The 490368-nt window shown below is 46.3% G+C and overlaps 4 protein-coding genes, 3 long non-coding RNA genes and 1 other non-coding gene across 22 annotated transcripts; 2 read left to right on the forward strand and 6 right to left on the reverse strand.

Moving 5' to 3' along the window:
• Nucleotides 1-10719: 10719 nt before the first annotated feature.
• Nucleotides 10720-18352, reverse strand: LOC122684315. Its single transcript, XR_006337988.1, has 3 exons — nucleotides 18216-18352; nucleotides 12705-12869; nucleotides 10720-10743 (listed from the first exon to the last, which is right to left on the reverse strand). It is a non-coding gene; the product is annotated as an uncharacterized LOC122684315 (long non-coding RNA).
• Nucleotides 18091-111971, forward strand: SLC22A3 (solute carrier family 22 member 3). 3 transcript variants are annotated; one of them, XM_043888363.1, is made up of 11 exons: nucleotides 18100-18648; nucleotides 53383-53486; nucleotides 56015-56169; nucleotides 57826-57994; nucleotides 58849-58966; nucleotides 88963-89060; nucleotides 89180-89394; nucleotides 100983-101091; nucleotides 101899-102011; nucleotides 106203-106302; nucleotides 110347-111971. In XM_043888363.1, the coding sequence occupies exons 1-11, from the start codon at nucleotides 18217-18219 to the stop codon at nucleotides 110405-110407; spliced, it is 1674 nt and encodes a 557-aa protein (XP_043744298.1). In that variant the 5' UTR covers nucleotides 18100-18216; the 3' UTR covers nucleotides 110408-111971. The 3 variants fall into 3 exon arrangements, 2 of the variants coding, with proteins under 2 accessions (XP_043744299.1, XP_043744298.1); XM_043888364.1 differs by lacking the exons at nucleotides 57826-57994; nucleotides 58849-58966; nucleotides 88963-89060; nucleotides 89180-89394 and having other exon boundaries at nucleotides 18091-18648; XR_006337987.1 differs by lacking the exons at nucleotides 88963-89060; nucleotides 89180-89394; nucleotides 106203-106302; nucleotides 110347-111971 and having other exon boundaries at nucleotides 18094-18648.
• A 587-nt stretch (nucleotides 111972-112558) lies between these two features.
• PLG (plasminogen) lies at nucleotides 112559-159246 on the reverse strand. 2 transcript variants are annotated; one of them, XM_043888361.1, is made up of 19 exons: nucleotides 159092-159246; nucleotides 154003-154138; nucleotides 152656-152762; nucleotides 148447-148561; nucleotides 144794-144933; nucleotides 143046-143166; nucleotides 141244-141362; nucleotides 139258-139420; nucleotides 138116-138261; nucleotides 134379-134538; nucleotides 130261-130442; nucleotides 128082-128230; nucleotides 127096-127189; nucleotides 122771-122888; nucleotides 120657-120731; nucleotides 119968-120108; nucleotides 117425-117531; nucleotides 113821-113966; nucleotides 112559-112973 (listed from the first exon to the last, which is right to left on the reverse strand). In XM_043888361.1, the coding sequence occupies exons 1-19, from the start codon at nucleotides 159138-159140 to the stop codon at nucleotides 112812-112814; spliced, it is 2430 nt and encodes an 809-aa protein (XP_043744296.1). In that variant the 5' UTR covers nucleotides 159141-159246; the 3' UTR covers nucleotides 112559-112811. The 2 variants fall into 2 exon arrangements, with proteins under 2 accessions (XP_043744296.1, XP_043744297.1); XM_043888362.1 differs by lacking the exons at nucleotides 113821-113966; nucleotides 117425-117531 and having other exon boundaries at nucleotides 112823-112973; nucleotides 159092-159200.
• Nucleotides 159247-173541: 14295 nt separating this feature from the next.
• MAP3K4 (mitogen-activated protein kinase kinase kinase 4) lies at nucleotides 173542-312837 on the forward strand. Of its 8 annotated transcripts, XM_043888468.1 has the most exons (28): nucleotides 173542-173705; nucleotides 242905-243095; nucleotides 254070-255147; nucleotides 255178-255433; nucleotides 267113-267355; nucleotides 270160-270306; nucleotides 274587-274744; nucleotides 278413-278529; nucleotides 280803-280902; nucleotides 281082-281165; nucleotides 281447-281713; nucleotides 283444-283593; nucleotides 286628-286789; nucleotides 287205-287338; nucleotides 287879-287957; nucleotides 289049-289115; nucleotides 293004-293100; nucleotides 294111-294239; nucleotides 297500-297600; nucleotides 298380-298460; nucleotides 302025-302216; nucleotides 303283-303353; nucleotides 304004-304120; nucleotides 305030-305189; nucleotides 307734-307856; nucleotides 308492-308598; nucleotides 310296-310475; nucleotides 312250-312837. In XM_043888468.1, the coding sequence occupies exons 1-28, from the start codon at nucleotides 173557-173559 to the stop codon at nucleotides 312268-312270; spliced, it is 4761 nt and encodes a 1586-aa protein (XP_043744403.1). In that variant the 5' UTR covers nucleotides 173542-173556; the 3' UTR covers nucleotides 312271-312837. The 8 variants fall into 8 exon arrangements, with proteins under 8 accessions (XP_043744403.1, XP_043744401.1, XP_043744404.1 ...); XM_043888466.1 differs by having other exon boundaries at nucleotides 254070-255433; XM_043888469.1 differs by having other exon boundaries at nucleotides 254070-255433; nucleotides 304004-304090.
• A 6792-nt stretch (nucleotides 312838-319629) lies between these two features.
• On the reverse strand, nucleotides 319630-446165 carry AGPAT4 (1-acylglycerol-3-phosphate O-acyltransferase 4). 5 transcript variants are annotated; one of them, XM_043888478.1, is made up of 10 exons: nucleotides 445342-445577; nucleotides 432399-432478; nucleotides 396526-396789; nucleotides 347326-347495; nucleotides 334726-334887; nucleotides 333299-333452; nucleotides 329541-329643; nucleotides 328892-328967; nucleotides 321889-322087; nucleotides 319630-320182 (listed from the first exon to the last, which is right to left on the reverse strand). In XM_043888478.1, exons 3-10 carry the CDS (start codon nucleotides 396701-396703, stop codon nucleotides 320088-320090), a joined length of 1137 nt encoding a protein of 378 aa, XP_043744413.1. In that variant the 5' UTR covers nucleotides 396704-396789; nucleotides 432399-432478; nucleotides 445342-445577; the 3' UTR covers nucleotides 319630-320087. The 5 variants fall into 5 exon arrangements, with proteins under 5 accessions (XP_043744413.1, XP_043744410.1, XP_043744409.1 ...); XM_043888475.1 differs by lacking the exons at nucleotides 432399-432478; nucleotides 445342-445577 and adding an exon at nucleotides 446019-446165; XM_043888474.1 differs by lacking the exon at nucleotides 432399-432478 and having other exon boundaries at nucleotides 445338-445577.
• Nucleotides 431844-442454, reverse strand: LOC122684392. Its single transcript, XR_006338022.1, has 3 exons — nucleotides 442444-442454; nucleotides 439678-439680; nucleotides 431844-431987 (listed from the first exon to the last, which is right to left on the reverse strand). It is a non-coding gene; the product is annotated as an uncharacterized LOC122684392 (long non-coding RNA).
• Nucleotides 446166-450407: 4242 nt separating the features above from the next.
• On the reverse strand, nucleotides 450408-450479 carry TRNAG-UCC. Its single transcript has one exon. It is a non-coding gene; the product is annotated as a tRNA-Gly (tRNA).
• A 20225-nt stretch (nucleotides 450480-470704) lies between these two features.
• On the reverse strand, nucleotides 470705-483917 carry LOC122684519. The gene is made up of 3 exons (XR_006338072.1): nucleotides 483324-483917; nucleotides 473238-473396; nucleotides 470705-472426 (listed from the first exon to the last, which is right to left on the reverse strand). It is a non-coding gene; the product is annotated as an uncharacterized LOC122684519 (long non-coding RNA).
• Nucleotides 483918-490368: the final 6451 nt, after the last annotated feature.

A 490368-nucleotide genomic window follows, 5' to 3' on the forward strand; every position in this document is an offset into this window, starting at 1 on the left:
AATGCAAAGCTAGGCAATCAACTTACAGCATCTCATTTATTTTCCCATACAATCCTGTGGGTTTAATGTTGCTATTTGTCCTCATTTTACTAATGAGGACACTCAGACTCAGCAGGGGCAAGTGATGTCTCTAAGACACAGAGCAAATCAATGACAGAGGTACTAATACAGAGCAGCTTGCAAGCCACTTACCACCTTGCTGCAAAGCTAGCTCTGTTGTCGTAGAAGACATGGGGATAGATAGGAATCTGAAGATAAATGTACACGTAGGTATAGATGTGGTGGAAGCAGAAGATAGTCTTATGAGACAGCATTTCCTTGTGAGAAGACGGTTAGGTATAAAAGTAGGGACTGGCATGGATTTGAGGGGGTTGATGAAAATAACTGGAAAAAGGAGTGTAACTTGGGAGGGGGTAAGAGACAGGGGGATGGGTCATGGGAGATCCCAGACGGTGGGTCGGGGTTAGCACGTGCCAGGCAGGCTGACTGGTCTGGAGCTGAGATTCAGGTAAGGGCCGACTGGCCAAATACTGACAACCGTACTTTGCCTCTGTGCTTTGGACACAGAGAAAAATTATTTAGAGACAAATGCCCAGGCATGTCTTCTGATGTGACTGTAGCCCAAGAGCCCTGTGGGAAAGAGCTTGAACCTGACTGTTTTTGGGGGTCAGACACACGCAGACCCGAAGGTGCGGAGCAATGGAATCTTGACGACTGAGGGTCAAGGGAAGCTGCGTCCAGCCCCCTTGCCCCTCCACTCAACTGAAACAGGCCCCCTGGGAGGGTGACTTGCTCTTCACCGCCATCAGCAAGCCTCCCTGTGTACACAGCACCATTCTCATCAGACAGTTTCCAACAAGACGCTCCTCTAGTGCACGCCCATCACTTCATCCAGTCTCTGCCCAGAGAAACCACGATCCGTTCTGGTTCTGGACCACTGAGAAGATTTGCGAGTGAGATTTTTGGGCCATATCCTCTTTTCTCTGTGGGCTGATTGAGAACTTAGCCCTTGAATGAGATGCGGTTCCACAGTGCACGTAAAAGCCGCCCGCCCCCCGCCCCCGCCCTGGTCCCCAACCATCATCCTAGGGATTCCTGGAAGGTATAAGGAGAACGGCTGGCAACTGTCCAAATGGCACGTGAGCAGCGCTAGTAGGCAGCCCTGTGCATTCCCAGAAAGGCTTGGGTGGAGCTGGGGATAGACGCACAGGCTCTTGAAGCGGCCGCCTTTGTGGGCACAGGCTGGTGACGCGCAGAGAGCCAGTTCTTATAAACTGTCCCGGTGAGTCTTTAGGTGTGCTGTGGAGTGTCCTTGGGTGTGTTATGGAGTGTCTTTAGATGTCTTATGGAGTGTGCACACAAAACCCCATGGGCCATGGGTATGTCTTAAGCAAAGAAAGCAAATATTTTGAAGAAGGATCACTAACACCAGTGACCAAAGTATCAAAGAACAGAAGAAACACAAATCCTTCTAGGAAGAAGGTCATAGCCTTCTCATCAGATTTTGGCAAAATAGGATCGGTCACTGTATTAGCAAAAACTTCTTTTTTGGCCCATCTAAAGAGAAATGCTTATTTTGAAGCAGATGAATTCCACAGCTTGTGGCTTCAGTTTCATTTGTCCTCAGTACTAAACCCAAGGACACACTCAAACGGCAGGCACACAATCTCCCATTTACAGGTGGTGGGGGGGCTCCGAGAGGACCCTTGTAAGTTGGTTTCCTGGATCCCAGGAGTGTGTCCCCATCGACTCTCAGCCCAGCCATAAAACTCTCCCGAACCCCCTGAGTTCTAAAGCTGGTTCCAAGAGCTGCCTCCGTGCAACTGGGAGGCTGAGGATGGCGCTGGGCCAGGGGGTGGGGCTGGGCTTGGAGTGCAAGGACTATCTTGCCCTTGAAGGGAGGAGCTCAAGGTCATGGTCTTTGGGGCACACGCTTTCAAAGCTGGTTGTCATAGCAATCAATATAGCATTACTTTTGTTTCTTAAATAATTTTTTTGGAAACAGTTTAAGACTCACAAGAAGTTGAAAAATAGTACAGATTCTATATATCCTTCACCCAGTTTCCTTAATAATCATCTCCTACATAATCATGGTATATTTTCCAAACCCAAAAACTGACATTGGCAAGATACTGTTAACTCAGAGGGCTTACATGAGTTTGACCAGTTATCTCCCACCCCCACACAAGAATAATGCTTTAGAATTATTAGATCATATTGCTCTTCCAGTGTTAACAAAGCTAAAAAAAAACACCTCAGTTTTTGCAACAAAATCTTCCATTCTTCACTATAAAATATGTAACTTATATTGTTATTTGAGTGAAGACTGAGCAGGTTTTGTATTTATAAAAATCCCTTTAATTTTGATATAAAAAAGTAAAGATAGATATAAGTAAAGATATAAAGATATATAAAAGTAAATTTTCTTTTAAATTTCTAGGCTATACTATACTTATAGCCAAAAGAATAATATATGAAATGACAACTTTAAAAATTAATCTGAGTCAGTGTTTAATAACATGTTTCAGCCTGGCTCCTGGACCTATTGGTGTTATAAACTGAATGAACTCATTTTAGATGAGTTACTTGATCGCCTTGGTTCTTAATTACTTGACTGCAAAATAAGGAAATTAGACTATATGACTTCTGAAATTTTTTTAGTTAAAAAGGCCCTATGGGACCCCTATGTCAAAAGTATTATATAGAGATTGTCATAGAAAGCATAAGATGGTTTTATTAAAAACAGACAAAAACCAAACCCTAGCACAAAAAGGAGACGTATCTTGCACTCACAGAAAAGTCATGGGAAGAGGACAAAAGAAAATTCAAGGACAGCATCCCTGTGGAGAATGAGGACTCCGGCCTGCAGATGGTCCAGAAGAGCAGACATGGTCTGAATTTCCCATAAACCACTTAAACTTGTGGGATGTTTGGATGAGTGATGTTAACCTTTCCAAGTCTTCGTTTTCCCATCTGTAAAGGATGATGGACCCTATTAGCATCGTTCTGAGGAGTAAAAGGGATATAACAGGAAGACACACAGTGGAGTTCTATTCTGTGAATGTTAACGGAGACTCTGAGTGTCAGGGGTGAGCATAGATCGGATGTGGAGTTAGATGGTGTGAATGGAATGAGGGATCCGCCTGCCTCCCAGGAGCTTAAGTGGGGAGCTTCTGCTTCTGGAGGAGGAGACGTTACGGTGCTTAGGTGTGCTTGTCATCACCCTAGGCTCTTGAGAACCAAGAAAGGTGACAGGGTTGCCCCTGTGGACATAGAGAGAGACCCCCGTTCTCAGCAGGGGGATGTGAACTACCAGAAATGGGGAAAGCTAAAGCATTCTATTCTGTTTTTAGGAAAAATAGGTAAGTGCCACATACTTTTATCTCACTGTAAATTTGGGATTAGAATTTAGACTCTGAATTCCACAGCCTAAGACATCTAAATATGAAAATGGAACACAGAGTTACTATTCTCTCCCCATTTTGCTGCTTGTACTCATTTCTTATCTACAAACGCCTTCTCTTCTGCCTGGCCTTTTCTGCTACTATTTATAGCATGTCTAAAATATAGCCTTCCAAACACAATACTCAAGATAAATGGTAAAATCATCTAGACCACAATTAATTCAATAAAAAAGACAGAAAAATTAATTAATTCAATAAGAAGACAAATGTACTCCTGTCTAGCGGCCCGTATAACATTGCTATTTACATCAACATTTCCTAGTAGGTAGTCTTGTTCTCTTTATACTATCCCTTTGAGCCACATTTTAGAAAGTGTTCATTTTGAATTTTTCAGAGCACTTTCACCTTTTCATGTTTAAGACATAGTTTTAAAATCTCATGACAGTGAATATTCTGTCTGCCAGCATTCTACAATTTGCATTAGAAAACCAGTGTATACCCATTCCAGTATTCTTGCCTGGAGAATTCCATGGACAGAGGAGTCTATAGAGTCTGTCTGTGATTTATTAGTAATAAAATAATTTAAGCAGACCATTTAAAAAAAAAAAAAAACCAGTGTGCATAGATACATATATATGGCTTCCCTGGTAGTTAGTGGTAAAGAACCAGCCTGTTAATGCAAGACATGTGAGGGACATGAGTTCCATCCCTGGGTCAGGAAGATCCCCTGCAGGAGGGCATGGCAACCCACTCCAATATTCTTTCCTGGAGAATCCCTTGGACAGAGGAGTCTGGTGGGCTACAGTCCACGGGGTCACACAGAGTTGGACACGACTGAAACAACTTAGCATGCACACACATGTATACATATATATGGTTTCCCGGGTGACTCAGTGGTAAAGAACCCTCCTGCCAATGCAAGAGACGTAAGGGATGTGAGTTCAATCCCTGGGTCAGGAAGATACCTTGGAGAATGAAATGGTAACCCACTCCATTATTCTTGTCTGGGGAAGCCCATGGACAGAGGAGCCTGGTGAGCTACAGTCTATGGGATTGCAAAAGAGTCAGACGTGACTTGACAAATAAATGCCAACAATACATATATACATAGATATCAATTCATGTATATCTATACACAGATATACATATATATATATATATATATAACTGCACTAAATATGACCTTAAAAGACGCTTACTCCTTGGAAGGAAAGTTATGACCAACTTAGATGGCATATTAAAAAGCAGAGACATTACTTTGCCAACAAAGGTCCATCTGGTCAAGGCTATGGTTTTTCCAGTGGTCATGTATGGATGTGAGAGTTGGACTGTGAAGAAAGCTGAGCACTGAAAAATTGATGCTTTTGAACTGTGGTGTTGGAGAAGACTCTTGAGAGTCCCTTGGACTGCAAGGAGATCCAACCAGTCCATCCTGAAGATCAGTCCTGGGTGTTCATTGGAAGGACTGATGCTGAAGCTGAAGCTCCAATACTTTGGCCACCTCATGCGAAGAGTTGACTCATTGGAAAAGACCCTGATGCTGGGAGGGATTGGGGGCAGGAGGAGAAGGGGACAACAGAGGATGAGATGGCTGGATGGCATCACTGACTCGATGGGCATGAGTTTGAGTAAACTCTGGGAGTTTGTGATGGACAGGGAGGCCTGGCGTGCTGTGATTCATGGGGTCACAAAGAGTCGGACACGACTGAGCGACTGAACTGAACTGAAATATGACCTGGGTTACTGTAATTTATACATTTTATTTTTTTACTTAAAGGAAAAGAGAGCTTAAACTCATTGCATTTTACAGCCAGGAAATAGTCTAATTATCTTAATTTCATTGTACTTTTAGAAATAAATTATTGGCCCAACCAGAACTCTTTGACTCCAGTATACCCTGGGAAAGTAGACATCTGTAACTTGAAAAATACAAACAAAAGGTAATTCCAAAAGGAAAGAAACCCACAAATAGAAAACCTCTCAGACACAAAATCAGCTGAGTACTCAGAGCCCCTTTCTGTGACTCTGCGAACACAGGGCTCATGTCTCCAGACCATCTTTCAAGCCCAGGCTCTGGAAATCGTTCATTACCTACAGTGTTACAGCATCTGTTTGTGCCTGGGGTACAATAAAGAATTCTCCTGGAGATGTACATTATTGTACAAAAAACAGGATTGCACAGAATGCACTATTAAAGCTGGTATGTGGATTGTCCCCGGCCTGCAATCCAAAAAATGCAAAAATTGGAAGTAAGCATTTAGAAACTTTTCTATTAATCTGGCATTGCCATGACATCCAGTGTGTGACTGGTGGACGGGTCTCCTTGAATGGGATATAGACCAGTTCCCATATTGTTGAATTCACCTTGGGGGTGTCTGTGTCTTGAGAAGCAGACAATTCATGACCAGTAAGATCACACATTGGTCTGCAGTAAATCTGAAACAGGTTGACAAACACATAAACAGGCCTCCTTTACCATTTACGGGAGGCATTGCTATCAAATGCAGCCTTTGAAAGCTGTTTCTTTTACAGAACATGTGAGCACTACTCCATTTCAGTAACTATGTCAATATAACATCATTTTCAGTGAATGTGTTATTCTCCAGTTTCTAAGTTCAACTATGTGTGTGTGTGTGTGTGTGTCTGTGTGTGTGTGTAGTCACAATCCCACCAGGCTCCTCCATCCATGGGGGTTCTCCAGGCAAGAATACTGGAGTGGGTTGCCATTCTCTTCTCCAGGGGATCCTCCTGACCCAGGGTTTGAATGCAGGTCTCCCGCAATGCAGGTGAATTCTTTACCGTCTGAGCCACCAGGGATATTTAATTTAAGTTCAGTTTAAATTAAATGTCACTCAGATTTTAATCGGTGCCTGAAAATCTCCCAAAACTGCCTTCTCCAAAGTGATGATGGCATTACTGTGGTTTGTGGACAGTGGTACTGAGTCAGAAACGTGGATGGCTTCTGAATGCTGTGCTTGGGGGGACCTTCACCACAGGGCTGAAGGGTCCTCCCTGAAAGATAGTTTCATCCAGAATGAGGTCCAATTGCAGAAACTGCTAATTTTAGTTTAAGTTTAGTTTAGTTTAAGCTAAGTTTAGTTTAAGTGCTAAATATTTTAGCACTTAATAGCATAGTGGCCAAATCCCCAAAGCAATAGATGTCCTAAGAATTCTGGAGACCCACGGAGAATATCATGTCAGCCTGGCACTTCCCGAGCTACACGGATGACAGAAGACGACCCATCTTTTGCCCTGGAGCTCGTTTCCCCTTTCCTCCACCTCCACTCCTAGTCAGTTATGATCTGACCTCCTCCCCACCTCAAAGGTACCCTCAGCATGGTGCTCTGGATGGCTCCTGCCCGATGACAGGAGTGGGACAGAAGAAACCCATTTACCATTCCTGGCCTAACCATATGTGATGGAAAGGTTTTCAAGAGAGATAACATGCTTCACTTTGCACTTAAAGTGGCACAAAACAAGTGTTGGAAGGAACCGGGCAAAGGACTTGCTTTTGTATCTGTCTGGAGAGTAAATATGAACTCTCAAATATCTTAGGCTTCATTGGGTTTTTCTGCCTGGCCAAAATTCAACTCTGGAATATTTTTAGCTCTATTTAGTATTTCTTCATGGCTACCATCTTCTCCAAAGATGACTTCAAGTCCAAGATCCTAGGTACTTTAAGTACAGAGAGCATCTATTGCCAAAGGACAATAGTCACTGTGATATTGTCTCCCAAACTAGAAGCTTTCTCTAGGGAAGTCCAAATTGTAGTCAACTAGAGAGAGAATGGGTCAGGGAAAGAAATGAATATTGGTCAGTCTAAATCAACATTAGGTTCTGGTGTTCTGCCATATGACAATGGAAGTGCCTTGTGGTTTTTTACTACATTCACACACTAAAGTAACAAATAGCTGTGTGTGTGTGTGTGTGTGTGTGTGTGCGCGCGCGCGCGCGCTCAGTCGCTCAGTTGTGTCCGACTCTTTGCAACCCCATGGACTGTAGTCCACCAGGCTCTTTTGGCCATGGACGTTTCCAGGCAAGAATACTGGAGTTGACATTGTATTTAATTGCACTGAGCAGCTTCAACTACATGCAACAAATTCTGGTAAACTCTGTTCTCGTTTTTATTCTATTACCGATATTTCTAATTTTCCTTGTTATGGTTTCTTAGAAACATCCATTTGAACCAGTCCTAATGAGATGGATGAAGCTGGAGCCCATTATACAGAGTGAAGTAAGCCAGAAAGATAAAGAACATTACAGCATACTAACACATATATATGGAATTTAGAAAGGTGATAACGATAACCCTATATGCAAAACAGAAAAAGAGACACAGAAATACAGAACAGACTTTTGAACTTTGTGGGAGAATGTGAGGGTGGGATATTTCAAAAGAACAGCATGTATACTATCTATGGTGAAACAGATCACCAGCCCAGGTGGGATGCATGAGACAAGTGCTCCGGCCTGGTGCACTGGGAAGACCCAGAGGAATCGGGTGGAGAGGGAGGTGGGAGGGGGGATCGGGATTGGGAATACATGTAAATCCATGGCTGACTCATATCAATGTATGACAAAACCCACTGGAAAAAAAAATAAATAAAAAAAAAAAAAAAAAAAGAAACATCCATCACTTAAAAGCGGACGTTTAATTTCCAAATACATGGGATATTGTTTAAAGTATCTTTAGTATTATCGTTTAGATTCTTTCTAATTTAAATGCTTTCTCCTCTGCAATCACCCGCTCTGCTTTTTTGAGTTTTCTAACTTTGTTGAGGCTTTCAATGGCTGAGTCAAAGATCTCTCTTGGTAAATATCATATGGCATTTGAAAACATGTGGGCTATTTTAAAATATCTTTTGATATTGATTTCTAACATAATTCCACAGTGATAAGAGAACAAACTCTGCACGATTTCAATAACTTTAGACCATGAAATTTTTGTACCTTGTTTTATGTCCCTGGATATATTCCAGTGTCTCCTAGTTTACAGCCTATGGGAACTTGAATAGAATTTGTAATCCTACTGTTGTGTGAAAATTATATAAATCTTAATTATGTTGAATTGGTTCACAGTGCTTTCCAGGTCTACTTTATTCTTATACCTCTCTGTATATTCATTATATTAAGTTTTGAGAGTTTGATATTAAAAGTCCAACTAAAAATTCTTAATTGATCTACCTAAAAAAAAATTGTAATACATAGTGGAACTATACGTAACTTTGTTCTGTATTTTCCAAATCTCCTGTAAATGTGTTATCATACTTTCATAATCTAAAAAAATAAAAATTAAAAAAAGATATTGGAGTGGGTTGCCTTTTCCTATTCCATGGGATTTTCCTCACCCAGGGATCGAACCCACGTCTCTTGCATCTCCTGCATTAGCAGGAGGATTTTTTTACCACCATGCCACCTGGGAAGCCCAACAAATAGCAACTCCATTCCAAATAAGGTAAGAATGAAAGTGTTTTAAATATTCGTACCCATTTGTTAAAAAACGAAAAGAAAATATGATTTCTAGTTTTTCCCCTTTAGGCTTGAGCACACGCCTCGAGTCACTTGCCAAATTTTCTGTCAGTGGATTGTTTTCAAAAGTTTTATTTCAAGATTTATTGTAACATTCCCAAGGAAACCAGTCTTTTTTTGTGCTCTACAAAAAGCACAAATGTCATTGTGACGTATTTTGGTAACTCAATATGTGGTGAATAAACACTAATAATCTGGTATATCCATTCCTAAATGTGATTTTAAACATACCCACTATAAAATTTTAGGTAAATAAACCCCAACAATTAACTTTTCAAAAAGAGTTAAAGTCTGTATGTTTAACAAAAGCTAAGAGTTGTGGGCCAATAGATTATTGTTGGTCCTATTCAATAATCATTTATGGGCCACTATGTCTGGAATGGGCTTCCCAGGTGGCCCTAGAACCCGTCTGCCAATGCAGGAGACCTAAGAGACACTGGTTCGATCCCTGGGTCAGTAAGATCTCCTGGAGAAAGAAATGGCAACCCACTCCAGTATTCTTGCTTGGAGAATCCCATGGACAAAAGAGCCTGGTGGGCTACAGTCCAAAGGGTCGAAAAGAGTTGGACACAGCGGAAGCCACTTAGCATGCATGCACACATGTCTGGACCAGCTCCGTCCAACAGAATTTTCTGTATTGCTGGAAATGTTCTTGATCATCATAGTCCAATATTGCAGTCACCAACCGTGCACTGGTTATTGAGTACTTGAATTGTGGCTCGTTAAGAACAGAGCCTTTCATTTCACTTAATTTTAATTTAAATGCAAATAGCCACATATGGCTAATGGTACCTTATTGGACAGTGCAGATATAAAACAGATATCATTGTTTTAAGATAGAAAGAGAAACATGATTTGGCTTTTCTCTCATAAATCTACAGAGTAATGGGAGAAATAAAATGCACACATAATTTTACATCAAAATCCCAATTGAATTTCTATGGAACTTAATAAAGGATAAAATTTATACAGAAGAAAAAAAAATCCCAAATTGCCAAGATGACTCTGAAAAGGAACAAAGTAAGGGCAGAGAAGGGACGAGACTTGTCCTCCCAAATACTAAGAAATGTTACAGAACTATTGTGATTAATAGTAAAATACTGTCACGGAGGTAGACATGTAGAGTGGTAAAAAAGAACAAAGAGCCCAGAAACTCTTTCATGCATTTTTTTTTTCTTTTTGGAAGATGCAAAAAGCAGAAGCTATAAAACAAATTGACACATGGTACTACATCAGAATTTAAACTTGTAGTCACCAGGACACAACAAACACAGTGAAAGGACAAGCCACAATCCAAGAGGGAGGGGACATATTTCTACAGATAGCCAACTCACTCACTGCACAGCAGAACCTAACGCAGCATTGCAGAGCAATTATTTGTTGTTCAGTTGCTAAGTCGTGTCTGACTCTTTGCGACCCCATGAATGGCAGCACGCCAGGTTCCCCTGTCCTTCACTGTCTCCCAGAGTTTGCTCAAACTCATGTCCTTTGAGTCAGTGATCCAACCATCCAACCATCTCATCCTCTCTCATCCCCTTCTCCTCCTGCCCTCAATCTTTCCCAGCATCAGGGTCATTTCCAATGAGTCAGTTCGCCACATCAGGTGGTCAAAGTACTGGGGCTTCAGCTTCAGCATCAGCATCAGTCCTTCCAATGAATATTCTGGATTGATTTTCTTTAGGATGGACTGGTTTGATCTCGTTGCAGTCCAAAACTCTCAAGAGTTTTCTCCAGCACCACAATTCAAAACCATCAGTTCTTCAGCACTCAGCCTTGTTTACGGTCCAAATCTCACATCTATACATGAGTACTGGAAAAAAAAGAATAGCTTTGTCTACAGGGCCCTTTGTCAGCAAAGTGATGTCTCTGCTTTTTATTTGCTGTCTAGGTTTGTCATAGCTTTTCTTCTAATTATACCAATTTAAACAAAACAGACAAGCCACGGACTAAAGAGATAGAACATAATACATAGCTGACAAAGAAGCAAAGCAAACAAATAAACAAGTAATTTTCAAAAACTTCAGTAAGAAAAAGCAAGTAACAAAGAGAACACAGGCAGAGGATATGAGAAGTGACTCACAGAAGACAAACCTAAATGATGAATGCCAAGTGCTAAGCTGCTTTCACTTATGTGCGACTCTTGCAACCCCATGGACGGTAGCCCACCAGGCTCCTCTGCCCACGGGATTCGATGCAAACGTGCTCAGTCTGACCAAATTAGTAGTGTGTAAATCAGAACAACGGCACTGCGTTTTAAGCCCAGAGTATCTGCTACTGCCCTTGAGGGTAACGAGCAAGTGTGTTAGCATGGATGTGGATGATCTCAGAGGTTGCTGATGAGACATGAATTGGGGCCACCCACTGAAAGCAATTTGGCGACCTCTGGTGAAGCTCAAAATAGGTACATACTATGGTCCTGACGCAACAGTTAGAACTGGACGTGGAACAACAGTCTGGTTCCAAATCGGGAAAGGAGTACTCCAAGGCTATATATTGTCACCCTGCTTATTTAACTTATATGCAGAGTACATTACGCGAAATGCCGGGCTGGATGAAGCACAAGCTGGAATCACAATTGCCAGGAGAAATATCAGTAACCTCAGATATGCAGATGACACCACCCTTAAGGCAGAAAGTGAAGAAGAACTAAAGAGCCTCTTGATGAAAGTGAAAGAGGAGAGTGAAAAAGTTGGCTTAAAGCTCCACATTTAGAAAACTAAGATCATGGCATCTGGTCCCATCACTTCATGGCAAATAGATGGGGAAACAGTGGAAACAGTGTCAGACTTTATTTTGGGGGGCTCCAAAATCACTGCAGATGGTGACTGCAGCCATGAAATTAAAAGACAGTTGCTCCTTGGAAGAAAAGCTATGACCAACCTAGATAGCATATAAAAAAGCAGAGACATTACTTTGCCAACAAAGATCCATATAGTCAAAGCTATGCTTTTTCCAGTAGTCACATATGGATGTGAGAGTTGGACTATAAAAGCTAAGCGCCGAAGAATTGACGCTTTTGAACTGTGGTGTTGGAGAAAACTCTTGAGAGTCCTTTGGACTGCAAAGGGATCCAACCAGTCCATCCTACAGGAAATCAGTCCTGAATATTCATTGGAAGGACTGATGTTGAAGCTGAAGCTCCAACACTTTGGCCACTTGTTGCGAAGAACTGACTCATTGGAAAAGACCTGATGCTGGGAAAGATTGAAGGCGGGAGGAGAAGGGGACGACAGAGGATGAGATGGTCGGATGGCATCACCAACACAATGGACTTTTGAGTAGGCTCCGGGAGTTAGTAATGGACAGGGAAGCCTGGCATGCTGCAGTCCATGGGGTCAGAAAGAGTCAGACATGACTGAATGACAACTGAACTGGTGGTCTTGACAGTCTGCTTGTAGGCATTTACTTTAGATCAGTTCTTGCCAAGGGAACATGCATGACAGCTTCACTGCCATATCATTTATAACTATGAAAAATTAAAAATGAGCTGAGTGTCTCTGGGATATTGTAGTACAGCCATTCAATTGAATAATACATAGCAGTAAATGAGCTAGATCCATATTTATCAAGATTTAGAGGTCTCAAAAATATAATGTGGAATAAAAAAGGGAAGTGACAGAAAAATACAGAGTATGGTATCATTCATGTAAATTTCAAAGCATCCCAAGTACTATGCAGGTTCCCCCCATTCTCCAAAGGTAGAGCTTGCCCATGAAACCTCTGCAAAGCTGAAGTGTGGAAAAGCAAAGAAGCAGTCACCTTAGGACACACCTGGGTAACAGACGCAGAAAATAAACAGAGATGAAGCACAGATGCTCACAGGCAATTCAAACCTATGCCGCCCTGAAGGTGAGACACTGCATGTAGTTTCTGGGTGTAGGCGCTGGGCAGGGCCACTCTCCCTGCTGGGGTGCACACTGCTTCTTGAACGACTCACTGCAAAACAAACACCGAATGCTATTTTCAATTTTCATCTTTCATTATAAAAGCGAAAATCCTCTTTGATTTCCTTTGGTTAGGAAAAAACAGGTGCTGATGTAATTCTTTCATAAAACAAACTTCTGAAGCGCAGGGGACCCCTGTGTTGATGTTTGTAGTACCCAGGTATAAAAAGGGTTAAAACATGGATGAGATGAGTAACAACTTCATAACAGCTGTACTTGGACAAGAGAGGGACTGAACCTTTAATAAAGGGGGCCACACTCTGCCTTCCTCTCCCCTAGGGCCAAGCGGGTGTACCCACCTGAAGCCCATGCCCCCTCCCATCTTCCTGCCCCTCACCTCCCACACTACCCACCCCCGCCCCTGCTGGGATCTGAGACCCCACGACTCCCTGCCCAGCAGTCCTGAGCCCTCTCCTAGGGCCTGCACGACTCTCCCCCAGGCCCACCCTCCAGAGAAAGGGTCCGGTAGCTGCCCTGGGAGGATGCGGGGGTGACAAGGACAGGACATGAAGGCATGTGACGGAGACTGCATCTGTGTCTAGAAGTCTTAGTTCTTCATAGCTGCACATCTAAGATATAACAAACAAAGGCAGACGGCCAAACAATTGATGCATTCGAACTATGGTACTGGAGAAGACACCCGAAAGCCCCTTGGACTGCAAGATCAAACTGGTCAATCTTAAGGGAGATCAACTCTGATTATTCACCAGAAGGACTGATACTGAAGCTGAAGCTCCAGTATTCTGGTCCATCTGATGTGAACAAATGACTCATTAGAAAAGTCCCTGATGCTGGGAAAGACTGAGGGAAGAAGGAGAAGAGGGCATCAGAGGATGAGATGGCTGGATGGCATCACTGATGCGATGGATGTGAGCTTGGGCAAACTTTGGGAAATGGTGAGGGACGGGGAGGCTTGGCGTGCTGCAGTCCATGAGGTCACAAAGATTCAGACACGACTGGGCAACTAAACAATAACAAGAAGAGGAACAAGACATAATTACAGGACATTTGCAAATTCTGGGAAGGGTGGAGGTTTTTATTACTCTATTAAGAGCCAACTTATACATATTAATAGCACTCATCATGTGCTAAGCATGCTTTATTCACTCAGTTGTGTCTGACTCTTTGCAACTCCATGAACTATAGCCCACCAGGCTCCTCTGTCCATGGGAGTTTTCAGGCAAGAATACTGGAGTAGGTTGCCATTTCTTTCTCCAGGGGATCTTCCCAACCCAGGGATCAAACCTGAGTCTCCTGCATCTCCTGCCTTGCAAGCAGATTCTGTACCATGTTCTAAGTAATTTGCATTAAAAATGTAAAGGTTCCATACTACTCGATTTTACAGAAAAGGCTAAATATCTTGCCCAAGGAGGAAGCACAAGCTGGAATCAAGATTGCCGAGAGAAATATCAATAACCTCAGATATGCAGATTACACCACTCTTACGGCAGAAAGCGAAGAACTAAAGAGCTTCTTGATGAAAGTGAAAGAGGAGAGTGAAAAAGTTGGCTTAAAACTCAACATTCAGAAAACTAAGATCATGACATCCAGTCCCATCACTTCATGGCAAATAGATGGGGAAACAGTGGTTGACTTTATTTTTCTGGGCTTCAAAATCACTACAGATGGTGATTGCAGCCATGAAATTAAAAGACGCTTAGTCCTTGGAAGGAAAGTTATGACCAACCTAGATAGCATATTAAAAAGCAGAGACATTTACTTTGTCAATAAAGGTCTGTCTAGTCAAGGCTACGGTTTTTCCAGTGGTCATGTATGGATGTGAGAATTGGACTATAAAGAAAGCTGAGTGCCGAAGAATTGATGCTTTTGAACTGTGGTGTTGGAGAAGACTCTTGAGAGTCCCTTGGACTGCAACGAGATCCAACCAGTCCATCCTAAAGGAGATCAGTCCTGAGTGTTCATTGGAAGGACTGATGTTGAAGCTGAAACTCCAATACTTTGGCCACCTGATGCAAAGAGCTGACTCATTTGAAAAGACCCTGATGCTGGGAAAGATTGAGGGCAGGAGGAGAAGGGGACGACAGAGGATGAGATGGTTGGATGGCATCACCGACTCAATGGACATGGGTTTGGGTGAACTGCGGGAGTTGGTGATGGACAGGGAGGCCTGGTGTGCTGCGGTTCATGGGGTCGCAAAGAGTCGGACACGACTGAGCGACTGAGCTGAACTGAACTGAAGGTCATTCAACTCAGCAGAAGTGGGATTCAAACATTCCAAAGTCCATGATCTTAGCAACTTCTCTAGGTCTGCTTGTCCAAATGCTCAGCTTACTTTATTTAAAATAAATACATAAATTAAAAAATTAAATTAAAATAGCCTGACAATGGCAATACAAAGGAAAATGTAGTGAAATTTCTTAAGAAGGTTCTTAGACGTGTTCGGAGCACAGACGTGACTTAGGGAAGAAGGTATGGTGGTTGCAGAGGACTCAGCAGAGGGGGTGCTGACATTCTGCCCAGGCCTTGTCGGGCCGTAGCTGTGAGGATGGAAGGGCGAAATGCCAGGAAGAAGAAACTTTGTGTGAACAGGCGCAGATTTAGGGAAGTTAAGGACGGATTTGAGGATTAGCAAGTTGTATTATGTTTGGCTGTCACATGGGGGGACAACTTGGTGAGGGATATAGGTTGGGATCTTGAAAGGGAGGGTGAGAAATGAGTGTTTAATTTAGAAACAAGGCAAGCCCTTCAAGGCAGCACCTCGGAGCTGCTCTGTGGGAAGGCAGCGAGGAGGGCGGGCTGGCCCCCAGAACAGCTGCTGTGGGTGAGGAGCCCCCGCAGCACTGTGAACAAAGACAGCGGCGAGTAGAAGAGAGGAAGCCATACGTGTGTGTGTGTGTTTAAGGCGTGGTGTCAGGAAGCATCCATGTATTCCACAAATATATACAGAGAACCACTATGAACCAAGCAATATTCTAGGTGGTCGCAAGATAGAAATGAACAAAGCAGAACTTTCTGCCCTCGTGAAACCTGCATCCTAGGCAGGGGACACGAGAAAAACAAGTAAATACAGTAGGACTTCCCTGGTGATCCAGGGATTAAGAATCTGCCTGCCAACGCAGGAGACACAGGTTCAATCCCTGGTCCGGGAAGATTCCACATGCCCTGGGGCAACTGAGCCTGTATGCAACGACTGCTGAGCCCACGAGCCGCACCTCCTGAAGCCCTCGCGCCCTAGAGCCCAGCTCCACAACAAGAGAAGCCACTGCAAGGGCAAGGGGAAGCTTGGGCAACTAGAGAGTAGCTCCCATCCCACTCTGCAACTAGAGAAAGCCTGCATGCAGCAAGGAAGACACAGCCAAAAGTAAATAAATAAAGCAAAGGAATAAAAAGATGCACATGTTAGATGGTGATAAGCACCTTGGAGACAGATGAAGCAGGGAAGGGTGCTGGGGGCTTGTCTGTACATGTGCACAAGTGTGTGTAAGCGGGGAGGGATGGTAAACAGGGATGAGGGGATGGCACGTTGGAGTAAAGGCCTGGAGAGTGAGGGGTGTTGAGATGATATCTAGGAGTCTAGGACAGGGGTATGGTTACACCGAAAGGCAAGCTGGGAGGTGGAGCTGGGTGGGAGGAGGAAAGACTGAGTCTGGGGTCGGGGGCAGTCAATAACAGAGACTACACCTTGGAGTGTGAAACATGCATGCACAGAAGTCATTGCTAATCGGGTGAGAGACATGCTTCAGCAGCTAACAAGGATGAGAGAACCGTCAAGGGAGCCAGGGCGATCATTCGCTCAGCCCCGACTGTGTGCCCCTACCAAAGCGGTTACTCCTTCCCAGTACCCGGAAGCCTTAGGGCATCCCTAGCCATGGACAGGATTGACTCCGCAACAAAGAACAATAGGATTACGAGCTAACTTGTGAAAAGGTACAGTAGGGGTCCGGCACTTTCTTGGCACTTCATATGTAATAATTTGTTCAACCATCATAGCAAGCCCAGGAGAGGATGTCTCATTTGACATGAGAAGACTGGGCTGGCCAAGTAAGGTGACCAAGGTCACAAGCTGGTGAACCGGACAGCCTGGCTCCCGTCCCAGCTCTGGATTAAAAAAAAAAAAAAAAAAAAAAAAGGTCAGCCTGCGCTCTACCAGTTTTTCTACCCTCTGAGAAAAGAAATCTAAGCTAGAACGCTTTTTGGATAGCTGGGGTGGGGGTCTGGGGAGACAGCTGGAAACTTCTCGAGAAGGGGGAAGCTAGGACAGGGCAGGTGGGAGCTGCTAACAGTGTAGGGTGGTCAGCACACGTGAAGGCTGCCGCCTAGAAGGGGCTTCCCACCCCGCCCGGCGAAGGCATCGGAGCGCGGACGCGGACACGGACAGACGGACCAGCAGCCCGGGCGCAGAGCAGAGGCCCGGACCCCAGACCGGACGCAGCTCTGCCAATCTTTGCGAGAAACGTCAGGAAATGAAAAACAGCCATTCAAGCCGGTCAGCAAGCACGCTTTCCAGGCGATTTCAGGCAGAGAATAGGCCTCGGCTAAAGCAACCTGTAAGCGTCCGAGGTCCCTTCTCGCTTGGAACTCCAGGATTCTGCACAAGACTCTCAGCCTCTGTGGGTTGCCCAGCTGCTCCTTTTGAAAGTTGGACAATATCTGAGATGTCACCAAGAATCTAACCTCGAGTAGTCCAAGTTCTGCAGTCGGTCCACTGTTCTGGGACCGTTCTGTCGGGGGGCGCGCGGGGCGGCTCTGCTCCGAGGGGACGAGGCCCAGGGGGTGGGGGGCTTCGGCTTCCCCGGGGCACAGGAGTGGAACCCGGAGCGCGGGCGTCCTCGGTTCCCCCTCCACCCACCGACCCCCGCCCCCGCCCCCCCAGGTTGCAGCCGGGACCCTCAAGAAACCGAGTTCCGGGAGCCCGGGAGTCGTTAGGTGGCCCTGGAACTTTCTTGTCTGGAAGCCCGACCCAGGCCCGCCCGCGGACCCGGCTGCTGGCAGGGACCGAATGGAGCCGCGCGCCAGCCCGGGAAGGCTGTGCGCGTCACTCGCAGTCCTGGGCCAGGTCCCCGGCGCGCGGTGGCGCTCCGCCAGGCGGCGCCACCCGGGCCCCGCCGCGCGCCCACCCGGCCCCGCGGCGGCGACCCCCGGGGGAGCGCGGCCCCGACCTCCGCGGAGGCCCCCCCACTCCCCACGCCCCCGGGGGCGGGAGGCTGGGGCCCCGGGGCCCGAGGAGCGCCGTCCGCTGGCGCTGCGCCCAGGGGCGTGAGCCGGGGAGCGCGGGGGAGGCGGCCGGGGCGGAGGAGGCGGCCGGTCGGCCGGCGGGTCACTCGGCGGCCCCGGGCGGCGGGGGGCAGACGCGCTCGGGGAAGGCGGGCGGGCGCACCATGCCGTCCTTCGATGAGGCGCTGCAGCGGGCCGGCGAGTTCGGGCGCTTCCAGCGGCGCGTGTTCCTGCTGCTGTGCCTGACGGGCGTCACCTTCGCCTTCCTCTTCGTCGGCGTGGTCTTCCTGGGCAGCCGGCCCGACCACTACTGGTGCCGCGGGCCGACCGCCGCCGCGCTGGCCGAGCGCTGCGGCTGGAGCCCCGAGGAGGAGTGGAACCGCACGGCGCCCGCGCTCCCCGGCCCCGCGCCCCCCGAGGGCCGCGGCGACGGCCGCTGCCAGCGCTACCTCCTGGAGGCGGCCAACGCCAGCGCCGCCCCCGGCGCGCTCAGCTGCGCCGACCCGCTCGCCGCCTTCCCCAACCGCTCCGCGCCGCTCGTGCAGTGCCGGGACGGCTGGCGGTACGTCCAGGCCCACTCGACCATCGTCAGCGAGGTAAGGGGCCCGGCGGCGGCGGGCGGCGCGCGAATCCCCGCGGAGGCCGGGAGTCCAGCAAGCCGGCCGCCGGGACGGTGCGCGGAGGCTGAGACCAGTTGGTTACCTCCCGGCCCCCGCCAGCTTCATCGTGCACTCGGAAGGGCTGCGTCGCAACTGCTCGCCCCGGGGTTGTGGCTTTTCTTTTTACCCCTCTGCTAGGGAGTTAACGGGGCTTCCCTGGTGGCTCAGCTGGTAAAGAATCCGCCTGCAATGCGCGACACCTAGGTTCGATCCCTGGGTTAGGAGGATCTCCTGGAGAAGGGAAAGGCTACCCACTCCAGTATTCTGGCCTGGAGAATTCCGTGTTAATGGAGAGGTGCTTTGGTTGCAGGAGTGGGTGAACGAAAACTGCCCTAGAAGCCGAGGGCTAAGATGCTTCGCGCACGCCTCCTCGGGGATCCGAGCATCCAATGGGATGCGTGTTATCTCTGAGCTGTGTGTGAGCAAGTAGTCGGAAGGGAGAGGGTGGACGCGGGTAGAGAACCGCAGAGTCTGGGGCGAGCGACACGAAACAGGTCCGCGCCGGCTGGTAGTCACCAGCCGGCAAAAAAAGAAAGGAGAAATCCAATTTTGAAGGCAGCGCCACCCATGTGATTATCTGAAATGCAAAAGGACAAAGGTCGAGGCTATCCCGGCAGCATGATTTTGGTAAAACTCCTTTGGGGCAAAGAGCAACATTTGAGAGAAGTGGGGAAAGCTGAGGTTTCCAATTAAAAAAAAAATCCCCCCCCCCCAAAGCATGCAGAGTGAAGACCCCACTTACTGTGGGTGGCTGCTGGGGGCCGGGCGGGGGCATTCCTCATGGTTGGGGTAGCTGGTGCTGGCAGTCCCCACAGGCTTCTTGGCTACATCTGGGTGGCAAAGAGTCTGACACGACTGAGCGACTTCACTTTCACAAGGAAGCAGGGCATTGCAGGTTAGGTGCCCTCTCCCTTGGCGGCAGGACTGTCTCAACCCCAGGCTGGCAGTTTGCATCTTTATCTTGGTTTGTTCTAACCTCAGCTCTTCTAACCACTGAGCTCGGGTGGATGGGATGAGCAGTTTTATTGAACTTTGTCTGCAATCACAGGTTGGTTGGATTTCTAACAAATGATTGAATGTGCCCAGGCAATTTGCGGGGGGGCGGGATGTCTTTAATTGATTGTCAATGAGGAGTGTTGAAGGACCACCTTGAATTATGGGGGAAACACTGGCTTCAGGGTTTGCAGCGCCTCTTCTGCCTGTTAACAGTGTTCTTTGGCCTGGTGACCACATCTCTCTGGTGTTGGGATTGTCGATCTTTGAGGTTATGCATGCTCTGTGTGTGAACACGCTGTGTAAGGTCCTCTGCTAAGAGCTCTAGAGATCAAACCCCAGTCAGGCCATATCAGCGTGTGTCTGGGGTACTTTAATTTCTACCTAATTCGTGGGTCACTATCAGGACTGCTTTATAGACTGGTGTTGTTAGGGATTTCACCCTTGAAATGAATGGGTGTGGGAGAGGGTGTTATCACCCATACTTCCTTCGAGTTACATCCAAGGTGGCTGCTTCTATTCCATCCAGCATGACTGCTTAATGCTACTTTCTGAGCAAACCAGAAGATGCCCCTTGGAGAGTAGACACCTGACTTTTGAAAATATGAATCTTAAATGAAGAATGAAATGACCCTTAAAAGCAACAGGCACATACGCTGCAGTGGGTTCCCCTGAACACATGACCCACACACATCAGAGAGGAGAGATGTTGCGATCTCTAACCCCAGATACCTTAATCTGGACTTCCAGGTTTGTGTCAAGCATTCCAGGGTTATTTCAAAAGAGGGATGGTTATGAAGTCTTCTGAAGCTCGAAAAGGCACTGTGGAAGATGAGAGCACTGCACATCAGGACCCGGGACTGCCTCCAGGTGGCTGTGTGGCTTGGGTGGATTGCTTGACCTCTCTGGGCTTAGCATTCTCATCTGCAGTATCAGGGGTTGGATTAAGCCCTTTGTGGTCCTACCAGCACCATCAGTGACATCACTGGATGGCTATTCTCAGTGTGATCAGCACAATGACAAAAATCTTCCAGGAGAAGTAAAATGTTATCCAGAATCCTCTCTTAAGGCCTCTGACAAGTTTTGGAAATATGTTAGAGATTATTCTTTATTTTCTTTTGGTCCAAAACTATTTGCTTATTCTAGTTCATTTTTAATATTTTGATTCCCGAGAGGAAGTCCTCTGTCTTTTCAGGAGGCTCAGCATCTAGAACAATTCCTTCCCTCTTAGAGTTCTTCACTGCTAATACACTGCTGTCTTCGGTTTTGCATGTGATCCAATTTGGGCTTATTTTTCATATTCTATCAGAGTGATGAAAGGAACTGTAGTTCTATCTCTGACTCACAGAGTGTACACAGTGTGTTTTCAAGGACTTAAAACTCGAATGTATTAATCATGGAAAGGGAGGGTGAATTGGGAGAGCTCAGAAGGTGGAAGGGGAGCTCAGATTCCAGAATGACCCCCTGTGGCTGTCATATTTAATCCTTGTACCACTGCTGGGAAGAGAGCATTGTCCCAGCTTTGCAGAAGGGGAGCCTAAGGCAAGAGAAAGTGAAGGGACCAGCTAGCATCCCAGACCGTCCATGTAGCCAAGTTGGGTTTGGATCCAGGGGGTCTTGATTGTGACTCAGTCTCCTTTGGGCCAGGCGGCACTTGGAGTCCTTGGAACAGGTCCATGCAACACGATGCCGGGTCGCTCACCCTTCAGAACCTGCAAGAAATCTTGCTGAACCTCCTGTTTACTTAGTTACTATCCTGGTCTCCACTGACCAGTGGAGTCATTTTGTTTCGTTTCGCGGTGTCGGGAACATGATACGATGCAGATGGGGCGGCTGTCTTCCCTGTCGTGGGAATGGCTGTCTGTGCTCCCGGCATGAACGCTGCAGAATGGGCACTGAAACCTCGGCCACCCCTTTTTTCATCTTCCAAAGCGAAATAAGCGCCAAGGGGTTAAGTCAGAAGTCAGTGCCAAGTGCCGGGCTGTTTTGGTCCAGCTCTGCCTCCTGTTTATCCTGCTCAAGGAGATGCAGTGGATTTTTCACCTACATTGAAGGTCCTCAACACAGACTTTTCTGATGTCTGAATCTCAGCCTTATCTGGCTGCCAGACATTGGGCGGAAGAAAGCGTGATGTGTTGTGGACAAGTCCACGCCCTCGCCACCCAAATATTTCAGTTCCTTCCCCAGGGAGTGAGTCTTTGAAACTGATGCTGAGACTTTGAAATACTTGCTTGGTGGAGGATGGAGCGGCGGGGCTCCTCTCTCACTAGGAACAAGGCTTCAGAGCACCATTAAAAACAGATCGAATCTCCCTTTCTAGATTATTCTTTCTCCCACACACAAAACATGAAGGTCCATTTGAAAGAAGTGGCTGCCCCACTGAAGAAAGCGGAGCCTGCTTTGATCTTGGGGGCTGTCCTGGTGTTTCTCGTGTCTCTGCTCTGCTTCTTGCACATCCATCCCAGGACAGGAGCCCAAAAAAACCTCAGACATCAGAGCCATGCGCATCTGGTCCTTGGTGTCCCACCCACGTGGAGGCACACTGCTGCGAATACTGGGGAGTGGAGGTTAGCCAGGCTCCCGGCTTATTCTGAGCTGAGTTTCTCGTTTGCTCTGGGCCCTTGGGAAAGATCTTACTTTTCTATTGTTTTTAACATGACGCGTGCCTTCCCTGGTTTTTTCGCTGAATCAACCTCACCAGAGCATCTATTTTATTATTACTTCAAAGGATCGACTATGACTGTTCATTTTCTCTTTCTCCCCTTTTATTTCTTTTTAGTTTTCATTATATATTTTTAAAGTTATTTTATTGGAGTATACTTAATTTACAGTGAATTTCTACTCTACAGCAAATGATTGTTATGCGTGTACTCACATTCTTTTTCATATTCTTTTCCGTTGTAGTCTGTCACAGGATATTGAATATAGTTGCCTGCGCTCTATGGTAGGTCCTTGTTGTGGCACTTAGATTCTTCATTTCAATTCTTTCAGTGATTACCCCTGAAATCTTACCAAGATTACTTAACTGAGTCTGCATTGAATACTGCAGCCTTCTCCTAAAGAGTTTAGGATCGTAAACACTTTCATTCAGTCGATCCTATGTCACAGGCATTAGCAGCCAGTATTCTAGGTTTGTTTTTTCATTGATAATTTATGGGTTTTGTGTAGATCACGTATGTTTGGTTCACATTTGCCCTTTATCTACTCATCATTCCATGCCGTTTCACTTTCCCTGCTTCTTTTCCACGTACATCTTTAAAACGTTTTTATTTAGTTTGTATCTCTAGATGGCGAATGTTCTCCACTTTTGTTTCTATGGAAATTACTTTATTTCACCATTATTCTTGAAAGGTAGTTCTGCCAGGTAAATAGTTGTATTTTGCCAGTTATTTTTCCTTAGCTCTTTCAGGATGTGAGCTCCGCCTCGAAGCTCTCATTTTCTTTTGAGACGTCTGTCGTCAATCTAACTGTCCTTTTCTCTTGGGTTCTGCCTCGGTGGGTACTTTTTGTATTTATCCATTGCTTCTAAAAGGTCCCTGGAGTATAGTAGGCACTCAGTAAATAGCTGTTGAATGAACCAGTTGTATTTTCTTTAACTTCAAATTTTAGTTCTTTGGTGGGTTCTGGAAAATTCTCAACCATTATCTCTTCATTTCTTGTTTTCTACTCTTTCCTTCTGAAATTCTAATTAGACTTAATTTCGACCTTCTTTATCTGTCCTTTATGACTCTTAACCTTTGTCTCATATTTCCCGTTTCAGTATCTGTATGATGGTTCAGATAGCTTTTCAGACTTATCTGTCAGATCAGTGTTTCTATTTAGCAAATCTGCTGTTGAATACGTTCATTGAAGTTTTTTATTTCAGAGCTTATCTTTTTCATTTATCAAAGTCATATTTGTTATCTTTCACATATCCCTGGTCATGTATTGGTAGCCTCTTATTGCTTGCTCATTTTTGTGTTTCCATTTTTCAGTTCCTTTAAATGTTTTACATATGATTAGGATACTGGAGTGGGTACCCATTCCCTTCTCCAGGGGAATCTTCCCGACCCAGGGATCAAACCTGGGTCTCCTGAATTGGCAGGCAGATTCTTTACCATCTGAGCCACGAAGGAAGCCCAACTCTATATTTTATATCTGGTAATTCCACTCCCCGAAGCCTTTGGTGTCCCAGATGTCTCACTTGTTTGTTATGTGTTTGGCATTTGTGTGTGTGTTGGTTGAGCTTAATGAGTGAGCAGTCATCCCATTAGGTGTCTGCAGCTCGGTATTGGCCACAGATTGGCCAAGCAGATCCATGCAGTGATGTGTATCTGAACCCCAGAGTCAAAAGAAATGAGAACCCCAAAGCTCATTTCCTGCTTTCTTCTGTCAACTTATTTATTAGATTACCAATGAAGCTCAATTGAAATCTATTTAGCATTTACTCTATGCTGAGTGGGCCTCCCTGGTGGGTCAGTGGTAAAGAACCCACTTTGCCAGTGCAGGAGACATAATAGACACAGGTTCAATCCCTGGGTTGGGGAGATCCCCTGGAGGAGAAAAAGGCAACCCACTCCAGTATTCTTGCCTGGAGAATCCCATGGACAGAGGATCCTGGAGAGTCGCAGCCCGTGGGGCCGCAAAAGAGTCGGACATGACTTAGCAACTGAATAACAACATATGCTAGGCACTGAGCTAGGCTGGTGTACGAAGATGGCTAACAGTCTTTCTCCCATGAGCTCAGGGCCTGGCAGAGAGACTTGCCCTGAGATAGCAAAAGGCCGCGAGTGGTGACAGGTGTGGTGAAGGGATGCCTTCTTCCGATTGCCTGGGGCTGAGTCAGAGCAGACTGAGCACTGACCTTGACCACAGCCTCGGGGACAAGGAGGCGCCTGAGAGGAATACACGAGGAGAAGGATGTCGCACGTGCACACACTCTCATCTTCATCCTTATTTATTTGTAGCCATTCATCCCATATCCCGGGAGCAGTGACTGATAGGTATCCCTGGGACTCGCCCACAGACATGGACTCAAAAGATGGGAGTGGTGTTCAGGAATCATCCTTGTTCACACACATGTAAAGCCCCTGCAGGTGGTCCCAAGACCACATGAGGACCGTGACAAGATCCTCGTGGGCGGAACAGCCTATGTGTGGTTAAAGCGAGTGCCAGCTCCCCCAGACACTCTGCAGACCTTGGGGCAGAAGCGTTGGCCCTTTCCTCAACCGGGAGTCCCACGCTTCATCTGATGAAGTGCTGCGGTGTACTTGCAGAAAGCTTGGGGGTCTCCAGAGATGGTCAGCTGACAGTAAAACCCTATATTTTCTTGGAACGAGGTGCCCACAGCTGCACCACACTCCCTGGGAATCTTGGCACGCCGTGGAGTGGGGCTTTGGGCACAGGCAGGGGTGAAACCACAGGGGATGTCCAACAGATAAGGCATGCATGGTAGTCTGTACTTTTTTATGTATGGGTTAAAGACTCTTGGCATAAGACAGTTTTCTGTAACGTCATACAGAAAAACCCAAATGAACTTTTTGGCCACCCTGATATAATGGAAAGAACATCCCTGTCGTTTGGGGTCAGAGAGATCTCAGCCTAAAGCCCAGCTCCTCCGTGTTTCAGCTTTAAGGACAAGTTGAAGAACCTGCCTGAGCCTCAGTTTCCTCAGCTCTAGAATGGACGTAATTAGGAATTCCCTTGCAGTCCAGTGGTTAGAACCTGGCGCCTTCACTGTCTTCAGTCCCTGGTCAGCTTCAGTCCCTGGTCAGGGAAGTAATATCCTGTAAGCTGCCCAGTGCCCCCTCCCACACACAAAAATTTCCCTGTAGCTCAGATGGTAAGGAATCTGTCTGCAATGTAGGAGACCCAGGTTCAATCCCTGGGTCAGGAAGATCCCCTGGAGAAGGAAACAGCAACTCACTCCAGTATTCTTGCCTGGAGAATTCCATGGCCAGAGGAGCCTGGCGGGTTACAGTCTATAGGGTTGCAAAGAGTCGGACATGACTAAGTGACTAACACACATACACACATAATAACATTTCCCTTAGTGATTGCTCTGCCATATGCATGTAGAGTGCCTATCACCGTGCCTGGCCCTAAGGGATGCTCAAAAAACTGGATCCTGTTAACATATAGAGTCTTGAGCTGGATGGGGGTGGGGGAGGGAGAGAGAAGATAGATGCTGGGTCAGACTTGACCTGGAGCTATAGTTTGCTGGCCTCTGGTCAAGCACAATATATCACTAATGAACTTACCTTCTATGTTGACGGGCACTGATTTCCACTGAGGCTGAAAGTACCAAGGTCCTTTCCTGCTGAGACGCGCAGCGAGGCTGTATTTCCCAGCTCCCCTTGCAGCTTGGGGTAGGGGCGGTCCCGTGATGGAGTTCTGGTCAATGCTGTTGAGAGAAACAACACACCTGGAGTCAGGAGAACCTTCTTCCTCGCAGTCTCCCCTCTTCCTTCCTTCCCTCATCTGCGTGCAGAGAATCCCGGAGCCCCCAGAGATGGCTAGCTCCTTAACGGGATGGGGATCAGATCTGGAAGCCTGCAGGAAGGGGAGCCCCTATCTTCCTCCCCTTTATCTTCTCTTCACGAGAATGTGAAATGTAAACTGTCTTACATGAAGCCTCCGAGATCTGGGAGGGGGTTGTTGAGCCTCCCCTGACAAATACACATTTTGTTGTGTTTCTTAGAGGCTGCCAGCACCTGGTACAATGGTAGGGAGGCTGGTTCCTTCAAGACGGTCCCGGCCTTGGTCTGCACACAAGGTCACCATGACCTTGTCTAAGGGCCCTGCAGGCCCCCTCCTCTGCAGGCTTCCCTCCTGCAGCCCCTCCGGGACTCGCCTGGTTGTCCTTCCCGGGCTGGGAGCGTGCCGCTTCCTTTTCTCCAAATACCTTTCCTCTTCCTTTTTGAGGCCAGTCCATTTTTTTTTTTTTAATGTAAAGATGCAGCTGTGCTATGTCTATGTTCAGTCGTGTCCGACTGTTTGTGACCCCGTGGGCTGTAGCCCTCCAGGCTCTTCTGTCCATGGGATTCTCCAGCAAGAGTACTTGAGTGGGTTGCCATGCCCTCCTCCAGGGGATCTTCCCGACCCAGGGATCGAACCTGCGCCTGTTGCGTCTCCTGCATTGGCAGGTAGGTTCTTTACTGGCTGAGCCACCTGGAAGCCCAAAGATGTAGCAAACAGTTACCTGTTCCAGAAATATACCTCCTTCCCCCCTGCTCTCCTCCCCCTGCCCAACCCTGGGGGATCTGGTCCCCTTCCTCTGCCCACCCACCCTCCCTGTGTGCTGAATCAGACTGCAGCTTTCTTGAGGGTGGAGACTGTTTAGTAAACACTTGTGATGAAATCACAATTGGCATTTAATAAAATCTTGGTTAAATTAAGAAGTAAATGAGAAAGGGATTGAGTGACAAATGTGCCCCCTTTTATAACTCTGGCTTGGCCAGCCCTGAACTTGACCTTCATAGATTATAATAAGCTCTTTCCTGCAACAGTGCTGCTTCATTTTTGCATTAATCCTGTATATTAATTTAGAGAAAAACAGACATTTTAACAATTTTGATTTTTGAACATGGTGTATTTGGTGTCATTTGAATGTGATGTGTTGCTGCGCTTTCTTAGGTGTCACTGAACACCTTTCACGATGTTTTGTACTTTTCAGTGGGAAGGTCTTATACAAATTCCCTGGATTTATTCCTAGGTCCTTGCTTTATTAATAACCGTGTACAGCGTTGCTTCTTCACAGCTTAACCTTCCAGGGCTTGTGTCTCCCTCTCCCTCACACCCACGGGACCTGATGAATTCGGGGTCCTGCAGGAAGTCCCCCCAGCTCCCTGGAGCAGGGGTACAGCAGCCCCCCACTGACCCCAGTCTGCCAGGGTCTGTCATCCTCAGAGTCTTAACTGGGGGATGCGACCTGGAACATGGAAGGGGGCAGCAGGAGGAGGACCGCTGGCTCTCAGGGGCCATAATTTTAGGTGCTGACGTCCACGGTGCAGAGCAGGCTTTTCTCAGCTGTCCTGGCGCTTTCGGGCCCGTCTGTGTCGTCAGCCGAGCCGGGCACAGGTGCAGGGCGTAGGTCAGCGAGGGGCGCCCGGGGCCGGCTCCCAGCAGTTCAAGGGCGCAGAGCCGAGCCCTCCAAGGCCTCCGGGGGTGGGGTGGGGGAACACTGCCCACCTGTCAGAACAGAATAAAACCCCTTCCATTTTCCCTCATTTTTCCCTCTTCAACTATAACCAAGAAAGGAAACATCTATCCTGTAAGGAAAAAGTCAGGTTTCCTGGTGTGTAGCCCTCTAGAAGGACAATAACACAAGCATAGTAAATGATGGTTGGCCTGACTTTTTATCCGAGTGAGAGTTGGGTAACATGGCTTTTGAAGGATTACTGCGCTCTGACTGTTCTGTGCTTGTAAATAAACCAAGTATTAATAACTTTGGGGGCGGGTGCTTGTATAATACTAGAGAAAAACAATGAGGGATGCAGTTTAGGGACCCTTACAAAGGTGAATAAATAAATGTGATTTTTTTTTTTCAAAAAATCTTGCATTTCAATGGTATGACTAGTATGGGCCCCACCAAGTACATCTCTCAAAGTGCACGACTGATTCAGAACTTATCTTGAAAAACTATGATCGGGGAAATGAAAAATAAAAGTCCTCAGATGAGTGTGGTGATTCCTGTAGAATATTTTCTACAGGCTTGAATCCTAGTCTCTGATTAAATCAGTGAAGCGGGTGTCACAGCACAGAGGGTACGGATCCCAGACGGGGAGCTCTGGCACAAGTTACTGGGAGGAACCTTCTTTGATGGGTTTTGTTGTTAACTTGGGTTGTATTTACTTGTAATAAAACCTGAAAATAAGCGTGACAAGCTGTGTTTTCTTATTTCTTAGAAAATGGTTCAGGGACGAAATTTGGAGACTTCAAATGAGGTGAGAATTGAGAGACACGTCTCTGGCTGGGTGTTTCCGGTTCCTCGGCAGGAAACAGCAAACCACCCACCTTGTTCTCCTCCTCCAAACTACGGAGGACGTTTTCTTCTTGGCTTGGTGTCAGCTCCGTTGTCGCTGCTGTTCAGTTGCTCAGGCGTGTCCGACTCTTTTGTGACCCCACGGACTGCAGAGCGCCAGGCCCTTCTGTCCATGGAACTCTCCAGGCAAGAATACTGGAGTGGGTTGCATTTTAGCAGTTACCAAAATAGAATTGTTTGATTTTTCTTGTAAGACAAGTTAGTATATCATAGTATAGAACGTGATTTTTTTTTTTTAAATGAAGTGAAAAGCTTATTTTATGACTGCTTGGGTAACGCAGAGACAGATTTGGTAAAATGGCAGTTTTCTGTGAAAAGCCATTAGCACAGTGGTGTCCAGCGTGAGAGACCCAAGTAGTGAAAGTGAAAGTCGCTCAGTCCTCTCCGATTCTCTGCAACCACATGGACTATACAGTCCATGGAATTCTCCAGGCCAGAATACTGGAGTGTGTAGCCTTTCCCTTCTCCAGGGAATCTTCCCAACCCAGGGATCGAACCCAGGTCTCCCGCATTGCAGGCGGATTCTTTACCAGCTGAACCACAAGGGAAGCGCAAGAATACAGGAGTGGGTAGCCTGTCTCTTCTCCAGTGGATCTTCCTGGCCCAGGAATCGAACTGGGGTCTCCTGCTTTGCAGGCAGATTCTTTGCCAACTGATCTACCAGGGAAGCCCACGTAAAGACTTAGATGGAGCCAGGGCCTCAGCAAGTCTTGCTGCCCAGAGGGAAGAATGTTGTCCTGATTCTTAGGACAGGGGGACCCATGAGACAGTTTGGTATTGGTGACTCCTGAGCTCTTTGTAAAGCTCTTGCTGTTTGTGTTATGAAGATTCCGGAGTTAGAGCCCACCTCCTCGGGAGCCTGCGGGTGCCGCACCCTCTCACCCCCGGCAGGTACCAGAGCATCCACTGTCTGGACGGTGCTCACGTGAAGTCGGTGGGTCTGCTCCCACTTGCGATCAGGGCTCCCCACCTCGAGCACAGCGCACGCCCTCTCATCACCCCCTCTGCTTGAGAGCGTCCTGTCTCGGACGCCTTTCCCAGTGATGGCATATGCCCCTTGGACGCACAGGCTGGATCTGATGTCACGGGGCTCCTGCCAGCTGGACGCAGCGTGCGGCCGACAGCACAAGATGAAAGACAACATGTGTGCCTCTTGCTCCGGGATGGATGCTGTAAGCTGATGCCTCTCAGACACCAGCAGAAAGGCCAGGCCCCAGAACCTCTTGAGATCAATGGTAGCACATTTACGGGAGTTCAAGGATTGCGGAGAAGACAGTGTGTGCTTTTAATATGGCTAGTTCTTTAATAAGAGAAACGTTTTTGAGACATTTATTGAGAAACGAGTGCCCTTACATTGTCCTCCAGCGAGGATTTCAAAGCAAACCCTCATGGGGAAGTCACATGGACTTGATTAAATTGTATTAAATATCCAGGGGAGAGGAGAAAACTAAAATGGAAAGTAATTTCATTTAACTTGGCATCGATTTTTTAAAAATCAGATAGAGAAGTTTTAGAGTTTCTGGAGTGTAAAGGAAATTGTTCAAGAACCATGCCCACAGAGAACCTTGCTCTTTCTATGTCTGCGTTTCAACTACTTGATAATAATGGTAGTAACACATTCATCAGGCTCCCGTTGTCCACCAGCCAGCATCGCCATAGGAGGACTGTGACCCCTGTCCAGCATGTATATATATAGGGCTCTTCCCCCTGGAGAAGGCAATGGCTACCCACTCCAGTATTCTTGCCTGGAGAATCCCATGGACAGAGGAGGCTGGTGGGTTACAGTCCATGGGATCCCAAAGAGCTGGACATGACTGAACAACTGACAATGTACTATGTATAACCGTAGAGTTATTGACACAACTTTCCTGCTTAGAAACTTTCTTCTAATAAGAAAATGACCAGATGACATGAAAATACAGTAAATGGTCAGCTCATTTAATCCTCACACACACTCTCAGGCATGGTTTGTTATCCCTGTTTTGTAGAGAAGAGAAGGAAGGTGCAGAGAGATTAAGTAACTCACCCCCAGTCATGAGCTGCAGGGTGAGAGAGCTGGAAAAGGTATTTTTGATGTCCGAATCAGCAAGAGTTTTTATTTTCTCTTTTTGGCTGTTCTGGGTCCTAGTTCCCTGAATAGGGATTGAACCCATGCCCCCCTGCATTTCAAGGCAGATTCTTAACCACTGGACCACCAGGGAAGCCCCTGGAAGAACTGTATTGACGCTCTCTTACCTAAAGTTGCTTTGCTTGTAGTGTATGTGAATGGAAAGACTCTCAGAAAATAAGGGGACCTTGTTCAGAGAAGACAGCCATGGAGGAGAATAAAAACCTCAGGCATCACATGCACCCAGCCTGGAAACTGTCTTCCCGTAAAAGGACTCTGCTTCACCCAGTGCAGGGTCAGAACACAAAGTGGGTGAAATGAATACGGGAAACCTATAATGGCCCCCCTTGATCTGAATCATCAAAAAGGAGATTGCTCCATTTAGAGGAATGAAGATTTCATCTGACCTAGCTTTTAATAGCTAGAGTCTATTAAAGTGTCTAGTGACCACATTATATTTTGCATTATCCAGGTTATATTGTTTAATATTAATGATTTTTTTTTTAAAAACTATGTAACAAAGTACACTGGGGCTTCCCAGTTAGCACTAGTGGTAAAGAACCCGCCTGCCAATGCAGGAGACCCAAGAGACACGGGTTTGACTCCTGGATAGGGAAGATCCCCTGGAGGAGGACACGGCAACCCACTCCAGTATTCTTGCCTGGAGAATCCCATGGACAGAGGAGCCTGGCAGACCATAGTCCATAGAGTTGCAAAGAGTTGGACATGACTGAAGCGACTTAGCACACAAGATATGTGATTCATGAACCATTAATTTATTTGGCTGTCTGAGATTATGTGCTATTGGGGGCTATTTGGAATACCAAGTTAATTTCAGGGATAAAATCATAGCAGTTATATATATATCCCAAGCCCTTTAAATATATTACCATTAACATCAAAATAGCCTTATGAGGGAAGTAGTTATTTTCCCATTTTTCCAAGGAGGGAACTGAGGCTGGGAACATTTGTGTGATGTGCCCAAGACAGGACTGTGAGAGCTGGTTTGGTCTTGAGGCCAACCTCACCCCAAACCAGTGTCCTGTCTCTGCCATCCGCCTCCAGCCCCGGGGCTCTCAAAGGGAGAGGCACCTGGAGGGGCTTGTGAGACTTCAGGTGGCTGGACCCACCCAGTGTTTCAGAATCAGCAGATGTCGGGTCAGGCCTGAGAACGTACATCTCCAGGTCCCGGGGATCGCATGGTGAGAACCGCCTGGTCTAGAAGAAGGTTCCCTTTGGGTAATGATGTTTCCACTGGGATGATGACTGGCTGGCCTTGGATTGAAGGGAAAACCTGGCCCTCTTCAGGCCGAGTTCACGGGAAGTTGGGTTATTCTCGAAACTGCGCAGCTGCTCATTGGCGATGTTTCTCTCCCAGTGGTGTTTCCCCTTCCCGGCCGGCTTGCGCATCTCGAGGTGGGTCTTAGGGACACGTCATGGTGGTCACAGCACTTTCTATTTAGAAAGCCAGCAAGACTCTTGCAAATGAGACCCAGTTCAGGTACCTCCATCCCGCGTCAACCTCATGTCCCTGGGGGACGTTCGAATGAGATGAAGCTTCCTTCCTCTGCTCGACACCAGGCTCCTCTGCCTGCCAGGCCGCCGCTCCCCGTATCCCACCCGCCGGTCCTCCCGGAAGCCACACCATCACCTGGGGTGCCCACTCCCGCCTTCAGGACGCGGTGTCTGCCGAGCGGCCCGTGTGCAGGGTCCCCCGCTTCCAGGAGGTGGGGATCCCGACTCACGCTCCTCCCTCTGCAGCCCCCCCCCCGCCCCGCGCCCCTTCTACGGACCCCGCTTCCTGTCCTCTGGATTCGATTCCAGGTCCAGTTCTGCGGCCAGGGCCGTGGGGGACCCGCGCTGCACATCTCGGCGCTCCATCCTGCTCGCCCTCAGGCCCCAGCTCCTTCTGGCCGGCCCGCCGGACCCTCCGCCTCCCCGCTCCTCTGTTCCCCTCGGACTGCCAGCGCGCCCCTCGCCGCCCCCACCCCGGCCGCTCACGCTCGGCTAAGCCCCTCGGGTTACATTTCCCGGATGCGGAAGACTTGGGACCAGGGGCGTCATTCCGTGTGCCGCCGCCCGATTAAGGCAGGCACCGGCGCCGGCTCCCGCCCCGTCCTCCTGACGACGCATCACGACGGAGTCATCGCATCCCTTCCGGAAGAAGGCGTCTCGCTCCCCCTAGTGCAGAGTCCTGGCCCCCTCCCAGGCCACTGCTGCCCTCCACTCCCACCCTGTCCCTCCTCGGGCCTGGCTGTCTGCACTTAAATACCCTGCAGGGCTCCCCAGAAGGCTCAGTGCTGAAGAATCCGCCGCCAGAGAGGCGGGTTCGATCCCTGGGTGGGGAAGATGCCCTGGAGACGGAAATGGCAACCCACTCCAGTATTCTTGCCTGGAGAATCCCACCGACAGAGGAGCCTGGCGGGCTACAGTCCGTGGGGTCGCAAAGAGTCGAACATGGCTGAGCGCGCGCGCGCGTGCACACGCGCGCACACACACACACACGTGCACAAATACGCTGCGGTGTGTCTGGTCTACACAGCACCCTCCCCGTGCCCGTTAGCTCCCCCAGCTGAGGACCCGCATTCCCCCTCGTCAGTACACTTCTTCGCGGGCCTCCAGGTTCTCAGCTTTCACTCTCCCCGCCGACGGTCCCTTCTTGTTCCCACTGCGGTCTCTGGAGACCCCAGGCCGCTGCTCACCCCCACCTCGCTGCTGCTCTCGCTTGGAGCCCGGAGTGCCACCTGTGCCCCCGGGGGGAGCAGGGCTCACCCTCCTTAGGGACCTGCTGCCAGAGTCCCCAGTTCACATTTCACCGTTCTGCTCATTTTGTGCGTCCCAATCCGTCTCCGGTTTCACCCCGGCTGTTCCGTCCAACGTGTTCAGAAGCCAAGCACATTTAAACGGATGGGCGCCTCTGGGTTCCCGCACGCTTCCAGGAACCCTGGATCCCAAATCTGGGGACGGTCTGCAGAAAGTCTTCTATTTAGTAAAATGCTGAAGCAGCTGAACTGTCAGGTCATTTGTTATCTCCACCGTTGCTCTGATTACCAAGTGCCTACTTGGAAAGCAGATGCTCTCAGAAGATGTTCAGCCTGAAGACTTCAGCTTGCCTTGCTTCTTTACTTTGGCAGTGATGACTCCATCCCTTAACCACCCAGCCCTCAAAGCCTGAAAGAGTGTATTGATAAACCATCCCTGAATGCCTGTGTTTACATATTAAACCTTCCCAATCATGTCAGAATCCATGAATGCTTCAAAGCATCATGTGAATAATGCATGCTAATGTTTTCCAGACTATTATGAAAAGATTTAATTCATAAGGATACATACACCTTGGAGACAATGTGGGTTCAGTTCCGGACCACCAAAACTAATCAAATACTGCGGTAAAGTCGGAAACACAATTTTTTTGGTTTCCCAGTTGCATATAAAAGTTATGTTTACACTGGACTGTAGTTTATTTTAAGGGTACAATAGCAATATGTCTGAAAAACAGTGTACGTACCTTACTTAATAAACAATGCTGTTGGAAAAATAATGCCGACAGAGTTGTTTGATGCAAGTTTATCACAGACCTTCAATTTGTTAAAAAAAAAAAAAACACTGTCTGCAAAGTGCAATATGACAAGGTGTATCTGTAATGCAAAACAGGTAAAGAATTTACTACCTTGTCAGCCCACGATCAGAGAGATTCCCATGATGTGCTGGTGATGTTCATTGGTTGGTTGGTGTTCAGTCACTAAGTCATGTCCATCTCTTTGTGTGACTGCAGAATGCCAGGCTTCCTTGTCCTTCATCATCTCCTGGAGCTTGCTCAGACTCAGGTCCATTGAGTTGGTGATGCCATCCAACCATCTCATCCTTTGTCACTCCCTTCTCCTGCCCTCAGTCTTTCCCAGCATCAGGGTCTTTTCCAGTGAGTCAGCTCTTCACAGCAGGTGGCCAAAGGATTGGAGCTTCAGCTTTCGCATCAGTCCTTCCAGTGAATATTCAGGGTTGATTTCCTGTAGGATGGACTGGTTTGAGCTCCTTGCAGTCCAAATAACTCTCAAAAGTCTTCTCCAACGCCCCAGTTTGAAAGCATCAATTCTTTGGTGCTCAGCCTTATTTATGGTCCGACTCTCACATCCGTACGTGACTGTTGCAAAATCCATAGATTTGACTCTATGGACTTTGTCAGTAAAGTTATGTCTCTGCTTTTTCATTGGTTACTTTTATAGTATTTTCACCTCCACCTTTGAATCCTTAAATGAACGTAGTAAAATACAATGGTCTTCCAGGTGAGTCTTTTGAAATGCTTTCTTTCTCTTCTTTTTCACATCAGCACTTAGAGATCTGGAAATTTCAACAGTGTGTTTTATACTAGAGATACAAATGGATTTCATGTAAAGTTTTAAATTAAAAAAATTAATTTTCGAAGAAAAATGTAACAAATATTCATGTTCCCATCACCCCAAATGAACAAATGTTAGCATTTTGTCGTAGTTCCCTTAGACTATCTTTTAAAAAAGAAAGAAACTTTTGCAGAACAAGTTAAAATTCCACTTATTATTGCTGTGGAAGAATTTACACCAAAACTCAATGACTTTAAACCAGCACTTTTGTGTTATAAAGATTAAGAAGGTAAATCTGCAGCTTGCGTGCTACATTGCTTCAGTTGCGCCTGACTCTTTGTGACCCCATGGACGATAGCCCGCCAGGCTCCTCTGTCCATGGGATTTTCCCCAAAATACTGGAGTGGGTAGCCACGCCCTTCTCCAGAGGATCTTCCTGACCCAGGGATCGAACCCGCGTCTCCTGCATTGCAGGCAGATTCTTTACTGTTACTGTCACCTGGGAAACCCAAACCTGCAGCTTACCTATAAATAATCCTCAGCTTGGCTTATTAAAATTGGAGTGTAATTGATCTGCAGTGATGTGTTAGTCTCAGGTGTATAGCAAAATGATTCGGTTATACATACATTTCTATTTTTATTTTTCAATTCTTTTCGTTATAGTTTATTACAAGATATTTACTATAGCTTCTTGTGTCATACAGTAAATCCTCGCTGTTTATTTTAAAAGACACTTTTTTGTACTTGCAGATTCCGTGCGTCAGGGAGTCAGAGCACACACAGCAGGGAATGGTCATCCCTGGCCTCCAAGTGGGAGTCTCCAAGGCTTCCTAGTCCATTCTTCACAGTTGTCCTATATCTGGGCATCCATGTGACTGTCCCCTTGTATCCCTCGCTTTCTAAAACCTAATCACAGGAAGCCGTGCAGATGCAGCCTTAGGACACAGGGTTGTCAGCGCTCTCGTTATTACTCATCAAGCTGGGTTAGAATGGAGCCGGCATTAGTAAAGCAGCAAGTTCACTCCATTTAGTTATCCTACCCTCTCTAATACTTTCTCCTCATTAGTAATAAGTGCGTGCAAAGTCCCTCAGTCGTGTCCGACTCTTTGCACACCTGTGGACTGTAGCCCATCTGACTCCTCTGTCCGTGGGATTCTCCAGGCAAGAATACTAGAGTGGGTTGCCATTTCCTGCTCCAGGGGATCTTCCCAACCCAGGGATTGAACCTAATAAGTACTTATATTCTACTTAATGTCACAGAGTTTAAGCTCTATTCACATTTATTCCCTGAGGTGAAACTTCGTGAAAATAAAACCTGATAAGAACCTTAAGACTCACCTTCATATTTTGTATGAATCAAATAGAGTACTCAATGATAAAATGCTTTAGAAGCCGTAGAGAGCTGTTAAGATGCCCATTGCTATTGAGACCCGTGGTCCGATTTCCCAGTGAGCTGGCTTCGCGTTGCAGCCCGGCCCCACGCTTCATCCTGTATCTCTTTGGTGACCCTGCTTTTCCTTCCGCCTCATGTCTCTGTGTCCAAGTACAACCAGATCTTCGAGGCCCGGCTCCAGCCCTGCCTCGGCCAAAACCCTGGGCTGGCACGTACCCCAGCCCGGACTGTTTCTCTCCTGGCTCTGTGCTGGCATCGCGCTCTGTGCTTCTCTTGTGGGATTTCAACACATTCCACCTTGTATTCTGTTTCCCATGCTGCATCACCAGTGCTCAGCTGGGAGCTTCGAGCAAACCGGAGCCCACGCCCCTCTCCCTTCTCACTTGCGAGACAGCACGCCTGGCACCAGCAGCCTCCTGCACAAAACTTCTCACCGCGCTGGGGCGGCTCTTGGGCGGCCAGAGTCCAGGCTCTGGCCGCGCCTTCGGTGTGGCCGTATCTGGCCGGACAGGGGACTGTCTCCCGGCTTGTCCAAAGTCACCCTCGGTCCCCCGTTCAGCAAGAGGATGCTGGCCTCTGAGAGGGGTGTTGCCTGGGCCTCTCCCCATCCTGGGACCGTGGGGCTCGTCCGTGGGGGTTGTGCTTTCCAGTTTGGAGCAGCTGTGGATCAAGAAGAGACACAAGGAAGACGAAAGACTTGGCAGAAGCAGGGCCATTCAGGGCTTTTCCGGGACGGGTGCCAGCCTCCGGTTTAAGCGTGAGGTAATTAAAATATATGAAAGGGTGTCTTGTCTCCAGCTTCACTTGAAAGCTCTGCAGTGACAGTGACGGGAACATCTACGCCTCCCAGGGGCACCGGGAAGGACAGGCCGAGCGGGCGCACGCTGTTTTCTGCGTGGCTCCCTTTGGAAGCCGGGTACCTATCGTGGTCCCAAGTGGGTAGATGGATGGCACCTCGAGAAGTCCATGTGGTCGCCTTACACTTGGTGGCAGAATCTCTCTCCAGAAACTGACCAGACCAGACCTGGACCTTTGACGTGGCGTCAAGCAGGGACTCCCAAGCAACCAGACCTGCGTTAGAGCCGCCAACCCGCACACGGCGCCTTGGAAATGCCCTTCAACAACAGAAGAAGTGCAGTCCTAGCAAGGGTCTATTTCCCTGTGACTTGGCCTAGTCTGAGTCAATGAAAAGACATAAATGGTCACGGTGACACTCTAGAACCTTCCTTCCTTTGTAAAACAAGAAGAAAAGAAAGCAAGTGAAGTCGCTCAGTCGTGTCCGACTCTTTGCAACCCCATGGACTGTAGCCTACCAGGCTCCTCCGCCCATGGGATTTTCCAGGCAGGGGTTCTGGAGTGGATTGCTATTTCCTTCTCCAGGGGATCTTCCCAACCCAGGGATCAAACCCAGGTCTTCCACATTGCGGGCAGATGCTTTACCATCTGAAATTGTAAAACCAAGCCGCATAGCTCTCGTACGCAACAGACTGTACTCCCTGCCCCCTTCCCACTGCAAAGCAATTAGTTCTAAGAGCAATAGAAACTGCTAGAGTAATGCTTGATGAGGGAAAAAAAAAAAAAAGCACATTGGTACAATGCCAGCATTGTTTTAATGTTATTCCAGTAGCAGAAAATTTTGCTGTAAGCGTGAGGCAGTTTTCAGTTGGTAAAAATATGATGGAAATAGCTCTCCTACTGAAGAGATGGCTTAATAAATTCTTACTGTCCTTTAATCCCTAAATCATGTCTAACTCTTTGTGACCCCATAGACTGTAGCCCACCAGGCTCCTCTGTTCATGGGATTTCCCAGGCAAGACTACCTGCCACTTGGCAGCTCCAGGCAACTTAAGACTTTGGGAAATACATTGTTGTATGTGTGTATTTCCCAAAATAGTGTGTGCACACACACACTAGAAATACTGTTCAGAGTAGTACAGATTACAAAGTTTGTTCTGCGCTTCGGGTCAAATAATTACAAACTCTGCAGTCACAACAGAATAACACTTGCAAAGCAGTGCTCTCCAGGTGGAATTTAATGAATAATCCTATTGTTTTCCAACTTGCCTGAAGCGCTGTCCTAAAAATCCCGGCCCAGACTCTCCTGACATGAAGCGTTTTCTCAAGCCTCTTTTCCTGATTCTAAACAATTGGAAATGTTATGAAAATAACTCTATTGTCAAATCCCACAGATTCTTGATCTCAAATATAAACCACCAAGAGAACAAAAAAACAAACAGAGTTAGCACAAGACACAGATGGAGGAAAAAGCCATCTGCTGATGCTGCTGAGAAGGCTTAATTTTGGTGCAAAGATATGTTTTCAAATTTTATTGAAGTATAGTCGATTGATGAAGTTGTGCTTCAGTTATCCATATACATATTCTTTTCATATTCTTTTCCATTATGATTTACCACAGAATATTGAATATAATTCCTTGTGCTGTATGGTAAGACCTTGTTGTTTGCATCTGCTAACCCCCAACTCCCAGTCCTTCCTTCCCCCTCTCTGGCAACCACAGTCTGTTCTCTATATCTTTTAAGTTTACTTCTGTTTCATAGATATGTTCTTTTGTGTCTATTTTCATAGATTCCATATAAGTGACATCATATGGTATTTGTCTTTCTCTGTCTCACATACTTCCCTTAGTATGTGAGTATGATCATCTTAGTATGATAATCTCTAGGTCTATCCATGTTGCTGCAAATGGCATTATTTCATTTTTATGGCTAATATTCCATTATACACACACACACACACATCTTTATCCATTCATCTGTTGATGGATATTTAAGTTGTTTCAATGTCTTGGCTACTGTAAACAGAGTTACTATGAACATAAGGGTGCAGGTATCTTTTTGAATTAGAGTTTTCAATTAGATATATACCCAGCAGTGAGGTTATTGGGTCATATGATGTATTTTTACGTTTTTCAGGAACCTTCATAGTGTTCTCCATAGTGGCTGCACCCATTTACATTCTTACCAACAATGTAGGAGGGTCCCCTTTGCTCCACACCCTCTGCAGTATTTGTTATTTGTAGGCTTTTTAATGATGGCCAGTCCGACGGATGTGAGGTGGTACCTCATTGTAGTTTTGATTTATGCTTTTTAATACTTAGCAATGAGGAGCATCTTTTCATGTGCCTATGGCCATCTTTCTTTGGAGAAATGTCTATTTAGATGTTGTGCCTATTTTTCGATTGGGTTGTTTGGTTTTTTGTTATTGAATTGTAGGAGCTGTTTGCATATTTTGGAAAGTAATCCCTTGTCGGTTGCGTCATTTGCAAATATTTTATCCCAGGCTGTACATAAGATGTCTTTTCATTTTGCTTATGGTTTCCTTTGATGTGCAAACCTTTTAAGTTTGAATAGGTTCCATTTGTATACTTTTGCTATTATTTCTATTGCCTTGGGAGGCTGACCTAGGAAAGCACTGCTATGATTTATGTCAGAGAAAGTTTGCTTATATTCTCTTCTAGGAGTTTTATGGTGTCTTATCTTACACTTAAGTCTTTAAGCCATTTCAAGTTTATTTCTGTGTATGCTGTGAGGATGTGTTATAGCCTCCATGATTTACATGTAGCTGTCCAACTTTCCCAACACCACCTGCTGAAGAGACTGCCTTTCCCCCATTGTATATTCTTTGGCGCAAAGCTTTTTTTTTTTTTTTTTGGTTTGAGTCCGTTTACCATTTCTAAACTTTGTGGTCATTTATTGACTTTTGCTGACAGTAACTTCTGCTTTTCTTATTGATTTATATAATGTTCTGTTTCTCCTCTAAACCTTCTCACTCTATGTTGTTTCTTTCCTAATCTAATAGAAATTACTTTGCTGTTATGAGTCACCTGGTGTTTCTGACACTCATTCCATGTTCAGAGGACAGAAAATAGCAGAACGTGGAAGCATAGACCTTCCAAACTATCTGTTCAGTGTCCTGAGTTTTGATGTGAGCATGAAACGAAGGTTCCAAAAATTCTAGAATGAAGTGTCAAAGTCAGAAAGATGTGATAGGGTTAGAACATGGCTTTTTTATAATTTATTTATTTTTTACTGAAGGATAATTGCTTTACAGAGAACATGGCTTAATATTCATAGCAAAATCAATGATTTTTTAGAAGATTAAAAAAGATAAGCATTAAAGTGGGAAAATACCAAAGATTTCCTTTCTGTAAGCCAGTTTTTATACTCTGGAGAAGTAGATTTGTATGTGGCACTATTGCTGGTATTTCTTTAGCTTGGCTGCCTATGTCATGAGAGTGAGTTCTATTAGAAAATATGGTCTTTGGCAGACTTTAAAAGGTGTACATGGTACTCTATGTTCTGACTAGATTATGAAAATCTTTGGTAATGGTTGTTTCCAAGAGGAGAAACAGTGTTTGCAACACACAAACTGAAATCTAGTAAGATGTGATGGGTCTTCTTAATCCTAGAATTCCTCTTCAAGCCATGCCTGATGGACTGTAATATATATCAGGAAGTCCTTGACATCTCAAGATGGCAGATTTTGAAAATTTCTGTGTCAAATCCTCACATGGGAGGTGGGGGCAGGGGAGTCTGTCTTTCTCTGCAAAGGACAGAGAAGATCATGTGTTTATTTTCCTATAAGGGATGGTTAAACTCATTGTGGGATTTATTATTGTTATTATTTTTAGTAGTTTTCCTCTGTCTGTTTCACCCAACCTACAATCAGATGGCTTATAAATCCTTCCTGTAGGTTCCATAACATCTTACAGTCCAGAAAACTGCCAAATATCTATGTCTGTATTTGAGGACAATTTCTAGTAGCAAAATACCTCCTGGTACCGTTTTCAAAATGCCAACTACATAAGGTAGAACTACTTCTTGCACCTGTAAAAGTCCCCACGTCTTGTTTCATGATAAGCTAATTTGACACCTTCCTTTCCCCAAACCGAAGAATCACAAAAAGGCAGCTACATGTTTGTTATTAGTTTTAAACATTATCCTGTTTCTAAGGATACCTTCTGTGTGTTTTGTTTGGCCCTCTGTACTTATAATGATCAAATAGTGAGCTCATTTTTGTTACTAATTGTTGTATGTTTCAAATACAAATCAACCCCCGGTGAATAACTGCAGTTAGAGTCCTAATAAGAATCAAGGAGTTCTGAACTTGTTTCTGATTTGTATCTCGTTGTTTATTACCTGCCCTCACAAACATATCTGACCTGTATATGCAGACTATGTCATCTGTTTTTCTTTTCCCATTGTGCCGTCTGGACAGCTTTGTCTCCAAAATGCTGAGTCATTTTAGTGTGTTTATGATGTCCTTTTAAATGTCTCTACATTTCCTAATTATTACAGAGAACTATTATCATGTGAGGGATAAAAAATCAACTCCAAGAAGAACCTCTGATCACTCTAATTAACAATGAGGCTAATATAAACAGATCCTGCATTTTATTTTCTTAAAAACTGGGATTGAAACACTTCGTTGGAAAAAAATTAATTTCTCTGGAATGTGCTCATGTATGTTTATTTTAGGGGTCTGCATAAGAATTTTACAAAAGAAACTGCAACCTACATAAATTAGCAGGCTGCTTTACCTAATATTTTTCAAAATTTGTTTTGTAATAAGTTGGCATATGAGAAGGTTAACAAAGGAACTGGAATATTTTTTTAAATTATAATTTAATCTTTCATCCCCAAATCTCTACATTTTGCTTGCTATGACTTGATTATATTTCAAAACTCAGCTTTTGCATTTCTTTTTTAGAGTAAGGCTTTCAGTGTATTTCTATAATGGTGAAAAATTTAAAACTACCTACTCTCTTTTCCGGTATAAAGAATAGGTTTAATATTTATGGTCTAATAATAGGTTTAATAATTATTATCACATATGCAATAGACTAAATGTAACCGTTTATAGTGATGGTATGGAAAAGAGATTCACAAACTCACAAATCCCATGCAGACTGTGTAGAATAGTAGAAGAACAAAGAACAAATAAAATAGTAGATGAATATAACCTTATCTTTTAAAAACACATGTGTGTATATAAATATGTGCATGGGTAAAAGTATAGAAAAATATTCATTATAGAGTGGAATTGCAGGTGATTACGGGAGATAGTGAAGGGCAGGGAATCCTGGTGTCCTGCAGTTCATAGGGTGACAAAGATTCTGACACGACTTAGCAACTGAACAAAACCAACAATAGCTGGTTGTTTTTCTTCTAATTTATATACATTCGCCATGTTGCTTAAATAAAAAATAGTTTTTAAAAAGTATGGGCAACGATTTTTTTTTAAAACAGTCATTTTATTTTTCAGATTTTTTAATTTGATAATACAGAATGATAGTGTTGCAGTAAATGAGTTTGCTGCTGCTACTGCGAAGTCGCTTCAGTCGTGTCTGACTCTGTGCGACCCCATAGACGGCAGTCCAGCAGGCTCCCCCGTCCCTGGGATTCCCCAGGCAAGAACACTGGAGTGGGTTGCCATTTCCTTCTCCAATGCATGAAAGTGAAAAGTGAAAGTGAAGTCGCTCAGTCGTGTCCAACTCTTAGCGATCCCATGGACTGCAGCCTACCAGGCTCCTCCATCCATGGGGTTCTCCAGGAAAGAGTACTGGAGTGGGGTGCCATTGTCTTCTCCCATAAATGAATTTATGAATCCCAAAACAAGGACCTCTAGTAGGAGAAGTAACAAGTGCACCTTAGAGACAAAGAAAATTATGGTATTAGGACTTTTCTAGAAAGTTCAAGATATGTGGTCACAGTTAAGGTATGTGACTTCTGGAGCTAACTGAAATAGATTTTTATGAAGGATCTGGTAGCTAGGGTGTCTCCAATCCAAGGAGTGCGTTTTATCTAGGTCTTGAAGAAGTAAGCAGTGGAATTTTTATCTGACAGAGAAGAGATGGGAAAATGGTGTTCCAGACAGAGAAAACAGCTGGATGCCCACAAAGGTAAAAATAACTGAAATATGGGTGAACAGGCCAGTGCAGCCAAGAGTGATGGGTGATAAGATTGGAAAATGTGTTGAGGTGCTATGGGAAGAGTTTGAAAGCTGTAATAAAAAGCCTGCACTTTCTTCTCTAAAAAGTGAGAAGCTATTAAAGATTTTAATCAAAGGAGGGATCATCTCATTTCCAAGGCACTGCTCCCTAATACCACATGTAGGACCTATTATTATTCTAAGGTAGATTATTATTTTAGTGATATCTCATAAAGACACATGCTGAGCAGACCCATTTTGGGAGGCCTCTGTCTTGAAGCTTGAACATCAAGTATTGGTGTTATGTATGGTTAATATCGGGGCTTCCCAGGTGGCACAGTGTTAAAAAACCCACCTGCCAATGCAGGAGATTTGGGTTCGATCCCTGGGTCGGGACGACCCCCTGGAGGAGGAAATGGCAACCCATTCCAGTATTCTCGCCTGAAGAATTCCATGGACAGAGGAGCCTGGTGGGCTACAGTCCATGGGATCGCAAAGAGTCAAGACGTGACTGAGCAACTGAGCACTCATGAACATGGTTAATATCACAGAGCAGGGTATCTGAGAAGTCAGCTCATCACCAACACCCAAGGCTGGTCCTGGTCTCCAGGACAGAGAATACTGGCAAAAATATGAGTCAGATATTGTGCGCCACTTTAAATGAACAGTGTTTTAGGGAATTTAGATGGGTATAGTATCTCAAACACTAATAGTTAAAAGTTATCCTGTTACCAAACCAAACTTGAACCAACAATAAAGCTAGTCTATTCACACAGGATTGTGGTGAAGGAAAGAATGATGTCTATTGCAGCTTATGTTCAAAAGATCCAAATCCCCTGATGGCTTTCAGAGAAGGTCTTTAAAGGCAAGGTGAGGACGAGGGTCACCAGGTGCATGACACGCTCACACATATTCTTCTGATTGATTGATGGTGAGGTCAAAAGGTGGTATTTCTGGAGTCACGATCATCAACCTTCTGGTTTCAACAGGTCTGTGGTCTTCAAGGGCTTCCCAGGTGGCACTAGTGGTAAAGAACCCACCTGTCAATGCAGGAGATGCAAGAGACGCGGGTTTGATCCTTGGATCAGGAAGATCTCCTGGAGAAGGGAATGGCAACCCACTCCAGTATTCTTGTCTGGAAAATCCCATGGGCCGAGGAGCCTGGTGGTCTATAATCCATGGGGTCCCAAAAGAGTTGGACACAACTTAGTGACTAAACAATAATAACAAAGGGGGAAATTAAATTGAAATGAAGTCGTTTGAGTGGGCCCTGATCCAGATGACTGATGACCTTGTTAGATGGAGATCAGGACACAGACACACATAGAGAGGAAGGCCCTGTAAAGACACAGCGAGAAGATGGCTGTCTTCAAGCTAAGAAGAGAGGCCTCAGAAGAAACTAACTCTGTTGACACCTTAATCTCAGACTTCTGGCCTCCAAAATGTAAGAAGATATATTTCTGTTGCTTAAAGCCATACTTTGTCATGGCAACCCCAGCAAACAAATACACTGTCTGTCCTTGGTGGTCTTTAGCTCGTTGATGCATTGCTCCAATCTCTCCCTATGTCTTCCCAAGGTGTGTCCCCCTTGCTGCAATGTGCATGTCTGTGTCCCTGCCTCCTCTTCTTATAAGGACAGCAGTCATTACATCAGGGCCCACCCTGAGCCAGTATGACCTCATCTTAACTAATTACATCTGCAAAGACCCTATCTCCAAATAAAGTCATTTTCTGAGGTTCCAGATTGACATCAACTGGGTGAGGGCTGGGGGACACTAGACAACCCAGCACACAATGTGAAAATTAACTACCCCTCAGCAGGCATGTAACTTGTATACCTATAACCTCCGTGCCTACCCAGGGTTTTCAAACTCACCTGCTTGTTAGACTAGATTCTGATTTAATTGGTCTGGAGCAGAGCTTAGGCTTGTTTTCACTTATTCTAAGTAATTTTAACAAGCAGTCAGTGTTGAAAACTACATTTTAAAACCATTCATTATAGTATTTATTATCATCATCACAAAATTAAAAGATACTTGTTCCTTGGAAGAAAAGCTATGACAAACCTAGACAACATAATAAAAAGCAGAGACATCACTTTGCCAACAAAGGTCCTTCTAGTCAAAGCTATGGTTTTTCCAGTAGTCATGTATGGATGTGAGAGTTGGACCATAAAGAAAGCTGAGCATTGAAGAATTGATGCTTTCAAACTGTGGTGTTGGAGAAGACTCTTGAGAGTCCCTTGGACTGCAAGGAGATCCAACCAGTCCATCCTAAAGGAGATGAGTCCTGAATATTCATTGGAAGGACTGATGCTGAAGCTGAAACTCCAATACTTTGGCCACCTGATGCAAAGAACTGACTCATTTGAAAAGACCCTGATGCTGGGAAAGATTGAGGGCAGGAGGAGAAGGGGACAACAGAGAATGAAATGGTTCGATGGCGTCACTGACTCTATGAACATGAGTTTGAGCAAACTCCGAGAGATAGTGAAAGACAGGGAGGCCTGGCGTGCTGCAGTCCATGGGATCACAAAGAGTTGGTCACAACTTAGTACACTGAGCAACAGCAACAACCATTGTCAGATCGCTAACCATAAGGTAGTTGGGAACATTTATTGGGTATTTAATGTCTCGAGCATTATACTAAGTACTTTACATATATTATCTGAGTGACAGCATCAGGCCAGTTCTGGTGCTCATTTTATAGACAGGGACCCAGAGGGGTTAAAGACGATAAGAAGGGTTTTCCCGGTGGCTCGGTGGTGGAGAATCCACCCGCCAATGCAGGAGCCACAGGTTTGATCCTTGATCCAGGAAGATGCCACGTGCCACAGAACAGCTAAGCCCATGCATGACAACTATTGAGCCTGTGCTCTTGACCCCTGGAGCCACAACTCTGAGCTCAAACGCAGCGACTACTGAAGCCTCGGGCCCTCCAGCCGGTGCTCCGCAACAAGAGAAGCCACTGCAATGAGAAGCCCGCGCACCGCAACTCGAGAATAGCCCCTGCTCTCCGCAACTAGAGAAAACCCCATGCGGCAACGGAGACCCAGCACAGCCAAAAATAAAAATGAATAAATTTATATATTTTTTTAAAAAGACATTAAGAAAATTGCCAAGGGACACAAAGTCAGGAGGGGTCGATCAAGATGCCTGGGCTGACTCCAGAGCCACGGCGCCTCTGTTCTTGGGTCTGTACAGATTCAGAGCCAGTCAGCTTTCTCTTGTCCTCAGACAGTCTCAGTTCTTTAGAGAAATCGTAAACATTTTCGGATGAGTAATTGCTTGTGTTCGCTACAAAGAAATAAAACGGGTTGAACATCTGAAGTTTGAAGGTGAGTCACGAAGGTCTTAATAAATAATGAGGCATTATTATTATCCAAGTAAATGTAGCTTTCTCCTTTCTTCCAGTTTCACAAGCTCAGACAGAAAGCTGTGCATTTAAAGGACATCTGTCCCTTCTATTTCCAAGTTTGTTTCCTTGACTATATATGAAAAGCAAAAGTCGTTCAGTCGTGTCCGACTCTTTGCGACCCCATGGACTATACAGTCCGTGGACTTCTCTAGGCTAGAATACTGGAGTGTGTAGCCTTTCCCTTCTTCAGGGGATCTTCCCGACCCAGGAATAGAACCAGGGTCTCCTGCATTGCAGGCGGATTCTTTACCAGCTGAGTTACCAGGGAAGCTTCTATATATATATGAAAGTGTGACTATTATTGACCTTGGAGAGCACCTGTAGAACAAGTGACACCCTGTAAACCTCGCGTCAGACCGTGGTGCCACTTTACACCAGTGATCGCCTGCTCTAGGCGACTGTTGCAGACTCTTGGGTTTCTTGTCTCTGGGTCTTGCTGTCCTCTCCCTGGACTCTTCCTCTATCCTTTAGATCTTTCTCCTCCTTTGTTATGAGCGCTCTTGAGGCCTCTGGTTTTCTGAGTAAGAAACTCTGTCCCATTGCCACCTGCCCCACTGGGGGCATAGACACAGGTGATCATTCAGCTTGAAGTCTGAGCCCGCCACCCTCTCGCTGCAGGCAGATCTGAGCCTCACTGGCACGTGTGCTTTGGTCGCTGTGCCTAGGTTGCCCATCGCCCGGCTCAAACACCCTTCTTTCCCCTTTGTTTCCCTTCTAAACGCAGCTCATTATTGAAGGCTTTGTTTATGTCCCACTTTCTCCATGAATCTAATTGCTCTGGATTCCCACCAGTCATGTCTTTCTCTGGGGCCCTCTTGCATTTAGTCAGTCCCATGCAGTTTAAATCTCAGTTGCCCTGTGTTTGCTTCCCATAAGCTACCCTGGCTCCTGGTGGCTCAGTGGTAAAGAATCTGCCTGCCAATACAGGAGACCCAGGTTTGATCCCTGGGTTGGGAAGATCCCCTGGAGAAGGTAATGGCAACCCACTCTAGTGTTCTTGCTGGGAAATCCCATGGACAGAGGAGCCTGGTGGGCTACAGCCCATGGGCTCTCAAAAGAGTCAAACATATCTTAGCAACTCAACAACAGCTCTGAGCCATGTAATAAGCTCCCCAGGGAGGCAGAAACGAAGCCTGAGCTGGTATTCCTCCTGGCCTCATCTGTGGGATGCCAGCACACCACTGGAAGCTTTAAATACTTATGATCCGTTTCCATACCTACAGCTCATCATGATGGCTCACACAGATCAGAAAAGCAGGAAAATTTTGGTATACCCAAATAATACCCAAATAATGCTATCAGATCATGTTAAAGAAATTTTCATTAAAACTAGTATTAATAATGACATGCTTCCCCCTCATGGAGATCCAACCCAAATAATTTTCTTTGTGATTGCAGTGTTTTTAAAATATTTATTTGTTTGGCTGCTCCAGGTCTTAGTTGCATCATATGGAATCCTTGGTCTTTGTTGCAGCGTGCAGGATCTTTTTAGTTGCCACGTGCAAGCTCTTATTTGCAGCGTGTGGGATCTAGTTCCCCAACCAGGGGTCAAACCCACGACTTCTATGTTGGGAGTGCAGAGTCTTAACCACTGGGTTACCAGGGAAGCCCCTAAGATTACAATATTTTAAGCCATTAACAGGCTCTGTGATGGCAGCTTGTTGATTAGAAATGGAATCCATCCATGGGGTCAATGTGTGACTGGCCAATGCTAAATGTAGCCAGAGGTAACCCACATCCGGTGGTCAAACCAAGGGCGTACATGATGTTATTAACACTGATGAAGCATTTGTTGGCTGTTGAGTTTTAACTGAGAGCTAATGCGGAATGGCTCAATTTACAACACATCCTGAGAAAATCAAAGCCGAGGCACTCGGAGCTTATCATTCAATTCCAGCGACTTCTCTTTCTCCCACAACAATACAGAGAATGAATAGTTTTTCATGGCTGTGGCTGGAGTCAAATACTGTGATGTCCTCTCAACTTAGACTCTCTTATGTGAGAGTTTGTTCAAGAGGACTGAACAGCACATCTATGGAAAAGTCAGCTGCCGGCCATCAGGGGTCACTCCCTGTGGCTTCAGGAGCAGGCAAGCCCCCTCCTGAACTCCTGTCTTTTGCATCCCTGCATTATTTTCACCTTACACCTTTGTGTATTGAAGATATTCTGTTGCCCTTGTTCTAAGGATAATTTAGACGTCAAAACTTGAGCATATATCTGATGATGACCTGATTCAGCATTTTATCACTACAACTCAAGCTGACATAATGTCTGTTTGGATTTTAACATCTAGGAAAAGCTAAGAAAAGCACTTGGTTGGAAGCCCTTTGAAACGAACTAATTAGGCTAGAGTTGTGCTTTCTGCAAATGAAATGATGAGATCCTTCCAGAATTCCACAAACAGTTGTTTGAATCCTTATCTGATTGGCTTTCTGCTCATGCCAAGGGGAGTAATTTTCCTTGCATAGAAATGAGTTGAAATTTAAATAAAAGTTACTTTAAAGGAAAATTAACAGGATGGGTACAATGGATTTGTGAGCATTTAAAAACAATTTTAAATGTGTAAAAAGGAGATGCTTCACTTGTTCTTCATAGATTGCCTTAGGACAGACATAAATGTTTGTGACTTTGATTCATACTTAGTTAGGTCTGACAGGAGATGTGTTTTAGGTCTCCCTGGGAACTACAACAAAATTTTAGTACTTTTTTTCAGGAAAAAGTCCTTAGCCTATAACATTCATTGGCTTCAGTGCCTGCCAACCACTCTTTAGGCACAAGACCATCTCAGGCCCAGAGCTGTTTGGGCAGCAGACAGCGAGCTCAGACCTGACCATGACACACACGCCCCAGGAGGCAGGGGTCTGCCTCCCAACTGGGTGAGCAAGAGTTAAAACCAAGCCCTTCAGTCTTGTGACTGCAGTCTGTTCCCTGTGCTGGAGACCTAAGTGTGTGTGTGTGTGTGTGTACTCGTGTGCACATGCATTTCTTTCCAGGTATGTAATTTGTTTAAATTAATTCACTTTATGCTTTTGAAGGGTTTCCCTTGTAGCTCAGTTGTTAGAGAATCTGCCTGCAGTGCAGGAGACCCGGGTTCGATCCCCTGAAGAAGGAAATGGCAACCCACTCCAGTATCCTTGTCTGGAAAATCTCATGGACAGAGGAGCCTGGTGGGCTGCGGTCCATGGGGTCGCAAAGAGTTGGCCATGACTGAGCGACTGATACACACACACACGCTTTTGAAAGATAGCAGGCTCCCAGTCATTAAAAAAAAAAAAGAAAAGAAACCAGGTATATAAAGCAGGAAGGGGTTGGGGGAAAAAAAAGAGATGTGGATTTGAGTTGTTTTGGAAAAGCCAGAGAAGCAAGGAGGGGACAGCTCCTGCAGACCCCCTGCCCTGCTCCTCAGCATCTCAGAGCCTGCGGGCCTGTCGCTTCGCCCCGTGTGGCCGGGGAGCGGTTAGAAGCACTGTGACGCTCAGTCGCTCCGTCGTGTCTGACTCTTTGCGACCCCATGGACTGTAGCCCACCAGGCTGCTCTGTCCCTGGCAGTCTCCAGGCAAGAATGCTGCAGGGGGTTGCATGCCCTCCTCCAGGGATCTAGTACTGCTCGTTGTCCTTGCTACAGTTGCAGCCAGCGTTGCCGCCACCGCCTCCCTCCTCCTTCTCATCCTGCACCAGCGCCCCCTACTGGCAGAACCTAACCGGGCCCTGCTGGCCCAGGATTCTGAGAATGGTAGTTTGCACTCCCCCAACAGAAGATGAGACGGTCGGATGGTATCAATGACTCCATGGACATGAGTCTGAGCAAGCTCTGGGAGTTGGTGATGGACAGGGAAGCCTGGCGTGCTTCAGTCCTTGGGGTCACAAAGAGTCGGACAGGACTGAACCGAACTGAACATCTGTAATACAGAGCAAAGCATAGAAGATGCTCCATATGTGGTCCAGATGGTATCATAGTGCTTTACAAACTAAGTTATCATAGCACATTAACCACTTAAACTTTTAAATTAATTTTATTGTCATAGGAAATATGGGAAAAGCTTTTTAGATAGCTCCTCTTATGTGAGAGTTAAAAATGTCATCAATTTTATATTAAAGAATTTTTGTGTCTATTTAAAAAGTATTTAGAGGCATCTTAATTCACACAATTCAAAAGGAGCTAAATATGTTCATTAAAAGGACTGGAGAAACATTCCTATACCTACGGCTAATCCAGGTGTCTGAAGCTCAGCTGGAGGAAGCAGCTTCTACTATTTGGGAGTTTACATTTGACATTGGCTGATATCAGCATATTTTCTGAGTCAGAATGTTTTCTCTGGCAGTTAAATCTCCTATTTGATTTCTGAGATTTTACATACTTTAATTCTAGTTGAATTCTTTACATGCTTAATTCCAATGAGAAATTATTTCAGATGAATAATCACCTGCAAGTTTACTTAAAATGAAATTGTTGTGCCGTAAAAAACCATCATCTATATTAATGATACATCCCTTTTAAGTTACAACTACTATCCATAGATGTGTATCTTCTTACTTCTTTGGGCTTCCCTGGTGACTCAGATAGTAAAGAATCTGCCTGCAATGCAGGAGACCTGAGTTCAATTCCTGGGTCGGAATATCCCCTGGAAAAGGGGATGGCAACCCACTCCAGTATTCTTGCCTGGAGAATTCCATGGACAGAGGAGCCAGAGGGGCTGTAGTCCACTGGGTCGCAAAGAGTCAGACATGAGAATCTTACTTTTTTAGTCTTCATCAATCTTTTCGGTAGCTCTATGAAGTGGGCCAGCTACTACTGCCCCGAGTCTTCTTTTTTCCAGCTTCTTTTTTTGCAGCCATACTTAACCGGTTTAAGTGGTTAAAGTGCTATGATAACTTAGTTTCTAAAGCACTATGATGCCACCTGGATCACACATTGAACATCTTCTATGCTTTGTTCTGTATCTCAGAGGTTGGAGGAGTGCAAGCTACAATTCTCAGCTTCCAGCTTCTTTTTTCCAACTTTTTTTCCAGCTATATTGGTCGACAGGTCATATATTAGCTGTGGGACCGAGACAAGAATTCAGGTTCTATAAATAAATATTGCAGCTTGCTTATGAATATGTATCTATCAGACCACTCACAATTCTTATCCCAATAACATTGATTTTCGTGTCACACTAGAGCAATGCTCTTCGTGTTGGGGCAAGCATGCCGTTTGGAGGTGTGCAGAGATGGTCATGTGGTGGGGGGTCTGGATTCTTCAAAAGCAATCAGCTCTCAGAGCCTCAGCTCACACATGTCCAAAGTGGTGTCGAGGATATGTAGTTGATGAGGATACAGATCTTTTCTTAACGTCCTCCCCCTTTGCGAAAGGACTCCTATCTCTCTCCTGTCTTACTAAGATGTACTGACCTGGAGTTTTAAAACCTGTGGGGAACCAGTGGGACAATTTGGAATACTGGTAAGGAAGTAACTAGGAAAGAAAGCAAATGACCTGAATGATTTGATTGAACACCTTTTTATGAGCTTGGTGGTTCCCATTTCTTTTCTGACAACAAGACTGTGGGAGTCTTTTTTTTTTTTTTTTGACTGTGGGAGTCTTAAATGGCATGTTGGTTGATAGAAAAGTTAAACATGAGTTTATTGATGGATTGTTCTGTGAATCTTGGCGTTGAGAAAGAAGCAATAGAACCGGGTAACAATCCTGTAACAAAACTCTCTCCATTCCCATTACTTTATTTATACAGATAAGTTTTCTTGGCACATAAGTTTATAAAAATGAAAAATCAGGAATAGAATTGATGTTGAACCCTAGCTCATTCTAGTAATAAACAATCTTGAACCACAGATTACATGAGCTAGCTGGAAAACCCCGAGCTTTCTTAACCTTGTTCTAGAAACAGGGAGGTGCATTTCCAATAAAATTTTACTCCAGATAGTACTTGTTTTTCAAGATTCATCTTATCTTACATTCTTATATCATGTTCTAAAAGTAACTAGAATATAACCCAATCGGAAAGGATTCTAATATTTAGAAACATTGTCTCAGGACAAAAGTTAATTAAATGTCAATTTATATACATAACACAATATTTTCTACATAAAATATTAGGATATATCCATGTGTGAATGAAACTAAGAATTCAAAGAGGAAAAAGACTGGGGTCAAATTTTAGACTCTTGCAGAACTTGTTTTCACCGGATTATGGTAGTTGTCATGGCTATGGTACTCTACTGGATACAGTTGGGAGAATGATTTTAAAATGTCAGCATTTATAGTGTACGGAAAACTACATCGATGGCAGATAGTGAAACTGATAAAGAAGACACATGTCACCGTAAAAGCACCTATGTGGTACACTTAAGAGTTTTTAAGGATCGTGCGAGCAAAAATGTTCAAGGATACAAAAGATCAGGTGTCTTGAGGAGGAGCGTTGCCACGGGTCTCTCACGGGTTTTCTTTGTCTTCCAGTTTGACCTCGTGTGTGTCAATGCTTGGATGCTGGATCTCACACAAGCCATCCTGAACCTGGGCTTCCTGGCCGGGGCGTTCACCTTGGGCTATGCAGCGGACAGGTAGGCATGGGTGAGACAGCCACTTCACGTCTAGAAGATGATGTGTACCTGTGCAGAGGGAGATGTTTCGTGTTGACTATTAGGAAGCTATGCTTTCTACATTTGGAAAAGAGTCTTCATGCCCCCAGTCATGATACTGAACACTTATTTGGTTGGACTCATTCTTTCCTTCTTCTTAAACTGCATCTCCTTACCCCTTGAAGTGTACAACCCACTGGGGCCTCTCCACTTGGGTCTGAAGACATCTGAGAGCGAACATAGACCAGCAAGGCAGTGACTTCGTGTCTGGGCCTAGAGCTGGCTTGGCTGGACGCTCTGGAGGTGATTCCACGTGCTTCAGTAACTCCCTAGTTGTGGTTTGATTTGATTTAGTCATAAAGTCAGCCCCTTACAAATTTGTTTCATTCAATTAAAAAAAAAATTGTATTTCATTCTACCAGTCAAAAACTTGGCAAAAAGAGTTTTCCAAAAACCATGAAAAGAATTTTATCTCTTATTGAACATCCATCAGTATAAGCCAGTTAATGGCAGACACACTTGACTTATTCAAGACAGTCATTCTCTGTTCAAAATGTTTCAGACATTATTATTGGTTATTGTAGTCCTGTGTAACTACTCATTTATCTCAATTCTAACTATGAAAATGCTTCTGGTGCTTAGGACAGGGACAAGAAAGCTCTGGCCCTTGACCTTATCTGGCTTACTGTCCAACACTTGCTAGCATGTCTGAAGGTGGAATCAGAAGGAAAAAGGGACAGAAAGAAGCCAAAACGGTCACTCCAGCCCAGGAGGGTCTCTTACAGAGCTGCCGACAGCAATTAATTAGCGAATTCCAACAAAACACCCCAAATCCTGTAGGCAGTTGATGGTCGTTGTTTGACCAGACCAGGACTTCAAAATGGGTGGAACCTTTGGTTTCTGCCCCTTCCTCTTCTTCTTTATCTCGAGCACTCCCCCAGCCCTCCTCTGGGCCTGGTGCTGTTTCCCTCTCTTTTATGTGTCTTTCCTACTTTCTACTTCCAGCCTTTTTGATTCCTCTTTGCTTCCTTAATCCTCTCCCGTCCCCCACATCATTCTCTCTCTTGGTTGGCTGCCATTTGGGTTTGCGTTACGGGATTTCAATGTGTATTCCTTTCATTTTGCTGTTTCTCTCTCTAATTTAAATATTAGGTTTTGCTTCTGCGCGTTTCTCTTTGACAGTCAGTAAAGGTGTCTTCAAACTACAGTAAATCAGCTACTGAGAGCAGGTGGGCTTTTCCTACTTGCATTCCAGGAGGGGCTGGGCACCTGACCTCAGACGTGACCTGGTGCCCTGGGGAGGAAGGCAGAGTCGTGCGTGTTGCTTGGCCCCACCTAAGGGCTGACCGTCTTTCAACTGCTTCAGTCTCATATTCTTGAAGGAAAGGACAGGAAACAATGGAGTAGGTCACCTATCTGCAAGTGGCTTCCCAGGTAGCTCAGTGATAAAGAATCTGCCTGCCAATGCAAGAGAGGCAGGTTTGATCCCTGTTCAAGAAGATCCACTGGAGGATCCAGTATTCTTGCCTGGGAAATCCCCTGGACAGAGGAGCTTGGCGGGCTACAGTCCATGGAGTTTCAAAGAGTCAGACATGACTTAGTGACTGAGCAAGCACACATCCAAATTCCTGGCCCATCATAGGTTCCTCTTATATTAATGGAAATACTATTATATATCCAGGGCATTTCTAATCCAAGGTTTGAAAATGGTGCGGCTTAAATGAAAAGCCAATGCATACACTAATGGCGGATACCTGGATGCTCAACACGCAGGACTCTGTCTTCCTTGTCCCTGGGAAGTATTTCTGACCTGAGTATTCTTGCCTGGGAAATCCCATGGACAGAGGAGCCTGGCGGGCTACTGTCTGCAGGGTCACAAAAGAGTCAGACACAATTTAGCAACTAAACAGCAACATATCTGTGGGAGGACAGTAGGAAAGGCAGAGAGTGAATTTAAAACCCCAGGTAAACCGAGACCACTTCTGTCTCTACTGTGAAGCAAGAAACTGTGTTAACTTGATGGAAATTGCTACGGAAATTCACCCGCAGTTGCATGCCTGGTATATGGTTGAGCCAAGATTGAAGGCCAGGCCTTTTGGCTGTCATGACCATTTCGGCTACTTTCTGTGCCTCTCTCCTTCTGACTCCACCCGGGGAAATGCTAGGAAGTGTCCAAGCTGCCACCAGGGAGGTCGTATGCAAGAAAACGCTGTGGATGAGCACCTGGAGAGATGGGGAAGCTTATCTCCTTGGAAACTGCAGTCCCAAAGGATGCCTTCTGTGCTTTAAACTTCATAATGTCATTTCAGAGGCATATGTTTTTATTTGCCCTGGTTTTGCTATAAAACAAGACGTAGCACTTTCCGTAACCCTTGACGTGATGATCAGGAACTTCTAGGGGACAAAAGTTCTGCACTTGAAGTTCTTTTAACAACACTTACAAGGATAGTCTTCTCATGGTGTTGGAAAAAACGTTTAAGGTAATCTCTTCCTCTCTGATTCCCAAAAAGGTACGGCCGAATAGTCATTTACTTGCTATCGTGTTTCGGTGTTGGCGTCACTGGCGTCGTGGTGGCGTTTGCCCCCAATTTCCCCGTGTTTGTGATCTTCCGCTTCCTACAAGGCGTGTTTGGAAAGGGGACATGGATGACCTGCTACGTGATCGGTAAGACCTGGCTTCGTCTCCTTGTCTGTTTGAGAACCAGGGTTTGGGGATGAGAAGTGCCACTGCTCAGCCTTCCTCCGGCAAGTCTGGTGACGCTTCACTCCTTCAGCAGAGGTTACTCCTACAACATAGGAGGGTGAGGGACAAGCCGCTGAGTCTTTAGAAGTTAAAATTCCCACCACTGTGTTTGGTATATATTATGTATATATTTGAAAACCAAATAGGGAACATCACAAAAAACTGGGGCAAACCATTTTCTAGCACTTTCTAGCCATACTGCAGTCACATGCTTTCTTGCTTTGCCTTCTTTTTTCTTTTTTTCATGTATCTTTGGTTGCACTGGGTCTGCGTGGCTATGCACGGGCCGCTCGGAGTTGCGGTGCACAGCTTCTGTTCACGGCGGCTTCTTTTGTTGCAGAGCATGGGCTCCGGGGAGCTTGGGCTTCAGTGGTTGCAGCACATGGACTCGGCAGTTACAGCTCGTGGGTGGCAGAGCGCAGGCTCAGAAGTTGTGGCCCACAGACTTAGTTGCTCCATGGCATGGGGGACCTTTCCAGACCAGGGATTGAACCGGTGTTCCCTGCGTTGGCAGGCAGATTCTTAACCACTGGACAACCAGGGAAGCCTTTGCTTTGCTTTCTCAGAGATGAATTTTTATAAAAATTTCAGTAGTTCCTTGAAACATTTTTAAAGCATTTTCCATGTATTTCTAGGACACCGTGTGAGCTAACATTGCTGTGCTCTCAAATATTATTCCTTCGATTCTATTCCTTCCACACAAGTGGAGCACTTTTTACCATGCAGGAGATATGACCTGAACACGGGGGCTTCACTTGTAAACCTTTGCTATCTTCTATACCCAGAAAGATGGGCTTCTGATTGGAAAGCGAAGAAAAACTTCTCTTCGCTCCTTGCTCCTGTTCCTGGAGAAGGTCCTGGATGTTCTCTTTCCAGTTGTGTCTGGGATGGGCACTTTCTCAGAGTCATGGTGGATTTGTGACCAGGGAAACGTGAAGCCTCTTCTTGGATTATCACTCCAGACCTGTGTGCTTCCACTCTCTCCTGTTACTGCCAGACGATCCCTCTTTGGGGTGCCCACTTTGGGGATCTTTCAAATCTTTTTAGTGATGGGGAAGCAGAGAGCTGGGGGCCCTAATGGTTGATGGCTGGTGTAGGTGGGGTAACTTCTATGAAGTGTTTTTAAGGAGACGTCAGTCTCGGTGAGTTTTCCTGGCTGTGTTCTTAGGACAGCAGTGAGGGAGCATACCCCAGGATGATCGGAATGGAATTAGGGGCAGATAGAAACCAATAGATTCCACGCGGTGCAAAGCAGGCGCTGCAGGAGAGGCGGATTCGATCCCTGGGTCGGGAAGATCCCCTGGGGAAGGATATAGCAACCCACTTCAGTATTCTTGCCTGGGAAATCCCATGCACAGAGGAGCCTGGTGGGCTACTGTCCATGAGGGTGCAAAAGAGCCAGACACAGCTGAGTGACTGAGCATGCACCAGGTTTGACCAGAGGGCTTGGGAGCACAGTGAACTTACAGTGTCCTAGTGATGCTGGTGGATGGACGTAACAGGTGTGATGTCTGTGTTTCTGTGTTTGTTTAGAGCTGATACTGAGCTTCTCTAACCTCTGTGTTTGTTTTCCCTCAGTGACTGAAATAGTAGGTTCAAAGCAAAGAAGGATTGTGGGAATAGTGATTCAAATGTTCTTCACCCTTGGAATCATAATTCTTCCTGGAATTGCCTACTTTATCCCCAATTGGCAAGGAATCCAGCTAGCCATCACACTACCCAACTTTCTCTTCCTCCTTTACTACTGGTAATTTGATTTTGGTCATTATCATGTTTATTCTTACTCAACCGACACGTAGAATGTACGCTTCTAAACAAACATGGACATGAAGGCAATTACGGAGATGTCTAACATCTCCAGAATGGCTATGGGCTTTGAGAATTTCTAGAGAATTTTCAGAGGTTATTTATTGATTGATTTTTGACTAATTCTTATTATTAAATTATAAAATTTCAGAACACATTTAAAATAGAGTATTAATTATGTTTTATTATTTTGTAACATTTTTATGAAAACCACAAGGCAACAGACTGTACCTCCCAGTATTTCAACATGCAATTTAAATGCAGTGAACAAGATTGCTTCTCTGTATATTTTACTAAGCAAATTAATGTTACTCAGGAATTCTCAGGGGAACAAGAAAATGTTAAGAACCTCAGAAAATTAAATTATCAGAAAATTATGGGTGTAGGCATTTGATTCTTGTTAGAGTGAACATATTTTAATTATTCCTCTAATTTAATTTTAATATATGAGCAAATCAGTTTATATAAATTAGGTTCCTAACCTTTTCCTAAATGCTCATTAAATCCCAGTTCTTTTCTTCTATGTAATTGAGGATGTGTATTCTAATATAGCCTTCTTGCAAGAGCAATGTAATATTGATTTATTTTGTCATGAGCAATGATTCAGTTGTCAAGCGAGCATTTTTTCCCTTTCAGTATAAGCTTGCAAAGGTAATCTACATTTCAGAGAACTAATTCTAAGCTCTCAGAATCTTCTATACGTGCATCTAATTGTAAGATCCATTTTGAATGAAACTCAAGTCATAAACTTTTGAAATTCACAAGCATAACTCAAAAAAGACTTCTTCTCATTAGGGTTGTTCCTGAATCTCCCCGCTGGCTGATTACTCGGAAGAAAGGAGATAAAGCCTTAAAAATTCTGAGGAGCATTGCCAAATGCAATGGGAAATACCTCTCACCAAATTACTCAGAGGTAATTTTACATATTACTGGTAACAAGTATTGTTAAAGTGTGTGAATTTCAATTTCTCACACACATATTATCAAACATCTGACTAATCATTGACAGTTTGACTTTAAAAAAAAAACCTTGGGAAGAATCATAGAAGTAATTGCAGAGTAGTAATAGCATTATAGCTGAAGTGAATTGGTCATTTAGTCCATATTTTATTAGTTGTACCAAATTACTAGACCTCATAGTAATTAACCATTCATTCACCTTACTCACACAAACTATAAATCTTTTCTTAACATTCAATTTTAGTCTAAAGTTTTGTTTTTAAATTTAGTCTTGCAAATATTATCTATGTCAAGCAGAGCTTGGACAAAGATGTCCTGTTTCAACCTTTAGACTTACACATGCTAGACAGTCTGCCCTCCCTCCCATCTTTCGTTCCATCCTTCCATCATTCCTTCCTCCAGCAAAGGTGTTTTGGATGCCTCTGTATCACTGCACTGAGAGAAAAGAGGGGTGATGGATTAAAAGCTCATTCTTGGAAGATTCTCAATATGCTGTTGATATATATATATATATATACACACACATATATTTGAAGCAATGCCTGAATAATTAGAGAGTAGCATCTAAAAAAAAGATAGAATTTTGCTTTAGCTGCAAAAACTAAGTGAATGCACCATAACAGAAGGATTACTATAAGAGAATATTTAAGAAGAATTTTCAATATTACTATTATTCATATTGTTTTCTTTTGTAGCATTCAGTTTGTTTAGTTAGAAAAGTTCTGATAAAAGTGGGTTTTGTGGGTTTTATTGTCAACTCCCTAGCTTCGTAGCTCCCTAGAGCCTGGTCAGGTGCATTTGGATTTCTGCCTCCTTTCACTCTTACGTTAAGCGGGCTCTGTGATTTACAAAGATTTCAGCGGACCAGTTGTCACTGTTGGAAGCAGATTCATGATGAATTGGGTTGGCCAAAAAGTTCACCTTTCAGACCAACCGCAATGAACTTCTTGGCTAACCCAGTACCTTGAGGTTTGTTGTTTAGCTGCTCAGCTGTGTCAGACTCTTTGAGACCTTATGAACTGTAACCCGCCAGGCTCCTCTGTCTGTGGGATTTTCCAAGCAATAGTACTGGAGTGGTTGCCATTTCCCTCTCCAGGGGATCTTCCTGACCCATGGATCCACCCTGTGTCTCCTGCATTGGCAGGTGGGTTCTCTACCTCTGAGACACCTGAGACACTCACCTTGAGGTTTACAGATCGTAAAATACATGGTAAAGAGGAAACATGTCTGTTGACTATGAAGACTAGTCAATCCTTGTCGTTGTTTGAGCACATTTGAGCTGTGCTTTTAGGGGAAAAGCCATCCTCCTGCCTCTCAATTTGTAGTGGTCAAGCGAGCTGTCAGGCTCCACAGCTGGATCAAATGTATGATACTTTGTACTCAGTTTTAGCGGCCAAATGAGTATTTTTTCTATTCATGCAATGAGTACCTTGAAGGTATTGCACATGACATCCCAGAGTATAAGATCTAAGTCAAGGTTTTAAGAGTATAGAAAAATATCATGTCCCAACGGCTTATGAAGGGATGCCGCATTAACCAGTCACGTCACGTGTTATCATGAGTCTTTCTGAGAGGCCCGAAGATGGTTCACAAGAACAGCTGCTGTTCCACATCCTATGGGTGTCCAGCCCAATGCCCACTGACTCGCTTTGAGTTCATGAGCAGGATAGCAATCATTTCAGCAGGGAGATACTTAAACATGCTACATGGTTTTAATTGTGAAAGATCATGAACTGTAGGTTTGGTGACTTCCAAGACACTGGAACTCTAGTTTTTGCAGTTAGATGATTTCCATTTAAAAGTCAATTTTGAATTAAACTTCAGTTTCTCTGGAGAATTTACTCCAGCATCCTGGCTACCATTGTAGGCTTAGGATCCTAGTTACTGATCATTCTGGTTGATAAGCCTCTTTGGTCTTTTAATCTGTAGGTTCACTTTTGCTTTTCTAGCAACTTTGGGGGTGGAGAATGCTAGGGTTGAGATCTTAGTTTCCAGACCAGAGACTGAACCCAAGTCCACCTCCTTGGAAGGGAGATTCTTAACCACTGGACCACCAGGGAAGTCCCTTGTTCTTTTCACATTGCTGAATTGGTTGCCTACATTCTCAAAGAGTAATCAATGCATTGTGGATTATGGGGTTTTTCTAAGCCTGCTTATGATTCCTGGATTTATACATACTATGTCTGTTTCAGTCTTTTGTTTTTGTTATTATCCTTATTGGTGCTCAAATCGCCCCTGTCTTTGGATGAATAAGGCTCATCTTCCTTGGTTCCTGATTCTGTCTGCCACACTTTCAGTAGTTTCTGAATGCTTCCTTGCTCGTTAGCATCATGAGATTTTCCAAGCTTGTCTTGTAATCTCCAATCTTGTGCTTGTAATCACCTGCTGATCAAAGGGTGCTTCAATTTTTTAAACAAATGTCTTCAAACTGATCCTGTCCATCTCCAACCTTTAAAAATTTTTACAACATAAGCCAAAAGGCAAAGTATTATCTTTAAAAAGGAAAAGAATTTTACATTTCAGTTTAAAATACATTACTATAGCTGAATTCAGTCAAATTATAGGCCAAACCATCATGGTTTTTTTTTTTTAATTTCAGAGATCTTAATGTTTCAACAAAGCAGGATAATACACAAAATGTCTCTTTCATTACTCAAAAATACTGGATAATAGTGCAGACATTTGATTTGAACTCCAACACCAGCATCAAAGCAGGATCCCATTATATTTTCTGAGTGAGAGAGAAGGCTGTCAGTTACTCACATTGTGGTGACTCAGATGATTGTCACCCATGTCAATGTTAGGGTCACCTTGAAACCTTATGTTCACATAATCACTTCACACCTTCAAAAACATTTCATTGCTTTAGCTGGTATCCCTGGATAGAATACCATCAAAGCACCCATGCCCACTTTTCACAGAACCTCTCTTCTTCGGTAAATCCTGACTTTTGGAAGGAGTTATTACCGTGTAAGTGACCTTATCCTCCAAGACCTGTCCAATTCCCACCTCATCCTAGGGGTGGACATTCAAGGTTGCAGTGAAGCTAGAATGAATTAGAAAGACTCTTCTGGGATGCAAAGCTAGCAGCTGTACCTTCCTAGCCTCACAAGAGCCTCAGCTACCTCCCAACCCTAGCCTGTTCCATCCCTGGAACCTGGTCTATTTTAGGCTTGAAAAGCAGAAGTGGTAGGGGACCAGTTCATAGCAGAACCTATAAAGGCATCGTGAGTTTCTGACCTCTCTCTTGCCTTTCCATCTGCTGCAAGACCAGCACATCCCAAACTGGAGCTGTTCCTTCAGCGTGGGTCCAGAATGAGAAGAGCTATAAGGTGAAACAGCTGACCTAGGGCCGAGATATGGAATGTGGCCAAGAGATCATTGTTTCCTCAGTAAAAACTGTTGTCGGCTAAATGTGTCTCAGTATGCTACAGAAATTTGAGGGTGTTTGTTTCTGCCATCAAAGCTAACTAATGTAGCTGATCATAACAGTACTGGCTCAACTGCGAGAGTGGAGTTTGGTGACCCAACACATTTTTGGCTATCAAGATAACACTGGATCGTAGTCGATTAGATTGCTGTTTGACATAGTAACATCTTCCCCCTCATTTCCGGTGAATGAAAGTACTTCCTGGCTCCACTGATGGTGGACACAGCAATGTAACCTGCTTTGGTCTCAGATGGGTAGGGTGTACAGCCTGCCCTTCGATTTTGGTGCTTGGTCATTCAGGTTGCTTTGGTCAATGCTAGGTGACCAGATGTGATGCGGTAGAGTCAGGAAGCATGCTTGCGTGCTTGTGCTTTGTCTCTGGGCTTCAGCCATCACTGTGAGAAGAACATTCCAGGCTCTCCTTCTGAGCATGCAGAAGACTAAGGGACATTGGGAGGAAAGCTGCTCTAGCAAAGTCTCCTGAAACCGGGATCAGCAGTCTCCCAGGCAGCCCACAGATGGATGAGCTCAATGAATGCCTACTGTCTTATACCACGACGCCTGTTGGACAGCATCATCTATCAATAGTCAACGGATACCCTGATGAAATAGCCATGACACCTACTGACCTGGATTATACAACGACATCAGTAGTAACTCTGGCAGCAGTTTTCGTTTCATTTTTTTTTTTTAAGGATTTAAAAAAAATCCTTTTCCTAAAGATCCCTCTCTTCCCCCCTCCTCCTCCTCTTGTTTCTTAGTGGGCTATGCTCATGGAAAATAGTAGGTTACAACTCTAGTTAACAAAGAGCTAATACCACAGAACTGAATGTGCCCGCATTTGCTGGCAATATTGTCATGCCCCTATTGACTCAAAAAGCTGTAAGGCTTGATTGTAATGTCCTTATTTTCATGATGTACTTATATAGTTCATTGCTCATAGCTAATCACAGCTTGTTGAGATGTAAGTATCAGATGTTACACTGATGCTCATCCATGCAGAAACACTCTCATGGGCAGTTCCCATGGTGACATGTTTGGGTAACATTAAAAACTGACACTTGAGCTTTCTGACCGCAAAGGGACCATCATTGGTGTAAACAATCCCACTCTGATATATTTCCAACACAGAATTTATTAAAACCTCATTAGAAAGGGTCAGGCTAATTTTTCAATTACCTTGGTTACCAGAGAGACTTCCAACTCTTAACAGCTGCCATATTGCCTACATTTTAATGAACCATTACAGAAGCGTCAATATTGCGGCAGAGAGGGACTTTCCAGCTTTGGGAATGTCTGTTTCTGACATTTCCTTTCAAAAGGGGGTTTTTATAAACGTAATTTTGGTTTTTCCAAAAGAGGAACCACACCATGATTCCAGCTGTCATGAAGCTCATGTGAGCTCTTTGACTTCATACAGAATAAATGATTCCATTCTACCAGCAAAGCTGTCATCCTTAACATGACACATTAAAATGATTACTGTAGCCATATATAGTGGAACTATAGGTAACTTTGTTCTGTAACCTTGTTCTGTATTTTCTAAGTCTCCTGTAAATGTGTTATACTTCCATAGTTTAAAAAATAAGAAAGAAAAGAAAAGATTACTGTAATATGATATCACCATGTTAGCTTTAATTTAGAATATTCTTGAATGCATAAAAAATGTTGAAACACAAAGATAAAATGCACCTTTGATGCTGAGAATTAATTTAACCATGCCCCTACTTAAACATATCTTTGAAAATATCCTGAGTTCTATAAATGGCGTATATTTTAATGGATTGTTCTAATTCATTCCCAAGTCTTTAATGTTTTGAAAGTAAGAAGATATTGCATAACATGGCGAAAATGTTTGTGGCAGTTCTTTAAAAGCCATAAAGGCAGCACTGAAGGACTGTTGAGTCCAGAACGAGTTCCTTTCCCAAGTTGGGTGATGAAACAGTAAATTTCTTCCACTAAAGGAAACTGGATCTAAAAATCTTCCAGGTCTGAGGACTCTCATTAATTGGTATAGATCTCTAGAGAGAATGTTTCAGAGCATCACATGGCTTTAATTGAACAAGGAATCCAAGTCACATATCCTTTGATGAATGAGATTTCCACCCTGGAGCGGGCCAGGCAGATTTTCAGGGCACCTTCCTGGAGAGCAGTGTTTTGTGTGAGGAACCCTAGGAGACAGGCCTTCTCTCCCCTCCCTGACACTCACCCACCAGAGGCCCTCATGAAATAACCAGGCAGTATGCTTCTTGCTCTGAAGGCTTGAGAAGTATAATGTCCATCAGAACTGTGAGAGAGAAGCACTCAGCATCAGCGTCACATAAACATAAATACATGTGTGTGAGCTCAGTTGTTCAATCATGTCCAACTCTGTGCAACCCCGTGGACTGTAGCCCACCAGGCTCCTCTGTCCATGGGATTTCCCAGGCAAGAATACTAGAGTGGGTTGCCATTTCCTTCTCTGCGGGATCTTCTCAATTCAGGGATCAATCCCACATCTCTTGCATCTCCTGCATTAGCAGGCAGATTCTTCACCGCTGTACCACCTAGGAAGATACCCAGATACAAATACAAATATATATATATATCATTACATATGTACATACAGTGATATCAGTCAGTCCCAGTGTCTGAGGACGTCTTTCTAACGAGTAATGAGATCTGCAGAAGCCAGGACAACTAATGGGCTCAGATGGTGACCACTAGGGTGCTCAATTGCCCTTGAGTGTCCAGGACCAGAAGATCTGTAGAAAACTGGTTTCAAAGCTAAACTCAGAGACAATCTCAAGCAAACGGGGTGAGTTGGTCACCCTGTCACTAGGCTGGTCTTCACCTTCCCAGCTGTCCCCAGGGGTGGATGCCAAAGGTTTTCAGTTTCTAGCTTCACCATCTCTCCCAGACCACCATGGACCCTGACGCCTGCGAGAAGACACGGGATGCCTGGCCTGTCTAGAGAATGGGACCTAGGATTTCCCGGTGTCAGATACAAGCTGCAGGCACCCCGCCTTCCTCCAGGTGCTTACTAGGCTTTCTCTTTCTTCCTCAATCCCTAGTTCCCTTTTAAAAAACTAACTTTTCAAGCCTTGATTTGAAGGTCTGATATGAAGTGATATTCCTTCAAAAAATACACACACACACACACACATGCAGAACGCTGTACCTATTTCATGTCTACAACTTACTGAGTCCCCGGTTTCTACTCTAGGTCCTCATCTGGACTTGAACTGTAGCTTGTTCCACTGAGGCCCTGGCCCCTGTTTACCTTCTTTTGAAAGTAGGCTCACTGCTTGTGTCTTTCCTCATCCATCCGTTGTCTGGAGGTCAGACGCTAGCCCTCCTGATCACTGGCCCCCTGCTCTTTCTAGAGACAGCTGTGGCTGAGCACCTGTTCCAGCTGGGTCCCACACGGGCCAGCCGTGCCAGAGACCCAGGTGTCCCCCTCCAGCCACTGGCCTCTCCACCTGGAGGAATGTTCTAGATCCAGACATGGAACCAAAGCACTTCTGTTCACCTGGTCCACTCTCCCTAAAGCTGAAATTCCAGCAAACTCTCCAATCAAAATGATGCAGATTACAACAGTAGAGGGAGAGTTCCAAGCTTTACATAGTCGTGACAGAGTCACGTCAGCTCCTCATTCATTAGTTATATAATCTGGGAACCAGGGACCCCTCCTTTTTTCTGTCTCAAAAGCTGATCCTTGCCCTTGGAAACGATAGTCCTCGTCTTCCAGCCCCAGCACCCCCGTGGTAACCCAGAGAAGCATTTGCCTTTTCCTGATCTAGTCCGGGCCCTGGTGGCATCACAAACAAAATTAATTAAAATACAAAACAAAATGAATAAGCCACACAGGCTTCTTTTATTCTGTTCATATTGCTTGGTCTTTTTTGTGAGAATTGTGAAAATGCCTAATTCAATTACTTTCATTCTGGGTCTTTCTCTCTCTGATCGAATAGAGAGCGAGTGTGCATCTGTTCCTGCTTTTTTGAACACTGGCCAGGAGGATGGTCCTCTAATACCCATCTTTGAAATCTTCACATTCTGTCCGTGTGTGAGAGAGGAAGATGGCAACTTTCTCAAGTGTTTTGTTCCTGTGCCATTTGGCCCACCCCTATGTTTTTTGCAAAATCAGTCTCTGCGATCCAAATTACTGTGCTTCCCTACTGGGAATAATTGAGAAAATCCTAGCTCTTTGTGAAAGTGTTCCTTGCTGTGGAGGCTGTGATGGGCACAGCTTCCAGAACCTTGCACGCCCACTCCCCGGCAGGAATTTCTGGGTGTTACTCTTAATCCAGAGCTGCTGTTACCATGACAACCCTCTAGTTCTTCAACCCACCAGGAAGACTGCCTTTCTTCCAGAACTAATCCTAAGAAGAACGATGCAGTCTGAGTGAAATCGTTTAAATTCTCCAGGGCTCAGTTGATTTTTGGTGCACACAGATTATTGGTGTACACAGACATGCTTCTTTAATATAGATAACCATGAGAATATTGTGCTAAATCCTAAGGGAGAAAACACACTAGGATCCGTTTGTTTCAACCCCTAGAGGTCCCCTTCAGGTAGATGGTATAAAAGGTATCAGGTGCTAGGTTTTTAATGGCTAAATCTTCCCTTCCCTGGAGAAAACAAAAATTAATATCCATCTACTTTGGCCACCTGATGGGAAGAGCCAACTCAGTGGAAAAGACCCTGATGCTGGGAAAGACTGAAGGCAAAAGACTGAGATGGTTGGATAGCATCATGGACTCAAGGAACATGAGTTTAAGCAAACTCTGAAAGATAGTGGAGGACAGAGGAGCTTGGCGTGCTGCAGTCCTTGGGGTCACAAAGAGTTGGACACAACTTAGTGACTGAACAACAACAACATCAACAAAAACAGGTGGCTGGATGCAGAACATCCAGATTGTGTTGGCATAGCAATGCTTCTTCATGTGGGTGAAGTGAAGTGAAGTGAATTCGCTCAGTTGTGTCCGACTCTTTGCGACCCCATGGATTGTAGCCTACCAGGCTTCTCAGTCCATGGAATTTTTCAGGCAAGAGTACTGGAGTGGGTTGCTATCAAAAGGGACAAAGCCCAGGAAATCTGGAGATGGCTGTATTTCTTGGTTTAGAACAAATAATATGAATCTCTGCTGTCTTCATTTTTCTTTGAATCCGGTGCTGTTGGAAGGAAGGAAGTATAATTTCATGTACCAAAGGGGGACCTGATTGAGATCAAGCCTTCCTTCTCCAAATAGTGGCTGTATGTTTCTTAAGGTGGCTGAATAAAGGAAGTTTTAAAGAGTGAAGAAGTCCTTATATCCTTCCCAGGAAAAGAACTTAGGGAATATTGGTGGAAATGGCCTGAACCAAGGACACTTTTATGCTAGAAGAGCAGATCTTTGTTACCATCCCTAGGAATATATTTGCTACTTGGAAGAAAAGCGATGATGACTCTAGACAGTGTATGAAAGAGCAGAGTTGTCACTTTGCCGACAAAGGCCTGTCTAGTCAAAGCTATGATTTTTTCAGTAGTCATGTATGGATGTGAGAGTTGGACCATAAAGAAAGCTAACTGCCAAAGAACTGATGCTTTTGAATTGTGCTGTAGAAGACTCTTGAGAGTCCCTTGGACTGCAAGGAGATCCAACCAGTCCATCCTAAAGGAAATCAACCCTGAATATTCATTGGAAGGACTGACACTGAAACTGAAGCTCCAATACTTTGGCCACCTGATGCAAAGAGCTGACTCATTGGAAAAGACTCTGATGCTAGGAAAGACTGAGAGCAAGAGAAGGGGAAGACAGAGGATGAGATGGTTGGATGGCATCACTGACTCAAGGGACATGAGTTTGAGCAAGCTCCAGGAGATGGTGAAGGTCAGAGAAGCCTGGCATGCTGCAGTTCATGGGGTTGCAAAGAGTTGGACAGGACTTAACAGCTAAACAGCCACAACAAAGGATTGAGCATGGAGGGTGACTAGAGAGAAGTCTTGCTCACACATTCCTGCCTCCCAGCAGATGTTATCTCAGCCCAGAGCTAATGGAAGAATTCTGTGGCAGTCTGCCCAGTGGACCACTGATCCTTAGGGACCATCAAGTTACTGCCAAAGTCTAAAAACCCTTTACAACCAAGTCTTGTCTGTAGAAGGAATGAATACATTTTGGATCAGTTCAGTTCAGTTCAGTCGTTCAGTCATGCCCGACTCTTTGCGACCCCATGGACGGCCCCACACCAGGCTTCCTGTCCATCACCAACTCCTGGAGCTTGCTCAAATTCATGTTCGTTCAGTCGGTGATGCCATCCAACCATCTCATCCTCTGTCTTCCCCTTCTCCTCCTGCCTTCAATCCTTCCCAGCATCAGGGTCTTTTCCAATGATTCAGTTCTTCACATCAAGTGACCAAAGTACTGGAACTTCAGCTTCAGCATCAGTCCTTCCAGTGAATATTCAGGGTGGATTTCCTTTAGGATTAACTGGTGTCATCTCCTTGCAGTCCAAAGGACTCTCAAGAGTCTCCTCCAACACTACAAATGGAAAGCATCAATTCTTCAGTGCTCAGCTTTCTTTATGGTCCAACTCTCACATCCATTCATGACTATTGGAAAAATCATAGCTTTGACTAGTTGGAATTTTGTAGGTAAAGTAATGTGTCTGCTTTTTAATATGCTGTCTAGGTTTGTCATAACTTTCCTTCCAAGGAGCAAGTATTTTTTAATTTCATGGCTGCAGTCACCATCTGCAGTGACTTTGGAGCCCAAGAAAATAAAGTCTCTCACTGTTTCCATTGTTTCCCCATCTATTTGCCATGAAGTGATGGGACCAGATGCCATGATCTTAGTTTTTTGAATGTTGACTTTTAAGGCAGTTTTTTCACTCTCCTTTTTCACTTTCATCAAGAAGCTCTTTAGTTCCTCTTTGCTTTCCACCATAAGGGTGGTATCATCAGCATATCTGAGGTTATTGATATTTCTCCCAGCAATCTTGATTCCAGCTTGTGCTTTACCCAATCCAACGTTTCACATGATGTACTCTGCATATAAGTTACAAAACAGCTACTTCTGCTTCATTGACTATGCTAAAGTGCCCTTGACTGTGTGGATCACAACAAGCTGTGGGAAATTCTTCAAGAAATGGGAATACCAGACCCTCTTACCTGCCTCCTGAGAAATCTGTATGCAGGTCAGGAAGCAACAGTTAGAAGCAGACATGGAACAATGGACTGGTTCCAAATTGGGAAAGGAATATATCAAGGCTCCCTGCTTACTTAACTTATATTAAGAGTACATTTTGGATAAATACGTACTATTTTCTCAGATGAAAACAGAAGCTGTGTGATGGATACTGACTAATGAACTGAAAGGCATTATTAAATTCATAGTAAATCTGTGTTATGTTGAATTCTCAGTGAACAGAAGTAAAACCACAGTTGCTTCCCTGGTGGCTCAGATGGTAAATAATCTTCTAGCAATACAAGAGACACAGGTTTGATCCCTGGGTCAGGAAGATCCCCTTGAGAAGGAAATGGCAACCTACTCCAGTATTCTTGCCTAGAGAATTCCATGGACAGAGGAGTCTGGCAGGCTATAGTCAATGGGGTCTCAAAGAGTCAGACATGACTGAGCAGCTAACACTTTTTCACTTTCCTATCGCTAAATTCTTTGACATTAACCAGAAGTTCTCATACTCAGTTAGGATGAGAGTCACTGATCAAGAAGCACAAATAACATTAGTTTCCATCTGTTGAACAATCGTTTCCTGAGCTCTCGGAGTTCAAGTTGTATGCAGTTCTCAGGAAAGCCCTCACTCCACATAAACTTGATAAACAGTATTCTTTATAAAAAAAACAAAACTTCCAAGATTCATTGACTTTTTGATTCAATATAATAGGCCCACTTTTCTGTATTCTGCTCTTTCACTGACATTAAGTACAAGTTCCACTTGTGCAGTTGCAAGGATTGAACAACTTGGTTGGTGAACAGTTGTTGTACCATCTCTCAAAGGCAAATCCTTGTTTTCTTTCCTGTTTATGTATCAGAGCCCACACACCACTAACAGTTTAGATCTTGACACTGAAAAAGTTTTATTGGATGAATGCTCAACATGATTATTTCTATGCCACCAAATACAATAGAGATTAAGTATTTGCTGCATGTGTTGATCACTAGTGGAATGTCCAGGCTTAAATTCTTCCCTTTGAAGCCTGGCATGGACAAATTTCGCTAAAAACAATTCAAGTATCCACTCTGTGATTCATAACCGTGAACACGCTGTGTTTATACAGGCTGATCTAAAATTAGTGGGGAACAGACTTTGATGACAACTGAGTGAAACATGGTCTCCAGTTCATGAAGTATTTCGTCCCACAGTTCTGTAAACTATATGGTACACTGGGCTGTCTAAAAACAACCAGCCTCTAAAGTTCAAGTCGATTATTATCTATCGCAGTGAAAATATCTCCCCTTCCCCCTCTGGCAACCACAGGTTAGGTCTCTAAATCTGTGGATCTGTTTCTGTTTGTAAATAAGTTCATGCGTATCACTTTTTTAAGATCCTGCATGTAAGTGATGATATATTTGTCTTTCTCTTTCTGACTTATTTCACTCAGTATCACAGTCTCTTAAGTCCATCCGTGTTGCTGAAAATGGCATTTTTTTCGAACTGTTGTATGGCTGAGTAGTATTCCACTATATATGTACCACATATATTTTATCCTTTCCTCTGTCAAGGAACATTTAGATTGTTTCCATGATCTCGGCTGTTGTGAATGGTGCTGCAGTTACGATGGGGGGTACGTGTATCTTTTTGAATTACAGTTTTGTCTGGACGTTTGCCCAGGAGTCAGTAACGCCAGCTTGCTTTCTGTGTGTACCCACTGAGTGTCCCCCACACACATCTGGTACTCCTATTTTCTCACTTTGGCCAGCCTCCGGAGTGTTTTAGGTTGCACATCTCTGGTTACGAGTGAGGCTCAGCTCACTTCGTGCTTTGCTATTTGTGTTTCTCCTCTGTGGATGGCCTCGCCGTATCCTGGCCCATGTATATTGAGTTTTCTGGGGTTTTTAGACTTAATGGATTGGATTGTCCCCTTCAATTTATAGGATCACCTTTTTATTCTCAATTTTACCCTGTTGTTGGTTTTAGACATTGCAAGTATCTTTGCTTCACTGTTTTAGCTACCCATTAACTTTGCCTGTTTTTTCTTTTTTCCATTGAGCAAAAATTCTTAAATCCTTAAATGTTTTGACACGGTCAGATCAGCATATTTTTGCTTATTGATTGTTTCCTGGGTTTGTTTAAGAAACCGTCTGCACCCAAAGGCCACAGACATTCTCCTATTCGCTTACGGCTCTAACTGCCACATTCAGACTTGTTCATCTGCCCCACTGCCTCTGTGAAGTAGGGATCTATCTTTATTGGTCTCAACACTGAGCCAGTTTTCTGAGTACCAGTTAATAAGCAGAGGCATCATTTAGTTTTTGTATTATTTATTTATGCATTTTTGGGTATGCTGTGTCTTTGTTCCTATACGTGGGCTTTCTCTAGTTGTGGTGAGCAGGGGCTACCCTTCATTGAGGAATACGGGGTTGTGAGCTTGTCATAAGGTTCTCTCTCTTTAATCCAGGCTGTCCTAGCAGCCACTCCTGGACCAGTGCAGAAAAGGGGAAGTTCTTGAGGGTCCTTCTTCAGCAAGTAAATGCTTACAAGTCCTTGGCAGATTCAAGGAGAGGGATCAATCACGCAGGCCAATCACTGCAATCCTATCCCACCCCTGTAATGGGCTGGGGAAGGAGGAGGGGAACCCCACATATTTGACAAATAGTACTTCTGATGAGTACCACCATAGGTGTCTTTTAAAAGAAAAAAAAAATGAGTAAGAATACAGAATTCAGGGGACTTCCTTGATGGTCCAGAGGGTAAGATTCCATGCTCCCAATGCAGGAGCCAGAGCTCCATCCCTGGTCAGGAAGCTAGGGCCCACACACTGCAACCAAGAGTTCAAATGCCACAATGAAGATCAAAGATCTTGCGTGCCTCTACTAAGACCTGGTACAGCCAAATAAGTAAATAAAAAGAAATTTAAAAAAATTTTTTTAATTTTAAAATAGGATACAGAATTCAGTTTGAGAAACACTAACTTAGGAATATAAGTGCATTTGAATTCAAATAATTACTATAGAGTAGGTTTTATACATAGTGTCTTTATAAATGGTAGAAAAAAGATAATTTGGTCAAAGTATAAACACAATTTCAAAAGTTCTGATGGAAAAATGCAATAGGAACTGTGATGACCCATTTTCCAGTCAGAGAAACCCCAGCTTTTTGGCATTCTGAGAGCAGAAACTACATGGTATGAAGGGGACTGACCCCCTAGGAGCACATGCTAAATAGAGGGTGAGCAAGGACAGCCCAGTCCATCCGAAAGGAAATCATCCCTGAATATTCATTAGAAGGACTGACGTTGAAGCTGAAACTCCAATCCTTTGGCCACCTGATTCAAGAGTCAACTCATTGGAAAAGACCCTGATCCTGGGAAAGATTGAGGACAGGAGGAGAAGGGGACAACAGAGGATGAGATGGTGGGATGGCATCACCGACTCAATGGACATGAGTTTGAGCAAGCTCCAGGAGTTAGTGATGGACAGGGAGGCCTGGCGTGCTGCGGTTCATGGGGTTGCAGAGTCAGACACGACTGAGTGACTGAACTGAACTGAAGGACAACCAGGCCTCTCCTCAGGCACAGTCAGCTCGGTGCAGGGACTCAGACAAAATGCCCTGAGAAGATGCCTGTGAACCCGGAGGATGCGGAACACTGGAGGGGGCACCAGGACCGCTGCTGCTTGCTGAGAGGCTGGTGAGAGCTGGATGAAGGAAAAGTGGAGAGGGACCCAGCCCTGAGAGGAAGACCCGCAGGGATAGAGGAGGCAGGCGAGCCCACCCGAGAGCACTCTGAGAACACTGTCCTGGGCTCCCCCCTCACCATGGCCGAGAGCACCGGTGTGATGGAGCTGATGCTGCCCTGGCTGTCATTAGCCTACACGGAAAAGGCCACCAACCCAGAGACAGATGGGGACTGCGCTATGCCAGCGGTCCCCAAACCCTGGACCACGAACCAGTACCGGTCCATGGCCTGTTAGGAACCAGGCTGTCCAGCAGGAGGTGAGTAGAGGGTGAGTGAGCGAAGCTTCATCTGTATTTACCACCTGAGCTCAGGAAAACTCAGGAAACCTCAGGGTTGCCACTGATTCTGCATTATGGTGAGCTGTTTAATTATTTCATTATATATCACAGTGTAATAATAATAGATCTAATCAGACGGATCACAGCCTTGTCTAACTCAATGAAACGATGAGCCATGCCTTGGAGGGCCACCCAAGACAGACAGGTCATTGTGGAGAGTTCTGACAAAACGTGGTCCCCTGGAGAAGAGAACGGCAAACCACTTCAGTATTCTTGCCTTGAGAACCCCATGAACAGTATGAAAAGGCAAAAAGATAGGACACTGAAAGATTAACTCCCCAGGTCAGTGGGTGCCCAATATGCTATTGGAGATCAGTGGAGAAATAACTCCAGAAAGATTGAAGAGATGGAACCAAAGCAAAAACAATGCCCAGTGTGGATGTGACTGGTGATGGAAGTAAAGTCTGATGCTGTAAAGAGCAGTATTGCATAGGAACCTGGAATGTTAGGTCCATGAATCAAGGCAACTTGGAAGTGGTCAAACAGGAGATAGCAAGAGTGAACACCAACATTTTAGGAATCAACGGACCAAAACAGACTGGAATGGGTGAATTTAACTCAGATGACCATTATATCTACTACTGTGGGCAAGAAGTACTCCCTTAGAAGAAATGGAGTAGCCCTCATAGTCAACAAGAGAGCCCAAAATGCAGTAGTTGGATGTAGTCTCAAAAATGACAGGATGATCTCTGTTCGTTTCCAAGGCAAGCCATTCAATATCATGGTAATTTAAGTCTATGCCCCAACCACTAATGCAGAAGAAGCTGAAGTTGAATGGTTTTATGATGACCTACAAGATCTTTTAGAATTAACACCAAAAAAAAAAAAAAATGTCCTTTTCATCATAGGGGACTGGAATGAAAAAGTAGGAAGTCAAGAGATACCTGGAGTAACAGGCAAATTTGGCCTTGGAGTATAAAATGAAGCAGGGCAAAGGCTAACAGAGTTCTGCCAAGAGAATGCACTGCTCCTAGCAAATGTACTCTTCCAGCAACACAAGAGATGACTCTATGAATGGACATCACCAGATGGTCCACTGAAATCAGGTTGATTATATTTTTTGCAGCCAAAGATGGAGAAGCTCTATACAGTCAGCAAAAACAAGACCAGGAGCTGACTCTGGCTCAGATCATGAACTCCCTATTGCCAAATTCAGACTTAAATTGAGGAAAGCAGGGAAAAATACTAGACCATTCAGTTATGACCTAAATCAAATTCCTTACAATTATACAGTAGAAGTGAAAAATAGATTCAGGGGATTAGATCTGATAGAGAGAGTGCCCGAAGAACTATGGGTAAAGGTTCTTAACATGAGGTAACAGTAGATGGCAAAATACACAGAAGAAGTATACAAAAAAGATCTTCACAATGCAGATAATCACGATGGTGTGATCACTCACCTAGAGCCAGACATCCTGGAGTGCAAAGTCAAGTGGGCCTTAGGAAACATCACTACAAACAAAGCTAGTGGAGGTGATGGAATTCCAGTGAACTATTTCAAATCCTAAAAGATGATGCTCTGAAAGTGCTGCATTCAATATGCCAGCAAATTTGGAAAACCCAGCAGTGGCCACAGAACTGGAAAGTGTCAGTTTTCATTCCAGTCTCAAAGAAAGGCAATGCCAAAGAATGCTCAAACTACTGCACAATTGCACTCATTTCACACGCTAGTAAAGTAATGCTCAAAATTCTCCAAACCAGGCTTCAACAGTATGTGAATCAAGAACTTCCAGATGTTCAAGCTGGATTTAGAAAAGACAGAGGAATCAGAGATCAAATTGCGAACATCCTTTGGATCATAGAAAAAGCAGGAGAATTCCAGAAAAACATCTTCTTTTGCTTCATTGACTACACCAAAGCTTTTGTGTGGATCACAAAAAACTGTGGAAAATTCTTCAAGAGATGGGAATACCAGATCACCTTACCTGCCTCCTGAAGAATCTGTATGCAGGTCAAGAAGCAGCAGTTAAAACCAGACATAGAATAATAGACTGGTTCCAAATCGGGAAAGGAGTACATCATGGCTGTGTATTGTCACCCTGCTTATTTAACTTACATGCAGAGTACGTCATGAGAAACTCTGGGCTGGAGGAAGCACAAGCTGGAATCAAGATTGCCAGGAGAAATATCAATAACCTCAGATATGCTGAAGATACCACCCTTATGGCAGAAAGTGAAGAAGAACTAAAGAGCCTCTTGATGAAAGTGAAAGAGGAGAGTGAAAAAGCTGGCTTAAAACTCAACATTCAAAAAACTAAGATCATGGCATCCAGTTCCATAATTTCATGGCAAATAGATGGGGAAACAATGGAAACAGTGAGAGACTTTATTTTCTTGGGCTCCAAAATCACTGCAGATGGTGACTGCAGCCATGAAATTAAAACACTTGCTCCTTGAAAGAAAAGCTATGACCAACCTAGACAGCACATTAAAAAGCAGAGACATTACTTTGCCAACAAAGGTCTGTCTAGTCAAGGCTATGGTTTTTCCTGTAGTCATGTGTGGATGTGAGAGTTGGACCATAAAGAAGGCTGAGCACCGAAGAACTGATGCTTTTGATCTATGGTGTTGGAGAAGACTCTTGAGAGTCCCTTGGATAGAAAGGAGATGAAACCAGTCAATCTTAAAGGAAATCAGTCCTGAATATTCATTGGAAGGATTGGTGCTGAAGCTGAAGCTGCAATACTTTGGCCACGTGATGCGAATAACTGACTCATTGGAAAAGATCCTGATGCTGGGAAAGATTGAAGGTGGGAGGAGAAGGGGACGACAGAGGATGAGATGGTTGGATGCCATCACCGACTGAATGGACATGAGTTTGAGTCAACTCCGGGAGTTGGTGATGGACAGGGAAGCCTGGTGTGCTGCAGTCCACGGGGTTGCAAAGAATGGGACACGACTGAGTGACTGAACTGAATAATAATAGAAATAAAGTGCACCATAAATGTAATGTGCTTGAATCACCCTGAAACCATCCCCTGCACCCATCCTGGTCTGGGGAAAAATTGTCTTCCATGAAACAAGCCCCTGGTGAGGCAAACACTGGGGACTGCTACCCTATGCTTTAGGCCATGGCAGAAAGATACCTGTTAGGAATCCTGCTGGGCAAAGTTGCAATCTTGCTTGAATTCTGCAAACACCTGAAGCCCTAGAAAAGCTAGAGCTGGGTGTGTATAAGAGCTAAAGAAGCCTAGGGGAAAATATCCCTTAGCTAGTGAGGAAAAAGGCCATCATGTGGATTTATGGTCTATTGTTACATGTTCTTATTAAAACAGTTTCTGAAGCATTCAGAAGCCTGAAAAGAAATGATGATAAGAATGTGAATGGGTGGAGTATGTGGCTTCGCTTTTATTTGTGACATAGCAGGTGACTTATTTCACTGTAGCTTTCTCCTCTTAGGAATAATCATTGCTAACTAGTGACTTATAGATACTCAATTTACTGATTTAGAACTAAAAATTTCTGTATCTAGACCTGCTCCTATGGTTTAAGACACTGGACATTCTTTTTTAAAATATTTAATTCTTTTGGGGGGTTATTGAGATTAAAGTTTACATAATATTAGTTTTAGGTATCATAATAAGTATACCTAAACATAATAATTTGGTATTTGTGTGTATTGCAAGGTGATCACCAGAATAAGTCTAGTTAACATCTATCACCATACATACATTGTACATTTTTTCTTGTGATGAGAACTTCTAAGATTTGCTCATGTAACAACTTTCAAATATGCAGTAAAGTATAATTAATTAACTATAGTCATCAGGCTGTATATCGTAACCCCTTTTTTTTTTTGGACATTCTTTATCATTTTATATTTAGAACTTTTCTGTTTCAGCAACGGTCAGTGACATTTATCAGTGCCATTGGGGAGATCAATGATGTGTTTAATCCCATCCACTCACATCAGATTCTGGTGTTCCCCCCCCAACCCCAAGTTCTGAGTCTTTGCGATTGTTGTTGTTTAGTCACTAAGTCATGCCCAACTCTTTGCCGCACACCAGGCTCCCCTGTCCGTCACTGTTTCCTGGAGTTTGCTCAGATATGTCCATTGAGTCAGTGATGCTATCTAACCATCTCATCTTCTGCCGCCACCTCTTTCCTTTTGCCTTTGATCTTTCCCGGCATCAGGGTCTTCTCCAAAGAGTCAGCTCTTTGCATCAGGTGTCCAAAGTAATGGAGCTTAAGGTTAGAAGGTTAGAGTCTTAAAATATTTTTTTTTATTTATTTTGGGCCATGCTGGATCTTCATGGCTGGGAAGGCTTTTCTCTAGTTGCGGCGAGTGGACGCTACTCTCTGTTGCAGTGCACGGGCTTCTGGTTGGTGTGACTTCTCTTGCTGCAGAACATGGGCTCGCGTGCACGGGTTTCATAGCTGCGGTGTGTGGGCTCAGTAGCTGGGGCTCCCAGGCTCTAGAGGTCAGGCTCAATAGTTGTAGCACATGGGCCTCGTTGCTCTGTAGCACGTGAGACCTTCCCAGATCAGGGACTGAACCTATGTCTCCTGCACTGGCAGGCAGATTCTGTACCCCTGAGCCACCAGGGAAGCCCAAGGTTAGAGTTTTAGAACTGAGAATGCAAGCTCTTTTTTCCACCATCACCACCCCCCCCCCACCATCATTTACTTTAACACCTTCCCTCCCTCCGAACCCTCACAGATTTGTTTTTAAGAAATGAAGAAGTGTTCCACCATGTGACCTACAGCTGCAGCCCATCAACCTTTGGATCCCAGGGAACCTCTAGAAAGATGCACTTTTTGCTGTTCCAGGCAGTGAGCCCAGTCGAGGAGGGATGGAATGGAGAGGTAGAACTCTCTCAGGCCAGATGGAAATGCTCAGAATAATATCTCTGCTACAGAGCATCCTCACCAAAGAACTGGCTGAGCCCAAGGTCCAGTAAGTACAGGGGCCACCAGCCGTATGTGGCCATGGAGCCCTGAAGTGTGGCTGGTCTGGACAGGGACGTGATGTCAGAGTAAGCTGCACAGTGGATTACAATGATTTAGTCTGACATAAAGCACATGAACCATCTCTTCAGTAGTTTCACCTTGATCGCCTGTTGAAATGATTGTTTGGGGATAGACTGGATTAAATGCAACATATTCTTAAGATTAATTTTGCCTATTTCTTCTCACATTTTTGATGTTAGTACTGGAAAATTTAAACTGACCTAGGTGACACTATGTTTTTACTGGACAAAGCTGGTCTAGGTGCTTGGAATTTGTTTTTAACTACTTTTGTGTGCATGCCAAATTGTACTAAATCGCTTCAGTCATGGCCAACTCTTTGTGACTTCATGGACTGTGGCCTGCCAGGCTCCTCTGTCTATGGGATTCTCCAGGCAAGAGTACTGGAGTGGGATGCCCTGCCCTTCTCCAGGGGATCTTCCCGACCCAGCGGTCACACCCGCATCTCCTGTGTCTCCTTCATTGGCAGCCAGGCTCTTTACACTGAGCCACCAAGGGAATCCCTTTAACTACTTTCAGTTCAGTTCCATTCAGTCACTCGGTCATGTCTGACTCTTTGCAACCCCATGGATCGCAGCATGCCAGGCCTCCCTGTCCATCACCAACTCCCAGAGTTTACCCAAACTCATGTCCATTGAGTCAGTGATGCCATCCAACCATCTCATCCTCTGTCGTCCCCTTCTCCTCCTGCCCTCAATCTTTGCCAGCATCAGGGTCTTTTCCAATGAGTCAGCTCTTTGCATCACGTAGCCAAAGTATTGGAGTTTCAGCTTCAGCGTCAGTCCTTCCAATGAACACCCAGGACTGATCTCCTTTAGGATGGACTAGTTGGATATCCTTGCAGTCCAAGGGACTCTCAAGAGTCTTCTCCAACACCACAGTACAAAAGCATGAATTCTTCAGCACTCAGCTTTCTTTATAGTCCAGCTCTCACATCCATACATGACACCTGGAAAATTAACTACTTTAATACGCATCAAATAAGCATCAAATACTCATGGTCATTTTAATTATGAGCTTTATTTTATCATATGAATTGTCATCATAAGTATCTTCTCTATGATCTTTTTTTTAAGGGAAGTTTTTCAAAATGTTTATTTATTTATTTATTTAGGCTGTTTTGAGTCCTCGTTTCTGCATAGGCTTTTCTCTAGATGTGGTGCGGGGACTCCTCGTTGTGCTGGCTTCACTTGTTGCAGAGCACAGGCCCTAGGCATGCAGGCTTAGTAGCTGCGGCTCATGGGCTCGGTAGCTGCCATTCCTGGGCTCTGCAGCACTGGCTCAGAAGTCGTGGCGCTTGGGGCTAGTTACTCACAGCGTGTGGGATCTTCCCACACCAGGAACTGAAACCAAGTCTCTTGCATTGGCAGACGGACTCTACCCCTGAGCCAGCAGGGAAGCCCTCTACTCTTGTTTAAAAGTGTAAGTTCAATTCAGTTGCTCAGTCGCGTTTGACTCTTTGTGACCCCATGGACTGCAGCACGCCAGGCCTCCCTGTCCATCACCAACTCCCAGAGTTTACTCAAACTCATATCCATTGAGTCGGTGATGCCATCCAACCAGCTTGTCTTCTGTCATCCATTCTCCTCCCACCTTCAATCTTTCCCAACATCAGGGTCTTTTACAATGAGTCAGCTCTTCGCATCAGGTGGCCAAAGTATTGGAGCTTCAGCTTCAGCATCAGTCCTTCCAATGCATATTCAGGACTGATCTCCTTTAGGAAGGACTGGTTGGATCTCCTTGCAGTCCAAGGGACTCTCAAGAGTCTTCTCCAACACCACAGTTCAAAAGCATCAATTCTTTGGCTCTCATCTTTCTTTATAGTCCAACTCTCACATCCATACATGACTGCTGGAAAAACCATAGCCTTGACTAGACAGACAGACCTTTGTTGGCAAAGTAATGTCTCTGCTTTTTAATATGCTGTCTAGGTGGGTCATAACTTTTCTTCCAAGAAGTATGCATTTTTTAATTTCATGGCTGCAGTCACTATCTGCAGTGATTTTGGAGCCCCCCCAAAAATAAACTCTCGTTTAAAAGCATAATGAGGTTTTTAAAAATTCCCAGAGTGCCGTTGGCAAGCTGGCAAATTCTCTTTTATGGATGCCAGGCAGCCTTGCTGCCACCTAGCAGCTGGCCAGGGTTCTGTGATGTTAAACATCTATTCCTGGACCTGCTGGCTCTAGCCTCCACCTGACTGAAGGGAATGACCGTGAGGAGGTGGACAAGGGGACATGGCAGACCAGCACCCCTTCCCGGCCTCACCCAAGCCCCTGGGGCTTCTCTGAAAGACATACTGGGTGATTAACTTTGAGGGTGACTTCCAAATCAGTGAACCCCAAATCCTCAAGTGCTATTCTGCTCACACAGACTTCTTACAAAACGTTTCTAGAGAACAGAGCCTGTGGGGAATTTGTGATGACACGAAGTCAGCATTAGATTCAAGAAGGGATTAAACTCCCCTGCCCATTAGTGGCTTCCCTTTTTCTTGCAACATATGACAACTGTTAAAAAGTCCACCCACTGAGATCCACCAGGTGAAACTGTAAGGCTGGAAATGCAACCACTCGACATCATCCCTTCCCCATGCCAGACACTGCTGCTCAGCTGGGTTCTTCCCTCTCAACCCGGGGGCTCACGTTCCTTCCCAGCCAGTAAGAATAATACTAGGAGGCAGCAGGTGAGGCAGGACTTCAGGGACCACCTGGGCATCTCACGCGAGTCTCCTGAGAGGTTGTGAAAATGCAGATTCTGAGGCTTCCCTGGAGACTCAGTGGTAAAGAATCCACCTGCCAATGCAGGAGACACGGGTTCAATCTCTGATCTGGGAAGATCCTACCTGCCGTGGAGCAACTAGACCTGAGCACCCCAACTATTGAGCCTGTGCCCTGGAGCCCAGGAGCTGAAACTGCTGAAGCCTGCACGTCCCAGAGCCCATCCTCTGCAGCAAGAGGAGCCACCATGATGAGAAGCCCACGCACCACAGCGGCAGAGGAGCACCCGCCCGCCACAACTGGAGAAAAGCCCTTGCAGCAATGAAGACCCAGCAGAGCCTAAAGTGAAAAATCACAAATCTCCTCTTTAAAGAAAAAATGCAGATTCTTATCTCTTCATCCAAGGTAGAGCATCTTTAACAAGTTCCCTGGCAAAAAGGCTGTGGATTCACGGACCACGCTTTGAGTAAGAAGGTTCTCCAAGCATCTTTTGTTCTGTGTACATTCTCGCAAAATTACTCTGCCTCAGGCCTCAGAGATCAACAGTGCCAGATGAACTTTATATATGCCTGGTAAACATAAGAAAACCTAATAATAACAGAAATCTATTCCTTTTTTGCAGAAGGCACAATGACAGTGGTCTTTACAAAAGGAGTGCCTTTAAAGAATCTCCCTAACTTGTGCATTGAAGTATAAGCTACAGCTTACTAACTGAAAAGATTTTTTTTTTAATGCCAACTGAATTATCATCTGGAAGCAGAGTATCTCCAAAATGTCATAAAAATAATGTTCATATGGAGTAGATTGTCTCCATTTTTGAAGACTCACTGGTACCAGATGTGTATATTGCTGACCTTAAACAAAATGAACAGCAATTATTATTTAGTAAAGATGAGTTTATTTGGGAATAGCAGAAGGGCTACAAATTGGGACGCATGAACTAAGGAGAACCATAGCCCAGTCTGAGGATACAAAAGGAAGGTTAGCTTTTATTAGGTTCTGGGAAGAAACTGGGGAGAGTTGTTTTGAACAAAAGTTCACTGGAGGAGAACGAAAGTTTGGGGTTGTTTAAATAATGTGCTGGTAAGAAAATGTTCTAAGTAAAATAAAACATCTCTAGCCTGATCCTGGCTGTTTATCTCTTAAAAAATTGTTTATTGAAGTATAGTTGATTTACAGTGTTGTACTAGTTTCAGGTGTAGAGAAAAGTGATTCAGTTTTGCATACAAGTTTACCTATTTTTTCAGGTTCTTCTCTCTTATATATTATTAAAATATATTGAGTTTAGTTGCCTGTGCTAGACAGAGGTCCTTGTTGGTTATTTTATATGTAATAATGTGTATATGTTAATGATAAACTCCTGATTTATCCCTCCCACCCTTTCCCCTTTGCTCACTGTAAGTTAGTTTGCTTCTTGCTCAGAAACCAATCCCTTGTCAGGAGAGCTCTGAACACCATATTTATAACGGATTGTTATTTATAGTGTCTTTCTCTTCCTTGGCAATTTAAATTAAAATGTCAACTTCAAGAAATGTTTCAGGAAGGCACCAGAAGGAATTATAAATAGAACTTGATTAATCAAAGAAAGATGAAGAACGTATGCTGTTAACTCAGGGTACATCATTGTAGATGTAGAGCTAAAGTCTTGGAAGAATTAAAAGACAGTTGAGAAACAAATAGAGCAAATAGCCATCAGTTTGGTAAATGAATATCAAGAAACCAACCTGTACAGTTTACCTGTGAGCAGCCCCTTTTTCAACGAGTGGCGTTACTAGGCAACAAGGATCCAAACAGACAGACGTTTCCAAGAGCATTTCCCATCTTCCTTTGCTCCAAATGAGAGCAGGCAGACACCTCTTAGATGGATAAATGTATGACAAACTCTAAAGCCAAGTTAGATACTCAAGATAACATACTGCATGGTTCACTTACATGAAATTCTAGAAAGGCAAACCAATGACAGAACGCAGATGAGGGCTTACCAGGGGCTGAACATCACGGGGAGAGAACTGACTGCAGAGAGACAGGAGGAAACTTTGGGGGGTGGTGGAAATATTCCACATCATGATGGCAGGGGTGACTATGTGACTTGACACATTTCTCAAAATTTCGTGAAATGTAGCTTAAAGTTGCTAAATACTACTGGATGTAAATTATATTTCAATAAAGCCAAGTTTAAAGTCTATCTATCTATCTATAATAATCTGATGTAGCATTTCTATTCTTTTACATCTAAGACTATGCAAACACTTTGGAGATAGAAAATAAGCACAATTTCATTTCAAAATACAGAGCTAGAAGTTGTTGTAAAAGGGTAGGCGCTGCCCCAGTCACTGTACACGGGTTGCCAAGACTTTCCTGGATGAATTCCATCCAAGATATGGCTTTTAGTCTCCCGAGGTCTTTGGACACCCAGAAAGTGGGTCATCTTTCAGAATATCTGCGTCACTGTGGACAGTGTGTTAGTAAATCAAAGACCAGCTGGATTTGTTCTCAAATTGGCAAAATACTCACTTGCTTGGAAGTACTATTAATCCTTTCATTTATTGAATGGGGAAAATTGGTCTTGATTACTTTCAGTTATTATCAGCGCTGCATATTCTTTTGGTGTAGGATATATATTAGGCGTTAAACATGTGCTTTGGAAAAGCAGAGATCATGTGACTGCTTGATTCTAAATATGAAAAGTTTGAAATTAAGGCTAATTACCTTTTGAAATTAAGGCTAATTAAAACTAATACTAAATATTCTTACAGAGTAAATTGGAGTAGTAAAGCAATTATTTTCATTCTGTAATGCAAAGTTATTTTGGCTAAAATATTCTGTTATTATGCAAAAGCATTGTTCTGGACTAAATTCTTAAAGTAATTCTGCTTTTGGCAACAAATAACAGAAAACCAATCTGAATGGGCTTCAGACAGTAAGCACAGTTCCAAGCTCCTGGATCTGGAATTCTAGACTTAAAACAGTGTCCAAGGTTGTTTAGACATGTGGATCACAATAAACTGTGGAAAATTCTGAAAGAGATGGGAATACCAGACCACCTGACCTGCCTCCTGAGAAATCTGTATGCAGATCAAGAAGCAACAGTTAGAACTGGACATGGAACAACAGTTTGGTTCCAAATCAGGAGAGGAGTACGTCAAGGCTGTATATTGTAACCCTGCTTATTTAACTTACATGCAGAGTACATCATGTGAAATTCTGGGCTGGATGAAGCAGAAGCTGGAATCAAGATTGCCAGGAGAAATAGCAATAACCTTAGATATGCAAATGACACCACCCTTATGGCAGAAAGTGAAGAACTAAAGAGCCTCTTGATGAAAGTGAAAAAAGAGAGTGAAAAAGTTGGCTTAAAGCTCAACATTCAGAAAACTAAGATCATGTCATCTGGTCCCATCACTTCATGGCAAATAGATGGGGAAACAGTGGCTGACTTTATTTTTCTGGGCTCCAAAACCACTGCAGATGATGACTGCAGCCATGAAATTAAAAGATGTGTACTCCTTGGAAGGAAAGTTATGACCAACCTAGACAGCATATTAAATAGCAGAGACATTACTTTGCCAACAAAGGTCTGTCTGTCTAGTTAAGGGTATGGTTTATCCAGTAGTCATGTATGGATGTGAGAGTTGGACTATAAAGAAAGCTGAGTGTGGAAGAATTGATGCTTTTGAACTGTGGTGTTGGAGAAGACTCTTGAGAGTCCCTTGGACTGCAAGGAGATCCAACCAGTCCATCCTAAAGGAGATCAATCCTGGGTGTTCATTGGAAGGATTGATTCTGAAGCTGAAACTCCAGTACTTTGGCCACGTGATGCGAAGAACTGACTCATTTGAAAAGACCCTGATGCTGGGAAAGATTGAAGGTGGGAGGAGAAGGGGATGACAGAGGATGAGCTTGTTGGATGGCATCACCGACTCAATGGACATGAGTTTGAGTAAACTCTGGGAGTTGGTGATGGACAGGAAGGCCTGGCGTGCTGCAGTCCATGGGGTTGCAAAGAGTCAGACATGACTGAGCAACTGAACTGAACTGCCTGAACTGAATAAATCATTGTGAATATTGCTGTCGAAAAGAGAAGCTTGTCCCCCTCTGTGCTCTGGGTTGACTGTGGTGCCCATGTGCAAATGAGCAATGCTGTCAGGAACTTCCTGGAGAGAGGACAGTCTGACATAAACATGACCCCAAGTCTGAGTTGTGGAAAAAACCCTCAGTGAAAAGAAAAGAACCACTGGAGTAAGTCATCCATCCATGGAGGAAAGAGGCCCTCATATAATAAGTGATTTTAATCTGGAACTTAAAGATCCTCAAAATCTAAATCATTTTCATCAAGGCCACCTTTTCCATAAAATAGTGTTTTAGCTAAAGATTAGATTTTTGGTCAAATGCATAATGTCCTTCTCTAAAATTATATAGAAGTTACCATGAACCACAAAGAAGCTTTCTAGAATAAACAGTTTTTATATGTTCAGTAGTGCAGTGAGAGGATGAAGAACAGAAGCTCTCATCAACTTCCTGAACTTCACATCCTAGCTTAGCCACCCTTCTTCTATTGAATCCTTGTGTGCTAAGCCTTGTTTTACCTATTTATACAACAGAACCCTTAAGAGTACTAACTCCAGAGAGTCTTGATGAAAATTAAATGGAATATTTCATGCTTCATTTCAATTCATCAATTCATTAGCCCAGAATCTAAGAAATATTACATACTTAGTAGGAGTTAGCCATTTTAATGTGGGCAATATATAGAAACTAATTGTGAAAAATATTCTGATAACCAACCATGTAATAATATACAGTTTTCCCCTGGTATCTGTGGAATATTGGTTCAAAGACCCTCTGCAGATAACAAAATCCTCAGAAGCTCAAGACCCTTGTACTGAATGGGTCTCAGCTGATGCTCTGTATCCACAAGTTCTGCATCCATGGGTTCAACCAATCACAGGCCCCACTGTTGGTTGAATCCACAGAGGCAGAACCCGTGGATGTGAAGAGCCAACTGTATTGTTGGGACATACTAAATTCTTTTGCTTCTGGTATTCCTAATTCATTTTTGGAACAGCAGAGGTGAGGGTAGGGGTCTTAGAATTTCGAAGATTAGCTCAGGGAACATTTTAATAAGGATTGTATTAGTTATAGTACAGGTCAACTTGCTGTAACAGAGATCCCCCAAAATACAGCGACAAACAAGAGAAAAGTGTCTTTTTCTATTACATGCCCATGCAGAGGTAAGTAGCCCAGCCCTGAAGGTAGCTCTCTGCCCCATGAGGTCACCCAGGACCCGGGTTCCATTTATCTCATTTCTCCATCATCACCTGCAATAGGTTGTGTAATCAAAGCCATTTCACCAGTGTCTTCTTCTTCCATCCCTCAGGAAAGGGAAAACTGTGAATGAAGAGCAAACCATTTCCTTTTTAAAGGATGGGACCCAGAACTTGTACACATGGCTTCTACTCCCACCTCATTGCTGAAATCTTAGTCACTGGACCACCCACAATTGAAAGAGAGGCTAGAAAATATGACTTTAACTAGGCAGCCATAAGCCCAACTAAAATTCTGTGGGTTCTGTCATCCAAAGGGGGATGGAAAGAATGCATGGTTGAATCAATTAGCAGTCTTCCATTAGTGTTGCTATGGAAACTACTATTGCTTCATTGATCCCAGGATACTGTTAATTTGGAGACACATCATCATTTTATGCACTGCTCAGTGAGAAAAGCCATGCTATTGAAGCTGTGGCTCATTACTTTCTTATCAGCTGAGTTACAGGACACAACCTAATTTCGAGATTTTGAAATGTGAAAACTTTGTGTCTTGTTATAGAAGAAATACAAGCTTTCCTGGTGGCTCAGTGGTGAAGAATCTGCCTGCAATGCTGGAGAGGCAGGTTTGATCCTGGGTTGGAAAGTTCCCCTAGAGAAGGAAATGGCAACCCACTCCAGTATTCTTGCCTGGGAAATCCCATGGACAGAGGAACCTAGTGGGCTGCAGGCCATGGGGTCACAAAAGAATCGAACATGACTTGGTGACTAAACAACAATGATAGAAGAAATACAGTGTCAGAAAGACTTAGGAAAATAAAATGATCTAAAGATATTCATTTTGCAGTCTTCTTTGTGTGCATATGACTTTCCTCGGAGCAAGCACAGGCAACAGATATCAAGATTTGGTTGATGCATTGAGTGTAACGTTTAGAACAGGTGATTGACAAGGTACTGTCCATGAGAATTTAAGTCAAATTCCAACACAAAGGCTTGGGGAAAGTTTGCCAAGCTTTCCACTCAGTCTGGAACAGATCTGGAGTTGAATAAACAGACAATGAGGGTCCTGTTTTCACTAACCAGGGTTCTCACTTAGCAGAAGGATGAAGACCAAGGACTACACTCAGCGCAGAGTTATGGCCAAGGCACTTGACTTCCTGTTTCAACATTCAGTCATCACACAGATATTGGTTGGACACCAGACACTTTGCTTGGTGCTACAATACAGTCTCTGCCCCCCAAGAACTCCAGAGCTCATGTAGGGAGAAGAATAAGTAGACCTGTAAAGGCACGCAATTGTGTAGAGCCTATGATAGAAGTCTAGTAAGTGGAGGTGCCGAGTGGAGATCGTCAGTTCTACCCAAGGTTAGGGAAGACCTCCTAGTGGTGGTGAAATCAGAACTAGGGAGGGTTAGAGTTCTTTGTGCAGAAGTAACAAATATGCAAGTGCATGGAAGTGTGCCACAGGGGTCACTGCAAGAGACTGAGTCATGGTCTCTTCAGCACACAGGATTAGAAGCAGAGAGGACTTCCCTGGCATTCCAGTGGTTAAGGCTTCATCTTCCACTGCAGGGGGTGTGGGTTCAATCCCTGGTCAAGGTACTTAAGATCCAATATGCCACTTCATGCAGCCAAAAAAGGAAGAAGAATTTTAAAAGCTCAGTAATCAAGATAAATACTATTCTAGTACAATATTTAAATACACGAAAATTAATGCAAAAATAATTTGTAAAAAAAAAAAAAAGACCAGAAGCATCGGGTATGTTCAGCTGTTTCCTTTTTAGTACTTTATACATAGGAGGCAAATAGCAGTTTGTTTAATTGAATTAGAGAAAGACCAACTTCTTGAATGGCCAAATAAGGATGAGCTGAATTTTCCTGTTATCAAAAAGCTGCTGGATTCCAGTACACGGACAGGAACAAAAGGACACTGTTGATGCCAGCCTTTCTCTAGAACTTACCATGACTCTAGCTTATTGGTTAATGTAAGATTTGAGGAGTTAATAGATAAAGGAACTTGTTTAGAACCTGCTTTCAGCATCTTTATACTTGTTTTCGCCAATTTAACAAATGCACAAATGTATTTTACTTTAGAATACACCTTTTATCTCTGTTCACTCCAAGCATATCACACTGCTGATTCTCAGTGCAACAAGCACACCTTTGTGAATTTGACCTAGGACAAAGTCTAGAGAACCAAACTTTTTGTACTCAGGTACTAAGATGTCATAATGAAAGACCTTGGTCGGTTCAGTAAGATCATTCGGTAGCTTGGAATCTGGTCAATGACAAATCTGTAATATGCAGATGCCTCTTGCTGTATATTGCTACTGAAAATCTGCTTCTCTTGTATAGATCACTGTTACGGATGAGGAAGTTAGTAATCCATCCTTTGTAGATCTGGTGAGAACTCCCCAAATGAGGAAGTGCACACTTATACTTATGTTTGCTTGGTAAGTTTGGTTTGCGATGGATTCCAAAGCTTGTGTCAAATTTACAACGCATCCCTCTCTCCAGATCAGGTGGAAGTTCTGTCTTACTTGTTCTCTGTTGTCTTTCGATGTTACTCCAGGTTCACAAGCGCTGTGGTTTATCAAGGACTCGTCATGCGCCTGGGAATTATAGGAGGCAACCTCTATATCGACTTTTTCATCTCGGGAGTTGTGGAGCTGCCAGGAGCCCTCTTGATCTTACTAACCATTGAGCGTTTTGGTCGGCGCCTACCCTTTGCGGCAAGCAATGTCGTGGCAGGGGTGGCGTGCCTTGTCACTGCGTTCTTACCAGAAGGTAACTGTCCCTCAAGTCTGCTTGGCAGCCAAGACCTTGAAAAAAACTCTTAACATAATCAAGAATGGGGGACTTCTCATCTTTAGCAAATGTCCCCTAGCATCAGCATCGTAGTGCCAGGCACACTCTCGTGATGTCACTCCGTTTCTGCCAAATCAGTGTAACGACTTTGAGTGTAGAAGATTGACTCTATAGATTTTTCCATTTTCTCCAGTTTTAGGGTCATTTGTGTGTGAAATAGATGTGTAAAACCTAGATTGTAGTCACAGTTTACTTTTTTAAAAAAATTTAATTGAAATTTACTTTATGTACAATATTGCATAGGTTACAGATGTACAATATGATTCACGATATATAAAGGTTATATTCCATTTATAGTTATTATGAAGTACTGGCTATATTCTCCATATGGTACAATGGATTCTTGTAGCTTACTGTAGCACCTGATAGTTGTACCTCTTCGTCCCACCTCCTTTCCCTCTCCCCAGTGCTAACTGCTAGTTTGTTCCCTGTATCTGTGAGTTTGCTTCTTTTTGTTGTTATATTCACTAGTTTGTTGTACTTTTTTAGATTCCACACATAGGTGATATCTTGTAGTATTTGTCTTCCTATGTCTGACTTATTTCACTTAATATAATGCCCTCCAAGTCTATTCATGTTGCTGCAAATGGCCAATTACATTCTTTCTTATGGCTGAGTAGTATTCCATATGTATGTATATGGGCTTCCCTCATAGCTCAGTTGGTAAAGAATGTGCCTGCCATGTAGGAGACCTCATCTTCTTTATCCATTCATGTGTCGATGGCCACTTTGGTTGCATCTTAGTTATTGTAAAAACGCTGCTGTAACATTGGGATGTGTGTATCTTTTCCAGTCGGTGGCTTTGGTTTTTTTCTCATATATATACCCAGGAATGGAATTCATGTAGTTTGCTTCTGATCACCTTCATCTGACTTAATTTTGTGATATCATTGACCCTGTTTCACATTTCTCCCATATCACTAATTCCCTGCAAAACACAAAGGTTACAAAGGGAAGAAAAACACATTCTTGACAACCTAGTGAAGGGTACGGACAAAGTAGAGCATGGTTCTCAGAAGTATGAACCGTCTCTGCTGGAACCAAACGTTCTTCGTTATCACAGGAATATCCTGGAACCTTCTTTGTTATCGCGGGAATACTCTGGCACGGAGGCTGAGGGATAATCCCTGTCCGGCAATGATAGCCTCACAGTCAGGCCAAGAGCTTGGGTGTGGTCTTGTGAGCTTCGGGTGGCGGCGAAGCGCCTCCGAGTGACCGCAGCAGTGGGGACAATAGCAATGGGGAGGGAGAGATGCTGAGAGCAGGAATGAAGGTGGTGGCATTCAGGCCCGCACGGGAGGTGGTGATTTCAGAGACATTTCAGAGTTTAATTGGGGAGGGGAGGGCTTGGTGACGGCTGTGAGATACAGAGGTTGTTGGTAACCCCGTGAACATGGCTAACCCACAGCCAATTATCCCTGTCCTGGAACGCAGCAGGCCCTGGACAGTGGAAGCCTTTCAAACTCCCAGGGAATGTGTGTTTTAGATCAAGTTCATTATTTCCACATTCCAGGAGGTGTGGGGGAGGGGGGGCAGGGGGGAGGTTGCTGGGACAGCTGGAGCCTCTTGTAGTACTTTATGTCAGCACAAGAGAAGCCTCTTTTTAGTTTGAAGAATTTTTTTCTTAATTTTTTTTTTCTTTTCCATATGGTTTATTACAAGATGTTGTGTATAGTTCCCTGTGCTATACAGTAGGACCTTGTTGTTTATCCATTCTCTATAGAATAGTTTGTATCTGCTAACCCCGGACTCCCAATCCATCCCTTCCCTCCACCCTCCCCCTTGTTAACTACAAGTGTGCTCTCTAGAGTCTGTTTCTGTTTTGTAGATAAATTTGCTTCATAGTTTCAGTTCAGTTCATTTGCTCAGTAGTGGCCGACTCTTTGCAACCCCATGAATCACAGCATGCCAGGCCTCCCTGTCCATCACCAGCTCCCAAAGCTTACTCAAACTCATGTCCATCGAGTCGATGATGCCATCCAGCCATCTCCTCCTCTGTCATCCCCTTCTCCTCCTGCTCCCAATCCCTCCCAGCATCAGGGTCTTTTCCAATGAGTGAGCTCTTCACATCAAGTGGCCAAAGTATTGGAGTTTCAGCTTCAGCATCAGTCCTTCCAATGAATATTCAGGACTGATTTCCTTTAGGATGGACTGGTTGGATCTCCTTGCAGTCCAAGGGACTCTCAAGAGTCTTCTCCAACACCACAGTTCAAATGCATCAATTTTTTGGTGCTCAGCTTTCTTCACAGTCCAACTCTCACATCCATACATGACCACTGGAAAAACCATAGCCTTGACTAGATGGACATTTGTTGGCAAAGTAATGTCTCTGCTTTTTAATATGCTATCTAGGTTGGTCATAACTTCCCTTCCAAGGAGCAAGCGTCTTTTAATTTCATGGCTGCAATCACCATCTGCAGTGATTTTGGAACCCAAAAAAATAAAGTCTGCCACTGTTTCCACTGTTTCCCCATCTATTTACCATGAAGTGATGGGACTGGATGCCATGATCTTAGTCTTCTGAATGTTGAGCTTTAAGCCAACTTTTTCACTCTCCTCTTTCACTTTCATCAAGAGGCTTTTTAGTTCCTCTTCACTTTCTGCCATAAGGGTGGTGTCATCTGCCTGAGGTTATTGATATTTCTCCTGGCAATCTTGATTCCAGCTTGTGTTTCCTCCAGCCCAGCGTTTCTCATGATGTACTCTGCATATAAGTTAAATAAGCAGGGTGACAATATACAGCCTTGACGTACTCCTTTTCCTATTTAGAACCAGTCTGTTGTTCCATGTCCAGTTCTAACTGTTGCTTCCTGACCTGCATATAGGTTTCTCAAGAGGCAGGTATGCCTCTTGTCTGGTATGCCCATCTCTTTCAGAATTTTCCACAGTTTATTGTGATCTACACAGTCAAAGGCTTTGGCATAGTCAATAAAACAGAAATAGATGTTTTTCTGGAACTCTCTTGCTTTTTCGATGATCCATTGGATGTTGGCAATTTGTTCTCTGCTTCCTCTGCCTTTTCTAAAACCAGCATGAACATCTGGAAGTTCACGGTTCACGTATTGCTGAAGCCTGGCTTGGAAAATTTTGAGCATTACTTTACTAGCGTGTGAGATGAGTGCAATTGTGCGGTTTAGATTCCACATATTGTTGTTGTTCAGTCGCTATATATGGGATAATACGAACCACATCTTCTTCATCCATTCATTCTGCTGATGGCCACTTAGGTTGCTTCTTAGTTATTGTAAAAATGCTGCTGTAACATTGGGGTGCATGTGTGTCTTTTCCAGTTAGTGGCTTTGGTTTTTTTCTCATATATATACCCAGGAATAGAATTCATGTAGTTTGCTTTTGATCACCTTTATCTGACTTAATTTTGTGATATCATTGACCCTGTTTTCACATTTCTTCCATATCACTAGTCACATGCAAAACACGAAGGTTACAAAGGGAAGAAGAACGCATTTCTTGACTTGGAGAGCTTGCCAACCCAGTGAAGGGTGTGGACAAAGTAGAGCACGGTTCTCAGAAGAATGAACCACCTGTGCTGGTTCATGGACTGCAGCACACCAGGCTTCTCTGTCCCCGACTATTTCCTGAAGCTTTTTCAAACTCACGTCCATTGAGTTGATGATGCCACCCAACCATCTCACCCTCTGTCACCCCTTTCTCCTTTTGCCTTCAATCTTTCCCAGGATCAGAGTCTTTTCCAATGAGTCAGCTCTTTGCATCAGGTGGCCAAAGTATTGAAGCTTCAGCTTCAGCATCAAGCCTTCCAGTGAATATTCAGGGTTGATTTCCTTTAGGATTGACTGTTATGATCTCCTTGCAGAATAATGTCATATAGTATTTGTTTCTCTTTCTGACTTTGCATATGAGAAGATGTCTTTTTTTTTTTTTTTGAGAATCCACTGAGGATCAGAAAAGAATTGATAATGCTGTGGATGTCAAAACAGTCAGACATTTATAGATAAGTTCATTAATAATATACTTATGCAATCCTAAAACATCAAATAACCTTATTTAAATACCATTACAGGAATGCCCATCTTCAGAATGAGAAGGGGGAGAAATCCTGTTATATTGGAAGGGTTGATGAAAAACAGAACTGTTTACATTTATCTCATTTTTCTTGAGCATCTAAGTTTCCTAATGCTGCTGTAACAAATTACCATAAGCTGCACGGCTTGCGACACAGATTTGTTCCTTCATATCCTGGAGGCTGGAGTCTGAACTCCAGGTGTGGGCGGGGCCGCCCTCTCCCTGAAGGCTCTCAATGAGGATATTTGCCTGCCTCTTCCTGGCTTCTGGTGGTTGCCAGCCATCCTTGGCATTCCCGGACAGCGTTCCCATCTCTGCCTCCACCTTCACATGACCTTCTCTGCATCTCTGTGCCTTAACCATGACATCGGCAAAGACCTTATTTTGAAATAAGGTCACACTCTGAGGTTCTGGTGAACCTGAACTTTGGGGGACATGGTTCAACCTACCACACTGAACTAACGCATTTTAAGAGTTGGGGAAGGGGATTCCGTGGCGGTCCAGCGGTTAGGACTCAGTGCTTTTACTGCCAGAGCCCAGGTTTGATCCCCTGGTCAGGGAACTAAGATTCTGCAAGCCTCCCTGTGTGGCCAAAAAAAAAAAAAAAAGACTTGGAGGAGATATAGGTCAATGCATATCTACTTAGTCTCTATTAATTGCTGCCACTAAACTAGGAGTAAGGATAGAGCTAAAAACAAGATAGACATAATTTCTTTTTTTTTTTTGAACTTTTTATTTCATATTGGGGTATAGCCGGTTAACAACATCATGATGGTTTCAGATGAATGCAGAGGGGCTCAGCCATACACATACATGTGTCCAGTCGCCCCCAAAACCCCCTCCCATCCAGGCTGCCACGTAATGCTGAGCAGATTTCCATGTGCTGGACAGCAGGTCTTTGTTGGTTATCCATTTTAAATTTAGCAGTGTGCACATGACCATCCCAACCTCCCTAGCTACCCCTTCACCCTGGCAACCATAAATTCGTTTTCTAAGGAGATAGACGTAATTTCTGTCTTTGGGCATTATGCACAATTTAGTAGAAGGTGGCAAATGAGGACCACTGGATACTTCACGGATCTCTCCGTTTTACTTTGGCACTGTATAGTTTTAGGTTTAATTTTTAAATGTAGTTTCCTAAGACAAGGTTATCTATTCTCATCCCATATGGAATAGAAATCAAATATTAATTACATAGTCATTGCATACCATATTATTTAATAATTAATATTATTTTAATAATGAATATTACATATTTCATTGCATAGGAAAGTAAAGAAAAAAAAATGACTTAAGTGTGGCCCATCTTTTCATGATAGAACTCTCCCCCAGATTTTCTCTAGCCTCAGACGAATTGGAATGGTTTTAATGTGTGTTGCCTCCAGCATGATCCCAGAAAGCATTAAAGATCAAATGTCCAAACCCATATTGAAGTGACTAAGTGGGTGGGAATCAAGCTGTCTTACAGAGAACATTCTCATATACTGGAAAACAGAAGACCAAGAATAGACTTTCCTGTTTGATCTGGTCAGTTTTATTTTGTAGACAGAATTTCCCAGGTCTTAAAGTTGTTCTTAGCAACAGTGGAAACGACCTGCTCCTGTTCTGGGCGCATTTTATTTGTGTGTTCTGCAGATATGGCTGCTTTCGTAGCCTCATGCCCGTCGTAACTGACTGCCAAGAGTAAGTTTAAATCCGTGGAGCTGTGTGTGAATACCAAATGTTAGCAGGGGTTGCTTGCCTGAACTGAGAGTCCTCACTTCCAGTTAAGGGAACTTTTGGACTTGGTTCCTTAGGCTGTTGAATTAACATTAGAAAGACTTTTCCTCTCAGCCATTCTTGACGTCATCACCAGGATGACTGCCCCTGAGAAGAATACTGAGCAGCCTTTTAGGGGAATCAGCTCTAAAATTATCTCAGAGACAACTGTTTAACCAGCCTTCCCCCCGCCACGAAGCCCGACTGGAGAATGAAATTCTGGAAACAATTTCAAAACAATCATTTGGGCCGTATCCTCGTCTAAGACCCCCTGTCTCTGACCCGAATTTCTGAATTCTAATTAAAGCCTGAAAAATAAAAGAGCTTTTTATTTTTAAAAGAATTATTTTCTGTTGGATTATAGCCAATTAATAATGTTGTGATGGTTTCAGGTGAACAAAAAAGGGACTCAGCCGTACATATACAAGTATCCTTTCTCCCCCAGGCCTCCCTCCCATCCAGGCTGCCGCATAACGCAGAGTTCCATGTGCCGTACAGTAGGTCTTTGCTGGTTATCCGTTTTAAAAATAGCAGTGTAAACATGACCTTCCCCAAGTCCCTAACTAATCCTTCCCCTTGGCAACTGTAAGTTCGTTTTCTAAATCTTTGAGTCTCTTTCTGTTTTGTAAGTTCATCTGTATCATTTCTTGTTAGATCCCACATATAAGGAATGTCATATGATATTTCTCCTCCTTCTCTCTGTCTTACTTCACTCACTATGCACTCTCTAGGTCCATCCATGTTCTTACAGAAGGCATTATTTCATTCTTTTTAATGGCTGAGTAATATTCCATTGTGTATATGCACCACATCTTCTTTATCCATTCCCCTGTTGATGGACATTTAGATTGCTTTTATGTCTTAGCTATTGTAAACTGCTGCAATGAACACTGGGGTGCGTGTATCTATTCGGGCCATGTTTTTCTCCAAATGTATGCCCAAGAGTGGGATTGTAGGGTCATATGGTAGTTCTATTTTTAGTTTGTTAAGGAATCTCCATACTGTTCTGCATAGTGGCTGTACCAATTTACATTCCCACCAACAGTTCAGGAGGGCTCCCTTCTCTCCACACACTCTCCAACTTGTTTGTGGATTTTTTTTTTTTTTTTTTTTGATGATAGCCATTCTGACTAGTGTGAGGTGATATCTCATTGTACTTTTGATTTGCATTTCTCTAATAACTAGTGATGTTGAATACCTTTTCACAGGCCTATTGGCCATCTGTATGTCCTCTTTGGAGAAATGTCTATTCAGGTCTTCTGCCCATTTTTTTAGTGGGTTGTTTGTTTTGATGCTTCTAAGCATCATAAACTGTTTGTAAATTTTAGAGACTAATTCCCTATCAGTCACATCATTTGCAAATATTTTCTCCCAACTGTGGGCTGTCTTTTCATTTTGTTTATTGTTTCCTTTGCTCTGCAAAAGCTTTTGAACTTAAGTAGGACCCATTTGTTTATTTTTGCTTTTATTTCCATTATTCTGGGAGCTGGACTGAAAAAGATGTTGCTGTGATTTATATCGGAGAGTGTTCTGCCTGTGTTTAAAAGACCTTTTTAAGACCCATACTCAACTACCATTTTTAATTGAGTTTATTCAAGATGGCTGTACACCCGGCCATTTGGGTAAGTCTTTTTGAAATGAAAAAGTTGTCTTGGACTTTTCTCTTTAAGTAAAAAGTATTAATGAGTCTGTTGCAGATGGGGCATTCAGAGGAGATATAAAATTGTGTTTGTTTAAAACCCTACATCCTTTCTTCAAACACTGAGGAATTATTCCCAATAATCTCTAGCAGTTTGACCAAATCCCCTTCAGAGGGACCCTCTTTCTATGTGTTCTCAGGTGTTTGTGGGAGGTAGTTTCAGCTTCAGTCCTCAATCTTAAATTGTCTTCTTTCTTGCCGTTGCTATCAAAAGATAACTATCGTCACTCCAGGGGGAACTTAGAATATTACTGGTTTGGTCAGAAGTTTTTACGTGCACTCTTAATATTCACACATCCCTCACACCTCCTATGAATTGTTTTCATTTTACCCTTTTGTTGAAACAGTGTGATGCTTCTCGAACTTCTCTTTTATCACACATTTCAACAGAATCTCTGTCCAGTGCAGTTAGATACTGGCCTTTACTGCTTAGAAAGAGTTGAGATTCTTAAGAAAACCGGAAAGCATTTTCTTAACCTTTTACTGAATTGACTAGTTATTGATCTATATTCACTGAGCTAACCACATACTTCTCTCATGCTCTGTGTGTGTGTGTGTGTGTGTGTGTTAATATGGTTTCTTGGTTTTTGTTTTTTTCCCCGTGAATGACCAGTTATAAGATTAAACTGTCATTGAAGTTGTCAGTGGGACTCACTTGTAGAGCAATCTTGATTCAGTAGAAAAAGCTGTAGCTTAAGAACCTAACCTGGGTAATCAAGTTATTTCCATGGGAGCTGGAGGCATTCTCCTCTGCAGTCGCAGAGCTGCAAGAGGTTGCCCGGTCGGGCCGGGACCCAGGGAATCTGGGCACCAGCTGCCGCTTTCCGTTCCCCAGCATCTGGCCCCGCCCCACCTGCTCACTGAAGGAAGGGGTGGAATGCATTTCCTGGTCCCCTTCCCTGGCCTTAATGGAAAAGTAAAGGCTAAATACAACACGTGTTTACAACTGTGCCAGAACGGACGGCAGCCCAGCGCATCAGCTCATCTCTGCTGTTCCTCCCTCCCCGACCTGATGGTAACGTGGGCGCTGCAGGTGTCCTCAGCTGGGAACAACATCAAGGCCACAGGACGTCCTGGCCAGTGAGCAGCCAGCATGTGACAAGGTGGAGCCTCCTGGCCATGACCTGGACTCTGGAGCCCTCTTTTTCTCTCTCGCCCTCCTTGACAGTTGTTTTGTTTAATGAGTTTTAGCTTTTTTAGTAGTTGGATATTCTCTGAATATCCATATTCTCTCAATATTCATTACTTTGCCAACAAAGTTTCTTCTAGTCAAAGCTATGGTTTTTCCAGTAGTCATGTATGGATGTGAGAGTTGGACCGTAAAGAAGGCTGAGCACCAAAGAATGGATGCTTTTGAACTATGGTGCTGGAGAGGACTCTTGAGAGTCCCTTGGACAGCAAGGAGATCCAACCAGTCCATCCTAAAGGAGATCAGTCCTGAATATTCATTGGAAGGACTGATGCTGAAGCTGAAACTCCAATACTTTGGCCACTTGATGTGAAGAGCTGACTCATTGTAAAAGACCCTGATGCTGGGAAAGATTGAAGGCGAGAGGAGAAGGGGATGACAGAGGATGAGATGGTTGAATGGCATCATAGACTCGATGGACACGAGTTTGAGTAAGCTCCGGGAGTTGGTGATGGACAGGGGGGCCTGGCATGCTGCGCTCCATGGGGTCGCAAAGAGTCGGCCGCGACTGAGTGACTGAAGTGAACTGATTCTCTGAAGAGAACGCACATAAATCTGCCGAGCTCCATCGTCTTCTCTCATCTTCCTCATTCGTGCCTACTGTTCTACTAAAAAATTATATATTCAGGAAAGGGCAATAATTCTAGAAGGCAGGAGGACCATTTAATGCTGAGTGAGCATAAACAAGTATGAGGATAAATGTTACAGAAAGCTGTGTGGTGGGTCCGTCTGCTTGCAGCTCAAAGGCCAATAAGCAGGCCAGGTTGGCGGAAAGGAAACTTTGCTTTATTTCAGATGCTGGCAACTTGGGGGGAGGGTGGCTGACGTCTGTGCAAAGGCCAGCTCCCCCGACCACCACCACAAGCTGGGGGGTAAGAGCTTTTATGGACAGAAGTGGGGAGGGGGCTACATGCAGAAACAGCACGGTCAGCTCTGACAGTCATCTTCAAACTGGTCATCGGGGGTCTGACTGGCGTCATCCTGGTTGCTTAGGTCCAGTTAATCTTCACTTCCAGAGTCCATTCATTCCTATTTCTCTGAGGCCAGTTCTCGGAATCGTGGCGGCTCACGTCCTGGGTGCAGTCTGATCATCATGTAGTTAACTTCTCTGCCTGGTGTGCTAGTAGCTGTAAGACAGCTCACAGGATGTGGCTCAGAATATTATCTATAGCCCGTGAGAAAGAGGTAAAGGTCCTTGACTATGCTTAATGACTACATTATAATTATTTAATCTCCTTTAACTGTTTTCCTTTGTTTTCCGCAATTCTCACTTCTCTGATTAAACTTATTCTTAGACCAAAGTTTTCCATAGGCAAAAGGCAGGCAGAGGATATGGTGGGGGGGGGGGGGGGGCAAGGACCTTGGGGTCCTGCTCCATTTCATAAAGGGGGAAGGTTTCCTTTTCAAAGATGACAGTCAGGCGCATGCTAAACACCCTTGACTTTGCTTTGGAGAGCAGACAAGCTCCTATTCATGCAGCCATACGTGCTAACTCCACATCTACTAAGAAAGGGTGGCATCAAATCAAAACCACAATGAGGAACCAACTCACACCAGTCAGAAAGGTCATCGTTAGAAAGTCTACAGATAACAAGTTCTGGAAAGGCTATGGAGAAAAGGAAACCCTCCTAGGCTATTGTGGGAATGTACCTGGTATAACCACTAAAAAGAGAACAGTATGGAGATTCTTCAAAAAACTAAAAATAGAGTTGCCATATGACCCAGCAATCCTAGTCCTGAGCGTATATCTGAACAAAACTATAATTCAAAACATACATGCCCCTCGATGTTCATAGCAGCACTATTCACAATAGCCAAGACATGGAAACAGCTTAAATGTCCATCAGCAGATGAACCAATAAAGAAGATGTAGTACATATATACAATGGAATGCGATTCAGCCATAGAAAAGAATGAAATAATGCCATTTGTAGCAACGTGGGTAGACCTAGAGATGATCATTCTAAGCGAAGTAAGTCCGACAGAAGGAGAAACATCATATGATATTACTTACACGAGGAATCTAAAATATGACACAAATAAGCTTATCTATGAAACAGGAACAGACTTACAGGCGCAGAGAACAGGCTTGTGGTTGCCAAGGGAGGGGGCACAGGAGAGGGATGGAGAGAGAGCTTGGGGTTAGCAGATGCCAACAATGATGATGAAACAACAAAGCATAGCCCAGGGAACTAGATTCAATATCTTGTGATAAGTCATAATGGAAAAGAATATGAAAAAGAATGTATTTGTATCACTGAATCACTTTGCTCTCCAGCAGAAACAACATTGTATACAACTATAGAAAGAAAGTGAAGTCACTCAGTCATGTCCGACTCTTTGCAACCCCGTGGACTGTAGCCTACCAGTGTCCTTAAAAGGATGTCATCAACTGCCCAACCCTTAACAAATTTAAAGTACTGACCTTGAGGGCCGACATGGTACTCTTTCTTCTCTTAATGCCCCAAAATAAATATTTAATGTCAAACATTTGGCATTTCCCACTTGTTACTATAGAGGAAAGGAGCAAAGGACCCAGGAGATGTGGGTTCAATCCCTGGGTCAGGAAGATCCCCTGGAGGAGGAAATGGCAACCCCACTCCAGTATTCCTGCCTGGAGAATCCCATGGACAGAGGAGCCTGCTGGGCTATAGTGCATGGGGTCTCAAAGAGTCGGACATGACTGAGCACACACACACATCATTTGCACTTAAATTAGGCTGTTCTACACTAAGCAAATGCCTTTTGTTGTTTTGTAAAATTGTACTGAAAGTAAAGTAGGCCCCTAACTCTTCCTTCCCAAACTTTGTGTGTTTGCAGGAATACCCTGGTTGAGGACCACTGTTGCTACCCTGGGAAGACTAGGCATAACCATGGCCTTTGAAATTGTCTATTTGGTAAATTCAGAATTGTACCCAACAACATTACGGTAATTCCAACATCCATATCGTGGTTTCTCCTAAGTAATTCTGCAGGTGCATGTTTTAAGTCGACCGCCTGCAACGCAGGAGACGCAGGAGACGGGTTTGATCCCTGGGCCGGGAAGATCCCCCTGGAGAAGGAAACAGCAACCCACTCCAGTATTCTTGCCTGGAGAATCCCATGGACAGAGGAGCCTGGCGGGCTACAGTCCATGGGGTTGCAAAGAGTCAGACATGATTCAAGCCGCTGAGCACGCACGCCGTGCAGGCATTAGACTTGAAATCAGAAAATCTGGTGCGTGTGCTTGCCGCATGAGTTACATTTCCCATCATCCCTCGGTGTAAAGGCTCCAGCCTCTGCTCTGACCACACTCCACAGCCAGCTCCTGAAGGGTGAAATCAAATAATGTGTGCTACTAGTGCAAACTGGCCTTCTTTCTGGGGGGACTATTCATGAGCACACCTCACTGTCAGTCTAGGCCCCACGAGGGCACATGAGTGCCACAGAGTGGGCTGGGCAGTAAGCCGATGATGGATGATTAATTTCCACCAATACTGTAGACTCCACCCCCTGGCTCCAATTAGCCTCGCTGTGACTCTGAGTCACAGAGTGACAGGTGTGAACTGGTGCAGCTTGGAAATGAATTGCGTAGGAAATGATTTGCATAGAGTATAAGGGAGGAGAAGTTTTCAATGTCAAACACTAGAGAAATGGGAAATATTGTTACCATTTCTCTTATTTAGATATCTGAAAATATTATTCATCCTGAAGTTATTTAAATATTTTTATTTCAAACAACTTTTTTATTCTGCAGAAACTTTGGAGTTTCACTGTGCTCCGGTTTATGTGATTTTGGGGGGATTATAGCCCCATTTCTGCTCTTCCGGCTAGCAGCCATTTGGCTGGAACTACCTCTTATCATCTTTGGTAAGCATTCACTGTATGCACTATTCTTAAATGCTTTCATCCGCATTCTTTGCATTAATAGAACCTACAGTGATGACCAGGTTCGATATTCATGATATTCATTTGCTCTTCCCATAACAACTCTTTCAGGTTTTGAGGAACCACAGTGAAATGTGGGCCCTAAATCATTTACATTTATTTTATATTAAAGGGTTGCAATGAAAAGTGTTCAACTTAAGAACTTTCCTTGCAGTCCAGTGGTTAAGACTCCACATTTTCATCGAAGGGGTCATGGGGTACGATCCCTCATTGAGGAACTAAGATCCCACATGCCACAAGGCATAAACCACCCTTCCCCTCCTGCAAAAAAAAAAAAATCTGGAAGGCAGGGTTTGGCAGCATGGGAACAAAATGCACTTTTTAAAGAAGTGTTCGATTTAGCTTTCTTTGTTGAGGTTCTGAGTTAAAATCAAATACTGTGAAACTCTTTTATGATATTGTGGGACACAACCAGTAGTTTTTGGGGGACCTAATAGGACCTTTTGTGTGTTTAAAACAAGCCTAAAAATTAATTGTGTTGTTGAAAGTTCCATGTCTTTCAACGCCATATCTTCATTTGCTTTGATGCTGAGAGCACCATGTCCAAAGAACAGAGGACACAGAAGCCCTTGCACACGTACCATGAGCTCTTTGATGCCCATCAGGTTCACACCCTCCTTCCTACCCTCTGTCTTCTTGAAACTCATGACGGGATGGAACCATAGCGCGGGGCGGGGCCTGGGGTAATTCCAGCTGGTGCCTTGCCATTGCCAGTCCAGCTTTCCTTCCCGGGTCTCACACACCCTTCCCCTCTCCTTATTAGAAAGAGAGGATGCTGGCTGGCTCCTTGCTCACCTGCTCTCCTCCACCTCCACTTGCTTGCTCCTGGTAACGAAGGCTGGTCACTCACTGCTCGGCAGTTTTAAACTCCAATGAAAATATTGCATCCACGAGGACATACACCCAGAGGAACGCAGTAGTCCTTCAGCAAGGCTGGGACCACAGAGTCAGCGTCTCACCGGTGATTCAGTAAATGGTCATTTCAGACTATTTCATGGGATCTGATAAACAAGCTCAGCATTGATTCTGGGCCAGCATGAACAAGCAAAGAGAAGGCATTGTTCAGCCAAGACAGAGCTGTCTAAGAGCCCAGTCCCTCAAGATGGGGGGCTGGCCGGGAGGCGGGCTGGCTGAGCTGGGCGCTGGTGCCGGGGGGCAGGCCCTTGCTTTGCAGAGGGAGCTGCCTTTCCAAACCGCTGCTCACAAGAGCATGTGATAAAGAAGGGTGTCTTTGGACTTCCCTTGGAGTAGGAAGTGGCAACCCACTCCAGTATTCTTGCCTGGAAAATTCCATGAACAGAGGAGCCTGGCAGGGTCGCAAAGAGTCGGACTGAGCCACTTTCACTTTCACTTTTGGACTTCCCTGGTGGTCCAGTGGCTAAGACTGTGCTCCCAGTTCAGGGGCCCAGGGGGTGGATCCCTAGTCAGGGAACTAGATCCCACATGCCGCAACTAAGACCCCTGGCATGGCCAGTAAATAAATAAACAAATATTAAAAGAAAGAAGGGTGTGTGAGAGCACATCACAGGATCGCTAACCCATCCCGTGGAGTCAAGGGGAGAGAGAGTCAGGGAGGACGGGGCCAGGGGAAGGTGAGGGGAAGTTCCTCATGTGAGAGGTGCAGGCTGGAGCTCCAGGCAATGGGAAGACCTACAGTAAGAGGAAGTTGGGGCTTCCAGGTGACTCAGATGGTGAAGAACTGGCCTGCAATGCAGGAGACCCAGGTTCGATCCCTGAGTCGGGAAGATTCCCCCGGAGGAGGAAATGGCGACCTTCTCCACAGACTGCTATGTGTGAGGTGGGGCCTGAAGAGAGAGACAAGGCTGGGGAGACCCACTGGGGCCCGACCACTGGATGTGCAAAGGGTCTGCTCTGTATCCAAACCGCAGTGGGAAGCTGTGTGGAGTTTTAAGCTGGGGTTGGCAGGGTCAGATCCACCTTTGAGAAACTTGACTCTGATGGCCGATATGCCAGGGACTTAGAGGGGACTCGTAGGGACGATTAAAGGAATGTTGTTCTAACCAGGCCAGGACTGGGTCTGAGGTGATGGCACGAAGGCGTTGAGGAGTGGATGGATCTGAAGAAATACATTGGAGGTTGATTTGGTCAAGAGGGGCAGACTGACTGGGTGAGGCCCAGAGGGAGCAGGGAGAAGGGCCGCGACGCTGCTGACTGGGGGAACCATAGGAGGGTTTAGCACGCTTCAGAGGAGCCTGTCTGCGGGAGGACGTGCGGGGATTCTGTCTGGGCTGCTTGTAGGATGAGGTACCTCTAAGAAACCCAGGCTGAAATGGTGAGGAGGCAGTAGGTCTGATGAGCTGAGTCAGGGGTACGGTGGCCTCAAGATGAAGGTTTGGAAGCCACCTGGATGAAGATAACCCCTGAAACCATGCGAGTGACCGAACTCCCGCCCCCCTCTCCATAGGAAACAGGGCAAAGTGAGGGGAAAGAAGGGGCCCAAGACGGAGCCCCAAGGAGCCACAAGCGTCCAGTGTCAGCGGAGTGAGAGGCGCCAGGCAGGGGACGAGAGCGGGGTGAGGGGAGCAGGAGGGAGACCAGGAACTCGAGGGCCGGGGTTGTCAGGGGCTGGCGATTGAGGCCATCAGCTGCCAGAGCTGCCGCGAGGCCGGGCAGCAGGGGCCAGAGGCGGGGCCGCTGGGCCGGGTGGTGGCGGCCCCTGGTCCTCTGGTGGAAGCCAGGCTGGCGGGGACCCTGAGGAGAGCCCAGACCTGAGCACATGGGTGTGGGACATGACTCTGGCCCACCAAGGTCAGTTGTGAAGTTTTCAAGAATCCTGGAGCCACCCCGCTGGCTCAGATGGTAAAGAATCTGCCTGCAATGCAGGAGACCCAGGTCCAATCCCTGAGTCAGAGAGATTCCATGGAGAAGGGAATGGCAACCCACTCCAGGGTTCTTGCCTGGAGAATCCCATAGAGAGAGGAGCCTGGCAGGCTACAGTCCATGGGGTCGCCAAAGAGTTGGACGTGACTGAGTGACTAACAGTTATCATTAAAAATTGGGTATACGAGATGAAAAGCAGAGGTAATAAATACACCTGCTCAGTTCCTGATTCATCGGGCTTTGCTGCGTCTGACCTTGAGGCTGGTGTGTCCACTGGAGTCCACGGTGGAGATACTGCTGCCCATCTCCCCAGAGCCTCACCTTCGGGGCTGCGTTGCTGGAATGAATGATGCACAACGGGCGTATTTACATCTTGGAAATAGGCAAATGCTGAAAATTAAGACTTTGTTTTCTGGAGGTATTTACTGGCACAGCACTAGAATATGAAGATATGTCCCCGATAGCTCAGTTGGTAAAGAATCTGCCTGTAATGCAGGAGACCTGGGTTTGACCCCTGGGTTGGGAAGATACGTTGGAGACCGGAAAGGCTACCCACTCAGTATTCTGGCCTGGAGAATTCCATGGGCTGGCTAGTCCATGGGGGTCTCAAAGACTCGGACACGACTGAGCAACTTTCACAGAAAACAAGAAAGGGTGGTGTTTCAAGGATTTCGGTTCTAAGACAGAAAGGAGGATGGTGGCTAGAGGATTGTGTGAGTTTGTGAGAAGGCTCTGTAGAGAGGAGAGATTTGAGTACGTTTCAAGGCATCACCAGAGGGATAAAGCTGCGGGAGACAGAGGATGAACCCCTACAGCGAGCAGCCCAAAAGGCTCCAAGAGCTGCTCCTGGGCAGACGTGGGGACCAGCCTTGTCGGGTCACGCGACGGGAGGAGGGCAGGGATGGGGGCAGCTGAAGGATGCTGAGCGACTCCTCCGTAGTGGCCTCTGTTTCCCCCCCTGAAGTAGGAGGTGGGCGCTTCTCAGACTGTTCGGCACTTAGTAGGTCCCAGATAAAGAAGTATGAGATGAGTGAGTATATGGATGGACGCCAAGAGCGCAGGGGCGGTGGGACTGTCCAGGGTCTGAGGACGCTGAGGAACTGTGAGATCGTGACAGAGGATCGCTGGGGAGCTGGGCAGGGTGACCTCACCAGAGCACTGCTGCGGGGGGCGGGGGAGTTAGGGTGGTGAGCGCAGCGGCTTCCAGGGGGAGCAGGGGCGATGCGGGCGGCTGTGCCATCTGGGGACTGTAACTGTTTCCCTGTCCCACAGGTACCCTGGCATCCGTCTGCGGTGCTCTTGTGATGCTCCTGCCTGAAACCAAGGGCATCGCCTTGCCAGAAACAGTGGATGACGTAGAAAAGCTTAGCAGGTACGATACAAAAGTCAGCACACCCTAATTGAAAGCGGCATTTCAAACCCACTGGGAAAGGACGGGGCTGAGAACACTGAATGTGGGGAACGGGATACAATATTAAATCCCTGTCTTGCATTTTAAGCAAAAAATTCAAAGTAGGTTTAAAAGGGTGACGAAAAACAAATCTGGAAATGAACATGTTTTATTTTTTAAATGTGGTCATGAAGAGAGAAATATTTCCAAATAAGGTGTGAAAACTCAGAATCTAAAGGAAAAGGCTTGATGACTGGACGAAGCATAAATAATTTAAATGTGTGTCCCTGGGCAGCCAATGGTGACAATGATAATATATCCGTAAAATGGATTGCTACACAGATATTTAAATAGTAGAAATGTAGATATATGAAAGACATGGAGAGATTTTCAAGGGGGATTACAAAGTGAAAAGTCACTGAACAATGTGTTATAGTATTTATTAAAAAATAAAATCAAGAGTTATCCCTCTCTATAGCTAGATGGGAAGATAAATGACAGTCAGGTGATGATAGATAGATAGATGATAGCAGAAAGAAAATGGGAGAAGGAGAAAGAGATTGAGTTTAGGGGGAGGGTGTCTAAATAGTGTGCAGAGAAAGTTAATATCCAACCAACATTTAAACATAAAATGTATTTTATATTAAAAAGTCACATTACATGCATTCTAATTTTCTCTGAAATTTTTCATAATAAAAATAAGAGAGATTATGAAAATGGAAATGTATAGGGAAAGACCTAAAATGATAAAATATACCATTGGAGGTAGGAATGTTTTGGGAAGAGGGGTGAGAAGACAGAACATTTATTTTATACCCCATAGACTTCTGCATCATTCAATTTTTTAAAACCATGACAACATGGTCTTGTATCATTTGTGAATTTTATTTTTTTTGAAATTTTTAAAAAATTTTTTTGGCATGTGGGATCTTAGTTCCTCAACCAGGGATCGAACACATGCCCCGGGCATTGGAAGCTTGGCATCTTAACCACTGGGCCCCCAGGGAAGTCCTTATTTGTGAATTTAAACAAATAATTTAACAGCTAATTTGAAAAATAAAAATCAGTCTTCTTCTAAACAATGACCTGGAAATTAAGGATATGGACCTCTAAATTTTATCAGATACATTTATGAGAAGGTGGAGATGTTAGTAACATCATGGCAGCTTTCTTCGTCAGTTGGCAGATTGGGTGGAGATTAGAAACTGACAACTTTTAGGATCCTGTGTAAGTGATCGATGGTTTCACATATGTCATTTCATACTCAAAGTGGTGGTGTGCGATAGAAGTTCTTGTCCTCACTTTTTAGGCTCAGAAAGACTTGACAACTTCTGTGTGCTAGGACTGGGGTTGGCGTTGCCTAGTGAACAGCTGTGACTGCCGTGTGTTACTTATTTTTGCTGTGTTGGGTCTTCATTGCTGCGGGGGGTTTTCTCTCGCTGTGGCAAGCGGGGGCGACTCTGGCTGCGGTGTGTTGGCTGCTCCTTGCGGTGGCTCCTCTTGTTGCAGAGCACGGTCTGTAGGACTCTCGGGACTCAGTAGTTGTGGTGAGTGGGCTCAGTTGCTCCGAGGCACGTGGGGTCTTTCCAGAGCAGGGCTCAAACCCATGTCTTTTGCAGGTGGATTCTTTACCACTGAGCCACCAGGGAAGCCCTGGAGGTAGTTTCATTATCTTAGGCTCTATCCTACTTGATTATGAGTAGCTTCATAACAAGAATCTCCTGGTAGGATTGGAGATTTCTGTCTTCATATCCTCTTTAATGAGGTACCATCACCCTCTCCAGAGATAGGCAACCATTGCTAAGTGTCTTACAGGTATTTTAACCAGACTTTAAAACATATATATTGATTTCATTGTCCTGTTTCCTGATGCTATTCTCAAGAACCACATTGACAAATATTCAGAACATCTCAGAACATTCCTAAGAAAACCTTAGCAGTGTACTGAAATCGAACCACCAGCTGACTTCTAACAGGAGCAGCCAATCAGAGGACAGGTAGACGTTTGTCCCATGGAGTAACTCAATCAGATGCTTATGCTTGTTTGTAAGTAAACAGATAGGTAATTGCTTAGCCTCAACCAAAGCTCTACCTAGGTTTTACCCTAAAATAATGCTACTTGGGGCTTCCATGGTGACTCAGATGGTAAAGAATCTGCCTGCAATGCAGGAGACCCAGATTTGATACCTAGGTCAGGAAGATCCCCTGGAGAAGGGAACAGCTACCCACTCTAGGATTCTTGCCTGGAGAATTCTATGGACAGAGGAGTCTGGTCGGCTACAGTCCATGGGGTCACAAAGAGTCGGACAAGACTGAGCGACTAACAGTCCTATTAATGCTACTTGAAGGTTGAGGTGAGGTGGGAGATTCTCTTTAAGATACTGCCATTTTATAAACCAAAATTAATAAATGTATAAAAGGTATTATTAATAAAGCTGTCCTTTTGAAAATTACACCATGGTAAAGTCTTGCTTTATCCAGAAAGGATAAACGTTCTGCTGGCTGTGGCATCACAGACAATTATTTGGTTTGTGTCAGATTATTTGTGTCAACTATTTGTATTGGAGCCAGATCAGTATGGTGGTTATCCAATCCTGTCCCTCCAATTGCAGTCATGCTAGAAGTCGGAAGGAGAGGAGAACATTGAAGGTTAGATGAAGCAGGTGAAATGGTGAGAAAGGGAATAGGATCATCTTTGAAAAACATATCCAGACTTTAAAGGTAACTTCCCAGGCCCTAAAGGGTCTGCTCAGGGCTGGGACACCCAGGAGGGCGTTCCAGCCAGGATCACGGGGTGGAACGTAAGGAGGAGCTCGGTGCTGACTGTTGGATGCACACGCCTGTGATGTGCCACTGGAGTTTTAAGACATCCGAGTCTCAGTGCTGCGGAGTCCTTTTCTGCATACCTGCCGCCCTCGTGGTGAAGGCCTTCTGGGCCAACTCTCCAACCAGAGGGACCACATTCTTCCTTTTGACTCGACTCCACCTACTGCCACTCGTTTCCACAGTGAGAGTGACACACCCATTCTTGATCCCCAAACCAGGCAGAGGTCAGATTTTCAACCTCATCAGGAACAGCGTGGAGGCAGAGGGGGTCATTTGAGGCACTAGTGATCAAGAACCCTCCTGCCAGTGCAGGAGACATGAGAGACTCGGGTTCGATCCCTGGGTTGGGAAGATCCCCTGGAGTAGGAAACAGTAGCCCGCTCCAGTATTCTTACCTGGGAAATCCAGGGACAGGAGAGTCTCATGGGCTACAGTCAGTGAGACTGCAAAGAGTCGGACATGACTGAATGCGTGCACACACACACACACACACACACACACACACACACACACGCTTCTGCTAATTCAATCATGTTAAAAATAGAATCAAACAATTTGAAGAGATGGAGCTTTGGAGATGAGAAGCCCATCTGGATGGTGTGCAGGGAAAATTAATATTCAACCGATAAATAAACAGGAAGAATTAGGCCAACAAAAATTCAACTTACATGAATTTCTTTCTAATTTTTTTTCTGTGTTTGTAACTTTTCATAACAAAAATTGGGTAAGTTAATTATGCCTAGTCCCTACCCTTGAAAAAACACCTAATCAAAGTCTGATCTACAGTTCTGTAAATGAAGCACATTGATTGCATTCTATAGTTACTTGAGGGGGAAAAAAGAAAACTACTCAGCCCAAGTTACTGAAATTTGTGATCATTTTCCCCTCTAAAACAGCACTTAATCATTTTTTAATTTCTCCTTTCTTTTGTTGACATCAGCAGCTCATTTCCAAACCATCTGTTAGAGGATAGAAAGTCATAAAGAATTTATATATGCGAATTAACTCCTGCCCAGGGTCTGAGAGCAGGTGAAAAATGAGCTTGGAAATAGTTCATTGTTCCTTTCAAAGCAGGTTTTTATGAGCAGTTATGCTTGAGTGTATTAGATCAAAACCAACTATGCTATTGAGTAGTAATAAAGACTTCCTCCCCGTTAGTTATATAATCTCTCGTAACAGGTCTCTTTTCTCCTTTGTCAGCCCACATTCCTGCAAGTGTGGCAAGAAAAAGAAACCCCAGGTTTCAAACTCTCACCTTTGAGGCTGCTGCCAAAGACGCAAGGAAGGAGCTATTCAGGCCGGTCCCCACCAAGGAACCGATGTGGCTTGCAGAGACGTTGTGTGTGTCCATTTCAGCGCTGCAGCTTCAAGTGTTTTCAATACTTTACAAAGACAGTCAAACTATCCAGAGTATTTTTATATGATGTTGGATGAATCAGGAGATATCATGCTGTCAAAGCTTCTGGGAACATGTAACATGTGGCTGGGATATAGCCAAGAGCCCGTTGCGTGCACAGCTTCTCCTGAAGTCTTTTTCTCACTTTGGGGCAGAGTCTCTGACCCACTGAGTTACGGTGAGACAAGAGGAGCCCCACCCAGTTCTCATGACGGCTCCATCCAGAAGGCAGGATGTGCAAACCACGGATCTGGGGAAAGGGTACAGAGATGGGCTCATCAAATCTGATGCAGAAACTGAGGCTCTGAACTGCGTTCTGAAGATTCCAGGGTGGATGAAGATTTGGGAAGCCTGTTAAAGAAGAAGCTGAATCAAGGACCTCAGGTCATATGACGCTGAGCCTTTACTTCCTCTCTGAGCACCTGGAGCTCCACAAGCTCCTGGAGCATCTGGGTTTGCAGGCACATTCAGATCTCGTCCCAGAAGTAAGAACAAATCTGTGCAAGCTGAGGATTTGGCTGTATTGTTCATAAAATCAGATTTGGTCCCGAGAGATAAGTCAGGATAATCTTGGCTCTCCTTTAGTAGACACTGAGAGTCACCTATTCAGTTTTTTACTGATGAAACCCATGGATTGTCAATTACTGATGGAAATTAAGTGGTCCACCTTCAATATGTGATTTCATGGGTCTTATGATTTTAATCATAAAGGGATACTTGTCTTATATATGAGTTCAGTTTTATGAAGGTGCCCACAGTCAAGAGTGAAAACTACGGGCAGATCTCATTCATCTTGACAATTTTAACCTGTCTTGGGGAGAAGCTTACATTTTAGTGTAAAAGAAAGATAAGTTCTAGCCATGTTTAGAAGAATTAGCAGAAGTCTTACAGATGACTTTAGAAGTACTAAAAAGCAATTTGATCTTTTTTTTTGTTTCTGAGACTTTCAATATGTGGAGTTTAAACACACAAAAAAATGCTGTCTTTATGATGTTCTGCTTTACGTGTTATATTTGTTATATTTTCAGATCCAGTATGTATCTCATACAAAATTGTTTAATGAGTTATTTTGGGTGGACCGGTAAAATTGGAGCCAAAGGGTAATTTTGCCAGTTTGGAAGAAAATTTTCTATATGAACTTGTGACAACGTGTACGGTGTATGCACTGATTGTAAAATAAGTTTTTAAGCCTCAAAGCACATCAGAATTGAATGTGAGTGTTCGGTTTTTCAGTGAAATAAACACCATTCTCTAAGGACATGATGCTACCTACATTCACCCTTTGTTCATATACACTGGTGTTTTCACTTCCTTTGTATCTCTTTGCTACGAGATGACTGTTGTTCCTTGTATTATCACCTTGGAATTGTATTTTGAGTTGACATTTGAATTCTGATAACAATAAAAAAATATACATAAATTGTCAAGAAAAATCAGTTTTCATCTGTTCTCTTCTTTCTGAACATGCATCACTGTAAAACACTCTTCCCACATGACAGAGTATACCACATATCCAGGCAGCCAATTACTGATGGAAATTAAGTGGTCCACCTTCAGTATGTGTTCGCTGCTCCTTTCCAGGCTCTTGGCACCATTCCTAGACCCATGTGTGGCCCAGAGTAACATTCAGACTCTTCACTGGTCTGGTGTTATGACACTTCTGTTGCTTGGTTTCCAACTCTCTGCCCAGGGCCTTGTGCCAGGCTTGAGCCAAGCTGTCAGTAACGGTCTTTATTCCCAAGAGTAGAATTTCTCATGATTCCCCACGTTGCAGCTTTGAACACATTTATCTCAGTGCCAAAAATAAAGACATTAAAGATATATGTCAAGGCATCCTTCATTATCAGGGTGAATATATGGGTGACTTACTAGGATTTCTCTGTTAATCTTACAGGCTTTTTAGTACTCTGTTCCTTATGAGGAAGAACAAAACCTTTCAGGTCTGTAAGAGCTATATTATTTCCAATTGGTAGGATGGATGAAGAACATGAAAAGAAAGAAAATCAAAGAGTTAAATCAAAAGAAGTACCGAGTTTATTTTCAACAAATGTCATAGCTGTATTGCCTTGTTATTACAGAATCCAGCAGTCCACAGTCAGGAACAAGTTATTCACAACATCACAAAAAAATGTTGAGGTTTGGCAGTAGATGGCAGCTAATAACAGTGTCTTACTTGATTTGATTATTGTCAATTATTGCTGAGCATGCTAAATTCCCTACCCAAGTTCCAGCTTCTAGAACCGTTGGTGCTTCACTGTCTCCCATCTAATTAATGCCTTCTCATAGTTTCTTCAATCCAAGGAACATAGGTGGAAACACGAACATACACACCAGGCTTATTGGGGCGTGCGCAGCCAAGACCCCAAGAAGTGACTCCTTGTAGAATGTATTTGTCCTTCTCAAAGCAGACCAGAGGCCCGCCACTGTCACCCTGTACAGAGGGAGGGGAAAAAGCAGTGAGGGGATTAAGCATCCCTCCTTTTATTATGGGACATCATCCTTCCATTACCTAAATGTACACTTTCGCAGTATTTGAACACTCCTTTCCTTACTAACCAGGGGCTTCCCTGGTGGCTCAGAGGGTAAAGCGTCTGCCCGCAATGTGGGAGACCCGGGTCCGATCCCTGGGTCGGGAAGATCCCCTGGAGAAGGAAATGGCAACCCACTTCAGTATTCTTGCCTGGAGAATCCCATGGATGGAGGAGCCTGGTAGGCTACAGTCCACAAGGTCGCAGAGTCAGACGCGACTGAGCGACTTCACTTTTCTTACTAACATATTATTTGAACATCTGCTGTGCCTCAGTACTTAGCAAAGTATATTCAACAAAACCACACCATTTAGTGTCTCCTGGGGGTCGGGGGGCGGGCAGGAAATCCTTCATGAGAACGGTACTCATGCCTTCAAGCTTTGGGGGCTTCTCTTAGGGAGGGTAACCCCAAGAACAATTGTAGAAGGAGTGCAGGAGTCTTTGTCTTATACCGACCTCCCTTCCCTCCTGGAAAGGTCCTATGCACCAGCACCCTCCCAGAGGGGTGGGGGCTGTGACCGTGATGTAACTACGCCCTTACAACCAGCCTGGAACTCGAGGGCTGGGAAATCACCCTTGATGATCTGAGTCAATCATCAGAGACACACGTTAAAGGTTTCTGGGCAATGTTTAGACGGTGGCCTCCGACTGACAAATCCTGCTCGTATTTGCGGCTTTGGGGCTGAAACGTCCAAGGGGCCGAGGCAGGCCAACGCAAGATGAGCGCTGATCTCTCTCGTCTTTTCTTACCTGGCAGCTGTCGGACCCTCCGTCCAGATCGCCCGCACACAGCTCCGTGGACCTGACCCTCCCGTTCAGATACTCGAAGCGATTACACACCTTGTTCTCCACCACGGGCAGCCGCGCTTCCTTCAGGCGGCCCTCACCGGAAGTGCCTGTGTTTAGAAAGATGAAAGAAAGGGTTACTGGATCTGAACCGTGTCCACAAGGGAACTTCCAGAACAGCAGAGCAGTAACCATAGGTCTCTGGTTTATCCATGAGGTTGCATAAGACAAGGAGTCAGTTCCCAAAACTACTGGAATTCTTTTTTTTTTCTTTTTGACCCTTGAAAGTGTAAATATTACATAAGGTTTCATGTTCCCACGTCCTAATTAACCTGGGCTTCTCTATGGGATTTTTGAGGTTTGTTTGTGTGGTTATCTTCTGCTCCTTTTTTCAAATCATAGAGAAAATTATTTTTGATATATGAGATATTGAAAAATACTAGTGCTACCATATGTATTTTGCATATTCTCTTCCAGGATTTTTATGTTTCTTCTACCTTACATCATATTGCACATTTTTTTCACACAACATTACACAGTAAGGACTTTTATCATCTTTATAAATGTATATTTAGATTATATATTTTATACAATTATATTGTATATATAGATTATACATTTTATAATTCATCTTTATAATTAAATTTGAGTGGGGAGTGACTACCTAATGGATTTGGGATTTCCTTTTGGTCTGAAGCAACATTTCTGTCCCTTGGACTCCAAGGAGATCCAACCAGTCCATCCTAAAGGAGATCAGTCCTGAATATTCATTGGAAGGACTGATGCCGAAGCTTAAGCTCCAATCCTTTGGCCACCTGATGCAAAGAGCTGACTCATTTGAAAAGACCCTGATGCTGGGAAAGATTGATGGCAGGAGGAGAAGGGGACGACAGAGAATGAGATGGTTGGATGGCATCACCGAGTCGATGGACATGAGTTTGAGTAAACTCCAGGAGTTGACGATGGACAGGGAAGCCTGGTGTGCTGCAGTCCATGGGGTCACAAAGAGTCGGACACGACTGAGTGACTGAACTGAACTAAAGATTTCTGTAAATAGTGGTGACGGTTGTTCAACAGTGTGAATATACTAAATGCCACCGAACTGTACTCATCAAAATAGTTTAAAAAGTAAAATCTACATTCCTTTGCCAATTAGGGACAGTAAAGACTCTTCCATGGGCTTGTCTTTCCTACTCTTTTTTGTGTGTAAGAAAAACTACTGTCTTACTTTGGCAAGTGGAAATAGAACCCTTGCACAATCACAAGAAGAAATGATGTTTCTCCAGATGGACACACCCAGGTATGTCTCAGTATTTTCACAAATAATCCAGTTTTCCAACTTTGCAAGCCCAGCTTTCACGAGTTTTACAAAGTCTTTGCTTTGCCAGCATGAACAGCCAAGAAATAAGGTACTAGCTCTCCAAAGGCTTTGAAACAAACTTGGAAAATTGTCTTGAGTTCAGAAAACTCACACTGGAGTTGACAGGCGCTCGTAAGAGGATCACTGTTTGACCACGATGGGTGAGTCCCAGTGCTGGTCCAGCAGGGGAGGAAGGTCCTGACCACAGGAGCATTGAGTAGTGGGTGTATTGTTTGAACTGAGTAGATTTGTGCATGGTGAAGCCTTCTCGGAAAATTGTTGCTGAAAATTATTTAACAGTGTCCTGCTCTGACATCTGCTTTCTGAGCCCAAGACAGACGCTGTGATGCCAGGGACAAATTCTCTAATTGACCAGAAATTGTTGTGTGCAGAGGTGCTGCCATCCTGTGGCCACAATAGAGATGGCACGTCTGAGGGCCTGACGCTAGGAGACTAAGGGTGACCCAGGGCCCTGACGGGGCTTCCCTGATGGCTCAGAGGGTAAAGCATCTGCCCGCAATGCGGGAGACACGGGTTCAATCCCTGGGTTGGGAAGATCCCCTGGAGAAGGAAATGGCAACCTACTCTTCCAGGTACTCTTGCCTGGAGAATCCCATGGATGGAGAAGCCTGTAGGCTACAGTCCATGGTAGGCTACAGTCCATGGGATCCGAAAGAGTTGGACATGACTGAGCGACTTCACTTTCAGGGACCGGACGGTGCAGTCGGGAGAGAGAAGGAGGTCCCTGAAGGTACCCAGCCATTGCTGACGAGGGGCTGGCCCGAATGACCCCCTGGACATCAACCCTTACCTTCTTTGGAATACAGGGAAAGACTAGAGACTAAATGGGAGAATTCTACTTCACACGGAGAGGCTGAGAACACTGACTGATCCAGTGTCATTACTGATGTATAGAACATCGGTAAACAGACCTCACTCGTGTTTTGTGACTCCTGGTCCAATGAATATTTCAAGAATCATTTTCTCAAATTACACATTCAGATGAGGCCTGGAGAGACAGGGGAGTCCAGTGCCAGGTGGTGGGTGAGGAAACAGTGATTGGGCTTGGGGGTCTGGCAGGCCTGGCTTCCAAGAGGGCTCAGCTACACACGGGTTAGGTGATGCCTCCTGATGACGGTGACCATGGGGATGAGGAGGAGGGTTGGGGGTTGATCGCGATACTGATGGTGACGTGGTGTCCATGGCGATGGTGGTGTCCATGGTGATGGTAGCCATAACGACAGTGATGATGTGAGATAGTGATGGTGGTTGTGGTTGTACAAGAAGCACAGAAGCTGCTAAAATACCATCTGCAAAGCACTGAGCTCTTCATATACATTATCGTTATCTGCACAGTGACCTTATACAGATGAGAAAACTGAGGCTAACATGCAGAACATCATTTGAAAACATGAATTTTATGGATGAGGGTTTAGATGCCAAATGGTATCACGAGGTCAGGTGACTGGTCCCTTCTCCCTAGCCAATGGCAGAGGCAGAACTACATTCCAGGGCTCCTGACTTCCACTCTGATGTCCTCCACCAGCACTTCCAAGAAAGTGAGGCAGAGATCTAAGACATCCTTATAATGTTCCTAGGCCTGGGTCTGAAGGATATAACAATAATTTGTGTTATAATATAACGCAGGACAAACTGCAAAGGGAAGCTGGGATCCCCAAATTATAGTTCGAGTGCTGATCCAGGATCCTGCATAAACGTCTCCTCTTTGTCCTCACCCCGTCCACCAAGGCCAAATACCTTCCTAGAACTGGGACCTTTCTTTCTGCCCCCAGCGGTCTGTCTGCCCCACCCCCAATAGCCTCTCCACACAGACACAGACTGTGTAGGTATTTGGGGGAGACTGGTTGAAATATCATCTTGTTGTTGACCCGCACTTTTTAAGAACTCTGTGTGGTTAAGCTCACGTAAATAATCTAACACCCTTAACCTGCAGCTGTGTCAACACCCTACTTAGCTGAGGAGACAGTATTAGCATTGGATTTACAGGCTGAGAGTCTCAAGGAAACACCACCCCTCCCCTCGTCCATGTCTACGGATGGCCGATTATGGAGACCGGGCAGGTGCCCAGACAAAGTCAGGAAGGGAGTGGACCTCACTCGCTGGTAGGAATTGGTACACACGCCCGTCTCCTCATGCAGGCTGCAGGTCAGAAGCAGTTCATCACGTGAGTCACGACAGTTATCCTACCTTTGGTTTCTCCCCAGCCAGTGACGTAACATTCTGTCCGGTCTGCGACCACGTAATTCAGGGATGGCAGACAAGCTGGGATTACCTCATCAGTGATGATGGCAGGGCTGAAAGCAGAACATCAAAAGTTGCATTTGACTGCCGGGCTGGGAGACTTCTGCCGTTCGTTGGATGAAAATGTAAAAGTGTTCGTTGTTCAGTCATGTCTGACTCTTTGTGACCCCATGGACTGTAGCCCACCAGGCTTCTCTGTCCATGGTATTTTCCAGGCAAGAATCCTGGAGCGGGGAGCCTTTCCCTTCTCCAGGGGATCCTCCTGACCCAGGAATCGAACCCAGGTCTCCTGCAATGCAGGCAGATTCTTTACCATCTGAGCCACCTGGGAAGTCACTGGCTGGTTACCCACAACAGGAGGCCACCTGCCTCAGAGCCCCAGAGCCCTCCCAGCTACTATTTCCCTGCTTCACTGACAGCTGAAAACAACTTTTCACCCTCACATTTGCCTATAGGATCTTACGAGTTAAACAAATGGAACGTTTTACTTAAAAGGTACAGGTTGTGGACAAGAAACCAGAGGTGGGAGCAGAGATGACGACGACTTTTCTTGTCTATTCTGGCACTACGGGAATTTTATACCATGCACGCTTTTATATCAAGTTAACAGGGCTCTAATCAGTAGGTGAACCATCCAGCTGAAATACAGGGCTTTAAAAATAGCAAGTGCCTTGTATCACCAGGAGCAAGCTGTCCCATCTTTGGGATCCTCAGATTCCTCACCCATAAATGTTACAACACCATGGCTCTAAGAATCTGATACAATGCAAGACACCAAATGAAAGAGGATTAGAAGTAATCACCTTGCATAAACAAAGTAGAATGTTTTTTTTAAATAAACTTTTGCATGCCTTAGAATTCCAGAGAATCAAACATCAGAACTTTGATTTTTTTGGACTTGATTCTATCTTATTAGGGCTTCCCAGGTGGCTCAGTGGTAAAGAATTCGGTTGCCAATGCAGGAGATACAGGTTCGATCCCTGGGTGGGGAAGATCTCCTGGAAAGGGAAATGGCTACTCACTCCAATATTCTTGCCTGGGAAAACCCATGGACAGAGGAGCCTGGCGGGCTACAGTCCACGGGGTTTCAAAGAGTCAGACAGGACTGAGCAACTGAACCACCACCAGAAGAGCACCCGCCTCCCACAAGCAGCGGCCCACGCTCATGTATAGGTTGCTCTCATGGAATGCCGAAGACTGAGACTCCTAGGGTGTGGGGAGTGTCCTGAGGGTGGGTCCCCAGAAGCGCAAACGTATCAGGCTATCAGAGAACACGTCCAGAACCCCACGTTTACTAAATCACCTGTTTGGGGAACAGAGCTTCCTGACGGCCCAGGGGACCGTGAAGAAAGGAGAAGCAGGCTAAGCTGAGAAGGCCCTGTCTTCCCTTTCTAGGAGGGAGTCACTCCTCATGGACTGACCCAGGAAACGCATGACGTGTTTCTGCCCGGGCCCAGAGAGCCCCCCTCAGCCCCTCGACTGCTGGCCTCACACTGGCCTGGCCGTCCTCCTCACGGTCACTACCGCCCCCTGTCATCTGGGACCCATCAGCCCTCCATTTTGGCTGTCCTTCCTGTGACTATTCTCGAAATAGCTGTCTCTTTATTTAGCTCACTCTCTTGGGAACTGTCTCTAAATACCGCTAACTTTTAAGTGACAGAGAAAAAAAAATGATCATTTTGTCAGACTTAATAAAACAGCCATTCAACAGGAAACGTAAAACCAGAGACGGGAAGACAAATGTGCTCTTGTGAATTGTGAGTGTGTGTGCACACTGCCTTTCTTTTTTAAAGTGCTTTGACATACATAATCGCATTTGATTCTCCCGAGCATATTATTATGTTGAAAAGAGAATGTCAACCTGGAATAACTGAATAGTTCTCTGATTATGAATGTATACTAGCTGACTGGGGAAGTGAAGGCATTCATTCGTGTCCAACTCTTTGCGACCCCATGGACTGCAGCCTACCAGGCTCCTCTGTCCATGGGATTTTCCAGGCAAGGGTACTGGAATGGGTTGCCATTTCCTTCTCCAGGGGATCTTCCCAACCCAGGGACTGAACCCAGGTCTCCCATATTGCCGGAGGACACTTTACCGTCTGAGCCACGAGGGAAGCCCCAGGGGAACTTATTAAGTGAGAGAATTGTAGGGATAACCTGTACCTCATGTTTCAACACACTCTTTTTCCGCGTGAGGAAACTGAGTCCTAATGCCTTTGTCATGACCATGTGGGAAGAACACCCCTTTAGCTGTCACCTTCACCTGTATTCTCCCTTCCACCCACCTCCATCCTCACCCAGCCCCTGTAGGAGGCGAGCAGGGCTGAGCCCAGGTTTCCTCACTTGAAGGTCAATGCTGTTCCCAAAGCCTGATGCCTTTGGGGTCCTAGCTGGTGCCAGCCCCACACAACTCTGTTACAGCTCGTAAATCCAGCCACGAGCAAAAGTTCTCAGGGCTTACAAGGTGATCGTCATGGGCAAAGCAGTACCTGCTCAGCTTGAGTAAGGCAATGTCCGCCTGAGACGGTTCCAGGAAGATCCTGGACACTGGTATTTCCTGGACACTCGGTTCCCGGGCGTTCTCAAAGTGTGCACCCAGGATGACCTTGTAGAATGACGGCACTAAAAGGCTAGAGAAGACGTCCACATTAGCAGCAAAATAGGGACCAGCCCTGCGTCGGGTGCCCTTTGGAGCCATAAACACCGCATCTCCTCCCCCCTCGGCTACCTACAATCGGAGGCCTCTGAATGGCAAGAACCAAGTTCACGGTCTTCCTGAACCTGGCGGTTAAGGAAGGTTCTCAGACCACAGAGGAAGGATGAAACCAGCACTGAGGTTGGCCCAGGGCAGACACCAGGTCGGGGAGCCTGGGGAGACCAACGCCCCGCGGGGCGAAAAGCTCTGTCTTGCTGCTGATCCTGCTGCAACCTGCCTGACTGGGTCTGCCTTCTTCATTTCTCTCCAGAAACACCGCCCCCCTCCCATCCAGCGGCCCTGGCAATTCTGCCCTTCACAATTCTGCCCCCAATCCCCGTCCCCAGTATCACTGCCATGGAAGGAAGGAGGAGAGGGAAGGAGACAAGGGAAGGGAGAGAGAGGAGGGAGAAGACGATGAAAAGGAGGCACGGAGTCTTGAAGACAAGGAAGTCTTCGCGTCTGGGGTCCCCTAACGCACACCTGTCCAGGCAGTGTTTAGCCGTCAGCACCCACTCTGGGGCTATTAGAGATCCTCCGCAGAAGTGCTGCCTCGATCTGGAAGGAAAATGTGCCAGGATTTTAGTTAAATCTGATGATTTAATTCTACAGAAAGTCCAAAAGTGGTGCTCGCTCTGCTTCAAGGTCGCTCATGTTCCCAAAGGACGAGGTGGCCACGAGGACGGTAGGAGTTTTGAGCTTCCTGCAGTGAGTGGGTCCTCCGGAGGTCACCCCACCACTCGGGGTGCAGGGTGGGGTGGGGCTGGGGCTCAGGCCAGGCCAGTCCCCAGGGGAGCAAAGCAGCATGGCTCCAACAGAAGGCCCTTTGGCCCTGGACCCCAGCCCCTTGAGGGCTCTTCTGTTTCTTTTGGAGGAGATCTATGTTAGGCCTGACAAGTCATTCTTCAGGGTGCCAAATGGGATCCTGAGTGGCCCGTGATTCCAGGGCATCTGCTGCTCATGCTATTTGAGAAAGTTTGCTCTGGGGTGGGGGAAACGTCCCCTAAATCATTCACGTTGTAGAACTGCTTGGGTTCTCATAAACTCATAGCTCATAAAACTCGTGTGAGCCGCTCTCAAGACCATCATAATGGAAGGGACACAGATGCAAGTGAATGGGAGCCAGCAAGGCAATTATCAATCAGGGAACAGACCCCAGCGCAGCTTGGGGAAGAGGGACTAGGAGATACGTGAAAGCAGCTTCGCAGGATCAGGCATCGCAAGCAGTTACCACGTGATCAGGCAAAGAAAAGGACAGCCAATGCAGCGTTTAGACACCATCTCACCAGCGAATGGAAGGAAGACCCTGGGCGCATGGGCATGGGTGCCCATGCGAAGAGGAAGCATCAACAGCCGGATCAGCCCATTTTTGCGCGTGTGCTTTGAATGAGACACCCGGGGAAAGGGGCTGATCAAAGACTAACACCAGTGAAAGATCACCAGAACCGTCTGGGTCCTGGAGGATGGGGATGATCACGCTTCAATTATGGCGATCCAGAGCTACTCTCCACTGAAAAAGAGGAGTTTTTGATATGGGTGAGCATCTTTTGATTAAATTCAGTACTTCACAAAACTGTCGAAGGCAGGAAGGGAAAAAGACTCTGCATCTGTGATATAACATTATAGATAATTTTATCTTTATGCTCCCCCACCAGGTGTTGATTTCTAAAAATATCCCTTTCTCTTCATTTTACAAAGCCGCTGTGGGTATCTATATAAACCCTTAAAGCATCTTTCATACTTTTCCAGCAGTATTGGAACTTAGTGTAAATTGCTACATTTAACAATTCTGATGACAGCTACCCAGATCAAAAAAAATTTTTTAATTTCAAATTATTTTCAAATTAAATAACATAGAAAAGAACATAATTTAAAAAAAAGAAAGAAGCAGACTCACAGGTATAGAGAAGAAAATAGTGATTACCAGTGGGAAGAGGGGAGAAGGGAGATGGGAGGGGCCATACAGGGGTACGAGATTAAGAAGTATAAACTATTAGCTATAAAATAAGCCACAAGGCTATATTGTACAACATAGGGGACATAGCCAATATTTTATTACATTATATTTTATGACGATAAATGGAGTATAACCTTTAAAAATGGTGAATCACCATATTGCAAAACTAAAACCCATAGAATATTGTGTAGCAACTATACTAATGTACAACCAGTATACAACTAATGTACAACCAATGTACAACTAATGTACAACCACAGAAAAAAATTTTTTATAGTTTTCCTTACTCCTTTGTTGAACTTAGAGGCAGGTTCTGATACTGGGGGTGCGTGGATTTATTTGACTGTAGAAAGGTTGCTGTTTGTTTAATTTTCACTGGAGTATAGATCCTTTGCACTGTGGTGTTAGTTCCTGCTATGCGGCGAGGTGAATCAGTTATACACATATAGCCAGCCCCTCATGTTCGGATGTCCTTCCTTCAGGTCACCACAGAGCATGGAGTGGAGTTCCCGGAGCTGTATAGTAGTCCTCACTAGTGATCTGTTTTATTCACAGTAATGTGTATTATGTCAATCTCAAGAAAGGTTTTGCAGCGCGTACCCAGAAGGATAGAATAAATCATTTCTGGAAATGGCGTTACCTTCGAAGACTGACTTGCCAGGGCCAGGAGTGTGGGTTGGCCACACACCCGCCTACAATCCTTCCAGAACATTTCTTCGGCTCCACCTTGGGCTTTCCACAGTCGAATGAAGAGGTCTCTGTGGCACACGTGGGAAAATTTGCATTTGAAGACGTGAAAGAGAGCGACTCATGACAAAGTCACGACTCGTGCCCAAAGCACTGAATTTTTCACATCCCCAAACTCAAAGTAAATAGTCAACTCGTAAACATCTTTTGGAATTTTTTTTCTAAGTTGCAAGAAGTGGTAGTAGACACAGAGCCCTCTCCTTTCTAGACAATATAAGTACTTTTCTATTTCACTGTTTTCTTAAGGAAGCGATTAAATAAATTGGGAAGAGTCAGGCGTTAGAATGAGAGTTTTGTGGAGAAGAGCTTGACTGACACAGGTTGTTATTCTGACTTGAGGTGATATATCAAGAGACTGTATCGTTACTCCCATCATAACCACCACCACCATCATCTGAACCATGTAAAGCTTGCTGAAAACCATAATTGTCATCCCCATTGGAAGACAATAAGAGTATTTTTTAAATTATGAATCTCTGTGTGTGCATGTATGTGTGGGGGGGTGTGTGTGCATGTGTGTAGAAAGGATAACTATCCTAAACTGAAATGATGCTTTCTCTCGGCCAATTTCAGGACAGTTCTTCCAGGAAGCCTCCCAAGACTAACCCAGCACCTCGGGGATGACTTCCTTTCACGTGCCTCTCTATTCATCTCCCACCTGCTTTCTGCATCCACCTGGCCTGCTGGGTTCCTGGAGATTGGGGTTAGTGCCCCATCTCTGGTTGGTATCACTCGCTAATGTCTACAATAGTTCAGGGAGTACATAGGTATTCATAAAACGCTTCTCCATTGTCTGGAGCCCTTTAGGATCTTCATAAATAGAAGCATAAGTCATAGTTAATAAAAAATATTATAAGGAGAAAAATTTTAGTCTTAATCAGCCAAGAGATTTTTATCCTCTAGTGAAGCTGGAATCTGAATTTTCCAAATACCTTTCCAATTGTCTTGGCCTATTCTGGGAATCTATATATAGAAGGTTTTTTTTTTTTTAAAGAAGGATGCAATATAATGAAATCCTACTTTCTAATACTGACCTTAATTTCTCCTACTGTGCCTTACACAGAGTAGACTTACAGAAATGGAATAAGAGAAGAATAACCACAGATATTATGGTACCCTGGTCTCACTATTCAAAACAAAACTGAAGTACTACTTATTTTTAATTACAATACTTATTATTTGTAGTTTGTGTTGGTGGAATTGAAATGAGTTGTTAAACCCAATAACAAAAATTTACAATTTAAAATTAATGAATATAAATAAATAAAATTATATTTTAAATGGGCATCTTTCAATTTTTGAGGTTATTATTAAAGAGAAAACTCACACAAGCCCTTGGTAAAATTGAGAAGCAGAATACTGGGCTGAACAGAATGTAGTTCTGAATTCAAATTGTTTTACTTACGCTATTCTGTGCAGTCTGAATGGTGCCATTTGTTTTAATAATACAGAATATTTACACAAATTTTTCAGGTGAGTTGCTTAAAGAAGTTTATGTGTAGCCTAAAAAGTTAATCAACGGTACTTTTTCATTTTAAAGATGTTTTCCATGTGAGTTACAAACAACGTAAAGTTTGGAAATTTTAAGGAAAATGGTTATTAGGAAATTTCTCATTTAGGTAAAGGAAATCCAAAATCCCCCAGGGAATGAGCAATAAAAATCCTTTTTTTAAAGAGAGAAAAAAAAATGAAAATAACCTTTTTAAAAAGTCATAACTGAAAGAGATTTCACATTCTGAAAAATCGAATAAAGTTAGCAAAACCATACAAGTACACACAAAAAGTCCCCTTACCCTGGGAGAGCCATCCTTTGAAGCACTGACCTGTCATACTGGAGAAGCTGCCATTTGAGATTCCATTCACTTATTTACTCATTGAGCAAGTATGTGTTCACTATATATACGTAGTGCCAGGCATTGCTCTAAGCGCTAGGAAAAAGGAAATACTAATAGCTGAGGTTTGTAATCTTTACATTCTGATGGGTGGGTGTGCAGGAAGATGTTACATTGGAAGGTTCAACAGAGGCCCCAAAAATGCCCCAGAGGGGTGTAAGATAAACCTCCACATGCAGACTTCAAGAAATGGCCTCCTGGAATTTCCCAGGTGGTCCAGGGTCTAAGACTCCACGCTCCCAGTGCAGGAGACCAGATTCAATCCCTGGTCAGAGAACTAGGTCCTATATGCCTGCCACTAAGACCTGGAGCAGACAAATAAGTAAATATAAAAAAGAAAGAAGAAAGAAATGGCCTCTTCTACAATTGATGCTTTTGAACTGTGGTGGTAGAGAAGACTCTTGAGAGTTCCTTGGACAGCACAGAGATCAAACCAGTCAATCTTAAAGGAAATCAACCCTGAATATTCATTAGAAGGACTGATGCTAAAGCTGAAACTCCAGTAGTTTGGCCACCTGATACCAAGAACTGACTCATTAGAAAAGACCCTGATGCTAAGAAAGATTGAAGGCAGGAGGAGATGGGGATGACAGAGGATAAGATGGTTGGGTGGCATCACTGACTTGATGGACAAGTTTGATCAAGCTCCGGGAGTTGGTGATGGACAGGGAAGCCTGGCATCCTGCAGTCCATGGGGTCACAAAGAGTCAAACACGACTGAGTGACTGAACTGAACTGAACAACTCTGGTACCCTCACCCAAGTCAAGGACGGAAAAGAACCAGGTTCTTAGAAGTGGATGAAAGAGGAAAGGATGGAGAAAGGACTGTCCCAGTGTCAGAAAGTCCTGTCCCAGGACTGTCCCACTTCATCACGATGTGGGCATGTGATCAGACCGCATGGTCTGATGTTGAAACCTGTTTCTTGCAGAAGGATCCCCAGGCCTCCTGACACTTGAGAAGCCTGTAGCGTCTGCTGGTGGCCGAGGGCTGCCGCTGGGATATTACTGTAGGTCCCCTTCTGTGGGCATCAGAGGTGCATGACTCCCTGGCACAGCTATAGAGCCCAGGGCAGGAATGGCATGATATACGACAACTTAAAGGCAACTGCCAGATAGACACCCTGCCAAGTCAGCGAGCACACGCCCCAAGAGGCAGTGGGGGTTCCAGAAAGCTGAAGGGTGGGAGGGAGGAGCGGAAAGGAAGACACGAACCCCACTGGGGACCCTCGGGTGGGGGACCACTGACACAGCGTCTGGAGAACTGAGAAAATGCACAGTGGAGAAGCAGTCGGCTACACACTCCTCCTCAGCCCAGGGAGCACGGTGACAGCGGCCAAGAGAATCTCTCCTTCACCCTGGCCTCGCCCTCCTCGCCCCGCTCTAGGCAGGAGCGGCGCCGAAGCAAAGCCTGACGGTGGCTCCGTGCTCTGAACCCCTTCCCCAGGCTGCCTCCCAAACCACCTCTGGACGCGGACTTCAGTGACCATGCAGCTGCACTTTCTGCTCTCCAGCCTGTCCACCCACGTGGCAGCCACAAACACAAGCCATCAAACCATGCAAAGGAGAAGTCCAGGCTGATCATCAGGAATCAGGACAGAAGCCCTCTGCACAGACGGAGGGTCAGCAGAGAGTAAAACAGGGTCTGGATCAAGGCCGTTTATGTTGTTCTCCAGACCTGTACATGGACTTGTTAGCCCAGACTTTTCAGAACAAAGGTCAACTCCCCTTTCTGTGATCCAAGCTTCTGACTCCCCAGAAAAGTCTGAGAAATGAGGAAAGAACTCAAGCAAGCTTTCTCTACGTTGTCTGGTGAATGCATGGCTAATGCATAGTCATCTTAGGATAAGGAATGTGGGGCCTTAGTAAGGAGCCATGTTCATTGAATTAGGATGACAGTATATAGGTTTACAGCAGACGCTATATGTTTAGCTGTTTCCTGCTGTCTGTGTTTTCTTTCTTACTTCTCAGCTGCTGAAAGAGAGAGTTTCCTGTCTGGGTGACTCTGAATTTGTCTTTCAGGCATCCTGTCCCAGACATTGGAGAGGCCAGTGGAACCACCTGGAGGCTAGAGAGATCACCTCTGAACTTGCTCTCTGGGAGGATTTTGTATGTATTTTGTTAAGTGTTGGAGGAGAGGAGTGCCTAATAAGGGGGCCCATGAGTAGGACTGATTCAAGATGCCCAGGATGAAAAGAGGGTTCTGGGGGTGAGGGGACCGTCTCCTGCCCAGAAGTACTCAGCCCAAACTCTCATCTTACAGATCAGTGACCAGGTGAAACCGCGTTTGTTTAGAAGCCATTTCTTTCCAAAAGAGACAGCAGCTTACCACACTGGGGGATGTCACAGTAGTCAAAAAGTTTCCTTGGGTTCGTGGTGTAGCACCAGGGACCATTGGGATCACCGTCAGGATTACGGCAGTACTGGAAAAAGAGGCAGGTGTCTGGGGGAGGGTGCATGGCGGGGCAGGGCATGGCAGAGAAGGTGATAGATACGAGATTTCACTTCTGTCCTTAGAAGATGAAAGGTCATGTTTCTTTGGCAGAGAGGTGGGCAGAGTCATTTTTCAGGGTGCTTAGGAAGCCTCTGACTCACAGAATGTCATCGGTCACGTCTCCTTGTTCAAAAGGAGCTTCAACCGTGAGGCCACTGCCCTGGAGAAGGGGAGTAGACCCTGAGGGCTCTAGAGGTGGGCATTATATAAAGGGGTCTCCCCTGTGTCTGCGGGACCCATAGCCACCCAGCAAGAGAGGACTGTGGACGTGGGACAGGCCCTCATCCAGGTCAGTCTTCTGCCTGATGACTCCCGTTCACTGTTGCTCCGGAATTGCATATTCCCCTAGCCCGGGCACCCTCCGTGGCTCAGCCATGGAAAGACTGCGTCTTCTGTTCCCTCTACACCCCTCAAAGGAAACCCTTCAGAGACTGTGTGAGTGTGGGGGAAATCCTAGCAGAGTCCTGAGGGCCCATCCAATTTTTTTTCTAGGAACATCCAACTACAGGGTCATGAAGGTCATCTTTGATCACCGGGACCTAGAGGACAAACGCCGGAAACTATAAACCAGTCACAAAAGCAGGCAGGAAATGTGGCAAATGAAAGAGATAAGAAGCTAGGGGGTTGGCCAGCCTGCGCTAACTGTACCCCCCACACTGAGGCTGTTGGATCACAGGTTCAGTCCCCTGAACCCTCTGGCATCCCCTCCCCACCCCACACCAACACTCAGTTAGGCAGCCTCGCTGGAGCAGATGTTCAATTCAGTTTGCGAAGGCTGGTCCAAAAAAAGGCAACACAGGGTCTGAATCAAAGGGGCTTACGTTTTTCTCCAGCCCTGCCCGTGGGTATTTCTCTGGAGTGAAGATGCTGTTTCGGTGGGGCTCCTGGGCCACCCACTCCTGGCAGGGGACGCCGGCCACCGTGGTGGCCTTCTTGCCGCGGTAGCCTTTGCCCGTCCCGAGCATGCAGTCTGGAGGGAAAGGAGAACGGTGTCACTTGTCCCACACTGACCCAGCAATAAGGAACAAATACGGCAGCACTCGGCATCTCTCAGGACAGGCTATGGTCACGTCCTTTGGAACACAGGAGCCCTGGAGGCTTTGGTGAGCTCTGACAATTTTTTTAACAAGTGGCCGGAGATGCTCTTGTCTCAGAAGGAATCACACGTCCGGGTGTTAGAATGGGAACTTTGGCCGGAACACTGAGATACTCAGCTTTATAACAGACTGAGAGGTAAGTAACAGGGATGCCACTACGAAGTGTGAGATGATCCTTGAACAACTCACTCTCGGCGAGGATGGAGAAAGTGCAGATGGAAGAGGATTTTATAAAAGGATATTATTTTGGCCAGAGCTCTGCCACCTTCTGGGATGAAAGAGGTAATAAAGGGATAGCTTGAGGTCCCTTCCCCAAACTCCTCCCTCACCTCGTGCCTTGGGGATGAGGCTTGAGCCCTTGATAAGTGTTACATATGGGGACCCAGGGCACAGTGCTCTGATTGGCACCTGGAAAATCCAAACAGCAAAAGTTGGGCCAGCTGGCCCCTTGGCCAAGGAGCAGGGCTGTGCTGGGCCACCTCCAGTGTGTGCCAGGACCAGTGTGTGAGTTACCCATGATCACACATGGGGCATCACGTGGGAGGACCAGCTGGGTCCACGTGAGGTCTCATCAGGAAGGATCCCCAGCTGGGGCACAGTGCCCAAAGTCTCACCAAGAAAGAGGGGCAGAGATGAGCTGGTCCTACACGTACAGCAGATATACAGGGGGACAGTAGGGAGCCGCGGTAAGGTTCTCCAGCATCTCAGAGGGGCCAAGTCCACCTCCAGAAGGAGAGGGGGTCTCAACTTGAAACCGAGTCCTCACTTTGATCATTTCTGATTTTGGATTACCCAGACAAGCCGAGAGACCACTGAGCTGGGGCAGAGTCGGTCCCCTCTGTGACCTCAGCCTGTCGGAGGACTGAGCATCCCTGCCGCCCGACAGTCACAGGACCAGAGGCTCAGCATGTGGGCGGGGGAGGCGGAGAAGAGCCCGGTTATCCTCTGCCGCCCACCTCGGATGACGTCCTTATCCTCAGGCCCCCGGACCCTTGGAGCTACATATCCGCTTCTCTCCAAGCCTTTGTTGGAGGTGATCATCCACAGTCCTCCTGGCCCTCCTAACTCTGTACGCTCAAAACCAAATCGGTCCTTTCTACCCCTCCACTCAAAAGGCAGAGATTCGCTTTTCTAGAATGTCCCATCTCAGCCACTATCATTCACCTCTCAACCCACCCAGGCTCAAAACTGTATCCATCCCTCACAGGCAATTACTTTTCTTTTCTTTTTTTAGTTGAAGGATAATTACTTTACAATGTTGTGTTGATTTCTGCCATATAACAATGTGAATCAATCATTTATATATATATATATATATATATATATATATATATATATATATATATATATGCCCTTTTGAGCCTTCCTCCCCCGTCCCTTGGAGAAGGAAATGGCAACCCACTCCAGTATTCTTGCCTGGAGAATCCCATGGACATACGAGCCTGGCGGGCTACAGTCCATGGTGTCGGGAAGAGTTGGACATGACTGAGCAACTAAAAGAACAAACAACAACCCCCCTCCCATCCCATCTCTCAAGGTCATCACAGAACACCAGGGTGGGTTCCCTATATTATAAGCATCTTCCCACTAGTTATCTATTTTACACTTAATAGTGTGTATGTAGGTCAATGCTACTTGCTTGATTCATCCTACCCTCTCCTTCCCCGCTGGGTCCATAAGTTCATTCCATTAGTTTTCAACCCTTAAAGACACGCCCACGCCCATCAGGCCAGCAAGAACAACTCTGGCTTCCCCAGATGATACCCTGAAGCAGCCTTTCCCATCGCAGACTCAGCCAGAGCTCCAGTCACCCTCAGCAATGAAGCCTCTGCCTCCGGAAGACTCTCCACCTCTTATCATCTCTCTGCCCGAGTACACAGATGTCTGGCCACAGACTTCTTACCTGCTTCAGGAGGACTCTCTGCGTTTGGGGCTTGGGGAGCCGCAGGAACTTTTGCCACCTGCTCTGTTGTTTCTGCGCATTTCTTCAGGTTGCAGAACTCCCATCTGACCCTCGGATCGGTGGTATAACACCAGGGGCTCTTATCAGCATCTGGATTTCTGCAGTAGTTCATTGTCAAGCCACTGTAAATTCCACAGAAATAGAGGTCACGAGAGTGAGCGAATCTTCAGGGGCACCCCAGCACCCTCTGAATTTTGTTACAATGAAGTGGCTGAAATATTTCTTTAAGGTACCAAAGTGAAAGTTGCTCAGTCGTGTCTGACTCTTTGCAACCCCATGGACTACACAGTCCACGGAATTCTCCAAGCCAGAATACTGGAGTGGGTAGTCTTTCCCTTCTCCAAGGGATCTTCCCAACCCAATGATCAAACCCAGGTCTCCTGCATTGCAGGCGGATTCTTTACCAGCTGAGCCACAAGGGACGTCCGAAGTACCAAAGATGCCAATTATTATTCTAATGTCACAGGCACAGATGGTCCTCAATTTCTGAAGAACTGGCTGAGTTTTTTAACATAGGTTATAATTTTTATTTAAACAATCCAAAGTAATACATGCTGCACATAAAAACAGATCATATATACATTATAAGAAAAAGTATCAGAATGTTTTCCTTTCCCTGGGAGTGTTAAATAAATTCCCCAGGGATAACCAATATAGATTTCAAAGCACATATTTTAGATTTTTTTGTGTACAAGCAAATACATCTATATGTCTGGTTTTCTCTTCTGTGTGAGTAGGGCTATGGAAGTTGGAACTAAAACAACTTTATCTGAGGCAGAAAAGACATACAAGAGGATGATATTCCCAGGTCAACCCTCTTAGTCTGTTTTTACTCATGGTGTATTGTGTGTGTGTGTGTTCAATTGTAGTCCCACTTTTTGGAGCCCTATGGACTGTAGCCCACCAGGCTCCTCTGTCCATGGACTTTTCTAGGCAAAAATACTGGAGTGGGGTGCCATTTCCTACTCCAGGGATCTTCCCGACCTAGGGATCGAACTCCTGTCTCCTGCAATGGCAGGCGGATTCTTTCCCACCAAAGCCACTTGGGAAGCCCTACTGTATTTCACAGAGAAACAAAAACTCATGGCAGTAATATAAATAGTAAATAGCATGGACAGATCAGGTGGGTTGGGGGTGCAGAAGGCTTGTGGCAGCCTCCAGGAAAACTAGCTGGGTGAGGATTCTAGAGGATGCATTCTGGGGCACACGGGAAGAGGCGCCGGGCCCATCTACCTGCAGCCATTCGGGGACCAAGGGAAAGGGATGTGAGTAAAGGAGAGTGGGGCCAAAAGGAGGAAGGGGGACGTCTGAGTAGACCAGGGCTTCTGCGGGAGCTGAGTCAGAAATAGCAGAGGAGGGGCCTGGGGCTCAGTAGGCAGCTTGGACCCCTGGGGCCTCCGGAGGACTCTGCCCCAGCCTCTCAGAAGTCTCAGCCTTGGACTCCCCTTTGGCACGCAGACCCACAAATTGTGACTCATGAGATCACTTGGAACATCCAACGTTCTATGGGAATCCAACACTGTTCCTTTGGGGACTATAGACAAGTGACCGTCTCAGGCCCGGGCCCACAGGAAGCCTGTCAGCAGGTTTCCAAGCAACTGGATGTGTTAGAAAGGCTTATCACAGGAAACAGGCTCTTGCTGTCTTTTTTCCATAAAGGCACTTTGGTGGACGAGTTTTGATGAACACACACCTGCATAACCCACACTCCTGCTGTGACAGAGAACGTGTCCATCACCCCCCCAGAAACCTCCCTTGGGTGCCTGCTCAGTCTTGGCTGCTCTCCCCCTGGAGGCAAATACTATTGAGTTCTACTCCAGAGCTTCATATGAATGGGCTCATGCAAGGATATACCCTTCTCTCAGTGTTTTTGAGCTTTTACCCACGCAACTTGAGGGTATCCGTAGCTTGTTGCATTTTATTTCTGAATAGTATTCCATGGTATGAGTATCTTACCAGTTATTCATATTCTTATTGGTGACCACTGAAGTGGCTTCCAGTCTGGGGTTATTTTAGGACTAAAGCTGCTAAGAACTTTCTGGTAGATCTGTTTGTAGCTGTAAGAAATGTGGATTTGATCCCTGGGTTGGGAAGATCCCCTGGAGAAGGAAAAGCAACTCATTCCAGTATTCTTGCCTGGGAAATCCCATGAACAGAGGAGCCGGACAGGCTACAGTCCATGGGGTCCCAAAGAGTGGGACATGACTCAGCACATACTCGGAAACACACCATGTATGACAGCTGTCCCCACTCTATCCTCAGAACCACTTCTTACTGTTTGTCTTTTTAGTAACCGTCACTGCCGTTGGGTGTTGGGTGGTATCTCACTGCGGTTATAGGGGCTTCCCTGGTGGTTCAGTGGTAAAAGAAGGTGCCTGCAATGCAGGGGACACAGGTCCCACCCCTGGGTGGGGAAGATCCCCTGCAGAAGGAAATGGGAAAACCACTCTAGTATTCCTGCCTGGAGAGTCCCGCGGACAGAGGAGCCTGGCGGGCTACAGTCCTCGGGGTCACATAGAGCGGGACATGACTGAGTGATTGAAGAGCAGCATTAGCAGCTCTGTGACTATAATTCTTGCTTCTGTGATGGTTAAAATGTTGAACATTTTTTCAGGTGCTTATTGATTATTTGCATATCTTTCCCTGTGGAACATCTTTTAAATGGTTGAAGTCTTTTGCCCATTTTTATTAGGTTGTCTTCTTACTGGGATCGTTTGTTTTTGTCCTCTCAGGACCCTTGCATTTTCTTCTGGCAGGCAGTTAATTTACTTGGAGATAATTTTGATCCTTTTAGGATTCTGTTTAATCTTTGCTCAAATGTTTTTAGAATAACCTTTATCCAAGAAATACACTAACCCTACTGATAAATGGACAGGGGAACCTGGTGGACTACAGTCCTTGGGATCGCAAAGAGCTGGACACGACTTAGCGACTGAACAGCAACAACAACTGATAAACTGGGACTTTTCTGGATTCCTTACTGAATGGTCAAGGTGTCCCCTGAGGTTTCTCCTCTCTGACTTGTAAGAACCTCAACTCTGCAAACAGAATCTCCTAGTGCCCTGGGTGTTCTATAATCCCCATTTATGTCACAGTTCCCTGTTCTTTGTTCACTGCAGAATCCCTCCCTGTGCATGTGTAGCTTTGCATTCAGCCAAAGACTTTAGGAGAACTCCATATGTATTTCTGAAGCAGCTTCTCTGCACAGATCCTTTCTCAAGATTACCCAGCCCACTCAATCCAAGCTGCCTCACTAAGCCCCAGCTCCAGTCTCTGTCTCAGATCAGCAAGACTGCTGTGGCCTGCCTTGGTTCCATTTCCTTGCACTGCAGTCCAAGGAGATACTTTCTTCCAGAAGTAATTCCAGGAAGAAAACCAGGGTCATTGCAAGTTCAATCTAATTTATTTTCCTTTCTGAAAAGTCGCAGTCCTGTGCTGCCTGTTGTCTATCATGTGAAATTTTTCCATGTTTTTATAGCCATGTATTGCAGAAAAACTGGTCTGATCAGTCTTCTCTTGCCCACTGACTTGTTCACTGAAGCCCATTTTGCACATCAGTGTCTGTGTAATCTGCCTTCCTGCGTTTGCTCTTAATGCTCGGGTAATTCAGATTCCTTTGAGACCACCAGTGCTCAGGACCCAATATGACTATACAGGTCGGGTTATTACCCAATGGCAAACGCAAAACACTTCAGGAATTGGAGGACAAAATGGTAAAACTCCACAGCTGAAAGATGACACTGATCCATAGGCAAGAGCTGTGGAATGATCCTGTTTCTAAGCCTTCAATCATCTGCGCTTCTGAGCTTCCCACTAGTAGGACCTCAGCCCCTCTGTCTATCCCACCCTGCTTCTGAAACACTACTCAGGAAAGAGAGCCAGCCTCTAGCTTCTCTTCTTTCAGAAATTTTGCACAAAAGCAAGCTGCCTGAAACATTTTATCTCATACTCTGGAGCCAAAGGAAATTTAGTCCTAAGACATTAGTTTAGAGCATAGCCCTTTAAACAGAAATTGAAGCTGGGGGGTCTCCTCTACTGGTTGAAAATCAAAGACATACGCGTTGGGGTAGCTTTCTGGGGTCTTCTGATGCCGGTGTGGTGTCATCGATGACCACGACTGGCATTTCCTTCCTGTGACAGTAGTGGACGATGTCCCTCGATAACTCTGCCCATTACCATGGTAGCAGTCCTGGACCACAGGAGTTTGTTCAGGTGGTACTGAAATTGAAAGAGAAGAAACCAGTGACTAATGACTGGAACAGAGAAACATGTGAAATAATTTACTACACAAACAGAATATCCTCTCTGGGAATTAACAACATCCTCTTTTTACATATTGGGAGGCAAATGGACATGCAAAGAAAACAATAGATCCAGAACATTCTAACACTTTAATTTTGAGTAAATAGTTAATTTAAAACTTGGGGAAAAAATAAGCAGGGCAGGGTGCTTATAATTGAACGTTACACTCGTGTGCAAGCTCTCTTTTATGGATCTCCACCGGGTATTCATGAAAACAACTGGGCAGGTCTCCAGAAAGAGATGCATTCATTGTAGAGGCTGCACGCGGTGACTGGGTGCCAGTGAGGAAGACACGGAAACCTTCTGCATTTCCCCAGACTCTTTGCTTGTACAAAGCCAAAGCCTTCAGCTGCTGGGGGAAATGGGCCTACATCCGGGACTCAGGCAAAGATCCATTGCTTCTCAGGGAGGGGTAGGGCCCTGGAACAGGGGCAGAAAATTCTACTGTGCCAGGATACTTCACCAACACAAAGCCGAAGTCTCCTATTCTTCGACCCAGGACTCAACACAGATACAGCTTAGAGTTTAGTTCCGTGGGAAGAAGGGGAAAGAATATTGAGAAATAATGCCAGGTGCTCAGATGGTAAAGAATCTGCCTGCAATGCGAGGAGACCTGGGTTTGATCCCTGGGTTGGGAACATCCCCTGGAGGAGGCCATGGCAACCCACTCCAGTATTCTTGCCTGGAGAAGCCCCATGGACAGAGGAGCCTGGTGGGCTGCAGTCCATGGGGTCACAAAGAGTCGGACACAACTGAATGACTAAGTATAGCACAGCATCTGGTGCCCGGAGTCTAAGGCTGAGAGCAGACCAGGAAGATGGAGAACGCCTGCCTCCACCAAAAGCCTAGCACAGAGTGACCAGAAACAGTATCTATCAGTAGGGCCAGGTTAAAAGTGCAGAGTGAGCCCCACCTCTGAGGTGCAGACATTACTGCTTACTAAAAGTTCAGAAGGGATTAGGAACACCGAGAAAGCTCTTCAGCACCCCAGACCCAACTCTAAGTACAAGGGGACTGTACCTCATCACTGGGGGGATTTGAAACCTATGGTTCACCTAAGGCAAAAGCAGCAACAACAAAAGCTAAATTCCTTTTATCTGCTAATTATATTAACTCAATTACCCACATATACTGATAAAAGAAGGGTGCCCATTTCAAAGTGTAAATAATATTTGCTTCAATAGCTATTGTTTCTCTACAAGTAAGTCCAAGCATTTGATTAAAAATTACAAGACGCACACACAAGAAAAGAAAAAAAGCCACTGTTGAGAGAGAAACAGTCAGCAGAGCCAGACTCAGAGCCAGCCAGGGGTGTGGGACTATCAGATTGAGATCATAAGGTAATTATGGTGACTATGTTGAAGGATCTTATAGTACCATACTGGTCAACAATGTGCATGGAGAGATGAAGAATGTCAGAAAAGTAATAAACTATTTTTAAAAAAGAATAAAATGATCCAATGTAAATACTAGAAATAAAAACCATGTTATCAGAGATGAAAAATTCCTTTGATGGGCTGATTAACAGACTGACCAGAACTGAGGAAATAATCAGTGAACTTGGAAACAGATTGATAAACATTATTTGAACTGACATGCAAAGCGAAAAAAAGAGTGGGGAAAGAAATAGAACAAGCATACAAGTGATACGAGGCAGCATGAAGTGATCTAACATCCAGGTGGATGAAGTCCCAAACAGGAAAACAGAGAGAGAGAGAGAGCAGGGGAAAAGAAATATTTGAGCAGTGATGGCTGAGAATTTTACAAAAGTAATGAAAATCGATAATCCACAAACACAAGAAGCTCAGAGAACTTCAAGTAGGATAAACACCATAAATATATAAGTAAACAAATAGACTCACTGGGATGCACCATAATCAACTGCTGAAAACTGAAAATGAGAGAAAGTCTTAAAGGCAACCAGAGGAAAAAAGAAACATTAAATACAGAGAAATACAGATTTCCATCAGAAACTATGCAAAACAGAAGGCAATAGAGTAACATCTTTAAAGTGGTAAAAGGGGAAAAAATTGTCCACCCAGAATTCTATACCTAACAAAAATTGTTTTTTTAAAACTGAAGGCAGTATAAAGACTCTTCCTGACATACAAACGCTGAAAGACTTCATCATCAACAGACTTGTACTATAAAAAATGGAAGAGGTTAAGTTTTTTACAGGAAGAACATGACATCACATGGAAATTGGAGAACCAACAAGAAGAAACGAAGCATAGAAGAAATGGTAGAAATAAATAAATAAAAATAAATATAAGACTTTATTTTTTTCTTTCTAATTTCTTTAAAACATGACTGATTCTTCAGGGCAAATATAGTATCAATTTATTGTGAAATTTATAAAATAATAGATGTAAACTCAGAACAATAACATGATATTTTGGGACAGAGTAAATATTGCAATGTTGTGAGTTTCTTACATTATACATCAAGTAAAATAATATTATTTGTAGGTAGAATGTAAGTTAAAGATGTATATTGAAAACATTAAATAAATAGTAAAATCAGAGGTAATAAAAGGCAATACAAAATACTCAATTAAATCAGATGCAGAGAAAGATGAGAAGGAACAAAATTGAAGTAGGACAATTAGAAATAACTAAATTGATGATAGATTTAAATCCAACCGTGTTAACAATGATGACATTAAATGCAAATGGTCTAAACATCTCAACTAAAAAACTGAGGAAAAAAAGACATCATCCAAAGTCTAGTAAAAATAGAGCTGCAATGGCTCTATTCATATCAGCAAAAGTAGCCTTTAGAACAAGGACTATTACTAGAGATAAGGAGAGATATTACATGATGATAAAGGGGTCATTTCTTTGCAGACAAGAATTCTAAGTGTGTCTGTGCCTGACAAGGAGTTCCAGAATATATAAAGCAAAGACAAGGCTGAAAAGAGATAGATGAACGCACACCTAACATCACCGATCACCTCTCAGTAATCAACAGAAAGAGGATAGAAATTAACAAGGATTCAGGAAAGCCAAACAATACTAACCAGCTTGACCTTGTCGGTGTTTGTAGAACCATACACAACAACAGAAGCCAGATTCTTTTCAAGAGGACATGAAACATTCACCAAGAGGACTTTATTCTGAACCATAAAATGAGCCTCCACAAATTCAAAGTGAATGTAAAATACATAGCTAATGGGAAGCTGCTATAAAACAGAGGTTGCTCAAGGCACTACTCTGTGACGACCTAGATGAGTCGGGGAGGAGGTTCCAGGCGGAGGGGACACAGGTGTACTCACGGGTGATTCATGTTGTTGTATGGCAGAAGCCAACAGAATATCGTAAAGCAATTATCCTCCCATTACAAATAAATTTTTTAAAAATAGAATAAATGAAATCATAAGGCATGTTCTCTGACCACAGCACAATGAAACCATTTCCAAAGCTACTGCAATGCTTCTGGAATACAAAAATATGGAGCAATGGCACCCTCAGCAAGCTCCCGTGGCCCTTCTCACCTGGCACGTCCAAATGTTCCGTGGATAACGGAGAGGACTCGCAGGATGGGATGGTGCAGTATTCCCACCTCACTTCGCTGTTGGTTGTATAGCACCAGGGGGCTGTTTCCCCATCAGGGTTACGACAGTAGTTTTCCTCCAAGTTTCTGGAAAAGAAAGGGACTATGAGTTTGGCTTTCCAAAAGGCTAAAGAAATAACAAAGTGCACACATACTTCTTAATGGTGATACTGGCGGTGTGCCCAGCTAATTCTCTAGAACTATACCAACTGACGGAGAAGGCAATGGCACCCCACTCCAGTACGCTTGCCTGGAGAATCCCATGGACGGAGGGGCCTGGTAGGCTGCAGTCCATGGGGTCGCTAAGAGTCGGACACGACTGAGCGACTTCACTTTCACTTTTCACTTTCATGCGTTGGAGAAGGAAATGGCAACCCAATCCAGTGTGCCTGCCTGGAGAATCCCAGGGACGGGGAGCCTGGTGGGCTGCCGTCTGTGGGGTCGCACAGAGTCGGACATGACTGAAGCGACTTAGCAGCAGCAGCAGCATACCAACTGAATAATGGGTGGAAACTTATGCTGAGCGGGAATCCATAGAGTCATGGCACGGATGCTCCTCTTGGGTGAATGATTGAAATGTATTCCTTGACTGCATATCATGAAGCAGAATAGATCTTTTGCTATTATGCATCAGGCTCTGTGCTATATGCTGGAAACACAATGGGTGTTTTCTACCCTGTTCTTGCCTCCGAAAGCACATATCATAGCCCTCGAATTTGTGTTCTCAAACCTTACTGTACATTTCATACAAAACCTTGCTGAAACCCACTCCGAGGTCACTGATTTAGTAGATGGGCAAGAGGATCTCCAAGAATTTGCATTTCTAACAAATTTCCTGATGATACTGATGCTGGAGGCCCGGGAAACCACACTTGTGAACCAGTTTTCTAGGAAAACCAGTGGCTAAATGTCACTTCCCTTGCAGGTGACTTGACCAGTTTTCATTCCCAAAAGCTTTAAGCCGAGGTTCCTATTGTCACTAAAACCAAGGCACATCAGTGGGATCTTGCAGTCCATCCCATGACAAGGATGGAATGTTTCATTCCTTTCCTTGACAAGGAAATGAAACCAGAGCGGACTTACTTGCAGGGAAAGTTTTCTGGGGTCCTGTTGTGTTTGTGGGGTGCCTGCTCGCTCCAGCGCTGACACGTGTACCCAGATACGGTGACGGCCACTGTGCCTCGATAGTTTGCGCCGCTTCCCTTCAGACACTGATACGTTGGCCCAGAGGAGGGCGGGGGTGTGGCTTAAAAGGGGAAGATACATTACAGTGAGTGCTTCTACGGAAAGGAGGCGCAGATGGAAGTTACAGGAGGTGGATGCAGGGAGTGTCTTTCCTCTTTTCCTCTCATCCTTCCAGAATCCCGCATTTGAATGTTGCTTATCATTTTTCAGAAGAAGCTGATCTGGTAAAATCAATGTTTACGAGACCCTCTTATGAAAACAGAGAAGGCAAGGGCACCCCACTCCAGTACTCTCGCCTGGAAAATCGCATGGACGGAGGAGCCTGGTAGGCTGCGGTCCATGGGGTCGCAAAGAGTCGGACACGACTGAACGACTTCACTTTCACTTTTCACTTTCCTGCATTGGAGAAGCAAATGGCAACCCACTCCAGTGTTCTTGCCTGGAGAATCCTAGGGGCGGGGGAACCTGGTGGGCTGCCGTCTATGGGGTCGCACAGAGTCAGACACAACTGTAGCGACCTAGCAGCAGCAGCAGCTTATGAAAAACCCCTCCAAGGACAAGACCCTTGGAGTAAATGCTCCTTTCTGTATTCTCTTTTTTCTGCATTCTCAGTTCAACACACACAGTGAGACTCAACATGTGTCGTATCCGACCCCAGATCTGCACGTGTGCCAGTAAACCAACTTCCTTTCTGAAGAATAAATTATTCTTTAAGGACACATAACTGACTGACTCCCAGTATTCCACAAAGACAAACAAGATAGAGAGTCCATGGGAAGAAAGAAAATAGTGTCTCAAAGGAAAAGGGTGTGCAGTTAGAAATCAAGAAATTCTTAAGACACACTGTCATATGTAAAACAGATAAACGAGGATTTACTATATAGCACATGGAAGTATATTCAATATCATGTAATAAAGTATAAAGGAGAAGAATCGGGGGGAAGAGAATACAGATATATGCATACATATGTATAACCGAATTGCTTTGCTATACCCCTGAAACGGACACAATGTTGTAAATCAATGATACGTCAATTTTAAAAAAGAAAGCCTCAAGGGAAAAAGAAGACAGAAAGAGACACCGATGTTCCTAAGGAGAGTACTGAGTCACTTTAATCACTTTAGCGTGACCGTCTGAGTGAAGAACAGGAGGCCAGACCTCAGGACCCACTGAGTCCATTTAACAGTCTCAACAGTCCTTGTTCAGTGCCTGGCTTCAAATCCTTATAAAAGGAAAATATGATAAAAAGGCTTTTTCCAAGTCATTCCCTCTAGGTCTGCTGTTTCATCTTTTTCCCCAGACCTCTCTTCTCCTGCCGCTGCCTCCCAAGTTGGCCATACAGAAAAACTGTACATCCTGAGACGCCACTTTGCTTACAGTTAGAAAGAACTCGGTAAAGCGTCTGTCTGCAATGCAGGAGACCCGGGTTCAACCCCTGGTTTGGGAAGATCCCCTGGAGAAGGAAATGGCAGCCTCCAGTACACGTGCCTGGAAAATCCCATGGATGGAGGAGCCTGGTAGGCTACCATCCAGAGTCGGACACGGCTGAGTGCCTTCACTTCACTGGTTAATAATGAAATCCAGATACCAGAAGGTGTGGATCTGATTTGCCTTTAGCACTAGAGAACGGGAGGGTACCAGAGATCACTCCCAAAAGCCTTCATTTATCTGTACTCAAAAGAGGCAAAAGAGGACCCCTCCCCCATCCCCCCCAAAAAAACATAAAAAATAGATGCTCTGATCAATTACTACAGTAACCTATAAACTGCTTTAAAAGAATAATCACATCCCATAGGACTTGTGGGGCTCTTTCCAGGCACAGCGCTCTTGATTCTGAGAGAAGAGGTGAAGGTCCCTGAGGACTGGGTCAGAACCATACTTACTACATCTCGGGATGTCACAGAATTCCCAGCGCTTTTGGGGGTCAGTGGTGAAACACCAGGGGCGGGGCTCCCCATCAGGATTACGGCAGTAATTCATCTTCAGATTCTTGCTTGGAAATCTGAAGGTGCGAGAAGGACTTTGACAGCACTGAACATTCACATTCACAGGTGAGAATCATTTCAAACGAGCAAATATTGAGCACTTGCTGTGTGCTAGGCACAGTCAGGCACTCAAGGAGGTGACCGGATGAAGGCTATCTTCAATGTGATGACCATCTCAAAAGAAAGATTAGCTCAGTGTTCCAAGGATTGATATTCTAACAGTCTACATGTGCCACAATCATGGAACAGGATCAACTTTATCATTTGGGCCATCTGGAAAACTTTATGTCAGCCAACTTCAATGATTCAGCTGCAAATGATAGCAATTATTAAACCACAAAGTACTTACTGGCTAGAGATAGCTATTTAGTAAACAGTTCAGCCTGGAGGTTGATGTCTTCATAGGTTAAAGGAATGGTCCTTCTAGTCTACCCAGTTCTGATCCTGCTAACCTTTAAACTTGTAGAAACGGGGACAGATAAGCTATGTTCCTGTGTGTACGCCAGGGAGCACCCCACCCCACGCCAGCAGGGACCGAGTGATGGAGCCTGTGGGATGAACACCATGCCTCGGGTCCCTCTAGGCTCATTTCACGTCCCTTCCTGAGACTGTAAATGCTTTGTCAGGATGGACAGAGCAACCGGTAGTGGCTCAGACAATCTTCTTCTTCCAGTTTCTGGGAAATAAATTTAACCAATTCTGAGGCTGGAGGCTTTCACTGTGTTTCTTCTTTGGAGTGCAGTAGGGAAAAGAAAACTACAACAGTGGTGATTTAACAGAGCTATTTGAAGCAGGAGGTACAGAAATGCAGGGAAGCTGCTTTCCACACTGAAATCTCTGACTTAGTCTCTTTTCCTACAAGTTTTTACAAGCCCCATTATAATCCTATAGTCACAGAATGAAGAGAATGACCAGAAGCAGCTACAGAGAAGGAGGTGTTTTAAGTACAATTAATGTGAAATAGGAGATGCAGAAAATTGTCCCCTACAATTCACCATTGCTTTCTATATCAGGGACTTCTATTTCCATTACAGATTAATGATACCCTTTGAGTAGCTAGTGAAAGTTAGGAATCCTCCCTCCCATAAAAACACACTGATATAAACCCATGTAAAATATTGAGGGATTCATAAAGCCCACCCATAGATCACAGGGTAGGAAGCCCTGAATCTCATCAGCATGAAGAAAAAAGAAAGGAATACAAACAAGAGGGGACTATTTGGAAAATACACAGACGAGGTGTGTATATTGTATGTTTATAGATGTGTATATCTATATTTCTTACATTTAACCTACAAATTAGCCAGGAATCTGGTTACAGTGCAAATCCAGACTCAATGGGGATGAGATTCTGCATTTCTAACAAATGCTCAGGTGACAGCACTCTTCCATGGACCACATTTTGACTAGTAAGAATGCATACTTCTAAGGGAGGGGATATATGTATACCTATGGCTGATTCATGTTGAGGTTTGACAGAAAACAGCAAAATTCTGTAAAACACTTATCCTTCAATTAAAAAAATTTTAAAAAAAGAATGTATACTTCTTTTGCGGTCACGTAGGGAAATGCAAACTTTGAAATTCAGAAACATCAGGTGTGTTCACTTTTTGAAGAATGCTAAAATACCTAAATAATATTAAATTACCCATAGCATTGCAGAGGCTTAAACATCCAGTTTCACTGCCAGTGAGACTTACTTGGAAGGAATATATCCATGGGCATGTGGGAGCTGAGAGTCCCAAGGCTGGCAGTCACGTCCTGACTTGGTCTTGGCAATCTTGCCCTCATAGTTTTCTCCACTGCAATGCATACATTCAACTGGGAAGAATGGAAAGAAAGGAAGAAAGAAAAAGAAATGAATGAAGCAAAAAAGGGTAAAGACTAGACTCTCACTAGAAATGTCTCAAATACCTTTGCCACTTGTTCGTTGATAATTTTCCAACAATCACCTAGCAACAAAATTGGCCATAAAGGCTTAATTTTCTAATACAATCTAAAATGTCATTCTCTTTTTCAAATGGTAGAATTAGCAGATATGGTCAATACCTTCTTGACTATTACAGTCATGACCAAACCCAGCAACTCCATAATACTTTGTCTTCAAGGTTGGCTACATGTATTGGTCCCTGGTGGTTGTGGGGAGAGATTGCATATAATCTCAGGAGTCTGTAAATTCTCTACTAGAATTTTTTAATATTTGTGGTCTCTCTTCCAAAAAATTCCTATGGAATTATTCTGATTGAATGCATGCTTGCTCAGTCACGTCCCACTCTTTGTGACCTCGTAGACTGCAGCCTGCCAGGCTCCTCAGTCAGTGGAATTTTCCAGGCGAGAATACTGGAGTGGGTTGCCATTTCCTCCTCCAGGGGATCTTCCCAACCCAGGGATGGAACCCGCATCTCCTGTGTCTCCTGCATTGGCAGGCAGATTCTTTCCCACCGAGCCACCGGGAAGCTCTCTCTGATTGTCTGGGTAACTGCCAAAGAAGCCGGCAGCCTCTCAGGATTTTAGTGCCAGGGTTTTTGCTTGTGTTCGTGACCTCGAGAGAGGAACAATATTCACCTAAAGGGACAATGCTTCTCTTTTTATTGTTATTGAGAAGCATGCTGGTTGTTTTTCTTTCTTGCATCCCTGTAAAATGGGAACTTTGCAATTCTTAATATAATGTGATATGGCAGAAGAATATAAGACTTTAAGTTTTATGTGGCAATAAGGAAAATGGAAGCAGACCAGATATAAAAAGGATACTCTCATGTCAGTGAAGGGCCAAATGCCCTCATAACATAGTGTACAAATAAATAAAGAATGCCCATGGTTGGAATAGAGGAAGTGATGGGAAACTGAGCCATCACCCAGTACATACTCAATCCACGTGGTTATGCAAATCCCACCTTCATTCACTGCCCTGTTGCATCAATAAATGTGGCAGGAAATATGAAGTAGAGAACATTTTCCCATAGGATATTTTACATTCTTTTAACATTGACTTTTGAAACATGCTCTTAAATTGATTGTTCCATTGAAACAATAGATTGCTGACTTAAAAACTGTTTCATTGCTTGGTTCCAACAACATGACAAAGTCTACCATGTTAAATTAATCTGTATTTGAATTGTATTGATTTTGTGGTTTTATGTTAACAGCTGAATTGCAAATATGTTTCTGGCTTAAACTGTGTCAGAGCTTTAAGCATAAGAAGTTTGCATCTAGAGTTTACATCTAATTTTATATTTGTCCCTGTTGAACCACATGTTAATAAAGATAATTTAGATCCATAATGGAAATTGTGCAAAATTTTTGTCTTTTCCCAGAGGTCATATATTACTTGATGATGTCAAACACAGCAGTAATTATTATTAATATCCCCATAGATAATCAATTTACAGCAAATTGCTCCACACATAACGGGCAGAATAGGAAAACTTTTCCTAGAGCCATCCCTGACCTTCACATTCGGGAATGTCGCAGTAGTCAAATCTCTTGTCTGGATCTGTGGTGTAACACCAGGGCCCTTTGTCATCATTGTCTGGATTCCTGCAATAGTTCTCCTCCAGTCCCGCTAGAGGAAATTTTTCAGGCGAAAAGCTGCAGAGGATGGAAAAGAATCACTTTGACTATATTTTAAAAATCAGTGTGTTATCAGCAGGGTAGGATAAGACCCCTTCTCTTTCCCAACTGTGGTTTGAGATTGTGTCATTCAACTACTCATACTATTCATACTTAAGGGAAGTGAAAAGCAAAGGAGAAAAAGAAAGATATTCCCATTTGAATGCAGAGTTCCAAAGAATAGCAAGGACAGATAAGAAAGCCTTCCTCAGCAATCAATGCAAAGAAATAGAGGAAAACAACAGAATGGGAAAGACTAGAGATCTCTTCAAGAAAATTAGAGATACCAAGGGAACATTTCATGCAAAGATGGGCTCAATAAAAGACAGAAATGGTAGGGACCTAACAGAAGCAGAAGATATTAAGAAGAGGTGGCAAGAATACACAGAAGAACTGTACAGAAAAGATCTTTACGACCCAGATAATCATGATGGTGTGATCATTCACCTAGAGCCAGACATCCTGGAATGAGAAGTCAAGTGGGCCTTAGGAAGCATCTCTACAAACAAAGCTAGTGGAGGTGATGGAATTCCAGTTGAGCTATTTCAAATCCTGAAAGATGATGCTGTGAAAGTGTTTCACTTAATATGCCAACAAATATGGAAAACTCAGCAGTGGCCACAGGACTGGAAAAGGTCAGTTTTCATTCCAATCCCAAAAAAAAAAGCAATGCCAAAGAATGCTCAGACTACCGCACAATTGCACTAATCTCACACGCTAATAAAGTAATGCTTAAAATTCTCCAAGCCAGTTCTTCAGCAATACGTGAATCGTGAGCTTCCAGATGTTCAAGCTAGTTTTAGAAAAGGCAGAGGAACCAGAGATCAAATTGCCAACATTCATTGGATCATCGAAAAAGCAAGAGAGTTCCAGAAAAACATCTATTTCTGCTTTATTGACTATGCCAAAGCCTTTGACTGTGTGGATCACAATAAACTGTGGAAAATTCTGAAAGAGATGGGAATACCAGACCACCTGACCTGCCTCTTGAGAAATCTGTATGCCGGTCAGGAAGCAACAGTTAGAACTGGACATGGAAAAACAGACTGGTTCCAAACAGGAAAAGGAGTACGTCAAGGCTGTATATTGTCACCCTGCTTATTTAACTTATATATAGAGTACATCACGGGAAATGCTGGGCTGGATGAAGCACAAGCTGGAATCAAGACTGCCAGGAGAAATATCAATAACCTCAGATATGCAGATGACACCACCCTTATGGCAGAAAGTGAAGAAGAGCTAAAGAGCCTCTTGATGAAAGTGAAAGAGGAGAGTGAGAAGGTTGGCTTAAAGCTCAACCTTCAGAAAACTAAGATCATGGCATCTGGTCCCATCACTTCATGGCAAGTAGATGAGGAAACAGTGGCTGACTTTATTGTTTTGGGTTCCAAAATCACTGCAGATGGTGACTACAGCCATGAAATTAAAAGACGCTTACTCCTTGGAAGGAAAGTTATGACCAACCTAGATAGCATATTAAAAAACAGAGGCATTACTTTGTCAACAAAGGTCTGTCTAGTCAAGGCTATGGTTTTTCCAGTAGTCATGTATGGATGTGAGAGTTAGACTATAAAGAAAGCTGAGCACCGAAGAATTGATGCTTTTGAACTGTGGTGTTGGAGAAGACTCCTGAGAGTCCCTTGGACTGCAAGGAGATCCAACCAGTCCATACTAAAGGAAATCAGTCCTGGGTGTTCATTGGAAGGACTGATGCTAAAGCTGAAACTCCAATACTTTGGCCACTTGATGCGAAGAGCTGACTCATTTGAAAAGACCCTGATGCTGGGAACAATTGAGGGCAGGAGGAGAAGGGGACAACAGAGGATGAGATGGTTGGATGGCATCACCTACTCAATGGACATGGGTTTGGGTGGACTCCAGGAGTTGGTGATGGACAGGGAGGCCTGGCGTGCTGCGGTCCATGGGGTCCCAAAGAGTCAGACATGACTGAGTGACTGAACTGAACTGAAAATCCAACTACATTTCAGCTGTGTGCAATAGCATTTGTACCCAGTTGTCAGTGTCTCTATTGATAGCCTGTTCAGTAGAGTAGTTAATATCACTGTTATTATTGTGTGAACAGCCAAGTCTTAGAAGTAGAGTCAAAGCATCTTATGCACAGTAGAAATATAAAGCCCTCAAAGCCTTCCAAATTCATGAGACATGCCAAACACCTGCTTTTGTCAGTTGCCCTTCTCTCTGTAAAAATAATAGATGTTAAGACCATTTTGTCTGTGTGAACTCTGCATGAGGCATCTCTCTATACATTCTCTAATGTAGTCAATAAAAATCCCTATCAGGAAGGTGTTATTATTCCCACTTCCCAGATCAGAAAACTGAGGCACAGCCATGTGAAACAGATCAAATCTCACCTATGCTTGAGCAGTTAATAAATAGCATCTCAAGAGTTTAAAGTCAGATCTGTCTGATGCCAAACTTCACGTCCCCTCTGAGGTGCGTCTAGAATTAATGGGAGAGTGGGAGGACGGAGTGAAGCTCATTTTCAGGGATAAGCTGCTGTGTTGCAATAAGAAATTGCGTTAAAAACCTAAGACTTCAAATCTAAAATGGCAGATTTTGCTTCTGGTTCTCCTGTGTACCTGTTTTTGGTAGATTTAGTGCTCTTGGGACTTCAGTTTCCTCATTGGCTGGGGTATAGATGACCAAGATTCTCTCTCAGATCCTTGCCATTCTATGACTTGGCCATTTGGTTTGTTCTTTTCATCTCAATAAGCCTTAATGTGCTGGGAATTATGAGACTTCATCTCTTTGTTGTTGCTAAGTCTCTCAGCTGTGCCCGACTCTTTGCGACCCCATGGACTGTAGCCCACCAGGTTCTCCTGTTCATGGGATTTTTCAGACAAGAATAATGGAATGGGTTGCCATTTCTTTCTCCAGGGGATCTTCTTGACCCTGGGATCGAACCCTTGTCTCCTGAATTGGCAGGCGGATTCTTTACCACTGAGCCACCAGGGAAGCCCAACTCATAAGGATGGCTAAAGATGATTTGTTTGAGAGTGAGAAGGATCATAGACACTAAATTCCCACTTGATAAGCATTGTTCATGAGAATTAAATATCACCTAATACCACATTGGGCAAAGTATAAAGAATGACATTAAAATAGATAATAGGCAAGTTGCAAGATAATCTGTTTTCCGCAGTATTGATGTGAACAAATGTTTGATTTAGACTGATTCAATTGTAAACATCATCATCTTTTGTCTTTTCTCCGTCTCAGCCTAGAATTCATGTTCTAGAATTTATTGTTCTTTTTTTATTGTTTTAAATCTTCCCCCCAAAAAGCATATACACAAGAATGAATGGAAAGCAGCCGTTTTCTGCTTTTATGCCACCAATTATTGAACAGATCTGCACCAGCATCAGTAAGATTCTCCCCATACTTGCTAGTCACATGTTCTGGTTTGAGCAGGAAGTAATGGAGTCGTTCTGAGTACAAGAGGTGAACACGGAGACAAAAGAGCAGTCTTACTTGGGTACGTGTGGGGAAGTGGCGCTCCATTTTTGACAGGTGACACCAGTTTTCGTTTTGGCTTTGGTCCCTCTGTAGGTCTTCCCGTTTCCGGTCTTGCACTCCAACATGTAGACTGCAAGGAAGCCCAAACAGTGGTCAAACCCTTTCACAACAACGACAAGAAATCACGAGGAAGCGTTGCACTGCTTGATCATGTTGTAAGAGAGGACACGGTTACCCGCTATCTAAAAAGGCAGTCTGTGTGAGCGTTACCGCAGGCTTCCCTGCTGGGTCAGTGGTAAAGAATCTGCCTCCCAGTGCAGGAGATGTGGGCTCAGTCCCTGGGTCAGGAGGATCCCCAGAGAAAGAAATAGCAACCCACTCCAGTGTTCTTGCCTGGACAATTCCATGAACAGAGGAGCCTGGTGGGGTGCAATCCATGGGGCCGCAAAAGAGTCAGACATGACTAAAGCAACCAAACAACAACAACAAAGAATTGTAGTTAAGGGTGGGGCGCTGACTCCTTTATCCAGAGCTCCTGCCCTTCCGCGTGCCAGGCAGATGCTGCGTGCAGGGGGTGCTGGGGACGCTTGGAGTAGGAACCGCACAGGTCCTGCCCGAGTGGCGCTTACATCCCAGTGGAGTCTGAGGCGCCAGGTACAGAAGGTATTCAAGGACACGGATTGTGAAATAGACAACCTCATGGCAACATGTGTAACAGAGAAAATAAATAGCATCGTGAGGGAGTGGATGGGAAGGGGTGAGGGCTTCTTCGTGGAATGGGCAGACCTGCAGAGGCTGAAAAAGATGCAAGCCATTTCTAGGTTCACGGTGGTATTTTAAGTGTGAAAAAAGAACCAAATGGGGTAATGCAGTTGTGGTCTACCCTCAGCATTTACAGAAGATGCTCTCAACCAGCCTCCATTTAAACAACTTGCTGGTTACCCAGTGGGCCCCATCCTGCCTTTAAAACACACTGCCAGGGGTCCCCCTACGGCCCACATGCGGCAGGATGGGCGTCTGTGGCTGGCAGGCCACCTTCGGGAGTGCTGACCTGCTCTGTTCCTACCAGTTGGGTTATACGCTTACCAAGAGTCAGTTGTTTTTATTTCCAAAACTTTTGATACAGCTCTATTTGATTACAGATGATCTAAACTGAGAAATGAATGGGGGAGGGGAGGGAGGGTTTTTTTTTAAATAAACTAAGATAAATGGTGTCAAGTAGTTGAAAGAGTAGGGTAGTTTTTTAAATTGTTTTCAAGGGGCTTCCCTGGTGGTCCAGTGGTGAAGACTCTGTGCTCCCACTGCAGGGGACACAGGTTCCTTCCCTGGTCGAGGAACTAAGATCCCCCAGGCCACAGGAGGCAGTCAAAACAAATTGTTACCAAACCCACTGAGAGCAGTCCCTTCCTGTTGTTGATATGAGTCTGAGGGGAGGGGAAGCATGAAAATATAAAGGAATTTTACAGTCAGATTGATTAATGGGTGTCTCTAGACTTGCTCAACTTCAAAGAGAAGGACAGATTATGGTAGATAATTCATGAGTATGGTTTATACAAGAAATGCTCTAGATAACTTCTGTTGGTGGTCCCCGGATTCAAAGAAAAAACACCTCTGTTTTATGTCCAAAGGTACCAGCATAAGCTCGTGTTTTCAAAGAAAATATAAAAGATTTGAAGTATGTTTGTATCATCCATTATGATTCCCCACTTAATATTTTTTAATAGAGGATACTTATTTTACAATGCTGGGTTAGTTTCTACCATTCAACAATGTGAGTCAGCCCTAAGTATGTTTATACATACATATATATATATAATCCTCCCTCTTGAGTCTCCCTCCCACCCCACTCCCCATCCCATCCCTCTGGGTCATCGCAGAGCGCTGAGCTCCTTCAGCTTTCCATGAGCAATCTATTTTGCACATGATGGTGTTTTATGTGTAAAATAAATAGTGGGAAGCTGCTCTATTACACAGGGAGCCCGGTTCTGTGATCTTGGGCTTTGCAGGTGGCGTTAGTAGTGAAGAACCTGCCTGACAATGCAGGAGACATAAGAGATGCAGGTTTAATCCCTGAGTCGGGAAGATTCCCTGGAATAGGAAATGGCAACCCATTCCAATATCCTTGCCTGAAAATTCCATGGACAGAGGAGTCTGGTGGGCTACAGTCCATAGGATAGCAAGGAGTCGGACATGGCAGAGGCAACTTAGCACACAGTGTCTACATGTCAATGCTTTAAATTAATTGATCAATTATCTGGGTAGAATACTTCTAACACACCTATAGTAACTGCTGCTTTAAATCCAACACTCTGTTTAAAGATTACAGATATATCTTCATTGAGATATATGATGACAGTCGATATGTTACGCTTATCAAAAAGGTAAGCAAGGTATTCCGGAGGCCAGGGGTCAGGGAAGGGGACCCGCGAGCTGCAACTTGGGTGATGAGGAGCCGGAAGAACAGAGGAGGGTCAGGATGAAAAAGCCTGTGCCCCGCCTGCAGGAGGCATAGACATCAGCCCAGCACGCGAGGTAGGCTGAGTAACACAGCGCCCAGTAGCAACTGGTGAGTATTTGGACTTTCTTCTAAGAGCACTGAGGCTTCGAAGCAGGGCTGTTCTGGACCAGCCGCTGCGGTGATGAGGGCGGCTTTAGACCCAAGTGGCGGCAATGGCCCTGGTGGCCAGTGGGGGTGAAACTGATCTGACACTGACTGTTCCCAGAAGCACCCTGGCAGGTGATTTTGCAGCGGGTCGATATTCCACAGTAAAGAAACAAACACCCCAAAATGACTGACTTTTGACTCTTTCCCTCTCTTTTGTTTGTCTGTACCCGCCACAGTTTGTATAACCTTTGGCTCCTTTCCGTCACCCTGAAAACAGGCAACTCTTCAACTAGCCAAACGAAGCCTAGCGGTCACCCCCTTGATCCTTCTGGTTAACCGTTTACAGAGGACATGCTTAAATGGTAGCGTTTGCACAGAGAATCCCACCAGCATTTTTTAAATGTCTGATAGACTGGGTAAGCCCATATATCTCTTCCTTTACTCACTAACTGCAAGAACTAATAACGTCCACAGATAAACTTCAGATTTAATCTGCACTTTAGACTCAAGAGTTAGAGCTCAACAGTGGACCCGGAGTGAGGTTAACAGGTGCACAGCTATTTAAAGCTAAGATGAACCACCATGTAGATATAATCCTGACCTAAAAAACACCTCTCAAAATCTTAAGAGTTTGGTGGGAAAACTCGAGAGAACGTGCAAGCGGTTGTCAAGAATACGTGAAATAGGATGTTTCTTGTTGTCTTCAACACTTGTGATGCAGAATATTTGGAGAGCAAAACCGCTATCAAAATAGTCCTGACACCTCTCCAACAACAGAGAATGGGAAGTAGCTGCAAAAGCATCGTAAGTCACTTGAATCTTCATACAGACTTAATGAACTTGTGCATGTCCAAAAAGCCACACAATTTCTGCAGGAATCTAGGCCATCCGTGGTCCTAAACAATGAAGGATCCAGAGTTTTTAAGGAAACTCTCAAAAATGAGCTGCAACTTCTGCACATTTTCAAATTTCTGCACCATTTTAGAGACTATGGGAAATATAGGCCATGACAGAAAGAAAAGTAGAACATGTAAGAGTAAAATGAAGGATACTGTCTCTATTTTAATGTTACTGCAGATTGAAAACACCTCAGTTTTGCTACTGCTCCAGGCTTCAGACCACAGATAGTGGTCCCCGCAGAACAAAAAAACCAAGATTATAAGGAACTTGTGTACTCTCTCTTTTCTTCTTAAAAATAAGAAGAAAATATCTTTGTTATTTAATATCTTTAAATAAGATATTTAAATATCTTAATATTTAAATCTTAATATCTTAGAATAAATTAAAATATCTTAATATTTTAATATCTTTAAATAAGGTATTATTTAGTATCTTATTTTCAGGGTCCTAGAGGCAGAAGTGATTTTGTAAATCCAATCCCTGCGTTTTGAAATCAAGAGGAAGGAAACCTAAAAGGTGATATAATATATTCAGGTTGGCATTGTGGGTTAGTGGCCAAATCTTCTGACTCCAAGTTCATTTTCAATGCACCATAGCTCCTCCATTTTCTGGTCTGATAAATTACAGATAGTAACTGGGCTGGTGGGGAGGGAAGGGAGAGGGGAAGGACAAGAAGAAAGAGAAAGACAGAAGAAGGAGGAAAAAAACATTGTACATACTTCTCTTCTCATATAGAATGACATCCCTCATCCTAAAGACGGGGGAGGTCTTGCTGTTTTCAGCCATTATGACACATTGTTGCTCTTTACTGTGATACTGGAATGCCCTGCAGAAGAGAAACAGAAAACACTGCTCTAGCCCTTTATTTAAAGGAATTTAAACACCACTCTATTTCCTTTGTGTAAAGCGAAGTTTTACAGACAACTTTGGATGAATGGAGGAGCTCAGAACTTACTTTCAATTCAACCTGGCACCATATTGAAAGAATGCAGCACCATGGTAGATATTCTTTTTTCTCTTCTACCTTTACCTTCTTCCCCTCCCCATTTTCTTTCTGTTTTAACTGCTTTATTCTTTCTGCACCCGTTTTTCTTAATGAAGCGCCAGAATATCTGCTTTGTGTGGGAAAGAAGCAACTGAGCTTCTTTGAACCCATTCCCAAGACGGTCCACATGGACGCCTCTACCTTCCCGCTTGACAATGCCTCTGATTCTACCCGCTTCCCTCACGCACCCCCAGCCCTGCACTCGTCCTGGGTGAGTATTGGGCCTGGCATCAAAGTCGTCCAAGGCTTCCTTTCCAGCCCCATCTCTTACATAAACCTTTGCATCAGCTGACGTGGTCCGTCTCACAGGTGCCCAGCCAGGCTGCCCTCTGCCTAGAATCCTTCCCACCCGGTCGCCGTTTACCGAGATTTCACCCTTCGAAGCCCAGCTCAGCTCCCCCCACTCCACCCCAGGCCTTCCCCGGTTTTCTCAGCTCTTGGGGTTGTTATTTCCTCTGAATCTTAACAGAGCACATACTGATTTTATCAATATCTCACATTGGCTGTATTTTTTTTTTAATTTTTTACATTTTATCCAGTTTCTGTGGCACCATAAATACAAAAGGGCAAGCACTGGCTTTCAGATCTACACAAAAATCTATCATATATACTGATTTTATATATCTTATATAAAAGCTATCATATATATATATATATATATCAGATCACTGGATCTATGCTTCATGGCTCCTTAAGGTCTAGGACACTTCCAGTCACATGATCCTCAATAAATATTTACTAACAATGATGTTAAAAAGCTACAGCCATAACAATAGCTGCTGATGTCAAGTGTTAAATAATTTCCTTTGGGGGCATTTTTCTAAAAGAACACTAATGAACTTTCACAAGAAACTGTATGGTTTCAGATACCGGGAGCCAATACAGATTCCACACTCCAACCTCATGAAATTCCTCTTAAATCCTATTTTCAATGATAAATCCCTGAGCAAATTTCTTGTGATCAATGTAATGTGTCTCAATCAACAGGAGTTCTGCGTAGGTGCAGTTACCAGGAACATACCTGCAAATGAAGTCTGTCTCCTCCTCACACTTTGCTGCACAATCCTCTATGCTTCTTCCCACCATGTTCTTCCGACTCAAACTAAGCAGGGAAGCCCCCTGGGTATTTACATAGTCATCCAGGAGGTCTCCAAGACCTACAAAAGTAAAATTAAAATGCAGCAATTGATTAATGCACCAACACTGCTGATAATTAATTATCATGAATTTGTAAATTATTCGCTTTGCATCAACCAAGTAAAATTTGCTGCTCTATTGGAAGCAACTGGGTGGTTGTGAATACAAATGACTAACTAGGAAAACAATTCCATGACTAGATGGCACGATGTTAAAAGGTTGTTTGGATTGCTAGGTTAATGGATTAGAACAATTTAACAATTTTCACATTACTACGTTAATGGGTATGAAACCTTAAACAAGAAAAAATTTGATCTGTTTCTAGTAATTGCATGTCATGATGGAGAACTAGGAGACCACCCTTGGGCAATTTTGATGATGATTTGTCCATCCCTGGGTCTAAATAGAACCTCAGTTCAGTTCCGTCACTCAGTTGCGTTTGACTCTTTGTGACCCCATGGACTGCAGCACGCCAGGCCTCCCTGTCCATCACCAACTCCTAGAGTTTACTCAAACTCATGTCCATCGAGTCAGTGATGCCATCCAACCATCTCATCCTCTGTCATCCCCTTCTCCTCTTGCCTTCAAGCCTTCCCAGCATCAGGGTCTTTTCCAATGAGTCAGTTCTTCTCATCAGGTGGCCAAAAGATTGGAGCTTCAGCTTCAGCATCAGTCCTTCCAATGAACACCCAGAATGATCTCCTTTAGGATGGACTGGTTGGATCTCCTTGCAGTTCAAGGGGCTCTCAGGAGTTTTCTCCAACACCACAGTTCAAAAGCATCAATTCTTCGGCACTCAGCTTTCTTTATGGTCCAACTCTCATATCCATACATGACAACTGGAAAAACCATAGCTTTGACTAGACGGACCTTTGTGGCAAAGTAATGTCTCTGTTTTTTAATATGCTGTCTAGGTTGGTAATAACTTTTTAAATAGAACCTGGAGGCCATTATTTGATTTCCCACAGTACAAACTTCAGTTGTGACAGTGTTGCTTAAATTAATGGACAGGCATTCTCTGAATGGTTCCATCACCAGATACAAAAACTTTGTTGAGCTGATGATGTTGAGAAGAAATAAGACCTGGGCTAAAGCTTGACCATAATACAGGGTCATTTTTTTACTAGGCTTAGTAAAAATAACCATTTGGGGCTCAATGATAACAGTTTTCTGGCGTTTCTGAGGTAACTGCACAAAATTCTGGTACAAACAATGGTCTCGATTTTCTTCTGAGATAGAATCTGAGTCAAAAAGTCTGTCTGAAGGTCGCTCTGCCCCTGGCTACTGCAGAGGGTGGCCAGGGGGTGCCCAGCCGCGGTCCCACCACAGGGCTGCCAAGAGAACTCAGTGATCCGGGGGCCAACATGGCCCCTGAGACAGCCGTGGCTCTATTTCACGCCTCGAAGGGCTCCCCTCCATCCTTTGGAATGGAACACCAGCCATGCTCATAGCGTGAGGGGCTAAAAAGAGGTTAACACACTGGAGACGGCAGTTTCCTAAAGTTTGCCTAAATGGGATTAGGCAACCTGGCAACCTTGACCGCTCTAGGGGGCAGAGTGGAGACCAAAGCCCAAGTGAGCAGGTTGAAGAGTGACCAGGACAGGCGCTGTGAACGTCTTGGGAGGACAAGTCTTTTCAGAAGCCTGGCTGTGAAAGGAGCATCTCCTAGAGGCCATATGAAGTCTCAGGAATGTTTTAATATTTTTATTTTTAAAGTTTTAATATTTTTATTTAAAATGTTGATTTACAATGTTGTGTTCGTTTCAAGTGTACAGAAAAGTGATTCAGTTACACATGCATATTCTTTTTTAGATTCTTTTCCATTATAGGTCATTACAAGCTATTGAGTATTGTTCCCTGAGCCACAGCAGTAGGTCCCCATTTATCTATTTTATATAGTGTCCCAAAGTGGGGCTTCCCTTGTGGCTCAGCTGGTAAAGAATCTGCCTGCAATGTGGGAGACCTGGGTTCGATCCCTGGGTTGGGAAGATCCCCTGGAGAAGGGAAAGGCTACCCACTCCAGTATTCTGGCTTGGAGAATTCCATGGTGTTATATCCCAAGATATAACATATACTTTATATATGCTAATCCCTGACTCCTAATTTATACCTCCACCTTATTTCTGCTTTGGTAATCAGAAGTTTGTTTTCTATGTCCATGAGTCTATTTCTGCTTTGCAAACCACTTCATCTGCATCATCTTTTTTTAGATTCTACGTATAGGTGATATCATATGATATCTGTCTTTCTCTGTCTGACTTACTTCAGTTAGTATGACCACCTCTAGGTCCTCTGGGAAATTTTTTTAAGATAAGACATTCAGGAACTTATTTGGATACTGATGAAAATGATCCAGTAGGAAGGATCATTAAGGGCCAGATGCTGTTTCTCAGAAGGGCCATCCCTGACCACCTTGGACACATGCCTTGCTCAGGGGTGATGCACTGTCCCAGAATGAGACAAAGCCATTCCCGGAGCCCACGCTCTCCCTGACTCTGCTTTTTCTTCCTCAACCTAAGATTCTCCAAACTGGAAGCATGGATCCTTCCACCCTCGAATAGGCATTGACTGGTGGGCTGCAGTCTATGGGATCGCACAGAGTCGGACACAGCTGAAGCGACTCAGCAGCAGCAGCAGCAGATGTAGCTTAATATACCAAAAAGCTTTCGATATATGTATCAAGACTATAAAGAAATGCATATTTAGACCCACGCTCAGGTCTTCATCCTGAATTTTTCTCCCAATCTGAGCTCTCCTTTCCAGAAACTGTTGTGCTTTGGTAATTTCTATAGATCAGGGTATAACTGTTTTTTTCTTTTCTTTTTTAAAATTAATTTATTTTAATTGGAAGATAATTACAATATTGTGGGGGGTTTTGCCGTACATCAACATGAATCGGCCACAGGTACACATGTGTCCCCCATCCTGAACCCCCCTCCCACCTCCCTCCCCACCCTATCCCCCTGGCTGGTCCCAGAGCATCAGATTTGAGTGCCCTGCTTCACGCATCGAACTTGCACTGGTCATCTATTTTACATACAGTAGTACACATGCTTCAATGCTATTCTCTCAAATCATCTCACCCTTACAGGAAAGGGGGGGAAAAATCTCCTTCTACAGCAGTTCTTAGTGAGAGGCAGATAAGCAGTTCGCATTTCATAAACTGCCAAGTCTTTTCTTTGAATCACATAAGCATGGGGGCACATATACACACTACTGTGATTTTTTTAAAAGCCCACATTATTCATAAACTATACTTGTTTTACTCATAATATACATCCACATTCAGTCTAGAATATAAAAATAATTTTCTTACTGAAAAGATTTCTCTAATATTTCTTGGTCAATAAATAAACTGTATTATAATCCACTGTCAAATGAGCCCTAGAACTAAAGAAAGAAAATATGGGGATTTTCAATCAAGAGAGAAGAAAATTTATTCCTTTTTCAGATATTTCTTTGTCATATCTGCTCCTAAGGTAGGTCTCAGCAGGTATATACTATGAAACATAATAACATAATTAAAGGTAAATTAATTAAAGGATAATAAAAATAGAAATTTTTACAATATATAAAATATATTTTATTTATATATAATATATATTATAATATATAACGTATAAAAAATCATTTATATTCTGGCCTGCTCTACTTTCTGAGAACTCTTGAAAAGATCTAATTTCAGTCTTTATAGGATATATTTTATAGAGTTCTTGTGTTTGCTTTTTAAAAATATATTTATTTTTCATTGAAGGATAATTGCTTTACAATATTGTGTTGGTTTTTGCCATACATCAACATCAATCATCCCTTATGTTTATTTTTAAAGTTTCAGTTAAGTTCAGTTGCTCAGTCATGTCCGACTCTTCGCAACCCCATGGACTACAGCACACCAGGCTTCCCTGTCCATCACCGACTCCTGGAGCTTGCTCAAACTCCTGTCCATAGAGTTGGTGATGCCATCCATTTTAAAGTCTGAGGGCAATAAAAATGTTCTAAAAGGTCCTGTGATAGTTGCACAACTCTAAATACTGAGTAAGATCTATTACATTATACACTTCAAATGTGTGAATTGTGTAGTATGTGAATTATATCTCAATAAAACTGTAAAAAGAAAAAAAAAAGAGCCTCAAAGACATGCTTAGAATATTTTAAAGAAGGTTTAAAGTTGAAAAAGTGAGAACCATTGGATTCCTTCTCGGAAAGCCCTGACTGAAGTCCTGGTTTCTTCACTTCCTGGTTTTGGGAGTTTGGTCAATAGGCAAATAATGTGATTTTCCTAACTACAGATTTCCTCATCTATAAAACGAGGATAAGTCTACTAAAATACCTGTTGTATCTGCTAAATAAGCTGGTGATGATAATGGACACACATGTGTATGGATGGATGAAAAAGTACCACTCTATCTCAGGCACTCAATAGAGATTTGTTGAATTACTGTATGTACATCGCCTGACTAATCAATGCCTGTGATTTCTCCAGGCATAAGAAGCAAGTTAAGATGTAGTAAAGACCTTCCCTAACAGGGAATATGTCAACACAACCACTCTGGTCAAAGATCGTGGTCAGAGATATTTCGTTGTTCACATTTGAAAGTCAGGAGAATACGAAACCTTAACAAAAATGGTCTAGCTTAATGAAACTGAGAACCAGGCAAAGAGACCAACAACTTTTGGAGTTGTTAGCACTCTGGGCTATTTTTTTCAACTAAATAACCATCACTTGGGATCCATCTTTTATACTGAAACCATCATTCATTATTTTCTCTGTCCACTTGTCTCCAGCATTCACATAAGGGAAACAAACCTTATTTCTTGAAGAATTCCTCCATCTTAGATGCTGAACTGGGAATCTGATGAATCAAAAGCTAAATTCAGCAAGTTGCCCATAAAACGATGATGGCTTTATTTTTAATATATTGCTAGGAAAAAAATTATTGATTCAAGCGAAAAAGCAAATCTTTAAGTCTTACCTGATTTCAGAAATAAGAGAAGTAGGAACACTACCTCCTTATGTTCCATTTTGGGACTGGCCAGCCGCGTCCCGAAAACAGTGTGTCCCAGTCCCAAGATGTTATTGACTTACATGAGAGGAAACGTGCTTGCAAACAAAATAATCACACAGAGTTAATCATTCTCCTGGAGGCCCATGGCCACTGTGCTCTGAGGGATCAAACATTACCTGGACGGGAGGATCTTACAAAATGTTAACAGCGGAGTCTGCAATAGATGCTGGGAAGTGGTGGAGACTGCCCACCCCCACCCTGGCTGCCCCAGGCTGCTTCTGCCTCCCTGCACACCCACCCCCTGGCCCATCTTTTCCACTTTCTCTTCTTTCCTTCCCTCTTCCTTCTTTCGCTTTATTTTGGGTAAAACAAAACTTACAACAGTAGCTAACATGTGCTGAGAACTTTCCTATGCCAGACCTCCTGCATAGTTTCATTAAAATCTTCCAAACAGCAATACTGGGGCTTCCCTGGTGGCGCAGTGGTAGAGGGTCCACCTGTTACTGAGTCCAAGCTCGCTCTGCCAGCCGCACGACAGGCCAATGAATCCGAGAGGTGAGGGGCTGAGGCAAGGAAAGACTTTAATCAGGGGGGCCTGGCTGACTGAGAAGATGGCAGTTTATCACCTCAAAATAGCCGTCTTGGCAGGGCCTGGTTGCCAGGTTCTTTCATGCATCAGATCCATAAAAGATGGGTCCATAAATGATGGATCACCCCCAGAGAGGTGAGGAAGCAAAGGAGAAAGACTTTTCAGTCCTTGCAAATGTCCCCTAGAATGGCAAGCCTCAAGCATGACAATGTGTTCGTTTTACTTCCTCTGGTTCAGTTCAGTTGCTCAGTCGTGTCTGACTCTTTGTGACCCCATGGACTGCAGCCCTCTAGGCTTCCCTGTCCATCACCAACTCCTGGAGCTTGCTCAAGCTCATGTCCATCGAGTCGGTGATGCCATGCAACCCTCTCATCCTCCGTCGTCCCCTTCTTCTGTCTCTCACTTCCTTACAGTCCTTCACAGGTGGGCAGCTCAGGTTATCTCCCTGAGCAGGCCATTATGTATGTTTACAATAACAAAAGAAGGGTTAAAGTCACAGAAGCAGATCCAATGTAAATTTGAAATTAACCCTTCCTGGTTACATGCCTGCCAGTGCAGGAGACGTGGGTTCGATCCCTGGTCCGGGAAGATCCCACACATGCCACGGAGCAACTAAGCCAGCGCGCCACTACTGAGTCTGTGCTCCAGAGCCCAGGACTCACGACTGCTGAAGCCCATGGGCCCCAGAGCCCACGGGAAGCCACGGCAATGAGACGCCCATGCGCTGCCCCTGGAGAGTAGACCCCACTTGCTGCAGCCAGAGAAAAACCTGCACAGCCAACAATAAACAAAAAAACTATATTAAAACCACAAGCAATATTACAATCGTCCCCACTTAAGGCGACAGGCTGAGCAAGTCTAACTTTCCAAGGTCACTTGGCTCACAAGGCATGAAGCCAATGGACACAGTCTATTGAAAGGCATAAATGTCCATTTTCTGCTCTTTTTCTGCTATGGATGGGGCGGTACGCCTTTTGCCCCCTTTCAACTCTTGTTAGCTGCACGAATATATTTGGTTCTACAACTGTTATTGTGTGAATGAGGTTGCCCTCCATGTCCTTCTGACTACGGATTCTTCATCACCTTCCCCATACAGCAGCACCACAAGAACACGGGTAAACAAGAAGCGGAGTGTGGCTACTGCCCTCATTTTGTGCAGTGGAAAAAGAAGAGGAAAGAGGGATGGGTTGCTTAGGTGTAGATGGTGTATCTGGATAGAGGCTCCCATTACAGCTCGGTCCCACGGGGCTCAGCTTCACAGGCACAGGGCAGGCACAAAGAGAAGGACTCCCCTAGACCGTGCGTAGAAATCCCACACCGACTCTCTGGGAGGAACGCAGGACCATGCTTTTGCCCAAGACCGTAAAGACAATTAACTCCCCATCAGTCATTTTCTACTTGAAAGAATGGTAGAAGCTAAGGAAAGAGACAAAGAAAAAGATCATCTCAGTACAGTGTAGCAGGTCAAATAAATTCTGAGATGTGTATTATCATTGAGTTCAATTCATTAAGTATGTATTGACCACACAGTAGGTGTTAGATTCTTCTGTACTAAGTCGCTTCAGTTGTGTCTGACTCTGAGACCCTGTGGACCCTTCAGGCTCCTCTGTCCATGAGATTCTCCAGGCAAGAATACTGGAGAGGGTTGCCATGCCCTCCTCAAGGGGATCTTCCTGACCCAGGGATTGAACCCATGTCTCTTGTGTCTCCTGCAGTGGGAGGCAGGTTCTTTACCACTAGCGCCACCTTGGAAGGCCTAGATTCTTCTAGGATTGTGCAAATGGTCTCTATCTCTCTCCAAATCACAGTCTCTACCCTCCGCAGTCTACACCTAAAGGAACTCCAGGAAACTTTTGTACCCAAGATGTGTGAAGACCACTTCTACACCCAGGTGGTCATGAGGGGGTGGGGGAGCACTTAGGACACCAAATTAGAGAGAAGCTCTGCCCAGCATGGGGCCACAACCAAGATCCACTCAGGTTCTCATAGGAAGAGAAGAACTAGCTGCTTCCTCCCCTCCCGGCATTAAAGTGGCAAATTCCTCGAAAGTACCTTGAACACAAGGAAAGACCAAGGTCACAGGGGAGTGGGGTAGAAGCCCCTTTGTTCTCACTTGCACCCACCTGCTTGAGGTGGAAGTTGTGGCCAGGTGGCATCTGCCCAGGGCAGATGGCACGGACCTCACGCTGCCAACCTGATGTGGTACCTGTCTCCTTTCCCCACAGACTCCCCAGCTTCCTCCAGCCCTGGGTCAGCTCCTCTCAGCCCAGGCTCTGCCCTCTGGGAACTGTCATTGGAAGGCAGCTCATTTCTTTCTAAAATTATTTAAAAATTTATCTTATTGAAATATAGTTGATTTACAAACTTGTGTTAATTCTTACTCTACCGTGTCATTTGTTTATCATGAACATCTCTGCATTCCCCTCCCCCAAGACCATGTCATTTTAAAACAAAACAGCAGAACATTAATTCATCTATGAAGGGATTCCCTGGTGGCTCAGATGGTAAAGAATCTACCGGCAATGAAGGAGACCCAAGTTCAATACCTGGGTCGGAAAGATCTCCTGGAGAAGGAACTGGCAATCCACTCCATGGATTGGATTGGAGGAATCCACTGAAAAATCCATGGAAGGAGGAGACTGGGGGGCTACAGCCCATGGGCTCACAAAGAGTTAGCTACAACTGAGCAAATTCAGTTTCTTTCACTTTCATTAAGGGCTCAAAATATGCCTTCATCATTGCAAGGGTTCATCAGCTCAGTTCAGTCACTCAGTCACGTCCGACTCTTTGCAGCCCCATGGACTGCAGCACACCAGGCCTCCCTGTCCATCACCAACTCCTGGAGTTTACTCAAATTCATGTCCATTGAGTCAGTGATGCCATCCAACCATCTCATCCTCTGTTGTCCCCTTCTCCTCCCAGCAACAGGGTCTTTTCCAATGAGTCAGTTCTTTGCATGAGGTGGCCAAAGTATTGGAGTTTCAGCTTCAGCATCAGTCCTTCCAATGAACATTCAGGACTGAGCTCCTTTAGGATGGACTGGTTGGATCTCCTTGCAGTCCAAGGGACTCTCAAGAGTCTTCTCCAACACTTCAGTTCAAAAGCATCATTTCTTCAACACTCAACTTTCTTTATAGTCCAACTCTCACATCCATACATGACTACTGGGAAAACAATAGCTTTAACCAGATGGACCTTTGTTGACAAAGTAATGTCTCTGCCCTTTAATATGCTGTCTAGGTTGGTCATAACTTTTCTTCCAAGGAGCAAGTGTCTTTTAATTTCATGGCTGCAGTCACTATCTGCAGTGATTTTGGAGCCCAAAAAAATGAAGTCTGTCACTGTTTCCATTGTTTCCCCATCTATTTGTCATGAAGTGATGGGACCAGATACCATGATCTTAGTTTTCTGAACGTTGAGTAGTTTTAAGCCAACTTTTTCACTCTCCTCTTTCACTTTCATCAAGTTTAGTTCTTTAGTTCTTCACTTTCTGCCACAAGGGTGATATCATCTGCATATCTGAGGTTATTGATATTTCTCCTGGCAATCTTGATTCCAGCTTGTGCTTCTTCCAGCCCAGCGTTTCTCATGATGTACTCTCCATATAAGTTAAATAAGCAGGGTGACAATATATAGCCTTGACGTACTCCTTTCCTGATTTGGAACCAGTCTGTTGTTCCATGTCCAGTTCTAACTGTTGCTTCCTGACCTGCATACAGATTTCTCAGGATACAGGTCAGGTGGTCTGGTAGTCCTATCTCTTGAAGAATTTTCAACAGTTTGTTGTGATCCACATAGTCAAAGACTTTGGCACAGTCAATAAAGTAGAAGTAGATGTTTTTCTGGGACTCTCTTGCTTTTTCGATGATCCAATGGATGCTGGCAATTTGACCTCTGGTTCCTTTGCCTTTTCTAAATTCAGCTTAAACATCTGGAAGTTCATGCTTCATGTACTGTTGAAGCCTTTCTTGGAGAATTTTGAGCATTACTTTGCTAGCATGTGAGATGAGTGCAATTGTGCGGTAGTTTGAGCATTCTTTAGCATTGTCTTTCTTTGGGATTGGAATGAAAACTGACCTTTTCCAGTCCTGTGGCCACTGCTGAGTTTTCCAAATTTGCTGACATATTGAGTGCAGCACTTTCACAGCATCATCTTTCAGGATTTGAAATAGCTCAACTGGAATTCCATCACCTCCACTAGCTTTGTTTGTAGTGATGCTTCCTGAGGCCCACTTGACTTCACATTCCAGGATGTCTGGCTCTAGGTAAGTGATCACACCATTGTGATTATCTGGGTCATGAAGATCTTTTTTGTACAGTTCTGTGTATTCTTGCCACCTCTTCTTAATATCTTCTGCTTCTGTTAGGTCCATATAATTTCTGTCCTTTATTGAGCCCATCTTTGCATGAAAGGTTCCCTTGGTATCTCTAATTTTCTTGACGAGATCTCTAGTCTTTCCCATTCTGTTGTTTTCCTCTATTTCTTTGCATTGATCACCGAGGAAGGCTTTTTTATCTCTCCTTGCTATTCTTTGAAACTGTGCATTCAGATGGTTATATCTTTCCTTTTCTCCTTTGCCTTTTGTTTCTCTTCTATTCACAGCTATTTGTAAGGCCTCCTCAGACAACCATTTCGCTTTTTTGCATTTCTTTTTCTTGGGGATGGTCTTGCAAGGGTTCATAGCAAGTTTATTTTTGCACTTGAGGCCAATTTGCAGAGTGCTTTCACAGTGTAAGTTTATTAGGGTATATCGCCTAGGAATCATGTTATCATCCATCTGGAGGTGGGGGTCCTTTCTTTATTCGACCTTTTCCTCCCGTTTGCTGACTTTTGTTCCTCAGGCTCTGGGACCAGGAATGAGATGCTTATCAGCCCTGAGCCCTGGTAAAGAGATAGCAGAACCGCTCAGCGAGCTTGGGAGTTAAAATGTAACCTGCCCAGGAGCACTTTCTAAGCAAGACCTGAGTGACCAATTCAGCGGTCAGCAAGGTGGTATTTCTTAATTGATTGTCCTTACGGAAACCAGCATGTTTATCCGTTTTGTTTTTTTTTTAAGTGTCTTCACCGGACATCTCTTCATTAGACTTGTTATGTGCTTGCGAAAAATATCAACAGAGAAGATAGTAACTCCCAGATAATTAACCAACCCACTCTGAGTCAGCAGGAGAGGCACCCAAAGATCAAAGCAAGCAGAGAGAAAACAGGTCATCCTCTCCATCTCTAAAACTCATCATTCTCTAAGGTAATTACGACAAAAGTCTTTTTTCACCGTATCTGAAGAGACAAGGCATGCCGAAAACATTAAAATCTTTTAAGGAAAAAAAAAAATGAGTGTGCATAAAAGCTGGTGAAATCTGAGCAAGTTCTGTGGACTATCAATACCATGTAATTGATAATAAACTATAATTAAGAAGATGCTACCTCTGGGGGAGACTGGGTGACTGGGTGATGGTTATGCTGGATCTCTCAGTAGTATTTTTGTAACTTCTTGTGTGTTTATAATTATTTCAAAGGAAAAGAAAAACAGGCTTATGTCTATATTTTATATATTTAAATATACGTATAGATTTTGATATATTAGAGATACATCTATGTTTAGATATGTGTGTTTGTATTTGGTATATGTGTATACATTTGGATATATGTACATTATATGGATATGTGTGTATATATTTGGATATATATGTATATATTTGGCTATCATATGCTTAGTCACTCAGTCATGTCCAACCCTTTGCGACTGCATAAACGGTAGCCCCCAGGCTCCTCCGTCCATGGGATTTTTCAAACAAGTAATACTGGAGAGGGTTGCTACCTCCTTCTCCAGGGGATTTTCCCAATCCAGGGACTGAACCTGTGTCTCCTGTGTCTTCTGCATTGCAGGCAGATTCTTTACCCTCTGAGCCATCTGGAAAATCTCTCATATAGGGATATAAGTGTACATATTTGGATATGTATGTATATATTTGGGCAAGTGTCACACGCTAATAAAGTAATGTTCAAAATTCTCCAAGCCAGGCTTCAGCAATAAGTGAAGCATGAACTTCCAGATGTTCAAGTTGGTTTTAGAAAAGGCAGAGGAACCAGAGATCAAATTGCCAACATCCGCTGGATCATAGAAAAAGCAAGAGAGTTTCAGAAAAACACCTATTTCTGCTTTACTGACTATGCCAAAGTCTTTGACTGTGTGGATCACAGTAAACTGTGGAAAATTCTGAAAGACACGGGAATACCAGACCATCTGACCTGACTCTTGAGAAACCTGTATGCATGTCAGGAAGAAAGGTTAGAACTGGACATGGAACAAAAGACTGGTTCCAGATAGGAAATGGAGTACATCAAGGCAGTATATTGTCACCCTGCTTATTTAACTTATATGCAGAGTACATCATGAGAAACGCTGGGCTGGAAGAAGCACAAGCTGGAATCAGGATTGCCGGGAGAAATATCAATAACCTGAGATATGCAGACAACACCACCCTTATGGCAGAAAGTGAAGAGGAACAAAAAAACCTCTTGATGAAAGTGAAGGAGGAGAGTAGAAAAGTTGGCTGAAAGTTCAATATTCAGAAAACTAAGATCATGGCATCTGGTCCCATCACTTCATGGGAAATAGATGGGGAAACAGTGGAAACAGTGGCTGACTTTATTTTGGGGGGCTCCAAAATCACTGCAGATGGTGATTGCAGCCATGAAATTAAAAGACGCTTCCTCTTTGGAAGGAAAGTTATGACCAACCAAGACAGCATATTAAAAAGCAGAGACATTACTTTGCCAACAAAGGTCCGTCTCGTCAAGGCTATGGTTTTTCCAGTAGTCATGTGTGGATGTGAGAGTTGGACTATAAAGAAAGCTGAGGGCAAAGAATTGATGCTTTTGAACTGTGGTGTTGCAGAAGACTCTTGAGAGTCCCTTGGACTGCAAGGAGATCCAACCAGTCCATCCTAAAGATCAGTCCTGGGTGTTCACTGGAAGGACTGATGTTGAAGCTGAAACTCCAATCCTTTGGCCACCTCACCCGAAGAATTGACTCATTGGAAAAGACCCTAATGCTGGGAAGGATTGGGGGCAGAAGGAGAAGGGGACGAGAGAGGATGAGATGGCTGGATGGCATCACCAACTCGATGGACATGGGTTTGAGTGGACTCCAGGAGTTGGTGATGGACAGCCTGGCGTGCTGCGATTCATGGGGTCGCAAAGAGTCAGACACGACTGAGCGACTGAACTGAACTGATGTACATATTTGAATATGTGTATGTATTTGGATAGGTGTGTATATATGTGGACGTGTATGTATATATTTGGATATGTATGTATTTGTATATATATATGTATATATTTGAACATGTGAGTACATATTTGGATATATACTTAAGAGGACCCAGAATGATGTAGATGCTTCCACAATATTTGAGAACTTCCCAAGTATAGAAACTTGCGCGGGGAGAATCTAAACTTATAGAATTTCTAAACTGGGGAGGCTAACCCAACCTTTGATTTCTGTGGGCTCACAAGAAGAGTGAGTGAGATGACAGGCCCTCTCCCCGCCTCCACGCGCCCCGCTCCGCCCCCCTGCGGCCAGACATTATCCAAGCCTCGCTGATGCCTCCGGCTCAACAGCCGCCCCCCCACACGTCGCTCTGCAATCCAGAGCCGTCGGAGCTCAGGCCTGCTCGGGCCTCCTGGGTGCTCAGGGGAGGCCATCATCTCTGCATGCAGGTGAACCATCCAGCAGAGGCCCCAGCAGCTCGCCTGGACCCCAAGAAACCACCCCTCCCTCATCTGCGCATCCTCGCCAGACCCAGCCTGCGAGGGAGGCGCCCCGAAAGGTCCCCGAGGGAAGCGTGGAGCTGGGAGGCGGGGGGTGGGGGTGGGGGTCAGAGTTTCAAGGAAAGAGAGGCCTGATCTGGGCCGCGGCCTTCAGTCCTTGCCGCTGCTGTGTCTGCAGGGCGGCCGGCGCGGTGCGGAGCGCCCGGGACACGGGGAAACCCTCCCGGCCCCCCGCGATCCCCCTCCTGACCGGGAGGGGGCGGTGCGCGTCCGCGGCTCGGACTGCGAGGCGGGCCGGCAGCGGGACGGACGCTTGGCGGGAGGAGTGAGACCCCGCTTCCCGTCTGGGGAAGTGAGACCCCGCCTCCCGGGGAAGCGACCCCGACCCTAGAGGACGAGCGGGAGCGGTGAGAAACAGGAGAAGCCTGTTCTGAGCAGAGAAAATAAACGTGCAACGTCGCAGAGGCAAGGGTCCCATCCAAGAGAGGCAAAGTCCTTCAAGCTGCAAATCAGAAATGATGGAAAAGAGCCGGAATCGCATCTACACCCCAGCAAGAACGACAGGGACCCTTGAAGGGTCTTAAAATGGAAGAGTGGCCTCATCCTCCTGCCTCGTGTAGTGAGCAGAGAAGGAAGGAAAGTGAAAGTCGCTCAGTCGTGTCCGATTCTTTCCGAGTCCATGGACTGTGTCCATGGAATTCTCCAGGCCAGAATACTGAGTGGGTAGCCCTTCCCTTCTCCAGCGGATCTTCCCAACCCAGGGATTGAACCCAGGTCTCCCTCATTGCAGGTGGGTTCTTTACCAGCTGAGCCTCAAGGGAAGCCCAGAAAGGAAGGAAGTGACAGATTAGGGAGGTCTGAAAGCAGACACCTGCAAAACAGAAAGGGCATGGGATCAGGGAGGTGGTTAGAGAGTAGAATTGACAAGGTTTTGTGACTGATTGGATCTGGGGGCGGGGAACGGCGGTGAAATCAAGGCTGATGCCAGGGTGTCTATCTTGGTAGAGAGGGGTGTCTTCATTGAGAAGGAACCGATCGAAAAATGAGATGAGCTTGCTTGGAGACATGTTACCTCTGGGAACTTATGAAAGTCCCCCGTAGTAGTTGCCCAGAAGGCAATTGGATATTTGGGTCTAGAGCAGCGTTTGGCAAACCATAGCCCATGGGGCCGCCTCCTGGTTTTGTAAATAAAATTTTATGGGCGCACAGCCCAGCCTGTTCATTTACTACCGGCCGCTGGCTGCATGTGCATGACAATGAGTAGATGCGACTGAAGCTGTGTGTTGGCCAGAGGTCCATAAAATATTTACTACCTGGCTTTTTGCAGAAAATGTTTGCCCAGGGAAGCGGTGTGGGCTAGAGATACAGAATCAAGTATATAGCACTGAATCAAGGGAAGTGGATGAGGTCACCCCGGGAGAAGAAAAGAAGACTTGGGATGGAACAAGGTATATTCCACATCTTCTTTATCCGTTCAGTTGTTGATAGACATTTGGGTTGCTTCCATATCCTGGCTATTGTAAACAGTGCTGCCATGAACACAGAGGTGCATGTATCTTTTGACTTAGAGTTTTATCCCAGTATATGCACAGTAGTGGGATTGCTGGGTCATATAGCATTTTTATTCCTATTTTTTTAAGGAAAAACTTTTTTAAAATTTATTTTTAAGGGAAAAAAAATAGGAATAAAATACTCTTCTCCATTGTGGCTGGAGAATTTACATTTCCTCAACAGTGCAGTAGGGTTCCCTTTTCTCCACACCCTCTCCAGCATTTATTGTTTGTAGATGGCTGTTGTTTGAGGATGGCCATTTTGACCCATGTAAGGTGGTACCTCTTTGTAGTTTTGACCTGCATTTCTCTAATAGTGATGTTGAGCATCTTCTCATATGCCTATTGGCCATCTGTATGTCTTCTTTGGAGAAATGTCTGTTTAGGTCTTCTGCCCAGTTTTGATGGGGTTGTTTCTTTTTTGTTGTTGTTGTTGGTATTGAACTGTATAAGCTGCTTGTATGTTTCGGAAATTTCAAGTATTTTCTTCCAGTCTGTAGGTTATCTTTTCATTTTGTTTATGGTTTACTTTGCTGTGCAAAAGCTGTTAAGTTTAATTAGGTCCCATTTGTTTACTTTTGCTTTTGTTTCCTTTGCCTTGGGAGACTGACCTAAGAAAACATTGCTGTGACTTATGTCAGAGAAAGTGTTGCCCATATTCTCTTCTAGGAGTTTTACCGTGTCGGGTCTTATGTTTAAGTCGTTAAGCCATTTTGAGTTTATTTTTGTGTACGGTGTGAGGGAGTGCTCAAGGGAAGTCTTTCAAGGTGATGAACAGTCAGCTGGAGAGCACTAATGGTGGGGTTCTGAGAAACCAAGGAGAGTGAGACTTTGTTGATGGTGGGAGTGGTCAGCAGTGACAGATGCTTCTGAGAATTCAAGTGAGATGTACTTGTGTGTCCCAGCAGGTGAGAACATATGGGGTCACAACACCTTATGCAGTCAAATCTCAATGGCTAAGGCTCCAGACAAAATCCACTCTGCCCACCGCTCTCACTAAATATATACAAACCCCAGGTGGCGCACTGATAAAGAATCTGCCTGCCAATCCAGGAGGTGCAGAGGACGCAGGTTCAATCCCTGGGTCAGGAAGATCCCCTGGAGGAGGAAATGGCAACCCACTCCAGTATTCTTGCCTGAAAAATTCCACGGACAGAGGAGCCTGGGGGGTGCTGCAGTCCGGGGGGTCGCAAAGAGTTGGACACGACGGAGTGAGAACAGAACACGGGAAAATAGTGGATTTTATTCAGCCAATTCCTGACCCACCTCTGTAGCCCTTTTGCCCCAGTATGTTTGTTCTTTGACTGAATCTCCATTTAGCAGTGATTTTGTAACATCACATTTTATGAGAGAATAGAAAAGTCATTCATTCTTACTCGAGCATTTTTTTATCGGTAGATTTAAAAAACTTTCAAGTTCATAACTTATTATTGATAATGAAAGACAGCTTTTAAGGATTGTTGTAAAATTTAGGGATGGCCACCATCAAATTACTTTTATGTATGAGCTGTAAGATTTGGAATACTTCCCAGGACTTTCTTCCAGCTTGGTGCCTTTCAAATGCATGTATCATATCACATTAGCGAGAGAAAAAGAAATCTGCTAGGTTGAGACTTGGTGGACTCTTTACCATCTGAAACCATCAGGGAAGCCTCCTAGTTCAATGAGTGGGGTGGATATGTTGATTTTGGGTTCAAATATCATAAAGAAGTTACCTGGTTGATGTCTGGTGAGTTTAGGCAGAAGATGGGAGCCAAGTATATAAACTTTGCCTGGGAAGGGGTGAATTATGTCCTGACCCAGTGTGAGAGTGATAAAGGGACAGGACCCAGGTGACGGTCACCCAGGATGGCCCCTTCACGAGCCCCGTGGGGCTGGTGACATTCCATTCGTATGTTTCATGTGGGATTTCTAAGAAGAGGACACAACACATACTGTGAACTCTTCACTCATCAGTTTTTTCTTTCTTTCTTTTTTTAAATGAACCTATTTATATGGGCTTCCCTGGTGACTCAGTAGTAAAGAATCCACCTGCCAAGCGGGAGATGCGGGTTTGATCCCTGGGTCCGGAAGATTCCCTGAAGAAGGAAATGGCTTCTTCAACCCCGCTCCAGTATTCTTGCCTGGGAAATCTCATGGACGGAGGAGGCTATCAAGCTACTGTCCATGGGGTCGCAAAAGAGTCAAAGACGACTCAGCGACTGAACAACAGCTGGTAGTTCAGAAAGGCTCCGCAGGCAAGCGGCAGCTAACCTATATGTCACTGCAAGCCCCCTGCGGGGTTCTGTACCCCAGTTCCTTCCAGAGTCCTCCCCTGTCGTCCGTGGAGTGAGGGATTGCTGCAAACCTCGTCCAGCTTTATTCGACCTACTTTACAAAACCAAGTCCCACCATCTGAATAACTATGGGAGCTAAAGGGTTACTGTATTTGGTTCCTCAAGACCCCTTTCCACCTGCCCAGGCCAAACTGAGGAGTAATCCCATGAAAAGTCCTGGGGCCCTTCTGTGGAAATTACAGTACATCAGACGTTGCAGGAGACCTGCTCTGCCTGAAACCAAGGGCTGCCATCAGTCACGCCTTCCTTGGGAAGGAAGCACCGGGCTCAGACATGGGCGGGCAGTTCACTAAGAACTGATCTGCTGATGAGCAAAAGAGTGGAAAAGTGAAATGAGACAGACATTATTACCATAGGGGCAATTTCTTACTTCCAACTACCATTTATTATAGACCTGTCCACTCCCTGCTGGGCACAAACACCATGATGAATGAAGCACAATAAAACCCCATATCATGCTATGATTAGCAGCTTTTCCTCTATTATTATTATTACCATCTTACAGGTCAGGACATTGAAACTCACCTGCCCAAAGTCATGCCAATGGAAAGGATCCTAAGTATCTGGGTCCCAAGTGACTGCTTTTAACCACTGCCTTGCAGACTTCTTCTGGAAGAAGCAACATCAGTGGCAGCGACAATAGTGTTAGCTCCACTGGACTGAGAAATGGTTGCACAGGAGGCCCTGTCCTTAGTACTTCACGTGCGGGCGTGCTCAGTTGCTCAGGATGTCAAATTCTTTGCAACCCCGTGCACTGTAGCCCACCAGGCTCCTCTGTCCATGGGATTTCCCAGGCAAGGATACTGGAGCGGGTTGCCATTTCCTTCTCCAGGGGATCTTTCCGGCCCAGGGATCGAACCAGCATCTCCTGCATTGGCAGGTAGATTCGTTACCACTGAGCCCCTGGGAGGGAGCCCCTAGCACTGTACATGGATTATTTCATTTACTCCTCCTCCTGACCCTAAGAGGAATTTGTTATCATTCACGTCTTACTGACACAGAAGGAGAGGTTCAGTTAACTGCCCCAGGGTCACACAACTGGTGAGGCTGGATGGGGTATCGAATGCCAGGGCCAAGCCCTTCAGCCCTCTAGCTTCCTATCGTTGCCACATTCACTCCAATGCTCAGAACGAGCATTTATTGAGCATCTACTGCTTTTGTGGAACTGTGATCACCCTGGAAGTGCCAGCACTGGGGCCAAGCCAAGCGCTGTTAGAAAGAACAGAAGTGTGCTGGCTAGAAGGGGTGGGGTGGGTAGGGGGTGGGGGGGTGTGTGGGGGGAGGGGGTTGCTGCTTATCTCGGTGGTGCTGCCCAGAGGCCATCTGCCTGGGTTTGCACATTTCAGTTTCTTGTACTGAGCTTGCTGCCTAATTGTGCAGAGTTCTGTTTGCTTTGTTTTTAGAATGAACATCACCAAGCAGAGGTTAAATTCCAGGACCCGCACTGCACATTGCATTTCCCTTGTATATCCCCAAACCAGCAGAGGGTGTGTTGGTCCTCAAATAAATGAAATTGAATGAAAGCTTCTCTTTCTGGTCTCTCTTCATTATTGATCCATAAAGGCCTTTAAGGGGGTCAGCTTTTGTTACAATCAACAGCTAGGCAGGCAAAGAATCAGGCCATGGAAGGCTTTCTTCTTCTCAAAGCTCCTTTTTGAGCCGAGTTCTGCAGTCTTGCTTATCTGGAGAGACGGGCAAGCCATAGGAGATAAAATAGATTATGTTACATGCTTAAATGTGGAACGTTGGCTTCCTGCAAGAGCTTGGAGTTTCCAGAAACACCGAAACTGCCTCCCCTTGGGCGATCCCAGCGCCTCGGGGGCAATAGCTCTGACGCAGTTCAGACTTCACTCCAAACCACAGAAGCGCAAACAACCTTTCTTCTCAGCCGGGCCTTTGAAGCGCTCTACTCGGCCGGGAAACACTTCGGAGCCAAACAGAAGCGGACTCCGACAGCGGCCGGCAGGGGACGGCAGACCCCAGCCTGTTCAGCCGCGGGGGCTGCCCCCCGCGCCCCCAGGTGGGGGTCCCCCGGTCCACCAAACCTGTCGCAGGTTTTCTGCTCAGAGGCTCCACCAGCCTAGCTCATTCCCTTCTCAGGCTGCAGGCTCTGGCTGCAAGGGAGAGGATTCCAAGGCGGGTATGGGAGCTGGTGCGGGCGCCTGGCCAATTGCTGTGGACGATTTATGCCTCTGATAGGAAAACTGGAGATGCTGGCCAAGTCGGCAGCTGCCTGCATTCCGGCAAAGTCACGGGGCGGCGGCGGCGGCCTCGCGGCCAGTGCCCGCGCGGTGGGAGCCGGGACCCGCCCCGGGGAAGGATGCGCGGAGCCAAGGTAGGGGACCCCTCCACCTCCAAGCTGGGCTCGGGTCTGCCGGCGCGTGGCCCGCCCTCCCGGGGGTGGAGATGGGGAGCGGAGCGGGTCAGGTACGGAGCACAACGGGGTGGCTGGGTTGACCATCTGTATGGAAGAGGAGAAACGGAATTTTCAGTGAGTGGGTTATTCCGTTTCCAGGAGCGCTGATGCTTGGCCCTGGTGCTCCAGACCCTGAATGCCCAGTTTCGAAACTGGCCAGAGTAGGCGATGTTTCGGAGGAGGGCAGCCCCCTGCATCTCCCTGTTTTTACATCCTTTTGCTGAGGGTGTGTGAAGAGACTGTGACAGGCTGGGTGGGAAGAGATGGGCAAAGAGCTCCAACGCCTGTATTTCCGAGCAGAGACATTTCACAGCCAGGAAAAACCAATATAATCAGTTCTGCCTTAACATGCCCGCTGTGGGCATGTCATCTTCCTGCTACAAATTTACCTTGTTTTATGCTGTACCTGTGTTCCTAGAAAGACATATTGTCCCTCAGTCATGTCCAACTCTTTGCGACTGTATGGAGTGCAGCACGCAAGGCTTCCCTGTCCTTCGCTTTCTTCCCGAGTTCGCTCAAACCAACGTCCGTTGAGTCAATGATGCCATCCAGCCATCTCATCCTCTGCTGCCCCCTTCTCCTCCTGCCCTCAATCTTTCCCAGCATCAGGATGTTTTCCAGTGAGTTGACTCTTTGCATCAGGTGGCCAAAGTATTGGAGCTTCAGCTTTAGCATCAGTCCTTCCAATGAATATTCATAGTTGGTTTAGGATGGACTGGTTTGCTCTCCTTGCTGTCCAAGGGACTTTCGAGAGCCTTCTTTACCACCACATTTTGAAAGCATCAGTTCTTCAGCGCTCAGCCTTCATTATGGTCCAACTCTCACATCCAACATACATGACTACAGGAAAAACCATAGCTTTGACTACAGGGACCTTTGCCAGCAAAGCAATATCTTTGCTTTTTAGTATGCTGTCTAGGTTTGCCATAGCTTTGCCATAACTTCCAAGGAGCAAGCAGCTTTTAATTTCATCACTGCAGTCACCATCTGCAGTGATTTTGGAGCCCAAGAAAGTAAAATCTGCCACAGTTTCTATTTTTTCCCCATCTATTTTGAAAGCCATGGAAAACATTTTTGTTATTAACTCGGATTTAAATGGCAAGAAGTAGCTTACCGTAGGGTATATTGATTGCAGGTTAAAGGGACATTTATATGCCCTTTGCTATAAGTATTTATGTGCTCTGTATGCTTCATGTTATGTAGAACTACCGGTGAGATAATCCCCTGGAGAAGGAAATGGTAACCCATGCCAATATTCTTGACTGGAGAATTCCATGGACAGGAGTGTGGTGGACTACAGTCCATGGGGTTGCAAAGAGTTGGGCATGACTGCGTGAATAACCCTTTTACTTTCACTTTCAAATTCATATAAGTACAGTAAAATTAATACTCTAAAACTAGCTAATGTGCTTACTAATCAGAAAAAAATCCAATTTCTAAAAATTCTATCCCATTTAGTAATTTGACCCATATGACATACATATGTATGTATATGTGTGTGTATAGATAGCTTTATAAAAAAAAGTTACATTACACATCGTACTGAGTTTATTTTTTCTGCCCATCACTAAGACGTCTTTTAATTTTAAAAAGTGGATTATATAGATCTGTGAAATAAGCAACTAGAACAAAAACATTGTGTGCTTTTGTGGTTACATAAACAAAAGACTGAAAGTAACAATTTATACTGCTGGTCAAGCATTAAGTTGTCCTTATCAGCAATTGTCAATTTAAATGCTGATAAATGGAGAAGACTAGAGCTGAATTCCCAGAAGGTCAGACCTTGGAAATTTCTCTTTTGAATAGATTACTGGTAGTTGTTGTTCGTCTTTCTTACAAAAGTAGAAACATGTTGTTGTTTAGTCGCTAAGTCACGTCCAACTCTTCTGCGACCCCATGGATTGTAGCCTGCCAGGCTCCTCCGTCCATGGGATTTCCCAGGCAAGGATACTGGCGTGGGTTGCCATTTCCTTCTCAAGGGACTCTTCCTAACCCAGGGATAGAACTCATTTCTTCTTCATTGATAAGCAGATTCTTTACCACTGAGCCACCGAGGAAGTCCAGAAACAAGTATACAAAACTGGATTTAGAAAAGTAGGCATTTAAACAATCGCAGTGCCCTCCTCCTAAAGGTGATCAACAAATGATTTCAATGGCACTTATGCTGGGCTGGTCATCACTCCCTCCCTCTTCTAGATGACAGTCCTCCAGATTTCTGCAGCCAGCGCCCCTGTTCCCAGACCCAGCATCGCCTGGTGCTTCAGGACTTCCCAAGAAAATGGGACATCTTAGAGAACACCCTACCGTGTCCTCCAGGTATGGTCCAGAGAAGGAAGACAAAGCCCTGGTTCATTCATTATTCAGTTCAGTTCAGTCGCTCAGTCGTGTCCGACTCTTTGCGACCCCGTGAATCGCAGCACGCCAGGCCTGCCTGTCCATCACCAACTCCCGGAGTTTACTCTAACTCATGTCCAGCGAGTTGGTGATGCCATCCAGCCATCTCATCCTCTGTCGTCCCCTTCTCCTCCTGCCCTCAATCCCTCCCAACATCAGGTTCTTTTCCAATGAGTCAACTATTCACATGAGGTGGCCAAAGTATTGGAGTTTCAGCTTCAGCATCAGTCCTTCCAATGAACACCCAGGACTGATCTCCTTTAGAATGGACTGGTTGGATCTCGTTGCAGTCCAAGGGACTCTGAAGAGCCTTCTCCAACACCACAGTTCAAAAGCATCAATTCTTTGGCGCTCAGCTTTCTCCATAGTCCAACTCTCACATCCATACATGACCACTGGAAAAACCATAGCCTTGACTAGATGGACCTTTGTTGACAAAGTAATGTCTCTGCTTTTTAATATGCTATCCAGGTTGGTCATAACTTTCCTTCCAAAGAGTAAGCGTCTTTTAATTTCATGGCTGCAATCACCATCTGCAGTGATTTCGGAGCCCAAAAAAATAAAGTCAGCCACTGTTTCCACTGTTTCCCCATCTATTTCCCATAAAGTGATGGGACCGGATGCCATGATCTTAGTTTTCTGAATGTTGAGCTTTAAGCCAACTTTTTCACTCTCTTTGACTTTCATCAAGAGGCTTTTTAGTTCCTCTTCACTTTCTGCCATAAGGGTGGTTCATTATTACGCATCCCTTAATCAAGAGCATCCCTTAAGCAAGAGGCCCTATTTCTATTAATTCTGCAAACGGTTGTTAAAAGACCATTCATTTTAAACTAGTAGCTCATGTGTCCTGTGTGCAAGCTGCCCTGAATCTGGCTCTCCACATCCTCCACTGTGTCACTGAGTGTAGTTAGTTCATCATGTTATGTTATTTGAGAAATGTGAGCTATGTAGAAAAGGACAGACTGAGCAAATGCTGAAGCGATTCACCAACTTTCCTTATTTTGTAAATATTTTCGGTTTTCAAAGATACATTACTTATTTATCTTTGGCTGTGCTGGGTCTGGACTGCTGTGCCCAGGCTTTCTCTAGTTGCAGCCAGCGGGGGCTACTCCTCCCTGTGGTTCCCGGGCTCTAGAGCTTAGCAGCTTTAGTAATGGCACACGGGCTTGGTTGGTCCGCAGCATGTAAGATCTTCCCCGAGCATGGGTTGAACATGTGTCCCCTGCATTGCAGGGCAGCTTCATAACCCCTGGAGCACCAGGCAAGCCCCTGGTTGCTTTATAATCGGCTCTTGAAGTTGAGAAAGGACATCCACCTAAAATATGGTCAGTTTGCTGGGTCAGTATTGACCCTAACTTTTGTTTCCCTTTGCTAGTATGGTTTTGGAATCTGATATATCTCTAATTATCTGTCGTGTTGTATTACTTCGCATCACTTTGCCCCCAGCCATTTTAAAGAGGCTTTGTGAGGAGTCAAGTCAGAGGCCACCCCATCTTTACTAAGTCTTTTTCCCCCAGTCATAATTTATTTCCTCAGCTTCCTTCTCGTCTTCCAGCTTTGCTTCTGACACACCTCTTCTCTACAGAAAAGCTGAAAGACATTTTCATTAGAATTAGAAGGAGTAGCAAATTATAATAGTTTGTTTTTCCTTTTCCTGTTTCTTTAGAAAGTCTCCCGTTTGCTTCCTTTGAAGCCGTTTATGAGGGATCGCTTTGTTCTGCTCCCCTAACACCCTTGCACGTTTGTTCTCTTTCATCATCACACCTTGAGCGTTGCCCACGTGGATTGCTTGTTGAGATATCATTTGTTCTGCTTTTATCCTCACTAGACCACCCTTCTGTGTGGCTTTTTGATAGTAATATTGTCAAGATTTTCTCCCAATGTGTGCTCACTCCTGTTTCTTTGTAGATTTTTGTTTTAATACCTCTATTTTGACACATTTTTCCCCCTGTGTTATTAAAGAGAAGGTTTTGCTCATAAATAAAAAAGTCTTTTTAAAATATATTTGACAAAGAGTTGGCCTTCCCCCATTTTGGTAAGTGAATTGAAGACAGCTAATTCTCTTTGCTGAAAAAAACTGCCACTGGAGAACTGCTTCTGTCCTCCTGATTAGAGAGATCTGAGGTGTTACTGCCATGAACTATTTGCTATCGACCACTTTGCCTGTTTGGGTCAATGTAACTATCAGTATGTTTTGAATATCAGAACTTTCTGTGACCTTAAGCATGCATGTGAGCAATTATTAAAACTAGATGTACTATCAGATGTCTCAGAAATACGTTTCCCAAAGCAAAGGAAGAATTTTATTGGACTGGTCTATAGTCAAACCATGTCTTACTTTGTAAAACCTGCAAAGGAGGCGAAAGATTTCTTATACCTGGATCAACATACTGATCAGTATCTACAGGGGAAGGCGACAACATGTGTCAGTATTTCTAATACATGAATGCTATTGACCCCATGGACGGTAGCCCGCCAGGCTCCTCTGTCTGTGGGGATTCTCCAGGCAAGAATACTGGAGTGGGTTGCCATGCCCTCCTCCAGGGGATCTTCCCGACCCAGGGATCAAACCCAGGTCTCCCGCATTGCAGGTAGATTCTTTACCGTCTGAGCCACCAGGGAAGCCCATAGATCAAATAATAGGATATTATAATTTTCTTTCATGTCTTAATGAAACCACTTCCTTTTTGTTTCATTTTTCATTTTTATTGTAGGATAAGTGATTTACAATGTTGTGCTAGTTCCCGCTGCACAACAAAGCCAATCAATTACACATGTACATATATCCCCTCTTTGTTAGATTGGTTTCCCATAGAGGTCATTACAGACTATTGGGCAGAAACCGATTGGCTTCCATCACCATTTTTTTTTCTAGTCAGTAAGAGAGGGGGTTCAATGTCACGTGTTGAAGCTACCTCAAAGTTTCATTTACCTTCTTGCTTGTTAGAAATCCACACCTCTTAAAATTTCATATTATTCCCAGCTTTTTACCTTAATGGGTTGAATAGTTATTGCCTAATAGTTTGAGGATAAATAAGTGCAGTTTATTTATGTTTTCCAGATTGCAAAAATGAAGAGCTAAATCTAAGAAATACATTTACAGTTGCTTCTGGTGATGGTACTCTAGCCGATTACATCACTATTTCAGGAAGGAAGTTGATTCACAGATACAGGACTAAGTAACCCAGGGAGACACTTTGTCGGTCATCACGGTCTATTCTTTCTGTGAGGCAAGTAGAGTTTCCAGTCACATGGTAATTATACCTGCAGTGGTATATCCATAACCCCTCCATCTTTTGCCCTTTATGTATTTCTGCATTTTGTTTGTAAGAAATATACTAACAAAATCACATGAAATACTTATTTTTGTAATGTAATGATCTAGCCCAAAGTAACCAACAAATAAGTTCATGATAGTTAAAATTATACTGGAAATGCCTCTTCACTCACTCACCTCATACTATTATGACAACACAAGCATTTACCTTGGTGTTTACCTCCTTCCCTTAAAACAAAAGGACCATCCCACCACAAAGAAAAACTCTAGGTAGGCAGGAAGAAAACAGCAAGGGAAAATCCAGAAATCAGAGTTAGATCCAAAGCACGAGATAACCAGTAAGTGCAAGAAAATACATATTATGGTTTCACAAAACATTTTAAAATGCTTTTATTCTAGATATAAAAGGTCAGATTCATTTTGGTTACATTTGCATACTCTTTGAAGTTTCACATTTATGAACAAAATGATTATGTACTATGGGTATAAGTTCTTGAAAGCATTTCAACAAACATTAAGATTTTAGGTTTCGTGGAAGAACTTTATCAAAGGCCTTTTTTTTAATTAAAAAAAAATTTTTTTTCCAGCCTAAGTTACCATTTTTCACCCATGCAGTACAGCACACAGGCAAATACACACAAATATACAAACACACAGCCCTAGTGTTATGGGCAGAAAGCTTTTTTACCGAACACCTATTTTTAGATGAGTTCTGCATCAAACTATACCATTTTATTTTTTTTTAAGAGCAAAATTTCATTTAAAAATGTTTCTAAAAGTATGTTCAAGCCTTTGGATGAATAATCCAGCTGTTTTGCTGAGCCCCCTCCCTTTTATTTTTTTCAAGGTTGTACAGGTACAAAGAGTAGATTCACTTTGTTACATAAAGGATGTACTTTGGGAAGACTGGAGTTACTTCTAGTTAGCAAGTTCTTCCCCATGCAGGTAACAATTTATCACAATTTGACAAGATACACTTTTTACATTTGAGGTTAAGAAGGAATGTAGAATATAGCTCTGGGCAGAAAGGAAAGGCTTGCATGGAAGTATATAACCTGTTGTGATCTGATATTTTGCTCCACACCCATATTATAAATAAACACAACTGGGAAAGAAAATCCTCCCAACACTCTCTGTGCTAAAACTAAAGCCCATGTGCTATATTAAGAGAAGTGGGGTATATGTTTGCATTTGTAGGGCTGGGCTAGTGGTTTTCATGACAAAATGCTTGCTTTCCTTTCCCCCACCCTCAAAAAAAAAAGACTCCACAAACTTTGTCATAGTAGTTTGTAATTTGAAGTTCAGAATTAGGATTATAAGCAGTTAGAGAAGTACAGCCCATTTTCATTTATAGGTGGCCCCAGTGGTAAAGAATCTGCTTGCCAGGGCAGGAGATGCAAGAGACATGGTGTTTGATCCCTGGGTTGGGAAGATCCCCTGGAGGACGAAATGGCCACCCACTCCAGTACTCTTGGATGGAAAGTTCCATGGACAAGAGGAGCCTGTCAGGCTACAGTCCATGGGGTCGCAGAGAGTCAGGCACAGCTGAGCTTGCCTGCAGGCAGGTAGATTATCCGTAGGTGGTAATCATCGATAAAATCTGGCTCACCTCTCTTTTCTATCCCAACGCTCCTGAGGCTTCTCTCCTTCCAAACACCTCCTTAAATCTCCCATCTGTGTTTGCAGAATAGTAACTAATTTTGAAGACAGGCCAATCTTTCAGGAGGAGGGAGCACAGGTATTTGAAGGTAAATGCGTGCCGTTGTGGTCAGCTGCTATTTTGAATGGTGACGTCAGCAGGCCGTGCCATCCACAGAACCCTGCCCAGGAGCTGGCCTCCTCCCAGTGTGTTTACCCCAGACTCTTCTAGAAGCAAACTCGTCCTGTGACTCAGGACTAGTGCTGTGGTCTTTTGTAACACTTAAAATAAGTCACCAGAAGATGCAATGATTTTATGATTCTTTAGGAACCAAACAGTGTGGACCATTGTATTTTGAAAATACAGGAACGTTTAGATATTAGTGTTATCTGTCAAAACCCAAACCAGTAATTTTCAGGAAGCTCAAATCAATTATTCTTTTGGGGGAGTCCACTTTGGTGGGAAAGCAGAACTCCGTTTTTTATTTCCACATATAATAATGGCCACTTTCAATTGCTGGGTTGAGAATTACCCAATGTAGGTTCCGCAATGACCACTCTCATTAAACAAGCATGTATTGACGTCTTGTTACGGATCAGGACTGTGAAAGGTGCTAGGCTTGCAAAGATGAGTGAAGCAATACTTGTCACCTACTTGGAAGGGGAACAGAGCCATAGACAAATGCTTATAATTTAACATGGAGTATGTATGTAACTTTTAGGATGTGGTCCTGTGGGTCTTCCCAAGTGGTAAAGGTCCCAGTGATAAAGAACCCACCTGCCAACGCAGAAGAGGTAAGAGAAATGGGTGGGGAAGATCCCCTGGAGGAGGACGTGGCAACCCACTCCAGCATTCTTGCCTGGAGAATCCCATGGACAGAGGAGCCTGGCAGGATACAGTCTATAGGGTTGCACACAGCCAGACACGACTAAAGCCACTTAGCCCGGGAGGGCGCACACTCAGGGTACCCTGTGTACTTGGAGATGCTTCAGTCACTCAAGGTCTGTGCGGGGGAGCACTGGGGAAGGTTTCTTACGAGAGAATGCCTGGAGGGAGTCAGAAGAGAGGCGCCTCAGCAAGGGGGAAGGGCGGGCGGCAGGGTGACAGTCACAGAGACACCTGCAGGACCAGGAGCCTTAGAGAGCCTGCTCCACTCCCGGGAAGCAGGAGCTGCAGGCGTGCAAAGTGAGGCAGAGGCAAGGGCTGTCCAGTTGCTCAGCTGTGTCTGACTCTTCGTGACCCCATGGACTGTGACCCCCCCCCCGGTGGCTCAGATGGTAAAGCGTCTGACTACAATGCGGGAAACCTGAGTTCGATCCCTGGGTCAGGAAGATCCTCTGGAGAAGAAAATGGCAACCCACTTCAGTATTCTTGCCAGGAAAATCCCATGGACAGAGGAGCCTGGTAGGCTGTAGTCCATGGTGTCGCAAAGAGTCAGACACGACTGAGCGACTTCACTTTCACTTTTTTATGGACTTCAGAGGCAAGGGAAGACATTGGAAACACAGGTTGGGCCAACTCATGGAGGCTTTGGGGTCCTTTTGGTGAACTTGAACTTTACCCTTAGCCCATGGGGGCTTCCCTTGTGGCTCAGCTGGGAAAGAATCCACCTGCAATGTGGGAGACCTGGGTTCAATCCCTGGGTTGGGAAGATTCCCCTGGAGAAGGGAAAGGCTACCCACTGCAGTATTCTGGCCTGGAGAATTCCATGGACTGTATAGGTCATGGGGTTGCAAAGAGCCGGACACGACTGAGTGCCTTTCAATTTCACTTAGCCCATGGGGAGCCACGGGCTTTCACGGGTTTTCAGCAGAGGACTCACATGGTCAGAGGTGCTTTTTAGGCAGGTCAATTGGCAGAGGAAGGGAATTGAAGAGAGCAAGACTGAATTCAGGGAGAAGCGCTGGGAGACTCAGCCAGGAGTCGGGGTGAGATGGACGAGAGGGTGTCAGGAATGCAGAGGGGAGACAGCCTCGAGGATCATGAGCATCAGACGGCTGGAAAGGGATGACTGCTTGGGTATGAGAGGTGAAGGAGCCAGAGAAGTCCAGGGTGCCTGGCTGTGTCCTAGAGAGACTGGAAGGATGGAGACACAGCAGACAGAGAGGAAACCAGTGTCTGCTTGGAGTAAGGTTTTTCCTTCGCCTGCTGCCCTTACACACACACACACACACACACACACGCACACGTGCGCGTGCGCCCCTCTCTCTTTCCCTCTCTCACATATACACATTTCTCTTATATAAGTTTCAGGACTACAGCATGACAATATGACATCTGTCTTCACTGATGACCTCCGAAGTCTGGGTACCTCCCATCGCCTGACTGTTGACCCCACACATGCTATTCAGATTTTTTTCCCCCAATTTTTGTTGAAGTATAGTTGATTTACAGTATTGTGTTCATTTCACACGCTGTTTCAGTTACTCTGTCTTGCTGCCGTTGTGCCCCGTCCTTGCCCTATAGGAACACTGTTGGACTTCGTTTTTAATTGCATTCTTAATTGTCTGTCCTCCTCACTCAATCATAAGCTCCTTGGAACGAGGACTGTGTTTGCCTTCCTCATTATTCATTCTCATGTCAGCAGGCTGCCTGGCACATAACAGGCAGCAATAAATACGTATAAAGGGGATGAGTACAGTTTTCAGATCATAATTAAGAGTCAGTCATACATTTTCAGTTAGTTTTCTACGTGGATTTTTTGTTGTTGTTGGTTTGCTGTGTTTTGAATGAGGCCCTGCTGAAGTTACTAGATGAAGAACTGGAGATGTCACACCAGTGAAGCTGGCTTCTAGTTCCAGTCCTGACCTTGGTCAGATTTATGTCATTAGACAAGGGGTTTACTCTCTTCCTGGGTATCATTTCTCCCTGGGTATAGTTAGGAGCAGGGACAGGTCTGATTGCTGGGGTCCTGTCCAACTCTGATGTGTTACAAGAAACGGAGACATCTTATAGGACAAACCAGAAGGAGAAAAATAGTATAATAATACATTAAGTACTTTATTAAGCAGGAGAAAAAAGAAACCCTCAGGAAGACAGAAAGCCCAGACTCTAAGTATACTTGCCATTAAGCCTTTCAATGTTTTCCAGCCTTTTTGATGGTATAGTTAGTCCTTCAGTCATGTCTGACTCTTGCAACCCCATGGACTGTAGCCCACCAGGCTCCTCTGTCCGTGGGATTTCCCAGGCGAGAAGACTGGAGTGGGCTGCCATTTCCTTCTCCAGGGGATCTTCCTGACGGTATAGGTTTATGAAATTAAAGAGAAATCAGCTCAAGTGATACCTGCTGCCTGGGTCTGTGTGGCATGGCCAGTGTCCTGAGGTCTGACGGTTCCGAGGGTTGACCATCAGGACCAGAAGCAGGTTAAGTGAGACAATGTCCTTATCCTCGCTGGGCTCAGTACGCGCCCGCCTTTCCCCACAGTAGCCCCTCTGTGCTCAGACTCTCTTTTGCTGCCAGTGTCTCTCTGTCCCCAAGAAGCCCTGCGTTGATTCTGCCTCTAAATGAGTTCCCGTTCTTGCAAAGCATCCTTATCCCCCATAGAAAAGAATGTGAGCTCAGAGGCGTCTTTGTCCGGAAAAAAAAAAAAAAAACTTTGAAGGCAAATTCCTTGAACTTTTGAGATATTCAACAGACAGTAGCTCCATTCCTCATGGGTGTGTGTCTTTAACTCTGTCAGGAACCTTTGACATGTTTTCCACAGTTCTGTTCACTGTGACTTCCTGGGGACATTTCACTGTTGGGAATTTAACTTGAAAGGGAAAGGGGCATTGCTCTTGCTGATGCTGGGAAAGATTGAAGACTGGAGAAGAGGGCGACAGGGGATGAGATGGTTGGATGGCATCACTGACTCAATGGGCATGAGTTTGAGCGAACTCCGGGAGACAGCGAAGGACAGGGAAGCCTGGCGGGCTGCAGTCCATGGGGTCACGAAGAGTCGGACACGACCGAGCGACTGAACAGCAAAACTTTTGCTGGGTTTTTAAGCAAGGATGGGGTTTCCCTGGTGGCTCAGATGGTAAAGCGTCTGCCTGCAATGCAGGAGACCAGGGTTCAATCCCTGGGTCGGGAAGGTCCCCTGGAGAAGGAAATGGCAACCCACTCCAGTACTCTTGCCTAGAAAATTCCATGGACTGAGGAGCCTGGTAGGCTACAGTCCATGGGGTCGCAAAGAGTCAGACATGACTGAGAAACTTCACTTTCACTTTCAAGCAAGGATGAGAAACCCATTTGTTTTACATTGATTCGTAATAACCTTTTTTTTTTTAAAGGTAAGGATTTTTTTTTTTAACCACTTGTAACCTTTTTAAAATGTATGCAAGGAATATTGGACTGCTTTTATATGCCAGGCGCTTTCAGGCACTGGGAACACCGTGTCTCTGATCTCATGGAGCATACACTCCAGTGGAGGAAAGAAGACAGTAAACAGACAGCAATTAAATATGCAATATGACAGGGAGAGATTTTTGCTACCCAGAAACTCGAAGCAGAGCAAGAGGCAACATAGGGTGTTGCTATTAGATATCTGGAGTTCAGGTAAAACCTCACTGAGAAGGCTGCATTTGGGCCGACTGGAGCAAGCCCCGAAGATACTGAAGAGTGTTGCAATGAGGGAACAGATAGGACCGAGGCCCTGGGGCAGGACCGTGTGTGGCTGTTGGAAGCTGACAAGGAAGCTGGCGTGGCTGGAGCGTGCTGAGCAGGCGGGAGAGTGTGGGAGGCATGGGCAGAGAGCATGGGCAGAGCCCAGACCCTGACCGGCGGTCCAGGCCACGGTGGGACTCGGATCTCCCTCCAAGCGAGATGGGAAGAGCGGAGGGTTTTGAGGAGAGGGGTGACCTTGTTGTGTTGAGTTGAAAGGACCCAGGGGGAGCCCGGCAGAGACGATCTTGCAATAGATCCAGCTTCGAAGTGCTGGCAGCTGAGACCAGAGTGGTACCAGTGGAGGCGTTGTGAAGTAGTTTGATGATGGATATTATCCTGCAGGCAGAACTGGGAGATTTTGCTAAAAGCTTGGAAGTGGGGGTTGAGGAAAACAGCGGTGTTAACAGTGAATGCCAATCTTTTGGCTCAAATGACTGGAAGAATAGGGTTGCTGTTTCCCCAAAAGGAAGAGATTACAGGTAGAGCAAGCTTTCACTGGTTTTGTTGTGTCTAATTTTCCTTTAAGGATGCCGCTGAAATCAAGGGTTCTGTTTTGGGCATGTGAAGTTTGTCAGATAGCCAAGTGAAGGTGCTCTTATGGACATGTTGACAGGTGTGAGTCTGATAGGAGCCCAGGTGTGGAGACATGTATTCGGATACTATATCAGTGCAGAGATGCTGTTTAAACCCATGCAAGTGGATGGAATCATCTGGAAAGTGGGTGTAAACAAAGATGGCACTCCAACATTTGCCAGCTAGGGGATGCCAAGGAACCAGCAAAGGAGGCCGGGAAGGTGTGACCCACGGGGAGGGGAGCAGAGAGAGATTCAGTCCAGGAAGCCAGGGAATAAAGTAGAGGCTGAGATCCCCTCTGCCAGGTGATGCCATGTGTATACACACATGTATATACATGCACACACACATATGCAAAATGTGGCTTTCCAGGTGGCATGGTGGTAGAGGATCCGCCTGCCAATGCAGGAGACACAGGTGACCCCAGTTCCATCCTTGGATCGAGAAGATCCCCCGGAGGAGGAAATGGCAGCCCACTCCAGTATTCTTGTCTGGAAAATCCCATGGACAGGGGAGCCCGGTGGGCTATAGTCCGTGAGGTTGCAAAGAGTCAGACACGACTGAGCATACCACACACACATATACAAAGTATACCTATGTACAGTATACGGCTTCTTAACTTGACATTACTTCATGAAGCATTTTCTATGTCATTAAATATAATTTCCATACATGGATTTTAATGACCCCATAGTATTTCATGTCATGGTTGTCCTGGAATGTACTATTCTCTGACTGATAGACGTTTGTATCAATTTTTCAGTATCATAAATAATGTTTGTATATACATCACGGTGTACATATTTGTTTCTTTGATATAAATTCTTAGAACTGGAATGACAAGACCAAAAGTGAATATTGTACTAGTGAGTATGTGTTATGAATGTCCATCCAGAAAGACTTTATCAGTGTTTGCTTCTACCAGCTTTGTAAAAGAGGAGTGCTTATTTTGCTGTGGCTTCCCCAGCATTGTATATCAGTTGTTTTCAGGGGTTTTTTTTTGACCATAGGGTAAAAATGGCTTATCAAAGATGTTTGCAACTGTTTTTGTGAGCTTTTTATGGCTTTATATATCTTTTGTACCTATCTCTTGGCAATGTGCCTTCCAGGTGGCAAAGAATATACCTGCCAATGCTGGAGATGCAAGAGACATGGGTTCAGTCCCTGGGTCAGGAAGAGAGCCCTTGGAGTTGGGCAATGACAACCCACTCCAATATTCTTGCCTGGAAAATTCCATGGACAGAAGAGCCTGGCAGGCTACATTCTGTGGGTCCCGAAGAGTCAGACATGTTAATGTATCTGTTAGAAACATACATTTTTCTTAGATACTTGGTGAAGCCACTCATGCAGTAAGGATATTGACATTTTGTCATAATGGCGTTAATATTTTTCCCAGCTGTTTCTGTTTTGGTTTTATAATGGCATTATATGATTTATAAATGTTAACATTAAACTGAGAAAACTCTTTGCTATCTGAAAGCAATATATGTATATAATTTATAACTCAAGATTTCTAAGTTTTAAAGTCGTTTATTTTTAGGTACTGTTAAAAGTAAGGCCCTAACCTGCCTTTCTTCCCCTTGAAGTAACCAAATCTACTCACCCAGGTCAAGAATTCCTACTATACGTTCCAAATTCAGCCTCTCACTGAACACCTGTAGAACAAGGCAACATAGTTAGTAAACAACCTGTTACACAGTGTAGGCTTTATTTGGTCTTACAACCTGCTTCCATGTGATTTCTGTATCAGTGAGGACATGATCAGCTGTGCTGTAATAAACAGCCCACATCCCATCTCTGCCTTGTCTGGAAGGGATACATGTCACTTTCCCTTTGAAAATCCTATTGGCAATATAGAGGGCTTCCCTGGTTGCTCAGATGGTAAAGAGTCTGCCTGCAATGCAACAGACCCGGGTTCAATCCCTGGATCAGGAAGATCCCCTGGAGAAGGGGATGGAGGAGGGCATGGCAACCCACTCCAGCATTCTTGCCTGGACAATCCCATGGACAGAGGAGCCTGGCGGGCTACAGTCCATGGGGTCGAGAAGAGTGACTGAGCGACTAATATTTTCGCTGGGTGATGCAGAGTTGACTTCTGTATTACCCATTATCTAGGCCTTATTTGTGTTCAGAACCCTTTTTGAGTGCTAAGTAGGAAGAGCTGGTTGTGCGTGTGACGGCCAGTCCTGCGTATGACAGCCACGCTTGTGTGTGATAGCCAGTTCGTGTGTGTGTGTGGTTAGTCGGTCAGCTGTGTCCGACTGTTGGCGACCCCATGGACTGTAGCCCACCAGGCTCCTCTGTCCATGGGATTTTCCGGGCAAGAGTACTGGAATACATTTCTTCCTCCAGGGGATCTTCTCAACTGAGGGATCAAACCCACGTCTCCTGCACTGGCAGGCTGACTCTTTACCACTGAGCCTCCTGGGAGGCCGATGGCCAATCATACACGTATATTAAATCTTTGTCTGCACCCAGAGATGCTGTTTCTTCTATAAGTCCAGATTCAAACTTTTACTGGGACACATAGGTATATTAAAGCTTAAGCTTAAACGTGCCCTTTAACTTACTTGATAGTTTCCAAATACCCATTCAGCCCCCACCATCTCCCTCCATTATCATGATTGAATACTAGGAGTCTGTTTTTCTGGAGTGAGAATAACACACGGTCAGATTCACGTCAAACTGCCACTCATTAAATGCACGATAAACACATCTTAATAACCTGACGATTCCATGTGCTACCCTAAAGGTATTTTCAGACATTATTTCCAAAACATGTTCTTGTTCCAAGTAATGTGAGTAGGCCTCACAATTAACTAATTTCCAGCCAAGTCTGAAATATCAAAGGTTAGTGCCCAGAGATGGTAACGTGTAAAAGAATGGGAGCTCTTGTTTGCAAGTTCAGCTGTGTTGATTTTACAACTTCAGGACTGGAAAATGGCCAGAAGACTGTATTAACCTTCTTTTCAGTCTTTCCTAAGAATTGGCTCATGTCTAGGATGCCAACTAGTAAGTAAGAATTCATGCTTAATTCTGTTAAGCCCAGAGGACGCCTCCTGTTATCTGCAGAGTTAACCACAGTGGCTAGAGGTTAGGGATTGAGAGAGTAAAAGTCACGTTTTTAACCCCAGTGTAGGGTATTTGTTTCACCCGGCATCACAGTCAAGCCACTGGGAGCTCTCGTGAAGCCCAGAGGAGAAAGAAGTTTCCATGCACATACACTCAATTTGGGGCTTAGCCTGTGGTTGCTTGGTCCTTACTGGAGCTTTATTTTTAGTCCCTTCTCTTGACTGCAGTTTTAGCTTCTATTAATATTTAGCTCCTATAGTAGTTCCTTGGCCTTCAGATTTATAGGTTAGAATCTTCATGAGTGTAGCTTTGTTCCCCATTTCCCATCTCCGACCCTTCTATCCTCAGGCCCTGGGCCCCTGTTTCTTGGTCGGGCTCTGCAGAGCTGTGTGGCTCGGGCTTCAAAGGCTTCCTCCTGTCACTCAGACACACTGCCGAGAAAATCCAGATACAATATGTTTGATATGAGTTAATTGAACCTGGCTTGCATACTTCAAGAAAAGCATAGTTTCAAGTAAAAAAAAAAAAAGAAATTTATTCGGAAGCAGATAAGCTAGTAACCTTTTCATCCAAATGCAAGATATTTGCAAACAATAACAGAATTTTATAATGACAGTGGCCCCTGTGTAGAATTTTTGTTTGTTTGTTTTCTGTAGCAAACTGCGCAGATTTCAAATAGACTGGCAGCTGGAAAAATACAGACATTACAAACCTATAAATTTTTTCAAAGTAATGTAATCCCTTCCAACCTCTTCCCCGCCCTGTCCCCTGCCCAAAAGTTGTCTCTTACACTTACTTTTCCCTTGCAGTGTTAAATCTGGTAAGAGGTGTTCCTCTTGCCACGCAGCCTGATTTCAGGACACCCCTGCTTCCATGCTCTGAGCCCCCTGCCTGCTGACTTGTATCTGACCTCCTTTAGCCCCAGAGCATCTCCTAAAACATCTTCTAAGTCAATTCCATGTATCTGTTGTGTGATCATGCTGAGTCACTTCAATAGTGACTGACTCTTTGCGACCCCATGGACTGTAGCCCACCAGGCTCCTCCGTCCATGATCGGATTCCCCAGGCAAGAAGACTAAAGTGGGTTGCTGTGCCCTCCTCCAGGGGATCTTCCTGACCCAGGGATCGAACCTGTGTCTCTTATGTCTCCTGCATTGGCAGGCAGGTTCTTTACGACTAGCGTCACCTGGGAAGCCCACGTATCTGTCACCAGGACCAATTTTCCTGGAGTTGTTTGAATTAGGGTGTGCCCCCAAATGGAGTCCCTTGCAGATGTGGTAGAAGACACAAAACAGATGTAATAACGTGTTGTCAGCCACCCCGTGTCTGACTCCTGCTTTCTGAGTCTCTGTGCAGCTTCCCAGGTGGCACTATTGGTAAGGAACCTGCCTGCCAATGCAGGAGACAGAAGAGATGTGAGTTCCTTCCCTGGCCCGGGAAGATCCCCTGGAGGAGGAAATGGCAACCCAGTCCAGTGTTCTTGCCTGGAGAATCCCACAGACAGAGGAGCCTGGCGGGCTACAGTCCATGGGGTCACACAAGTCAGACACGACTGGAGTGACTTAGCACGCACGTGGGTTCTCCCTGCAGAAGCTGAAAATGGCAGACACTGGCCCCAAGACTGTGTCTTCTATTGCACTCGTCAATTGCACCCACGCCAGCCTGAGGACCAGGAGGTGAGGTGGTGGGGAAGCTTCACGGAGCAGCATTGTGTTGGGGAGTCAGGGAGTTGGCTCAGGGGCTAGTGGAAGGGGCTGGCAAGCTGTGGGGTCTGCTGTCCAGAGGTGGAGCGCTGTCCGCAGTGGCCTGGGACAACCAGTTCTGCAGCATACTTTGTTCCCTGAGGCCCCGAGCCTGGTTCTCCAGGCCTTCTAGCAGTATTATTGGAGCTATGCAGGGTTCTTTATGTAAAATTGTTTATTGGAAAACAAGCAGTTACATTGCACAGGATCCTGAGAGCTTAGTTCGATTCATCTGCATAGAGGGAACCCAGCCTGATTAGGACTCATATCAAGAAACAGAACCTAGATCATCCCTGGATAGTCCAGCGGTTAAGACAATGTAGGGGGTGCAGGTTCAATCCCTGCTTGGGGAGCAGGGGTCCCGTGTGCCTTGTGGCCAAAAAACCAAAACACAGAACAGAAGCCATACTGTAACAAATTCAATAAAGACTTTAAAACTGATCCACAGCAAATACATCTCAAAAAAAAAAAAAAAAAAGGAAAAAGAAAGAAAGAAAACCTGGTGGAAACCCCACCCACACCTTCACATCCCGGCTCAGAGGACACTGGCTGGGAGGGACAAGCTAAGGGGGGCAGGAGGATGCCGAGCCGGGAGAAGCCCTGTGTCAGCTCTCAAACCTACCTTCTGCAGCAGGGTCCATTTGCAGGTCCGTTGCGTCCTAATGACACTGAATTGATTAGAGATGGCTTCTGTTCCTTGCAGCCCTAATGGCCTAAAGAGCAACTACTGCTACTTAGGTGAACAGAAAGCAGGTAACCATCCAGTGAAAACCGTGACTTAGTGACTTACGCATGCCCAAGTCTCAGGGGATGAATGCCTTCAAAACCATTGGCTTTGGAGAGGATACCTAAGGACACTATAGCATGAAAACAGACACGTCATTTAAAACAGGGATCGCCAACTTCCGGGCGGTGGACTGGTACCTCCTGATAGACCAGAGGTGGCATTAGATTAGAAATAAAGTGCATCGGACCATAAAGAAGGCTGAGCGCTGAAGAATTGATGCTTTCAAACTTAGTGTTGGAGAAGACTCTTGAGAGTCACTTGGACAGCAAGGAGATCCAACCAGTCCATCCTAAAGGAAATCAGTCCTGAATATTCATTGGAAGGACTGATGCTGAAGCTCCAATACTTTGGCCACCTGATGTGAAGAACCGACTCATTGGAAAAGACCCTGATGCTGGGAAAGATTGAGGGCAGGAGGAGAAGGGCACGACACTGGGTGAGATGGTTGGATGGCATCACCGACTCGATGGACATGAGTTTGAGAGATAACTCTGAGAAATAATGGACAGGGAAGCCTGGCATGCTGTAGTTCGTGGGGTCTCAAAGAGTCAGACATGACTTAGTGATTGAACAACAGCAAAAACAAAGTGCACAGTAAACATTCTGTGCTTGAATTATCCTGAAGCCACCGTTCCCTCCCCACCGCCCCCACACTGGTCCTTGGAAAAATGTCTTCCACGAAACCAGTTCCTGGTGCCAAAAAGGTTGGGGACCAGTGATGTAAAGGTTAGGCTTAAGACTGGGGTATTTATAGAATTAGATGTAATCTCCGAACAACGGAGAATAGGGCATTGGCGTGCCAGCAACACCCCTTCGATTCGTGAGTCATAAGCTTTAGTAAATCATTCCTCTGAGTGCCTGCTTGTGTGGCCACAGGAGGAGAACATTAAGAACCTGGGCTGAAAGCTGCTGCCTTCAGAAAAGTTTAATGATTTTAAAGGGCACCGAGCCTCACACTCATTTCCTAGCGAAGCCCGTGTCGAGTCAAGCCCCAGTGTTGGGGAGAAAGTGGAAGCAGCAGCAGCAAACAAAACCAGAACATCTTATGCTGGTGTGTTTGCTAACAGCCTGTATGTGTCCAAGTTGATGAAGCACATTTACAAGCCCCTGCCAGACGTTAAAGAAAGCAGCTGCGAGTTCTCATCCTGTGACCCCCACAAGCCACTGAAGCAATTTAGCTGATGGCACTGAGTATCCGCTTATGCTGAGACAGAGTGTGGGCTGTCTCCTCTCGAGGCCATTTTGCCCTTTGGATACGCTTTAAGACTATGGAGGGCGTCCAGGGCATTTTAGGAGAACTGGGTGGGTGGCGGGCAGCGGTGACACATGCATGCATCCACTCAGTTTCAAGTGCTTTGAACTGTATTTTCTTATTTGTTTTACTCATTTAGCCTTGGCTAGATGTGTTTATTTGCAAATATTTGCTTAGCGCTTGCCATGCAAAATTCAGTAGAGAATTTATAATTTTGTGACGTTGTCTTCACTTAGCATTTCTTCCACGACAAACTTCATAGGGCCAGAGGTTTTGTCTGTTCCGGTTTGTGAGTCCCCAGCACTGGGGTTGGAGGGGGAGAGAGTGACTGGTTCAGGAAAGGAGCTCATATTATCGCTTTCGTGTGAATCCCTTTGTGATGTGTTGATCTCCAAAAGGGACTGATTGGATCCCTTAAAAATTATGGTTTGACACACTTGGGGTAGAATAGAGAGCAGTTGGAAAGTGAATGGACTTAGAGCCTCAGGCCACATGCAGGTTCTGAGATTGATCAGCTGGACCTCCATTCGGGCACCTGACCTTTGAGCCTGGATCCTCTCCGGTACAATGGGAGCGACTTGACCGCTCCACAGGTGTCTGCTGAGTATCGGAAGACCTAGTGTACGTGCGGTTCATGGCACGGGGTGCCAGTCCTTGCTGGAGGCACCATGAGAGTTCCGCCGTCGAGAATGAAGGCTTTAGAATCAGACCTGGGTTGTGGTCTCAGTGGTAACATCGCTTTACCGTGTGACACATGTAAATCTCGTGGCCGCCTGCCTGGCATACTGTGAGTGATAAATTATCATTATTATGAAAAAGAGGTGATTGTCTGGTTGTGTTAATATTCAATTAACTCCTCTAAAAGGACACACAAAACAAAGAGATTTGTATCCATTGAGGAGGCAGAGAAATAAATTTTAGAGGCACTCTGGATGAGAAAATCTCTATAATTGAGCACCAGATTTGGCTTTGGGTTTCCTGGCAACCAGGGCAATAAATACAAAGAATACAACGGTTTGTATAATTATTATTATCAGTTATAATTAGTCAGCTAGAGCCGCCGTGTCCACTATGCTTGCCACATGCGGCTCTTCCTGGGTCTCTGAAATGTTGCCCATCTGTGCCGAGATGCCCTGTGAGAGGAAGATGCCCTGGGTTTTGGAGACTTAGTGTGGAAAAGTAAAATATCTCATTGAAAAAGTTTTGTATCACCTGCATGTCGGAATTATGATATTTTGATTATTAGGATTGAATAAAATATACTGTTAAAATTAATTCTACCTATTTCTTTTTGTTTTTTCAGTGTGGCTATTAGAAAATTAAGAATTCCACGGGACTTGTCTGGTGGTCCAGTGCTTAAAACTCTGTACTTTCATTGCAGGGGTAATGCCTGGTATGGGAAATAAAATCCCATATGCCACAGGGTCCAGCCCCCACCCCCCAAAAATGTTCCATACGTGGCTCATGGTTATATCCCTACTGGAAGATATGACTCTTTAAAACTCTCATTATTCTAAATGGAATTTATTGTACTTATATTTTATATCCACCATATTAATATAGAATGTCATTAGACAATTATCAGATAACACCAAATACAATAAAAATGTAATAAGGTGTTATAAATATACAATTACATACACTGTAATTATTAATAAAATAGTAATAGAAATATGAACAATATGCTATATATTCATATATTATCATATATTTTATATTATTTATAAAATAGGGTTTTGATGTCCAAATAGGTAATATCTCTTTTGTGTGTTTGTTGTATTATTTTTTAATTTTTATTAAAATTAAAAGAAAAAACATTTTTGGCCATGTGGCATGTGGGATCTTAGTTCCCTGACCAGGGATCAAGCCTGCACCCCCTGCCAAATAGGTAATATCTTCACTTACAGTTTTAAAAAGAGTTTGACAAGTATCTTAATGAAGGAGAGATATAATGACAATTATATCAATAGTAGCTTCCTGAATGTTTGCTTACATGCTGGGCACAGTCCTAATTTCTTTCCAGATATCAACCACTTAAAAATTCATAAGTGGTAGGATTATTCTTATGTTACACCAGGAACCCTTAGTAACTGGTATAAGCTATAAAGACATCCGTCTTCTCTTTTTTCCTTCCTCTTTGGGGTCGTTCACAGCTGCAGACAGGCGCTGGGCAACAAATGGTGTTCAACAAATTGGTGTGTAAATAAACAACTAAATGATGCCTCTTCTCTCCTGTATCATGTGTGAGCTCTAGTTCTTTTAAATCTCAGTAACAACAGGACATTTAAAACTCTATAAAACTTGGGAATAAACTGTCACCTGAAATCATGTTGTGGCTTGAAGTCTGCAGGAAGAACTTGGCACCAGAAATGAGGTGAGTCTGTTGAGAGACTCCCGGACCCAACTGTGCTCTGGTCAGGGCCTGGAGATAAACTGAGTTTCAATAACTAAAGAATTAGCTTTTCCCTGCAGGCAGGTAAAAAGCGTCTCTAAATTTTCTGAAATGCTTGTAAATTTTGGAGAAACTTACTCAGCTTGTTTGGAATCTGAGTCTGTTAAAAAAAATAAGTATTTCAAAGAATATATGGTTTTTACAAGAGGCAAAGATGTAAAAAAAAGAGTCAATGGATTTCTTATCTCCAGCCCTATATACCCCACTGAGACCAGGAGAAGTAAACTGGAATTTAGGATTTAAAATGTAACTGCAGTCAAACCCAGAAAGATGTGCCCAGTTCTGATGAGAATTGAAAGAAGGGTCAGGAAAACACTCTCTGTATGGTTTCACAACCTGCTGAGACAGGAAACAGAAATCATTCAGAAGAGTTTCAGAGGTGATGACAGGTTTGGAAAATAGGTCTAACGAACAAAGAATAGAGTAGGTGGTGTTATTTTTTCCCCGAGGAATAGAGAGGAGGCTGGTAGTGGCTGAGAATCCAGGGACAGCATTGTACAGGCACCGTGTCACGGCAGGATCCCAGATACATCTTGGGCACAAGTGTGGATTTCAGTTTAAAGCTAGCGTCTCTTCACAGTCAGATCTGTGAGCCAATGGTCTGGCCAACAGGGAGAGGAAAGAATTGTTCTGGAAGTCCCTCAGCAGGCTGATCTCTTGGCTACCTGTGATAGTTTGGGGTGTCCTGGACTTGCTGATTGTGACAGAACATAGTTGCCATCCCTAGAAAAGTGATCTGCCCAGATATTTAAATACGGCTCAGATGGTAAAGAACCACCTGCGATGAAGGAGACTCAGGTTCGATCCCTGGCTTGGAAAGATCCCCTGGAGAAGGAAAGGGCAACCCACTGCAGTATTCTTGCCCGGAGAATCAAACACCCCTCACGTCTCCTTCCTACACTGCTCCCCAGGATTGTCTGGGTGCTCCAAGATGAGCCACCGGGATGCTTTTTTTGTTTATTTGTTTATCAGAAATTAGTTAAGAACACATGCAAGGCTAGGTATGATTGGTTTTGATGTGAAAGTAGATAATCTACTGATCTTGGCCTTTGGAACCTCCAGCTCATAACTGATGACAGTTACTGGCCTTGATGACTTCCTGGTCATCGTCCTCTCTGAGACACGGGGAGTGGCGCCTTGTGAGGTCTGAGTGCCGTTGCTTTATCCCTTGGCTCTTTAGTGAGGCTTGTCCATGTGCTCGTTGCGGAGGAGAACATGGAAAAAACATAGATCTCTGTCCCCCCTAGAGATTGCCACCCAGCTCGGGGACAGACACAGCCCACGCAGGACAAGCAATTGTCACGTGAAGGCTTGGGCTCCCCAAAGTGGTCAGAGGGGCTGAGAATGCCAGGCCCAGGCAGGGAGAGACCTGGAGAGGCCGAGGACTTTGTCACAGAGGAGGTGACAGGTTGGATCCAGAAGGATGGGCAGAGAGCAGGGCAGACAGGGCCTGACGTGGTTACCTCAGTGTTCTTATCTCCCAACCAGATCGCAGATGCCCCAGAGAAATTGGCCTTTTCCTCCGTAGCCAGCCCAGAGCCTGCATACAGTCGGTGAATAATAAGCTCCCCTGGAGTAAGAGTGTCCTGCAAGTGCTGCAAAATAAGGGGAGGGAGGGCGTAATTTGCAGTTATTGAAACTGTTAATGTTGATAAGGAAACATCTTTTAAGATATCTTGTTTTTCTCCTCTAAACATTTCAGTGCCTGTGATCATGAGAGAGCCAGAGGTCTCGCGCGCGTTGCTTAGATTACTTGTTTTGTGCTCTGCTGTTGATGGTGTTCTTTCTTAAACTCAACACGAGTGTGTTTTAAAAACCAACCTTGATCTCAATCTAAAGTGCCTAAGAGCCACTTCTAAGAAAGGAAGGCTGATTTGCAAGAGAAACTGGCTGAGGAAGAATCTTTCTTTTTTAAATGCTAATAATTTGGTGCGTGCTCAATCTCAGTCGTGTCCGACTCTGCGACCCCATGGACTGTAGCCCACCAGGCTCCTCTGTTCATGGAATTCTCCAGGCAAAAATACTGGAGTGGGTTTCCATTTCCTCCTCCAGGGGATCTTCCCGACCCAGGGATTGAACTCGAGTCTCCCGAGTCTCCAGCATCAGCAGGCAGATTCTTTACCACGGCGACACCTCGGAAGCCCTAATAGTCAGGAGATGAGATATTGAATTTGGAAACCTGAGAGCTGTGGGCAGTAGACTACGGACCCCAGGTGTAAGGAAGCCCCCCGGGATGGGTTTGCACCCGGCACGCAGTGTCCGTTCAAGCGAGGAGTGTGCGGGGACAGACGAGGACGAGGACCAGCCTCTATCCGGATCACAAGGGCTGTCTCCACGTGCAGGCGTGATGGCTGCTTTTTCACGTTCAAAGAGGAAAGGGGAGCACACCCAGAGCCCAGATGAAGTAAGCAGAGTGCCCTCCCACACACCTGTCCTCGTGTGGCCGAGGTGTGCGGCCCCTTTGCACACGCCCACTGATGGCCTCATCCTAGCAGCAGGGTCAGGCTGGCTGCCCGCGGGCACAGAAGTTTGGCTTCTGACCTGCTCGGATGAGCTCTGACGCATCCCAGCCACCTGCAGGGCTTCTGCTTTCACACCGCCCCCCGGCGCCCAGCCAAACGGGACCTGGGGAGGCTCTGACGGCCTGGGGATCCAGGATGGATGAGTCACACCAGGCTGCCAACTGAGAGGAAGAGTTCCAGTCCCCGGGTCTCAGTCCTCCATGGGTTTACACATCGACCGGGGCTGAAACTCTCGGGACCTGACCCAAGCACCACGGGCTCAGGCCAAGGTACTGCAGCTGGGGAACCACGGCTACTCCGGCGTGCATTTTAATCGGCCCTCTTGTTGTGACACCTGGTATTGTACAAAGAATCACATGGAGACTCTAAGCTGATACGTGAGTGTGTGCTCACAGTTGCTTCAGTTCTGTCTGACCCTTGGCGACCTGCCAGACTCTTCTGTCCATGGGATTCTCCGGGCAAGAATACCAGAGTGGGTTGCCGTGCCCTCCTCCAGGGGATCTTCCCCACCCAGGAATTGAACCCATGTCTCTTAGGTCTCCTGCATTGGCAGGTGGATTCTTTACCAGTAACGCCACCTGGAAAGCCCGTAATGGATACACAGAGAACAAACTAGTTAGCAGTGGGGAGATGGGAAGAGGCAATATAGAGGTTGGGGGAGTGGGAGGTGCAAACTATCCAGTGTAAGATGGGCTCAAGGCTGTAATGTAGGACACAGGGAATTAGCCAAGATTTTGTAGTAACCTTTAAAAATTGTATAAAAAGTTAAGGGGTTTCCCCGATGGCTCTGCTGCTGCTAAGTCACTTCAGTCGTGTCTGACTCTGTGCGACCCCATAGACAGCAGCCCACCAGGCTCCCCCGTCCCTGGGATTCTCCAGGCAAGAACACTGGAGTGGGTTGCCATTTCCTTCTCCAATGCATGAAAATGAAAAGTGAAAGTGAAGTAACTCAGTTGTGTCCAACTCCTAGCGACCCCATGGACTGCAGCCTACCAGGCTCCTCCGTCCATGGGATTTTCCAGGCAAGAGTACTGGAGTGAGGTGCCCTTGCCTTCTCTGCCTGGTGGCTCAGTGGTAAAGAATCCGCCTGCCAATGCAGGAGACACAGGTTTGATCCCTGATCCAGGAAGATCCCACGTGCCTCGGAACAACTAAGCCTGTGCTCTAGCACCCTGACTCCCACACTCTAGAGCCTGTGCTTCACAACAAGAGAAGGCACCGCGATGAGAAGCCCGTGCACCGCGGGGAAGAGTGCCCCGTGCTCACCGCAGCTGGAGAAAAGCCTGTGCAGCCGTGAAGACCCAGCACACCCAAAAATAAATACAATTGTTTAAAAAAATTTTTCTAAATGTTAAAAGCCACAACTCCTCTCCCAACCCCCAAATTGCACAAAAGGTAAAATCTAAAGCATGCAAAGAATGCGTGCGTGCTAAGTCACCTGAGTCACATCCCACTCTTCGTGATCCCATGGACTGCAGCCTGCCAGGCTCCTCTGTCCGTGGGATTCTCCGGGCAAGAACACTGGAGGGGGACGCCACGCCCTCCTCCAGGGGACCTTCCCGACCCAGGGATGGAACCAGGTCTCTTAACGTCTCCTGCGTTGCAGGGGGGTTCTTTGCCACCACTGCCACCTGGGGAGCCCATGCTAAGAATAAGCACATACAAAATATAACGTGTAATACATCAAAAAGTGAAACATTCCAAAATCAATTAAAAAATCACAATAAGGAAAAAAAAAAAACCTCTAAACTGTGTTTAAAAAAGGCTAAAAAAAGGCTCTAAACTGAGACGAATAACTTGGCTATCCAGGAGCCTCTGCGGTTTGCACATAAAGAGAATGACATTTGAAATGCTTCTCTTTCTGATCCCCGAGGTCATCCCACCCTCGCCACCACACCACAGTGAGCTCCATCTGTCCGTCTGTCCATCTGTCCCCAGGAACTGCGTGCGTCTTTCTTCTCCTCCTCTCTCCTACAGCGCCCCCCCCGCCCCAGCTGTGACATCCCACTGGTCTCTCAAGTGAGAGTCGCTCAGGCGTCTCTGATTCTTTGCGACCCCACGGATCATACAGCCCATGGGATTCTCCAGGCCAGAATCCTGGATGGGTACCCTTTCCCTTCTCCAGGGGATCTTCCCAACCCAGGGATCAAACCCAGGTCCCTTGCATTGCAGGCAGATTCTTTACCAGCTGAGCCACCAGGGAAGCCCAAGAATACTGGAGTGGGTAGCCTATCCCTTCTCCAGGGGATCTTTCTGACCCAGGAATCGAACGGGGGTCTCCGGCATTGCCGGCGGATTCTTTACCAACTGAGCTATGAGGGTGTCTCAAGGCCCTGCTCAAATGCCACCTTCTGCCTGAAGTTGTCTCTCATCAGCCTCCTTCCAGAATGGGCCACATGTGTTGCTTTATGATAGTCATGTTTTGGACACTTTGACAATTCTAGCTCTGTGATCAGTTGGCCAATACAACGTTTTCAACTTCCTCTGCCGCACCAGGTGCAGAATTCGAGCAAAGATACAAAGAAAACCAAAGATCTAATGTGACAACTGGCTCTGGGTCTCACACCGATTTATATGAGTCCTAATAAAAATATTATATAATATTTACTTAATAGGTTTGAAAAGTGAAAGTGAAGTCGCTCAGTCATGTCCAACTCTTTGCGACCCCATGGACTGTAGCCCACCAGGCTCCTCCATCCGTGGGATTCTCCAGGCAAGAATACTGGAGTGGGTTGCCATTTCCTTCTCCAGGAGATCTTCCCAACCCAGGGATCGAAAACGGGTTTCCCGCATTGCGGGCAGACGCTTTACCATCTGAGCTACCAGGGAAGCTCCATATAATAGGTTTATATCACATTTATATGTAAATGTTAATTCTATGATGTATAATAGATATACAGTATATTTTATAATATTTATAATATATTTCTGGTACTTATATTTATTAACAAATATAACCCAGGAATTTGTCTGAAACATGCCTGAGTCCTAACCCAGGGGTTCTGATTCACTGATTCCTGGGTGGGGCCTAGCGATCTGCATTTCCATACAGAGCTTGCAACGCCTGTGGTCTAAGGATCCTGTTTGGAGAAATACAAACCTAGGAGGTGCTGAGCTACTGTGACCTCCCTCCTTCCTCCTGTTCCCCTCTTATTTAGCTCTCTCTCGGCGCTGGACACCCTGAGTGATGTTTAATTTTATGTGTTAACTTGGCTGGGCTGCAAATACGAGCGTTTTGTTTGCTGGTAAGTATATAGACACAGACAGCCCGAAGAGCCATTAAGATTCTCTACTGTCAGTATTAGAATCCAGGTTATTTTTCTAACACTTTTTGTCCCTTCTAGCCTCGCATGATGTGAGTTAACACTGCTTTTATGCCTCATGTGCGTGTGTGTGCTAGGTCACTTCAGTCGTATCTGACTCTCTGCAACCTTATGAACTGTAGCCCGCCGGGCTCCTCTGTCCATGGGATTCTCCAGGCAAGAATACTGGAGTGGGTTGCCATGCCCTCCTCCAGGGGATCTTCCCGACCGCGGGATTGAACCCATGTCTTCTGCAGCTCCTGCATTGCAGGCGGATTCTTTACCACTGAGCTACTAGGGAAGTCCTTATGCCTCATAGTGAACGTCTATTTTATATAGTTATTTTTTTTCCCTTACTTGTATCCACTTTGGTTGTCTCTCTTTAGAACATCTCCTAGAAAATCTGCCTTTTGATGTTTTTTAGGGTCTACTTATACCACAGTGATTATTACCTTATAGCTTCCCAAGTGGCTCAGTGGTGAAGAATCCTCCTGCTAATGCAGGAGGTGTGGTTTCAATCACTGATCCGAGAAAGATCCCCTGGAGGAGGAAATGGCAACCCACTCCAGTTTTCTTTGCCTGAGAAGTCCCTTGGACAGAGGAACCTGGCGGGCTACAGTCCATGGGTTGCAAAAGAGTCAGCTATGTCTTAGCAGCTAAACAACAACAATAAACAACTGTTACCTTAGGGTTATTTCCCCAGTTAGATCCATCCATTCATCCATAAGTTTATTTTTTCAAGACATTTTACTGAACATGTGTTATGTATAGGATCTTATACCAGGTGTTAAAGATAGTGATAGTAAAAAATATTGCCTGCTCTTGAGAAGGTCACAGGGTAAGAAATACGCCTGTCATCAACCAGATAAGAGATGTAAATAGTGCTAAACTAAGAGTTTGCTGAGTGTCAAAGAATTGATGCTTTTGAACTGTGGTGTTGGAGAAGACTCTTGAGAGTCCCTTGGACTGCAAGGAGATCCAACCAGTCCATCCTAAAGGAGATCAGTCCTGGGTGTTCATTGGAAGGACTGATGTTGAGGCTGAAACTCCAATACTTTGGCCACCTGATGCAAAGAGCTGACTCACTGGAAAAGACCCTAATACTGGGAAAGATTGAAGGCAGGAGGAGAAGGGGATGGCAGAGGATGAGATGGCTGGATGGCATCACTGACTCAATGGGCATGAGTTTGGGTGGACTCCGGGAGTTGGTGATGGACAGGGAGGCCTGGCATGCTGCAGTTCATGGGGTCGCAAAGAGTCGGACACGACTGAGTGACTGAACCTCACTGAACTGAAGAGTTTGCCTGAGATGTTATGGGGGCCTTAGGGGGAGCACCTCACTGTCAGGGTGGGGCAGGCATATGGGGCTCAGGGAAGTCTTCCCAGAGGAGGTGGGAGCCCCCCCGAACTACATGTGGAAGGAGGGGACACTGGCACGTAGGGAAAGGGGAGCAGAAGCCCCCGGCAGAGGGCGTGGGGGCCCGGCGTTGGTCCTCACTGGTTCTCCGTGCCTGGCTCCGGGCTGTGTGCAGTCTACGCTTATTGGTTTGAAGGGATCTGAAACTGATTTAGAAACTGCAGTTTCACAGTTCTCTAAAAGTCCCACCTGGATGTCTGAAAGAGAAGCGAAAGGATGAGGATCAGGCAAGTTCTATGGCCCTTTTGGTGGGGAAATGACTGAAATTTTTGGACAACAAGAAGAAGCAAGCTGTCTCAGAGATTTCATTTTTCAGTCACCCCCCCGCCACGCCCCCCATTCCTCGCATTGACAGGATCCCGTAGAAGGGGGTGAAGAAGTCAGAGAGGGGGCGTGGGCTCCTCTGACATTCACTGCTTGTGTTTCCAGAGGAGGCTCTTCACTTCGGGTGTCCACTAACACATCTCCCACCCTCCAGAGTCCAGCTCGTTCTAGGCTGACGCCCTCTTCCTTTTCCTTTATTAGTTTCACTCGTAACAATCCAACCATTGAAAAGAAGAGCAAGAGTAATTGTTTGCCCTTTGTTTAATGATTCAGAGCCTGGGGTGGAGTGGGGGGTGGGGGGACTCTCTTTACATCTGTTGTTTGCGCAAAGAAGAATCTCTGAAATAAGGGATGATTTGGATCCTGGTGGAGAAATAAGAAAAACAGTCAAATTACCTCTCAGGAAAAAAAAAAAAAAAACCAAGGGAGATTTTACCTAACTTGCCAATATTCAAAAGAGAAAGACGAAAGGTAAACGTTCCAAGGACTGCTTAAAAGATGTGGCAACTAATTATGTTTCGTACGCGTTCAATTTTTGTGTGCTTTACCGTTGCTGTCAGTTGTTTTGTCCGACTCTTTGCGACCCCATGGACTGCAGCACGCCAGGCCTCCCTGTCCATCACCAACTCCCGGAGTTTTCTCAGACTCATGCCCATCAAGTCGGTGATGCCATCCAACCATCTCATCCTCTGTCGTCCCCTTCTCCTCCTTCCCTCAACCTTTCCCAGCATCAGGGTCTTTTGCAATGAGTCAGCTCTTCGCATCAGGCGGCCAAAGTACTGGAGCTTCAGCTTCAGCATTTACTTGTGCTTTACTAGTCGGTAGAAACACAGGTCAGAGTATCTTTTGGGGGAAAAAAAATCCACGTATGAAAGGCCTGGTTTAGTTTTTCCTTGCTAGGCGTGAGGTCCTCATCACCCTGTCACTGAGGCAGCCTTTCTCCCTGTGTGCTGGAGTGAACAGGAATCTACTCCTCTGGTCATGAGAAGATCAGGAGGCTTGTACTCTTGTCTTCTTGCCTTTGCAGAGCTACCAACGAGGCACTGGAGAGGTGAGGGCCGGGGTGGTGAAGAATTCAGGCGGAAAGCTCACGAAAACCATAGCGACAGGAGAAGCTTACTCCAAGTAAAACGTGGTCCCATGCTCATAATAATTAAAAAACAATAGTCTTAGAGGTTTTGTGGTTGTTGTTTTTAAAAGAAAGATGTAACCCTATTTATAGCATTTGTTGTTGTTGTTCAGTCACTCAGTTGTGCCTGGTTCTTTGCGACCCCATGGACTGTAGCACGCCAGGCCTCCCTGTCCTTCACTATCTCCCAGAGTTTGCTCAAACTCATGTCCATTGAGTCGGTGATGCCATCCAACCATCTCATCCTCTGTCCTCCCCTTCTCCTCCTGCCTTCCATCTTTCCCAGCATCAGGATCTTTTTCAATGAGTCAGTTCTTTGCATCAGGTGGTCAGACTATTGGAGCTTCAGCTTTAGCATCAGTCTTTCCAATGAATATTCAGGGCTGATTTCCTTTAGGATTGACTGGTTTGATTTCCTTGCAGTCCAAGGGACTCTTGAGTCTTCTCCAGCACCATAGTTCAAAAGCAACTGTTCTTCGGCGCTCAGCCTTCTTTATGGTCTAACTTTCACATCTGTACATTTACAATATAGCTTGGCACAAACATTCTTTTTTTTATTATCTTGCCACAAAACCATAAAATTTACTTTCTGCTAACACATTAGCCTTGATAAGATGCTAAGGCATTATAATGATACCCTTAACACTGATACATACATATAGATACACAGACAGATACATATAGATACACAGACCTATCCCTATGTTGGTGGGGACAACAGGATGAGATGGTTGGATGGTATCACTGACTTGATGGACATGAGTTTGGGCAAGCTCTGGGAGTTGGTGATGGACAGGGAAGCCTGGTGTGCTACAGTCCATGGGGTCGCAGAGAGTCAGACACGACTGAGCGACTGAACTGAACTGATGGTTCAGACTTCATCATAGTGGTAGCATGTGTCAGAGTGGGGCCTGAAACTAGTGGTGAGTGAAGTTCACAGTGTTCTGTCGCTTAACCTAAACTGGTCCTTTGGTTAGAGCTTTAATCTGGGCCTTTGGAACTCACTTTAAAGTAAAGAAACTTAATAAGGGTTCTGTGAATGTAGTCTTGAGGACAGAGTGAGACACAATTCTCTGAAGATTTTACTGTCATTGTTTTTAAGAACATGATTAAAGGCAATGTGGTCAGCTATGTGCTAAACAGTGATAAATGTAGAAACAAAAACCTGACGATGATCACAGTTCATTAATGTTAAAGAAACCCCACTTCCTGAAGGCAACAATATTTCCTGAGTTTCTCCAGTGTTTGTGGCACCGAACAAAGCCTCGGTACCCTCCCTCCAGGACTGTTCCAGGGCTGGTCAGGGGTCAGTGGTGGATGACAGAAGGGGTCTGTCCTGAAGGAGTGGACACCCCAGCAGGAAAGGAGGGCTGAGGGCTGTGAGGGTCTGGGTATGGACAGAAAATCATGCACTTTAATTGAACATGTAGTACAAATTAAGTAGGGCTCATACAAGTGAAGCCTTAACCTAATCAGCTGAATGTAAATTTGTTTGGTTCCTGCTGAAATAGTACCCTCAGGCTCCAGTGGCCAAGAAAACATCAATAGAGAAAAGGAGAGGGTCTGTTTGACTGTATTAATATGTAAAACCCCTACTATATCTTCCAAGAAAGATTCTGGCTTGGAAGATTGTAAAGGAAGATTAGGAAAACTAGAATTACAGAAAGCTGGGCAATACTTTTCTGAGCTTCCTTCTACACACTGGCCTTGAATTAGTGTGAAAATAATAGCTTTTATGAAGATAAAGTCAGTTTGCCCCCTTGGAACAAATATTTTTAAATCACCATTTGGACGGATGCTGATTCTCAGCCTGTAGGAAGGCCCTCGTCTCATCCCTGCCCTAGGGAGAGCACGTCACCAGGGGAGAGGTGGCCTCCTAAGAAGACAGGCTGGAAGGGGACGAGAGGGAAGGGCGGGCCAGGTGAAAGGGTGGCGGAATGGGACCTCCGTCTGCACAATCTGAGTAGCAGGACCACATCTCGAGCGTTTGAAGAACTCAAAAGGGTCTGGCAAGGACTTTATTGTGACAGCAACGAGATGGCAATAAAATGAATCTGATAAGAGTGATAGGGCTCCCCCGGTGGCTCAGATGGCAAAAACCTTGCCTGCAAATGCAGGAGCCTCGAGTTCCATCCCTGGTCAGGAAGATCCCCTGGAGAAGGAAATGGCAACCCGCCCCTGTGTCCTTGCCTAGGAAATCCCATGGACACCGGGGCCTGGCAGGCCACAGTTCATGCGGTTGCAAAGAGTCAGATGCGACTTAGTGATTAAACAACAACAAAGAGTGATGTGCTTAGATCGAGATTCAGAAAGGTTTTGGTGGCTGCAGAGTGAGAACACAGGGGTTGGGGAGTGAGCACGCTAACACCGGGAGGGCTCTCATGGTTATCTAGGGGGGATGCCACCGTGGTCTGAGCTAGTGAGGCTGGAGAGAAGCGAATGGATTCCAGAGGGGCGGGGGGGGGGGGTGGGGAGTGTGATGGGACCGGGCCCATGAGTCAGGGGCTGCGTGGGTGGTGGTTCAGATACTGACCGGGAGAAGGGTGCTGCAGATCGTCAAGTTAGAGAGCCCAGGCAAGGAGTGGGAGTGAGGCTGGGGTGGGGAAGAAGGAGATGAACTCAGATCCTGAAACCTGGAACACTGAACTGCAGAAATGAAGTGACCTAGGATGGGAGGAGAACACGAGTATCACCAAGGGCTGATCAGTTCAGTTCAGTTGTTTAGTCGAGTCCGACTCTTTGCGACCCCATGGACTGCAGCACGCCAGGCCTCCCTGTCCGTCACCAACTCATGGAGTTTACTCAAACTCACGTCCATGGAGTTGGTGATGCTATCCAACCATCTCAAGGGCTGATAGAGGATACAAAATGAACTTGAAGGAAGGAAAAATACCCAGCACTTAAATTGAACACGTAGTATATTAGTTCACTTAGGTTTCTACATGCCTTCCATGAGAAGTGTAAATTTGTTTGATGTCTGCTAAAAGAGTACCCTCAAGTGGAAATTAATGCACACATCTGTCAAGTGCTGGGCTGTATATTGAATGTTATAGATTTACAAGCCGGGAGACCTGAGGACAGGCCCCAGGCTGTCTTCAGGAATTATTTGTGAACCATGACTGATGCAAAATATTAAAATACCTTTTATTTTTTTTTTTAATTTTTTATTAGTTGGAGGCTAATTACTTCACAACATTTCAGTGGGTTTTGTCATACATTGATATGAATCAGCCATAGATTTACACGTATTCCCCATCCCGATCCCCCCTCCCACCTCCCTCTCCACCCGATTCCTCTGGGTCTTCCCAGTGCACCAGGCCCGAGCACTTGTCTCATGCATCCCACCTGGGCTGGGGATCTGTTTCACCATAGATAGTATACATGCTGTTCTTTTGAAATATCCCACCCTCACATTCTCCCACATAGTTCAATAGTCTGTTCTGTATTTCTGTGTCTCTTTTTCTGTTTTGCATATAGGGTTATCGTTACCATCTTTCTAAATTCCATATATATGCGTTAGTATGCTGTAATGTTCTTTATCTTTCTGGCTTACTTCACTCTGTATAAGGGGCTCCAGTTTCATCCATCTCATTAGGACTGGTTCAAATGAATTCTTTTTAACGGCTGAGTAATATTCCATGGTGTATATGTACCACAGCTTCCTTATCCATTCATCTGCTGATGGGCATCTAGGTTGCTTCCATGTCCTGGCTATTATAAACAGTGCTGCAATGAACATTGGGGTGCATGTGTCTCTTTCAGATCTGGTTTCCTCAGTGTGTATGCCCAGAAGTGGGATTGCTGGGTCATATGGCAGACATTTCTCCAAAGAAGACATACAGATGGCTAACAAACACATGAAAAGATGCTCAACATCACTCATTATTAGAGAAATGCAAATCAAAACCACAATGAGGTACCATTACACGCCAGTCAGGATGGCTGCTATCCAAAAGTCTACAAGCAATAAATGCTGGAGAGGGTGTGGAGAAAAGGGAACCCTCTTACACTGTTGGTGGGAATGCAAGCTAGTACAGCCGCTATGGAAAACAGTGTGGAGATTTCTTAAAAAACTGGAAATAAAATACCTTTTAAAAAATATTATTTGGCTGCACAAAATAAACAGGTGTAGCATGTAGCACACAGGATCTTTAGTTGCAGCACGTAGGCTCTATTGCCCTGACCAGGGATGGAACCTGAATCCCCTGCATTGGGAGCACAGAGTCTTAACCGCTGGACCAACAGGGAAGTCCCTCAAAATATTAAAATACTTAAAAGTTTATTAGTGAGGATAAAATTCAGTGATTTGGTCATATCACTATTTCAAAAGAAAATCTGAAATTCAATAAATAACAATGTATCAGTTTTCTTTTGAAATAGTGGTATTTTTACCAAGTCATTTTATTCAGACCCATCTGTGTAAAACAGCATCGTCCCCTTCAAGCTCCTCCCAGTTCACTTTTCTCCATGCCAGTTATCACTGATATGTTAAGTATTTACTTGTTAATTTGTTTTTATTCTGTCTCTTGTTCCCATCCCCTTACTGAACTAGGAAGTGAACTATACAGGAAAAGACTTTGTTTTGCTTACCACTATATCCCCAGCATCTAGCTTAGTTCCTGGCACACATGCATTTAATAAGTACTTGTTGAATGGTGTTGAATACAATGAATTTCAATTTGGAAATTCAGCACTATCAGGTCATATAATAATAGACTATCTTAATAGAGCACATTAATAATTCTAAAATTACAATTAATAAAAAGCAGAGACATCCCTTTGCCCACAAAAGTCCATATAGTCAAAGCTATGGTTTTTCCAAAGTTATGGTCCAACTCTCATGAATGTGAGAGTTGGACCATAAAGAAGGCTGAGTGCTGAAGAACTGATGCTTTTAAACTGTGGTTTGGAGAAGACTCTTGAGAATCCCTTGGACTGCAAGATCAAACCAGTCAGTCCTAAAGGAAATCAACCCTGAATATACATTGGAAGGCCTGAGACTGAAGCTGAAGCTCCAATACTTTGGCCACCCCATGCAAAGAGCCAGCTCACTGGAAAAGACCCTGATTCTGGGAAAGACTGAGAGCAGGAGGAGAAAGAGAGGACAGAGGGTGAAATGGTTGGATGGCATCACCGACTCAATGGACATGAGTCTGAGCAAACTCTGGGAGACGGTGAAGGACAGAGGAGCCTGGCGTGCTGCAGTACATGGGTTCACAGAGTCAGACACAACTGAGTGAGTGAACAACGACAAAACAGAGGATATAGACTGAAAAAGTTCTTAAACTACAGAGAAATTTCTGTAAAGTACTGCGTGCACAATAGCTAATTTCACATATGCATGTGAAATGCACGAATATGTATATACAATATAACGAACTTTTGAATGTGATACAGCTATCTGGCCTTTAATTATATCTAAAATTTTTCATCTTGGCCACTCTTCTTATCAACATTTAATCAATAAGTGTATCTTACATAGTCAAGCTCCACCGAACGAGCTTCTGAACACCAACGCATTTGAATGAATAGACACTGTACTTAATTTTCAATGATGCTCTTTTTGAGTTAAGTCTGAACTTCACCTTTAGGGACATTTATTTTGTCAAGCCTTGCAACTTAAAACGGTGAACCCTGCATGCTCTGTGAGTAAAAGATGCGGTGGAATTTCAGCAGTTGTTTCTTTGACTCTGAAATAATCTTTGGAACATCTCTTTCTCCCTCGGTGTAGGAGCACTGCAACCCGAGTGTCTGCAAGATCCATACTCTCTTCCTGTGATCCTGCGGTCAGGAGGTTAGATAAGCATTCTTTCCCGCCCTGTAGAGAGCGGGGCGACTTGAATGTTCTGCGTTTCCAGAGTCTTGTCTGTGCTCACGGCGCTTTCAAAAGCGTAGCGCTCCCCCAGACCCCTCCCAAGACCCCCAAAGCGCCCGCGCCCGCGCCCGCGCGTGAACGACCAGCGTTGCATCCATCCATCCTTGTCTCTGGACGACGGCCTGTCCGTTTGGCTACGATCCCCTTGCTGAAGTTTACAAAGCACGGGAACGTCGGGAACCGCCGCCTCGCCGAGGCCGCGCCTCTCTGCGCGGGGTGCACGCCCAGCGCTGACCGACCACCTGGGCGCACCGGCGCGCACCGCCCGCCGTACACAGCCCAGCTGCGCGAAGCCAGACGGCGGCGCCGCGCCCCCGGCCGACCCGCCCGCGCCCGCAGCCCTGCCCCGGGCTCCCGCCTTCCCGCCCTTCCGCGCCGGGCCGCTCCAGCCGCCGCCGCCGCCCCCGCGGCGCCCGCCGCCCGGGGAAGCGCGTCCCTCGCTGCCCGCCGCCCGCGGAAGCGTGTCCCTCGCCGCCCGCCGTAGCCCGGCGCTGGCCGGCCGCCGTCTCCAAGATGGCCGCTGCGCGAGCGGCTCCCGCGGCGGGCTAGCGCGGCGGGGGCGGAGCCGAGCCCCTCCCGCACCCCCGGGGCGCCCCGGGCCCCCCGCGCCTGCCTGCCGCTCGCTGCCCGCCGCGGCCATGCGGGGCCCCGCGCACGGATGAGAGAAGCCGCCGCCGCCGCCGCGCCGGTGCCGCCGCCCGCCTGCGCCGTCACCTCAGCCGCCATGGAGGAGCCGCCGCCGCCGCCTCCGCCGCCAGAGCCCGAGCCCGAGCGCTGCCGGGCGGCGAGGTGAGCGCGGCGGGCCCGGCGCCCAGAGCGGGGCGCGCCCCGGCCTGAGGGGGGCGTGGGGTATCGGGGTGAGGGTGGGGGGTCCTCCGCTTCCCGCCAGGTGCTGCGGGAGCATCCAGGCGGCCGCCGGGGCGCAGCCCGGGGCGGTACCCGGTGCGGGCGGGCAGGGCGGCCGAGTCGCGCGGCTGGGGCGCCGCGGGGTCCGCGCCAGCGCCCAGCCCGCCGGCCTCGCTGCGGCTTCCCCTGCTCGCGGGGGGCGCGCTGGGAGACTCCCCCACCTCCTGTCCCACGCTGCAGCCGCGACCCTCGTCGCCAGCGAAAACGCTGCCTCCCCTGCGCCCCTCTGCGAGGCAAGGTGGACGCTCGCGAAGCAGATACACGCTGGTCGTGTCCGTTCTCCTCCTGCCGTCCGTTTTTGTCCACCACCCCCCCCCCCCACACCCCCCATCCCCGAGGGTGCCTGCTGAGAAACTGCATTGAGGTTCTGCAAACAGGTTGCTTTCTCTTTTCGAGGGCTCTCCCCACCCCTCCTTCCCGGCCGTCGGTAGGAGCCCGGTGCAGACGGTTGCTCGCACGTGCATATCAAGTAAAGGACCGATTTGTGCACAACTTGGCTCCCCCACCACCACCCCCGCGGGAAAGCTCTAAGATGGAACTTTGGTACCCAAAGCGTGCCTGTGCCGTTCGGTCCCCCTAGGGACTCCGTTCCGCAGTGTTTATGCCGTTTTAGTGACTGGGAGACGGAAACGCACCATAAACGAGGAGCTCTGCGCTCCTCTTGCGTGCCTCTGTTTGTCTGTTCAAATGCCCTCTTACCCCCCTGTCCTCTGCATCGCCCCGTATAAACTTGCAGACTGCTGCCCCCTGTCCCCGTAAGGAGAATAACTTCCACATCTGCTCCTGCATCTAACTGTCTTGCTGTGTAGTTGCAGGAATAAGGGAGTTAAGTGTCCTTTTTCCTCCTTAAAGAAGTTTTAAAAGCCCGTAGCTGTAGTTTGAACCGAATACAGGAACCACATTCGTGCCTGTTATGACCCAGTCGGCCCAAACAGATCTGCTTTTTTATAAGCTGTGAAGAAAGTCGTTCTTCATTTTCCTTCATTCCAAACTCCTGAGATACTCTGGTGAACTTTTAGGGGAACAGCTTCTCTAAGTCGTGGTATGTGGTGCAGTGAGAATTCGTTTTGGACTATATCTAACATTTTTAGAGCTTTTGTCAGAAAGTTTGTGCATTTGTTAGTAGAGTCATTCTTGAGTGTTTTGACCCCTGTAAGTTTCTCTTTAAAAATAATAGCGAGCACTTATCACTTTAAACGTGCCCTTTCTTTTGCTTATGTTAACCCTTTAATCTTGACCAACAGCCTTACAAGGTATGTCCTATTACTGTCTTTTTTCAAGATGAGGAAACTGAGGCACAGCGTTAATTGTTTTGTCCAGCTCGTGCCTGGCTAGTGCCCAGCTCGGGTCTGGCTGTATGCTCTGATCCCCATAAAAAGGAGATGTGATTTCATGATACAAATGAGCAGATCAGAAGTTGTAAGTCTATGCAGCTGTACTCTGGGAAAAAAATGGATGTGAGCATTCTTAGGTAAAAGTAAAAGGAGCAGAGAGAGTTGAAAATGTGCTGTTCAAAATGACTTTCTCTAATGATGAAAAGAAACCTTGAGTTTTCGGCCAGGTTTCTGTCTTTGTTATAGTAGAAATAGGTCAGGATGATGGGCTTCATCCAACTTTAAGTGAACAGCAGTGCACGGAACAAGCAGATCTTAGAAATATTTTTCTTAGCAACATCGCAGTTAATTTTGCAATAGCAAATCTGTAAAACATTACTTGACAGAGCTGTTTATTTTCTCTTCTGTACATCCTCATTGTCACCACCACCTCTTCAATGTGCTGAGCGGACCTCTGACCAGCTTACTGTAGATCATTAGTAGGAGATGCTTCAGGGCTTCTGCAGTTGTTTATTTGAATTTCTTCTGTTTGTGTGTTTAACCATTTCAGAGAAGCTTGGTGTGCATTATTTTCAAATAACGCTGGATGCCACACTTGGCCACACTGGGGACCAGTAATGTGCCTTGTGCTTCTAGGTTAACTGGTCTGGGGACGGACCAGAGTAGAGCTCCCCGCCTCCCCACCGCCGTCTGCCGTCCTTGTTCACGTCGTTCATGGCGGTGTGTCCTTGATCAGGAAGGCTGGTCTAACGCACAGGTCTCTGGTGGAAAGCAGGCCCGCACACGTTGGCCAGGCCTGCAGCGTGGCAGGTGCCAGCGAGGCACATCTGCTCCGCGCCTGCTGACGCCAGGGTTATGCAATGACCGGGGAGCACAAGACAGGCTGAGAGGTGATCGTGCGCTTACAGTTTTACTGCCTGTTGTCTCTCGGGGATACCTCTTGTCCTTGTTTTTGATAAATAATTCATGATAAGGATAGAGCAGTCGTTATTGTTAGTGATTAAACTTAGGAATACATAAGCATTTCTTAGCAATTTCTTTTTTAAGCTTCTGGGTCAGTTGTAGGAGGATCCCGAAATTATCAGGAGAGCTATTAAAACCGATCTGGAACAGTTTACTTTTGTGATTTCTTGAATCGGCACTTTAAAAAGCCCTAAAAGCTGATTGGGGACTACTCCTATCTCCTGTAAGCTTTCATGAAAATATTTATGTTAAAAATAGCCCCATTGTTCTTGTTTATTGACTGTGTAAAGTACAGGTTACTTGAAATAACTTTTTGAAACCAGTGACTTTATTATTTACTGTAATATAGTTTTTTTAAGTTTATTTGGAAAAAACAGGTTTCGTTGTTAAAAAAAAAAGTCCTTGACTATCCTGTGACTCCTAGGTGATTTGATCCCTGTCTCTCTACCTCACTGTGCCCTTGGAGCATGCTTGTTTCCGTCCTGACACGGGATGTCCCTCACCTATGTGTTTTCCCTGGTGGAATCCACCTCTGCAGGCTCTCCCGGCTCCATCAGTGATGGGCGTGGTGTGAGACCCTTACAGGGGGCGCTAACCACTGACCGGGTGGCTTTGGGCAGAGAAGCAGCAACTGCAGGCAGTAACAAAGGGCTCCAGCGAGGCAGAAGCTCCCCCTGCATGTTCTAAAATGGGGACGGCTGTCTCTCAGGAAGGATTTTGTGGTTCCCTTTAATTGTCATGTTGTCAGAAGTGGCTTCTGCTGCCTTCATCTGTGTTCTCTGGGTGTCTTGTAAATCTTGTTCTGAGCCCTGCTGAAATAGGGGGATATAAAGTCTTGATTGCTTACTGGATACATTTGCCGTAATAACTTCCTGTTACTTCATAATTCCTCATTCCTCATAGCAGTCTGTTGTTTCAGCCTTCTCGTTTGACCAGGTGGTTTGTATTCTTTTTAAAGACACTTTGATGCCACCAGTGGGCAGGCCATTGGGAATGATTTCTTAGAGGAGGCATGGAGGAGATGTTAGAAAGGGAGTTTGGCCAGGGACTGCCATGGGTCTTTAAAAGCTGGCCTTCCTTGGGCAGGATAAGGTAAGCAAGGTCGAGGCACGGAGCTTCAGCTCCCGCCTGGCTTCATCTGTGCCCGGCGGGTCAGTGTACCCTCTTACCAAAGTATAATTAAGAGATTGACTGGTCAGCATGATGTCAGCAAGGGAAATTAGTGGAATGATCTTCGCAACTGATGTTACCACACCAAGCTGGCTTGCACCCCTGCCAGGCATAGACCCTGCTCCCAGGATGAGAGGCGTGTGAGAGTCTCACGCTTAGGCTTTCATTTCCCTAGACTTCGCACACGCTGCTCTTTTCCCCCCATTAGTTATTCAGTCACTTAGTTGTGTCTGGCTCTTTGGAACCCCATGGACTGCAGCACGCCAGGCCTCCCTGTCCTTCACCATCTCCCAGAGTTTGCTCAAACTCATGTTCATTGAGTTGGTGATGCCATCCAACCATCTCATCCTGTCATCCCCTTCTCCTCCTGCCCTCAATCTTTCCCAGCATCAGGGTCTTTTCCAGTGAGTCGGCTCTTCGCATCAGGTGGCCAAAGTATTGGAGCTTCAGCATCAGCTTCCGTCCTTCCAGTGAACATCCAGGGTTGATTTCCTTTAGAATTGACTGGTTTGATCTCACTGCCATCCAGGGGACTCATTGATCACTAACTTCCCTCAGTTGGTTATGTTACAGTGTGTTTGTTTTTAACCTTTAGTCTTCCTTTAATTAGATTATGACAAGCCTTGCTTCTCCTGCTTCACCTTGAGGTATAGTGTATCCTCGTCCCTTAAAGACAAAGGTTTTAAAAAACCGTCAGTGGTAGACTTTTGCTAATGGTAAGCCTCAGAGGATCACCTACCTTCTCCACCCTTGCCATAATCCACTCCTCTGACCCTGCCCCCCGCCCCCCAGTCCTTTGGCTAGTTTCTGGAAGAGGTGTGGCAAAGATGTCGGTTATTGTTGGTGCTTTCCTAAAATGCTTTTTGTCTCTTTTGAGTATTGTGTTCAAAAAAGATCATGATGGTATGTGGTTTTTCTGGACTTAAGTCATAAAATTAAATGTAAAAAACTTATTAGACCCACATAAAAAAATTCTGTGCAGCTATTACTAAAAAACCATGTTTTTAAGACTTGTTCCGTGACATGGGCAAATGCTCGTGATATAATTCCTCCTAGATAAGTCTTCACACCAGTGGGACCTGCTAGCCCGTTGTTGAAAAGATGCTCCGGCACTTCTGTTTGTCCACACCCTCTGCTGTGTTCAGTGAGAGGTCAGAGGATGCGGCAGCAGGAGCGGGATGCGGTAGCCAGCCCGTGAGGCGTCTGCTCAGATCACTTGCATTTCCCCACCAGCTCGGCCTGTCCGCCCTGTCTTCCCTCCCCACGTGGCCCCGTGGCACAGACGGAGCTGCCCTCGTCCTCCGCTTGCCTGGCTGCAGGGATGGTGCTTGATGAGACCTCGGCCCCCTGGAGCTCTTTCCTAGGATTTTTCAGATGGGAGCTGGAGGACAGAAAAGCTCTTTACAGTAACTGAAATGTATCCTGTGCAGTCCTGAGCCTACAGGTAGCTCCCTGGAGCTCTAGTCACCATCTCACAGAGAGTAATAGTTTGGTTTCAGACAGGCGTCTTTGGCCACTGTCGTCTTCTGCTACATTCATTCCCATTTTTCTCTTGATTCAGCATGTGAATTAATAAATCCCTTTATTTTTGTTTAAACGGTTAATAATTTGAATTAAAACCCTTATACTTAGTGTGATCCTATTAAAACAAAAAGTGTATATGTGTTTAGAAAATAGGTCGAAGGGATACATGCTACTTTTTTCCTAAAATTTTTCATAAGGAACGTTGCATGCTTTTATTTTACAATAAAAAGAGAACCTAACTTAGTGTACATTTATAATTTTAAGTCTCTCTGCTTTACATTGTTCCTAAAATAGAAATTGATGAGGTTCTATATGCCATACAAAGGGAGTGCTGTTGCCAAATTTTAAATTAATTTAAATTTTCTCTTTAAGAATTTTGAATATATGAACTATCTGAGCTGACTGTATCCAGTTGATTTTCTTTAAGTACTAATGGTGTAGGCAGTATGAAAGTTTCTTTTTGACCTGTAAGATCATTTGTTGTATTTTGCAGACATTGACTGACTTACGAGTCTCATGGATCATATGGATGCCAAATGTTTATAAAGTAGCAGGGAAAGCTATTAAGAATATATTAGGCATTCTTTTAAAGGCATTTTATAAGTGGATTTCATTTCAGCATAATTTCAGAAGAAATAAACCTTCTGTGGAAAAAAGTGGATACTAAGCTTTGTTTTCAGTGGAACTTTTTTTTTGCATATGAGCAGGCTATTTGAGGATACTGCTGAACTGTAGAATGTTCTGAACAGGGCTTATTAGAGGACAACTAGTTTAGAGATGTAAAATTAACAGAAATTGTCAACCTTTTTAGTCTTTCAGAAATATTTTGGAAGAAAAATGAATGCGTGTGTTATTTTTATTGTACCATTAAACATTCTGAAGTCCTTTTATGTGGGAACATAAAAATGTAGGTGTAACTTGGTTTTCTCACTGAGTGGTTAGAGGTAGTGTTTTGAATGTTTAAGTATTTAGTTCTTATTCCAATATGGAATTGAGCACTTACTGTCTTACTGCAAGTCTTGCAAGTCTTACAGGTAGTGTGCGTTTAGTCCCGCTTTGCATTGCTTGTGGACTTTCAGGAGGTTGGAGCTCGGAGCGGGAAGGGAGCTTGGGGATCATCTGGGCAGTGCCCTCCATCCTAGAGGTGAGAAAGCCAGCCCGAGAGGCCGCGGCTGCGGCTTCCCCGAGGTCTCCCGGCTCTGGCTGCCCTGTCCTTCTGTCAGACTGTGCTCCCATTGAGGTCCACAGCTCAGACCCGCACACCAAACGCAGCGGAATCCTGTGTTTTCTGATTAACTGGACTTTACAGGACAGGACAGAACAGCGATGAAAGATTTTTAGGAAAAAAAAGCTAAATAAATAAATAAATAAACAAACCCTGCCCGAAAATCTCCCCCAAACTCATTGTACACAACTATTTTTCCCCCATGAAACTTTACTTCAGTCTTTCAGGTTCACAGAATAAAGAGGAGCCAGTGCTCAGACCTTTTTAGAGATCTCGTTCTTCTTCCCAGTACTCGGTCTTTAAGCCATGGCGGCCGAAAGGTTATAATTTCTGTCCTGGGGTGGGGCTACTGAAATTCTGGCTGCAGTTGTGACCTGTGGTAGGAAATATATTTTACAACAGCGTGTGGATGCTGTGTAACTGAAATAAAAATTTATGGAACAGCGCTTGACCTTATATGATATACTCTAGTAATTCTCGTTTTTGTTCTCTTCTATTAAAAAAGATAGTTCATCATGACTCATTGAATTGATTTTATCATCCACAAGTGGGCTGTGACCCTCACTTTGAAAAACATGGCTCCACCAAAATTAAGAGAAAATGCTATTAAACCTTGTCCCTTGTCCCTTCAGATTGAGTCAGGAGAACAGGCATAGTGTTTGTCCAGTAAGTGATCAAAAGGCATTTTGAAGAAGCCAGGCACGATTAGGATCTGGCTGTTTTCTTCCTTGAAAACAGCATTGTTTCACACAGGCAAGAATAAGAATGCATCTTATCTTCGTCTCCCAAGGTCGTTCTCTTCCTTGCTTATCCTTAAACATAAGACTTGTGAAGATGAGTTTAAAATTTAGTATAAATTTTGGAGTAAAATTGGGATTGGATTATATGAATATTTTAGATTATTCATTTTTCTCTGAAACACTAATATGTATTTAATTTTTTTTTCCAATAGAGTAACCCTGAAGAAAAGGGAAAAAAGAAACTCATTCTCTGCCACTGTGTGTGTGTGTGTGTGTGTGTGTGTGTGTGTGTGTGTGTGTTGGGGTACAGCGGTTTTCACTGCAGTGAAGTATATTTTTAAGAAAATGATGACCTGGGGTGCTGTCTCTACCCGCTTAATTCTTCCTCCTGTTCTGGGCTTCTCTGAGGCATTGCTCACCTCAGGGTCAGCCTTTCCTTGACCTTGTACCCTTCACCGAGGTGCATGTGTGCGTGCTCAGGCCTGTCCAACTCTTTGTGACCCTTTGAAGTGTAGCCTGCCGGGCTCCTCTGTCTCTTGAGATTTTCCAGGCAAGAAAAGTGGAGTGGGTTGCCATTTCTTTCTCCAGGGGATCTTCCCAACCCAGGGATGGAACCCGGGTCTCCTGTGTCTCCTGCATTGCAGACAGGATTGTTGACCTCTTGAGCCATTGCTTAGATTAAGTTCTTCTGTTAAAGTCTTCCTGGTCCCCATGGTTTTCCACCACGTTTTAGTACCTCGCCATTTGTGATTATCTGTTTGTGTGAATGTTTCTTTGCTGCTTGCTGGCCTCAGGAGACATCAGATTCTAGGAGGGCAGAGGCCTGGCTGTCTGGCTCATGCTCGGGTCCCAGTTCCGGGCATGGTGTAATGATCAGTAGGCTCTCAGCAGCTCTTAGACTTGTCGGGTGGAGGAGGCAGTGGATATAGCGGTGAGGGCACATGGGTGTTGGTCCTAGAGTCAGTGCGTGTTAGTCTAGACAGACAGGCTTTGAACCTTGCCTTCTGATCACCAGCCTGCATGTGATACTGGGGAATTATTTCACCTCTTTCCGACTCAGTTTCCTGATTTGAAAAGCAAATAATAATAGCACCTACTTACTAGGTTGTTATTAATTAGATGAGACAATCATCTTTTGCAAAAAGTACCCAATAATTTTTAGCTATCGTTATTAGATTTCTTTTCTTCTTTTACATTTTTTTCTTTTAAAGTGATAAGAGGGGAAGTCCATCATAATTAATTTTCATAAAAGGCCATCAAGTGTGCTTTGAGGCTACGTACATTTTAAAACAGTTGCAATAATCTTTATCCAAGAAGCATTTGTTTTTCTGTGTCTCTGGAAGTCATAAATGAGGATTTGGGGGCCCGGCTTTTCCAAATTCCCTTTTTTGCTTCAGTTATAATTATTTTGTGTATTATTCCTAAAGGTATTTAGAATTCTGACCAAAGGATCATAAATCACGCTACTAGTCAGAAGTGTAATACTATAGGTTGAATGACTCCTTTAGGTCTTTAGGTATAGCTCAGTCTTTTTTCTCTAGAACTTATTTTTAGTTTTTTGTTGAACTTGACATGTCTTTACAACTTAGCTTAGTACTGTTCATTTTTTAAAATGTTGTGCATTATGTTTAAAAGTAATGCTTTCCAAACTGATCTAGCTATTATTGCCTTAGAAAAGTGAATGAGATTACTTTTCTTAATCAGTTAGAAATCTCTGGTTATAAAGGCAACACATATCAATTGTAGAAAAGTCTGAGAAGTATAAAGAAGAAAATAGTCATAATCCTACTGTCTAAAAATAGTCACCATTAACATTTTCACATATTTCTTCCCTGGGCTTTATCTCTTATCTGTGTGTGTGTGAGAGAGAGATTTACATATATATAAGTTTATATGTATAAGTTCTTCCTCCATACAGTTTTATCTTGGTGTCCTTAGGTGTGTATGACTCTCTGCGACTCTGTGGACTTTATGTAGCCCACCAGGCTCCTCTGTTCATGGGATTCTCCAGGCAAGAATACTGGAGTGGGTTGCCCTTCCCTTCTCCAGGGGATCTTCCCAACCCAGGGATCAAACCCAGGTCTCCTGGGTTGCAGGCAGATTCTTTACTGGCTGAGCCACCGTTAGTAGCTAGCATATCATGAACACTTTCCCATGTTGTAAGCATATTTAATGACACACACTCTTCCTCGTTATCACTGTGCTGTAATTTAATTGTTTTTGAGTTACTTTGACGGCAGTTCTGTCAGCCCTGACTCGCTCCATCGGTGTGATCTCAGAGTGGTTTAAACAGGCCGCCAGGAGCCTGTCCCTGAAAGTCCATGGGAGAGTCGTTCTCCTCAGGCCCAGAGGTGGCCCTTCTTTGCTGGAGACAGGCACGCTGGCCTGGAGCTGCCTGGTGCTCTCGAGGAAGCAGCTCTGTGCAGGAAGCCCCTCTCTCTCGGTGATGGAAAACCTAAGAGAAGGACGCAGCGATTCTTCCTTACGTGGTCTTGGTCTGCCCACGGGAACCCCTGTTGGGTAGTGGCTGCCTCCTGACTCCCCTCGAGAGTCCTGTCATGTCTCTGATCCCGGAAGCGCTTGTGATCTCAGTTAATTTAATCAGTCCTCTGTCGGGCTTTATGAGGTGTTTCCATTTCTTTTGCTGTTACAAGCAATGATGTTATGAGCGCTCTTTTTGGCTCAGTCTTTGTGGATACCCAAGATATTTTATTGGAATAAAATCCTGGAAATGGAATTGCATTATTAAAGAGTATGCATATATTTATGTTAGGTATAATCTGTTCCTCTCCAAGTGTAGAATTTTACATATTGAATTCTCTATAATATAGAGGCAACTATATAGGCTGTTGGTAGAATTTGATAATACAAGAATGAAAGAGAAAGAGAGGCTAGTGAATTAGGTGGGACCTGGTAGCTTCCTTCAGGTTTTTTTTTTTTTAATTTTTATTTTGTATTTTTGTGTAATGTTTGTTTTTATGTTGTGCAAGGCGGACGTTTGATACATACGACACGTGTAGTGGGACTTGTCACCTAGAAGTGAATGTGCTCTTGTGGAGATGAGCTTTGTGAAGAGAGCAGCGCCCTACAGACCCCTTCTGCCTGGCCTCTGCACCTGCTCTCCTCCCCTGACACCGAGTGACGTTTTACATCTTTCACGGAATGCGACGTTCGTGAGATTTGTCTGTGTTTTCTGGATGATGTGCTGTGTCAGTCGCTTCTGACTCTTTGTGACGTCGTGTCCGACTGTAGCCCGCCAACTCCTCTGTCCATGGGCCCCTCCAGGCAAGAATACTGGAGTGGGTTGCCATTTCCTTCTCCAGGGGATCTTCCCAACCCACAGGTCGAACCCAGGTCTCCCACATTGCAGACGGATTCTTTACCGTCTGAGCCATCAGGGAAGCCCAAGAATACTGGAGTGGGTAGCCTAACCCTTCTCCAGGGGATCCTCCCGACCCAGGAATCAAACCAGGGTCTCCTGCATCGCAGGTGGATTCTGAGCTACTGTATTTTTGTTTTTTAAAGTGTTTCATTGTGTAAATGTGTCACAGTGTGTTTTATTCACTCAGGGTTTGGGGGAAGGTTGTTTTTGTTTTTGCTTTTTTTTCACCATGGTAATCATTTTTAAGTGTTCAGTTCAGTAGTGTTTAAGCATATTCATTCAGGCTGTTGTGTGGCAAGTCTCCAGAACTCCTCATCTTGCGAAAGGAGACTCTATGCCCAGTAATTAACAACTCCCATCTCCTCTGCCCCAAGCCCTGATGCAGGAAGCTTTCTGAGGTGGAGAACTCCCCAGACTCAGATTTGGCTAGAATGAGGGAGACCCTGAATTTCAGTTCCAGTCACTTTGTGAGAAGACCTTCAATACACCCCTGCACTACGTTGCCACTCAGTGGCAGCTAAATTTGAGACTCCTTTAAGCCTAAGGTCCAGACTTCCTGGTGGGTCAGCGGTAAAGAACCTGCCTGCTATTGGAGGAGACGAGTTTGATTGCTGGGTCGGGAGGATCCCCTGGAGAGGGAAACGGCAACCCACTCCAGTATTCTTGCCTGGAGAATCCCATGGTCAGAGGAGCCTGCTGGGCTACAGTTCATGGGGTCGCAAAGAGTCAGAGACGAGTTAGTGACTCAACGACTACAACCAGGCCGAATAGACCCAGTGAGTCACTTGCCTCCTAGAATTTAGTCTCCATTCACAGTGAACGTTTTCCCTTTCCTGAACATGACATTTCTCCCAGCGTCTTGCCTTTGAGTAGGTTGGTTCCTGGGCTCCAGCTGCCCTTTTCCTCTCTTTCCTCATGCAGTCGCTTCAGATAGCACTCATCTTCTGAATACTCTCTCACTCCCCCAGGCAGGTAATCCTTGTGTTATGTAGGAGTGTAACATAAAACATGCCCTGTCTTCAGGGAATTTATAATCTAGTTGAGAAGAGATAAAGTAAATGGAACCTTTATAATTCATGATCTGGTGTGGAAATGGTAATAAATTTGCATCTGTCATCTACCTATGTGCCATCATTCAAGTAGTATCACACGTTTTCTGTAATGATTCTGCAAACTAGATGCATATTTTTCAGGTGGAGAAAGTGAGTCTTTAAGAGACTGTTAGTTCAGAATACCTGGACTCAGGGCTCATTCAGCTTTGTTATACTTCAGAGTCTGTGGTCCTCTGTTTTATATACTGTCTCTTTAGTCATAAATGTGAAAGGATGTAATGAATGATTTAAATAATGGTTTGCTGTATCAGTAAGAGATCTCCCCAAAGTGAATAATTCCCAAGTGAATTATGCAGGGTGACAGGAGGGCCCTCTTGACAGGGGTGGGCGTGATATCTGAACATACTGTGAGCATTTGCCATCTTAGTAACAGTATTAAACCATCGTTTAAAACTGGCTCTATCATTCCATTTTATGTTTCTGCCATAAACCATTTAAGTTATTACCAGTTGGTTTCTGTCCCAGATAGCGCTACAGTGAACCCCCTGCTAACAGCTCTGCTGGCTCTTCTGGGGGCTTTGTGAAATCATTTTCTGAATGCAGAATTAGAAGGGAGTTTGAACACATTTAAGAGTTGTAATATCTATCATTAAACATTTTCTTCTGGAAAGATTATTAAAATGTACAGGCCACAAATAGTGCTTACCTTATGAGCTTTCTAGTTTTGAGGATTTTTTAAAGCCTTTGCTAATTTAATAGCCCAGAAAGAGCTATCTTGTTTAGAGCGTCTGGTAACTAATAATAGGTGGAACTGCTTTCATGTTTTATTATTTAAATTTATTTTGTGAATTATCTTTTTTTGTATTTTTTTGTTATTTTCCTGTTGGTATCTTAGGATTTTTCTTTGCAGTTTTAATGAATCTTTTATAAATTAAGGACAGTGTTTTTTCTCCAGTTTAACTTTTAAAATGACTGTTATTATTTTTTATGTATTGAAGTTTTAAATGTTCATGTAGTTAGTTTCTTTTAAGTTTTCTTCCATTTCTTTAAAGCTAGGAAGACCAACACATGTAATTAAGAGAAAATAATTTCAGGCCCATTTTTCTGGAAAAATGCAGTAAGTACTATTTTCTATGATACTTTGTGGGAAAAAAATACCGAGCCTATAATACTGGTTTCTGTGTTTTTACATCACTGTAAATATTGTTCTCAGAGCCGTGCCCCTAGGAGATACTGAGTAAGTGTCTGTTGACGGAATGAGTAAGAGTTAATTCAGTGAATCATCACTGGCAGACTTCAGTAGTCTCACTGGTTCCTGGCGTCTCTTCCTCTGGGCCCTCTTTATGTTCTCGTTGCCTGAGAGCGTGTGAACTAATGAAAGACCGGGGCGCGCCCTCTCTCCTGGACTCGATGCGAAGGCGCAGCTCCTCTCTGCGTCTCCCCTGCCTGGGGAGAGCTCTCCTCCTGGAATTGCTCTTTGAGTGAGAGCTGACCTAGCACCTATCATAAGATCCCTATTCCCTTGTTTTAGTAAAAGTAGGATGGCGTTCTGTTCAGATCCTGCTTATCCCCGGTTCATACTGAGGTGTCCCTTTGGCAAAAAAGTAAAACAACCTTTGTTGTCCAGTCGCTCAGTCGTGTCTGACTCTTTGCGACCCCCATAGTCTGCAGCCCACCAGACTTTGCTGTGCTTCACCGTCTCCCTGAGTTTGCTTAAACTCACGTCCATCGAATCGGTGACGCCATCCAACCATCTCATCCTCTCCTGCCCCCTTCACCTCCTGCCGTCAGTCTTCACCGGCATCAGGGTCTTTTCCAGTGAGTCGGCCCTTCACATCAGGCGATCAAAGTGGTGGAGCTTCAGCATCAGTGCTTCCAATGAATATTCAGGGTTGATTTCCTTTAGGATTGACTGGTTTGATCTCCTGGTAGTCCAGGGGACTGTCGAGAGTCTTCTCTAGCACCACAGTTCAAAAGCAGCAATTCTTAGGTGCTCTGCCTTCTTTATGGTCCATCTCTCACGACTGTACGTGACTACTGGAAAAACCATAGCTTTGACTATGTATGTGTACCTTTGTCGGCAAAGGGATGTTTCTGCTTTTTAGTATGCTGTCTAGGATTGTCAGATTTTGTTCCGAGGAGCAAGTGTCTTTTAATTTCATGGCTTCAGTCACCATCTGCAGTGATTTTGGAGCCCAAGAAAATAAAGTCTCTCACTGTTTCCATTGTTTCCCCATCTATTTGCCCTGAAGTGGTGGGGCTGGATGCCATGATCTTTGTTTTTTGCATGTTGAGTTTTAAGCCAGCCTTTTCACTGTCCTCTTTCACCTTCATCGGGAGGCTCTTTAGTTCCTCTTTGCCATTAGTGTGGTATCACCTGCATGTCTGAGGTTATTGATATTTCTCCCCTTGAAAGTGACAGTCGCTCAGTCGTGTCCGACTCTTCGGGACCCCATGAACTATACAGTGCATGGAATTCTCCAGGCCAGAATACTGGAGTGGGTAGCCTTTCCCTTCTCCAGGGGACCTTCCCAACCCAGGGATTGAACCCAGGTCTCCTGCACTGCAGGCAGATTCTTTACCAACTGAGCCACAAGGGAAGCCCAATTCTCCCCTACTGAGGTACAATTCATGTATCATACAATTCACCCATTTGAAGTGTCCACATCAATTGTTTTAGTGTGCTCAGAGAGATGTGCAGCCGTCACCAGGTCAGTTTTAGAACCCTGTGATCCCCTCAGGAAGCATCCCTGTGCCCTTTAGCTGCTGCTGTCTGCTAGCCTCATCCCTCCCAGTCCTAAGTGACCATTAACCTACTTTCTGTTCTGAGTGTGTTATACAAATCGAATCATACTATATGTGGTCTGTTAGGACTGACTTCTTTCATTTAACCTAATGTTAGCAAGTTTATTACTCTTATACGATGTATCAGTCCTTCATTCCTTTCTTTGGCTGAATAGCGGTCCCCTAAATGCATGAATTAATACTGTGCTCTGCTTATCCACTCGTTACTTGGTAGACGTTGGCTTGTTTCCACCTTTTGGCTATTATGAGTAATGATGCTCTAAGTGTTCAAATATGTATACAGGTGTTTGTCTGGACATACGTTTTCATTTTTCTTGCATATATACTTAGGAGTCTAATTGCTGGATCATAGATTTTTCAACCTGGCTGTACCATTTGACATTCCCACCAGCTGTGTATGAGAGTTCTGATTTCTTCACGTCCGTGCCCATGCTTATTATTATCTGACTTTTTGAGCATAGCCATCCTTGTGGATGTAAAGTCCTGTCTCGTGGTTTGGGTTTGCATTTTCCTGGTGATGGAGCATCTTTTCAGATGCTTATTGGCCGTTTGTGTATCTTCTTTGGACCAACTGTGTATTCAGATCCTTTCTCCATTTTTAATTGGTGTGTCTTTTTATTATTGAATTATGTTCAAGTACTTAAAAGAGACCATGAACATTGAAGAAAAAAATAAAAGACATTAAAAAACTCAAATGGGTCATCTGAAGATGAAAAATACAGTATCTGAAATGACAAATATATTGGATGGAATTATCAACAAAGTAGACACTAGAAAAATGGGCTTCCCTGGTGGTGTGGCTGTAAAGAAACAGCCTGCCAATGCAGAAGATGCCAGAGATGCAAGTTCAGTCCCTGGGTTGGGAAGATCTCCTGGAGAAGGAAATGATAACCCACTCCAGTATTCTTGCCTGGAAAATACCATGGACAGAGGAGTCTGACGGGCTATAGTCCATGGAATTGCAAAGAGTAGGACACGACTGAGCAACTGATCACACTTACACACAGGCACTGTAGAAAAAAAAATTTTTTTTGACTTGTGAACATGGCAATAGAAAGTATGCACAGTGTAGTACAGAGTACTCAGGCCAGAAAAAATGTGCAGAACATCAGTGACAGGTGAGATCCTAGCCAGCACTCAGCATATCTGTGATTGGAGTTCTTGGAAGAGGGAAACTGGAAAAAAGATTTTAAGAAGTATGGCTTAAAATGAACAGACACTGTAAACCTATAGATTCAAACAGTTCATTGAACCCCAGGAAAGATAAACACAAAGTTATCACTGGAAAATCACTGCTTAAATCCCTTGTTCTTCCATGGTTTCTATTCTTGTGTGTCAGCCTTATAAATAACTTTATTCTTGCAATATTTTTTTCTTCTGCTTTCACATTTCTGTTACTGTATTATGTGATACATTCTCCTTTTATCTCATTCACCAAACCATTGTGTTCCATATTTGCTTAATTTTCCCCCCCCAAAGGCTTTGCCTTTATTATGTTTAATTGTAGCCTTGATTATGAACCATTTAAGGATGTTTCTAATTATTCCTAAATTAACCATGCTATTCAGTTTAATGTTAATTTATTTTAATTAACGACTTTTACAAGGAGTATGGAGAATAGTGTCCTTCTAAACAGAAAACAAGAGAGCGTCACAAAAGACTGAAAACTGCTGCCTTATTTGGTTAACTTCTTGACATGTACGTGATTTAAAAGTCAGCTTTGTGCAAAGCCGGCTTGTGTGGTCGGGAAGGCATTGTTCTTACCTAATGTGGAAGGAACCTTGTAGCTCAAATACTGATTTGAATTCGTTACGCATCTGATACCTTTATCCTTTGAGTGTCTGTCTATTATATGTCAGGATGAGATGTTTTGAAAGGAGAACCCTGCTAAATGTTTGGTAAATATTGTCTAGGTCAGTGCATCTTAACCCTTTTGGGTCATAGACTCCATCTGACAATCCAATAAAACTATGGACTCTTGACTCCAAAAATGCGTGTAATTAAAATCTACATTCAGTTTCAGGGGACTCGTAGTCCCCACGATTGAGACACAAAGTATAATAACATAGTTCTGATACTTTATTTTTTACATTCCCTATATTTTGTACATGTTGCGTGTAATTACATACTGTGAGATCGGTTTCCTTTCTGAAACTGTGAGTGGTGTTTATCTTTGGAATACACTGGACTTCAGGCCCCACATTTCCAGCAAATTTCACATTAGCCTACGTATTCAACCACAGTTACCAATTATGTTCTCCTTAGTGAAGAGAGCTATAAAATTAGAAATAGCTTTTTTCTAAAAGTTTTCAGATCCAATAAAAGTTTCCTCCCAGTTTACATCATTCTTAATTAGAAGATAGTTATATTTTTCACAAGACAAACTTTTTGTTTATCTCTAAGTGCATCTTTGATGTTGCATAGTGTTTTATTTCTTAGGTGTTAACTTGCCATTTTTAAGAATTTCACAACTCCTACAGGCATTGTGCCTCTCAAGTGAACAATTATTTTTTTCTCTGTTGACTCCTTGCAGGTGAATTTGGTCTTGCTTGTTGGACTAGTGTAGACAGAATAGCTGTTTAGGTTGAACTGTTTAGATTGAATAGTTGAGCTTTATGTGTGAAAAAGTCAAAGTAGTGTTAGAAAAATGGGTGTATCTTTGTGCCTGTCTGCTAGTGTAAGGATACGTGGGAAATATTTTGCAGAGAAAGGTAGGTTCGCCCCTGCCTCTCCCCTTCTGACCGCCCTCTGCAGCTGCAGCTTTCTGATCGGAGGAAGGGTCCTCGTAATCTGACAGCTGTCGGCTCCTCTCTGTGCTCCGGTTTGCTTGGCCCTCAGCTCAGGCCGTCCTGACCTTTGGCTTTCTCCAAGGAGCTGTGGGTCCTTCTGTCCTGGCCACTTTCCCCTCCCTCTCCTGGTCAGTGCCGTCAGCCTTCCTTCTGCCTTCCTTCTTTGGAGATGTCTTCCTTGTTATCACCGTGAGGAATCGTCAAGCTAGATCCTGTCTGCTGGTATGCTTTGTAGTTTTCCTTCACAACATAATGAGGAACTGTGCTTTAAGGACTTTGTAATTAAGCTAAAGGCAAAGGAGAAAAGGAAAGATAGACCTATCTGAATGCAGAGTTCCAAAGAATAGCAAGGAGAGATAAAAAGGCCTTCCTCAGTGATCAATGCAAAGAAATAGAGGAAAGCAATAGAATGGGAAAAACTAGAGATCTCTTCAAGGGAACATTTCATGCAAAGATGGGCACAATAGAGGACAGAAATGGTATGGACCTAACAGAAGCAGAAGATATTAAGAAGAGGTGGCAAGAATACACAGAACTATAAAAAAAAAGATCTTCATGACCCAGATAAACGTGGTGTGATCACTCACCTAGAGCCAGACATCCTGGAATGCAAAGTCAAGTGGGCCTTAGAAGGCATCACTATGAACAAAGCTAGTGGATGTGATGGAATTCCAGTTGAGCGATTTCAAATCCTCAAAGAAGATGCTGTGAAAGTGCTGCACTCAATATGCCAGCAAATTTGGAAAACTCAGCAGTGGCCACAGGACTGGAAAAGGTCAGTTTTCATTCCAATCCCAAAGAAAGGCAATGCCAAAGAATATTCAAACTGCTGCACAATTGCACTCATCTCACATGCTAGCAAAGTAATGCTCAAAATTCTCCAAGCAAGGCTTCAACACTACATAAACTGAGAACTTCCAGATGTTTAAGCTGGATTTAGAAAAGGTAGAGGAACCAGAGATCAAATTGCTAACATCCATTGGATCACTGAAAAAACAGGAGAGTTCCAGAAAAACACCTACTTCTGCTTTACTAACTATGCCAAAGCCTTTGACTGTGTGGGTTACAACAAACTGTGGAAAATTCTTAAGGAGATTGGAATACCAGATCACCTTACCTGAGAAATCTGTATGCAGGTCAAGAAGCAACAGTTAGAACTGGACATGGAACAACAGACTGGTTCCAGATTGGGAAAGGAGTATGTCAAGGCTGTGTATTGTCACCCTGCTTATTTAACTTCTGTGCAGAGTACATCATGAAATGCTGGGCTGGAGGAAGCACAGCTGGAATCAAGATTGCCAGGAGAGATATCAATAACCTCACATATGCAGATGACACCACCCTTACAGCAGAAAGCAAAGAGGAACTAAAGAGCCTCTTGATGAAAGTGAAAGAGGAGAGTGAAAAAACTGCCTGAAAATTCAACATGCAAAAAACAAAGATCATGGCATCTGGTCCCATCACTTCATGGCAAATAGATGGGGAAACGATGGAAACAGTGAGAGACTTTATTTTCTTGGGCTCCAAAATCACTGCAGATGGTAACTGCAGCGATGAAACTAAAAGATGCTTGCTCTTTGGAAGAAAATCTATGACCAACCTAGACAGCATATTAAAAAGCAGAGACATTACTTTGCCAACAAAGGTCTGTCTTGTCAAAGCTATGGTTTTTCCAGTAGTCATGTATGAATGTGAGAGTTGGACTGTGAAGAAAGCTGAGCGCCGAAGAATTGAAGCTTTTGAACTGTGGTGCTGGACTCTTGAGAGTCACTTGGACTGCAAAGAGATCAAACCGGTCAATCCTAAAGGAGATCAGTCCTGAATATTCATTGGAAGGACTGATGCTGAAGCTGAAGCGCCAATACTTTGGCCGCCTGATGTGAAGAAGTGACTCATTGGAAAAGACCCTGATGCTGGGAAAGGTTGAAGGCGGGAGGAGAAGGGGACGACAGAGGATGAGATGGCTGGATGGCATCACCGACTCAATGGAGATGAGTTTGAGTAAGCTCCGGGAGTTGGTGATGGACAGGGAAGCCTGGAGTACTGCAGTCCATGGGGTCGCAGAGTCGGACACGACTGAGCGACTGAACTGACCTGCTAAATAGCTAGTTCTCTGTATAGATGGAAACGTTGAGGAGGGCAGGCATGGCGAGCCTCTTGTTCAGTAATGTGTGTTTCCTCAACTGCTGGCACAGCCCTTGTCCGGTTGAGCCGATGTTGAGTGAACTGAGGGTCTGATGGTGTAGTTAACACACTGCAGTGTGAAACAGTTAATGTGCAGTTTTCAACTGTAGATAAAGAAATCATTGGAATAGAGACCTAAGAAACAAAAAACCTACAGGGAATGAAATAACATACATTTAAAAATTTATTTCTTCTTTCAGCTCTTACACAGAATCTCATTCTCAAAGTTAATTGTTGATTTCAAATAACTGGTCTCTAATTTAAAAGGCCTGTATTTCCTGTCCCTCCAGGGGGTGGTTTTACGCTCTATTTTAGACATAAACACACAGATTTACATGAAACTGAAACCCCAGCCTGATCTGATGAGTGCTTGGTTGAGGGGCACGGGTTCTTTGGAGTTCAGAGAAGACTGGGTGTGACTCCTGTACTTGGTCGGGGAGGTAGGCTGCTCCCTGAAGGAGAGCGAAGTTGAGTTACACCCTTTATCTGATATGCAGAAATAAGACAAAATTCTCATTTCTCCGCGCGCCCCCCCCCCCCCCCCCGCCACCTTCTGTTTATATTGTAGCCACACAGTGTCTACCCAGCGTGGAGTTAATAGTATTCAAGGAGGTAGGCAGCTCCCTGAAGGAGAGCGGAGTTGAGTTACACCTTATTTTTGACATGCAGAAATAAGACGAAATTTTCATGTTTTCCCCCCTTATCTATATCGGAGCCACACTCTTTCTCCCCAGGGCGGAGTTTAGGCTCAGTGTCTCACCCACGGCAATAGGTGAGGAATGTAGACCTAGAAGAGCTCAGAGGCTTCAGCAAAAGAGGGAACCCTAGCGCTGGCCAGAGAGCGCGGTCCCTCAGCTCTCCCCGCCAGCGCTGTCTCCAGCCGACAGGGACCTCCTTCCCCAGGGGGCGACAGGGACCTCCTTCCCCAGGGGGCGCAGGGCTCCCTGCCTGCCTTTGGGAGGAGGTGGACACCCCAGGGACCTGGGACAGAGAGGTGGGCCCAAGGTGGCAGAGTCCTCGGCTTTGAGGTCGGACCACGGCTCCAGTTCTGCCCAGACACATTCCAGGGAGCAGACCAGTGACCTCTGCGTCTGCTTTTCGTCTTCTGCAGCGTAGGGATTGGGAGAGGGGTCTTGGGAAGCTGATGGCATAGCATTTGTCGATTGCCCAAGTGAGTACCTGCTGTGTGATTTGTGTTTGATAAGGAGAGTGTGATAATCTCCATAATCAACAAGAATGGGCCTTGTGGGCAAGGTATCCTTTCCGAAAACGGCGCCAGAAAGCTCCATGGAGGATTAAATGAGGTCCTGTGGGGTGCTGAGCACAGTGCCTGACAAGATGTAAGCCATCAGTTACACTGTTACAGTGCAAGTTGTTTATTACTGTGTGAGGCATTCTGTAGCTGATGCAAAACATAGAAGTCTGATGCATACCCCAGTTTTGGAAGTCACTGTTTTAAGTGGAATTTCCTCACCTACTGTTTAAAAATTGCCTTATAACCACAGTCATCAGTTATAGTGATACAGAATGGCTTAATTTTATAATTTATGTTACATTTTTCATTTCGTCCTGGCTGTAGTCTTTTATACCTGTATAGTAAATTTCTTAAGCGTTGTCATAGAATCCCATGGCGTGGCACGTCATGTCCCAGATCCCAGCCAGGACACCCTGTCGTATTTAGTTATCATGTCTCCTCATCTGTGTCTTGGCTATTACTGTTCCTCAGACTGTTTTTGATGACTGTCACAGTTTTAAGGAGGGCCAGTCAGGTATTCTATATACTGTCCCTCAGTTTGGGTTTGTCTGGATTTTTTTTCGTGCTTTGACTGGAGTTAGGGCTTTGGGACGGTGACCACAGAGGTGAAGTGCCCTTCTGGTCATTTGAGAGCGCGTGTTCTCAACCTGACCTATTACTGATAGTCTTGATTTATTTGATCACTTGTCTATGTAAATTACTTGGATTTTTTTTCCGTAAAGATTTGTCCCTTCTCTTGTTTATTTATATAGTAATTATTTATATCAGTATGGGCTCATGATTCATGGTTAAAATCCAGTGCTTTGTCGTTTATTTTGCTGCTCAGATTGTTTCAGCTTTGGCCAGTGGGGATTCTTTCAGTTGCTCCTGTGGTCATTTTAAGATGCTCCCGTTGGTGTTTTGTCTTTTCAACACTTCCTCAGCGTGCTGCACGTACAAGATACGCCCAGCTCATATTGTGTCTTCCTCACTCCAGTCAGTCCAGGAATTGGCCATTTCGCCAAGAAGTCCTGGTTATTTTGTTGGAGCGTGGTGTTGGAAACCAAGATCTGGTCTCCAAGTAAATGAGCTCTGTCTGTGCTAATGTCAAAGCCGAGGTGAGAGGTTTAATGTCCAAATTGTCCTTATTCCTTTTCCCACTTTTCTTCCCATTTTTCTTCACTGAAAACACTGGGCGAGCATATCATATGTTTGTATTTCCTCGATTTATCCCCTCAACTGTTGGAGTTCATCTTTTGAAAGTATATGTGTTTCATAGAGCATATTTATAGTTAACGGTTTTTAAAATTTAACTTAGAAAAATGATAACTTGAGTTAAGGTAATCCAGACAGCTCATCTGTTTGCTACAGAAAGCAGCTCTTTAGTTGCTTGATTTCTGAGAGTAAATGGGAAGTAATTCATGATACACAACACTTTTTCCACGTATAAATTCAGAGTAAAATAAGGGGATTTTGAAAATGTTCTCACTTGTAAGGAAGAGAGTAAGTAGAAGAAGGTCACAGTTCTTTGTTGTTGTCTTTAAAGTTTTAAACACTGGTCTTGTTTCTCTTTAAACTCTTAAATGTTTTGTGTGCTCTTGGTATGGTGTGGGCCCCTTGGTTTTCCCTCCCAGCTTTGACACAGCTTTCTCCTTTCCAGTTTCCCTGCCTTAGCCCCAGAGTTCTCTTTACTTAAGCCTGAAGCAGCCTTTGCATGAATCATCGTTTTATGTTGCTTTTCTTTAGATACCTTTATGGCTGGCATTCATTGTAAATTGCACCTGTAAGGAGAAGGACAAGCCGCTTGTTTTCGCCTTGTGTGTTTAGAGGCATGCTCCCTACTCATACCACCACCCCGCTACAAGTGGGTGCACCTCAGAAAAGGCTGTCTTCCCTTTTGATTGTTTGCTTGTTAATCTGTACACATATAGCCAGGGATCGATTTGCAAAGCTTTGGATAAAGATATAGATATGCTCACATTTTTTTGGAGGCGTTGGAACTGCAAAACTAAGAAAGCACACTTGAAAATGTCTTATTCTTTGTCCCATTGTTTTGAAGTACTCAACTGTTTGCAGTAAAATTTCCGAAATTACAGAAATAATCACATTTATCTTTTATCTGTATCACAACTCATATGCTTTTAACTACCTAAAACCTCTCTCTCTTTTTTTTCTGGTTCTAGTTCTTTTTGGGTAGTCTTCTGGTTAACCAGAAATGAAGAAGAATAATATGAAATCTTTAAAGCATTTTGTTGTATGATTGTATGATTTTTTTCTGAAAGCCTTCAATGACAGTATTTTTAAAATAGCTTATAATTATGTTTATTTCTAATGATGAGTAAATTTTATCCATATGGGGTAATTTTTCTTCATATATATGTTTTCTATCTTTGTGTTCTTTTTTATTATATCTACTTCAGGACTGATAAAGTATATTTTGCATAAATCTAATTCACTGGTGACTCACACGGTGAAGAATCTGCTTGCAGTGCAAGAGACCTGAGTTTAATCCATGGGTCGGGAAGATCCCCTGGAGAAGGGAATGACTACCTACTCCAACATTCTTGCCTGGAGAATTTCATGGACAGAGAAGCCTGGTGGGGGACAGTCCATGGAGTTGCAAAGAGTTGGATACAACTGAGCGACTAACACTTTAATTTTTTCATGAGTGAAATAAGACTTCTAGAAGATCTAAGCCAGCTAGACCTTGTACACTCATCTACATAACCCTTTCCAAGACCTCCCCCTCCCCATTTCTTCTGTAAAACATATCAGCTGATGCTCACAGCATCATGAATGATTGTGACTAATAGACTGCTCTCTAAAATGCCTGTGATTTTCTGTTCCCACCAGTTGAACCTATATATTTATCAAGAGTTCCTCATCTGTTTCTAAATCTTTTTAGGTCTCTTGTACGTTTTAATAGTAATTGCAGAATTTAGTAAACTATTTTACAAATATATGAGAGGTGACTGCAAAAGGGAACTGCAGTTTCTGTATAAACTAATTTTATCCCAGAACTGCCTGGGAAAATCTGAAGATAGGTCACTAAAAGAAAATTAGCATTAAGTTAGGAACAGGAAGGAACTGTTGAAGTTTAGGTAATCCAGAAAAATTACCCTATGGAAACCTTTAAATTTTTGTTCCGTTTTGAAGAACCAGAGAGTGGAGATGGCAGATGCTATCCTTTGGTTGTGGTGTATTTGGTGAAGTGGACGCCTGACTTGTCTTGGGGACCCACACTAAAAGACAAGGCTGTGGCCTCATCAAAGTCTTGACTAATTTTAACCCATTATTGGGCTTAAAGCAAAAATACAGTGTTTAAGTATTGTATGTGTGTCAAATTCTCTATTATAATTTAACGAACCATACCAAAGCTCAATGACTTAAAAACCATTTATTATCTGTTGAGGTATTGAATGTTTCTTCTGCTTTTCGTGATGTTGGCTTGGTCTCAGGGACAGCTGGAAGGTCTGAAATAGCCTCATGCACAGGCTGGTAAGTTGGCACCAGCCGTCAGCTGGGGTGGGACCTCAGAGGCCTCTGGCCTGCCTGGCTTCTCCTTCATACAGCCTTTCCACCTGGCTCGTGAGGCTTTGAAGACCCTGGCAGTCTCAGGGTGGCTGGACTTCTTACCTGGTGGCCAGCGCGCCCTGGATACAAGGGTGGTGTTCGTAAGGCTGAGGCCTAGAACTGGCCCAGAGTCACTTCTGCTACATTCCGATGACTAAAAAGGTCATGGGGTCAGCCCACATTCAAGTTGTCGTTGTTCAGTTTGCTAAGTCATGTCCGACTCTTTGTACCCCATGGACTGCGGCACACCAGGCTTCCCTGTCCTTCACTATCTCCCGGACCTTGCTCAAACTCAGGTCCGTTGAATCGGTGATACCATCCAACCATCTCATCCTCTGTCGTCCCCTTCTCCTTCCGCCCTCAGTCTTTCCCGGCATCAGGGTCTTTTCCAGTGAATCGGCCCTTCATATAAAGTGGTCAAAGTGGTGGAGCTTCAGCTTCAGCATCAGTCCTACCAGTGAATATTCGGGGTTGATTTCCTTTAGGATGGACTGGTTTGATTTCCTTGAAGTCCAAGGGACTCTCAAGAGTCTTCTCTAGCACCACAGTTCAAAAGCATCAATTCTTTGGCACTCAGCCTTCTTTATAGTCCAGCTCTCACATCCAAACATGATTACTGGAAAAATCATAGCTTTGACTGTGGGCCTTAGTAAGCAAAGTGCTGTCTCTGCTTTTTAATACGCTGTGTAGGTTTGTCATAGCTATTCTTCCAAGGAGCAAGAGTCTTTAAAATTTCATGGCTGCAGTCACCATCTGCAGTGATTTTGGAGCGCAAGGAAATAAAATCTGCCACTGTTTTTTTTCATTGTTTGCCCATCTATTTGCCATGAAGTGATGGGACTGGATGCCATGATCTTAGTTTTTTGCATGTTGAGTTTTAAGCCAGCTTTTTCACTCTTCTCTTTCACCTTCGTCAAGAGGAGATGATTATTCAAGGATGTGAATACTGGGAGGCCACCAGAGTAACAGCCACCACAGGCATTTCAGGTTTTTACCTGCATGTCTCATTTTTTTTTTCTTTTTTTTTCATTTATTTTTATTGGTTGGAGGCTAATTACTTTACAATATTGTAGTGGTTTTTGCCATACATTGACATGAATCAGCCATGGATTTACATGTATTCCCCATCCCGATCCCCCCCCCCCCGCCGCCCGCCCACCTCCCTCCCCACCCCATCCCTCTGGGTCTTCCCAGTGCACTAGCCCCGAGCACTTGTCTCATGCATCCAACCTGGGTGCATATCTCATTTTTAATGCTTTTAGTATATATTTAGAAGTATATATTTTTAAAAAAAGTATATGTTTAAAAATTAACTGACTCACCCATATCACTTACACAGTGATACTGGATAGAAGACTTCAGATAAATGAAAGTGTTAGCAAGCATAATAATTTGTTTAGAGCTTGTGTTCTTATTAATAAGTTATTCTGACTCCGGAACCGTTATTCCTTGTCCATACTTCATCGCCGTTGTTTTGGTCAGTAGGTAGTCGTCTTGGCACCTAGGGTAACAGTACCACTTAAACAACATTGTCAGAAGTTAATAGTCTTTAATTCTTACAGCCTTTAAAAATTTGCACTCCTCAAATTATTAAATGTGATTTTATTAAAATAGAATTTAGATAATTAAGTCTATAGTATCAAAAGATAAAATTATTAACCTCAGACATCCATTTACTCAGCAGATAGTCGTGGCCACGCAATCTGCCCCTGTTCTCCACCCTGGACAAACAGTGGACAGATGAGGTCCCTGCCCTCATGAAACTTTTGAGTCTAGTTGAGGGGATAGTTTCTTACTCATTTCCATAGGAAATCTTGTTTTAAAATGTCTACTTTTGTTTAAAAAATGAATTATAGTTGAAAGAGTTTGAATGTCTATACTGAAAAATAGTGAAGGCTTGCTAGTTTTGCACAGAGCTATACTCTGAATCAGTGCAAAAGTAAAGTCATGAATGTTGGACAAACTTGAGATTTGATAACAGCTTACCTGTAGGTAAGCTGATAGACATTCAACTACAGGACAATTGATTGGTCAGCTAAGTTTTAACTGGCTCTCACAGTACAAGCCAGCCATGCCACCTCAAACTTGGCCCCTTTTAATTTATAGTGCAGGCCAAGCAAACTATGTAAGGTATCTAAAAAAGAAACCTAGAAAATTTAGCCCCTTTGCCAACCCCTCCTTCCCTTTCCCACAGTAGTAAAAGCCCTCCTTTAATTATCATTTCATAGAGAATAGATCAGTGAAGAGGTGGAGAGAAACTCACACAGGTGAGAACTGTACTAATAGGGAATAAAGTATCTTATGTTTAAGGACTTTGCTAAAGAACTTATAATGAAGTTAATTTTTTTTAAGGGCTTTTGCAAAACCACAGATATTTTCAAGCTCATCTAATCCAACTTCATCATTTTATAGATGAACTATTTCAGGCACCATGTGGTTTTACCTATGATGTCAGAGCAGAACTATTTAACCCCAAGTTATTTGAATTTTTGTCTTCCACATACTTCATTTAAAAACTCCACCAAACCCCTCTGGTTTGAGTTTAAGCGGTGCTTTTCTTAGACCGGATTCCAGGTCACCTGAACGGTGCTTGAGCAAGGTTTCATGTTAAAAGAATGCCACATTGTTTTATGTGACTGTCAGAGGTTTAGTACCAGAAAGACATTTCACATTTGTATGTTTTTAAACACAAGGAAGAAAAATGTTTCAGGGCAGCTGATGTAGACCTTGTGCTACTTTCCTTATCCAAAATAATTGGTATCCATGGAAACGTTCTAAACCAGTCAACTGGCCGTATGAGCTCATCTCACATGAGCTAATACCAAGTGAGGTTTGGGATGCTTTTGGGTAGTTACTTGAAGTGATGCAAGTTTTTTTTTTGACTTACCACTAGTATTTATTTTCCTAGATTTTGTGTCTACATGATTTTTTTTTTAAAGGAAAGACAGAATAAACTTTTGCTCAATTTCCCCTCCTACCCCACCCCCCAGAGTATTCTTAGCTAAAACTTCCAAACTAAGTTGTTTTCCTCTGGCTCCTTTTCAGATTTTTCTCTTTGTCACTGGTTTTTTTTACCAATTTGATTATGATACTCATAATCAATACTTATAATCAAAAGCTGGTAGTTTTCTTATCATTCTGTTGCTTGGAGTTTGCTGAGATTCTTATATCTTTGAGCTGCTGCATTTGTTGTTTTTTTTTTCCCCCAGATTTGGAAAATTTTCAGGCCTTATTTCTTCAGAGAATTTTTTCTGTTCCTCCCTTTTCTTGTTTTGAGCTCCAATAACACATATGTTAACACTGTGGTTCAGTCACTAGGTCGTGTCTGACTCTTACTAAATGGAATAGAATTTTTAGAAATTGGATTTTTCTTTTCTGATTAGTAACTACATTAGCTAGTTTTAGAGTGTTAATTTTACTGTACTTATATCAATTCTAAAGTGAATATGAAAGGGTCAGTCACTCAGTCATGTCCGACTCTGCAGCCCCATGGACTGTAGCCTACCAGGCTCCCCTGTCCATGGGATTCTCCAGGCAAGACTCCTGGAGTGGGTTGCCATTTCCTTCTCCAGGGGATCTTCCTGACCCGGGGATTCAAGCTGGGTCTCCTACCAGCTGAGCCATCAGGGAAGCCCGTGTATGTTACCCTGCTTGATGTTTTTCCTGCAGATGACTGATGCTCTGGTCTTTCTCTTTTTCTTCCTTTTTTTTTTTTTTCTCAGTCTTTTTCACTCTGATTAACTTTGGGTAGTTTCTAGTGCTGTATCATCAAGTTTACTGATCTTTTTTTCTGTTGTAGCTAATCTGCTTTTATCTTTTCCAGAGTATTTTTCATTTCACATGTGTTTCATCTCTGTAAGATCCACCTGAGTCATTTCTGGTCTGTCTCTATTGATTTTTCTCCTGGTTTGGGTTGTATCTTCCTGTTTCTTTGTAGATTTTAGGATGGCAGATATTGTGAATTTTATTTATTGGGTGTTAGACTTTAAAAAAAAATTCTTTTAGGTAACGTTGGACTTTGTTCTAACGTTTAGTTAAGTTACAAAGTTACTTGGATGGAATGTAAACCAATAACATTTCTGACAGGTGTGACCACCATCTTAACAGGATTAAGTAAACCTTAAGAAAGTATTAGATGCATAACTTCATCTTTGTATAATGCTTCTCCCAAGATTTATTTTAATTATGAATAAATATAGTGACTGGCAGCACATGGCATTTTTCCTACCTCATTTTCTGTGGTGCATAATGAACAAGGAGGGATAAAATGTGTTATGTTTGATTGATTTTAATATAGTGTTTATGACAGTATTCATCTTCACTTCCTTGTCATTCTTTATGTTTGCTGCTAGAATAATTAAAGTTTGGAAATGCTTTGAAATCAGTAGTAGTTTATTGTGACCTTTTGGAATAGATGTAGGTTTGGAAATGAGAGATACTCAATTTCTATAGAATTATTACAGGGACTAAGTCTTCTACTGTGATTTGGATAGTGCAGCCAAATGAATTTTTCCATGTGTAGAGAAATACTTTACCCACAGTTGGAGACCAGTACAACACAGATACCTTTTTCTGTTTCCCCAAATTCAATTCTTCATAAAAGTTAACATTTTCAAAATATGTGCTTTCTTATTGGAGAAGGAAATGGAAAACCACTCCAGTATTCTTTCCTGGAGAATCCTGTGGGCAGAGGAGCCTGGTGGGCTGCTGTCCATGGGGTCACACAGAGTCAGACATGACTGAATCGACTTAGCATGCATGCATTGGAGAAGGAAATGGCAACCCACTCCAGTGTTCCTGCCTGGAGAATCCCAGGGACGGGGGAGCCTGGTGGGCTGCGGTCTGTGGGGTCGCAAGGAGTCGGACACGACTGAGGCGACTTAGCAGCAGCAGCAGCAGCGCTTTCTCAGATTGGTTTTATCTGCTAGAAGCACTGGACCTTGTAGATAAAACAACGAACTCTCCCGTCCTGAGCTCATGACTCTGTCCTCAGGGCTGGGGCCTTGCCATTGGAGACTTGGCTTAGTGAAGTGTGGACATTTTAGTCCCTCTTCTGCTTGCACATTACATTGCATTAGTTCATTCATCCACATAATACTGCTGGATATAAGTAAAACATTCCATTTTTTTATGCGTGTCTGATGAGTTAGTATTTTCTGCATCGCCTTTTATTACCATTGTTTTGTTTTGTTTTTTTTTGAGTCTTCACAACTGAATTTCCTGAAATATTTTATAATATTGACCTTACACATTCTGAATTACTCTGTTTCTTCTTAGTCTCAGATTAAGTTGCGTGCAGTCACCCATCCAGTAAGGCTAGGACTCAGCCTTGGGTCTTCTGCCTCCCAGGTTCATGCTCACCACCGCAGAGGGGGTGTTCTGAACCTGGTCTGATTTGCTCTTTCACACCTGACCCTGTTCAGTAATATATGAGATGTATTATCATGGAAAAACAGTGAATGGTTTGAACATTGTACTGAAAACTATTGGAGATACAAAAGTAATGAAATACAAAGTCCTTCCTTACCACTGACTTTATCTTAATGGAGGGAAAATAGAGTTATAATATTGAATTTGAAAGGAGTTAGAAGAGGTTAAAGGGGCTTCCCTGGTGGCTCAGAGTTTAAAGCGTCTGCCTGGAATGTGGGAGGCCTGGGTTCAATCCCTGGGTCGGGAAGATCCCCTGGAGAAGGAAATGGCAATTCACTCTAGTATTCTTGCCTGGAGAATCCCATGGACAGAGGAGCCTGGAGAGCCACAGTCCATGGAGTTGCAAAGAGTTGGACATGGCTGAGTGAATTCACTTTCACCTTCAGATGTTAAAATGTTAGAAGTTTTCTGGTCGTGTTCATGCTGAAGTCAAAGGCAGATTCTCTTTCCAAGTTGAGCAGATGTGTGCTGAGTGGTATCAGTCGTTTAGTGGTACTTCTCATACCGTTCCTGTTGAGCATGCTTTATTGGGTTTAGCCCTTACAGTATGGAGTTTAAATATTTAGTGTCCTTTTTTTAATTACCCTTATGTTATATATGTGCACTGCGGAGATGTTAAATAATCTGGCCGAGGCCCACACAGCTAGTGACTGGCAGACTCAGGGTTTGAACCTCAGTCCCGTGTGCGAGGAAGCCCATGTTACTCATTGGAAAGCTTGTGCTAGTAACCGCAAAACCAGATGGGGATGAAATCAGCAGCCTTGTCATTGATAGGCATTTTTTTTTTTTTTATCAGTTGAATCAACTGTTTTGCAGTGACTGTAGAAGAAATGAATATAGGAAATTTCAAATTAATTTATGTCCGTGTTAATTCACTTCAGTTGTATCTGACTCTTTGCGACCCTGTGAACTAGGCGGCCAGGCTCTCCTGTCCATGGGATTCTCCGGGCATGAATCCTGGGGTGGGTTGCCATGTCCTCTTCCAGGGGATCTTCCCGACCCAGGGGTGGAACTCGCGTCTCTTATGTCTCCTGCACTGGCAGGCGGGTTCTTTACCACTAGTGGCGCCTGGGAAGCCCATGTTGTTATTTGCTGTGTGACTTTGTCAGTCTTAAATAACAAAGATAGCTAGCCTGAGGGAATAGGCACATTTAAAACTTCTGTCTAAATTTGCTTATGGTTTAATTTGATTCATTTAGCTTTCAGAATATTCCTCTTGTATGTCTGATTGTGTGGGCCTGTATGTGTGGAGGGCGTGTGTACTCACAGTATCTAGAGTGGTCTTGTCTGGTTTAAAAATCAGTTTTTGACCTATTGCAGGGATTCTTTAAATATTTCAGTACTGTAAACTTGAATAATTCTGCAGCATTTTTATTTTTGAAAGATGAGGATCTTTTGTCAGTCCCTTCAATAATGATGTTGTCATACATTCTAGGGTGGGATTTTTTTTTCCCCTCATGATTTTGAAATAGCTTTGATTTTATAACAGGGTGTATAAATCTCCAGGGAGAAAACTGGTTGTATCTTGAATTTAGTTTAGAGTTCTATTTTTTAAAAAGTATGAAGTATATATTATAAAGAAGATTCAGAATAGGTTCGATTGTAAGGGTCCATGTTTGAAAGGAACTTCATGATTGCATCTGTCCAGTTTGCAGTTGGGGAACTGTATCTGTTCTCAGTTTATATATTAAATTTTATTTTCATTAGCATTGCAAAAAATAGAACTTTATCCAAGTAGTGATGGTGTTCTGGAAGTCTCCTGTGGACAGAGAATTGGCGGGAAGTTTCCAGAGACCAGGTCAAGGAGGAACCTCTGTTTGGAGGTCGGGAGAAAGTCGTTCCCTGCTCTCCTGCGCAGCATCTTCCCTGCACGCCCCTCCCCGGCGCCGCGCTGCGCTGCGGATCAGAGAACACAGAACTGGCTCGTACCCCGTGTTACTGTGCGCTCTGCTCGGGCCCTGCTCTCTGTTCTGTCTGTGTGTGCTTCACAGAGGAAGGAGCAGGCCCCTGAAGTCAGGGCAGGACTTGCCCGCTGAGCAGTTCAGCTTGTCGCTGCCTAGCATGTGAGCGATGCTCAGTTCGGTCGGATTTGTATCTTCCAGTTCTTTGCTCATTTTTTCCCCCTAATCCTCAAGTATTTAGTTTTAAGCTGCATCTGTGTTGGAGAGAATTCTCCAAACAGCAGAAACTGCACAGCAGTTCTCTCTGTGCCTGCTGAGAGCAGGAACACGGGGGCTGCGTTCTCCTTGTGAGTTTCCGCAACTGCAATAGAGGAGCAAGGTATACAAGCCCAAGGAGGCACGGCAAAGTGTTATGGAGAGTTCTTAAAAGGAGCTTGGAGTGGTTTAAGTTTGAATTCACTTTATCTGTCACTGAGTATTTTCTCCGCTTGTTGTCTTTACCAGGCAAGAGTACGCATTGGGAGATTCAGCTTGCAAGATTTCCGAGTCCGATCCTGAGGACTTTTCAGATGAAGCCAACACAGAGAACCTTTATGGCACCTCTCCTCCCAGCACACCTCGGCAGATGAAACGCATGTCCTCCAAGCACCAGAGGAATAATGTCGGGAGGCCCGCTGGCCGCGCGAATCTGAAAGGTCAGTCTTGCGCTGGAAAAGATACATGTGAGAGGGCGCGTCGCGGCACAGCGTCTCTGCGCCGCAGGTACCTGTTGATGGCCGCCTTCTGTAATAACGTTAGTTACTCCCCTTCTTTTAAATTGGACTTTATGCTGCCTGAAAGTTTTCTTTTAACATTTCTGAGTTATTACCGTTAGCAACATTGTTGATAAAGTAGAAACTGACCCTCCAGAGGTGGGAAGACTTGTCCTGAGTGCTCGTTCACGTCGGCGAGTGAGGATTCTAGGATGCGGAGGCGGCCGTGGGGATTCAGTTGGCGTGGGCGTCCCGGACGGCTGGCTGCGGGTATGCAGATCAGTGGCCTTCTTTCCTTCTTGTATCTCTTGGGCGGGACCGCCTAGGTTCTGTCTCCCAGACGTGACGTCCTGGGCAGGTGGGGAGAGGCAGGGCCCGGCTGTCTCCTCCAGGTTCTCTGGGCGGCCTGAGCCCCGTGCTCTCTGCCTTGCGTGTGGGGCCCTCTGCACCCTAAGCACAGTGCCCGGATGGTCCCTAGTCGCCCCGCACAGACCTCTGTTTCACTTTTCTCTTCATTTGGGATCCCAAAGCCCAAATGGTGTTCTGCTCCTGGAGAGGCAGACTGTTCTCTTTTTGTTTCTTCCTTCCTCGGAGCACGTCACTGCTGTTCATTTCTGAGGTGGAAGAATTGAATCGTGCAGACCTGGCTTCCTTGTACCTACTTTCTAATGCGGAACCTCAGGTCACCAAAGCCTTATGGTGTTAGAAACTTTCTTGATTTCAGCAAACCACTTGTCCTAAAGCTGATCTCTTAGCTTCCTAGAATTCATCTACCTATTACTGTGCAAGGTCGAGATTTCATTTCTTGTCTCCTCTGAGACATTTCCCCTTCTCACATGTTCTCCTTAGTGGAAAGCCTCATTCCCAGGTCTCCCTTTCTTTAGCCTGCTTTCTTCTGCTCCTTTTGGTCAGCTTCCCTTTCCCACACCTTTCTTCCACACACTGACCTCTCATGGTTGATGTCAGCAAATCCTTTCTGGGTCCCTGTCATATATAACTCTTCCCTAAGAAAGAAGAAGGGTTGGAGGGGTGGACTTTATTGTACTTGTTTGCTCAAATGACTTCTTACCCAAGGAAGAATTCCTAAGTAGTAAATAGTCTTTCTTTCCTATGAAGAAGAAGGTTTTTTTTTTTTTAGTTTCTTTTAAAACTTTATTTGTAGTAGGATATTAACCTATGGCCTGTATTTACCCCGTTTGGAAAGTAATAGCCTTCTATTGCAGTATAGTATCTTTAAAATCAGTCCTTACCCATTTTCTCAAAAGGATTTCTCGGATGCCTGTGGAAGTGCCTCATCTAAAGTAGTATCAGTGAAGCAGCGCCTCCTGAGTCAGTGTTGTTGATGACTTACTTGCTTTGTGGCGCTGAAACGCGACGATGCCAACAGGACCTCTGCTTTTTCTTTACTTGTTGGTTCGTACAGTTGTGGAGGCATGGCCCTGGTGGCGCAGCAGTAAATAATCCGCCTGCAGCGCAAGACTCGAGTTCTGTCCCCAGGCAGGGAAGATTCCCCTGGAGCAGGAAACGGCGCTCCGTGTTCTTGCCTGGAGAGTCTCATGGATCCGTGGGGTCACAGAAGAGCTGGGCGTGACTGAGCGACCGAACATCAGCAGCAGCTCTAGAGGAGTTGAGAACACAGCTCCCCCCTTTACAGATTAAGAAAGTGGGGCCCAGGGTTTCAAAGCAACTTCTTAGCAGCCAGAAGCCTTGAGATAGCGGCAGGACTGAACGGCAACAAGGCTTGAGATAGCGGCAGGACTAATTTTAGGTACTTTTTTTTTTTTTGACCACGCTGTGCAGCTTGTGGGATCTTCGTTCCCTGACGAGGTATTGAACCCAAGTCCTCTGCAGTGAGAATGCGGAGTCCTCACCCACTGGCGCCAAGGAATTTCCAGGACTGATTTCAGAGTTAGTTCTCCTGGGCCTCAGTTTGGACTTTATTCCCAGTTCGAGCATCAGGGGTTAAGCTCCGAATGTGCTGCTTGAGATGCCTCTGTGTGCTCAGTCACTCAGCCATATCCAGCTCCTTGCCACCCCGTGGACTGTAGCCCGCCAGGCTCCTCTGTCCACAGGATTCTCCGGGCAAGAATATTGGAGCAGGTCGCCACTTCCTCTTCCAGGGGCTCTTCCCGACCCAAGGATTGAACCCACGTCTCTTGCATCTCGTGCCTGGGCAGCCAGATTCTTGACCACGGAGTCACCTGGGAAGCCCATTGAGATGACTGTGCATCATCCCTTATCAGTCAGAAAACCAGTCTCTGGATACTTGTTGAGCTCCTGCTGTTGTTCTGGGCTGTGCCAGAGATAGAAGGTAGAGGGGAGATTGTCTGTCTTCCTCCTCAACTTCTTTCAATTGTTTATTTCATGAAATGACAGAATTTTAGGTCTGGAAGAGGTCAGAGACCCCTTCAATTCCTGCCATTTTGCAGGTGAAGAAGGAATGCTCATGAACCTTTGACTTGTAGCTACCTGAAAGCAGACCCTGGGCATCAGCGTTCTTATTCACTTACGTTTTTTCTTGTTGCAAGAGATGACACGTTTGTTTAGTGAGTTTAGAAAATGCTGACAAAAAGAAAAGAAAGATACCTGTAAACGCAACATGCAAAAATAACTTTTGCCATTTTTGCCCTGTAGTCTCTTTGCTTCAGTTCAGTCGCTCAGTCGTGTCCACCTTTGCAACCTCATGGACTGCAGCACACTAGGCTTCCCTGTCCATCACCAACTCCCAGAGCCTACTCATACTCATGTCCATTGAGTCGGTGATGCCATCCAACCATCTCATCCTCTGTTGTCCCCTTCTCTTCTTGCTTTCAGTCTTTCCCAGTATCAGGGTCTTTTCCCAGGAGTCAGTTCTTTGAGGTGGCCAAAGATTGGAGTTTCAGGTGGCCAAAGGATTGGAGTTTCAGCTTTAGCATTAGTCCTTCCAATGAATATTCAGGACTGATTTCCTTTAGGATTGACTGGTTTGATCTCCTTGCAGTCCAAGGAACCCTCAAGAGTCTTCTCCAACACCATAGTTCAAAAGCATCAATTCTTCGACGCTCAGCTTTCTTTATAGTCCAGCCCTCACATCCATACATGACTACTGGAAAAACCATAGCTTTGACTAGATGGACCTTTGTCAGCAAAGTGGTGTCTCTGCTTTTTAATATGCTGTCTAGGTTAGTCATAGCTTTTCTTCCAAGGAGCAAGTGTCTTTTAATTTCATGGCTGCAGTCATCATCTGCAGTGATTTTGGAGCCCAAGAAAAGAAAGTCTCTCACTGTTTCCATTGTTTCTCCATTTATAACACAGCCTCTTTGCTTCCATATAGTGATATTTGTGTTGTTTCACTGTATTATTTTATAGCTGGCTTCCATTTTCATTTACTATGTAGTGAACTTTCTGTGTCATAGAGTAACCGGTGCTGAGTAACCCATTTAATCGGCTGCTGAATCATTTGCGGGAGCATCTGCCCAGTTATCACTGGGAGTTCTCAGCACTGTGCTTGGCTCCTCCAAAGAGTTACCTTTTAAATATCACAGTAACCCAGCGAGATGTAGGTTCTCTGTGTTACTATTCAGCTTACGGTTGAGGAAATGACACAGTTTCTAAGGTGTGTAGTTTTGACTGTCCCCGTCGTGCATATGTTAGAAAGTAGTTGGTTTGCCATCTGGTGAACTGTCTTGGTCATGAAAACCAAAGAAGGATGGACGCACCCATGTTGGGTGGGTGGGATGTGTTACGTTATGGTGATGAGGTGTTCGTGTTGAGCGGTAGAACGGTGCTTGAGACCTTGCTTGCTTCGAGACCTCACCTGCTTTGCAAACTTGCAGCAGCAGAGCGTGGTGGACGGAAGCACAGACTGGGTTCCTGGATTGTGTGGATTCCCATCCTGGTTCTCTTAGCTCCCAACCTGCACGTCTCATCTGTGAAATGAAATGCCTTCCAGTGTGGTGAAGATGGTATGTTCAGTAAGCACTGCCTGTCATTGTTGTTATTGGGAGCTGAAGATTTCCTTCTCACTACCTGCCTTAAAATTTTAAAGTAGAATTGAATAACTGTAGCATTGAGTGTTTCCTTGTTAGTTGGTGCCCCCGCTTTCAGGATGAGTCTCGAGTCACACAGCTTCCGGGGTGTGGAGCTGGGCCTCTGTCTGGATCATCCGTTTCCTGTGGCTCCTGCAGCCCCCTTGCCTTCTCTTCCTGTGTGCGTTGCCGTCACAGTCACGGTTTCACCGGGTCTCTCCTCCCCTCCCTCTCTTTGTGCCTTTACCTCTCTCTCCTTTCTTCCAGCCCCTCTTCTCTTTCCCTTCCCCGCTCCCCCTTGTTTCTCCCTCCCCCTCTCCTCTGACTCAGAACTTGGGTGGCTGCTGGAGCAGGTGCTGTGCTGGCTGATGGATGAGCCCTTGCTGGTCTCCAGTCGCAGGCACGAGATGAGCAGGCTGCCCCACCTGTGTGGGCGAGCCAGGGGGCTGCTGCGGGCGCCCTCAGGAGGGCCTGAGCAGACCTGGGCTTGGGAAGGCTTCGGGAACAAGCGGCATTCGGGCTGTGACCCGAAGGCGGAGCTCGGGAGACGGGTGTTTCAGACTCATTTGTCATTCATCATAGTATGTTGGTCTCTCAGTGTTTTCAAGGGCCTTTTAGAGTTAGATTGGCCAGACTTATTTTCAAAGCTTCCCGAGGAAACAGGAACGGATGCATCCTTTCTGTCTCACTGTGACAAAGGCTGCCTGACTCATACCCTGCACTCCAGAACTGCGTGAAAGTGGCGCTCATCTCTTTAATGAGCGTCACCAGTGGTCCTCTCACGTTGCCGGCTGTCTGTTGCTCTGTGCAGACCGCGCCAAAGCGTGGTGTTACGGAGGAGCCGCGTTCTGTGCTCACGGCCCTGTAGGCAGGTGTCCGGGCGGCCTGCAGCTCCTCTGCCCGGTGGTGTCTGGGGCCTTGACTGGCACAGCACAGGTGGCTGGGGGTGCCGTCGTGGCCCGGCCGGGCCCCCGCGTCTTCTCCACGTGGAGGCTGCTGGGTCTCTGATGTCTGCGATGGCTCCTTCTCCGACCCTGCCACCTGGACGGAGAGCTGGTTGGCATTGTCCTTTTTCCGTGTGACCTGCCATGTGGCTGGCCTGGCCTTCTTCACAGCACCCTGGTCCCAGATAACTGGGACTTCTTAAGTGACAGCTATTTTCCTTCCGCTAGTTCAGGAGGTCCAGGTGGAATCTGAAAGGCCTGGGAGGCCCCAGAGCGGCGGCTGCTGCCTTCTTTTGCCCTGCAGGGCCAACACCCAGAGCGGGCGGGGCTGCGCCCGGAGCTGTGGTTCCGCGGCTGTCCCGAGAGACCCGCTCCTCCCTGCATGTGAGGCTTTGGGCCTTAGTGTCTGGTCAGTCCCGCTGTCTTTGCACCCTCCGGCCCCCCTCCCTTACAAATGTAAGCGCCCTCAGGAGCGCCCTCGGAGGAACGGAAGTTCACCCCGAGGTGACGGAGGGCACTGCGTGCTGGATGCAGGCGAGAGGAGCCCCTGCCGCTCTCTTCTTTAGGTGGCAGCCGTTGTCACATGCTGATGATGTGCATTTGATTGTTTGAATATTCTGATTGTCCACCCAGAACAACTACTGCTGTGACAGACTGATTTTATATAACTGGAAACTCCGTCCCAGGCCTAATCATACCCACTGTTTACTACCTCTCTCAATATAGCAGAAGGAAGTAAGTCGGGTTGGTCCCGTAGTGTAAGTGGGCTCGATGAGGACGAAGACCCCAGGTCAGAGCGCTTTTCAGGGCAAGCGTGCCCTGTGACCATCACGGGCTCCATTTTGCAGCAGTAATATAACGCTGTAAAAGCCAGGTTACAGAGATCCGGGTATCAGAATTTGTACATACTATACACACATGTGTGCATGCGTGTACACAGATTCATCTCCTTACCATTAACAAATATCTCAGGGTGTGTGTGTCTGTGCATGTGTGATCTTTGCTAACATGGTGAGTTAAGCAAGCTTTTTTTAAAATAACATACTACTATAAAATTGATCTGGTAAAATGGTTATAAATGAGATTCAGTTGATATAGTTAGAGAAGTGTTCGCTGTGAACCAGAGTGGATTTGCATCTATATTTCAGCTCTTTAATCCAAATCCAGCCCAACTTTCAAAGTTCTGGTTTAATTTTTCAGTCTACCAATATACTTGGAGGCTCACTGTTATAGCCACACTCTCTTCTTCTCTGCCTCCATGTCATTTTGCATGTTTATTGTCTGGCTTAAAATATTCTCTTGCCTTCCTTTCTGCCCTTATTTAAGGTGACCCCATTCTTCAAGGCCGTCAGCCAGGTAAGTACCTGGCCTTACTTACCTCTTCTACAGATGAGTTCTGTAGCCCTCCGTAGTCTGTCTTTTATGGCACTTGGCATCTTAGGCTTTCCTTGGACACACGGTCCTGCTCTGGGAGCAGCTCTGACACGGACGTGAGTTACAGTGGGATCCCTGTCGGGACGTGCCCGTCTGTCTGACCATCTGTGTGATGCGGTCCTCTCCATCACATGTTGTTGTGAAGATGATGACAATCTCTATAAAGCCCTTACCTCGGAAATGGGGAAATTGAATAAAGCAGTGTTTTCCCAAATGTGATGGTGTCGTTCTAGCCTGGTTGAATCAGAGTCCCTGGGAATGGGCCCAGGAATCTGCGTTGTAGCAGGAATCTGAGTGATTCTTTAATGTTGACTGAAGTTTGAGAACCTTAGATTAGGGGATCTCTTAAGTCCCTTCAGATTGCTGATATCGACAGTCAAGCATATCATGGCCATAAATATCATCTCTCAGTTAAAGAGCAGGTATCTTTCTCATTTGAAATATCACAGAGGGCTGGTGTTTTGAATTTGACATACATGGATGAAAGAACATAAGAGTTGCAGGGGCTTGCTAAAACTTACTTTTATACATATTCTAAAGAGTCATTTCTAGGTGTGAATTGCAAGGAATTCAGTTGATTGTCTTAGATCTGTTGAAACCGGTGATTCATATTGCTTGTCATTTGTTTGCGTTCGGTTTTATTTTACAATTTTTTGTTGTTGTTGTTCCTTTCATGTTTTTCTGATTTGGCAGGAGTTATTGGTAATCTGCCAAAGGAAGCAGTAACTTCTTGGAAGGTTTTAACAGTATTGCAGAATCACACCACCGAATTCACAGCCACTTGGGAGATCGCTATCCAGTAGTCTTATTTAAGTCATTATGAATTAGTTCTGTAGTACTGTAGTTAGCACTTGTATAAAGCATTCTGTATACTTTTGATCCATTCTCCTTTCCAGAAACTCTGTTTGACTTTCTGTCCATTGCAGAGGGATTTAGTGTGGACAGAAAACTAAACAAGCAAAGGTTGGTATTTTCTTTTTGCACGGTAGCTAGACTGGAGCTTAAGTCTATTTTCAGTTTAAATATGTCATTTTAATGGTATATCCGTTTCCATTTATGTGTTTTTTTTTTTTAAACCAATTTGGCTTTTTATTTTGGAAAAAAATATAGCTTATTTGTCTTATCGTCCTCTTTTCCCAATTTACTTTCCTTTATACACGTTGTAGATGCAAATACTGAATCATTCATTGCTTTTTTTTTTTTTAATTTTTTTATTAGTTGGAGGCTAATTACTTCACAACATTTCAGTGGGTTTTGTCATACATTGATATGAATCAGACATAGATTTACACTTATTCCCCATCCCGATCCCCCCTCCCATCTCCCTCTCCACCCGATTCCTCTGGGTCTTCCCAGTGCACCAGGCCGGAGCACTTGTCTCATGCATCCCACCTGGGCTGGTGATCTGTTTCACCATAGACAGTATACATGCTGTTCTTTTGAAACATCCCACCCTCACCTTCTCCCACAGAGTTCAAAAGTCTGTTCTGTATTTCTGTGTCTCTTTTTCTGTTTTGCATATAGGGTTATCGTTACCATCTTTCTAAATTCCATATATATGTGTTAGTATGCTGTAATGTTGTTTATCTTTCTGGCTTACTTCACTCTGTATAAGGGGCTCCAGTTTCATCCATCTCATTAGGACTAGTTCAAATGAATTCTTTTTGACGGCTGAGTAAAATTCCATGGTGTATATGTACCACAGCTTCCTTATCCATTCATCTGCTGATGGGCATCTAGGTTGCTTCCATGTCCTGGCTATTATAAACAGTGCTGCGATGAACATTGGGGTGCATGTGTCTCTTTCAGATCTGGTTTCCTCAGTGTGTATGCCCAGAAGTGGTATTGCTGGGTCATATGGCAGTTCTATTTCCAGTTTTTTAAGGAATCTCCACACTGTTTTCCATAGTGGCTGTACTAGTTTGCATTCCCACCAACAGTGTAAGAGGGTTCCCTTTTCTCCACAGCCTCTCCAGCCATTCATTGCTTTTTGTAAGTACAAAATTTCAAAAAAAATTGTTTAGTATACCATTTGTATGCTATAAGATAGGCTTTTCAAGATGTGTATATAATCTGCGAAACTTAGGTCTCTAGGCTTGCTAAAATTTGATTCTGTATTTACAGAAAAGTGGGATTATAGCATTTCCCTTCTTAAGTCTTTTTAATTGTTAGAATAAAGGTCAAGGCTGAGAAGCTTCATCTCTTGATATTTTAATGCTTTGATTGTTAGCTCTGTGGTAAGTTTAGCATAGATTTGGGCTTAAAGTTCATAATGCAGCCTTCTGTGTTGTTAGATTATCGCAGCTACCAGGTGGCTCAGTGGTAAATCCGCCTGCAGTGCAGGAGCCACGGGTTCAATCCCTGGGTTGGGAAGATCCCTTGGAGAAGGAAGTGGCAACCTGCTCCAGTATTCTTACCTGGGGAATCTCATGGACAGAGGACTTAGCGATTAAACAGCAACAACTCCCAGTTAACCCTTTGTTTCCCTTAGGATCTTTAAATCATGGATTAGAAGAACATTTATAATTTCTGGAATTACTGAGTCAAGTGGTAGTTCTGATTTTAGTTTTTTGAGGAAACTTCTACAGTGACTGTACCGTTTAGATTCCCACCAGCAGTATATGAGGATTCCTTTTTCTCCACATCCTTGCCAGCATTTGTTATTTGTGTTGTTTTTGACGATAGCCATTCTGAGTGAAGAAATTTCTTGAATGGACTGTGTAAAAAGTTTTAAGACATGTAGAGTAAAGTAGATTAAAATAACAGATAAAATTACCATTGTTTAAAAGTATTGCTAATTTAAAATGTAATAATAGTTTTATTATTTATAAAAATAATATTATTTTTATATTTATTAAAACACAAATCCTTATGGACAGAGAAAATCCTTTTTGATGGATCGTAAAATAAATTGAATATAAGTAAATCAAATTGGAAGTGCTTTTAGAAATACTTGTTTGAAAAATCCTTACTTTAAAACCGAGTTAAATTGATTTGGAGATATATTGGTTTTGAACAAATTTTCTTTGTAAAATTAACGTGAACAAAGTTATTTTATTCTGCAAATTGATTTTGGGTATGTTAGTCTGTAATCATATAAATATATCCTATTTCATAAAATCTAAAGGCATACTATGCTGTTATATACTAAGAAAAAATGCTTATAATTAATTCACAATATATTCTTACACTTAGAATTTTTAATTATTTATCTAAAGAACTCTTTTATACTTTCTGATATTTAGATATAAATTTTTAAAAGCTATTTATTACTCTTGTGCATATGTATATAAAGGAAAATATAAATGAAATATATTAGGGAATATTTTCCTAAAAGTTATTTATATTACCATTAATTATAAAACATATTCTAATTTCAGAGAAGTTAAAATACAAAATGTCTGTCCTCGATTTAAGGAGACAAACTATACCTTGGGTGTAGAGGGGACATGGGGATGGTGCTGTAGGCTTGGGCGTTGTCAGTGTGTGAAGGGCATGTGAGGGTCATCCAAGGAGAAGGCAGGTGAGGCAGAAGAGACCCAAGAGAGGAGGACTTTGAGAAACATGCACTTTTCATGGAGTGAGCCGAGGTCCCAGACTTTGGAAAGGGGTGACTTCAGAAGCAGAAGACAGCCCAGAGACAGCTGCATCTAGAAAATGAGAGAATGGAGGGGTTTCTGTGAGGTAGAGACGGTTCAGAGGGTCAGAAATGCCAAACAGGAAGGAAGATGTGTGTTCATTTCAAAGCTTAGGAACTCAGTTAGTAGAACTATTTATAGTTCTTTGAAGGAAAAGTGTGATGTTTGCCTTCTTTACATTAATTTTGAATGATTTTTACGTGCCAGGATAATAGACTAGGCAAATTATACTAAATTAGGCTATATGTCTTCAGCGTCCTTAATGTTAAATTAAGCATGTTAATGTTCACTTGTTTGTGGCAGAGAAGAAATCAAGGAACAGAATAAATGAAGGGAAGCGTTTTTGCTTACATGTCTTTCAGTGTTTCATGAGAATAATCTTAAGGTGCCTTAAGGGTTCTTTCTTCAATCTAGTTGATTTTACAAATGACAAAAGTAACCCAGAAAACTTAACTGGTTTGACCTAAGTTGATACTTTGGTTCATGGCAAAGGCAGGAAGCAGATGTGTTCTCTGTCGGGCGCTGTTGGGTCTGCCGTAGTACTGTTTCTCCCGTCCGAGTCTAAGGTGGTAACTCGTGAGGATCTGATGACCTGGATGACTGCGCTGTGTAGTAGACAGGTAAACAGCTGGTTTTAGGTTAGTAGCGGAGGATATAAGAGAATTTAGCAAGTATTATGTAACAGGAAAAATGGGTGAAACCTTTTTAAAAGTTTAGAGAGAAATGTTTTGTGTATGTGTGTGTCGTCTTAGTTTTCAGCACACGGTTGGATTATTTTCTCCAGTGGCAGTCTGCAAATATAAATACATGTGGATATCAGTCTTATTGAAAATGTTGAGAACAGCTTGATCTTTTAGAGTAATGTTAATGTTCTGCTTATTTTTTTTTTAATAGAAAAAATGAATGCACCAAACCAACCTCCACACAAAGACACTGGAAAAGCTGTGGAGAATGTGGAGGAATACAGCTACAAGCAGGAGAAAAAGCTCCGAGCGGCTCTCAGGTCCACAGAGCGAGACCACAAGAAGAACGTGCAGTGCTCATTCATGCTGGACTCGGTGGGGGGGGCTCTGCCCAAGAAGCCCATCCCAGATGTGGATCTCAATAAGCCTTACCTCAGCCTCGGCTGCAGCAACACCAAGCTTCCGGTGTCTGTACCCGTGCCCATAGCCAGAACCGCCCGCCAGACTTCCAGGACTGACTGTCCAGCAGATCGCTTAAAATTCTTTGAAACTCTCCGACTTCTGCTAAAGCTTACCTCAGTCTCAAAGAAGAAGGACCGGGAGCAAAGAGGACAGGAAAGCACGTCCGCGTTCTGGTTTAACCGATCCAACGAGCTGATCTGGTTAGAGCTGCAGGCCTGGCACGCCGGCCGGACCATTAACGACCAGGACCTCTTTTTATACACAGCCCGCCAGGCCATCCCGGACATCATCAACGAGATCCTCACCTTCAAAGTGAACTACGGGAGCTTCGCCTTCCTTAGGCACGGAGCTAGTCTTAACGGTACTTCGGTGGAAGGGCAGCTGGGAGCCCCTCGCGGGACGCAGCCTGCGGGTTACTCAACCTATCACGAGCACCTCCGACGCCAGCGGGTGTCCTTCGAGCAGGTCAAGCGGATCATGGAGCTGCTGGAGTACATAGAGGCACTTTACCCGTCGCTGCAGGCTCTTCAGAAGGATTACGAGAAGTACGCGGCCAAGGACTTCCAGGACAGGGTGCAGGCGCTCTGTTTGTGGTTGAACATCACGAAAGACTTAAACCAGAAGTTACGGATTATGGGCACCGTTTTGGGCATCAAGAATTTATCAGACATTGGCTGGCCGGTGTTTGAAATCCCCTCCCCGCGATCGTCCAGAGGCAACGAGCCCGAGGATGAGGCCGAGGACGCAGAAGAACTGAAGGAGCTGGCCAGCAGCACGGAGGAGAGCGAGGATGAGCCGAGCTGCGGCCCGCAGGCACCGCAGGCCCGGCCGCCCGCCGACCGCAGTCCCCACGTCCAGCCGCCCCCGGACCGCGTCCCGAAGAAGCTCGAGAGGCTGGAGTCCGAGGACGAGTCTGTCGGCTGGGGAGCCCCAGACTGCAGCACGGAGGCAGGCGTTAGTAGACACTGTCTGACTTCTATTTATAGACCCTTTGTAGACAAAGCACTGAAGCAAATGGGGTTAAGGAAGTTGATTTTAAGGCTTCACAAGCTGATGCACGGTTCCCTGCAGCGGGCGCGTATAGCGCTGGTGAAGAGCGACGGTCCAGTGGAGGTAGGTTTCCAGCAGGCAGTGAGCTTAGCCTTCGTTCCGCTGTTACTTGTAAAGTGCAGTGTATGTTGTGTTATATATGTACTTTCTTGTCTGGATCATTTTTTTTTTTTTTTTTGGTTAATTGAAGTATAGTGGATTTACAATATTGTGCTCACAGTCTTGATATTTTTAAGGCATAAAACGGTAGTTGTTATAAATTGCAGATGTAAACATTTCTATGGAGTGTTGTGATAAATGGGAAAATGGATCTATGAAAACTCTGTGAAATGGGGTGAAATTAAGTGTGTGGAGGGGAAAAAAAAAAAGTCCAACAATTTAAATATAGGATGGAGAAGGACAGGCTAGGTATAAATAAAGAGGGAAGAAAGCCACAATCATGGGTGACCACAGGCTGAATATGAGTCAGTAAAGAAGTCAGCATGGTGCTGAAATATTTTTAAATGAGTATGGCATCCAAGGTCACGGATGTAGTCCTTTCTCTATTCTTTGCAATAGCTTTACTTCCTTTTGAGTGGCATGTCCTGTTTTGATCACTGGATTTTAAAAAGAGATGAATTAGAGAAGGCTAAGAATGGTCATAGGGAAACAGTCTACACTATTGGGTAAGCTTGAGCATATATGGTGGAAGTTTAATGAAAGTATTATCAAATACATGTTTCGGCATGTGAAGATTTTTGTGAGAGGAAAATGTCTACTAGGGGAAGTGGCTTGAAAATGGTACAGATTTGGTTTTATTAACTTGATATCTCAGAAATTCTTTACCATTAAAGAGTGGCAAAACTAGCAAGGGGTGTGTATTGTTGAACATTGCTCTTGAGAATGAGAGTATAAGCAATTCTTCTGTTGTGAGTTTGCATGTTCGTCTGGTGAAAGCACCCAGCTCTTTTGAGATCCCTAATTACCAGAGTTAGGCTGTGATTCTAAATTTTAATAGCTGTGTGTGTGTGTGTGTGTGTGTGTGTACGTCTACTTTTTTAAAAAGCTTAATTACACCATCTGGCTTTCTTTGGAGTCAGAGATGACAAAACAAAATATATTCTTTATTCGTTAAGATGGTAAGTATCGGAAGAGAACTCCAATTTGCAGAATTTTAAGTTTTAATCTGATGGCCAGATCATGAGCCCTTAGGAGAAGGGCTCAGGCAGTCACATAATATAGCAAGATGTTTGCGGAATGAATCAATACTTTGCAGCTGTAAGAGGTTAGTTTACTTTGAGTATTATTTTGTTTAAGTGAAGTCGCTCAGTCGTGTCCGACTCTTTGCCACCCCACAGACTGTAGTCTGTAAGGCTCCTCTGTCCATGGGATTTCCCAGGCAAGAATACTGGAGTGGGTTGCCATTTCCTTCTCCAGGGATTATTTTGATTAGAAATATCAAAAATGAATTTTCTTTGAGCAGTATTTTGACTCTGTGAATGACTTTTTATGGATATCTTTTTATTAGGGCAAATGATGTTTTTCCCTTTAAGTCCGTAAATAACTGTTTTATAATAATAATTTATTATGGTAGAAGTTTCAAAGTCCGTAGAGCAAAACTAGATCCATAATAAAGATTTGGCATAGGCTTCAGCTAGTGAGCAGCTTATTTTGGTTTGGGTTTTTGGCTGGAGTTCAGTTCCAGCGAGGACGCCTATGGGTTAGGGATGGGGCTGATGAATTTGTTTGTTTTTTTTTTTTGGCTCTGTGGGCTTTTCTCTAGCTGCGGCGAGTAAGGTCCACTCTCGCTGCAGTGAGCGGGTTCCTCCTCCCGTTGCAGAGCGCAGGCTCCGGGGCCCGCGGGCTGCGGCAGCTGCAGCATTCTGGCTCAGTAGTTGCGGCTCCCAGGCTCTGGAGCACAGCCTCAGCAATTGCGGCGCATGGGCTTAGCTGCTCTGCGGCCTGTGCCGTCTTCCCAGACCGAGGATCAAACCCGTGTGTCTGCGTTGGCGAGCGATTTCCTCGCCACTGAGCCAGGGAAGCCCGATTAATTTTTTTTTCATGAAGCACTATTTTTGAAGTGATTTCAGTGAAAAAGTCCTGGTGTTATTACCCCACTTTTGATTCACTAGCTCTCATAGGAGAGAAGAGTTCATTGGTGGGGGGCTCAGGGCAGCGTGTTGGGGCTTCTTAAAACTGTCTTGCGTTCCCTCCTGCAGACTGTCTTCCTCCCTGCCCTGGAACCTCTGTGGCAGTGAATCCCTGCTGCTTCCTGCAGAGCTTTGCATCGTTTAGATGCTTTGGAACAAGAAAAAGATTGCAAATGAGTGCATTTTCCGTTAGAACACTTATTGAAAAAAGACTGTAGTAGGTAGCTCATAGTTTTGAATTCCAATCAAAATTGTATGCCTTTGGTTTGACCAGTTGAGATTTAACTGAATGAAAAGGTTATCCTTATTATAGGAAAGAGATACATACAAATTCAAAGTGTATGAATTAAAGATGTTTATTAGAATTATTTGGGATTGTTTGCTTTTCAAAAAGAAATGAAGTACAGAAACACCTCTTGTTTTAAATTTTGGTTTATAAAATGTTGTGTTTGTCAAATAATGAAAGAGGAAATAACCTAGAGCTAAAATTCTGTGTTGGAGATTAATCCAAACTGATAAAAGATAAGTCTCCAAAATGACAATTAACTCAATGGGAAAATAAAACTTTATTCCTATTTCAGGGACATAATTTCCATCAAGGAAGTGTACATTCATGTATATATATGAATATGTACGCTCCCCTTCTGGGTTTGTTTTAGTTTTCTTACTAAGTATGTCTGGGAAAAAGCCACAGTTTTAAAATCAAGTCACTGGATTCCATTTCTTGATGCAGTGCTTTCTCACTTCACAACTTTGTAAATGACTTAATCTTCCCGATCCCAAGTCTTCACCTCTGTAAAATGGATATAATAACACTTTCCTACCTCACAGGGTTGTTCTGAGGCTCAAAAAGATACTTGTGTAAATAGTAAAATGCTATAGAAATTAAATGTAAACTATTTTTTTTTTAGAAGTTTTGATAACATTTTCCCCCCTTGAAGCTGACTGTACACCAGTAGGGGCTAGACAAGTCTATATTTTTACTTTTTAAGTGTATTTTTAGCTTTCAATCTCTTTCAAATAATCGTACATTTTTAAGGGCATACATTTTAAGCAATGGATAGTCTTTTAGGTTTGGGGACAGTTTTATTTTCATTCCTAATTGTTAGAAACATCTTGCCCAACTGGTACTGCAGATTGCGCCCAATGCATTTCTTCTGCACAGTTCTATGGCTTATGTGATAATAGCAATGAATACAGTTGAAGGATTTTGTAGAAAAGAATTATGATATTTGATTGTTCTCATATATGACTGTATTTTTATTTCTTATGATTAAGTTACTTGCAACTTGTGTTTGTAAATAGCATCTAATATTCAATTCGCATTGGCTTGTAAACATGTTTTATTTATAAAACAGCTTTCCCTAAAGAAAATATAAATTATACTTCAGTATTCTTAAATTTAAAAAATGTAACTAGTGATACTAAAAAATCTATTTGCAAATTGTTCTAATAATACGACTGTCATAAATAGCCTTAACGGCTTGTTAAAAATCAGGTAACGTTGTAGCTCCCTGGTGCTGTTCTGTTGGTGCTCAGTTGCCCAGCCCTGTCTGACTCTTTGCGATCCCAGGGACTGTAGCCCGCCAGGCCCTCTGCCATGAGATTTCCCAGGCAAGAACGCTGGAGTGGGTTGCCGTTTCCTACCACAGGGGACCTTCCTCACCAGGGACTGAACCCGCATCTCCTGCATCTCCTGCATTGTCAGACAGTCTTTATCACTGAGCCACCTGGGAAGCTCCCCAGTCCCATAAATTCATTTTCTCAGGACGCGTTTCTCATTACATATGCAGTCTCTGGTTAACAAATGAGTTCGTTTCTGAAGTTCAGTTTTTAAGACAGCTGTTTTCATCTCGAAAATAATTATCCAGAGAAGCTGTTGTAAATGAGTTTCAGACCTTCAAATAAAATTTAGGAAGATCTAAGTAACAGAACTAACAAGGCCAGCTAAAATTTTATTCCTGGCAGCAAAGACAACATAATGTCAGAGTCAAAAATGAGGGAAAACGTCCCCCCACCCCCTTTGTTTCTGGACCTATAAGGGAGCCTAGTTGTTTCTCACGCTTACTCATTTATTTGCTGGTTTTGCTTTTTTTCTTGATATTTGGACCGTCCCAGGATCTCAATCCTACTTAATTCCCCCGCTTTGCTGTAGTGTAAGTTCCTCTAGGTGTAGTTGATCTCAAGCCTTAGGAGTAAATGTACTGATAGCCATTTCATAGCAGTGTGTGCTGGTGTCCTTTTATGATAGAGATTTTTTAGCCTCCGATTTCTGCTCCTTCTCCATCAGATGCTGCTTGTAGAGTATCCTTCCCAGCTTTCCTTAAAGATTAGTAGGAATCACCTCAGACCAGTAGTTCCTAGGTGGCCTTCCCTACAGTACTCTAGCTATAGGTTTTGTTATGTTATTTGTAATTCAGTTTTAGCTTAAAGATTAAAACAAGAAACTGTGTAACCATATGTAAAAGATTGATCTTCATTTCAAAACTATGTTCATGCAGTTGCATTTTTTTTTAGTACACTTGTAATCATGAATACTTTTAGATTTTTAGGGAACTTACAAAGATAGTGCACAGTTTTCATATGCTCTTCATCCAGTTTCCTCTGATACTGACATCGTCCTCAGCTCTGGTACATTTGTCAAAATTAATTGGTGCAAAATACTGTTAACTACATTACAGACATTACTTGTGTTTTTGTTCTTCTGCTAATGTCCCTTGTCTGTTCCAGGATCCAGTCAAGGCTACCCCACTGCATTTAGTCGACGTGTCTTCTTAGTCTCTTCTGCTCTGTGGCAGTTTCTCAACGTTCTTCATTTCTCATGACCTGGGCGGCTTGTAAGAGCACTCTGGAATTTGGGTCTGTCTGATGTTTTCTTGTGATCAGACTGGATGCGCTTCTGTGTGTGATGCATTTCTGTGTGAGCATCACAGAGTTGACGTGCCTTCCTGCTGATGTCCACCATGACCACCTGGTTCACGTGGTGTCTGCAAGGCTCTTCCACTAGTGGCCAGTTTTCCCTGTCCCTGCTCTGCTTTTCGGAAGGAAGTCACCAAGTACAGCCCACACTCACGGGGACAGGAATTAAGCTCCGCCTCCAGGAGTGGGGAGTGTGGGCATGTATACTTGGAATTCTCCTGTAAAGAAGGTTTGCCTCTTCTGTCCCTTTTTTTTTTTTTCAATTATTTATTTATCTCAATATGGACTCATAAATCTTTATTTTCTACTTTGGGTTGTAGTTCAGTGGTGTTGTTGCTTGTTCTCTTGCTCAGGCTGTTCCTGCTTTGGCCGTTGGAGCTCCTTCGGGCGGCTTCTGTATCCTTGTCACATGCTGTCCTCCTCTCTGTTGTGTGTGGTTTTGCTTTTTGAGCAGTTTCTTGCTTTTTGGCATCATCTTGTATTTTCCCTGTTCCAGTCCTGAAATCAGCCTTTTCTCTAAAGAGCTCTTCTTGTTCGTTTTATTGGAGAATGGGATTTAGGAATGGAGCCCTGGGCCCCAGATGTGTTCGTTACTTTCGGGGTATCATTGCTTCTAGGCGCTCTCAGTGATAGAGTTAGAAAATATAGGTCTGTCTTCTAATCCGTGTATGCACACAGGTCTGTAGCTACTTCCACATGTGTTTTTCTGCCTGTCTCTCTGTTAATGTGAACATGAGTTCATACTGATGTCTTGGGTCCTAATCCAGCTCCACGGCTTCTGTCCGAGCCTTGTTGTAACTTAACTTTTCTTGCCGTGAGAAACCTGGCTCCCGTGACCGCAGAGGATTTACTGTATTTGTGCGACCCTAGTAGACATGTAAGGTAGCCTCAGAATTGCTAACTGGGACCCCTCTGAGGACTGAATTTACCAGCTAGAGTACAGTGTTTAACTGTAAGCACAGTTCTCTTTGTCTTTAGCCTTAGAGCATGTAGATGGTGCATAGTTTTCCACAGCTGGGTGAACACCTTTTCCGTCACGTTCTCCAGTGCGATTACAGCATGCATTTGTCATATAGTTAGATTCAGTTATCTCAGTCTGTCTTGGGGTCCCCTGGTGTCCTAGCTGATGTTTTTTAGGTTGCATACTATAAAGTTCATTCTTTGTGTTATATAACTCTCTGGGTTCTGTGCATTTAATTTGTTGAACACCTATAAAATGTCCGAGCTCTAGATGGTGATACAGTTATTTTATGCTCCTCTGTTTTTGCTTTACCTTATGAAACTTAAGAAGGATAAAATGAAAAACTGTATTATAATGTACAAAAAAATTAGCTGACTTTGACTATGTATTACCATGCATATTATTCCAAATTACAGGAAGATTTTTGGTTAATTTATTACTTTTTTGTATTAGGAATGGATCATGTAATTATTATAAACTTAGTGACCAATGAAATATTGTTTGTCTTTTGATCTGGCTATAATTATGCTCTTTTTTCCCCCACAAGCACAAGAAACCGTGAAGAGGTTTTCTTTTATATTCAGAGTGGGCAGAAGGATGTAGAAACTAGGGGACTGTTAGTCACTCAGTCCTGTTCAACTCTTTGCAACCACATGGTCTGTAATCCGCCAGGCTCCTCTGTCCATGGGATTCTGCAGGCAAGAATACTGGAGTGGGTTGCCATTACCTCCTCCAGGGGGTCTTCCTGACTCAAGGATCGAAGCTGGATCTCCTGCATTGCAGGCGATTCTTTACCGTCTGAGCCAGCAGGGAAGTCCAACTCTAACTGGAAACTAGGATATATATAAGCTATTATCATTTATTGAGTCTTACCATGTACTAGATACAACCACCAAATGAAGTGGCATTGCTGTTTTGCAGGGAAGTTGCCCCAAAGCACAGAAGCTGTAGCTTGTGGGAGGGCTTCACACCCAGGATTTGGGGATACTGGACTTTAAACTGTGCCGATGGTTTCCAAACCTGGCTGCGTATCAGCATTACCTCAGGAGCTTTTGAAAAGACTTGGCCTTTGCCCTTCTGGGCTAGAGGGCAGGTCAGACTCTCTCATGGAAGGACATACGCAGTGACATTCGTAACCTCGAGTGAACTTTATGTGAATCCAGACCAGCACCAGTGCAGCTGAGAGTCAGCCCCTTGGAAACACCCTAAGTAGACCACAGTACCCCCTTACCCCGTCTTCAAGGTCAGTGTTCAATAAAACTCTTGTCATAGCTCATTTTTTATTTGTTGTAATCACCACATGTCTGACTTTGTTAGCAGAGTTATATGAACTTTTGAAGAAAAGTTGCCCTAACTTATTTTATAAATTAATTTTTATTGGAATATATATGCTTTGAAAAAAAGTTTTTTATTCTTATTTTTCTGACTCATTATTTTTTTACAGTATGTAGAGATTTTTTTTATTGAAGAATAGCTGATGTATATATTATTTGTTGCACATATACAATATAGTGGTTTACAGTGTTTAAAGGTTATACTCCATTTATAGTTATAAAATACTGTCTATATTCCCTGTGTTGTACAATATAGCCTTGTGGCTTGTTTATTTTATACGTAGTGGTTTATATCTCTCCATCCCCATCCCCCACGTTGCCCCTCCCCGCTTCATTCTCCCCACTGGGAACCACTGTGTAGGTTGTTTTCTGTATCTGTCAGTCCGCTTCTTTTTTTGTTATATTCATTTCTTGTAGGTTTTAGATTCTTATATGTGACATCATACAGTGTGTGTCTCTCTCTGTCTGACTTATTTCATTTAGAATAATACCCTTCACGTCTATCCATGTTGCTGCAAATGGCAAAATTTCATTCTCTTCTTATGGCTGGATACTGTTCTGGGAGGACAGGGGAGCCTGGTGGGCTGCAGTCCATGGGGTCACAGAGTCAGACGCGACTCAGTGGCTGAACAACAGCGACAAGTACTCTGTTGCATGTGTGTAGCACATCTTTATCCACTCACCTGCTAACGCACGCTTAGGTTGCTCTGTGTCTTGGCAATTGTAAATAATGCTGCTGTGAACATTGGAGCCTATGTGTCTTTTCAAATTGCTCCCCTGGTAGCTTAGCAGTAAAGAATCCACCTGCCAATATAGGAGATGCGGGTGAGATCCCTGAGTCAGGAAGATACCCTGGAGAAGGAAGTGGCAACCCACTCCAATATTCTTGCTTAAGAAATCCCATGAGCAGAGGAACCTGGCGGGCTACCGTCCATGGGGTAGCACAAGAGTCAAATACGGCTTAGTGACTGAACAACAAGAAAGAAACATCTTTTCAAATCAGTGTTTTTGTTTCTGGATGTATACCCAGGAGTGGAATTTCTGGGTTATACGGCGGTTCTGTTTTTAGTTTTTTGAGAAGCCTCTATACTGTTTTCCATGGCAGCTGCACCAATTCCCACCCACATACATGAATTTTTTAATTGAATAACTGGAAGGATAATAAGCACATGATTGCTTATTTGCGTATAGGTTTTGTGTTGTTTTGTTTTCTTAAAGGAAGCACACTTACATGAGACAGAATAGGAAGTTGTGATGTATTATTTTGGACTGCCGTGAGCCAGCTGAATCAAACTCGATGTAAGATGAAAAAGATGAAAGAACAGAACTCATCAGCTTGCGGTGGAGAACTGAGCCTGTGATGACAGTGACTAGACTAGCAGCTGGTCTCGGATACTCGTTTTGTGGAGGGGGGTTGGTCAGGTAACTTGGTCAAGGTCGCAAGGCCCGTAAGCAGTAGAGTCCAGGTGTGAAACCAGAACTCCCTGCTCCTCACCGTTGGTGTGTACTGCCTCCCCAAGTTATGTTTGGTCCCACGCAGTGCCCTAAATGTTTTTCTAATGTGTGTTTATTTGGCGGGTTCGGGTCTTAGTTGCTGCACGTGGAATCCTCGCTGTTTCTGCCGGACCTTTCCTTGTGGTGCACGGGCCCTCTGGCTGTGGCCTGCAGGCTCCGGAGCGCACTGGCCCGAGGGTGCAGCGCTCAGGCGTAGTTGCCCGGCCAGGAATCGGACCTGCATCCCTTGCATTGCAAGGCAGATCCTTAACCCCTGGACCACCAGGGAAGTCCCTTTAAATATTTTTGACTTAGTGGCCAGTGTTTGAAAAAAAAAAAGACAATTTCACATGAAAACCTGGATTTTTGTTTTCCTTGAAATCCCGGGAGGTCTGTCGGCACCGGCCCTGTCCCCACATGGCGGCACGTGGCGTGCTCGTTCCCGCTTTGCACACGCCCATCGTTGGGAGTCGGGCCTCCTCTCGTCTGTTTGCTGGGCTTGTCTCCCTGGCATCCTGTCGTTGCCTGTAGGGTTAGTCTGCCCCTTCTTGTCTCTCAGCTTACGGTAACCGTGTGTTGGATTCCAGCATCATCCTTTTTGTTGTTCATTTTTAAACACGCTGTTTGTTTTCAGAACTTTAGGGAAAGAGAGAAATAGGAGAGTTGAGGCTGTCCTTGGACCTCACTGCCCTTTCCCCTCCCTGTGTTTTATTACAATTGGGAATTTAAGATCCAAGTTTTTCCTTATAGCATGCTTTTAAATTTTTTTTCAGTTTCCAATATTCCTTGCTCATACTTGAATTGGAGTCCTTATAGCCAGGTTACCTTCATGGAGTTGTATCTGCCTCTATACCTTCTTTTCTTTTAGATTCCTGGCTTTTCTCATTTCCTTGGGCATCTATTCTTACGAATTTTGATTTGACTCAACTCTCCTATTCTTCCTCGGGTAGTTTTTTAGAGGAGGTAAATGAGTTGTACGTGAGTTCTTCACTATTCAGAGGGTGTTTTCCTTTTTATTCACAGGTCAGGGATAGCTTGACTCTGCAGAAACCTCTCCTCCAGCTCTTCCTTTTGTTCTTTCTGGAACGCCTCTTATTCTTATGTTACAGCTTCTAGATCTGCCCTCTAGGTCTCTTATTTGTCACTCAAACTTTCTATTCCTTTTTCTTTTGCCCTAGGTTGTAGTGATCATTTCTGTGGTTAATTTCTAAATTATTTCTAATTTGTATATTCAGATTTTAACATCATTCCTTCTGTTTTCACTGCCTTCATGGATTTTGTTTAAGAAACCTTGGTTGGTTTATTTTATTTTTTTCCCCCAGAGGAGTTTAGTGAGATTTTGCATTAGAGTATTTCTGCCCTTCTCTGCCGCGTCATACGTTATTAAATCAGTGTCAGCTTTTTGGGTTCTTCACCTCGGGTGTCCCTCGTTAAAACTGCTGCTCCCTCTTCCGTCTCTTCCTCTCTGTCTCTTCCTCTCTGTCTGGACGGGTTGATGCAGCAGGCAGAGCCAGTGGGAATGCGTCTCCTGTGGGCCTGGCTATGTGGGCCTGGCCGCTGGCTCTCCAGGCTGTCTTACAGTTGTTGAGAAGGAGGGATTGTCCCTTCCCAGTGAGCCTGAAGCAGATGAATCAGCAGGCTGGAACTACAGAAAATGCCTAAACTGTTCTTCAGAATTTTATCCTAGAAAGTTTGCCGAGTTTTGTAGAGCTGTAAATAAACATTTTATCTGATGTCATTGTCCACACCAGAAGAAACGAGCATTTATGCCGCCAAAAGCGTTGACACAGACATGTCTTAACCCTGACCACATTTATCACAAGTAATCATTTTTTTAAATTATGCAGCTATTTTAGAAATCGTTGTCTGTTACGGGAAACTGGAAGTACGTATTAATTTAAATGCAAAAATATGTGTGGACAATAAAAGAATGTGAGTTGGGAGACCAGTTAAGAGGAGTAGCTGTAATTGGTGATGTTATAAGTTGAAGAAAAGTTGAGATTTCCGAATTTTGATGGCTTCAGTTTTCTCAATAAAAGGAGAAGGCAAGGTCTTGGAGTGATTGGTCAGGATGGTATTTCCAGAGGTTTAAGAACACTGGGGCAGCTTCAGATCTGCAGTTTCAGGGGGAGCATGAGGAATTCGGTGGGTAACTGTCTGAACGGTGAGCAACAGTAGGATTCCTAGGGAACATCAGATAGACAGATTTTGAGTGGGACCGACCAGGTTAATTTTATGACTTTTTTTTTAGCCTTTGACGTAACTCAGGAAAACAGATGGACAAAAGACTTGATTGAACCCACAGTTTTTATGTTTCACAAATGGCTATCTGGTTTTGTAATCTTCTCTCAAATTTAATAATTCTCTGGTTTTCTCAGTCTAGAGATACTTGTAGATAATACTGTGTATAACCTCAGAACTAAATGCTCCAGTTAAGTATGATAAAAAATGTATGAGGAAAAAGATGAACTTGATTCTTTTCTACTATGCTTTTTTGATAAAGGTATGACCCAGTGTTATTTTTAGTTCTTGTGTGTGCGTGCTAAGCTTCTTCAGCTGTATCTGACTCTTTGCGACGCCGTGGACCACAGCTCACCCGGCTCCTCTGTCCATGGGATTCTCCAGACAAGAACACTGGAGTGGGTTGTCATGTCCTCCTCCAGGGGTCCAGGGATCCGACTCGCATCTCTTAGGTCTCCTGCATTAGTCCTTGTTACCATTTTCTAATACTCCTAGAGCTTTTTAGGTCTGTGTTGAAAATGGTGAATTATTCTAAAAATTATTTCTCCTGTAAAATTACGATTTTTATTGGTTTGTCAGCAAATTTTAGAGAACAGTAGTTTGTAACTACAGTGTTAGGAAGTTCTCCTGGATGCTCTTTCACACTGTTGCATTTGTGTTGCAGTTTTCTGAATTTCCAGATCCCATGTGGGGTTCAGATTATGTACAGCTGTCCAGGACGCCGCCTTCCTCGGAGCAGAAGTGCAGCACCGTGTCCTGGGAGGAGCTGAAGTCCATGGATTTACCCTCCTTCGAGCCTGCCTTCTTAGTCCTCTGTCGCGTCCTTCTGAACGTCATTCACGAATGTCTCAAGTTAAGGCTGGAGCAGAGACCCGCTGGAGAGCCATCCCTCTTGAGTATTAAGCAGGTTTGTCTCAAAGGCTTTTAAAAAATGTCGAGTTCTTACTATATTTTTTCTATAGACCTGAATTTTTCTTTTTAGGATTTTCCCCCTAATTGTTGCAAATAGTGAAAGTTAGCGTATGTTAGTGTTTCTAAGCTGCTCTCTGTTGGGTAATTTTAAATGTTCTTTTTCCATGCAGTCTTTAAAAATGAGGTGGTGGTTCCACCCTTTCTGTCTTCTACTTCCTCATTCTAAAAGGAGTGTGCATGCTGATATGACCCTCTGTATCCTGTTACCATCGGTCTTTGAAGACTGGAAACTTAAAATTCATTCATAAGAGAGAGTTTAAATTCTTTAATTTATCTTTTTGTTCTTTTTTAAGCTTTGTGTAGACAGGTGAATGTCTGCAGTATGCAGGGAGGGGTGTGTTTGGACATTTTGTCTGCTTAGGCACTTGTGCGGTTTAAGCAATAGTGAGAGCTTCTGCTTCCTCAGTTACTACTAACGTAGGTGGGATTTTCAGGGAGTTTGCTACTCCACAGGTGATAGAGGAATGGCTGGAAGCAGTTGAATCTTCCAGACTGAGCGTGTATATTTATGCCTTATGATGTGCCCATATTGACATTCACTATGTGAAATAACCACATTGGGTTTTGCTTTCTTGTGTGTGTGGCCTGCGGTTGTCCGTCCCCAGGGAGTTAGGTCTGGGAGCTCGTTGGCCCTGAGTGTCAGCCGGGCAGCGGGGACGAGCGCCGATGGAAGGACAGGCGGGGCGGGGCGTAGAGAACGGGCCCTGGCCTGGTTTGTCCTGTGGTGCGGAGCCCGGTGACTGACGGGCCTGGAGGGCCAGCCCTGCACCTCGTCGCCTCTCTCCCTGTCCAGCCCAGCCCGAGCTGTGTCCACCTTTGCGCTTCTTCCTTCTCGCCGTCTTGGTTCTGGTCACTGACTGTGGTCCACGTGGGCTGTACTTGTCACTTGTCCTCCGTATCTCAGCAGTTATTTAGTAGAAGGTTTTGGTAAAATACCTTACCTCCCCTCCCCACAGAACAAATACATACTTCGGGAACATAACCAGGTGAAACAAGGTGGGGTTTACCTTTAATCAGTGGGGCTGTTGTGAGGAGTAAGCAGTCATTTACGCTAAAACATTTTGGAAAGTAAAAAACCAATACTTGGTTTGATGTAGCTTTGTTGTTGTTACTTAGGTGCTCAGTCATGTCAGATCTTTTGCGGTAGCCCACCAGGCTCTCTGCCCCTGGGATTTCCCAGGCAAGAATACTGGAGTGGGTTGCCCTTTCCTCCTCCAGGGGATCTTCCCAGTCCATGGATCAAACCCTTGTCCCCTGACCTGGCAGGCGGATTCTGTACTACTGAACCACCTGGGAAGCCCAGTGTAGCATTATTCGAGTGAAAATAAAATAGAAATTTTGACTTTCATGTATTCAGAGTGAGTTGTAAGCACCTAAGTGACATCCACAACAGAAATTTATGTTAACACTTTTTAGTAGATTTAATTCAGCCATTGTGCTCTTATTGTAATAATTTTAAAAACATTTTGAAGGGGATCTTGTTATAAAGCAGTCCATGTTTATTTTAGAAAATCTGCAAAGTACAGAAAATTTGAAAAGTACAGACAAAAATGAAAGCTATCCTCTTATTCTGCTATTCAGAGATAACCGCTATAACATTTTGGTATATTTCTCTCCATTTGTTTTTCTATATGTACATACTTTCTACACATGTAATAATTTTAAAAAGAAAAGAATATGAGTTTTCACCCTTAAAGGTTTTTCAGAAATAAGATTTTAAATGACTGCATGGGTGCTTTACTGTGTCAGTACATCATAATTTATCTGTTTTTCATTGTTTTGAATAATATTGTGATAAATATATTTGTGTATCAGTTTTAGCCTGGATCTCTGGTTACTGTTTGAGTATAAAATGTAAAAATTAACTAGTGAGTCACACATCTTTGGATCCTAATAAGTTTGTACCAGTTTACTTTCCCTGTAGCATCGCTGTGGTTCCTTTTGTGTCTTGTTAATGTATCTTAAGGCTAATGTAACTGTGATCTGGTCCCGCAGCCCCTGCTGGTTAGAATTTGAGGGACCGTGACCGGTGCGTTATTAATGGAAGGACTGTGCAGGTCCTCTCATTCCGTCTCCCCTCCGTTCTCACAGTGCCTCCCGGGGCCTGCGCGCGGCCGGTTTTACTCATCCTTTTGTTTTCTTTCCTACTTTCCCCCCTGGCTTCTATTTAATGCCATCAGATTTATCTTAGGGTTTTTTTTTGTGTGTGTGTTTTTTTTTGTGATGATCGAGTTTTTTTGATGGTAAAAGCCACAAATCACAGTAGGTAAAGTATGCTAAATTATTACAGAGGCCCCCAGGCACTGTGGTATGTGAGTACATTTGAATCTTTATTAATGTTTTTTTTGTTGTTGTTAAAAAGGACCAGTCTCATGAGGAAATTTTTTTGTCTTATATTCCTTGCCTTAAAATGTGAGCTAGAAGAAAAATAGATCTTTTTCTGCAGAATTTATTTTCTGTAAAACTTTTATTTGTAGAAGAATATATTTTAGCATATCAGTTTTCTGCCTGTACCTGTATATTGTCTTTGTGTACTCACGCTATAACACTAAGTACTTTTGTTTTCGCTGATTTAATTATTCAGTTGAGATTACTGAGTCACTTACGTGAATGAACTGCTAAAGAATCTGGGAGGTGTTTCAGGGTTCTCAGAGGCACCCCTGTCTTCCTGAGGTTTTGGGGCCTTGCGCAGAATCTGCCGCTCGCGTGTGACGGGAACTGTCGCCTGCTGTCTTGCAGCTGGTGAGAGAGTGTAAGGAGGTGCTGAAGGGCGGCCTCCTGATGAAGCAGTACTACCAGTTCATGCTGCGCGACGTCCTGGAGCGCCTGGAGCAGGCCGACTGCAACATCGACGCCTTCGAGGAGGACCTGCACAAGATGCTGATGGTCAGGGCGGGCCGGCGGGGTGGGGGCCGTCTGACTCGGGGTGTCCTCCCCCGCGCCCTTCTAAGCTCTGTGCTTGCACCCCTGTCCTCCTTCCTGCCCTGACTGTCTCCTCTCCTCATCTTTCCATCGAAGCTGTGCTTTCAAGTGTTAGCTGACAGTCTTCGCCTCGAGCGTGAACTCCTCCAGTGGTTCCGGTCGTAGCTGCACGGTCTCACACTTAGTGAGGTGCCGCTGGCCTGTCCTCAGGTTTCCCCGTTTTAGGCTGAAAGCTGCGCAAGCCAGGGCCTGTGACTGCAGTTCTTTTGTCTTCCGTAGTGTCTGGTGGAGTGTTAGTATACAGTAAATCTGTGTTAGCTCCGCTCGAGCGGGTGCACAGGTGGGTACGTGGTGTGGCGGGCGGATGAAACGGTGTAGAGAGCAGCGAGGCTCGCGGAGCGCTGTCACCCTTGACATCTCCCTGTATCCTGCCTCGGGATGGCTGCAGCACCTCCAGACACGCCACCCTCACTTTCTAGGCTGGAAGAGAAGAGAAGGGGCAGAGGGACAAGTCTCCCTGTCGGCTAAGTCCGGAACTGCAAAAGCTCCCCTGGAAGCCCCAGCCAGCAGAAGTTCCCTACATCCTCCTGACGAGACCTGCTGTGTGGCCTCCTCGCTCTAGGGGAGGCTGGGCCTCAAGGATTTAGCTCTTCAGCCTCTAGCGGAAGGAGAAAAGAAAGGGTGTGGCTGGGGAGGACTTATTACATCTGGCATCTTGCGAGAAATAATTTTGACTCTAAAGTGACATTTTTTTATTGTTTGGGAGAATACAGAAAACGTATGAAATGTGGCTACATTTTGAAATACTGTATATATCTCTTCTGTCACAAAAGCCTGTCATTCAATAGTTATAATTAGAAAAACATCGAGCAAATTAGTTTTTCTCTCTGTGGGTAGTTAAACCAGAAGTTTAAAAAGACAAAACGTGCCTTGCTTTCCAAACTGTCTTTGATGGCCTCACAAAGGCACACGCCGCATCTTTTATTGGATGTTCACTGAGGCGGGAAGGGTGAGGATTAGGCAGGTGAGCTGTGCCATCCAGGTCATCCACCTGCAGCGCCCTCATGTGCCTGGGAGAGGTTGACAGCCGAGGTTCAAGAAATACCGAGACTCTCAGCTGGTTAGAGGACCGTAGCAGTGCTGAGGAGTGAGTTTTGACTCTGCTTCTAGTTCTCTGTGTGAGCCATCATGTCCCTTAGTTCATCGCCATAATCCCCCAGATGAAGGACTAGAAATTATCAGTGATTTTAAAAGTTGTGTCCCAGAGTGTCCTAGATGAAGTAGGGCAGGGGCATAACTTGAGAACTGGTGGAACCCAAAGAAAACCAGTGTTTGGCCAAGAAGGAAGGAGACCGTGGCCTTCGGAGAGGCGGTCGAATCGTTCACTGCACCGTCCTGCCTCCTTGCCACGCGGAGGGCTCGTCCAGGGATGCATTAGAGCTGCGGCGTCTCGGGGTGTGCCCGAGCCGCAGGGCGTGTCCCCGGGGAGGATGCACTGCAGACAGGAGGCGTGTGCCATGTGGGGACCGTCGTGTTGTCTGCAGCGTGTCCTGTCCTGTGAGCCTGGATAAAGGCCAGGCAGGGTCTAGTCCAGGGGCGCACGTGCTAGTCCCTGGGTTACAGAGGCGTAACGTCAGTTTAGGGAAAGGCACGGGCAATCTTTGGATCCTTCAAAAGGAAGGAAGTGAAATTGGCAGGACGCAGGGATCGGTTGGCGATGGAGCGGGTATAGAGAGTGGTTGCTGGGTGTCCAGTTCGTGCAGCCGGATGAGTACTGGAGATGATGGGTCCAGTGAGTTTTTTAAATTAAAGATACCTGAGACCCTTTGAAAGCCTTTGGGATTGTTTTGTTAAAAGAAAGAACTGAAAAAAGCAAACAAAGAGAACAACTCATATGTACATGAGAGGAAAGGGAAGACAGAGTGCAAGGTTCCTCAGGTTCCACAAGGAAATGGGTCTCAAAACACACGTGCTGGGTTTAGCAGGGAGCCCAGTTCCTCTACTGTTAAAAAGGGAAGGATGGTGATTTAACAGTATGTACGTTCGTGTTATTTATCTCAGGATGATGAGAGCTTCTACGTATAATGACAAAAGAGCAGTGAGGATGGGTTGTGGTGGATTTTGGCCATGTGAGGAAAATGCAGAAGTTTCAAACTTGTGTTTGTAGAGAGGAGGCGAATGAGTTGAGCAGAGGTGCAGGCATCACCAGGAACGTGCGCTCTGGGCTTGGCGGATGTGACTGTGTAGGAGAGCGGCCCCTCCCTGTGGTGTGGCTCCTGGAGGAAGGTGGGCTTGGGGAAGGGCGCTGGGCTTGTGACAGGCATGTGAGATGAAGAGGCATTGCGGGCTGGCAGGGTGTAGGGAGGTGGCAGGGACACAGGTGTGCCGACAGGAGTGCTGCATGAGGAGGACAGGGAACCAGGGAAGAGAGGAGGGAGTCTGAAGAAGAGGAACCAGGGCTGGAGCTCCTGATGAAGTGAGGAGAGTAGGTCGTGGGGGAGCTGGGCAAGCAGACTGCAGGGAGGAGAGGAGGTTTTAGCATCAGCATGTTTGGCTGGGTTTTGAGCACTTCTGGTAAATGCCAGGATCAGAAAGGAAACCTTGTCAGAGACGAGGGAAGTTGCTTGGAACCGGAGGCAGTCGGGGAATGGAACTGAATTGGTGGGGGGGCAGGGAGGTGCAGCAGATGTTAAGTCACACAGCTGGTGCTGGCTGAGCCTGGGAAGGAGAGAAGACAGGCGCAGGCTGGTGTGTGATGACTGCCTCGGGGCAGTGGAAAATCAGTAGATGATGGTGCAGAGACGGAGCGTCCAGGGCATACCTGATCACGGAAACCTTAAAGGGGCAGAGTGTTTCTTTTGTTTTTAAAGAAGACTGTGGGAGGATGATGGTTTGAAAGTAGCAACAGGATACACAAAGATGTGACCGTTGGCAGCCCTTGCGGTATATTGTAAGGCAGCTTCCCCTTGAGAGGGCTCTCAGGACAGCGTGGTTTCAGGGAAGCCAGGGAGATGAAGCTGCCCTCCAGGAGTGGAAAGGGAGGTCCCGAGCCTGATGTGCACAAGACCTGTTTCGTTGGAATGAGATGGTTGTAGACCTGTTAAGTCTCAGGTTCTGCTACACAGCTGTGTTCATAATGGACCCGTGACTGGAGATTCACGCCACATGCCTGGGTGGAGGAGGACCTAGAAACTCCAAAGATACAACAGAAGATAGTTTTCTTTAAGTGAAAAACTCCAGAGTTTTTGCCTACTGAAAGTTATTATTGGATCTCAGAAAACCCTCATTTCAGAGAACCCTGAGGTGTAGCCTGCGAAGGTCCTTGAGATCGAGGCCTGGAGAAAGGAGCCTGTAAACCTCCAGGCAGCGAAGGGAAGCCGCCTGCAGGGGATGGGGAAGGTGGTGATCAGGCTCCAGCAGTGTCCTTTATTCTAACGTGACTCACGGTGTTAGAAGCTACCGGAGTAAAGTCTTCAAGGCTCTGAGGGAGAGGATGTGTCAATCAAACATTTCATACCCAGTCAAGGTACCTTTTCAGTAAAAGAATCCACAGACAGTGATGTTTTATAAAATAACAAATGTGAACCTGTCTTGAGAAAAAGTACTTCATAGTAAAACCCTGCTAAGCAGCAGATAAATCAAAGCAAGAATTTTAGTACTGTGAAAGCTGTTGGAAGACGAAGTGTGGTGGACATAAACCCCTCCTTAGAACAGTCAAGTATTTTGGTTATAGATCATAATTTATATGTCATAAGCCTTGAAAAATTATGTCATGAAAATCTGGATGCTGGGAACATACTAGTGGGAAGAAGTGTGTTCATTGCCTCCTCTTAACCTGTAAGAAACCATCTAAAGCTTAAGTAATTAAAGAAATAAACATCCCAAGCTCTTAAAGGAATATTATTCACAGTATATTAAACATGAAAATTTCTGTTATGATTTTGATTTTTTTTTTTACTTCGTTGTATTTTTTTGTACAGTGTGAATGTTATATTTTCTTAGTAACTTGCAGCAGTTGTGAATAATATGTTCAGTTGCTGAGGAGCTGAGTTATACAATTAAAGAAAAATCCTATTTAGACCTCAGTTAATAGTGATGGAGAATCTCACTTCTCTCAGAGCTTCATGCCTCAGTGGCCCCTCTTCCTCTTGTCCGACTTAGAGTTTTCATGTTAACAGGGATGAAGGTTGTGAGTTGTTGAACCCCGTTCTCAAATATCTCCTTTTGCCTTTTTGTATCTTAAGGTATATTTTGATTACATGAGAAGCTGGATCCAAATGCTACAGCAGTTACCTCAAGCATCTCATAGTTTAAAAAATCTGTTAGAAGAAGAATGGAATTTCACCAAAGAAATAACCCACTACATCCGGGGCGGAGAGGCACAGGCTGGAAAACTTTTCTGGTAGGAATCCTTGTGTGGCCGCCCTGCTTTCTCACTCCTGGTTCGCTCACCGGCTCTGTGCTCCCCGCGTGAGTGTCTCATTACATGGAAACGAGCAGCACCCGTCCCTCTTGGGTGCCCCTCTCCTGAGCTCTGTCGTCCTTAGAGCATCCTTAGAACCTCCCCGGTTCTCTGCCGGGGAGACTTGCCCCCGGGACGCGTGGCGGTGTCTGGAAGCGGTTCTGATTTACCCACTGGGAGGGATGAGTGGTGCCTCCTGAGTGGAGGCCAGGGACGCTGGTAAACATCCTTCGAAAAAAACTATCCACCCAGCGTGTCAGTTTTGAAGTTGAGCAATCCTGCCATGGGGTGCACCCTCGTGATTATATGAAAGGAGGAGGATCTAAGGCCTCTTGACGAGTGGAGTAGACCCGTAAGTATCGGTCTTTGTCTCAGACTCGGTGGGCACTTCTCAAGCCTCACAAGTAGGTATTTTCACCGACACTGTTTTGGGAATGTTAGGCTGATCACAGAATCTCTTTATAAACTGGGTGTTTATGTATGGTGAAGGAATCGAAACGTAAACGAAGGAAAAGCATGAAGCAGGGGGCAGTGCTCACGGGGCTGTCTGTTCCAGGACACGAATGTGTCTTCTCAAGCGCAGGCACCTGAGCGTTGAGAGCGAGGTGTGAGGTATGTGGTCCTTGCCGGGGGCCGCTCCCCTGCTGAGGGACTGGGGGCCGGGCCTCCTCCCCGGCGCTGAACCCCGCGGCCGCCCGGTGGTGCCGCCTTCTCTCGCCTGCCGCGTCGGCCGTCTGGTTCCTCCGTTTATTTTCAGGAGCTCTTTCATACCCAGCTCACGTTTCCTTCCCCCCGCGCTGTGTGCACCCTGCAGGACCTCTGCTGTTACAGGTCTCCTCTCCCTGCAGAAAGCCACTGTCCTCACCCCGCGGGTCTGTGTTCGGTGCCCGGCAGCTCAGAACGTTGTGTCGACTCTTCTGCCCTGACCACCTGGTCTTTATGTTTTCCTGCATCTCTGAGTGAACAGGGAGCTTGCTCTTGTCTCAGCGCTCAGCCAGCTTCAGGCCAGGGCTCCCAGTCTGCCCTGTTTTCCTGTTCTGGTTGGTTTCCACAGTCAGCCTTACGGAAACATGTATTCACTGGCATCTTCAGCGTCTCTCGCCCCTCCTAATTCTCCATTGTTCTCTTTCACCTGTAATTTCTTCTCTTTGCATCTTCCCTTCTCAGTCTGTCAAGCTTGGCTGAAAAAAAAAGGTGTTTGAAAAGGTTACTGTTTCATTTCACCACCAATTCTTGTTATTTAATTTCTTTGTACCGTCATTATGTACCTGTCAGTGTTCGTTTTTATCTTTGGCTCGTCCTTCAGGTCCCTTTCCGTGCAGTCTGTGGCCTTCAGCTTCGCACCCGTGTTCTGAGAAGCTCCGGAGCCGCGACACTGCCCATGCTGAGGGGCCGCCCACCCGCCCTGTCGTGGTTCTGGGTGTTTGTTGTGTTGCTGCAGCGTTCTCCCTGGTTCCAGCCGTCTTGGCGTTGACCCTGACCCCATTCTTTCTCTCACTCGCCATCTCTGATTCCCCGTGGCTGTCCCTCTGGGATATAACCAGCGTCTGACCTCCACTCACCACTGCCCATTTCCCCTCTTCCCAGCCGGTTACGTTTCCTTGTATTTTGCTATAGCAGCTCTCTCAGGAATCTGCTTCTGCCCGTCACCCTCTAAGGTTTATTCTCAGTGATCCTGTTAAACTGTACATCAGACCATTTTTTGTTACTGTTGTCGAGTGACTAAGTCGTGTCTGACTCTTTGTGACCCCATGAACTGCAGCACGCCAGGCTTCCCTGCCCTTTACTATCTCCCGGAGCCTGCTCAAACTCACGCCCATCAAGTCAGTGATGCCATCCAACCATCTCATCCTCTTTTGTCCCCTTCTCCACCTGCCCTCAATCTTTCCCAGCATCAGGGTCTTTTCCAAGGAGTCTGCCCTTCATATCAGGTGGCCAGAGTGTTGGAGCTTCAGCTTCAACATCAGTCCTTCCAATGAATATTCAGGATTGATTTCCTTTAGGAATGACTGATGTGATCTCCCTGCAGACCATTTTTACCTCTGTTTGAAATACGCCAGTGGTTCTCCTTACTCAAGGAGAAGTGGGAGCCCCTGAACCGTGCCCCGTGGTGCCAGGCGCAGTCTGACTTTGCGTGAGCTCTGTGTCCTTTCCCGGCTCTCCTGTGCGTCCTCTGCAGCCGCGGTGGCTCCCTGCCTTTTCTCCGTGGGCCCGGCCTGCTCCTGCCTCAGGCTCTTTGCGCTTGCTCATCCCTGTGCGCGGACTGCTCTGCACCCAGTTATCTCTGCGACTTCCTTCCCCACTTCCTGTAGGTTTGGCCAGATGCTATCTTCTCCATATTTAAAGTTGAAACCCCTACCTGCAAGAGCATCTTAGTGTTCTTCTTAATTTTTCCTCTCCAGAGCACTTATCAATAGTTGAAGTACTCTATATTTTTCTTTTTTATTTGATTTATTGCTTCTTTTTCCCCTCCATTTACTGAAGAAATTTTATCTCTTTCGTTCACTGCTCGTTACTCCATAACAGATACTGATTAACTAATTTATCCTGGATATCCTTGTACACTACTGCTCTTTACAGGCATGTTTTTAATCAGGCCGTTTCCCCACTCGGTCACTGTTCCAGCCCACCCTCTGCCTGCCAGAGGAAGATCACACGGTCGCAGCACATCCAAGGCCTCCGCCGGCACGGCTGGGTCACTGGTCCTGGCCTCACTCCCCCTGCTCCTCTGCTCTTCCCAGCTCAGCAGTTTCTCTTCACCAACGTGCCTCCTGCTTAACGCATCCTCGTGCCCTTCGATCATCCTTCCTGTCCTTCCTCGACGTGCCTCCCCCTCCTCCCTCCTCCGTGCTCCTCCTGACAGAACCCCTCTTCCCCCTGTGGTTCTGGCTCCTACACCTCTGCACTGCCCGCAGGACCCGTTGAACCCACACCCTCAGACAGCGCCCCTAGTGGTGACCTTCTGCCCCTTCTGATGCTGGTTCTGGACTCAACCTGCTCTGCTTCACTAGGTTATACGCTCCTTTCATCACAGAAGTCAGTAAGCTGCTGTTGAATTTTCACTGAACTCATTTAGATTTATTTTATACATTTGGGTTTGCATTTTAACCCTAGTATTTAGACTGTATACTTGATGAGAAGCATCAGTGATTACAGTAGTTCATGTTCATTGACTGTGAAAATTGTGATGGAAATTTTTAAAAGTGATTGCATTTAAGGAATTCAGTTTGTTTCTTATGCTATCATTTAGTTTATTGAGCCTTTAAAAATATTTTGTCATAGATATATATTTGAGCCCACTTTATACCATTTCAAACATTTAAGATGAAAGTAACATGTGATAATTACATAGCTACTGTGAATGTAATTTAAGATTTTAAGGTTTATAATGAAAAGCTGGTAGTGGAACAAAGGTAGATACATTCCACAGTCGAGATTCTGCTTTTTTTCACATTAATCATGATGTTAAATTAAAAGAGAAGTCTCACTGTCATTGATTTTTGAACTACTGACATGATAGCTCAATCTTTCAGATTCTCATTCCTGAGAGAATCTGAGTGGGGACAGTTTTTCTTCTCTGGTTTATGTCTGTTGTTTCTGTTCCTTAGTGACATTGCAGGAATGCTGCTGAAATCGACAGGAAGTTTTCTAGAGTCTGGCTTACAGGAGAGCTGTGCAGAATTCTGGACCAGTGCCGACGACAGCAGTGCTTCAGATGAAATAAGGTTGAAGTTGCATTTCCTTTCCTCTCCCATTTCTGATTTCATGTAGTTTTACTCTTGGCAGTGAGCCTGAAATGTGCCTTGTTGAAGCCAAATCACGCTGGACTTGAAGAACGTGGGTTGTAGATCTAAAGGGATTTATGCGTGACTGCTGTATTGTCTTTTTTCGTGTGATCTTTGAGTTATGGTTTTATGTGAAATTGTCTTTGAAGGTGACTGTTATTTAATCTAATCCTTAGAGACGATGTAGTTTAAGTCGACTAAGAACTAGTAGGGTAGAATTCATTCACATGTTCCGGACTGTCTTTAGTTAACTAGTTCCTGTCCTTTAAAGCCTCTGTAGTAGTCCGTGAATACGTTAATTGACATTTGGTGCATTTTTGTTGTTTGTATACTTACCTCACCCCTTCTGTTGAACGTTCGGCTTGAGTACATGAAACCGGTCTGGCTCACCTACTTTGTTTTCTCCCGTTGTGTGCAGACAGGATTGAGGGTGAACCGTGGTAAAGTGCTGTTTTTGCGGCTTACGTGTCACTCATAGAGCTATTTTGTGGCCAATTATCAATAGTACCCTGTGAATCAATATTAGGAAGTGCTAAGGCGGAACTAACTTCTCTAGAGGTGTTTTTCTCTCACCTTCCAGAATTTGATAGAAAACACATTTTGGGATTTCAGAACACGGAAATGTCTTTATACCAGGATTAAAGAAAGAAGTTACTACATAGGCTCTCACCTGGGAAAATACTGAATTATTGAGAAATGGAATGAATCAGTTCATAGAAGGTCTTGCAGTTTTGAGCGCTGACATGGTAGATACAGAATAAGCGAGTTCAGTCGTTGGGATGGTGAACTAGAGAATGGCTCTTACAGTGCTCTGATTGTTTCCTGGGGGTGGATCGAGAAAGGGGGTTCACACGCAGTGATGTGCAGGGCTGACTGTCCCAGCTCCAGAGCACCCACATGGGTCGTGCACACCCCCAAGTCACAGCTCAGTGATGTCCTGTTGGTGGATTGAAAATCGCTATGATGGGTGTATCCACACCGAGAAAATCAGCAAACACGACACAAGACAATAATTTAGGGGGAGCTGGTGTTAAACATTTCCTGGCTCACTGCTCCTTTTTAGTTAGATCATGAGCAGAGAGTCAAGAACCTAATTCCTACTCCAAGAATTATCCTAATGTTGTTCAGTCGCTAAGCCGTGTCCAACTCTTCGTGACCCCATGGACTGCAGCTCACTAGGCTTCCTTGTCCTTCATTATCTCCCAGAGTTTGCGCAAATTCATGTCCATTGAGTCGATGATGCCATCCAACCATCTCATCCTCTGTCATCCCCTTCTCCTCCTCTCAATCTTTCTCAGCCTCAGGGTCTTTTCCAGTGAGTCGGCTCTCAGTTGCATCAGGTGGCAAAAGTATTTTATGTATCCTAGTGAAATCCTAATGAAATGCCAACAAAGGTCCATCGAGTCAAAGCTGTGGTTTTTCCAGTGGTCAGTAGGGATGTGAGAGTTGGACTATAAAGAAAGCTGAGCACCAAAGAATTGATGCTTTTGAAGTGTGGTGTTGGAGAAGACTCTTGAGAGTCCCTTGGACTGCAAGGAGATCCAACCAGTCAATCTTAAAGGAAATCAGTCCTGAATATTCATTGGAAGGATGCTTTTGAAGTGTGGTGTTGGAGAAGACTCTTGAGAGTCCCCTGGACTGCAGGGAGATCCAACCAGTCAATCTTAAAGGAAATCAGTCCTGAATATTCATTCCTGATGCTGAAGCTGAAACTCCAATCCTTTGGCCACCTGCTGCGAAGAACTGTCTCATTGGAAAAGACCCTGATGCTGGGAAAGATTGAAGGCAGGAGAAGGGGACGACAGAGGATGAGATGGTTGGATGGCATCACCAGCTAGATGGACATGAGTTTGAGCAAGCCCTGGGAGTTGGTGATGGACAGGAAAGCTTGGCGTGCTGCAGTCCATGGGTTCGCAAAGAGTCAGACATGACTGAGTGACTGAACTGAACTGAATGTAGTTTTTAGGAAATTGAGGAAACTGTCATTTGAACGTTATTAAGTATGCCGCACTTATATAACCAATATTTGCAAGTACTTTCTAGAAAACTGTGGGGAGCAAGCTTCAGCATATTTCGAGTGCATTCTTAATCATTGCTTGTTTGTAAAATCTTCGGGCTTTATTAATGTGAGTTGGAATTTGCTCTTTCTTTACTGTTGTGTGTTTCTTGGCATCCCCCCGTGAATTCTAACTGGGTTTCTGTCCGCCTGGCAGGAGATCGGTTATAGAGGTCAGCCGAGCCCTGAAGGAGCTCTTCCATGAGGCCAGGGAACGAGCCTCCAAGGCACTGGGGTTTGCCAAGATGCTGAGGAAGGTGCGTTCACAGTTTTGACGAGCTGTTACTTATTTTTTTCTTCTATCTTATTTTTTAAAATTAATTAATTTTTTAATTAAAGGGTAATTTCTTTATAGAATTTTGTTGTTTCCCATCAAACTCTTTTTACTTTTTAAAAAGCTAACCCTAAAGAAGTTTCTCTGTAACTGTGACCCTAGGACTTGGAAATAGCCGCAGAGTTCATACTTTCGGCCCCAGTCAGAGACCTCCTGGACGTCCTGAAGTCAAAGCAGTACGTGAAGGTGCGCACTTAAGGCGGTAGAACTGTTTTACCTTTCTTACTCTAAACAGAAATTTTTCTTAAAGGTGTAGGTGGTAAACATTTTAGGCTTTGCAGTCGATATGTGGACCCCAATTTTAAGACTGCCCCATAAGTTCCCAATGCTATAATTAGAAAAGCAAAGTTCTTCATGCTTACTAAATTGTTTTAAGGATGCAGATGAAAAACCCGAAACATGCACAGTAACATTTCTGTAATAGACGGTGTTCTTGAATTCAGGATTTTGGATTGTTTCTCTTCCAGGTACAAATTCCTGGCTTAGAAAACTTGCAGGTGTTTGTTCCAGACGCTCTTGCTGAGGAGAAGAGCATTATTTTGCAGTTACTCAATGCAGCTGCAGGGAAGGACTGCTCCAAATATTCAGATGAGGCACTAATTGACGACTATCTGCTTCTGACCAAACATGGGGACCGCGCTCCGGACTCAGAGCACAGCTGGGCCGCGTGGGAGGCACAGCCTGTCAGGATCGCGCCTCCGGTGGAGACGGTTGACACCCTGAGAAGCATGCAGGTCTGTCTCCCCGCCCGTCCCCCCACCGCTCCCCGCCCTGCCTGGAGGCAGTGTTGTTACTGCTGTTGTTTTTGAAGACTCTCTTTGACCCCATAGACTGTACCCGCCAGGCTCCTCTGTCCATAGAACTCTCCAGGCCAGAATACTGGAGTGGGTTGCATTCCCTTCTCCAGGGGATCTTCCCAACCCAGGGACTGAACCCAGGTCTTCCACATTGCAGGTGGATTCTTTACCCCTGGGCCACTGGGGAAGCCCCAGAAACACGTATTGCTTAGACTTTGATGTTTTGATGATTTTGTTTTGTTACTGTACTAAAATATTCTGGGAAGTTCTTCAGTTGTACTGAAGTATTTGAAATGTTTTATATCTTTCCTCACTTCAGCCAAGTACATAAGTTAGGTGCACCCACCTGTGACCTGGAAGAAATTCCCTCCTTCGTTTAGTTTGTAGTTGCAGATATCTCAGCTCTTCAAGTGTTGATTTAGCGGCGAATCACTCTAAACAAGACAAACTTTTTACCGTTTTACCGGCTACTTGACTCCTTTCTTCTGCGTGGTCAGGTTGTCACCTGCCTCCCTGGCAGTGATCCTGTGACGGTCTGTGTGCCTCAGTAACTAAAACCGTAGGAAGCCTCTCACGCCACTGTGTTCAGAGAGCGTCGCACCGACACATACGCTCCCGTGTGTAAGATAGACAGCCTGTGGGGAGCTGCAGTGTCGCCCAGGGAGCTCGGCTCGCTGCTCCGTGATGGCCTCGAGGGTGGGCTGGGGGCGCGAAGGTCCAGGCCGGAGGGCATGCGTGTGTACATGCGGCTGCTTCACACTGTGGAGCCGCAGAAGCTCGCCCTACAGCACTGGACAGGAATTCTCCCCCAGTTAACACACACACACACACGCAGACTGTGCTCAGCTCCGGGATGGCGGTGAGTGCGCACCTGCACCTCGGACTCAGCGGACACCCCGGCCGACTGCCCCCCAGCACGAGTCTCAGTGACTGGTGCTCCGTCCACTCAGGTGTTTAAACCAGGATGTGGCCGTTCACAAACGTTCAGCCTCCGCCCTCCTCCACTTAAATGGCTCCCCCAGCCCCGAAGCCTTTCCAGTCAATGAGCTTTCCTCTGCATCCCCAGAGCCGCTCCTGGGGTCGGACCTGATCACCTTTTCTGCACTGTCGCAGGGCCCCACTTGTAGTTTCCCTGCTTCAGGCCTCACATTTCCTCCCTCTCGTTCGGTGCTTGTTTTGGTACTTCCAGACCGATCCTTACAATTCATACATCTCATCCCAGGTCTACTCAGAATACTGCAGTGACTGTCACTTAACACAAGTAATACGGGCTTGGTTTCTGTTTTATACAAGCCCCCTCATCTCATCCCATTCTTACCCCTGCATTTTCCACCTTCACACGCTGCTCCACGCGCGCGCGCACACACACACACACACACACACACTCCGTCTCTGCTCCAGGAGGATTGTCTTGGAGTTCTAGCGTGCTTTAGACACCGCCTGCCCACACCGTCCCATGGGATTCCTCCCCGCTGTGCTGGAGAGTGTAGCCATCAATGCCCGCTGCGTTGCTCCAGGGGAACAGCTTAGTCCAAAGATGTACTTTCTCATCAGGTGCTTGCTGGCCGGGGAGCCCTGGGGTGGGTGGTGTTAGGGCCTGGGGGTTGGACTGGAGTGGACAGCTGGCGGGGTCTGTGTGTAAGCCCTGGGCCCGCTTCTCTCCCCAGGTGGACAATCTCTTACTCGTGGTCATGCACTCTGCACAGCTCGTAATCCACAGAAAAGCTTTCCAGCAGTCCATCGAAGGGCTCATGACTCTACACCAGGAGCAGACTTCCAGTCAGCCCGTCATCGCCAAAGCTTTGCAGCAGCTGAAGGTATTTCACCGTCAACTGTATCTTATATCTGGTGCGATGCCAGGGACGTATTGGTGTGTTACAACCTAAGTACTCCAGGGACTTGAGCTCTGAAAAGTGTCGTCTCCATTCTCTGTCTCTCCCCACTTTCCCATGTCTAAGTTAAAAATTTTCCTGGATCTTCTTTGGAACGGTGGAACGTAAGAATTGGAAAGGGTGAAAATTTGAGTAGTTACGTGACTTCTTAATGGTCACATGTTTGGTTAGTATTGGACCTTAGGTCTCTTCCTTCCTAACCCAGTTTATTTCTCCTTTAGCAATTACCAATATTTACTAGAGGTACTGTCAGCCAAAAATGTGTAATTAAAAAAAAGATTTATTCTTTCACTTAATAGATGATTCAGTCAAATTGGTTATAATAGAGAAAACCAGTTGTGGATTGTGGACAGGCAGAGAGGCTTTCAGAGTTCATGACAAGTGAGAGCCTTGCCTTTTCTTGCCCTTATTTCTCGTTTTCCCTACTTTTTATTCTGTACTCCATTCATCACTGCCCCACAAGCCATCAGTTTTCTCAGGCACATCACGGCTTTACTTCCTGAAGAAGGACTTCTTGAAATTACAAGTAGTTTGATAAATGCTTATTTTTGTTCTGCCAATCTGATTTGTCTTATTTAGCTGTAAACATTCTCCCTTATAGATTGTGAAGTAAAGGTCGCTCAGTCGTGTCTGACTCTTTGCGACCCCATGGACTATACAGTCCATGGAATTCTCCAGGCCAGAATACTGGAGTAGGTAGCCATTCCTTCTCCAGGGGATCTTTCCAACCCAGGGATCTAACCCAGGTCTCCCGCATTGCAGGCGGATTCTTTACCTACTGAGCTACCAGGGAAGCCCCCTTTATAGATTGTCACACCATTCTAATACCAGGGCAGGGGGCTTTTGTCTTTTCTTTTAGTTTGAGTTAATGAGTTCTGGAGAGTACAGAATTTTATACGATGTTGATTATCCTTGAGCTCGAAAAGTTTGTAGCCTTAAGGATCTGAGCTGTCACTGCACACACAGGAGGGGAGACCGGGTCCTCCTAGTAGCAGCTTGCCGTGGAGGCACTTCAGCTGGGGAGGATTTCTGAAGGTGTGGGTTGGGAAGAGACCAGTGAGAGAAACACTGGGGCGTGGTGTCCATGGATCGGGGTCACGGGAATACTCACAAAGCATCAGTCTGGTTTGGTTGGATCCTGGTAGAGTGGGAAGAAGTAGGGGATGCGGCTGGTAAAAAATCAGATCGGCAAAAATCAGACTGTTGGGGGATTCTGAATTTCATATTCTAAGCCCCAGAGAGTCATCGAAGATTTTGGAAGAATAGTTTGGAATACAGCATAAGGGAATCGCTTGAAAAGTGAAAGTGAAAGTTGCTTAGTCGTGTCCGACTCTTTGCGACCCCATGGACTATATGGTCCATGGAATTCTCCAGGCTAGAATACTGGAGTGGGCAGCTTTTCCCTTCTCCACGGGATCCTCCCAACCCAAGATCAAACCCAGGACTCCAGTATTGCAGGCGGATTCTTTACCAGCTCAGCTACGAGGGAAGCCCAAGAATATTGGAGTGGGTAGCCTACCCCTTCTCCAGCGGATCTTCCCGACCCAGGAATTGACCCAGGGTCTCAAGCATTGCAGGTGGATTCTTTACCAGCTGAGCTACCAGGGAAGCCTTCTAAAAGTTTGGCCTGCTTTAATTTAAGATTCCAATTCTCACATAATCCAGTGAATACGTCCCATTTGCTAGCTAACGAGCAATAAGGTGAATTGTCCCACTTGGGAATAAAAACTTCATCACGCTTAATCTCTTTTTTTTTAAAGAGTAGCATTTTGTCTCACAAATCCTGCTCATAGCACCAATTAACGTTTTGCCGAAAGCTTTCACTTGCGTCTCAAGTTCGAAGGATTTGTTAACAAAATAAGCTGCTCGTTATATACAAATAAATAATACAGATATTCACTAGAGAGTTACCTAGTTTACTTTCAATATGCTCACATTAAAAGAAAAGAGAAAGAGCAGAGAGTACATCACCAAATTGGGTTTTGACCGACATCCAGACTTAAACAGCACTAGGCATTCCCGTGTCACAGCACATCCGGAGCCCCCGTTGGGAAAGGGGTAATGCATTTGTGTGTGTTTAAGGTGAGTGGAAAGGGACCCGAGCGTGGGGCTGTTGTGCTATGGGGTCAGTCAGTAATTGTTGGGGAACTGTCCTGAGGCTCAGATGGTAAAGAATCCACCTGCAATACGGGAGACCTGGGTTCGATCCCTGGGTTGGGAAGATCCCCTGGAGGAGGACAGGGCAGCCCTCTCCAGTATTCTTTCCTGGAGGATCCCCATGGACAGAGGAGCCTGGCGGGCTATAGTACATGGGGTCACAAAGAGTCAGGCATGACTAAGCGACTAAGCACCACCCATACCTGTGGGTTGTAGGGTGTCTGCCAGCATCCCAGACCTCTGCACAGTGGATGCCGGGAGGTTTCACAACCCTCCGCCATCCCTCCCCACACTGGACAGCCAGAACGATCTTTAGCGTCTCCCGTGTCCCCTGGGGTGGCAGAATTGGCCCCAGTGGAGAACTGCCCTGAGGGGGACGAGGCCAGCGTGACTAGTAACACTAGAGGTCTCTTAGAAACGTGTCCTTAGTTCACTCTGTGGCGCTGAAGCACTGCTCAACGCCTGAGCAAGCACCCAGGGGAGACGCGACTCTGTGTGATGTGCAGAAATGTTGAGGCTGTAAGCATCTATTCAGAGCCCACCATGTAATCAGGCATGGTATTTCAAATCGGTTGTTTTCCGCTTGTATTTCATCAGGTTTTAAGAATATCTAATACAAATAACAATACCAAACTGTTTTTTCTTCTTTGGTCATTCCTTTTGAAAAACCAAAATAAATATGACTGGACTGTATTACAATGGTCAATGTCTGTGTGATGATGAAAGGAATCTTCCTCTAAAATGAGATGGTCGTTGTGTGATCTGTTCCGTTTTGGACTAATTATGGTTTGGGGTTCTTTAGAATGATGCCCTAGAGCTCTGCAACAGAATAAGTGATGCCATTGACCGTGTGGACCACATGTTCACTTCAGAATTTGATGCTGAAGTTGATGAATCTGAGTCTGCTACACTGCAGCAGTATTACCGAGAAGCCATGATCCAAGGGTACAATTTTGGGTTCGAGGTAAGTACAAAATAAGAGGCAAAGCATGCTACAGTTTTGCCATAGCTTTGTAACTTACTGACAAGAAGCATTAGGAGTCTTGCACGGCACATCTCATGATCCCATTATTGTAATCACAGCTTAGTCCAGAATGTCATCTTACACCCTTGCTGGATGTCAGAAATGTTGGGTTACTTTTAAACTGTCAGATAGTTACCTGGTTTTAAAATTTAAACTTATGAGTAAGACCTTTGTGAAATTGCATTTGAAGACATTGTTTTCTCTGTAACGCTTCACACTCTTTTTAGAATATGTAAAGTTCACTGGCTTTTGCTTTTCGTTTTTAGAAAAATGACATTTAAACAGCATTATGGTGTGTTAAGTATTTGTGTAATTGTTTTCTGCTTAATTTTGATATGCATGAATCTTCTTACAGTATCATAAAGAAGTTGTTCGTTTGATGTCTGGCGAGTTTAAGCAGAAGATAGGAGACAAGTATATAAGCTTTGCCCGGAAATGGATGAATTACGTCCTGACGAAGTGTGAGAGCGGCAGGGGGACGAGACCCAGGTAATGACGCGCAGGACGGCTGCTGCCTGAGCCCCGCGGGCTGGAGACTTCCCTTCTTACGGTTTATGGGGGGTCTGAGCGGATGATGGAAAAGCATTTGGAACTCTTTGATGAGCAGTTTTTTATTTCTTTTTTTTTTTTTTTTTTTAATGAACCTATCTACATAAAAACCCTGATAACTCTTGAAACACTTTTTCTCTTGTAATCGTTCCAAAATGAGTTATCTTTAAGCAGTTCACATTCTTCCTGGACAGGTCTTCTTAATTGCTAATCTTCTTTCCTCCTTTCCTCGTAAAGTTTATGCCCATTATTTAGTGTTAAATGGAAAAGAAATTGGTAGCCAGTTCCTTTACTAAGAAGCCATTCGTCTTTCTCAAAACGCCCTATAATCTCACTGAACAGGAGGCAGATAGAGACACAAATGTGTTTTGTCCTAGACAGTAATTTTCCAATCGGATTGCTTTTCAGCGTTGAGTAGACTAAAACGGCTGTGGCGCGTGCTGGGTTGTTTTGTGACTGTTGCACTCTTCTGCGCGACAGGTGGGCGACTCAGGGCTTTGACTTCCTGCAAGCCATCGAGCCTTCCTTCATCTCTGCTCTGCCAGAAGACGACTTCCTGGTATGGGATGTTCTCAAGTGGTTTTCCTGAAAGAGCAAGTGGATCATTCTCTATTTCTGACTGTGTACTTTTTTTTATTAATATAGAAAGTGGGTCTTCAGTATGTTCACCTAATCGTAATGCTAATGCTGAGACATTATTGTACTCTAATAGCAGAGAAGGACATTCCCTGCTCTTTTTATAACCATGTTGTTCAGCTGACCAAGTCAGTATGCAGTTGTTTATGCAGGCTGGCACCTACAGAATAAGTGTCGGTTTTTTGTATTTTATAAAGTGCTGCTGCTTTTTAGCAGCTTAATGAAGAGCGAGGAATAGCTATTTCAGTTCAGTGTGTATCTTTTTTTAATTTTGACTGCCGTGCATTACTGTGAGACCTTGGTTCCCTGAAAGTGAAAGTGTTACTTACCCAGTCGTGTCCAACTGTTTGTGGCCCCATGGGCTGTAACCCGCCAGGCTTCTCTGTCCATGAGCTTCTCCAGGCAAGAATACTGGAGTGGGTTGCCATTTCCTTCTCCAGGGGATCTTTCTGACCCAGGGGTCAAACCCAGGTCACCTGCATTGCAGGCAGATTCTTTACTGTTCCCTGCCCAGCGCTCAAACCCTTGCCCCTTGCAGTGGAAATGCAGATTCTTAACCACTGGACCACCAGGAAAGTCCAGCGTGGGGTGTTTTAGAGCATCATGCCAAATGTTAAATATTATCACAGTATTCAAATAAATTCTATCAGATCAAGAAGATGTTGTTAAGATTCGTTCATTTCAGCCTCCAGTAGAATGATCACAGGAGCAGTCCTCGGCTTGTGCACGTCACTGCACTGTGGGGAGCTGAATGTCAGTTTGCTTTCACTTATGGAAATGGAACTGTGTACTGTATTATCTTAAATTTGTTCCGTGTGTGTTTAATTTGTGTTCATACCTGTTTTCTTTTAAACTAACTTTGAAAGTATTTACTTGAGGAAAGTATCTTTCTTTTTCTTTTTTTTGGAAAGCATGTTTCTTTTAAATATGCTGAAAGCTTAATTTGTGCTCCTTATATGATTGAGAACGTGTGCATTTTTTCTCTCCTCCTTTCCCATTTCCTTCGGTTTCTAGAGTTTGCAAGCCCTGATGAACGAATGCATTGGCCATGTGATAGGAAAGCCGCACAGCCCTATTACAGGTTTGTACCTTGGTAAGAGAGCAGGTGAAGCGCCCCTCCTGGGAGCAGCACATTGTCCAGAAACTGCAGCCGTTTAAAGGGCTTCGGAGACTAAGAGCATTCAGGAAAATGACAGTGAAAGTTACAGGGATGAGGGGTGCACACAGAACTCCACAGGAGCTTTTCTGAATTTAACTAGAAAATTAAAATGGGAACCTAAGGTGGTCCATGCTTGCAGCAGTATTAAATAATTTTTTTCTTTTTTTTTTACATCACCACTCATTCCGTTCTCCCCCTTAAACTCTTTCCTTCTGGGGAGGAGAGACTTGGAGAAACACTTTCTGTTAAGAAGCAAGGCCTTTCTTGCCGCAGGTGGTGAGTGTGATTGTTCTGCCCCTCCTTCCTCACCTTTGGAAGGAGGATGAGTTTATTTTCTTCACAGCTTTCCCCGGTACCCACATTCTTCACCCATCTTCCCAGTTAGAAGATTCCTAATTGCCACCGCCGCCCCCACTCCTGTTTGGTTTTATTTTAAAAAAGAAAAAAATTGTCATGCTATAATATACTCAAATTACAATTTTCAGTTATAGTTAATATATAGTTTTGCAGTATATGTTGAAGCTTTAAAACAAAATATCAGTAAAAGGCTATCTTACCCCATTCTTGAGATAGTAAACAAAAGCAAAACTATGTTTATGTGTAATAACCAGAAAAGAAAACTTAGACATTTTTAACAATTTCGATTACACAAATAAAATAATTCATAAATGGTAAATTTATTAAGCAACAGCATTATCTTAAAGGCTGCTTACTAGCTACTCCAAGTTAGTAGACTAGGTTTTAATGCTTGATTTCTGTATCCTTAAAATTCACCCAGTTTGTACTGCTTTTTCTCATTTCTATGAAATGAATTATCATTTGTGAAACCATGTGAACATTTTATACAAAACGTTAAATATTCTCATCAAAATTTTCATTAAGCATATTATCATAATTACTTTGAGTTTCTGATTTCCTAAAATATTTCCATAAGAATACATGATCAGTAATTCAGTAAAAATTGCTGTTGTTCAGTCGCTCAGATGTGTCCAACTCTTTGTGACCCCATGCTCTGCAGCATGCCAGGCTTCCCTGTCCTTCACTGTCTCTCAGAGTTTGTTCAGAAGTAAAACTTACTTCTCTAAAATGTTTTCATAGGATTTATTGAAGTAAAAGTTACTTCTTCAAAATATTTTATTGCATGAGGAATCATTTTATTTATAGAAGAAGAAAATTACAGTGCAGAAAAATCACGTAGAAAATGAGCATGTAGAAGAACGTTGCAAGAGAGGAAACCCCCCCCGGGGAGCGGGGGCTGTTGGTGTGAGTCGCTGCCGCGCCTTGCCTCGTGCCGCTGGCGGGACGGTCGGCTCGTGGCCCTGCCTGTGGGCACGCGGTGTTCTTCCTCCTCCCGGCCCCGGGGTGGCCTGAGAGCCAGATTGCCCCAGGGGTTGCGGGAGTTGAGTGACCTGGGCGCACTCATCGAACATCTTTGAGCATCCCCTTCTAGTGCCTAAAATCGGATGCTGAAGAGGGCTCAGTGAGGTGCCGGCGTTCTGTGAACCGTGGTGTTCTGCACACGGCAGGACTCACCCTGGGGGCACTCTGTCCTCACGAGGAATGAATGAATGTGAGAGCGCATCACTGCCCTCGCCCCTTGCTTTCTACTCCCCCTCGACTCTGTCGCCACGAGAATGTCCAGATGCTCTGTCATCATCTGTCACAAGCAGATGATAACAGTCTGGTGTAGAACCTTGTTTTTTCTCTTTGCTCATGTAAGTACACAGATGCATGCTCCCGCACCTTTCTTTATCGCTCATATAATCACACAAGCATATACACTGTTGCTTTCTTCCCCCTCCCGTTTACTGTATACAAATCGGATCACTTCGGATGTTAATCGCTGACGATTGTAGAAATCCCTGCGTGTCAGCACGTGTAGATCCAGCTTCCTCTCTTCTGTGGCCTTGTATCCATCGTGTGTCTGCTACATTCCCTTAAATGTTTTGTTAGTTTTGCCATGAAGAGCATCTCTATGATAAATGTTCACCACTCATGAAATCTGAGCATCTCTTTTATGTTTATTGGCCATTTGGATTTTCTTTTCAATGAAATAGCTTTATAGCAGTTAAATACACAGACTCTTAAATGTTCTGTTTCATGCACAAAGAATGTTAAACTTGTCTGTGTTTTAACAATGTCTTTTTTATATCTTCATGGGAAAATTTTGCAGTAATTTTTGACTCAGTGGTTCTCAGTATGTCTGCTGAATTAAAGACATCACCATTCTTGCCAGATCTGGTTTTTTTTTTTTTTTTTCTTTTTGTCTTTGAATTTGCCTAGAGTTTCTTCCATCTAGGGTTATAATAGTTGAGATAATGAGCCATAGATACAAATTGCTTCTGAACGTTTCCTTGATTTTTGTTTTGCAGATTTTCCCTTTAGATGTCTCCAATTTGGGTACTTCTCTTTCCTGTGTAATGTTATTAAAAGTAAACAGGAACCATGGAGAAGGAAGTCATTTCATTTAGGGTAAAACATATTTAGAATAAAATGTTGTTGTTCAATCACTAAGTCGTGTCTGACTCTTTGGACTGCAGTGCTCCAGGCTTCTCTGTCCTTCACTGTCCCCCGGGGTTTGCTCGAACTCATGTCCATTGAGTCGGTGATGCCATCCAACCATCTCATCCTCTGTCTCATCTCGTCTTCTCTTCCACCCCTCAGTCTTTCCCAGCATCAAAGTCTTTTCCAGTGAATTGGCTCTTCACATCAGGTGGCCAAAGTATTGGAGCTTCAGCAACAGTCTTTCCAGTGAATATTTAGGATTGCTTTCCTTTAGGATTGACGGGTTTGATCTCTTTGCTGTCCGAGGGACTCTCAATAGCCATCTCTAGTGCTACAGTTCAAAAGCAACAGTATTTCAGCACTCAGCCTTCTTTATGATCCGTCTCTCATGTCTGTACGTGACTACTGGAATAAAGCATGTGTAGACTAAACTCATTAGCACATGAAGAGAAAATACGGTGTTTTAAAAAACTAATGGAGAAGGAAATGGCAACCCACTCCAGTATCCTTGCCTGGAAAATCTCATGGACAGAGGAGCCTGGTGGGCTGCAGTCCATGGGGTTACAAAGAGTCGGGCACGACTGAGCGGCTGACACACCTACACCTAAAAACTAAGGAAGGCTAAGACAAAGTTAAAAGTCAGAGGAAAACCTGTTAGGGAGAAGCAGGCAAAATATATCATACTCATGACTAGTTGCATTTAGTTATTGGGGAAAAGAATTGTCAGCATTTTTGTAGTTATTAGGTAAGGTGTGTTTTAAATTGTGTTTAAAATTTTATCCCTGTTTACCCTCTACCAGAATATTTAAAAGAAGGAAAGAATAGTCAGTTTAAACTAGTGCCCATCCTCCTGGTTTGGTTTAAAGGCATTAAACTCCCTGCATTCAGGAAAATAACAGTGACCCGTCCTCAGCTCAGAACCTATCGAAGGGTCACCCCTGGCCAGAATCTCTTTAAAAGTGGAGACGACATGATCCTTTTTAGTAGAGAAATGCTGCATAAACCACATTTTAATCTGTCTCCTCAATGGGTCACATGTCATACATTACATATATTTCACTCCAGGATTTAAAAAATGTTTTTGGTGGAGAAAAGTTTGGATGTGTAATATAACTTTATTAGCTTCCAAAGAGTGACATTTTCCCAGTGTTTGTATATGTAATATGATTTTCCTACTTACATAAATGGTTTTATTTTGGTCACCAGCAAAAGTAAGCCGCCTCCTGTCTCCACTGAATTGCCTGGCCTGACAGTTTTCTGCTAGTTCCTTTAACAAGTTGTTTCTGTCACTCTTTTCACTGACAGCCATTCATCGGAACAGCCCCCGTCCCGTGAAGGTGCCGCGATGCCATAGCGACCCTCCTAACCCGCATCTGATTATCCCAACTCCAGAGGGATTCAGGTATTTGGTGCCTGTGTAGACGTTTGCTGTACAAATTCTCCTCTGATGTGCATGCCAGTCTGAGACCTGCTGATGCTTGCTCTGATACCAAATACTGTTTTCTGTGTTGTTTATACGTTTTTAAAAGCTCTTATTTTCGTTTTCTTGAAGACACACCACACTGCCTTAGTCACAAAAGAAGACTTGCCAATTTAAAGCACACTTGTACCTTTCAAGATAACTTTGTTTCTCAGCTTATTTTTAACTGCCAGCTACTAAATGCTTTCCAGCTTTGGAATAATTCTTTCTTTTCCTTTCTTTGAAAAATAACTTTAGGAAAACAAATTTGAGTGTGCATAGCATGGTAAACATTTGAAAAGCAGAACTAAGTGTCATTTTAAAAGCTGGAGATAAAAACTGGAGTGACCCTTCCAGTCTTGACTTCTATGTGTGTATGTAACTATGAAGCAACTTAAATTTTGAGTGAGTTGGAAACTCTGATACATTCAAAACGCTTCCCTTGAATGTGGTGGCGTTTCTGCATGTGGAAGTAGTGAGCGTTTCTCTCCCCTGAGAGTCGAGCAGTTTTTAAGTTAGTTTTCTTTCTTGCAGTACTTGGCTGGGAAAGGACCACAATTATTGTTAAAAATAACTAGCTTGAAATTAGTTACTTTTTTCACGGCCGTGTGTGCTCAATCACTTCAGTCGTGGCCGACTCTTTGCGACCCCGGGGACTGTAGCCCACCAGGCTCTTCCGTCCATGGGATTCTCCAGGCAAGAAGACTGGTGTGGGGTGCCATGCCCTCCCCTCCAGGCGATCTTCCCGACCCAGGGATGGAATGTGCGTTGCCTGCATTGGCAGGCCAGTTCTTTACCACTGAGCCACCTGACCTGAATCTCAAAGAGCAATTTGTGTTTTCTGTCTGAAGATGATTTTTTGCTTCCTCACCCTGTGTTATCTTTTCCTGAAACCACGTGCGAGCCCGTCCCCTTCCTCGCCTGTGTTCCTGAACCTCTTCTTCTCCTCCCAGCGCCCGGAGCGTGCCCGCGGACGTGCGGAGCCTCGGCAGCCCCGCGCCCGCGCCCGCCGCCGCTCGTCCTGGCCCCTTGGGCAGCGACCCGGCGCCGCCCAAGCCCATCAGCGGTGCCCATGAGACCAGGTAGTCTGCCCCGCCCCTCGCCCCGGGTGCAGTGCCCGTGAGCACGGGTGGTCTCCCCGCCTGCCCCGCACCCACCCCTGCACTCCTGCTGTGGCCTCGGCTCTGGGATGTGTCCCAGGGCTCGTGGGGCTTTTTTCGTGTGGTCAGGCGATGCTTAAGGGCCGTCCTTGGGGTGTCGTGGCCCCAAAGCTCCAGCACAAGTAGATTATCTGCCCAATTTTTATATTTCTTTGACACAAACATTAATCCAAATGACTAGAGTTTCTGCCAATAATAACCGTGCAGGGAGTATCCGTGAAAGAACCTGGTCCACTGGTAGAATTCTGGCAAATACAGCACCTTTCCTGAAGAGCTTCTCGGGGGTTGCTCACAGCTGACCTCTCTCTAGGTTATATCTAGAAGTGGTGGTGGTGGTTTGTTTTATTTTAAATCACTTTTCAAACCCAATTTCCTGATATACACAGCTGTTGATTAGAAGTCGTTTATAGTGGTGGGGAAAATGAGTTCATGAGGTTTGTATCTCATATGGAGACTAGATAATTACTAGAGAGAGCTGTCAGACACTTGGCAAGCTCCAGGCAACAGTACTGAGGCCGTGGCAGCTTTTCCCATTTTGGCCGAGTTATTTGGTGGTGGGGTGGCGGAGGGGGACGTGTAGGGGATCTCATCAAGGTCTCAGATACTTAAAGGAGAAAGGACATTTGGTGGCTCTTAATCCACCCTTGTGCGATAGAATGGACACTGTCACTCTTCTCATCTTCCTGTAAGGATGCTGACAGAGTCAAACAAAATTGAACAAAAGCGATGAAACTGGGAAAGAACTCAGTGCTCTTTATCCTGCTCCCAAGAAGAAATATTAGTGTGCTGGCAGAAAGGTGACACGTGGTTTTAGAATTTAAAATAGACTAGTTCAGTTCAGTCACTCAGTTGTGTCCAAGACTAAGGTATTTTTAATTTATTTATCTTTAATGGAAGGATAATTGCTTTACAATATTGTTTTGGTTTCTGCCATACATCAACATGAAGACGAAGGTGTTTTTACACTTAGTTTATAGCAGTCTAAAACGTCTACAGATATTTCCCATTTTCTCATGCCTTAAAATAATTAATATTCCCTAATTTTTAGTAACAAATGTTTGTCTATAACCTAAAAAAAAGAAAGCCCAAGTATTTTACAGCTTAAGCAGTCAAACTAAAAAAAAATTAACAGTTAACATTGAACAAATTCCCATTGACCCTATTTTTTTCATGTTGAGAACATTTCACGGCAGACCTATCCACGAGTGCTTCATGGCCGTGTGGGGGCTTGCAGCTGTCTCTTTTGTTCGTTCAGTGAGGGAGCTGACGAGCCCTGACACGCAGTCATAGTTGAGAACACTCAGCCGGCACTGCGCTTCCCACGCGGTTTCTGCAGAACTAAAGATTCTGTGAGCTCTGGGTTCAGGCTTTGGTCAGTTGGGGGTGCGTGCCTTGGAACAGGTTTTTGTACAGTTGGCCTGTGCCCACCCTTGGCCTCAGGCCCTGGCCAGGTGGTTTCTCAAGTGTGTTGTGAGCAGCATTTCAGAAGTGTTCTTCGTTTATCCTTTAGGACAGTCCTTGAGGTGTAGACATTTTACTTCCGTCATAACGTGCCATCTTGAAGGCCTTTCCTCACCGAGGAGTGAAGTGGTCTGTGCTTCCTGGCGGTGTGTGTGCTGGGAGGTAGGGGGCCCGCGGGGTCAGCCCCCTGGCACCCTCCAATGCAAACCTCTGCCCCAGGCTCCCGGGGCCGGGATGGGCTGGGGGAGGCGGGGTGGTTCCCGGGCTCGCTGACCGCGGCAGCCTGTGTGCGGCACTGGCCTGCCTTAGAGATACGCAGCCACAGGGAAATTTTTACTTTGCCCCACGATATCCAGTCAGCACTTTGATTCCATACGGTTTGACTTAGGAAACGGGCTTCCGCGATCTTGCCATTGTTGAGAAAATAGCCTTCCAGTGTTCTGCTTGCTGGAGTAGCTCTTAACTGGTTTGCGAGAGCCGGTTGTTTGTTTTTCAGGAATTGTGCAAGTCAGTTGTTAGACCACAGAAGCTGTTGAAGTCTGCAGACTCCCGCTCCCCCTGCAGAGGGCTGTTAGGCGTTCACCCGTACACCATTTGGTTGAACTCTGTTTTCTTGCCTGTTGCCCTGGCAGAAGTCTGAGGATGTGGAGTTGGCTAACCCCTCTCGGGGAAAGCGGGAAGATGGGGATGTTAGTGGCTTCTCCGTGGTCCCAGGATTGGCGCAGTTTAGGAGGAGGGTGTTTTTTCTTCACTTCAGCATCAGTGATTTTTTTCTGTGAAACGATGCCAAGACTTCTTGATGAACTACATAGCAGGAGATAGCCTCCTCACTCCAGACTTAACACGGACTGCACTAGACTTGAGAGTGTAGGGAGATTAAAAAAAGCCTTGCACACTTCATAATTTGTGAATGTCTGTCCAATAAACCATGTTGCTTTAAACCCACTCAGTCTGTAATAAAAAAAGCATAAAAGCTACCATACTTCATTATATCATTTGTTTAAAAAAAATACGCACTAAACTGGTTAATAAACTAACACCGTATTTATTTCAGATGATCTGAATTATAATTTAACGCTTGCCCTTATTTAATTCTGGGCTTGATATACCCTTTTGTGGACTCATTCTGGATTGCTGAACACTTTGCTTCTGGAAAAGCTGCAAATTAGCTTTGCCCTTCACATGTTAAGCTTCCTGCTCTTCTGCCCTTTTGCTTGGCTGCTGCTTAAGAAGTGGTTAGGCGTTCCCTTCCACCTGCTCCTGAAGAGACTTGAGCTCTTGTGAATCATGTAATGATTTTAGCACTTTAAATGGAATTAAGTACTTGAATATAATGTGGTGATCATCTTAAATATTAGCCAGATTTGGCTCCTAGTTTTAATCCATCCTGGGCTTAAATTAGAGAGCTTTCCGCACGTCAGTGATACTTCAGCAACGACTGTTTTGTTTTTGTTGCTGTCTTTGAGTGAAGCCATGTCTTGTGCAGCGAGGTTCTCCTGTGTCCTCCTTCCAAGCCCCAGAGACAGGTGTCTTGGTAGCGGCACCGTCACTTCGGGTGAATCAGTCTGGGTTTGGGGGCTGTCCTTCGTGTTGTCCTTTACCCATGGATGCCCGATGTTCTTGGGGGGCAAAGTCACCCCCAGTGGAGAATCGCTGCTCTAGAAGACAAATCTTTCAAGTTCTGTCAGATTGATAGTTCAATTTTTAAAATGTTGAAACAGGGGTTCCAGCGTCCCTGAAAATGACCGCCTGGCCTCCATCGCCGCCGAGTTGCAGCTCAGGTCGCTGAGCCGCCACTCCAGCCCCACCGAGGAGCGCGAGGGTGAGTGTGAGCGCCCACCGCGCCCCGGCCGCCCCACCGCGCCCCGGCCGCCCCACCGCTCGCCCCGGCCGCCCCACCGCGCCCCGGCCGCCCCACCGCTCGCCCCGGGCCGCCCCACCGCGCCCCGGCCGCCCCACCGCTCGCCCCGGCCGCCCCACCGCTCGCCCGGGCCGCCGGCTTCCGCTGGCGAGGCCTAGTGCTGGGCGCGCTGGCCTCGTCACACAGACGCCTTCCTACACGTGCGCTTTCTCCCCTGTCACTAAATAATGTTGGAAAATTACTGCTCCTGATACTTTAACTGTTGAGTGCTCTTAATTCACTTTAAAAATAGAAGCTGGCACTGTGCTTGTAGATGACAGGCTTGAGTTTTATTAGAATGCAGCACTAGGAGTCTTTGCCCAGAAACCACACGGTTGCTCCTGTACCTCTGCTGTGCTCCTGGGTAGGACCTTGGGAAGCGGGGACCCCTCCCGCTCCGCCACCCCCGCCCCCCAGCAAAATCCAGTTTCTGCTCAGTATTCTGTCGGCTGTTACTTGTGGAACCTCAGTGTAGTTAAAGTCCTGTAACCCCATTCACAACTTCTCAGTTTGGTACAGTTTGCTCTAAATGATTGTAGAGACAGCTTTTCACTCTCATCAAACAAATTAATCACTGGGAATGACAGGTTGGTGGTTAACTAATCATCACTACTCACCTACATTTCATTCTGGCTCTGAATCAAATATGCCTGTTTGTTTTATAAGTCTTACTAATTTGTATGAAAAAATACTCTCTGCAGAACCAGCATATCCAAAAGGTGATTCAAGTGGGTCAACTCGAAGAAGTTGGGAACTGCGGACACTTATCAGTCAGACCAAGGGTAAGAGAAAGAATGTTGAATGTTTCAGCATAAGGCAAACAGTTTCAGCTGAGATGTGCTCCAGCTTACGACTGACTCGACCTTCTACATTAATGTTTTATGGTCTCTTTTGTGCCTCTGGCATCACTTCCTGTCTGTGCTGTGTGTGTGCAATTCCTGCTTCTTATCATCGTAAGTTCCTTTGGAGCAGGAATGTGTTTTTCTCAGTTTTGTATTCTTTAAGCAGGGTGATGTTCATTTTACGTGTCACATGGGTGGGCCCTTTGCATAACTCTTTGAACATGGTGTGTGTGTTAAGTTACTTGAGTCGTGTCCAACTCTTTGTGATCGTGTGGACTGTAGCCCACCAGGCTCCTCTGTCCATGGGATTCTCCAGGCCAGAATACTGGAGTGGGTTGCCATGCCTTCCTCCAGGGGATCTTCCTGATCCAGGGATTGAACCCACGTCTCTTAATGTCTCCAGCACTGGCCGGTGGGTTCTTTACCACTAACGCCACCTGGGAAGCCCTTTGTACATGGTAGGAATATAAAAAATACTTGTGAAACGAATAACCACTTACTTATTATGCTAAGAAGCTAAGAGAAAGCATTTGTCATGCACAGCAGGTGATCAGTCCGTATGAACCAGAAGAATAAATAGCAGAAAAGGCCCTGGTCTAGCACAAAATGCTTTCACGTATTCTTCGGCACAACAGTCTTGAGCCATAACCTAGGCAGAACAGATCCTGTTCTCTTTTCGTAAATGATCCGAGTTTCTGAGAGGCCAGACATTGGGCCGAGGTCACCACGCTTGCCCCCACAGCGCCCCTCCGGAACGGGTGCGACCAAGCAGGAGGGTAGTCACCGGGCCTGGAGCAGTCACGGGGGGCTTCAGGGAGGGCCGAGGCTTGGGCTGGCCCCTGAAGGAAGGAGGTCTGTGTCCAGCCAGGAGGGAAAGTACAGAAAGAGAAACATGTCTGGAGGCCCGGTGACTGAAGACCAGACCCGCCAGCCCAGCCCGGCGAGCGCGGGTGGAGGTGGAGATGGGGCTGCAAGGGTGCAGGGAGGCCTCGGCACGGCCAGTCCTCAGCGGTGGGCTCGGTGGTCCAGGCCCGCGTGCAGCCCGCGGCAGCCCCTGGGCCTCTGCAGCGGGCAAGCCTTCTGTGTCCAGGGAGTAGGGGGCGGGCCTGGGTCGCGGGGGAGGTGGGGAGTGGCCCCAAGGGGCGCTCAGGAGGCGGGAGCAGCTGTGAAGCCGCATTCTCCAGGCTGGGCAGGTGAGGCATGTGTAGGGTTTGGGGGGTCGGGGGGGCGTTTGTCAGCTCGAGCCCAGTGACAGGGAGGGGTTCTCCCCAGGGCCTCGCACGTCATCTGTGGTTCCCACGGATACAGGTCTTTGTGATAATTTTCAAAACAAATACTTTGTGGTCAAGTAAACTTGGGAACTCTTGGGAGAGTTAGAGTCTGCACAGACATCTTAAAAGACTAGGAAATCTTGAGAAATGTTTACTGTAAAAGAAAAGACTGTTTCCCAGAAGCATTTAACAATGGAGCCCACGGCCCGACAGCCGTGCAACCTTGGTCAGTGCCAAGTAGACGTGACGTGTCATGCAGTGATGTGAGGGAAACAGGGATCCCCGTTTTTAGGAAATGATTGTAGTCAGACGCTGTAATTGGAACCTTGTAAGTCTCTGGGAATTTCTCTTCTCAGAGTAACCTTTCAGTCGTCCCAGTCCTCAGTGATCTCTTTGACAGAACATTCAGGCTCTTAGATGCCTCCTTAGGGTCCTGCATGTGAGAACTGTGGCAGCCAGGAGCTTTTCACATTATGGATTGTGACCCATTAGTGGGTTGTCGTAAAATCAGCGTGCGCGCACACGTGCACACACACACACACACACACACACAAATTGAATGGAATCCCAGTCACATGTAGAAAGAGTAATAGTGGTAATAGTGTTTCATGAAACAGTTGTTTTAGATATCTATGTAAAAGATACTTTTTTCTATAAATCATGATAAAATAAGTTGGAGAAATAGAGATGGCTAGATGGAAAAATAAAGAGCGATAATAACAAAAGCTAAAATTTACCCAGTATTTTCACGTTCCAGGCCCTGGGCTAATTGCTTTATGTGTGTGATTTCATTAAGTTCTCATAGTATCTCTGAATGAGGTATTCTTGTTTTGCGATCTGATGTCTAAAGAAGGTAATTAACTTGCCGACTTTCAAACGCCTAGAAAAAGGTTAAGCCTGGGTTTTGTTCCAGCCATTCTGACTCTAGAGAAAGGAAAGCTTTACTCCCTTCCCAGCAGAGAGCAGAGACAGCTTCCTGGAGGGGAGTAAGCTCTGACAGCTGGAAGACAGGGCGGCGTGAGCATGGGCCAGGAGCGAGGCGCCGTGTGGTGTGGTCCATGGAGGCTCTGCAGTCAGGCTGGTCCGGAGACCGCGGTGGATGGGCCAGGAGTGAGGCGCCATGTGGTGTGGTCCATGAAGCTCTGCAGTCAGGCTGGTCCAGAGACCGCGGTGGATGGGCCAGGAGCGAGGCGCCGTGTGGTGTGGTCCATGAAGCTCTGCAGTCAGGCTGGTCCAGAGACCGCGGTGGATGGGCCAGGAGCGAGGCGCCATGTGGTGTGGTCCATGAAGCTCTGCAGTCAGGCTGGTCCAGAGACCGCGGTGGATGGGCCAGGAGCGAGGCGCCGTGTGGTGTGGTCCATGGAGGCTCTGCAGTCAGGCTGGTCCAGAGACCGCGGTGGATGGGCCAGGAGCGAGGCGCCGTGTGGTGTGGTCCATGGAGGCTCTGCAGTCAGGCTGGTCCAGAGACCGCGGTGGATGGGCCAGGAGCGAGGTGCTATGTGGTGTGGTCCATGGAGGCTCTTCAGTCAGGCTGGTTTGGAGACTGCAATGGGGCCAGGGGCAGTGGCCGGGAGAAGGGAACCTGGAAAGACCCTGCGTGATGGCCTTGGACTGTTGGTCAGCAAGTTGGGATGAACCATGAAATAAATTATGTGCGTAAACAATATGATCAGATTTTACGTTTGAGTAAGAGAATTCTGGGGGACTCTCTTGTGGTTCAGTGGTAAAGAATCTGCCCACAGTGCAGGAGACGCAGGACACACGAGTTTGATCCCTCGGTGGGGAAGATCCCCTGGAGAAGAAAGCTGCAACCCACTCCAGTATTCTCGCCTGCGAAATCCCACAGACAGAGGAGCCTGGCAGGCTACAGTCCTTGGGGTCGCAAAGAGCCAGACACGACTGAGCGGCTGAACAATAAGAAAATTCTGAGCAGTGAGAGCAGGTGGACTAGAGAGACTAGAGGCCGGCAGGTGGTGACTGCAGAGTCTGACCAGCCTTGGGAGAGGAAACAGTTCATTCTGTCTGAGTAGCTTCTGTTCTGTACGTGTACTTCCCTATTGTGCATTGTATGCTCTGAAGATGGTAGGTTTTGGGGACTTTAATTCAGGTGCTGTGTAGCTGAATAGGTGATGCTTGATGGAGTGCTAATGTCTGTTGCTCTGTTTTTATGATTATTTGCTAAAAGTCGACCTAATTATGGTTGTTGGGGTGACTGAGTTTATACTTCTTGCAGATACCGCTTCTAAGCAAGGACCCATAGAAGCCATTCAGAAGTCAGTCCGACTGTTTGAAGAAAAGCGGTATCAAGAAATGAGGAGAAGAAACATCATTGGTCAAGTCTGTGACACCCCCAAGTCTTACGACAACGTCATGCACGTTGGCTTGAGGAAGGTGACGTTTAAGTGGCAAAGAGGAAACAAAATCGGTAAGAAAACTGAAGAGCAGGACACAAAGATGGTCCCTGTCAGAAATTAACAAGTCACACTTCTCGAGGTAAAGGCTCCCGTGGCTGGTCTTTTTCTCTTACAGGCGTGGCAAATACACATCCTCTCTTCTGCACAAGGTTCTGATTTTTTGGTTTCACTTGCAAGATATGTTCTAAGAACAATGTAAAAGAGATTTTTAAATGATTCATTAGATGGCATGGTTCTGCTTGATAACTCCAGAAGTTGCCAGTGGAGAACTCCGTAAATCCTGCCCTTTTGTTCTAGTTTATATTCTTTCCATCTTATTCCCACACCATCCTTAATGAAGCAAGACTGAATACAAATGCCAGTGGGACAGTGTCTTCAAAAACATTAATTTCCTGTTAACTAGTGATAGATTGTGTGGAGAAGGAGCTGATTATGTTTCAGACTTTTCCCCCTTTCAAATGCATTTATCTGTTGAGCATTTAGGTCTGGAGAAGCAAACACAATTGTAATATAGGACTCTGAGCCTCAGGAAGTTCTCGTAGAGCTGTCAGGACAGAAGACTTTGAACAGAATCAGATCCTTTATAAATGGTATGAATTCTCAGTATCAGTCTTATGTAGCCATATATCTGTATCCCCTTAGTTTAATGTTTCAGAAGGTGTCTTAGTAGAATACCCCACTAACCTCCCACACGCCTGGACGGACAGCAGGGAGGTCCATTAAGGTGGCAGCAGGCTTATCCCAGCCATGCCCCCTGCACCCCGGCCCAGACCTCCTCCAGGGCCATAAGGGGCTCCGGAGTGTGCTCCAGAGGGCTCAGAGCTCACCTTCATGCCTCTTCTGGGGTTTGCCAGTCAGTTCTATTCTATTTACAGGTAAGACATAGTGAAAAGATTGCCCGAGACTTAGGTTATCAGGGAATATTCAGAAATAGTTTGGATCTTGCAATAGTAGACTGTGGTAAGCACGATTCTAGATATCTGAATGTAGAGTCGGGATGGGAAGACATTACGTTTGAATGAGTTAGAGTGGCCCGGCTTTGGTGGCTGAGAGCAGCATGTCTGTCCCTGTTCACAGGGGAAGGGCAGTACGGGAAGGTGTACACCTGCATCAACGTTGACACCGGCGAGCTGATGGCCATGAAGGAGGTGGGTGCCTGGCCCCTGGGGCCTCTGTGTGCTGGAGACTTGGAAATGAGACTTGTGTTGACAAGGTCAGGGCTGGCCCAAGTGCTCCCGCGGTGCACTGACATTTCAGACGTCTGAAACGCTGATGTTTCCCACAGTCTAGGCATTTACACCTTTGGGACCATGGGGGGCTTGGTCAGGGGGCTTGGGGGACATTTGTGATAAGGTTCAGAAATGAGCAGCCTGTTAGCTGCTGGAGGTAGGATGGCAGGAGGGGGAACGCCTGAGGAAGGCCCCCTGGGAGACACCCAGGGCCGTGGGGCGCCGGACACATGCAGCCCCCCCCTTAACCCCCGCAGCATCTCCTCATCCTCACCACGGGGCACCTCAGGCCGTGCCTATGTGGTCGTGAGCTTGGTGAGAGCAGAATCTTCTCTCATCCTTCTGTCTCACCCAAAACTTAAACACCTGTGCTTGCTTCCTGGCGGTCCCATGTTTCGGCTAATTCAGGCTGCAGTCACGAAGGGGATCCCACGGGCTGCTGTCTGGGCACACGCTGAAGCAGGCACGCCTTACTCATCAGCGGGGGAAGCCAGCCCGCCCGGAAGTCAGGTGGGCGCGTTTCTAGTCTGTACCAGTGCCAACAGTAACCAGCCGGTTTCCTTTTCCAGATTCGATTTCAACCCAACGACCATAAAACCATCAAGGAAACTGCAGACGAGCTGAAAATCTTTGAAGGCATCAAGCACCCCAATCTGGTTCGGTATTTTGGTGTGGAGCTACATAGAGTAAGCCAACTTTGATCACACTGTGCGGTGTGAGCGGTCAGTGAGGGTGCAGATGGAGTCCTGTCCTACATCACAGGTCTTCTCATTTCAGAGCACAGTAACTTTGCCTAATTCTCAGGAAATCTCCATGAGTTACACCATTTCTGCCTTCTCTCTGAAACTAGAGGAGTCCTTCCTGAAATGTAAGTTGTAGACCGTAGTCATTAACCCAACATTATAAAGCACTGAAACCCATCCTGCCAATCAGAAGATTCCTCTAGTGCCCCCCGACACTGCTGTTGGTTGCTTTTTTTTTCTCCCCTTCTGTTTTTTGCCGAGCCACTGTTGAACACACTATTCAGTAATTTTTTTTTCCCTTTTGTTTGTGTTTAAAGAACCATTGTAAAATGAGAGAAAGCGAAGACCTCTCAGCTTATTTTCCCCCGAGTGTTTAGCAATAAACACTTGGAGGGAAAGAGGGTCACCTGGAGGATCACCAAGGATCACCTTGGTGGAATAAGAGCTTCTGGGGACGTTGGATACTGGCGATTTTTAATGTTTTTCACGGATGAATTCGTATCTGAAAAGGATGTGTTTCAGTACTTAATAATATATAGGACAGTCCTGTTGGTCCCTGTCTGAGATTATATAGCAGACTGAATTTCAAAGGATTACAGACATTTATCACCTGTGATTCAACGATGCTCTTATCCCAACGAGCTGTATAATTCCAGACAGAGGAGGCAGGCAGAGACACCGCTCTTTATAGAGGAGTTAGAAGTGACCATTTTGAGACGAATTCAGACTTCAGGATGACAGTGTAGCTGACCCTTAGAAGGAGGAGTCCTCGGGGGCGTGGCCAGTGGAGCGTTCCAGGCTCTTCACTCAGCGTCCAGGTAGACATGGGGCCGTGTATGGTTCCTCCCGCAGGAGGAGATGTACATCTTCATGGAGTACTGTGATGAGGGCACCCTGGAAGAGGTGTCAAGGCTGGGACTCCAGGAGCACGTCATCAGGCTATATTCTAAGCAGATCACCGTGGCCATCAACGTCCTCCACGAGCATGGCATCGTTCACCGTGACATTAAAGGTGATCCTCACACTCCCCTGCCCGCGAGGGTGTCAGCCGTGCCTGGCACAGGGTGGCTGCCCTCCCTTCTCCAGAAAGACACAGCTTTCCTTTGAATATTCTTTTGTAAAGAGCCCGGCATGGGGAAACTGCACGGGACATACATCCCCTTCTAGGAGCACGCAGCTCCGCTCTTCCTGCTCAGCACTACGCTTAGCCAGATCTGTGCCCCGAAATGAAATCTGCTCTGTAGGCCTACCCTGAGTAGTTACTGGACACTGTGAGCAGAACATCCTTTCTTTCCCTCCTGCGTTTGAATGTGAACGTTGTGAACATGTAAAGGGACGGTGAATCGGGAATGCTGGTGTAAGTTATGATTTGCAGCTGAGTTTGGGGAGAGGACAGTTTCTCTGGTGGCTCATGACAGAGAATCCGCCTGCCACGCAGGAGACCCGGGTTCGATCCCTGGGCAGGGAAGATCCCCTGGAGAAGAGAATGGCAGCCCACTCCCGTGTTCTTGCCTGGAGACTCCCGTGGACAGAGGAGCCTGGCGGGCTACAGTCCATGGGGTCGCACACTGGGACATGACCTAGCGACGAACACTTTGAGTTCAGGGTTTATTTACACCACCGTCCTCCAGTGGAGAGTCCTGCTCGAGGTCGTCTTCGTCACCCAGACTGAGGGAAAGCGCTGGCCCTTCTCATGTGAGGGGAGCAGCCACGCTTATCCCAGAACTGCCCTCTGTGTTTGCCTGACCCACACCGTGCCCATGACCTCTGCACCTGGGAGTCTCGGGGATGATGAGAGTGACAAACGAGGTTGCTCTCTAACTGACCCCAGACGGAAGGATTTCATTCTCGCCCTTAACCTGAGGCCAGCCTGCACGGGTTCACTGTAGACGGCTGGACTTGCGGCCAGCGTCAGCCCCTGTGGGGCTGGGCCGCCCCGCGGCCTGCTGCTCTGGTGGAAGCACTGCCCACGCTCTGTAACGGCTCCTGCACGCCCGGCACACCCCAGTCCCCGCCGCCCCTCCACCACGTGCTTTGTTGTCTGGGCATTTGCTTCACCGGCTCTGGGTGAGGCCATGGCGTAGCCCGTTTCCAGTTGTTCTGACACACACACCACACTCAGGAAGCGGTGCCTTCGCGTCGTTGGCCGTGGCCATAAAGAGAACCCCTCAGAGTCCTTGAGTCATGTCCGTCCATGTGCGTCCGTGTGGTAATCTCTAGAGCTCAGTGTGGCTGAGAGTGGGCCTGTGAGCCAGCTCCAGAACGATGCGTTAGCGCGGTGTGCTCCGCGGGGACCGCCTGCCCCGGCAGCAGGGAGGGTCAGCAGCTCGTCGTGCGGCTGGCTGTCTAACGTGAGGGCTCTGTGTGGCTTTTGGAAGGAGGTACCTTGGACAGAAGGCTGAACCGTGTGGCTCGGTTGGAGGGGTTCAGGCCTTGTAGCCTGCAGGAGGCGGGGCCACCCCAGGAGATGAGCGGTGACCCCAGGAGATGGGCAGTGACCCCAGGGGATGGGCGGTGACCCCAGGGGATGGGCGGTGACCCCAGGAGATGGGCAGTGACCCCAGGAGATGGGCAGTGACCCCAGGAGATGGACGGTGACCCCAGGAGTTGGGCGGTGACCCCAGGCTCCAACTGGAGTGCGAGCCAGGTGTGTGCGCTGCTCCTGAGATCGGAGACACGTGCAGAACATTCTTTCCATCAGCCTGGACTCAGTCTGATGGCGGCTTCGAATGCAGCTCTGCAGACCAGCAGAGAGAGAGAGTGTGTGAGAGAGAGAGAGAGAGAGTGTGTGTGTGTGTGTGAGAGAGAGAGTGTGTGTGTGTGTGTGAGAGAGTGAGAGTGTGTGTGTGTGTGTGTGAGTTAGGCCTTGGTTACACTTGCTTCCTGCTACGCCCACTGCTGATTGTACACAAGCTCTCGCCTTCAGAACTGCTGCCACAGGCATTTGTGTTTATAGGTAATTTCTCTTTTAAGTATCTCCCTGGGTTTTGAAATAATCACTTTATTTTTGGCCACAGTGGGTCCTCGTAGCTGCACGCGGACTTTCTCTGGCTGTGCTGAGCGGGGGCTGCCCGCCCCTGCGGGGCGCGGGCTTCTCCTGGATGTGTGCTCTCTGCAGAGCACGGGCTCCAGGCGCACGGACTTGAGCAGTTGCAACACTCGGGCTTGGTAGTTGTGGGGAGTGGGCTCCGCTGCCCTGCGGCAGGTGGAATCTTCCCAGACCAGGGATCGTACCCACGTCCCCTCACGGCAGGTGGATTCTTACCCACTGCACCACTCGGGAAGTCCCTCTCCCTGGGTTTTTAATGTTGGAATTTATGTGTGTGTTTCAGTTCAGAATGTGTCAAAGCTGTCTGCGTTGATTTTAAATTTTCTTTACTTTGTATTACCATTTGTGAATGAGGCTTAAAATCTTTCTAATGATAACACTTTGCAAGTAAAGTTTCATAAATCTTTATAATGTTACGAACCAAGTTCCGATAGTTGAGGTTACTACATAAGCTTCAAAACGCCTGCGTTGTGTTTCAGAGGCTCACCGCTGCTCATTTCTTGTTAGGTGCCAACATCTTCCTGACCTCGTCTGGACTAATCAAGCTGGGGGATTTCGGATGCTCAGTAAAGCTTAAGAACAACGCGCAGACCATGCCTGGGGAAGTGAACAGCACGCTGGGGACAGCAGGTGGGTCTGGCGAGGTTCGGCTCTGCCCTGGGGCTCCCTCAAGCGTGCCGGGACCCTGCCTCTCTGCCGTCCTCCTGGTCCGCAGACGTGGAGAGCGCTCCGGACTTCTCGCCAGGCGGGGAGGAGCCACGCCCGAAAGCGCTCATCATACTGGGAAGTCACATTTCTCCCTTAAACTTACAGGAGGGAAGAAAAGCCTCATTCCCTTCCCAGAAAAGCCTTGTGTTTCACACTGGGTTTATTAAAACTATTCTAGTCAAAACAGCATTATGTTTAAATGGTGATTATTTGTTCTGATCATTTAGAAACATGTCATAAAACTTCACATTCTCTTTTGCAGGTTAAATTTCATATTTTTCGTCGCAAATAGAATTTATCTGAATATTTGCACATTCAGAATTGTCTTTTAGAAGATTAATTTGGCTCCTAAAATATCCATTCAAGAAATTATTTTGAGATATTTATTTTCAAGGCTTGATATTTTTTATTATGTAATTGAGAGAAAGTTTCCCCTGAACAAATCAGTTGCTGCTTCTCTGTGGAATATTAGATAGGATTAATGTATTACTTGGTCTGTTAATTCATGATGCGGTATTTGTAACCCGTTCCTCTCGTTGTATCTATGGCTTTTAAAGCGTACATGGCTCCAGAAGTCATCACTCGCGCCAAAGGAGAAGGCCACGGGCGTGCAGCTGACGTCTGGAGCCTGGGATGTGTTGTCATAGAGATGGTGACTGGCAAGGTGAGCAGAGCCCGTGCCGGGGGGGGGGGGCACTTTGCATTAACACAGCAATCATTGTGGCTTCACCCCCATTATGAATACTGGGGACATGTTTCCTGCCAAATAGAGACCATGACCTGTCAGAAGATACGGTAAGTTAAAACAAGTGACAGACTAGGAGCCAAATATTTATCAGATGCATGACTCGGGGACTCCTCTGAGGAAAAGAGAAAGCATGAAACTCCAATTAAAACAGAAAAGTAAGCAGATACGAGAAGAAACAGACGTTGAAACCTTCTGTCCACACACAGACTGGCACGTGAATGCCTGTATCTGTTTTATTCATAATTGCCACCGCTCGGAAGCAGCCAACAATCTTTCAAATGGATAAACTGTGGTAAGCCACACAATGGAATATTATGCAGTGACAGAAAGAAATTGGCCATGAAACGACAGGGAGAAACCTGAAGAAGCGTGTTTATTGCTGAGTGAATGAAGCCAGTCTGAAAACACCACATCCTGTATGATTCTCAACCTTCTGGCATTCTGGAAGAGGCAGAACAGGCAAGTCAGAGAAGATCAGTGGTTGCCGGGGCTTCCCAGGTGGCGTTCGTGGTAGAGAGCCTGCCTCCCGGTGCTAGAGTGGCAGGTTCGATCCCGGGTCGGGAAGATTCCCTGGAAGAGGGCATGGCAACCCACTCCAGGATTCTTGCCTGGAGAATCCCATGGACAGAGGAGCCTGGCGGGCTACAGTCCATGGGGTCACAAAGAGTCGGACACGGCTGAGCGACTTAGCACTGAGAGACGGAAGGAAGGACAGACAGAGCGTATCGGTTTTAAGGGCAGTGAAACTGTCCCGTGCGACGTAAGATCTGAAAATCCTCAGAATTGGTCTGGTGTAGATACTGCTGACGAGCAGCTGTACAGCACACAAATGCGCAAAGGTCGTGTGTTTGGCAGGGGGGTTACAGCATTAGCTATAAAGCAAGACGGTTACAAACCTCTCACGTAATATTAGCAGGAAATTAAATTACTATAGGCTCGACTTGCAGCTGCTGAGGATAAGTGCTTAATAAATATTAGCTAGTAGTATTTCTGTTAGCATTAACATAGATGCCCATGGTACCTGTTATTTCAATCAAGTCATACATTGGAAAAAAAGCGAGTTCTCACACTGAAGAATATACATCTCAATAGCTAAACAATGGTGCATAAATTGGGAGGCTATGCAAACTTAGTTCTTTCCCCCATGAATCTCATTGCCCTGTAATTGTAATAAAATAAGCTTGGCACTAGTAGAATTTAATGTTGATTATTGAACAAGGTAGCATACTAAACATCCTAGTAAGATAACTGTGGGGCTTTGTTTTATTGACATTTTTATATTATTTTATGTGTTACATGATGATGACATCTAGGTAATGCTGGACAGTAGGACACCTCACGGTAGGCAGACTGTGCCCACCGCCTGATTTTGTAAATAAAGTTTTATTGGCACACGGCCACACTCATTCGTTTATACATTGTACCTAAGCCTGCTTTTATGTTGCAATGGGAAAATTGAATAGTTGTGACAGAGACCGCCTGGCTTGCAAGCTTATGTAAAAGTTTGCCGGCCTTGGTACCTATCGATACTGAGAGGCCTAAAAAGAGATGGGGCAGCTGCGTTTTCTTTATGGTCATGTAGTGTCGACGCCTGATTTTTTTCCTGTTTTTAGAGACCTTGGCATGAATACGAACACAACTTCCAGATTATGTACAAAGTGGGAATGGGGCACAAGCCGCCGATCCCTGAACGATTGAGCCCCGAAGGGAAGGACTTCCTTTCTCACTGCCTGGAGAGCGAGCCCAGGATGCGGTGGACGGCCAGCCAGCTCCTCGACCATGCCTTCGTCAAGGTTTGGCAGCATGCTGTATAAATGTTTGTGTTCTGTTCGCATCTAACACTTTAATGAAATTTGGAAGCTTAAATAGAAACGGAAATATATATATACCTGAAATGGAAAGGAGCTAAAATGTACGGTGCAGGGAATTTTGTATTTTTTTTCTTTTTTCCTTTGGCAGATGTTCATTGCAGTTCTCCTTGACCCATGTTGGTGCTCTGAGGGGCGCTTGGGACCGTTAAATGGGATTTTCAGGGGGACGGGGTGAGACAGTTTCCCTTCAGAGTATGCAGTCTGCGTGAGTGCAGGGTTGGTAGCAGCCAGTCTCTACCGAGGGAGCAGGGACGGACCGAGTACCGACCGAGGGTCGTGTTAGAGCCGTGATGGTGGAACGTGTGCCACGTTGTAGCATCACCGAAGAGAGGACTTTCATCCCATCAGGTGACCCCAGCTCCTTCAGAGTGAGATGCCAGAGCCGTTGGGGAGGGATTAGCCAGCTCGGGGAGCGGAGGCAGGAGTCCGGGGGACAGAGTGGAAGGGAGCCTGGCTCCCGAGAGGGCGAAGCCGGGTGTCAGAGAGAGCTGTCGGGGCACAGGGTGAGGATGGTGGCCATCGATGGCGCCGGAAAGTAGACAGGAACCGAGAGAGGGACGTCAGTTTTATTGGAAAGCACGACACGATTGTTGTGGCGGCAGGAGATCAGTTAGGAAGCTGCTGACACGGCCAGTAGGCTGCGAAGGGAGGTCAGGGGTGATGGATCAGCTACACAGTCCCTCCTAAAGGAGATCAGTCCTGGGTGTTCATTGCAAGGACTGATGTTGAAGCTGAAACTCCAATACTTTGGCCACCTGATGTGAAGAGCCGACTCATCGGAAAAGACCCTGATGCTGGGAGGGATTGCGGGCAGGAGGAGGAGGGGTGACAGAGGATGAGATGGCTGGATGGCATCACCGACTCGATGGGCATGAGTTTGAGTAAACTCCGGGAGTTGGTGATGGACAGGGAGGCCTGGTGTGCTGCGGTTCGTGCAGTCTCAAAGAGTCGGACACGACTGAGTGACTGAACTGAGCTGAGAGGTTAAGGGGGGCCGTGAGTGTGTGACTGATGGGTGTGGAAGGAGGTGCGTGGGGGCAGGAGCCCAGGACGGCGCCAGGCCCTGCTCGCGTCAGCAGGTATCGGGTTCTGCTCACCAGGACGGGTCAGGAGGGCCACTGGCTGAGGGTTGGGGCCGGGGGTGATGGTTTTCTCTTTGGTAGATGCGGTTTAAGGTGTGTTTGGACACCTGCTGGGGGTGTGTAAATAGTCTGGACTGGCACTCAGGAGAAAATAAGGGTAGGAGATAGGCTTGGAGACAGAAATATTGCTGGGAGAGTATTTGGAGAAGAAATGGAAGGAGAATGGAACCCTGGAGAAAACACTTACAGGCCCTGGTGAGGGGAGATGAGGCTGGGGTGGTGACATCACTCCTGGGGGAGCGAAATCAAGGAGCCAGTAGCTCTGTTTACTGTGTAGATACTAGGGGTTTGTAATTAAATAAAAATGTGTTTATTGTTTATGAGGCATATAAACAAGTTTTCTTGACTTGACCTTGTACAGATACACCCTGACAGGTGCTGTCAGTAGTAAGTAAAGCCGGAGCTTGGCGGTGACATCCCCCTGCCTCGGTCACGCCTCTGCCCTGGGCCAGGCTCACTGCCGGAGCATCGGGGGGCGCCGGTGATGACTCACCCGCAAACCTGGCGCGCGGCACGCAAGAGTGGGGCTCAGCGCTGTCCTGCCTTCCTCACAGGTCTGCACGGATGAAGAGTGAAGCGGACACGTCTGGGGCCTGGCAGAGTGCCTGTACTCGGAGAGTCCCCGCGATCACTACTGTATGTAACGTTTCCACGAAGACCGCGCCGAGGAGCGGCGTCGGCCCCTCTGACCCTCCGAGCCGGCCGGCTGCCCGGTGATGGGCGTCCGCCTCCTGCTGCTCCCGTCCGCGGCCCGGGGCCCCCCCAGAGCTGGCGCCCGCCTCCTGCTGCTCCCGTCCGTGGCCCGGGGCCCCCCGAGAGCTGGTGCCCGCAAGGCAGAGGAGCTGCGTGCCAAGTGCCGTCACTACTGTACACGGACCCCGCCTCCGTGCCCGCCGGGTCCCGCCGATGGAGAACTGTGGCATCAGTGTGATACCGTCGACCTTTCTAGGTCCAGAAGCAGTTGCAGTGTTAGCAGGCGTCCCGGGCCTCGTTGTTAATCTCCTTTTTTGTCGAGTGCACTGACTGAACCCTTGCCTTTTTTTGTTGTTGTTGGCAAGCCACAGGTTTGTTCTGCAAAAGGACGATTAATGAAATTTTAAGAAAAAAGGTTCTTTTTTCAATAAATGGTTTATTTTAGGAAAGCTGTTATATTGTCTCTCAGTGGTTATCAGCTTCCGAGCCAACATGTTATCTGTACAGAGGTCTGCCCTTGTCTCTGCCGTGTCCCTCAACGGAAGGGGCGCTGTCAGGCCTGCAGGGTCTAGAGTCTCCTCGCCACAGAGCGGGAGAGAAACGAAACACGAAGGACGTCGGAGGCCCTTTCAAGTCTTTGGATGTTAACTGCAAGGTCAGAGTAGATACAAGTTCAAGCCTTGTTATCGCATGTTGGGCGCTCAGTTTTATTTTTAAATCAAGGTGTATAGGTGCCGGGTCAGTGTAAATACTGCTGAATAATATCTTGACAAGAAAGCGTCTTTTTTCAGAATGTAAATATTTCAGCAGTTAGTTTTCTAAAATAGCCCAAACTATCTATTGTTGATGGTGTTCTTTTATTTCTTTTTTCTATTAAATTTTTTTAAAAGATTGACCTTAAAGCTTCCTGAAATCTTTTTAGCGGGTATCTGAAGCACTCCTGACACGTAGCAGCTGACTCTGGGCAAGTGCCGGCTGAGGCACATTCTGTCTGTGTTCACCTTCCCTCCAGGGCGCTGATCCCCTCAGCACAGAAATTAATGTCCCTGAGAAAGGAGGCGTAACAGAAGCATTTGTAATGTCATTTCTTTAAAATGACCCTCGGAGGGATGATTGATGTAACATAAAGCGTACGGTGCAGTGATTTTTAACACAGGTACGTAGTTGTACAGCCTTCATTATGATCCAGCTGAGAAGAATTCCGTTTCTCCAGAAGAACGCTCATGTTCGTTTGCAGTCAGTCGCCCCTCAGCCGTAGGCAGCCGCTGAGCCATCTACTGGTTCTGTAGGTTCACCTGCTCTAAACATTGAGTATAAGTGGAGTTTTAGACTGCGCTCTTGCGTGCCTGGCCTCTGTTACTTACAATGATTCCAAGGTTTGTACATGTGGTGGCACTGTGTTAATTACGCCGTTCCTTTTTACTGCTGAGTCTTATTCCATTGCATGGATATACCACGTGATTTATTTGTTCATTGACTGCTTTCACTTTTGGGGATGCAAAGAATGAGGCTGCACCGAACGTTTGCGTCCAGGTCTTTGTGTGGCTCTGTATTTTCATTTCTGTTGAGAGTGGAACTGCTGGCTCATAGGGTAAATCCATGTTCAGTTTTTTAACAAACCGTCAAACTGCCAAAGTGCGGCTGCGTTGACTTACATTCCCAACCAGCAACACAGAAGGTTCTAGCTTTTCCCAACCCTCGCCAACTCGTGACACTGGCTTTTATAGTAGCCCTCCCAGTATATGTCAAGTGGGGTCTCATTATGGTTTCTCAGCGTGGTTCTGATCTGCATTTCTCCGACCGCGGTGAGCATTTCTTGCGTGTGTTGGCTATTCGTCTTCTTTAGTGGTCTGTGTGAATTTTTTGCCCATTTTTGTATTGGGTTACTTGTCTTCTTACTAAGTTGTGAGAGATGTTTATACATTCTGGATACAATCAAATACCAGATATTTGATTTGCCAATGTTTCTTTCCCCACAGTCTGTGGCTTGTCTCTTCACATTTTAATGGCTTCTTTTGAAGTACAGAAGCCTTAAATTTTAAAGTCTGGCTTACAGGCTGCTGCTTTATTGCATGTGCTCTTGATACCATGACGTGACTCAAGGTCATGAAGTATTTATACCTATATTTTGCTCTAAGAGTTGTATAGTTTTAGCTCTCATATTTAGCTCTATCATCTGTTTTTAATGTTTATGTATCATATCAGATAAAGGTCCAAGTTCACCCTTCTGCATGTCAATATTTATTAGACCTTGCATTCATTTGTTAAAAAGATGTTTTTCTCTGTTGAATTGTTTTGGCGTCCTTGTTGAAATCATTGAACACAAATCTAGGGGTTTATCTCTGTACTCTGTTCTGTTCCATTGATCTGCAGAGCTGTCTTCTGTAGAACCCCACTGTCTGAATTAATGTAGCTTTGTAAAGGAAGTTTTGAAGCTGGGACGTGTGAGCCCTTCAACTTTGTTCTGCTTCCTCAAGATTGTTTTGGTTATTCTGGGTCCTTTGTGTTTCCCTATGAATTTCAGGATCAGCTTGTTAAACTGTCTCCACCCGCGCCCCCACCCCTGCCACGCCCAGCCCAGCCCAGCCCAGCCCCCGCCAGAGAACAGATCTGCTTTGGTGAGAATCATGTTCTTGTCATGATTTTGACCTTAGCTGGCAACAGTCATTCTTTTAATTTATGGTGTTTCTTGTGGGCTTTTCATAAATGCCATGTATGAGGTAGAAGACGTTCCCTTGTTTTCCCAGTTTATTGAGTTTCTATCATGACCAGAGGTTTGACTTTGCCCATGTTCTTTCTGCCTCTGCTGAGATGATCAGATGGTTTTGGTGATGGAAACTTCTATGCTGTTTGGACTGCTTCGCCCTCCCTGTAGCCCAGCAGCCTCTTAAGTCCCAGCCTCATCCTGACTTACTGTGAAAGGGTCGCCCGCCCTCTGTCCTGGGTGGTCCTCTAGTCACATGCTCCAGCGGCCTGCCATCTCATCACCCCACTTGTTCGCTTCTTGGGTCAACTATTATAAATTTCAGAAGCACAGTTCTTTCCATACATTAGGTGATTTTTTTTTTCTTGGTCCATTCAGATCATTCCTGTTTTGAGTGACTTCCTCACACATGTGCAGCCTTAGTGGTTTCTGACCCACCTTCTGAATGGATTGTTTTTCAGCACCCCAAACTTTGTATTCATACCACTTACTTCATTAAAACTCAAGGGAACATAGATGCTAGAAATTTCAAAACTCTCTAGTCACCCCAACATGTGAAACGAGACTGTGTAAAAAAAAAAAAATTAAAGGTAAAAATTGTACAAGTCTTTCTCAGTGAAAAGCTTCACCAACAGCCCTAGGAGATATTTTCTAGATACTGAAAAGGTCTAAGTAAGTGCTTATTATTATTTTTTAATTAATCCATTACTCTAATATTAAAATAGGACAAGGCTGCAGGGACTGGGGAATGCCTCATTTGTAGCTAGTTATCCTTTACTGGAGAGACCCTTTGCTTTTTTTCCCGCTGATAACTGAAATTCGCAGTGGTGACCAATTTCACTTTGGCCTCACTGCTCGAGAAAGGTTTCTATTTTTACTTTAGTAAAAGGCGTCAAAAGAAGACAATTGAAATTCAGTTATTAAAGCCTCTAAATCCGTGTCCCTTCGTGACTGACTGCTCGCCGTGACACTGTCCGGGGGGGTGGGTACGGCGGTGGCAGGAGCCGGCCTGCCCCCTGCAGAGGTGACACCACGCTGGCTGTTGAGGGGAAGTTGTGTGTTCTGCTGTTCCTGCCCAGAAGAGGGGTCATCTCCAGCAGCCACGCGTCGGAAACAGACGCCAGGTGGTAGCAGGCGCCGTGCGTGGGTCTCAGCTCTCCCAGGTCTAGAGGTCCAGGACTGTGCACTGAGCCTGTTCTCGGGGGGTGCCCGGTGGGACAGGAAGCCTGGGGCGTCTGCAGCGCTCGGTCTCCGCCTAACGTGGTCGGAAGCTCTGAGACACTCACGCCAAGGACGCAGGAGCCTGAGACGCAGCCTTGGAGCTTGGGACGCCTGCTTGTGCATCGTCGCCGGGTCCGCGCTGCGGCTCAGGTGACTGGCTGACAGCCGAACCCCCCGGCCTTCTGTGCAGGGTGGGGGTCGTCTCAGAGGGCAGAGGGACCGGCTCCTGGAGGCAGGGCCCCGAGTCAGGGAACACGAGGGTCCCAGCTGCTTCATCTGGTGCTCTGGAAACAGCAGGAGGGGCCGCGTGGTTAAGGCGTCAGAAACACAGCTGCTGAAGATGATGCTGACACGGAACAAGTCAGCCTGAGTGACCGGCACGCAGTCAGCTGGACAGTCACGCTGGCGGCCGCCCTCCTGAGCAGCTCTGGCGCAGGTGGGGAGGTTGGCAGCAGCGGCTGCAGGTGGAACCGTGGCCCCCGCGGGCCTCCCGTGTGGCCCCAGAGGATGCGCTCCTCCCACTCCGACCCGGCAGCGCATTGGACAAACGCTGGATGGAACCTCCTCTTGGGAGCGGGGGACGGGTCCCTCCAGTCTGCCTTCCCATGTCCGTCCACCATTACGAGTGAGTTCTTAAAGCCTCCGAAAAGCCTTGTCTGTTTGGCTTGAGGGCCAGCCAGGACACTGCTCGCTTCTCCAGGAGGAAAACCAGAAGCCGCCCGGGCCCTGTCTGTGTCTATCACAGCTGTTTCTACATTCTGGTTGGACAGGTGCTGGATTGTACATCTAAATCACTGTCTTTCAGATCCGAAAAGCGCATCTAAAAATCTTTAAACATCTGTAGCTGCTTTTACTCGGCCCTCTTTAGAGAATGATATTCCAGTAATGCCGTGTGACCCTACAAATAAAGCAAACTGTGTTTTCTCTACGAACAATAAAGAGGTAGTCAGCCAGCTCAGAACATGCACCTGCGCTTTCTCCACGTCAGTCACAGAATGGTCCACTTCCCTTAAACCCATCTCACACGGTTGGTGTTTTTTAAATCACTTGGTGGGCTGGGTTTCCTGGAAGAAGTGCATTCAGCGCCCCCTGCCTCAAAGCTGCAGGCCTAGGACGCGGCTCCTAACACCCGGGAGGACCCTGCACCGACCTCCAGCATGCAGCAAACTTGGCATCTTCTCTTCCACGCCTGGTCTCTGAGCAAGGCCGACCTCACCCGCCATGGAGACGTCAGACGGGATGTGATGCTTGCACTCCGTCTTCCGCCGCTCGGGGACAGAGGGGCGGCTTCACACCCTGGGAACCAGCACCGCTCCCTGCTGAAGAGGCCCTGGCACTTACGAGACCCTGAAAGCGGGTTAAGGGACTGGGGAAGGGGTGATGCGTCTCTCCGTGGCTGTCTCTGCCATCTCGGGACCGGTGAGGAGCAACGGCCAGGTAGGTCCCGTCCCGCCAGACAGAATGTTCGCTCAGGGAAGAGTGAACCTGTGAAACGCTGGTCAGGGTCCCTGCCGGCTCCCCACACTCTGGTCCTAAGGCACTGTTAGCAGGAGCACCGTCAGTCCTTCCCGGGAGAACGTAGTGCCCGCCCTCCCCTAACCGGGACCCTCAGATCTGCGCTGTCAGCAGAACTGTCCGTTTGCTCGCCACTTTGTGTTTGGTCCCAGAGACAAGTTCAGAAGAACGCTGAGTGCCTGTGGGGCCCTTTCACGTTCCAGGCAGAAGGTGTGGGTGAATGCTATTAGGGCTCAGGTTACTGCTGCTGAATGGGAAGATGACAGGAAAACGAGGCGGTTTTGGACACCCCAAGGTCATTTAATTTCTGAACGTTTTGTTGAGACACAGCAGCATGGAGGCAACTTTCCAATTGTTCTAATCCTTCTTTGTCTAATGCTGTGGGGTTCTTAACGTGTGCTCACATGTATGGCCTCGTTTCACCCTTGAGATGACCCAAGAGGTGGGTGTTATCACCCCTATTTGCCAGTTGGAAAAACAGGGTCTTGGAGCAAATGAGCTGCAGGGTTTGAGCTGTGCCGATGCTCCTGACGGCTCTCCTGTGTCTCCCAGGGCGCTGGGAGGGCCCCATCCAGGTGGGGGGTGACAGGTGCACACCCGAGCATCTCTGCCCCGGGGAGGCTGCCCTTGCGACCCCCGCACCCGGCCTGACGCAGGGCGGGAAAGGCATCGGGTCTCCTGCCCCGCCCTCGGGGACACCAGGAAGTCAACCCAGGTGGGGGCCTCACGGCCCCTCCCCTCCCACAAGCACACCAGCGTGTCCCCTTGTCACCCCTGCGGTCCTGTCTCAGGGCTGCCCCATCCTCCCTTCAGCAGGAAGCTCCTCTTAACCCCTCCCGCAACATCACTTGTGCCGGGTGAGCGCTCCGTGACTTAAGAGCGAACCTAGGACGTGACTTGGAACAGAATGAGCCTTTACACAGTATCTGGCCACCGTCTATCCGGGACAGCTCATCCCGTTACAGAGCTTCAGCAGAGCAGCAGTAAGGGCCGGGCGGCATGGAGCGGCCCTTCCCCAGCTCCATGCACGGACCCGGGAGACCCGGCGCGCGCGGCGGCGTCTCAGCCTGAGGTCACGCAGCATCCGGTTTCCCATCGTCCGCCTCCGGAAATATTGCTGCTTTTCTTCGCTCTTCTTTTGCACCTGGCGTCTGACGGCTGGCCACAGTTTGCCGGAGCCCTGTCCGCGGACTGTTACTCCAAACGTGGCCATAGGTGCCACGGCGCGGAGCTCCTCCGAGTCAGGGGAGTCTGCGCTTCCAGAAGGAAGGCGGAAGCCGGGGGGACGCGGAGCCTATGTCCGCTCAGTCCGAGCCTTCGCAGAGGGGCACCTGGGCTCCTGCGTACGGCCCTCCAGTAGCAGTGAGCCTGCACTGGTTTGGGGGACCCGATTCTGCTCGCTATGGGGATAAACAGAGGACGCCAGGCCATCTCTCACATCCCTGCAGGACTGCTTGCCTTCATCTCAGTGTTCAAGACGAGTCTGCTCCTCGAGGAGGGAATCCAGGGAGCGGGCGCATCGTCATGATTCAGGCCGGACAGACTCCACCGCAGGGCGGCCGGGGCGTCCCTGGGTCCCGCATGCGTGCCCGGCTAGCTTCCCGGCACCTGCCGTCTCCACACAGCCTCACAGGCTCCCGCCGCCGGGAACCCACCTCCTCCAGCCACCCGGCCTGCCCTCTGCACCCCTGCCCCCAGCCCCCAGCCCCCAGCTCCCTCCTCGGGAGCGCTGTGTGGTCCGGGACTCCAAAGTGCAGGAAGGGGGTCTGAAGGGAGAGGGGCGCTGTGTGCACACACCAGAGAGAAGCCAAACACTTTAATTTTTTGGTTTTTTTGGGAGGCATAATTTAGTCATCTTACCAAAGTGTCTTTCACTCTGTAGCGAGCCAGGGTTAACAGAAAACTCAGCACCAGAGGATGGCAGGGAGCCCCCCACCCTCCGAGGTCCCCATTTCTGCCCTCCCCCCGCACCTCAGATACCCTCGGAATGAGCCCACTCAGCACGCCTCACTCTCACGTATGTTGTTAACACACACGTACACGCACGCACACAGACACACGGAAAGAACGAGACCCGAAGCCCACTAAAGCGTGCGGGGGAAAGATGGAAGGACATCCTCCCCCCGACCTGACGCTGAGACCGCAGCCCCTGCCTCCCCAGCAGGGGCTCCCCCAGCTTCGTCACTGGGTCCCGCCCAGGGTGACGGCGGTGTCCACCAGTCCCCCCAAGGTCCCCTTCGGGTGGTGACATGTCCCGGGTCAGTCGCTGTGTTTCTGCTTGCTGTCCATGTTGCCATAGGCAGAGCCCTTGTCAATTTCCGTGACGCCGATCATCCATCGGACCCCCATGGAAGCTGCGGAAACAGGAAGGGCAGGTCAGAGGCCTGTGGGGACTCCGGTGGGCCCTGCCTGACGGAATAAAGGCGGGGAGCTCTGTGAATCTCAAGCATCAGCTGAGAGCTGGCTGACCCCGGGTGCTTTTCACCATCCCCGCCTCACAGTTACCCTTGAGCGTGGGGCCGGGGTTCTAACTGGGCTAAGACACATTAAAAGAGAACAAGGCTGTTCTGTATGTTGTTTCAATCCTTGGACAGTGGAGCTGAGCAGACTGTGGTGGGCTGTATCTTCCGGTGCCCATCCCTCCAGAGGGTTCTTTCGTGAATGCAGTGCAACTTACAGGCACCCTTCAGCAAAGCGTAAGGACTTACCTGGACAGTGCAGGGGCTCAAATAGCTATTTTAGTTCCCAGCATGTCTCAACACGGCTTCTGGTGCAAGTTTCAGAGCAGCAGACAAGCCGCGTCCCTGCCTGCCTTTTCTCCGACAGCGGGATTTGGCCCAAAGAGATAAAAAGTGTAGGATGCAGGCGAGAGCCCAGTTTAACCACCAAGAAGCTAGAAAACAGGATACGGAGGCAGGAGCTGCGGTTTACGCGCTCCCTCCAGAGAGGACAGACGCGGTGGGCTCCTTGGGTGCAGGGACCATGTCTACCTCAGTCCCCTTGATGAGCCTGGCACCCATTACAGCCTGACCGCACAGTCCGTTTGCAGTAGGCGTGTAAGAGTGGATGGAGGGGGAGTGGCTGAAACCTCAGTTTCCAGAGCCTCAGCATCCTGTCTGTGAACTGTCACACCAGGGACCCGATGGGGACAGGGGTCCACCCAACCTACGAGGCTCACAGAGTCCGTGGGCCCGTTAAAATGGGCTGCCTTCAGCCTGGGGCCAGCTCTGAACACCAGACCCCTGCCCCAGTATTAGAACTTTGCTGCAGAGTTGATGGCGTCGTGGAGCGAGCCCGACTCCAGCGGTGAAAGGCTTTGTGAGAGGACCAAGACACAGTGATCCAGGGAAGGGGGAAGCGAGGCGCAGCTCAGGGGTGATGAGGCCTTGGGGAGTCGGTTCCTCCAAAGCTGCAGGAGGCGCCCGTGTCTCCAGCCGTCACCTGCGGGGAACCCAGCCTCCTCCAGAGGGCGCTGCCTTCCTGCTGCTGCTGCGCAAGGCAGGGTCCATCCCCTCCACCGGGGCCTGGAGACCACAACCCCCCGGAAACATGGCAGGCTGACCTGCACCCGGCCTGTGTAGTGGGAACTGGCCGCCCCCGCCGTCAAAAAGCAGCAGTATCCAGGGAAGCATGGGCCGTGGAGAAACAACAGCCCTTTGAAACACCCAGGTCAAAGCCCGTAGCGATGAGTCAAAGGACTGAGCTGACCACCACCTCCACGCGGCAGCCAGCCGAGAAGTGCCCACGCCGACTTCCCCCAAAAAGGTCCAGACCTGCTCTGAGTGGCAAAGAGCCTTTGTCGCTTCCTGCTGGGACCCAGGAAATGGTTTTCTTGCAGGTGAGGAGGAAGCGATTGTGACTAGAGCCCTCTGCAGCGGCCGGGAGCTCATCTCCGGAGGGGATGGCTCCCCCTATGCACAGGGCCCCGTGCACGCACCGGGAGGGTGCGAGGCGGTCCGCCAGCCCCGGGATTCAGGACTCCGATCGGGGTGCTCCCCTCCTCCAGGGCCTCGTCCTCCCCCGCCCCCAGAGGCACCCGCCCCCCGCCGGCCCGACTCACCCACGAAGAAGACGAGGACGAAGCTGGCGAGCGTCAGGGAGGACCCGCTGCTGACCATGTTGACGACAAAGCGGAAGAAGGGGTAGAGGAGCAGCGAGGCCCAGAAGAGCCAGTTGACGAGCGTCCAGGGCCGCCGCGGGGGCACCACGGGTGTCTCGGGGAAGGTGCCCGTGCGGGAGTACTCCTCCTGGAAGGCGTCCTGCGGGCACAGGGCTGCTGACCGCCTGCCGCCCGGCCACCCCAACCCAGGCCCGCTGGGTCCCACCCTCCCCAGCCCAGTCGAGGCCACGGGAGTCTCCCCAGCTCGACCCAGATACCCTAACAGCATCCCGGGGCCGACAGGGAGCTCGCCCAGCAAAGCCCATCGGTGGTCCAGACGGCCGGCTCACCCATCGCGGCTCGGTTCTCCAGGGAGTCGAGTTTTCTAGAGAAATGAGCTCCCATGCACCCGAACCCTCTACCTTAAGTGCTGAATTTTGATGCTAGACCAAAATACCAAAAAGTTTAGTATTAAATACTAAACTTTTATCCACTTGAGAAAGAGAGGTCTAAAGTCGGCCATACTCGTCTTCTTTCCCAACCAAGATGTACCAGAAGATGCCACTTTCCGACCTCCCAAGGTCGTGATTAAAATGAATCCTCAGATGGGCCGCTTTGGAAGGAGCACCTCTGGCCCTTCTTGGGCAGTTCAGGGGCTCTGCACGGTGGCTCCTTCCCGCCCCCCAAACCCTTGCCCCTCTTCAACTTCCCTCCTGGGTCTCCTGGAGGGTGGGGGGGAAGTCAAGAGGGGCTCAAGAAAAGCACGTGATCAAGCAGTTGTAAACAGACAATGGACCGTGTGCGGAGTGTCCCACCCTCAAGAGGTAAAGGTGGGCTTCCCCGGTGACACAGCGGATGGGGCCTCCCTGACAACGCAGGGGACAGGGATTTGACCCCCCAGCCTGGGAAGATGCCACAGGCCACGGAGCAACCAAGCCCATGCACCCTGAGGCCCCTGCCTCACAGGAGGAACCACCGCGATGAGAAGCCCACGCACAGCGAAGAGCAGCCCTCCTGCTTGCGGCAGCAAGAGAGGCGTGTGCAGTAGCACAGCAGGGAAGACCCAGCACAAACCAACCAAAAAAAGAGGAGGTGAGGGAGCCACAGCCGGTCCGCTAAGCGGAGGACTTCCTTGGAAGTGACAGTGGCGTGTGGATGCCCCGCAAGATGGTACCTAGCTTGCCAATGCCTCCCGTTCCACTTCCTGCCAGAACTTGGGTGATTTTTCTCATCCCGGTGAAGCCTGGTAACAAGGGTGCAGTGGACTGGAAGTTTGCACCTGCCTCCCTGAATTCCTATGCTGAAATCTTAACCCCAAAGATGAAGGGATGAGAACACCCTTGGGGGTGTTATAGGTCATGAAAGCGGAGTCCCCACGAATGCGGTTAGCACCCTTATGAAAGGGATGCCCGGAGAGCCGTCTCGCCCCTCGACCGTAAGGACGCAGCATCGTGGACGACGGCTGTGACCAGAATCCAACCACGCTGGCACCCTCATCCTGAACTCCTCAACATCCAACATCCAGAACTGAGGGGAAGAAGTTTCTGCTGTTTATAAGCCACCCAGCCTGTGGCGCTTTGTTTTAGAAGCCTGACTGGACTAAGACAGGAGATGATACTTTTGTGCCTTAAAAAAAAAAAAAAAGCTTTATTGGGGTGCATTTACATATCATAAAATTCACCCATTTAAAAAATGGGCGAGTTTTCTTTTCTCGAATTTTTTTCTCCAATAGCCTTGATAGTGCTTTTCTATTGTAATAATGGGTTCCCTGGTGGCGCTAGTGGTAAGGACCCCGCCTGCCCAAGCAAGAGACATAAGAGCTGCGGGTAAGATCCCTGGGTCGGGAAAATCCATCCCCTGGAGGAGGGAATGGCAACTCTCTCCTGCCTGGAGAATCCCAAGGACAGAGGAGCCTGGCAGGCCACAGTCCATGGAGTGGCAGAGTCGGACACGACTGAGCGACTCAGCATATAATGGGGAACTGGGTTTGCTTTTGCTGTCTCATTTCCACTAAGACATCTGCTAAGCCAAGATTTTTTCCTGTGTGCCTCTAACAAGAGGAGAAGGCACTCCCTTTTCTAGGAGTCAGCAGGATTCAGAATTCATATTCAGTTTTTTCCCTCTGGTTCGATTCGAAAACCAAATCTCACCCAAGACCCCGCACTGTTCCCCAGTGGCCCTGTGACTCCCACCAGCCTCCCGGGCTGCGTCCCTGTGACCCTGTGACCGTGTTGGGTGGGACATGGATGCCTGGCTCAGGGCCAGACGTCAGCTCCACAGCCCTATCTGGGCCGTGTTATTTCTTCTGTAATAAAGTCCACCAGGCAGGGAGGAGACCGTTTACGGTGCCTGCATTTTTGGTCTGCACGTCTCATCATCCTGTGGCATGTTATACACCAGCAGTGGGAACTGATTCTTAGAAAGAAACATCAACCCAAAGTCTACAGGAGCAGGAAAGCCTGCTGGCAGAGGACAGGTGCCCCGAGGCCACACTGAGAGCGCTGCCACCAACACACCGCCAGGAGGGCGTGGAGGCTGGGCGCCCACGTATAGCTGGGCTACGCGGGCCTTGCCAGCGTTCACTCGGCAAAAGAGGTTTTCTCTTATGACCCTGGGGTAGAAAGGGAAGAAAAGGAGAGGAAAAAGACAGTGGGACAGAGAGAGCTGGGGGGTGCGGGGTGGGGGTATGGGGAGACTTCTGGGGACAGCCCCACCCCAGGCGTCAGCCAGGGCTCGGGCCGGGGAAAGTGGTGTTTGCAGAGGACCATGCTGTGGGGCCAGGCCTGCCACCCTTCCAAGGAGCGATGCCCTCTGAAAGTGGAACACCCAGCAGCAGCTTGAAAACCCACTTAATTCCAATTCCCGAGGCCGGTGCTCCAAATACAGCGCCTCCCGCCGCCTCCCTGCCCTGGGCCCCCAGCTCTGCACCCGACTCGAACCAGCCTTGGCCTCGGGGACCCGGGGAACACCCACAGGGCCCCTCGCAAAGTTGCTTCTTTCACCCGTGCCTTAATTGGCAAGCCAAGCTGTTGTTTAGTCACTCAGTTGTGTCCAACTCTTTGCATCCCCAGGGACTCTAGCCCACCAGGCTCCTCTGTCCATGGGATCTCCCAGGCAAGAATACTGGAGTGGGTAGCTATTCCCTTCTCCAGGGGATCTTCCTGACCCAGGGATCAAACCCACGGCTCCTGCATTGCAGGCGGATTCTTTACCACTGAGCTACCCAGGAAGCACCATGAGCGGCAAATTGCTAATCCTTCCCACAAACTTCAAACTATAACCCAGAGAAGCACCTTCAATTAGAGATGAAAAGTTACAAACCACACAATTGCGAAACCGTGAAGGCTCTGGGGAGAGAAGGGTCTAGGATCACGGGTTCACGGTGGAGTTCACTTGGGAGCCAGCCGTGGGTCCCCAAGCAGAGTACACGAGGGTGGTTAATGCTTCTCAGAGCTAGGACCACCCCCCACCCCCCAGCCGGGGCGGGGTGTCCCAAGTGCTGACATGCAATACACATTGTATGTTTTCTAAATGTGAGATTGGTCCCACTTAAAGGATGGTCCTGTTTTCAGAGCTGACACCCTTCAGGTCTGTTTTAGAGAGTGTTGAAATGGCAGAAGCAACTTCCTTTTTACTGATGTCCCTCCTGGAACAGTGTTGGCCCAGAGTCCATGGCTGCCCACCCGCTTCGTTTTCTGTTAAGTCTGAGAGCTGCACCCCTAAAACCCCGAGCCTGGAAGTCTACAGAATTGTCTTTCAACAGCGTCCACTGGAAACGTGATGATAAAAAGAAGCCCCCCACTCCTTGGCCCCACATGGGGGGCCACCAGCATTTTAAGCATGTCAAGCCCCAGACACATGCAGGCTCCTGAGAAAATGGGGCAGACGCGGAAACCACAGAAGTCGATCACGTTTCCTCTTGGAGGCACCGCTGACCACCTTTTCTTACTGGTCAGTGGTCGGCCCTCAGGGGAAAAGGGTGGCCTCAAAGGTCTGCTCACCGCACCGGAGATGGGCCGCGGTCCCAGCCCTTGTGGGGGCAGGCCCCGGCCCCCCAGCCTGCAGCTTTGATGAATGAGCTGGAAGATGGGGCCGTTCCCTCATTCTCTGGACCTTCGTTTCCTCCTCAAGAGCTCGAGAGCTCTGACCTAGATGGTCCTTTCGAGAACTCCTTCCAAACTGAGCACCGTCACTTCATGCTGACATGAAGTTTAAAGGGGAATCTAAGTTTAGCGGGGAATCCAAGGCCTTAAGAAGGAAAGGGGCCTCTGAGGAAAGCCCGGTGAGCTTGCTCTGCACAACGACAGGGTCGCGCCTAAACGTCTGCTGCTGGCGGAGAAACACCTGCTTTGCTTTGATGGAGTTTGGGGGCCACATGTGTAGGTTTGTGTGTGTGGCTCTTTATGAAAGGATTCAGTTCTGAGGCCTTAGCACGTTTCTCAGTTTTTTTCTACCGCTAAATGACACCACCCTTATGGCAGAAAGTGAAGAACTTAAGAGCCTGTTGATTAAAGTAAAACAGGACAGTGAAAAAGTTGGCTTAAAGCTCAACGTTCAGAAAACTAAGATCAGGGCATCTGGTCCCATCACTTCATGGCAAACAGATGGGGAAACAGTGGCTGACTTTATTTTTCTGGGCTCCAAAATCACTGCAGATGGTGATTGCAGCCATGAAATTAAAAGACGCTTACTGCTTGGAAGGAAAGTTATGACCAACCTAGATAGCATATTAAAAAGCAGAGACATTACTTTGTCAACAAAGACCTGTCTAGTCAAGGCTATGGTCTTTCCAGTAGTCATGTATGGATGTGAGAGTTGGACTATAAAGAAAGCTGAGCACCGAAGAATTGATGCTTTTGAACTGTGGTGTTGGAGAAGACTCTTGAGAGTCCCTTGGACTGCAAGGAGATCCAACCAGTCCATCCTAAAGGAGATCAGTCCGGGGTGTTCATTGGAAGGACTGATGCTGAAGCTGAAACTCCAGTACTTTGGCCACCTGATGTGAAGAGCTGACCCATCTGAAAAGACCCTGATGCTGGGAAAGATTGAGGGCAGGAGGAGAAGGGGACGACAGAGGATGAGATGGCTGGATGGCATCACCGGCTCAATGGACTTGAGTTTGGGTAAACTCCGGGAGTTGGTGATGGACAGGGAGGCCTGACATGCTGCCGTCCATGGGGTCGCAGAGTCGGACACGACTGAGCGACTGAACTGACTAAACCAGAAAGCAGCACAAGGGAAACGCCGCCTCGTGCAGGAAGCCCGAGGGAAGGAAGTTCTGCCGTCTTGTGTTTCTCTGTCCGAGCCCAGGCCGGCATGAGCGCAGAACATCAGAAACGCAGCATCTCGCCACTAACAAGCGTCAGGCAATGTGTCTCCACCCACGGGCCCTCAGCCCATCGACATCAACAGCAGTGTCCCAGAAATACAAGTTTCTAGTTCCCCCTCAAACATCCTAAGACCCCAAGGCCGAGGCCCAGGAGTCTGCAAATTCCGTGCCCTAGGGGCAGGCCAACCAGCCTCTCCTGAGCATCCGTGAGGGGAGAACAGACAGGTCTGCCTGCAAATCCCCCCGGAAGGAGACTAGAGGCAGCTCGGAGAGAGGGGTCCGCAGGCATTGCTGGAAAAGCTCGTCCTTAGGAACAGAGACGCGACTTCCTGCGAGAATATAGCGCCAGGATCTGGATTCCAAAAACGAAGCACATTTCTAAGAGCATCTCTTTCATCTGATGGTGGAGATTTGCGAGTCTTTTAGACCGAAATCGTAACACGTTCTCAAAGGTAGGATTAAAATTCCTGTTCAGCAATAGTGCAGATCCCCTTGAAGTTCTGTATGACCATCTTCTCTTGAGCCGTGGGGTGGAAAAGACACGAATGTTAGCCAGTCCGTATTCATGGACTTTGGTGAAGGGAAATCAGAGGCCTATGGAATGTATCTGATTCTAGATAACGAGCTGGTCTGGGTTCCAAATGGATGACGGATTCAAAAGGACGTTTTTCCTGTGCCTGAAAATGCCTCCCTCACCAGGTGGAAGCTAAACTTTTCTCCTGCGTGAGAGCGAGCAGTCAGAGCAATAACGATTACATTTCCCTCTGCCTCTGCATGTCTGTCTGGGGGGAAACCACTGAAAAGACGAGGCCTTGCTAAGAGGACAGAATGAGAATGGGGGGCGATCGGAGATGCTGTGGAGGCGGGGTGGGGTGGGGGGGAAGGCGCCAGGCTGGACACAGAGAGGCGTCCAGGGGCTGAGCAGGGGTGATGGGGTGGGCACAGCACAAATCAAACCTGGCCCGGATGAAGCTTGTGAGCCTTTGTCCTGCTTATGTTGGTGATGTTTTGGGACAAGACACGCTCCCTAACTGGACTCAGCCATCGCTGCCGTAGAGAACACCCGTACACCCAAGAATATTCTGCCTTGGGACCAGTGGCAGGAAAATGGACAAGGGCTCCTGGGACCGTTACTTCCTTTTTTTTTTGTCCACTACACTCATAACATAGTTCCATTCTTTCTGTGAAGCCCCCTTTTAAGAATATTTTGCAAGTTCTTTTCCCTGTTTCCTGAGCTTCCCTGGTGGCTCAGAGGGTAAAGCATCTGCCTGCAATGCGGGAGACCCAGGTCGCGATCCCTGGGTCGGGAAGATCCCCTGGAAGAGGAAATGGCAACCCACTCCAGTACTCCTGCCTGGAGAATCCCATGGATGGAGCAACCTTGTAGCCTACAGTCCATTGGGTTGCAAAGAGTCGGACACGACTGAGCGACTTCGCTTTTGCTTTTCCCTGTTGCCAAGTAGAGTGTTAGACCCTACTGACTATCATTATCTGGGGTGGTTGTTATCTGGAGCATGAGGTCTGCCCCACGGGAAAGGTTCAGCTACCTCTATAAACTCCCAAAGGCCCCCAGCACCTGCAGCTGCTGCCTAGAAGGGAGCCTTGGACGGCGCGGAGCCGGCCCTGAGCACTGACCTTCTCCTGGTAGAGTTTGTGCAGCCAGGCCGCACACTTGTCCTCCTCCTCCGGGACTTCTTCTAGAGGAATCCGCCTGCAAGGTAGAGAGTGGCTAGCAAGGGGGAGGCCCACACCAGGTGCCCCAAACACTGGTTCAAACTAACAATGTGCCTGATTCAACTCAGACCTGTCAAGGAGGACACCCGCCTCTCCACGCTCCCTAGCCTGGACTATAACACATAAGTGAGTTGCTGCTAAAGTGGTCTCCATTTGCTTCTAGGCCTCTTTGTAAGCTCTAGAATGCTTGTATCTGTGTCCATTTCTATGGAGCAGATACACCCTCCAAGAAAAGGGCTCAATAAAATAAACGCTCACACTCAGTCTCAAAAATGACTGTAAAATACTGTCTCTCATGTGTTCAGATCCGAGCTCTTTGATGAGAGAGAGTCAGAGAGTGGCTGGGGAGGAGAGAGGCTTCACCTAATTGTTTACAGCACAGCATGAGTCTCTCGACATAAACAGGACTGTGAACACATTCCGTTCAATGCCGACTGCAGACATGAAATTATTAGCACACTCCCCTGGGAGAAGGTCTGTGGGTCGTTTGTGACTTATTTGTTTTGGGATGGGCATTCCATTTTCTGGAAAGGAAATGGAGCTGACTTACCTAACGTATAAATCTGCATGATATTTCTTGCCATTGAGGACTCCCAGCAGGGTTGGATTTTCATTGTTTCTGAAATTGAGTGTACAGTCATATACAGCTGAAACTATAAAAAATAAAACAAATACAAAGCAGGATAGAGCGTGTGAACCCAGTTCCATTTTGTAGATATACATACTGGAAAACAAGAATCAAACTGCTGGCTGATTATCTGGGAACAAAGGGGCTATGGTTTCTTCTTGACACTTTTCTATATTGTCCAAGCGCTCCACATTGAATATATATCACGTTCCATCATCAGAAAAGCACACTATAACTTAGAAAACACTTATTATTGAGGTCATATCAATTTAAAGCAGAGCTACAATTGCACATCTAGGTGTGCTACAACAGATATGTAAACAAATATTAATAGATAAAGCAATCCAAAGAATGCTGTCTAAGGAGGTCTCTGAGTCACGGCAATGTAACCATTCTATGGGCATTTTTCCCTTAGAAAAATATGATCGTTATAAAAGGAGAATAAGATACTAGAGACTTCCTAAGGAATTGAAATATGGTGTAGTCAGTTGACGCATGGCTGGGAAACAAACAAGATTGTGTGATTTTAATGTCTACCCAGTGGTGAGTTAACCTGTCAATATACCGAAAGGGGGCAACAGAGGATGAGATGGTTGGATGGCATCACGGACTCAGTGTACGTGTGTCTGAGCAAACTCCGAGATGGTGAAGGACAGGGAAGCCTGGCCTGCTGCCATCCCTGGCGTTGCAGAGACGGACACACGACTGAGCCACTGAACGATGAACAACAAATATGGAAGTTATGTCAACACCCACCGCTGCAGCCCCAGGGCCCGGCCCAGACTTCATGAACGCTTCTTGGATGGCAGGACGCCCGAAGGAACAGTGAGGGGAGAGCAGGGTGGAAATGCGGAGTGGAAACAGATGGCCCTTCCTACGCGGTCGGTAAGACAGGACCGGACAGTGGAAAGAGCAGGAGTTTTGCAGTCAGTCTGGGTGTGAGCCCCAGGACCACCTGTTCCCAGCCGTGGGATCTCCTCCCGGACAGTCCACTCGGCCTGCCTGAGCCTCGTTCTCCTGGAGAACGGAGCTGACTCAGGGCAGTGAACGCCAGCGCATCCCAAAGGGCCCAGGACCCTGCGCCCGGCAGACTTTAGCGAGAGCCCCGCACGCCCGCTACCTCCAAAAGAGCGAGCGGCGGATGGGCGGGTACAAAGTCACGTGGTCTGTCTGTTTGCTTCTGATTGGCTGCCCGACCACCACGTGGGGGCGCTCCGGCAGCTGGACCACATCTTAGCCAAGGGGAGAGGGGCCCTCCTGCTGACCTGAAGGGCTGCGGGCAGGCAGATCCCCAACCCCGCAACCCAACCAACGAGACCACTCCCCTGTCCTCCCCAGCGGTTAGAAGTGGTCCCTCCCTCCCCCCGCCCCGCCCCGCCCCCAGGAAGAGAAAGGCTGGTGGAGAATAAGCTCGTGGAGTACATCGCCCAGCCATTGTAAGCCCAGAATGAATGACCCAGAACGAAAACCCTTCAGGCTGCAGAGCCCCAGGGTGTGAGTGTTCATGCTGGGTCAAGGGGTTTCAAAACACACCTCCTTTCTTCAGGCCGCTCTGACATAGGAGCCTGAGGCTTGCCACGGAGGTGGGGGTCCCTTCGATTAATCAAGGATGGGGGACAGCCCCCAGGGAGTGCCCCAGAGAAGAGCCTAAATCTGCAGGGTTCCCTCCTTTTCCAGAAAGGAAACCCCAGGTCTTAAAGTGACAGAACCAGGACGGGCACTCGACCCACGGGCCTGCAGAACCTAGGAGAAGGAGGGTCTGGCCCCGCCCACCAGGCCGCCTGGGTGTGACCCCAGCCCACCCTGTAAGGGTGGAGCCGCTTGGGATAAGTTCCCCCATCCTTCAGCCCCAACTTCCCCATCTGCGAATTGGAAGTCAAAACGTGTTTCTTTGCTGCATCCGACGGCCACACGCTCTGGCCATCCTGCGTGTGTGAGATGCTTGTGCTGCTGGGGTGTCAGAAGTGCCTGCTATCACCCATCGTCATTATTACTATCCAGGGGAGTGGGACAGCCTCTGGGCAGCCTGGCCCCTTCCGGCTGTAGGCAAAGCTCAGCCGGGAAATCAGAACCGGAAGCTCGACACCCCCACCTGGAAGAGAAGGCGAGGGGTGAAGGGAGCAGCAGAGGGCTCCGAGCCAGAGCCAATGTTTGATGAGATGTTTACGAGGTGCCAGCCCTGATGCTGAGTTGCCCATGTGTATTCTCTCCTTTAAGCCTGCTCGTAACCCTAAGAAGTTTTACAGAAGAGCAAATGGAGGATCCAAGGGGTGAGGTGACCTGCCCCTGGATGGCACAGCTGGTGAGGGGAGGAGCCAGCCCCATCCCCAGGCCTCCTGACCCTGCTAGATGGAGCAGGTGCCAGGAGATGTGTCTGTGAGATGGAGCGGCCCCCGGTGTTCCTGTGCTGGTTGCTGGACTTCACTGGGGAGCAGCAGGGAGCTAGCTGACAGGGAGGTTCTAGCCTTTGGGGTGAAACCAGAGCAAACCAAGTCTGCAGGCAGACAGCTGGGGCCCCTCTGAGGCCCGGCTCCCAGAGGGAAGGGGAGATGGGCCACTCCCGGCAGGTCCTCGGTGCTGGGAGCTACTGAGTCCAGGACCAGCAGTCCCTTCCTCTCTCCGGAGTGACGGCGGGTTGCCTGGGTGATGTGAAGATGAGAGGTGGTGATGCAGGTAGCAGGGGGCCAGTGAGGAGCAAGGTGGGGGTCGCGGGTAGGAGGGAAGCGAGGGAGGAATCAGCGGAGGGGCCCAGGAGCAGAGTCAGAGACCTTTAGGACCCGCACGTGTTGGAGTCGGTGTTGCCACTGTGTCCTCCATGGGACTGGTCAGCGTGATCACAGAGCTCCCGGGGGTCCCCCTGCCCCCAGGTGTGGGGACAGCAGAGAAACACTGCACACCGTCCACACCTACATCCCTGACCCCCCATCCCCGATGCAGGCTGGGGAGGAGGTGGGGGCCTCCACCTCACCAGGCGATGTGGTTGGGGTTCCGGGGTGCAGAGACGGTGTGGGGGGGCACCAGGGTGGGGTGGGGGTTGGGGGACCTGGGTGAAGTGGGGAGGAGATCCCCCAGTTCCTGCCTCCTGAGAGACGAGGGACAAGGCAGTGGGGCCTCCGGAGCAGCTGCACGGGAGGAAAGGGTAAAAACTCGCCCTTCCAAACCCGAGGGAGGAGGGTTCAACCGGAGACCACAGTCTGGAGCAAGCTGGTTTTGTGGCTACTCGCCTCTTGCTCTTACCTACCGTAATTCAGGGCTCTGGACTCGAGGCCAGCCAGATAGATGACAAGGGCACAGAGATCATTGTCGGGGGCGGGGGCAGCTGATGCCACAGATGGGCAAGAAATGCCACACAAAGCAAAACCACCCCAAAAACCTGGGCTGACCTGGCTGGCGCAGGGCCCTGGGGGAAACTCAGTGCCGCCTGCAGTACCGGTGCTGAGCAGCAGAGGGCAGGCTTGACCTGGCATGCACGTGGTGTGTGTGCACATGGTGTGTTCAGTGCTGTGTGTGCACATGATGTGTGTGTGTGGGGGGGGGGGGGGGGCTGTGGCCACTCGTCTGACGCCGGGAGCCTGGACCCAGGCTAACCAGGGGTGACCTGGCAGCCTCCGTCCCTGGCTCCCTTCTGGGTGCTGGGGTCCCTTCCCTGGCTGCAGGGGGCCCCGCGGGGTCATCCTTACCTACATTTCTCAAACTCCTCACGGTCACCGCGAAGCCTTTGGTGCGAGGCAGCAGGTGGTGCTTGAGGCTGGGCAGCCCCTTGGCCTGGGCCACCTGCATGCTGATCTGGTGTTTCTTCTCCGTGAACCGCGTGCCCTCGCAGTGAATCAGGAACTGAAGGGGACAGGACGGCCGTCACACACGTCCCCGTGGCCGCTCAGAGAGCTGTGAGGTCACACACTCAACCCCGAGTTCACACACCCAGCCCCAAGGTCACACACGCAGCCCAGAGGTCACACGCCCAGCCCTGAGGTCACACGCCCAGCCCCGAGGTCACATGAGGTCCCAGGGTCACACACACCATCCCCCAGCACACGCCACAGTCACACAAGGCCCCACAGGAGCCTGAGGAAGTGACCAGGGCAGGGGTGGCCTGACAGCTGAACCTGCCTCCCCTCAGGGCATGACCTCTGGCCCCCACGTCTACCGTGTTCAAGAGTCTCTGAGCTTTGAAGAGACAGGCCTTGTGTTTGCGGAGGCTCGGGAAGCAGAGGGGTGAGTGTGTGTGTGTGTGTGTGTGTGTGACCAGGGCACCCTGAGTATGACCGGGGTCCCCGAGTGTGTGTGTGACTCATCACCCTGAGAGTGTGTGACCCGGGTCCCTGAGTGTGTGTGAGTGTGACCTGGGAGCCCCAAGCATGTGTGTGTGTGACCAGGGCTCCCCGAATGTGTGTGAGTGTGACTGATCGCCCAAAGAGTGTGGGAGTGTGATGGGGCACCCTGAGAATGTGAGTGTGACCAGGCCTCCCGAGCGTGTGTGAGTGTGACCTGGGTGCCCAGAGAGTGTGTGACCCAGGTGCCCCAAGTATGTGTGTGACGATCACCCGGAGTGTGTGTGAGTGTGACCAGGGCTGCCCAAGTGTGTGTGAGTGTGACCCAGGCGCCCCGAGTGTGTGTGTGACAATCACCCCGAGTGTGTGAGTGTGACCAGGGCTCCCGGAGCGTGTGTGTGACGATTGCCCGAGCGTGTGTGAGTGTGACCAGGGCTACCAGAGCGTGTGTGTGATGATCACCCAGAGTGTGTGTGAGTGTGACCAGGGCTCCCCAAGTGTGTGTGAGTGTGACCCAGGCGCCCCGAGTGTGTGTATGACGATCACCCTGAGTGTGTGAGTGTGACCAGGGCTCCCGGAGCGTGTGTGTGACGATCACCCTGAGCATGTGTGAGTGTGACCAGGGCTCCCCAAGTGTGTGTGAGTGTGACCCAGGTGCCCCGAGTGTGTGTGTGACGATCACCCCGAGTGTGTGAGTGTGACCTGGGCTCCCTGAGCATGTGTGTGACGATCACCCCGAGTGTGTGTGAGTGTGACCAGGGCTCCCGGAGCATGTGTGTGACGACTGCCCGAGCGTGTGTGAGTGTGACCGACGCCCCGCGGGCCGGCGCGCGTACGAAGTACTTCTCGGGGTAGTCCCGCAGATGCAGCAGGCTCTCGGAGACGGTCTTGCGGTCCTGCTCCCACTTGCGCGTGCAGAAGACCATCTCGGTGAAGTACCACATCCAGCCGATGATGGGGACGTAGGCCAGCTCCTTCTTGGCCAGGACCTTGGAGCCCTGAAACAGAGGGGGCCCGGGGCGTCTGTGAAAAGGGGCGTGAGGCCCTCCCCTGGGACAGCCAGGGAGCTCCCTAGAAGGAAGAGTGACCGTGCACTCCGGGCCCACAGAGACAACTCCCCAAGACACGGAGGCAGGGAGCCTCTGACCTGGAGCCGACCGCCCACTGGTCAGCTGCGGGGCAAGGCCATGCCCGCCTTGCCCCAAGAGTGAGGGGGCAAGGGCCAGGCTTTCCAGGGCAGGGACAGGCTCTCCAGGGAGAGGACAGACTCTCCAGGGCGGGGACAGGCTCTCTATGGGGAGGACAGGCTCTCTGTGGGGAGGACAGGCTCTCCATGGGGAGTGGAAGCTCTCTATGCAGAGGGGAGGCTCTCCGGGGCAGGGGTGACTGGCTTTCCAGGTGTTGGACAGGCTCTCTGGGGGGAGGACAGACTCTCTGGGGGGAGGACAGGCTCTCTGCGGGGAGGACAGGCTCTCTGCGGGGAGGACAGGCTCTCTATGGGGAGGACAGGCTCTCTATGGGGAGGACAGGCTCTCTATGGGGAGGACAGGCTCTCTGGGGGGAGGACAGGCTCTCCATGGGGAGTGGAGGCTCTCTATGCGGAGGGGAGGCTCTCCGGGGCAGGGGTGACTGGCTTTCCAGGTGTTGGACAGGCTCTCTGGGGGGAGGACAGGCTCTCTATGGGGAGTGGAGGCTCTCTATGCAGAGGGGAGGCTCTCTGGTGGGGGACAGGCTCTCTATGGGGAGGACAGACTCTCTGGGGGGAGGACAAGCTCTCTATGGGGAGGACAGGCTCTCCGGGGGGAGGACAGGCTCTCCATGGGGAGTGGAGGCTCTCTATGCAGAGGGGAGGCTCTCTGGTGGGGGACAGGCTCTCTATGGGGAGGACAGACTCTCTGGGGGGAGGACAAGCTCTCTATGGGGAGGACAGGCTCTCCGGGGGGAGGACAGGCTCTCCATGGGGAGTGGAGGCTCTCTATGCAGAGGGGAGGCTCTCTGGTGGGGGACAGGCTCTCTATGGGGAGGGGAGGCACCGGGAGTGGTGGGGAACCTCTGGGGTCGGGGGTGCCGCGCATCCTTCACCAGCTCACGCGGGTGCCCACCCCCAGCTGTGCTCCGCCTCACACACCTCCCCGGTCCTGAGCGCCCTCGCTGGCTCCGTGGGTGGGGGGACCCTACTCTCCATACAGATCAGGGACTGCAGCCCAGAGGGGTCTCTGGGTCGGACGCTAGGAAACCAGCAGGTGAACTCGGATCCGCAGGGGCACTGGGTGTACTCCATGAGTGCCCTTGCCAGAGCCTCGCCAAGGCCGCAGGCCCCCAGCAGGCAGGGATCCGGTGGGGTGGAAGGGGCAAGGAGACACAAGATCAGCTTTGGCTCCGATAGACCAGGTTCTACATTTTTCGCCTCTAAGGTTGGAATTAACCAAGATGCTCCTAGAAACAGCTGTTATCCATCAATGGCAGAGATGATGGAGGCAGTGATACAGACTGGCGGTGGCCTTAGCTGTGCTCCAGGTGACAAGTGTCTGGCTCTGCCCCTCCTATGAGTCCCGGAATAAAGAACGATACTTCAGCACAAGCCCTTCTTTTCCTCAACACTCCCGTGACAACTGCGAACCTCAGCAGAGAGGCCACCCCCCGACCCACCCATGAGGGCCAGAAGAAAGGTGTAAACAGCTACCTGCTCCCTTGACCTTAGAAAAATAACACATATTTTAAAGAAGACTAGTCTTGCATAATAACTGGAAGGACTGATGCTGAAGCTGAAGCGCCAATACTTTGGCCACCTGATGCAAAGAACTGAGTCACTGGAAAAGACCCTGATGCTGGGAAAGATTGAAGGCAGGAGGAGAAGGGGATGACAGAGGATGAGATGGTTGGATGGCATCACTGACTCAGTGGACATGAGTTTGAGCAAGCTCCGGGAGTTGGTGATGGACAGGGAGGCCTGGCGTGCTGTAGTCCAAGGGGTCACAAAGAGTCGGACACGACTGAACGACTGAACTGAACTGATTTTCTCCTTTGGGAGAAGAAAAAGCAAAGCTACCTCTCAGGTGGAGCCTCGCCACGTTTTGACTTTGGTTTTGGCTTTCCCACACACAAATTTCCACACCTGCAAATCCCCTAGAAAAGAATCGAGCCTGAGGCATCCCTTGGCGGTCCAGGGGTTAGGACTCCAAGCTCCAAACGCGAGGGGCAAGCGTTCGATCCCTGGCTGGGTTCCAAGATCCCACATGCCAATCAGACCAGCCAAAACAAGTGAAAAATGGAAGGAAAGAACCATGCCATAGAACCCGAGGGCCTGCCCCAGAGGACCAGAGGCAGGCCCCCGTAGGTGGGAGCACTCACTGGCAGAGGGCTGAGGGCTCACGGGGTGCTGGGCACAGAGGTCACACTCTCTCCGGCTCACCACGCCCCTCATGGAAACCAGCTGAAGCCCAGCCCTGGTCCACGGGTGGGTCTCAGGCCACGGGAGGCCCCCTCCCGTCAGCATGGTTTTTCTCAAGGTCCCTGCGCACAGCATAGAAGATGAAAATAAAACATCCTCACGATGAACTGAACGTACCTTCTTGGCAGGTTAGGATTATTTAGAAAATTACATATTCCTAAACTCTTTTCAATGGTAATCTGTGGCGACTTGAAGGACTTACAAACGTGATCTATCCTACAGCCAAGAGTGTGTGTGTGCGCTCTTAGTCACTTCAGTCGTGTCTGCCTCTTTGCCTCCCCGTGGACTGTAGCCCGCCAGGCTCCTCTGTCCATGCGATTCTCCAGGCAAGAACACTGGAGTGGGTTGCCATGCCCTTCTCCAGGGGATCCTCCCAACCCAGGGGTTGAAACTGCGGCTCCTGCATTGCAGGTGTATTATTTACCGCTGGGCCACTTGGGGAAGCCCACAGCCAAGAGGGGGATCATATACTCCAGAGCAGCAGCCGTGAGGTCTGGAGGAAGATCCCGTGTAGTCGATCACAGCTGTCTGCTGGGGATGGGTACCCTCGGGGGAATTTCCTATTAGTGGAAATTAACCATACCTCAATTTTTAAAAATTAAAGACTTCTATGAATTATGTTGTGTATGACATATCATAGCAAACAAAGGTAGCCAGTGGCCCAAATCTGCTCTGCCACCTGGTTTTATAAATAAAGTTTTATTGCGACACAGCCGCGCTCACGTACACTTGCCTACTGCTAGGAACGTGGCTGCTTCCACGCTCCAGCCGCTGAGCTGAAAAGTCATGATGGAGGCTACATGGCCCGTGAAGCCTAAAATATTCAGTTTGAATAATTACATACTCAGTTCATCAACCCTCTTGATTTATAGCTGATGAAATTTGTTTTCTATGAATATTTAATGGCTGGGAAAATGAAGACTAACTTTTTTTTTTTTTTTTAATCTAGACTCAAAGCTGAGTTAATAGTCTGACTATTTGGAAAATGGTAAAAGCAGAGAAAAATAACAGTAACTATTGCTGGGTAGTGAGACTAGAAGGGACTTTTAAATTTTGTTAGAGTTTCCTGCTTTTCAATCAGAAAACGACTTTGCAGGGTCCCCTAACAGTGCCCTTTTTAGGCAACGGTTGACATCACATTTTTATTGCTTCTGGAGCATGAGGCTCCGGATCAAAAACAGTCTGGTTATTTTTCATGAGAAACGGAACAGAGGAGCCATTTCCGGTTTTATGCTGAATTAGTCCATCTTTCAGCCTTAAAACTCTGGATGTTATCATGAGGCTTAGGCCTTGATGTAGATCATGTTTCCTTGGTGGGCCTCAACTTTCCTGGCTGTAATGAGCAAAGTCATGCTGAACTGAAAGCGTTGCTGTAAAGATCTAAGGTCACATGGAAACACACACAAAAAGCTCCTCATTGAGAACAGGACACACAGGTGTTCAGTAATGCGTAGCTATCATCGTCACCACCAAGCAGGCACGGCAGCTGAATGTCCCTTTTAACTCAACCCACTTCTTAAGCCAGGCTTGGAATGCAGTAATAACAATAATTATACTTATTAGAGCACTCACCAATAGGCCCTGGGCCAGGAGATTCGCAGGAGCCAACTCGTTTATGACCAAAAGACTAGAAACGCGTACTATTAAATATGCTTACAGTCCTCCAGGACACTTGATACGCTATCAGTGACATGACCACCCCCCAGGCCAAGCAAAGTTTTCTATGCCTTTAGGAGAGAAGGTACGAGAAAATATACATCTGACTTTGACCCATTAAAGAAAAGCCAGAGAATTTTGTTTAATAAAAAAGAAGACTTGGAGTGTCTAACTCGGGACTATCCTTCAAAAATAAAGGGCATGCTACCACTTCCAGGAATACACTTGGCTATGAGCTCAAGGAAAAAAAAAAATGAAAAAGGGCTTCCCAGGTGGCTCAGATGGTAAAGAATCCACCTGCAATGCAGGAGACCTGGGTTCGATTCCTGAGTCAGGAAGATCTCCTGGAGAAGGGAATGGCAACCCACTCCAGTATTCTTGCCTGGAGAATCCCATGGACAGAGGAACCTGGCAGGCTACAGTCCATGGGTTGCACAGAGTCAGACATGATTGAGTGACTAACACTATTTTTTTATGAGCTCAAGATGCATCGTTACTGCTTAGAGACTCCTTTCCATGGCAACTATTCTCCCAGAGCCCAAGATTGGAAGGGATTTCGCCTCGCCCCGACTCTCTCGGGGTCCTTATCTGTGTCATCCGGACCCCAGCCAGCCTGGCCCAGCTGGAGAACATGCAGAGGCAGAAGGTGGCCCCCTGCCTCCTCCCAGAACTGCCAGTGCCCAGAAGCAATGCGGACAAAGCTTCGGAGTAACCAATTAACCAGGTGGGAGCAGGATGGGAGGTGTCTCCCACAGACCCACCTGCGGGTGCCCAAATCCACCCTAACAGGGCTGACAGAGCCACAGCTGCGGGGGAAGCCCCTGGAGAGGGAAGCAACACTTCTCCACTTCGAGAAACTTCTAACCTCTCTGGAGCCAAGCAGAGCCGGACCAGCGCCTATGAAGAAGCCGGGATGAAGGCAAACGCAAAGGTACCTTGTGGATCATAAAAGCGATGGGAGACTGCAGCTGCACCCGACCCAGGGCCAGGAGAGCTGCTTAAATCCCACTCGGAGGACTCTCCGTCTCTCCTGCGTCCTCCACATGTTACCCTACTTTCATAAGAAAACTTTCAATGCAGGGAAACGGATTAGGGTCAAACAAACGAGTAATAACGGTGTGCCTACTTTGTGCTACGCGCTTGGTGAGGTATTTGACATACAGGAGTGTAGTAGTGTGCTCAGTCGTATCTGAGTCTTTGTGACCCCACGGACTGTAGCCCACCAGGCTCCTCTGTCCATGGGATTCTCCTGGAGCGGGTTGCCATTTCCTCCTCCACGGGATCTTCCTGACCCAGGGATCAAACCCGCATCCCTGGGTTTGCTGCACTGGCAGGGAGATTCTTAACCACTAAGCCACCTGGGAAGCCATTTAAAATATATGTATTTTACATATATTCATGAACCTCTTAAATAGCATGAAATGGGAAGGGTTCATCGAGGTTCAGGAAAGTCAGGTAACCTCCCCAAGGTCCCGGAGCTGGTAAATGTAGAAGCCAGCGTGCCAGCAGCATGGGCGGCTTTTGTATACACCTCTGTCTCTGCCCTGCCACCCTTCTCAGAGAACGGGAGCAAGCAGACGGAAACGGAAGTGTCTGTTCTGGACACCTGGGCCCACACATCCTTTCTTGCTTAGTTTTACACATTTGAAAAATAAAACATAGGAAACCTACAATTTGGGGGAATGTGATCATTGATGGGAGGTTTATAGGAAGTAAACATTTGTGTAGCCTTTCTGAACAAATCGGCATCGACATTCTCCTTTCAGAAATTCATGGTTAGAAAAGTGGTCCTTTTGGAATCAAACCCCAAGAAATTGTGGGTTTTCAGATGCGTGTGATCTGGTACAGGAAGGACCACATTTTCTGTCAATGATCAGAAGCATCCTGGTGAATGAAACCAGAATATTGACAGTCTGGGTTCAGTTCTTAATAATTTTCTTGGATTTTATGGTACGTCTTTTCTGACTTGGGTTAATAGGTTGTGAGAGTTGGACCATAAAGAAAGCTGAGCGCTGAAGAATTGATGCTTTTGAATTGTGGTGTTGGAGAGGACTCTCGAGAGTCCCTTGGACTGCAAGGAGATCCAACCAGTCTATCCTGAAGGAAATCAGTCCCAAATATTCATTGGAAGGACAGATGCTGAAGCTGAGACTCCAACACTTTGGCCACCTGATGAGAAGAGCTGACTCATTTGAAAAGACCCTGATGCTGGGGAAGATTGAAGGTGGAAGGAGAAGGGGACGACAGAGGATGAGATGGTTGGATGGCATCACCAACTCAATAGACATGAGTTTGAGTAAGCTCTGGGAGCTGGTGATGGACAGGGAGGCCTGGCCTGCTGCAGTCCATGGGTTCGCAAAGAGTCGGACGTGACTGAGTGACTGAACTGAACTGAACTGAGTAGGTTCAAAATCACCCCGCAGTGACCTTGAGCTGGCAGCCAGTGAACCAGACAGCAAGAATGCTGATCTGGACACTTGGCCACACCGGCAAGAGTCGGTCAGCAGAGCCTGGGACACGGCAGCTGGCCACACCCTCCCCAGGTCTCCCTCCAGCTGCCTCCATCCCCTGCCTCTTGTTTCTCCCTTTATCTACATCGCTCATCTCCTCCTAAAACCACCCTCGTCCTTCAAGGCCAGGGCCCGGTGTCATCACCTTCTGGGACATTTCTCCATCCCTGGGCACGGCAGTCCCTGTGTTGGTACTGCCGAAATGCTATTTTCCAGTTGTTAAAACACTGAAGTCCTTCCCCACGGGTTGGTAAACAGAGCTACCCCCAAACTCACCCCTCACATCCCACCTTTGCCACCGTGACCCCAGCTTCTCCCCGGGACCTCTGTTTCCTAGCAAACAAAGAGGTGATGCTCAGAATGACCCCCTGAAGCCGCTGGATGGCTGAGTGCTCAAATATCTCACACACACACACACACACAGGGCGCTCCACGTGGACACGATCCCCCTCATTACGGTTCAATGCCTGCGTCGTGTGGTCTTATATGACACCTCATTGCCTCTCTGTATGATCTGAAGTCACTGAGAGCTTTCCACCTGTCCTTGACCCGCCATACTACCCAGCACAGTGACTTCTGTAGAAAACCTACACGATCCTCTTGTTGGGTAAACATTTGGAAGACGCTTCAGTTGCCCTCATTGTCATCTGCATCCTCATGTCTGGAAGGCACTGGGGATCTTCGAGAGGGCCTGCTGCTTAGGAATCAGAGTTCTATTCTCCTCTTGCACGTGGACACGCGACAGGAATTCAATCTATTTTCAGGTGGAGCTGTAATAGATCATCTTAGAGGAGCCTGGTGGGCTGCAGTCCATGGGGTCACAAAAGAGGCTAGCGACTGAACAACAGCCACAGATGGCAACGTGAGGCTGGAGGCTGAAAGGGGTGGCAGGCAGCCTCCGCGATGGCCCCTCTGACCCTTGTCTCTGGGTATTTCCGGGAGCCTCCTTGCAGCCCCGCCTGCTTCCTGGAGGGGGCGGGGCTCGTGGACTCCCCTCTGACAAGTAGCATCGGGCAGAAGTTTGCCTTACAACAAGGCTGTGGCTTCTCCCTCCCTCGGGTGCTTTCTCCCACTCATGATCACATTGCTCCCCTGGGGATCAGGGGTGGCTGAGCAGAGACCCAGTCGGGAGGGTCACCCTGGCCACAAACAGGGGCGAACTGGAGGCGGGTCCTTGCACAGCAAAGCCTTCAGATGAGACCACCACCCAGCCCCAGAAGGACTCCGCCACAACCCCCAGGGAGCTGAGCCAGGATCTCAGGCCACTCAAAGCAAGACACTTCAAGTTTGTTTTGGGCCACTATGTCCGGGGCTTGTCACCTGCTGTAGATGACTGACATGCAGGGCTTCTTTAAAGACCTGAACACAACAGCCCAGTTGGCCTCCGGGGTAACCACCAAGCCATGCGACCCTGGCAGATAAAAATGGACACGAACAGCTGCGTTTACTCAGCGCTTCCCAGGCCCGGAGCTGCTCGAAGACCCGACAAACACCATCTTAGGTAACCTTCAAGGCCACTGTGAAGGAGCCTGTGTGTATTCTTACTGCAGCAGAAAGATAAGTGAACAGACCCGAAGCTTCAGAAGTCATGACTCTTGTGTTGCACACCCTGGCCTGTCCACACACCACACTCACCCAGGGAGGAACAAGTCAGAGAGTCCCTTAAAGACCATGATCAGGGCCCATGCCAGCCCTCCAGCCCTAAGGGAACCAGAGTCGCAAGGACAGGACCCCAGAATGACCACATGCGGTAAAAGGTCATAAAAGACTGGAAGGCCTCCCCTGTTTTCTCTTCTTTAAAAAGAATCCCATTGTTTTCTCACCAAATCCAATTTCACATTTCCCAACCCTCCTCTCAAGAATTTCAGGACTCCTCAGGTGGCAATATTAGTGAAGAACCCCCCTGACAATGGAGAAGATGCAAGAGATGTGGGTTCGATCCCTGGGCTGGAAAGATCCCCTGGAGGAGGAAATGGCAACCCACTCCAGTATCCTGGAGAATCCCATGGACAGAGGAGCCTGGTGGGCTACAGTCCAAAGGGTCGCAAAGAGTCCGACACGACTGAAGTGACTGAGCCTGCATGCAAGAATTTCTTTGAATTTCACTTCAATTTCAACTCACTTCCTCTTGGGCTGTTACATGCGAAGATGAAAAATGCCCCATCAGGAACCTTCCTATTATGTCCCTTCTCTTCTAAAATGCAAACTTCTTGGACTCCAGAAGGATCTCAACATCATGTATTATGTAAAAAAAAATGGATGAATCAGGTGAGTGTTTCTGAAGGTCAGTTAAGACAGAAGTACCGCTGCATGATCCATATAATGAGATGCTGCCTGGTTCCTTTCAAGGGTGAGGGAATGAACGGGCCTCTTTGGAAAGGAGCCAGGCAGCTCCTCCTCCAGCCTCGCACCCTCCAGGCAGACCTCAGCTGCTCTGGAGACACGAATGGATGGTACCTCGTTCCCTGCTTGGGAGAGAGAACGTCCCCCATCCCTGCCCTCGCCCCCAGGGGAGAACAGTCTGCTGACTTCCACCTGAGCTGGCCCAGCCCTACAAGGCCACGGGCACCCTGTCTCGTCCCTTCCCAGCACCTCTGCCAGCATGTGGCTTCATCAGCATTTGTACAGACGGCCATGGTGGCCACAGTGTCTGCTGCTTCCCCAGTGCTGGGGCGGTGGGGAGATGTGGTCTCTTGCTGCCTCCCCACCCGCCCCCCCCCCCACCCTCCACTTCTGGTGGGAACTCCAAGGCTCCAGAGAACATCTCAGCAAGAATCCAGACAACCTGCTGGCTCCCAGAGCAGGGCTACCTGGGCTCCCGTGAGGATAGAAGCTGCATCGTCCCAGCTAAGGTCCTGAGACCTGCCTACTTAACTGTGGGTGGGACTCCTAAAACTCCTGAACAGTCTCCAGACCAAGGGGCAAGGCTCGTGCCCTTGCATGCAACGTTAGTTGTTTGGTTTCTAAGAGAGAAACGCAATCCGATGGCGGCGGTATTCGTTCAGGAAGTCAGGGCTGGAGGTGAGCAGTCCCCGTGTCGTGGGCTGGATGGTCACTCTGCTGGGGAAACTTTCTGCGCATCTGCACCCTAGGGTGCTGAGCTGTGCTGATCAGGATTTGAGAGTTTCTGCTAGAAAAATGCTCAAGGGCGCTGATAGTCACCGCTCCACGAAAGCCAGCCCTTCTCAATCCTGGGTCCCCCTCTAGTCCCGGGTCCTCTCTCCATGGGTAACTTCCCCTCCCAGCGCCCCGCGCGGCCCACGCGGCCCACCGTCTTCGCTGTGTGGCGCCCCTCCCAGTGGATGCTGACTGAGCCTCTCTGTGTTCCTGCGTCCTTAGTCCTGCTCCATCCCCGACGGAAGGTACTGAGGGTTTTCTCTCCGCAGAAGGAGCCCTGAACTGACCAGGAGTTGGAGGTGGGGGAGGAGGCAAGACTAGAAATGGTCCCTCCCAGGTTGCCCCCCACCACCAGCCACCCCTCACTACCCACCAGCTTTTCCTCTCAATACCGTCCAAGGGGAAAGAGAAGCAGCTCAGAAATCAAGAGTTACTAATTCCCACCCTGGGGCAAATTCTTTACCCAAACCTTGGCGCTGGCCGTCTAAGTAAATGATAAACAGTAATGATACCATATGGATTGGAAACAGCACAAATCCAGAAAAAGATGCATAGGAGAAGCCCAAGGTCATAAAGCCACCAGGGGGACCACAGGTATGGGAAAGCACCTCTGAGTCCGACAGACTTGCTGTTGCTTCAAATCACATCTCACATCCTCAGCATGAACACACCCAAGCCGCCTGCGAAGCCCAGAAAACCAGCAGCTGCCCCCAAACGTCGCTTGAAGAACCGGTGTCCTGGGAAGCCTGGCTTGAAGGCTTGCACCACTAGTTCCGGTCAGGATGTGAAGACACCCGGGACCCTCTCCTGTAAAAGGAGGAGGGTCTGTGTCCACGACGGGGCTCGGACTAGGATGGTTTTCTCTCCTCTCAGAGAGAATAAAGCCACAGAACTGCAGCTAAGAGCTCTGCCCAAGGCCTCCACAGCAGAAAAAGGTGGATACTCGAACCTCTGGTTCTGTCCCTGAAAACAAAATGCACACGCACGCACACACACACACACGCCTGCACAGACATCATGTCAGAACAGTCAGGAAAACAGAGGGGAAAACTGCTGGCAAGCAGGCCCGTCTATTCCCAGAAATCCCTTCAGCACACTCACCCCCAGGCAATCCAGTTTTCTAGAAGTCTTCAGGGAGCAGCAGAGACTTAACACTGATTCCATCTCTTGGAAAACTGCTCACGACTTTAGTTGCCTTTGGATAGTTTAACGGCATGACAACCATTATTTATCCCAAAGACATTATTGGAACCTGTTTCCAAGTATATTTCCTCCTCTCTCCTTTTGCCCACTTTCTTTTTTTTTTTTTTAAGAAAATAAATATGTCCCAAGGTTATCGAGTCCCTCTTAGCCAAGGGTCTTTCCAACAGGCAGAGACCAACAAGACCCAAGGTTCCAAAGTGACTCTGGGACCCACAGGCCGCTGGGGAGTGGACAGACAGAGATCGTCCCTGGGGAATCCGATTCTTAGTCCGTTCCACTCCGCATGGTCTTCAGACCTTCTCCGCACAGTGGTTCTGTCTACACGGGCCACCGAAAACAAGCGCGCTGTGCACAGCCCCCGTGAGTCTGCGGGGGCTGCTCTGGGTGCCACACGGGACCCCCAAGTTCTGGTGTGAGCCTCTCCCAGCCCCAGGCAGTACCTGCCGCCCTTCCTGTAAGGACACCTGAGCCTGAGGGCCTGATACCTGCTCAGAGCTCAACCATCACTCCTCATGGTGTTCACCATGATAGGCGTCAATGGAGAGGCCCAGTCCCAAAGGCAGGCAAGAGGTCAGACGAGTTGGAGAAAAGCAGGATTTCGTATGCATTCAGAATTCTGAAGGTCACACACCCTGGCACTGGCATTCAGCTTTCTCAGGCCCACGAAGATGGACCTTTCGGAGGCGAATGCTGCCCGTGACTCAGAGAGCCAGCAGAGCACAGAATTTAAAAAAATGAAGCTGTCACAGAGCGCCGGGTCTGAGCTCCCTGCGGCCTCCCGCGAATTCCCACTGGTGATTTCGGATACGGTACGTCTATGCTTCAATGCTACTCTCTCGATCCGTCCACCCTCTCCTTCCCCAGCTGTGCCCACAAGTCTGTTCTCTGCGTCTCTATTCCTGCCCTGCAAATAGGTTCATCCGTACCATCTTTCTAGATTCCATATATATTCACTAATATACCATATTCGCTTTTCTCTTTCTGCCTTACTTTACTCTGTATCCTAGGCTGGGAAGCGAGGTTCAAGAGGGAGGAGATGTATGTGTACCTGTGGCTGATTCATGCTGATGTGCGGCAGAAGCCAACATAATATTGTAATTATCCTCCAATTAAAAATAAATAAATTTTAAAAAATAAATAAAAGGGGGTAAAAAAAAGAATACGAAGCTGGACGCGTTCAAATTCAAATTGACTTAACAGTTGTGTGGAGCAGGGTATTGAAACGTAGCTTTTACCTATGGGCAGGTTCCCGATTCCCAATTGTTTCTGCAAGGAGTAAATAAATTAATTGTTGGTAAAAATGCCCAGCACATCGTCACTGATGAATAAATATGATCCTTGCTCACAGCAGATGTTCATCTTGATTCTGAGCGAGAAGGAAAAGCAGTTGGCTAAGAACATTTCAACAAGCCTATTAATGCTGCTGCAAGCTCTGAATGACCAAGCGCCAAAGGGCCAGTTATGCTGTCGAAAAAAAGAGGTGTGCGGGTCTGACTTACCCCTAAGACCCCAAAGCGCTCAGCCAGGCTCCAGCCGCAGAGGAAGTCGATTTCAAACTTGTGGTTCAGAACGACAATGGCATTTTCCTTCCCGTACTTCGGGTAGGCCCGGGGGTCCGTGTAGATGACGCACTCCGTACCTGACCACCACTCCAGCAGCATCACCAGCTCTGGAACAGAGAGACAAGACAGGCCTTTATTTCACGCACCTCTGCGACCAGGGCTCTGGGCCCCTGAGATGGCTTGGCACAGCAAGGCTCTGCCTTCCTAGCTTGAAGGGAAAGCAACTTCGAGGGGTCAAGTGCAGGATCGTTTCAGCCAAGATCCCAATCCTTGAAAGGGCTTAGAAACAGAAGGAAAAAAATTAGAGAAAACTCCACAAGTCTCCGGGGACAGAGAGGAAGCTTTGAGAAGGCAAATGACTTGCATTCCTTGATTAAGTACCTTGGGGAAAAGTAAATCTGAAAGCCTGAATCTTTGCCGTGGTGTTTACAGAGCTCTGAAAGGCAGCAGGAGGTGAGATACAGAATTCTTAACATCCTGAGAAATGACTAATTGGGACACTTATAAACTCCATCAAAGAACACTCAGTTCAGTTCAGTTCAGTCGCTCAGTCGTGTCTGACTCTTTGCGACCCCATGAATCGCAGTATGTCAGGCCTCCCTGTCCATCACCAACTCCTGGAGTTTACTCAAACTCATGCCCATCAAGTTGGTGATGCCATCCAGCCATCTCATCCTCTGTCGTGCCCTTCTCTTCCTGCCCCCAATCCCTCCCAGCATCAGGGTCTTTTCCAATGAGTCAACTCTTCGCATGAGGTGGCCAAAGTACTGGAGTTTCAGCTTCAGCATCAGTCCTTCCAATGAACACCCAGGACTGATCTCCTTTAGGATGGACTGGTTGGATCTCCTTGGAGGAGGGAATGGCAAACCACTTCAGTATTCTTGCCTTGAGAACCCCATGAACAGACTGCACTCTCCACGGGATTTTTCATCAAGAATACCAGAATGGGTTGCTATTTCCTCTTCCAGGGGATCTTCCCAATCCAGGGATTGAACCCGCATCTCTTGTGTCTGCTGCATTGCAGCTGGATTCTTGTTCCCGCGGAGCCATCGGGGAAGCCCCGTGAAGGACATGCCCCTTGTTATCACCACTTAGTGAGGTACCGGTCAGGCACTCGCTCACTCATCACCTGCCCCAACACACGCACACATGCACACCCACACACGCACCCCTGCATGTGCAAACCCACACACACAAAGCCCAGCCAAGCCTCACGTTTGAAAGGCTGGACTGGCTGCCCCTGGAAGTCTCTCTCCTTGAGGCTGGAGACGAGTGATGTGGTGCTGGAGCCAGAACTCTCTGGAAGGCGCTACAGTCTAGTTTCTAAACCCGAGCCCTCTGGGGCTTTGGACAGGTGAACCCCGAGGCACCCCAGCCTCCTAATCTTGGAAGGGGTGGCCTCAGGGGCTTTTGTGAGAAGCGACGGGCGTCACATACAACAGGTGTTCTGTGCAGAGCGCGTGCCGAGCCCCCAGCAGACCCAGGCTTCATTGTCCCCCCGTGTCATCAGGAACAAACCAGAACACACCCTCTACCGGACACCGTAGAGTCTGCCTGTTCCTAGAGCTGAGAAAACGCCGAGCCCCCAGGCAGCTGTCCTCCGGGGGCAGCAACCCTGGGTGATCCATCGGGGGAGGGAGGCGGGCAGGTCCAACCCCTCCCGGTACCGGTCATGGGGCCTGGACAAGCCCAAGGCAGAGCCGCATCCAGGAGGCAGCCAGGTCAAGAGGGACGGCTCCCGGGACGCGTCCCGCCGTCACCTCCTGAACGCCTCTCTGGGCCCTGCTGCCCCCAGTCCGGGGCAGGCCGGGCCCGCTTCCACTTGCCCCAGCGACACGGTGCGATGACCCCTGCCCCCTTACAGGCCACAGCCCCCGTGAGGCACAGACCGCCTCGCTCGGTCCATCCTAGCCTCAGCCTTTCGCTCCAGGACCCAGTATGATGCGGGCACACGTCTGCTTCCAGCAAACACCGTCTGGTGGCCGGACATGTGCAGGCAGGATGCCGGGGGTGCTGGAGGTGAGGCCGCGTGCCTCGGTGGCTCCCGGGGTCCCAGCCTCAAAGCCTGCGGCTTGGAGAGCAGACCGCCTCACGCCAAGAGGCGGCGAGACCAGGAGGTTAGAGGCCCTGCCTCGGACGGATGCTGTGTGTGGATCTGGGGGCCAGGCTCCTGTGCCGGGGGCACCACTCGATGGCTGTAAGACTTCCCGGCCTGTTTCTCAACATCCCGGAAGCCTCAGCATCTTTGTGAATCCAGACGGGAAAAGCTGCTGGAGGTGTGATGGCTGTGAAGGCAGATCATGTGGTGAAGGCTCCCAGTGTGATTCTGCACACGCAGGGGATGGTGAGTGGCCAGCTCCCGTGACTGTTCCCTACACACGGCCCCCGGACAGCAGGCATGGCGCCGTGACCGCCGACGGGAAGCGGGGAGGAGCGGAGACGGGGACAGAGTCTCAGCGGCTCCCGCACCAGGGTGGGCGGCGGTCGTGATTTATGGTTGCACCACAGAGGCCGCGAGACGTCACCGGAGCATTTCTTTACAGAGGCTGCGGCAGCACCGATTCTGCATTCTGAAAAGACCACTCGGGCTCAGGTGGGAGCAGTGGAGAAGCAGGGGGGCCCATGAGGGCGGGCTGCAGAGGCCCAGGGAGAGGCGATGACAGCCGGGCCAGGTGGAGACCAGCGGGGAGGCCGGGTTCCCCCCCTCACCTCGACAGGCTGGAGTTATTAACACTGAAATCTCACCGGATAAAAGAGTCTTCTTTCCATTTTTTTTTCTCCTAAAGGAGGAAAGGGTTTCTTTTTTTTTTTTTTAATTAACAAGAAATATATTTATAGTCATAATGAAAAATAATTCAATTAACCCAGAAGAATTTAGAGGAAACTGTGCCATCCCCCTTGAGGGCCCTAAGACATGTCTATCCAAACCCCTTTTCTGGTTCGTTTCCAGTCGTAGCTCAACTGGTAAAGAATCCGCCCGCAGTGTGGGTAGACCTGGGTTCGATCCCTGGGTTGGGATGATCCCCTGGAGAAGCGAAAGGCTACTCACTCCAGTATTGTGGCCTGGAGAATTCCACAGGCCGTGTAGTCCCTGGGGTCGCAAAGAGTCGGACACGACTGAGCGACTTTCACTTTTACTTCAAAGGACCACTCGGACGGTCTCAGGAGGCTAGGCAGGCTCTGCAGGTCACAAGCGTGGTGGCTGATGTGCTGATTCACCTCCCGAGCGAGAAGTGACAGCCGCCTGCAATGGCTCCTTCCTCTCCTTTCCCTCCGCTCCTAACTCCCCGGCCTGGCCCGGCTCGGCCTGCTCCTGCGGGGGGACCGGCTTCTGCCCCCACACCGCCCACGCCAGGTGCAGTAAGAACCCACCACGGTCTCGGTCTGTCCTCGGAGAGGGAGCCTGACCTCCTGGGTCCCCTCTGTCCACATTCATCGCCCCTTCCCGAGGGCCCACCCTGGGCCTTCCAGCTCCAGCATGAGCGGCACAGACCACAGTCCCCCAGGGCCGGTGAGCCCCCACACGTGACTAAGGACCACTCCCTTCCCTGCGTGTGTATCTGCCAGCAGCTTCGCATCCCTGGTTGAACGCTGGGCACTTCCTCACCAACAACTACAATCCCGCTCCCTTCCTCAGGGTTAAACACAAGGAACAGCTTGGGGGGGTGGCCCTCCAGGCCTGTCCTTAGGGGGTTACACACGCACATGCACGCACACACATGCACATTTCCCCCTTGAATGGGTTCAAACTTCATTGACCTTTGTAAACACACACATACAGTTATTTTTTCCAAACGGTGTATTTGGTTCTCTTTCCATGTTAATACAGATACACAGAGGTGTCAGCAGTTATGGACTGGGCTCTGGATGTGGGCTGGACCATGTTCCAAGGCCACGTGCAATTGCATTAAATCCTCACGTTTAGTGGTAAAGAACCTGCCTGCCAATGTAAGAGATGCAGGTTCAACCCCTGGGTCAGGAAGATCCCCTGGAGGAGGGCATGGCCACCCACTCCAGTATTCTTGCCTGGAGAATCCCGTGGACAGAGGAGCCTGGCGGGCTACAGTCCATGGGGTCGCAAAGAGTCAGACACGACTGAGCATAGGCACAGAACAGAATCCTGGGGGAGGAAATACGATTTTCCCCATTTTACAGATGAAGAAACAGAGGCACACGGGTAACTCTCATCCTTTGCTCAATTCAGGGAATTGCCGCTTTTCAGCTCAAAACTAGTCAGAATGGCAATTCCATGTGGGATAACCAGCTGCATGGCAGTTCCTGCTTCAGACATATTATGATTTATTCAGCCATTCCATCATCAATTAGCATCCCTCCCCCACCCCTGTTTCTTATTGTTACAAATATTGCACTAAACATTCTTGAAAATGCATGCTTTTTAAAAAATTGTGTAAGGATTTCTCCAACATAGGTATACCAACAAGTAGAATTATGGATTGAAGAGTATATGCATGCTATCGCTGTCTCTTTGCGATCCCATGGACTGTAGCCCACCAGGCTACTCTGTCCATGAGATTTCCCAGGCAAGAACACTGGAGTGGGTTGCCACTTCTTTCTCTGGGGCAGCGGGGCAGGGGGGGATCTTCCCGACCCAGGGATCGAGCCTGTGTCTCCTGCATCGGCAGCGGGTTCTTTACCACTGAGCCACATGTAAAATGAAAGCTATAAATGGAAATGTCAACATTTATTTAAAGCAGAAGCTGGAGTGGATACAGGGGAGACAAGAAGGGAGAATTTGCCTCACACAGATGTGAGATTCGTGGTCAAGAGGGAGGACCTCATCATCGAAACAGGCTCCTCTGTCCTCCCGTCTCCCCTCCCTCCCACGGCCCTGAAAGAAGACACTCAATATCATCATGGTCCTTCCGCCCACTTCGATCTCAGCCTGCATATTAATTCCTGGGCCTCGTAGGAGGGAGGGGACACCCTGGTCACCCCATTCTCAATAGAGGTATAGATTGGGCCAGCAGGGCCCCGGGGAGGGGGTCAGACACTGGTAACAGACAAGACATGCAGCTGAGGTTTCTTCGTATAACGCAGCAATCTGGAAGCTTCCTATCCCACTTAAAAATGTTCAGTTTGCTCAATTTTGCTGTCTTTATATTTATTTTTTTTGGCGGCCATGTCCCAAGGGCAGGGTGGCTGGAGACGCTGGAGAAGGCCCATGCAAGCGTCTTCTGGGAGCTCGGGCACCTCTGGATCCTGGGACGTGGGGGCACGCCCGGCCCTGGCCAGTCACTGCCGCCTGCTTGGCAAACTCCACACGGAGCCAGGTGGGGCCAGCTCTGAGCTCTTCAAGGTGATGGCCAGGGTGGGGTGGGAGGGACAGGAAGTGACCTTCGCTGCAAAATCCCCACCTGCCACCTCGGATTTCAGAGGCGGATGGGGGGCCAGACCCGGGCTGCAAGGATATATGGACTGAGGGACAGATTTGTGCTGCATAGCTCGATCACAAATAGGAAAGAAGATGTAGATGAACAAAAAGGAGAGTGCAGCAGGGGGGAGAAGTTCACATTTGCAAAGAAGGAGGAAAATGCTAACAACCCACATCCGCTGAGTCAGCGCGCACGTCACTGTTCCCACTTCACAGCCGAGGACACGGAGACATGGAGGCTGAGCCACTGGTCCTGCTCCCAACGCCAGGAGGCCAGCGTGCTGGGCCTGGAACCCAGACAGGGAGACTTGAGAGAGTCTGTGGGGACACTGTAAAGCCATGATTATCAGCTGGCGGGAGAGAAAGCACGTTTAGGGAGGGAAGAGGTCAGAGTTTAGAGGAGAAAGATCACACCTCTGACCTTGGGAAGCCCTTCTCGGTGAGATGAAGACGCCCACCTCAAGGCTGCCAGGAAGGTTACATGTGCTAAAGTGATGACAACATTTAACACTCGCCCACCCTGGAAACAGGGTTTTTCTCCTCCTGAATGCTATGACCACCAAGGATAATGCAATGATGATGGCAAAAGAAATAATGAACAGACAGAGTGAACAGCCAGGAAAAATAAACAGCAGGTGGGTGAGCCCCACTTTGGGGCAGTCCTGCTGTCAGCCCCTGATGATGACCCTGATGCTGGGAGGGGTTGAGGGCAGGAGGAGAAGGGGGCGACAGAGGATGAGATGGTTGGATGGCATCACTGACTCAATGGACATGGGTTTGAGTGGACTCTGGCAGTTGGTGATGGACAGGGAGGCCTGGCGTGCTGCGGTTCATGGGATCGCAAAGAGTCGGACACGACTGAGTGACTGAACTGCCGTCACCCTCCCTGCCCTCAGCCCTGATGTGGGTCCCAGTCCAGATGCTGGGCAGCTGTAAGACCCGGCTCCTTCTGGGCCAGATCCCAGGGATCCACGCACCCAGGAACCCCAACAATCCTCCAAACTCACAGCCGACCCCTTCTGCAAGCCCAGGTGGTTGTGGGGGGCTCCCTCCATCCGCACCAAACCTCTCCCCCGTGTGCCCACTTGCACCTGCCGTGAATGACATTTCACTCCTCACTGCAGCCCTTTCTAGAAGTGTCAAGAACGCTAATAAGACAGGGAGGCAAAGTTCCTGCAGAAATCCAGACTGTTGATTAGAGTTCACTGTTGAAACATACCAGCAGCCAGAACCCCCCGTGTCGGGGATGTGGGGAGATGTGATCAAGATTGAGGAAAATGGTATTTTTATAATTAACTTCATCCAATCTTAATAATTATACAATCACATACATAATTATATGTAACCTATAAACTAAGTGTATATAATTATGCACTTATAATGTTTTTTTTAATAATTTGGCTGATAATAATTTAGGTTAAAAATGAAACCTCTCAGCCACAGGAGTTTCCAAAATGCAAAGAGGAAGAAGTTTCTGCGGTGTGATGTGAGACCGCTCCCTGTCGCAGACTTACTTACATTTTAGTTTGAATTATGCTGTGTGCCAAGTCGCTTCAGTGGTGTCAGACTCTGCAACCCCACGGACTGTAACCCACCAGGCTCCTCTGTCCATGGAATTCTCCAGGGAAGAATACTGGAGTGGGATTCCCCCTCCAGGGGATCTTCCCGACCCAGGGATGGAACCCACATCTCCTACATCTCCTGCTTTGGCAGGCAGGTTCTTTACCGCTAGAGCCACTTGGGATGCCCCTTATTTTGAACTATTTCTAGTTAATCCCCCAGCATACACCTTTTCGCCATAACCAGGTTTCAGTACTTTCTTAACTGGGGGCCTAGTTGTACCTGCAACACTTCCATCCACACCCCAGCCAGCCGGGCACTGCTGTGCCCAGGTCACTGAACGATGCTGAGGCATGAAGCCCATAAGGAGATACACAGTATATCTGTCCAATTAACATTTCATAGGATGATTAGAAAACCAGTGTCTAAAAAAGCTCCCTAGAATGAGGGGAAGGTTGGGAAGCCCTGCAGGACATCTCTGATAGAGATGGCAACACCAGAAGCCAGTTCTCCTGGACCACAATGCATCTCCATCACATCCTCCCAGCCCTGGACCACACCACATCTCCATCACGTCCTCCCAGCCCTGGACCACACTGCATCTCCATCACATCCTCCCAGCCCTGGACCACACCACATATCCATTACGACCTCCCAGCCCCGGACCACACCGCATCTCCATCACACCCTCCCAGCCCTGGACCACACAGCATCTCCATCGCATCCTCCCAGCCCTGAGGACATGCCTGTTTCTGTGCAGGATCTGCTCCTGGCTTTCCTGGTGGCTCAGACAGTAAAGAATCTGTCTGCAATGCAGGAGACCAGGGTTCAATCCCTGGGTCAGGAAGATCCCCTGGAGCAGGGTATGGCAACCCACTCCAGTAATCTTGTCTGGAAAACCCCATGGATATCATCTAGCCTGTGCCCAGTGCCAGCTTAGCACCCTCACTGAGTCCTCACCATCCACAGAGGAAGTGAGACTCTGTCACCAGCCTCTACTCCTTGGTCCACCCTCCTTCTTCTGCATCCCTTGAGTTAAAGTCAAGTTGAACTACACACTGTTCCTAGAACCACCTAGAACTCACCGTACCTACCCCTGGCCTCTTGTCCAAGTTGTTCTCTTGGCCAGAGAAGCCTTTCCTCCCCATAGAATCCCCAAACCTTATCCAAGTTCCAAGCTTCAGCTCAAACGAGATCTTGTCCATGAACTTTAGACCACCCCCACCTTCTATTAGAAGTAATCTGTCTTCTAAATTCCCCTTAGGGACACTGTGTCGATGCTCTCTGAAGTCAGGCAGACCTGATCTGAATTCCCATTCCGTCATTTACTACCCCCCCTGACATGGGCATATTACTGAACCTCTCTAGCCTTCAGTTTTAGATGTGAAAAATGAATAATAAAATACCACTCACAAAATTGTTATGAACACTGAATAAGACTAACGCTTGGGACTTCCCTGGTGGTCCAGTGATTAAGAATCCACCTTTCGATGTAAGGGATGTGGGTTTGATCCCTTGGGAGGGAACTAAGATCCCACATGCAGCAGAGCAGCTAAGCCTATGCGCTGCAAGTACTGAACCAGTGCGCCTCGAATAGAGAGCCCTCATGCCACAGCTAAGACCTCCCTCCCCTGATGCAGCCACAAATAAATAAATAATTTTTAAAAAGACTAATGTTTGACTAAAGGCTGAGCACCGAAGAACTGATGCTTTCATACACTGGGGCTGGAGAAGACTCTTGAAGACCCTTGCACTACAAGGAGATCAAACCAGCCAATCTTCAAGGAAATCAACCTTGAATATTCATTGGAAGGACTGATGCTGAAGGTGAAACTCCAATACTTTGGCCACCTGATGCAAAGAACTGACTCATTGAGGTCTTTCCCCCTGATGCTGGGAAAGATTGAAGGCAAAAGGAGAAGGAGGTGACAGAGAATGAGATGGTTGGATGGCATCACTGACTCAGTGGATATGAGTTTGAGTAAGCTCCAGGAGCTGGTGATGGACAGGGAAGCCTGGCGTGCTGCTGTCCATGGGGTCGCATGTGATTGAGCGAATGAACAACAACAGCGTTTGAAAAAGAACTACAGGCAGCAGTGGAAATGAGCGATCACCTTCCTTGCTTGGATCTCATGTTCTTTCTCAGGAGTTCGGGTCTGTTTGGTCTGGGTTGGTTCTCCTTCCACATGGACCATTCAGTCCTCAGGGAGGGATGTCTTCCAGTTTGTTGTCCTGCTGCCCACAGCACGCAGAACAGGGCTTGCACAGATAAACAGCCATGAATTTCCATCATTTCACAGCTGCTGATGGCATGATTTGTAGCTAAGAGAAACTTCACAAGGATCCGGATCATATCAAAAATCAGTTAAGAATGGCAGAGCCCTTGAGCCCATTTAATCCCACTCCTGGGCATAAATCTGGAGAAAACCATAATTCAAAAAGACACATGAACCCCAGTGTTCACTGCAGTGCTATTTACAGTAGCCAGGACATGGAAGCAACCAAATATCCATCAACAGAGGGATGGGACAATGATACACAAGGAAGATGTGGTACATACATGCGATGGAATATTACCCAGCCATAAAAAAGAATTTTTAAAAATTTAAGCAACATTAAGAAGTTTTTAATCTCTTTAGGAACACTTAAAGTGTAAGATCTACTGAAGGCAAGTATCTACTCTAAATTGTCATCCATTTAATGTTTTCTCTTACCTTCCCTCATCAAAATATAATGAGCCTTACATTCACAAATGAGATTCATTACTGAGCGAAATACATATACTGTGATGGTTGAAAAGGATTAAAAAAAAAAAAATCGAGATGCTGAAATGTACACAATTCCCAAACTAAATTTTAGGGTCAGAAATGTGAGGCAGAAACTACCCTGCAATTATTTATTAGAAAAAGGTTTTCTCCACAAGACATCATTTCCTTCTCTCAGGCTTGGAGGCCACAGGTTCTTGGTTTTGTCTCTTCTAATACAGAAATGATTTCTTTGTCAGAGCAACTTATTTTAAGTCAATCACCTGCTTCAGTCATTCATTTTTGGCTGTGCTGGGTCTTCACTGGGTTTTCTCTAGTTGTGACCAATGGGGGCTTCTCTCCAGCTGCGGGGCATGGGCTCTCGCGGGCACAGGCTCAGTAGCTGTGGCCACTGGACTCAGTCGTTCCTCAGCCTGGGGAATCTCCCCAAACCAAGGATCGAAGCTGTGTCTCCTGCATTGCCAGGCACATTCCACTGGGCCACCAGGAAAACCCTGTCAGAGTCACTCTTAATTGCTGAGAATAATGCACACAGATGGTGTGCTCTTCTCTGACTTGTGATAAATGAGATCACCAGAGAGTTCTGGACCCATCCTAACATCAGTTACTCCGTACAAAACTCCTCGTGCTTTCAACAAGGTAATATTCTGTCCCTGTTGAGGTTACCAGACAGAATGCAAAGTGCCCAATGAAATTTGAATATCAGATAAGCTTCAAATGATTCTTTAGCATATGTATGTCTCCTGCAATACCAGATGAAAGATGTACTAACATATCCGCCGTGCCATGTCTGGGAGATACTCATAATAACAATTATTCGATGTTTATCTGATATTCAAATTTAACGGGAGTCCTGAATTTTTATTTGCTAAATCTGGCAATTGGAGTCCTTATCAAGCCAGCAGTAACCATGGCAACAAGCACTGATGTGGCTCTAGGAATGAGCTGAAAAGGAATGGTCAGGGTTGGCTGGCACCCACAGCCCCATGGGGCTCCTACCAGCATCACCTCGAGCACCCCGAATGGCCATCTGGTGAGACAGACGAGATGGACATTTATTCCCCATTTCACAGATGACAAAATGTAATGCACATGGCTTCCCCAAGGTCATGCGGATTTGGTGGAGCAGGACCGCCCGCGCTCGTGGGGCTGCTACAGTGGACGGCAGGGTTCTGTCACCCTGCTGGCCTCATGAATATGCAGAACGTGTGTCCTGAGAATCTTCCCAGTTTTCAAACAATAAACCTGCGCTTCAATTATATCTCAATCTCATTCGCAAAGGTCCCTGACAAATCTTTTTACTGGGGCTTGTCTGAGCTTTATCTAATCAAGTCCTGAAGCCAGTGGGTGAGCACCACAACCAGCTACTAAACCCTAATTGCTTGGCAGCCCTGGGAAGACCAAGGCTAAGAATTATGAGGCTCTGCTATCTGCAAACTGCCCTAGGTAATCCCCATCCAGCCCTCGTTAATTCTGGCTGAGTCCAAGGCTGATGCAAAATCTCCAGCACCCAGAGGGCTCGCAAAGCAGTGAGAATGAAGGGGAGGTCACCCAGCCCAGGCTGACCTCTGCGGGGACAGAGTGTGTGTGTGTGTGTTAGCTGCTCAGTCGTGTCTGACTTTGCAACGCTATGGACTGTAGCCCACCAGGCTCCTCTGTCCATGGAATTTTCCAGGCAACAATACGGGAGTGGGTTGCCGTGCCGTCCTCCAGCGGGGGGTCTTCCCCATCCAGGGATCGAACCTGGGTCTCCTGCACTGCAGGCGAATTCTTTACCACGGGGGACAGTAGAAGGACATACATGAGACGGAGGAGGAAGTAAAGGTCAGGGAGCCAAGGATGGAGGGAGGGAGGGCTAGAATTCCTTCCTGAGCATGCACTGGATGCAGGCAGTGACCCTGTCACACACAACACTACTTCTCTGGCCCCAGAGTCACCTGGCAGGGTTAGTATTACTCCATACAGATGCAGAGACTGAGGCTCAGAAAGGTCTAGTAACCCAGCCAGGGCCACCGAGAGAGTGAAGATTTCTCTCTGGTTTGTGCACCCCCAGGACCCGGGCTGTTGGGGGGAGTGGGCCCAGACTCACACTGTCCCTCAATTTCCTGCTGCCTTACTTTCTGCATCACCCCCACCCACGCCCCCTACAAAGCCCTCACTGACACCCCAGAAGAGGCCAAACTGGAATCGTGGTGCAGTTCTTTCAAATATTTATTTTAGTTTCAATAAAGCACTGTATTCGTGCAGGCCCTGTGCTCTGGGTAACATCTGATTAATTCTGAGATGCGTACTGTTCTCATCTTAGCACGCCTGAGATCAAGGGCACCCATGATGTGCCTAGTTTAATGTCTTCTTCTTAAGAAGTATATAAAATAAGGAGGTACCTTACAATTAACAACGTCTTAGATTCTATGAAATACAGAAATTTTAAAAACAGGGTGATCTTAGCAAGGTGGATCTTCCACGGGCTGCATCTTGTCTGTGGCCGTGTCTGGAAAGTGCCAGGCACTGGGGGTGGGAAGGGCAGGATGAGTAGGTGGAACGCAGAGGATGTGCAGGGCAGGTGACTATTCCGTACGACATCGTCAGGGGGATATGTGATACTACCACGTTATCATGGTATTACTATCATATTACTATGATGTTATCATGAAGAGCCTCTTGAGGGTGACTCCGGGAGACAGTAAAGGGCAGGGAAGCCTGGCGTGCTGTAGTCCATGGGGTCGCAAAGAGTCAGATATGACCTAGCAAATGAACAACAACATGATTTTATTGAGACCCACAGGAAATATGACACAAAGACCCCTAAGGTACATTATGGACTTTAGGAACATCAACACTGGTTCATCAGTTGTCAAAAAGGAATCACATTAATGAAAGATAATAAAGTAGGGGAAATTGTGTGTGAGTGTGTGTATGTATCTGTGTGTTGGATCAAGGGGCAGGCAGTGTATGGAAACTGTACTTTTGCACAATTCTCCTGGAAACTAAAAACTGCTGGTTAAAAAAAATAATAATAAAGTCTATTAGTTTTAAGAAAACACAAGGTGAGTTGATATTTTTATAATTCCTCCCCCCAAAAAATGCTACAGAAAACACACCAAATTTTGCTTTCTGTTTTTGTCTTTGCCAGATTTTCAGCCAGTTTCAATTACCTAAGAGGATCAATACAGGAGCGACAGGCGTTTCACCCAGAAGAAAACAAAATGAAGTGCTATCAGATTCTTAGGTCATAAGATCGTGATCAAAGGAGTAGAAAGATCCCCACCTCCATCTCAGCCTCTGAACACCAGCTCACTCTCTAGTCACAGGGATGGGAAAGGAAGGTGAGCAATGTGCCAGGTCCCAGTAGGTCTGAAGGGAAGAGGAATGAGATACCTACTCTAGAGGAAAGACAATCAGAAAGAAATTATTAGAAAAGCCAATGGCTTTGGCCCTTGGGTCATAATTAAGTTCACTTGGCCAACAGACCAAGTGCTAAGTGCTAGTGCTAAGTGCTAAGTGCGTGCTAAGTCACTTCAGTCGTGTCCGACTCTGCGACCCCATGGACTGTAGCCCACCGGGCTCCTCTGTCCATGGGATTTCCCAGGCAGCAATACTGGAGTGGGTTGTCATTTCCTTCTCCAGGAAATCTTCCTGACCCAGGGTTCAAACCCGCATCTCTTATGTCTCCTGCATTGGCAGGCGGGTTCTTTAAGGATAACAAACAAAACACAGTTTGTTCTTTGTTCTAGACAAATAAACCTCGAGAAGAGTTCCCCAGACCAGATTTCCACAAACAGATTCACTGCCACCCCTGTCTGTTCACATCTCTCCAGCATCACTCCACTGGTTTCTGAATCCTTTAAGAATATAATACTAAGAAGGTTAGCAATCAGATTCCAAATATAGTGACCTGCTGACTGAGGGCTCTGCAGAGTGACGACGTATGCAGACAAGGATGCCAAGCAACAGAAAGAAAATGAACCAAACATTTGATAAAAGTGAAGGGATTTTCCACTTCCAGAAGTTCTGATAGTTGATGAAGCTACAGTCAGACAAGAATAGATGTGTATTCCCAGCCCCCCCCCCCCCCCGCCCACCTGTCATGGTCCTGGAGACATTGACTTGAGTAATTAAGAACACAGTCAAGGCTAAATTGCAGTCATTTGACTTCTGTAGATTGACATTTAAAACATCAGTAACAAAGATTTTGTCAGACATAGATTCTATGAGCTGAGAGATGGCATTGCCATCCGTCCAGCTGGTAAAGATGAAGTTGCAGACTAGACAGTTAATGTGGACACAAACTACAGGGAGGTTACCGTGGCCTCCACCAGTTGAAAGTCTGGAGTCAAGACAGCCTGATTAATGACTCTACTTTTTCTAGGCGATGACCTTTGACAAATCGCTTAATTGTTTTTCTTTCAATCTTGAAGACAGAAATGGTGCTTTCAACCCTTAATTCACACCTCCCCACCCTCTTTCTGAACAGAACTATACAGTGTTTGACAAGAGGAATTGCTCCCCTTCCTGGATGTATAGTCACTGTCCAATCTTGTGCACTCTAGGTGTCCCACACCTTCTCCTTCCTTTCTTGCCTTCCTTTGGAATACATTTTTTTCTTTTTTTTTCTGCCTGTACTGTGTGGCATGCAGGGTCTTAAGTTCCCTGACCAGAGATGCAACCTGCTGTCCATGTAGTGGAAGCATGGAGCCCTGACCACTGGACCCCCAGGAAAAGTCTCTGGAAATCAGTATTTTAAGACATTTTCCATGAGTATTTTAAATCAGCTTAGAATGTGTAAAGTCTTACTATCTTCTAAGTAGTTACCCTGAAATACCTTCCAGAGATGGTCTGATATAATGACCTTTCAGCTGTGGGCACCTCTCTGTACTTCTGGTTTGGTGAACTAGTAGAGATCTTTCTCTAGGGAGATGCCTGCTCTCACCTGCCCCGGGAGGAAGAGTAGCTTACATGACTGGCGAGTTTGGGAAGGTTAAAGGGACTTTCCTGGCTTGGCTCTGCCCCTCCTCCTCAGGTGGGCATTCTACCCCTCCCTCTTGGACCCTAGGAGGCTGCCCTGTGCTGGCCCTCTGTGGGCTGCTTGAGCAAATCTGCCCAATTTGGGGGTTCAGTCTATTTAAGTAACTTCACACACACTTATAACTTCCAAGATGGGGTCTATCAGCCATCAAGAAAAGAGTCTGTCTTCCATCCTCCATGCCTTTGCTCAATTTCTCAAATTGTTTAAATAACTGAGAAGGGTACTGTTCTTTAGAGCCCTCTTGGAGGTCTCAGCTTTATCCATGTCCAAACTTATTATCCCAAATTCCATATAGTGTTTTCTCTAAAAAAATACAATTTTATTTAACCACTTCAGAAACATTATTCAGAGTTTGAAGCAAATGTCTTATTGAACTCAAAATCAAATTGAAGGGTAACCCAAGACAACAAATTGGCTACAGTTTTCAGAAGGAGGTTCTAGCTTTCGCTTTCCAAAGGCAGTCTTCCCAAATGCAGGGGAAAACGCAATTATTCATAGATAAGTGCTGTAGGATAACAATTGGACTGAAAAACAAATTGGATTATTGTTGTTGTTGAGTCCTAAGTCATATCCCACTCCTTACAACTACACGCACTGTAGTCTGCCAGGCTCCTCTGTAAACGTCAACACCAACAGAGAAACCGACCTAGATCTTGTCCATGTTTTCAACTGAATACAAAGTTACATAGCCTGTTAAGGGAAAAATATGTGTGTGTTAGTTGTTCAGTCATGTCCAACTCTAGGAGATCTCATGGACTATAGCCCGCCTCTGTCTGATTATAGACATTTTTTAAATCTTTTTTTTAAATTAGAGAATAATTAATTTATGATTTTGTGATGGCTTTTGCCATACATCAACATGAGTCAGCATCAGGTATACATATGTCCCAGCCCTCTTGAACACCCCCTCCCACCTTCCTTCCCTGTCACAGAGTACTGGCTTTGAATTCCCACTGGTTATCCATTTTACATACAGTTACGTATAATGTTACAATGCTATTCTCTCATGTCATCCCACCATCTTCTTCCCCCACTGTCTCCAAAATGTCTCTGTCTCCTTTGTTGGGGTGCAAGTAGCATCATCACTACTGTCTTTCTAGATGCTATATCTATGTGTTAGGATTATAGACATATTTTAAGTGAACGTTCATTGTGTGGTGTTTCCTGCAACGAATACAGTCATCCAACGAATAACGCCACGGAGGGATTTCCTCATCCTTAGAATCAGCAGCTGATGCAGCAGCTAGTTATCTTTAAAAGCCCAAAGTAGGTTCCTAGAAGGCATTTAATGTCCCTCAGCACTGAAGTTGACTCAGCATGTCCACGGTGTATGCAGTAAAAGCAAACTTAGCAGACCTCATCAAGGAGTCAAGACACAGAAGGAGAAGAGAAACCTTGCAATAGCTATCTAAGGCATCAAGTCACGCCGGACATCACTTGTCTTCAACTACTCTAAAAGGGGGAGAACTCTAGGAAAGCCGTCCCTTATCTCAGATCTAAAACTACACGCATAGAAACTCTACACAGGGAAGCTTAACACTCCCCCGGGCTCATGTGACACATGCTATTTTTATCCTAAGTCTCTCTGGCAGTTGCCGTGGCCAGTGGGCAGATCAACTCCCCAGGCTGAGGCATTTTAAAGCCAGTCTTGAATGTGGACGTTCTCCAGGTCTGCTTTGATCTTACTTTTTTCTGAAGCATTCTGACCTCGTTAAAGCTCCCGAACTCCTCTCAGTGACCCAAGCATCTCAGTCTCACAGGTTTCATGATTCCTACGTTGCCGCGCGTCTTGATAGTCTAGAAGTTTAGGACAAACGAGACTTGATGGACCTTACAGATACCACAAAAGAGAAAGATAAGGCTGACCTCTTCCCCACATCACGGGGCTCAATCAACACAGCAGTTGGGACCATGGGAAGTTACATATCGAACCCTGAGTGTTCAGCTTTTACCAACATTAAGAAAAATTCAGGAACTGGAGGGCCTGGGAGGCTGGAGAAAATCAAGAGAAAGGGTCTTGAAACTAGGAGAAAATGTTTCAGGAAGAAAGAAGGAGGCAGTCAGCGCCAAATGCAACAGAGAAATCACATCGGTAACGTGTGATTGGGTAGCTCAGTGACGAGTGGGGCTGGGTGAGGGCCACCTCGCCCCTCAAATAGGTCTGAAGCCACAAGGTCAGGGTGAAGGCTGGACAGAGGGGTCACAGTTCAATGTAACATGTTTAATCCTAGAAGGAAAGAGAAGAAAATGTTGAAGACTGAGCAGCAATGGGATGCCTGGGAGAGTTATGTCTGGACAGATCCTCGGGGGCACTTGCGGGCGGGCAGCACTATCCCAGGCACCGGGAGCTCAGTGATCAAGAGGAACACACCTCTGCTCTTGTAGAACTTGTAGATGATCGGAGGAGACAGGACAGAAAAGCAGGCAGCAGGGTGCACTGGCGGCAACTGGAAAATCGTAGAGGAGTCTGTGTGACTCTAAATGGGAGCAAGGAAAGCGTCAGAGCTGGGAAGGGCAAGATTTAAGTCCGAGCTGGTCAAACAGATGCAGACTTTACAACCCTCTAAATCACATTCCCAAACTCTGTCCCACAGGACCCCAATTCAGTAACAAACTATTGAAGTGATGCTAACAAGTGTTCAGACGGTAAAGAATCAGCCTGGGTTCGATCTCTGTGTCAGGAAGATTCCCCAGATAAGGGCATGGCTACCCACTCCAGTATTCTTGTCTGGAGAATTCCATGGACAGAGGAGCCTGGTGGGTACAGTCTGTGGGGTCAAAAAGAGTCAGACAGGACCAAGCCACTAACACAACCACACAAGTGTTGTGGGATATTGGTGCTTTGGAAAAAACAAGACCAACCCATCTCTCCACCTCTGGACTTCTCAGAACATTTAATGTGTTGAGATTTTCTTTTTTTTTTTTAAAGAGGGGTCAGAACACTGACCCCTGCCCTCCACCCCTGCCTTATCACCAGGGATGTTAAGGATATAGCCTTCCAGGAGACCCTGGGTGGTTCCTAATGAAGTAGGCGCACCAGCTTCTCTTTATTCTTGACATTCCCCCCACCCCCACCATGTAATTGTGGTTCAGTTCAGTTCAGTCGCTCAAAGAGTCACTCAGACTCTTTGCGACCCCATGAACCGTAGCACAATAGGCCTCCCTGTCCATCACCAACTCCCAGAGTCCACCCAAACCCATGTCCATTGAGTCGGTGATACCATCTAACCATCTCATCCTCTGTCGTCCCCTTCTCCTCCTGCCCTCAATCTTTCCCAGCGTCAGAGTCTTTTCCAATGAGTCAGCTCTTCACATCAGGTGGCCAAAGTATTGAAGTTTCAGCTTCAACACCAGTCCTTCCAGTGAACACCCAGGACTGATCTCCTTTAGGTGGACTGGTTGGATCTTCTTGCAGTCCAAGGGACTCTCAAGAGTCTTCTTCAACACCACAGTTCAAAAGCATCCATTCTTCGGCGCTCAGCTTTCTTTATAGTCTGACTCTCACATCCATACATGACTACTGGAAAAACCATAGCCTTGACTAGACAGGCCAAGGATGTGACTAAATACTCTACATAGCACAGAAGAGCCCCCCACGACAAAGAACTTTCCAGCCCGCAGTGTCACTAGTGCTGAGGCTGAGAACCCTGCTTTATAGCCTCCAACACTGAGAAAGATAAGCCAGGTTGGCCTACAGGTTGAGGGCTGGATTTGGACACAGACTTGCTGAGTCTGGGTTGAATCCTGGCTCCTTCCTTACTGGTTGCGAGTCTTCGGACCACATACTTGACCTTGCCGTCCCTGTCTTCCTCATTTGTAACGGTCGCGCTGAGCTAACATGTGATAGTGCCAGGAACACTTTCTGCATTATCGCTCTTTTCCCCTTTACTTTAGCCCAGCGTGTAAATGGCAACACCAACAGAGAAACTGACCTTGAACTTGTACATGCTTTCAGTTGAATACAAGGTTGCATAGCCTGTTGAGGGGAAAATGTGTGTGTCAGTTGTGTCCGACTCTGCAACTCCAGAGTCTGTAGCCCGCCAGGCTCCTCTGTCCATGGAATTCTCCAGACAGGAATACTGGAGCGGCTTGCCATTCCCTTCTCCGGAGGATCTTCATCACCCAGGGATCGAACTCATGTCTTCTGCACTGCAGGTGGATTCTTTACCAGCTGAGCCACCAGGGAAGCCCCCTGAGGGGAAAATCCCTGCTTTTTATCCAAGATTCTATCTTAAACCCTAGAAAACCCTCCAACCAATCTATACCAGCATTGTTGCTAATACGGATTCATTCTCTGAAGTTGTAGCGCTTGTTTACTCAATCCGTGATGCAAGAAGTCTTGGGAATAGACTGCCTGTATTCTAATCGTCTTCCCCGGGCCTGGTATAGAACATCTGGATACAACACGCCTACTGATGTGGGTTTTAAAGGATTCTAGCTTAGTAATTATAGAGCAATTACAAAGGCCATTCACTGACCTCTTTGCCTCTTCTGCATAAATAATATGCTACAACACTGCATCAGACTTGCAGAAACCTCAACAGCTTGGCCTCAGGACTGCAGACATCTTGGGTGGGCATCTGGGTACCATTTCCTCCATGGGCCTTCTTAACACACTCAGCTTCTTGTCATACTCTCCACTTCTACAACTCATTCACTCTTCAAACCTCTGGGCCAAGGAGGCCAAGGTTAAGGGTTCCTAGCAAGGGTTGGTTCCAGCCATGGCTGGGGTGAAGGAGTTTTAGGGGTAAGTGAGCCAGGAGATAGCAATTATTTCATCAAACACTAACCTAAGTGTTGCTGGCTGTGAAGGTACTATGTAGATGCAGTCTGTGTATGAGTATATATCCATATCCTGTTCCTCTGGGGAACCTGATTAATATAGCTAGCCCACCAGCCCCTTGATGATGGTGACCAGCCAAGGACAAGAAAACGGTGGCCACATTCATCATGTCACTAAGGACGTCACCTGGTGTTACGCCCACTGCACAGTGTGAATTCTTGCATAGAGTTTATACCTCTTAGGATTTCCCGGGCAGTCCAGTGGTTAAGAATTTGCCTTCGGATGCAGGGGACGTGGGTTCAGTCCCTGGTTGGGGAACTAAGACCCCACATGCTATGGGGCCACTAAGCCCATGCACTGCAACTACTGAAGGAAAAAACAAGGAAAGAAGGGAAATCTTCAGTTCGGTCCTGGTCTAATGACTCCAGCGAGGGAAATGCAAAATTGTGCTTCACATCTATGAAAAAAATCACCATAGCAGAATGTGAATAACAGTTAACACCGGAATATTTACTGTTCACCTACAAGGCATTCAATAAGTGTTATTAATGTTTTAAATTAAAGCCTATGAGCCAAGCACTATAGTAAAAGATTTACAGGCCAGTGAGTAATGGTGTGGGCTTTATGTTAAATTCAGAGCACTTTATCTTAAATAACACGCCATCTTGTCCCCAAATGACAGAAGTAACACCCTCATGACCTGTGGGAAGAGCTGTCCTTTCTGGCCACCTCTGCCCAGACCCTCCCTTCAGCTGGGCTGGACAAGGAGACAAAAAGTAAGTGTCCTTGGGCGTAGGTCATGGTGCAGAGTAAGCTCATTCTCCGATAGCTCAGGAATGCTTTGGAGGGAATTACCTGGGCCACTTGCCCTCTTATTTATAATCACATCCTTTACTCTGACCAGGTACACTGGGGGTCTCTTCTTCCCCCTCCATAAGGAATCAGGGACAAGCAAGTTGCCACTCTGGATTCAAATGAAGACCTGTCTGTCTTGGGCCATGCAGTGTGTAGACATCACTCAGTTCTAGTCTCTAAGAACATTCTACTCTCATTGACTCATTGCTCTGTGGCTCAGTCATGTCCAATTCTGCGGCCCCCTGGACTGTAGCCCGCCAGGCTCCTCTGTCCATGGAATTCTCCAGCAAGAATACTGGAGCAGATTGCCGCTTCCTACTCCTGGGGATCTTCCCAACCCAGGGATCAAACCCACGTTTCTTGCAATTCCTGCATTGGCAGGCAAATTCCAGGAAGCCCCTGGGAAGACTATTCTAGAATAAGCCTATTCTATACGGCCTCGCTTCCTGATCCACCCAAACTCATCAACAGGGAGCTCCTCTGCCACCTGGTTTCAGGACCGTGGGTCCCCGTCGCCCTCTGGGTCACCGCTTTTGCTGCAAGAACCCTAGCCTGGGGTCTGACCCGGACAAGGCTGAGCCGGCCCGCCGCCCCCTCCGGAGACTGGGAGGTGAACTGCAGTCGCCTGCAGGGGCATCCTGCCCTCTAACCGGCTGCAAGATAACCGCAGGGCAAGGAAGTCATCCACCCGGCGGTGTTACAGAGGAAGCCTTGTCCCGCTGACCAGCTCTACTTCTTCGGCTACATTGATCTTCCAGGTCCTTCCCAGGGAAAATGAGCTGGCAGGGACGGGGACTGGAGGCTTTTCAAGGGAGACTTAATTCTGAGCCTAATCAGATAAGGCGAAGGTTAAGCAGTCATTCAAGAAAAAGGACAATTTTCCTCGGGAGGAGATGAACACGCGGCCACGGTCCTGAGGGAGATGTCAAAGTACTAAAAGAAAAGGGAAGTACAGGAACGAATTTACTTTTTTTTGTTGTTTTTAATGTCTTAGTTCTTATTCAAAGAGAACTTTGGGTTAAAAATAGAAGACAGGGGTAAGAAAGTCAATCGTAACGACCAGGGACGATGGTCTCGCGTCTTCTATCAGTCACTCTGTTTTTAAGGCTCTCATCTGAGTTCCAGGCTTCCCTTGTAGCTCAGTTGGTAAAGAATCTGCCTGCAGTGCAGGAAACCCGGGTTCGATCTCTGGGTTGGGAAGATCCCCTGGAGAAGGAAATGACAACCCACTCCAGTATCCTTGCCTGGAAAATCTCATGGACAGAGGAGCCTGGTGGGCTGCAGTCCACGGGGTTGCAAAGAGTCGGGCACGACTGAGTGACTAACACTTACTTACTTATCTGAATTCCCCACCACGAGCCCTACCCACTTATGAGGTGTGAGGAATCCCCAGAGGGTGCCCAGCCTCTGGCTTCTGGAGCAGAGCTTCCCAAACGCCCACAGGCATTGGCCGCCCCCAGCCATGATGTTACTGGGGTCTGTTTGGTCTGAGTGGTGTGAGTCTGCTGTTCTAACTGCTCCAGGTGATGCTGAGGCTGCCTCAGGGCACAGGGGTAGGTGAGTTAACGCACCCCAACTACCTGGTCCTGCTCTCAGCTCCGTAAATAAATTAGCTGTACTGTCTCTCTGAACAGTCCAAGGGGAACTCCCCATTTTAAAGATGATCAACTAGACTTTGGTCACCATTCACCCTTAACTCATGCCCCGTTTCCAATGTTCTTAGTGGTATAAGTGCACATGCCTCAGCTTGTCATTCGTCTGAGCCTTTGAAGGCACATCTCATGTGTCTCCTCCTCCAGGAAGCTTTCCTGGCCTGGGAAGCCTGCACAAGGTAGCTTTCCTATATATGCCCAATATGCACTGTGATATATTTGTACTGGATGCATAACTTTGTAACAAGTGTCTCAAAACTTAATGCCTCAAAAACAACAATATACATTTATTATCTCTGACAATTTCTGGAGTCAAGAATTCAGGAGTGACGTGACTAAACAGTTCTGGCCTGGAGACTCCTGGGAGGTATGACTATCAACAGATAACTGGCTTCAGAAGATATGATATATATATACACACAACACACACACATAAAATGGAATATTACTCAGCCATAACAAAGGAATGAAATGTCATTTGCAGTGACAAAGATGGAGATTATGCGATTATCATATCCAGAGATTATCATACTATGTGAAGTAAGTCAGATAGATAAAGACAAATAGCACAGGATACTACTGATATGCGAAATTTAAAAAAAAGATACAGGTGAACTTGTTTACAAGACAGAACCAGACTCCCAGACATAGAAAACAAACTTATGTTATCAAAAGAGATGGAGGGATGTATGGAGAGATAAATTGGGAGGTTGGGATTAACATATATACATTACTAAAGATATGAGTAACAACAAGGACCTGTAGCACAGGGAGCTAAGTATCTTGTAATAACCTATAAAGCAAAAAAATATAAAAACAATTTGCTGTTGTTCAGTCACTAAGTCATGTCTGGCTCTCTGGGGCCCCCATGGACTCCAGGCTTCCCTGTCCATCACTACCTCCCGGAGTTTGCTCAGATTCATGTCCATTGAATCAATGATGCCATCCAACCATCCAACCATCTCATCCTCTGCCCCACCTTCTCCTGTTGCCATCAATCTTGCCCAGATTATACATATATATATGAGTGAATTCTTTGGTTGTACACTTGAAACTAACACAACACTGTAAATTACACTTCAGTTTAAAAAGAAATATTTTTAAAGAGTTGACTGGGGTGGAGGATCTGGCTCCAAGGTGGCAGCTCACGGGGCTGGTGCTGCGGTGGGTTCCTCGGTTCCTCTTCTCAGGGTCTCTCTTGGGGCACCTTGAAGGTCCTCCCCTGCAGTGGTGGGCTGACCTCAGAATGGGAGTGGGAGGTGGGGGGGAAGCCAGGCTGCACCTTTCATGGTCTCGCCTCCACACTCAGTTTTCTAGGAGAGTCATTAAGTCCTGCCCACTCCTAGAGTGAGAGGAATCAGGTCCCGCTTTCTGCAGGGAGGATGGTCAGGCATTTAAAATTCCCGTCCTGCAACAGACTGTGTCTTCTAAAGATGGCTGTGCTTCCACTCCTCTGGATGGAAGTCGTTGCCCCACTGAGAGGCAGCATTGAATTCCCCCTCCCCTCAATTCTGGGAGGGCCACTAACATGCCTGTAACCAACAGGAAATGGATAAGGGTCAGCTTTCAAGGCCAGGTCATAAAAAGCAGAGCACGTCGCCCCTGAGTTAGGACCCTCACTTTGGAAGCCCGGCACTGTTAGCTAGGAAATCCTGCTACCTCGAGCCTGCCGCACCGTGAGGACGCCCAGGCCACACGGAGAGAGTGTTCAATTAACAACCTCCGCTGAGGCCCCGGCCAGCAGCCCAGACCTGTGAGGAATGACACTCCCAGGGTTCCCGCCCCCAGCTCTGGAATCTTCCCACTGAGAACCAGACCTCCCGGAGCAGTCGAACTGTTCCCGCAGGCCCCTGTTTGGATTCCTGACCCACGGAGTCCATTGGCATGAAACGGTGGCCTGAAGCCAGTAGATTTTGGGGGCTTGACTTGTTACATAGCAAGTGATAACTGGAACACACACTGCATGATGACTGTCTATTCTCTCTCTCCCCCGGAAGATCTTTGGCCTGCAAGCTCTTCTAGGGCTTGTGCCTTCGTCCTTACAAAGCCAGCACTCAGAATAGTGCCTGGCATGTAATATGTGTTAAGCCAATGTTTGTTAAGTGAATAATAAGTAAGAGTTCATACAGTTTTGCTAGGGATAGTTCTTTTTGGCTAAAATTCGTAAGAACTACGGTGGTGGCTCAGATGGTAAAGAATCTGCCTGCAATGCAGGAGACATGAGTTTCATCACTGGGTCAGGAAGATCCCCTGGAGAAAGGAATGGCTACCCACTCCAGTATTCTTGCCTGGAGAATTCCATGGACAGAGGAGCCTGGCGGGCTACAGTCCATGGGGTCACAAAGAGTCAGACACGACTGAGCGATTAACACTTTCACTTTCACGGTTGGAAGAGAACTTCGCCTGTCCAGCTAGGATACCCATCTCCCTGCCCGGTGGAGAGGTGTTTGTTGTACTTTCATCCCGCCCTTCTTGTGACCTTCCAAATTCACCCTGAAAGCATTTAATCAGCGACTGTCTGCTGCCCTGCAAAGATGTACACTATTAACATAAATAAACAAATCGTGATTATAACCGTGGTTGAGGCCGCAAAGCCAAAAAGATATTTATGTTAGCTTTGACTCTGGGTTGTTAAATGTTTGGAAAGCAATTTCCAACTCTTGAGTTGATTTTACTATCTTAATTTTAGACATTTAGATATACAGGCTGGAAGTTGTGTTTAAAAATTTTTTTTCTTAGTTGCATTCAAGAGTTGAACGCATTTGATCTTCATATTAATAAATGCACAAAGGGGATTACAGTACAAAGGGGATTAATAGTGTGTTGGTAAACATTTTGCATTATCTTTCTGTAAATGGGGAGTTTATTTTAAACAAGTCTTAAATTTAAGAAAATGGCATCTAGTTAGTCTGCATGGAAGTTTCAACCATTGCATTTTCAAAATGTTAATTGCCCCAGTGCCTTTTTTTATTATTTTGTTGGAGTTAATAATGAATACCTCTACTTTCATATTCATACAACCCATTTTATAACCAGCTCCAGCCTTGAAGGTAAATACTCCAGTCATTACTAATCCCCCCAACAAGTCTCCCTTTCCTTCTATATTTACCCAGAAGCCGCAGACAATTATCTAGAAACTGCACTCAGACTTCATTACCTCATTTTCTCATGATTAAGTTTAACTCTCCCAAATTTTACAAATTCTAATTAAATCTAAAAAAGCAAACAAAATGTCAATCAAAACTGATCTACAGTTGTCTGTTATCAGCAGCTGTTTAAAAAAAAAAGTGTTTTCTCAGACTCAAAAAATGTAGATGTTTGGTGTCAAGCATAGTAGATACATGCTATGATGTGGTTGATGAAAGAGACAAGAATTTTTTTCCCCCAGAATTAAATGTGTATTTGTAGTGAAGCAAAGCTTTGAATGATTTTTCATGCCTTTCCCCCCACTGTACTACCTTGTAACTATGAGAGTCAGCTAAAAGAATAATTTCAGATACAGTTAGTTCACGATCACCCTGAAATCTGAAAGATAACCAAGCTTAAAAATAAACCTGCTGTGAACGCCTACACAACACTGTTGATTAAAGAGCCCTGGGGAGAAACCAAAAATGGCTCAGGCCTCAGCCTCACCGCTGGAGACTGGGCAGGGGGGACCTGATGGTCCACCTACAGGCACTCGATGTTGCAATGAAATGCCGGCTTGTCCAGGGTGAAACAGACAAATGACTCACTGCCGTGACTGACCCCAAAATACATCCCTTCTACTCCTTGTCCATCCTGCCTGCCTCCAGGCTGCCCACCACACACAGTGGGCATGTCCATCTCCCTGGCCACAGGGTCCCAGACAAGCTGCTCTCCAGGCTCGGCCAGGGAACAGAGGCCATGGAGCCAAACGGCCAGCACCAAGCCCAAGTCTCCTTTCACCTCCATCTCCTGATGCTGAGGCTTGAGCAGTCTTTTTCTGCGTTGACTCTGGGCAACAACTCAGGCGATATGAAGGGTGACCCAGAGGGACACTTTAAGGTTAAAAGTCTGAAAGAGCAACACTCTCCGGAGAGAGAGGGCAGAGGCTCTGAAGTACATCTCAACTGAAAATGAATCTAGCTACTTCTGCGAGGATGAGATGGTTGGATGGCATCACTGACTCACATCACAACTTCTGAGCAAACTCCAGGAGATGGTGACGGACTGGGAAGCCTGGCGTGCTGCAGTCCATGGGGTCGCAAACAGTTGGACATAACTGAGCGACTGAACAACACCACCACTCTGATGCCCATTAGCAAAGAAAGGCCCAAGTGGGGGACCATTTTCAGGCTTTAATGAGGCATCTCCCTCAACTCCTCTACCTGCTGGGTGGTGTCAGAGATGACGGGCTGGGGAGCTGGAACTTTCACCACCCTCCAATGGGAACCAGTCCCCCTGCCTCAGACATAACAAGGCGCCCCTTCAGGGTGGCATCAGTGGAGGCCTGCAGGGAGTCCAGATGCCCACTTTGCCTAGCAATAAGAAGGCACGCTTCACCCATTCAGGGCGTCCATGGAGGTACAGTAGGGAACATGTCCTTCCACCCCTGCCAGGCAGTAAGCAAGGCAATAACCCATTTTCCCCACTAACACAGTGTCAGAGAAAGCCTGCTAAAATAGACTGAAATGATATCCAGAATCTCAAACCATAATGCCCCAAATATCCAGGATACAACTGAAACACTGTACAAGCAAGAGCCAGTCAAGTCTCAACTTTAATGAGAAAAGGCAACTGACACAGACCAACACCAAGACTGTTGTGTTTGGAACTGTGGTGTTGGAGAAGACTTCTGAGAGTCCCTTGGACTGCAAGGACATCCAACCAGTCCATCCTGAAGGAGATCAGTCCCAAATATTCATTGCAAGGACTGATGCTGAAGCTGAAACTCCAATACTTTGGCCACCTGATGCAAAGAACTGACTCATTGGAAAAGACTCTGATGCTGGGAAAGATTGAAGGCAGGAGGAGATGGGGATGACAGAGGATGAGATGGTTGGATGGTGTCACCGACTCAGTGGACATGAGATCAAGCAAGCTCCAGAAGCTGGTGATGGACAGGAAGGCCTGGCGTGCTGCAGTCCGTGGGGTCACAAAGAGTTGGATATGACTGAGTGACTGAACTGAACTGAACACTGAGACAACACTGCTGCTGAGTCGCTTCAGTCGTATCCAACTCTGTGCGACCCCGTAGGTGGCAGACCACCAGGCTCCCCCGTCCCTGGGATTCTCCAGGCAAGAACACTGGAGTGGGTGGCCATTTCCTTCTCCAGAGACAACACAGACGTTGGAATTATCTAACAGGAATTTTAAAGAGGTCGTCATAAAAATGCTTCAGCAGCAATTAAGAACACATTTGAAGTAAATGAAGAGTAGAAAGTCTTGGCAAATAAACAGAAGATACAAAGTAGAACCAAACTCAATTTTGGAACTGAAAAAGCAAACAACTAAGGGAAGAAACACAACTGATGGGCTCAAAAGAGGAAAGAATCAGTGAACTTGAAGATGGAACAGAAAAAAATGAGCCAATCTGAATAACAAAGAAAAGAGGCTGAAAGGACAGATCAAGATAGTCCTTCTAGCTACTCGATGGGCTATTCCAAGGAATCCCATGGTTCCAATTGGCACTATTTCCAATACAGATGTGAAGTTAAGAGTATTACATTTTCTCCTGCGAAAAAGAGTGGGCACGCAATCAGCAATTCTACAAACCCTCTGGAAGTAAATTTGCTAAAACCTCTCTTGCTGCTTTGAAAGCAGCAATGGACTCAGTCACTGAAAAGGTAAGAGCACCTCTTTTCCAGTGCACTGGTTTGTACCCTCCTGTTCTCTGGTGAGTTCAGGACCTCCCCCCTCCCCCAACAATGAAGCAAGTCTGAGGGAAACAAACCTCCCAGGCCACATGATCGGTGTCCAGGCCTTTCTGGGGCACCAGCTGCCATTCAGGGCACCAGGTTACGCTATGAGATACTATAAAGCTGAGTAGTGAGAGGCTTGCATGGTGGCATGCTCAGCTCAGCTCAGCTCAGCTCAGTCTCTCAGTCACGTCCAGCTCTTTGCAACCCCATGGACTGTAGCCCACCAGGCTCCTCTGTTCATGGAATTTTCCAGGCAAGAACACTGGAGTGGGTTGCCATTTCCCACTCCAACAGATCGTCCCAATCCAGAGATCTAACCCATGTCTCCTGCATTGGCAGGCAGACTCTTTACCACTGTGCCGCCTGGGAACCCCATAAAGCTGGATAAATGTATTTGATAAAACAAGTATATCGCAATGAATTCATTCTTTCAACAAATATTTATTACTGCTGCTGGATGCCAAGCTCTGTTCTACACAGCAGGGATACCGAGAGGACTTAGGGACAGAAATCCCTGAAATACGGTCAAATTCTGCTGGCGTGGGGGCAGGGAGGGATGGAGAGAAATGATGATGAACAATCGAAATAATGAATGAATTACTGCAGTACAAAATGATGTTTCTCAGCTTTATAAAAAAAAAAAAGGTGGATTAGTATAAAGGGAACACAGATGGGGGTCGGGGTTGATGGGGCAAGAGATGGAGAAAATTACCGGGAACGAGAGTGGGGACCCGCTGGCAGAGCAGGGAAAGTGTGAGAAGGGCTTCAGGGCGCGGGGTGAACTCGTGGGCCACACTCCTCCGGGAGCGCGCAAACACAGCCTGCAGCTTGAGTGGGAGCTCACGACTAAGACACATGGATTCAGAGTCCTCCAAGGGCTGCCTCGAGGCTCCGCAACTTTTATGTTCTTAGAAGAAGCAGAATAACAAGAACTGACGGACAGACCGTTTCTGAGGCTTTCTTACCCTCCCCCAGTTGCAACCCTGCTAGCCTTGCTCAAAACAAGGCTGGGCTGGGTTCCAATTCTAATAAGAAGGACACCGTCAGTTAGTTTAAAAAAGGTTTTTCTGAAAACCAACTTTACATTTCAGTCTTTTTAGAATATGGAATTAACTACCCAGAAAAACACCAGTACTAAAAAGGGAAGCTATGCGACATTCAGATAGATCTCGCAAGATGTTTCTACGGGGAATGAGCCCCCAACAGGTGTCTGTATGTCTGCCATCTCTGCAGTGTTGGCCATGTTCCCTTTTTATTCCCACCTTAAAGGTCTTTGTTCTTTTTTCTTAATTTTTTGATTGAAGTACAGTTGATTTACAATGCTGTTAGTTTCCGGTGTACACCAAAAGTGATTCCGTTATTATTATTATTCTTCTTCATGTATATTCTTTTTCATATTCTTTTCCACTATTATTATAAGATACTGAGTATAGTTGCCTGGGCTGTACAGTAGAATCTTGTTGTTTGTTTTACACACAGTGGTGTGCATCTGCTAATTCCAAACTCCTGATTTATCCCTCTCCCTTCCTTGCCCTCTGATAAACAGAAACCTGTTTTCTATGTCTGTGCATCTTTTTCTGTTTTGTAAATAAGTTCACTTGTAGTACTTTTTAGATTCCACATACAAGTGAATCATCAGGTATTTGTCTTTCTCTTTCTGACTTACTTTACTTGATGTGATAATCTGTAGGTTCCTCCACGTTACTACAAATGGCATTATTTCATTTAAAGTCTTTTGTTCTTAACAGCTCAATGCAACACATACAAACACACTCCAGATGATATTAACATCTGCAGATCTGTAGGCTTTTCACCCCAACGACACTCAAACTTTAAGACAGAATCCAATAAGGAATAAACAACTCCGATCTCTGGAGGTCAAATCTGCATTCACTCAAAACAACAATAACAACAACCAAAAAAATGGGCTTGCAATTGTCAACTTGATTGAAAAAGTAACCATGATTCATCATTCAGATTTTGAAGATTCATAGGTACAGAAAAAATTTAGAAGAAATAGAAAATTAGACATGCTTGAAAGAAAACTATTGAGCACCAATGGATTTAAATAAAGAATCTAATAAATAAATAAATAATCTTTCCCAACTATTTATATTAGGCACAAAAATACTTAATCTGAATTCCATCAATTCATAATTGGTAACATTCAAACAGAAACCTGGATGAAATGCTAGCTGCCCAACAGGAAAGAACCGTGAACAATAAGATGGAGCCATATAATCAGAACCACCGCTGTGAACGGAAGCAAAGAGGGAGAGTTCATGCTGGAAGAAATCCCTGCAACTATCACCATGACCTTGGGGGTCAGTTCCTGGAAAAACACATCCCATCCAGCAAGGAAGACTGGCTCTGCCAAGGAAACAGAAATGCAAACCAAAGAGGAAAAGCTGGGTCACCCATAAATCAGCCTGAAACCTGGTGATAGCATGAGAAAGACTCCTCATCCAAAGTGGAAACCTGACCTGTGAAATGGGTCTCCTCCTCCAGGGCACAGACAGATGCAGCGGGAAATCCCAGAGCCTGGCTCCAAGGTGATACACAGATTCTTCCTGTCCTACTGGAATGGATCTGTGCGCTGACATCAATTTCTCCAACAGCCTGTGATACAGGGTGTGCCACGGGGTTGCATAAAAGGCTTTCGTGAGCACTCCCTTGTGAGGGAAGTGCTGCCCAGCCGCTAGAAAGAGTTTTTGCAAATTTAACTATAAACTGTGTTTACGATCGTGACAAAGGCAGGAAGAGAAGGAGGTTTCTGCTGTCTGCTGTTACTCATCTTGACAGCCTGCACCTCACCTCACACACAGTGAGGCGCTGGGGCCAGAACAGGGGCCTCTGAAGGCACTGGCCAGGTGAGATGGAGAACAAGACTTTGAACTAGACAGGGCACAAGGACGCTGGGGCATCTGAGTGATCCCGCAAAGAAAAGTATGCCCTTGCCACCTACCAAACCTATTCTGCTAGCTTTCCTTAGACAGAACTAAGAAAAAGGCAATAGGACCTGGGCTTCTCTCATGGTCCAGTGTTTCAGAACCTGCCTTCCAGTGCAGGGGATGCTGGTCTGGGTGCCTGGTTGGGAAACTAAGATGCCACATGCCCGGGGCAAAGAAGCCCTCAGGCCACAACCAGAGAAGCCTTCCTGTCTCAGTGAAGACCCAGCGCAGCCAAAACAGAGGCAGCAGACCCGCCAGGGCAGTTTTGTAAGAGTCCACACACAGCTTGATGCCAACAAGTGTTTCCTTAGTAAGATTATAACCATCCTCTTTATATAATGTTTTAAATACTGATTTAAATCTCCCAAAGGGAAGATCTAGAGGCTTCTCATTTCTACAGACCTGAGCAACAACTGTTAACGGATTGTTGCAATTCAGCAACAGTTCCCTGGTGGCCCAGAAGGTAAAGCATCCGCCTACAATGCGGGAGACCCATCCGTTCAATCCCCGGGTCGGGAAGATCTCCTGGAGAAGGAAATGGCAACCCACTCCAGTATTCTTGCCTGGAAAATCCTATGGATGGAGGAACTTGGTAGGCTACAGTTCATGAGGTCGCAAAGAGTCGGACACGACTGAGAGACTTCACTTTTCACTTAAGCAACAATTGTTATAAACACTCATTATTAACTGAGTCCTGTCCTGAAACACCACGGCACCCTAGTGGGAGAGGGCCGGTGTGAGCGGCAACAGGAAGGAGGCGCGGTGGGAGTTCGGGCCACGCGGGGCGCGGGCAGTGCTGTGACTGGGCCGCCGGGACGGGTCCACGTGGGCAGCACGGCCCCTGGCCGGAGCGCAGCCGGCACGGGCTGGACCAGAGGTTTCTGGCTCTTTGATCCTCTTCCAGGGCTGAGCCAAGTCTCGCAAGAGACCTTCATGTCCCGAACTGAGTAGACGTCCCTTCCAGTCACTTCCTCCAGTTAATCAGAATGCTCACAAATATGTGACAACTTCTTCGAACAGGTTAAATTCCTGTTTCTCCCACTAGAGGCAGGACGAGCGGGAGAAATCAAGGAGGAAACCCAGCGCCAACATCTGCCTGGCAGGACCCTCTCATTGAGGCAGGAAGAGGCTCCACCCTGGGCCTGGCAGTGGTCTGGAGGGTGGCAGGAAGCTGTCCTCACAGGTCTCCACCTCAGTCCTCCCCCAGCGCACCCCGAGACCGTTCTGCAAGCACACGCGAGCAGCGGAACGCCCGTGAATTCAATTCCGTCAACAGTTACCGAGCACCTCCTGTTGAGTACGGCCCAGGCGATGTGCTCATGGGGCTGGGCCCGCAGGGATGAGGGGTCCCAGCTTCCGACCTCAGGTACCTGTGGCCCCCACGTCTCTCCTTAGCTGCACTTCCCACCCCCAGCTCCACGCCTCCCGACTTCCAGGTGCCAGGACCTAGTGCTCCTCGGGGACTTGATCCCTGTGCGTTCACATCACCGTCCCTGTGTCTGCTCGTTCTCTCTGCTCGTCATCCTCCTCCCTCCCTTCTCTCCCCCCTCCTCCCTCCCTTCTCTCCTCCCTCCTCCCTTCCCTCCTCCCTTCCATCCCCCCTCCTCCCTTCCATCCCCCCTCCTCCCTTCCCTCCCCCCTCCCTCCCTTCCCTCCTCCGTGTCTCCCTTCCTCCTTCCTCCTTTTCTTTCTCCTAAATATACTCTGCCCAACTTTCACGACTGAAATGCTATGAATCAGGTCGGAGCCGTGAGATGCCCAAAAGGAAACTGACAAGGAACTGATGATGGGAAAGCCTGAAGTCACGGACAGCACGCCGTGAGAACAGCACCTTCTCCAGATGGAGGAGAGGATCTGACCCAGCCAGCGCTGGGAAGTCAGGGAGGAGGTGAAGACTCAGGAGGGATCCCGGAGGAACTGCATCTTAAAAAAGAGAGCTGAGGGACCAGACGCTGTCTGAGCATCTCTGGAGTTCTCACGAGTGCAGCCCAGCATAGGGGAGGGGAGGGTGGTGTGAAGGCCACTTCACTGGCAGATGAAACAGCCAGAGGATTCAGGGAGGCAGCTGAGAGCTGTCCACCCCGGGGCAGTAGAGACTGGGGCCTGGAGGCCCTCCTCTGCTGAGCTTTCCTGACAGCATCGCCCTGGCTCCTGAGATGTGCTCATTGACTCCCAGCCCGGCCCACACCCCCAGTGTGGAGTCAGCACTCTTTCTCCAACAGGGGCAGCACCAACGTTGTCTTTGGTCCAGACGCGTTCCAGTCTCCTTTGTCAGACTATGAAGGAGCCTTGTCAGCTCTGCAGCGATGCGAACCCTCTGCAGCCTCATGAATTTGGCTTTAGTTCAATGTCATCTTTTGTTAGTCTTCTGTAACCCCCCTGTCGACAGGCCACGGAGCAAGAGAGAAGAAAGTGGGGCTGAACCAGAACACAGAACGGCCTTCCATTTCTGGGGGCAGAGGAAGGTTGACAGCCTTCGTAGAAGGATGCACATAGAAAAGTTTTACCTGTGGATGTAGATTTAACTTGCTTTTGTCTACTCCATCCAAGCTGAAGTGCATATTGAGTGGTTCAGTTCAGTTCAGTTCAGTTGCTCAGTCGTGTCTCTTTGCGACTGCAGCACACCAGGCCTCCCTGTCCATCACCAACTCCCGGAGTTTACTCAAACTCATGTCCATTGAGTTAGTGAGGCCATCCAACCATCTCATCCTCTGTTGTCCCCTTCTCCTCCTGCCCCCAGTCTTTCCCAGCATCAGGGTCTTTTCAAATGAGTCAGCTCTTCACATCAGGTGGCCAAAGTATTGGAGTCTCAGCTTCAGCATCAGTCCTTCCAATGAACACGCAGGAGTGATCTCCCTTAGGATGGACTGGTTGGATCTCCTTGCAGTCCAAGGGACTCTCAAGAGTCTTCTCCAACACCACAGTTCAAAAGCATCAATTCTTCGGCACTTTATAATAGCTTTCTTTATAATCCAACTCTCACATCCATACATGACTACTGGAAAAACCATAGCTTTGACTAGACGGACCTTTGTTGGCAAAATAATGTCTCTGCTTTTTAATATGCTGTCTAGGTTGGTCATAGCTTTCCTTCCAAGGAGTAAGCGTCTGGGCTTACACACAGGCTAAGGCAGTGATCTTCAAATAATTTTGATCGTTTAAGTTGAAAATTTAAATAGACACCATTAGCATACACAAATTTTATACACATAAAATTTTGCCTTGTATAATTTATAAAATACATACAATTTTTAAATCTTATCCATATATACTACTGTTGTTGTTTAGTTGCTAAGTTGTGTCCAACTCTTGTGACCCCATGGACTGTAGCCCACCAGGCTCTTCTGTCTGTGGGATTCTCCAGGCAAGAGGACTGGAGTGGGTTGCCATTTCTTCTTCCAGGGAGTCTCCTTGACCCAAGGATGGAACCTCCTTCTTGTCTCCTGTGATGCAGGCAGATTCCTTACCACTGAGCCACATGGGAAGCCCTCCACGTATGACAAATGCGACATAAATTAGAAGCTTTAAGGTTTTCTTTCTATTATCTAATGGCTCATCTTGTTTCCTCCCCCACACCGGTGAATACCCAGCCCACTTTGAAGAACACACCCACCTGTCTTATGAAGTTACAAGACACCAGAGTCAAACTTATAACCTAATTTGAAAGCTGTAACCCAAGTCACAGGGAAATTTAATGCTTGCAAAAACAAATGAGCACCTCGGCTGAGAATTAATTTATTTATAAACCACTTCAACAGCTAAGACACCTTGCTCCAAGGCAAGCATCTGCTCATACAACCCAGTATCACAGTTGTATTCCTAAATCTGCTGTTTCTTTAACGCGTCTTAATATGTCTATTTGAAGTTGTGAGTGATTAAGCTTTCTATTTAAAATACCAGGTCATTTTTTTGTAGGAACAATCACACATACATCCTTCACTATGAGTAAAACATATATATTTACATGTGCATACACGCATATGGGGTTTCCCAGGTGGTGCAGAGGCAAAGAACCCACCTGCCAAGGCAGGAGATGCAGGAGACTCAGGTCCCATCCCTGGGTTGGGAAGATCCCCTGGAGAGGGAAACGGCAACCCATTCCAGTATTCTTGCCTTGGAAAATTCCATGAACAGAGCAGTCTGGCAGGCTACAGTCCATGGGGTCACAAAAGTGTTGGACACGCCTGAGTGAGCACGCATGCACGCACACATATTTAAGATGCAGGAACAGATTGTTACTCATAATAAATGCTATAGCATAGTTACATTACTCTATTTTAAAATTTATTTAAAAATCCAGTGCCCTCATTTACCACTCTCCTTTCAGCAAATCAGGTGTGTCAGACCGGCTGTATATTTGCTATGCTTCCAATTGCCAGGTATATCAACTACTTAGCTGGGATATTTATCGATGAATTGATCCGATAACACACTGATGTAATCATCAGTTCTCAAGGCCAGTATTTTTTCACCTATGCAAACAAAGAAGTGTTGACACAAAAGGCTAATTTTATAACAAGCTTTGTGGGGAAAGGGGAGCAAAGTAAATGTCCCATTCTAGATAAAATCATTCCACTAGGAATCAGGCTGGAGAGTAACACTGATTAGAAAGAAAAGACGTTGGATCTGAACGAAGCTAGGAAGACAGCTTTCTGGATGCTTCCAAATGAAAGACGCAGGCGTGTGCAAGCCACCGGAACAGACTTCCTGGGTCAGATGACTTCATTCCTGTAACTTCTTCGCGCAAAGCAGGGAGAAGAAAAGACTTTTGTTCCTTTAATGGCCAGAGTGGTCGTTACTAGGACAGACCTGAGCATTGCTTTACAGATAGGCTTCCATACTTGATACATTCGCCACGGAGAACTCCCTCCAAGTTGGAAGAAGGGTTTCATTTTGGTTCGCCCAAGCAGTTCTGGACTTCAGAGTACTCAGAGAGATAAACGTACACACCAGTTGAAAATACAAGGAAAACAGGAGGAAAGAAACCCAACAAGCCTTCGTCTCCATCATCAAAGCTCCTCCGCATGGGCCAGCCCCATTTCACTCACTGGACATCCCTGACTTTAAGAAGCAGGGCAGAGGGGTTCTGTGGCTTGGCCCTTAGACACAAACAAGGTCTTCAGTCTGGATAATCTCTCATCCCCTGTATCGCCAGTGAAACAACTGAGAGTGGGGGAAGCCAGGTGGGGTGGGAGGAGAGGGAAATAAACACAGTGCCACAGCCGCCGGCGCCAGAGAACGGCCTTCACTTAGCACTTCACACACACAGTGAGAGGGAACAAGGCCTGGATCACGGAGTGATGGTTTTCTGGGACTGCTGTAAAGTACCCCAATAGTGTTAGTCGCTCAGCTGTGTCCAACTCTGTGCGACCCCCTGGACTGTAACCCGCCAGGCTCCTCTGTCCGTGGGATTCTGCAGGCAAGAATACTGGAGTGGGTTGCCATGCCCTCCTCCAGGGGATCTTCCCAGCCCAGGGATCAAACCTGGATCTCCTGCATTGCAGGCAGATTCTTTACCAACTGAGCCATCAGGGAAGCTCTAAAGTACCCGAAACTGGGGACTTAGAAACACATCTGTTTTTAACACACCAGTATTTCTGTTCTTAAATACACGGTGTGGCCAGGGCTGCCTCTCTCGAGGCTTCGGGGCATCTGCTCTCCTGGCTTCCAGCTTGGTGTCCACACCGTCCTCCCCAGGCCTGCTGCCTCTGCGTCCAGTCGTGGCTGTTGTTCAGTCCCTCAGTCGTGTCCGACTCCTCGAGACCCCATGGACTGCAGCACGCCAGGCCTCCCTGTCCTTTACCGTCTCCCACAGTTTGCTCAAATTCACATCCATTGAGTCGGTGATGCCATCCAACCATCTCATCCGCTGTCGTCCCCTTCTCTTCCTGCCTTCAATCTTTCCCAGCATCGGGGTCTTTTCCAATGAGTTAGCTCGTCACATCAGGTGGCCAAAGTATTGGAGCTTCAGCTTCAATATCAGTCCTTCCAATGAATATTCAGGGTTGATTTCCTTCAGGATGGACTGGTTTGATCTGCTTTTGTGGTCTCCCCTTTTACAAAGACACAGCTGTTAGCCGTAGAGGACTGGGGCCCACCCACAGGACCACATCTCAATTTGACGATGAGCAAAGACTCTGCTTCTGCATAAAGCCCTGTTGACAGGCACGGGGTAGGAACCTGCACATCTTCTGGGGCGGGGGTGGAGGGGGGGACCCTGGGGATCCAGGGACGCAGCTCTGGGCACTTTCTCTCGCCTCCACTGTCCTTGGTCACGGCAGCAATGAGAGTCAAATACGCTCTATGTAGGTCCTGGAGGCGAGGCCTGAACATCACATCACTCCTGGACCCAGGAATGGGGAACCATCCCCCAACTGGCAGCATGCAGGAGGCTTTCCCACAAACACACACACACACTCACACACACAGAGCATGAAGGGCCCACTTTATATTCCTCTTTTCTAACCCCTTTCCTAGCTAATTCTTTTTGTTGTCTGGGCTTTTATTTTGTTTGGCTTTTTTTTTTTTCCAGTTAGTAAAATACATGCTATAAAGGCAATTTTAAAAACTCATCTCTAATTCTAATGCCTAAAAGCAGCACTCCGATCAACTTCCTTACAGTCTGTATTTATAAAATTGGTATTACATGGCACCATTTTGCCTCATGCTATTTCTACTTAATATTATACTTAGGGTGTAACATGGTTCAAGGAAATAATGACCCAGCTGGGTATCTTCTTATAAGAGATTATGTGTGAACAGATCTTTAAAAAAAAAAATAATTAACAGTTTCTCAAGGCACATTTCAAACAGAGCTGCTCAGGGCAAGACAAAAATAAACTTTGAAGGAAACGGATGGTTTACAGGGCTTGGAATTTCTGGGGTTGGCTATGTGGGTGCATCCGTGGACCAGGCCCAAGGTGGACCAGCCATGCTGGGAGCGACTGGACACCACTGTCCTCCAGGCCCCAGTGGAGGGCACCCGGCTCCCGCCTCCTGACTCAGCAAGGTCGTGACGACATGTGGTAAGTCCTGCATCTGAACAAACTGGCTCACTGAACAAACTGGTGCAGATAAACCAGTGCCGCCCCTGGGCAATGCTGGAATATGCTTTTTCCTCAGCCCAGACCACCTTTCCCCTTCTTGCCGACATAGCACACCTCCCACTCATTCAGTAACTCCTGGTAAGATGCTGCTTCGGTGGACCAGCCTCCATCCCTCCCCAGGATGGACTTGCTCCACTTTCCCTGCGTGCCTCGAGCCTCGCTTCAGTCTGGCTGCTCTGCGGGGGCTGACTCACGTGCTTTCCCCACCAGCCTGGGCGCCTCCGAGGGCGGCGGCTACACCCCCTCCACCTCTGAGCTCTAGGTGCCAGCCCAGGGTCAGGGCCCCAGGACGAACCCAAATGCACGCTTCATAAGGAAGTGGCAGACATCCTGAACAGCCCCCTGGGGCTGAGACAGGGCATGGACACGCACAGGGCTGATCCGAACAGATGTCTGCTTCACACCAACTGTGGGTGTTAAAGACTCTTACACACAGTTTTCTTCGTTTTTCAAAATGTAGGAGAAAAATGGGACTTCCCTGGTGGTCTGGTGGTTGAGAACCCACCTGCCAAGGCAGGGAACTTGGGTTCGGTCTTCGGTCTGGGAAGATCCCACATGCTATGGGGCAGCTAAACCCAGGCACCTCCCCTGCTGAAGCCCACGGGCCCCAGAGCCCTCGCTCAGCAGCCGGAGAGGCCGGAGCACTGCGACTGGGGAGTAACCCCCATTCGCCCCAACTAAACAAAGGCCCAGTGCAGCCAAAAATACATTTTAAAAAAAGGTAGTAGGGGAATGGATATGGGGATCTCAGCTCTCCGACTTCCTGTGTGACCTTAGACAGGTCACCTGACCTCTCTGAGCCTCAGACAACTGATCCATGAAACGCTCTCTCTGCTTAGGAACTCGGTCATGTCCGACTCTTTGCGGCCCTCATGGACTGTAGCCCACCAGGCTCCTCCATCCATGGCATTGTCCAGGCAAGAGTGCTGGAATGGGTTGGCATGACAGGGCTTCCCTGATAGCTCAGTTGGTGAAGAATCCGCCTGCAATGCGGCAGACCTGGGCTCAATCTCTGCGTTGGGAAGATCCGCTGGAAAAGAGATAGGCTACCCACTCCAGGATTCTTGGGCTTCCCTGGTGTCTCAGCTGGTAAAGAATCTGCCTGCAATGCAGGAGACCTGGGTTCGATCCCTGGGCTGGGAAGATCCCCTGGAGAAGGGAAAGGCTACCCACTCCAGTATTCTGGCCTGGAGGATTCCATGGACTTGTATAGTCCATGGGGTTGCAAAGAGTCAGACAGGACTGAGTGACTTTCACTTGGCATGAAATGGGAAACTGCCTATTCAGGGTGGTTATGTGTTTAAACAAGGTAAAGACATGGAAGGCCTAGCATGAGGCCTAACACATTCTGCACACCACAGACTGCAGTGATCACACGCATCAGAAACGGAAATAGCTCTGTGCCGTGACTACACAATCTCCACAGCCCTGTGGAACGTCACCTACTACAAGTCCCAGTGGACACGTGGCCTCGGCTCCGGACCCTGGCTCCTCCACCACCAGGCCGTGCTGGGCAGTGCTGCAGAGAGAAGTTTTGCGCTCAGATGGCCCCAATCTCAGCTCCTCCACTTCCTGTGTGACCCTGGACAAGTTGCTTAACCTCTCTGGGCCTAGTCCTCAAAACAGCAGTTAGAACGGCAAGTGCTCGCTAAGCATTAGCCGGCTGGAAGTCTACGGAATAAAAGGGCAGAATTGAGAAGCCTGACCCTGCTTAGCTTATTCACACTCTGATTCTCTTCTTTTTCTCCTGCCTATCATTCTGGTGCCATTGAAACGCAGACACGCCAGCTCTTTGACTCTATAACACACTGTAAATAAGATCTACCGTAAGTCCATTTCTGGGTTGCTTCTGCTACGTCCGTCAGAATGTGGAGTTGCTAACCAGGAATAGTTTTTTCCTCATTTAGTTGGTTGGTTGGTTGCTGTGCTACTCGAAAAGCCTCACCAAGTGAGGACAGAAGGAAACAAGGTCCGTTTTGCCCAAACATGGGGCAAACAGGATGGTTTGGGTCTGTTCATCACGACGACTTATCCAAGATGCCCTTGCAAGAGATGACCATGAGCCTTTCAGGCAAGCAGACCGCAAGCTCCCTGGGGGTGGGCTCGTAGCTGTCTTTCTCACCACCACGAGCCTAGTACCCAACATGGTGCCCGGCACACAGCAGGCGCTCAATACTTACCAAATGAATCACCAGGAAACTACTTAGAGAAAGATCTCTGCCGCTTGATGCGGTGGCCTCTTATTTCAGTTACGGAGGCCGCTGTCGAGGCCTGGGGTCTCCAGGGAGATACAGACACACTCCTGGGCTCTTCGTCTGCCCCTGAGAGCATGGATTACACGGCACCTGCAGAAGCTGCCTAACCTCCCAGGCCTGTAACCCCGGACGAAGCGGAGCTTGCTTGTGAGAGCCGTGAGGGCGTGGAGACCAACACATGACGGGAGAAGGGGATGGTACAAGCACAGGAGAGAGAGTGAGACGAGCAAAGGATGGTCCCAGGAGAGGAATCCAGGTGCTCTCTGCTTGGTCCAGGGAGAGCCCTCACCTCTGGGTCAGAACCACAGAGGCAGCAGGAGTCCATGAGTCAGCAGAATCAGCGATGGGAAGGGTCAGGACCAGGGCTCTGGAGCCAACCTAGCAAAGACCTTTCCTGACATCTTGCGGGTGATAAACTGTTGCCCCAAATGAAAGAGCTGAACCTGCTCCGGATGGGAAAGAGTAAAGAATCCCCTTGGACGAAAATAAACGAAGGCAGTCCTGTCATCCATCAGGCTGGGAAGAGAAACAGATCAAGCCAGCTGCCAAAGGAGCAGCACGTGTTATTTCTCCCAAGGTCACCGTGGAAAATGCCACAGCGACCCCCTCTTTGATGGATCACCTTTTGTCAAAGACACTCCAGTCTTGCCCTGTACTCTCATGTAAGACAGGGCGGGGGGGAGGGGGGCACATAATTGTGGCCCCCACCTCATGACACACACAGCAGTGTGTCTAAGCCCTGCTTCTCCTGGCCCTACTCAGAAATAGAAACCTCAGGGGGGCCGATGCCCCTTCCCTTACACAACCCCCATAATCCCGCCCCAGGATCCCTGACTATGTTCCTACCCCGCCCCCAGGACCCACGGCTGTGCGTGGATATGTGTGATGCTATGCACACCCACTGGGTCAAAGGGGCGGACCACTTCCCCAGGGCCTGCTCCCGGGGATCCATGTGCCTCTGAGAAATCTCCTACCAAAAGGATCAGTAACAACTCCCGCCTAGAGGAAATCCAGGAACAGATCTTGGGGGGCTCCTGGGCATGTTTGCTCATCTGGAGCGCCCTCCTCCCTGTCTTATCCTCTCCACCTCTTCCCTTCCCCACCCTCATTCAGGGCTCCCGGCCCTGGTCCCTCTGCCCCATAACAGCTGCTGTCTCCCGGCTACACCAGGACCAACTAATCTCAAAGCAAGGACACTAATACGTGCCCAAGAATCTGGAACTCAAACCAAGACATTTAAGAAAAACAATTCTTATCCTGATCCAGGAGGGGCTGTGGAAGGAGACAGGTTCTTAAATTCCAGTGAGAGACAAAAGAAAGGAAAACAGCCAAGTTCACACTATGGGTGATGGCCTTGAATTAAAGCAAACCTGGCCGGGTACTTCCCTAGCGGTCCCGTGGTTAAGACTCCATGCTCACAATGCAGGGGGCACAGGTTCGATCCCTGGTTTGGGGAGCTAATCCCATCTGCCGAACGGTGTCGCCTAAAAGCAATAAACTTTTTTAAAAAACAAGGAAAAAAATTAAGGCTTCCTTGGTGGCTCGGTGGTAAAGAATCTGCCTGCCAATGCAGGAGACACGGGTCCGATCCCTGGTCCAGGAAGACCCCACATGCTGCAGAGCGACTAAGCCCACGCGCCACAGTTACTGATCCGGGGCTCAAAAGCCTGTGAGTTGCAACTAAGAGCTTGTGCTCCACAACAAGAAAAGCCACCTCGATAAGAGGCCCTCCACCACAACTAGATAGCAGCCCCCACTCAGCGCGACAGAGAAGAGCCCACGCAGCGATGAAGACCCAGAAGAGCCAAAAATAAATAAATTAAATTACTTTTAACAAGAAAAAATAAAGCACAACAGACCAGCTCCAGGGACCAGCCTGGCACCCAGGAGAATCAGACTGATCATATGGCCAAAGTTGTTGGGGCAGGGAGGGGGGAGCTGCCCCAAGAACCCGAGGTTCATGACCCCGTAAGAGGGATGTCACCCTAAAAGTAGAACAGGGGAGCATCTTCAGTGAAGCCTGGTTCCCCCCTACCCAGGGCTCCAGGGAGGGCGCCTGTCCATCTGAGATACTGAGCCCCGCCCTCGGGTCACAGCTGGGAAGGGACTTCTGCATCCTGGGGTCCATATTGTCAACAGCAGGAAGACTGACGTCTGTTTCAAGGAAGGAACTGTGAATGGTGTTATAGCTGGAAAAATAGAGCTTGCTTCTCTCATGCTCAACCACTGTCTACTGCCAATCAAGCAGCCAATAACCTTCAAGGAGAGTGAGTGGGAACGCAGAAGGGGGTGCTAAGAAGAGAAGTAACTATCTTCCCAAGTGCAAAAAGAAAAAAAAAAAACACAACCAACTCTTTATTAGAAAAATACTGGAATTTGGTCAATTCTACTCCTTCCCCTTAATTCAAATGTACTTCATTCTTTGAAGGTACCCAACCAAGTAAACGGCCATAACGAGAAGAAAGAAGATAGCCTTACTTGCCCCCCAAGCCTCCCCTCTGCAATTCTCCTTCCCTCTGCAGACACAAATTTCAGTTTTCATCCTAAACTGATGTGCGTTAAACAGCTCACAACCTCATGCAAAGAGCTGACTCATTGGAAAAGACCCTGATGCTGGGAGGGATTGGGGGCAGGAGGAGAAGGGGACGACAGAGGATGAGATGGCTGGGTGGCATCACCGACTCGATGGACATGAGTTTGAGTAAACTCTGGGAGTCGGTGATGGACAGGAAGGCCTGGCGTGCTGCGATTCATGGGGTCGCAAAGTGTCGGACACGACTGAGCGACTGAACTGAACTGAACTGAACTGAAACAGCTCACGAAGCACTTTAGTACATAGCATCTCATTCGTTTCTTCGAGCAGCCACTGTGATCCATCTTGCTGCTCTATGCTGAATTCAGAGGGTTTCTGGGGCTTGCCCAAGGTGACAGTCTATAAGCAGGAGGGCAGGATGTTCTTGTCTCATCTCCGCACTCCAGATCCTGACCCCTCCTCAGCGTCACCAGCCACTGGCCATCTGAGGCACCTAGCAGATCTGTGCATCGGATGGCCATGGAATCCAGGAGCATCACGCTCCAGAAAAAGTAAAAGCCAGGCTCAAGGCACGGAGGTGGGGAGCTACAGCACGGAATTTGGAAGCCAGGCACCAGGGATGGTGTGTGCTTGGGGAGTGGTGTCTTGATGGCAGCTCTGTGTCTCCAGCGCTTCATGGAACATTGAGGTCAGCTGTCATCCTCCACTCTCCCTGCCCCTCCCCCTTTTAAAACCTCTGCCATTCATAGGTTCTCCTAACTCTTCTCTGCTTTTTTTAACTCACAGAGTCAGGGGGGGTAAGGAAAGCGAGCCAGCTGGTCTTGACCACCTTTCCCTAGAGACTAAAGCGCACCTCCTGTACAAGGGAAAGTAATATACAATTCTGCGTGGCAGCCCACTTCTTGTAACTTCCTTCTCCTCATCTTGCAGAGGTCGGCTCCATACCCCACCCCCAACCCCCACCATTCAGCATGCTAAGCCCATTTATCTCAGCCTCTCAGGGTTAGGGGCCTACAAAGCGAGGCAAGAAGGAACTGAAACAGCCCTCCCAAAGCAGCCATCCAAATCAAACAAACTTTCTAGCTGTTTTTCCTGAGGACAGCCCCGGCCACTAGACTAAGATTCTCTGCCTGGGTGTCATGCTGGAAACCGACTCTACTTGTCATTTACATCAGGGGCCTTCCACCTGCCAGGGCTGCTGACTACTTTGGACTCACGGACTGCACCACCAAGCTCTTGACAAACATTAAAAAAAAATAAAGAAGCATAGAGACACAGCTGCCTTAGTAAAAAGTGAGCAGGTAACGGCGGGATCTCGCGGGTCTAGGAAACAATTTATCTGCTGTTTTTCTTTAAAAAGTCAGCTGCAGAAATGATGAATGAGGCTGGTTTTCTAAGCTTTAGAGTGATTCGCTAAACCGCTTGAAGAGTTTTTGTCTTAACCTGGAGAGGAGGACAGTGACAGCAAGCAGAGAGGGCCTGATCACCTCTATACTGAGCTGTTCAATAGCCCAAGAACTACAGCCTCTAATGAGGCTTCCCAAACAGGCTGTCTCTTACACATCTTTGGTTGTTGCTACAAAACACTCCAAGGATCTATCAGCTACAGAGGACAAGTTCAGAGAGAGAGAACAGCTCTGTATCGAAGACATGCTGGGATGTCAGGAATGGAGATGCTGGAGAAGATGGGGGTGGGGGGTGGGGGGGATTCCTCACCATAGTGAGTGCCCACAGCCAAACCCAGGAGGCATCACCCTCCCCGCCTTCCACCACATTCTCCTTTCCCAAAAGCTAGACCTGCTCCTCCAGAGAGATGCCCCCTTCCCTTTTCAGGTGACTTCTGCATCTGCTCGGTCCAAACCCGTCGAAGCTCTCCTCTGGGACAGCAGACACACAGCACGGGGGAGACATCCTGGGACGGGAGGGACCTGGCGATGTCCTTCTGACCCTGTTGTGAAATTAGACTGCTGGCCATTCACGACACCCTGGGTGGGGAAACACCAGTGGTCTTGGATGGTTACATGTCATTCGGAATCATGCTAAATAATTATTTGTCATGTTGAGAAATTCACCTTGCTTTCTGAATGTGTTCCCCATCTTAATCTCCACCAGAGCTCTCACGTGTTGCATCTAAGACCCGCCCAGTGCAGCCAAATACATAAATTAAATAAATAATAAATATTTTATAAAGAATATTGACTTGGCATGTCTCCACTACCTCCCAAAAGCAAAACAGAGACTCTTGGAAACTCTCATTCCAAAGCTTATCTCTTATTTCTCAACTCCAAATGAAAATGTAATGCTTAAGCATCCAAGAGAGATTTCAACAGAGGTCACAACAATGCAAGTACCCATGATTCCCAATTGCAAACTGACACATTTTTGAATCTCTGTAGGTGTGTGCAAATCATATAAATGCAGGCTTCAATGAAAATTGCAACTAACATTGTTTGTTAAACAACTTTTGTTAAATAGACACTTTAGTGGAAAAAGACATTTTAAATTATAAAGTAAATCTGAGGCAATTATCTCCTCCTCTTGATTATGCAAACTCTTCTCTTCAGTTACAAGTCAGTTTCTGACCTCTCCTGCTGCCTCTGTCCTGCCCTGAAAGGTTGTTCCCTTTTCTGTACCATGGTAGGTGCTTCAATACTATAAACAGTATCAGAGTAAAATGCATGACTAGCAAATTTGCATGAATCCATCGAATGGGTGGCTACAACCCAATGGGCCATAGACATGAAGATTAAACATACATTTTTTGCAACTGCAACTTTATGATCTTATGAGCATGCTCAAGACATTTATGTAAAACACTCCAACCAAAGACACAGTAGGTCTAGCACACACGCCACATTAGAAATAGTATCAGACAGATCTGCCAGTTCTGAGTCAGTGCAACATTACAAATGAGGATGTAGCTATTATTCTTTTTCTCATAAGATCCTATCTTAAAGTTTCAAAAATAGCTCATTAGATCAGTAGTAATCCATCTGGATAACTGTATGCAGCCTGTATTATTTTGATTCAAATTAAAATCTGATTGCTTCATTGAAACTGGTCCAAAATGATATCTGTAATTTTGAAATTCTTGGCATATCGAACGTAGCTGAGATTTTTTTAATTGCTTCATTTGAAAGAGTTCATTTAAAAAAATATATTCACATTCATATATGTAATTGGTAATGATACACACAGAATTCTGTGCTATTGAGAGCAGGTATCGATTTCTGGCCAATCAACACCAAACTCATCTCTAGACATCCCAGTACTTGGATTTACTTTGTACCATTTTCATTTTTGAAACTCAGGCCAATTGAATTAGTCATGTTTAAAATAGTCTAGTATAATCACACACGTGCACGCACACACACACACAGAGACATGAATGTAAATAAAACAGGAGAAATCCGAATAAGGTTGGTGAACTGTGTCAATGTCAGTTTTCTTATTGGCATGTTACACTGTAGACGTGCAAGACGTCACCATTGGGGGAAACTGAAGGGTGCATGGGATCATATGTGCACCAATTATCTCAAAAAGTTAAAGAGAAGAACCAAGAAAGACCAACAATATATTATACCAGCATTTAGTTTTAAAAAGTATGTGTTCAGTTCAGTTCAGTCGCTCAGTCGTGTCCGACTCTTTGTAACCCCATGAACCACAGCACAATAGGCCTCCCTGTCCATCACCAACTCCCGGAGTCCACCCAAACCCATGTCCATTGAGTTGGTGATACCATCCAACCATCTCATCCTCTGTCATCCCCTTCTCCTCCTGCCTTCAATCTTTCCCAGCATCAGGGTCTTTTCCAATGAGTCAGCTCTTCACATCAGGTGGCCAAAGTATTGGAGTTTCACCTTCAACATCAGTTCTTCCAATGAACACCCAGGACTGATCTCCTTTAGGATGGACTGGCTGGATCTCTTTGCAGTCCAAGGGACTGTCAGTATCAATTCTTCAGCACTCAGCTTTCTTTATACTCCGACTCTCACATCCATATGTGACCACTGGAAAAACCATAGCCTTGACTAGATGGACCTTCGTTGGCAAAGTAATGTCTCTGCTTTTTAATATGCTGTCTTGGTTGGTCATAACTTTCCTTCCAAGGAGTAAGCGTCTTTTAATTTCATGGCTGCAGTCACCATCTGCAGTGATTTTGAAGCCCCCCAAAATAGCCATCCACTGTTTCCCCATCTATTTGCCATGAAATGATGGGACTAGATGCCATGATCTTAGTTTTCTGAATGTTGACCTTTAAGCCAACCTTCTCACTCTCCTCTTTCACTTTCATCAAGAGGCTCTTTAGTTCTTCTTCCCTTTCTGCCATAAGGGTGGTGTCATCTGCATATCTGAGGTGATTGATATTTCTCCCAGCAATCTTGATTCCAGCTTGTGCTTTATCCAACCCAGCATTTCTCATGATGTACTCTGCATATAAGTTAAATAAGCAGGGTGACAATATACAGCCTTGACGTCCTCCTTTCCCTATTTGGAACCAGTCTGTTGTTCCATGTCCAGTTCTAGCTGTTGCTTCCTGACCTGCATACCGGTTTCTCAAGAGGCAGGTCAGGTGGTCTGGTATTCCCATCTCTTGAAGAATTTTCCACAGTTTATTGTGATCCACACAGTCAAAGGCTTTGGCATAGTCAATAAAGAAGAAATAGATGTTTTTCTGGAATTCTCTTGCTTTTTTGATGATCCAGCGGATGTTGGCAATTTGATCTCTGGTTCCTCTGCCTTTTCTGAAACCAGCTTGAACATCTGGAAGTTCACAGTTCATGTTTCGCTGAAGCCTGGCTTGGAGAATTTTGAGCATTACTTTACTAGCGTGTGAGATGAGTGCAATTGTGCGGTAGGTTGAGCATTCTTTGGCATTGCCTTTCTTAGGGATTGAAATGAACACTGACCTTTTCCAGTCCTGTGACCACTGCTGAGTTTTCCAAATTTGCTGGCATATTGAGTGCAGCACTTTCACAGCATCATCTTTCAGGATTTGAAATAGTTCAACTGGAATTCCATCACCTCCACTAGCTTTGTTCATAGTGATGCTTCCTAAGGCCCACTTGACTTCACATTCCAGGATGTCTGGCTCTAGGTGAGTGATCACACCATCGTGATTATCTGGGTCGTGAAGATCTTTTTTGTACAGTTCTTCTGTGTATGCTTGCCACCTCTTCTTAATATCTTCATTTTCTGTTAGGTCCCTACCATTTCTGTCCTTTATTGAGCCCATCTTTGCATGAAATGTTCCCTTGGCATCTCTAATTTTCTTGAAGACATGTCTAGTCTTTCCCTTTCTATTGCTTTCCTCTATTTCTTTGCACTGATCACTGAGGAAGGCTTTCTTATCTCTTTTTGCTATTCTTTGGAACTCTGCATTCAAATGGGAATATCTTTCCTCTTCTCCTTTGCTTTTCGCTTCTCTTCTTTCCACAGCTATTTGTAAGGCCTCCTCAGACAGCCATTTTGCTTTTTTGCATTTCTTTTTCTTGGGGATGGTCTTGATCCCTGTCTCCTGTACAGTGTCACAAACCTCCATCCATAGTCCTTCAGGCACTCTGTCTATCAGATCTAGTTCCTTAAATCTATTTCTCACTTCCACTGTATAATCGTAAGGGATTTGATTTAGGTCATACCTGAATAGTCTAGTGGTTTTCTCTACTTTCTTCAATTTAAGTCTGAATTTGGCAACAAGGAGTTCATGATCTGAGCTACGTGTATGTCTTATGTATCTATACATATACAGACTCACCTGCTTACATGTACGAACATAAGAACCATACATACATATGTCTTTCCTTATAGAAATAGCATATGTATACACATACATATGCTATTTCTGTAAGGATAACTAAGAAATCACTAACACTAATTCATTGGAATAGACCCTGATGCTGGGAAAGATTGAGGGCAGGAGGAGAAGGGGGTGACAGAGAATGAGATGGTTGGACAGTATCATTGACTCAATGGGCATGAACTTGAGCAAACTCCAGGACATGGTGATGGACAGGGAGGTCTGGCGTGCAGTAGTCGATGGGGTCACAAAGAGTCGGATACGACTGAGCAACCGAAGAACAAACACTGATTGTTTCCGAGGAGGAAACCTAAAGAAACAGAGACAGAATGTCTATTTGCTTTTCAGAGGATAGCCCTCCATGTCTGTTGAATTTTGGCGTTTGGCAGTGCTGTTGGCATCACTCATTTAAAAAGTAGCTTGAGAATGAGGACAAAAATAGACATTTTGCATTTTGTCAAAGATGCAAACAGAAACAAACAAACAACATATCTAAGCATACACTGCAAGCCTATTAACCTGCACAGAAAGTCTTAACAGTAACAGCCGCACACACAGAGGACAGAGGGAAGGCGCTTACGGCTGGAGACGCAATAGGACAGCCGGCAGTTGATCTTCCGGAAGAGCTGCTTGTTAACCGGCCAGAGAAGGAGCGTGAAGAGCTGAATGGTGTTGATGATGAGCCCCGAGGCAATGAAGACGTAGCAGAAGATGAGGTGGCAGAGGAAGTGAGACTTCAGCAAGGCGACCAGGTCCATGCTGGGGACGTGCTCCTCGCCCGGACAGCGAGCACCCACCACAGAACGCGGCCAGCAGGGCGGGGGGCCAGGACTCGGGAAAGCGCCTGAAACACACACCGATGCCAAACGTCAGAAAAAAATGTTACTGTGCTCTTAGAGGCAGGGGGGAAAACACTCTCAGAAGACAAATATACTCTCAAGATTACACTGTACAGGCGTGGATTTCTTTTTTATTTTGCAAACATTTATACAGGGCTTCCTTTACCTCGGGCACAGTTCAACCCTTTAAAAGAACATTGTTGTTGTTGTTGAGTCCCTAAGTCGTGTCCGACTCTTTGCGATTCCATGGACTGCGGCCCACCAGGCTTCCCTTTCCTTCACCATCTCCCAGAGCTTGCTCAAATTCATGTCTATTGAGTTCGTGATGCTATCTAACCATCTCATCCTCTGTTATCCCCTTCTCCTCCTGCCTTCGATCTTTCCCAGCATCAGTCTTCAAAAGACTAGTTCCTCTGATCATCCTAACACCTGTTAGTGAAAGTGAAAGTGAAGTACTCAGTCGTATCCGACTCTTTTTTGCAACCCCGTGGACTGTAGCCCACCAGGCTCCTCCGTCCATGGGATTCTCCAGGCAAGAATACTGGAGTGGGCTGCCATTTCTGGCAGGTACTATTGTTACAGAGAAGGAAATGAGGTCCAGAGAGGTTAAGCAGCAGCGCCCATCACTAAGGAGAGCCTGAGGACCAGAGTCTGCACCTCCAGGACCTCCTGCCCGCCTGCATACTGCCCCCAGAGACTCCCCTTCCCTCCACTCCTCATCTCCAGATCTCAGCCCAAACATCACTTCTCCTGGTGAGACCTCCCTGCACGCACGCCTGCCCTGGGGAGAGTGGGGTGGTGCTGGGGATGGGGGTGGAGCGGGTGGCACCCCCTGCAGTTACGGTGTTACTAGTTCAACTGCTGGCTTTCTGCCCTGGAGTGTCCCTTCTCCGGGGCACACAACGATCCTGAAGATCGCCACCGTCTCTCTGGCCCTTGGAGCCGTCACTGGCACAGAACCGGAGCTTAATTTTAAAAATACATAGAGAGACGTCTCTGATGGCCCATGGGGCTTCCCTGATGGCTCAGTTGGTAAAGAATCCGCCTGCAATGCAGGAGACCCCAGTTTGACTCCTGGGTCGGGAAGATCCCCTGGAGAAGGGATGGGCTACCCACTCCAGTATTCTTGGGCTTCCCTGATGGCTCAGCTGGTAAAGAATCCATCTGCAATGCGGGAGACCTGGGTTCGATCCCTGGGTGGAAGATCCCCTGGAGAAGGGAAAGGCTACCCACTCCAGTATTCTGGCCTGGAGAATTCCATGGACTGTATAGTCTATGGGGTCGCAAAGAGTTGGACACGACTGAGTGACTTTCACTTTCACTGGTGGTCCATTGGTTAAGACTCTGAGCTTCCACTGCAGGGGGAGCAGGTTAGATCCCTGATCAGAGAACTAAGATCCCTTACGCCAAACAGCCAAAAAAAGGAAAAAAGAAAAATAATTTCTTGAATTGAGTAAAAATGAAATACAACATATCAAATTAAAAATTACAAAATATACATATGTATATCTGTGGAATGACTTAATGAAGGTTAAACAGAGATCAACTTTGAGATGTCAGTAAACACAAATAACCACCTATGAAGGCAAGAGAACCACCCTACCGCACTCCTGATGTGCACGCACACACATACACACATGCACGCCTAAGAGTTCTAAAATTGAACAGAAACTCAAAACATGCACAACAGCCAGACTCACTTTCCTGTCATCAGTCTTCAACCCCTGAAGAGAAAAATGAAATAACTGTTCAAGTAAAGTTATGACCCACCTAGACAGCATATTAAAAATCAGAGACATTACTTTGCCAACAAAGGTCCATCTAGTCAAGGCTATGGTTTTTCCAGTGGTCATGTATAGATGTGAGAGTTGGACTATAAAGAAAGCTGAGTGCAGAAGAATTGATGCTTTTGAACTGTGGTGTTGGAGAAGACTCTTGAGAGTCCCTTGGACAGCAAGGAGATCAAACCAGTCCATCCTAAAGGGAATCAGTCCTGGGTGTTCATTGGAAGGACTGATACTGAAGCTGAAACTCCAATACTTTGGCCACCTCATGCGAAAAGATGACTCATTTGAAAAGACCCTGATGCTGAGAAAGATTGAGGGCAGAAGGAGAAGGGGACAACAGAGGATGAGATGGTTGGATGGCATCACCGACTCAATGGACTTGAGTTTGGATAGACTCCGGGAGTTGGTGATGGACAGGGAGGCCTGTTATGCTCCAGTCCATGGGGTCGAAAAGAGTCGGACACGGCTGAGCGACTGAACTGAACTGAACTGAAGCAAATAAAGCCTTTGAGGAACAGTTTAAAGAGAGGAGGTTGAAATATTCTGACAGAGAAAAAATAAGCTAAGGACAGCTGAGAACATCACGCACAGCAAACTCGCTCCTCCTGGAACAAGAACATGACTGCAAGCCTCCCCAAGAAGCGCCGAGATTACAGACTGAACTTTCTAACAGTGAGAGTTGGGAGAGCCTAGACTTCATTACGATCTTTACTAATAATACTCCTCCCCCAAAATCTGTTTGACAGTATCACATATATGATCTCATTTTAAGCCTCAGATGAATCCCATGAATAGTATTATCATCCATTTTTTGGAGTAAGAAACTGAGATGCCCCATAGCTTGGGCAATTTGCCTGGAGTTGCCACAGTCAGGAGCTGATCTTCAGATTCAGGTGAACCTCCGAGCTCTTTTGCTTCCAGTGCTCTGGGCAGTTTTGATCCTGGGGGAGTAAGGCAGGGGCTTCTCTTAGGCTCAGAACTCCCTTCTGCAAAGCAGCCCAGAAGTGACCCCCGGGGCAAAATCAGCGCCTCCTTCAGTGAAATTCACAGTCCCAAACTATGCAAAGTCAGGGAATGGGGCTCACTTCCGGGCCTCCTAGGCTGTTTTTGTATTTTTTTTTTTAATTTTTGGCTGCACTTTGTCTTCACTGCTTTGCCCTGGCTTTCTCTAATTGCAGGGCGCGGAGGCTGCTCTCTAGTTGCAGTCCACCGGCTTCTCACTGCGCTGGCTTCTCGTGGCAGAGCATGGGCTCTGGGGCGCAGGCTCACTAACTGTGGTTCATGGGCTTGTGCAGCCCCAAGACATGTGGGATCCTCTCGGGGACTGACCCACATCCCCGGCATTGGCAGGCAATTCTAAACCACTGGACCACCAAGGAAGTCCCTCTGTGCTGGTTTTGAGGACAGTCTTGGGCAGAAGGACAGTTACAAGGTGCTTTGCTATAAATCATTACCCTTGCTTGGACGATTTGGAAGGCAAGCTCTGATTCCTGTGTGTTTCTGAGAGGAGGGAAATCGAAAGCCCCGTTGGCCTGATTTCCCTGAAGTCAGCTCAACTCATGTCCGTGTGCCCAGAAGCCCAGCTCTCTGGCACAAAGCCAGGATCCCGCAAGGGCTGGAAAAGCCTACCTTTGACCTTTTTCAGACAACACAGCCCCGAGACACCTCCAAGCTGTCAAACTCTTCACCTGGTTACAACACACCCAGTGACTCTCAAAGGAACAGACATTAAGCTGCCAGTTGCCCCTCAACGCACTTGACTTTCAGGAGCTTGTGAACAAGAGTGATGGATGTTGGTTACCATTTGGCAGCAGCTACCGTTCGAGGTTGAATATCCTCCTGCTTTATTCATTGCCCTTGGATTAGCCTCTAAAAGCTCCCAGACAGCCTGGGCCAGAAGAAGTCTGATTCTGGGACCTAGTGTTTGGAGAGTATTTGACAAATCCTTGGTTTTGTTGATTTAACGCTTAGAAATGGAAGTCAACTGACACTGGAAATGTGAGGGATTAAACGCTGCCTTCCTCAGTTTCCAGGCAGAGTAGGGCATTACGAAGAAAAAGTAAGGTTGTTTTTCTTTATAAAAGTCAAAGGGCCAACATGCCCTTTAGTAAAATCCTTGCTAGCCCTGCAGGAACCAGGGGGTCTAACGCAATGTCAGTGATGTTTGGGAATTGTGAACAAGCTATGAGGGGGTCACAGACAGACACAGACCTTGGATGCTGTGGTTCTGCCCCGATTCCCTTCCTAGACTGGTGTGGGCTTGGAGTCTGAAGCTCTGTTATGCCTCTTACTGGTCATGTATCCTCAGGTGAATTAACTTTTCTGAATCTCACCTTTTCTCACTACAAAAAAACGATAGTAAATTGCACCCAAAATTCCAAGGAGGCTATTGATTTTTGTAAACTTCAGTTGATTCTCAGATTTATACTCAGGAGCAAAACCCACAAAAGTATTGAAGGAATTTTATGATGAAGAGTAAGGTAAGTCATGCTATGAGAACTTTCCTGGTGGGCCAGTGGTTAAGACTCCACCTGGAGACAGGTGGACACAGGTCCGACCCCTGGTCTGGGAAGATGCCACATGCCACAGAGCAACGAAGCTGGCACAATCACTGAGCCCAAGTGCCCTAGTGCCTGTGCTCCACAACAAGAGAAGCCACAACGTGAAACCCACACACCGCAACAAGAGGGTAAACCCGCGCTCTCCACGACTAGAAAGAGCCTGTGCAGCAATAAAGACCCAGCACGGCCAAAAGTAAAAAGTAAATACAGAAATAAGATTATTACTATTAAAAAAAGAAGTGCTGTGAGTTTGTAAAACAATTTAATTGACTTTAGCCCTCAGTTCAGTTCAGTCGCTCAATCGTGTCCGACTCTTTGTGACCCCATGACTCGCAGCACGCCAGGCCTCCCTGTCCATCACCAACTCCCGGAGTTTACTCAAACCCATGTCCATCGAGTCGGTGATGCCATCCAGCCATCTCATCCTCTGTCGTCCCCTCCTCCTCCTGCCCCCAATCCCTCCCAGCATCAGGGTCTTTTCCAATGAGTCAACTCTTCTCATGAGGTGGCCAAAGTACTGGAGTTTCAGCTTCAGTATCAGTCCTTCCAATGAACACCCAGGACTGATCTCCTTTAGGATGGACGGGTTGGATCTCCTTGCAGTCCAAGGGACTCTCAAGAGTCTTCTCCAACACACAGTTCAAAAGCATCAATTCTTTGGCGCTCAGCTTTCTTCACCGTCCAACTCTCACATCCATACATGACCACTGGAAAAAACATAGCCTTTAGGACTCATTAATAAAGGGATTCCCTGGTGGCTCAGACAGTAAAGCATCTACCTGCAATGTGGGAGACCCGGGTTTGATCCCTGGGTTGGGAAGATCCCCTGGAGAAGGAAATGTCAACCCACTCCAGTTCTCTTGCCTAGAAAATTCCATCGATGGAAGAGCCTGGTGGGCTACAGTCAATGGGGCTGCAAAGATTCAGACATGACTAAGCAACTTCACTTTCATTAATAAAAGAGAGACAAGGCTAAATTACTTGGGCAGGGGGCGGGGAGTGTCTAGTGGGTGAATATGTGTTGTAGGTCTTAAACTTTTTCCAGTTTGAAGTTGGAGGGAGGGGGACCCTCCTATCCTTCTTCACTAAAGGCGCACTTTCTCTCTACTGTAATTTGCCAATTTAGTGGCATGCTGAGGATGGTAAAGAATCTGCCCACAATGCAGGAGACCCGGGTACCATCCCTGGGTCAGGAAGATCCCTTGGAGAAAGGAATGGCAACCCACTCCAGAATTTTTGCCTGGAAAATTTCATGGACAGAGGAGCCTGGTGGACTACATTCCTGGGGTTGCAGAGAGTCACAGACACGACAGAGCAACAGTTGAGAATGGATGGTATAAAGATCTGACTGGTGATGAAAACAGGTAAAGAGAAAGCATTTTAAAGCTCTTCACCATTTCCCCTGATTTTCAGTGAAAGGGTTATGGGTGGTTTCTCTTTTCTTCCTGGTGTTTGTTGTTCTTTTCTAGCATGAGATCCTCCCCCTTCCGGGGCACAGAGCCCGATGGATTCATTTCCCAGCATCCCTGCTGATGATTAGATGCAGCCAGAGAACAGAGCTCCCAGGGTGATGGAGTTGGTACCTGCCGGCAAGAGGAAGGACTACAGGGTGGGCTCACCCATCAGGTGAGTGGAAAGGTGGAAATCCAACCCATCAACCAGAGAAGTTCTGGAACGTGCAGGCAATCTGAGACCACCTGGACTCCAAGCACTGTTATGGTGAGGTTGCTAGAGGGGAAGGATCTTTGCAGGAACATTTGAATCAGGCAGCTCTGGCCAAAAACCCGGGCTCAGCCACCTTCTAGCTCCATCTGCTACTGAACTTCTACAGCCCCCGGCTTCCTCCTCTGTGAAATCCGAACAATATCTCCAACACGACGTTGCCGTAAAGCTCAAGTATAAGAAAGCCTGGGAGCCCGGGAGCTGTTAACTACTGAAGCCCACACACCTTACAGCCTGTGCTCCTCAACAAGAGAAGACATTGCAGTGAGAAGCCTGAGCACCGCAACGAAGAGAAGGCCCACTCGCCGCAACTAGAGAAAGCCTGTACAAAGCAACGAAGACCCAGTGCAGGCAAAAATGCATTAAAGAAATAAATAATTTTTTAAAAAAGGAAGCAAGGAGGGAGCAGCTAAGATGTACTGTTTTGGCATCCTTGGGAAAGCCAAAGATACAAACCAGCTTTCCTTCTCACTCCATGTCTACAGCCTGATGTTTCCTTTCATTTACCATGAAGGATGTTAGAGCATTTCCCCCCCCGTTCGTTTTCACTGTAACCTGTCCTTTACTGCTAGTGACTCTGAAATGGGGAGTGAGTGATCCATTCACTTAACTAGGCACAGTCTTGGCACAGTGTGGGGATGACGAAGTGGATTTCAGAATAAGGAGAAGTGCCAGCCAGCAGGATGCTTTCATTAGCCTTGTGTTTCCCACGCAGATTTCCACCCTGAAACTGTACAGTGCAGAGAAGCAGGTATGCAAACACGGCAGAGCTTTGCTTCCTGGGACTCCTGCAGGGCGAGGCGGGGGAATACAGACAGCATCATGTGCTGCCTGCCCGCCATCCGTGGAAGAATCTGTGAAAGCAGCTCAAAACCTCACCACCAGAGAACTCAAGCTGCATCCTTCTCTAAAGATGCACACCCAGCTTCAGTGTAAAACATCCAGTTTGACAATGAATAGGAGGACCTGAGTTAAAATCTAGTTAAGATTTAAGTCTCTGCCCTGGTCAATATTCTGCAACTATTAAATAAGCATGAACTTCAGACACACTCAGGGAGAGACTAAACTGGAAGTAGGATGAACTCTCTCACTAGCTTGTTTTTAAAGATGTTGTTTGGCTTTTTTGTACCCCTACATGACAAAACTAAACCAGGTCAGGGTTTCTGAAGAAGCCAAAGCTTCCTTCCAAAGAAATCACTCCAAGTAGAATCGCTGTGATGCTCGTGATCAGTTTAGTGTCTTCACTGAAATCTTAACCCCTTATTTAGGCTCTTTTGATCCCAAACACCAGAACTCTGTTCACAAAACAGAAAAGAAACCGAAGAAATGCTAATTTAAACAATACTAGTTTTTATATTCCAAACGAAAATGAGTAATACACCATTTTACATGCGACAAGGTAAATCAGGACCCAGTCTCGGTGTGAGAACAACCACTGCAGCTTTCAGAAAGCGATGCGACATACACAGAATGATCTCAGCATCTTCACCGACCTTTGATGTCGTAAACCAACCTGTGACAACCTCTCTCAAGGATAAAATTAGCTCTCAGAAAATTCTCTCTGCACCAAGATATTCAACCAGTATTATTTAGAAGGACCCAAAATTAGAAACCACTTACATTTCTGACAGGAGGAAACAATCGAGTGAATTATGGGAAACCCACACAATCAAATAGACAACGTTGCAGCATAATAGGTTTGTAGTAAGACGGAGAAGAGGGCGGCAGAGGATGAGATGGCCGGAGGGCATCACCGAAGCAATGGACATGAACTTGGGCAAACTTCAGGAGATGGGGAGAGACAAGGAGGTCTGGAGTGCTGCATCCATGGGGTCGCAAAGAACCGGGCTCGACTGGGAGACTGGACAACAACATGGATACATTTTTGTTATGATATTAAGAGATAAAGGTCACCAAGTTATACAAAGACAGAATAGTCACAACTCTAAAAAATCACTGTGTGTGTGTTAGTCACTCATTTGTGTCCGACGCTTTGTGACCCCATGGAACACAGCCCGCCAGGCTCCTCTGTCCGTGGGATTCTCCAGGCAAGAATACTGGAGTGGGTAGCCATTCCCTTCTTCAGAGGATCTTCCCAACTCAGGGATCGAACCCGCGTCTCCTGCGTTGCAGGCAGATTCTTGACCGCCTGAGTCACCAGGGAGGGTACCTAAAAACACCAGCTGTTATCTCTGTGGGTGTGTTCCTGAGCCAGGATTTGGGGTCTGGAAGGCAGAAAATATCCAGGGACAGGGTGCCCTGCAGGAAAGGGGTACAGGTTCTGACCCAGGCGAGGTGAGGGGTAGGGTGTTCCCGTCATCCTGTTTTCAGATCTCGAGTCCTACTTTAGGTTAAATACATTTAGCAAAAATCTCCAAGAGGGCAGCAATTGACTTGTGGCAGCCTGAGGCAGCCACTCGGCACTTCCTCCTGAGAAACAAGGATAAATTTAGTTTTTGGATTCCTGGGAGTTACACTGGCCCACGGCCCAAAACAAAACCGAAGAGAAAGTGCTCTGCCCTGAATTCAACTGCCTCGGGGACCATCTCTAACTAAAATATGCCTCAATTTAAAAATGATCACTGTCTAATGGGCTGGCAGAAGCCTCTATAAAATTAGCTTATTTAAAATTTGATGGATCAGTCCTTTGTCTAATATTCCCATACTCTCCATGAAGTCCATTAAAACAAATCAAACTCCGGAGAAGTCATAAATCATACTCAACTTTTTCATTACATCCGATAATAAATAACCCTCAGTCTCTTTCCAGAATCTAATTTTAGGGTAATAAAAACATAAGTCTGCAGAAAAACTGAAGTTTCTAAGTTTAATAGTTGTTTCTGAGCAGCTTATAAGAGAAAAACAAATGCTAAAGAGTTTTAACTGTAATCCAAGGAAACCAGGGCTCAGCTAAACCCAGATGGATAACCTAGGTAACTTTTTCTGTCATGAGAAAAAGCAAAGATAAAAGGAATTAAATGAAGCATTCTCTAAGGCCTTTTGTAGCTCTGGCATCTACAAGATTGAAATATCCGGAGTGAAATTTCAGGCCTCCTGAACGGTAACCAGGGCAGCAGAGTAAGTCTACTGAATGTTTTACACACCCATTATCTCAATAGCTGTCACCAAAACCCACTCTGGAAGACATTGTTATCTCCATTTTACAGATAAGGAAGCTGAGGTCTAGTGAGACTAGTGAAAGACAGTGTTAATCGCTCAGTCGTGTCCTACTCTTTGTGACCCCATGGGCTATAGCCCACCAGGCGCCTCTGTCCATGGAATTCTCCAGGCAAGAATACTGGAGTGGGTAGCTATTCCCTTCTCTAGGGGGTCTTCTCGACCCAGGGATTGAACCCTGGTCCCCTACTTTGTAAGCAGATTCCTTACCATCTGAGCCACCCTTAGTAAGGCTAGGTAATGTGCAAGAGTCAAATAGGGAGTAAATGTCTGAAACCCCAGCTCAGGCTAGGCTGCTTTTAACACAGGAAGTCCGAGGCAGCTGCACTCCACATGCACTTGGCCTTATTTCATGAACCTGGTTCCTTGTTTCAAGTCCTGGTCCCCTGTCGCTGGGCTGATCGGGAGTCTCTGAGTCACTGCCACACCAGTCGGTCCTGCAGAGTCCCCAGCCGCGCCTTCCCTCCAGGTGGAATGCCTGCCGGCTCCAAACCTCATCTGGCTCTCCCGCTGTTCCCGGGAGCCAAGAGCTCTGACATCGCGGCGCTGGGGCAGCCAAGCGGGCTGGTGCCTAACTGCATCTCCAACAACCGAGAGCGTGTGAACCACTTCATAAGACGTTCAGTCTAAAACACATTTCTAAATGATGTTCAATCCCTGGAAGTTGAGTGCATGAACTATTTTATAAGATACTCAGTCTAAAACACATTTCTAAATTATGTTCAATCCCTGGAAGTTTCCAAAAAAATTGTATGAAGTCCTGATACAACTCTCATATCACGAAACCCAAAACTGAAATGAGAGAGGAAAAGTAATCTTCCAAGTGGGGAAATAGCCACATTTCTGCTTTGAGTCTATGCCAATCAATCATGAAAGCTTTTCAAAAATGGAGGCTGAACGGAGACCCTTGTGATCTTCACACCCGTCTTGCTGCCACATGGCGTGGCTATCCGCTCAGTCACACACCTGTGAAGGCGGAAAATGTATGGAGGCCGAAGAAGAGAAAGGCCGGGGAGATGGCCAGCGACCAGCTCTGGGCCCACGGGAGCGGGTGTGAGGTACGTGCATCACCAGTTGGCACCAGACACAGAAAAGAGAGCTTTGTTCAGTTTAGAAACCACCTCCTTCTGAGTCCTCCCGTCACCACGGCAACGTGGTCAGGACAGCGGTCTCACCACACTGCCCACCTCTTTCCCTCCCACTCTGGCCGTGACAGAGCCGCGGGGCCAAGGCACCCAGCCCAAAGGGGACCCTTGGCAGGCAGCCGCCAGCGTCGACTCCATCCACCCACTCTGAGACCTTGGGAAACAAACTTGGCACATCTGAGCCTCAGTTTCTGCATCTGTTTAATGGAGGAAATAATCCCACCTCCAGGATCGAGGAGATGCAGCAGCCAGCTCAGGCCGCCGGAGGGCGCTTCTGGGCGCCTGTGTCCTCTCTGCAACCAGGGTACCGGTCACACGCACCCTCCTTCAGCCGCTTCCCGCCCCCCAGCCCCAAACCAGCTACCATCTTTTCTTACTAAACTTTCTGCTTGTGGCTCTCACAAGTCATTCCTTTTGCTGGTTTTCATGAGATTTTCCACATCTGAACTTCTCTTTCAGACACCCACACCATCCGGAATGACTCTGAACCGAAAGTGGACGTGTAGGACCCCACCGAAGTCCATTCACAAGTTTTAATGAAGTTACTGTCTCTCTGTTCCTGAACGAAAGAAGGTACTTTCAGAGCCATCGGTTCCGAGTCTCTCTTCCTGATGATGGATGCGTGCTAACTTGCTCCAGTCACGTCCTTCTCTTTGCGACCCTCTGGTCTGTAGCCCACCAGGCTCCTCTGTCCGTGGGATTCCCAGGAAAGAATACCAGGGTGGGTTGCCATGCCCTGCTCCCGGGGATCTACCCACCCGGAGATCGCACCCGCGTCTCTCCTGTCGCCTGCATTGGCAGGCGGGTTCTGCAGCCCCACCCTACCTGGGAAGCCCACAATGATGGGTAACACCTGTCAGTTCCCATAGATTGAATTAAAGAAATGAGTTGAGGAAAACAGTATGGAGGCGCCTCAGAAAACTAAAGGTAGGGTTTCTATCTGATCCAGCAATCCCACTCCTGGGCACGTACCCAGAGAAAACTACAATTTGAAAAGATAAGTGCAGCCCTATGTTCACAGCAATACTCTTCACAAAAGCAGCTACCTAATGTCTGTCAACAGATGATGGCTAGAGATGTGTACACAAATACAATGGGAACACAAGACTGGGAGCTGACTGTGGCTCAGATCACGAACTCCTTATAGCCAACTTCAGACTTACATTGGAGAAGGTAGGGAAAACCACTAGAACATTCAGGTATGACCTAAATCAAATCCCTTACGACTATACAGTGGAAGTGACAAATAGATTCAAGGGATTAGATCTGATAGACAGAGTGCCTGAGGAACTATGGTCAGAGGTTCATAACACTGTTCAGGAGGTGGTGATCAAAACCACCCCGAGGAAAAAGGAAGGCAAAATGGTTGTCTGAGGAAGCCTTACAAATAGCTGAAAAAAGAACAGAAGCAAAAGGCAAAGGATAAAAGGATAGATATATCTATCTGAATGCAGAGTTTCAAAGAATAGCAAGGAGAGATAAGAAAGCCTTCCTCAGTGATCAATGCAAAGAAACAGTGGAAAACAACAGAATGGGAAAGACTAGAGATCTCTTCAAGAAAATTGAAGATACCAAGGGTATATTTCATGCAAAGATGGGCTCAATAAAGGACAGAAATGGTATGGACCAAACAGAAGCAGAAGATATCAAGAAGAGGTGGCAAGAATACACAGAAGAACTGTACATAAAGATCCTAATTATCCAGATAACCACAATGGTGTGATCACTTACCTAGAGCCAGACATCCTGAAGTGTGAAGTCAAGTGGCCCTTAGGAAGCATCACTATGAACAAAGCTAGTGGAGGTGATGGAATTCCAGTTGAGCTATTTCAAATCCTAAACAATGATGCTGTGAAAGTGCTGCACTCAATATACCAGCAAATTTGGAAAACTCAGCAGTGGCCACAGGACTGGAAAAGGTCAGTTTTCATTCCAATCCCAAAGAAAGGCAATGCCAAAGAACATTCAAACTACTGCACAATTGCACTCATCTCACACGCTAGCAAAGTAATGCTCAAAATTCTCCAAGCCAGCCTTCAACAGTATGTGAACCAAGAACTTCCAGATGTTCAAGCTGAATTTAGAAAAGGGAGAGGAACCAGAGATTAAATTGCCAACATCCACTGGCTCATCGAAAAAGCAAGAGAGTTCCAGAAAAAAAACATCTACTTCTGCTTTATTGACTGCACCAAAGCCTTTGACTGTGTGGATCATTCTTAAAGAGATGGGAATACAGACCACCTTACCTGCTTCCTGAGAAATCCGTATGCAGGTCAAGAAGCAACAATTAGAACCGGACATGGAACAATGGACTGGTTCCAAATTGGGAAAGGAGTATGTCAAGGCTGTATATTGTCACCCTGCTTATTTAACTTATACGCAGAGTACATCATCCAAAATGCTGGGCTGGATAAAGCACAGCTGGAATCATGATTGCTGGGAGAAATGTCAATAACCTCAGATATGCAGATGACACCACCCTTATGGCAGAAAGTGAAAGAGGAGAGTGAAAAAGCTGGCTTAAAACTCAATATTCAAAAAACTAAGATCATGGCATCCGGTCCCATCACTTCATGGCAAACAGATGGGGAAACAATGGAAACAGTGACAGACTTTATTTTCTTGGGCTCTAAAATCACTGCAGATGGTGACTGCAGCCATGAGATCAAAAGATGCTTGCTCCTTGGAAGAAAAGCTATGACAAACCTAGACAGCATACTGAAAAGCAGAGACATTACTTTGCCTACAAAGGGCCATACAGTCAAAGCTATGGTTTTTCTAGCAGTCATGTATGGATGTGAGAGTTGGACCATAAAAAAAGCTGAGGACCAAAGAAATGATGCTTCTGAACTGTGGTGTTGGGGAAGACTCTTGAGAGTCCCTTGGACTGCAAGGAGATTCAACCAGTCCATCCTAAAGGAGATCAGTCCTGGGTGTTCATTGGAAGAACTGATGCTGGAGCTCAAATATTTGGCCACCTGATGTGAAGAACTGACTCATTAGACAAGACCCTGATGCTAGGAAAGATTGAAGGCAGGAGGAAAAGGGGATGACAGAGAATGAGATGGTTGGATGGCTTCACCGACTCAATGGACGTGAGTTGGTGCAAGCCTCGGGAGTTGGTGATGGACAGGGAGGCCTGGCGTGCTGCATGCCGTCCATGAGGTCGCAAAGAGTCAGACACGACTGAGTAACTGAACTGAACTGATATAGTGGAATGCTACTCAGCCATAAAAAGGAATGAAATAATGCCATTTGTGACAACATGGTTGTACTTGGAGATTATCACACCAAGTGAAGTCAGAAAGGGAAAGACAAATACCAGATGCCATCACTTGTATGTGGAATATAAAATGTGACACAAATGAACTTACCTGGGAAGCAGAAACAGACTCACATAGAGAACAGATCTGTGGCTGCCAAGGGGGCCAGGAGGAGAGAGGGGCCAGGGAAGGGATGGACTGGGAGTTGGGGGTTAGCAGATGCAAACTGTCTTGTATGGGGTGGATAAACAACAAGGTCCTCCTGTATAGCACAGGCAACCAGATTCAATATCCTGTGATAAACCAAAATGGAAAAGAACACAAAAAAGAACGTGTGTATCTGTATAACTGAATCACTTCACTCTGCAGTAGAAACTAACGCAGCATTGTGAACCAACTCTACTGCCGTAAAATAAACTGAAAAGAAATGAGTTGAACATACAGTAAAGATGAACCTTTTTCTAACCTCGTGGAGGAGAAATAAAAACTGGCATTGACAAGACCCAGACCCTCATCACTTTGGTGCCCTGTGAATAAACCAGTTATTTCCCTGACCTCAGAAAGCCTTACAATAAAGAGCTGAGGACACAGCTCTGGCCAGACCAGATGGGCTGTGTAAAGGATAAGTGGATACAAGCTGTGTCTGCCTCGCCAAGGGAGCAGACTGGGGTGCGCAGACTTCTGAGCAGTGTGAACCTGGAGCTGGTTACTACTGCAGACAGACACATGCTTGGGTCCCCAGCACATCACAGCACCTGCATTTTTTTTTTTTTTCTTTCATAAAAGCTGCTCTTCAAAAAAAAAAAAAAAAAGCTGCTCTTCAATATTTCAGAATAAACTGAAAAGCAATAAAAATAAAAGCCTTTGAAATTAAACACTTGTGAGACTTCCCTGGTGGTCCACTGGCTAAGACTTCAGGCTCCCAATGCTGGGGGCCCAGGTTTGATTCCTGGTCTAGGAACTAGATCCCACATGCCAGAACTTAAAGATGCCTCATGCCACAACTAAGGCCCAGCGCAGCCAAATAAATTAATCAGTAAAAATATTTTTAAAAATAAAAATTAAATTAAATAAAGGCTTACAGCAAATTCAAAGCTTTGTTGGAAACTTCCTTACACTTATAATTTTCATGTTCAATACCCATTGCAGGAAGGGCTACAACTTTAAACTTCCCAGTACTGAGGTGCTCTAACCTTTAAGCCCGCCCCCATATGGACACAACCACACGTGGTCTGTAGATGGCCAGGTCAGGACACCGTGGGGATGCCACGAAACAGAGGCAACCAAACACAGCCTCTGGCATCGTGTTCCAGGAAAGATGAGAAGATGGCCCAAATCTCTCCACTCCTTCTGGCCTAGCCCACCTGGTCTGTCTGGGTCACCAGCTCCATCACGCACAGGTTGAAACACTGCCCATGGGCACACGAGCAGGGCTTGTTACCAGCAGAGGTCCCCAGCCTCAGACACATGGCCAAACTGCCAGCTCTAGGGAAACCCCAAGCACCAGAGATTGGCCATCTCAGAAAGCCAAGCAGATGTGACGTGACAGTAGCCAGAGCTTGAAGACCAGGTCACAAGACCACGTGGGCATGGGACGCTATGGTGCAGTCGCTAAGTCGTGTCCGACTCGTGGGACCCCATGGACTGTAACCCATCAGGCTCCTCCTTGATTCTCCAGGCAAGAATACTGGAGTGGGTTGCCATTTCCTTCTCCAGGGGAATCTTCCTGACCCAGGGATCAAACCCACGTCTCCTGCATTGCAGGTGGACTCTTGACTGCTGAACCACCACCAGGAAAGCCCATGGGAAGCGATGCATAGCCGCTAAAGGTGTAAATGCAAGTCAAGGGGAATTAAATGTCCGGGAAGGTACTCTGCACTGGGACGTGACAACTGGACCAGGGAACCCAGAAATGACGACTCTTCTAGTGGTCGAAGCAATAAATGCAGAAGAGGAGGCAGCAGGATTGAGTCGGGGGCTGAGTCTGACACTTGAGCATCTATCTTTGTGTCTGTATCACCTCGGTGACTTGGCCTCTAGAAATCTCAGCTCCCTCCTCTGTTAACGGGAGAATCTGGCAGACGCACTGAGCCCGCACTGAGCCCACACGGGTGGTGGGAGACTTCAAAGACATAAGGACGTGCAAGGGCTCTCCTGGGGGTGCTTAGGTGCCTGCAGCACTCTCGATTTTATGGCTCAGAAAGTGGGAAATGGGGCCACTGGGCCAGACGCCCTGCACTGGAATGCTTCTGATTTATGGAAGTCCACACGGGTCCTTCGGAGAAGGCAATGGCACCCCACTCCAGTACTCTTGCCTGGAAAATCCCATGGATGGAGGAGCCTGGTAGGCTGCAGTCCATGGGGTCGCGAAGAGTCGGACACGACTGAGCGACTTCACTTTCACTTTTCACTTTCATGCATTGGAGAAGGAAATGGCAACCCACTCCAGTGTTCTTGCCTGGAGAATCCCAGGGACGGGGGAGCCTGGTGGGCTGCTGTCTATGGGGTCGCACAGAGTCAGACACGACTGAAGCGACTCAGCAGCAGCAGCAGCATCACGGGTCCTTACCCATTTATGGGTCCTTACCAGGGAGTAGGGTGGGGAGGAAGCACTCTGCTGGCTCTGTCGTGATCAGCAGAGCTCTTTGCAGGTGGGGCCTCAGAAGAGCTAACTTGAGGGAGGGACGACCACAAAAAGAAAGAAAAAGAAAGGAATCCTGGCCTTCTTTTTCTTCTGCATCACAGACACTAGCAAACGGGCTCTTTCTCTCTGCGGGTCCCTCTCCATGGCCCTCACTGCTCGTTAAGCACAGTTGACCCTCAAGTGCTTGGAGACGGTGCTGTTGCCCACCCTCATGCTCTGGTAAGGAGGGTGGGGCAGTGGGTGATTGATGATAAGGCTGGATTTTAAATCTTTCATTTCTCTGATTTTCATAAAGGGATGTCAATGAGCCCAGGCAATTCCTCTGACTTGATTCATGCATAATGGACCCGAAGTGAGACTTGCTAGAAAACAAAGGCACTTAGACGCTTTCCTGACATGAATCATTTATTGAAGTCAGAACTGCTGGCTGTGAGTGCCCAAAATAAGTTGACTTACAGTATCCTTGTTTCTCAATAGATCTGAAATATGACCACAAAACATTGAAGTACTCAGTGGTGAACGATGCTTTCAGGGTCATTATGGACTGGCTATTCCTCGAAAAGTTTCATTAATAACAGCAGTGATAGAACGCAGAGGAGGGCCCTGTCTCTCTCCTCCTCTTCTTCTATGTTCCTGAGTCACAGGGTTCAGGAGCAGAGGATGCCCGGGGAAAGCGGTGACTTTCTTCCCAACGTCTGTTAAGCAGCATCTGGACAGGTTTTCTGGGATTCAGGCAAGCATTCATTCACCCACTAACAGCTTAATTCATTCATGAGATCATCTGTCCACCAAGCTATCCATTCATCCATACATCAAAACTTCACTGCTTCATATTTATTGTTATGGCTTTGTTTACATCACTGCATTAGACTTCTGAAAGTAAGCACAGCGTATGCTTACAGAGCCCTGCTCCATGTTTTATGTGGGTCAGTATCATGGTGACTGCAGCCATGAAATTAAAAGACGCTTGCTCCTTGGAAGAAAAGCTATGACCAACCTAGACAGCATATTAAACAGCAGAGACATTACTTTGCCAAAGAGGTCTGTCTAGTCAAAGCTATGGTTTTGCCAGTAGTCATGTATGGATGTGAGAGTTGGACTATAAAGAAAGCTGAGCACTGAAGAATTGATGATTTTGAACTGCGGAGTTGGAGGAGACTCTTGAGAGTCCCTTGGACAGCAAGGAGATCCAACCAGTCCATCCTAAAGGAAATCAACCCTGAATATTCATTTGAAGGACTGATGCTGAAGCTGAAACTCCAGTCCTTTGGCCACCTGATGTGAAGAACTGACTCAATGGAAATGACCCTGATGCTGGGAAAGACTGAAGGCAGGAGGAGAAGAGGATGACAGAGGATGAGATGGTTGGATGGCATCACCGACTCGATGGATATGAGTTTGAGTAGGCTCCGGGAGTTGGTGATGGACAGGGAGGCCTGGCATGCTGCAGTCCATGGGGTCGCAAAGAGTCGGACACAACTAAGCGACTGAACTGACTGACTGATCAGGTTAAATAAACTAAAGAACTTACTGAGTAATTATTTCCAGGAACTGGGATGAATCCCCACTCTTACACTTCTTACAAAATAAATAGATGCTTAGTAGATGTTGGTTCAACCAAAATCTCTAGACGACCTAATATAATTCAGTCTTCATATCAATTACCCTGAATTGTCAAACAAAATGTACCAAAGGAGAGCAGGAACTGGGAAAGTCCTGTTTCTTTCCCATTACCATAAGAATAGAGCAGATGACCCAACAATTTATTCTCCCTACAGAAGTCATGCAGATAAACCCACAGAATTTCTTTCTAAACCATTATATCCTGTAACCAAGCATAGAATCCTCTTCTTCTAAAACACTGAAATTGCATGAAGCAATGTACCAAATTGACATGAAAATAACTAAAATGAAAGCAAATTACCTACTTAAACCCCAGTAGGGGAGTTCAGATGTTGGTTGAGGAAGAGTTGACTTTTTTTAAACAAAGAATCTTCTATTAAAATAAAATCTGGTAAAAGTAAAGGAAATTACTCTCACTGAGTCAGCCACTTAAACCAAGAAATTTTTTAAAGGCAATTTCTCCCATTATAACAGTAATTCACATTCATTATAAAAAATCTGTAGTTCTAAAACGTAAAAACTTCACCACCTATAACAGCTATTGACATTTTGGGTTTGCTTTCTTCTAGTCCTTGGTGAACGCACTGGCTTTTTTTTCCTCTGCTAGATAAAACCGTTGCAGAGGCTTTTAGTTTTTAAATATAGCTGAGGTCTTAACATTAAATCAATTTTATATGCCCTTTTATTAACCTTCAATGAGATCATTTTCAATGTCCTTATCACAATACAAATAATCTAGTAGCTACACTGGACATATCATAATTGCTAATTTATCACCTCGTTGTTTTATTTACTGTTCTTTTGTCTTTTTATTAGTAAGTAACAAAGAAAGCTGAGAGTCAAAGAATTGATGCTTTTGAACGGTGTTGGAGAAGACTCTTGAGAGTCCCTTGGACTGCAAGGAGATCAAACCCGTCAATCCTCAAAAAAATCAGTCCTGAGTATTCATTGGAAGGACTGATGCTGAAGCTGAAGCTCCAATACTTTGGCCACCTGATGCAAAGAACTGACTCATTGGAAAAGACCCTGATGCTGGGGAAGATTGAAGGAGGGAGAAGAAGGGGATGACAGAGGATGAGATGGTTGGATGGCATCACGGATTCAATGGACTTGAGTTTGAGTAAACTCCGGGAGCCGGTGATGGACCTGGAAGTCTGCCGTGCTGCAGTCCATGGGGTCGCAAAGAGTCAGACACGACTGAGTGACAGAACTGAACTTAATTGAACATAACAATTATTTAATAGCAAGTCCAGTTATAAAGTTTTTTTTCCCCTGAATTATGGATAATTTCTTTAGAATAAATTCCTAGACACAGGATTTTTGGGCTCAAGGAACAAACACCTTAAGGTATCTGGTGAATTTTGCCAAATTGATTTCCAAAAAGTTTATAGCTATTTATGTTCTTACCAACAATTTACAAAAGTACCCATTCAACCATGTTTGTCAACAATAAGAATTTTCATTTAAAAGCAACAAAAACCAGATTAACATTTTGTACTTTAAAAGTTGTGTCTCACTGTTTTAATATGTATTTTGGGAGCCGCAAGTGAAGTGGATTTTTTGTTCATTTATCTCTTGCACGTTGACTTGCACGAGCTCGTCAAATATTAAACAGAACACACATCTTACCCCTTTCATTTAGTGACCAATTTTACAGTCCAAAAGGTCAAAGGTCAAAGCATTTCGCTCAGTCTCATCTGACTCTTTGAGACCCCATGGGCTGTAGCCCACCAGGCTCCTCTGTCCATGGAGTTCTCCAGGCAAGAACACTGGAACGGTTGCCATTCCCTTCTCCAGGGGATCTTCTCAACCCAGGGATTGAACCCGAGTCTCCTGAACTGCAGACAGATCCTTTACCATCTGCGCCACCAGGGAAGCCCTGTATTTTTGGCTTATTAGAGCCTTAAATTATTATGGATTATTATGTGATTTCTTTCAGAAAGTTTAAGCTTAGAAAGGCTTTCCTTTCACCCTTAATTCCTGTCCTGCAGAAAACTGATACACATTTGCTTGGTTCACCCCTAATTTTATACATTTTTAACTCTTAGATCTGACATTTATTTTCGGCTATGATGCTCCATGAGAATCTAAATGGGCTTATTTTCAAATATTTAGTGAGCTGTATCCAAGGCATTTACTGAAAGATCCTTCCCTCCTTCATTAATTCATACTGCAATTTCACACATTAAATACCAATAAACAGGAGAAACGAACCATAGGGATCAATACACTAACCGCTCATTTAACAGATCAGACACTGGCAGTGACCAGCCCCGCCCCTCGGGCAGGAGGGACAAAGCTCTGAGCGTCCTTCCTCCCCTTGTGGCTTGCGTTCTGCCCACCTAACTTTTCCTCCCTTCATTGTCCTTATCGCTTAGTCGCTCAGTCATGTCCAACTCTTTGTGGGTACATGAACTGTAGCCCGCCAGGCTCCTCTGTCCAAGGAATTTCCCAGGTAAGATTACTGAAGTGGGTTGCCATTTCCATCACTTCATCTCTTAGAGACAGTAAAATATTACGTTGCACGACAGATCAGACTTCCCCGAGCACTGGTTAAATATCTGTAGGAAATCAGGAAGCCGGACCTTAGAACTCCATTGACGCCAACGTAATCTCAGATGGGAATGAGAAAAACCAAGGTGGATGTGGAAGCCACTTCCTGGGCTATACTCTTCCCATTCAAAGACCAGAATGGTTCTCGATACTTCTAAGGGGACGACTAGCTCTGAGGCTGTACCAGTCTACCCGGGCGAGGGTTTCTGCAGGAGAAAAAAGAGAAGCAGACAGGAAAAGTTCTTCGGAGTTTTAGAAGGGGTTCCTTACCAACAGGTGATTAGGGGATGGAAGTCAGAGCCGGGCAGCGAGCTTAGGCTGTCTTCACTGTGCATCTTGGGGCTTCCCTGGTGGCTCAGATGGTAAAGAATCTGTCTGCAAAGCAGGAGACCCAGGTTCGATCCTCCCCTGGAGGAGGAAGTGGCAACTCACTCCAGTATCCTTACCTGGAGAATCCCATGGACAAAAGAGCCTGGCGGGTACAGTCCATGGGGTCACAAAGAGTCAGACACGACGAGTGACTTAACACTTCACTTTCATGGTGCATCTTAGGAACCCAGAGCAAGAATTCCATAAGAAAACAGAAACAGATTCACACACAGAGAAGGACCTTATGGTTGCCCAAGGGCAGGATGGACAAAGGGATAGTTAGGGAGTTTGGGGTGGACGTGTACACACGGCTATATTTAAAATGGATCAACAACAAGGACCTACTGTGTGGCAGAGAAAACTCTGGTCAGTGCTAAGTGGTGGGGAGGCGAGTCTGGGGGAGAACGGATGCATGTACATGCATGGCTGAGTCCCTTCGCTCTTCACCTGAAACTGTCACAACACTGTTGGCTAACCGGCTGTACCCCAATACAAAATAAAAAGCATAAAAAAATAAAGAGAATTCCACAGGAATAGAGAGGACGGCAAAGCCTCACGAGGCCCCTGAACCACTTTCTGCTAAGGGAGCGACCGCCCGGAACACAGGGACGCTGCAGGAGGCCCAGGACACAGCGGGGACTGAGGTCTGGAAACAGGGACGAGAGAATCCTTTCCAACCCAGAGGTATGTTCGGTATTTTTGGCAATCGTATATAAAAGCTCCAGTTGCAAATTCCCTAACTCCTCAAAGGACTGTTTGTGTGTTAGCTAAAACCAGACTTGAACTTCGCCTCTGCTTTTAGGCTCTGAGCTCCTCCAGTATCACAGACCAAATATATCATAAGTGAACTAGAAATAATTGCGACCCCATGGACTATACACTCCATGGAATTCTCCAGGCCAGAATACTGGAGTGGGTAGCCTTTCCCTTCTCCAGGGGATCTTCCCAACCCAGGGATTGAACCCGGGTCTCCCACACTGCAGGCGGATTCTTCACAAGCTGAGCCACAAGGGAAGCCCAGAAATAATTATGAACAATTACAAATGAATAACAGAAGATAATTATAAGATATTAACAGGAAGCCCCAGCAGTTACTACTTGTAAAAATTATTTCTGAAAAAATAAATTGGAACAGAAAGTCTTGGGAGGGTCAGGACAAACAATGAGGGAAGTATATTTAATGACAAAAAGGTTTTTACAATATACAAGGTCAGTTAAAACATGCACTCTGTGCCATAAATTGTAAAGCCAAACCCCCCAGTGCATCTCTGTGCTTCAGAAGTATAATAGTTGGTTGATAAGTCGAACATTTCTTTACTATCAGAAATATTTCAAATATACAAGACATTTTACCAAACTGATATTTAGCCACTTTTCCTTCACTTTTTTAGGAAATAAAAGACATAGATATTGAAGCCACCTCTGCCATTTGAGCTTGAAATGGGTGTTTCAGTCAATGTCCTTATTCTTTTACTGTATATGAATTACAGCATATAAATTTTGTGTTGTAAAGATGTATGGGATTCCCTTTCTATACTCAACACTTAAGTTTTTGAAATTTTATGCATCCAGTTTAGTCATTTTAATTGTGCAAGAGCATTCTTTTGTACAGCTACATGGAAAATTAATCTTCTACCATACAGATGGACACTGAGGCTCTTTCCAGTTTTTCTCGCTAATATAGATAGCACGTGAATGAGCACTGGAATTGGAACTGCTGCGTCATTCAGATGTGACTGACGTCCTTCAGCTTCACTGTATGTGTGTGTTAGTCATTCAGTCGTGTGTATTCTTTGCGACCCCATGGACTGTAGCCCGCCAGGCTCCTCTGTACATGGGATTCTCCAGGCAAGAATACTGGATTGGGTTGCCGTTCTCTTCTCCAGGGGATCTTCCCCACCCAGGGATTGAACCCAGGTTTCCTGCATTGCAGGCAGATTCTTTACCATCTGAGCCATAGGGAAGCCCCTCAGCTTCACTAGGTATTAACAAATATTAACAAATTTCTTTTCAAAACGGTTGGACAAATAACATTCTGGGAAGATGTTTGAGGTTAGAGAGAATGGGAAATAAGACTTCTGCTTTATGCCTTCCTGTATATTCCAACTATTCAACCAACAGGATTAACCACTTGGGTAATATATTCAAGTTTAAAAAAAAAAGCTCAAATTTTTACACTCCATTTTCAGATTACTTATGCATGTTAGCAAAAACTGCTTGATACGGCCCTCTGATATTGCTATCTGATTTATTAGTGTACCCATTTTACACATAAGGAAATGGAGGCTCAGGGGAGTTGTTTGATTTGTTTTGTTTGATCACTAAACAGCCCCATACCTTCTCTGAGCCTCAATTTCCTCTTTATCTTTTCCACCAGCTTACCCCACAAACCTACTGAGAGTGGAAAATAAGACTGCTGACTTAAAATACCAAAAAATTTTAAAGTGATTTATAAATATATATAATCCACAGGTTATTTTTTCACATTTATGTTTTTTACATCTCTGTCCCTCTTCTGTATGTAGTAAGAAATAACTAAGTATCGCGGAACATGGGGAAAGTGCCTTCTTACAAAACCTCGGGTACCATTTTAACTGGCCCTTCCCAAGGAAAGAAGTATGCAATAGCCAGTGGTTTACTGCTTGGAGACAAACTCCCTCATCCTCGGTCTAAGCTTTATTATAACAGGAACTTAATTCTGAAAGATGAGTGAGTACTGGCTCAAATGACAGAACAGAAAATGGATTCAGAACTAAAGGCAAGTGCTTTCTGGTCTCAGACAACACTCTGCAGACAGCTTCCTAGTTTCTAAGAAAGCAAACCCTGGCAGAGCAGAGAACTAGTGCTCTACACCGGGACTCAGAGAGCTAGTGCCCGAGACCTGTAAGGAAAAGGCAGAAACCGCCGTACACACACAGCGAACCATTTGCACCGTCAGGGCAGCACAGAGCCAGCTGTCCGGCGCAGCAATTCCATCTCCCAAAATACCCCACGCAATCGCCAGGACGTGAGCGGAGCCCTTCGCACAGTCACTTCTTCATTCCTTTCCTGTGGCATCTCACAGATCAAGTTTTCCTGTAGTAATTCCACGGTAACAATTTGATGTGGATCTGAATACCAAAGGGACTGGGATTCGAAAATCTGAGACATCTATGCAAAGTAGTATGCTTCCATAGCTTCAGAGAAAACTTGAAGTGAAGGAAAATCACCCAGCTCTACTTCCTCAGTTGTTAAACAGATCTGCCATATGACCCAGAAATTCCACTCGTAGGTAAAAGCAAGCCATCAAACCAGGGTCTCCTGCATTGCAGGCAGATTCTTACCAGCTGAGCCACCAGGAAAGGCCAATGAAAATGTTAAGTCCCCACAAAACCCTGCACACAAATGGTCATAGCAACATTACTTATAATAGTTAAAAGATGGAAAAAACCTGCAGTGACCATCAACTGACACACAGATAAACAAGAGATAGACCCCTGGCTATCTCCACAATGGAATACTGTTGTTGTTGAGTCACTAAGCCGAGTCCACTCTTCTGCGACCCCACAGACTGTAGCCCGCCAGGCTCCTCTATCCGTGGGATTCTCCAGGCAAGAATGCTAGAGTGGCTTGCCATTTCCTCCTCCAGGGGATCTTCTCAACCCAGGGATCGAACCTGTGTCTCCTGCATTGGTATCTGGACTCTTTACCACTGAGCCACCTGGGAAGTCCACAGTATTATTCAGCTCCAGAAAAAAGAGTAACTATTGATACAGGCTACAACACGGATGAACTTCAAAACCATTATACTAAATGAAAGAGAAGGCCTTACACATTGTATGATTTTGTTTATATGAAATGTCCAGAAAAGGCAAATTTATAGAGACAAAAAAATGATTGTCCAGGGCTGGAGGGCAGAGGGGGCATAGGGAACGCCCATGACAAAGGGTTTCTTTTTGAGATGATGAAAATGTTCTAAAAGTAAATAGTGGTGGGGGCTTCACAACTCTGAGCATCTTACAATATATTACAAGCCACTGAATCATACACTTAAAATGGATAACTTTTATGGCATGTGAATGATACCTTAGCGTTGTTTAAAAACACAAGACAAACTCCTGGCCCTACAGAAGACAACACCTAAGCGCAGTCAGCTTTCAGTCCCCGTGCGATGTACCCACGCAAGTCGCGGCACTGTTTGAACGAAGGACCAAATGGGGCCGGGGGAAGGTCTAGTCTTCAGGAAAAAGGCACTCTCCCCTCAGCCGGGATAGATGGCCAGACGTCGGGGCCCAGGTCGGCTGATGTGACGTTGGCGCCAGTCTGAGCACTGTTGGGGTGTAAAGGGGGTCCTACACTGGCGTGATCTCTGTGAGCCTGGGCCACAAGTGAGGGAGGTGGGACCTCACCTCGGATCCCGAGTGCAGTCTGTGGGAAATACTGGAAGCTGTTTATCACCCCAGCATGGTCCAGGAACCTCAAAGAGCAGAAGGAATGCACTCCCAGACACACACAGTCAACGATCGCCGCAATCGAGGCTTTGGCTTCAGAGCCAGAGGAAATCTGAAGTAGAACAAAGGTGTTTCCCCCTTCAGGCAGGGCTGCTCTGAATACCTGAGGCTGAAGGTTCTGCCTCTACGCATTACTACCAACGCTGCCCACTCAAGGTGGGCTCAACTGAGAGTCCTGCTAGGGCTCAGCTGTGTCCGACTCTCTACAACCCCATGGACTGTAGCCCCCCAGGCTCCTCTGCCCATGGAATTCTCCAGGCAAGAATACTGGAGGGGGTTGCCATTTCCTTCTCCAGGAGATCGTCCCGACCCAGGGATCCAATCAGTTGTCTCCTGCATTGGCAGGCAGATTCTTTACCATGGAGCCCACCAGGGAAGCCTACACTCAAGTCGGGAGTAGACGATACATGCTCTAGCAGACTCATTGCGATGAAATTCAGATGAAATTTCAGGGTTCCGATATGCAGAAGAAATGCCACCAGAGCCATAAATCATCTGCCCTGCAATGCCAACCAGAGGCTTCCCTGCTGGCTCAGATGGTGAAGAATCTGCCCGCAATGTGGCAGATCCGGTTTGATCCCTGGGTCAGGAAGATCCCCTGGAGAAGAGAATGGCAACCCACTCCAGTATTCTTTCCTGGAGAATTCCACAGACAGAGGAGCCTCGAGGGCTACAGTCCATGGGGTCGCAAAGAGTCAGACAAGACAGAGCAACTAACACTTTCTACACTTTCTCAACTTTTAGGTTGTGATTGTTTTTTAAGTCAACACTTCTAAGCCCTTGCTAAGGGAATTTGTATATCCCACCACCCCCTGCCCTGTCACCCAATGGAAAATGGAACTTATTTCTAACTCCTGCTTTGGATCAGGAATAAAAATAGCAAACTTAAATTTAGATGAAAGCTGAAAACCATCCAAATGTCCATTACCAGGTGGACAAGTGAACAATTCCAGGTGAGTGAATGAACAAGACACGGTTTATCCGTACAACAGAACACAGATCAGCGAAACAGAAGAGTCTGCCCCAGACCAGTGACACGTGGGGACAGACCTCAAAGCACTAAGCCTTGGGGATGGCAGCCACTCCCCACGAAGTGTCCCCATCTCTTAGCCCCTTTCTCAGAGGGTGCCTCTCACTCCAAGAACAAATATTTACTGAGGTACCATCCTCCGGGAGTGGAGATACGAAATAGCCTTTCATTGCCAACATCATTGCCAACATCATCGTCATCATCACCATCATCATGATGATCCACTTGTAAAGTGGAGACACGAAATAGGAACTTTCTAGGCTGTGGGGAAAAAAGCAACAGGAAAATTTAAATTGTAAGGTGGAAGGGCAGCAGCTACTCTCCTGGAAAGCAAAGTGTGTCTTCAGGATAAAAAGCCAGATGAGGGTACCCGGTGCCTGGGGCAGGGGCGGGGTGGGGAGGCTGGGGCAGGACAGCCTTTGCACAGAAGGGCACACTTCAGTGAGGGTCTGCCATACCCAGCTCCTGGAACTTTCTGGACCGAGTTCCCATTCATGCTTCGGAGTCCCTGCACCTTCCATCCCATCTGCTTGATGCCCTCCCCTCCCGTCCCCTCCCATGGCTGACTGGACAAGTGTGTGTGCATCCTTCAAAATCTGCCCTAGCCCGTACCATCTTGCTTCTCTCACACAAGTGGTTAGATGCATCCAACCGTCCCTTCTACACTCACTGCTAGGTTCACCAGTAGAGAACTTAAAACCATGGTGCGCTAGTGAGTACTTAATGGCCTGGCTTAACAAAGTGAAAGACTCAGCACAGTACCAAGGCCACTATGTAACATCAGTAAACGACGCTTCCCTCCTGGTGTGTCTGCCTCCCCACAAGCCTGAATTCCTTAGGCACTAAAGCAACTCTCATTTGGTACCCACAGAGTCTGGCAGAGACCCGGCCATGACAGGGGCTTAATAAATATTCCTAACATGAACAACTTGCATGGTCAGTCACACCCAGCACACTGCTGAATAAAAATGCCTGGCTCAGGGCGTATTCGTGACCTGACTACAGCGGTCAGGGGACTACAGCTGCTGTCCTGCACCCAGATCATCATCAGCAAAGCAAGCAGACAGGTGGAATAGTTTACTTTCCCTAAATCCAGCTAATAATGTAACAGGACCAAGCTATATTTGATGTGGGAAAACTCAGTAATTTAACTCCACCTCTTCTAGAAATATATGTTGGTCAGAGATAACAGAAACTTCTAGACTCTTTCTACCATAACTTTCCACCAAACCATTAAAGTAAAATCCAAGAATGTCAGAAAAAAACAAAACAAAATCAGAGATAAGGAGGTTCTCTGTCATTGGTTCTATCTTCTTTACATCCTTTGTCTATAATTGTGAAGGAGGCTGGTAGCTTCATATTGCCCTTTGATAACAGGTGACCCTGAACATACTGACTATCCGAGGGGCTCCATAGTATAAAGGTAGCAATCTTCACACCTGAGCAGGGGTTCACGAGTCAAGAACTGGTGTGCCTCCACAGGCTATTCAATCCTGGGCAAATTACTTAGCCCCAGTGTCTTCACTTGTAAAGTGGAGACAAGTAATATTTCCTACCTCATGGTAGGAAAATTAGCTGTTTCTAGAACCCTGACTGGTATATGGTAATCTTAAAGATAGCTACTATTGTCATCACCACTATCATCATCACCACCATCACCATATCATCATCACCATCATCAACATCACCATCATCATCAACAATAATATCATCATCGCCACCATCATCATCCCCATCACCGTCATCACCATCACTGGCACCATCAGTATCACCACCATTGCCATCACCATCACCAGCATCATCACCATCATCTTCATTGCTATCATCATCACCATCACCAGCATCATCACTATCATTGTCAACATCACCATCCTCATCACCACCATCACCATCACCACCACCACCATCATCAGCATCATCACCATCATCATCACCATCACCATCATCATCATTGCTATCATCATCACCATCACTGTCATCATCACCAGCACCGTCACTGTCATCATCACCATCATTGTCAACATCACCATCATCATCACCGCCATCACCACCATCACCATCATCAGCATCATCACCATCATCATCATTGCTATCATCATCACCATCAGCATCACTGTCATCATCACGATCACCATCACTGGCATCATCACCATCATTGTCAACATCACCATATCATCATCACCATCATCACCACTGTCACCTCATCACCATCATTGGGACCATCAGTATCATCACCATTGTCATCACCACCATCATCACCATCATCACCACTGTCACCGTCATCACCATCACCATCACTGGGACCATCAGTGTCATCACCATTGTCATCACCATCATCAGCATCATCACCATCATCACCATCACTGGCATCATCACCATCATTGTCAACATCACCATCTTCATCACCACCATCACCATCATCAGCATCATCGTCACCATTATCACCATCACAATCACCATCATCACCATCACCATCACTGGCATCATCACCATCATCGTCGGCATCATTATCATCATCACCATCAACGTCACCATCACCACCGTCATCACCACTGTCACCGTCATCACCATCACTGGCACCATCAGTATCACCACCATTGTCATCACCATCATCAGCATCATCAGCACTGCTATCATCACCATCACCATCACCATCCCCGGCATCATCACCATCATCGTCGGCATCACTATCATCATCACCGTCAACGTCACCATCACCACCGTCACTGCCATCATCACTATTACTGTCATCGTCATTGTAACCATGGCCTGTGCCCAGGCTCTGGCTTCCTTTCTGCCCCATCACTTTCCTGCTAGTCACCCTTCTCTCATCAGTGGCCCAGTTCTCCCCAGGTATTTCTAGAAACATCTAGAAAACTTAAAAACAAAAGCGAGGAACCAGAAGGTTGATCATCTGATCCACGTGGGCTGATTCTAACAGACAGGCGAGGTTGAGCCCACAGCGGAGACTCTGCCGCTAAGATCTGAATTTGCAGCCCTTTCCCCATCCATAGCTGGTCCCCTGACTCTGCATCGAAGCCCCAGTGTCTGTGCAGGTCACCAAGGCCTCTGCCAGCAGCTCCACTTCAGCTCACTCCTCCTGCCTTTGATTAAACCCCCTCCTCCTCCTGTCTTAATGTCAAAATCTCCACTTCATGCTTGGAAGACCTGCTCAGAGGGCCACTTCAGGAAGGAGGCCCAGGCCAGGAGCAGGCCACTGTGACCCCCCCCCCCACTCCCACCCCACACAACAATCCCCTCCCTTACCTGGGTCAGCCAGAGACCTGTTCTCAATGAAAGAACTTTCTGGAAAGCTAAGATGTATAACCAAAATTGCCAAAAGATAGAACTGACAGAGTTTGATCCCTACGTCAGGAAGATCCCTTGGAGGAGGGCACAGCCACCCACTCCAGTATTCTTGTCCGGAGAATCCAATGGACAGAGGAGCCTGGCGGGCTATGGTCCACGGGGTCACAAAGAGTCAGACACAACTGAAGCAACTTAGCGTGCACGCGTGACAGGGCTTTTGTTTTGGTGACAGTCTTTCAGGGTCACCAGGACCCTCCAGCCTTCATAAATGAAATACATGGGGGACAGCACAGACCACGTATGCTGTTCATCAGTGAGTCTCAACCAGTAATCATCTTTTTAGTTCATTCTTTTCTTTCTCTACCTTGCTACCGATAGTTGGTTTTCCATCATTTACCCAGGAAAACAGATAACTAAGCTTGTTAAGCCAGTCATTTCAGCATTTTCGTGTTAAGTAGATTCCGAGTAAAATCAGATTAAGCCTAATGAAGTGCACAGGCTTTTGACAACAACGTTTCTCACTCTGTACTTTAAATCTAGAGCTGCTTTCCTCGTGGTTGAGTCTGTCCCCAACTGGATATGTGCTCCTCTCTTAAATGGAATGTAATTCAGCAGACCTGTCGGTTTAATTTGAATTAGATAAACTCCCTGTGCTCAGAAAGTTGCTTTTCTCCACATTGCCCCCAGAATGCCAATCCCATCATCTGTGTCACACGAACACTCCAGTAGATGATAGTACTTCTAAGTCAAAGACCCTGTGTGTGTGTGTATGTGTGTGTGTGTGTGTGTGTGTGTGTGTGTGTGTGTGTGTGAGTCAATCAGTCGTGTCTGACTCTTTGCAACCCCATGAACTGTAGCCTACCAGGCTCCTCTGTCCAGGGAATTCTCCAGGCTAGAATACTGCAGTCAGTTGCCATTCTCTTCTCCAGGGGATCTTCCTGACCCAGGGATTGAACCCAGGTCTCCCGCATTGCAGGCAGATTTTTACTGTCTAAGCCACTCGGGAAGCCCAAAGCACCTTGATAAATTGACAGCATCATTTCTATTTCCAAATGATTACTATGAAATGTTGGGTGAAGTGACACTTCATATCTGTGCTTAATAACCTGGTTTTAAAGAGGGCATGGTGGGACTTCCCTGGCGGTCCAGTAGCTAAGACTCCCACACTCTCAGTGCAGGGGGCCCAGGTTCCAACCCTGGTCAGGGAACTAGATTCCGAAGGCCACAACTAACAGTGCACATGCCTCAACTCTTTGGCACAGCCAAATAAATATTTTAAAAAATGAAAAAGTAAAAAGGGTACACACACACACACATATAAAAGAAGTCCACCCTTCTTCCTTATTATTCTCTAATATATTTTTAAAAACACTTTAAGCCTAGGCAAAAAGTCCATTCATAGCTGCTTAGATTTTTCTCCTCCAATGTCTTCCTGTAAAGGGGAAAAAAGAGTTCTCTACTGGGGGTGGTAAGGTACTGGGTTCTTTCCATGTCTTACAATGAGCTCTACCCAGGGTTCTCATTTCACACAGCAGGTTTGGGTGAGGTTATTCTCCAATCTCCCTGGAGACTATGAGACCATTTGAGTGGCAGGTACCTTTATGACAGCTAAAGAGTCGGACACGACTGAGCGACTGAACTGAACTGCTAGTATCTGAAATGGCAAATTTCACCTGCCCAACTGCTCTGTTCAGATTTTAAAAGATAATCCTGTGAAAAAAGGCTTGATGAGAACAGGAGGATAGCTTGTTATGTGTGTGTGTGTGTTCCGTCGTGTCTGACTCTTGGTGGCGCTATGAACAGCCGCCCTCCAGGTTCCTCCGCCCATGGCATTTCCCAGACAAGAATACTAGAGCAGGTTGCCACTTCCTTCTCCAGGAGATCTTCCCGATCCAGGATTGAACCCATGTCTCCTGCATCTCCCACGATGGCTGGCAGATTCTTTACCACTGCGTCACCTGGGAAGACCCATAACTTACTATAATACCGCAAAATGGTGGTAAGGTAACAGATAGCAGCCAGCAGTAAGAGTTGATTCTTTATTCAAGAGATAGTCGAGGTATTGGGAGAAGAAGAGAGATCAGAAAGAAAAAAGTAGGGCCGGGCTCCTCCAGAGAAGAGATTACTCCAGTAACAAGGGAGGGAGGAGCCACAGGGTGATCAGAGACAAAGGCAAAGACCAAAGCACCCTTCCGTCAGTCCGCCTGTCTGCAGCAGACAGACGCAGAGGAGAAACAGTCAGGAGGGGAAGTTCTCGGGCATGACTCAGGCCGGCCACATCCCACCCCGTCCCCAAGACTCAGCACTGGGGGTGGGAGGTGGGGTGGGCAAAAGCCTGTGCCTTCCTACTGCCACCTGATCCAGCTCAGCTTGCTTCTCAAAAATGTCTACAAGGCTTCCCTGGTGGTGCAGTGGATAAGAGTCCGCCTGCCAATGCAGGGGACACAAGTTCAATCCCTAGTCCGGGAAGATCCCACATGCCACGGGGCAACTAAGCCTGTGCTCCATGACTACTGATGCCCGTGCGCCTAGAGCCTATGCTCTCAACAACAGAAGCCAGCGCAGGGAGAAGCCCAAGCACCGCAATGAAGAGAAACCCCCGATCACCTCATCTAGAGAAGCTAGAAGACCCAGAGCAGCCATCAGCACTCAGTTCAGTCGCTCAGTCGTGCCCGACTCTTTGCGACCCCATGGACGGCAGCACGCCAGGCCTCCCTGTCCATCACCAACTCCCGGAGCCTACTCAAACTCATATCCATCGAGTCGGTGATGCCATCCAACCATCTCATCCTCTGTCGTCCCCTTCTCCTCCTGCCTTCAATCCTTCCAGCATCAGGGTCTTTGCAAATAAGTCAGTTCTTCACATCAGGTGGCCAAAGGATTGGAGTTTCAGCTTCAGCATCAGTCCTCCCAATGAATATTCAGGACTGATTTCCTTTAGGGTGGACTGGTTGGAAACACAAAAATAACAACCAAAAAAAACACCCCACCTCTATCTTCTTTACAAAAAACAAAAATATGTCCACAGAAATACTCCCTTCAGCAGAGGAAACTAACTCTGAAGGGTCTGCAGCGATGGCCTAACGCCATCCAAACAACCTGACCTGAAAAGTCTTCGTTTTGTCTTTAAGTTCATGTAAATTTTGTGTTGGATCATGGCACATCCATGTTTGTTTCCTTTCTTAAAGTTCCGTTCCCTGGGACCTTCTGGGAAGGCGGATGCTTGAGTGAGTTGAGCTGAGTTTGCCCGGCAGCTGGCACAGGACGCAGATGGGCAGGATGTGGCGGCTGAAGGATCCGCATCTACCCTGGATGCCTCCAGGACGAGACCAGGAAATGGGAGCCCGGGGTGTGCCAGCCCACTTTCCAGTGCCAGGGCAGAGCACAGACCCAGGCAGCCCCTTGGTTTCAAGGAGCCCAGGGTCCCACAGAGAGTAAGCAGGTGGCTGCGGCTGGGGCCAGGCCTGGGCTCCGTGACCCAGCCCTGCCCCCCACTTATGCCATGCCACCCCCCATGATGCTAAAGAGCCCCCAGGACCCAGCAGAGAGCACCTAGAGAAGGGGGCAGACGGTTTCCTGACTCTCACTAATGAAACGTTCCTGGAGTCTTTGACAAGGGCAGGACACCTTGACTGCCAGGATAATCCTGTCCCTGCCCAGAGGCAGGCAGGGTTAGGTCACGTGGTTATTAGGGAAAAAATTAGGCTATTAGGAAAAATTAGGACAGGCTCAAGGTCTGTCCAGCACCCACAGGACACAGCGAACTCCTCGCCTTGCAAAGCACACGTTCGAGAAGGTCCATCTCCTTTGGGGAGTCAGCCAGAGGGAAACTTTTGAAACTAGACTGTCCTAAAAGACAAATCACAGTTCAGCCTTTTCAGAAGACAGAAGGAGTGGGAGAAAGGGGGAAGGAAGTGCCAACCTGGTTAAAATTGGAACCAATATAAATAATTAAAATAATCAGGCACATCTGAAATATCTCTGTGCTCCCGGCTCTGCTTCCCCTAAAGATTAGCCCTCTTATGCCTCTAGAAATGTTTCCCTTAAACGTTAACCCTCTTATTCCTCTAGAAATGGAGGTCAGATGAGGATCTCAGTGACCTGAAATTATACTGTCTTCATCATATTGTCTGATCTTCAGTAACTTCTTAAATTTCCTCATGATTTGGGAGGTGAAGAGGAATCTCTGCACATCGTGAAGCTATGAAAACCCTTTCCCCACAAAAGAAGATCCAGGAAAGTTGGGGGGAAAGCATCCATTACCCAGGTAAACGCGATGCTTTTATAATTATTTGTAGATCAAAAGTCACAGTGTTTGCTCTACCAACAGGGATTCCTGGTTCTGTGACTCAAGGAAGCGAGTTAACCAATCTGTGCCTCTGTTTCAAGTTGGACCAGAGAACCATGAGACCGGATGAGGATGAAATGGGTTCAGGCGGGCGGAGCACACAGCACTCAGCCAAGGACCTCGGTATTATTAAGGTGCATAAATGACTACATTACAAGACATAATAGAAAAGGCCTTTGAGAAGAGCATTACAGGAAAGGTTTCCTACTGCGTTTACTAGCATCAAAGAGGCCCTCGTGGAGCCCTATACCCAGGTCACAGGGGTGGAGCCCTATATCAAGATCAGAGGATAAAACTCTCTGGAATTGACCAAGCCCCACAGCAACAGCTCTCTGCACAACCCTTTGCAAAATCCTGGGGCTCCGTGTCCCACCAGTCAGAGCCCAGCTCCTTCTGTATCCTCCGCCCAGGCCTGGCCTCCACCTCGGGCCTGAGCAGGCCCTCCCTGCCTCCTCCTGCCCAGATCAGTTCACAGGGGTCCGAAGAACGTGGCGACCCCACCTCACAGTCCGCACCCTAGCCCACCCAGAGCGCTCCTCTCATGACGGATCACTTCTGATTCACATCCTGTCTCCTGCAAGTGGAGCACCCCAGCACTAGCACCCTACTCCCCAGACCTGATAGCAGGGTTCTAATGAAGGAGGAAACAGACAGCTGGGCTCCATCTAAGGCCAGGCTGCGAACATTCGGCTACACACATGGCCACCCTCCCAATGCACTCTGAACTTTGAGCCCGCTGTCTATAGAAATGGCACACCAAAGGAAAACCAGACCCCCTGGATAAAAGAACCTCAGGACTAGTACTTGGACTCTCCATGGCCTAAAAGAATATGCTAATTATCTCTGTAACAAAACAAAGTTGTCAATTCCATTGTTTATTGGGATATGACCACAGGCCTATTGATAAATGTCCACTGTTTAACTATCTAGGCTTATGACACATGAATCATGGGTTAACTTTGATCGAATCTCTCTTTTACCTTGTCCAGACTAGTTTCAAGGAATTTGGGGAGGTGGGTTTGAGCAAGTACACTTAGGGTATATAAGGTTTTCACAAAAACTGGTCGGGGCCCTTGGCTAAGAGGAGACTCTGCCTTGGGCCCGCCGGTGTAATAAACTGCACTCCACTATCTGCATTGTCCTTCTGAGTGGGTTTGTTTCCCAGGACACGTGGCTACAACACTAGACTTCAGCAGGAAGCATTCCTGAGGCACCAGGCTAGGTGGGGCAGGGTGGGCTGGTCAGGGGCTCCCTGTCCCGTGTTCCCACAGGTCTCTGCACCCTCCTGCCAGCGGGTTAACAACGATCCACTTCACTTTCTGTCTTGTCCTCCAGGCAGTGACCCTGTCTGGTGCCTCTGGGCACCCGCAGCGCCCCGCCCACATCAGGCTGGACACGTGGGTTCAGCAACGCTGTAGGACGATTCTGGAGTTGTCTGGGGTGCGGGAGTAAGACTCCCCCCCACCATCCCAACAACTCCCGTCCATCTTTCTGGTCCCGAAAGGGAAGAGGGAGAGGGGCAGACACAAGGGACAAGGCAGCAACTGGACAAATCTCGTGGGCCCCAGGCGTGGGGCTGGGAGCGGGCCTTACCTGAAGCGGGGCAGGTCTGGGAACAGCAGGGACGGTGGTCTCCAATCCAGGGGGCGGCGCGGGAGACCAGAGACTAGAGACTAGAAGAGAGGGAGGGATTTGAAGCACCCACGTTACTGAGGGTGCTCAGAGAGCAGGGATCACCAGAGAGGTCAGGGCATGGAGCATCTGGAGGCCCAGGAAATGGGGTAAAAGGGCAGATCCCAGCAGAGGTGAGCTCACTTATGCTGAGCAGCTCAAAATTCTTTCTACAGATATGTTAATCTGTCCCACCCAGAGTTCAGGCCACCTGACCAGGGGTGAGTGTTAGTCACTCAAATCACTATTTGCAAGCCCATGGACTGTAGCCCACCAGGCTCCTCTGTCCGTGGGACTTCCCAGGAAAGAAGACTGGAGTAGGTTGCCACTTCCTTCTCTAGGGGATCTTCCTGAGACAGGAACTGAACCTAGGTCTCCTGTATTGCAGGCAGATTCTTTATCTTCTGTACCACCAGGGAAGCCCGAGGGTCTCCCTACACAGAGTTCTGAGAAGTGCTATTGGCCCACCCAGCCCCGCCCAGCTGCCTCCCAGCAACCTGGGGTTAAAAGGTGACTCTGCTGTGGTGTGTCAGAGAAAAGAGACTAAACCCGGAATACTTCCAGTTACACGGCTGCCTTTTACTTGGCATGCATGCATGCTCAGTCATGTCTGACTCTTGCGACCCTTGGACTATAGCCTGCCAGGCTCCTCTGCCATGGGATTCTCCCAGCAAGAATACTGGAGCAGGTTGCCATTTCTTCCTCCAGGGGATCTTCCCAACCGAGGGGTCAAACCCATATCTCTTGCATTGGCAGGCGAATTCTTTACCACTGAGCCACCAGGGAAGACTTTCACTTATTCTATTATTATTTTCCAGTTGGTATCTGTTAATTTCAGTAAATGAATTGCACCTTTGTTTGGACTCATCTTGGTAAACCTGGGAAGTACAGGTTACCCCAGAGGGACAAGAATGCTTGGATCGGGAAGTCAACCATGTGGGTCAGACGTGGGAATTTCCTAAAGCAGTGGTTCTTAACTGCAGGTGGCTTCACCCTTCCAGGGGACAGCTGGCAAAGTCTGGGGCATTTCCAGCTGTCACAACTGGGGAAGGGGCAGCAGCTAGCGGGTGGAGGCCAGGAACGCTGCTGAACATCCTACAAAGCACAGGCTGCCCCAAAACGTCAATAGTGCTGAGATGAAGTGTGTGTCTTTGTTGCTAAGTCATGTCCAACTCTTTGCGACCCCATGGACTGCAGCAGGCCAGGCCTCCCTGTCCTTCACTCTCTCCCAGAATTTGCTCAAACTCATGTCCATTGAGTCAGTGACTTTCCCCTCTTTTTGCTGACATGAAGAACTCAATCTGGAAGGACCTGGCTGGAAGGCATCCGATTAGGCAAGTCTGATCCCAGGTCTCTTGTGCCCACCTCTTTTTCTAGGCTACGGCATCCACTCAGTCTGTGCTAGAAATTTTGATGAGAAGTCCCCAGTGCGGTCATAAGGCTAAAACTGCTCCCGAAGGCAGGGAGCTAGGTATGAGCAGAGAAACAGGGGCGGGGGCCAGGTGGCAGGAAATCACACATCTTGTAAACAGCGGCGGTCCATAAGCAGACAGAGGAAAGCAGAAACCTTCAGACTGATAAGAAACCACACATTTTCGGTGATAAGGGCCCCAGTAGCAGGCAAAGAAAGTGGGGGGAGAGGCAAGAATATTTTGAGTCCAAAAACTTTTTGCTCAGTGTGGTATTATAGTAAGACGAGCCTTCAGATGAGAAGAACGCATCGAACTCCAACGACATTTCTATCACACGGGAACAAAATCCCTCCTCCCCTCAGGAAAGTGGAGCTGGGATGAAAAAGCAGGCAAGTCGGCCCCTAAACTCCTTCCCCAGTGACTTCCACCCCTTCGTGTGAACACCCCCCATAACCTGCTTCCCAAAGATGCCTGCTTCCCTTCCTCACCGTTAGCTCTCAGAGGGAGAGCGGATCCTTGCTAAAATAAACTCTCCCTTTCCTCTCTTAACCTCCCTGCTTTGCTTCTGAATTCTTTCCCAACAAAGAAAGAGCCTCAAATTCACTGGCAACAGAACTGCAAGGAATTGCCTCTAACATAACAGCATCTGAAAAGAGTGACTGCTAGGAAGCAGTAACGGGATTAAGGAAGGAGGTTGGGATAACAGAGCAAGAGATTCCAGAGATGGGCCTCAAAGAGTGATAACATTTGGGAAGGCAGCTGCTCACCATACCTCCTTTCAACTTACTCTTCCCCACAGCAGAAGAGAGAGGTTGTTTTCGTTCTCAACCTCAACCATGAGGAGATGCTCTCAGTTATTCACCATCGAGAATAATGCCAGGGGGCTCAAACCAGCGCTCCATGACAATCTAGTCAATCAAGTGTCCGACTCTGCGACCCCACGGACTACAGCACGCCAGGCCTCCCTGTCCATCACCATCTCCCGAAGTTTGCTCAAACTCATGTCTATTGAGTCCGTGATGCCATCCAACCATCTCATCCTCTGTTGCCCCCCTTCTCCTCCTGCCTTCAATCTTTCCCAGCATCAGTCTTTCCCATCAGTCTTTCCAATAAGAGAGAGAGGAGGGGAGGAATGAGCAGGTGCCCAGTAGGAGGTTTCAGATGTTGCTTTTGATGGTGTGTGGACAGCTTCTGCATCCTGGGAGGAAGCGCTAGGAAAGGACAGACTCTTTAAAATTTCATCAGCCCGGGTTAACCTCTGCCCACAGAGAGGTGACAGCCAGGAGGGAGACGGAAAAAAGACCAACCTTCACTCAATTCATTTCTCTCATTCACTTGTCAAAGTTTGTCCAAGGTAAGCGCTGGCGGTATCTTTGCAGATAATTCTCTGCCTTTAGACTCGCTCATAGATTGATTCGTTGACAATCAACAACAGATAGGCTGACTCCATCTACCCACAGCCTTGGGAGTCACCGAGAGCAAGCATAGCAGGTATCCTAAGAGCAACTTTGTGGCAAAGTTCAATCCTTGATTAAAAATTGGTTCTGATAGTATCTTCAGGGTTTTTCTATGTGTAATATCATGTCACCTGCAATGAGAGATTTACTTCTTCTTTTCCAATCTGGATTCCTGTTATTTCTTTCTCTTCTCTGATTGCCATACCTATGACTTCCAGAATTACATTGAGTAATAGTGGCAAAAGTGGGCACCCTTGTCTTGTTCCTCATCTTAGAGGAGATGCTCTCAGTTATTTACCATTGAGAATAATGCCAGAGAGCTCAAACCAGCGCTCTGACAATCTAGAGGGGTGGAACGGGGTGGGCGGTGGGAGGGAGGTTCAGGAGGGGGAGACATATGTACACCTACGGCTGATTCACGTTGATGTGTGGCAGAAACCAACACTATATTGTAAAGCAAATATCCTCCAACTAAAAATGAGTAAATTAAAAAAAATAATGTTTATACTTCCCTGGTGGTCCAGCGGTTCAGACTCCCCTCTCCCAATGCAGGGGCCCGGGTTCAATCCCTGGTCAGGGAACTAAAACCCATACGCTGCAATAAAAAGATTCTGCTTGCCACAGCTAAATAAATAAATTTAAAATAAAAATAATGTTTAAGTTGACTATATGTTGAGTTCAGTTCAGTCACTCAGTCGTGCATAAAATTTTTTTAATTGGTTCTGAGCACAGTTCATATTTAATCTAAAGTATGAACTACACTGTCACTCAGATATTTTAACCATAGGGCCTGTTCCCTTCCTCCACTGTACCACCTCTGTGGCTAAACCACAACAAAACAAAGTTCCCTCAGTCAGTCAGTTCAGTCACTCAGTTTTGTCTGACTCTTTGCGACCCCATGGACTGCAGCAAGCCAGGCTTCCGTGTCCATCACCAACTCCCAGACCTTGCTCAAACTCATGTCCATCGAGTCGGTGATGCCATCCAACCATCTCATCCTCTGTCATCCCCTTCTCCTCCTGCCTTCAATCTTTCCCAGTATCAGGGTCATTTCCAATGAGTCGGCTCTTCGCATCAGGTGGCCAAAGTATTGGAGTTTCAGTTTCAGCATCAGTGCTTCCAATGAATATTCAGGACTGATTTCCTTTAGGATGGACTGGTTTGATCTCCTTGCAGTCCAAGGGACTCTCAAGAGTCTTCTCCAACACCACAGTTCAGAAGCATCAATTCTTTGGTGCTCACCTTTCTTTGGAGAAGGAAATGGCAACCCACTCCAGTATTCTTGCCTGGAAAATCCCATGGATGGAGGAACCTGGTAGGCTACAGTCCATGGGGTCACAATGAGTCGGACACGACTGAGTGACTTCACTTCACTTTCTTTATGGTCCAACTCTCACATCCATACATGACTACTGGAAAAACCATAGCTTTGACTAGATAGACGTTTGTTGGCAAAGTAATGTCTCTACTTTTTAATATACTCTCTAGGTTGGTCATAGCTTTTCTTCCAAGAAGCAAGCATCTTTTTAATGGCTGCATTAATTTAATGGCTGCAGTCACCATCTGCAGTGATTTTGGAGCCCAAGAATATAAAGTCTGTCACTTTTTCCATTATTTCCTCATCTATTTGCCATGATGGGACCGGATGCTATGATCTTAGTTTTTCGAATCTTGAGTTTTAAGCCAGTTTTTCACTCTCCTCTTTCACTTTCATCAAGAGGCTCTTAGCTCCTCTTGGCTTTCTGCCATAAGGGTGGTGTCATCTGTGTATCTGAGCTTATTGATATTTCTACCTGAAATCTTGATTACAGCTTGAGCTTCATCCAGTCTGGCATTTCACATGATGTACTCTGCATATAAGCTAAAAAGCAGGGTGACAATATACAGTCTTGACGTACTCCTTTCCCAATTTGGAACCAGTCCATTGTTCCAGGTTAAAGTGTCTGCCTCCAACACAGGAGACCCGGGTTCGATCCCTGGGTCAGGAAGATCCCCTGGAGAAGGAAATGGCAACCCACTTCAGTATTCTGGCCTGGAGAAATCCCATGGATGGAGAAGACTGGTAGGCTACAGTCCACGGGGTCGCACAGAGTCAGATATGACTGAGCGACTTCAGTTTCCATTGTTCCATGTCCAGTTCTAACAGTTGCTTCTTGACCTGCATACAGATTTCTCAGAAGCAGGTAAGGTGGTCTGGTATTCCCATCTCTTACAGAATTTTCCACAGTTTATAGTGATCCACACAGTCAAAGCCTTTATCATAGTCAATAAAGCAGAAGCAGATTTTTTTTTTCTGGAACTCTCTTGCTTTTTTGATGATCCAATGGATGTTGGCAATTTGATCTCTGGTTCCTCTGCCTTTTCTAAATCCAGCTTGAACATCTGGAAGTTCTCAGTTCAGGTACTGTTGAAACCTCGCTTGAAGAAATTTGAGCTATTGTGAACTACTATAAGGCAATTATCCTTCAATTAAAAATGAATAAATTTTTTTTGCTATTGGGTGAGATGAGTGCAATTGTGCAACAGTTTGAACATTCTTTGGCATTGGCTTTCTTTGAGATTGGAATGAAAACTGACCTTTCCAGTCCTGTGGCCACTGCTGAGTTTTCCAAATTTGCTGGTATATTGAGTGCAGCACTTTCACAGCGTCATCTTTTAGGACTTGAAATAGTTCAACTGGAATTCCATCACCTCCACTAACTTTGTTCGTGGTATGCTTCCTAAGGCCCACTTGACTTCACATTCCAGGATGTCTGGCTCTAGGTGAGTGATCACACCATCATGATTATCTGGGTTGTGAAGATCTTTTTTGTACAGTTCTTCTGTGTATTCTTGCCTCCTCTTCTTAATCTCTTCTGCTTCTGTTAGGTCCATACCATTTCTGTCCTTTATTGTGCCCATCTTTGCATGAAATGTTCCCTTGGTAGCTCCAATTTTCTTGAAGAGATCTCTAGTCTTTCCCATTCTATTGTTTTCCTCTATTTCTTTGCATTGGTCACTGAGGAAGGTTTTCTTATCTCTCCTTGCTATTCTTTGGAACTCTGTATTCAGATGGGTATAGCTTTCCTCTCCTCCTTTAACCACCTCTGTGGCTAAACCACAACAAAAGAACAAAGCTCCCTGAAAACTATTAAAGTAGCTTGTCTTAGAAGTACTGCTGTAAGTTCCCTCCTGCCTCAAGTTCTAAAATACTATTCTCTCTTCTAGAATTTCTGAAGCTCCTAAAACCTAGGATGAAAGTCCTGCAAGGGAAGGTCCACATGTAGAGAGCTGCTGAGAACTGCAGAAACACTGTGTGTCTACATCCCAGGCACGGCTGGCCCTGCGCACAGATGCAAGACCGTGATGCCATTGAAATGGGGGATTGGTGGCAGGGAGCATGACCATAATCTTGAGTCCAATCTCAGTTCTGTTTCGGTTACTTATTATGATGTTAGGTGAGTAACATACTCGCTCTAATCTTTACTTTCTATAAAACAGAGAGTGGTAAGAGTTTTGACCTGCTCTGTCTGTTACGAGGACAAAGGGAATGAAGAAGTGTGAGGTCTGTTTAACTGACCAGCCCCCGCGGTGCCCTCAGCCAGGTGGGCTGCTATAATTCTCACATGTACCCTACAGTTTGGCCAGTCACCTCAGCATCTCTGATCGCTTCTGTAGGTTACCCTTCATCCCCCAGACTAAGGAATAATCTCCTGCAGGAAATTCAGTGTCAGGAAGTGTCCTTCCTACTGCAAAGGTCACAATGTGCCTCTGCTCTTGTAGGATCCCACATAGAAATGACCACGAAACAGCCATTCCGTGTAAGACCCAAGGTCAGAGGGGAGAGACCAGTGTCCACCAGTTATCTGGAACAAGTTCCTGCTAAAGGGAGAAGCTGACCTCATCTGCAATCAGAATAACAAAGAAGGGGAATCTGCTAAGTGTTTGCTCTGAAGGTCAGGCGGGCACCCGAGGGGGGGCGGGTTCCGGATGAACTTTGTTAGGTTGCCCATATAATTTCCTGCTGAAGGTAGAAATTACGAGGGGCCAAGCAATCCTGCTCAGAGGAGCTCCATGACAGCAGGAAATACAAACAGGAAGCGCTGCAACAAGGTTAAATACTTATTTAACATAATTTATCAGGGATATTTGGATTTAAGGTGTTGAAACCTGCTTGCTTTTGTAGAATGAGACACAAGCTTGCAATGCCTTATGGGAAATCTAATGACCGGGGGATTATCTAGGAAAGCAATGTGCATATAATTTCAATGCCACTGGGAGCTTGTCCTTTAAAATGTTCTATTTTGAGTCCATCTGGAGGGAGCCGGAGTCCCACGGAAGTCTACAAGGAACTCACTCTGAGGGAACTTTGAGAGATGATCTCACTCAGCCTGTGCTTTTCAGAAAGAGAATTTATAAGCCTGTTGTACATGGTGTCTCTGTGTCTGCAGGGTCAAAACCTCACTTCTTCCGTTTAGCTAGCCAACAAATGTTTACTGACATCAGACATATGCCCAACCAGTGAGGAAGACACAAGAAAAGTATAAGATGAACAGTCAACTGCTAAGCACTCTACCTCTCTGCCCAGAACAATCTACTTATAGAGCTGTCCAAATGAAAGAAGCATCTGGTGCCATCAGCCAATAAAAGCTTAAATCAAAAACAATACCCCCTGTATGTATCAGTTTAGTTGCTCAGTCCTGTTCAACTCTGTGTGACCCCATGGACTGTAGCACACGACATCACCAACTCCCAGAGCTTGCTCAAACTCATGTCCATCAAGTTGGTGATGCCATCCAACCTTCTCATCGTCTGTAGTCCCCTTCTCCTCCTGCCTTCAATCTTTCCCAGTCCCTGTCCCTATATGTATGTGTGTATGTATACATGTGAAGTGAAAGTTGCTTAGTCTTGTCCAACTCTGAGACCCCATGGTCTATACAGCCCATGGGATTCTCCAGGCCAGAATACTGGAGTGGGTAGCCTTCTCCAGGGGATCTTCCCAACCCAGAGACTGAACCCAGGTCTCCCACATTGCAGGTGGATTCTTTACCAACTGAACTATCAGGGAAGAAAAATGGAATATTACTCAGCCATTCAAAAGAATGAAATGTTGCCACTTGCAGCAACATGACAGACCTAGACATTATCAAACCAAGTGAAGTAAATCAGGTGGAGAAAGACAAATATTATATGACATCACTTACATCTGGAATCTAAAAAATAAATAATACAAATCAATTTATTTACAAAACCGAAATAAGACTCGCAGGCATAGAAAAGAAACTTATAGCTACCAAAAGGGAAAGGGGAAGAGGAGGGATAAACTAGGAACATGAGATTCATAGATATACTTACTCTCCATAAAATAGACAAAGAGTAAGGATTTGCTATATAGCCTGTGGATTTGTTTTCAATAATTTACAACAATCAGTAATGGAAAAGAATCTGAAGTTGTACACCTGAAACTAACACTATATTGTAAGTCAACTATGGTTTAATAATAATAGTAACGCCAATACTCCCTGGGGTAAGGGACTGTTTCTCCATCTTTCCCCCTGCTAGTTTCTGAGCTTCTTCAAGAAAGAAGTAGTTGCCTATTTATTGCCACATCCATAAAATACAGTGTCTGACACATGATACCAATATCATTTTTGAGTGAATGAATAAATGGATGGATGATATATGAATGAATGAGTGATGACCGAAAGGTAGAACCAAAGGTTAAAGGAAGAAGGAAAGCAAATGAGATTGGAGGAACAAAAACAAACACAAGTAGAAAATCTTTGTGGAAAAGTCTTAAAAAATAAAGGAAAACAGGTTAGACAGACTGCTCTATCATACCTTTCACCAAAAATTGCTCTTAAGGTATTCAGGCACTCAAAGAAAACGGAGATCAGCCAGCCACCATCTCGGGCTCCAAAATCACTGTGGACAGTGACTGCAACCACGAAATTAAAAGACGCTTACTCTTTAGAAGGAAAGTTATGACCAACCTAGACAGCATATTAAAAAGCAGAGACATGACTTTGCAACAAAGGTCTGTCTAGTCAAAGCTATGGTTTTTCTAGTAGTCATGTATGGATGTGAGAGTTGGACTATAAATAAAGCTGAGTGCCGAAGAACTGATGCTTTTGAACTGTGGTGTTGGAGAAGGCTCTTGAGAGTCCCTGGGATTGCAAGCAGATCCAACCAGTCCATCCTAAAGGAGATCAGTCCTGGGTGTTCATTGGAAGGACTGATGTTGAAGCTGAAACTCCAAAATTTTGGCCACCTGATGCGAAGAGCCGACTCATTAGAAAAGACCCTGATGCTAGAAAAGGTTGAGGGCAGGAGGAGAAGGGGACGACAGAGGGTGAGATGGTTGGATGGCATCACCAACTCAATGGACATGAGTTTGAGCAAACTCTGGGAAATAGTGAAAGACAGGCAAGTCTGGCGTGCTGCAGTCTGTGGAGATGCAAAGAGTCTGATACAGTGTCTGAACAACAAGCTATTTACACATGATAAATGCACATAAATACTGTGAAAACAGCAAGTTCATGATTTAAGCTTCCTCTTTCCCACCAGCTTAGCAGTGATCCTCCTTGGTTCCTACATGAAGCCAAATGTCCAAGTTACAAAGCTTTACAAACGGATTCTGCCCTGGGACGAAGATTCTTGAGTTAGAGTTGCTCAAACTCTATGGGATGTAGATGGTTTTTAAGCCAGGCTTGACTACATTTGAACATTGAGGTGTCCAAAACCATTCAGAACTATGAATACAGTGTTTTCCCACACCCATGAGACCTTTTTTTAGAATACAGCAGACTGAACAAAATATAGTAAGTCTGCCCAATGCTCATTTGAGCGCCCCACAATTGAAAGCAACAGCAATGGTTAGCATTATTAGAATGATGTTGTGGGTGTGTGGGGGCTTACTTTCCCAAATTTCTTACTTCTTTTAAGTCTGATTTAAGTCTAACCTTCACATCTTGGAGTTTCAACTCAAAAATAACTGGATTAGGAAGGATTCTTCATTCTATTTACAGGGACTCAGATGGTAAAGAATCTACTTGCAATGCAGAAGACCCAGGTTCAATCTCTTGGCCAGGAAGATCCCCTGGAGAAGGGAATGGCTACCCACTCCAGGATTCTTGCCTGGAGAATTCCATGGACAGAGGAGTCTGGCAGGTTATAGTCCATAGTGTTGCAAAGAGTTGGAGACAACTGAGTGACTAACACTTTTTCACTTCTTCTACCAGTCTTGTTCTGAGTTAAACAAAATCCTGTCCCTGAATTACTACCAGTTCTCTCCACACGGCCCATTTCCAGACTAAAGATGGACTTCTCCCTGCTTCGGACAAGAACCTTGACCAAGGAACCCTATTGCCCACCACCCATCCTTGTTACCTGGGACACCTTTGCCTCTTCCGCTAGAATCATCTGTCTCCTCTCCTTCAAACCTTCAATGTCAACATCCTCATAATATTCTTCCCAGACTTATTGCATCTCACTTCTTTCTTGCCCTGCCTCCTCCTCTCCAGCTGTGTGCCCACATACGCAGGTTGTCACCAGTTTGGCAAATTTTAAACCTGAGACCACAGACCACCACTTCTATTTTCTTCACAAACTTAGAAGTGGTGGTTTGTGGACCATGCAATCCCAACAATGGTGAATGAATAACTCCAGCTTCACCAGTTCATCGCCTCCATCCAGCCTTTCAGGCGACCCAGAATTTGCTTTGCATCGATAGCTCCATTGACCTTCCCCAGGTCAAGAGTGTTTGCTCCATGGACCCACTGATCCTTCACTGACCCTACCCAGGTCAAAAGAGTGTTAATCAAGTTTTTAACTTCTACTCAGTCCAGTTACAGGACAGTGATTTCTTTCTCTCTCTTTTTTTTTTTTTTTTTTTGCCTGAAATTACAAACAATTCTTGCTACTTTTCCTTTGAACCCCATCCTACAAGGCTTTTTGCTGTGAAACTCCTACATTTGGATGCTCAGGAGCGCCCACATCACACCTGACTTACACACTGTCCATCTATTCTGCAGGCTCATGTGGTCCATCTGATGTGGTCAATCTATATCTGAGATCCGTGAGGACCATCTTCAGGCTGGTAAACAGTAGCCTAACCTGACTGCTTCCCACACTCTTTGCAAACCTACACGCCAACTATTTATACATATTAGCTTGGGCTTTTCAAAATGATCATCTTATTTTTTGATGACACTTTTGTGTGCTTTATGCCTTTAAACCAGCTCTTTATTTGGTTCTGCTAGTTTTGTGTCATCCTATTTTTCAGATAACTTTTGTATCTGTAATACTTAAGAGCTCTTGCCCTATGTTTTGTAGGTCATAGAAAAGAGCATGTTGTGAAAGGATCTTGGCAAGCAGAACCTCATTAAACCACCCCTTCCTCCTGCTTCCCCTGGGAGGGGAGGGGGTACTGGGAGGTTTCCAAGTGATGCTTTCGGCTTTCTAGCGGGAAGGCATTGTGAGGGCTAAGCCACTTTCACAAATCTTTATCCAAAACAACAGATAATTTTAAGACTCAAGGGTGATATTACTGTTGATCCATTCTATAAATCTTAATTCGGTAATTCAGGATACCCCTTAAAAGAATGGTGTCCGTTATCAAACGTCTCAGATGCACGGAATGAAAACTTGACTCCTACCTGTTAGTAAGTCAGTTTGGACTCTGTCTGTTCAACAGATGGGTCACTTGATTTTAATTATATTTAACTTTGCCTGTTACTAGGTAGATGATACTTTTTTCTTTCTGTTTTATATTTTTCTTGAAAATCAACTCTTTTTCCCTCCATAGAGGATATTAAGCAGATTTTGTAGTCTTAACTTAGGGCTTTTGACTTGCCCCTGAAGTCCCTGCCCTACTACCCACACACACACAATCACACACATCACATGCACACCACAGACACTTCCTCCCTTATCTCATGATACTTTTTTTTTTTCCAACTGAGGATGCTTAACTAACAATCACAGATGAGTTCATTCTTTCCCAGTTTTGAAACAGAGGACCCTCACCTTAAGGGGAGGGGACAGCCCCTGATCCCTATCAGATGGATACCAGGAAAACCGAGAATCCTGCTGGTAGTTACCAATTGTTACTTTACCTGTAGAACTTAGATTGTGTGCTAAGTAAGTTCAGACTAGAACAAAGACCCCTCTTTTAAACATTTAGACTCTTAAGCAAACCTGGGCAGAAAATAACATATCTGTCAGTGGATTCTCAAACACCCTCTAAAACTTTTCTCCAGGATCTCATCTCCTCTAAAGAAGTAAGTGCCACCCACCCACCCCCAACCTCTTTAGTTAGATCACGGATTTAACATCACGTCTTGAGAACAGTTTAGGTTTTCCAGAAAGACCAGAAACGGAAGACTTACATAAACATCAAATCACTGTTTTTCTAATTCCCAGATATGAGGGAAAAAATTTCATAGGCTGAAAATTAAGTAAATAAAGACGTAAGTATAAAAGCCTGTTTCCTTGACAACTCCCCTCCCCCAGCCCGCCTGTAATAGGGAAAAACCAAAACGGGGGGTGAGGAGGGGTAGCCACGAAGCCAGGCTGCCTCTGAGCAGCCCCGGGCGAGAACCCGCGCGCAGAGAGCCACCGACGCGGAGCAAACACAAATAAAGCGATGGGGAGAGGGGATACATTTGGTGTAGTCTTTTTGTGGTTGCCATAGAAACGCCAGAGACGGAAGAACATGTTGCCTGACACAAAAAGAGACCGATCGGTAACAGGAACCTTCGCCCCGGCTTCATCTATTGCAGAGAAAATTCTTTCACCCGAGGCGGGGAGGTGGAGGGGGGTGGGGGTGGGGGATGGCTGGACAGGGTGGGGGGGGAATGAACCCCAGCTCAGCAGCTCGGCATCCCTAGGCGCACAGACACGCTCCCCCCGGCTGAGCACAAAGAGATGGTCCTTGTGCGGCGGCAAAGCCCCTCCACGTTCCCGCGGTCGCCTCACTTCCTTCTCCGCCTTCGTCGCCTCCTCTCGCTTACCTACCCCTTCCAGAGGTTTTAGGGAAATCCAGCCAAGGAGAGAAATAACGAGGGAGAGACAGAGGGGCGCACACATCCGCCACGCCCAGAGGTGAAGCCGCCTGCAAACAGCACGAACCGCAGATACCTCCTTTCTGGCAGCCCTAGACACATGGACTTAGAGATCAGAAACTGAAAGGGGAGCAGGCTGGGGTGCAGAAATTGCCACTAGTTTATAGGCGCTGTAAGACAGCCAACACTGGAAAGAAAAAAGCGAGACTCCACCCATGGGGTGGACCCTTCGGGAAAGGAAAAAAAAAAAAAAAAGTGGTCCTCAGCTGACGTCTCTCCCCACCCCATGTCACTTCCTTTTAAAGCTACAATTTAGCAGTTACGGGGAGGGAGAGACGAGCTGCCGTAACAGGAGTCCCTCCCCCTCCCCTTGCAATTAATGCAGGGAAGTGCTTCGGCAGGCTTCACGTTTGCAGCCTCTGGCCGGAGAACCTGCCAGAATCGGAGGCAAAGCCCGCTAGGTGGCCTTTTTCTTTCTCGCCCGCGCCTCCCAAATCCTGTTGCATCCTTGCGCCGACATGGCTCCTCCAACCTCAGCTCACACCGAGCCGGCCCCGGCTGGGCTGAGACCTGGAAACTGCCTCCTCCGGTGTTTGGTAAAAGACCCGCACTCTGCCATGCCCCCCTCACCTCTCACTGGCACGCGGCGCGGGAAGGACATTACGTGCCACTCGGAGGAGCCCCAAAGCACCTTCGACCAAATGATACTGAAAACTCCGGCGATCTGAGATGTGAAGAACTGGGGAGAAGAGGCTTGGAGGCCGATGAATTTTCTCCCCGCAAAGCAGCCGCCAGGGTTGATTGCCTGCGCGCGCCCGCACACCGGAACACATGCACGTGGCGTTCGCACCCAGCCTTAGGGTCTGGGCAGACCTCAACAATAAAATAGCGCCCTCATAACTTTGAAAGAGGGCGGGGCTGTTGGATCCCCGGAAATGCGAGGTCTCCAACAAGCCTAAAAAACTCTTTCAGCCTCCAAAGAGTTAAGGTGTGTGCCCTTCAAATGCTCTCTATTAGAACCACTGACACAAATAATATTTGGGTATTGAAGTATGATTCCTATGTTCACCCCCGTTCTTTAGATGTTTACAATCCACAGGGGAAAAAAATAAAATGTTCACAAATAACTAGACCATATTGCAGAATTACTAAGAGCTACCAAAGTGCTAAAAACAGGGTGCCATGAGAAAACAGAAAGGGAAAGAGCTCTTTTTGGTTACGCTGAGGGGGGAAAAAAAAAGCATTCATAATTCAGCAAACCATGGTTTGGACTGGGTCCTATAGGGTGTGTGGTGTTTTGATAGTCTGTGATTGAAAGAGGGAAAGAGATGAATGGGGATGAAGAGGAAGAATGAGAGGGATGAAGGCCATCTGAGGCATAAACAAGGACCAGAACAGGAAACACATTTGTGTCAATGGTTTCTTTTAATATTTATGTGAAAATAAACTTGACCATGTAGACATGTTTATAAAAGATGTTTGCACGAAGTTCTTGCAACCAGTGCGATTTTAAAGAGTTCTCATGACTTTTCAAATTATGTTTTAAAATCCATTTGTTTCCAGTTTTTCAAAGCCCTTCTCAAGCAGATTTAGACTGATGGTTTTCCATATTCGAATTCTGAATGGGGATATATTTCAAAATCTACAAATTACATAAATCTGGTGCTATATCAAGTGGCTCAGCTGGTAAAGAACCTGCCTGCTAATGTTAGGAGAGGCAAAAGACATAGGTTCCATCCCTGGGTGGGGAAGATCCCTTGAAATAGGAAATGGCAACCCACTCCAGTATTCTTGCCTGGAGAATCCATGGACAGAGGAGACTGGTGAGGTACAGTCCATGGTGTCGCAAAGAGTCAGAGACAACTGTGTGCTTGCATGCGTGTACACACACACACACACACACACACACACACACCTTCCAGTACAGCCAGTGATTTCAATAGAAACCATTTGAAATTAAAGTTTTTGACAGTTGCAAGTCTTATTCTGATCATAATACTTTTATGTCTTTATTCCATTAAGATTATCATTATTATTATGCTTATTTTTGCTACTTTCACACTGCCTATTTAGATGATGTTATTCACAACAGTCTCAGTAGATATAGCTGGAAAATACGGGAGAAAAAAGACTACGTCTAAAAATTTAAAGTGGAAATACAACCTTCTAGAATTAAATCCTATAAGCTTTACTCAGGGTCCCATTTAGAGACTCTCCTTATTTTAGACATCCTGATTTAGCTATTTCTATCTGAACAAAGAACTGTGAAAATTTCCAGATCACGATCTAACAATTCAGTTCAACAAATATTTTTGAGTATCTGTGCTAGTTGCTGAAGATACAGAAACAAAGGCAAGACATGGGCATTGCCCCAAGGGGCTCAGTCTTAGGAAAGAAAGGACTGTAAATAGTTAAGATACTATGTGACAAGGACTTTCCTAGTGACTCAGAAGGTAAAGCGCCTGCCTACAACCCAGGAGACCTGGGTTCTATCCCTGTGTCGGGAAGATCCCCTGCAGAAGGAAATGGCAACCCATTCCAGGATTCTAGCCTGGAGAATTCCATGGACAGAGGAGCCTGGCGGGCTATATAGTCCATGGGATCTCAAAGAGTCAGACATGACTGAGTGACTTAAATAACAAGCAAATAACTTATCTTAGGTATGTAGTGAATTGAATAGCATTCCCCCTCCCCCCTAAAATTTACATCCACACAAAACCTCAGGATGTGACCTTATTTGGAAACAGTCATTTCAGATGTAATTAGCTAAGATGTGTTGTGCTGGACTAGGAGACCTAAATCCAATGACTGGTGTCCTAGCAAACACATATTGTGCAAAAGGTCTCTAAACTGCTAATGATTTTTTTCTCCACTGTGAGATTGAGGGTCATTTTTATTTGCTTTTTGTATTTTATTGCATTTTGAAATTTTTATACAATGAGTACAACTTTGATATTAAAAATTATCGTGATCAGAAAACAGAAGACTCAAGGTTTCTAAAGTCTTAGTGTTTCTAGAACAATCTAGGACAGAAGTAAAGAATCATCAACGATGATTGTAACATGTTTAATCCCAGAGAGAAGTATCTTCAGAACCCTCTGTTTAAGGTTGAATACTATGTGTTTTAGAAAAGTTTCTTTCAACCTAAATTCCGGTACTTCGAATGATGAATATCATGTATCATGTTGCCTACTATATATTTAGCTGTCATGCTAGATGGTTATCAATGACATTATTTCAAACAGCCTTTTCTCTCAACACATTGACAATATTTTTGCTTTCTTGTCATTTGGCTTATGTTATAAACATGAATATAGTAGCTATATCCATATAAATTGTATACACAGGTTGAAAATTTCCACAGTTATAAAATACAAACGTATCACAGACTTGTGATTATAATGACTTTATTGTATGCTGTATTAGGAATTGCTACTGCTTTGATGCAACAAAAGATGTAAATAATAAATTCAATTTGATATTGGGGTCTTTAATCGTACATTTATAGTTGTATATTTCAAGCATTTCTAATTGAGTCTTACAAATATGTCACATATGTCACAACCAGCCAGCAATCTCTTACGGCTATGTTGCTCTTATTACAATTGTTTTAAGTGCATTCAAATAACTCTAACTTTACCTATCACTGGTGGTGTTAGTGGTAAATAAAGAACCTGCCTGCCAATGCAGGAGACAAAAGAGACATGGTTCAATCGCTGGGTCAGGAAGATCCCCTGGAGGAGGGGATGGCAACTCACTCCAGTATTCTTGCCTGGAGAATCCCCTTAGACAGAGAGAGGAGCCTGGCGGGCTACAGTCCCTAGGGTCGCAAAGAGTCGGACACAACTGAAGCGACTTAGCATGCAGACATGAGGTAAGCACAGAGAATTATTCAAAATTCCTTCCTGATCAATAATGATTACAACCTAAGTCATTCCTCAAATATTGAGGTTCATTGACCAGCTCTCACTGTATCTTAACAGAATTTTTCTTGAAATCTCTTAGAAATTGGTGTCAGCACTCACTTAGCTCCTTTCTCTTTGGATCACTCTGGGTCCGTTTAGCCTGGCAGAGACGACTCTGGGAAGTCACTCATTCCCTCCTCCTTTATCCTGGCTCTGAGCGACTGGAAATCTATATGATGCAGGAGCAAATTTACCACAACAGGAGGAGCTGAATTCAAATCAGTTAATTCTCAACTCACGGGCAGCAAATGGAAAAAGATCCCAGCTTCACAATCTGATTTTAAAGGAAGGAAGTGTTAGTCACTCAGTTTGTGTCCGGCTCTTTGCAACCCCATGGACTGTAGCCCGCCAGGGTCCTCTGTCTCTGGATTCTCCAGGCAAGAATACTTGGGTTGCCATTTGCTTCTCGGGATCTTCCCGACCAGGGATTGAACCCGGTTTTTCTGCATTGCAGGCAGATTTTTTTATTGTCTGAGCCACCAGGGAAGCCCAGTTTTAAAGGACAAGATCATAAGAAGGAATACTGAGGCTTAGCCCTCCCATTCTCTGCAACTGAGTAGAAAGAAAGAACACCACTTCAAGCAGTGTTTCACTCTGGGTGGTTTTCAGCCCTCGTACTGCACGTGTTGTGCGATTTTTTTTTTTAATTCATTAATTTTTTGTCTGCTTCCTGATCATCATTGCATCACTCAGGATCTTTCATTGTGGCCTGTGAACGCTACAGTTCCCACGCTCGGGCTTAGTTGCTCCGAGGAATGTGGAATCTTAGTTCTCTGGCCAGGAATCGAGCCCACGCGTGCTGCATAGCCAAGCGGATTCTTAAATCACTGAACTCCCAGGGAGGTCCCCATACTGTGTGATTTTTTTTTAATTTTGATAAGTATGGGTTACCTTTATAAACAGAGAACTGAAGCATTGTTTTTTAAATAAATATTGTTCTCAACTGGTGACATAATGCTTTTCTTTTTTTAATATTTATTTTTACTTATTTATTTATTTGGCTTAAGTTTTTTATCTGCAGCATTCACAATCAGTTGCTGCATGTGGGATCTAGTTCCCCAGCCAGGGATTGAACCTGGGCCCCTGCATTGGAAGTGCAGAGTCTCAGCCACTGGACCACCAGGGAAGTCCCTCAATAATGCTTTTCTTTATCTGGCAAGTTACAGCCTAGTGACACCTTGGTGTGTGTTAGTCGCTCAGTCGTGTCCAACTCCTTGTGACCCCATGGACTGTAGCCCGCCAGGCTCCTCTGTCCATGGGATTCTCCAGGCAAGAATACTGGAGTGGGTTGCCATACCCTTCTCTAGGGGATCTTCCCAACCCAGAGATCAAACCTGGGGCTCCTGAATGGCAGGCAGATTCTTTACCCTCTGATCCACCAGGGAAGTCCAGGGGCACCTTGGAGGGTGATCTACTTAAAGTATGGTCTGATCCTGGACCACAAGGATGGGAGCTTATTAGCAATGCAGAGTCTGGGGCCCCACCCCAGACCTGGTAAATCAGAAACTGCATTTTCCCAACATCCCCAGGGAACGCACGTGCACATGAAAGCCTGAGAAGTACTTGTCTGAGTCCAGATCCCTCATTTTACAGAAGACACTTCAGAGTCCAGGAGGGCTTGAGTCTGCTCGCCCTGGGTTCCCCCACAAACAGGAAACGGAACTGAAACAAAGCCGCAGTTTTTAATGATTCCCCACCTCGGGATTCTTTCCGCCGTATTCCTCCGGCTCTCAGATGAAAAGCAAGTCTGAAAGAAAATCTCTTGGCATCAAAATGTTAAAAAGAGAATTTCTACTTGAACTCACGTTCATTGTTCTCAGAGTAGTTATTAAAAGCCCATCTATACGCCGTACACTTGAGTTTGTGCTTAGTTTTACCCAAAGAAAATTAATCTTGGAATTTGGCAACTATCAGAGGAAAGTTGGCAAAAGAGCAGGTGACATCTGTTCCCCATGATCACTCATTTTATCTTGGTTTCAGGCCAAAGCCAAGTCTAGCTGAATAAAACTTAGCTCCACGACTGATTTGTAAGAGGCGACAGAAAGGAAAATGGGCTCCACAGGTCCCCTTGTTTCTGCTTTGCCACTTTCCAATCTGCTTGTTCCTCACCCAGCTACCTTTGCCAAAGGGAGCTTTGCAAATAAAAATAAGAGAATGTGGTTCTTCCCTCTCTCATCTCTGTCCTTGGGTGCATGAGCATCCCCTGTATGTTTTTTTTTTTTTCTTCCCCTGTATGTTTTTAAGTTTTCCTTTGAGTTACTTACAACAGACTCCTAATTCTTCATTTAACTTTTTGGAGCCTCAGCTTCCTCCTACATCAAATTCATGGAGTGATTGTGACGTTTAAATGAGACAGTGTATGTGAAGCACTTAAAATAGCTAGAACCTCCAAAAATACTGTCATTCTTTTCTCTGTCCTACCCAATTCATTTGGACTTCCCAGGTGGTGCTAATGGTAAAGAACCTGCCTGCCAGTTCAGGAGACTTAACAGACAGGGTTCTATCCCTGGGTCGGGAAGATCCCCTGGAGGAGGGCATGGTAACTCACTCCAGTATTCTTGCCTGGAGAATCCCATGGACAGAGGAGCCCAGTGGGCTATAGTCCATAGAGTCACAAAGAGTCAGACACAACTGAAATAACTCAGCACACATCTCATTCACTAAAATACAGATGACTTTCAGATCCATATTTTTGGTTGGCCTCTGTCTTCTAAACCTCAGACCCATTTACCTAATTAGCTGATGAATATCTCCAGGAAAACATACTAAAGTGCCAAGTGCCAAGTGCTTAGTTGCTCAGTCATGTCCGACTCTTTTCGATCCCATGGACTGCAGCCCACTAGGCTCCATGGGATTCTCCAGGCAAAAATACTAGAGTGAGTTGCCATTTCTTCTCCAGGGGCATCTTTCTGACCCACGGATTGAATGCATGTCTCTGACATCTCCTGCATTGGCAGGCAGATTCTTTAACACTGAGACACTTCAGGGAAGCTAGCCATCCTAAAGGCTTCTGCAATTGAACACTTCCAAAAACTTTTGACCCCAACCTAGCCAGTGTTCCGCAGTCCTTTCTGCAAGTTTCTGGTTCCCTGTTGTGGTGAAAGGTAATGTCAGAGTTACCTGATTCTTTCCAATTCTTCTTGCAGTCTTTCTCCCCACACCATGCCCACACCATCCTGTGAATCCTCTTCTCAAAGACATTTACCAAGAGCCCTCTCCACTGGTGCTGCTCAGGACTTCTCTCCTGGTTGTCTGCAAAAAAAAAAAAAAAAAAAAAAACCTGCTTCAGATTTTTTTTCAGTACAGTAAGTCCCCTATATACAAACTTTCAAAGACGCAAACATGCCTTTGCACATCCAATCACAAGTTACTTCACGTGTCTGGCATACACTGTCACATGCACGCGTCCTCTAAGTGGTTGTGCTTTTGCGTCCTTCACTGTACAGGACAGTGATAAGAATCCACCTACCAAGGCCGGAGTTGCAAGAGACTTGGGTTCAATCCCCGGTCAGGAAGATGCCCTGGAGTAGGAAAGGGCAACCCGCTCCAGAATTCTTGCCCGGAGAATTCCATGGACAGAGAAACCTGGCGGGCTACAGTTCTTGGGGTTGCAAAGAGTTGGACACAACTGAATGACTGAGCACACACACACACACACACACACACTGCATAGAGGACATTAGTACAGCATCTTTATTTCAAGCCCAGGATGTTTGGAAGCAAGCGTAAAAACAGCAGCTGGTACTACTGTACTTTTCAAGGTCTGTACTGTAAGGTTAGAAATGCTTTCTCTATTTTTTTGTGTTTGTTTTTTTATGTATTGTTTGTGTGAAAAGCATTATAAACCTATTACAGTGCAGTACTATACAGCCGACTGTGTTAGCTGGGTACCTAGGCTAACTTTGTTGGACTTACTAACACACTCTTGGAATGAAACTAGTTCGTACGTAGGGGACTTACTGTATAAAACTTAAACTCCTTTGGATCGCGTGCAATGCCCTTTATGATCCGGCTCTACCTCTCACGTCTTGCCTTTTTCCATACCTCTCCAAGGATCACCCTTCTTCCACCGTTCACCAGCTGACTTTGCTCTCTCGGCCTCTAAGACTTACTGGCCACCTCCTCCAGGAAGCCCTCAACTCTTTAAAGGGAAAACTGGTCCGAGTGTCTCTGTATCAATGCGCTTTATGCAATGACATCCAATTGGTTGTTGCTCCTATAGGTTTATTCTTGCCTAGCTTGTGAGGTTAAGATCTTTGTTTTCAAAGATCTGACATGTCGAAAGACTTTGTCAATACTAACTGAATCAATGACATCATCACTAGGTCTCCTTTTTCCAATGGGTAGCTGGGACTCTCTGTTGCCACTTCTGTAACTCAAAGTAGTTTCTTTTGAGCAATCCTTTTTATCCTTATTTTCATATGTTAAAAATACTTTCAAGAAAAAGCTTTAACTCCACGAAGTCCCCTCCCTCATTTTCACGTATCATGTTCTTTTTCCATCTTTGCTCGCATGCAGGTGTAGTTTGCAAGTGAAAGTCACTCGGTCGTGTCCAACTCTTTGTGACCCTATGGACTATACAGTCCATGGAATTCTCCAGGCGAGAATGGGTGGAGTGGGTAGCCTTTCCCTTCTCCAGGGGAACCTTCCCAACCCAGGGGTCGAACCCAGGTCTCCTGAACTGCAGGGAGATTCTTTATCAACAAAGCTGTCAGGGTAGGCATAGTTTATTTCCCTGTGATCATAGTAGTATAGAAAATTCCATCACATTTTTGTTTCACACATCCGAAACAGATTTCTTTTTTAGAAAATTCTATATGTATTTGTATTGATTTTCGGCCGTGCCGGGTCTTCACTGCTGTGTACTCTTCTCTAGCAGCAAGCGGGGGCTCTCATCGCAGCGCAAGGGCTCCTCGCGGCAGCGGCTCCTCTTGGTGCAGAGCACGGGCTCTCGGACCCACAGGCTTCAGGAGTTATAACCCAGGAGCTCAGTAGTTGCAGTTCCTGGGCTCTGGAGGACAGGCTCAGGAGTTGGGGCACACGCACTTAGCTGCTCCGAGGCCCGGGGGATCTTCCTGGGTCAGGGATCAAACCCGTGCCTCCTGCATCGGCAGGCGGATTCTCTACCACCGAGCCACCTGGGAAGCCCGGCCCCTTTCTCCTGCCATGTAACTGAACACATCTCCCCCTGTTCTGAGTGGGTTGCTGCCGCTGCTGCTAAGTCACCTCAGTCGTGTCCAACTCTGTGCGACCCCATGGACGGCAGCCCACCAGGCTCCCCCGTCCCTGGGATTCTCCAGGCAAGAACACTGGAGTGGGTTGCCATTTCCTTCTCCAATGCATGCATGCTAAGTTGCTTCAGTCATGTCTGATTCTGTGTGACCCCATGATAGCAGCCCACCAAGGCCCTCTGTCCACGGGATTCTCCAGGCAAGAGTACTGGAGTGGGGTGCCATCTCCTTCTCCATGTTCTGAGTGTGCTGACACAGAATGAGGGTGGGCTTCTGGAGAAAACCCAGCTGGGTCAGGACTCTGGCGTAGGAGATTCAATCCTGTTGCAACTGTGTGCAGCCTTTCCCGAGGAGGAGAGCTGAAGGATGGGGGACCCCTTGAGACAATCAGGAAGACGGAAGCACCCCCCTCCCTGCCCCACCCCAGAGACCCACCCGCATCCCACTCCAGCCGGTCCAGGGGACTTGAGCCTTGCTCCAAGCTGAAGCTGCCAGGCACGCCAGCCAGATGGCTCCCAAAGGACCCTGTGGCCCAGGGCAGTGGACGTGGCTGGTGCCCAGAGGCAGATCTGGGGCAGCTGGCTGAGCAGGGACCTTTGCCAGAGGGAAAAGGGGTGGGGGGCAGGGGACTCAGCACAGCCAAAGCAGAAGAGAAACGGGCATGCCTCAGGGAAGGGAGCGATGCCCGCGGGGGCTGACCGCCCCGCGGCTCCGCCCGCCGCTCCCACACCCCTCAGCTCCTAGCCGAGCTGTGTTTGTCCCCTGAGGTTTGCTGTGAGCGCCCCCAACACCCCCGCTGTGTGGGGGCCAGGGCACCTCCCGCACTGACCCAGGCATTGGCACCACCTGCCCCTAAACCCACAGTTGCTGTTTCTCTCCTCGGCAGTCTTGGCTCCGCTCCCACCAACTGTGTTTTTCCTGGCTGGCCACCGAGAAGCGGGCCTTGGGGATGTTTTCCTCCAGTTGCTGTGCTTTGCCTCAGATTTTCCAAATCCTACTCAGGAGGTTGTTCCGTTGACTCGGGCAGAATGGCTTTATCCCTCATTCTGGGTCCCCCACTGTCTGCGCCCTGGGCGCCTGCACTGCCAGCCCTGGAGTTCTTGGGACCGGCTCACTCAGCGATGCTGGGTCCCCTCTTAGCGACCGTGGAGCTTAGTCCTTGCCCTCGGAGAGAGCCAGGTTTTGCCTCTGAGCGGCACGTGAATCGCTGTGAGAGCAGGTCTCTGAATGCTCACGTCCCTTCCCTGAAGTCTGCGGCCTGTGGTTGACTCATGTTGCATCTTCCACGAGCTGGTGCTCAGTCCCCTTCAGGCATTTCTTCTGTGTGGATCTCCAGGCTCCAAACGCTCACTACGTAGGAGGTGGGTCTTCTTGTGACCCACCCTGAGCTGGCCCCAGGAACAAGGGCCGGAGGAGGAATATCCCAAAGGCTTTGAAAATCGATTCTTTGCTGAGATGAAAAGGAGGGTCTGAGCTATTTGTTTCTAAGAGCAACCTCTTAATGGGGATCTTAACCAAGGTTTAGTTAAATTTTGAAATAAATGTTTTCAAGCCAACTGTATAGTTTGGGACCTAAAAAATGAATCCAGGGCCGCAAAAATTCTGTTTAGGAAGAAGCTGTATCCTTCCCTGTCCCCACACCCGTCACTATCCACCACTCCCTCCCAGCTTTTCTTTGTGACCTTAGCACTGTCTGTCTTTTTATAGAATGATTTTCAAAATGATTGTATCCTGTGAATGGAAAGAAAGCAAACTCAACAACATAACAGATTCACTTATGGGTCAATGAAGAAACCAAGGACTGAACTAGGCGTAGAAAGTATGAAGATTGGAAAAGTGTTAGTTGCTTCAGTCGTGTCCGACTCTTTGTGACTCCCATGAACTGTAGCCCTCCAGGCTCCTCTGTCCATGGGATTTTCCATGAGAAAATTCTTTCCAGAGAAGAATAATGGAATGGGTTGCCATTCCCTTCTCCGGGGGAATCTTCCCAATGTGGGGATCGAACCCAGGTCTCCTGCATTGCAGGCAGATTCTTTACTGTCTGAGCCACAAAGGAGAAATGAAATCTGCAAAGCATCAGCCTTGGTGGGTACAGCTTCCACACCCTCAGATTCAGCCAAGCAGAGGGTTGACTGTACTTGGCTGTCTTATGTGAGAGACTTGGGCATCTTGGGAATCTGATCTCTTTGGAGCTCCTGGAACCCAGAGTCTCCTGCTCACCTTTCTCCTCTGGCAACATGTATAAATCAAATTCCAGAAGGGTCTAATATAACATTCGAGTCAATGAGTTTTGCAAGGTCACCTTGCTGACACCAGTGGTGATTGCATATCATGTGACAGGTGTGTTTTCCAAAGGCGCCCACAGCAACCTCTTCTGCCCACACAGTCCTCTGCAGTGTGACTTTACTCCTCACCTCTCAAGAGATGGGGCTTCCTTCCCCTCCCCTCAAATCTGGGTAACCCGTAGAAGGGTGTAGAAGTGGTGCTGCATAACTCCAGGCTTCATTGGGGGAAGGCGGAGGGCTTCCAAAAACGCTGGCTCTGCAGGGTGGCCCTCGGGGCTCTCCCTCTCGGAACCGATGCTGAGCTGTCAGACGGCTCGTGAACGGGTCCATGACCCGTCCCCGAGGCGGCCCAGTGCCCCACATGTTCGCAGAGAAGCTTCCAGATGCTTGCCCCAGTCATTTGAGCTCCCCCACCCACCATTTTCACACCCAGAGGCAGAGGGGTGACATTCTCCTGGTGCCTTGGCCCACTTGCTCATTCACAGATGCCACGGGCATCACAGAAGTGCTATCATTTCACAACATGAAGCTTAGCTGGTTTGTCACACAGCTCAGGAGGATCAAAACATGCACTAGTCATGAACCATTAGAAAAATGATGTTCAAAACAAAAATATCTACAATGGCATTAAAAACTCAAATAATTAAGGATGAGTCTAATGAAAGATGTGTAAGATTTTACATGGATGGTTTAGTTGCTAAGTTGTGTCCAACTCTTGCAGCTCCATGGACTGTAGCCCACCAGGCTCCTCTGGCCATGGAATTCTCCAGGCAAGAATACTGGAGTGGGTTGCCATTTCCTTCTCCAGGGTATCTTCCCAACCCAGGGATCAAACCTAGGTCTCCTGCTTTGCAGGCAGATTCTTTCCCAACTGAGCTACCAGGGAAGCCCCATAAAATTCTACCTAGAGAAATTAGAGAAGGTTTAAGTGAATCAAGGACTGTACCATAGACACAGATTCAAGTATTCATATAAAAAGTGCAAATTTTCTCTAACCTGATCTGTAGTTTCAATGCAATCCTTTCAAAGTCAGCAGATGTGAGGGTGTTTCTAACACTTGTATGGAAATGCAAAGAGTCAAGGAGAACAAGGAGAGAGGACCCAGTCTTCAGACCCCAGAGCTTGGGGCACATATTCTATAGCTACATTGATTGAAGCAGTGCAAGAATAGAAAACTGACCAATGAAACCAAACAGAAAGTCCAGAAATAGACCTCTGCTTTTCTAGGCACTTGATTTATGATGACAGCAGCACCACGGGGCAGCGGGGAAAGAGTAGTCAGTAAAAAATTAATGAAGTATTAATTTGCTGAGTCAATTAGAAAAACCACACAAAAAATAAAACTCGACTCTTACTTCATACCATACACAGAAGTCATTCCCAGGTGCATCGAGATTTAAAAGTGAAAGACAAAACAGTAAGACAAAAATAGGAAACTGTCTTCAGGACTTTGGGAAAGGGAAAATTTTCCTAAACAGGATTCAAAAAGGAAAAGACTGAGAAACTGGATGACCCCCCCAAATAAAGCTCTGTTCATCAAAAGTTAGGATTAAGAGAGTCAAAAGACAAGCTACAAAAACAAGAAGGTGTTCATTATATAAATGATTAACAAAGAGCCCTTATCCAGAATGGGCTAAAATATTCTTCAAACCAGTAAGAAAAAGTCAACCTCATGGAAAAAGTGTGAAGAATATGAACCGGCACTTCACAAAAGAGAATGTTCAAATCAACACAGCTTTGAAAAGATGATCAACCTCGCTACTACACACCCATCAGAATGAATACCAAACAAAAGATGAAATACACCTGCTGTTGACAAGACCATGAAGCCAGGGGACAAGCACTCCTGGAGGGGGGTAAAGAGACGCAGTCACTTTGGCAAGTGGTGTCATGGGTCCTAATGAAGTCGAAGATGTTCAACCCCTGTGATCCAGCAATTCTACCCTTAGGGGAACGCTCGGTGGAAATGCACGCACAACATTCAACAGTCTTCACCGAGGCTTTATGTGTGATAGTGAACAATAACCCGATACACAGCAAAACAGAACATACGAAGAACAAACATAGGAAGTGAGGCATGCTTAGACTCTAAGATACCATTCAGCAAAGGAAATGAATGGAACTCAGCTGAATGCAACCACGTGAAAAGATATCACAAATACAATCTGACCGCAGAAGCTAGAAACCAAAGATGACCTACTCTGTAATTTTATTGATAAGTTCAAAACCGGGGGAAACTAGCCTACATGCTGTAGGTCAAGATGTGTTCTGAGTCTTTGTGGTTTCTTTGGAACTGTGGAAGGGGACCTCTGGAGCAGGGGGGAATGAGAAGGGGGCTTCTGAGTACTGGTAATGCTGTTTCTTGTTCTTTAGTCGTATGGGTGGATTCACTTAGGAAAAGTTCACTGACGTGTATACACTTAGATTTGATGCCCTTCTCCATATGCAGGGAGATTTTTCAAAAAGCCAAAAAGAAAAACCATTCACCCCAACTTGTCCATATGTTATCCAAGAGAAAACTCGAGATCGCCTCTCATAAACAACAGAGTTTACACTCTCCCAGCCCCCTATTAATCTGTTCAAGGTACCCAGGAATGGAACTGATTCTTCATTTGGTTTATGAAAAGGGCTCCAGCAAAAGTATCATAGGTAAGCATGGCTGAATATGATCTGTGTAAACTATAGTAGTTTCTCTTCGTTGGGAGATGCCTGGTAATTATTCAGTTGTTTTTCTCATGGTTTGATTCCTTCCTTTATTGTAAGGATGTGTCTGATAGTTTAGTATTCTTTATAGCAACAACAGAAATACATGTATTATCATGTCTCTACTACTAAATACCAACCCTTTGAAGGTGTGTGTACTTGCATACTTAGTTGGGTCCACCTCTTTGCAACACCATGGGCTGTAGCCCACCAGGCTCCTGTGTCCCTGAGATTTCCCGGGCAAGAATACTAGAGTGAGTTGCTATTTCCTTCTCCACTTTGAAGGCCAACTGCAGAATCCAGTTTGGTTCTGGGAAGAGGCTGTGTCTTTCATGCACACAACATGGATAAAAAGTACATGGCCCAAAGTGTTTGTTGTTTTAAGATTACAGGCTGATCCTGCCTTGTCATTGTGGGAACAGCGTTACCTAGCCGAGGTAGCGATGTTTCACATGTAAACTCCCGTCTGATTTCTAAATGTTCACTGAAGCAAAACTGCACCCTAACGCAAATGAGCTCCACCTTGCATGGGAAATCTAGTTCTAGCTGAACTGTTTTCTTAAGACCCAGCAGCCTGCATCAGTCACTTTCTTCCTGAAGGATGAAAATACCTACAATTGATTGTGTACTCACTATACTCAGGGAACCATTCTACGTACATTACATTTGTATATGTGTTTTCAACACCCCTTTGGCAAAGCACACCTATTTTATAGAAAAGGAGACTGAGGTTCAGGGAGGTTGAGAATTTCCCAGAGGGAAGTCGAGCTGGACCGTCATCAGTCAGCCAGCATGAAGCCTGGGCTTGGCACCCTATTGTTCTGCCTAGGATCATTCCCAGAGGCTGGTATGGGAGGGCGGCAAGGGCTGGTGCCAACCTGGCTCCCTTGCCTGTGATTTTTGTCAAGATGAGTAAGTCGCTTCAGCAAGCAACTGCCTTCATTTCTTCCTTGATCTCATCCCCTAAAACGTGGCATTCACATTCCTGAACTAACACTGACAGCCTCACCCAGGAAAATAATTATTGGGCTCCAAGTGGCAATACTTACAGCCCCATTTGCAGTGAGACTCATTTCGACACATTCTGTCGCTGCTCTAGGCCTCCTTGTGGCTCGTTACCCCTCAGATGTGAACAAGAATTCTTGGGCAAGAATACTGGAGTGAGCTACCATTTCCTACACCAGGGGATCTTCCCAACCCAGGAATCAAACCTGCGTCTCCTGCCTTGGCAGGCTGATTCTTTACCTGTGCGCCACCTGGGAAGCCCATGGAACACAGGAAAAGAAAGTGAAAGTGAAATCACTCAGTCGTGTCCGACTCTTTGAGACCCCATGGACTATAGCCCACCATGCTCCTCTGTCCATGGGATTTTCGAAGCAAGAATACTGGAGTGGGTTGCCATTTCCTTCTCCAGAGGATCTTCCTGACCCAGGGATCGAACCCAGGTCTCCCGCATTGTAAGCAAGACCGTCTGAGCCACCAGGGAAGTCCTATGGAACTCGGGAGGCCTAATTAAATTTGAAAGCAGGTAAAGAGCTTTGGGGCTTCCCTTGTGGCACAGCTGGTAAAGAATCCACCTGCAATGTGGGAGACCTAGGTTCGATTCCTGGGTTGGGAAGATCCCCTGGAGAAGGGAAAGGCTACCCACTCCAGTATTCTGGTCTGGAGAATTCCATGGACTGCATAGTTCATGGGGTTGCAAAGAGTTGGACACGATGACTTTCACCTTCACTTTCAAAGAGCTTTGAGCATATGCTTTGTGCACCATTTACTTGTTGACCAAGTAAAGTAAATTTTCGGTACCATGCAATATTTGGGACATACTTATACTAGAATTATGAGTTGTTTATCAGATTCAGATTGAGCTGGGCTTTCTTCCTGTGGTTTGCTGAGTCTGGCCGTGCTCCACAGGGATTGATAGCAGGGAGGGTGGGGGTTGGGAGTGGGGACTGGGCCCCAGGTCCGAAGCTGTAAGAGGCTGGGAGAAGGGAAGGGACAGGGAACAGGACAAAGAGAGACGGACAAGGCAGGAAGGGAGCCATCCGAGGGTGCGGGGTCCTGGAGCCTGGAGGTTCCGCTGACCTCCAGGAAGACAAGGATGGGGTGTTGGGTTTGGCAATGGGGTGGCTGCAGGGGGCCTGGCAGCAGCCACCTCCAAGCGCACAAGCGTTTTGTGATGTTGTGTGACTGGTAGTTACAGATTAGGGTTGTTCCTCCAACCTGAATACTGGCCGTGAGGTCAGGGCGCTGGGCTGACGACATTGACCTTTATGCTCAGGAGACGCCTCCCACCCGGAAGATGCCCTCGAGGACCACAGAGCGGGGTTTTCGGCAGGTTCACTGAACGCCTCCCTCGGCAAAGGTGAACTGTCTGCGGAGGTGGAATCGCTAAGTGATGAGCAGGGATGCGCGCTGTGAGAACAGGGAGGCTGCCTGCCCGGGGGAAGGACCCCAGCGCTGACCTGTCCTGCCCAGCCTCGTTTCGGAGGAGTTCAGGGAAGCCGGACATCAACTCAGCGGGGAACCATAACGATCCATAAGCGAGGGTAGCCGGGTACCCAGTGCACACGGGGCCACTTGCCAAAGCTCAAAGTTCAGATACTTTTTGTCCCCCTGGGAAGAGAAAGCAGCAGTGGTACCACTTGAATCCTTTCATTCTTTTACAATGGGGTTGTTACCACTTTTGCTGAGTCCCTTCATTGAAGAAAAACCAACATTTTTTTTTTCAACTGAAAGCAATGAGGTACAGGCGCTGGGTCACATTCCCAGAGCAGGACTTATTTCTTAGAGTCAAAATCCAAAAGAAACAGGCAAAGGTAAACGTTCGATATACAGCTTGACCATCACTGCGCTGAAACCTAAAAATAGCCCTGAAAGTGGGAGGTGAGAGGATTTTCATCCAGTGTCTCCTGGACACAAGGCATCTCCCGCTTCAACAGAACCCAGGGCTGCGGCTCAAAGGAACACCCTCCTCCCATTTCATAGCCCAGAGCTCATCTCCATCCAAATAACATCATGACTGGGAACCCCAGTCAGCCTTTGACATCAGGAAATGAGCTACAGAATATGATTGCACACAACCGACAACAGTTAGTGGTGTTCTACTTGATTATTTTCTTTAAAGACAATATTTATTCAGCCATAAAAAAGAATGAAATGGCGCCATTTGCAGCAATGAAGATAGACCTAGAGATTATCATACTAACTGAAGTCAGAAAGAGAAAGACAAATATCACATGATATCACTTCTATGTGGAATCTTTAAAAAAAAATGACACAAAGGAACTTGTTTACAAAACAGAAACAGACTCACAGGCATAGAAAACAAATTTCTGGTTACCAAAAGGGAAAGGGGGGATAAATTAGGGATTACGGATCAAGAGATACACACTACTGTATGTGAAATGAACAGCAAGGTCCTACTGTATAGCAAAGGGAACTATATTCAATATCTTGTAATAACCTATGTGTGTGCTAAGATGCTTCAGTCGTGTCTAACTCTTTGTGACCCCGTGGACTGTAGCCCACCAGGCTTCTCTGTCCATGGGATTCTCTAGGCAAGAATACTGGAGTGGGTTGCCACGCCCTCCTCCAGGGGATCTTCCCGACCCAGGGATCAATTCCGAGTCTTTGATGTCTCCTGCATTGCAGGTGGATTCTTTACCACAAGCACCATCTGGGGAGCCCTGTAATAACCTATAAGAGAAAAGAATCTGAAAAAGTATACATGTGTGTGTGTGTGTGTGCATGTGCGTATGTGTATATGAATCACTGTTGTACACCTGAAATATGTCAACTGTACTTCAATTTAAAAAGTTAAATTAAAAAAAAAAAGTTAAATTAAAAAAGACAGTATTTACTCTCACAACGCTGTGACTGAGTATATAATCTATCTACTTAAACCTAAATTCATTTTGTTTTTATAAGTCATCTCCCTCAGGAAACTCGGTGACACAGCTTTGAAAAATAACTTGCACAGATCTCTGTAAGTTATTGTATGACTATCTCTGAAAGCTTTTCCTGTATTGTACATTTGATCAGATAGGGAGGTCTGGTTAATTACACTGCTGTTCTTTTCAAAAATGATCAAGACGATAAAGCAGCTAGACTCCGATGGAAATTAATTTTAAATAAATAAAAATGAGCTGTGCCACAGCCACTGAAGCCCGCACGCCTACAGCCTGTGCTCCGCCACCGCAGAAGCCAGCGCGATGAGAAGCCCACGTCTCGCGACTAGAGAGCAGCCCCCAAGCTCCGCAACTAGAAAGCCTGCACGCAGTAACAGAGACCCAGGGCAAGCAGAATAAAATAAATAACAGACGTGAAGAAATAAAGGTGTTTTAATGGCAGTAAAATAGACGAGAAACACTTAGTACTTACACATTGCAAAAACATACTTATTTGGGGGCAGCCTGGTTCCCAAATCTAATGTGTCTAATCTATTCTTTCTAACATCCGGTGGTGGTGGTGGTTTGGTGGTTTAGTCGCTCAGTCGTGTCTGACTCTGTGCGACCCCATGGACTGTAGCCCCGCCAGGCTCCGCTGTCCACAGGATTCTCCAGGCAGGAATACTGGAGTGGGTAGCCATTCTCTTCTCCATTTCTAACATCTAATGATTTTTGAATACATGCTCTTCACCCGTTATCATCTTCCCTGCAGTGAAGTGATGCACTTGATCGGCACACAGTCTGCCAGCTCAGCTTTTTACTTATTTAGAGCAGCGGTTCCCAAGCTTCGGCGTACCCCAGGATGGTCTCCGGGGCTGATTACGTCACAGAGTTCTGGGCCCCGCCCCCCACTGCCAGCTTCTGATCCAGTAGGTCCGGGCAGAGCCTGAGAACTCACCTCTCTACCCAGTTCCCAGGTGAAGCCGGTGCTGCTGGGCTGGAGAAGGACGGTGCATCTGTAAGGAAGTTCTCCAGGCTATACCGCACAGGGACCCTGAAGAGAATCTGAGAGCATCTCACCCCGCCCCCCGCCTCCACCGTTTACAGCTGAGAAACCACGATGCAGATGAAGGAAGGTCAGGTCGGTCCAGGTCTGGGGAGCTGGGTGGGGAAGTAGCATTCAGACTTAGTCTGTTAGTTGCTTAAGTCATGTCTGACTCTTTGCAATCCCATGGACTGTAACCCGCCAGGCTCCTCTGTCCATGGGGTTTCCCAGGCAAGAATACTGGAGTGGGTTGCCGTTCTCTTCTCCAGGGGATCTTCCTGACCCAGGGATTGAACCCATGTGTCCTGCATTTCAGGCAGATTCTTTACCATCTGAGCCACCCACCAACTTAGGGGTAGGGGAAGCGCAGAGGCCTGTGGCAGCACCACCCTCCCCTCAGCCCTTCCAGAAACCACAGCCAGAGAAAAAGAAATCAGGTCTGATACGCTTGGGCCAGGACGTAGGCGACCAGCTTCCAGTCCTGTCCATCGCTAGTAGATTTCACAACCTCTATATCGGGCAAGTCACTCGTCTTGGAGCTCTGGTTTTCTCACCCCAAAATGAAGGCATTGGTCCAGCTTATTTTTAAAATCCCTTGGAATTCCAGTTTTCTCTGAGTCCACCTAAACACGACAGACCTCTGACGAAGGTATGTTGAGTGAGTAATTGGAAACATGATTGTTCGTGTTCTGTCACGGGAAAACAGAGGTGGAGCGCATGGCTTCCGTTTGGGGCGAGGAGGACCTGCATGGCTCTGGGCAGGATGTTGGAGGGTGTCTCCTTACTCGCGGGAAATCCCAGATAAAAGCAGAGGTTCCAGACTCCAGCAGCAACCCACTCCAGTACTCTTATCTGGAGAATCCCATGGACAGAGAAGCCTGGTGGGCTACAGTCCACGGGGTCACAAAGAGTCAGACATGACTGACCGACTAACGTACTTTCCAGGCTCCAAACAGTTCAGACTGAGAGAATCATTTATCCCTTTAAAGTGAGAACGTTCATCAGAGAATGAAAGGGAATCAACAAATCATGAAACTGGAACCAATAAACATAGGAAAGGAGGACCTGGGATCCAGAGCAGTGATGAAAAGTGCGGTGGAAGTGGATGGAAGCCGGTAGAAGAGGGGACGTTTCTTCCCATTCCGGGGTCTGTCCTGCACCCTGCGGGGCAGGTGGAGCCAATGGTCTCTGTGGACATTGAGAAGTTATTCTTGCAAATACTTAAACAAGAAATAAGTGAGGCTTTTGCTAAGAAGAAAGGGGCAGAGATAACTCTTCAAATCCCTTTGCTTTAGCTTTGAAACAACTACAATTTTAAAATAAATGTAAGCTGGCTATATCAATATACCTATAGATTCTTGATATTTGGAAACCACAACTTCTTAGGAAGGAAAATGCTAACTGCATTATAAAAAACCCAAGTTTTGTTTCCTTGGATAACCCTACTTCTGAAAGAGAACCAGAATTATATGTGGTGGGTCAACTTTAAGTGCTATTATGCTATTATATACACTAATATATGCTGTTTCAGACTATGGAAATGTCTGACGTCAGAAACGCAGGACACATGATCTCCTTGTGCCAAGAAGGTTCTGAAGAAGTAATATCACTAAGGCAGGCACAGCTGGTCCCCCTCCAGCATTGCCGAGGATGAAAAGCTCCACTAAAATTCCTCCACGTTTACATCTTTAAATGACAAAATGGCTTTCAAGTTCCAGTAACCGATGGAGACATTTAGACAGTAGAGCACATGCTTGCCTGTTTTTTTTTTTTTAAACTAGAATATTCAGAACATAATTTAACCTTTTTCTTGTTGACTCACCATGAATCATCATTCTGAATCAAAACCATAGAATTTTAGTACAAAAGGGTCTGTAGAGACCAGCTAGTTCCATTTCTTTCTTCTCAAGATGTTTGAGTGGAGGTGAGGTGGGAGTTAAGTGGAAAGCAGAAACGCGCTGCCAGGCAGCTGGTGTGGAAGCCCCGGCTTTGATTCTTCATCCAAGGCTGTGACCCTCCACACCCAAGGCCTGGTGCCTTCCAGATGGGGAAAAAATGAAAGAATAAAAGGGAGAATTCCCTGGTGGTCCAGTGGTTACAGCATTGGGGCTTCGCTGGTGGCTCAGATGGTAAAGCATCTGCCTGCAATGCTGGAGACCCGGGTTTGATCCCTGGGTTGGGAAGATCCTCTGGAGAAGGAAATGGCAACCCACTCCAGTACTCTTGCCTGGAAAATTCCATGGACAGAGGAGCCTGGTAGGCTACAGTCCTACCAGGGGTTGCAAAGAGCTGGACACGACTGAGCAACTTCACTTTCCTTCCCAGTGGTTACAACTCAACGCTTTCACTGCCAGGACGGGGTTCAACCCCTGGTCAGGGAACTAAGATCCTCCAAGCTGCCTGGAACATGGGGGCGGGGGGCGGGGGTTGAGGTGGGAGAAATGCAGGGGGTGGGGTTGTGGATAAAAGGAAACTTGAGGATCATCTGCACCACTTTACATGGAGCTGAGACTCAAAATGAAAGAGAAGTCCTTTCAAGTAAGAGTGAGGTCCCATGCAGTAGACAAGAATCCGCCTGCCAATGCAGGGGACACAGGCTTGATCCCTGTTCCGGGAACATTCCACATACCCCAGAGCCACTAAGCTTGTGCATCACAACTGCTAAAGTCTGAGTGCCCTAGAGTGCCTACTCCATAACTAGAGAAGCCTCTGCAATGAGAAGTCAGTTCACGCCAACTAGAGAGTAGGCCCCGCTCACTGCAACTAGAGAAAAGCCCACACAAAGGCAACGAAGACCTAGCTCAGCCAAAAATAAATAGATTAATAAATTAAAAAAGAAAAAAAAAAGAGTGAGGTCCCAGGTGGAGTTTCAGAGTATGACTTTGAAGTGGAGCAAAGCTAACAGAGAATTCTGGGGTTGAGAGCCAAGCTGTCAAACGGGGCTGCGGGAGGGAGGGGACGCTGGCCCAGGACCACCAGCTGAGATGCCCTTGGCCCCAAAGCATTAGAAGCTCAAAGAATGCTGAAGTGGGGGCACCAGAAAGACGTTAAGATCTTTCTGTGGGCGTTAAGATCTCTGACCGTGACTGGATAAAGATGAAGTATTTGCTCAGGGTCCGTGGCTGAGAGAGCATCCTTGGTTCCACAGATTCGCAATGGGTCCAGAAAGGCTGGGCTCTGGCTGGAGCAGACCACGGTCTGGGCTCCAGGCCTGTATCTGGTTGGCGGCAGGAGAGCTCACCGTCTGTGCTGAGGGCCAGTCTGTGCCCCTCTCCACTCCTGAGAGTCAGTGCCTGACTTTCTGAGGCTGGAACTTGTTTATTTGTGGGGGGTGATCTGCCAGCAGCTACAGCCGATGCTGCCACCTGCCCCCCAGTAGTGATAATGTGCTGGAAAGGAAGGAGGTTTGAGGCTCGCGCTTTGCCAGGCGGCCCTTTGCCCTCGGGGAGAAGGCTAGACTCTCCTCCTGTCCTGGATGACTCGGGGGTCGCAGGAGAACCTTTCAGAGCCAAGTCAACACCAGCCTGGTCGGAGCCTAAATCTTGCTCACCGGCCTGCCGTGCCCTCCACTCCCAGCCCAGCGAGTCCCGTGGCTGCTCTCCTCTCCTCCCGTCTCACGTAGACTTCTTTAACCAAGAAGTTCAGTCCTCTCCTGGTCCCGCAGGAGGGCAGAGCCTTGCACAGCAGCTGGGAAGAGCCCCATGGCCCCTGGTCCAGGAAGGTCTGGCTGCCCACTGCATCCCTGGGTCCATTTCCATCGCCTTCTGTGAAGTCCTTCTGAACAAGGACAAAGCCAGGGCATTCCATCTTCTTTCTGACTTATGTTCATAAACATCCTCTCTGCTTTCCTCATTCCTAAGAGAGTCCTTTGGACTGCAAGGAGATCAAACCAGTCCATCCTAAAGGAAATCAGCCCTGAATGTTCATTGGAAGGACTGATGCTGAAGCTGAAGCTCCAATACTTTGGCCACCTGATGGGAAGAACTGACTCATTGGAAAAGACCCTAATGCTGGGAAAGAATGAAAGCAGGAAAAGAATAGGATGACAGAGGATGAGATGGTTGGATGGCATCACTGACTTGATGGACAGGAGTTTAAGCAAGATCCAGGAGCTGATGATGGACAGGGAAGCCTGGTGTGCTGCAGTCCATGGGGTTGCAAAGAGTCAGACAGGACTGAGAGACTGAACTGAACTGAAACATCTGTTCAGGTGTTCTTTGGTCATCACTTCTGTCGTGACCAGAAACACCTGGAGTGTGAAGGGCAGGCTGGTCCCAGATACTTGGTTGCTATCATCGGCTCTGAGGAACTGAGTCTACAGCAGGGACCTCTCTTTGAGTGTGGGGGGTCTCCATGGAGCTCTGCAGTGTTTGCTCCTTTGAGGAAACCCACTGTGGGCTGGAGCCGGGCTGGACTCCTGGCTGGAGGCTGGGGCTCAACTGGACCCAACCTCCTCTGCCACGGGGCTTCCTTCTCTGTAGCTGAGTCTTTGGGTGTGGCTGACACAGGCCCCCAAGACCTCTTCCCCAAAGACTTCCAGCCTTGCCTTCATAGTTTCAACATCCTTCAAGTGTCTTCTGATCCTATGTTTTAAATGTAATTGTCTCCTCTTTTCTCTTTTATTAGAAAAAAAAATTTTATCTCTAGATTGTGAGCTCCTTAAAGTTAGAGATGAAAAACTTTCCTCTAAATTGTGAAAAACTTTAAAGCTATAGAAAAGGTGCAAGATAAATGTAATGAACACTCCTATACTCTTCACCTAGATTTTCCACTTGTTACTATTTTGCAACATTTTGTCTTTTTCTTTATATACGTATGCACACGTGTTACACATAATATTTATATGCTGCATATGCATTACATATGTGCATGTGTATGTATACACACACATCCTTTTTGCCAAAACTGTCTGATAGTTGTACACATCATGGCAGTTTAAACATATAGTAGGTGTTCTCCTACATAACTGCAATATAATGACAATTTTCAGAAATTGAACATTGTTTCAATGTTATGATCTAATACAATGTTTCTATGGATTTTTTTTTTTAGAAATGATGAAATTTTGCATCTTGAATCCACTCTTTTACCCATTCCTTCTTAACCAGCACCACTCAGGATTGAGCACAAGACAACAGACACAGGGGTCCCCAAATAAATGTTAGTTGAATGAATGAAGTCAGGGGTGAATGAATGAAAAGTTCTTTCGATGTGTCTTCAGACTTGAAAAAGTGTGCGACTGTGCACAGTTCATGAACTCCATGTGAGAATTACACGACCTTCAAAGCTCTTCTTATTGATCTTGGCAAAAACCCTACCCCTGCCAGGATACATATTTTGCAACTGCGGTGTTTTTCTTTTTTTTGGTCATTAGCTGGGTGATATTTAAGTTACTGATGCTTAGAGGGAGGATCTGGAAGTTGGCAAACCTGTTCAAGTGAAACACACCAGCATCTCTGTGAATCACCCCTCTTACATCCTACCGGCACCCCGACTGCTACACCACTTTCAGCTACTGAGAAGGTAAACGAGCGCCGTCAAAGAGAAAGCAGAAGGAGGACGCAGCTCCACGTTGCAGGATTTCACATCCGATACCAGAAAAGGGCAGAGCTTCGGCTGTGATGGCACGCGTGGTATGAGCGGTGATCGGCCACAAGGAGGCTTTTGTGGAAATTATTGACAGCACATCCATCGCCACAGGGCACAGCGTTCCGTGCGGCAGACTTTCCTCTCTCACATTTGAGGGAAATTGTCTACTCGTATTTGGTATCTAATAGGCCCAGCAAAAAACACTATTTAAAGAGTGCCCTTTCCGCAAGAGAATGGGTGTGAGGTGGGGGCAGTGCACACAACAGGTGCCCCCACCCTGGCTGTCCCCTCTCATGAGGCATCTGTGGCAAGGGCATCCTCACTAGGGCAGTAGGTAGACAGAGTTCAAAATCATGCCTACGTTCCATCGGAACTTAAGGGAGCTGAGCTTCAGCCTCTCCGTTCTGACAGTTTATAATTTTGCTCCCGCCCCCCCCCCCCCACTTCCTATGTGTCCTTCTAAGCCTGCAGGCATCCCAAGCTCTGCATAAAATCTCAGCAGCAAGTTATCGTTAAATATGTTCTATGGGCCCGCTCAGTCATGTCCAACTCTTTGTGACCCCATGGACTGTAGCCTGCCAGGCTCCTCTGTCTGTGGGATTCTCCAGGCAAGAATACTGGAGTGGGTTGCCATGCCCTCCTCCAGGGGATCTTCCCAACCCAGGGATCGAACCTGCATCTCCCACATTGTGGGCAGACGCTTTACCATCTGAGCCACCAGGGAAGTCATAAACAAGGGGAGCTGGGTTCTAATTGCATCTGATAGACTTTAGACGAATATTATTGCACGTCAGAAACTCAAAGCTATTAAGGAGATTCTCGTCTTCATTTTGGTCTCCTCTCCTGACCAATTTGTTTGAAAGACTAAAATTTGACTCTCGAGGGTGGAGGATGAATCTGCGAATCCTTCTCGGCTCCCAGTACTCTTCCACCCTGCGCCCAGTGTCTCTGTGCTTCGCCATCCACCCAGCGCTGCCCACGTGATGTGATGAAAGAAAGCCTCACTATTCCACATCTGGACTGTCTCTTGGTGCTCGGTTCAGGGACCCAAGTCCCCTGCTCTCTTCCAGGAACGAGCTGGCTCCCGGACAATTGCCTAGTGTCCAGGCAGGGGCCGCGTTCTTTCCAGAGGACATCTGATGTGAAGAGATCATTGTTCATTACACCAGGGGAGGTGATCTGCTAGCTCTGGGCAGGTGCTCCAATTGTGTTTGGTTTGCAAACTATAGATTTTCTTTGCTATGTGTTTCCTTCACACAGATTCTCTTTGTTTAAATTCACAGTACTACCTCTTGTTCAATAGTCCTTCAAATATCACCCTGAACAGCAATGGTGGTGGTGGGGTCACAGAGAAATACCCAAATAGTTCTTCCTTATTATATCAGTGAATAATTTCCTACAGGATATAAAAGACACTGACAACACAAATATTAGTATCTATTAGTTTGGTGGTAGAGTTATTGTTAAAATGGTGGAATTTAAAATGGGACATATTTTGGTTATTTTATAAACTGCATTACCCTGCCTTTATCTATGAAGCCCAATGATCGATTTTTTAAAGTAAGTGACAAAACATTAGTTAGAACTATCATAACCTTGGATAAGTAAAATGACAACCAGTAAAACTGTCAACTACTTGGATGAAAGGCATATTGTGTTACCCCCAGTGTGGAGGGGCAATACTGAAATTAGATAAAAGCTTTGCTGTTGTTTAGTTGCTAAGCCGTGTCTGACTCTGCAATCCCCATGGACTGTAGCCCACCAGGCTCCTCTGTCCATGGATTTCCTAGGCAAGAATACTGGATTGGGTTGCCATTTCCTACTCCAGGGGATCTTCCTGACCCAGGGATCAAACCCATGTCTCCTGCATTGCAGGTGGATTCTTTACTACTGAACCACCGGGGAAGCCAAGATAAGTTAGGGATGGGAAATTGTTGACAACATCAGCTGGTGTCTTTGGGAAACTCAGTCTCTGGTCACTGGTCTTTCACATGTTTGCTTTAGTGCACCCACGGGGAGTCACAATGTTGGATTCTGATGTATTTTTAAAAATGTGAGTTAGAGCCAGTGGACTGAACTTGATTAATTGGATGAGCAAATAATCCTGCAGCACAAACTGTTCTCCACCTGGAATGTTCCACTCATGTTGAGGTTAAGGATACAGATGAAACAAATTTCTGCATCCCTGAAGAAAGGGCTGTTCAGAAAAGAGGCCTAGAACCCCAGGCTCAGGCTCCAAGGAGGCCACTTGCCAGCTGGGCGACCTTGAGCAAGTCAGTTTCTTCAAGGGTCTCTCTCTTCCTGGGTCAGATGAAGTCACCTCATTCAGAGGGCTAGAAGAGAAAAGCAAAATGAGATTGTGCCTGTGATATTCTTAAGACTGCACCCGAGGAATATACATGTTTGCTATTAGTACTACTAACTCTAAGCAGATGTTGTTGTTTTCAAGTAAGAGGTACATTCACAAAGGTATGTGTGGATCTTTCCATTAAAAAAAGTAAGAAAGAACCAGGAAGGTCTCAAAACCTGCTTCCTCAAAGTGAAGAGAAGGCCCATTTCCTTGTTCTGTGATCTCTGTGCAGTTTTGAGAGCAGGGTCTTAGAGCTTATGCATTTGATTCTGTTTCTGGCCTGCCTACATTAGAACACAAGACAAGACTTAAGACATACAGGTATTTATTTTCCTCTGGGGAAAATGTACCCATTGACCCAAGCAGTCACTCAAGACACATTTATTAACACCTGATCAGTAACAGGTATGAACATGCTATTTAAAAAAGAAAAAAAAACTTTTTTATTTTGCATTGGGGTATAGCCAATTATCAATGTTGTGACAGTTTCAGGTAAATAGTGAAGGACTCAGTCATATATATACATGTATCCATTCTCTCCCCAAACTCCCCTCCCATCCGAGCTGCCACAGAACATTAAGCCGAGCTCCACATACTGTCAAACCCACTCATATCTGAAAGCAAAAGCTATGTTGCTGCATTAATTTTATATCAAGTCAGAATCATAGCAAACTTGCTGTCTGTGAATGTCTTTAAGAGGGTCACATGGTGGCAAGTCGTGTACCAGAACTCATTCAACTGCGAGCAACTGGAGCAACTGATTTCTTTAGGGTGGAGAATTCCAAAATGCTTACCTCTGACCCTGGCTTCTGTGGGTTTGTGCGTCTTGTCTGTTCCCTCGGGGTCTTGTCTGTTCCCTTGGGCGTGTGCTCCTGGGCTCCAGGCTACAAAGGACTCTCCTTTACATTCGAGGCTCCTGCACAGTGCCCGGTAGAGAGTGGCTTGAAGCAAATCTGAATTAAAGAAATAAAGAAGAAGGAAAAGCAAGAAGGGAACAGAGAGATGGGGTAACAAAAGGAGGGGGGCGGAATTTTACCCTCAGGTCTGGCTGTTGATCAAATTGTTACATTAGAGATGTAACAAGTTGTAACAAATTGTTACAATACAAAGCCCTGCAAGTGAAGGATGTTTCTCCTTTTGCTGGATTCCAGAAGAAGACATCTAAAGGAACAGGTCAGAGGTGCCCAAGTCAGAAGGGGCATGGGGGCAAACGTGTGCATGTCCAGCAAGAAGTCGGCAGGGCCTCTTCCAAGAAGATGGTGGAGAGTGACATTGTCCACCAGGAGATGGGGAGCGACCGAGGCATCACTGCGGACACCTGGTTCAATCCCAGTCCCGAGAATACAGCAAAGGGGACTATGTCACTGATGTTACCCCTTTAAAATCCCTTACGAGCGGATGGCCATTCTGGAGACCAGTGGATTCCTCAATTAAGTCCAATACAACGATGCTTCTTCCAGGGCTGAAATAAAACACTGCTTATCAGGCTGAGGACCAGCTGAGTAGCTGATTTGGGTTTTTCGGGCTGCGTTGTTTAAAAATAATACAATAGGGTTAGAGGGCGCCGGTACCCGCTATGGATGGAGCCTGAACCGGCATATTGCCCCACATCAATAGATTGAAACAAGCAGGCATTCTAGTAGAGTGCCAGTCGGCTTGGAATACGCCAATCCTGCCAGTCAAAAGGGAAGGAGGACAGGACTATAGGCCTGTACAAGATCTCAGGCTAGTCAACCAGGCTACTGTGACTTTACATCCCACTGTTCCAAACCCCTATACCTTACTTAGCCTCCTCCCACCGAGGACTAAAGGTTACACTTGCCTAGATCTCAAGGATGCCTTCTTCTGCATACACCTCGCCCCAGCGTCACAGCCCATCTTTGCCTTTGAATGGGAAGATCCAGTGGAGAGCACCAAACAACAGCTCATCTGAACTCCCCCACAAGGGTTTAAAAACTTCCCAGCCATCTTTGGGGAAGCCTTGGCTTCTGATCTGGACTCATTCCATCCGGAAGAGTATGGATGTCAGCTCCTACAGTAGGGGGATGACCTGCTGCTGGCTGCCTGAGACCAAGGAAAAATGCTGGAAAGGGACAAATGCACTGCTCCAGCTGTTGATGGAAGCCGGTTACTGGGTGTTGAAAAAGAAGGCACAATCTACAAAGAGGAGTTAAAGTTGCAGGTATTGTCCCTTGATCCATCACACCAGAGCAAAGAAGGCATACCACGCTGACCCGGAGGACGCCGAGTAGACCACCCAGAAGGACCCCACCGACCCACGGGAAACCAAGATCATTCTGAGGAGAAAGAAGAAAACTAGGTCCCAGACGAGCCCTCTACAGGATAGAGCTGGGTAAACGACTCCTGCTGCTCGGCCTCACCAATGCAATTCTGAACTTGGGTATGTGGGGCTATGCCCCTGTCAGTAATAGACAGACTCCCCTGGTGGGTATCGTCACTCCGTTATGGAGACTTTGACAACAGAAAGGAACCTTCCTCTCTCTCACCAACCATAACCTTTCTTTGCCCTCTGGTGTTAGAAGAAGCCATCAATGGGCCAGGGACATAGGGTTACATTTAACATGAACACCAGCCTTACGGAGATAACAAAGGCTTATACCTCATATATGAGAATTAAAGAGGAAAAGGGCTCCCTTACAAAAGGGGGACAGGCCTCCCGGTGCCTTGAGCAATACTACCAGGTCTGAGATGAATATTTCTGGATGACTCCTGAGAAAGGACAGTTGATTGCCCCTGCTACTATTTGCTAGGAAAAAAAAGAACAGAAAGTTGGATTTGGAGACCATCCCCTAGACCCAAAAGAATTGTTATTTGTCCCCTGAACTAAGTAAACAAATCTTGGAAGTTACCTATCACCCCAATCAGTCTGCTCAGTGGCCCGGTTCCGACTGGAAATATAATCCTGGAATCCGCTGGGTAGCCCCCAATGGGACCCAGTGGCTCTGTGGGCTTAACTTATGGCCATGGTTACCAGTTGTCTGGGTGCGGCGTTGCACATTAGGATTTGCTTTCGCCCATGGCAGAATTAAGCCTAGCCTACACCAGCCTCCAGTAAATCTGCCTTATCTGCATGCAAGATGGACACGATCTGTGTTCCAATGGTATGACTATCTTGCTGCCTTGTTTATACCCTCTGTAGGGATAACGGATATCATGGTTAAAGTAGAGGCTTTAACTAATTGCAATAAACAGGCCCTCTTAGACAGTACTAAAGCCATTCAAGCTTTGAACGAAGAACAGATTCAGATGAAGAAGGCAGTAATTCAAAATAGGATGGCATTAGACATACTCACAGCAGCCCAAGGAGGGACTTTGGCGAATGGTGTGTACATCCCTGACCTGTCTGAAGATGTATCTGCTGCCTTGGAGGATATGCAAAATCAAGTGAAAGCCATGTCTAATGAACTGTTGTTATAGTAATCTTGATCATACTGCTTTGTGGGCCCTGCTTCCTACAATGCCTTGTGAATTTTGTAACCCAGAGGTTGATAGCATTCTCTCATGTGGGTGGCAGGAGGGCTAAGGTACAATATATCTCAATAAATGATGCTCGTTATGGAAACTAAGAGCATCAAGAGGGGGGAATGAAGAAGGAATTCATAGGGCCTGGACTCCATCTCAGGCCTGTCTGTGCTGATCGTGCGCGGCCACCTCTCCAGTGGACTCTGAACTCTGTGCTTAGCGCCTGTGGGAATGACAATGGAAGGATAAGACCCCCCTCTGGGCAGGGGAATCTTGAAGATCACATCCAGGTTACTCATTGCCTAAGAGAAAACACACTAATCACCCCTGCCTCCGGACAGTATATATCGGAATGTAAGCACAGGCTTATCGGTTATTAACTATTTGGAATGTAACTGCAGGCTTATTGATTATTGACTGTTTGAACACATAACACGTGAATGATGGGGTTATTGTAAAAAAAAAAAAACAAACAAACAAACAAAAAAAAATAATACAATATAATCACACACACACACACACACACACACACACACACACACACACACACACACAGGCTAGAAGTGAGAATAGCAAGAGGGCAGATTCGTCACACCCACACCTCCTGAATGCAGGGACAGAGGGAGTGGCCCGAACTATATATCCTTCCATCTTCTCATGCTCCTTGAAAGCGTTAAAGCTCAGTTGTGTCCAAGTCTTTGTGACCCCATGGACCATAGCCCACCAGGCTCTTCTGCTCATGGGATTCTCCAGGTAAGAATACTGGAATGGGGTTGCCATGCCCTCCTCCAGGGGATCTTCCTGGGACAGGGATCAAATCCGGGTCTCCTGCATTGCAGGCAGAGTCTTTACCATCTGAGCTACCGGGGAAGCCCTCTCAGGCTCCTTAGCCAAGTGTAAACAGTCGATCTGGAGTCAGGTAACAGCTCACGTCCATCTGCGGATGCCCCACTGAGGGAAGCTCGGGAGCTGAGTTTGGGTTTATGCCCAAAAAAGAACTTTGCTCATCCTGGCTGACTGATGCTTTATTTCAACATTTCAAATGGGATGGGAGACACAGCTCCATAAGAAGGTGTGCTGACAACAGGAAATTCTGCAGGTGTTTGCCACCTAGGTGAAACGTGATGCACTTTTAAATACCAAAAACAGCAGTCCAATTGGTATTGTGAGAACAGTGTAGGAAAAAAGGTCATGTGGCTGAATTTTGCGCCCAAGACATCATTTGTACCTGAAATCATGATTTGCTACAAAAAATTTGGAGTAGCTGACAGAATATTTTTAGTTACATAAATAACATGCACTGTCCTTTGCAGAGAGTCTTGAGAGCAATCAGAAACTTCCCAAATGAGCTGTGACAGAGTTGAGAAACTAAAAGCTTGGGCGGGGAAAGCAGAAGCCCAGACTTGGTTATGTTGTTTTGGAGAAATTGCGCTTTTATTTTAGGTGAACGTGGGCCTTCATGACCATGCCAGACAGCACAGGCCCTCTTTATCCACAGGCAGCGGACAGCATGTGGTGGGGGATTGGGGTGGGGGTCGGTGCGCTTTTCCTGAATTGCTTTAATGGCACGATTGCCCCTGCTCTGAGGCCACGTCTCCTGTGGCTAAGAGCCCTTCCCAGTAGCTCCCCCGCCCCGAAAACCTGGTAGTTTCTCCAAAAATGGCCTTGCAGGAGCACGTCTCTCCTCAAGAATCACATGGCTGTGACCAGGTGATGTCAGCCAGACAGAACAGTCTGTGGCCATGCGTGCATGCTAAGGAGGAGAAGGGGACAGCAGAGGATGAGATGGTTGGATGGAATCACTGAACTCCATGGACATGAGTTTGAGCAAACTCTGGAAAATAATGAAGGACAGGGAAGCCCGGCGTGTTGCAGTCCACGCAATCGCAGTCACAATGGCGTAGAAACTGAACAGCAACACGTGTGCTAAGTCACTTCAGCCGTGTCCAGCTTTTGTGACCCTGTGGACTGTATCCTGCCAGGCTCCTCTACCCATGAGATTCTCCAGGCAAGAATACTGGAATGGGTTGCCATGCCCTCCTCCAGGGAATCTTCCCAACCCAGGGTCAAATCCCTGCCTCTTAGGTCTTCTGCATTGGCAGGAGGGTTCCTTTCCTCTAGGGATATCTGGGAAGCCCATTTGTCTGGATCAGTTCGGTTCAGTCATTCAGTTGTGTCTGACTCTTTGTGACCCCATGGACTGCAGCACTCCGGGCTTCCCCATCCATCACCAACTCTGGGAGCTTGCTCAAACTCATGTCCATTGAGTCGGTGATGCCATCCAGCCATCTCATCCTCTGTCACCCTCTTCTACTCCTGCTTTCAATCTTTCCCAGCATCATTCATGCATGCTAAGTGGCTTCAGTTTTGTCCAACTCTTTGCGACCCCATGGACTGTAGCCCGCCAGGCTCCTCTGTCCGTGGAATTCTCCAGACAAGAATACTGGAGTGGGTTATCGTTCTCTTCTCCAGGGGATCTTCCTGACCCAGGGATCAAACCTGTGTCTCCTGAAGCTCCTGCATTGCAGACAAATTCTTTACCACTTAGCCACCAAGGAAGCTCCATCAGCGCCTTTTCAAATGAGTCAGTTTGTCCCATCAGGTGGCCAAAGTATTGGAGTTTCAGCTTCAGCACCAGTCCTTCCAATGAACATCCAGGACTGATTTCCTTTAGGATGGACTGGTTGGATCTCTTTGCAGTCCAAGGGACTCTCAAGAGTCTTCTCCAACACCACAGTTCAAAAGCATCAATTCTTTGGTGCTCAGCTTTCTTTATGGGCCAACTCTCACATCCATACATGACTACTGGAAAAACCATAGCTTTGACTAAACAGATCTTTGTTGGCAAAGTAATCTCTCTGCTTTTTAATATGCTGTCTAGGTTTGTCATAACTTTTCTTCCAAGGAGCAAGCATCTTTTAATTTCATGGCTGTAGTCACCATCCACAGGGATTTTGGATGAAATGTTCCCTTGGTATCTCGAATTTTCTTGAAGAGATCTCTAGTCTTTCCATTCTATTGTTTCCCTCTATTTCTTTGCATTGATCACTTAGGAAAGCTTTCTTATCTCTCCTTGCTATTCTTTGGAACTCTGCATTCAGATGGATATATCTTTCCTTTTCTCCTTTGCCTTTCAGTTCTCTTCTTTTCACAGCTATTTGTAAGTCCTCCTCAGACAACCATTTTGCCTTATTGCATTTCTTTTCCTTGGGGATGGTCTTGATCCCTGTCTCTTGCACAATGTCACAAACCTCTGTCCACAGTTCTTCAGGCACTCTGTCTATCATATCTAATCTGCTGAATCTATCTGTCACTTCCACCGTATAATTGTAAGGGATTTGATTCAGATCATAACTGAATGGTCTAGTGGTTTTCCCTACTTTCTTCAATTGAAGTCTGAATTTGGCACTAAGGAGTTCATGATCTGAGCCACAGTCAGCTCCTGGTCTTGTTTTTGCTGGCTGTATAGAGCTTCTCCATCTGTGGCTGCAAAGAATATAATTAACCTGATTTCGGTGTTGACCATCTGGTGATGTCCAGGTGTAGACTCGTCTCTTGTGTCGTTGGAGGAGGGTCTGGATACACGCTTCCATTTCTTTGGATGCATGCTTTTGTTTGTCTGGATGTGCTGTGCTTAGTCACTCTTATGACCCCATTGTCTGTAGTCTGCCAGGCTCCTCTGTCCATGGGGTGCTCCAGGCAAGAATAGTGGAGTGGATTGCCATTTCCTTCTCCATTTGTCTGTATACATGCTTTCATTTCTTTATAATGTGGTTGGTCATCTTCCCTTGAGGCGTGTGGCTGAAAAGGAGAATGGATAACCCAAGAAAATCAAAGTCTCTTGAACAAAAGAGGGACTGTGGATGCTGTTGAATAGCCGATAGTGGTCACTGCAACGTTTCTTCTTTTAAAAAGGATTTAACTTCATGAACATGCCTGTTATGTTCCACTCAAGAGTCATGCTGTTTACCAGGTTTAGAAAGCATCCTGCAATTTCTAGTTAAATGCTGTTGAATAATAATGAACATTCATTTTATCGAATGTCCTTTGACACCAAATGTGATTACTTTTTGTTATAAATTTTGCTATAGTGTAATATGCTAAACTTACAGATTTATCAGTACTAATAGAGTGTCAAATTAATGAGATTAAAAACTGATTGGTTGTAGTGGGTATGCCTCAATTTGTTGTTAAAATGGTATTTACAATTCTTTAAAATGTTCATATCGAAGTTGTAATAGGTATGTAGGGATTCAGTTCTCAGGAACACATGCAGATAATTTAGCTCATATGCCCATAGTAGGATAAACCACTAGTAACTATAACTAATGGAGAAGGAAATGTCAACCCACTCCAGTATGCTTGCCTGGGAAATCTCATGGACAGAGGAGTCTGGTGGGCTACAGTCCACGGGGTCGCAAAGAGTCAGACACAACTGAAATGACTTAGCAGGCAAGCACGCACACAGCTACAACCAATGAGTATTAATGAGCGAGGCAACCAGGAAAGGAAATTCAGCAATGGACAGAGGTCTTGTGGCCTGAGAACCTACACAGACTTGTCCACTAAAGAGGAGGGCAGGAAGCCCTCGGGCACCATCACCTGGTCCGCAAGGTGAACCAGCCCTCCTGTCCGGGTCATGGTTAACTCACCCATCAGACCCATTTAGACACCTTCAAGTGAACAGAAGACCATCCAGTTGTAACAGAACCTTGAACAGGGCTGGCTTCTCTACCATCAGGGTCTCCTCATGTGGGCCGCGCTGGGCCACCCGCCCTTCACAAGAGCCCCAGGACCTACACATAAGGCTGGTCTCTGGGCCACGGTTTCTGTGGGCTTCTCTCTTTACGCTGGTGGCTCAGATGGTCAAGAATCTGCCCACCATGCGGGAGAGCCGGGTTCAATCCCTGGGTTGGGAAGATCCCCTGGAGAAGGGAATCATTACCCACGCTAGTATTCTTGCCTGGAAAATTCCATGGACAGAGGAGCCTGGTGGGCTAGAGTCCACGGAGTTGCAAAGAGTCCAACACAACTGCGTGGCTAACACTTTTACTTTCTCTCTCTTTAAGTAACAACTTTGGTTTTTCAATGAATACGATGTCTCCGTGTTATAAAACATTTAACTACTAGAGAAAAGCACAAAGAAGAAGAGAAAATATCACCCTACATCTCACCACCCACAAATGCCAGCATCACTTCTGGTGTACGCCTCACTCCAGTCATCAGTCTCTGTGAAACCTACAGATGGAAGGATCCTTGGATGTGGATATAAACGCAAATACATACGACTTCATTGTAATAAAAAGTGAGTCATGCTAGACATGCTCTTTTTCGGTTAAATATAAATTTTCATTTCATATGAAGTTGAGAGAAGAAAATTGCAGTGAAAATGAATGGACTGTTGAACTTCTATATAATTACTCCTTCAGAAGATATATTCATTCCCAAAGTTGCCTCTAGTGTTGAGGAATTACAGTAACTACAGAGAGTTCAGGCCACCTTACCTGCCTCCTGTCAAGAAGCAACAGTTAGAACTGGACATTGAACAATGGACTGGTTCAAATTGGGAAAGGAGTATATTAAGGGCTGTACATTGTCACCCTGTTCATTTAACTTATATGCAGAGTACATCATGGGAAATGCCGGGCTGGATGAAGCACAAGCTGGAATCAAGATTGCCAGAAGAAATATCAACAACCTCAGACATGCAGATGATACTACATTAATGGAAGAAAGCATAGAGGAACTAAAGAGCCTGTTGTTGAAAGTGAAAGAGTAGAGTGATAAAGTTGGCTTAAAACTCAACATTCAAAAAATGAAGATCATAGCATCCAGTTCCATCACTTCATGACAGATAGATGGGGAAACAATGGAAACAGTGACAGACTTCAATTTCTTGGGCTTCAAAATCCCTGTGGATGGTAACTGCAGCCATGAAATTAAAAGACACTTGCTTCCTGGATGAAACACTATAACAAACCTAGACAGTCTGTTAAAAACCAGACATCACTTTGCCAACAAAGTCCGTCTAGTCAAAGCTATAGTTTTTCCAGGTGTCATGTACAGATGTGAGAGTTGGACCATAAAGAAGGCTGAGTGCCAAAGAATTCATGCTTTCAAATTGTGGTGCTGAAGAAGACTCTTGAGAGTCCCTTGACAACAAGGGGATCAAACCAGTCCATCCTAAAGGAGATCAGTCTTGAATATTTATTGGAAGGACTGATGCTGAAACTCCAATACTTTGGCTACTTGATGCGAAGAGCCAACTCATTGGAAAAGACCCTGATGCTGGGAAAGATTGAAGGCAAGAGGAGAAGGGGGTGACAGAGGATGAGATGGTTGGATGGCATCGCTGACTCAATGGCATGAGTTTGAGTAAACTCTGGGAGATAGTGAAGGACAGGGAAGCCTGTTGTGCTGCAGTCCATGGGGTCACAAAGAGTCATACACAACTTGGCGAATGAGCAGCAACAATGGAGAGTTCAAGACTGCTTTCTGGCAGTTTTCAATGTTGGACAATGTGGGCTGACTCTGCTCTGAAAAGCAAGGTGAGCCACTCTTGCATATCTTCCCATCTCCCTTGCCTCACCTCCTCATTTCTTCCTTATCTGCTGTAAGTATGATACCCTGGGGCCTGCTGTTTGCTTTTTCTTCCTCTTCCTGTGGCCTTCGGCCACGGCGCCTTCCTTATCACTTAAATCACTTTTCTGCTTCTGATCAGATGACTGATTCAGAAGGAGAAAGTTTAGTCTCAAATATTGTGTAACAGAGATGCACATCTCATTTTGTACAGACAGGTTAACATGACTCAGACTCTCTTTAGTCATTGCTTTACCATCTTAAGGTATCATCTGAAGTTATTGTTTTGAGGGGGTCTATTTATTAAAAATGACTTCTTGGTAGCACAAAGAACCACAAAAAGGCATGTCTAGGTCACCATAGGGCATCAAGTAGCCGCAGAACACAGCAAGAACCACTCTTATGGAGCTCTCATCCTAGTAGTAAAGTGAAACAAAGTGAAGTCGCTCAGTCATGTCCAACTCTTTGGGCTCCTCCATCCATGGGATTTTCCAGGCAAGAGTACTGGAGTGGGTTGCCATTTCCTTCTCCAGGAGATCTTCCCCACCCGGGCATTGAACCCGGGTCTCCCACATTGTAGGCAGATGCTTTACTGTCTGAGCCACCAGGGCAGTCCATTGGCAGGTTGGTATAAACCCCCGGACAAGGTTTCTGCCCTGAGCCGTATGAGGTCACTGCGGAACCGCAGAGCAGGGCCCCTCACTAGCTTTGCGCCGGGCGTGTCATTCATTCACACAAGCACACCGCAGAGTTAGTAAAGTACAGCAGAGAACAGGTTCGCTAGGAGAACAAAGAACTAGAGCTCCAAGCGTCCTTACCTTGTCCTGAAGAATCCCGAAGCAGGCAAAAACACGATCCACCAATAAAATGTAAGCTGTGTCAGATACAAAGGCACACTACGGAGAAAAAGCAAGTTGAGGGGAGGTTGGGGCAGGGGCGGTGGTCTGGACAGTCGGGGATGGGTTGGCCGGGAATGGCTTGGCTGAGACAGGGACCCTGAGTGAGGCCCATTGGAAAGGAGGGAGCAGGTGATGGGGACTCAGATGTCATCAGGGAAAGAGGCAGTGATGACTCAACAGTGGTCAATGCACAGGACCCGTGTGAAATCACGAAATTGGAATGCCTCCATGACAAACGACCCTGAAAATAAAGTCAGCTGCTAATGCAGAGAGGCATTTCAGGACTCAGGGATTCTCAAGTACTACATGGTAAGAATCTAGGGCTTTCTATGGGTTTAGCTGATCCTCCTCTCAGGTGGTTCAGACAGGAAAGAATCTGCCTGCAATGCAGGAGACCCGGGTTAGAGCCCTGGGTTGGGAAGATTTCCCTGGAGGAGGGAATGGCAACCCACTCCACACAGTCACAAAGACTCAGACAAGACTAAGCAACTAACACTTCTCAGTGGGACAAAATCCTTGGGAGGTATCCATATTGACTGGTTTGGTTTGAGGGAGGACCAGGGGAAATTTCAGGCAGGCGCCGGAGCGCCAGGTGGTGACATTCATTAGCCAAGCCTGCTGGGCCTGCGAAAGGCTCATCCCCGGGTGCTATGTTGCTCCCCGGGCCTGGCTCCCCAAGAAGTGGTCCACAGCAGAGAGACCAGCTCATCCTCTTTACCCAAGATGGACCCAGTTTCTGAACTGACAGTCCGTGTGCAAGAACCTTCCGGGTCCTGGGCTCAGCAGGAAGGGTGGTCAGCACCCCGTAGGCAGAGAAGGGTCTGGACACCAACACTTCCCGGGGGCTGAAAGCCGAATTTCGTCTTCCCAGAGGTTCCATCCCACTGTTTCTCCCACTCTACCTTGTCCAAATCCACCTGGCAAGAGTCCTTTGCAAGAAGCAGCAGAGTATCTCTACCATGTTTCATCATCATCTGAGTCAAGTTAAGAGGAGCCTGGAGGGCTGCAGTCCATGGGGGTGGCAAAGAGTTGGACACAACTGATCGACTAAGCTTAGCAAGAGGTAACGCAAGAATTGAATTACTGATTGGAAAAATCTTCATTTCTTGACTGCACGCAATCTGGGTGGCTTAAACTCTCCTGGGAAATTAAAAATTGTTTTTCATTATAAAGTGATATTCTCACACTGCCAAGAAGTGTGGGAAGTAGAGACAAGTGAAAGTTCACAGATAATTTTATTCCCGTAGCAAACTGCATTTCATTCACTTGTTTAAACTTCATTTTTAAAAATCACTTGCAATTAGAGCACATGTACCATCTTGGTAAACTCTCTTTTCACTCACTATCACATTACAAACATTCTTCTATAGCTGCGCTGTTGTCATACCCAAACCATTTAATGACTACATGAGAAATAACAGTTTTGAATTAGATCAGGAAATTTAAAAGAAATACTTATTAACTTAATTAGCATACAGTCGATCATATTAAGTCCCGAAAAATTGTCATTTTAGAAATCTGTGGAGACGGGAAGATGCTTGTCACATACGTTTAAGTAGAAATAAGTAAGATAATTATTTCTGGATGGTGGTTTTAATTTTCCCTTTTTGTGTTTTTTACTTTCTAGAATGTGATAATAAAATAACTAGTCTGTAATAAAGACACAAGGAACACTTTACAGGGAAAAAAATTGCTGAGTGGACATTTGATGCTAAGTAGCATTCTTTAGACTTCCCTGGTGGGGCCGGTGTTTAAGAATCCACTTGCCAAGTGGTGCTGGGAAAACTGGTCAACCACTTGTAAAAGAATGAAACTAGAACACTTTCTAACACCATACACAAAAATAAACTCAAAATGGATTAAAGATCTAAATTTAAGACCAGAAACTATAAAACTCCTAGAGGAGAACATAGGCAAAACACTCTCCGACATAAATCACAGCAAGATCCTCTATGACCCACCTCCCAGAATATTGGAAATAAAAGCAAAACTAAACAAATGGGACCTAATGAAACTTAAAAGCTTTTGCACTACATAGGAAAATATAAGTAAGGTGAAAAGACAGCCCTAAGATTGGGAGAAAATAATAGCAAATGAAGAAACAGACAAAGGATTAATCTCAAAAATATACAAGCAACTCATGAAGCTCAATTCCAGAAAAATAAATGACCCAATCAAAAAATGGGCCAAAGAACTAAACAGACATTTCTCCAAAGAAGACATACAGATGGCTAACAAACACATGAAAAGATGCTCAACATCACTCATTATCAGAGAAATGCAAATCAAAACCACAATGAGGTACCATTACACGCCAGTCAGGATGGCTGCTATCCAAAAGTCTACAAGCAATAAATGCCGGAGAGGGTGTGGAGAAAAGGGAACCCTCTTACACTGTTGGTGGGAATGCAAACTAGTACAGCCGCTATGGAAAACAGTGTGGAGATTTCTTAAAAAACTGGAAATAGAACTGCCATATGACCCAGTAATCCCACTTCTGGGCATACACACCGAGGAAACCAGATCTGAAAGAGACACGTGCACCCCAATGTTCATCGCAGCACTGTTTATAATAGCCAGGACATGGAAGCAACCTAGATGCCCATCAGCAGACGAATGGATAAGGAAGCTGTGGTACATATACACCATGGAATATTACTCAGCCGTTAAAAAGAATTCATTTGAATCAGTTCTAATGAGATGGATGAAACTGGAGCCCATTATACAGAGTGAAGTAAGCCAGAAAGATAAAGAACATTACAGCATACTAACACATCTATATGGAATTTAGAAAGATGGTAACGATAACCCTATATGCAAAACAGAAAAAGAGACACAGAAGTACAGAACAGACTTTTGAACTCTGTGGGAGAAGGTGAGGGTGGGATGTTTCGAAAGAACAGCATGTATATTATCTATGGTGAAACAGATCACCAGCCCAGGTGGGATGCATGAGACAAGTACTCGGGCCTGGTGCACTGGGAAGACCCAGAGGAATCGGGTGGAGAGGGAGGTGGGAGGGGGGATCGGGATGGGGAATATGTGTAAATCTATGTCTGATTCATATCAATGTATGACAAAACCCACTGAAAAAAAAAAATAAAGGAAATCAGTTCTGAAAAAAAAAAAAAAAAGAATCCACTTGCCAATGCAGGGGTCACAGGCTTGACCCCTGGTCTGGGAAGATTCCACATGCTGCAGAACAGCCACAATGGCTGAAGCTGCTGCAATGAGAAGCCCCCGCTTCTTGCAACTGGAGAAAGCCCGTGGGCAGAGACAAAGACCCAGCGAAGCCAAAACTGAATGAATAAGTAAACAGCAACTCTCAAAAACGCCATTGAAGTCACTCTGAGTTTGGAATTAAGAAGTCAAAAATCATGAATAAAACAAATGATAGGAAGAAAATCCCGCAGTGTTTGTCTTTGCTAGTACAGTTGGAGAGTTTTCAAGATCACCCAAGGTGCAGGTGAGGTCACCCGGGCACTGGGGAGGCGGGGCGCTCAGGGGGAGAACCCTTTGAGTGCAAGTCTCAGGGACTCGAAGCTAAGGTTACCTGATCAGAGACCTGGGATTTCTGGCCTGCAAGATACACGCCTTTGTAATGGAAATTGATCGTCTGCCCAGGGATCACTGACTCTGTGACACAGCTGAGTCACTTAGCTCTGAATCTAGGCTCAACTAGTAAGCTCTTCATTGTCGTTTGATTTTCTAAGTAGATTTGCTCAGAACTTCAATATGCAATTACCTACTTGTGGAGCCAGGAATGTGGCAGGCCTGCATTGGGTATTGTGGATACAAAGGCGGGTACATTAGTTATGTTCTCCTTACAGAGATAAGTATATAGGTGAGTAAGGTTTTACACATTAAATGTTATTGTGAAACACGCATATGAGTTTGCTCAGTTGCTCAGTCCGTGAGATTCTTTGTGACACCAGGACCTGCCAGCCTCCTCTGTCCTTGGGATTTCCTAGGCAAGAATGCTGGAGTGGGTTGTCATTTCCTTCTCCTCCATCGCCATTTCCTCCTCCAGGGGATCTTCCCCTGGATAGAATCCACGTCTTCAGCTTGGCAGGCAGATTCGTTACCACTGAGCCCCCTGGGAAGCCCATGAATATGAATAAATGATAATAAATATGAATAAATATTAAAAATAATAAATCTTGGGTTCCTGGCACATGACTTCTAAAATGTTTGGAATCTCCGGAGTGATGTGTATGTTAATGAGATGACTATGGTTGGCCCTAGACAGTTTCAGGGTTGGGGGCTTGCCTAGCAAGAAAGTCAGGGCACCTTAGAGGGTTGGAACTCTTAGCCCCAACCCGAGATTTCTAAGGATGGGAGGGAGGCAGAAGGCTGGGTAAATTACTAATGGCCAATGATCTAACCAATCATGTCTACTTAAGAAACCTTCCACTAAAAAATCCTAAAGAAGTGGGTTCAGAGAGCTTCCCAGTTAGCAAACACATTGAGGAGTGAGGAGGGTGATGTATCCACAGAGGGCGTGGACACTCTGCACACCCCTGTCCCATCCCATCCCTGCCCAATGCAGCTCTTCCAGTGGCTGTTCTTGGATTTGAATTCTTTATAACAAACCAGTAGTGGGGGCTTCTCAGCTGGCTCAACAGTAAAGAATCTGTCTGCCGATGCAGGAGACCTGGGTTTGATCCCCTGGAGAAGGAAATGGCAACCCACTCCAGTATTCTTGCCTGGAGAATCCCATGGACAGAGGGCCCTGATGGGCTGCAGTCCATGGGGTAGCAAAGAGTTGGAAACGACAGAGTGACTAAACAACCGCAGCAAATAGTGGGTGAAGCAGCTTCCTCACTTCTATGAGCCACTCCAGGGAATTATTGGGTTTAAGGAGTGGGTCCTAGAAACCCCTGATTTGTAGCCAGTTGGTCGAAGTGTAAGTGGCAACCTGCGACGTGTGACTGGGGTCAGAGTTGGGGGTGGTCTTGGGAGGCTGAGCCCGTAACCTGTGGATTCTGACATGTAGTCTGGGTGGTTAGTGTCAGAATTGAACTGACTTGTCGGACACCCGGCGGTGTCTGAAGAACTGGGGAATTTGTTTGTGTTGGCAGAAGCACCACACAGCTGTGATTCAGGAAGCGGTGGAACTCTGAAAATGCAGAGGAATGGCCCTTCATGCAGACCAGGGCGGCTGGAGGAGGGTTCTGGGAGAAGCGGGTCACACGGAGACCGAAGGTTGACCAGGCAAAGCCGGGAGGGCAGGGTCGTAGTGAAATTATTCCAGGCAGATGGAAAATCAAGAGGCAAGCTTCTCATTGCAGACATAAATTGTAAATGGACACTCTAGCTTCCTCACTCTCTTATAAGTTGGGTTACTGTGAGTCTGTCTTCTGGGGTCCAGACATGTCTCCACACAGGGACAAAGTTGATTCTCAGCCTGCTGATCAGAGGATGAGATCAGGGAACACCGAGTTCCTATCGAGACAGAGCCACTAATCTGAGTGCCAAATGGATCTTCCCAGAAAACACTCCCTGCCTTGTTCTACACGATTGTTCCGACTGCAGTGAAAGATCTTAAATATTTGTGGTTGGACAGTTTACTCACAGCGGGTGATCTGAAGACAGGCCCAGCGTTGTTTTGAGACAGGGTTTTCCTTTCGCAGCTGACATAGATCCCCCCGTGGTGCAGCAGTGGCCTGGTGAGGGTGACTGGGGGCGGGACGCATGCACCTGCACACATCTGCTGTCTCACACTCACATCTGCGCGTGCTCACCTCCTCACGTGGGAGACCCTGCACAAGAGCCGCGTCTTGTCCCTTCAGGCCTTTCCAACACAGCTGGCAACTTGCCTCATAGGGACATTTCTGGGGCCTTGGTTAATCCGACACTGAAACCCACTGCCTGTCAATGCAAAATCCCTAACTCTGGGACCAGAATCACACACCTCCCTTCACGGCATCTGCAATTGATTTGCATTCATTCTGTGCTTTAGGCTTGTTTGTTTGGGGTGGGGCCAGAGGTCTCCAGTGACTGGTGCGTCTAGTATTAATAATAAGGAAGGTGTACTGAGTGTCCCTGGGGTTCAAGGCCCTGTCCTGAGGGCTTTATGTGCATTGATTCATGAAGTCCTCATACCAGCCCCTCAAGGTGGCTGCTATTACCCCAAGGTTCACGCACAGGGAAGCGATGGAGTCACTCCCCCCTGCCCCCTGCTTTTTCTGCCTTCCTTCCTAGAAACACCGTGCTTCCTCCGGGCATTTCCTGCGGGGTTTGGCCCCCAGGGGCCCTCGGGGTATGCCGCTTGCCCTGTAGGAGAGCCCCAGGAATGTCCCGTCCGCCTCGCTCAGACACGGACCCCTTGTGAAGTGAACAATGGGCAGCCACTGACACAGCATCCAAGAAATGCCGCACCGCACGCCCACACCGAGGGCAGTGCCGTCACCCAGCGCTCCTGGAAGGGCGGGGGGGGGGGGGGGGGGTCCTGTGGGCGCTTCTAGCTCGAGCTTGTCTTAAACGTCCACGTAGAAAAGTGCGCTGAGAAGGCAGGAAAGTAACCGGCGGATTTTTTAAGCTATAGTTTGCTTTTTAGAGCCCTGTCAAATTTTTTTAAAAATGTATTGAAATTTAGTTGACTTATTTAAAGATGTATTGAAATAGAGTTGGGTTATTTAAAAATTTATTGAAACATATTTATTTAAAAATGTATTGAAATACAGTTGATTTATTGTGTAAATCAACTGTATTTCAATACACTAAAAAAAAAATTTTTTTTTTAAGAGGGCTCTAAAAAAGCAAACCATAACTTTAAAAAGTCTACCAGCTGCTTATGGCAGTGAACGCCAGTATTCTTGCCTGGAGAATTCCATGGACAGAGGAGCCTGGAGCGCTGCAGCCCATGGAGTCAAACATGACCGATCGACTAGCACTCACCAGGCTGTGTTAATTTCTGTTGCACAGAAAAGCGACTCAGTTATACATATATATTCTTTTTCCT

This window comes from Cervus elaphus, chromosome 26 (assembly GCF_910594005.1).
Source record: "Cervus elaphus chromosome 26, mCerEla1.1, whole genome shotgun sequence".
Taxonomy (NCBI): Eukaryota; Metazoa; Chordata; class Mammalia; order Artiodactyla; family Cervidae; genus Cervus; species Cervus elaphus.

What these genes read in the sequence shown, in the direction of transcription:
- AGPAT4 (XM_043888474.1), bottom strand. Translation starts at nt 445,413, where the DNA reads ATGTGTGCGCCCCTCTGTCTCTCCCTCGTTATTTCTCTCCTTGGCTGG. An exon ending in AGCGCTTTGGGGTCTTAGGG is followed by an intron (nt 334,888 to 347,325) that starts GTAAGTCAGACC and finishes CCTCTGTTTCAG; the next exon opens with GGCTCCAAGGTCCTGGCCAA. An exon ending in ACTACCCCGAGAAGTACTTC is followed by an intron (nt 333,453 to 334,725) that starts GTACGCGCGCCG and finishes TGTCCCCTTCAG; the next exon opens with TTCCTGATTCACTGCGAGGG.
- SLC22A3 (XM_043888363.1), top strand. Translation starts at nt 18,217, where the DNA reads ATGCCGTCCTTCGATGAGGCGCTGCAGCGGGCCGGCGAGTTCGGGCGC. An exon ending in TTGGGCTATGCAGCGGACAG is followed by an intron (nt 53,487 to 56,014) that starts GTAGGCATGGGT and finishes ATTCCCAAAAAG; the next exon opens with GTACGGCCGAATAGTCATTT. An exon ending in CTTATACTTATGTTTGCTTG is followed by an intron (nt 89,061 to 89,179) that starts GTAAGTTTGGTT and finishes ATGTTACTCCAG; the next exon opens with GTTCACAAGCGCTGTGGTTT.
- PLG (XM_043888361.1), bottom strand. Translation starts at nt 159,140, where the DNA reads ATGGAACATAAGGAGGTAGTGTTCCTACTTCTCTTATTTCTGAAATCA. An exon ending in GGGCAGGGCTGGAGAAAAAC is followed by an intron (nt 127,190 to 128,081) that starts GTAAGCCCCTTT and finishes CTCTTTTTCCAG; the next exon opens with TACTGCCGTAATCCTGACGG. An exon ending in CTGTGACATCCCCCAGTGTG is followed by an intron (nt 122,889 to 127,095) that starts GTAAGCTGCTGT and finishes CGTGTGCCACAG; the next exon opens with AGACCTCTTCATTCGACTGT.
- MAP3K4 (XM_043888466.1), top strand. Translation starts at nt 173,557, where the DNA reads ATGCCTCTGATAGGAAAACTGGAGATGCTGGCCAAGTCGGCAGCTGCC. An exon ending in TTGCCAAGATGCTGAGGAAG is followed by an intron (nt 280,903 to 281,081) that starts GTGCGTTCACAG and finishes CTGTGACCCTAG; the next exon opens with GACTTGGAAATAGCCGCAGA. An exon ending in CCCCACCGAGGAGCGCGAGG is followed by an intron (nt 297,601 to 298,379) that starts GTGAGTGTGAGC and finishes TACTCTCTGCAG; the next exon opens with AACCAGCATATCCAAAAGGT.